We start from the raw sequence: 519,422 nt of genomic DNA on the forward strand, positions 1-519,422 counted from the left end.
GGATTTCATGGCATGAGAGTTATCAAATTTTGTTACCGAGTGAAACAAAAATGTTTTTTTACCATACCAACACAAGGAAAAATAGTAACTAACTATAAAACATTACAAATCAAATCCATATAAATTAAATATATCACTGAAAATTATCGTTCAAAAGTCAATTCTTCTTACCAGCCAACCTGAAGAAGCAACTCAACATTTGCATTTTGCCACTCTGGTGGATAAAATGCAACTTTCTCATCAGTTTATTGAAGAATAAAGAGAGCCTTTGCGAGCTGGTGGGGCAAAAAAGAAGTGAATGCAATTATTATCTATGTCGTACATAGGTATCCGATCACGGTTGTAGACAAAGAAAAAACAACATTATCTGCATGAATTTAGTCTAATTTAGTTTCCCAATTAATTTGGATGGGAAGATGAGGCTTTTAATTGCAACATATTTTAATGTAGATTTCCTTAATTAAATAAAATACTAGTACTTAAATATTATTACTGTATTCATGTTGTATGGCAATGCGACTGAATGGTATTGATCAAATATGGACAGTGATTTACTTTCAAGAGTTTTTAAAATGCATAAGTAATTCGCAACATATTACCTATTAGCGGACATCTCACAACACAAAATATTTGTTGTAGTAGTATTTCCTAATGATGTCTAAACTTCAGTACCTATATCAGTTAAAAAATCCAATCATGAACAAATTGATTCACTTCTAGTACCTAACCCTTTATACAGCGGCAAACATCCACCATATTTGTGGAGAAAATATAGTTACTTGGCGTAAAAAAAGGGATGGTGACGTGACTGTGGGCTAATCGGCTGACATTCTCAACTTTGTTGTTCTTATTGGTGGTGTTCATAAGCCTGGCTCGACGTCCCTCGAATCCTAAGCAGGAACTTACCCCCAAACAAATTGAGGACAATATCTGTTGGCACCTCCTTGTCACCCTACGCGTTATTAGCATTGGAGCAGACGGGCAGTTGAAACGCGGCGTCTAGATAATTAAGCACATGGTAAGTGTTGTAGGTCCTGCGGGCTCAGCACGGTTCCATTTTTATCGACTATCACTATGCCCGTCACTTTCGCACTTACATACTTGTTAGAACGTGACAGGCATGGTGATAAACGATAAAAATGCTACCGTGCTACTAGGGCTGGACTACACACTGGCACTGCTGACTTGTGGTATTTAAAATTCCTCTCCATAATATATAAACATAATTATAGTTGACTTTAATTTAAAGTTACAACAATCGCTTTTTTATAGAAAAAACTATGTTAGGGCATTTCTATTTATGTTTATATATATTATTTGTAGCAATGTGTATTCAAAACTTGCATTTCATTAATTTTAGTGATTGTACACTATTGTTTTTGTTTGTCATTCATCGTTACTTCTGTTTTGTTTTATTCGTTTTCTCAAGGGTTAACTGGAAGAGATCCCATACAGGGATAAGTTAGCCTTTGTTGTATTTAATTTACTCTGTAACTATGTTTCTCGTGTTTTTATTTCCATGTGCAATAAAGTATATACATACATACATACATACATACATACATACATACATACATACAAACGTAATGTACGAAAATACTAGCTGTACTTAAGTATGTTTCTAGTAAATTTTGCGACTGACTATTATATTTTCACATAAAACAATTCACAAATGGTAACTTTTACTTCACTTTTAGTAAAGTACGTCGTAGACATTTCACAAACTTTTTATTCTGCAAAAATGTCACTTGATAAATATATAGGTAAGTATTTGTCAAAAACACAATATGCGCGTGTTTAATGTGTAAACAATTTACATGTTAAAATATTATTTAGTCATGTTATGTTCGATCAAATAATTAAGCAATTTTTAAAAATAAAACTATGTTACAAAATACCCATAGGACCACTGACAGTGACCGGTGTATGACATTCGCTTGATAAAAGAGAAGAAATTTGATCTTCCTATGGTGTTAAATTCAAATATTTTGATATATCAACTGATCACGCTTTTACACGTTTTGGATTGACGTTTACAACCAAACTCTTGTAGCTTCCAACGTTGACGCTGGCAAAACGTCCGCTGGACAAATACCTTTTTTTTTTACTCAACTGAACTTTGGTAAAAATGGTCGCAGTAAAATTTCACTTTTCGATTGGCGTTTCTCGATAAACGATTCTTGCCTACGTTGTAGCGCGGTCCTGCTCCGACCGACAAGCCATTTTGTGTTTTGCTTTAGTACTTGGACATTTGTAGTGGTGATCCGTACAAAATGAAATAAAATAAAACTTTGTTCACGGTAAGTATTTATCATTAATTGTCATATATTTTTTCGCCTTGTATTACGCAACCCCCCCCCCCCCTTTCCCTTTATATTGAATATATATTATTAGACATTACGACAGCGTTTTGAACGCGCCGTTTGCTATCTTATTCGTGTACTACTCTGGTTGGCCAGGCGTCTATAATACACGGAGACTCGTCCGTTTTCGTTTTAATTGGTCACTAGTCGTTAGGAATCTCTCTATGGCGAGCACGTGCGTACGGCTATTTATCAACTTGATTACGTAGATACTCAAAATAACAGATAAAATATGGCACGGTATTTGATGTGGTAGACATATGTGGTCAACACTTTACGTAAATATGTTACAGACGCGAACTGGTCAAGTTTATTGATAAAAAAATAGAAATATCGTTAACCTTTTGGACGCTAATGACCGATATATCCGCACCGTAGGTTCAACGCCAAAGACCGATTAATCGGTCACAAACCACAGAGCAACATAGACCTACGTGCATATTCATAAAGTTCAATTTCAGTTTTGACACTTCGGTGACGTGGCGTCAACGTGACAGCTTTTGTGTTTGACACGGCGTCGAAAAGGTTAAGTGTCTACATAGATACTGGGTAGTGCAGATAATAAAGCTGTCTTAAAACTTTTAGTTAGAACACGAAATGCCTGTTTAAATACGCAATAAACGGGAAAAAGAATAAGAATAAATAATTGTTAGTTCAGGCATTTTAATGCCCTTCCTGCCTAGTACCAGATTTTAAGGCTTTGTAAAAGATATAAAGCATGTGCGTGACTCGGCAGGCGCCGCGAGGTCGCCCCGCCGCCGTACAATTGTGTAGTCTCTATAAAACTCGACCAGGCGGACGTGACCTCGGAAAACTTATTACACTACCCTGGAATTGTCTGTTTATTTAGGTGATCGAGGGATGGGGGAGATCAGCAACAAACTGTCGGGCGAATAAAGTGGCTAATATGAGCAGAGCACGCGTATGGAAATTACAGTGGAATCAATCACGAACCACCAAAACATGCGCGGCAGTGCGATAGCCGACCTACAGATAGTGAAACTATTCATACAATATCTAATGGTCGCATATTTTAGATGTATAGGTACCTACTCGTAGTTAGACATTCGCTTGCAAAAATTTACAACTTGAATTTTAAAATTCTAACGTGCATGAGGGAATTACAAGTTAATAGTGAAATAACCTACATACCTACGTAGTACTTTAGGGATAGGAAGACTTTTATAACACTAGTATTCAGTAGGTTAACGTAATGTCCACCATCCAACAACTACAATGGACCACGAGTAATGTAACTCAGCAGAAAACTAAGAACATTAAATTACAATTTTGGAGGACGAGAAAACAATTACAGGCGGTTTTTATACTCTTAGAATGGTAAAAGGCACCAAGTAAGAAAAAAAGATTACCTTTTTTCTACCACTCAGGTACCAACTAATTGAAATTCAATCATTAATCATCAAGCGAGAGCTGGAAGAAGACAACATTGCAGAAGTTGTATAATTTGAATTTCAACTTCGCTTGAAGTGTCGTCATAAAATAACTTATTCTCGCAATGAAAAATCCCCTCATATAATGAAAGCCTTCCACGGACGACTGTACGTGCCTTTAACGTTTTTCTTGTAAGCTGGTTTCTGTAGTCACATTGAACACACATAAAATCAGATAATAAAATACACATCAGAAAATTCAAAATCACTTACGTTTCAGGACGAAGACAACATGCGGTGTCCTAGTATGCCAATAAATATGTAAATATCGCGAATAAAATTTTGCTTTTGAAGGCGGTAGTCGCGATGAGGCCACTTTGATGTGGCCGGTGCCGTATCTAGCCTACGTCGCATTTCGATATAATTTTATGACGCCGCCTATTCCTTTGACCGTAAAATATTTTTTTTTGCAAAACAGAAATAAAATATAGATTTTGGCAAAACCGAAATAAAATATAGATTAGTGAGCGTAATTCCATTGGGGCATTGTTTGGTGTCGTTTAATGACAATGAATAACAAAAGCATGGGTGTCTATATAATTATAAATATATGTACCTAACTACATAAAAATTAAAACAAAAAAGCAACAACGGTTGCACTCCGGGAGTGCCGATAGAAGCGAAAACTCACCTCACTATGTTACCGACGCCCGGTAACACGATACATACGTTTAGCGGAGGTATTCTATTTATTTATTATATATTATTATCATTCTCAAATAACATCACACTTTTTCATTGACAATGTTTATTTACATACTGCCATGACTCAACGTCAAATTATTTGAACATAGGTAAAGTGTCTTGAAAAGGAGTCCGCAACATAAATGTCAAATAAATTATGAGTGGCCACCTTACGGGGCTTACGGTCACGTGATCGCCTTACGCCCCTTACGTTCACGTGATCGCCTTACGCTGTCTCGAGTTTATCATTTTTTCCCCACCTCAAAAAGTGCCCAGCGCCTCTAAAGAAGTTTTCACTTCAAAAAAACACTGTTGTATATTCTGGACAGTTATAAAATAAATGTACGAGTATCAACATCAAAAGCTAAATATAATAAATAGGATTTATTCATAGAATAATATCATGGTGCTTAGGAGCGGAAGAATTTGAATGTATGTAATGTTATGCAGGTTGATTTTTCGGGCGCGGGTCGAACACGGGGCATTTGAATAAACTGATACGGCCGGAGAGTAGGAAAATATTGTCCGCAGAGGTTCGTAAGGTTCCGATCGTGGTGTTATGCTACTACGGGAGCAGATATTAGATTTCAAATCAGCCATATAGGGCGCGTTTCTACATACGATTAAGAGTGATACTGACAATATATGTCAATATGAAGCTGATATTGTTGAGGTCTTAACTGACATAAATAATTTGATAAACAATAATAATCTTCTTCTTAATCTTTCTAAAACACATTTTATGCAATTTCACTCATCTAGGTCAACTCCTACTCAATTAAATATTACCATGAATAGTATTGCTCTAATGGAAACCAAAACAGTAAAATTTCTGGGCATTCATATGGATTCCATTCTTGACTGGAAGAGTCATATTGATTCTATTTGTGGTAGACTTGACCGGTTTGTCTTCGCATTGAGAAAGTTAAGTCAGGGTGTATCCGTTGAAGCAGCACTCACGGCCTACCATGGCTATGTTTCATCCGTCCTCAATTATGGCCTCATCCTATGGGACAATTCTGTAGATGTCGATAGAGTATTCAAGATACAAAAACGATGTATACGCGCAATTGCAAATGCCTGGACAAGATGTAGCTGTAAGCCTATCTTTAAAGCGCTTAACATTCTTTCATTAACTTGTATGTACATTTACAAAATATCTTTGTTTATTAACAAATTTCCAAATTATTTTAAGAAAAGGTCTGAGGTATTCACAGGTAACTTGAGGGCACCTTACAGAGATCTTTTAGACCAGCCACGCTGTAGGACTGAAATTTACAAACGGAATGCGTATTATATGTGTGTTCTCGTTTACAACAATCTACCAACGGAAATTAGGAATCTTGAAGGCAAGGAATTCAATTGTACCCTTAGAATTTGGCTCCAAGATCATTGTTTTTACAACTTAAAAGAATTTTGGAATTATAAAAACATGATAACATGAAAAATGTATTGATTTTTAATTTTTTGTTTTCTTATTATTTGGCATAATTTTAACTTGACATTGTTCATAAATTAATGTAAATGTATTTTGTATAAGTGTATATAGCTAATTAATGTATTTTGTAAATACCTACTTGAATGTTGTAGAATGTAGTTTAAGAATAATTGGCATGCTGTCATGAGATAGCGGATCAAGGTGGATCATTACTAACCTAACTATAAGACCTGTAACTAACCCTTTTTCTGCAAATAAATATGAATATGAATATGAATACGGTGGATCCGGACTGGTGACGCCAGAGACTAATACCGGGTCGACTTTGCTTAATTAAAAAAAAACATAGCGTCAACATACTACTGTTCTAAAAAAAAACATAGTTACTCCCAGTTTTATTTGATCTGTATCACTTTTTTTTTTAATTTGTAACCCAAATGATGACAAAGATAAATATCACCCTCTTACTGAGCGATGTTGTCTCTATGTCAGCGAACTGTAGCCCAAGACTATACGAGTAAATAAGGAATTAGTTTTATTTTCATAAAATGTGAGGTAAAAAAATAACTTGTTAGGGTTCCGTAGCCAAATGGCAAAAACGGAACCCTTATAGATTCGTCATGTCTGTCTGTCTGTCTGTCTGTCTGTCTGTCCGTCTGTCCGTCTGTCCGTCTGTCCGTCTGTCCGTCTGTCTGTCCGTCCGTATGTCACAGCCACTTTTCTCCGAAACTATAAGAACTATACTGTTGAAACTTGGTAAGTAGATGTATTCTGTGAACCGCATTAAGATTTTCACACAATAGAAAAAAAACAATAAATTTTTGGGGTTCCCCATACTTCGAACTGAAACTCAAAATTTTTTTTTTCATGAAACCCATACGTGTGGGGTATCTATGGATAGGTCTTCAAAAATGATATTGAGGTTTCTAATATCATTTTTTTCTAAACTGAATAGTTTGCGCGAGAGACACTTCCAAACTGGTAAAATGTGTGTCCCCCCCCTGTAACTTCTAAAATAAGAGAATGATAAAACTAAAAAAAATATATGATGTACATTACCATGTAAACTTCCACCGAAAATTGGTTTGAACGAGATCTAGTAAGTAGTTTTTTTTAATACGTCATAAATCGCCTAAATACGGAACCCTTCATGGGCGAGTCCGACTCGCACTTGGCCGCTTTTTTTTGTGTTTCTATCCAGTTAAAGGTAGACGGTTAACATAATGAAAATAAACATATAATTCAAATACTGCATTAGTTACGACCAATTATGAAAGCTGGCCAAGCGTGAGTCGGTCTTAAGGAAATAAATAAAACTCAGGAAAATGGTGTACCTTTACAGATTGTTTTCATTTTGTTTTAGAGTCTGAGCGGAAAGAGAAGAGTCGTGGAATGTATGGGGCCCAATACATTCCACGACTCTTCTCTTTCCGAACAGACTCTACTGTCACACCAAGATTAAGTAGGTACAGTCGTGTGGAATATAATAAATTGGAATTAATGTTAAGAATAATAAAAAAAGTTATAATATGATTGATACAAAATTATTGTTTTCCCCTAGACTGTTAGTTAATTTGCACAGTGGCTGACTGGTATAAAATGCCCTCTGTACGTTAGCCTAAGAAATATTTTCGCTATGTAGGGAAATATGCTGCAACAAGCTACGCGCTACGGAAGCTTATGAAAGGTTATGCTACGCATTGTAGCGCTAGGACACAAGTTGGTTGAATTTAAAGCTTGTTTCGAAATTAGTTACTCTAATTTAAATTTCTTTCTAGTGCAGGTGCTCTAGATTGCTCAGTAATTACACCGCAGATTGACAACTGATCCTGATAGTGCTGTTTATGGGCTGCAAATAAACCCGCTATTGCCAGGCTGAAAGGTGGTACCGTTTTCCCACCAGCCCCTTTAACAACACATTACATTTTCATGCATTCGAAAAAATCACACCTTCGCAAATCTATATTCGCGCTAGCATTCTGGTGTAATCTCAGTACTTATAGTCACATTGGACGAAAAAGCGAGCCCCATCGTTACCGTTTCACCACTCGTTAGTGGGGTTGTCACCTAATGGCCGAGCCGCGGCCCGCTCAGCAGATCCGGCGACGGTTCCCTGACATTACACGTTGTACTCGCACTTACATTAACGCTCTGCTAGATGAAAGATAAACATTTGACGTGAGGATAGGGCGAATCCGTATTCTCGTCACACGGACCGGGTTAATTCAATAGCTGATTGGATTTGGGGCACGCTGATCTGAGAGGGTGTTTAGAGCTTGCGACTGTTGTATATTTTCACTCCTTAGCACCAATGGAGCTTGAACAATTTGGAGCATGTAATAACTAGGATTAGGTTAGAATCTCGGGGAGATTTTCATAAAGAACACGACAGCCCTTAAATGGATCAAGATTATCGATTTTTTCAGGGCAATGGTTGTATGGTATAAATAGACAAGTCAGTTAAAACGTTATATTATCGAAATTATTTTATTGATAAGTACACCACTTCTCTAGTCGACACTGATCAACGAAGTAACTTTTGTTAGACGTCATGACGATCATGTGCTTAGATACATTTTTTTAGGCGTATAAAAATATTGGTGCGACAAGATGTCGTTATAAGGTTAAAACAAAAATGAATTTTTGAAACGTCATTGAAGTGTCACAGGACCCATCTTTTGCCTATCGGGGTATAGTTTAATACACTTTTTAGGAAAATGTATGTAAATCATAGGTCAAGATTTATCTTATTAACATATTGAGTCCAAGTTAAAAAAAAAACGAGTAGAAAGTAGACCAAAACCATTAGGAGAATAATTTCGTACCTTGGAAAAGGGAGTCAAGTAGCAGCATAAATGAAAATATATTTCGGACAGGTTATTAAAAAGTTTCTGACGGTGTAAAAGTTCTTGTTTTCCCGGTAACTTATATTCGGTTCTTCTGTTCTGGCTTACATTATTTATCTCGGGTCGTTGGGTGTAAACGTGTAACGCGACCGTGGTCGTCACTTCGCTCGTTTTTATATTCCATCTTGTGTTGACAGTGCATTGTCCTGTGGGATTATTGAGTTGATTTGTTTGCCACGCGACGCCTATGACTCGCCGGCGCGGCGTTCCGAAGGGTAAGTTCGTGCGGCGTAATTGAGATGAGGATGCGTGACTGGTGGTCCACCAGTGGTGGATCGTGTACCTACGCAAACATCCTAGCTAGAGATAGATAACGTGCGTGATTTGAACTTGCAGATACTTTGATCAATCAAAATAATCAAAACAATAAAAACCGGCCAAGTGCGACTCGCGCCCCAAGGATGACTTTTTGGACTTTTTTATTAATATCGACTTGCGCTTGACCCCATTCCTCCAATCCCCATTTTATAATCTATGGCAGCGGTTCTCAATCTTTTTTTTTGACGGAACCCTTTTGGAAAGCGAAATACTTGATGGAACCCTACAATAAAACAATAGTTTTTAGAAGTGTATTTTTTTTAATAAGCATAATAATTGTGCTTATTTTATTATTCTAAATTATTCTAAATTCTTGCGGAATTGTCACGGAACACACTTTGAGAATGGCTGATCTAAGGATAATCAGCTATCTTCTGTAATTTTACATAATTGAAGGCCCAGTAGTTAAGGAGGAAATGGGGGTGGAGGATGTTTAATTTTCGGCCATTTTCTTAAATACTTCAAAATTTTTTTTAAATTATAAATATTTATATATTTGAATCCTCACAAGAAGCCGCCAATATATTTTTTAATGTCCGCCAAGTTTAAAATTATTATTTTTTCGTTAATCTTCCGTCTTTGGGTCACCAAATGTCAACTCACATTGGTCCAGTAGTTTCGGAGCACGAGTGATCCTATAAGGTTCTGTTTTATCCTTTTAAAGTAGGTATGGAGTCCTAAAATTATAGTAGGTACTTAATTTGCTCTAAAGACTTGTTACATTAAAAAAATCCTCTTAAATTAATACCTGAATATCTCTTAAATTACTGCTATAAAGTGGTTTCCTTTGCTAAAGCAATAAAAATATTTGTTTGCAAAGGAAAACCAAACTACATTCCACTAAGAAAAGCAGAGCAAAAGGTATTTTTCAATCCCGAGAGATATTCCGAAGTGACCTTGTGTTTTGGTACAAATGTGCGGCCCGTTTTACGACTACCCTACCCGTGTCCTCGTTTGTGTAGAAACGAAAATTTTACCAAAATCGATCGTACATTTCAACGTATTATACTTAAGTAGTTACATTAAAGTGTCATTTGAAAAAGTGCGGCGTATAATAAATAAGTATAATAAACAAAATAAGCTTGTAATTTTATACGTAAATGGAGGTAGGTAAATAAAATAAATCCGTGTCGGCTATGAGACTGCTAAATAGGCGGCGGGGACACATCGCAGAAAAGTGATGCGAAAAAAATCCCCTAATCTAGTAAACAGGGGCCAAATGACTCACTTCACGGCGGGGGCGCCACGTATGCGGTGTATTCGGGGGACTTAATCTTTACGGGATAAAGTAAAAGGAGACATGACCCAGGTGGCGCGCCAGACGCCGCTCGGCGTAAATTGCGGGACCCTTTTGTCTTTTTGTAGCGCTACCTACGTCCGGGGCTTTCTGTTAATTATGAAAGTGGGACTAATTTAAATAATATTCATTTACATGTGTAGGACCTGGGTTCGGCAATGTTTTCTAATTCGTAAGCCTCCAAAAAATACAACAAATTTACTAGGTAAGCATAGCCTTTGTTATTTTAATGTATATAGGTAGGTACCTATAATTATTAATTTGACGTGAATATTAAAACTATTAGTTATTAGTTAGATGTCGATCAGTGTCGAGATAAATGTTTTATGATTGTTATAATACCTCGCTTATCCGGTGACGAATTATTGAAGTTACCGGATTACCGTCTGCAATTTTTGTATGGTACATAAATCATTTAATAAGTAAATAAACTAAAGATTTATGCACGTCTAAACATATTACTGTAATTTAACAGAGGTAATAAATTATTTAGCAGCTACCTACGCCACATCTGATAAAAACTGATTGTAGGTACTTAGTCTCACGATTATGAGGTTAAATTCCAGTTGTAAGTAAATAAATGCATTTTTGGACTGCATTCTAAACATCAATTATTAATTATGCCCTCAAATAATGCCATTACAGTTATGCAGTAAAAATGCAATGAAATGGAAAACAAATCTAGCCGGTTTACCTAGCTTTATTTGACGTTCATAAGCGCATTGTAATTATGCCTACTTGAAAAAAACTATCTTTTATCTTATCTTTTATCTCTATAAATACCTGAAAATATACCAACGCCACATTAACAGCATCACCGGAACGCGCTTTTATGTTTAAACACAGCATTAGTAGCTGGCCTGTGCGTCCAGTAGTACGTGAGGCGAGATCGCCCGCGCGGCCGGCTGCGGAACACGGAAAACCGTTCAGACGCCCCTGCCCCTGACCCCACCCTCCACTTTTACGATGAATCTTCGTTTCTCCGCATCAAGAAGTAATTTTAGTGTTCCTTTGCCGATTCAATGATAGCACTCGGCCTGATTGGTTAAGCCCCTCTTTGATTTAATTTCGGGTTAAGTTGCTGCGGTTGGGTCCCACGGGTATCGGTTATGGTCCTAGCGCGCTGATGCCAGCTACGCTTTAATGAATCCGGCAGCATTAAGAATTGGTTATATTTACCGACCGAGTAAACTTTTCCCCATTTTGTTTAATAAACAAACATTACCTAATTACGGAAAAATCCTAAGTGATTGTAATTAGAGACAATGAGTAGTAAATAGGTATAGTTAATATTCTTGGGTTTTATAAATTGATGAACCGTACCAAATACAAACTCTTTTATGTTACTGTATGTTTGGGTAAAAAAGGGAGGGACCGCTAATGAAAGACTAAAGATATAAATCTTTATAAAATATACTTAGGGTGAAAAATCATCTTAAACAGAAATTACATATATCCAAATCGAGTCTACTGTGCTTTCCATTCAAAGAACGCGTAGGTATAACTGTTTTCCTTTTATGGTTAGCACGCTCGTGAGATAGTGCGATCTAGTACGGTACAATGTTCTGGTGTCTCGTCCACAGGGCCAGTTGTCATGAATACGTAATACAAAGGCAGGACGCGAATTCTTTCATTTATTATTCAATCATTCGTTCGGCGTGAGTCGGCTTTAATTTCATGGCGGCTGGGCACGGTGCCCCGAGCGACAGTCGCGTTCGTGAGTGTGGAGACCATTCCGATACTAATGTCTGAACTTGTACCATTCAGGTCGCACAGACTGACATACGTACAGTTGAAGACAATCATTCGACAGCTAAAATTGTTTTGTATTGCTAACATGCAAGTATTACTTGCATTTTTATTTGTCAACTTAACTTAAGTAAAGGGAACATAAATTCACAGTAAAATATATATGTGAAAAATTTTCAGTTGATATTAAAAGTACGAGCACTTTCCTTACTTTGTTGGCCGTTACAGCAGTGTACTGCGAAAAAGACAATTCTTATTCTAAAAGGCTCGGTCGGCGAGGATGTGGTGCGAGTGCGTGCCCGTTTTGATTGAAACCGCCGCCCGCGCCGCGCCGCGCGACCGACACCGAATTGAAAACGCAAATTTACTGACACATCTATTAACGGAAACGTGAAGAAGGCACAACCAGAAAATAGAGTAGGGAAGGGAAAAGCAATAATTGTAACAATATTTTATTGAAGCATTCGGGTTCAAATTTTCATAAAGCTCTTTAGAAAGTACCTAAGTGACTGCTATAGTTATTATATTGGCCAATTTATATATGCTATATATATTGGCCAGTATATAGTAATTGGCCACTCCTTACAAATCAGAAAGAAACAAGCCAATAAGAAACCTTATTATTAAGAGTGGCCTATTACTATATGTATACTGGCCAATAACGAATAGCAGTCCCCTATACATACATATTGCAAACACCACTACAATGAGAATGGCACAATGATGAGATAAACCACCAGTCCTGTAAAATAAGCATTTAACATAGTCTTAGCCTGTTAATTGAATTGAAACCGATTGCAGTATCTTCATTAAACATGTCGAAAACATAACGAATAGGACATTTAACTTTTAACACTCAAAGCGGTAGAAATTTTACGGTACCTATGAGGGAAATATCAAAAATACTTAATTTTTTAAATTGTGTATGATTAGTCTATATCTGCAAATCAAAACGAAAAATTAACTTCTTACACAGTCATTTCTACAAACTATAAAAATATTGCTTTAAACTTTGTGGAACAATATAAACACCCGGCAATATTGCTCGCAGCATACAATATCTTTTGTGTAGCAGCAGTCGTAAAGAAACTTCGGAAGTCGGAAAGAAAGATGTTCTTAAAAGTATATGCGCACACAAAGCATTCATTTGCGTATTTAAAGAAGCTTACGTGCATGTTCGAGGTATCCGACATCCCTCGGTCCTATCTTGAAACATAATTTTTACAACTATCAAAGGGAGCATTACATTAAAATTCAGGAGACAGTCATGCGACCTTGTACTAGCGTCTAGCAGCGAGGAGAGCGCCAAGTCGCTGCGTGTAAGGGTCCCATGTACTCTTGTCTTCTATAAATAAAATATGTAGGAAAACATCTCATGAAATGTACCTATGTAAATGTGTATGTTTTAGTAATATATCTATGTTTTTACGGAGAGCTGTAGTAACATATCGATATAAGTTTTAAAGTGATACTTTCTGGTCGAGTAGCTATATAGTGTGACCACAGGTTTCTAGGTTTTATTACATATTTTATTTATTACAACTTATTTATTACATAGAAACAGTTTTTAAAACAACATAAATTAATATGTGGTTGCTTAATAATGACAAATACAGACAAGACTCTTAATTTCAGTGTCCCGTCTAGTCAGGAGTTTCCTTCTATGAATAATAGGTACGGATCACTATATGCCATAAAGTTTCTGAGAGAAATGCCTGTAACATGCGGACAAACAGCTGGTAAATATGTAACCACATAGCTGCTAACTTAATGGTTTTGAAAAATATGTCGCACTGTACCCTCTGTGTAAGTGAGCTATACAATATTTAAAGGTCACATTTCACAGAACCCTGTGAGGAGAATGATCTCGGGTCACATTTTCACAGTGAGTAGGTACCTATTATTGAAACAAACTTTCTTGAATCATGAATACACTAGGTAATTCAAAATCAAATGTAGGGTCCGTCTGACCCCGTAAGTCGCTCGGCCGGCTTGGTAACTTTGGACCAGAATTAATAATATAGTCTGCAAACTGATTCCAAACGTAGTACCTACTTGTTCATTATCTTAGAACATCTATAAAATTTACAGTAGGTAGGTTAAGTAGGGTTAACTTTTCTATATCGTACTTGTTCTCGTCAATTCCTAAATCGTACCGTATTCAATCTAGTATCGTGATTTTATTTGAAGAAATTAAAAGATACTTTATTATAATAACAAGTTTTTGTCATAGGTTTGTGTTTGTAAATTGTTTAATAAATTCTGTCATTTTTTGGGTCCACTTTTCAAGTTTCTATTTTCCCGTAAGTCGATTAAGTAGGTAGGGTCAGTTGTCGAACATTGAAACAATCGTACACAGTGAAACTTTGCGATATCTCGGAAACTAGGTGTTATCAGCTAGTGCCGTCTGTCAAGCAAGGGCAGGCTCAAGGACCCCCAGCACCTCCCCAATACGCGAGTGCACCTTGGAGAAGGAGCACGTTGCTACGAGCGTTATTGTGAATTCGTGTGACAAAAGTAATGTTTTTCATTTATGTTTCGCAATTTTTTACCAAGATATAGAGTCTAGTTTGGCGTTAATTAATTTTTTGTTGTGTTCTATGTGTATTAAAGTTACATTGGAGCTAAATATTTTTAAATTTCTTTCACTCTTTGGTGCAGTTTTTTTTAATTGTTTCAAAAAACACTCCCTAGTCTCACAATGAAACCTATTTATGTAGTAAACAATGAAACATGATGTTCACTGAACACCAGTATTAGTACACAATGAAACAAACTCATTATTTTTTTAATTAATTAATGTCTATGTGCGAAATTTGTGAAACGAAAATACCATGAAAATTGATAATAATTTGTCTATCATATGACAAAATATAAGATACTTAACTTTAGAAATGGCTGAGATAGGATAGTTTATATGTTGAATGTTTCATTGATGGCAAGGTTAAGGTCACATGTCTAACATTGAAACAGTCGTTTATAATCACTATGTTGCAAGAAAGTATATGATATCAAGCATGGAGATGCTTAAAACCCTCCCGCGTCCACCTAGTTGGCAATCATGCTCCGTGGACATAAAAGGCGCCTTTCTCGCAGCATGCCGTAAGTGCCGACCAGATTTTCGATTTACAATGAAACTTAGGTGTGCGTACAATGAAACAAGTCTTTCGCTTTTAGATATTTCAGCAATCTTATAACAATTCCATATTTTGGAAACTTTTTAAATAACAAATTTCAGCTTACCACTATTTTCTCCTTTTCTTTCTCATTAATTGATTGAAAGGATGTATGTATTAATGTAACTTATTTATTAATGTAACGTTTCAATGTTTATTAAGGATGTTTCATGGTAGACTATATATATTACATCTGTTTCACTGTAAAAATTAAGAGTGTTTCATTGAAAACATGCACAAGTACACAATGAAACAAAACTCATTTTTCAAAAAAAGCTTTATAATACAGAAACTGTTAAAAATAAGTAGAAACCAAGAACGCCATATGATAGCCAAATAAATTGTTTATCTTCATGCGAAATATCACACTCATAACTTTAAAAACACCAGAGATAGGAAGGCTTAAACTTTTAGTGTTTCATTGATCAACAACTAACCCTACATAAATAATATGTACTGATATTTGAAATATACCCAAAAAGTTACTTGACCAAAATTACACAATTAGGTATTTTCGCATGGGTGAAAGTATAGATAGATACAACTAGACACGCTATATGTTACCGGTATGTCACAACAGGGAGGCGTCTAGGTAGTGCTTGGCCGGTCGCATTCGCACACGATTCAAATAAAAAAGTCCTCCGTCACTCAAGTATGCTCCGCCATTCACTCGCTGCCTAGAAATTTGCTCCCGCGACCCGTTGATCTACTATGGATATTCCTCAAAAATCCTAATTGACACTGAAATGTCTTCAAAATTAACAAAATGATAAGCAGTAACGGCATAGTTATAGTGAAAATTAAGAATATTTTACTTTTTACTAACAATTTAGTTTCTGAAGGATGGTCGTATCCCTGTAACGACGAACGTGGCTTAGAGGCGTCGGGAGATGTGACCCCGGGTTCTACACGGTCCTCGCAAATGGACAGGAAAAAGGCGCGGGAAGAATGCGTGGGTGCTTTTAATTTAATATCGACTGACACCGAATTGGAATCGAAAGTCCCGCGGACGTGCTCGGCCGCTTAATCCCGACTGTTAGCCATTTTAATATTTATTGCCTACACCCATACTTCAGGCTTATTATACGAATTATCCACTTATTAAATTCGATTTTAAGTAGCTGGTCCATGATGTAGTAAACTATCAGTTTACATTTAAAACATTGAGTGCCAGAAACCCGCTCGGCGGGTTCTGTTTGTAGTCGGTCTCCCTCTACAAATCGGGAAAACGCTGGGATCGGCTTCGAGCATAGTGCTACGAAAACGGCAGAGAATGTGTTAAAAAGTGATACACAAAGTTTAGATTACATTTATTGAACAAAGGATAAACGAAATTCAAGGTTTACTAATGTTAGGTGTATAAACCTTTACGAGCTACAAATTTCATCCAATTTATATGATAGGTACCAATACGTAAATTGAGTAGACGTCTTTACGCGCTAAAACTAGAAAATATAATATATCTTTATAGTATATGTAGTAACAGGAATTGGTATTAGATTCGCAAAATATATATACAATTCTTGTTATAAATATGCACACAAAATCCAACATTGTATCTTAACTAAAATGTGGGAATTGAAGCCAACTTGAGATCTAAAGTAAAACAAAGTCACTTTTACAAACACATTTAATTCGTGAGTTTGTACCTTGTAAAATACTAGTAGACAGCACGTACAAAACTCTGCTGTATCTTTAAAACGATTCAAATTGTTATTTCGCGTAGAAGTTTCTCCGGCTAAGACGCTCCTTATTTTACAACACGTTTCTCTCCCTAGGAATGATTTTCTACGAAAAATAACGTACGCATTTAAAACAATAAAAACAACATATACGTCTGACGGAGGCGGCTTCAGTGAATTTTCGCAGCGCGTTAGAAAATCGTGTTCTTACCAGCTCCATTTTATTATCCTCCAACAAAATGGATATGCTTTGGATGCGGTATTTTTGGCATTTATTATGTAGGTAGGTAGGTACCTAGGTACATACTTACTTCACTGGCTCAGTGACCCAAAAAAGGATCTTTGAATCCGACACAAGAGAGCGCCACAGTATTCTGCGCTACTTCACGCCAGTTGGGTATTCCGAGGGCGGACAGGTCTTTTAGGGCTTCGTCACTACAGCGGTATCTGATTAGATTATTATTATTACTACTTCTGTTTTTTTTAATAACACGATGGTGATTAATAGGTATGCGGCATGCCTGATGATTAAGCAGTCAATTGAAGTTACTATTGTTGTGGGTAAGGACGATTCCCCCTTTTTCCATTTAAATTTATCCTGTCATGGCGTACAAAGTATGCATCGTCTTCATGTTATCCAGGGGCTTCCACTCTGTAGGTATGCAACTGTAATGTAGAAAAAACACTAAATAAAATCTAGAATCCTTTCCCTAGAGAGCATGGACGAAAAAGAAGAGTCCGATTCAGCTGAAAACCTTTGCCATCGTCGGCTTTAAAGGTACCTACTTTATCTGATTAAAACCTTACTATGCACGTCTCGGCTGCATTGCATGCTTTCACTGCGAAAACTTTTGATATGGTTAAATCAAATTTCAGTTTTTTTTTTAGTTGAACTTTAAAACCCTAAATTTGAAATCTCCGTATTCCATTTATACATTGTATTGACCATTTACAAAAGGATAGGCTTATTAACAAATTTTACTACACCAAGTTTCTGTTTTTAGTACTTCGGTTAAGCGGTGTTAGTGGGGTAAATTAAGTTTGGTACGTCCGGGGCCGGTGGCGCGAACTTCACCCTAACTCGCGAACATGTGTTAACATGAGTCGTCTTTGAAAAATTCAATAAGGACCTTATTTGTATGGGGTCAGCGTACGGAGCGACACAAAAAGGAACATGATGAAATTACCGTTAGCTTCCACCATCTAATGCCAAGACGTAATATGTACATGAGATTATTGTGTTAGAATTGACTCGATTATGCGTAAAAATGTTGCTAGGAAAGTTACACTTAAACGCGACTCCTTGTGAAGTCTATTCAGGATTACCAAAAATGGTACAGAGCGAGTTATGTCGTGTTTTCGCGGAATATATATATCTTAACTCTTAACATTGCAGATGTAGAAACAATATTTTTGCACCATTTTATAGAACGGGAAAAATAGTGAATGAGATAGAAATTACTTTATTTCGGAACAGTCTGTTACTTAAATATTTGATTTATTTACCCAGCGGGTTGGTTTTCTCCTCGCACGTACTAAACGATATTTGGCGATCCCTAAGACGAGCAGTTTGTCACGTACGTGACGCAGCGGCACAATGGAAACTCCACTATGTTGGCCAAACGTACAAATAGATACCTAACTGTTTTGTTAAGAGTAACTATCACCTAATATTTGTCAGATACCTACAACTAATACAAATATCTAAGCAAATAAGATACATTTTACTAAGCATATATGTCAAATTAAACTAAAAATTTATATATACTCGATATGTATAAAAATCAATTATAGAAATATACAAATGAGCATTTTAAAACTATTACATGGCGTAGAGCGGACGAACTACTACTGCTGTCCTGGCCGCGTAGCCTAAAGCGTAGCCTACATGCCAATCGCTTACGCCCCGTAGCGAACGAAACGAAACTGTCACTATTAGTTATTGCACTAATTAGGAAGAGTGATAGAGAGACACAAAGCATTTCGTTGTCGTGGCGCAAGCGATTATCACCTTGGAAAAGCCGGGTGATATTTCTTTCTCCTTTTTCATGATTGCATTATGGTTTAATATCTGTAACTAACGGTATGGAAAAAAATGATCACTAGAACATCTATGGCCATATTTTATAATATATGCATATTTTACAGCTAAATAAAAATAGCAAGAACTAAAACTGTGAGCAATTAAAACGGAAAAATGTAAGCACACATTGTAGTGACTTCTTTGCAGTGACTAATACTTATATCGTTTAAGTATTTTATTACGGTTTTAGTTATGGTTTATGTGTGACAAAACTGTAGTCAAGTTTTGCAAGATAAAACGTTTAAAAAAATACACGACTATTTTACTCCAGAGGTTAAAATAGTTTGCCTGCTGAATATAGCAGGGTACCTTTTAATAGGAGGCCAAGGTTGATATTACGAGTACGACACAAGTACTTAATCCCTGTTTCTAGAAAAATGCAATATAAATTTTAATCTAAATTACAAGTAACATGTGACAAGCATAAAAGATCGTATATTGGGTCATCGCATCACTAATTTATTATTTTGGCAATGTTTTGTTATGATCCGAGAGCTGGTAGACAACTTAGATTAGGTATTTGAGGTAAAAATTAGAAACAGATCTTGTAAAAACATTGAGTTGACTTTTAACGCCACTAACCGATTTTGAGATATAACTTTGCCTCATAAAACATAAACTTCTTTAGCGGCGCTGTGCACTTTTTGTGATGGGGAAAAATGCTAATCTCGCGAGAGCGTAAGACGTAAGACGTAAGATGTCATTGAGTTTTCACTTCTGTCGGCACTCCCGGAGTGCAACCCGTTATTTTTTTACTAATTAATTGCACGATTATGAGAGAGCTATTTATGAAAGTGCTGGTTTTTTCAACGCTTGTTCAGTCAGCACTTTCATAACTTATTTTCTATGCAGTGATTCTATTGGTTCTTAACCAACACATCCTTCGCTACGTATCCGCACATCTCTGGTGGAAACGCAGTCTATACTGGCAATAATAAGGTACCTTATATGAATTAACTTATGAAGTTGGTTGAACAAAATAGTTAATTTATTTATTTATTCGATACTTTTCAGTTTATCCGTTTACTGTAAGAACGCAAAAGGTAAATATCCAAAATCAAACGAAGTGAAAACAACATTCAGTGTACTGTTCGATAATCAATAGCGATCGCAGCGACGATAGGGGCGGTGTTTGCGCAGAGATTAATGATGCGATACCGAGCACTATGGGGCGCGCACTCTACAAAAGAGCCTCTTACTTAGCTCTTTGGTGCCTACTGAAGTATCTCAAAACAGCAACTGTAAGTATTGTGAAAAATTGGGTTTAATTTTTTGAGATTAATTTACGGAATGCCAAAGACTTTACTTTAAGAAAAAAAAAGACTACGATGCAAATTTTAATTTGTTCACAACCTGTTTAGCCCCTATAATTTTATCAATATCTGGGAGACCGAGCTTTGCTCGGAAAACATAAAAACTCAAAAATGTGCGTTTTCCTAGAGATAAGACCTATATAGCTCGATCGATTTTTCGCCCCCGAAAACCCCCATATAGTAAATTTCATGTATATATATATATATATATATATAAATAAATAAATATGCAAGAATTGCTCGTTTAAAGGTATTAGATTAGATACAGTCGCAGTAATTATTGACAGTATTTAGAAGTACTAGTCAATTTTATACAATCAGGGTGTCTAGCCAATCTGCCAATCGTTGGCTCTGTAGCGAACGGTACACTTACCTATATCTCTTTGTCACACTAATATGGACGAGTGATAGAAAGAGATTACCGTATCATTTGCTATTGCTGAGCGAACAATTGGCATCTTGGGTTTATTATTGTGCGGTAATATATAATAGTATATAGTCCTCCATGTCATATCCGACAACGGCGACCCTTACAATTTTCTCTGATGACACGTACCTATATGGCTCGCAAAACCAAACTTGTTTTAAATATCCGATCGCACTGTGCACAATAAAGCTGCCCTTGGTCATTATATGTGTATGCGTAAGAGGGTCGAGACTTTCGTTGAATGCGTTTACCTACTTACCTACTGCGCAATACCTACCTAAATTGTAAATTTTCTGTCATTGCCATGTATGTATGCATGTAACATGAAATTCCCAATATAAACACCGTTACATACTCCCCAAGAATCATAATTATGAAACTGCGACCCAGCAGGTCTTGAGGTAAAAAAGACGATCTAAAATTAAGTTGACAGTAGAATTTTGATTAAATATTAAAGGCGGTTGGGATGGGTCGGAGGCGGAATGCAGGTTGCCGTTGCAGCGTTCGCTTCCGCCCCAAGATTTATGATGCGGCCAACAGGCGAATATTGAAAACTCATAGTGCTGTAGGCAAACACGGGCCATTATAAATGGAGCCTGATTAATAAATAAACATCTTGAGGACACCAGGTGAAGCATTCCGGCTATACTATCAGGCAAGCTGACCATAACTATAAGTAGGTACTAGTACTATAAGTTAAGTAAAACATAACGGTAAGTATTTAGTGTGGTTATTTCGATTATTTTAACGAGGTACATATATATATGCTTTCCTAGTTATTTACCTATCTATACGCGCCATATGGAAAATATAAGTGTAAGTTAATAATATACACCTACCTACCTAATAATGCAAACATTCGAATATGTACTTAACACAAATCAAAATATTTGATGTGCCTAAGAATTCGGTACCTAGCTGTTAAACAATTGTATTTTATAGGTTCGTATGAAATAATTGAAATGAAATGGACGAGTATATCGACACTAGAGAGATTTAAGTGATATTGCGAGCGTCACGGATTTGTCCTCTCCAGATCATCGTACATAAGTGCAAAATACTCCAGTTATTTAACGGACCGGAATTAGCTATGGCAAATTGGAAATAATTTATAACAGCTGATGTTTTCAGTTTATTATGATTATCACTGCAACGGATTTTGATGCGGTTTTTTTAATAGATAGAGTGATTCAAGATGAAGGTTTATGTATAATTTGTTAACCCGTGCGAAGCCGGGGCGGGTCGCTAGTTGTATTATAATACGAACTAGAATTAATATCAACAACATTAATCACCTATTACTTAAGTGTACCATGCCTATAGTTGTTATTAGCATCCGTTTAAAAATTTAATAATGACGCTAAGCATATAAGTATGTAGATGGTTTGCTTTCCTTATTAAAGCGATGACCGCTAAACTCTGAAATAACGGCGCTCGTGTAAAATTAATAAGCAGCAGTGGGCGCTGAAAAAGCTTAATTTACAAAACTGTTTTACATAAAGAGCCATCAATCAATGAAAATGTACATTGAATGTCAATTTAGGTAAGATTAATAATTACGCCCGCCGAATATTAAGCGCGTTGGATTATAATAATTGTGATTTAAACTTTTCTTGTATACCACGCACATACCTTAATTAAAAATTAAGTAAACATACGGTTTATGCCTAGTAAGCGCGTGAAATGTTCGAGAGATATACTTACGTATAATAACACATATATGTAGGACGAAACCAGTATCACTTATCTCGTGAGCTATTAATTCACATTTTTGTCACTTTGTCATCATTTGAGATTTCCATTTCTGAGATAGGAAGGGAGGGGCGCGCAATGTACAGTATCTCATTTACTTATGATTTATATCTTGATAGAGTTTTTCATTTCTCCCCTTTCACCTCTAGACAGACCTCGTGACTCGTGACATGGTGGATCATTATTTAATGCGCCCGGAGTTGCTCGACTGCCACGATAGACGATAAATAACAATGAACAAGTATTGCTATGGAATAGCGATTTTGTATTCAGTTAGCATTTCTAACGTTTGTCTTTTTGCTGTAACGTATACCTTGTTTGCTGTATGTAACATTACTATGTTTCATACGAAACGTGTATTTGGTATCTGCGCAATTTAAATTTCTTCCTTAGACATGACACGAGTAACTTTATTGGAGATAGAAAGTTATCGTTTTGTTTTATGCTATTATAATACCTATGCATTATTTTGATGTTATCTAACTAAAGCGGTTTAAAGTCCATAGCAATAAAACATGGGTTTACTTTAGATAACTATTTAATATAGTATGGCTCCAAAGCTTTTTCCTACTTGATCTTATGGGGCCCACTGATTAACAGTCCGCGGAAATATCAAAAATACTTAATTTTTTAAATTGTGTATGATTAGTCTATATCTGCAAATCAAAACGAAAAATTAACTTCTTACACAGTCATTTCTACAAACTATAAAAATATTGCTTTAAACTTTGTGGAACAATATAAACACCCGGCAATATTGCTCGCAGCATACAATATCTTTTGTGTAGCAGCAGTCGTAAAGAAACTTCGGAAGTCGGAAAGAAAGATGTTCTTAAAAGTATATGCGCACACAAAGCATTCATTTGCGTATTTAAAGAAGCTTACGTGCATGTTCGAGGTATCCGACATCCCTCGGTCCTATCTTGAAACATAATTTTTACAACTATCAAAGGGAGCATTACATTAAAATTCAGGAGACAGTCATGCGACCTTGTACTAGCGTCTAGCAGCGAGGAGAGCGCCAAGTCGCTGCGTGTAAGGGTCCCATGTACTCTTGTCTTCTATAAATAAAATATGTAGGAAAACATCTCATGAAATGTACCTATGTAAATGTGTATGTTTTAGTAATATATCTATGTTTTTACGGAGAGCTGTAGTAACATATCGATATAAGTTTTAAAGTGATACTTTCTGGTCGAGTAGCTATATAGTGTGACCACAGGTTTCTAGGTTTTATTACATATTTTATTTATTACAACTTATTTATTACATAGAAACAGTTTTTAAAACAACATAAATTAATATGTGGTTGCTTAATAATGACAAATACAGACAAGACTCTTAATTTCAGTGTCCCGTCTAGTCAGGAGTTTCCTTCTATGAATAATAGGTACGGATCACTATATGCCATAAAGTTTCTGAGAGAAATGCCTGTAACATGCGGACAAACAGCTGGTAAATATGTAACCACATAGCTGCTAACTTAATGGTTTTGAAAAATATGTCGCACTGTACCCTCTGTGTAAGTGAGCTATACAATATTTAAAGGTCACATTTCACAGAACCCTGTGAGGAGAATGATCTCGGGTCACATTTTCACAGTGAGTAGGTACCTATTATTGAAACAAACTTTCTTGAATCATGAATACACTAGGTAATTCAAAATCAAATGTAGGGTCCGTCTGACCCCGTAAGTCGCTCGGCCGGCTTGGTAACTTTGGACCAGAATTAATAATATAGTCTGCAAACTGATTCCAAACGTAGTACCTACTTGTTCATTATCTTAGAACATCTATAAAATTTACAGTAGGTAGGTTAAGTAGGGTTAACTTTTCTATATCGTACTTGTTCTCGTCAATTCCTAAATCGTACCGTATTCAATCTAGTATCGTGATTTTATTTGAAGAAATTAAAAGATACTTTATTATAATAACAAGTTTTTGTCATAGGTTTGTGTTTGTAAATTGTTTAATAAATTCTGTCATTTTTTGGGTCCACTTTTCAAGTTTCTATTTTCCCGTAAGTCGATTAAGTAGGTAGGGTCAGTTGTCGAACATTGAAACAATCGTACACAGTGAAACTTTGCGATATCTCGGAAACTAGGTGTTATCAGCTAGTGCCGTCTGTCAAGCAAGGGCAGGCTCAAGGACCCCCAGCACCTCCCCAATACGCGAGTGCACCTTGGAGAAGGAGCACGTTGCTACGAGCGTTATTGTGAATTCGTGTGACAAAAGTAATGTTTTTCATTTATGTTTCGCAATTTTTTACCAAGATATAGAGTCTAGTTTGGCGTTAATTAATTTTTTGTTGTGTTCTATGTGTATTAAAGTTACATTGGAGCTAAATATTTTTAAATTTCTTTCACTCTTTGGTGCAGTTTTTTTTAATTGTTTCAAAAAACACTCCCTAGTCTCACAATGAAACCTATTTATGTAGTAAACAATGAAACATGATGTTCACTGAACACCAGTATTAGTACACAATGAAACAAACTCATTATTTTTTTAATTAATTAATGTCTATGTGCGAAATTTGTGAAACGAAAATACCATGAAAATTGATAATAATTTGTCTATCATATGACAAAATATAAGATACTTAACTTTAGAAATGGCTGAGATAGGATAGTTTATATGTTGAATGTTTCATTGATGGCAAGGTTAAGGTCACATGTCTAACATTGAAACAGTCGTTTATAATCACTATGTTGCAAGAAAGTATATGATATCAAGCATGGAGATGCTTAAAACCCTCCCGCGTCCACCTAGTTGGCAATCATGCTCCGTGGACATAAAAGGCGCCTTTCTCGCAGCATGCCGTAAGTGCCGACCAGATTTTCGATTTACAATGAAACTTAGGTGTGCGTACAATGAAACAAGTCTTTCGCTTTTAGATATTTCAGCAATCTTATAACAATTCCATATTTTGGAAACTTTTTAAATAACAAATTTCAGCTTACCACTATTTTCTCCTTTTCTTTCTCATTAATTGATTGAAAGGATGTATGTATTAATGTAACTTATTTATTAATGTAACGTTTCAATGTTTATTAAGGATGTTTCATGGTAGACTATATATATTACATCTGTTTCACTGTAAAAATTAAGAGTGTTTCATTGAAAACATGCACAAGTACACAATGAAACAAAACTCATTTTTCAAAAAAAGCTTTATAATACAGAAACTGTTAAAAATAAGTAGAAACCAAGAACGCCATATGATAGCCAAATAAATTGTTTATCTTCATGCGAAATATCACACTCATAACTTTAAAAACACCAGAGATAGGAAGGCTTAAACTTTTAGTGTTTCATTGATCAACAACTAACCCTACATAAATAATATGTACTGATATTTGAAATATACCCAAAAAGTTACTTGACCAAAATTACACAATTAGGTATTTTCGCATGGGTGAAAGTATAGATAGATACAACTAGACACGCTATATGTTACCGGTATGTCACAACAGGGAGGCGTCTAGGTAGTGCTTGGCCGGTCGCATTCGCACACGATTCAAATAAAAAAGTCCTCCGTCACTCAAGTATGCTCCGCCATTCACTCGCTGCCTAGAAATTTGCTCCCGCGACCCGTTGATCTACTATGGATATTCCTCAAAAATCCTAATTGACACTGAAATGTCTTCAAAATTAACAAAATGATAAGCAGTAACGGCATAGTTATAGTGAAAATTAAGAATATTTTACTTTTTACTAACAATTTAGTTTCTGAAGGATGGTCGTATCCCTGTAACGACGAACGTGGCTTAGAGGCGTCGGGAGATGTGACCCCGGGTTCTACACGGTCCTCGCAAATGGACAGGAAAAAGGCGCGGGAAGAATGCGTGGGTGCTTTTAATTTAATATCGACTGACACCGAATTGGAATCGAAAGTCCCGCGGACGTGCTCGGCCGCTTAATCCCGACTGTTAGCCATTTTAATATTTATTGCCTACACCCATACTTCAGGCTTATTATACGAATTATCCACTTATTAAATTCGATTTTAAGTAGCTGGTCCATGATGTAGTAAACTATCAGTTTACATTTAAAACATTGAGTGCCAGAAACCCGCTCGGCGGGTTCTGTTTGTAGTCGGTCTCCCTCTACAAATCGGGAAAACGCTGGGATCGGCTTCGAGCATAGTGCTACGAAAACGGCAGAGAATGTGTTAAAAAGTGATACACAAAGTTTAGATTACATTTATTGAACAAAGGATAAACGAAATTCAAGGTTTACTAATGTTAGGTGTATAAACCTTTACGAGCTACAAATTTCATCCAATTTATATGATAGGTACCAATACGTAAATTGAGTAGACGTCTTTACGCGCTAAAACTAGAAAATATAATATATCTTTATAGTATATGTAGTAACAGGAATTGGTATTAGATTCGCAAAATATATATACAATTCTTGTTATAAATATGCACACAAAATCCAACATTGTATCTTAACTAAAATGTGGGAATTGAAGCCAACTTGAGATCTAAAGTAAAACAAAGTCACTTTTACAAACACATTTAATTCGTGAGTTTGTACCTTGTAAAATACTAGTAGACAGCACGTACAAAACTCTGCTGTATCTTTAAAACGATTCAAATTGTTATTTCGCGTAGAAGTTTCTCCGGCTAAGACGCTCCTTATTTTACAACACGTTTCTCTCCCTAGGAATGATTTTCTACGAAAAATAACGTACGCATTTAAAACAATAAAAACAACATATACGTCTGACGGAGGCGGCTTCAGTGAATTTTCGCAGCGCGTTAGAAAATCGTGTTCTTACCAGCTCCATTTTATTATCCTCCAACAAAATGGATATGCTTTGGATGCGGTATTTTTGGCATTTATTATGTAGGTAGGTAGGTACCTAGGTACATACTTACTTCACTGGCTCAGTGACCCAAAAAAGGATCTTTGAATCCGACACAAGAGAGCGCCACAGTATTCTGCGCTACTTCACGCCAGTTGGGTATTCCGAGGGCGGACAGGTCTTTTAGGGCTTCGTCACTACAGCGGTATCTGATTAGATTATTATTATTACTACTTCTGTTTTTTTTAATAACACGATGGTGATTAATAGGTATGCGGCATGCCTGATGATTAAGCAGTCAATTGAAGTTACTATTGTTGTGGGTAAGGACGATTCCCCCTTTTTCCATTTAAATTTATCCTGTCATGGCGTACAAAGTATGCATCGTCTTCATGTTATCCAGGGGCTTCCACTCTGTAGGTATGCAACTGTAATGTAGAAAAAACACTAAATAAAATCTAGAATCCTTTCCCTAGAGAGCATGGACGAAAAAGAAGAGTCCGATTCAGCTGAAAACCTTTGCCATCGTCGGCTTTAAAGGTACCTACTTTATCTGATTAAAACCTTACTATGCACGTCTCGGCTGCATTGCATGCTTTCACTGCGAAAACTTTTGATATGGTTAAATCAAATTTCAGTTTTTTTTTTAGTTGAACTTTAAAACCCTAAATTTGAAATCTCCGTATTCCATTTATACATTGTATTGACCATTTACAAAAGGATAGGCTTATTAACAAATTTTACTACACCAAGTTTCTGTTTTTAGTACTTCGGTTAAGCGGTGTTAGTGGGGTAAATTAAGTTTGGTACGTCCGGGGCCGGTGGCGCGAACTTCACCCTAACTCGCGAACATGTGTTAACATGAGTCGTCTTTGAAAAATTCAATAAGGACCTTATTTGTATGGGGTCAGCGTACGGAGCGACACAAAAAGGAACATGATGAAATTACCGTTAGCTTCCACCATCTAATGCCAAGACGTAATATGTACATGAGATTATTGTGTTAGAATTGACTCGATTATGCGTAAAAATGTTGCTAGGAAAGTTACACTTAAACGCGACTCCTTGTGAAGTCTATTCAGGATTACCAAAAATGGTACAGAGCGAGTTATGTCGTGTTTTCGCGGAATATATATATCTTAACTCTTAACATTGCAGATGTAGAAACAATATTTTTGCACCATTTTATAGAACGGGAAAAATAGTGAATGAGATAGAAATTACTTTATTTCGGAACAGTCTGTTACTTAAATATTTGATTTATTTACCCAGCGGGTTGGTTTTCTCCTCGCACGTACTAAACGATATTTGGCGATCCCTAAGACGAGCAGTTTGTCACGTACGTGACGCAGCGGCACAATGGAAACTCCACTATGTTGGCCAAACGTACAAATAGATACCTAACTGTTTTGTTAAGAGTAACTATCACCTAATATTTGTCAGATACCTACAACTAATACAAATATCTAAGCAAATAAGATACATTTTACTAAGCATATATGTCAAATTAAACTAAAAATTTATATATACTCGATATGTATAAAAATCAATTATAGAAATATACAAATGAGCATTTTAAAACTATTACATGGCGTAGAGCGGACGAACTACTACTGCTGTCCTGGCCGCGTAGCCTAAAGCGTAGCCTACATGCCAATCGCTTACGCCCCGTAGCGAACGAAACGAAACTGTCACTATTAGTTATTGCACTAATTAGGAAGAGTGATAGAGAGACACAAAGCATTTCGTTGTCGTGGCGCAAGCGATTATCACCTTGGAAAAGCCGGGTGATATTTCTTTCTCCTTTTTCATGATTGCATTATGGTTTAATATCTGTAACTAACGGTATGGAAAAAAATGATCACTAGAACATCTATGGCCATATTTTATAATATATGCATATTTTACAGCTAAATAAAAATAGCAAGAACTAAAACTGTGAGCAATTAAAACGGAAAAATGTAAGCACACATTGTAGTGACTTCTTTGCAGTGACTAATACTTATATCGTTTAAGTATTTTATTACGGTTTTAGTTATGGTTTATGTGTGACAAAACTGTAGTCAAGTTTTGCAAGATAAAACGTTTAAAAAAATACACGACTATTTTACTCCAGAGGTTAAAATAGTTTGCCTGCTGAATATAGCAGGGTACCTTTTAATAGGAGGCCAAGGTTGATATTACGAGTACGACACAAGTACTTAATCCCTGTTTCTAGAAAAATGCAATATAAATTTTAATCTAAATTACAAGTAACATGTGACAAGCATAAAAGATCGTATATTGGGTCATCGCATCACTAATTTATTATTTTGGCAATGTTTTGTTATGATCCGAGAGCTGGTAGACAACTTAGATTAGGTATTTGAGGTAAAAATTAGAAACAGATCTTGTAAAAACATTGAGTTGACTTTTAACGCCACTAACCGATTTTGAGATATAACTTTGCCTCATAAAACATAAACTTCTTTAGCGGCGCTGTGCACTTTTTGTGATGGGGAAAAATGCTAATCTCGCGAGAGCGTAAGACGTAAGACGTAAGATGTCATTGAGTTTTCACTTCTGTCGGCACTCCCGGAGTGCAACCCGTTATTTTTTTACTAATTAATTGCACGATTATGAGAGAGCTATTTATGAAAGTGCTGGTTTTTTCAACGCTTGTTCAGTCAGCACTTTCATAACTTATTTTCTATGCAGTGATTCTATTGGTTCTTAACCAACACATCCTTCGCTACGTATCCGCACATCTCTGGTGGAAACGCAGTCTATACTGGCAATAATAAGGTACCTTATATGAATTAACTTATGAAGTTGGTTGAACAAAATAGTTAATTTATTTATTTATTCGATACTTTTCAGTTTATCCGTTTACTGTAAGAACGCAAAAGGTAAATATCCAAAATCAAACGAAGTGAAAACAACATTCAGTGTACTGTTCGATAATCAATAGCGATCGCAGCGACGATAGGGGCGGTGTTTGCGCAGAGATTAATGATGCGATACCGAGCACTATGGGGCGCGCACTCTACAAAAGAGCCTCTTACTTAGCTCTTTGGTGCCTACTGAAGTATCTCAAAACAGCAACTGTAAGTATTGTGAAAAATTGGGTTTAATTTTTTGAGATTAATTTACGGAATGCCAAAGACTTTACTTTAAGAAAAAAAAAGACTACGATGCAAATTTTAATTTGTTCACAACCTGTTTAGCCCCTATAATTTTATCAATATCTGGGAGACCGAGCTTTGCTCGGAAAACATAAAAACTCAAAAATGTGCGTTTTCCTAGAGATAAGACCTATATAGCTCGATCGATTTTTCGCCCCCGAAAACCCCCATATAGTAAATTTCATGTATATATATATATATATATATATAAATAAATAAATATGCAAGAATTGCTCGTTTAAAGGTATTAGATTAGATACAGTCGCAGTAATTATTGACAGTATTTAGAAGTACTAGTCAATTTTATACAATCAGGGTGTCTAGCCAATCTGCCAATCGTTGGCTCTGTAGCGAACGGTACACTTACCTATATCTCTTTGTCACACTAATATGGACGAGTGATAGAAAGAGATTACCGTATCATTTGCTATTGCTGAGCGAACAATTGGCATCTTGGGTTTATTATTGTGCGGTAATATATAATAGTATATAGTCCTCCATGTCATATCCGACAACGGCGACCCTTACAATTTTCTCTGATGACACGTACCTATATGGCTCGCAAAACCAAACTTGTTTTAAATATCCGATCGCACTGTGCACAATAAAGCTGCCCTTGGTCATTATATGTGTATGCGTAAGAGGGTCGAGACTTTCGTTGAATGCGTTTACCTACTTACCTACTGCGCAATACCTACCTAAATTGTAAATTTTCTGTCATTGCCATGTATGTATGCATGTAACATGAAATTCCCAATATAAACACCGTTACATACTCCCCAAGAATCATAATTATGAAACTGCGACCCAGCAGGTCTTGAGGTAAAAAAGACGATCTAAAATTAAGTTGACAGTAGAATTTTGATTAAATATTAAAGGCGGTTGGGATGGGTCGGAGGCGGAATGCAGGTTGCCGTTGCAGCGTTCGCTTCCGCCCCAAGATTTATGATGCGGCCAACAGGCGAATATTGAAAACTCATAGTGCTGTAGGCAAACACGGGCCATTATAAATGGAGCCTGATTAATAAATAAACATCTTGAGGACACCAGGTGAAGCATTCCGGCTATACTATCAGGCAAGCTGACCATAACTATAAGTAGGTACTAGTACTATAAGTTAAGTAAAACATAACGGTAAGTATTTAGTGTGGTTATTTCGATTATTTTAACGAGGTACATATATATATGCTTTCCTAGTTATTTACCTATCTATACGCGCCATATGGAAAATATAAGTGTAAGTTAATAATATACACCTACCTACCTAATAATGCAAACATTCGAATATGTACTTAACACAAATCAAAATATTTGATGTGCCTAAGAATTCGGTACCTAGCTGTTAAACAATTGTATTTTATAGGTTCGTATGAAATAATTGAAATGAAATGGACGAGTATATCGACACTAGAGAGATTTAAGTGATATTGCGAGCGTCACGGATTTGTCCTCTCCAGATCATCGTACATAAGTGCAAAATACTCCAGTTATTTAACGGACCGGAATTAGCTATGGCAAATTGGAAATAATTTATAACAGCTGATGTTTTCAGTTTATTATGATTATCACTGCAACGGATTTTGATGCGGTTTTTTTAATAGATAGAGTGATTCAAGATGAAGGTTTATGTATAATTTGTTAACCCGTGCGAAGCCGGGGCGGGTCGCTAGTTGTATTATAATACGAACTAGAATTAATATCAACAACATTAATCACCTATTACTTAAGTGTACCATGCCTATAGTTGTTATTAGCATCCGTTTAAAAATTTAATAATGACGCTAAGCATATAAGTATGTAGATGGTTTGCTTTCCTTATTAAAGCGATGACCGCTAAACTCTGAAATAACGGCGCTCGTGTAAAATTAATAAGCAGCAGTGGGCGCTGAAAAAGCTTAATTTACAAAACTGTTTTACATAAAGAGCCATCAATCAATGAAAATGTACATTGAATGTCAATTTAGGTAAGATTAATAATTACGCCCGCCGAATATTAAGCGCGTTGGATTATAATAATTGTGATTTAAACTTTTCTTGTATACCACGCACATACCTTAATTAAAAATTAAGTAAACATACGGTTTATGCCTAGTAAGCGCGTGAAATGTTCGAGAGATATACTTACGTATAATAACACATATATGTAGGACGAAACCAGTATCACTTATCTCGTGAGCTATTAATTCACATTTTTGTCACTTTGTCATCATTTGAGATTTCCATTTCTGAGATAGGAAGGGAGGGGCGCGCAATGTACAGTATCTCATTTACTTATGATTTATATCTTGATAGAGTTTTTCATTTCTCCCCTTTCACCTCTAGACAGACCTCGTGACTCGTGACATGGTGGATCATTATTTAATGCGCCCGGAGTTGCTCGACTGCCACGATAGACGATAAATAACAATGAACAAGTATTGCTATGGAATAGCGATTTTGTATTCAGTTAGCATTTCTAACGTTTGTCTTTTTGCTGTAACGTATACCTTGTTTGCTGTATGTAACATTACTATGTTTCATACGAAACGTGTATTTGGTATCTGCGCAATTTAAATTTCTTCCTTAGACATGACACGAGTAACTTTATTGGAGATAGAAAGTTATCGTTTTGTTTTATGCTATTATAATACCTATGCATTATTTTGATGTTATCTAACTAAAGCGGTTTAAAGTCCATAGCAATAAAACATGGGTTTACTTTAGATAACTATTTAATATAGTATGGCTCCAAAGCTTTTTCCTACTTGATCTTATGGGGCCCACTGATTAACAGTCCGCCGGACGGTATCGGCCTGTCAGTTAGAACAAAATTTTGACAGTTGCGAACAACTGACAGGCGAATATGGGGAATTAATTCAAACACACGGGTGAACACAATCAAATTAATGAAAACAAAATAAATCTGCTTGAAAACTACAGAAAAATAAGTTTCCCCAACAATGAGACTTAGCTGGATTGACTTATTGCTTTTATTGGTAGAAGTTGTGGGAAGCGTTTAACAGACAAATTCCATCTTGTGCTTGGTGGAAGTGCAGTAATTGAGCAAGCGAGCGTCAATGTTTAATCAGCCCGAAGCGAGCGAGCCGTTTATCAATCCGCTGAAAAAACAACATATTTCAATATCCACTGATTAATATCCGCTGCCAGTTCGCCGGCCGAGGCAAACACGAAATTTATGTACTGCGACCGAGCGGTTTATTTCATTTTGCTTTTTAAATTACGAATGTTGCGCGACGATTGGCCGACACGTCGCTACCAACTGTTGCTGTGATTATACTAGAATTCGTATTAGAATTTACATTTCAATAATTGTACCTACACTGATTATACTGATTTAAGCGGCACGGCCATTATAATAACTTCAATTTCAGTTCCTTAACAACAACCGCCGCTATCTTCTGCATTTCACGACAACATACTGGCATTGCTAGATTTGCTAGAAATAACTTCAGAAAATGCACGCACATTGAGAAGATATTCTCATTGCCGCAAACATCTTGTATAATACACATGCTGGTGACATTGCCACAAAATTGGATATAACCCGGCAGTTTCTGATGCCGAAGCTATATTAGCATAAAGACATAATTGATGGCTAAACTAATTTAATGTTACACAGCAATTATGCTAAGACGCTCATGGTTTACAACGCCATAAAATTTACTTCCGGTCCCCGAAACTGCAACGGAAGTAATAAGCAGTGCAATACTCGTGGCCATAAATTAGAATAAGCAGTTTTAAGTGAAGAGGGCGCGCAGCCTCCGCCTGATACGTAAATTTGTAACTTGTACTTACATTTTCCGATGCAAATATGCTTATTTTAGTATTACGGATACCTTACAAATAATGAGTATAAACACAGTTATTAGAAGTTCTATTAATTATTCCTACACACATATCATATGATGCATTCAAAAACCGCTCTGTAAAAAGGAATTTGATTTGAGCCAATTGTAGCCTTCTGTGTGAATCTTTTCAAACCACTTGCCCTTAAGGTGCAGTAGGTTTAGCCAGTAGAGTTTTTGAAAAATTGTAGCGCTTTTTTAGATCATAATATTGCTGCTAAAAATTTAATTAGCAATCTTGAGGCCTATCTCTACTAACTTCATCGATTTGAAACCTGATTTTATAACTTTCGCTCGATAAAAAAAATCGTATTCATTTTCAGTGTGTGTTAATTTTCATGTCATTGTATATCGTTACCCTGAGTATGCAGTATAGCAATTATAATTGTAATATTATTAGCAAAAGCGAGGGATTTTATAAGCAATATTTTAAACATAAGTACAACTTATACTTTTTGAGTTACTGAGGTAAAAAGTTATACTTAACCCACGCGATCGCTAAATCTTCCGTCGCAACTTTCGTGCGGTGCGTATTTGTTTCTCTATAATTTCCTGGCTTTACGTCCCCACTTAAATTTGGATCTAACTATGACGTTACTAATTTAATAAACCCGTAGTCTAATAATTGACAATAAGCGATGAGTAACCCCATAGACATTCTATCTTAAATGAAATAATGTAGAAAATAAATTGCAGAACAAGTAATGAAATCCAATGCCAATAGGAACAAATTGGTTCCGCAATACGCAATACTTACCTACTCATATCCATATGCAAAACTACCCTCTGAAATTTGAAAATATAATAAATTATCCCGCGGCAGCTATGGAGCAGTGTAGTCCTAAAGTGGAACTCTCAGAACTTAACACGGAACTTTTATTAAAATAACAACATTAAGCCGTTAATTTGTTAGTGAAACTTGAACAGACGGTAAAAATTAATTATTAACAGTGGGCGGGCGCGCCGCGTCGCGCCGCTTTTCTATAATTCAGGCTTTTCTTAGACGAACCCGGAGCCATAAGATTTTACTACTACACTTTCGTGTCTGATTGTATTTTGTGGCATAACCCCTGGAAATAACTTTCAGCTTGTACAGGTAAGTTCATAAATATGTATACATTACTTCACCTTACTCCACTTAGGTGCAATAAGGTGAAAAATGTGCACATATATTATTATAGACTCGACCATTTATGGATTACGTTCCTACAAGAGTAAAAATGTTTTAAAGTAGTACCTAATACAATTCTACCCTTACCTGTATTAAATAAAAAAAAACTATATTTTGGGGACAGACTTATAAATACTACAGTGTATTGATTGGTGACTAATTGACTATTACATACAAATAGATACCTACGTGTAAAATACGTTTTCATCACAAAAATAGCACACACACACACACACACACACAAACGCGCGCGCGCGCGCACACACACACACACACACACACACACACACACACACAAACACATGTACGCCCTTTCGAAGGTGTAACGAACTAACTCAACATTATTTAAAAAAATATGAACAGGTTTACATAGTAACGAGTTACAGTAATGCGTGGTCGGACAGAGTTATTTACCATATCACAAGAATTAACACAAACAATAACTTTTTTATTGTATTTATAATATTATGTAGTAATGTTAAGACTTAAATTCACGACTTAAATTAAGACTTAAATTGTTAATTATCTAACAGGTAATTTCATAGTGGTAATAGACACAGTTTTATCTGGTTATCATGGTGGTTGGTTATCTGGTTATCGCGTAAGGTTATATTCGGTTTCACTTTAGTGCAACTTTTTTAATTCTAACGTAGTAGAATAAACTAGCAAAAAGCAGAGCTTTGTAAGGGCTCGCGGAGTTACCTAAACGTACCGGACCGCGAATTTGATCCAATCCAAGGCTTGTTTCATGTTCGATCGAGTGGGTACCTACGTAATAAGTCCGTTAAGAATGCAGCTATAAGTGAGAACAAGAAAGAAATATACTAACCGGACCCCGGTTGCTGTCCGGTACGCCTGTCTGTTACAGCTTTTGCTTTGGCCATTAAAAATGTGTCCAGACGAAAAAATCATCCACACGTAATTATACAATTTCATAAGCGCTTATTACATCCTACACGGTTGCCCAGTACTTACTTTTTGCAAGGAAGCCAACTTGCTTTCCTACATAATGTTGGGTCAGCGAGCCAATGTCCTTGAATTTATTTTTCCGTCTACACCACACAATTGACCGAAAAGTCTGGACACCTACTGGCGGTAATCACGCTGCTCCGCACATAAACACACAAACACAGTTCCACTAGGTACAGCCAGGGTTCAGCATCAGCTCTATCTTGGGTACTGCTCTTCTAAGTGTTCATTAAGACGTGTCAGATGACCAAAACGAGCGTGTGCCTATGTTGCACCGAACCTGGGTTCCACGTTCCACTAGGTACAGCGAGGGTTCAGCATCAGCTCTATCTTGGGTACTGCTATCCCAAGTACTCATCATAACGAGTCGGATGTCCAAAACAGCGTGTGTCTATGTTGCATCAAACCTGAGTTCCACTAGGTACAGCGTACAGCCAAGGTTCAGCATTCGCTCTATCTTCTGTACTGCTCTTCCAAGTGCTCATCAAGACGTGTCGATTGACTAAACAGCGTGTGCCTGTGTTGCACCAAACCTGAGTTTCACTAGGTACAGCCAAGGTTCAGCATCAGCTCTATCTTGGGTACTACTTTCCTAGGAGTACTCATCAAAACGAGTTGCATGACCAAAACAGCGTGTGCCTATATGTTGTATAAAACCCGAGCTCCACTAGGTACTGTCAGGGTTCAGCATAAGCTATCTTGGGTACTGGACGGTATACCCAGTGATCACATGACGAGTCGGATATCCAAAACAGCGTGTGCCTATATATGTTGCACCAAACCCGAGCTCCACTAGGTACTGTCAGGTTTCAGCATCAGCTCTATCTTGGGTACTACTCTCCTAAGTGCTCATCAAGATGAGTCGGATGACTAAAACATAATGTGCCTTGCACCAAACACCTTGCACCTTGTGTTGTTGCACCAAACCTGAGTTCCACTAGGAACTGCCAGGGTTCTGGGTCATTTTGTTGAACTGCACGCCGACGTTGCAATTGGCGTGCAGTCGGCGTGCAGTTTCCATACAAGTTGCAGTCGTGTATCAGCCCTAAGTCACTGAACTATAACTATGTTCAGTGACTTAGGGCCGATACACGACTTAACTAACGACTTAACGACTAACTTTGTATTAATACGCTTATCTTTATTTATAATTTTAGCAGTTCCAAGCAATAGTAACACTAAAGACGCCATTCATTAATTACGTAAGACAATTTTTGCCAGTTTTTGAGCCCCTCCCTCCCCTATGTAAGAAATAATAAGAATAGGCTGACCCCCTCACCCTCCGTCCCCCCTATATTAATCTAAATGAAAAAGCGGCCAAGTGCGAGTCGGACTCGCCCATGAAGGGTTCCGTATTTAGGCGATTTATGACGTATAAAAAAAAACTACTTACTAGATCTCGTTCAAACCAATTTTCGGTGGAAGTTTACATGGTAAAATACATCATATATTTTTTTTAGTTTTATCATTCTCTTATTTTAGAAGTTACGGAGGGGGGGGGGGGGGGGGACACATTTTACCACTTTGGAAGTGTCTCTCGCGCAAACTATTCAGTTTAGAAAAAAATGATATTAGAAACCTCAATATCATTTTTGAAGACCTATCCATAGATACCCCACACGTATGGGTTTGATGAAAAAAAAATTTTGAGTTTCAGTTCAAAGTATGGGGAACCCCAAAAATTTATTGTTTTTTTTCTATTTTTGTGTGAAAATCTTAATGCGGTTCACAGAATACATCTACTTACCAAGTTTCAACAGTATAGTTCTTATAGTTTCGGAGAAAAGTGGCTGTGACATACGGACGGACAGACAGACGGACAGACAGACGGACAGACAGACAGACATGACGAATCTATAAGGGTTCCGTTTTTTGCCATTTGGCTACGGAACCCTAAAAAGGAGTACACGTTGGGTTTGTTTTAGTGTTTATTTTTCAAAAATATATTTTTATGAATGTTTATTTGTACCTGTACCTAGGTACCTACTTGCGCTCATTTACGCTAACTCTGCAGTCTCTGCACCGTGTTTGATAGCATAGTGTGGAAGTATTATTATTATTTTAAACGTTATAACTTCATAGAAATTACAAAACATCGCATCTTTGTGATCTTACGTAAGAACTATAAAAACCCCCTCCCGCCCCCTTGTAAGAAAAAATAAGATATTGTTCGATCCCCCTCCACCCCAAAATCGTCTTACGTAATAAATGAATGGCGTCAAAACGGTTTCTCGAACTGAAAATACCCGATTTAAGTTTGCTAACACAACATGACTGATCAGTTCATCAGCGTCACAAAACATACGAGTAAATTGACCTCCGCAGTGAATATACAGCAAGATTGATTGTTCTAGTAGGTATTCACAGAAACTTAATTGCTAAATTGGGAATCAAACCAAGCGAAGCGATTTTAACCCACTTTTGTATTTCGTATAGGTAAAAAAAAGGTATCGTTGTCTGAGTACCCACAACACAAGCCTTAAGCCAGCCACAAGCTTACTGTGGGGCTTAGTCAATTTGTATACGAATGTTTAATATTTATTTATTTATTTACTACTAACGCCATCTGTTAGAGAAATAAATAATTAACATTAGCACCAATGTTAATTCATTATTTTGCCAACAGATGGCGCTAGTTGTAATACAAAGTGTTATTACTTTATTTTATTTTTTTAGGCTTATAAAATGATATTTTTATGTTTGATAACACATCTAGACATGAATTTAAATTATTATGTTAAATCTCAAACCTAACAGTGCAGTAGTTTTTCCGTAAAGTGTACCACAAGAATGCATAGTTTGTCGAATAGTGATAGGGCTCGCTTCGCTCGCCCTAATAACACATCTATTAGTAATAGCCCCGCTGAGCTCAATATAAAACCATACTAAAATCATTCAACTGCTCCCACAAAGTAATTGAGATACTAATAAGTTTTCTATAGAAAATCTACTTTCTCGGAAGAGGAGAAGAATGGTCGTATTCCGGTATCGATGTGCTAACAAATGAAATTAATGCATTCCTCCAGAGAAATAAAATGTCATTAGTTTCGCTCGATGAGCTCGCCCCGACCGACCAGAGCGACCTCCTTAATAAAGATCTAGTTTATTCTCGCGATCGTTTTTACCACAGAACATATTAAAGAGGTTAGAATGGCTATCGCGCGCAGTTAGTATCGGAACCGGCTCGTTCCTCTCCACATTTACTAACACTCGCGCAACGGTAGTAAAAACTTGTGTGCGTGGTGAATGGATACGCCTCCTTTAGACAGATTTGATGTCTGGATGTCTTTAAAGATATGGCAGACAGTAGTTCATGATCGTAGAAAATACATAGTTTTACTTATTTAATGGAGTATCTTTCACGTCGAAAACATAAATAAGTGAACAGGACATTACATTTTTAACGGGTATCAGTGAGATACCAAAATTACAAAAAAAAAATCTTTTAGTGTCGATTGGTCGCGTTACGACGACTATGAAATCTTACTCACAATTGTTCACCGAATATTAACTACTTTGCTTACTTCTTCTATAGGTGTGTAAATAATATGGATACCAAAGAAGAATTAAGAGGGAAGAAAATATTGGATTGACATGGCAGTATTCCAGGGAATATCATTTATGTATTTATTCCAGTACAAATACTTACCTAATGTCGGGTAATCCCCCTCATTGTATGAAAGAGCGTTTCTTTTTTGGCACATACTCACTGTCTATAATTTTGTCTGTCTGTGTTTTGTCTGTCTTTTGTCTGTCATTAACTTTTATTGTTCTGGTTCTCACAAAATAATTCCCAGAACCAAGGAAACCAATACAGTTAAATAATAATAAACCTACGATTTTGGCTTAAAATATGAAATTCTATAAGTAATAAAGTTTGATGATCAATAAGTAAAACCTACGAGTGGTTAGCGAATATTTTGGTGCCGCGTCGGGTTTAAAAACATACATTTAAATAATACTGAACCATAGAACATTATGTATAGGCTATAAACATTTTAACATGACCGAGTATTGGGCTGGTAAATATTTTACGACGGCTCAATTACCCTTTAATCTTCGCAAACAATAGGCTCCTCAGACGTAATTGCTGTAACGCAGGAGCTCTCCTCATAAAGCTGGCCGTATTTCAAGTATGCCATGTAAATTACGGGTTGACCCGAAGCGTAGTCTTATTGTAAGGCCCAGTTATGCCTTGTTTTATCTAAATCCTATTTTGTGTCCCGCTCATAAATCGGCCGCTAAGGCACACACTGCGTGAACATTTTCTTATTTTCTGTACAAACGTGCCAAGAACTGTAAATACGGATGCGCACCCTTCTTATATTTTGAATAGAACTTATAGAAATCGTGTTACGTTTTTCTTAAAGTACCTACGTAGTAAAGTAATCTGAGAAATGACTACCTGGTGAAAATTGTACAACGGGACTTAATCGCGTATCTAAGTTTTAAGATTTACCTCCGACGTTCAAGCGGATAAACAAGACCAAGTATGGGTATAGTTCGAAAAACTCGCGCGGTTAGAAGATGCTGATGTCAACTTAAGCCAGTCTTCTCCGAGACCACGGGGTCAACACCGTCCTTGAAACGTCGGAGGTAAATCTTAAAACTTAGATACGCGATTAAGTCCCGTTGTACAATTTAATAATGTGTAAAAATCGTGATAGTTTAAATCAGTGTTACCTGGTGAAAGTCAGTCAGTCTGCATGACTTCAGAAAGTATACTTCAGTTTTCCTGCCAATCAATCGGAAACTTTTTGCCTGGGGAGTTCCTCATCTGTTTTCATCGACGGCTCGTAATTAAATAAAGACGGCTATCAAACTGCGTTCTTCTTCCCTTTCTTACAGTTTAATATTAAACTGATGAAAATAACAGAATGCAGTAATCGTGTGTAATAAATATCGATATTTCTACATAAAATATGGCCAAGAAAAATGAGGTCGTTGCTGCAGAAGAAGGAACTTGTAGTAATAAATTCTCTTAATTGGGTACTTGAAGAAAATCTGAACATTTCTTGCTACTTTTTTAATAATTCACAAAATGTTTTAACTATTTGTACTAGATATATAGACAAATAATTGAGCCTGGACAAGGCGATGTCAGATAAAATAATGATCATTAACTTGAAAATCTATATACCTACCTACTTCCACAGCATGATGAGATAAGCTATGTAGGTAGGATCAGATTTGAAAATGAAAGTAAATAAATAATGATACTTATAAGTTTTGACGGGGATACATACGCCTTTAAATTTTACTAACAGTATATATGACGTATGTTTTTGTTGTTGTTATTAGTAAACAGTTTCCAAAAACATAAAACTGGGTGTCCAGTGTTTCTTTTTAGGTAAGTTAAAATAAGCAAAACAATAAATAGATTTAAAGCTAAAACCACATTTATAACTGACACTGACTTAATGTTTAAAAAACATGTTTCCTTGGAGTATGGAGGTACCTAGATTGTGAATTGGACCTGTGCCATTGCAGTAAAAGTGGAAATAAATCGGCTGTGACGCATTTGCCAGCGAATGACCTAGATCAAAAAAGTAAACGGTTTAGCTGCCGGCCCGGAGCTGCCTCCTAAATCTCGATTGATAGAGAACAGAGTGGGGGATGCGAGACAAATAAGGAAATAAGCTTAATTTGGAACTATAAACGTGAAAATACTCCTTCTATCACAATAAACCCGATGAAGCCAAATCTGCCTTGTTTCCAGAAATAACTTTTCAATCTGATAATCGATTTGTCTATGGGTTTGGTACAAATTACTAACACACCGATTAAATTAACTACCTAAATAACGTGTTGTGGTAATTGGCTTTTCTCAAATTAAGTTTCTAGAATATTACATATGTTTAATTTTTTATTGTAAGCGAATAATTGAACATTTATTTTTATTTAATTTATTTAATAAAAGTACAGTGATATTCTTAACTATAATCATAGCCCCGCAAAACTCAACAATGAGTCTCTGGTTAATATGTAACTATTAATATAACTAAACTGTCTACCACTTAAAATGACCTTTCGTATTTATCACCCGTAATGGACAAAAAATGCACAGTTTCTTCCTAGGCTCCATAGGAATGCTTCAGGCGGTTTTACGATTTTGGAAGCAATTCTTGTAATCCATTAGGCTGTCTGATGTTCAACTTTTATGTGGTCCCTACCACCGAATGTCTCGTGAAAAGCGAGTTACATCGCTCAAATTATTTTCAGTGGAGTTTTTATGATACTCTTATCTTTTTACTCGCACATAATGTGTAGATATGTGCACGTAATGTTTAGATGTACGCCACTGAGAGAGCAAAGTGTCCATAAATCGAATTCGTGCGTTGAATTGCATCGTACACTTAGGTAAAGTAGCTTTTGGTTCCGCTTTTGTGCGACATTTAGGTGTTTTGTCACTTCTGGACGAGAAAAACATGACAAACACAAGCAAATGACAAATCAAGTAAACAATAATTCCTAATTATACCGTTTCGCCGTTAACCTTCAATAAACCAAAAATAATTATTGTTTGATTCATAATATTAAACTATATTTTACTCAGTTTTTTTACTAAAATATATTGGTTCAAAATACTGATATAAACAACTAAACGAAAACCTTTATTGTCAGGAAAGAGCAAGGTATTTTTTTTCGTTGTTCGGATAGTGTTTAAATTTTATTCTGAAAAATTTTGCGCATATATTTAAAACACAAACAAAATAGCTTATTATGGTTCAAAGTATGATTATTTAGTACAACGGTTTTTTTCTATCACTTCTTAATAATAATAAGAACCTTTAAACGAGCATTTCTTGTATACATATTAATATATTTCGGGGATATCGGAAACGGCTCTAACGATTTCGATAACATTTGCTATATGGGGGTTTTCGGGGGCGAAAGATTGATCTAGAGGTCTTATCTCTGGGAAAACGCGCATTTTTGAGTTTATATATGTTTTTCGAGTCCGAACAAAGCTCGGTCTTTCCAGATGTTAACAATAATATAACATACGTAAATGGCTAAAATTTCCTAACCAAAAGAAAAATGGAATGGCATTATATAATCGAGAACAGTGAGTAGGCAAGTCCAACAAATTACAGTGTAATCTTGGGTCTTGCCGCGGCAGCGCCGCCGAGTCTGGCCTTCGGGACCATTGACTTCCCTTCTTGCAAATAAGGCGGGCGTAGGGCAACCACACTGTTGCTCGTGCCAAGACTCGAGAGAAGACTCGCCTTCCTGAGTAAACTAACTTGACGGAACTGGAGGCAAATTCAAAACTGTTTAATGACAACTGGCACTTTTGTGAGAGTGGTGATGTTCGTTCCCGTTGTTTTTTGGTATTCAAAATGGACTAGGTAAGTGTACCTAATTCATAGGCTGTTTGAAGTTTATTTCATAGTTTCTGTTGACTCTGTGTTTTTTATGCGTAGAATGTTGATTTCCTCGATAAAAATTAGCCTATGTCTTTCCCCGGGACTAAAACTATTTCCAAACCAAATTTTATCTATAATGTGGGGTTAACAGACAGATATACAAATACAGTGACTTTCGCATATTAGTAGAGTATTCAAGGTTAATATGACCATTATATTTTTTAACAACTATGTACTAGCAAACTGGGACGATAGGTTTTTTTTTAATACATATTTAATAGTTTACTATTTCGTCGGGTGACAAGCAAAAGTCACTAAGTAAGTACTATCAAAAAATTAAAGTAACAATGCACTTTATTACACTTGTAACACGGTTTATTGTCCAATAATTTCAATGGTGTTAGTTAGTGACTTTTTGGTTGTCACCCGACGATTTCGTCTTTTAATTACCTATATTACATTGTATCTTAGTTGCATTTTAATTTTGAAGTACTTATTATTAAATTTTCTCATAAGCGAAATGTAAATTTCTTCCGAAAAATAAAATATTATCCACATCTCGGAAAACACATGGTTTTATACGGCATTGTGACGTCATCGGACATCAACTTTACTAAGGGGTCGCACATCGATTTCCCCGAACCAGCTGATTGCTGTAGGGTTCCACGTGTAGCAAGCTAGCCATTCCTTATCGTATTCTTTCATGCCACTTAAGTATTCGTTCTGAGTTTATCTTGGAAGTATGTTCATTTGCCGACCAGACGAAATTCAAGTTGCATTTGTTATTTTGTATAAATATTTAAGAAATCTCAATATTCAAATGGTATTTAGAATTTCGAATTTAAACGTGATTTGACATACAAACAAAATCTTATGGATAGGTAGTTTAAAGAGTAATACAAATAGCATTATATTGAACAGATTCCGCTGCGCGTGCTTGGCTCCTGGTAACAATTCCTTTTAATACGTTATTCACGTATTATTTATTTACATACATATTATATATATTGTGTTACGATTTCGATGAAATTTGGTATATGGGGGTTTTCGGGGGCGAAAAATCGATCTAGCTGGGTCTTATCTCTGGGAAAACGCTAATTTTTGAGATGTTATATGTTTTCCGAGCAAAGCTCGGTCTCCCAGATATTTATTATTATTATTTGCAAATGCAATGTTGCCGCTAATTACAGGCCCTGATTGGTTACTGTTAAAGTACTTGTCCTGGTAATTTTCTTTGAAACCGTATAACAAAACGAGGCAGTGTAAGTTGCTAGAGTCTCGCGCATCCGGCGTATCCTAGGCTCCACTATAAAGTCTAGTCTGGCTGCGCTTGGCTGACGTCACGGTCCATATTTTACACACTTAAAGCTGTTTGTCGTGTCATACCATTATACGCCATGTAACGCTCGGACTTATTGCCAGGATGGAGGTATAACTCAGTTTGAATTGTTTTTTGCACTATGAGCCGGTTTATTGCGTTACATTCGAACGCTTTCATTGCATTTGTACTAAATTTATGTGACTTGGAAATTTGTTTTCTTAAGTGACTTCTTTCATATTAGATTGTGTACTTAGAAAACACTCGAGGGGCCTAGCAAACAAACGGTGAGTAAGCTCCGTCACTATTTCGTTGTTTATGAAACTCGTTACAAGAAAATAGGCGTAGGCGTACATTAACTACCTATTTACCTATTGGTATTAATAATTCACTCGCGCCAATACCTACATGTAGATATAATTTATTGGGACATAAAAATACAAACTAAACAATAAACGTAAATAATTTAATTCTCTATAATTATAAAAGCAACTAAGTAATGTAAAAGTCAGGTACCTATTAACCTACCTATGGTAATTTAAATATACTAGGTACTTATTTAAATTAACCAAGTCCCTGTTTCAACCTCGTGTTACAACACTCACAACATACTTTTTTATTTAAAGAAATACTATAAATAAATCGTTAAGATAGCTTAATTTGATTTCATCTAAGACGATATTGCATAAAAACGGGTATGTATTTTTGGACATGTTTATTTTATTTCCCTATTTCAAACCCATTTAAGCTACAAGAAAAGCCACAAAAACGGGTAAATAAATAGTATAGTATAAGCCCACAACACTAAGAACCTATAATAACCTGCCGTATGTCCGCCGGGAAACCACGTCTCTTGTGGCATATCTAGGGTTTGCAATCCGGATCCGAAATGTTATGAAGTTATCCGGATGTGGATCCGAATCCGCGGATATTCCCATACATTTCGGATCCGTCGTGAAAACCCTAGGTATATCTAAGACTTAGGAGAAATATTTGCGTTAGAGAAGATTTCATTCACTAAGTTAAACGAGTATATGTACTTTATAGTTTATCTCCCCTACCTCAGCCCCTGTTCTTAAACTGTCCAAATAAGTGCCTTTAAAGTTAGAAATGACAATGAGGTAGTTTAAAGGGGCCCACTGATTAACAGTCCGTCGGATGGTATCGGCCTGTCAGTTAGAACAAAAAGTTGACAGTCCCGAACAACTGACAGGCCGATAACGTCCGGACGACTGGTAATCAGTGGACCCCTTATGGAATAACAAATAGCGTTTCTCAAAATACCTACTTAACACAAAAAATAGGTTTACCATAGAAAAATAAATACGTAGTTAGATACAGAACTCTCACTGTTTAACACAATTCATGTTTGACAGCAGTAGGTCTACTAATTACTTGGAGGATACAACTAAACGGAGTAGCCATTAACAGGCTTTCCCCTCTGTCGAAAATAGGCGGCCAACGGTCATACACAATGTATGGACTGACGTTTATCTGACATGGCTATTTTTACGTTACGCATACATTTGACGTTCCCCTCCCCCGCAAAAATCGGCAGACTGTTTTGTACAGAAAATTACAGACATGGCGTCTCCGTTTGATTATATCCTCCAAGACTAATTACGTTGTCCCTCCCAAACGCATGGCACATTCTCTTTGTCCATCACTAGACTGTCTCAATTATTATAATTGAGTGATATATTGGCTTTGACCAGCACAGCGAGAGCAGCTGTGTGAATAAGTGTGTTAAACATACCTACAGTACAACCAGCAACACTCTTAAATGACCATCAGTGGACCTTATGCCTTTTGTAATAAGGTTTACGAATTGTCAGTTAATAGTGTGGGCGATGGTACCTATAATAGTATATCCAAAGACATATAGTATACATACATACAGTACATATAGTACCTACAGTATGGTACACACATGTAATGCATATGTATACTATAGTGATTTAATCAGTTCCCTTTTTAATTCGCCTTTGTTCGCCTTTATACACAGTAATAAAAAACAAGTACCATGTAATTAATTTATTATAACCACATGTTGCTGTGGCATTAGAAAGATCTCTGTAGATGTATGCACGAACATTTTTAAACTTACATAATGTAAGTAAAATAAAGATACCATACTAAAACTACCAATTCAACTGAGCTAAGCTGTCGTCGCTTAAAGCCTTTGTACCCGGTCTGTTAAAATACGGAATCGTACGAGCACGTAGCAGGTAGTGATTTTTTAATTAAATTGTAGTTTCAATAAATTAAGCCAGTTTTATTAAAATATCTGCTATGTTTTTCCTATCACGTTCTACGGTAATTGAGTACGTGAGTCGCAATTGTCAGCTATTTATGGTGGCTCTGTGAGTTTCTTTTAATGTTCCACTTTGCATCTTATGAAATTCTATCGCCCTCCACGTCTGCCGCTGAATGAGTAAGTAATCCGCTTATCAAGTTTATGATAAAGAGGCCGTGTAAGAAACACCACCCTTCATAGGAGCTGGTTATTATAAAGACAAGTGTGTTGTAACGAAGCTTCGTGAAGCTTATAATAGTAGTTTATGCAACAGTGATATAATAAGGGTTCTTAAAATTCAAGGGTCGAAGTTACAAAACGAGACGTAGTCGAGTTTTGTAAAAAAAGACCCGAGAATGTTAAGAACCAATTATGAGCTGTTGCATACATTACTTTTTCTATGACAGCTGCAGCAAAAAAAAAAAAAAAAAAAGACCCTTGAATTTTAAGAACCAATTATGAGCTGTTGCATACATTACTTTTTCTATGACAGCTGTAGCAAAAAAAAAAAAAAAAGGAGTTATTATTAAAAAAAAATAGTTATTATTAAAAAAAAAGAGTTATTATTAAAAAAAAAGAGTTATTATTTAAAAAAAATTGAGTTATTATTAAAAAAAAAAGAGTTATTATTGTAAATGAAAACATACCTCTTTCAATCAAGATGATCGGAATTTGTATCTTTAAAAAAAATAAAGCAGTTGTATTATACTCATAAGATGACTGCTAGCAGTCATCTTATGAGCCTATAGACAAAGCATTCAAATGACATTGCTTTAGATATCACTGTCAGTCATTTAATTGACACATTTAAGTGCTGGAGTAGAAAAATATTTTAATTTGTTTACTATTAAGGGCAAACATTTATTTATTTATTTATTTAAACTTTATTGCACAAAAGAAAAACTTATCGTACAAAAGGCGGACTTAATGCCAAAAGCATTCTCTACCAGTCAACCTTATATCAATAAATACATTCGCAATGTTATATCAATAAATACAATCAAGAACAATAAATCTATTATTCGTTTTTAGGGTTCCGTAGCCAAATGGCAAAAAACGGAACCCTTATGGATTCGTCATGTCTGTCTGTCCGTCTGTCCGTCTGTCCGTCTGTCTGTCCGTCCGTATGTCACAGCCACTTTTCTCCGAAACTATAAGAACTATACTATTGAAACTTGGTAAGTAGATGTATTCTGTGAACCGCATTAAGATTTTCACACAAAAATAGAAAAAAAACAATAAATTTTTGGGGTTCCCCATACTTCGAACTGAAACTCAAAATTTTTTTTTTCATCAAACCCATACGTGTGGGGTATCTATGGATAGGTCTTCAAAAATGATGTTGAGGTTTCTAATATCATTTTTTTCTAAACTGAATAGTTTGCGCGAGAGACACTTCCAAAGTGGTAAAATGTGTGTCCCCCCCCCTGTAACTTCTAAAATAAGAGAATGATAATACTAAAAAAAATATATGATGTACATTACCATGTAAACTTCCACCGAAAATTGGTTTGAACGAGATCTAGTAAGTAGTTTTTTTTTTATACGTCTTAAATCGCCTAAATACGGAACCCTTCATGGGCGAGTCCGACTCGCACTTGGCCGCTTTTTTTTAATACTTACGCTATGGAATGTTCAATTTAGCTAGAACCCTAAATGACGTAACAATCACGGAGCGGGACTGTACATACACATTCTGTTAATTGAAACCAGTAATGGTAAAGTATCTCATTAAAACACTCACGATAATAGTCGGTGTAAGTTAAGAAGTAAATTTTTGCAGTTATGAATGAGTTATGTGTATGACTTTAAGGGCCGATATAGACGGACTGTAACCCGACTGCAATTTGTATGGGAACTGCACGCCGACTGCACACCAACTGCAAGTTCCCATACAAGTTGCAGTCGGGGTGCAGTCCGTCTGTACCGGCCCTAAGGCTATCAGTTAAACGGTAGGTCTTAGCTTCGTAAATATAAGGGTCAATTCATAACTGCCAAAATTGACTTAACTTACACTGACTATAGTTTTAAATTTACCTGCATACTTGAAATGTTAATTTATTACATTACAACACGTAATCAAGCTGAAAAAAGTTGATGACATTTAAAACCCTTATCAACATTTAAATCATAAAAAAATTCTTTACTGTATTGGAATTGATATTTTTTCGGTAAGAGGTACTGGTTTTTTACATAGATAAGTTCTAAAAAACTCGACGACGAGATGGAGTTCAAACCCACGACATTCATTGTAAAATGAGTGAGAATGAGATATGAGTACCTATCTATTATTGGCGTTCAAATAGATAGATTACCTACTTCAAATTTTAATATAATATATTTATTGGTAACGTCCTTTTACCACTGAACAGATCTGTTTTAATGCCTCTAAAAGGTAGGTAGTTTTTCGATTTTTAGATAGACTAGCAAATATTATGAGGGTAAGTCACTAACTAAACCATTTCATTTGCTACAAATCACTCGCCGGGCAAGTGTTTATAAGAAAATATTGATGAAAAATAAGTTTCAAAATGTTTAGTACGTTTGAAAATTATAATACACGGAATGTAACGCCAACGTGTGAATGTGTGTGTTTTTGTGTTTGATGTTCGTGATACATCAAAGTTATAATTTATCTGATTCGTATGTTTTGTTCTAATTAATTAACCGTGATTTTTTTTACATGATAGTAATGATATAATAAATTTAATTAGAATTGATTTTACCACTGAACTTAAACAAGTGTACTTAAAGTTATTTCATTGTATTCGATACTAACTGCACATACAAAGGTGAGTTTTTAATCATAGTTATTAAAAATAGATAAATTTCAAGCTGTTCAATCTTTATATCGCTTTAACAATGCAAACAGAAGCATTCGGTTAAAATTGTCAAATAAAAATCCTTAAATACTAAAAAGATATACCTAATTTAAAAGTATATATCGATAACTAAACGAAGTAAATAAGGTCAATAGGGGTAAGTGTGGCATACGGGTTCGGGTAAGTGTCGCTGGCCGTCACGTGGAGCCTTTACATATCAATTGGTTAGTATTTATTGCGAGTTAATACAATTATCACTATACCACGCAAGTAACAGGTAACAAATGTTTAAAAAAAAACTTTTAAATCCGCCTATTGTGAGAAACGGCCAAGTACTGAACACTTCACTTCACTGGGCATGATGGCGGACGTGCTCTTAAACGGTTTGTGATTTAGGGATCCATACCTCAAAAGGATAAAAACGAAACCCTTATAGGATCACTCGTGTGTCCGCTTGTCCGTTTCTTACAGCTAATTTGATCCGAAACTTCTAACTAGACCGCTGGAATTGAATTAGGCCTATAATTTTGATCAAATAAAGTACAGAAAATAGTTTATTACCCATATAATATTACAGAAAACGTTATAAGAAAGGTCAAGCGTAAATCTTAGGAAAACGAAATAAATTTTGAAAAAAAAAAACCGAAAATATCTACTTAACAGTATTTTGTATATTTTTCTCAACAACGTGTGAAATGCAAAACAAAGTTGTCAAACAAAGGTGAATATTTGTTTCCCCGTGCTTATCCTTGCGTTCCACAAATATTGGCTTTTTTTCACAAAGTATCTTTCTCACCTTTGTCCAATTACATGTGACTTTTTAGGGTTCCGTAGCCAAATGGCAAAAAACGGAACCCTTATAGATTCGTCATGTCTGTCTGTCTGTCCGTCTGTCTGTCCGTCCGTATGTCACAGCCACTTTTCTCCGAAACTATAAGAACTATACTGTTGAAACTTGGTAAGTAGATGTATTCTGTGAACCGCATTAAGATTTTCACACAAAAATAGAAAAAAAACAATAATTTTTTGGGGTTCCCCATACTTCGAACTGAAACTCAAAATTTTTTTTTTCAGCAAACCCATACGTGTGGGGTATCTATGGATAGGTCTTCAAAAATGATATTGAGGTTTCTAATATCATTTTTTTCTAAACTGAATAGTTTGCGCGAGAGACACTTCCAAAGCGGTAAAATGTGTGTCCCCCCCCCCCCTGTAACTTCTAAAATAAGAGAATGATAAAACTAAAAAATATATACGATGTACATAACCATGTAAACTTCCACCGAAAATTGGTTTGAACGAGATCTAGTAAGTAGTTTTTTTTTAATACGTCATAAATCGCCTAAATACGGAACCCTTCATGGGCGAGTCCGACTCGCACTTGGCCGCTTTTTATACGTTTATCCAACCCAGCTTAACGCGAGTTAAACGGGTGACATGTCGTATTAAAATGTCGTCACTTAAACGTTAAACACGCCACGCACGGTTTAACACGGTGAATTTTTTTTAAATCACTAATACATGGAACATAACAGTTCATGATTATTTTTGTAAAATGATACCTGCACGCATAAACTAGCCTCTGCACTCTATTATGCCCACGTAGAAGTTTTCACTCCTTAGGGAAGGAATTCTGGGTATAAAGTGTGCACGTGAAAATTCGTGTAATAGTTAGTTTGCGAAAAGGAACAAACATCTGCTATATATTTAACGGTTAATAATATTATTACGGTGTTTATGACAGTATATGAATTTCTAAAGTGATGATATAATACCTACTTTTTCTCAAAAATAATGTGAGTTGCACTTTTCTCTTCCCACCTACGCATACGCAACGCCCTAGTTGGCTAGGAGAAATAAAACATGCTTGCCAAGCGAAATGCAAATGACAACTTTTTGTCCCAGACTAATAAGAATAACAGTTATTTTAAATGAAGAAAATCTAAACAATAAGAAAACTTACGAAAAATATGTCTTGTGGACGTGAATGTTTCTAATTACAGTATATTAGGTATTTTGAAGAGGATATCTACTGCATTAAAACGCCTAAATGCGCCTTAAAATGATTGTTAAGTATTAAGTAGGTAGCGAAACCCTAGCAACGCTCAAGAATCCACTAGCTAGGTACTTGGACTACTACTAACTTGGAATCTTTCTCTTACTCGGATCTACTCGTATATCGTCAGGTGACAAGCAAAACTCACTAATTACCTACTAAAAATATTTAAACAAAAATGAACCTTCTCTTAGTACTAATATATTTCACTATGGCTATGCACTTGTGGTGGTAATTAGTGAGTTTTGCTTGTCACCTGACGATATGCATCACGTTGCTTTCTTCTCAGAAGGTTTTCTAGTTTAGTAGTTTAACCTACATCTACTAATTTGACCATAATCCATAGGTATCTAATGTTTAATGCTTGTGATTAATTATACTGATGTACCTAAGATTTCACTTAATGGTAGGTATCAACGTTTTTGTGTTATTGTTTTTAATTTGCCGTCATATTTCCAGGAAAGTGATTGAAGCTGAAAAACAGGATCAAGAAATTAAGAGGCAAGTGCTTTTTTTTGTTGACGACCAAACCGAACATCTTGTATATTTTAATAAGCCCCGTATTTCTTCGCTACCCCATTTCTAACAGATTGTTAGCTGAGAAACATCGAAGGCAATTTGTTAATCTAATAACCCCTGAAAGAAACACTTCTCAGTAGGTAGGAATTTCAATTTATTTCCGCAAAGTAGTAGAATTTAATATTTACTATATTTTTGACAAAATTGTAAATTAATTTTAATTTTGTTTAAATAATACTTCTGCGAAAAGTATTTAGTAGTTAAAAAATATTATTATGTAACAAAAAAAAAAACAGATCATATTTTCCTTCAGTTCTAGTTACCATATACCATTCTCCCATAATTTTGAGGCTAACTCGAGTCGTGTTAAATTAATAAACCAGCTTATTTTGCACTAAAAAAAACATAAGTAACACCGGCACTGAGAGCTTTACTAACATTTACGAGAGCTCCAACGAGACCATGAAGACGAACTTTACTACAACTTGGTTTTATGTTATGAACACACAAACGCGTCGGGGTGTCTTATTTACGTATAATAAAAACAGGGAAAAAGCAATGAATCTCTGGCCACTTCATGCCGTCGTTTTAATATTTTACGTGACCCCTAAAATTTGGGTACCGCTCCGAGGCGGCGCACTTATCATTAAGTTCTGATTACCCGCCGAGAGTTCTGCAAGACATCATGTTAGGAAGATTCAAGAGGTTTTTGGCGAAGTGCAAAAGTTTTACGATATTATGATTACTTGCATGAGAGGAGCTCGGCGCGGACGTGACGACTCGCCCCCGCCACAGATGGCGCTCGCGACCGTGATCGCAGACACGGCTATCCTTTGCAAATATCACATCGCAATTATTATCCGTAAACAGTGAAATTCGTTAAAAAAAGCAAATGATTTTATAAAATATTTCAAATGTTTGTAAACGAGTAGATGTTTGTATTTTGGTCCCGTCCATTGTGGTTTTTCAAACCTTTATAATTAAACAAATATTATGGAATAATATTTTCCCTCCAGTATCATCGGTCCACTTTCCCAATCTGTCTACTTTACCAAAGGGTCCACTTTCGCGATCTTACACAAGTCGTCGTAGCCCCACAGTAAGCTTAATGCCCCTTGTGTTGTGGGTATAATATATGTATAAATAAATAAATGCTAAAGTACCTACGTAGAAAACATGCATAACTCAGGAACAAATATATCTGTTATGAACACAAAAATTACTAAGATTTGAAAGCGGGACTTTTTGCTTTGTAGGCAGGGCCAGGGATTAGGCTATTAGGACGTAAATTGCTATCTATTGTTATTGCTTTTTACCGTTGTCATGTTATGTTATAATGTGTTGTTAGTTTGCCGTAAATAAATGATTTCTATTCTATTCTAATTACCGTACCTAAACCTGCTTCTGTCCCAAAAAATCAAAAGGCACTTTAAACTAGCCTGTGCCCCAAATTCATCCGCGAATAAGTCGTGAAACTGTAGGAGAACTTTCCATTAGGCCGTTTTTGCATGCTATTTATTAACTTTACGTAACGTAAATACGTTTTTCTTTATAGGTAATACGTTATTTTAGTACGATTGTAATATCAGTTCGACAATTACATTATAATTTTAATTTTTAAACGTCTGCGAACAATTAAGCTTAGCATACATTTAAATGTCTTGGTGGAAACTTGAAACTTGCTAAAGACGCCGGTTCGAATCCGGCCTTCACCACTGGAGGGCTTCGTCTCTTTTTCTTTAATAAGTATATATGACATCTATTTCAGTTTATATTATATTAATGTCAAAAAAGATGTTAATAAGTCTTACCTAATACAGTTAATTTATACAATGCACAAGAACGTGTCACACGAAAGTTTTGTACCAAAACGAAATTTGAACTCAATTTGGTCCCCTGGCCGTCCTCAGGCACTTAAACGCGTAACTTGTGTAGGTACAGTTATCATATTAACGCAGCGGCCCCTCTATTACTTCATTAGCTTTGAACGCACGACAGACCACTCATAATAGAGTAGATCCTCTTTCCTTATTACGGGTATAGTGCTAGGTGTTAATTACTGGAGCACCGGATTAATTTTTTTAGGTATTGTTGCAAACATCAAGTTTTCGAAGACGTTATAGTCGAGTTTAAAGCATTCTCTTTTTATTAAAATTGGTAAATAGTTTAAATACACGGTTCTGCTGACGATTATGAACCTATAACTAGTTAACTTATACTAGAAATTTCTGAAGTCTACATTTTCATCCTGTACGAGTATTGGGTTTCCGCGTTTTGGATGGGCGAAATTATGTTTTACGCTCCGCTTATTTCATATTGTTACGGAGACAATTCCAACTAGATATTAATATTTACCTATGCAACGTCCAAACAAAGGCAGCATTCGTATTCACCCCACGAAAACAAGTAGATAAAAATGCAAACACGCGCAATTGTGTCTCGAACGAACCGAGGCGGCCATAAGAGAATGTGGAGCAAGATGGGGTAGGGGGCAAAATATGGTCATCCGATTTTAAATAAATTGACCAATCATAATTAAATATCAGTTATGACTAAATACGTAAAACAATAAAACACAATCTACATACAATGAATTTCATCCATCAATATTATAAAATTAAATCTAAAATAACCGCCCTGGATCGTACCTGGCTCAAAGGTACGATCCTAAATACGCTAAATACGTTATAAAATAGTCCATTCTAAGGATTCGTCCTGAAGGATGCTGAATGGAACCCTATTTAAAACTTCCTCGGTTCATCCGACTGGCTGTATTTCTTTCAACTGGCTCTGCAAAACAGGATTGACAGTTTGAGTTGCCAGTTGATTTTTTTACGGAGTTTATGAGAAATATATAGTATTTTTTGGTGTTCCTCATTTTACCCTACGACGGGGCACAGTGTTTTACTTTCAATATTATTTAAATAAATATAACAATGATATTTTTATAACGATACTTTAGGTTAAAGGACAGGTAAAGGTAATCGAAGTAAACAAATAAGGCTCATTCTTGAAATATTGCTACATTTCTATGCGGCATTAAACGATAAGCATACCCAGTCTTGCCCCACCTTCCCCTACTCGTCCGCGTAGCATTTTGGAAGCGAAAGTATTCCGAACACAAATGTGTTCCCGGTCATATGAATTTAGATCGGCCGCTGTATTAAAGGGAAGTCAAAACATAGAGGACAGGTAAATTGAACTATCGGAAGGGCGAAGGTCAAAGGAACGGATGGCGGCATCCTGCGTATTACCATTATTTGGCTTCCGCGTGCAAGACACTTTAATAAAACCCGTGTACGTACAGAAATGGGTACACAGATCTTATGTGTTAACATCTTGTCCTGCGTCTCGCTCGCGGCAATGAAGATATAGACTAGTTCGAGGGCACGCGAATGATAAGTAAATTACATCATTTAGATATCATTTTATGTCAAATGTAGGGTATATTCCTACTAGTCAAATCAGTTTCTTTTGGCATCGAGGTATCTCACGCGCATGAATAAGTGCGAGGGGAATGGAAGTAATAACTTTCATTGCATTTCGCGTGCACCAATCAGCGTTGGCGATCACCAAGGTCGTACCAAAACAAAATCAAAATCTTAACAAATTGTTAAACCATAATCGGCCTCCATGTTAAGTAATTTTGACGATGTAGCTAGGCTGCGAAATGCTACGCCATCGCCAAGGGTGATCGTAGCAACTAAGTCCTGTAGGCATGTAGTAGAAAGTGCTACACGCGCGCTTGTTCCATCAATTGGAACTTATAAATTAAATGTTAACTTCATCTTATTTTGACATCATTGCCCACTTATCTCGCTCGAACTTACCTACATAATATTATTGGTGCAAACCAGATACGCTTGGAGCAACAACATATCAAAACAAGCCTTTGAAGCTTTTGACTTCTTGAAATTGCGTTCACTATATAAAAATTTGATATTCGCTTGATATTGATAATAAGCTTATATGTGTATGCATCGCACATGCACCAATAATACTGCGCGAGCTAGATGCACTACAATTACCGGCACTATCTCTCCCACACATAAAGTTTTCTATGAATGGATGTTTCCGTCGTGCAAATAATAATAATCTCGTGAAAGCCGAGAAGGACAAGTCCAGTAAGTACCTAGACTTGGCTCACGAGATAATCGTCATGTAGGATGTTGATTCGACGATCATTGTCCCGATAGTTGTTTCAGCGAACGGTCTAATAGCGAAGAGTCTCGACCAACATCTTGAGAGACTCTCGCTAGGTGGTTGGATCAAGGGCCAGATGCAGAAGGCGGTGATCTTGGACACGGCGCGGATAGTCCGCCGGTTCCTCTCTCTGCAGCCTTGACCACCGGCAGTTTGGGCCTTGCCTCGCTGCCGGCGGCACCCTACGTTAGGTTTTTATATTGTGTTTATATGTATTTTTTTATTGTTTTGTAAGTGTTTTTATATTTTACTTTTATATTCATATTATAAAAACCCTAGCCTAAGAAGGATGATGAATAAAGATAATAATAATTCTAAATGCAAGACTAGCTTACGAGTAAAACATAGATAGTAATCTACTTAGGTATACATATGTACCGGCTATATATTATACATTTTAGTGCAGCGAGTGGACCGCGAGTGGTCGCAAAGGCGTCTTGATGTGATTTCCGGCCACTTTTAACGACGCTTCCTGCACGATATAAATCTGAGTTAGAGCTGGAGCTCGAGGCCCGCGGCTGCCGGATGCCATGTCCATTCCTCCATCTGCCCTCTGTATGGATTTCACTCGAAAGTATGCTTTGTAAAACACTACAACCATGTACACAAAATATTGGTATTCTTTAACAAATACCCTATTTCGAACGTGTTATTTTGCTACGTCCATTTACTTAGCCGAGGCCTGTAGTTTTGGTTTTTCCGTACTCAATTATTGCATAAATGAGTACCACAAGGGAAGAGCAGCGGGATGCTCCTCCGCAAATGACATGGTCTTTAAAGATTTTAAGGTAACTCAATTATATAAAATAAAATAAAAATTTCAGGAGGTAATAAGTACCTACTTAAGTACATACATAGATATAGTGCCTCTAGGCAAATAGTAGAGAAAACGTTGAATTCGTTTTTTCATGAGCGCTGAAAATAGCTATTGATGCACGGTCAATGTATTTTATTTATATTCTTTTAATTTAGTAAAACTGATAAAAACGGGCTACGGCGGTATAGCCCGCCGCTGCGCCTCCGCCGCGGGTTTCACGCGTCTCGTGTACATAGCGCGAAGGTGCGGCGGCGGCGCGGCGGCGGGCTTTACGCGTCTCGTGTACATAGCCCGAAGGTGCGGCAGCGGCGCGGCGGCGGCGCGGAGGCGGCACCGTGTACACGCGCCCTAATGAAACCCTGTCACTTTGTAAAAAATCCTCCACGCAAAGTCAACCGTTTTCGTTGCTCTTATCTTCTATATATGTAAATTAGCGATAACACGACAACAGGGTTGCTTAAGGGGACGGTATATGACGTTTTCGATTTAGACCTCACTTTGTGCAATCAATTTGTTCAATGAATGATTAATAACTGCATTAAATTATACGCAAATCTGTTCACGAAGAAGCCGTGTACCGGCTCTTCACGCCATATTTTTTTTTATTTCCTGTAATTCTCTACAAATCGACACTAAAAGTGTCCAAAAATCAAAATATGGAGTTCCGTTTGAGCAAGACGCATTACAGTTTTGTCTTTGACAGTAATTGAGTTGTTGTGGGATTTTGAAGGCTAGATAACTAAACTACCAGATTATTATCTACTTATATTTTTACTCACAAATACAACACAGAAATTCAATCCCAAATGTAAACTTTCGTATAATTTCCATACATTGACGACATCACTCAAAACTCTTCTTCGAGTCAGATGGCCGTTGGCCTTGCATCGAAGCAGACGTGTACATCGTCATAGCTCGTTTTTGACATTAATAAAGACATTTCATCATATACGCATACGAAAATGTATACCAGTAGATAAATTGTATTTCATAAAATAGGGTAAATAAATATAATCACGTCGAGCTCCAGTCAAATTTTAAATGTGAGTTGTTGTTATTTACGGGTCGTAACGGTCGAAAACAGCAGTAAATTATCCTAAAACAATACGATTACAATCGAATTTAAGTAACTTGTTCCTTCAAAACCCGCTTAAAATGAAAAAAGTTTAAAAACTCGTTTTACTGATTGGGATTGATTTTCATTATGCTGGTATCAATTTTGCGTCATTATAAAAATGTATATGACTTCTGTACGTCAATGACTTTTGATGTCAATTAATTGTAATCTTGTATTTATGTTAGAGAATATTATATGTTCATTTAAATATTACTCATCTATTAATACGAAGCGTAATTCGTTTAATACCTAAAGACTTGCAGTGTCTACACCTACGTTCGTTCCGTCTATGTATGCGATTACGTAACGTGCTGTTCTGATAATCTTCAAGAATCAAGATAATTAATAACGGCAAGACCAGCATTTAGTACCAGCGAGTTTTGCGGATTTGGAGACCGAGATGAAGCTTACAGGCCAATATCGCTGCGGCCTGGCCTGCTTATTGTTATGTGTATAAATCGAATGTTATATTAATTTACTATAAAAAACAATGTTTTATTTCAATGACATTCTGTGCGTAGAGGTATGTATGTTTCGGTGATTATAAGAATTATGTCCACACAATAATCGTGCAAAGCAGAGACTGCATTATTTCTTTACGGTATAAGCGGTAAGGAAAAACTCATTGGTATCCTGGCTCGTACCAATGAGTTTTTCGGAACTTATGTACGAAATATCATTTGATATTTACCACTAGCTTTTCGGTGAAGGAGGAAACATCGTGAGGAAACCTGCATACTCGTAGTGCATACATTTGCGAAGAAATTCAAAGCTGTGTGTGAAGTCCCCAATCCGCATTGGGCTAGCGTTGAGATTATTGTCTATACAGGGTGGTCCAAACCGTGACGTCCAAAAATCGTGGGCTATCATAATGTACCCCATATGTATGTTAGCCGATTTTTCGTAGTTTTCAAGTTATGATTTTTTAAGCTTTTAACTTTTCCTATGTAGGTAATATTCTCCGACCGTCCATAGTCTGGGACCGGTCTGAAAACCAGCGCCGGGCACCTAGGCCCGGCACACGCTGAGACTGGAACCCTGTGCCTAATACAAAGATCTTCTCACTTTTGTTTTGTATATGATAACAACTGTTTTATTTTATTATGTAAGTAATTCTAACTCTATTTTATGTTCATGTATGTGGCAATAAACAATTCTTATTCTTATTCTTATTCCTATGAAATTCCGGGGTTCCCATACAGAGTGGCTGAAAAATAACTGCATTCCGTTGCCAGGGAGGTGTTGGGATTATACTGAGCAACTTTTACAACCTCCCTGGCAACGGAAATGCAGTTATTTTTTAGCCACTCTGTATGGGAACCCCGGAATTTCATATGAAAAGTTAAAAGTAAAAAAAAATCATAACTCGATAACTACGAAAAATCGGCTAACATACATGGGGTATATTCTGATAGCCCACGACGTGAGGAATCTAAAAAAAAATTTTTGGACGTCAAGGTTTGGACCACCCTGTATATAGGCTGAATTATTATTATTATTTATAGGCGGTACGGTACCGTTATTATTTATCAATACCGCTTCGTTTTGAAGGTACTATACCTGTTGAAATATAAAGTACGGTACCGGTATAAAATTGCAGCAGGTACAACAATTTTTTATAGGTGTACAGTCAGCTGCAGAGAAAAGGTACCACCCCTGCATACAATCTTCTATGCAGGGGTGACCTGCAGCTGACTGTACCTAAACCATCACTGACCGAGCGTAGGCGAAGGTCTCCGTTTCAGCTTGGGCAAAAATACTTTCGTTTGTTCGAATGTTCTCCTTTGCATATCACATTTCTCAAATATCTCGAGAAAATTTGTAAGCAGGTTCGGTAGTTGGATATAATTACTCGGTTTCTTTTTTTTTTATAAGTTCTAATAGGCAGAGATTGGCATAAAGGACTTAAGCGACAGTAGGGTCTGTGGTACTTAGACCATTGTGATTATTCGTAGTGTCCGACCGAAGATTCGGTTTCGGTTTCGGTTTCGGCCATAAAATCATGTTTCGGCCGTAGTTTCGGTTTCGGCCAAAAAACGGCCGAATCTTTCGGCCTGGCCGAAACATACGAAATAGTACTTCGTATTATGAAACTAAACTATGTGATAAAGACCAAAAGTTGGCGAGCAAGTAGGACAACAATATTTATATATACAGAAATTTGTGTTTCGGTCGGACACTAATTATTAGGTACTTACTGATTACGCTGCGCCGCGTGGAACGTGAGGTGCGTTGGGGTAAGTACATACAAATCATTCAAGAAAAAAATCCCTTTTAAGATCACTCGTGTGTCTGCCCCTAATAGACTAATTCAATTGAAATTTGGTACACATTTTTCACATATGACAAAGAGTCGGTGATCCAAAGATGGACTAGTAACGTAAATAAATAAACTTTTAACTTTGCGGCCATTTTTTGTATCGTGTGATATATCAGATATTAAATTGTAAGATATTTACTAATAATAAGCATTGGTCACGTAAATTATTTTTAGTCTTTTTTTGCAAGTATGAATGATATAGAACATTATTTCAATTATTTTTAAAATTAAGCCTATCCAAAGGCGACTTGGAAGATGTGTCATGGGGATCTATATTCGTTGGGTGAAAAACAAGTTTTTTTGTCTAATTATCGTTTAAAACACAATCGATCGGCAATAACGCGGGCACATAAAACAAAAAACTTCTTTTTTCACTCATAAAACTCCTTAAACCTAATAAGAGCTAAACAAAAACAAGTGCGAGTCGGACTCGCATTCTAAGGGTTCCGTATATTAAGTCCGTCTCACGCTTGACTGCACATTTCTTATAGATTTTCCTGACATATATAGGTAAAGAACTACTTTGTGTATTTTTTTCAAAATTTTAGATCCAGTTGTTTCGGAGAAAGTGGGCGGAGAATGATCATTTTTTGCCTATTTTCATGAATAACTGCTGAACTATTAATCCTAAAATTATAAAAAAAGTTATGTTTGAGATTCTTACAATGAGCTCTTTTATTTGATATGTAACACTATATAGTTTAAAAAACATATTTTTTAATTTTTTTCATTTACCCCCCCCCCCCCCAAAAATGGCTACCGTATTTCAAATTCTCTAAAATACATTTTATTTACGTTACACGTCCATCTTTGGGTCACAAATTTACATTTGTGTGCCAAATTTACATATGTGTGCCAAATTTCAACTGAATTGGTCCAGTAGTTTCGGAGAAAATAGACTGTGACAGACGGACGGACAGACAGACAGACGCACGAAGAATTATATGTATATGCACTTATCCCAACGCACCTCTCGTTCTACGCTGCGCGGGGTTCATTGCCGCTCCTACCGCCGTAAGTGTAAGTACAACTACATCATCAAGGCTACGATCGAAGATAATCAGTTCAGCACTGAAATAATAGCGGTGGAATGCCAGTATAATATTTAATTATTTATTTTAATTTTATAAATTTAATAGCAAAATAAATAGCGAATATAGGATACTCGTACAAGTAAATCTGTAAAGATCTTAGGGGTACATCAGCCGACATATATTATTAAATTTTATTTTGTCGGCCTTAATTAAATTTCCACCCTGCCGAAACTTTATTTATTTAAATTTTTAATTGAATTGATTTTTCGCCTTATGAATAACCGTATAGAGTAGTAAATAACATTTTACATCTGACTTAATGACATCTGGGTTTATTCGGTTTAACTTTACAAAACGCGTATCTCGACAAAGCCATAATATGCAGAAAATAGTTAACAATCAAATGAATTAAATTAGAATTTAAATACGTCACGTGTGACATGAACAGACAAGGAGAGCAAGATTTAATGTATTGTTTCTCTTTCTTCTTTCAATGGAACGTTTTTACAGTTTCTGTTCCTCAAAAGAGGTCAGTGGTTAACACTAAACTCAAAACGCAATCTTAAAAAAACTTGATGGGTCAATGACCTGTCCCAGTAAAGTGAGGTAGTGTGCGTGAAGTGCGCTTGTGTGTGAAATGGGGTAAATTGACAGAATCTGAAAATTTACCCACCTCTACCGTCACCTTAAACAGATTGTCAAAATACAAACGGAAAAGTCGAATTCGTTTTCTGTATTATTAAATATCATATTAAGCAATGCAATGTAAGGGTCGGAAAAAAACTGTACAACAGCAAAACGCTTGCACATACATTTTGTGTTAACCACGCAAAAAATATCGAGTAATCCACAGCCGACCTGCACTGACGCCAGTTGAACTGTTGAGAGCAAGTTATTTGCGCAAACACTACACTACCAAATATTTTCTCAACAGTAAAATTAATCTCAAAAATTCTTATCTTGATGCAAGTAGCAGTCTAATAAAATGGATGTGCGGAGAGTCCGCTTTGCTAGTTTAACCTATTAAATATAGCGTGGCTTGTTGTGGAAGCATTTTTTACCAACTTTTCTGAGATTATGGAGTTGGTCGCAGTAATTTAAAGCTCCCCAGGTGCAACGTCGGCGTGTGGCTTATTTAAGTACATTGGGATTTTAATTAAAAACGTCTGTCATAAGGAACATGAACCCACTAGCAAATTAAAAGATAGACCTCAGTTTTGTGCCTGTTGTGTACAGCTATTTTACAACCATAGAAACTGTTTCTGTACAAACAATTCAAATTTATTAACAAAGTAGCAAAACAATCTGTTATTTCAGCAGGGTTTCCGAGCAAGAATTCGTATAATTCCAGAGAAACTGTTCATAATTAAACGCATTCACCTCGAAGCCGCGCGGCGAAAGATCGAGTTCCATCAAATATGTAACAGGGTCTACCATCAAATCCTTTTTACGTCCACCGCGGACAGTTTTACGCAGGTCCGGTCTAAACGGCCTGAGGCTTAACGGCCTTATAAATTAGTGAAACTCTATTAGCGAGATGTTCGGTAAAACGAATTTGCGTTATCGCCTCTGCCGGCGTGACGCGAGGCGCATACTAATGACGTCACCGCAGGATCGCCCGAACTTGCTGTTTCAGTAATTACTTCTTTAAACGAACCCGCCGTGCCGCGCGGCCCCCTCCCCGCGCCAGGGAGAATACAATCACTTTTGTCCGAGAACTCCTTCTAATAATCAACTTAGTCATTAATTTTATTCTGCTGAGTATTTTGGACAATTAAGCACGGAAAGCATCGAGTCAGCTCGTGTTTTAAATGTTTTGTCGGCCGAGTATTTATTTAATGCAATTTGTCTACTGGACTGTTTTATTGAATTTGCATTAAAAATGTGCTCTCGTAGGTATAACGTGTTCGCAGAAATCCAGAACTGTGAGGCAATTATTTCGACTAATGTTGGAATGTGTGGTCACGTATAATTTTGTTGAATCACAGTTTATTTGAAGCGGTAACCATAAACAAAAGCAGCGTCAACAACATGTCGTTTTATCACTGAAGGTGGTGCGAAGTCAGCGAGTATAGTTATTCCAGTCATTTTACGGATCGGAAGTATGGCGAATTGAAAATAATGTGTTATAGCTAATATATTCTTAGTGTAACATAACATTTTCTCTAATTTTCATCTCCTTTGTCAACCATCTTAAAGAAAACCAATATCGGTAGCACCACTACGTTGAATGTCATTATGGTATCTGGGATAGAAAAACAGAAATACTTTTACAAATTGCCGTACCATATTGCCGTAGCACTATATTTCCACAGAAAATATTAAAGTGGTTAGAATGGCTATCGCGCGCAGTTAGTATCGGAACCGGTGTCGCCGCTCGTTCCTCTCCACATTTACTAACACACGCGCAACGGTAGTAAAAACTAGCTAGCGCCTTGTGTGCGTGGTGAATGGATACGCCTCCTTTAGACAGATTTGATGTCTGGCTTCTTCATCTGAACGTTATTGTGGCGCAAAAAGGCATGTTTACTTCATTTTCGGTCAGCGCGGGCGAGTAGCATGCGAGCGTTTGCTCAAAACCCCGCGGCGACACGTACCCTGCTCGCATCGCCATTCTAACCTTATTACTACTTGTTCTGTGTATATTTCCGTAGCCAGCAGTCTGCGTCGTAAAGCCAGGAGACGCGGGGTCGTAAACTTAAACATGGCTTACTGCATTTGTGGCGGGGTGCCATACGGGTGACCGCCGAGCCGATGGATTACGATGGCCTGGTATAAGGCGTGTAAAACACGCCATTTAACACTGAAAAGTTGCAAATTGCTGGTGTGATTATCCTTTACACGAGTTATTGGACCATTAAATCTCAGGTTATTAGGTACGTCTTTTACACAAAGCTTGTTTACAAACATTCAAGCTTCCTCGCTTGTGTCTTTTATGTATTCTGATTTATAATTCCACGGGGAAACTGGGGAAGTAAGTAAATTACCTAGCTGAACGTACCGTTGGCAGCTGTTGTTAAATTTAATAATATAATATACAATTTATTATTATTAATATAATCTACAGTGCAATAAAGTGTAGTTAAGTCGTAAAATAAGAGCACACTTTATAGCTTAATAAAGTCGAAGTTTAAAAAATGTACAATACCTACTTTAAAAGGCTTGAAACCTAGTCCTAGTATACAATAATTATAGAATTAAAAGCAACATTTTACGATCACAGTGCAATCACCACGATACAATTATCGCAGTAAAAAGCTTATAACGTCATCTTGTAGCATTTAGGCGGTTATCACACCTAACAATCCTGTGTCCGCAAGGTTTCCACATAGGCTAGTGTTGAAAAATAATAAATTGGGGGATAAGAGCAAATAATAGACTTTCCTAATCCTTTCGATAACCGGTAATACCTTCTGTACCTACCAATGAAACCTTTTGACTGAAGATGAAGTGGTGGCAGAAAAATATCAATATAGGTATTTTATAAAACTTTTTACCGCTCGAAGAAAAGTTTTCGAGCGGTGAAAAGTCAACATCAAGTCTTGTGTAAATCTTCTTTAAGACAAAGGAGAAACGCGCAAATAACAACCCTGAATTTGCTGATACCATAAGCTACCGTGACCGCTTACCATCAGGCCGTCCTACGCTTGTTTGCTATCGAGGTTGTATTAAAAAAAAAGACAACGTAAAATTGAAAATCCTCAAGTATGTGTAGATAACAGTGACAATTTGTTTTGTAGAACACGACTTTGCACTTCAAGTGCGACGTAACACAACTAAGTAAATGGACAGTGAACAACAAAAGCAATCAACTTGCCCCAACGCACCTTATCTGACACTCACTCAATATTTCGATAATAAATGAAGCGTATTTTCGCAACAAGAAACAGACGCGCGAACCCTTCAATGAAACAGCTGGACATTAACGAAGCTTTGATTTAATGATAAGAGTGTATTAGAAAGCGTGTATTGGTGTTAAGTTATTTCCTGTGCTCTGAAGCGACGCCTCCCGCCGCGGCCCCCCGCGGTGCTCGCTGGAGGTTAGCCTTCTATTAGGGATATTGTACTTATTACAGCTATTTTGTTAGATTAAAAACAGCACTTGGATAATGTTGTAGTTGCCACACAACCATTCGCTGTGAATAGGGTTTGCAAGATCCGTCAATTTTTCGGATCCGGATATTTCGGATATTAAAATTTGACGGATCCGGATATCCGGATAATTCGGATAATACGGATCTGTATCAAGAAAGGTGACGAAATTTACAACTTACATACAACGAACAGCTAGTAAAATATAAAATGTTCATATTTTAGTTAATTACAATTATTAATTATTATTATTATTATCTCAAAACGATATAAATAAGTATAATAAGATATTCAGTGTAGTCTTAATTGGGTATTCCTATTAATAATATTCTGCATTTTTTTTTAGGAGGCCGTAGTCGATTTCTAACCGAAAACGCCAAAAATGAAGTAATTAAAGCAAATTTATTTCTATATATCTGCTCAGAAGAATTAATTCTAAAGGTGCCTAAAAACACCGCTTTAACTTCGGCGTTTTTTCTTAAATTTGCCATTATAAGCTCACAAAATAGAAAATGGAGAAAAAGTTACATTTATGTACTTTTATTATTTTATACCGGTGTGGTGTGATATAATTTATACTATTAAAAACGTACTTCCTTTACCTTGGTAAAATAGCTATACCTTCAGTCGTTAGATTGAGAAAAATGGCTTAGAAAAAGTATCTAACTCATTTATTCAGTCCCCATTACAACAATCTTCCATTATAGGTATATATAAATCCAGTTAATTACTGCAAAATAATGTGAAATTACTACAAAAGTTTCGGGAAATTAAGAAATTTGGGCTACAGCTTCTTAATAACAAGAAAAAAATATCGATATTAGTTACTCAGTTAGCAGCACATCAAGCACATGTTATTTATGTTAACAGAAGACTGGGAACTAGGGCTTCCAAAATTACGGAAATGTTAATTACGTAATTAGTTACGAAATTTAAAAAAATAATTACGTAATTACGTAATTCCGTGATTGAGTGTTCTAAAATAAAACGACAGTACAATTATTGGGGATCTTTAATTAGAACAGAATAACAGAATGGGACACACACCATGATCATTTTTTGTATTTTTTATTTTGAAAATATGACCGCATAAATGACAACGCGTTCAACGATTTATCCGATAAGGAGCTCGTAGCTCCTGCTGCAGCTGGACAGCGTTGGAGAAACGGTCCCGCAAAGACGTTGACACAATAAAGCGATCGTATCTCTCGGAAGTGTAGCGTTGTCCTCCGGATCCAGGCTTCCTGGTGAAGTTTCCAGTCCTCTGGAATCGATAAACTGCTCGTAGAACTCGGAAACGGCTTATGTTGAGCTGCCGAGGAACCACAGACTGCGTCATTCCTAAATCCACCAGGGCTATTGCTTGAGTTGCTACTGCTTCCGTGGTATCCATTTTCTTGGGGTGTTTTCTTTCTCCAGCTGTTCCGGGATGACCTCTGTGAACTCTGGATACCGAATGACCCATATCACACTTTTACCCCCCCTTTTATACCTCTCCAAGGTAACGCAACTAGCGACCCTATACAACGCGTATACATTCTAGGTGTTCTTTCAGAACGCGATAATTTCGTGATTATTATTATTTTTCCGAAAATGCTTTATTCATGTTTAAAGCTTATTAATTTTGCTTTTAAATGATATTAATATTTATAGGGTATTATAATACATATGATAAGAGCTATATTCGCTTGACACTAAAATCTGTGAGTGTGCGATTTCTCTGACGCCGAGTGTATTATCTTATTTTTCATAGTTCCGTAATTACGGAATTGTTCTTATTAGTTACGTAATTATTAAAAGATCAATAGCTATCCGGGATTACGTTATTACGTAATTACGTAATTACGGAATGGAAGCCCTACTGGGAACGGACACGATAACACAACAAGCACTAATGAAGTTCCAGGTAGACGACCCAAAGGCGACTGAGCGAAAACCTGATAACAATTACTTTAAAACATACAAATATTTACCCTTATTCCAGTCAGGAGGCATGCAGGTAGCTCGTTTCAAGACTTACTGTTACTACTGTTTAGTTTAAGCAATATTTGTACTTATTTTATGACGTTATCGCGTACCAATAACGCGACCAATGCAATATTTAACGGATCCGTGAGATCCGAAATATCCGGATCCTATGAGACGATGGATCCGGATCTTAGATTTGACGGATATCCGGATATTTCGGATATCCGGATATCCGGATCTCAAACCCTAGCTGTGAATGAAAACTTGCACCATTCATCTCGCTCAAATACAACAAAAAATATCCAGTGTTTAGAAAATAATCAGTAAGATGACTAAAAACTGTTGACTTCCAGACTATTGGCAGCTAAGTCATAAGTCAAGGTTAGTTATGAGCTGCGGTAAAATTTTCCTCAAGTTTCCTGTTGGAGATATTAGTGGTACCTAACCTTTGAAGTTTGCGCAGTATTAAAAAATAAAAACCGGACAAGTGCGAGTCGGACTCGCCCACCGAGGATTTCGTACTTTTTATTATTTGTTGTTATAGCGGCAACAGAAATACATCATCTGTGAAAATTTCAACTGTCTATGACGGTTCACGAGATACAACTTGGTGACAGTCAGATAGACGAACAGACGGACAATATGGTTCCATTGTTAACCTTTGGCAATGGAACTCTAATTAATAACTTAGTCTAGAGATTTTTTTTATACTTTCACTCGGCTAAGTAAGATCTACTTTAAAAGTTTTTATTTAAAAAACCAAATTTTGGATTACTTGAGCTGCTTACCAGGGTACCAACTGAAATGAGAGCATTTATATTCTTGCGCGTGTGTAAACAATTCTATGTTGAAGGTGGTTCACCTTTTAAAAACCCTCACCGCTAAATAATAAATACGGATTCAACAGCAATGACGCCATCCCTTACTGAAAATAACAGCAGCCAAAAGCATTACGAATTCTACTTTCTTGTTTTTGGTGAGGAAAAAGTGAATCAGGCCCAGACAGGCAGTAGTAAAGTTTCTGAGCCCATCTCCGCGTCTCGCCGTGAAGGGAAAATATAAATATTTTGTTTTTAAGGAAAGTGCGGGCACATCATCATTACGCGGCGTAATTTTTCTGTATGTGCCATTCACGTGCCTGTACTTTTATGCCTTTCTTTCATAAAGACAAAAGGGACTTTGAAGTAAAATCACGTACATTTTTTGCAACTTACTTAGGAGAGATTCAGCCCCTTGCCTTCCATGTTAATATTTTCTGGGAAAACATTGCGGGGACAACGCATGGAAATTACATTTAGATATTTGCCTGTGCGTACATCTGAGTGTGGGTAGGGATATTATATTTTACGTGCAAGGAATGTAATATAATGTTTAGGACATTCTTCGAGCGCACTCTCTCACACGCGAAGCGTTAGGTTACGATAATATAGGTGCTCCAGTCGATTGATATGTAAATGAAAGGCTCCGTTTCAATGTTTCTCTCCCAGCCCAAATCTAATTTTCTTATTTCTTTCCATAAATGAATACAGGCAATATCGTTGCGGTCGTTATGTGCGAATCCTTTCATAAACATTGCTTTCACGGTAATGTAAACTTTTTATTTTATTCGTAAAGCGCATAGATACGTAAAAGATGCAATAGTAACTAAGCGCTACCGAAACTTACTAAGGAATTTCTGTACAAACGTTTCCATTGTTCTAGAGAACCAAATATTCCTATGTGTGGCTGTGTGGCTAGGCCATTACATAAGGCTAAATCGTCTTAATAAAAATATCGTGGCAAAATGTGTAGGCATACGTGGGTAGAGAGTAATAAATAACCATGTTAAGCGCCAACGAGTCGGGTAACGTAGACTCTGGAGTTATCAAACTGCAGTAACCCTAGATGATTGACGTCATTTAACAACATACATTAGCAGTTACTCCCGGCATACTCTATGTATTAGGTCATTAATGCAAAATGAATTAGATCCAGTTAATGACGGTACACTGTTTGGTTAGTCGCACAAACATTAGACTTACTATAAGTTGATAGGGCTGGTAGTAATGTTGCCTATGCATACAATTGCTTACAGGTGCTGAGATTGAAACAAAACTATTTATTAGAGAGTCCTTTCATGCATTTTGTAAAGAAAAACGCATTATTCACCAAACCAAAATTTTCAACCTAATTGTTTCAAAATTATATTATGAACCTTATTGCTAAATAGTTATGTAGGTAAGCGTTCTTAAAATTATTTATTTATTTATTTCCCGGTATCAAATTAGGGTTAAATTTAAATTAGATGATAATGCATGTATGTAAACCTAATTAAATACTATCTTTATAGAAGCTGTGTTGATGCTGCAAAGGCAAAGGATATTTTCGACATAGGAATGCAAGCATATCGAGTTTGAGCTCACTGAATATGGCTTGGATTAGTCGTTACTTACGAGTATATAAAAATTACCGTACCTTTTACAATCTGGGACTGCTATAAACTTCGCAAATATTGCCACTAAAAATTCACTAATAATACCTATCGACAATATAATTATAATATGAGGTTTTGGCCCATAAGTAGTGTTCCACATAATAATTAATAGTAACATATGTCGATGATCAAGAGTAAAGTAGGTAACTAGCTTGTTGTCATTTACTTAGAACAATCGTGCTCAAGCGCTCGGAAGAGACCGTCAGTCAACAAACACATTGTTTGAACTAAGCAAATTAAAACAAAAAGCCGTCATAGTTCCATATGAAGAAGTTTTTAAACATTGCAGCAGGATATTGCGTTTTAGCGTCAATTCGCTGAGCCAATGAGTGGCCAATAACTGCTCAAATAGAGGCTGGTAGGATTTCATTTTGCCTCAAGTGTTTCTATGACCTTTCACAAATCATAAAGCTCGTAAAACATCGCTGAGAAATTTAGGCAAACTTCGGTGTAACCGATTAGAAATATGAGACGAAACTCGGCATCCTGAACTTCAGCCAGGGCATCAAAACTGTGCACACAATCGATTATAGTTCAAATTGTTTAGATGTCAGTTAAGGATGTAGATAAGTTTAAGTTTGTTTTGGTTATAACTCAGAGAAATCGGAAACTAAAAAAAATCATTTAGGTTGGTCCAAATTATCTTTAGGAAACTGTTGTGTGACCAATATACCTAATAAAAGTTTTAAAGTGTCGTTTATAATAAGATTCCGGTAAGGATATATGTATTTGCAGGTATAAAGCAGGTACGACAATTTACAGGTTCTAAATATTACATTTTCCATGATCACTGTGGCCCGTGGCAGCCCTAAGAGGGAGTCGCAGTCCTGGGGAATATTATCACTTAAAAGGACATTAAAAGGCAGTTCAATTTTATAGCATGTTCATCCTCCCGGAGCTCACAATAATGTTGACGAGCTTGCTCCGACGCACTCCGCAGTTTACTATGAATATTATATTAGGTACTTATTTGATAGCTCGAGAAGTTTAGACAGTGATCGTCTTTGCACTATAATGCATGAGGTAATTTACCTGAGAGAGCTCGAGTGATACTTAAGCGGAAGCCAGTAAGTTTAGTGGTAATTTTTTAATTTTAGTTACTTGTTATATTTTTAAAACTAACCTACATAAACGCTTGGTATCGTTATGCTACCAGTTTGTCATTTTAGAATTTGTATGTTTAATTTAAAATTAATGATTTGACGGTATACTCGTACGCTAACCCAGAACAGAATTTATTTTAGCTATACTTGGTCACTTCTTCTTGTTATCCACTGGCAACACCAGTTAGAACTGACAAAATAAACCTTAATCAAAACCACTTCAATGAAGGCTCTAAAAATTATAAGTCATTATTAGTTAACTTCCTATTCTATTAAATCAAATTAAAATTAAACTTGTATAACAAAGTTATATTATGAATTATGAAGCAGCGTCATATACTAAATATGGGGCATTATCTATGAAAAGGGACTTTATTGTCGACGCACAGCGTCGCGCGGCATTGTATTTACATCGGAGCATCGTTAATAATGGCGTAAGCGCCATCGACAATAACGTCCCTTTTCGTAGATAACGTCACATATGTATAGTCATATTCATAAACACACGCCCATGCACACACATGACATTGATCTCTTCTCTTCAAACTTACCAAATTTTATCAAAATATGACGTAAAAGAAAACTACAACAATAAAAATCGGCTCAATTTTCATTGTAGATTTTTTTTTATGTAATTGCCGTCCAGGTCAGAAGTAAGCCTTTTAAAATATTAATTAAAATCACTTTGGGCAAGTACACAAATTTGATGACCCCCGCTAATAAGTAGAGTATCTAATCTCAAAGGTGAGATTATTATTCTGTCCAAGTAGCTCGCGAGGTGACGTTTGCAGGGGAATATTTTAGTGTTTGAGGAAGTTGGGGAGTTTGTAATTAGTTTGGTGTAGCACCTAGCAGATGGCTCTACAGTCTTTGCAGTATCATCACGCGCCATAACTTTTTCATTTGACGCGTACGCGCCCAACTTTCGTATTTCTTTTTATTAACATTGGCATTGTAACGAAAATAAGAGTGGGCGGAGGTAGGTAACGAAATAATGCTTACCATATCAAGTAACACAATTTTGTTTCATCGAAGACTTAATTTTGTTTGTTACTTTTCCAAGAGACTATATGCGACTACAATATTGTTAAAGGTACTTTGAATTGACTTTTAAGTACGTATTGATTTTGAATGATTATATATTATTTGGATTCGATAGGTATGTAGGTAGTATTTTCCTCGCGTTGGTGTGGTGAAAATTATTGTATTTCATCGGTCAAATTCAACTTTGCCCAGTGTCTACTTGTACTGGTAACCATGGTAACTCCAGGTTTAAACGGTTAACCCCGGGTTAGTGGAATGGTGCAAGTGGCCCTAAAAGGTTAATAATTTTGACCCCTTGTAAATCTAATAACTATTTTAAAGTATTGTTAACATCTATAAAAGTTAATTACGAGAGCAGACTGGTATTTTTTTAAATCTAAAATAGCCAAATGAAAACACAATTTCATTTCACCAAGTAATCTTCTGCTGTTCCAGCGATTTCACATAAATAAATGGTTTCAACTGTAATTCGATTGCTTTCTTCGGAGCTAACTCTCGGTATTCTAGACAAGAAACGGTGTAATAAAGAGAATAAAATTCTGTTTGCCGTTCTGATAACAAAATACCTAAATATATAAAAAACAAATGTACTTTGAAGTGGAATCACGTACCTTGGCGAACTTACTTAGGAGAGGAACCAGCCTTTGTGTCTTTTTGTATATTAATAATTTCCCCGGGCCACACACGGGCCCATAATGTATACCTTACGTTATTTTTTCATACTTCGCTGTCAAGATTGTGAGGAGATTTTATTTTATACGTGCAAAGAATGTAATGAGTGAAATCATAACAAGAACAGTTATGATTCGCCTTCTGTGTTGCGATATGCCGATAGAATGTTGAGTGATATGCAAAATATAGCTGATGGTTTTCTACACGGGAAGATGATCTTTGAAGGTTCTTTCTTGTAAATGTATTGCATAGTAAATATTTATGCATTCGCTACTGACACTGCTCCATATTTTGATAATAATAAATAATAATTTGGCGTACGTAGAGAATGTATTTTAAACACAAATATACAATTATTTGTTCAACATACGATTATACTTATAAAATATATTATGAGATCGTATATAAATATATTTTCTAGTCACGGCTTGTAGGATGAAAATTCCTTGAAATGTAGATTATGCTAAGTGGACATTACCATACTAAAGCGATCAAGTTAGAATTTAGAATGCAGAGATAGGATACGATGATATAGCTGAAAGTATTTAAGTTGGACAAACTTTTCAGGTTTTGTTTAGAGATAGACATCGTGAAACTAAATGAAGTCTATGAAATGTCATTCATGTCGACTCGGATATGGGTGAATATGGTATCTGTGATATATGTACATGTATATTATACATAGACATGTATCACAGCTGACTTGGGTCAGTGAACTCGCGGGTAGGTTAAGATTTCATAAATATTTAATGTCATGTTTTGGTGGTAGTTTTGTAACTCTCTTCGAAATACATCTTTGAATACGAACAACGCGTTTGGCCTTTTTAATTAGTTCCTGGCTCCCATATATCTCATTTGGCGACGAATTCGGACAATTAAGCGTGCGGCAGTGAAAAAACAGTGTTATAATGTCGATTGGAAAGTTGCAAGTGTTACAACCGTTTGATCCAAGCGCGGACGATTGGGCGTTGTATGTGGATAGGTTAGAACAATATTTCATCGTGAATACCGTAACGGAGGAATTGAAAGTCCCTACGTTAATTACAGTGATGGGCAGTGCAAGTTACGAGTTACTAGTGACATTGTGTACGCCGGACAAGCCGTCAACAAAGAAATTTGAAGTGTTAAAAGAACTGATGACTAATCATTTACAGCCTAAAAGGAGCATAATGGCGGAACGTTACAAATTTCGTCAACGAATACAAAAAAAAGGCGAGTCGTTGGCTGTCTATGTCGCGGATTTAAAGAAGTTGACTAAATATTGTGACTTTAAGACTGAATTGGAAAATAATCTGCGGGATCAATTCGTGTGCGGCATAGCGGACGATACTATTAGGCAGAGGTTGTTCGTAGAAGACGGGTTGACATTCGCCAAGGCCTGGAAGTTGGCGGTTGCCATGGAGGCCGCAGAGAAAGACGCAGCGGCAGTCGATAGTAGGACGCGCGGCACTGGTAAAGAGGTCGTGGAAGTGCTATACGCATCGGCCAGCGGGGCCAGAACACAGGGCTCGTCGGGGCCCTGGAGGGCTAACGGGGCAAACCAGGCAGCGGGGCGCAGCAAGGCGGCGTCGCAGGCATGGGCCGGGCGCGCGCAGGCGAAGCCGGCGCCCGTGGCGGGAGCGGCAGGAGCGCCGCGCGGTCGCGATCAGGGCCAGTGTCGTGCTTGTGGCGGCAGTCATGATGCGGCGACTTGCAAATTCCGCATTTATTCTTGTCGCGTATGCATGCAACAAGGTCATTTAAAGAAGATGTGTCCCCGACTACAAACCGGAGCGAGGGTGCATGCGTTGGATGCAAATGAGGAGGATGAGGAGGAGTTGTTGAACGAGGTACCATTTAACGCTTTATCTGTAGGCAATTTAAGTCGTTATAAACCGTTTATGATGACATTGGACGTTAACGGAATATGTTTAGAAATGGAAGTTGACACCGGTAGTGCCATTTCATGTATAAGTCTAGAATGCTATCAAAAATTATTTAAACATTTACCTATTTTAACACCTAATGTATTACTCAACTATTACGCAGGAGGAGGTTTTCGCCCATTCGGTAGAATTACTCCAATTGTTAAATATAAAAACAAAGAGATATCTTTAGATTTATTTGTTATAGATGGGGGCAAAAACCCATTGTTAGGTAGACAATGGCTGTACGAATTGACAATGGGTTTGGAGCAATTTAGTTGTAATAAAATCGATACCAAATGTGAACTTACTATGGATTCATTGATTTCTAGGTATAAGGATGTGTTCGCGGACGGGCTCGGGCGGTACACGGGCGGCCCGGTGGCGCTGCGCGTGCGCTCGGGCGCCGCGCCGGTGTACATGCGCGCGCGGCCGCTGGCGTACGCGATGCGCGCGCCGGTGGAGCGCGCGCTGGACCAGCTGCAGCGGGACGGCATTATCACGCCGGTTGAGACGTCAGACTGGGCCACGCCGATAGTACCGGTAGTCAAGCGTGATGGAGGTATTCGCATTTGTGGCGATTATAAATTAACACTGAACAGATGTTTAGAAATTGACCGTTTTCCCTTGCCTAGAGTTGAGGACCTGCTTGTCAAATTACACGGGGGGGAAACGTTTTCAAAAATTGATTTGTCTCAAGCTTATGCACAATTCGAGTTGGACGAGGCATCAAAACCTTATACCGTAATCAACACGCATAAGGGCTTGTATATGTATAATAGGCTAATCTATGGGCTATCATCGAGTCCGGGGATATTTCAAAGGAAACTGGAACAACTTTTTGCAGACTTACCGCGAGTAGGCGTGTTTCTTGATGACGTAATTATAACGGGCGTAGACAGGGAGGATCATTTGCGTACATTACATCAAGTGCTAGGACGCCTCGAGAAATTTGGGTTGAAAGTAAAGAAAGAAAAATGCTCATTCTTCGCGGAATCGGTGACTTATTTAGGGTTTCGCATTAGTAAACAAGGGGTTCACACGTGTCCGGAAAAGATTAAAGTCATTAAGGACATGGCGATACCGGCCAATGTAACCGAGCTTCGCTCATTCATAGGAATGATTATGTACTATGGGAAATTTGTTAAGAATATAAGTATGACGTTAACACCATTGTACAAGTTATTAAGGAAAGGCGCGTCGTTTATTTGGACCAAGGAGTGTTCGGAAGCGTTTAATGCCGTCAAGCGTTATTTGGTTTCCAGTTCGGTTTTGGCGCACTATGACCCTGAACTTCCGTTATGTTTGACTACGGATGCGAGTTCGAGCGGCGTCGGGGCTGTGATTTCTCACCAGATGCCAGATGGAACGGAAAGGCCTGTTGCGTACGCGTCCAGAGTGCTCAATGCGGCGGAGGTAAATTATTCTCAGATTCAAAGAGAAGCCTTGGGAATTGTGTTTGGTATAAAAAAATTCCATCAGTACCTGTACGGCCGAAGGTTTTTGCTAAGGACCGATCATAAGCCGTTGGTTTCCATATTCGGAGATAAGGGAGGTATTCCAGCGATGGCCGCAAGCAGACTACAAAGATGGGCGGTAATTTTATCGGGTTACCAGTATGACATAGAATACGTGCCTACGGACAAAAATGGAGCTGACGCATTGTCCAGGTTACCAGTGGGGAAGCAGGCAGCGGACAGGACAGAGGTAACATATGTACAATTCGTGCAGGATTTCTTACCAATTACTAGTGATCAAGTCAGAACCAATTTAAAAACAGATGATCTACTGAGAAAAGTGGTTATGTATTTGCAGTCAGGTTGGCCAGCAAAGTGCGACGATCCAGAGCTGCAGCCGTATTGGGTAAGGCGTCACGAACTGTACTCAGAAGCAGGATGTATCATGTGGGGCTACAGAATGGTGATACCCACGACATTAAGATATGACGTTCTGCGTGAGCTACATATAGGCCACTTTGGAGTTGTCAAGATGAAAAGTCTTGCCCGGAGCTATGTTTGGTGGCCCGGCATCGATGCTGAAATCGAGAAAACGTGTCGGGAATGCACCACATGCGCTTTGGAAGCACCGGCCCCAGCCAAATCTACACCCCAAGCTTGGCCATATCTCGAAGAAGTTTGGAGTAGGGTGCATATGGATTTCCTAGGTCCCTTAAACGGCATGACCTATTTAGTGGTCGTGGATTCATCGTCCAAGTGGATCGAAGTAAAACAAATGACGAGGACGACGGCAGATGACGTCATCAGAGTTTTAAGGGAGATATTTGCTCGTTTCGGGCTACCAAAAGTTGTGGTATCGGACAATGGCCCGCCGTTCACGAGCGGAGAACTCACTCAGTTCATGCAATTTAATGGCATAAAACAAACCTTCTCTCCGGTGTATCATCCATCTTCAAACGGAGCAGCAGAGGGTGCAGTAAAGCTAGTCAAAAAAACCATTTTGAAGGCGTTACGGGATAGGCAAGACATGGACGCTGCGCTCCAGTCATATTTACTAGCGTATAGGAATTCTATTCACAGTAGCACGGGGGAGTCGCCGGCGAGGTTGCTGCAGCGAAGAGGTCTGCGCACACGACTGGACCTGCTGCGTGCCGATGCCGGCGCCAGGGCGCACGAGTGTGCGCGCGCCGCGCAGCTCCAACAGCGCGAAAACGCGGGGGGCGTCTCGAGGTCGTGTAGTGTAGGTGATAATGTTTGGGCTAGGAATTTTAGCAAGGGGGAGAAATGGGTTAGCGGTACGATCACGGAACAATTGGGTTCACGTAATTATTTGGTGCAAAGGGAAGACGGTCAAATTATTAAAAGGCATATAGATCAGTTACGTAATAATTCACGCTTAGCTATAACGGCGTGCCCAGCGGCGGTCGATGACGATAATAATAACCATGAGAACTCGGAGCCGTGTGCGCCACCGGAGCCCACCGCTGTGCCTCCCGCCCCGATACCGAAACGTGTGCCAGTGCCCGTAGAAAGATATGGTAATCCCGTATTATATTAAGTACTGATTTGTAATCATAGAATTAGTAAAAAAAAAAAAAAAAAGAAAGAAGAATACTGGTTTGTACTTTATAAATAACTATATTTAAGGAAGTTGTATTTATTATGGTATACCTACTTGTGTACTTGTCGTATGCATAGTGGACACGGCTTTTCCATGTCAGTCTTATTAGCATTTATTTAAGGATTCAATTCACCTGGCCTGGAGGAGAAGTTTTTCACAGGATCCTTAAGTACTTGCTATATTGGTGGATGGGCGACGACCGTACACTATGTAGTTTTAGTTAAGTGGTAGGGTGTGATATATGTACATGTATATTATACATAGACATGTATCACAGCTGACTTGGGTCAGTGAACTCGCGGGTAGGTTAAGATTTCATAAATATTTAATGTCATGTTTTGGTGGTAGTTTTGTAACTCTCTTCGAAATACATCTTTGAATACGAACAACGCGTTTGGCCTTTTTAATTAGTTCCTGGCTCCCATATATCTCAGTATCGATGCATTCAGTGTAATGCCCTGAACAAAAATAATAGTTGCAACTACCCCCACCACTTTCGCGCTTGTCATCTCATATATTTCGATACAAGTGCGAAAAAATTCGAAACGAGTGGCGATAAATTAAAACACGACCGAAGGGAGTGTTTTAAATCGACACGAGTTGCGAATTACCTATTCGCACGTGTATCGAACAACGTTTTACAGTACATATGGCACTTTAAAGTTTCGACATACGCACGAAAAGTGCTATTTTATTATTAGTATTTTACGGAAGTGCGGAAAAGTAGCCCCATATGTACTGTAATAGTATATTTACACCAATCTTGAAGTTCGGCCCTCGACTTCGCACAGCGTTTGTACTTTTCGGGCCTACAGGCCTGCCATCTTATACAACGCAATCATTAAGGCGCTGTTACTATAAATAATAAATTATAAATCGATTTTGTGTACGAATGAAAATTTTATGCCTAAAACCTATGCCTGAAACTGTCGCAGGTAAACCCTTTTTTGTCTTCGTAATAATCATTATCATTTAAGCTTCGGAATTTTAATAATTTAGCTATGTAGCTTTGGGTACGATTAACGAAAAATGTAAACAGACGCATTAATTAAAGTAATGCACAAGACTGAAACAACAATTTCGTCTGCCGTTATCTTGAAAAAACTAACCAGACTCATATAAACCCTTACATGCCATTAACATTCAACAAACGTTCGTAAGTAGGACCTGAAATAGTTATAGTTAGCAGTAAATAATTGGTCGCGTGCAGGGCGTCGCGGCGCCGACGTCGGTGCAAGTCGCACTGCGACACTGGACTTGTAACTTATTTCTTAATTTTACACACAAGTCTCTTTCGGCTAGATCACGTAAAATGTTTAGCAAAATTGGCTAGCTAGTTACTCGAGAACGGGTTTTTCTGATCTTATTCGGAACTGGTGCATAATGACATTCTTTGCACACTTGCAATAAAATTTACAATGTTTTGAGTTTTCAAAAATGTATACGGTATTCAATTGAGTTTGTTATGGTACATAATAAATAGTTTAATTTTTTTATCAAATAAATGGCTACTTGGTCCGCGATCCGCGACACATCCTCTGAGGCGTTTTAAATCTTTCAAACAATTGATATAGATCTATTAATCAGCCTTGACATTAGCATTGCATGTAATATAGGTAACTATCGTAACTTTTTAGAATATAAGCTAACGCTTACAATGAGTATATATTTAACCAGTAAACTGTGCAAAAAAGTATCGAAAAAAGATTACATTTAAAAAATATCACCCAAGCGATCACTTTCGCCTGCGCGTGAACGGCAATTGGCTCCATGAAATCAGGCCTCCTGGGCGCTCGGTAATCAACCCAGAGAATGTTCGAATTTAACGTAGAATCTTTTTTGTAAGGAATAAAAAGATTTCTATCATGAAGGAGATGCCGTTATAAAGGTAAGGGGAAATTCCAATTTGTGATGATTCTAGTCGAAAATTAACATAAGCCTAGTTTCTTTTCGGAGGGGTACATTTTAAAATTAAAGACATTGGCGTAAAAATGCTATCACTGTTGTACGATTAATTTTCGTACAACTGAACCTGTTACATGTTACTTATTTCTCAAAGAAATAAAATCTGCTGTAGTTGGCGGACTAGATGTAGGTATGAAACTGATCTGAATTTTGTTAAAAAAGTACGTAGGTATTATCCAGCCATAGCCAAGCATAATGCTTGGTTAGCGCGTGTCAGGAGCGCGGAGGGAGCTCTAAACTCCGCCAATTTACGCGGTCGGCCCGCCATCGCCATTACGATTATGGAGTTATGGGGATGGCTGCTCCTCGCAGAGATTCGCGTCTAGGTGCTTTACTCCCAGATTCCCATATTGTCTACTCAGTAAGTGATCTTAAAAGTGATTAAGTGTCCTACCAGTTTTTAATTTATTTTAAAATGGTTGGGATGGCTTTTGGCCTATCTTCCTCGAACTTTAGAATTTACATTCATACAATTTTCATTAGAAAGTCCGGGCAGCTTATACAAAATAAATGTTAAAAAAGCATTGCAACTCGTCAAAACTCAATATACCAACATGTATAATTTTAAGTCGTTTACCTTTATATGATTATAATATGATTTCAAATAATCTTTCAAAGTGTTACCGGCTCGGTATACAAAAAGTTTTAAAAGTTTTATTTTGTAAAATGAAAAATATTTACCCATTCAATTTAAACTCAAACAAAACATTATTTAAAACCGGAGTCAAATAACCATACTCGTATTAAATTATGATGCTATTTATTCATAAACAGGGTTCGGCGTCATTCGTTTAATTTCCATACAATGTGCCCGCGATGCGCTCCGCGAGACGGATAATCGCACAAATGACTTTTCGAACTCCAGTGGACGGTTTCATGCGTAACGGGAAGTCGTTTAATGTGATTATTTATAAGCGTTTACTTGAAAGGATGATAGAAACACGGGCAGTCAAAAGAGCATACCTATTTGGGTGGACTAACTGGACGCCGTCCTGTAAGTTATCGAAAGTAATTGGGCGTGAGTAGGTTGGGCGGACAGAGTGGAGTTGTTGGAAGAGGTGGAAGCTCTGTGAAATCGACGTTCGCGAGAACAGAGGGCCTACCGCCAAAACTGAAATTCGCAAATTGCGGGGATCTTTCTCTTTTACTCTCATCAAGACGTAATGAGAAATGAGAGTGACAGAGAAAAATGCCCGCAATTGACGAACTTCGATTTTCGCGGTTATAGCCCTGCATGGCATGAATCCGCACAAGACCGAGCAAAATGGCGTGCTCTTGTGTTGGAGGCCAAGACTCTTTTTGGTTCATTGCGTTAGCCAAGTATTTATAAGCGTTTAATACAGATCGCATTCCCTTCGAATATTTTTAATGTTACAAATAAAATTCTCGAATATTTCGCTTTGTGTTACTTTTAAGTAGAACCACTAATGTGTAAATTATACCTAAACTGAAATAGATGTCTGAATATTTAGAAAATGTTGTAGTTAGAGATTAATCTGCAAATAAATAAGGCGGACAACAATGTTCATAAGAAAAAATATTTATTTTTTATGAGGATTAGTGACGCGCATGTGACATCCCTGGAGTTGCAGGTGTCGTCTACGGTGACTGCTTACTAACTAGGTGGATTAGGTATATGCTTGTTTATCAGCTTGCAATATTCTTTGTCAATAATACATTTTCAAATTGACGCTCCATTCTGAAGAATATTATTTAAATAATTCAATTATATATATATATATATATATATATATATATATATATATATATATATATATAGGTACAAAAGTAGTTTAAATAAATGAATCAAGAATAAAAATGTATACATTCCATATTTATATCAAATTCTTATAATATTTACAGATTTAAACTAGCCAGATAATAATATCAAGATGTTGTTAATGCTCCCGTACGGCACATCCCTTAGACGATTTATCACTAGCCTTATTTACCACGTCCTCATAAGACGATAACTAATGATTTTAATTCAGTAACATTAATTTGCCGTTGCTTTTCTTTATTTTCTTCACCCGTGACGAAACCTGGGATGGTAACGAATTAAAGTTCAATGTATTTTTTAATATCATCATAATCGTGTAAATAACGGTAGTAGTAAATTAATATTATTATTTATCAATATTGTAACTATGCCGTTCATACTTATATAATGTAATGTGCTAAAATAAATGTAAATAGATAAATAAAATATTTTTTATTTTAAATCATTAAATTCCAGTAAACATTGTTGGTTAGTAAACGAGGCATAGTTCGCTATTGCTCATGTTATGAAATGATGATGACATGATGGTTAAAAAACTGGTTCATTTGACTAGCCGCGTATTAAATGGCACCTATAGTGCCATTTAATACCTGAGGAGCAAAAATATCTAAATTACTGAATGATTGGCATAGAAAAGTACCAAGGATTTATTTATCACCTATTTTTTCCGTCTTAAAATAAATTACATTGCAATTGGTGGTGTGCACCAATAAAAAGTGTAATAAGTAAACTAGATTGTGTAATAAGTAATAAAGTAATTTCCTAAGTAATTATTTGTTTGGTCACACTTTGCTAAATAAACAAAAATTTATTTGTTAAATACAAATTACAAAATAACATTAATTTCATGGTTACTTCTCGCATGTGGTCATTCGTCGGTGGCGAATGAGAGCGAGCATAGAGCTGGTAAATGGAATGAAAACATTCGAGTTTCGTTTTCATTCATTTAATTAGCTCGGAGTTTTAAGCGGCGCCTCTGTGTCGCTCGATCTGCCCATCCATTCGGATTTTACGTTACTACAATTTTAACAACGATTTTCAGAATTCGTGTTAGTGTTTGAAGTATTTTTATGAACTGAATAAATAGCCAAGTTAATCCAGGGTTTCAGAGGATTACGCTGTTATGTTAGTGCTTAGTAAGTAGAGCTTATTTTAATTAAGTTTTTTGACGTCAAGTAAAAAAAACATCTAAAATTCTTAAAACTTGGGTGAATAAAATTATATAGCACTCTATTTGATATCGTAGCTATCGCGGATTCGTAAAATAGATATGACAGACGGAGGACGCTTCGTAAGCTTGCAAAGTATGGACCGTGATGTCCTTCGTTTAACGAGTGTGAGAAGAAAAATAGAGGTACCTACCTAATTGATCTAATTTTCTAACTACATATTTTCATCGCGTATCAAATGAGTATTTGTTTGAGAATATGCAAATTTATGATTTACGTCAAAACAGTGCCTGTTTAAGTTATTATTTCCATTTTAGTTAACTGTACTACTTTTTGACCGTTTTATGTATTGCTGCGGAAATCTTTTGATTTTTAAAATCATGACCGTGGGGTGGAAGGAAAGGTGATATCGGGTACACGTTTCAGTTTATTTAATTTAATTTTTGCAATGAATATGTGAGCGTTACGTGAAGAAATAGTACACGCTTATTCCTAGTTCGCTATCCGATTTCACCCGGGTACAAGGGGTGAAATTATTTTAGTTAAATAATTCTAGTCATTGTTGATTTATCTGTAATTAATAATAATAATTATGTGAGCCTATATACGTCCCACTGCTGGGCACAGGCCTCCTCTCATGCGCGAGAGGGCTTGGGCTATAAAATCCCCATGCTAGCCCAATGCGGATTGGGGACTTCACATACACCTTTGAATTTCTTCGCAGATGTATGCAGGTTTCCTCACGATGTTTTCCTTCACCGAAAAGCTAGTGGTAAATATCAAATGATATTTCGTACATAAGTTCCGAAAAACTCATTGGTACGAGCCAGGATTTGAACCCGCGACCTCCAGATTGAAAGTCGGACGTCATATCCACTCGGCGACCACCGCTTCTAATATCTGTAATTATTTCATCTCAATAAATTTCTGCCAAATGATAGCTATTAGTTTACTTGAATGATAGTTAGATTACTTGCTGATTTTGATATCAAAACATTGCTAATTTGTTAAATATACAATTCGATACAGAATAATTAGCCATGATCTAATTTCCTGAACTATCTAGTGTCACCCAAACTTCCCTTAAAGTTTATTCTTTGACCCTAAATATTTTCAGTTGATTTGTACTACAGATAGGAGAAAAAACTAACGTGTGACTTTCAGTTTTAAATTCCCTAGAGGAATTCCACGTACATGGTCCCGCCCGCAAAGTAATTAAATAAACAGTAGAGAAACTAATTTAACAATAGTATTTTATACAATCGTGATATAATGGAGAGCTTTTCAGTCGAGTACCGTGTTTAGGCAACGGAGCTTGCTGAGTTGCCTAAGTACGAGATTGAAAAGCTTGATTATATCACTATTGTATACAATACTTTTTCTACGAGTCAACAAAAAAAATACTTAAAACTAGTAGAAGAATCATATATGTAGGTAAAAAAACCAAAAGTATACAGCTAAGATGCGCGAGCAGCCGCGATACCTTTATACTCGTACGCGACCCGGCACCCGCGCCCCGCGCCCCCGGCAGGTTGGTCAACGACACCTTCTCGTAACTCATGAGGCCCTGGTACTTGCTCCGCGCTTTCGATTGGTCAATTTCAGTTGACTAAACTGTATCGAATATATAGTTGAGTTGGGGTCCCATAGTGGAAAAAGTATGCGATTTCACTTTGGTATACGAAGTCTTAATTCAAGCATTGCAGTCGATGAGTAGAAAAAATAACTTATGCACGAGCGACGACAAAGCGGTTGAAGCCATATTTAAGGCGATCAATGTGCAGTGTTACAGATGTAACCTATTACAAGCGCTTAATGTTAATAAATGGTTCCTCTTTTGTTCCTAATTGATTTGTGACCTAGGAGAGTTACGGGACGAGTTTTCAGTACGTTATTCCACTTTATTAACCTAACGAGTAACGGCTGTAGCTTTTGTGAAACTAAATTTAACTCATACATATCTTCACGCCAAGTTATTTGTTAGGTGATTTAAAACTAGGTCAGGGTAGTTTTAGAAATTCGTTTCATTAAACGTTGGCGTATGGAAAACAAACTAGAAGCATTTTAAACTGGGTTCATTATAAAATTTTATCGTTTTTGTATAGCATTCCATGTGGGTTGGATATATTGTTTACTATCATGCTTTGTTTTAAACTCATGCACATGTAATCATGCACCCATGAATTTAAATAATATTTAATTGTTTTTGGGTAAGAGCTAAAACTTATATTATAGCGTAATTCGTAAATGTTATTAAAAAAAAACCGCTCCACATACTTTTGATTCATTATGAAAACTCAAAGTAAAATTTTGTATTATTTGTGTTTATAGTTTTAAGATACCTCCGACGTTTCGAGGACGGCGTTGTCCCCGTGGTCTCGGAGAAGACTGGCTTAAGTTGACATCAGCATCTTCTAATCGCGCGAGTTTTTCGAACTACCCGCACTTGGTCTTGTTTATCCGCTTGAACGTTTTGCGCACTAGGAATGTCACTCTGTCGACACACAACACTAACGATATTCGATTTATCGACTGTAGATATTCGTTTACGCTTACATTTACTAATGACTTTTCGCGATTTCGGGGTTGGTCCCATAGTAAAATTTGCTCAGTATAATCCCAAAACCTCCCTGGCAACGGGAATGCAGTTATGTTTTAGTCACCCTGTATGGGAACCCCGGAATTTCATAACAAAAGTTAAAAGTTTAAAAAATCATAACACGAAAACTACGAAAAATCGGCTAACATACATGGGGTATATTCTGATAGCCCACGAGGTGAGGAATGTAAAAAAATTTTTGGACGTCAAGGTTTGGACCATCCTGTATAGACATTTGATCCTAAAAACAAACCCGATCGATTGATACCATAAATGAAAATGTAGCCTATTATGTTTATTTGTTCAGAGTGGCAGAATAAAATAAAATGGAAGAAAAAGATACACATCCATACGTTGGGGGTGAATGAATACCAGTAGGTAGGTAGGAACTGTGTAGGCACACTTATTTTTAGGAGTTTAGACTCCTGAAACATGAAAAAAGTGCTTTAGTTATTATTTTTGTGGGTAATTGTTTTTTGCTTCAGATAACCTAATGTAGAGTATAATCTCTTTAGAGAAAGTGAATGGTGTGCTGTGGAACAGACCTAACAAGCCACTGTATATCGGAGCCAAATCGCCATTTGAAAGGTTGCGGCACCAGCTCGGTGCTATACACGGTTTATACTCGCTAGTGAAATTTCAGATTTTTCTTGCTTAAGGCACATATTTTCACAAAACTTCGCCATACCTGACTTTTCTGCGGTTATAAAAACTTCCGCAGTACGGCGTAAATATTATGCTTAAAATTTCACTCCGAAAAAACGGCGAAGCTAACGAAAATCCTAAAACCTTATAAAACACGGCTAGATAACGCACACATGTCGAGTGCGGTGGCGCAAAGAATAAGCGCCCGGCAACACGAGATATCGCGCTATGCAATACCTTACTACTTACAATATAATATTTTGGTGAAAAATGGCAATGGTATAGACAAGGACAATAACAGAGTGTGGAAAGTATGCGTTTGTTTGCGTATAGCCTAATTTAGGCGTTTGTCTGAATAAATTACTGCCGTCTAGGTCCATAAATAGACTATGAGATAGCGTTGGCCTAGCGCCGAATGAAGATTTAGCGCGGCTCTGGGCCCGATTCGGATTTTGAACTAGACATCTATAAGATGTCTATTAGACATCACCAAGATACGATAACGATCATTTTAAGATCTAGCCTGTCAAATTTGACATTACCGCGATTCTGGAGATACTCTTGAACGATTTCCACAAGATATTATTACGATATTTTAACTTAAAAGTGACATTTGTTGCCCGAATTGTGCTGCTAAAGAGAACTAGTTGAAATGTAAACTACAACGTATCTAAATAGTACATATATCGTATCGTTCTCTAGTCTAGAACGGATCTTGTTTTCCGAATACCGCGGTCTGTCTTACTTAATACAGCTCGAACGGCATCAACCCGGGCCCTTTAGCTTTGCTGACACATGGATTACGTAAGTTATTTGATCGCTACGTTTGTTGAGAGAAGTTATTAGAGATATTCGCCATGATTGTTTTATTTATCTTAAGAAATGTTTTCGTTATACCAGTCATGTTGTTTTCAGACTTGGTAAAATCTGGGCAGTTGTATATAAGTAGTTGAGAGATTGGTACCTAGTTAAAAAAACGTACGTATGTGCACAGAATTTAAAAGGTATTTGTATTTAATTTGTACCGTCTGTTCATAATCGAATAAGTTTATTCTTTGGCCACAGGTATCGTCGGACGGTTCCGCAGGGGCGTACGCCAATCGTAAAGCATCGCTCGGGCGGCACTAAATGTCAATGTACAAGGGCAAGACGAGCCCTTTCCTATAGCCCTTAGCTATAGCTACGGTGCAGGTACTACATTTTCCTATAAAACATCTTTAGGTACATTTTTATAATTTTATACTTCAAGTTTGAATAGAACGGGATAAATAATTTTAATTTAGATAGGTAATAGCATTTAAGGCCCGTCGAGTATGGGAAATAATATGGGATATTATGCGATAATATGGGAAATATTTCGGCAGTTTGCCAATTCGGGTAGGTTTTTGATTGGCAGACAGGGCAAGATTTCACTCCTAAATATGTATTGAATGTTGAAATTCTGAAGAAAACTACTGGAGTTCTAAAATAGCAATGGAAGCGGGACGTGACCAATGTGATAATTAGGAAATAATAACTAAGTTACCTACTTGATTTAGACATTTATACCATAATTATATCACACTGATTTAAACTTTCACGATTTTTACACATTATTAAATTAAGTCCCGGTGTACAATTTCATAATTATATCATTTAAAATGTAATAGTTAGAGTTTAGTTTTTAATTTCTTTTAGTAATACACTGTATATATCTTGTTTGTAAATAAATGATTATCAATGTTTAAAATGTTATCTGAAGTCAATCCTGTCAGTAGAAATGTCAAAAAAGTCAGTTTGGTAATTTTCTACATTCAATCGCATTTGCATTGGATATCGTTGTGGAAATCCATCAATTGTTGGCAATGCTGCACTTGTTTATTTGATTTCGGTATCCCAATAAGCACTTTTTTTATATAATATGTGGATTGTGAGTTCTATTTATCGTGAATTATATATCATACCTTTTTTAACACTTCTGAACATCCATAGCCTATCTCTAAAGTTGAAAGCTTTCTTAATACATATCTAACAAGCTCCTATATTAAATAGAAAATCCTAATAACCGCATATTAAAAAAGTAACATTATATTCCAGACATAATCCTGGTGTACCTACATCGATTGCGATGATCGTTACAATGTACGCCCTTATTGATTCAGACCAATAATATTTTCCCTATTTATCTATATTCAAACAAAAACAACCCTTTTATGCTATATTTTCAAATGATAATACTATACAAATGAAACACCAATTCAATGCGGATATCAGTGAGTTACGCTGGAACACCTACAGTTGTGTCTTATAGCGAGCGAGAGCATTAGCGACCAATACGTTTTCGATATAAAGTTGTTACGTCACGTGTGAATATGCCCTTTGTTTTCCTCAGAACGCGAGTTAAGCCTCCGATATTAGGGTATCAATTATGCACGCCTGGCAACCGTAACGAGAACTCAATTTACTTAGCCCTGTAAATGGTTTTGCTTTTTTATATTTTTCATGGAGAAATCTTACCCGTGTGCTTATGAAAATGTACTGAATTCAAATTCGTTTTACGTTCTTTAAGTCATCAGAACATATTGTTTAATAAAAGCCAAAGTATATGACAGCGAATATTTATTTATCATTTATTGTATAACACTGATATTTTGATAATGTGATTTCTGAACCCTTTTTTAATCTGTGCCTACTTTGCTACGATTTACTGGAAATTATGTAGGTATGACAGGTTTTTATCGAAAACGATACTATGATGCTTTTCGACAGTCGTCATATAAATCTGGGTTTAAAACTAGCCACAGATAAAAGCAGGAAAATTATTCCAGCATGAGGTTTAAATGTCAATAAAAATGGTGTTTTAATCCGTCCATCGATACCTGCCGGCGACAGGTGGATTACCCTCGTTTCTCATTGCACACTGACTCTGGGTTTTTCTTATTCATATTTGTTTGCATTCACACCCGATGCGCAATATTTCTACATTAATGTCGGTGGTTTATTTTATTTTCCGACACGTTAATTGATGTTTATGACGTTTAATAGCTCGCGTTAAATATATGTTCGGTTTCCAGGTACGGGAGAAATGCCAACAACCTGTAGGTAGATGATTCGCTTCAGTGAAAATTTTCTAATTAATCAAGGTGAGTTTTAGTCTACATTTTTTGTTTGTTTAATAGCCAATCGTAAATCACTGCATAGTATAAAACAAAGTCGCTCCCCGCTGTATGTCTGTCTGTATGTATGGTTAGATCTATAAAACTATTACGCAACGGATTTTGATGCGGTTTTGTTTTAATAGATAGAGCGATTCAAGAGGAAGGTTTATGTATGATATACATAATTTGTTAACCCGTGCGAAGCCGGGGCGGGTCGCTATACTCATACTCATATTTTATTAATAATATAAATTACAGGTCAGGCTTACATGACTAATCTACATTATAGGTAGATAAATAATATATATTCTTATAAAAGCCGGTTACATAATCGTAGCCAACAGTCAAAAACCTTCCGTTATTCGCCGTAGCTTTTCTTACTTCTGTCACGCGTTTCCCCTTTATTAAATTTATTAGAGCTGTGTTCGGTAAATAAGTGGAGCGAAAGGTAACGGTATTCTTGGGCTTTCGGCGCGTCACTGGGAGTCCCGGGCCTCCCCGAGGTGGCCGGGCGAAGCTAAGCCGATTCGCGATATTGTCGGAGCCGTTTTGTGAACCCATACGGGAATGCTGAATGTTATTGAGATAAATTCCTAATCCACTCACGTAGACATGTGAAGTTGTATAAGAAGTATACCTACTCTGAAAACTAAGACATCTTAAAATATACCTAATAATTAATGACAAAGACCAAGATGTAGGTGACTTCCTAAAATGAGAATGCGTGAACTCGGTCAATCAATAAATGGACAGAAATAGTTAACGATTTTATTATTTGATATGCCACGAAGACGTCATGCATTCAATTTTACGACCTTGATCGTCGTATTTAATAAATATGTCGGTGTTTTCCGACCCCAAATTTTATGACGCCACAATAAAACATGTCTCGGCATCAAAATTTATATACGTACATAAAGTTTTATTTCCGTGCGACTTGCGCTGGCGGAGGTTTTCCTAATTGTTACCGGTCATGAACAGACAGGCCCTAGCCTGCTTCATCACCATTCCACACATTCAAAAATAATCGTGGTAAAAATTGGTGGATAATATTTTGGTATACAGTTTATCGAAGAAACGGGGTTTACAAGAGTATAATATATTATACACCGGTTTACTGCCGGGTTTAATAGGCCCACGGTGTATACTAGATATAGTTATACTAGTAGAGTACAAAGTATAATACGAGAGAACAACTGAATAACATTAAAATCAAGTCGACTAATAAAAAGCTTTGTTGGTAATAGACGTCCGTATAAAAATGACCTTTCTAATGATGTAATTTGTACCCGTATAATTCGGCCGTTACGCCCGGTGTCGACATGAACCGCGTCTTAAGATCTGTTTATTTTGTATCAGATCTGCGGTCGAACCCTGAATCATTACGTCTATGGATTCAACAAACACGTGGCCAACTCGTAAATTGCACAGGAAAAGCTTTTATTTATTTCCCGAGATGATTGCGAGTCAGTCACTTATTGACTTTTTATCGTCACGATTAATCGCGAACAGAGTAATCTTTTTCGGGTGTGAATTTATTAATTTAATTAATTTACAACGTTTCCCTAATTGCATATGCAGCAATTATCAGTCGGACGTGTTCGGGCAAACAGTTATAGGTGGTAATGAGAGGCTGAGCCGGAATTAGCGAAGTCTCAGGTGCCCCGCTCCTCCGCTCTAGCTATATGTATAGCCAAAACGTAACGGAACGTATCAGCACTTACTTATAATTAGAGTGCGTCTTTGAACTTCGAATTAAAAACATGCGATGAAAGATTATGCAACAGATCGATATTGTGATAAATTGTTGGTCTACAGAATGGTTTTGCGATGAACGTTTGTTAGAAAAATCGGAATCGCGATAAAAGTATGCTCGACAAATCGGCTTCGCGGTGAACGTTTGTTCGAAAAATCGATATTGCGTTAAACTATAGTTCGACAGATCGCTTGTACAGCAAGTGTCGTGTGATAAATTATTTATCGACGGATCGATTTTGCGGCTAAATTACAGTGTTCCATGCCAGCTCATTTACCAATGTTAATAAAAGTCCCTGATGAGACGATTTGTAAATATTTACTCGTTTAATTATTGGCTCTAGTGTGTAAGCATCTAGTTCAAATCGTTATTCATTGCTAAATCAACTAGTTAGAAGACCTCGTAAAGTAAAAAAGACGGTTGAAGTTACATAGTTAACTACCTTGGAGATGACTAGATGACGCTGTGTGAACTTACATTTAAAACGTATCGCTCTCTATTCCGTCTTCGTAAATCAAATGATAAAATTATTATTCAATATAATACTGGATAGGTAAATGTAGTAAATGTAGCGATAAGCCACCGTAATAAAAGTCGTTGTACTATAATTGGCAGTTAGGTTCAACTGTAGGGAATAAAACCTTTTCTGGGAATATCGGCGCACGGTCGAGGCGCCAGGCACTGACTCATTGTCTTTGTAGGTACCTACAAGTTAATGGAGGTGTACAGAATGACTACATAATAATATATGTAATACAAAACAAAAGACTGTCTAATTATGATTATGATATTCAAATAATAATATATATTAAGTGACTATATAACTAAGTGGGCCGATCTTGTTAAACCAAATACCTACCTACATTCTCTGTTGGTGTAGGTTTGCCAGTTGCTTGACGTGTACAGTGAAATTACGTTTCGTAGGGGAGAGGGGGGCAGCTATCACTGGAGGCAGCTTAGAACAACTGCGATTAAACATTTATTTTTGATGCGATAATGATCCAAATCCATATTTAGGGCTTGCAACATCGACCCACACAACTGTCACCTGACAGATTTGACGTTTGACAGAAGATGAACGAACAAGTAGCTTAGTTTGTTTTCGATGCTACCCGTTAGCGATATTTGTGCAGATTTGTAAGGTTTCTCAGGCTGTATTTGAAGGATGTGGTAAGTGAAACTTAATTTATTCGATAGAACCATCTATTCTGTTTAGTGACGAACTGACGAAGGATGAATAATCAGAATTTGTAGTTTCTGGAAAATAACGACGTTTATTTTTTTAAAGGTGAACCAGGATCTATTGAGGGTGCGCCATGTTGCGAAATTTCACTGGAACTAATTTTTTCATACTACACTGAATTGTCACCCTATACATGAGAATAACAGCGCCCTCTTGACAATTATCATATATTACTGGTCAGGCTATAAATAGGGGTTGGGGTAGATTTGAAAAAAAAATAGGAGGCAAACTGTATTTTGATTAGCAGTCTGTTCAAAACTACCCCAGCCATAAGAAATTTTCATATCTGCCCCGATATTAACTGACATGTAGGTACCTAAATTGAAACAGTACCTAATAATATTTTAGTTATTTTAGAAAATGCTAATAATGCATTTACTACCTACCTACCTACCTACTAAAATTCCATGAACTACCTAAGTGCAGTGCTTATTACGTTTAGTCTATGTTTAGTATAATATTTATTAGAATTCTGTATATTTACAATATTACAAAATATAAAATTAGTGTAATATAATTCATAATAAAATTGCAATTTATTGATTTAACCAAAAAATATAATAAATACTCATATAATCCGCTGTTAAAACATTATTGTGGTAGTTTTGAACAATGGTGTGTGCAAAACTGCCTCAAGGGGGTAGCTTTAGTAAGATTTCAATACTTTTCAAAGGTACCCCTACTGAGGCACCTTTGAACACTCCAAAAAACATGAATGTACAAAACTACCCCAACTTTGTTTTAACTGAAAATTATACGATTAAAATGTTAACACGATTATTTTTAGTGACAAACTGTACTGAAACAATAAACACGGATATCTCGATATTGTTGCCTTTACAGCCCATATTTCAAATCTGCCCCACGTAAGTTCAAAGCCACCCCCTCTTGGGGCAGTATCGAACATTATTCCTTGAGTTGCAAAAATCTAATTTGTACTTTTATCTTTAGCTTTATGTATGTGAGAATGCAGTAATTACATAGGTTAATAACGTAGGTTGTTGTGTAGAGACTTAAAACTGGTTTCTGTAGGTAATATTTTGAACTATGACCATTAATGTAAAAAGTGTACTAGGCTGCCCCCCTCTCCCCTACCTAAAGGTTTTAAGTACTTAAAAGTACGAATCTACTAATCATAAGGAAAATGTAAATTCAAACTACTTGTAAACAAGTTACCGTTACGTTAACGTTCAGCGCCATCTACAAAAACGACGCATCACGATGGTTCTCGCTGCGTTGCCGTTGTAAGTATGAAGGTTGTCGGTATTTAAGGTAGAACATAGTGCTACGCTATATCTGGCTAAAATTTATTTTAACTTAGGTACTTACTTTATAATTACATAAAAAAGTAACAAGCGTGAGATTCGTTAAATCATTTGAAGAAAGTCGCATATTTTTGCCCTGTAAGCGTACTTCCTAAACTTGTAAGCGGAAGGAACTCGCCATTTACGTTTAGCATTTCCCATCAGAGGGGCTGGTGGGGATTTTTCGCGGCTGTCATTTAGTGTTAACGCCCGCAGTGGAACGTACCGCTTACGAATGACCGCATTTTAATGCTTTATTTTCCGAAGCTCATATCTATTATTTTACCAGCTTTTAAATTTGACTTTTATTTTGAATAGAGTAAAGTTAGGTTTACAACTCTAAAAAGTTTGTACATTTAAGTTTACGTAAATTAGCAGACGATTTAGCACTCCAACACTCAGCCTTAAATCTCCTTTTGGAATGAACCAATGCATCTTAAGTGGGAATGCGAATTTAAAATTGTTGTGACAAAACCGGGTTCCGAAGCAAATGCGAATCGGTTGCATTCTTGCGACTATCCGTGATTTATACTCGAAAAGAAACTGTTCACGTTGTAGTTGCGAATTATTGCTTAAGAATTTATTGTTTGTTTCAAATTGTATTGCATAAAATATAGATATTCATAAACTTCTTAAGAATAGTACCTACGTTTATTTCCTGATTTAAGAATGCATAGAAATTCTTAGGCTTCAAATAATCCTAAGAATAGGTATGTAGCTGACAGGCGGACCTAGACCGTACGGCTCCCACGAGCCGTGGCAAATCCGGGACAAAGGCAGGAAGATTAGTTATTTATGTTAATAAATACATACAAATTAAACAATGTATTTAAAAATAGGTAATATTTTATAATTAAATACTATAATTACAATCATGAATTCGATTAGTGTTAGTAAATACACTATAACTACAATCGAATTCTTGTATCAGTAGGGTTACGGAGCATTCATTTAAAATGTACCGCGGAATGGGGTTACTTTGAATCCTGGGTTTACTTTAATAAAAACTTTACTTCGTGTTCAAACTCGAATATTCGCTTTCTGAACGCACCCTGTAGATTGTTTTTTTTTACGGTTGGCAAGATTGAACGTCACTGTCAGTTAGTGATTTGTGTCCGTGGGATCAAGCATGTCGATCGATGGAAAAAAAATTAAAATATGCAAGTATCCGTTTTGTGTACTTTTGATAGCCTGTATAACTTCTAATGTACAATGTTCTATATAGCAAACACATACATTTGATGTAATTCATTGAATCAGGCATGTATCGGCCTATAACATCGATTCTTGTTGCAAATCATAATCATGGCGGCCATTTTAGTATCTCGGTTTTTGTGGCATGGGGTGTCATTGATCGCCTATAAGGGTTTACTTTGACGACATATAGTTTTTTAGATTATTTAGATATTGAAGGTTTTTTAACTGATTTTTGTATTATTGTTTTAGAATAATGCCTGAGCATATAGGAACTACTCTGAAAAAGTTTTAAAACGGGCTGTGACAGAAGTGGTCGAAGGCAGGCCATATTATTGGTGAAATCGATAAAGGAGCAAAAACCGATATTGTCCATTTTTTAATTTATTTTTAGATTCCATATTCGGCGAGATAAATAAATATTAATTTTGAAATTGATCAAAGTAACCCCATTCCACGGTAACTTACTTAAAGGCTTGTCTTACATTTAGAGGAAGCGAATTTCAAAAACGACTACGACGACGGGTGAAGAAGGAATATGTCGTTGAATTAAATAAAATTACCAACAATCCTACCAAAATTGCAAAGTATCTAAGGTACCTATACAAAATATTAATTTTCATTTATTAATGTTAATTCAAAATACGTACGTGGCATGTGTCACACAGTATACGAAACAATTTAATTTTAAACATAAAACACCTTTACCGTTTTAATTCAGCTTGAATTTTAAATATTATATTTATAATTTTTGGCCCACTATTCGGCGCATGTTTTTACCACGATTAAATTTGTTTTCTCTTCTTTTCGCCTAGTTTTCATCACTTCTCTATTTTGAACATAATTTATATTTTAGAGTACTCCGGTGACGCCCAAAATCCTAAAATTTTTCACAAACATTCAAATATGTAGAAAACCTAAATAAAACTCACTAATATACATAATACAAGCTTTTATTTACCTTATTCTGTTCGTTCCTGTGGGTCAAGTCTTGGAACCTAAATCGAACCCACTTCCCGATTTCCGATTGAGCTGAAATTTTTCGTACATATGTAAATCGGATGAAAAAGCAATATTATGATGATATGGACCTGATATGATGATGGATACAGAGGTGACCATGGAAACTCCGTGATAAAACAAAGAAAGCTAAATTTGTTTGGGTTTTTCAGAATTGTCACGATGAGTACTAGTTGCCTGTTGAAAGAAAAATACAGTCAGCGATAAAAGCTTGTACCAATAATGTTTTTTTGCCATGAATTTCTTTCTTTAAACCCCACAATAGTCGACATTGTCGAAGATAGTTCAGGGTTTAAAAGAGACAAACAGCAACTATCTCATTAGTCCGTCTGCAATCGAGTATGCGAGTCCGTGCGCTCATTAGGAGTGCCTGACCCGACGTTACACCAGTCAGTGAAACCTGCCCTATTGCATATAGAAACTCAATATATTTTTTAAAGTTCTTTAACATCTGTTAAACTGTCTGTGTAAATGATCTCATTTTAACAGCCTCCTAGCCTAGTTGGTAGTGACTCTGCCTACGATGCAGGAGGTTCCGGATTCGAATCCTGATAAGGGCATTTATTTGTGTGTTTATCACAAATATTTTGTTTCAATAATAGTATTTAATAATTATTGCATTGAAGAGTTTACACACGAGCAATAATAAAAAATAGAATTCAATTTTTGAATACAAACATTGACAGAAAATAATTTCTACCATCATCCCATACATACACGTAGGGGATGTATGTTAAATTTGTAAAAAAAAAAAACTAAATTAAGCTGACCAATCTGAATAATACGACTAGATACAGACTAGATACAAATTGGTATATTATAACATAATTTTATAAGAGTCGTAACAAGTAGATGTCTCTGCAGAAGAGTGTGAATATTGAGTTTGTTGAACCTTCATTTTATTTGATCTGAGATAAATGTATTATGTTTAAAATAAAAGTTAATCTTGTCATGTCACTGTCATCTATTTTAGAAAATAAGTCTGGCAAATTTAAACTAACTACTTATCCAATTTTAGTGTAAAGTCCATTCGTCTGATGGTAGGTGATGAAACCTTTAACTGGTTTATATTTGTGTCCATTTGACGAAGCCTGAGTTACGATCATTGATCACTAACTATGGATTCTTTATTTTTGTAATATTAAATAAATGGTTAGGATTTAGTCTCCATCTCTTTCTTGATTGGAGTAAGTGGCGCACTTCTGAATTCAACAGCGGTAGTGCCGAATCGACGGACTGTGTTAACTGCCTTTATATACAGAGAACATCCTTTACTTGTCTGTTGAGTGTACTGCTGAAATCAGGGTGTATGAGAAGACTTTTCGGAGAAAGTTATTATATAATCTATACATAGTTAGTGACTTACATACGAACATTGCAAGCTAAATAAAAGCTTGTAATAGAAACGGCATCTAGCAGGATGAAATCAAAATTATGTTATTATTCAAACTACAAAAATAACTGTACTCTAAGAGTAATTAAAAAAAAAATACTGAACTTAAGTAATGAAGAACTAAATTTTGCTCAGGCGATTTAGTAACATGTAACACTTACTTCGCTAGTCCCATTTATTGTGTAACAAATTATTTGTTTACTGTTATGCAAACATTTCTTACAGTGTTGTTGACATTTTTCGATATGAACCCTACATATCATACAAAGAATGCACAGTTTTTCTGAACTTATACGTAAACCGCGTAAACCTCCATACAAATTGAATAATAAAAATGTAGTAAGTATCTATTTCAAATGCCCTCATCCGCAAATAGCCCACAACTCTTAAAAACCGCGAACCATGAAGTGACTGCAGTGAATTTTACGATCTCTTTATAGCAGTGTATGTGGCTTTTATTTGCCTAAGTATATAGGCTTTTAATGGCTTGTTAGTATCAGATATATGCTCTTAAATGTTGCAGCTATTACTTCAGAAAACTGTTTATTATAGATTTATGCCGTCTATGAATAAGATAATGAATGTCGTTTTTATTGGCCGAACGGCAGTTATTATAATAAATTACACAGTTTCAAAGAATTTACTTCTACTACAGACACTTAAATTACGCTTCAAAACCATTGCTTACAATTTTAAAAGAAAGTCAGGAGTATATTTTAGTTTGGTAGGTATCGCACTTTAGAAAAGCGTTATAATATCAGTGGAAATCAAAGCTCCATCAACAATTTTTGCACTGAGTGGGTAGGTACTCTAACTAATATCTATAGTCCGACGTTTACAAGCTCTAAATACATTCCGGACCGGAAGAAAACATACAACTTGGCATGCATGTGCAGGAAAAAAAATATAACGGAAAACATCTTGTCAGGTTGGCGTATCCCACTGTTTTTCCCACTTATGTATCCCATTTTCCGGGTTTTCATTGGTAATAGAAAAACGGTTGAATTTACAACACAATGACCGAAAACAATATCATTAAATTCTCTACAATAGTTGCCAGGAATTATAGTTTACAAATCATGCGAGGTGCAAATTTTGATGTCGATTTTCGAAGAAAGCATATTTTATTTTATTACGGATGGGACTATACCGTAAAACGAGGTGACTTTAGGAAATTTTGGGGATACTTTGATAGTTTTAAAACTGCCACTAAATTATCATTATTCATTATTTTCTCGAACTGTTCGTGTAACAAGTTAGATTATTATACATACTTGTTTACCTACTACTAAAAAATCCGAATAAAAATATGTAACGGCTGAAAAACTGAAATATCGAAGTCGCCCCTGCATTTGAAAGTCACCCCGGTTTACGGTACTTTTGAAATGAGGGTAATGATTCGGAAAATAATAATACAATGGATAAAATCATAATTATGGAGACATCAAGTCTTTATTATTGACTTGTCTCTGGTTATGTACTGTTTTTATTTGAAAAGAAGTGGCGTGCAAGAAAAATAAAGAAACACCGCGCGCGAGGAAAAGTTTGCAAATACATTTCTCAGCGAAATTATACGTTTCTATTTAGTTTTGCCCCAAAATTAGCGTTTGCAGCAAGAAGTAGGTATACTGTTTATCGTGCAATTAGGGTAGATGCAGCGTGGCGCCGGCGCGCGCGCCTAACGGCCCATAATTGCGGTGCAACTACGTGTTATCACGACGAATTCATCCTGACGTTATTATTACACGCGATAACCGTTTACCTGTCGGCCGATTCGATTCAGCAAACCTACCTGTACCCGTGTTGACACAATTGGATTTTCCCAATTCCATACAACAAATATTGATGAGCACGTACCTAGAACAACTTTTATGTACGTTTTTTATCGGATTATTATCGTTTCGGTTCCAGCTTTGGGGCCCGATTCGGATTTTGTAATAGACATCTATTAGACATCGCCAAGATACGATAACGATATGTTTAAGATCTAACCTGTCAAATTTGACATTTCCGCGATTCTGAAGATACTCTTGAACGATTTCCACAAGATAATATTACATAGAGATCTAATTCACATCTAATAGATATCTAACACGATCTATCGTAAAAGTGACATTGGTTGCCCGAATTGCGCTGCAAAAGAGAACTAGTTGAAATCTAAACTATAACGTATCTAGAATGGATCTAGTACGTGTCGTCTCTTGTGAATATCTTGAAGTTCGAATACGGCAGTTGGTCATGCGCCCTTGATGGTTCTGGTTATCGTTTACCAATAATATTTAACGCTCACATTATGTCGAGCGTAATGTATTTTTATAGGTTTACTTAAATGTGCCTACAAAAGGGATGAATATTTTCTAAATAAAATAGAAAAGCATATTTTCAAAGGCAGTTTTTTCGCTAACTTGAAATTTAATATACTTAGGAATTTTCATGTGTCAATTAGTGACTAAAAGTCACATTGCATGACGGCAAGGACATTTGCATAGCAGCCGATCTATTTAAGGTGACCGGCTAACAAGGCTCAATATTCGACGTTGATAGGAACAATCTTGGCGGCCAGCATGAATATAACATAGCGCACAAACTTAAATGTGTTAGCAAAATAACAAGCGTATAAGTGGACGCCACGCTGGGGCCCACTTACGGGCGCTGCACGCCACTGCTGCCGTTCTCGGAACTTGGAGTCGATGAACTGCACTAGCTACGTACTACCTACTATCTGTCATATAGACAACGTATCGATTCTGAGACGGCTAACAAATTAGCATGCTATAGGTTTGCGGTATTTAATAGGTGGTGTCGATTTGGATCAAATAATATGAATATGTATATAAAAAGTAAGATAGCGGAGAGAAAAAGGAGGAACAGTTTGTAGACATTTGAGATTTTATTGACCATATATGTGTCGGAGGCAGATCGTAAAATCGGCCATATCGAGATATTCCTAGGCATACCATGAAACGCCGCCATTTCAAGATCTGACTAGCGACTACCAGCCATATCGTTCAAACATCAACGTTTGACGATTTGCCTAGCGACGTTTAGGCATATCAAATAAGTAGGGTGTGATATTCCTAGGCATATCATGAAACGCCGGCATTTCATGATCTGCCTAGCGACGACCAGCCATATCGTGCAAACCTCAATGGGTGATATTCCTAGGCAGATCATGAAACGCCGGCATTTCATGATCTGCCTAGCGACGACCAGCCATATCGTGCAAACCTCAAGGGGTGATATTCCTAGGCAGATCATGAAACGCCGGCATTTCATGATCTGCCTAGCGATCACCAGCCATATCGTGCAAACATCAAGGGGTGATATTCCGAGGCAGATCATGAAACGCCGGCATTTCATGATCTGCCTAGCGACTACCAGCCATATCGTGCAAACCTCAAGGGGTGATATTCCTAGGCAGATCATGAAACGCCGGCATTTCATGATCTGCCTAGCGACGACCAGCCATATCGTGCAAACCTCAAGGGGTGATATTCCTAGGCAGATCATGAAACGCCGGCATTTCATGATCTGCCTAGCGACCACCAGCCATATCGTGCAAACCTCAAGGGGTGATATTCCTAGGCAGATCATAAAACGCCGGCATTTCATGATCTGCCTAGCGACCACCAGCCATATCGAGCAAACCTCAAGGCTCAAAAGGAACGTAATATTAAAAGGTACGATCTGGCAACACTGGACTCGGACGCAGCGCCATATAGAATGCAGCGCCACCAGTGGCAAAAAATGCAATTATTTTACGATGCGATCGGTATGAATGATACTAGGAATTCGAGAATACATTGCTCCCATCGATCTGCCGAATCTTTTATAAGACAGATCGTGATATGCCTGAGTTAATTTTAGTCAGATCATGAAATGGCGGCGTTTCATGATATGCCTAGGAATATCTCATCAATTATTTTACGATGCGCCCGGTATGAAGCTAGGAATATCAACGAATACATTGGTCTGACCGATCTGCCGCCTCTTTTATAAGGCAGATCGTGATACGCCTGGGTTAATCTTAGTCAGATCATGAAATGGCGGCGTTTCATGATATGCCTAGGAATATCTCGATATGGCCGATTTTACGATCTGCCGCCGACATATACAGGGTGCTTCCTGTAACAGGAGCAATAAATTAAACTGTAGGCTGTACTCCTCAAACTGACCAACATTTGTTCAGCAACTTTTAAAAATTATGAATCCTTTAGACTTCCTCTTTTTCATACAAAATAAATATTGCCTTCAATGTACGCTGACATCAGTGTGTTTGACGTTGCTTGTCACGCTTTAAACATAACAAGATTTGCAATACATTGCGTCTTAAAATAAACTTTAAAGTGTAATAAAAATCAAAACCTGAGTTATTTTCAAAAGTTGCTGAACAAATGTTGGTCAGTTTGAGGAGCCTACAGTTTAATTTATTGCTCCTGTTACAGGAAGCACTCTGTATATGCGCTTCATGCTAAAAGAGAATGAAATTTGAGTTATGTCAGAACAGAAAAAAATCAAAAATATCAAATTCAAGTACAAAAAATTGTGAATCTCAAGTCATGATTGTTGTATGTGCATATTCAAATTGCTTACAAATGTTAGGAGTACTTGTACTATTTTGTTAGGAAACAAAGAAAAATACGGAAGTTGAAAATCTTATGTAAACATCAGCGTTGTATCAAACTGAGACAAAATAACCGTAAACAATGATAAATAACGTAGGTGAACAACATCGGAAAGTAATACTGCTTCTAAGCAAGAAAAGCTGTGGAGCATTACGCAAAGACAAATGTATGTGAAACAGCATTAACATAATCCGGCAGCGGGGGATACCGGAAGTGACGTGACTGAGTGAAGCGGGCGGCTTCCGGTGCGGACGCAGTTCCTGCTGAAGTGTCCATCGGATGCTAGGGATTTGATTATCTCCGTGTAAGGTTTCCTTTCTGAGCGGTTTGCGTTTACTTTGACACATTTACAAGTGTGTAATTTTTTGCAAGGTGCCTCGTTGGTGGTTCCAGTTTATAAATAAATTAGATAGATTTCTGATTAGATACATTACCTATATTTAGTTTCTTCAGATCTAGCCTTCGGTCTAGATCTCTTCATATATGTATATTTCTTCAGGACAACACTGGAAAAATAGCCTGTGACAGAACCAGCCGAGCTTGTCGACAAGCTCGGCTAGCTCAGCTAGTTTAAGCTGACGATCGCTGAGTCCAGCGACCGTCAGCTTAAACTAGTATCACGTAAAGCTTAGAACGCCCAGACTCTGCGTATCAACACAGTTCAAATAAAGATATACATACTAATATTACATATCTTAACAATGTTTTCATAAAATACTCATGAAAAGTTTACAAGCGAGTTACTTAAATTATCAACATTTGGTGATAGTAATGAATAACAATATTTAAAAAGTACTTCGTACTAGGTACATACTAGAAAAATCCCAATTACAGAACTTTTCTTACCCCGTTGTGATAAGTTAATATTTGAATTAGTGTTATTCCGTAATCGGGATTTTTGCCGGGTTCTCAGGTTCCATGAAATATTGCGTCAAATTGTTTTTTTAAGTCATCTACATGAATCGGAGATCCATATTACAAAATCCATTTCGTTATTTTTGCAATTAATTTAAATTTAAACTTATTGTTTAATTTTAAAAACGTAAGTGTCATGAACGATGACGACATTACGTTATTACCGCTCAGTAGATATGTGTATGTCGAGAATAAATTAGGTAAATGTTCTCTTGCTTGAGAAAATGGTAATATGTATTTTTAGGGTAACTTACTTTGGGGGAAATTTTCCGGGAGCCCTTTCCTATAAATATAGGAAAACCTTCGCAGCACATCATTAGTAGCAGTAACCTTATCGGGCTTATCTTATTATGCAAATATATATTTTTTCAGACAGACGTTTGTTTAATGTGTCAGATAGTTCACACATATTAAATTTCAAAACATGAGTTAATAATCAAGGTACGCGAATTACATCCAACTGAGACTCGGATGCGATTGGTTTGTAACTAAATTACGCGGAACTGCCGAAGCGATTTGCTGAAAGTTTACGCACCGCTTCCGGTCCGGATTAACGTTTAGGCAACATTTTAACGAAACACATGACTGCAGCAGATTTCATGGATTCTCTGAAATTAAATATTGTGCAGAATAATAGTTACTAGGTGTAGTCATCCGTGTACATTAATATTATAAAACTAATTGTGTATCGTGTTAAAATATTGGAATCGAAAATCGAAGCTTACTTTAATTAAAATTTCCTCGTAACTCTGCAAGAATTAATTTACTATTAAATCGCATCGGCGCCAAGTGCCAGTCAAGTTAAGGAGTCACGTCTTCAATACTGGGATAGTTAATATAAAAAGCTCAATCAAAATACAAAATAAATGTAAATTTAAATATTCTAATAATCATTGAAAATGCACATTCAACTAGTAAGATAACTTAATCCCTCCATTACGGAGCTCCCGTACAAAGTAATGAAGTAGTATTCTCCTAGAGAAGAGATTACTTTTTCCATCGAGGCGTCAAAGAGTGGCGATCTACCGCTGAAGATTTCCTTTCCGCCCTGCTCTGTGAATACCGCACCACAATACGCGGTTCAAAAGAGCTTGATGAATTCCTAGCGCTTTGTTTCCGCTCGCTCTGTCTCAACAAGGCATTGCTTTTTAATTTAGACCATTTCGCCTCTTAGTTTTATTTTTATAATAAATCTGGATATCCGGTCTTTCCAGAATTGATTAATCGTTTTAGGACAACACAAGTTTTAGGACGGACAAAGGAAGCAGCATAACGGGAAGCAATACCGCCTGTTTCTTTTTCAATAAGTAACAAAATAACCAAACAAAAAAACGTGTTCAAATAAAATTCATCTTTTCCTGACGTCCATGAAATTAATTTCGCTAAAACTGGCATGTATTTGGTATCTGTAAGATTTTTTTTGTACATTGGAGCCGTTAGTAGGCTACATAGAACAGCGAGTGGAGAGCATTATTCAGTAAATGGAAACGTGCGAGAATGGCAACAGGAGCGACATTCAGATGAACTGTCGTTGCGTCGCGTCGGTAAGTCCATCAATCTTGTTCACAGACCACATGGGACTGCACGCGATCGAAATGAACATGCTGCATTAAGGTTAACGGCAAAATTAGCTTCTGTTCACGTCAAAATACGTTCAGTAGGCTGTTCTGGGCTGTAAAATAGTGATTTGGGTCATACTCGTAGCGTACTCGTAGCTGTAGGATACAATTTTTACTATTAAAAACTAACTGGTCATCTTTTAAATGTTGATCAACCATAAAACAATTAATGGTTTTTAGAGAAGTAACTTTTTTGGTTGAAGAAATGTCACGTTTGACATTAACAAATCGTCATATTGGAAACAGATCGAGTAACTAAAACTCGTATTAGCCTGTGCGTAATGCATAGTGTTAGCGTGCAATATAGTTATCTCCAGTTAGCTTATATTTCTTAAGTTTTTGTAAATTACTCTTGATTTTTTACGGGCAAAGAAGCATTTGCTTCACTAGAAAAGAAACTAATTGAAAAGTTATCTCTAAGCCAGTTAAACCTAAATTAATACAAATGAAATAATTATAAAAACAGATGATCATCTAAGCGAATTTCGTTTCACTACATAGTATAAAACAAAGTCGCTTCCCGCTGTCTGTCTATCTGTATGCTTAGATCTTTAAAACTACGCAACGGATCTTGATGCGGTTTTTTTTAATAGATAGAGTGATTCAAGAGGAAAGTTTATGTATAATTTGTTAACCCGTGCGAAGCCGGGGCGGGTCGCTAGTATAATAATAATTTGTAGGATTGCCTCTTTCAGTCGTTACCACTCGGAACACTCGCTGACAGCTCTTAGCGAACGTGACGGCGGCGGAGCGAAAAGGTACTCCAACCTGCGGCTCGCGAATACACTTCAAAACGTGCGGCTGCCCGGCCGCTTATGAAGTCATACATCATTGGCTTTTGATTTGGTTTGGCACGCTTATACTATTTACGGTTTCAGTTTTACCAACATGATGCTGTTAAAGCGGAATCAGTAGTTAAAATTATCCAATCTCGATTCAAGAGCTTTTCAATATTTTTACGAAAAAACTAAAAGCTGAAGGTGTGGCCAAAACACCATGCCGGGTACTATTTTTGACAATAGTCAATTATAATTATCTATATTTAAATTCTAAACCATTATCCAATTTTAACAAGCTTTTATTTATTTACTTGCAACTAAGTATGTGTAAGTCAAATTTTGGAAGCTTAATTATAACTATTTCCTGTTGTTGTTCGATTGGGCTTAAATTTGGTAGGTACTTAATACGTAAGAGAGACCAGTAAACTAAGTAAATGATAATACAACGCCAACTCGTCAAATTTGTGTTTTGATACAATCACCACGATAATCACTGTCAAAAGAAAGAAAAAGCTAGTCTTGAAATAGAAATTTCGGTAAACATTTATTAATACTCCATTTAATTAGATACCTTGCTACGCTAATATTGGTATCTAGGTACGGGTATCTATGGCTAATTAATATATCCTGCCAAACTAATTTTTTTTTAAGTTTAATTTAAATTTAATCAAAAACAACAGCAGAGTAAACGGAGATATCTATTAAAGTGGAGGCATTAAAATGGTTTCCATAAATAAAATTGCAAGAAAATAATGTAATTCCCAGAGTAAGAAAAGTGGAATAATAAGTTTTTTCGAAGAGAAGAGCAAATAAAAGCGTTAATGCGGTCGCATCGAGATTTTCCAACCGGGAAAAATTGCTCTTTTATGTGAGGGCGCTGTTAAGAAGGCTTTAATGAAAATTCTACGCTGTCCCGGATAGACAAAAGTTTCACCTACTGTTACAACAAAGTAAGCCTTTGTTTCCGAATTACGTAGTGCATTTATCAATTGTTACCGCAACTAAGTCGCACGTCTCTCGGGAGTGCCTTCTGACTGCTCTCGATGTCGCTAAACCATTCTTTGTAGAAAAAAATAGTACATCAGTAGCAATTTCCTTCGGGAAAACTATATAAAAAAAAAAGATTAAATAGTGACTCTACCTATGTTAAGTTTTACTATAATTAGAAACTTAGATGTACCTATGTAAAATATATATGTATGTAAGTGGTAGAGAGTATATGTATACCTACTTGTTCTTAGCTCCATAAGTAAAATTTTAGAAAATGATACATTGAATTATAATACAAGACTAAAAGTTTAGCCTAAGAGTTTATATTACGTTATTTAGGCATTATTAAAAACCCTTGTAGTTAGGCATATTATCTTTATTAGAAATTAAAATTTTGCCTCTCTTTTGAATATGCGCCAGTCAAACACAAGTTCTTTGATAGAAGTACAATAATGGAGGGCGCGCGGGCAACCTGCAGTTCAATATGAAACTCGCAGATAATGCGCAATGACAGTGACAAGGGTTGGCGCTCGATCAACTATAAAAATATCTGAATACCATTCAATGCACCTCCGTTTATCAGTTATTTAACGCGCCCAGGAAATATCTGTGTCGCGTTTATTTTCTGTTTGTTTGACCCGCATTAGGTATATTACACGCGGGACTGCATGCATACGTTATGATTTGATCAGTACTAACGTTTTACTATACTATACCTGCAAGACCATAACGTAAGTACCTACAAAGCTAAATAATGATTGTTACTGAAAATGATGATATACATATAAATCGTCTGTAAACCTTTGAGGATGAAATGTAACAATCTGATTGTCAACATTTACTTTCCTCGATAGTGTGGAAAAAAGGTTTAGTTATTTTCACCTGAATCGTGTCATGTCAAACATGGTCCACGATGGTATTCCCTGCATATTGGTGAATGTGAGGCAACCCTCGTCAACGTCACGCCTCATTGACCCGCGCGAGTATCAACTGTGAGGCGATTTATTTAATGCGAATCTTAGAGTCCTCACTTGATGCTGTCAAGAAGTGAGCTATTGTTAGTGCTTGATGTCAAATTAATCGCTGAAATTTCACGCCTTGACACATTAAGTAAGGTGTGAAATAACTGTGAGGTGCGTGTGTTATTTATCACGTAAAGTTAACAATGTTACCATTTGAGGTTGTTTTTAGTAAGGTCTGTCAGTGTCAAAAGTGACATTTCTTCAACCAAAAGCGTCACTTTTGACTGACAGATCAGTATCGTATTGGAATTAGATCGCAAAAGTAAAACTCGAATTGGCCCGTATGTTTATTTTTCAACTTGTTTTAACTACAAGTTTGCTACGAAGTGCTACGTCGTAGCTTGTAGCATTTAAATGCCTTCGGCGTCGTTCAAACATTAACTCATTTGCCGAGAAAATGACAGGCGTATTCTGATTTCATAAACTGTTATTAAAATCAGAATACGCCGTTTAGTTTAACTAATCAATTAACCATACATGCACGGGGTCAGGTCGATTTTCATCTTGATAAGTGCAAGAAATAACAATTTTGAGAGATAAGATTTTTGTTCTAACAAAACTGTTTATCTTAATGCGAGCGAGCGATAACCGGTCTTTGAAAGCATCATTGTCAAATCATGGAAATATCAGAATAAAATAGTAACATACACGGTTTATAACTGTTTATTCGACAGTCTACATTTTTACTTTAATTATGTTTGGCTCATCCATTTCACAGAGATATTAATAAAGCACAAAGAGCTGCAACAAGCCATTTAAATTTGAAGAATAATTAATTACTCGAAAATACTGATACATTACGCCAAACTTATCATTTAACTTGTCATAATGAAATTAATGACTGCATTAATGTACTCGAAACGTGGTTTATTAAAAAATTTATTACAGCGTCATGTAATAAAATCATGAGTATTGCCGTTATCGTGGACGGCGGAAGATTGTTTCACTTGGCGCGGCGCCATAACGATTTAAGGAAGTACAAAGTATAAATACATTTTGCATGCCACTTAACAGTCCGTACGATATATCACGGCCGAGACAGTTTAAAGTTATATCGCTATAACAATTCCGTAGCCAAATGCACACAGGGATTTCAATACGAAATCACATGTGGATGTGCGTGCGAGTTTTATTCCTCGCGTTGCTGCTATTTTATGGCTATATAATAATACATAGTTATAAAATAACTAACTTCTGCTCGCAACTTCGCCTGTGTGGAATGATTGATAAAAAATACTTATCCCATGTCTTTCCCCGGCCCTCAAATTATCTCCATACCAAATTTCATCTATGTAACAGCCGTATTCGAACAATTAAGATACGTCATATATTAATACAAAGTGACGTTTATTCAAACAAGAACGTTACTTTTGACACTTGTTAGACACTGAATTATCCGATCCATATTGTTTCAACATCTAATATTTGACGTATCTTATTGTTCGAATACGGCTGTATATCGGTTCAGCGGTTTAAGCGTGAAGAGGTAACAGACAATACATACATAGTTACGTTCGCATTTATAATGTTATATCGTATGGATAGTAGGTACAAATAAGGCTAAAAGGTTCTGTACGATCTCCGATTATTACATACTTACGGCCTGATTCGAACTTTAAGATACGTCAAAAATTTGCTAAAGATACGATATGGATCGGATATTTCAGTGTCAAAGGTGACGTTTTTGTTTGAAAAATCTGATATTTGATATTCGAAAGAAACTAATTGAATTATCTGTCTACAGCGCGCGGACGAAATATCCGCGGAGTAAAAGATACAGACGATTTTTTTTATTATACAAAAAAAAACTACATCAAGTTATCTCTATGGAAAATATTCGTTAACTAAGTTGTACCTCCGTCGAAACAATCGATTTATTTAAGTTAACACACGGCTATAATTCGGCCTGCGAGTTGTGCTTACCCCACCGCACGTGACTGCGGTACAGAAATGCACAACTGCACGGCCCGCGCTCCGTTGTCCATTCTCCAACGTCTATTAATAGGTCTTTGTGCATTGTATGTATTGTATGGACGAAGCGGTGGAATTTTAATTCTCAGCTTTTGTCACTGAAAATAGCATAGCTCTGCCATATATAATTAAGATATTACTTTAACGATGCACCTGATTGTAATGATCAATGTGGACAGAGACGGAAACAGAATGAGTGCATCAAGCTATCAAACGTTCAGTCAGCCATCTTGGCTAAGTTCCATGTTTAGTGTAAGTTTTCTCGAAATAAAATGGTAGAAGTAAATTAGATATGATGTGATTGAAGTAAAGGTTACACGCGTGCTGCTACTGTCAATTTAATTGATAAAATGAGTGAGGTTAGTTGCCGCACTTCAGCCGCGATTAGAACGTTCGATTCGTCACTCATTTTATCAAGGAAATTGACAGTGACAGCGCCCGCGTCTATGCCACAGCAACAATTTCGCAACAGCAATGCATAGTCTGCGGTTATTTAACATTTCGGGGTCGATTATTATTATTTAGTGTGGGTTTGACTAACTATAATATTTATTTTATTTTGAAACAAACCCAAAGCACCGACATCAACATAATAATATGTTGTATGTTGTGTTATGGATATAATATGAATTTCTGACTGAAAAAGAAAGCAGAGTAGCTGAAGGTAAGAAAAAACCGGGTAGTGAAGGAGGTAATAATAAGATCATGATTAATTATTTTGGATCGATAATTAAAAAAATATGTTAATATCAAAATTTGCAAGTACCCGACTACCATTAATTAGGCACAAACTTAATGAGATCAAATAATTTCAAAATCAATTACCCAATTTACAAATCCGATTTCAGCCTTGTATGCGAGTGAAATGATGTATGAGTCTGAACATGTTCAAGTCATTTTGGGTACAAGGAAAGAAAATAGGTACATGTGTATATTTACCAAACCATGACTATATGTACCTATATGCTAATATACATAGTATTCCTTAAGCTAACTTTTATCGTACTTACGAATTTTGATTGCCTTTCATGATGTTTTTAAGTGCACGTCCAGCTAGTGTTGTGAGTAAGAACTAAGAACTAATTTCTAGTTATATTAAAGACTTGAGATATTAACATTGAAGATGTGCGTGAATAACGATGATAACGACATGTTATACATGTACACCCCAGGCCAAAAGTATGGAAACAAAGTTATTTTTCTTAATTTTTAATATTTCCATTATTATTAAAATTACGCAAAAATTACTTTAGGCAGTTTTATAAGATTAAAACAGCACCCAAAGTATTAAAACATCCTAATATATGCGAAAAAAATATAAATTTGAGAGAACATACAAATCAACCTTATTAATTGTTTTTCTACAAAAGGTTGAATTTACAGTTTTATTAAAGAAAATTATAAGTAATTTACTTTTAAAATGTTCTATTATCATTTTACTCTTTTGTTTTTGAACTGTCAATAAATAGAATAAATTGAAAATTACAGTTGTTTATTGTCATATAAGTTTGTTTCCATACTTTTGGCCTGGGGTGTATATCGGTAGGGCTTCACATTGGGTGAACACATCGGCGCACAGCATTCACCAAATGTATGGTAAAGTAATTTGTTTGCTTTCACGTTATTCGCCAGTACTGCTGCCCCACTGCCGGCAGCCAGCTTCGCCAACTACCTAAATTATTGGATGGATAAAATAATGTTCCTCAAAGTCCGCTCAGGGTAATTAAATGCTTTTTTGTGATTTCGTGACATCGGCGGCGATCTGCCGAATTCAACTCAGTATAATTATAAGAAATTAATCAATTTCTTATACAATCTTCTTATACACCGTGGAAAGTGTGCTGGATGAAACCACCACTAACTGCCACATGCTCCTGTAGAGTAAATTGTTACATTATACGGTCAGCGCGTACTTAACACTTGTCATTCTTTCGAGTAAAATTGCTCCCCAGTACCCACGTGGTTTCCTACTTTACTTGATTTCTGAGTCGAATATCGCTTTCTTTTATGTTAATTGAAAATAAAGTAAAAAATAAAATATATGGAACTAGGTAACCAAATAAAAATATAAAATAGAATTTGCCAAAGGAAAAGCTAAACAGCCCATTGGCAACTTAGTAATCCTCCATGACAACAAGCAAATACAAAATCGCAGAAAATAACTTGCTTAACCACACTTGTGTTTCACTTCAATCTCTGTAATAGATTTTTTATGAAATAACAATGTCTTTGTGCTTTAACAACTTTCTTGCACAGACAACTTCATTCACACTAAACTTGCATTTTCATGCAGATTATTTTATTGTATTTATTGTGACATTGATGGAAGTTTATTCCAGGAACTCTTGAAGATTTTCTACTTTTATTCTTTTCGAAAGGATAAGTTCCTGGATGTACTAGGTTATTGCTTAAAAGTTTGAATGCAAAGTTTCGAGTTTGCGTAGATCTTGTTGAGCAAAGTTGTGTCGTTATGTATATAACATCTATTCATATTCACGCTTGCTACCTGCTCTTAAAATTAAAGTTATTTCGCGGGAATTGGGATGTATGTAGCATTAGTATGTTTTCTTAAGCGTCTATATGCTTTTATATCCTATGTGCAGAAATTTCCTTTTGAGTTACAAACAAACATTTATTTTTATTTTTATAATTAATGGGCTTACTCATGGCCACAGACTAGCCGAGGCGAAGACGTGGCCTACGATGGAGCACATTGCTACATTGTTTAAAATAACGAATTACTTACATGTCAAGAGTTCGGGCGTATCTATCTATCTATCTATCTAATCTAATACCTTTAAACGAGCAATTCTTGTTTATTTATTTATTTATTTATTTATATATATATATTTCTGGGATCTCGGAAACGGCTCTAACGATTTCGATGAAATTTGCTATACGGGGGTTTTCGGGGGCGAAAAATCGATCTAGCTAGGTCTTATCTCTGGGAAAACGCGCATTTTCAAGTTTTTATATGTTTTCCGAGCGAAGCTCGGTCACCCAGATATTAATATTTACATGCCATGAACAGGCGGTCTAGCATGAGTTGCGTAATGCGACTCCATACATCTTGAGCGACTTCAAGGATGGAGTCGCGCGCGAGAACGCAACTCATGCTAGACCGCCGGCTGCTACTGACTATGACTGATGAATAGAGGCTGTACTATATTTCCTTAAGTAACTTGAATTTTATACAGATAAGGTGCCAATGACTAAAATGTGGTAAACATTAACTGAAAGAAAAATGGGTTGTTATAAATCTACTCAGCCACACTAAGTTATTTAAAATGTGCGACTACGAAGTGGTAAGTTCTGCTAGTTGTACGTAGTTGAGTTGGTTGAAAGTGGTCGTCGGCGGCGACGGCGCGGCGGCGGCGGCGGCGGCACCGGCGGCGGCGGAAGGCGTGCCCCGGCGAGCCAATGGCGCGTCCCACCCCCTCGCCCCGCTAGGCACCCGCAACACCCAGCTTGTCAGTAGGTTTGTGTCCTTTTGGCTGACCGCATGACTCCGTATCTCGCTTCGTCGCTGTACTCGTTGTAATACAGCACGCGCTTAAGAACGCTTCCGCCAGACGCTTCAAACTAACGCCGGAGTTTGTGAACTGTTGAAAGAACGTTTAAAGAAACTTGTAGAGGAGTTGGCAAGTTTGGGTGCTCGGGTGACAGCACGACGAGCATAAGGTAATTGTCGGTTGTATGGTGGGCCGGTCGGCGCCCCCCGAGGCGCCCCCGCGCTCGCCCTGCGTCGCCGCCTCTCGGAGGCTGCCACGCGGGATCCTTATCAATGATTCATCCCGTATGCTCAATTTTCTCTAGATTGGACTACATTTGTACCTACTAGCGCAGTATTTTTTATGATTGAGTTAAATTTGATTAAAGTCATGTTCATGTTGGTTTATGGCATGAAAATGTATGAATGAAAAAATTGTAAAGTATTTATTAAGGCTTTACGTATCAACCAAAAATGTATACGCACAAGGGATTAATTTGAAAAACATATGCAGGCAATTTTTTGAACAATAACGAGGTACATAAATATTAAGTGTTTATACTTTTTAATTTGTAAATTATGTATTATCCATTTCAACCATGTCAATATTGTTAATGATGTCATGTTCGCAATATAGAGTAGTTATGTGGAGCTTGACATTTTCAATAGTTAAAGAATCCGTGGGTAGGTACCGTACACGAAGGCCTCGGAGTTACCGAACTTATTCAATGCCGATGCCGTCTCAGCGGTTTTCGACAAAAATCCAATCGCATTAAAACAGCGATATCAAAAGGGTAGAAAAATCAAGCGTCCGAAATAACAACATTTCCGTATTATCGCTTAGAAGTGCCAGACAAATTAAAGAGCATTTTTCTTAAAGAGTTTTCCCTGGCTCTCGAGGCCGGTCCATAAAACTTAACTACACGCCGTAACCGCGACTAATTATTAGGGCGGGTTTACATAACGTATTTATGAGCTCCAGATTTAACAGCAACGGCGGTCTCGGGTGGTCTGTTATCGTGCCATTAAAAAGTTGTCCTCTGCGGGCCGGTAAATAACGCAATATGAGCCGTGGCGGCAATATGGCCCGCGCTGCCGCTGCCCCGGCTTTGTCGCGAGACAAAGCAGTGTACAGGCAACGACTACCATATATTCATTATAATATACTTGTTGCCCTGTCCAAACTAGGATTAACATTCGAGTAAACATAATGAAATTGCTTTCACGCGTATCGCCAACTGCGCGTGAATATTAGATACATACGTATAAACTACTCAAATTATCCTTAAGAACGCTTAATACTTTTGTTGATTAATTATAATATTTCATCTGTTTTTATTTCTTTTGGACACGAAATTCGAGGCATAAACTCCATAAAACAAGCTAAAATCTACAATATTTCAGAGAAATTGGTGAACCCGTCCAGCCGTGAGAGCTGAATAAACAAACTGAAACAATCTTATAATACGAGCAAGGACGGTATGTATTACGAAACTTGTAATAATGTCTGAAGTTTATGTTTCTTTGTCACCCGATTTCGTAGCGGGTCGACGCGCGAAGCCGTTACCGTCGCCATGGCAACGGATCCAGACTGGTACACGAATATGGAAGCACAAACTTATCTGCGTATGACAAAGCTCTTCGCACGTTGACAGAAAGGCTATTTCAGCTTTCATTTATGTGCCACGTAAGTTTGTAGAGTTAGAGAAGGAAATCGTGTACAGGTCAACCAATTTGGCTGTTCCATAACAGATATTTTATTGCGCCGACAGAAAGCCTATAATTGCCTGATTCATAGCTGGGCTGATAAGAGTGGCAAATGCATTGGATTATTTGACACCTGCCGGAAGTTTCTGCATAACGCTTCTATTCTTACTATGACGTAACATATCGAATACGTAAAACCGATCGATTAAAATAGTAATTAAGTTCGAATGCCACTCTTGCTAGCAAATAATCACACTTCTAGATTGACTTAAGGCGCCGTGAGTTCAGGTTCTCTCACTCTCAATGAGCGTGAGCGAGACGGCTGTGCGTGCCCAGGATCACTGTTGTAATTGTTATTTTTAGTTGGTTTAAAATAAGTGACCGACGAGTTAAAATTGCCCATTTTTTCATATTTTCATAAGGAGCGATTTTCATGTTTTTAGCTTTGTGTGTTCGTAATTTTTTTTCTATCGAGCGAAAATTCTTTAATCAGGTTCAGGTTTTGGACCGGATGCGAATCGGGGTGGTCCTTTTTAAATGACTGTGTTTCAGAATAACCACATAAGGGAAAATGAGGAAGCCTGTTTCTGATGTACCCTAATATTAGCCAGAAATAAAAGGGAGCTCATATAGGATAAAAGTAACAAGAAAGTACAAGACACTTCCTTAACTCTTGATGTTTACACACTCCTGCGAGGATTTCACTAATTTCTGGATTTATGAGTGTTCCTCTCAAACTCCATACGAATATGCCATCTTATTTAATCACCGAGTTGCGAATAATAAAGCTGCGAAATTAAACATGATTTAGAGATGAAGGGTTGCTCGTTAATTTCATGTTTAAGAATTAAATTTATGAAGTTAATATTGGCAAATTTTAGAGTAAATTTCTCAGAACTTCGAAATAATCAGGAAATTAGGGCCTACTTTTTGTGATGATATTAAAGCGGATATGATAAAATAATATAAATACGGACTTATCGCAACTCGTCAAAATATTTTTAGTTACCGTACGGTAATTGGTGGTAGTGTTATTCAACGAATCTATCCCATCTTCTCTGTATTATTAATCTGACATGATCGAATAGATCCAAACACTCTTTGACCCCCCCCCCCCCCTAAATATATAAAACAGTAGTGCGTACTACGATAATGCTGTCACATAATCTCGTAGACCGTACAAGTGCTACGGCGTAGCAGGTAAGCGTGAAACGTTAAACTTTCGCGATATAATCAAATCATGAAGTTCCAGCGCGGACGACCGAATCATATCAATATCAAAACCATAACCCATTTTCAAATGAGATATAACAGCTCAAATTGTAGATTAACCTTAAAATTATGCCATCTCACCCGATTTTTCATATATTAACGATTGTAAATTTGAAATATTCCTGGTATGTAGCGAAAATGCTTCGTAGAGGCAAAACGACAACGTATGATTGATTAGCGCTGAATGGGTATTAATCTAGTAACGCCTATAATTTATAAAAGATATTTTTAGGGTTCCGTACCTAAAAAGGAAAAAACGGAACCCTTATAAGATCACTCGTCTCCGAAACTACTGGACCAATTAAGTTGAAATTTGGCACACATATGTAAGTTTGTGACCCAAAGATGGACGTGTAACGTAAATAAATGAATTTTAAATATGGAGGCCATTTTTGGGGGCACATGAGAAAATCTAAAAAAAATATTTTCAAACTATATCGTGTTACATATCAAATAAAAGAGCTCATTTGTACGGATTTCAAATATATTTTTTTTTAATAATTTTAGGTTAATAGTTTAGCAGTTATTCAAGAAAATAGGCAAAAAATGACCATCCCTCCCCTTATCTCCCAAACTACTGGGTCTAAAATTTTGAAAAAAATAGTTCTTTACCTATAGATGACAGGAAAACCTATTAGAAATGTGCAGTCAAGCGTGAGTCGGACTTAATGTACGGAACCCTTGGAGCGCGAGTCCGGCTCGCACTTGGCCGGTTTTTTCTATTTATTTGCATACTTATATATTTTTTTGTCATCGTCGAACGGTTCATGCGCAGTGCCGCGGATTTATCTCTATTGTTCTATTTGTAGAACACGTTCCTGCATATCACGAATACTAATGACACCCTTTGTTATTCATATGTAGTTAAATATATGCGATCTACATTCACGACGCCCCACCGTTGCATTCTTAGCTTAAGTAATACATAGAAATATAAATGTATATATTTGTGTTATAAATCACTACATAGTATAAAACAAAGTCGCTTCCCGCTGTCTGTCTGTATGTCTGTCTGTATGCTTAGATCTTTAAAACTACGCAACGGATTTTGATGCGGCTAATATTACGAGGGGTGGCTGAAAAGTAATCTACCTGACTATAAAAGAAAGGACATAACTGGGTAGTTTATTTTTATTTTTCTATATAATCTCCTTCTACCGAAATGCAAAGCTGGGAATCTACTGGAATTATATTTGCGAGTGTTAGATCCGTTTCTTAATTCGATATCAAACTGCTTTATACTATAAACTAGACGCTAAACTGAAAAAAAAAAACTTAGGATTAGGTACCTTAACAGATATGGATTCATGAAACAAGACAACATAATATTAACAGTGCGGCCATGAGCACTAATTAAATAAATGACAGTATACAAAAATTAAATTTTTACTTACGATGAATATTAAAATGCAGTCCCGTCGTTAAAATGATATTTATTTAATTATTAAACGAGATATTATAATTTATTGTACGATAAATAAATTAACAGGTAAATGTACATTCATCAATAAATAAACTAACTTAACTAAATAAAACTAAATTAAAACTAAAAACTAATACTATATAAAATTAAAATAAATCTAAAAAGTTGGACCCCTTTGGCATGGTGCCGAAGACGCTGGCAGCATTTCCCCGCTGTATAGCGAGGCTAATACGCTGCGCGAGAAAGCTGCCAGCTCTTCGGTCACCAGTGAGGTCGATCAATCTTTTTGCCAGCTCTTTAAAAAGTTGTAGGGCACTAGGACCCCACGGGCCAAGGGTCTCAACCCCAAATGGCATAAAAATATACTCGGGGCCGAGACCCCTGTACTTATGCATTTTAAGCTTTTCGGCTTGCGGAGCTGTGGACTGAAGACAAAAAAGCTGGCAAGGCTACACTAGAAATTTTTCTGATCCCTAGACCACCATGACGGATGGGTAGGGATGCTTGGGTCCAGCCAGCCTATTATGGATAGCTTTATCCATCTTTATCCACGTGATAAAATAACTGTCACTGTTTAACACCGTGGGAAAGAAAGTGACGGACACCGTTTTATCACGCTGTCACGTAGACAAGAACGACCATCATATCCGTACAGGAATGGTCGCTGAGCTGGATGTTAGTTAAATAATCGTTTTGATATAAATAGAAAAATACTAACTTTAGTTGTTCATACATTAATACATTTTCGCCGTTTGTGAATTTTCTTGCTATTTTGTCGTCTCTGTTTTGCTTGTCCATGGGCCAAGTGTCTGTGACTTAAATACATTTTGCTACAACTGAAAAAACCTAAAATTCTATAATAAAAAAAAATCTTTACTACCCACATTCACACAAAAAATATCTTTCGTACTATAATTTTATTTTTAAATAAGCAGCGAAAACAAATAAAATTCTCTAAGCATATTCTTTTGTATCTTCTTTCAAGCCATTATTCAATGCGTTAGAAAAAAAAATTCATTGCTCTGAATAGAGGGTATTCCATCCGGATTCCTAGAGAATATTTAGATAATACTGCGATTAGCTTAGCAAACGTATCAAAAGAGCCAATTAATAAAGTCGCGACCAAATGTTAATTCAGGCCAGTTAGCAAAATAGCTTCGAGACAAAATACAAAATAATTAGTTGATAAATTTCTATTCTTCTTTTATTCCAGAATACAGAAGATAATAATATCATAAATCCTTTTCGAGACTAATTATCGATACAAAGTAACCGACGCATAACCACTCGTAAACACAAAAATGATGCTCATGTTCTATTCGAATCTTTCCGCTTTAATAGAATAATTTCAATTTCACACACAACGGCACACGTGGATTACCCCACCGCTTTCGAGTAGAATCGAATGATTTTTTTCGATCGACTCGACAACTCTAGCGGAGAGATTTTGATGCGCCGTTATTACACAGTCCGTTTGAATCGTATTGTGTGCGAGTGTTTCGAAACAAAAATCTGAAAAATTTGTATGAATTATTACTCTACGGGACTGCAGTTTCGCATTTTGCATTCGAAAATCGTGGCAGCCGTTCAATGTTTTCTAAATCTAAAACAGTTTGCATGTTTTATAAAAGTTAACGTGAAAATAGCATCATGCAAAGCCTGCATTGTAACGTAATAATAACTAGCGTATTTCTATGGAAATTAGGCTGCCTTGCTGTTTATCGCAAGTTGGTATTTCGTTAATGCCTCGACGTCGGCCGACGTTACCGACTCGTCAACTGTCACCGCCGCCGATATGCTCGCCGGTAACGGAAGCCGCTCCGATAACGAGACGCCACATGTTACGCCGAGCTCTCTACACCTACACGCGGATAATAGCTTTGCGCTCACCTGTGGATAAACGCGCTTAGCTTGCTTCATATTTCATGGCCCGCTGTGGCCAGCGCATCCAATTAACTTCAGTTGTCCGCCGCACGGCTCGTAATGCAGTGAAATATCGAGGGCTTGATGAGTGCAGCGCGTGTCTTTATGACCTACATGCTTGTAGTCGCACCAGGAAATCGCCATGGTAGGAGATGAGACGTCGTCGTAATTAAAATTGTGCAATTAATTGCAACGGTATACAGCCATGTTAGCGTTTTAACATCACGTTTATACTTGCCGGGCGTGCGACACAAAGGCTAGTTACGTGTAATTGCGCACCAATAAAATGCTTTTTACTTTGATTGCAATACATGTTTTCAACTTTTGTATGTTTTTTTCTGTTTTCAAGCCTATTTAAAAAAATAGGCCAAGTGCGAGTCGGACTCCCGTTCCAAGGGTTCCGTACATTACACAATTTTTAACAATGTATTTTTTAAACTTTGAATAAATGTCATATACTAAGAAAAAGTGACCAAGGCCTCCAGTGCCCCAGGCTGGAATCGAACCAGCGTCCTCTGCTATCGCGGCAGGTGCCTGACTATTTTCTGAAAATAATTTAATTTGTTCTAATACAATGTATTTTTTATATGAAACGTGAGTGAAATGTCTATTAAAACCCGTAGGGGTCGGATCGAAAACTAAGTAATTAAGTCCGACTCACGCTTGACTGCAGATTTCTAATAGGTTTTTCTGTCATCTATAGGTAAAGAATTATTTTCTGTATTTTTTTCAAAATGTTAGCCCCAGTAGTATCGGAGATAAAGGGGGGGGGGGGGAATGGTCATTTTTTGCCGATTTTCTTAAATAACTCCTAAACTATTTATCTTAAAATTATAAAAGATATATATTTGAGATTCTTACAATGAGCGATTTCATTTGATATGTAACAAAGTTTTTCAAAGTATATCACTTTGAAAAACTTTATTTTTTAATTTACTCATTTACCCCCCAAAAGTGGCCTCCATATTTAACATTCATTTGTTTACGTTACATATCCGTCTTTGGGTCACAAACTTACATATGTGTGCCAAATTTGATCTTAATTGATCCAGTAGTTTCGGAGAAAATAGGCTGTGACAGACGGACAGACGGACGTACAGACAGACGCACGAGTGATCCTAAATATAAGGGTTCCGTTTTTTCCTTTTGAGGTACGGAACCCTAAAAATGAGCAAGATATAGGACTTCTTTTTTTTCATATACTAATGACTTTAAAAGCGAACATATTAACCAAATTCCTGTAATATTGTCAAAAAATATTTATAAGCAGGTAAATTTAGAAATACTGATTGTAAGCAATTACTAGCACTGATAACACTATAAACAAAGTATTTAGCGTAACTTAGGATTACCAATCGAGAAATGAAAAGTCCTCTAAGCTCCTTTTCTCTTAATATTTTTTTTCTGGGAAAAGGCAAGTCGTTTTTATAATTTACAGCTCTACAAATTATTAAACAGATGGTCTTAATTAAAACAAACTCCCGTTTCAAGCACTGTTTATGCGTCGCGAGCTCGGAGATATCTCAACGGCGCCGCCGCCGTACCTATCGGACTATTCGTTTGGACTTATCTTCTTTAATCACTTACCTAGATAATGCCTGAGAAAATATTACCACGAGTTATAATAAATAGGTACATACCTTTTGTAAGAATAATTTGCGTCTACTTTTATTTATTCTCAATGGCTACTTTCTCTCAACAACTGTTAAATATTAAGTTATAAATAGTCTGCCATATACAGTAAAGATAATTATCGCAAAATACCTCAATCACTAATTGTGTATTTACTTGCGCTTTCCCTTTTCATTAATTCTTAGTCTTCTTCAGAATAAAGTAAAATAAAAGAAATGCCTTTACCTAGCATTGGGCCTCTTTTGTAATGTAATCAACAGGCCAAAACATCTACTTATCATAATTATATTATGTCTAACTGTAGTCTCCATACGAGACCAATGCGGATTAAAGGAATTTCACATAATATGCAGATTTTTTACAATATTTTCCTTCGGAGAAGAGCTCTTGTAAATACGATAACAATATTTTGTACGTTATTTTCGAAAAATTCATGCAAATTGTAAACAATAGATTATTCAAGACGTAGCTGATGGAAACCTGATGCACATGAAAATTTAAATTCTACTCGTATGAAATACACGAATACGTGATGTACATTTCACGTACAAACATAATTATCTAAAACGTAATTGGTTATGTGCGCTTGCTCTAAACCGTAATCACGTGTTTGTGCGAACGATATTTACTGATAAGATGAATTATTGTATATTGGTATCGAATTTCCGTTTGTAAATGCAGCGCTATACCGTTTTATAGTTGGAAATAGTCCTTAAGATGTATCGAGCAGGGATGTTGCGGATGCAGATTTTTTGACATCCGCGGATGCGGATGCGGATACTTAAAGGCTCACATCCGCGGATGCGGATGTCAAGATTAGGTACTTAGAAGACGTAAAATATTACATTTGTAGTATTTTTTTATTAAAAAAAAAAACGATACGAAAGTATTTGAGCAAGAATATAGGTGCGTTATACTTAATAAACAGTAACTTGGCCGACTTTTCTGGATCTAGACGATTTCGTTATAGGTAATGACGAAATTACCTAGCACTTACGCCGCCGCTAAGACGTTCCTGTACCGACTTGTTCGACATCCGCATCCGCATAAGCTCCGCATCGATTTTATGCGGATGCGGATACAGATACGGATGTTGAAAATAATGCGGAAGTTCCGCGGTTGCGGATGCGGATGCGGATGTTCGCAACATCCCTGGTATCGAGTTGCATTGCCATCAATCCGTAAGTGAATCTCGGAACCGTCGCAGCTGCAACTGATATCACCTGACGATGTCGTTTGTCCCCGTCCGACTGGGATAATGGCGCGCTCATACTGCCAGCGGATTTGGGATAACTAACCTTTCCTACGGCAGTGTTAACTTATGTTAGTCAGGATGGTCATTTGTTGGGTTTTAGACCTCAGAAAATATATAATAAGTAACTTTTTGTATGGGTAATAGCTTCCAATGTATTCACAAACAGGAAACTAACAACTATACGCGAATTCGTTGTCATGGAACTCGTTTTTAATGACTATCCCATACAACATTTTATATCCTCAATTTAATCTCCTTCGAATACTTTTTTCGATAAAACCTATTCAGGATTTCAGTCTAATTCTTCAATGTTTATTTGTGCGTATTTCTTCGTTATCTAGCAATGAACAGAACAACAGACTTTTTTTAAGGTTTTGCTTGTAATATATATTTTTAGGGTTCCGTAGCCAAATGGCAAAAAACGGAACCCTTATAGATTCGTCATGTCTGTCTGTCTGTCCGTCTGTCCGTCCGTATGTCACAGCCACTTTTCTCCGAAACTATAAGAACTATACTGTTGAAACTTGGTAAGTAGATGTATTCTGTGAACCGCATTAAGATTTTCACACAAAAATAGAAAAAAAACAATAAATTTTTGGGGTTCCCCATACTTCGAACTGAAACTCAAAAATTTTTTTTTCATCAAACCCATACGTGTGGGGTATCTATGGATAGGTCTTCAAAAATGATATTGAGGTTTCTAATATCATTTTTTTCTAAACTGAATAGTTTGCGCGAGAGACACTTCCAAAGTGGTAAAATGTGTGTCCCCCCCCCTGTAACTTCTAAAATAAGAGAATGATAAAACTAAAAAAAATATATGATGTACATTACCATGTAAACTTCCACCGAAAATTGGTTTGAACGAGATCTAGTAAGTAGTTTTTTTTTATACGTCATAAATCGCCTAAATACGGAACCCTTCATGGGCGAGTCCGACTCGCACTTGTTTTTTATATTATTTTGATTTACGGTTACCAATAAGCATTCTAAAGTTTTTATTCGTTTAATATTTGACGTCAGATATGTTTGGCACTACTCGTCGTAAATAAGTTAGCCCATTGTAGTTACCTAAGCTTAGGGAACCACAACCCAAGAGGCAGCGAGAACGAGCATGTTCAATCCACGCTGGAAAGTACAGTCGTTAATTAATGTAACGACTTGACGCCATTAATGCCTACTAAATGGCTGAACGGTCGTTTGTTTATACCGGCGCGATGTGGGAATTCTAAGGCTCCGAGTTTATGCCAAGTATTTTACAGTTATGGATGTTAGAACGAAATTTGTGTAGAGTCTGTGCGGAAAGAGAAGAGTCGTGGCAGAAACGGGAACTATTAACATTTTCAATTTCATATGGCAATCAAACCTTTGACACCTGTCTTGTAAAAAGTAAACAAACTTCTGTCATTGTATGTTTTTATTAACAAAAATCGCAAGTTTTATGTATAAAATATTTTCAAAACACGATAAAACAGTGCATAAAACCACAAGAAAAATTATATTTAACATTGTTCGGTTTTGTCAGCGGGAAAAAAACGGCTAAAAGCCGACTATCGACTTACAAAAAGTCGCGGAACATGTTTGCGCTATTCACGGGTATTGATGTTGTATTTAATATTAAATAATTACCTATTTAATAAGCCCCCTAAGTAATTTGTCTCCGGTACATAATCGGTGGGTATATTCATTCAAAATATATTTATTTTCATAAATATGCAGGTCATTCATGATCTTTAAAATAACTGACAAATAGTGTTGATACTTGCCATTTTATGCATATTTATATGTAATTTTTTTTCAAGATTGACTAAAAGTACCTCGAATAAAAGACCGCTATCTAGGATATATGCAAGAATTTGTAATCTACATGCCGGATTCAAGCACATCCAATTTAGATGAAGATAGTTCTATGAGTGTCCCTGGTTGTTCTGAAGTTAGCTCAAACATAAGTGACATTGAATATTTTAATTCAGACTTCGATTACAAAGACCTTTAACCTTAACCTAATAAACCTTTTCCTAATAAAATATTTCTTTATTTGTAAGTTCGTTTACTAGGTTTTGTTAGTTTCTAAATTATATTTCATATTTAGCAGTGACTTTTCGGCGAAGTCAAATATGGTGAGATGAGAGAACCGGACATATTCCAATAAGGCCTACCTACTTATGCACTATTTTTTATATCCCAGATATTAAAATTAGGGTTCTATTGCCCAATTTCTACCCGATCTACCGGGTTTTGTATTAAAATAACTGTTGGACTGTACAGATTAGGCAGTACGTAAATGATACTCTATCTTGTTTGGTACCAAAATGACAGTTGTATTGGGCAGATTCTTAACTAGTTTTAGCAGTTTTGTCAATCGCACTGTCACTTTTTAGTATCTGAGGCATAAAAACAAGAGTGTGTTTTAAAAAGAAAATTAGTGCCTGCGCTAAATCAGAGGATTGAGTTGACGAGCCGACACCACCACCACTTAGTAAGCCGTGGCAAAAAACCGGAACAAAAGGGATTCAAGTATCATGACCTTTAGTGTCGTACTATAATCACGTGATCAGTGTTGTCAGCATAGCAAAAACCATAAAATAGCACTGGCGCGCCCTCAAATCCCACGACTCTTCTCTTTCCGCACAGACTCTAGTGGTAATTATTTTGTTAATTTTATAGAGTTAAAGCTTAACATAAATCATGTTTTTATACACAAACGATGAACTGGTACACGATGAATATGGCGTCCCTGCAGCTTTCATGCAATAGAAAACTATTAGCAAATTGGTTTGAGCAAATGTTCAACAATTTACGATAACAATAATGCAATAAATCCAACAATGCCGTGTAAACTTTTCTTCTAAACTCGCAAGAAAGCTTGTATTATATTTTTAAATAAAAATAGAAACGGATCTTGCTTAAATAATGTTCATATACCTTTTTTGTTTTAGTGACATTGTCTCTAAAAATTTGCATTCGTATTGTCTCATTCTGAGCAACAAAATCGCAAGGTCCACGTGTTTACATATTCAGAGACTCCGCCGCTTGATGATCCAACTCGAGCCAAGTCCTTTGTCTCGGCGAAAGCGGATTGGCTCCGTGCGGCATATGGCTCTCTATCAGACGTCGAGTGCTTTATTGGAGTGGCCTGCCGAATTTACACTCGGCGGTACAACTCGAAGCAAAATATACGTAGGCAAACATATTGGAATTAATAACGATCATTATGGTTTAGGATTGCATAAAAGGTGCTATATCTCCTGTACATGTACAGCAAACTGTGTGCAAATGTAGATCATTTTTCAATTGTTGTGACTTAATTTTTTCTTTTCTTTTCATTATTTAATCAAAAAGATTTAGTTACCACAAAACTGTCAATGAACTATATATTACCTCTGGATAAGCTACATTCATGCTAAGTTTCAGGTTCTTAGAATCTATCTACAATAGTATTTAAATGAATTAGGCCTACGTTATAATACTGTGAGTTTGTTTATCAGATTGTACGTGGGTGGAATTTCAGGGTAAGAGATGCAGGTTGAAGTTATACCCGCGAAGTAACAAATTAATTAATAATTATTATTACGAGTATTGTTGATGAATACGATGATACCATTTTTAAGATTCTAATTCGAAAAAAAAACGTTTATCTTCTCGTTTTACCTAATCACATGAATAACTTATTTCTGGGATAAAAAAACTCTTACAATTAAAGACTTCTACATGTCGCCCGAATAGAAACTTGCTTATTTATGGGCTGCTTTGAGAGAAACTAATGGCAAAGTTAACGAGCTAACATATCAGGAGGCCAATATATTTTGTTTGCATAAAGGCTCCTGCAACCACAGAGTTCCGCAACTTTGCTACAGTATAAATACAAGAATCAGTATTTTAACCTTATACCAACAACGTTGTTATTACGGGACATCTAAGTTTAACTCAAATATACCTACAAGTATTTGTTAAATGGTTATAATCACAGCGGATCCGTTTAACATCAATCACATTTAGACAGTGTATACGCATAATATGCAAAAAATACCTACAAAAAATATAAATACGTACATATAATTTCAGATGTAAAATAAAACAACCGTAAATGGCTGCTTACCTAACTGAATAACATTATAACGATGTTTAATCCGGGTGATGCTACAAATGAATCAACACAAATAACTTACATTCCGTTACGCAAACTCACTGCCGTATTCGAACTTCAAGATATTCACAAGAGACGACACGTACTAATACTAAATCCATTATATATACGTTATAGTTTAGATTTCAACTAGTTCTCTTTTGCAGCTTAATTCGGGCAACCAATGTCACTTTTACGTTAAAATATCGTATAAACGAACGATTTCCATTAGATATCTATTAGATGTGAGTTGGATGAGTATTTCCAGAATCGCGTAAATGTCAAATTTGACAAGTTAGATCTTAAAAATATCGTTGTCGTATCTTGCTGATGTCTAATAGATATCTTATAGATGTCTAGTTCAAAATCCGAATCACAGACACTCCGCGGTATTCGGAAAACAAGATCCGTTCTAGACTAGAGAACGATACGATATGTACTAGATACGTTGTAGTTTAGATTTCAACTAGTTCTCTTTTTCAGCTCAATTCGGGTCATTTGTTGTCACATCTTGTGGAAATCGTTCAAGAGTATCTCCAGAATCGCGAAAATGTCAAAATTGACAGGCTAGATTTTAAAAATATCTATATCTTGGTGATGTCTAATAGACATCTAATAGATGTCTAGTTCAAAATCCGAAACGGGCCCAGTGTGGCAAAAGCTACTTGTTTATCTAGTTTTTTCTCTCTAATCATTTTCCTTTAAACGCTTCTATTTTCGTTGTTTTATTTTAGTTCAGTACATGGGATAAAATAGTTAAGTATAGTAACTATTACACTGTAAATTGTTAATTGTATCTTAACCTGTCTTATGTACGATAAAGTGTTTACATACATACATTGTCATTGACTATGGATCTAATATACTACTCACGTTATACGACTTATATTGCGGGCTGGTAGCCGGGAGAGCGTAACGAAAACATTTTTCATAAAGCCTGTACACATACTTGATATGTAATTTATGGAGACAGCTCTACGGCCGCTGCTCCTTGAATGTTGATTAGATGACGAAAACTCTCAGTCAAAAGACGAACCGCCTATTTTTCGGATTTTTTACGTAGGATTTTTTTACCGTGTTGCGACTACAATTTCTTTTCACATACTCATTAAAAAGGTACGCATATTTAAAGCTTTTACTAGTAAGTTAAATTTATTAAACGATGTTTTTTTTAATTGTTAATGAATAATTACGCAGAAAGCTCGCTATTGAATCCAATTACATGAAATTAATTATGCCATGCTTTGACTCGATTTGAATTTGTATTAATTTAAATAGCAAATAGTTAATACGTGTGTACACATAATATGTCAGTAACGCGTCAGTCCACTTGAGGGCTCTAGTCGGGATTAGCAGGCCGCACACCCGAATGACTCGGACGGCAAGATGTATATTAGCTCCTATTTAAACTATGTACATAATTGGTATTAGCATGACTAGTTGGCCAGACCAAGTGAGCATGAGTATAATAATCAGATCATTGCTTATTATCGTGATAAGGACCACATTGCAACTTAAACAAACGAGACTATGATATCAGTTATTGTATCATACTTTTAGAAAATCATTTTTAATAATTATTGGGTTTATTTATCGCGTTTATTTATTGGGTTTACTGCTCGTTTGATGCAGCAAAATAAAGCAACAAAAGTGAAATAAAAACATATATGTCATAAAGGAATACTAAAATACAATACTAAAAAGGGCACCATTAGATTTCCCGCATTATAATAGCATAGGGTATCATAACACCATTTATTATAACTAACATTAGTATGCCAATAACTGTCATGTTTACGTGAAGATTTTTACAAAACGATAATTTCAGATTAAGATTATTAGTAGGGAAACGCACGTAAATAAAGAAAGTTCCTTAATTTCAATGTACATATTTATTTAAAATAGTGGAGAAAATATTATTTTTCTCTGCTTACACAGGCAGTGCTGGGTATCAACTTTTTCATTACAAAATCACAGTGTAAACGTGTAAGCAGGTGTGAATCCAGATTAACGTTCGTGAAAGTGGGCTTTAGTGATCAAAAGGACCGCATTCACGAAACTATGTCGCTGATGAATACAACCAATTAAGGGGCGGTGCGGGTGACGCACTCCACAAAAATTAGCTAGAGCCGACGTGATCCGAATCCTAACTACGCAAACATAATTAAACAGAGTTATTTACTAAGCTGAGTTTGGGTTCCGTGATGTTAAAAAAGTTGGAGAACCCTTTGACAGTTCCGCTGAGCAGAACAAGAAAACAGAGATTGACGGCTGCCGACAACATGGTACCAATTTCAATTCATAGTAATGGGAAAACATGTTAAATTTTGTTATCGCTTTATAAACATTTGCAGACTGGGATTTATGGGTAACTAATCTTACTATGTAATAAATAAAGTGATTAAGGTACGTACCATATTTAATAAGTTTAACTTTAGTAACAGGCATGTATACCATCACATTTATGAAGATTTTAATCAAAAGTTAGACAAACAAAAATTCAAAAAGACCAACAAAATTGTGTATGGTAAACTCTGTAAACGGGTATGGAAAAGTCAAACAAACAGCGTGAACATTGTTTGCGTTACGTATCGTATATATCGGCAACAAATAAGCCACTCGCTTATTCCGAACCATTTCAGTAGTCCTAATCCAAACAAGCGTTTTCAATCTTGTATTCCGACAAAGATCGGTCGGATCAAGGTGAAAAGAATCAAAAGGCGTATTGTGATCTAAAGAGACTTTTTAAATAAGTATTTGTGATTCTTCCTTGTGACTTAATTCAGTTGACGTCCGAGAAGGTAATGTTAATTAGTTACTTTTGGTGCTGTTTCTAAGGGAAGCATTTTTATCTGCTCAATATTATAAAAAACGTTTTATTTCCTATGTGACTACTATTTACTACTTTAATATTAAACAAAACAATAAAAAATATACCAATTATTTAATCAAGCTCAGTTTAAAAAAAAGCAATTAAAGAAATGCCCTGATATTTTTTTGCAGATAACTGATATCGTGAATAAACTTGTGATAATAAACTCCCGGTCATTAGTTGATTATAAGCCGCAGTTAGAGCGGGCGATGCAAACCATATTTTGTAGGAGTTTAATTGTAACGGCGAACAAGTCGCGTTCGTTGCCGGAACCAACATAGTTCTAATACAGGTAGCTCGCGACACACGGCCGAGTACTGCTGCGAGCAAATCAAACTGCGGATACCTAAAAGTTACCTACATACCTATTTAAATTGTTTTTTTTTTGTACTTACTATTTTTTGCAGTAGGTGGGTATTATAGGTAATGTAGGTGTATTTAAGTTTGTTAAAAAATGCCAAGATTGTTTACCGCTTACCTAAAGAGTTATCTCTATTACGAAGTCACCTTTAAAAAAGAAAAATAAACAGCACGCGGGCTCGCGGGGAGCGACGTCGCGAATAAAGGTAGGTAATAAAATAAATTTCGCGATAGACCCGTCTATAAACGCTTTTTTCTACTCGTCGACGGCAATGCTTGAATTAAGACTTCGTATACCAAAGTGAAATCGCATACTTTTTTCACTATGGAACCCCAACTCAACTATAATATTCATTTCGATACAGTTTAGTCAACTATAATGAAATTGACCAATCGAAAGCGCGGAGCAAGTACCAGGGCCTCATGAGTTACGAGAAGGTGTCGTTGACCAACCGGCCGGGGGCGCGGGGCGCGGGGGCCGGGTCGCGTACGAGTATGAAGGTATCGCGGCTGCTCGCGCAACTTAGCTGTATACTTTTGTTTTTTTTACCTACATATATGATTCTTCTACTAGTTTTAAGTATTTTTTTTGTTGACTCGTAGAAAAAGTATTGTATACAATAGTGATATAATCAAGCTTTTCAATCTCGTACCTTACTTAGGCAACTCAGCAAGCTTCGTTGCCTAAACACGGTACTCGACTGAAAAGCTCTCCATTATATCACGATTGTATAAAATACTAGTGTGTGTTTTAAATATTATCCGCGTTTGTTTTTTGTTTTGGAAATACTGTATAAAGCTGCGGGTGCCTCTTTTTACTAAAATTTCTGGATTGCCCTTTTGCGCCACCACAATTAATGAAATTGATCGTCAACCGCGGCACTCGTATAGCTTGAGTTTAATGTCGGGGCGGAATCTCACAGGTATCTATGCAGCACATTCCGTTGTATAGTTTCGGAAGTTATTCACAACATTGAATTAAACTTTAGGATTAAGCATATTGTGAGTCTAACTGACTAATGTATTTTATGCAACAAAATAACGTTATAATGTATTGATTTTATTTTAAGGTCCTTAATATATTACATTGTCGATATTGGCAATTAAATGTGAACATTTGACTTGCAATAAAATGTAAAGAAACTCAAATAAATAGTTATCCGAGAATTTTATACCACACATTTCGATCAGGAGGCTTATTCTGATTGTAATAGCAGGTTTCAAGAACCTCTGTGAAATGGTTTTGTAGCTGCTACATTGGAAGCCCCGCAGAGCGTAGCACGCACGGCATGACAAGGCGTAGCTCAATAGTTATTTACATCTGCGATCATCATGAGCTACGCGTTCATTCTACGAAAGTTTGGTCCTCCTATTTATTGAGGAGTATTGACTCCTCATTGCCATTTGCTCCATATATATTTGGATCACATAGATTTTAAAACAAACGTTGCAAACTTGATAACAACATGTGTTTAACAAACGATTATATCACACGGATTAATGCAAATAGAGTACCTACCCCTTTATGCGGATAAAAGGGAGTAGAAACTTCAATGGTATAGAAAATATTAAAATTGCATTAGAAGAGTCAGAGCAGCCAGCAACTTTCAAAGCAACCCTCATACTCGTATAAATGGCTGGTGAAATAAATATTTAGTCAGTGATACTGATAATAGCAGAGCTATTAAAAATAAAAAATAAATTGACTTAGGTGTTTGTTTCAACGAGATTAACTATTTCTCGGCATTTTGACGAATAACCCACAGTCAGCTCCACTAAATCTTCAGCAAAGAAACAATAACGGGAAGATAGTGACAGGCGTATGAAGCTAGCTACACTAATTACCAAGGAGATTAGTTATTGTTGCTAGAACCCAGGCTGAGCCTTAACCTTTTGGACGCCAATGACCGATATATCCGCACCGTAGGTTCAACGCCAAAGACCGATTAATCGGTCACAGACCACAGAGCAACATCGACCTACGTGCATATACATAAAGTTCAACTTCAGTTTTGACACTTAAATGACGTGGCGTCTGAGTGACAGCTTTTGTGTTTGTTACAGTAGGCTGAGGAGTACTGCCGCAACGTTGACGTGGGCGATGTCACTGTCAATTTCCACGATAAGATGTACAGGCCTAGAATGACTATGAACATTTCTTGGATGCTAAAGAAATATCCGAAAAATTCAAAAACGTCACTACTTTGGTCGTGGCCACTTTAATGTGCTTTAACGTAGTTTAGCGGACTAGAAAATACGAAAAACTGTATTCAGGAGATACAGTGGGTTGTTATACCTTGGAAACTTGGAATATATGTTACAAAAGCAAATAATTTACGCAATCACAGATAAAGAATGTAAAGTCTGATTTAGACTGCGCGCGAACTCGCATGCGATTTTAGTTACATTGCGGACTGTTGGTTACGTCCAACTCAACCGACCTATCAAAACCCGCAACGTAATGAAACTCGCATGCGAGTTCTCGCATCGTCTAAATAAGCCCTAATAATTCCAATGACATTTCCCAGGGTTCAGGTCTACCCACCTAGGCAAATTAAGCCGTAAAACTGACTTTTGGTCTACTATTAATATGAATCAGACCGAGGACAAACGTAGAATAAACTAAATATCTTGAAAATAGATTTATAAAATAAATAATTTCTGTAGGTAAATATAATTTCAACGTGATTTTATCATAATCAATCATAAATCACCTACCCAGGTGCACAATTTTATTATACATAACTGATTGCAATAATTGAATTACAGATCCAATAAATTCTATTTTCGTAATCAAACATTAGTAATAACACAAACACAGCATGATTAACCTAGTCCACCCGTAAATGGAAACGATTTGCACCGGAGACCATTTTCAAAACTAATATTTGACCGGTATTATTAGTGAATCGGACATCAACCACTAATTACGTTTGGTTGATTATTGTACAGAGGTAAAGGTTAATGTTCTAATGTTTATTGTTAGTGTATTGTTATACGTTCACACATAAAATAAAGTAATGATTTCGTTAGTGCATACCGAATATACCTATAGGTAAAAATATTCTATATTTACGTTGAGGTAGAATTTCGACTTGGTTACTACTGTATTATGTTATATGGTAATTTAACTTATGTACATCATATCAAACAAAATAAGGCCAGGTATTTCCACCACTACTTGCAATGCGAATGCGCTGCCCCCACCCAATGGTTTTCGTCGAATTTTACCAGTTCCTTGGCTCACCTTTTGGCGGTATTGCGTGGTATTGCCGCGCTGTGACTCCCAGTAGTCCCAGTACGTGGCGCAAAAAACTAAATTTACATTACAATAATTTTACTCATATTTTTTTCTAAACTGTTAATCCTAACATACCTAAGCCTTTCTACACTGTGGAAATTATGAGCTTGTGTTTATGCACTGAACCATGGTGTTTATCATCGGATGAAACAACTCATAATATCCCAGCGGATAAAACGATTCCCCATAATATTTCGCTAGATAATAGAGCAGCTGCTCACCTGGAAACATCCCAATATCCCGATATATTTTGCGGCGAACGTTAATATTTTCATCCCGGCTGCATCGCGGTCAGTGCATCCAATTAACGCAGGCGCGGTGAAATCGCGTCGCTTGTAAAAATACTCTGTTTGAGCACAAAATAACAAGTCTGTACAGAAGACCCGTTGCATGTAACACGGGATAATATCAAACAAAAATACTAGTTCCTCGTGTTCGTAAGACCAAAGATACTCAATCCACACTTATAAACGAATAAGCTGTACAGTTACTCTTCTGTTTTCTCTCTTTCACACTTTTATTCCGAAGGTATTCATACATAATCAACATAATCATACATAAAATACATACTTAAATCATACGTACATACTCACATGAGTATAAGATGACGGATGACGGTAAGACGGCGGGTTTGTCTTAATAAATATATATCCTATTCAACCTTCTGTACCTATTTTATCTTTTGCGATTTTCCGAATGAGAACGTATCGCGGGCTAAATGCCCTAGCGTCAGTAATCATGACAAAGCCTGATGCCGTTATGGAAAGATAGTGTTTAATTATGATGGAAACTGGTGGAATAAAATAGTGAGAGGCTTTAAACGAAAACATTCGTTGTTTTGTTTACTTACGATAAAGCGCGGACCAACAGCAAAAGCTTAAAGCTTGGAACTGAATAGGTACAAACTTTTAATTTTTATACATACCTACGGGTACGGGTAGCTCGCTTCGTAGTTGACGGATATTTCAGCCTGAATACGGTTAATAAGCCCCAGGTGTAACGTGTGCATTCTTAGCTTTTTAAAGCCATTAAAAGTCGTAAGGACAATGTCCTTAACATGCAATATCTCAAAACCTTATTTGAAAATTGGTTTTAAACATAGAATAGATTCTAGTAGGTAAATACTTAAATTCAGAAAGGTCACCGTCAATCACACCTAATATAGCTCGAACCGTATCGTCTACGTCAAAACGATAAGTGGGCGTCCCTTCTATAGCACAACAACACAATAATCCGATTCATTCCGATACAACCCTTTCTACGCAATTAATCTACGGATAGTACGGATACTTTTATTTAATAATCATCTTTATAGCATTTTCCCAGCTTATTCGATTGTGTTGCTACCGCTGATTAAATAAGCTTTCAAGTTTCGGTAACTTAGGGCCCGATTCGGATTTTGTAATAGACATCTATTAGACATCGCCAAGATACGATAACGATATGTTTAAGATCTAACCTGTCAAATTTGACATTTCCGCAATTCTGGAGATACTCTTGAACGATTTTCACAAGATATTACTTGGAGATCTAATTCACATCTAATAGATATCAAACACGATCTATCGTAAAAGTGACATTGGTTGCCCGAATTGCGCTGTAAAAGAGAACTAATTGAAATCTAAACTATAACGTATCTAGAATGGATCTAGTACGTGTCGTCTCTTGTGAATATCTTAAAGTTCGAATACGGCAGTTAGTCCCACAATAATTGGCTTAAACACTACCGTTTCTATGAAAACTATTCTGCCAGTGCCAGCCTCCGTTTTTAGGGTTCCGTAGCCAAATGGCAAAAAACGGAACCCTTATAGATTCGTCATGTCTGTCTGTCTGTCTGTCCGTCTGTCCGTCTGTCCGTCTGTCCGTCTGTCTGTCCGTCCGTATGTCACAGCCACTTTTCTCCGAAACTATAAGAACTATACTGTTGAAACTTGGTAAGTAGATGTATTCTGTGAACCGCATTAAGATTTTCACACAAAAAATAGAAAAAAACAATACATTTTTGGGGTTCCCCATACTTCGAACTGAAACTCAAAAATTTTTTTTACATCAAACCCATATGTGGGGGGTATCTATGGATAGGTCTTCAAAAATGATATTGAGGTTTCTAATATCATTTTTTTCTAAACTGAATAGTTTGCACGAGAGACACTTCCAAAGTGGTAAAATGTGTGTCCCCCCCCCCTGTAACTTCTAAAATAAGAGAATGATAAAACTAAAAAAAATATATGATGTACATTACCATGTAAACTTCCACCGAAAATTGGTTTGAACGAGATCTAGTAAGTAGTTTTTTTTTATACGTCATAAATCGCCTAAATACGGAACCCTTCATGGGCGAGTCCGACTCGCACTTGGCCGCTTTTTAGGGTTCCCTAGCCAAATGGCAAAAAACGGAACCCTTATAGATTCGTCATGTCTGTCTGTCTGTCTGTCTGTCTGTCCGTCTGTCTGTCCGTCCGTATGTCACAGCCACTTTTCTCCGAAACTATAAGAACAATACTGTTGAAACTTGGTAAGTAGATGTATTCTGTGAACCGCATTAAGATTTTCACACAAAAATAGAAAAAAAACAATACATTTTTGGGGTTCCCCATACTTCGAACTGAAACTCAAAAATTTTTTTTTCATCAAACCCATATGTGGGGGGTATCTATGGATAGGTCTTCAAAAATGATATTGAGGTTTCTAATATCATTTTTTTCGAAACTGAATAGTTTGCACGAGAGACACTTCCAAAGTGGTAAAATGTGTGTCCCCCCCCCCTGTAACTTCTAAAATAAGAGAATGATAAAACTAAAAAAAATATATGATGTACATTACCATGTAAACTTCCACCGAAAATTGGTTTGAACGAGATCTAGTAAGTAGTTTTTTTTTATACGTCATAAATCGCCTAAATACGGAACCCTTCATGGGCGAGTCCGACTCGCACTTGGCCGCTTTTTAGGGTTCCGTAGCCAAATGGCAAAAAACGGAACCCTTATAGATTCGTCATGTCTGTCTGTCTGTCTGTCTGTCTGTCTGTCCGTCTGTCTGTCCGTCCGTATGTCACAGCCACTTTTCTCCGAAACTATAAGAACAATACTGTTGAAACTTGGTAAGTAGATGTATTCTGTGAACCGCATTAAGATTTTCACACAAAAATAGAAAAAAAAACAATACATTTTTGGGGTTCCCCATACTTCGAACTGAAACTCAAAAATTTTTTTTCATCAAACCCATACGTGTGGGGTATCTATGGATAGGTCTTCAAAAATGATATTGAGGTTCCTAATATCATTTTTTTCTAAACTGAATAGTTTGCGCGAGAGACACTTCCAAAGTGGTAAAATGTGTGTCCCCCCCCATGTAACTTCTAAAATAAGAGAATGATAAAACTAAAAAAAATATTTGATGTACATTACCATGTAAACTTCCACCGAAAATTGGTTTGAACGAGATCTAGTAAGTAGTTTTTTTCTATACGTCATAAATCGCCTAAATACGGAACCCTTCATGGGCGAGTCCGACTCGCACTTGGCCGCTTTTATTAACAAGCTTTTATTAGGTCGACCTGTATTGTAACTATGTAATGGAATCTTGCAAGTTAAATTTGATCCACTTCCCGGTTTCCGATTGAGCTGAAATTTTGCATACACATGTAAGTCGGGTGACAATGCAATATTATGGTACCATCGAGCTGATCTGATGATGGAGACAGGAGTGGCCATAGGAACTCTGTGATGAAACAACGCAACCTAATTGTGTTAGGGGTTTTTAGAATTGTCTCGATGAGTATTAGTTGTCTGTCGTAAGAAAAGTACAGTCAGCGATAAAAGCTTGTGCCATAAATGAAATTTTTGACAAAACTTATTTAAAGTCGCATGTTACCTATTCTTCTATTTAAATATTATTATATTCCATGGAAACTGAAATAGCACATCAAACTAAAAAAGAACCGGAAAAGTGAAACGTTCAGTGCAGCCCAATCGGCAGGCAACAAGAACAATTAAAAACACCCAGAGCCATTTTTCAAGCAGGGTCGTACCATAACTCATGTAAATTCGTAATTGTCACGACAATACTCGACAATTTACGTTCGATTGGCGAGTATGGTGACGTCACGCGCGGTTCGTGCTTGTCATGCGCCTGAGTGATAGCTTTAATATAGTCGCGTTGATTATCCAGCCGGGCGGAAACGCCAAACGGTAATCTAGATTTAATACCAGGGCTCATCGCGAGTTGCCCTTGTGTGCGCCCAGCGCCCACTGTTTGAGTTACGTCGAATTAGGACTTCGTATGTTGATGGATTCGTCTCTAATTAACAGTTTTCGTTATTCTATTAATGTTATCCCTTTATTTAGACATAGTGATTGTTACTTTGTATTGTGTTATCACATTTATAAATATTTTATTATCATGTGTGTTTTTAATGAAATTGATATAAAGTGATTAAGTATGTGCGGGCATATTTTCTTCTCTCGCAAAATTTCCAAAGCGCCGCCTTTGTGTGAAGTTATCTAACTTAGTAACGGAAGCGAAAGAGGTTTATCAGGATCGTAGCAATAGGCGTGATTAGATGTATGTATGTAACTAATACTGTTGATGTATTATTCGACACAATGTATATTGTTAAGAATTAAATATATATTGATATTGAATATCGCCCTGTTACAACTAACTTTGAAATTAGTGTTGTATATAGTATTCAATTTGTAGTAAAACATATAATAAATATCAAATTAACAACACTTGGCTCAATTAATTACACAACGATGTTTACAGTAGCTCTTTCTGTAATTAATAAACAAGTTGTTTTCGTGACAGATAATTTGTTCCACTTTAATACGGATAATTTATACACTTGTCCGGTTATTAAACTAAATAAAGTCTGCGCACATTTAATTTTTACGTCACCTCGCAGTTGGAGGTCAATTATTTCTCCATCGGCTTTAGTGTGCGGTCACCCTAACATGCCACGCTGCTGAAATTTACCATATGAATCACATTTAAAAAGTAATTTAAATCCATTATCGGGCAGTGAAAACATTGTGTTGGACATAATAAAGCTAGGAAATGCATTGTAATGAATGATTTCAGTCCTCCTGTAGGATTACAACTTAATCCTCTTGAAAAAGGGCCAGCGGGCGCAGGGGAACTCTCCTGTAATGAAATTCTTACGTCATCATTGGACGAAAGAGAATGAGCCCGAGGTATTACCGACTCATCTAATTTGCTTTTTAAATTGAGATTATTTTTGTTGAATTAACCTAAGGGGATTAACGATGCCATGGCTTTTGCTTTCGTCCGTACTACAATTTGGGGTCCTTAAGGGAAATTTGTAAATTGCAAACAAAATACCTACGTTTATTGTTATACAATTTAGTAGAGTGAATCAACTTGATCTTGCCACTCGTTTCCATGGTAACCGTCTCCTGGGTCACTCTTAAAACCCTCGTTCTAAGGTAGGTATGTAAAATATTAGCCATTATGGAAATAGTAGTTATACTTATTCCATAATGGATCATTTACTTAGCATATTGTCGCCTGGCAGACGATAAAGAATAAGAACAAAAAAAATGATCCACCCACTAGCAATTTTACCTATTTGTATAATAGGTACTAATGGCAAATAATACCTATAAGTACCCATATTTTCATATTATAACCGAGGACAATCGAATTTCTGTTTTTATCATAACATTATAATATTAGACAAATTTAACTAAGTATAAAACTCTTTGTAATCATACATAAAATTATATATTTTTTTAATCATATTTATATATTTTTTAATTTCCTACAACATGAGAAACATGTTGCTCAAAAAACATCTAAGTAGTTGAGGTTGGCGAGCTAGTCGTAAAGTAGTCCAATTTTCAATACGGCTGTACATTAGGACAATGTTTCATAATACTGACTAATGTTTCATATTACATAATACGTCATTTCAAATTGGGGGGGGGGGGGGGGGGGATCGACATCGGATAATGGTAGCATGACGTAGGAGGAGACAGGGTCATTCGAAGCATGATTTTTGGATGATTTTAGGGGTGGGGGGTCAAAAATCGTCAAAAATAGATGACGTAATTTATGAACAGCCCCGCTAGATTCTTAGCATTGCCGTCTTTGTTGCCTACATACACAATACAATGAAATTACTTGAAACCGTAAACGGAAACGCCTCGGTACTAGCTCACTATAGTAAAAGCTTTAGAGGTCAAATAATAAAAAGAAAACAATATTACTGTAGTGGCCGGGGACGCACATTAATATACATTTAGCCATTACAGGGGAGGGACACATTTTCAACGCAAATTGAGCTCGAGAATATTTTAACATATCGTTGCGAATTTATTCTCTAAGAGATTGTTCTGTCAAATTTCCATCAATGTGATATAAAATTACTTTTATAAAACCGAAATAAGTATATTTACTTTATTGAATTTAAAATAAATACCAATAAAATAATATTTTCAAAAATAACTTTTTAAATAAACCGTTAAAGTACATGTTTAAATAGTGTGTATTTTCGATATATTCATGCATGCAACTAGCATATTTAAATAAAAAAATGCTTTCAAACTTTTTCATTACTTAATACTTCGATCAACACGGAAGGGATGCGGCATTCGCACTATTTCCCCTCTGCCTAGGTACAAGATCAACTGATCTAGCGCGGGTAATAAAACTAGTTGCGCTCGGATTTTAAACTAGACCGAGTCCAGACGCGCGAGTGAACACAGCAGCAGAAAAAATAATAATTGCTCGGTTTTTTGTTGTAAAAAGAGGTTGGGGACATCAAATTTACAAAAAGAAGGTGTTACATTTCACATGTAATATTTTTTTTACATATCATACGTTTCATTACATTTAAACACAATTATTATATTTTAGTCTCATGAAATTGTTGGATTTATCGATTTTGCTCGCCCAGTACAAATTGCGGATCGGTCGAGCGACATCTCATCTCTCAGAATACAATAACATTCTTCGACGTAACTGTGTTAGTGTGCGTGTTGTCATACTTGTGACTCGTCCGTACACAAAAAGAGATCGAGGTTTGCAAGATTTGTCTTTGACGTGTGTCATTTTCTATGTATTTGTGTCGTCATTACAGATTGGATTTTGTATGTAAGTGTGTGAGAAGTGCGACTGTGTGCACGTTCCCCCCCGCGAAAAATGGCAGAATGATTTGAATGTCAAGACATCGCTTGGGCCTATCCCTTCCGACGTGTCGGAAGCCCGTGTTGATCGAAGACTTAATACATATTATCAACGCGAATGATAGCTATTTCAGTCGTAGCCATTACAATTTGCGAAGCAAGTTTTGTATTGTACTGTTGGCTATAAGCACCGGAATGGAACTTAAAACCTTTGTTATTCTCCCCCCTATCACATCACAATACTCGGTTAATTAGTCTAAATAACAGTATTTCGCCAGACACGAAAACAGAGCCCGTTAATTGTAATGAAGGCAACCAATTCTCCTGCGTGAACTTAAAGCTCCCCGAGCCGGCCTGAAAGGCGGCCCTCTCAATACGCCAGCAAGTTTGCCAAAAACAAGCTCATATAACGGTCTGGCAAACAGTGCAAATGATGCGTTAGTGACAAACCGACATTCCGCCTAGCGGTATCCCTCTCTGTTGCACGCTCAGAGACAGAAACGGCGGGGCATGACGTACGGCGCGAAACAAGACAGGTTATTATCTCCCTACAAGCGAAAACACGTCAAAGGACCTCAGATATTTTCCACACGTTCACGAGTATTCACAGGAGACGCGAAAACGAAAATTAGTTAGTGAAGATTTTTTTTTATTTCTGTCCAAATGTTTTCCGAGATTTTCTTTGTTATGGTATAACAAACGCCACCTTTGTTGAAATTGAAGTACGCGAACTGAATAACAAAGTGGCACACACTTCATTTGTACCTGTACTTAGTGGTGACATTTGGACCGTTTAGTGTTCAGTGTGATGATAAACATAACAGCAAGATTTATTATAAGTACAACCGATATTCAAAATAACAGCGTGTTAAAATTGCAAAATTGGGTTAGTTTTCGGATGGGCAGCTTCGGGTTGGTAAATAATTACCTATTTACCTTATTTCTCCGACGAAAGGAGTGGTGGATTATATACGAGTAATAAAAGCTACTCATTATTTAAACTACAATATAACAATTAAAAAGTGTGTGTATAACCTTAAGTTAGAAGCGAGTAATTCCGGCAGTTCGCGCGTCACGTGCAGATTGCGTGGTATCCTTCGCCACATATTTCGGGAGACCGTCGTTCTCACGCCACTCTGCGTCCTTTTACTTCATTTTTCGCTGGATTAATTTGTCTGCGTATTCAAATTGCAAATTACAGTACGTTTAAAAGGTTGATGTTTACTTTTTATTTAAGATTGGTTGAAATGTTAAATACAGTATAACACAAACATGTCTTTAAGTAGGGTTTAATACTATAATACAACTCTACGGTATACGTGGTGATGTAATGACCTGATATAATGCAAACTTTACATAACCATTGTTAAACAGCTTACGTGAAGATACTGTTGATACTTACGTGATGACGACTGGTCTGGCCTAGTGGGTAGTGACCCTGCCTGTTAAGCCGCGGTCCTGGGTTCGAATCCTGGTAAGGGCATTAATTTGTGTGATTAACACAGATATTTGTTCCTGAGTCTTGGGTGTTTTCTATGTATTTATGTATTTGTATATTATATATACAGGGTGGTCCAAACCTTGACGTCCAAAAATTTTTTTTAGATTCCTTTAGTCGTGGGCTATCAGAATATACCCCATGTATATTAGCCGATTTTTTGTAGTTTTCGAGTTATGAATTTTTGAAGTTTTTTTTGGTGAAAATTTTGGGGGTGAAGTAATTTACTCATAAAAAAAAACTATTAGATTTTTTAAGATGTTTCTTCTTGTAACATACTCCTTAATAAATGACGTAATTATTAAAAAAAAATCAGCGTCCTCACGTTGATACAAGTTGTAAAAAAACATGACAGAAATATTTTTTTTACACTCAGGCATGTCAAGCTTAGATTTTGCGCTTAAATAAAAAAAAATACAAGCTGTTACAAGGACTTCTGCTGATTTTAAAAACTGATAGACCCTAAGTGTTTTACAAAAAGGTAAAAAAAAGTGACACTTAATAGTCGAAATTTGACAGAATCGGCACTCAAAGGAGCTGAGGTCGAAAGTTCCCAAATTAGTGAATCACAAAAAAATACGGTTTTATTATTCCTAACTTTAATAAAACACAGAAATGACCACGATGCATCAATGTTGTGACATGCGATAAGCGAATCATCATTTGGGTAAGCTTAATCATTATCTTAACTGGACCGGTGTCGCGGCGGGTTGTTATCAATCAATATTTTTATTAAATTATTTAAGTAAAATCAAATTATACTATAATCAATTTTTATAACTAAAATGTTTAAAGGTAATCAATGTAAAAGTAAAAGTAATATGGTTTCACAAAGGGCCGTTCCACGACCGATGCTGCTTCGGTACTCATTAAACATATTTATAATATTTGGGAAAATTCTTGTGATGCAATTGGCATATTTTGTGATCTTTCTAAAGCATTTGATTGTGTGGATCATGGAACGCTCATTTTGAAATTAGAACACTATGGTCTGTCAGAAAATGCCCTAAACTTTATGTCTTCTTACCTTAGCAATAGAACACAAACAGTTGTTGTAAACAAAACCCAGTCTAGCGGAGCTGTAGTCCAATTAGGAGTGCCGCAAGGTTCTATTTTGGGTCCATTCCTGTTTTTGGTTTATATAAATGATTTGCCATGTATAGTAGAAAATCTTTGTGAAATAGTTCTTTTTGCTGATGACACATCATTACTTTTTAAGGTTGATCGGAAATCTACCGATTATAGTGTAATTAACAGCACACTCGTTAATGTACTTAACTGGTTTACTATGAACAATTTGCTTCTTAATGCTAAGAAAACCAAATGTATTAGATTTTCTTTGCCGAATGTTAAACCAGTCGATACTAAAATACTTTTGAATAATGAATGCTTAGAGATGGTAGATAAAGCTCTGTTTCTTGGTTTAACATTGGACAAAAATCTACAATGGAGTCCTCATATCGGAACACTAGCTAACAAATTAAGTTCGGCCGCTTACGCCGTGAGGAGAATTAGACAACTGACTAATGTTGAAACAGCTCGCCTTGTTTATTATAGTTATTTTCATAGTGTAATGTCATATGGTATTCTGGTTTGGGGCAAAGCAGCTGACATACAGACTATATTTGTCTTACAAAAGAGAGCCATTCGTTCTATATATAACTTAAGAGCGCGTGAATCATTAAGAGAACTTTTCAAAGAAATTAATATTTTAACTGTAGCTTCCCAATACATATATGATAGTATTATTTATGTTATTAAGAATCTAGACTCCTTCACTAAGAATTCTGATGTCCATAACTTTAACACTAGAAATAGAAATAAGCTTGCTATCAGAAAGTTTCGTGTCCGTAAAGTACAAAAGTCATTCGTTGGGCAATGCATTCATTTTTACGTATAACAAGTTACCTGAGGATGCTTTAAGATTACCCTTTCCAGCTCTTAAGAATTACTTAAAAAAGTCATTGATGTTAAAAGCTTATTACAGAGTCGAGGACTACTTGACAGACAAACATGCATGGTCCAAACCAGAAACTAACTAATAAAAAGTAGTAGCAATTAAAAACATTGTATTATGTATAGAGTTATAGGTGACACAGCTCAGGTAAGCAGGAAAGCACATCAAATATTATATGTTGGTAATTAATAATAATCAATCAGATTTATATAATATGTTTTCCCATTTCTTTTAATAACTTTATTTTCTTTTCCTTTTGTAAGAATTTGATATGTTTTCTGAAAGAGCTACGATTTTGTATGATTCCATGTACATATGTATATTTTCTAAATCAAATTTCTATTACACCTTATGTGTATAATTGCATGAATTCTATAGTAATTTAAATTGTATTTTTTCCCTTATTTTCTCGTAATGCATGTTAATTATAAGATGTAATTATTTTTGAAAAGATGTGTCCCGCCGAGTTTGTTGCCGGTCCCATATTGGGATACCCTCCTCCAATTGAGGGGGGATTTAAATCTTCTCGGGGCAGAGGTGTAGGGTTGGAGCCGGTCTACCTAGCTTTATTTGACGTTCATAAGCGCATTGTAATTATGCCTACTTGAATAAACTATCTTTTATCTTTATCTTATCTTATCTATCTACAAAGGGTTCATTTTTACCTGCTCCCACCCCGCCGACTACTGTCTCCATACACACTATTGTTTAATAAGTTCACCTCTTTACACACCCACACACACACCCACCGACCCACCCACCCACACACAAAACCCACACACACACACACACAAACACGCACACACCACACGCGCACACGCACACGCACACCCACCCCCCCCCACACACACACACACACCCGCACACGCATTAAAGTGTGTGTGTGTGTGTGTGTGTGTGTGCGCGCGTGTGGGTGGGTGTGCGTGTGCGTGCGTGTGTGAGTGGGTGGGTGTGCGTGTGCGCGTGTGTGTGTGTGTGTGGGTTTTGTGTATGGGTTGTGTGTGTGGGTGTGTAAAGAGGTGAACTTATTAAACAATAGTGTGTATGGAGACAGTAGTCGGCGGGGTGGGAGCAGGTAAAAATGAACCCTTTGTAGATAACAACCCGCCGCGACACCGGTCCAGTTAAGATAATGATTAAGCTTACCCAAATGATGATTCGCTTATCGCATGTCACAACATTGATGCATCGTGGTCATTTCTGTGTTTTATTAAAGTTAGGAATAATAAAACCGTATTTTTTTGTGATTCACTAATTTGGGAACTTTCGACCTCAGCTCCTTTGAGTGCCGATTCTGTCAAATTTCGACTATTAAGTGTCACTTTTTTTTACCTTTTTGTAAAACACTTAGGGTCTATCAGTTTTTAAAATCAGCAGAAGTCCTTGTAACAGCTTGTATTTTTTTTTATTTAAGCGCAAAATCTAAGCTTGACATGCCTGAGTGTAAAAAAAATATTTCTGTCATGTTTTTTTACAACTTGTATCAACGTGAGGACGCTGATTTTTTTTTAATAATTACGTCATTTATTTAGGAGTATGTTACAAGAAGAAACATCTTAAAAAATCTAATAGTTTTTTTTTATGAGTAAATTACTTCACCCCCAAAATTTTCACCAAAAAAAACTTCAAAAATTCATAACTCGAAAACTACAAAAAATCGGCTAATATACATGGGGTATATTCTGATAGCCCACGACTAGAGGAATCTAAAAAAAATTTTTGGACGTCAAGGTTTGGACCACCCTGTATATCGTTGTCTGAGTACCCACAACACAAGCCTTCTTGAGCTTACTGTGGGACTTAGTCAATCTGTGTAAGAAAGTCCTATAATATTTATTTATTATTATATTATTATTTATACTAACAAGATAAAAACTTTTTAAATTACCGTCGTCATGTTACTGATTCAATTAATATCCTCTTTATTTATTTTTCGTCTAAGTTAGGTTTTATTACAATATGGATATACAATTAAAATATAAAAACACTTACAAAAAAATATAAAAAATATTATAAACACATTATAAAATAACTTTATCTAGGGTGCCGCCAGCAGCGGGGCAAGGCCCAAGTGGTCAGGGCCGCAATTATTATAATAGGTACTGTTCAATGTTCATATTAGAAAAGTATAAAAATCTAATATGATTACGCATTTAAATATTTAGTGTAAGCTTCTGTTGCAATGATTCAAAATTCCAATCAAAGATTTGTATTATTATGCGTTTAGTAGGTATGACCATTTTAAATATGAGTTTTGTGTAGCTCCCGGGCCTAGCGCCCATGTACGCCCTTATGCGGACACTATACAGCCCCCTGTATATTTTTTCCTGTGTATGAAGAAGTCATAAATCACGGGGATGTAAATCTGTAGCATACAGTGCCGCATGAGTGACACGCCATTATCGCACTCATCCCGGCCACGCCACAGCCTAAACTTACTTCTTCTAACTTTCAAATTCTTTAGTACTGTACATTCGACTGTATTTTAAAAGAATGAATGAATGTTATGACAAGCTTATATAGAATTTTGCATATGAATAGATATATTTATGTAGAATTGGGAATATGTAGCATTAAGATTCCGTAAAAATCAAATTATGTAGAATTGGGAATCTGTAAAATATTTAAAAAAAAAACTGTAGAACTGGGCCTAAACAAACCCTTCACACGTACGTAAATAACAAAATATTTATTATTTAACTAAGAATTAGTTTGAGGCCCGAGGAAGTACATAAGATAGTTTTTATTATTCATCATCTTTATCATTACACCCAGACAAAGTTGTGGGCAAAAACAGAAATAATCAAAATAACAGGAAAATACCCTGCTAATTAACTTTAATTATTTAGACTACCAAAAACTTTTTTGTAGCTATTTAAATGTCCTAGATTTTTGTATCTTACTTTTTGCTTAACAGATGGGAACTAACTAACTAAACTAACTAACTAACTAAGCAACTCTGGCAATACCGTCCTTGCCTGGAAAGAGTTGAGTTATAAGACCTAACGGCCAATGTAGAGGCATAACATTATCTTGAAGGATGACTACAACAGTTCCTTCCTTAATAGGCTGAGAAGGAGTATTCCATTTTTGTCTGGTTTGCAACGTGTGCAAATACTCATCGCGCCACCTCTTCCAAAATGATTGCGTTAAGCGATCTAATAATTGATATCTTTGCAAAAGATGATCAGATGTTACCTCCGCAACAGACGCAGCTGGAAGATATTTCAATGGAGTAACATTAAGAAAATGAGCTGGCGTCAATGCGGAAGGTTCAGCTGGATCAGAGCTTAACACGGATAGCGGTCTAGAATTTAATAAAGCCTCAATTTCACATAGAACTGTCATTAATTCCTGAAATGACAAGATTTGTTTACCTATTGTACGAAACAAATGTGATTTGACGCATTTAACGTTACTTTCCCAACATCCTCCAAAATGTGGAGCACTGGGGGGAATAAATCGCCAAATTATTTTATTGGCTGATAGTTCAGTTTCCCAAGCGTCTCGATACTCATTCGCAAGGAAATTATGAAGTTCTTGCAAATATGTATTGGCTCCCTGGAAGTTGGTTCCGTTATCGCTGTACATATATTTTACAGGACCACGTCTGGATAAAAACCGCTTAAATGCTGACATAAAGCTTGCTGTACTTAAGTCAGTTGCAAGTTCTAAATGAATTGCTCGCGTTGTGAGACATGTGAATAAGCACAAATAAACCTTTTGACTCTTCACGCCTCTTCGTCGAACAGGTGTACAATACAACGGACCAGCGTAATCACAGCCAGTATGTATAAAGGCTTTCTCAACTTGATTTACCCTGCATGCTGGTAAATCTGCCATCATTGGGGAGTTAGCCTTTGGCTTGGTCCGGAAGCAGTGATTGCATAAATGAATGCGATGACGAATAATACATCGAGCTGCTATGATCCAGAATCGATGTCGCATAATAGATATAAGAGTTTCAGGTCCTGAATGTAAATGGTGTCGATGATAATAATCGACCAGTAGGTTAATGATGTGATCACGACGTGGCAATAACAAAGGATGTTTATAATCGTAATCTTCATCAGAATTACTGAGACGTCCTCCGACGCGAAGGATTCCATCTTGAATAAATGGCTTCAGGCTTGCTAAAGCTTTTGTAAACCCTTTTTTCAGGGTCATATCTAAAATATGTTGACTGAAATAAACTCTTTGTAGAGCTCGTACGATTTCTAATTCGGCTGCTGTTAAGTCATCAGCACTAATAGGGCCTTTAGGTAATCGTTTTATAAATTTTAAGATATAGGCAATAGTGCGTACATATTTAACCCATGACGAGAACCGTTTAGACAAATCATAAATTAAGTTGTCGTTCGAATTGTCACAAGTCACTAAAGAAATCGTTTTTTCTTCAGGAACGTTGACTTCGTCTGGTATAAACGCCTGAATCGGCCATTCGTTTTTCGGGAGTTTCATCCATGGAGGGCCTGATAGCCATAGAGGATGGATCACCAGTTGAGCTGGAGTTAAGCCTCTAGACAGGCAGTCGCTTGGATTTTCTGTTCCCTTAATATGATAAAAATGATCGCTTGATAAGTTATCTTGGATCTTGGTAATTCGATTGGCCACAAAAGTTTGCCATCGATGAGGCGACGAATGAATCCAACAAAGTGTCACTGTTGAATCGGAGAAGGCCAACACAGAGTCGATTGGGTATCTGGTTGAGTAGGTATCAACCACCCTTTTTATAAGTTGTGACAATAGCAATGCTGCGCATAATTCCAGTCTTGCTAGGCTGACAACCTTCACGGGCGCTATCTTAGATTTAGCGCAAATTAAATTAATGACACCTCGGTCATCATTAGGAAAAGTGACGTAGGCATAAACCACTCCACCATAAGCTCTTTCACTAGCATCTGAAAAGCCGACTATAGTTAATGAACAGTTTTCAATGACACCAATATGTCTGGGAATGCTAATGTTAGATAGTAGCGGTAGTTCACCTTGGAACTGTTGCCATTGGCGTACAATATGATCAGGCGGCAATTCGTCCCAATCAATTTTCAAAAGCCATAACTCCTTTATTAGAAGCTTAGCGAACACAATTACAGGGGCAACTAGGCCCAGAACATCGAATAGTCGAGCTACCGATGAAAGAATGTTTCTTTTACTACACGGTCGATCGTCGGGACTAACCTGGAACTTGAATACATCTTCACCAGGATACCAACGCAGACCTAAAATCTTCAACGTTGTATCATCGTCGAAGGTGACACTTTGGGATAAATGTAGTCCTTTCGGTATTTCTTTCAGAACAGCTGTAGAATTTGACGACCACTTTGCCAGTTGGAATCCACCTTTCAAGAACAAATCCAGCAGTTGTTTAGTCGCTTGCATAGCTTGGTCTTCATCAATAACGGAACTGGCTACATCATCCATATAAATATCACGAGATGCAATTTCCTTTGCGAGTGGGTATTTATCACCTTCATCAGCTACTAACTGTTTAACAGTTCGCAGTGCCAGAAAAGGACTGCTACGTAGACCGAAGGCTACCCTATTATACTGAAATACCTTTATAGTTTCTTCAGGATTAAACCTATAAAGTATACGCTGATAAGGACGATCCTCCCCCCGTACGTCAATACACAGATACATTTGACGTACATCAGACGTGATAGCAATACCAAACAATCGTAAGTTTAGGAGAATGCAGAACAAGTCAGCTTGAAGACTTGGTCCTGCGTGAAGTATGTCATTTAACGATAAACCGCTTGTGGTCTGTGCACTAGCGTCCAGCACAATTCTAACCTTTGTGGTTATTCTGTCAATTTTGACAATTGCGTGGTGGGGTATGTGATAAGCATCATTTGACTTATCATTTGGAACCTCAGATAAATATTTTTTATCAATATGTTCACGGATAACTTCATCATAAGCTGGTTTTAATTCAGGTTGCTTGACGAATTTTCTTTCAAGCGCTAAAAATCTGCGTTCAGCAGTCTTGTAAGAATCGCCTAAATTGCTTGGGTCCAATTTAAACGGAAGTGCTACTTCATAACGTCCGTCTTCCAAACGATTGATTGTATTCTTGAAAATATCTTCTGCTTTTTTCTCGTCTGGACTATGAATCACTCCTCCATCCAAATCTTCAATTTCCCAGAATTTTTGCATTAAATTTCCGACATCAACCGAAGTAAAATACCCAGCTGCTGAGTAGGAAGCGTTAACTGCGGGAGCATCGCCTAGTATGATGTACCCCAGTGTAGTTTCTAAAGCGTCAGGCAAACCAGGCTCGTTTTCAATTTTATCTGACATTAACAATTTGGTGAATAACTTAACACCAAGAAGTACGTCAATTTCACCTGGAATCGCCCAAGAGTCATCTGCTAGATGTAAATTATCAAACAGATCAGTTGCAGATTGATCAATATGACAGGTCGGTAAATCAGGCGTGATCTCATCTAAAACAAGCGCTTCGATAGTATATTGATGTTTAGGATCATATCTTGACCTAAATGTTAAGTTGACATTTCCTCGGATGGGTTGTGTTATCGTTGTTCCACCTAATCCATTTATTGACGTCACTGGGCTGCTGTGTACAGGAAGACCTAAATTCTTGCAGCACTTCAATGTAACGTAATGTTTCTGTGATCCTGGATCCAGCAGACATCTCAAAACCTTGTCCTTGCCGTTACGCCCACTAGCGAGTACCTGAGCAGTGGCGAGAATTTCCGTCAAGGGTGATGTAGTCTGTCCCGATGCCGAATGAGTACATACAGAGGCACCGTTGTCCTTTACGGATGAACTTGTGCTAGCTTCACTATCATCCTTAGATGAAGACTTGGACTCGTTGTTATTCATTGCAGGTTTTGAGTTTTCGAAGTGTAACGTTGTATGATGTTTGCCTTTACATTTACGACAAGTTTTCTTCGAGGAACATTTCGATGCAGTATGATGCGTGTTCAGACAATTAGTGCACGCGTGAGTTTCCTTAACGAAATTAAATTTTTCGTTAGGCGTGAGTTTCATGAAATTATTGCAATTATAAAGTTGCGAGTGATCATTACTCTTGCACATAGCACATGAACTTCCGTTGTCATGCCCTTGCGTGCTAACATACGCTTGGGGCGTGCGAGGGAGGGGAGCTCGCACGCTGCTAGTGTTGGCAGCGGAGCCGCTTTCAGCCTTAGTTGGCGTTCGTTGCGATGTCCGATATAAAATCTTCACTTGTTCCCTAACGAAACAAATGAATTCGTCATATGTAGGCATTGTAGAAGAATTCCGAATAGACATCTCGAAATTCTTTGTGGTATCTGAATCTAATAACTTAAGACCCAGGTGAATGAAAATAAAGTCACTTAAGTTTTCGAGCTTGAGTTGTCTTATTGCTGAAATAGTAGCAGCAAACGAATCAATTATTTTTTCTAAATTAGATGCCGAAGGACCGTTGATGTTGACAGGTTTCATCGAAAACAGCTGGTTTAAATATGACGTAGCTAATGCGCGTTTATCATCATATTTCGCGATCAATGCTTCCCAAACTGTGTTGTAATTTTCTGCGGCAGGTATAACTCCCGCACAGATCGACTTTGCCTTTCCTGTCAAATGACTAAACAAATAATGAACACGCTCAGAATCCGTAAGTTTTTTATTCTCATGTATGACACGCTTAAATGTTTCATAGAAGAATGGGAAGTTTTGAATATCTCCATCGAAAGAAGGAAGTTCAATCCGAGGGATTTTAATGGAGTCGTCCTTACATGAATGGCTCGAATCCCTGGATGTCGAAGGGCTCGGAGCAGGTGCATCAATTTTTGAAATTTGACATTTGATTACGCAGTAGAGATCTTCAAACGCATTCATTGCGTTGTAGTTGACGATGTACTCCGGGTCCAACTCCAAGTTCAGAAGATTGACTTCATCCATCAACTCTATAAATTCTTTTCTCAGTTGATCGACCAATCGAGCTTGCGCGATGAACTGCGAGAAAGCCTTCTTGTCACTGCTTAACTTTGGAATCATGTCATAAATATTTTGTAAACGCATGAAACATTGAGCACGTTTTGCTTCCGCGAGCTTAAGTCGCGTTGCCATGGTTACCTAGTTATTACTATGACAGCACGAAAAAATATGAACAATTTGTGCTAAGATGCACAAATAATTATAAATTATATTCAACTTGTATAATACCTTAATGCAAGTCGAAGGAAAATGAAGTAAATACGAACGTTCCGCTTGTATAATACCTTAATACAAGTGTAACCTTCGCAATAGGTTAATTACAGTTTATGAAAAACTGAGGCTTTTAGGAATAATTTACCCGTAGCTTTCAGTTTAGTAGAGTGTATTTAGTAACTTAAAATACACTGAAATTATATACTTAACGAATATGGTGTGCAAAAATGTTCCGTGAAAATTATGTCACAATATGACAGTTACAAAATACGAAATTTATTTGTAACGCATTTATAAGGTAGCGTGATGAATAATCCCACACGCTACGCGTAAATGAAATATGAAATAAAAATAACAGACAATAAGAATAAATTAATTTACTGACCGTACTTTGAAATAGAATTATGACGGGAACATTTTTTTGAAAATTAAGAAACCGAAAGGAAATCCGAAATTATATTTTGTACCTACGCGATTCAGTGAGCAACAAGGTTATTATGTAATATTTTTAAAGGTAAATTTGGAAACCGGTTCAAAGGCCAAAAAATGGGGATGCGGAAAAACTTACATGCACTGGTTCTGCGTTTTCCTCCTTATAGAGTCTCCAGTCTCCACTGATTCGGCGGCACTTTATTTTGTTGTATTTATACTTAATTATAGGGATCCCTTTGGTTTCATTTTCTTCAACACACAATATTGTCGAATCGAGTTTTATTTTACATGTATTGATGTGACATGTGACATTTTTTTCTCTTTTTATTATCGCCTTGCCGTCTATATTGAAAACCCGACAAGGAGGTCAGAATTCATAGGTTAAGTATTTAATACGTGGCGCAAACAACAGATATCCTTTTTTGTTATATACTGGAGATTATTTTTCAGATTATTTTTCTTGTATTCCTTGAATTAACTAAAAATAAACTAAATAAGGCTTGTCACAGTGATACACGTAGGTATTTCAACGGTTGAAAAGATCATCTACGGTTTATCTGACATACGTATTTAAATTTGTCTTACGATGATATAGGAGTTTTATAAAATTTCAAAAGTGGGTCTCATATAAGTAAGTTTAATGGACTTCAAAGAACTTTGCGTAACTCAGAACATTTAGACGCCCTACGTACCTCATATTTCAGCAAGACTTAAGTTATTGCGAGTATTTTAACCCAAAATTCTTGGGGCATTTTTTTTTTTAAATAGTTACAACTATTTTTATAAACTTTACAATGGTAACATTAAAAGTACTTAGAATGAGCCACTTAGTCACTTAATCAATACGAAGAGGCAGTAATAACACTAATAACTCTTTTTTTGCCTCCTAATCTAGGTAGTCAGTCTGTTGTACAAGATTGTGCGTTAAGCAAATTAATTGAAAGTTTAGGGTACTTTATAGGTTTTGTCTTGGGTAATACTTTAGGGCGGCCGTCGAGCCGTCACTGAAATTAATGCTGTGTTGGAATACATTTATTAGACTCAATACATTCTAAATTATTTCCCAAATCTATTGTTTATTATCTTACTGCGCGAGGACGGTGACGAAAAGACAAGTACCTCTAGCTACGGATGTATTTAACATAAAACTGCTTTATACACACCATAGACTAGGAATCCCCTAGACGGAGTTTAGAGCAATTATTTCATGAAACCGATGCTGCCAAAAATACGGGGATGCGGGGACGACGACGTGAGCGAAACCCGTGCCGTGATTGGTCCGTTCAAAGACACGGACCAATCACGGCACGGGATTCTGACACTTTGAGTCGAAGATGAAGTAAAACTACCGTATATAGTGGCAGAGGGGGTAGCGTTACTATGCTCAGTCTAGAGGATGTCTTGTCTGTGATACACACTTATATGTACTTACTTATTCATCATACTTTTTTCTAATTTGTTCCTAATAATAACATTTTTCGCGAATGAACTGCATAATCGATAAAAACAATTATCAAAAACAGGTTGGACTGTAGCAAAGGGGGGGCTGGGACTCCCTTTAAAAACATCAATCTTTGGTCGCGTCTAACTCGGCCATTTTTTATTTTAGAGAAAAGTTTTTCCAATAAAAGATGCTTATTTTGACGTGATCTACACATTACAATCATTTAAAAATAGTGTCATAATGATACCACTTTGTCAAAAAAAATTCTAAGTCCCAGCCCCCCCTTTCGTACAGTCTGACCCAAAAACAAAGTTTGTTGAGTCGGACATTAATTATTTATAATATTTTAAATAAATTAATTAATTTGTAATGTTTGTAATAAAACCGAGCAGTCATAGCTGTCATCTTATCGATAGTGACAGCTTGGTGACAGCCAAAGAGTAAAGTAAGTATAAGCGAACCGAACAAAATTCAAAGAGGTTTGCTATGGGTTCGCCACAATAATAGACATATAGGTAAAATATATTTTCTAACTTCAAAATCAAATAAATTTGTATTGCGTAACTAAAAAGAATTATTCTAACTAACAACCGTATCGGATCCGTTACAGACCAGCAATGGAGATATACATAAAAAAAAAGTTATAAGCACTAGGGGAAGAGACACGATAATAAAACCTCTTTGGTCTGTGGTATTCATAGTCAAACTTTACGGAGCACTATAATAAGCGGATTAGACTCTCGCGCGAGCCACGAGACGAGCCGCGAGTCGCGCCACGAGACGAGCCGCGAGTCGCGCCACGAGACGCTAGTGTAAGCGGTGGGCTCGCGGCTCGTCTCGTGGCTCGCAAGCTCGTCGAGCTAATATAATTTTAACACTAACGGCACGGCATAAGGTTTATAACCGAATGACAAGCCGAACGCGAGTGTAAGCGGTGGTCTCGCGTCTCGTGGCGCGGCTCGCGGCTCGTCTCGTGGCTCGCGCGAGAGTCTAATCCGCGTATTACGAATAACGAGGTCACTATGACTATGACAACTAATTATAGAAAACTTGCATCTAACTTGCGAGTCGAGTAATCCGTCAAACTAGCGTCAAACAGGCAATGATAATTTTAGTAATGAATTAATGAAATATCCAATAAAAGCCATTTGCCGAAGATGTGCCGTAACTAAAGCAAATAAAATTAAATAAATAAATGTAATACATTAATGATAGTTGGTTGGGAACAAACTTTTCGACTGTGTAAAAAAGTGTACATTGGATTTCGAGAAATAGATGTTCGTAAAGGTAAATTTTAGTATCAATGCTCAACTAACAAACTAGATTTGTCACATGAAGGATCTGGTTTAATTATGTGGAATAATGCTATTGATTTTGGGAATTCAGAAGTCCTCAACACCAGTTGATACAATCGTGGGCGAAGGATCCTAAATTATAAGATGTAGGACTTGTTGTCACTTTATTTTTGAAACTCAAAGTCAGCACCCTAATTTTTACCATAGGTAATATAATATTTTAGATAGAAATATGCTAAATAAAATCAAAAATCTCTCTTGTTTCTTACTTAGGAAATATTGACCTGTGTTTTATTTATCAGTGAAAAGATGACAGATATGTGTCTCAAAGACTGCAATTATTTTACATGAGTTTCGCAATATAAGTATCTAAATGCAGATGAGATGACCAATCAAGGAGCATATGCCTACATACAAAGAATTAAATGCTTATATATTTGGTAAACTAACAATTACTTTAGTGTTAGTGTTAGAGTTCCCTAGTTCCAATACCGCATATGCAACATCCTCAGTCATCATAACCTCACGGTCAATATTTGCGTTATTGCTAAACAAACTTTACTCAACCATATATTCAAATCCCAACACCCGCATTCCTTATAACAAAAGCAAATCAATCAATGTCAAAACAAAGTTAAATAATTTCTACGACAAGGTATTATAATCCAAAAGCCTGAGTATAAAAATAATGAAAAAGAATGATAGGTGCGTACCAAGAATTCAAAATACTAACAATTTTTCCTCCCAAAGTAATGGAACGTCCGACAAGGCAGCTTTTCGTTTTCGCTAATGTAGGTAGCTGATCACAATAAGTTAACAAATTGTGTGTTGTCTCACATCCATCACGTTCAAGAAGCTTTGAGATTGCGTGACTTCTATTATGTGTCATATATTTACCTTTTTTCATGGAGGTAACTATATATATTTCATTTGCTATTTCAACGCGTATTTTTCGGAATGTTTGTTTGGTAACTCGACCGCCCTGTAATCCATAGTCCTTGAATGTGGAAACTACTTCAAATATTTACTATACATGTTATGTCAATAGTAACCTGTCGTTATCTTACTAATCACTTATTTTCACTGAAAAGTGTTATTTCACGTTAATAATAATGTTTTCGTCTCTTTGCCAGGTAACGATCAACAAAGTTCTATCTGATTTGTAGCGAAGGTAAGTAAACTAAGTTAAGGAAAGCTTTTATTTACATTATTTACGTACATTTTAATTGTTCACTAAGAGTCTGAAGTTTCCAGTTGAATCTGTCTGCCTTGATTCAGTGACTTCAACTCGTTTATGTCCTAGCTGTTTAAATTGTAAATTCACGAGTAAAGGTCAAAAGTTATCAGCACTTAATAATATTTCCGTGGTCTCGGTTAAACCTATTTTCTTAACTCACTTAAACTCAGTCCCGTAAAACTGCCACCCATTTTAGTATAACCACGTATTTTTATTCATGGGCTCATTTGAATTAAATGAAACCTCTTTAGTTTTAGAGATAAACTGCTTTAATTGCATCTAGTTTCGAATACAGATAGCCTTTAATTTGTATAAAGTAAGATAAAAAATATGTATGTGTACAGTCACCAGCAAAAATATATGACTGTTGGCAGCCGTGAAAAAATATCTGATGCTCCATTGGAGGCATAAGTATATGACGACACTACCTCGGTAAAAATATGTGATGCTTTGTGGCCGGCAAAAACATCGTTACTCTGTATCCGCATAAATATCGGATCGGATCGCTTAAAAATATTTGATTACTCATAAAAATCAAAATTATGTGATTACTCTCATCTGGCATAAATATCTCTCCACTGTGAATGCAAATACATCGGATGGCAAACGGACCGCCTAAAGTCTATTTTTTTATTCGGTAGACTGAAATGACAGTTAATAGTATGAAATGACATTTCATGTTCATACAATTAACTGTCATTTCAGTCTACGGAATAAAAAAATAGACTTTATATATCTGACACGAAATTATGAAATATGTCATCAATCTGCAAAAACGAACCATACCTGGATAGCATAGAGCCTTACATTGTTTGTAGTGATTTGACAATTCACGAAAAGAGTGCAGACTTGTCATTGCATATGTCTGTCTCACATATTTCATTTGCAATTTTAAAGTGTGACATAATTCAGGTAGACTTTTAATAGACAATGTATAATAAACCTCCTTCTTACATAAAAAATAATGATGAAGAAGTCAACCTGTGAGACTGACAAGGACAAACAATAATAGCGCTTTCGCTGCTACTCCTACTGAAAGATACATAAGACTATCCCGTTTTGTCATTTCCCCCACCCCTCATGCCAGATCCAGTTATATACTAGATTCATGATTGCAATACGTTACAATTCAAAATTATATCCAGTTTATTCCGTCAAATCGATGATAGAATATAATGTGAGACAGACATATACAATGACAAGTCGGCACTCTTTTCGTGAATTGTCAAATCACTTTATACAATTTACGGCTCTATACCAAACATGTATGGTTCGTTTTTAAAGGTCGATAACATATTTGTGATTTTCCAACGTGTCAGATAAATAGGCGGTCCGTCGTCCATCCGATGTATTTGCTTTTACAGTGGAGAGATATTTATGCCAGATGAGAGTAATCACATAATTTTGAATTTTATGAGTAATCAAATATTTTTAAGCGACCCGATCCGATATTTATGCGGATACGGACTAACGATATTTTTGCTGGTCACAAAGGATCACATATTTTTACCGAGGTAGTGTCGTCATATACTTATGCCTCCAATGGAGCATCAGATATTTTTGCACGGCTGCCCATAGTCATTTATTTATGCTGGTGACTGTACCTATAATAAAAATTATGACTAATTTACAAAAAAAAGTGAGTTTTAAATATTTTGTAAATATTTTGATTTATATATGCCATAGCATAATTAATAAATTAATATGTACGGTCTGTGATATTTAGTATAGTACAATTGCTGAAATGACCTTTCATTGAAGGCCGTTATTCTAGAACAAAATGCAGAAATATGTTTAGGCGAGGTCGGAGAGTCGCATGCCGAGCCATCTAGGTGGCGTGAGAGAATACCCGGAGCTAAATAGTGCTATGTAAGCAGCTCTGCAGCACGAATGGACTAAGATTTGCATGCTAACTCAGTTATCATAAGTAATAGTTTCGTTTAGCTGTAATAACCCGACCAACTTTGTTCGAAACGAGCACGTCGACTGCAAAATATTTAGAACTTGTGAAAAATAGTTGCTCAAGAAACGTTAGAGTTTACCAAACATACATTAAGCAGTTTCGTGATTTTAATGCCGACAAAAATGACTAAGATAAAGTGAGTTTTATTTGTTAGCGGTACAAAGTAGTCAAACTCAGATATGTATACTAAAATGTAAAAGCAAATTAAATGTTTACTAGACTATCCTCAATAAATGTCCGATGAATGAATACCATGGGGTGCGTAATGCTCCAAATTATCTGTCCCAGTTTTCCCACCTTTATGGACCTCGTTTAAGTTGGCAATCTCTTTTTAATTTATGAAACAAAGACATGCAATTTATCACAAACAGCGGGTAAACTGGCAAAGCGGTTAAATTTAAAAGGGTTAATCATATTTCTGGGCACAATAAATAACTTACAAATTGTTAAACGTATCCCGGGGGCAGGGACGCGGCTCGCGGATGCGGATTTCCAGGGATAAGTTTTTCCACTCAAACTTTATTCTCACCTCAAGTTGCGCTATCTGTCTGTTACTTATATTCTTCCTCCAAATGATTTAGTTTGCCAGCACTCGGCAAGAAAATATTTTCTTTTCAACTACATCAGACGTATGAATGCACAATGCCGCTCGAGTCGACGAAGCGATTATAGCGACAATAAGTTTACAACAACAGCATCGAAGCTTCTATTCTGTTTTGTTTGACGACGTTTGCAAGTTACTAGGTAATGACGCACACCAAATAATATTATAGTATCAACAAACCACTGAGATATGCTGTGAGGTGAGTAAATATAGGTGAGTAAATTCGGTTTGTCATCGTCAAATTTAAATCTGTTTGTAATTCTCCATTACGCATTGCGTTAGCATATATTTAAAATATATTTATTATTATGTTTCTAAATTTTACCGGATACTTTATGTTACTGAATTTACTAGCTTTATAAAAAAAAATACGTTAATTTCTGAAGGTTCTTTTAGGTTCAAAATTTCTGTTAGTTAAACAGACGTTTAGTCCTCATGGAAGAACGAAGTTGAATTTATAATATGGGAATTTACAATAATTACACAATATGTCAACCGTGTAAAATGTAAGAAGATAAAACAATTAATGATGATTTATTATTTTGTTGCAACTGCTAGATTTCCAAATGTTTCATCTAACATTTTTTGTGAGTAGGTATCGGAGTTATATGTATCCATAATACATCTCGAGCAAATCCCGCTAGATCCTCGCCAGAAATTATACATTGAATTGGTCAGAGCCATTTGGGTGCGTTACATTTTTATTATGATTGATGCGTTCGCGCCATAGATCCTGGCGAGACCTTACCATACAAATGTGCTTAACCTTCATCCCGTGTTGATCTTACCGCCTTACGATAAATCTATCATGTCTATAGGAGGAAAATATTAAGGACATGTTTCGTTTAGTTGTAATGTAACTGAAAAAAATACTGCGTAATAAAATAATAATCTTATGGCCGCGGCCATTAATGAGTGAAATTGTCAACTCGGTAAAAAAAATTTCACGCGAGGTTGACTTTTACTACAGAAAACTGCATACAAACTGGTACCTAACCTATTTTGAAGTTATCAGGGAGTACATACGCAAATACACAACTAACCAGCATCTCACTCTAAATGCATAAAATAATAAAACTGTCTGTGTTTCATTAGGAGTTAATAGGACACGCTTACATTGAATCATTTCCAAATGTTACAGTTGTTGTTGATGGGCTTTTTCTAAAATAAATATCGATAACCCGATTCTTTCAAATCTGGACATTCTTGGGCTCATTGTACTCAGAATCGACAGCACTCTCTATCCTACCATTAAAAAAAGATGTCCCAAAATGTCCATTCCATTATGTCACGTTTTTAGTATGAGAAAAATGTTCACTTGTATGTAACGTGACGTAGTGGAATGTACAATTTTCATACAAAATTTTGGGACATTTTTTTTATCATCAGGATTGAATATGCTAGTGATTCTGAGTTGAAAGAACCCAAAAACACCAGGATCTGGGAGAATCGGGTTTTCAATATTTATTTTAGAAAACGCCCTGATACGGCTGATACAGCTTAAAATTCAAGACATCCATAATGAAACCAAAAATGTTATAACGTCCCTCAGAGTAAAGACGCATAAATCGCTGTAAAATAGGTCTCAATAAAGTTGGCGGTAGCTCAAGTCTGTCATAATTTTGAACACGTTCATAAATCCATCAATATTTAAGCTCTCCGGCCACAATATTTTTCTTCCCGGTCCCCGGCGCGAGGTGCGTCACACGTGCGTCATAAATTCCGATAATCCATGGCCTACGCTGGTGTGTGTACCTTCGGTATTGTATTATGAGCACGTTATGTGGGATGCCGCTAAGACTTCATGATTCAATACGACGGGCCTAGGCGTAGCAGAAATTAGGCACGAGCAATTACCAGGCTTTGGCAGGCACAGGGGTGCCGTAACGTCACTGCCTGTTTGTCTTAGGGCTATGCATAATGCAGATATATCTATATTTAACTTATTTAATTGTTGTCGACAATGTTCACTAATGTATATATTCAAAGTGTTGTATTTAATGTCGTATATTAACGACAAAAGTAACTTATCGTTGCAGAAACTTGTTTACCGAAAATCCAGTGCCCAACAGTGGGGCGTGGGTGAAAATTGAGATGAATTGTCGCGTTATGGGGTGTAAGGGACGCGTTTGCATGCGCCGCGTGGCCCGCGTCTTCCAACAAATTGTATTAAAGGAAGCCAATACGTGACGTGTGTAAACGGCGCCTCAGTTTTTTTAAATAGGTATACATTTAGGTACATTTAACGTCTTTGCTTCTATAGATTCTGCCCGCATCTTAATCAATAAATGAAAAAGCTAAGTCTATTATATATTTCAATAATAAATTTATTGATTTTAATATTTATATAACAGATAAATTCGGCGATAACTTCATTTCGTACCGTCTGTTGTATTATATTATCTTTATTGAGTCAAGTTTCATAAAAATTAAATTGAAAAACTCTTGCAATACTGCTAGGTATAGTTTGACTCTAGGTAATTTATCTTAGGAACAGTCTACATAATATAAAAAGTTAGATAAGATATCTATTATATTGTGCCTTTCATAATATCGTCCTTACTACAAATCTTTCTTCCTAATTATCTTTAGTAACGTGCGATTACGATTTAAATCGTAAAACTTAAAACACATTCAAATTGTTTGTTAGATCATCTTCTTAAAAGAAAACAGTATACTATTATCTGACCTGGTTAAGACGATGGCACACATATCATGTAAGCTGCCAAAGGAATATTTATCGTAGAGCCCGCCGTTATTGGACTTGCCTTTTTGGCGTTTAAGGTGAACGGTGATGTGTTTATTCAATTTGGTGGCGTAAGAAATATTGTTACCTCGTTCTTTTCCATTCCCTTACCGTACGGTAGTACTTGAACGTTACTTTATACCTATACTACCTACAACGTTAGTTTAACACGCCGTAATGCTTAAGTAATTCATTTCATATTCTTTAGAATTTTTAAGTCGTAATCAATAATAAACCCTATATAATGTAACTCAACACTTTCCAATATATACTTACATGTGATTAGGTTTAAATAAACTTAAATCTACCGACTTATCTACATATGTCACTAATTTATGTGAGTAAAAAGGTTTTTAGACAGAAAAAATATACAGGAGATATTGATCCAGTAACGTACATATGTACATACTATATGTAGGTACATTGAAAAGTCCTGCTACAGAGTTACGTTAATAATTGAATCGTTAAATGGCAGAAATAAATGTTACGTTGTCCGATACAATAAACGTTTTCGTGATGGATGCCCATGCATTTGTCAACAATATATTGTTTGCAAATCAACCGCCGTTCTGCGATGGCCATGATGCATAACAGAAAGTGGTGCATTCTTGATTAAAACGCACACGGTGTATTTTTAAACTATACCTATTGTTGACCATTTTAAAACTTGCAATTTCTTAAAATAGTACGGTATTTGTGTAAACACACTTCTATAAGAACTTATAAAACTTTGTGCCTTGGTATTCGCACCTATTTACATTGGCTTACAGGCAAATTAGAACGTACACTGATATCAAAATTACACTCAAATGATGTCATTTAGTTATTGTGCATTTCTCTCGGACTTGTCCGTATAAGTATTGGCGCGACCGAGATGCACGATAATTAAATGACATCATTCAAATATCAAACTGATGTCAGTGTACGTTAGAATCTTACAATTGGTCTCTTAGTAAAACTTTCTCCGTTTTAGAAGCGACAAGAAAAAAAGATAATAAAACTTACTAAACCTACTACACTACACTGACTATGATGATACAGGTAAAATAATTGCCCTAAATCGACGTCAACGGGCAGGGTGCCCAGAAGAAGAAGTTGGTTAAAATAGAACGTTAGCTCAAATTGCATATTACTACGTTCGCCTGAGCCTCTACCATCAGTTGCCTGAGTATTTCTCACTTACTTTATGTGAATAAACGTGCCTTATGTCACGTTTTACGTTTCTTTACGGTCTAATGTGCCTAACTTCACTCCACTAGAAACGATGCTGTCCCTTTCTAAGTATACTAAAAAACAATGCAAGAATTATATCGGAGGATTGTACAGCGCCCCTAGGAGTCACCTAAAGAACTAAATATCAAAGTAACCTACCGAAAACATCGAAGTTTGCAAATTGCGGGCATCTTTCTCTGTCAGTCTAATTACTCCTTAATTAGAGTAAAAGAGAAGCATGCCCGCATATTGCGAACTGTGAAATGTTTTAGCTATGGTTTCTAATAGGGTGATCAAAAACATAAATGTGAAATGAGAGCCAAGTCCAATATTTAGAATATGCCTCGGTGTTGATTTTGCGGAAAAAAGAATTGATATCTATATGGGTGCCAAGTTCTAGTTCGCTTGTGATGTAATTAAAGTTCAGGATTTTACTTGACTAGTTTTTACGTACACGCTATATTATATTTGTCTATGTTACTTTTTTAAGAATTTAGTTTGTTGGTATAAAAACTAGACAAGACAAATCCTGAACTTTAATTTCATCCCAAGCGAACTAGGACTTGCACCCAGGGTAATTCGCCAGTGACTGGCCAGCTGGCCACCTTAAACTAATGATGAATTCTATTCATCTATAAACAGAATTCAATGTAGTATAGGTTCAATAACTGGTCAGCTTTCAATAACTGGCCACCTAATACTAAAATGAATCCTGTTTATACGTGAATATAATTCATTTTTAGTTTAGGGCCAGTAACTGGCAAAATACCCCGTATAGGTAAAGATTTCAATTCGTTTTCCGGCGAAGTCAACAACGACGCATATTTTTTATAAGTACCTAGTATTGAACTTGACTTTCATTTCAAATTATTTTATGTTTTTGATGCATTATCATTACTTTTTGTACAGAAATTATTAGTATTCATCATAATTGATTTCGAAACTAACATTTATTTCTATTTAACAATTATTTCTAGTTAATATAACACATAGCCGCTGAGTCGCCAGTTTTCTTTTAACCCTTAAATGCATAGTGATGCATTTATACACACAACATAAACATCAAATGTTATGCATTATTAAACAAATTCTATTTGTTCTTGTATATTATTTCAATAGTAAAACTAATAAATTTTCCGAATTATTACATAAATTTACGCAGTATTTTAATTTATAAAAGTTACATTTGTTTATAGACGAAATGTCGGAAGACTTGGAAACAGGGGCGTATTTACCCTAGGGCCAAGGGGGCCATGGCCCGGGGCGGCAGGCCGCGGGGGGGCGGCGAAGCCGCCACCTCGCGGCTTTTTCTGGGCGCCTTTTATAATCAAACTTAGCTATATTTTTTATAATATTTTAATTGACATTTAAATTAATAAACAAACGAACGCTTCAAACCCCACCAATTGCTTAAAATATCTACCAACAAGTACCTAAATTAAGCAACATTTTCGTTCAAGAAGTATTAGTACCTACGGCGTGATCTTGTTAGCCGAGTTGAGGAAGCGCAAACGTCATACGACGTAGTGACGGCCAATTTTGTCTTCTTAGGTAAATTAGACACAATGTCTGAGGCAGAAGTTAGGAATGCCGTAAACCTTCAAACAGTATACCTGTTAGATCTCTCGGTAGGTAGACCTACAAGACGAATGTGTTTTATTAAAACATTTTCTGACCGCCTACAAAAATAAAATGAGCTTAACGCAACTAAGATTACTCATAAAAAATAAGGACATTCTACATAATATATGAGAAGCATTTCCATATGTAGAAATTGCATTGCGCATTTTTCTTTGCACCGCAGTGCAGAACGATCATTTTCTGTACTCAAAGAATAAAAAATTATCTACGTTCCAGGGCCCGGCCACATGTCAGCGGTGCGACGCCGCCGCCGCCGCAAACCGCTCTGCAAAATTTAGCGGTGACGCAAAGCGGTGCGCGGCGCCGCGCGCGTTGCCGCCGAGCGGTGTGCGGCGCCACGTACGATGCCGCGCTGCATAGTAAAAAATAAAATTCGACTACCAGTTGTTTGATCAGACATGGATCCCTTCATAGCGGTAGCGGTTCGCCAAAAAACGCTGCAAATGGTGTGAAAGGTATGAAAATCGGTACGATTGATCTTTAGGACATTTGAAACAATTTGACCCGAAGCACCAACAAATAAAAAAGCCAGCGCTATCACACGTGTTCTGCTCTTGCTGTTGTTAAGAAGGCGCAGAAATAAAAAACAATTAAAAAGAAAAAATTGGGTGAACCCATATCTTCGTATAATGAATGAAGATGGAAATCATTTCAAAAGAAAATACGAGGCGTTGAAGATGACTGAAAATAAATTTTATAACTATTTTCGAATGACTGCCGTGTTTTGAAGAACTTTTAAGCAAAATATCACCTCGACAACAGCAAGAGCAGAACACGTGTGAAGGGATTCATGTCTGATCAAACAACTGGTAGTCGAATTAGTATTCTTTACTATGCAGCGCGGCATCGCACGCGGCGACTCACGCCCGTCGGCGGCACCGCGCGCGGCGCCGCGCACCGCTTTGAGGCGCCGCCGGGCGGCACCGCTAAATTTTGCGGTGCGGTGGGCGACGCCGCAGAGCGGTTTGCGACGTCGCACCGCTGACATGTGGCCGGGCCCTATCAGCGAAGAGCGCCTGAATAGCTAAGCTCTTCTTAATATAGAAGCTGAGCTAACAAACGTTTTAAATTACGACAGCGTCATTGATGATTTTGTCAACCAATTTATACATAGGAAAACAATGTAAATGCCTATGTGAGTAAATGATAAATGTTTAGTTTTTTTTTATTTCACGCCCCAAAGGTACTTGTTGCAGGTTTTTTTTTCTTAAATAAAATACTTTATCGTCACTGATGAAGGGGGGCGGCAAGTCAAAATGGCCCGGGGCGCCAAATTTGTAAATACGCCTCTGCTTGGAAAAACCTGGAAGTTGATGATTTTTAGTATGTGATTTTGGGCAGATTTTTCGGGGTTTGTAATTATTTTATATTTAAAAACTTTATCATAGGTATATCACAAATAGTGTACCTTTCTAATGGTAGTAAAAAATTTCATATATCTATTACTGAAAATTACATATTTACATAAATATGATTAAGCCAATTCAACTTCTAACACTGATTTCGCAGTGAAAATCGAAGTTATATTTTTTTTACTATTTTTCCTAGAATCGGCAAACAATTATGTGATACATATATTAATTTCGGGCTAAAAGAAAAAGTCATGCATTTAAGGGTTAAACTTGGCTTGACACGCTACCCGCCATTCTTGAATTTGTGCGAGCTATTTTGTCACTTTTTACAGATTCAACATTCATTCTACAATTTTTAAAGATTTGACGTTGCCATAGTTACGAAAATATTAAACATATCAATGTTAGTAAACAATGTATAAACAGTGCTGTGTTCAAGAAAAAAATGCAAAATAATATATGATAAATACGTAAACACCATTAATAATCGTGTTAGAATTATACCTTTGCGTGTTAAAAAATATGAAGCAAATTATACGGGCTACTTTTGGCTACATAAATAAGATTATTATGTACTTATGTTGAAAATAGTACACACGTGAGAAGAAATCTGTATTAAAATAGGTATGTATATATGTTAGGTCTTGCCCTGGCCTCGCTTTGTGTAGGTTGATGTACGTGCCGGCGTACTAAGTAACATTATACGGCCTTAACAGCGATCTAAATTTTATGGTACCTAAATGATCTCGATCTTAGCACTTTCAGTGCCAAGCGCCCCTTCCCAATACAAAATGAACCCACTCAGCGGGTTTTTGGGCAGTGAATGTGTTAAACCTTATTTTAATTTTCAGATTGTGAACTACCAGCAAAAAATGTTAAGTTTTATATTTCCTGTTGCCAAACTGACGAGACATGAAACATCATCACTACACACATGAAACATCGAACTGAACTTGAACATCGGGAAATAATATATAGGTAGTAAAAATAAACTCACAGAACATTTGTATGTTTTATTTTATTTAAGATATAAAATAATAGGTAATAATATAAAAAATACGTAGGAACTCTCTCTGTGTACATATAAACAACAGGTCTTGCAGTAAGTATGTATATTGTGTTACTATGTGGTATGTGCACCCGGCAACAACAACACAACATGTCTATGTACCGCTCCTTGACATCATCATCTTCCTCAAGTTGTTGTCCCGGCATTTAGCCACTTGCCAACTAATCACTTCTACAATGCATACAACAATGAACGATTTGCTTGCACGCATGTACCGCTGGATGCCATCCGGGTTTGTATGGAAATGTTGTTTTCAATCATAGGTTCATGCCTAAAAGCAAAAACTGCTCGTAAGTAATGTGATCTTTGCAAATGTACTTAACTAAACAGTAGAAATAGGAGTAAATATAACTCATTACCTTTGTATCAAATCAGCCTTTTTTCGAGCTACTAATTGATTTATTCCGTATTAGTTTTGCCTGGACTTCACGTAACTCTTATAAATAAATACATACTACGTTGAAAATTGCAAAGATAATCGTGAAAAATATGTTTATTTGTTGTGTTTACAAGTTGACAGAAATGTAACGTCGAAAACGCACGTATTTTTCGATGACATCTGTCACGTTTATTCGCGTAAACGGCGTAAAGTAATTAACTTGTATAATTCTGGCTCAGTTTTCTTTATATAGTTAGAAAGAGAGCGTTTTAGGTGTGAAGTTAGGCATGGATAGAAAACTTACGTAAAAACGTTAGGAACTCATGGTACCAGTTGAAATTTTTAGTTCTTTAAGTGACCGGTAGAGGCACTGTACAAATACTCCATACATTTTCCTTAACGTTCTCACTATCGACTGTCATTTACGGAACTCATGGTAGTGCTTCTGTTTCCTACCATAGTTTACTTCGTGTTTTTAGTTTTGCGCGTTTTTTTGGTGAGCATTGAATGCATGCAATGCAATGAATGAATGAATGTTATGAATAATATTTGTTTAGCATTATAGAGTTCAGGCAATATTGTCATTGGCAGCTATGCCATTTCTACGGCGTTGCTTCTCTGCGTATCGAGCAATATTGATGCCGCCGGGCCGTCTTTAATATTATATCGCTCTGCATATACAAAATGTTCATTTCAGTCAAACAGAGCGAATATCACATATTTGTGGACAAACATTACATGATAAATGCTACGGGAATATAATAGCAATGAATCGTTACATCTACAATGATTTTTTTTTTTTTTGACGTGTTCAACCATAACGAAATAATTTATTCACATGATGGAATAATGTTATAACATTTTTTATGTGAAAACTTCTTTAGCGGCGCTGGGCACTTTTTGAGGTGGGGAAAAAATGATAAACTCGAGACAGCGTAAGGCGATCACGTGACCGTAAGCCCCGTAAGGTGGCCACTCATAATTTAAATGGCATTTAAATCAATAAAGAAAAACTCAATGTTATTTGACATTTATGTTGCGGACTCCTTTTCAAGACTCTTTACCTATGTTCAAATAATTTGACGTTGTCATGGCAGTATGTACCTAAATAAACGTGTCAATATAAAGTGTGATCTTATTTGAGAATGATAATAATATATAATAAATAAATAGAATACCTCCGCTAAACGTATGTATCCTGTTACCGGGCGTCGGTAACATAGTGAGGTGAGTTTTCACTTCTATCGGCACTCCCGGAGTGCAACCGTTGTTGCTTTTTTTTTAATTTTTAACAAGCAGAAACGTTTGCGATCGATGCTAAGCTTAGACTAAATTTAAAAGTGGAAAAATTACTGTCTTGGGTGAGACTTGAACTCACGGCCTCTTGATCGATACTCCAGCGCTCTGCCATCTGAGCCACCAAGGCCTCATCCATAGCCAGCAAATCTTTCCACCATTGTGGTTACACTTCTTGAACGGCTACCGGAGTTCCAAGTCATATTGGAAATTCACCAGTTACGATCCGCAACCCATAGGTACTTTTTTTTTTGTCAGGCTGCCATATGTATATGTAACAGAAGATAAAGTACCTATCCATATTTAGTTATCATTTTTAATGACTTGTAATATGGTCTAGTCTGTTATTGCCCTGACGCCTGTGAGGCTGATAGTCCAGTGGTCGAATAAGTAGGGTGTTCATTTAATAGTAAGATAGGCACATGTATCTATTTATTACCGAGTCTTGGATGTGTTATGCATATGTACTTATATTAGATATTGACCAACTGTTATGTTTTTATTATCGAACGAGCGAGCGAAGCGAAGCGAAGTTCTTACATTCGACTTTGAACACACGGCTGGCTAGGGGCACGTCCCGGCATTTCAATGTTTTTAAGCTGAACTTTCAGAGGATAGTTTGATACTCAATAACTTAAGTAAATTTGTTCTAATTTAAATGAAATTGGGTTAACGTATAGTCGAGGGCATTATATTTTAGTCATTAAATTTTGAGCTGGCTTGAACAAGAGGTTATTGAGCTAGAAGCGCTTAAAATGCTAAAAAACCATTTGTGAGGGGTCTTGCTATTCTGGTCATTTTAATTGCAAGAAAGTATGGTCGAGTTTGGTATCAAATGAAAGTGCTCGGTTTACACATTTATAATATTGTTTTTTTAAAGTTTTTTTTTTTAAATAATGACAATTTTGGAATCCAAGATGGCGGCCATGCACTGTCATTAAATCGTAATGGATATCATTTTATAGGTTTTAGGGGGCGCAGATTTCGAAAATGATGATCATTTTGGATTCCAAAATGGCGGCCATGCACTCCATGCAGTATGTCATAAAAGTCGTCATGGATATCGTTTTATAGGTTTTAGGAGGCGCAGATTTCGAAAATGATGACCATTTTGGATTCCAAGATGGCGGCCATCCAGTATGTCATAAAAGTCGTCATGGATGTCGTTTTATAGGTATTAGGGGGCGCAGATTCTGAAAATGATGACCATTTTGGATTCCAAAATGGCGGCCATGCAGTATGTCATTAAAGTCGTCATGGATGTCGTTTTATAGGTTTTGGGGGGCGCAGATTTCGAAAATGATGACCATTTTGGATTCCAAAATGGCGGCCATGCACTATGTCATAAAAGTCGTCATGGATGTCGTTTTATAGGTTTTAGGGGGCGCAGTTTTCGAAAATGATGACTATTTTGGAATCCAAGATGGCGGCAATGCACTATGTCATAAAAGTCGTCATGGATGTCGTTTTATAGGTTTTAGGGGGCACAGATTTCGAAAATGATGACCATTTTAGATTCCAAGATGGCGGCCATGCACTATGTCATAAAAGTCGTCATGGATGTCGTTTTATAGGTTTTAGGGGGCGCAGATTTCGAAAATGATGACCATTTTAGATTCCAAGATGGCGGCCATGCAGTATGTCATAAAAGTCGTCATGGATGTCGTTTTATAGGTTATAGGGGGCTCCGATTTCGAAAATGATGACTATTTTGGAATCCAAGATGGCGGCCATGCACTATGTCATAAAAGTCGTCATGGATGTCGTTTTATAGGTTTTAGGGGGCGCAGATTTCGAAAATGATGACCATTTTGGAATCCAAAATGGCGGCCATGCAGTATGTCATAAAAGTCGTCACGGATGTCGTTTTATAGGTTTTAGGGGGCGCAGGTTTCGAAAATGATGACCATTTTGGAATCCAAAATGGCGGCCATGCAGTATGTCATAAAAGTCGTCATGGATGTCGTTTTATAGGTTTTAGGGGGCCCCGATTTCGAAAATGATGACCATTTTGGAATCCAAAATGACGGCCATGCAGTATGTCATAAAAGTCGTCATGGATGTCGTTTTATAGGTTTTAGGGGGCGCAGATTTCGAAAATGATGACCATTTTGGATTCCAAGATGGCGGCCATGCAGTATTTTATAAAAGTCGTCATGGATGTCGTTTTATAGATTATAGGGGGCGCAGATTTCGAAAATGATGACTATTTTGGAATCCAAGATGGCGGCCATGCACTGTGTCATAAAAGTCGTCATGGATGTCGTTTTATAGATTTTGGGGGGCGCAGATTTCGAAAATTATGACCATTTTGGATTCCAAAATGTCGGCCATGCACTATGTCATAAAAGTCGTCATGGATATCGTTTTATAGGTTTTAGGGGGCGCAGATTTCGAAAATGATGACGATTTTGAATTCCAAGATGGCTGCCATGCAGTATGTCATAACAGTCGTCATGGATGTCGTTTTGTAGGTTATAGGGGGCTCAGATTTCGAAAATGATGACTATTTTGGAATCCAAGATGGCGGCCATGCACTATGTGATAAAAGTCGTCATGGATGTCGTTTTATAGGTTTTAGGGGGCGCAGTTTTCGAAAATGATGACTATTTTGGAATCCAAGATGGCGGCAATGCACTATGTCATAAAAGTCGTCATGGATGTCGTTTTATAGGTTTTAGGGGGCGCAAATTTCGAAAATGATGACTATTTTGGATTCCAAGATGGCGGCAATGCAGTATGTCATAAAAGTCGTCATGGGTGTCGTTTTATAGGTCATGGTCATCATTTTCGAAATCTGCGCACCTGTTTCAAATAAAATATAGATGCATCCTAGTAAGTCAACAACATCTATATCTACTATCGAAATGTACTTTTGATAGTAGTAGTACGAAATGTAATCTGAAAGGAATCAAGTAATGCATTCCTGTAATGAGGAATCGACATTGCTTCCAATTACTAGTAATTGTAATATTCGAGAAATTGATTCCTGATTCCTCAAATGGAATTGTAGTTAGTAATTCGGTATTGTTACATTACAAAGTACCTAATCTGGGAATCGGTAATCAGATTAAAAAGTAATTTCAAGTAATCGTGCTGCGTAAGTAAATGCCCATCTCGGACTAAGTAGCACTGCATTCAATTGATCTTTTTGACGAACCGCGAGTTCTCAGTTCGGGGCGAACTACTAGTTTATGTTGAATATTACTTTTATTTAGACAATAAGAGGGAGAGAGAGTTTTGTCTGAAACCCGTATCGTCTATTTTCTTTTAATGCGCCTATCTCGAACAATACTTAAACTCCTCACATAAAGGGGCTTTTAACGAGACCTTTTTCGTAAAGTTACTAAAACAGCCCCCCCGAATGATCCATTATCTTCTCACGAGGACAAGTTAGCGATCTTCTTCCGTCTATTTTCACAAGTAATAACTAAATTTATCGACGGACTTTCGGTCGACATCGTAGCGTCTTCCAATATTGGTAGTTGTGGAGTCGCGTCACGCACGCGGGCCGAGCGGCGGCGGCGCGCGGTGGGCTGGGCTGGGACCCGGGCCCGCGCTCGCGCCCGACGACGTTCTGGTCGACGACGCGTCATTAAAATTAACCATCATTACTCTTGTAAAGCGACTCTCGGCGACGGAACGCGCGCACTTATTGGGAAGTTTGTCGCCGCATAGGCCCCTCTGTCGGCTGTTAATCCTCCGCCTTATTGCTGTTGTAACAAATTATTCGGCGGAGGCGACAGCGACACTGCGAGGCGTGTCGTCTTACCCCATATGCTAATTCGCGAGTTCAAACCGCTGAACGCGCTACGCGTAGTAGGTAGGTGGATGTACCTCGATGTAACGAAGCGTCTCTATTGATACTAACACAGCTTTATTGGATTTTGTTCAATTTGCGTACATATCAAAATTAGTGGTGTAGCGATCATGTTTAGAATACTGTAATTAATACTCTAATAATACTTATGGTTTGCTACAATACGTCTTAAAACAACAGTGTGCTGAAGTTAAATAATATATTATAAACCGAATATAACACAACTAACAATCGAACTTTAAGATACGTCAAATATTAGATATCTATTAGACATCACCAAGATATGTCAGTGTCAAACAAGTGTCAAAAGTGACGTTTCTTCAAACAAATACGTCAATTTTGACACTTGTTTGACACTGACATATCTTGATGGTGTCTAATAGATATCTAATAGATATCTAGTTCAAAATCCGAATACGGCCCAAAGTTCTTAAATTTATGACACGCACGAATAATGGAAATCTGTAACTATCTACGACCAAGTACAAGAAAATACAACAGAGAAACCGCTAAATAAAAAGTTACGGAGTAAAACTTTTGGTTTTGAGGTGAAAAACGTGAAGCAAATAGTATAAATATTCATTGACAGAAAGAGCCCACGCACAGTAAATATAAACTTTTATTTCAGCTCGCCATTAGTAAAACAGCGGGCGACGCATCCAAAATTCGACTCGCGAACTCTAATTAGAGAGGACACGGCGTCCTTCCTTCCTTCCTTTATTAATGGAAAAGTCCGTTCCAATTGATTTCATATTTTGCATCCTTCTCTATTTAGACGACTTAAATACACAAAGGGCTTTTGACGAAGCCATTACCGGCTGTGCCTGGCTTATGCATCGCTTGGACCACCTTCGACTACAGGCAGCGACAATCTACCACAGGAGCATTATAAAATCATGACATAAGATTTTATGATCTGTATAATCAATACCATTTTATTATATAATCATAATATCTACCTACATATATCTTTCCCTAACATTACATTAAAATTAACTATAAACTAAATTAAAACTAAACTTAAACAAGGCCACAACCTAGTCAAACAACTCGTCCCGCACCCTTCCAGACGCAAAAGTGCCCATCACGCTCGCCGCATTTCCACGCTGAACCGCGATGGACAGCCTCTGCATCAGGAATGACCCGGAACGAGGGTTATGACCTCTCTTTTATTATATTATATTAGTTTCGTGGTCAGTTTTTTTTTAACTATAAATGGGCTTACTATGACGTGGCCTACGATGGAGCGAGCCTACCCAGAAGGTGCCTGTTCACCCTTGATTTGAAGGTTGCCGTGTTATATGAGCTCGGAAATATAGACGCCGGCAAGGAATTCCATTCCTTCTTCATTGTTTCTGAATAAGTACCTAGTAAGTAGGTACTGATATATGTAATGGTTAAAGTTTGAATTGCACCAACTTATTTCCTGGCACACAGGCTGTATTTTTTAAATGTCTTACGTCAAGTACTATATCTTGGGTTGGGCAGATACTTGTAATAAAATTGCATCCAAATATTTTAAGGGTAACTATACATTTGGTATAGGCCAAATTGAATAGAATTTTCATACATATGTTTTGACTTTTATTTTTCCTTCTAAAATAATTCAGCACGCAATGTACCATTAAGTACTTTGTTTTATTAAAACGTATACCGACGCGACGTTACTACTTATATCAAAAATTAATTTCATGCATTTAGTTTAGTTTTTAATAAAAATTAAAATATCTTAAAATTGCATCATAGTACTGAAACCTACTTATTACTACTAATTAAGAAATTGGTTTGCCCACTGTTCTTTATTAACAAAATAAAATAGGTACCGGAGTATAATCGCTGATTTGAATTACCCTTTTAAATAATGCACCTTGTATATAACTTAATCTAAACCAAACATGCATTATTCACATATATAGCTGACATTGATTTCAGTATAAAAATATTTTGTAGAAAAATAAATGAAGCATTTTTAATCGACACTCCCGCTATTATTTTAAAAGCAAGCACAAATATAAGCATCAAGTACAAATATCAGGTTGCAAGTAATAAAACAAGAATTGGCCGTAATTGTAAATTCAGCATTTTACGGGTAGCGGTTACACCAACAAATTTACGGGTAGGTAGAGTTTCAACGAAGTAACTTATTATTAACAGCAAACGTTACTTAAGAGCCAACAGGAGCTAAGATTTAAATATTTTAGGTAAATATACCCGTCTCGCTAACGGAAGCGGCTCCTAAAACTAGTGCGATAAGGACAAGGCGAAAAATCCTGCGTAAAAATATCAAAAATCGAGGTTTCGTACTCGACTGTTTCCTCCTCCAAAACTTAACCAATCGTAACCAAATTTGGAAATCTAAATGATTATGACATTATCTGTGTCGGACCGTTTTGCTTTTTTTGACTAATTGATGTCAGTTTTGAATAGCACGCCTCTCATTGCGGCATAGTCAATTAGGCCATATTGGCCATTTTTGAAGGGCTCCTGCGCCTTAAAAAATAAAAATATCAAAAAAAGCAAAACGGTCCGACACAGATATTGACAATATTAATCTGTGTTGAAAAAATCATTGCTCTAGCTTCAAAACCCACGGAGGAAACAGTCGAGTACGTTTGTATGGAGAAATGACCACTCCTGTTGGCTCTTAACGAAGAGAGTCCACGTGTGAAATTACATTTGGAATGCGTCGCGCAACGCATGGCAACGGCCAATGAGCGCACAATTTAACCTACACTAAGCCGACACTACTCTACTCTCCTAATTATTAAGTTAACTATTACATTTCAGAACAACTCTGAAGGGGCATACACCACAGAACAAGTAGAATGGCGATGCGAGCAGGGTACGTGTCGCCGCGGGGTTTTGAGCAAACGCTCGCATGCTACTCGCCCGCGCTGACCGAAAATGAAGTAGGTAAACATGCCTGCTTGCGCCACAATGACGTTCAGATTAAGAAGCCAGACGTCAAATCTGTTTAAAGGAGGCGTATCCATTCACCACGCATACAAGGCGCTAGCTAGTTTTTACTACCGTTGCGCGAGTGTTAGTAAATGTGGAGAGGAACGAGCGGCGACACCGGTTCCGATACTAACTGCGCGCGATAGCTATTCTAACCTCTTTAATATGTTCTGTGGCATACACCGTTTGTCACCGTAGATGGCATTCATCTCTTTTTAACACAAGATTGTTAGGTTAGGTTAGCTACCTTTCTTATTCGACAACAACGAGAAAAATACCCCGACGAATTCTTTTTTCAGTTTGTAATTTTAGATTTATCTTCGCCCTGTTTAATTAGTAGGTACCCATACCATGCCTTTGTAATTTTTTTACAACGGAATCAAAATACCTTTTTTACAAACTTAATGTTACATATTTTTTAACATGTACTTATCGAACGGTGTGTCACGTTGATTTTACTTCAAACTTTTTTAGTTTAATTTATATATATGAAAGTGCCCTCCCCCTCTAAAAATATATTTCTAATTATTCTTCAGTAGAGAATCACAACACACGCATAAGTTCCAAATTTTATTAAAATATATATTCTAGTTTCCGGGTAAAACAACTGACATATGGACAGAACAGAACTATATAACTAAAAGGGTTCCGTTGATGCCATTTTGGCTACGGAACCATAAAAACGCACATGGTAATAAAAAGGGTATATACGTAAATTTACACCAAAAACGTAGTTTAGACAATTATATCCATATAAAATAAAGCAACATTCCAAATTTACACGGCGATCAATTTCCACAAACCATGCGATGCAGCCATTACAACCAAAGGTGTTGTTGGCGAAAAAAGGAAAAATATCTATCCTGTGCTCTCCCATTGTTTGTCAGCTTGCAAAACAGTGACGTGGTATTGTTCCCGTTTCGGGAACTAAATCGATATAGTTTTTTTTTTCAACGTGAAGCATGTATGACGTAGATATTAATTGGTATTTCTCACAGAAAGTTTAGACAAAGGGTCCCTGCGCTCTGGGTCTGTTACCTGACATGTCGCTGACGTAGCTACACCGCAAAACTGACGTGAGCAAATGAATTTTGTCACGAATGTTAAATTCCAAGTGGACTATCATACAAAGCAGGTATTTTTTTAAGTTGGATACTCAAACCAGACTGAAAAAATAAATGCCTATATCCATTTTGCATCGTTGTTAGTCGTTGTAATTTCTCTACGGACTATTGATATAGGTAAGACTTGTACAATCTTACACTTAACAATAAATAAATTATTATTTTCATAATACTTGTACCCACGTGATTTGGATTACAATGATCACCTCTACTTTTAATCTTTGTGTTGTGTTGTGTGTGCGCGCAATAAAGAGCATCTGCTATAGGTAATGTGACTAATTTCAAGTAATTTCATAATACATAAAAAAACCCTTTCAACGTTTTAAAGTATCTTCAATAAAGTCCTTATTTCATATACTCGTTGTATTTTAATGTGCTCAAATTTTCTGTGCGACTACATCTCCGCGGGGTAAAAAATAGGTCTACGCAAGACCCGAATACGAAGCAGTGGGTGGACGTTCAGAATTTTCAACATATTTTCTTGTATGGAAGCAACAATATCGGATATGGAGGTCAACTGTCTGATATAAAGCAAATTTATTCTGTTCGTTGGGTGTATTGGCTCATATAAGTGGCGATCTCCGCGGCGACGGCAGCGGAATGATAACGGTCTAATTTCGGCGGCCGCGCTCAGCTATACGCTCTAAATTACATTGCGGCTTTGCATCCTCCCTGAAAGGTTTTATTCATAAATCTACCGTAACGCTTTCATAAAGATGCGGAAATCGTGCCCCTTTGATATAATGGCAATTTAAAATACTTTTCGAATGCGGCGGCCGTTATCCAAATGAGGTATTTTATGACCATGCGTATTAATTAAATTTATAAGGTGCATATGTTTTTATTAACTCTGCGAATTTTTTGCAGCGTTAAGTCAATTTGGGAGATGATCATTTTAATTTCCTTTTTTTATCGCAACCTTTATCTGTTTCGTACCATGTACAAAACAGACTACGAGGGATGAAAACTGCTTGAAACAGCTAATAGGATTGCATTCCTGTCACTCCGTGTGAAAATCTTAAATTTAAATCAATAGGTTTTGACTAAGCGTCGACGGGCCGTCGCGCCGCTTGATTGGATCTCCAAACATTGACTGTACTAATAGGGTGCGCTAACGCCGCGCCGTCCGATTTGCCTAATGAGGAACGATTCTCACCGGATCCAGCACAAGGACATTATGCAAACTTCTGTTTGTCTTCTATATTACCATCCCCACTGTCTTAATCACAAATACAACAATATCGCTAACTCTCTCCAAAGATTATCTCTCTCGAAGCGTTATCAACTCAATCGTCTCAAGTGTTTCGTTTTCGATTTTTAACGGTAAACACGGATTGTTTGCCTTCAGGAACACATTTTAAGCGGAGTTGAAATGAATTTATTTCGACTCGAAGCTTATTATAAGCAAATTGGCCGTATTATATATCATTGTAAATATACAGGGTGTAATCTAAAACGTGATACAAGATAATCAAACCTGAATCTTTTCATGATTTTGAACAACTTTTACTGTGGGGTCAACTTTGTAAATTAACAATAAAAAAAATCTTTTCCATACATTTTTGTCTACCTCTCATTGACCATTTCTATGGAACAGCTCAATTTTTTTTTAATATTACAAAATTGACCCCATAGTAAAAGTTGTTCAAAATCATGAAAAGATTCAGGTTTGATTATCTTGTATCACGTTTTAGATTACACTCTGTATAAATATAATGCAAACAATACAATATAGTACTAGAATTAGGATTAATGTATATTAACATAGTTATTAGTAATATAAAAACCAAAGGTTGTCTGGAAGAGATCGCTCTTTAGAGATAAGACCGCCAGTTGTTTAACAACTACTACTACGACCACTCTTACACCTATATTGACTGTCAGGCCAATCTGTACGTACACTCAAGTAAACTCTAGATGTAATATTTTTAGATTACATACATAAGTTTTTAAATAACCTATAAACTTACTACAGGCATTAATTTTGAAAAAGTAAGTCTTCGGTAAAAAGTTTAAACTTTAAGACTTGTTCCCGTAAAAAGCTGAACCACCATAATTTACTCACAAAGTTATGTCTTGAAACAGGAAAAGTTATTCAACGAAGTGCCTAACTAAAAATATTTTTCGCCGATGGCACAGAGCCGGTGGGTCGAGGTTCTAAATTGGAAAAGCATATATTGAAGCTTAACTTTTTTCTTTCACTTTAACTCTACTCTACTATACTTCCCGCACTAATAAATTCTCTGAAGACGTTTTGGTTTGTTAAAAAAAACTACGCAAGTCCGATTCGCGTCGCGACAAGAAATTCCGTAGCGAGCTGTTTTCTTGTTCTTTGTATTTTATACTCTTTTACTGATGGAACTTGTGAGCGACCCAGTGTTTGTTTTGGCTATGTAACTCTGGTAGTTTTATTTACACCGAGCTTGATTTAGAGCTCTATATATCGATGCAAAACTCAAGTAGTAGCTTAATATATTGTAAGTTCGGTTGTAATACAAAAGTTTTCTTTCAGTGATTCTTATGCAGAAAATCTGGTAATACTTTGAGACCAAGCTCGGTGCTGCCTGGTCATAAGTTGAGCAATGCAAACACTGTAGCTCAGAAAAACCAACACGGGCAGTTCGTGTTTTATTTCTGCGGAACCTTAAAAATAATACAAAACGTGTTCTCGTTTACTCCGAAAGTTCTGTAGAGTAGTTTCAGTCGCCTAACATTAATCTAGTTAATACAATCCGAAAGACTGCTTTTTACCCCAGCAACTTCGAAAGTGTTACTGCTACTAAATCTGCTTATATTTTATTATTTGGTAGCTTCTGGCTCATATATCTGTATAGATTCAGAATAAGGTTATATTATATCTATTTATATTCATTTCTGAACGTTAACTGGGTTAATTTCAAAGTTAATTCCTAAAGGCCTGCTTACACAACGATTGGTGTTTAGCGCGAGTTCATACATAATGCTACTTGCGTTTACTGCTGATGGATTTTGTTGTTCAAATATGTATATAAATTTAAAAATACTTTGAGAACTAACTTATTTATGGAGGGAAACTAGATTTAATCAAAAAACTGACTTTCAAACAAGTAAAGGAATAAGTATAATGTATAAAAGTGTATAATATGTGGGTATTCATTATTTTTTTATTTTATTGCTCACACGCTTTTATTGCTGATTGTACTTCTTCTCGTTTGCATGTCTATCAAAGAACTTGTAGAGACCTTTCTAATAAGCCTAAAGTCGATGTAAACAGTGCTGTCAGTCCCACTACGGTACTTAATACTCGTAACAATTGAAAGCTATTGGCGCATGATGTGACGTTCGATTGATTATAATGAGTTTGCCTAGAGACATTACGCCTGAGATTATATGATCATCGTTAGTCGCCTACAAATGAACGAAAATTTGGATCTCCTTGATTTCAATAGCCTGGACATATAACACCTGATGCCGCTACTCATTATATGCCAGTATACAAAAATATTATATTTGTTTTGTAAACCTCTCTAAAAATATTAAAATGGATTGATTTTATTATCTCTTGAGTCAGATGAAATACCAAATTCTGAAAATCTTAGCGCGCGTGATGTTGTTCGAGTTCGGTGTAAAATATAAAGGTCCACACAGGGCGGCGCCGACAGGCACGTTCTCCTTATCTTTGCTCCCGAACACTCCCGCTGAATCAATATGACAAGCACTCACTTAGACCGGATTGCGAACGGACCTGAGACCAATTGGAATCAAAGTGTACGTCAATACAACCCGGGATAACCGATACAAATACATATTTTACTTTTTCTTATTAGACAATTACAGTAAAAGCCTTGGGTAAAAAAAGTTTGGTTTTCTAGTAGGTTCTAACCTAACCTAACCTAACCTACCTATGTTTACACGAAAAAAATATGCAAGCAAGAAGCTTGTGAGAGATAGAAATCTATAGTAATACCTAACTTTTTAATAAAACACAGATGTTAATAACAACGTTATAAACCACTTTTGATCAAAACGCAAAATAATTTTCATAATTTAGTTTTGTTTTCTTAGAAGCGATTTTCATAACATTAGCAACCGTCTGTACCTCCAATAATATTGCCGAGGAAAAAACTCTGGGCTAAAATTTGCATTTTCGCGTCACTATATTGATAGCAGTTTGTGCCATCCTTGGACTATCTGCTTCTCCTAAATCGAATGAACACAAAATTAGCATTTTATCCGATGTTATTAGTAGTCCCTAAAATGTGCCCCCCTACCTGTGCCCCCCTCCTGTCCAGAGTGAGTTCTCGGAATCGCTGATTGAATCGCGCCGATTATGACGTTAATCTGTTCAATGCAAATTGGACGAGCTAGTCATTTACATCCCTTTACCAGGATTCGGCTATAAAATATTCAAATAGGCAGATATCGAGGGGTATTTATTGTTTCGCTGAGCTGTCATCTGAGCCTTAAAGTAACGTTACTATCCTGCCTATTTAGTCTAACGATTATACCGGGTGCTATTCTGTTTTATAGCGAATGTTCGCCGTAGATAGCCTCATTAAGTGTCACGTAACTGCAAAGGTAAATAAGATAAATAAACCGAATGTGTTTATGAAATTCAAACTAAGCTAAATTGTAAATAATATTTACCATTGAACTTTTCCGTATCATGGCAGGCTTATTACCGAACTGACTTGCCTGAAAATATAAAATTATAAAATCGCATAACCAACATGACGTAAAATGTTGGTAAACATTTTTGCCTAAAATATTTTCTTTTTATAAATAAAATTATAAGTAATAATTTTTATTTAGGTATATATAGCATTCTTGCAGTTGTAAAAAATTAACTACAATATACGATATACGTCACAAAATAGGGTTCAGTAGCCCAAATGGCAAAACGAAGCGATGATTTCATCAGGTCTGTTTATTCGTCCGTTTTTCATTTTAAGCATTTTGCTCAGAATTCTCAGAAAATGTGATCTTGAGTTATAACAAAAATCACCCTTAATACCAATTTCACTATGAGCGGTAATGAGATGATTTAAAGACGGCTTATTTATCGGTTATACTGGGGGTTATTCTTCGGCGAATATTGTACCCTTATACCCAATAAGTTTCACGCTTAATAATTTCATAAATACGTATTTGTTGTTTTAATGTAAATAAACCCAGCTAAACTTGATTAATTAGCCGGAGTAGGTAGGGATAGATAGGTTGGTAGGTACTTGGACTTGAGAGAACAGTTTATGGGAAATATTTTGCGTTGCCTTGGCATCAAGAAATAAACCGCCGCGGGCGAACAGCGCCGATGAGTTGAGTTTTCTCTCAAATGTAAGCGTTTATTCATTCTATCAGCGCGATTTGAAGTAACAAATCGCTGATGTCTGAAGTGGGTACACAAGTTAATGAGCGGATATTTGAGAACGTCTGAAAAGATTAAATGCCCGTCGTTTTTCAACGGACAGGTATTAGGTTGCTCTTAGTCTATGAAGTAGATGCATTCTTAAGTGCCCGTTATATGCCATCGATCTTTCAATTCTTATTGAAAATGGAATCGAGATTGTGCTGACACGCGATAGTACTAGATAATCCCTTTCGTGAACAATAAAGTTTCTAGGAAAAGGCTCACTTTTATAGACTTTTGAAATACGAAAGCCTCTCTTCGTTACAAAAATAGTATAACGTAAGTTTTTTGTTATTGGATCTTTAAGAAATACTAATGCAATGTTTTTTTTTAAATAATTACGATCTGAATTAAGGCAACAAGGCCCTTATTACAAATACCTTATAATACTTATGAATAGCATACATCCACATTTTACTTTATTTACTTAAAACTACTTACTATGACAAAATAGCGATCCTAGCTTCAGACTCTGTGCTAATTTTTAACAATGATAAAAGAAAGGTAATGAATTAAGTAGTTTATTCTGTATTTACGTGGAAGTATGGGGACCTAAGTATTTCTCGTGTGTTTGGAACTACTCCGCTGGAACTACTGAGACGATTATTATGAATGAGGTGTTAAGCGATGCGTGTTCATAGCTCCAATCACTTAAGAAGCCAGTTTGTTGCGATTGATTTAACAACCTCTTTGTTGACCTGACACTGTAATTTCCACCAATGAACAGCTTGCCAGGCGAGCGGATCAAGTAATTAAGATATTATAGCAGACTAGCTAGGTAGTCAGTGGTGTACACTTCATTATACGGCAAATGATGATAATGGAATTTCCTTATGCAGAGTTGGTCTTTAACACTGCTCATAATCATCATTTGCCAATGTATATTTTTGTCGCACGCCCATTTTTGTCGTTGCTCTATAAAATTGTTTACCTTTTTCCTGGGCTGTCTCTCCGAAAAGCTGGTAGGTAGGTACTTCAAAATTAACTGACGATATAAACTAATGGAATTAAATACTTAATGCAAACGTACGCTTTCAATATCATTTAAAGATTTAGAATTTAAAACTTTCTGTTCGTTTGGAGTGATGCAGTGCAGGGGAGTTAGGCTAAGTGAGTAAAAGAGTAAAAGTCTAAAGTCAATGTTTGCAGTCGTGATTTCTCCCCTCGACCGTCGGTGACGGGTTCGCCTCGCCCGCCCTCGACGTTGCGCAAAAATGTGCATTCCAGCTTTCTGCTATAAAGAAAATGTAAGTAGCGTCCTTAATGCACTTTATTGGCCGTATTAATTTGTTGTTGTTTGCGCGCATATCGCTTCGCAAAGTTAAATGCTGTTAAATGTTTATCGATGCTCCCGACTCGTTTGAAGTATACTAACACTCAGTTATAAAGATTGACGCTTAGGTTGTAATATTTGTGCACATTTTAGAAAAATGGCTTAGAAGAACACAAATAGAGAAGAACAGATAGGCTGACAACTAGGTGTGAATGTGCATGCCGAAAATAACCATATACAAGTAACGGGGCCACATATTGTTTTTTGACATTTAGTTGATGTTTTCTTCATTTTTATATGATTTAATACATTCAAAATGTAAATGTGTTTATTAATTTATTGAAATTTTCACGTTTTCAACACAATACCTATTATTAACTCAAACGGGACTAAATCACATTGGAGAGAATGTTTAAGCTTATCTATACGCGATGAAGTCTTATAAAATTTATTTGTAAACCAAACAAAGCCTGCTCCGTGTAAAATTCCTTTCCAGAATTATTTGAAAATCTCGTATGCAATTGCATTGCGGGCCCTAAAGAGTGATGAGGAATAAAGCATGTCATTTGCCGGCCGCCCGGAGAAAATCGTCAGAGCAAATGTTGACATCCGACTTCACTCGCATTGAGCCGCTGTAACTGGCTTGTTAAGTGACAACTGCATTTTTAATAACCGTGAAGCAAAGTGACGAGGTAGGATTAGGTTCGGATAACCTGCTAACTTTTCTAAAGTACTCATTCAAGTGGAAAAATTTCGTATTGTAACTATTTGGAAGTGGACTAATTAGTCGCTTAAAATGGCGTCAGTGTCAATCACCTTAAGAACCCTTAAACTGGCTAGTCACAAATCAGCAGGCCGATATTGGTAGCACGATTTAAAATTCTTCTAGAGGTCCCCCACTCACTCACTCACTCACTGAAAACACGGTTTGTGAATTGTAGCGCGACCCAAAAGTTAAAGCGAATAGGATGTGGCAATCTAACAGGACGACAAGAATATCTGGATTAAAACAGTAAGATGGTCTTCGGCTCCTGCTATCCTGACCCATGGATGTAACGCAAATTTATTAGAAACAAATAGACAAAAAATAAAAATAAAACAATAAAGTCAAATATTATGATGATGATTACGATGATGATCTTTATACAATTTACTTAAGAGAAGTTATTTAATTACACATTTCGCGTTTATTCGAACGTGAGTATAGCAACAATAGGTATGATGACACATATTGAATTTTGTAACAAAGTCTATTAAAATTGATAGCAAACGAGCACTTTATCACAATAATGCAGATATTAAAATAAAGTATTGAAAAATTACAAAAATACAGGACCTGCAAGTTTCAAAATTAAAGTTTTTTTTTAACTTCCAAAAACGGTAAAAGTAAGGGTACCATTCGATTCCTTAAATTTCATCCAAAAAAATATTGTATAGCAACTATATACATAAACGCAATATTTCACAGACAAAAACGCAATTTTCTTGTTTTGTCCATACTACAAGATGGGCTTCCACGTGACCTTGACGTCACGTTCCCTTCTCGTTTTGTTTAGGGCGTTTCGCGAGTGAAGTGCGACTGTCGGCCTTTGACTACAATTTCTGACTTTTGTGTTACTTTAATTCAATGGGTCCCATATATACATTTTATCCTAAAAACAAACCCGATCGATTGATACCATAAATGAAAATTAGTCATGTAGCCTATTCATAAAGAACTCTTTTTCTTTACCCTTAAATATTCGAATTTAATTTAAATATTCTAGTTAAAATGTTTGTTTAATATACGTACAGTAGTAATTGACAGTTGCGTAATCAGTGGCAGCATCGGGTCAGTGTAACGTGAGCCATCCCGTATGCATTATTTTGATCAAACCTGTTTTATAATTGCTATGATTTTCACAACGAACAATTTGCATAGTAATTAGGATGCTATCCTGAAATCGCGGTGTATTCATAAAGCAAATGTATCCCAGTTTAATTTTATTGTGAAAAGGGATAATAGAATTTTTATCACAATAATGCTTTACCTACCTGACCCCTTTTTTCACAATTTACGGGAACGCATTGGTCTCTGGATAGTCGTAGAAAGGTAGCAAGGATTGCTATATATTGTTGAAATGCCTTCAACGTGTCGGCATTACTCGAAGTGCCTGCAAGATTACGGACACAAATAATGGACAACGGAAGTAAAATATACTCGACCTATTCAATAAACGATCCAGGTAGTATCCGTAAAATATATATTTTACAATTAACACACAAGAGAGACATCATACATATCTATCAATAACAACATTTAAAAAAAAGTATCTACTAGTGCATACAAACTTAATATACAATACATACCTAGAAACAAAACATAATTAAATAACTAAAAGTTTTGTAGGTCTACAAAACTTAACCCCTCGTATGCTAAGACACGGATCCGTGCGTGGGAATTTTAATATATTGTTGTAAATGTCAAGGTCACTTTTTCAATGATCAAATTTGACAGGCAGCATACGAGGGGTTAAAAACTAAATTTAAAAAAAAAGTAAGTTCTACAACTCACATACATAACCAGTAGTAAACGAGGTTTGCGGTGTAAAGTACCTACACCCGGGTGGATTAGTGTAAAATATACGGTCATAGCAAGGCACACACTGCACCCTGCAAAATGTTCATCTACACTCTCCCATTACCAATTCATGCTTCAGAACGCTCGAGTCCACTGCATTTTACCTATCAACCTCCACTTTTAACACGCGTTGGTTATTCTAAAGTTTCCGAATAAAGTAAGAACGTAGTGCTCTTACTGATCTTACTTATCTAATTTCATAGAATTTTTGAAGTGAAAACTTCTTTAGCGGCGCTGGGCACTTTTTGAGGTGGGGAAAAAATGATAAACTCGAGACAGCGTAAGGCGATCACGTGACCGTAAGCGGCGTAAGGCGATCACGTGACCGTAAGCCCCGTAAGGTGGCCACTCATCATTTAAATGGCATTTAAATAAATAAAGAAAAACTCAATGTTATTTGACATTTATGTTGCGGACTCCTTTTCAAGACTCTTTACCCATGTTCAAATAATTTGACGTTGTCATGGCAGTATGTAAATAAACATGTCAATGAAAAAGTGTGATCTTATTTGAGAATGATAATAATATATAATAAATAAATAGAATACCTCCGCTAAACGTATCTATCGTGTTACCGGGCGTCGGTAACATAGTGAGGTGAGTTTTCACTTCTATCGGCAATCCCGGAGTGCGACCGTTGTTGCTTGTTAAAAGTTAATAGGTTTCTTGTAATCGATAAAATTAGTCTTGATATTTAGATATCAGTCGGTTAGTGTGTATTACTTGAGCTTTTCAGTTTCCTAGCTAAGCGGAGTAGTCATAAAGGCGCATTATCTATGAAATCTATTTCTCTACAGGTCACAAAGTTAGTTGCGAGTAGGTGCACAGTATAATTACATTAAATAAGAAGACAATTGAAAATATATTTCGTTCCAAAGTGTAATTCAACAAGTATGTAACCAACACGCGATTCTCAAATAAAGCTAGAAAGATATCAACAACAAACGTCTACTCAGGCATGCGATAAAAGACCCGCGTGTGCTATTTGGAATGGATATAACAAATGTGTGTCTAATTTTTTCTGCGCCTTATGAGTAGTCCTACATGTAGGTCAGAGTGAAATAAGTACAGGTATTCCCTTTAGGGCCTTCCGGCAGGCAGCATATTGTTTTGGTATAACTTTAATCAAGAGGTATTTTAACTTCAGTCTAGTTATCTAGATAGTCACTATTATGATTGGGTTCATTATGGTTTTATTATTCTGTTAAATAACAGATTTATATCTGATTATTCTAAGTGAACTCAACTTTATTATAACACAATTTAGTTTACTTTTTAAGCTACATTTTCGAATGTAAACAAAAATACTTCTCCGGATGTATGTTTGAAAAATAGTTTTCCAGATATAGAAACACATTATACACCCTTTCATGCGTACACCCTATATTCCTTTTTATTATGCCTCGCCGTTGATACACAACAAAGGAATAACATGCTAGCAACGACAAGATGTTCTAAAAATACTTTAGCAATCTACCTGTTCACCTGGGCTGGCCATTCCAACCTCGCCATAAAGAAGAGTAGACGGGAAGCACCGGGAAGGGTTTATCGTTCCTGAAGGAGCGCCCGCTCGCCCGACACTATATCATTGCCACCTCTATCTATGTGCACTATACACTACACAAAGTTTGTGGAAAACTTAAATGGATTACGAAAATGATACAAGTTACAGTGTCAAGCTCTTTGGACACGCGTAATCATACCATTTGGAAAATGAGATGATACCGTAAGATATAAATTTTACTATTTGTCACATTTTAAAACAACAACACATTTAATACATGACGCTGACCTTGGCTTAAAATATTCATGTATGTTTTACGTTATGAAATAGTATTTTATGCAACCGTTGTTTAAGAGAGGTCAAAAAAGGCGAGTGGCGTAAGTAACAATTTGAGGCGAAGCCGAAAATTGTTAATAAAGACGCCACGAGTATTTTTTGACTCAGTTAAACAACGTTGCATACAATACTTTTTCTACGACCAAGCACTTACTTTGAAATTTGTCAGATTGTCAGAGATGACATTTAAAATAAGATTGACAACACTGTATTTCATTCAATATTTTTTAAGTGGTCATTACACGAAGTATCGTAAAATCGCCAAAAAGATACTGCGTGTATGCACAAATTCTTTTTTGGGGAATAGACTAAAGACTTGTCTTGACAACTATAAGGTAGGGTTTTAAAGGTGTGTGCACGACCCTTTAAATGACAAATAAAAGTACGGGAGTAGAAAAAATACAATACCAAACTATATTTTTTATTATAAGAATAGGTTTAATAATTGTGAATAGGTCGGTACAACCCACAGCCTACATTTTTGGGCGCTATAGTAAAATATGGGAATGCATTGTCAATACGCGTGTGTTAAGCCAGAATACACGAGCTGGTTGATGGCTCATATAAAGTTTGCAGTGAAGTTTTTAAGGCAGTTTTTTCACTTACATGTATTTCGATAAATACTTAGGTATACAAAAACCCAAAAGCATAACTTTTCGGAAATTTTACCACTGAAGTCAAGGAACGTTAAAGGCACAAATTCTTTAGGTTATCGGTGGATGATTTTTAGTATGATGAAAATCGGTCAACATTGTGCTCTCTGACAATAATGAAATTGCAGATTACATTAAAAGTACCTAAATACAAAAAAACTGTTTACGTCGGACTTAAAAAATCGTGCCACATAAAAGAAGTAAGTCCTCTCTGTAAAGTGCATAGTAGTAACTCCATTGTACACAACTAAGAGGGGATTTTACTTTAGTTTCTTATTCAAACCGAATAAGTATTTAAAATATAACTCGCAAAGTGATAACGACGAATCCTAAAATACGTACTAATAATAAATTTAAAAAAATCGCACTAAACCCCTACGGGTTTATGTATTAGAACATTTAGAACCGTTCCGTTCCGTTCAGTGACTACACCAGCCAGCAGTTCTGCTGCAAGGACGCAGAAGCGTTGGTCACACAAGAGAGGGAGGGACGGAGAGGCTCATCGAGCTTGCTCAAACTCACGCGCTGGGACGATACAGGCCGTCGGTCAGAGGCGTAGGCTACGGGACGCTAACGACCTCCGGCCAGACAAACCTGTTCCGAGCCAGGACGTGTATTCGGGCCTACTCGTGTACTCCTTCCATCATCTGCCGCCCCGGCATGCTCAACAGACCCTCCTGCCCGAGACACCGGTGAGCCAATAATACAGGTGGGGAGTGTGGGGCGTGTGCAGTCAGGATGATCGGGATTGACGGGAGTAGTAGAACCAGACCGAATACTAGCATCGTGCCCAGTGTACATGGAAGATAGATAAATACTAGTGTAAATATATACGAAGGGATTGTGACTGCCATTAAGTTGTATTCCGTATTTTTTTTTGTCTGCGGCAAGACTATCTCCAGTATATAATAGGGTTTATCACGCAGGTAGTGCTCTCACTGGTCTGTCGCTCTCGTCAGGTTCGGACTCTGTGTCTGTCTCTGGTTGGTTGTAAATCTCAGATACTTTTTTCTTGATTAAGTCTCTATTCTGAGCTATGGATTCCCAATAGGATTGACTCTTATTGGTGTAGCGGGTTATGTCGTGGTTGAGTGAATCAATCCATGTGAAGATAGGTCTACCTATCTTTCTTTGTTTTCCCTATAGTCCAGGGCTGCATGTAGAAGGTGCGGTTTTGGCCGCTTGAGTAGTAGGAGAGCCTGCGCACTTTAATTATCTTCGTGATAGTCTTTCCTTCAAGGAGTTCCTGAATTTTTTGTTTCGGAGGGTTGTTGGAAACCCCTAGCATTCCTTTAAGTATGTGCCTTTCATACTTTCTTAGTCGTGATCTGTTGCCGCTTCCTCGCCTCCTCAAAATCCGTCTTTAAACTGGTTTTGGATATATTCCTCTATTAGTTCGGCGCAAGGTGGCCATGAGTTGTTAGTAGCCGTATAGTAGTCGGATACGCTTCCGTTGAGTGCTAGTTGAATTCGGCTATCCTCTCTTTCGGTGTATAAATGGCTAGCGAGCACCTCTCGGATTTTGTGATGGTCATAGTTCCTATCCAGTACGACGTTTAGTTGGTCTGCTATGGCTCTGTATAGGCAGTTGCCGTCTTTGGGATTTGGGTCTATTTCCATTGTAATCTATTGGTAGATACAGTAGGCGTTGTTGATTAAGCGGCTGCGTAGAAACTTAAATGAACTACGCGGTATAGTGCTGATTATATGAGACGGTAGCAGTACAGATAAACTTTAAATAAATGTCATATACTAAGAAAAAGTGACCAAGGCCTCCAGTGCCCCAGGCTGGAATCGAACCAGCGTCCTCTGCTATCGCGGCAGGTGCCTGTGCCATTCGGCCACTGGGCCACAGCGGCATAGGTCGAATTTTTCGAGACCTTGGTCACTTTTTCTTAGTATATGACATTTATTTAAACCCTAGGGGTTTATTATAAAATGTATCTACATACATTTTTTTTATTTTAATCCTAACAATTACGGTCAAAACATCAATCAACATTTAAAATATGAAAGATTATTAATGTTGTGTGTATCCCCACCTTTATATAGTGGTATCCACGCTTTGTGGTCTGCATTGCGAATGCCAATAACAACCCAAATAATATGAAAGTGTTACAGTTATTTACATAAATTTAATGATACACAATGGCGCTAATTAAATACCGCTCATTATGAATAATATTGTATATATTGGACCAGTAATAAATAATATGCCGAATTTATTTAAATTTTATTGTTTAGATTAACTATCAGATACTTACTGAGAATATTGCTATCGGGTTATTTTTTTTTTTCAAATATAATAGTAGTAAGTAGTAGCAAAATACTATTGCAACAAAAAACAAGTACATGACTAAGAATGAATATGATCAAAGTGTACAAAGGCAAGCTTATCACTTGAAAAGGCCTCTTGCAGCCAACCTTGAAGCAACTGAATATCATTACAAACTTGAAACCAAACGTCTAGATTTTATTATTTTTGCATTCTACTATGCCTTACCTTCGAAATGACATATTGTTTATTTTTATTTTTAGTTGAATTATCAAAAACGTGAAATGATTAAAAATGTCCCTAGAGTAAAACAATCGCAAAGAAATAAAGTGAAGAAGTTCTCGCCTTAATTGGAAAAATATTTAATCTGGTCTCCTGCATAAAATGCATTTAATAAGGGCTCGTCTTCACGAAAGGCTTCTTAGAAAGGTATTTATATTTAAAATTATTAAAATATTTTTTTATGATTAGGTATTCAAACTTTTAAAATCTTCTCTTAATCTGTTATTTACAGACCTATATATATATATATATATGTATATATATATATATATATATATATATATATATGTATATGTATGTAGATATATATATATATATATATATATATTTATGTGCATCTAACCTGCTCTTAACTATACCACAAAATAACAAATTTTCTGCACACAATATAGGAACCATTAATTTTGTTAAGGCACGCCGTAGCACGTAGCAAACAATTCAGGCACACACGTACATGGTACATATTAATTTTTCTCACGCGCACGAATAAGTGCGAGGAGATACCTTATGAGACGGGAACATTGTGATAGCCAATCATCGTTAGCGGCATACGCTGCAATCAGCAACTTGGTGCAGCAACGCAAAAATATTTAATGTCGTATCCAAATAAGATAAATACCATAACAAATTCCTAAAATAAAATAGGCCTCCGGGCTTTAATTATGTGTAATACTCGCAACGTATACGTTTCAAGCCAGAAACCGTTTAATATTTAACATTTCTTAACTTACATATTAGAACAAATTAAATTATTTCAGTTTGGCTAAGATCCAAAATTATGATTTCGATAATCCGAGCTACCAGCATGTGTATCCGTGGGACACGGCACAAATTCAAACCCATCCAGCATTTCTTCGGTCTCAATGACGGTGCAGCCATACCTAGCCCGTCTACCTCCACCCTGCACTAGCGCCATGTTTTTGTTGTTGCTTACTCTGTTTTTTTTTATAATTTTACATATTTGATAATTAAACGTGATTCATATTCTAAAAAAAATATTTCAGTTTGTAATTTCTTAACTTATAAAAAAAAATATTTGGTTATTTTGCCAACAAGGAGTTTGATCGGACTAGGTTACCCTTGGTAACCCGAGGTGGCAAGTTAACCGCCCTAAGCCTTGTTCGCGGTTTCTAGTACATCCACTTAGCGGAACTAATTTAAAGTCAAACGCGTCAGTGCCGTGCTGTTTTGTTAAATTAAGATGTAAATAATAAAGTATGTGTGCGGCCGGCTTGCAATGTGTATGCTTTAAATTATATTTCTTATTATAATTCGACAATGTCTGAATTAAGACTTGAATCCTATCCTAAATTTTCATTTCGGATCCAACATGAAACTGGATTCAGATTCGATATGCATATCCTAGAAAATTGTAACTGAAGGTGTAGTCTTACATATTTTTTGGGCATAAATTGAATACAGAATCATGTGCATCTTTACCTACTGATACCAACTTCGATAATATTTTGTAAAGATGCTCATCCAATGTCAAATTTCACCTAAAATCTACAGATAAAATCGTTTGTATTACAAGCATTCATAAGCCAATTGAAGTGTACCGGATAACATATTTATATAACGAAATTTTGTTGAATTTTATTCGTATTTAATATTGTAGAATCATGATATTACCTATGTCCGTTGCACTAAGTTTGGCTATTATCAACTATTTTCGAATCGCTATACTAGAGAAAAAATATGCATTCACTGCCGGGCCAGAAAGGGCTGTCGTAATAGGAAATTTAAATAAACAATGGCACGTAAATATACAAAGCAGGTACACGGATACATGTGTATTAGATATGAGCGCCGCGCCGGCGCGCCGCCGCCGCCGACAAAATTTTCGCGCCGCCGCCGCCGACGCTGCGCTATCGGCGTGGCATCGGCGTGACCTTGGTAGTTACTACTACTTTCAGAATCAGATAATATATTTTTAATCGAGTTTAGATCATTAACGGCGCCACTTCGAATAGTTTATAGGCATTCAAAAGGTATTTTAGGCCCGTATAATTCAAAAATATCGAAGGCAAATGCAAACTTATCTATCTAGTAACCGCGCTACTAGTCTAGGAGAAACGAAATTATTTAATATCAATTTTAACATCAATATGCTTGTAATAGATATACTGATTTCCTTCCATTTTTATTGTGGAACGTTCCACATTACAATTTATAGGTTATATATATATATATACTAGATATATGTTAATCATAATGAAAAAATTAACTGTGATCAACTCTGGCTAACGTGAGACACGAACCCACATCTTTGGATTACCGATCCAATGCATAACTAATTTTGCCAGCTAACCATTCGTCATTTACCGCTACTTTAACCATTGCAAGCATTACCATCTTTAAAAGGTATAAAATGGGGTTAATTTTGAGATATTAAGCGTTTCCACGTTCAAACGTCCGGCCGTTGGCTTCGCACGGAAGGGCGCGGAATCGGGTCTCAATTAAACGTTTTTGGCCCTGTTTGGAGCTCAACTTTCGGCCTGTTTTAAAACGCTTGAGCATTGGTCCTTATCCGATCTTAGCTCCATTGCAGCTCGCCCTTTGGCGTCGCACGGATGCGCCTGCAGGAAAGCTCCAGATCTTTAACACTATGGCTTCAGTCTTTATCGGCCTTCACCCTCGCTCTGCTCTCTTGCAGCTCGGCCTCGCACAGAAGCGCGCCGCAATCGGAGCTCCGGGCGTTCGGCCGTTAGCCAAGCTTACACTTGGCGTTCGATTCTTAGCTGTATACTTACCTGCAGCTCATCCTCTGGCCTCGCATTGGGAGGCGTCGAAATCAAGTCTTTGGTGTTCGGCACATGGAGCTCGGCGTTGGACCTCACTTTTTGACATAAATCGGTTTTGTTGGGTCGATATTGGTTAATGACGGAGCTCGATTTTCTTTGGACTGTCGACAAGACGTTTCTCTGATACAGTCAATCCGCAATTTTTAACTTAGCACAAAAGATAAGGGCCTCGCTAAGATCTTCCGGACAGAGCCTCGCCAAGATTAAGACCGCCTCTGATGCCGCGCGATACCGCTTATCCACAGTTTATACGATATCAATTTTTTTCGTACCATTATTCAATAAATTGGACGTAGTTTAGGGTAAAAGATCCAATCCACAAAAATCTGTTAGTCAAATTTGAACTTCTGTCAAACGAAAAAGTCGTTCATTTAAATGTCAAATTTTAGAGGATGAATGTTTTACGCTAAACTACGTCCAATTATCCTTGAAAATAAAGAATGCATTTATTTCATCAATTTCTTACAGCAAAAACATGTTTTTTCGGTAAAATTTTGGTTTGGATTCTGTTTTCATTAATCGAAGGTGTTTCAAGGTCACGCCGCCGATTCGCCGCCGCCGCCGACCAATTTTGACCGGCGCGCCGCCGCCGGCTATATGCCCATCGGCGCTCATATCTAATGTGTATACGCGCCTTAGTTACTGGAGAGCGCGCCGCAAGCCTGAGACTTTACTGCGCCCCTGGGATCGAGGAAACACCTGAACTAAGCACATTGATTCTATGCACCGAGCTCGTTGTACAGAAACGTTGGGGCGTGAGCATTACTGCTACGAAATAATTATCGTCAGCAAATGAATAGAAAGAATAGAATAGAAAATATTTATTTGGCGTAAAAAACATACATTATTTAGGTACAACAGAAAGTTAATTAAAGAAAGGTACCTACACCAAATAGGATGCCGCTCAGCATAAGCAGTGTCTCTAAGACACTGCGCTGGTTTTCGGGGCACCCAAAATTAAAAGCTAAACCTTAAAACTAATACACAAACAGAACAGATATAATCAGAACTAAACAGATTAGACATATCACGTGTAAGAAGGAAAGAGAGAGAGAGAGAGAGAGAGAGAGAGTCGACAAATATATCTTGTTATTCACAAATTTTTACAATTTCTTTATTTTTATTTTTTAAATGGTTAAATCATATGTACAAACAAAGCTAAAGAAACTCGTGTGCCGTGTAACGGTAAAAAAATTACATATATAGCTTGCTATCTATACATATGCTATACATCATAAGTGTTTTTAAAATGTATAACAGTTAGCTTTATCGAATACAGCCGAATCCCACAAATTTTCGAATTCACCCTAACTTCGAACTTTAAGATACGTCAAATACCTATAAGATATTGAAACGATATGGATCGGATATGTCAGTGTCAAACAAGTGTCAAAAGTGACGTTTCTTCAAACAAATGCGTCACTTTTGACACTTGTTTGACACTGACATATACGATCCATATCGTTTCAATGTCTTATATTTGACGTATCTTAAAGTTCGAATATGGCTGTTAATAATTCGTATAAATGAAAATAGCTTATTACAATCACAGTATTAAAAAGAAACAGATTCAGTAATTTTCTTAAATTATTTCAAGAGGGGAACGATAATGACCTATTTACATTGAACAATCCCAAATGCAATTTCTAAATTGCCCTTGGTAGGTACCAAACGCTACACACGTATACACTGTATAAACACTACACGGTTTCAAATAAGTATGTGGAAGGTGGTTACTTGCAAAGGATCGGGGCGCTACCCGAGGGTGAAGCTGAGAAAACTTTTGGGTCCTTATTTATTGTTATTGCCTCATTAAGGTACCTACTTAAAAGCGATAACTACAAATTGCAAATAAATAAACTTCCTCTTCGGGGCTACATCTCGCGCCTCGTCTTTATTTTTAATACGGGCGGAAATAAACCTAGCGATAATTGTCTGTATTTTTTACAATACCAACTTTGATAAATCTGGCCATTAGGATAATGAAACTTTTAAAATAGTATATTATATAAGTTTGCAAGAACTTTACATACATATATGCTTGTCCAGTCAGTATCAGTAGAACTTCGGCAATTCAAATACCGAAGTTTGATTTCGCTAAAACATCCGCAACATTGAGAGCAAACTGCGCGTAAAGTCAAAGCTGGAACGCAGATATTTTGGACTTATTGAGCGCAAATTTTAAAGACCGCAACCCTTTGAATAGTCAATGTCGCGTACCCTTATCTCGCCACAGAAAGGCGACACCACATTACCGGTATTATGCCACTATTCCACGTTCACTCTGCCTTTCCCAATATATATTCTCACGTTCGGCATTATAGTCGTAAATCGCGTGCATACTGTTTCTAGTACGGGTATTTTCAAAGTGCAATTTATATTGTATTGGAACTTAAAGCGGCGCGTTTAGCCGGCTTACAAAATATTTTGTGTCGGACCAGTAGTAGTGTCTCGCGGCATGACTCGTCGCTTGCCCTGAGAAAATATAACGTTAATAACAGTATGTATGTGTCTACAAAAAATAATTTGTAGAAAATAACAATTTTGTTAACTTTGCCATTTATTCACTAACCTTTGTGAGTTGCCTTAGTTGAATACAGTACTCTCACCCTCTACTGAACAGTTTATCAGTGACAAGCACACAGTACATGCAGTAGTATAGGTACCGTAATAACATGATAAGTATAATAAAAAACTCGCATTTTAAATTCCAGGAAACGTTAGTTTACTAAAGTAACACATAACAATGTACTAAGTAAGTTTTAAATTAAAGTATTATTATTAATATTGTAAACGAAAAATACATTCGTATTGCCGAATCTGCATACGTACGTTTGAAAAGGAATTTCTTGAAAATTCGATAACACAAATGCTATCCTTTGCAAACGCGTCAGAGGTGTGAAAAGAACAAGTTTAATCGCGCGGTGCGGCCGGTATCGAATGATTTGTAATAAGGGGCGCCGGTATATGCCGAGCCGCCTATTTAGCACACCCGTGGGACGCCCGCTCCTGTATCATTGCCGGTACGTCGCCGAGCGACTATAATTATGTACAATATCTACATGACTGTCAGATGTACATAGCGGCTGTTTACCTCCGCAAACATTTACATGACTGTCATTGTTTCATTATGTAAAGCCGTGGATACGATCTGAACAATGATAACAGCTTGTTTAATATTGCTACAAGCTATTGCTGAAGCACATCTGGATAAAGCAAATTTGCTCGTGTCTTACATATTCTTAGTCAAGTTACTAAACAAAAGCTTCTAGTAAAGTCAACCATCAAAAGTTGACCCGCGCGCGTACCTCCGGGTGAACCGAGAGGGTTAGCTGATGCGGATCAGATGAGGCGGGCGGGCCCTGTATTTATTTACATGTAATTAGGTCGGTGTCAGTGATCGACGGCGGCGGCGGACGTCCGCGTGGAGGCAAACAATCCATTACAACGCTGTCAAACCGGTGTGGCTAACGCGCCCGCCAGCCCATGCATATACAACTCCAATATGGTCGAGTAAATACAAGAATTCAGACCAGTTTGGTATACCTGTAGTGTCAATATTGACCACTACTCGTTTCTGACTTAACTCCCCCGGATCGCCATACAGGTGTGCTATGTTTATATTCGAATACTGATGCATTGCATGTAAAGCAGTAACATTACCTTTTATTTGATAGAAAAGAACAAAGCAGATCGAAGAGCAGGTAATCCATTCAATGCATCACTATGCAAGTCGCACTCTTATCTTACCACGTATAGCGCCGCCAATCCGTTACCAATATTTAGGTAAAATACAAATCTTTTTCTGAATAAATAAGTAATATATACCCTATTCCGGTGGCTTTGAGTCGACATTGCAGATGTGTGCTTTAAAGTTTACAACGTTTTTACCGTGGATAATCCACATGATATTGGAAGGCTCGCCGATGCATTGCTCTGGGCTGCACGAAATTTTCTATAAGTATAAAAGCAAACAAGATAGCCATCGGACCAATATGTTACGAGGCTGAGACCATATAAGCGCTCACTTACTCGTGCACCCATTATGTTGCTAAGCGTCGTCTAAGTTTGCGCTGCTGATGAGATTTTTTTTTAAATTTCAAACATACCCACTGATGCAACCGGCATATAACCTCCGGCTTTCATTGTAAATATTTGTACGGTTTTGTTTTTATGGGCACATAATTTGGGTTGAATGTAGCGAGGTTTATTGTAGGCGTAACTGCGTAACTTTTTTGGCGTGTAATAGGCGGAGCGGCGACAATACGGCGGTCGGCAGAGAACGTTAAAATGTTTCCGTTTTTGGCGTACTCTCAAGTTAGTTAATGCTTCCAAAACAACGCTGTGAACACTGGGGTACCTATTGTGGCATGAAGTTTGGGAGCGACTTGCATGCGCCACTGCCACTGCAAGCTGCTAATAATATTGTTCTAAACTTGTTGCGATCCGCATAACTTAACGGGCGCATTGTGAAAAGGTCAGGTCTTGCGAGCTTGTCGCCAAACTGCCATATTAGCACACTAGTCAACTCTTATTGCATTTACGTATTGAGTATAAAACTATAAATATACACACATACACATTTTTATTTGAAATTGTTACATACATATACATTATATTGTATAGAATAAACAAAATAATGATTTGATTAGGTATTAACTGAATAAAGTAAATAAAAAGTAAATATGAATATCTACTTCGTGGACCACTAAATTATTACCATCTCTTACTTCAAGATCATTAAAATCTTGAAAATTCGGTTAGTTAGTACCTTTATGATGACAGAGGTGAATAAATGAGTAGTGTTTATTGTGGTAGCGAGGCCGTGCGCGGTGTGTCCGGGAAACAAATTGTTTTAATCTAAGCCGCGTCGCGACTGTTGCCCGTTTTGTCTTCAAATTCTGCAAGCAATTAAATCGCTTGGGTTTATATTACGAGGATAATTAATATAAACTGGAATCTCTCGATTCTATTTAAGGCAACAAATATTGTCTACGCGCTCTGGTGTAAGTTTATCCAAGAGAAATTAAAACTGAACGATAGGTACTCGGAAGCTGAGGTAAATGGCTTCAAGAAAACAGAGTAATACTCCTGTGCAAACTTTGTTTGTTTTACTCGACTTATAGGGGGCACTATTTTCTTTTATGATATCAATATCGTTATATGTCAACATTTGCTGCGATCCTAAAGTGTGCTAATAAAAGTTTGTTACGGTAAACGTTAGAGTCAGTTCGGAAAGAGAAGAGTCGTGGAATGTATTGAGCCCCATACATACCACGACTCTTCTCTTTCCGCACAGACTCTAGACTATTAATAGGTAAGTACTTCTATTTTCATCGTATCGCGCAGAACTAGCAGCAGTTGCGTATCGCTTAGTTTTTTCTCAAGTAGTAGTATAAGACAGGTGAAGTACGAGCGTTGGAGACGATTAACGCTCGCTGCGACACATAACTCACACCGCGCAACACGACACCGCTATCGCTCCACCACCGCTACCGTCTAACTGAAAGCGCCACTTTTAGCCACCGCCCACCTCCAATGACTGCAAGCCATTTTCCATTCCTGCTTGTCGCATTGTTGTTTGTAATTCAAATTTAGAATTTACATAGTTTATTGCAGTTTAAGAACGCAATCAGTTGAAACGATGAACGCTAACGTGTGTGCCGTGAGTTATGGGTATTTTATGCGCGTTTGGGATTCAGAACAAGATTCTACTTGTGATAGTTGTGAGTACTAGTCAATTTTTGACTAGCGTTTTAAATATTGGGTAGGTAGCATAAAGAACCTTTTCACACCACCTATTCGGAAAAGAGTTTTTTCTTCCCTGCTAGGAGGGATCAAAGTGGGACTTTTCCTCATAGTGGCATAGTTGATGTGAAAAGCAGTATATGTCACACGGTATCAAAATTATTTCGTCTTGGGCGTTAACACTTACTCACTACGTTCGGGATTCAATTGTAGAATCCATCGCTTCATTTAGGATTCAATGTACGGCCTTGACGGAAATATATCACTTTGATCCCTTGTAACACAAACTACTATTAAATGTTGAATTGTTGATATCATTGATATACTTATACCTAATGGTTTGGGTTCGGAAATCTCTGACCTTTGAGGTCTGGCAGCAGTTTCTTTGTTAGGAAAATGTAGGACATGATCGTATCACTCGGTAAATAATACCTCGACACACCTGGGAAACTTATCTTCCCGATGGCAAATTGAACTCACTATTAAATTTACAAGAACGAGATAAGGTGAAAATCATATACCTAGTGTTCGTACTGTACGTAGCGAAATATAACGAATCATATTTTTTTATTTACCGTTAATTTTGAATCATTTTTAGGGTTCCGTACCCAAAGGGTAAAAACGGGACCCGTTTTTGACCGAAGTTTAGCAACGACGGGCGGAGTCAGTATTTGGATGGGTGACCGTTTTTTTGCTTGTATTTTTTTGTTTTTTTGCTCTATTTTTTGTTGATGGTGCGGAACCCTCCGTGCGCGAGTCCGACTCGCACTTGGCCGGTTTTTTAGGCATTTTTTTCAATGAAATAACTACACGTATACGGTCAAGGGATTTAATTTCAGTACCATTTCGTACCTTGTCCCAGTGACATTAGTATAAGGTCCCTAGCGACTTTTATATTGATTATCACTGTGACAAAGTACGAAATGGTACGGAAATTAAATTCTTGGGCTGTACCTCAAGCGTACATGTATTTTGAATACATCATAAAGTAAATACATCCACAAATTGAAAAACTGAAACGAGGCGTAAGGTTTAGTGGTAGGAGACTTTTTTTTAATTTATTCGTACGGTAACTGTCCGCATACGTATTGGTATTACCTACTTGTGACAGTTCTGACGTCACGTCAGTTAATCCGACGTTTAAAATAAAAATAAAGCAGTGATACATTGCTTTTCTAATTACTTTATGAGGAAAAAAACACGAAGTTAGTTCATTAGGGTTTAAATACTCTTAGAATATATGGGCGTATCGACAATACACGATGTATGATATTGTGACGTGAATAAAATTGTGTAATACAAAATAAAAGCAAAAAAATTAACGACCTTAAGTTTTTGCCCTGCGCTTTGAAGAGCTTCATTAATTGGTTGTAATATTATAATAATCATACTGTTGTGTCTTTCAATTTAATCTATCATTATAGCTTTGATTGAGAAATTTAATCACCCTCATATAGTACGATTACATTTTTAATGCGTCCATTAGGAGGGCGTGCAAAGTCTCAGCGCTAATTCCCCAGCGACTGAGACAGTGCACAGCTAATGTATTATCTTTACATTGATACGGTCGACACCGCTTCATCTAATGCATAATTTTTTTGGGCTTAGCTAGAAGCAATCCCAGATTATTTTTTTAACCAGCGGGTTATATATACCTACTATTATATATGTACGAAATATTCAATTCAAATTTCACTTACCTACCTATTCACGGCTCGTCAGAGATAAATTAAATGACGCTTAATTCCGCCGGCAGTGTTACTCTATTTACTCTCCTCTCACCTGAATAGTTCCACGCGGAAGGCAAGCGGCAATTATTTCCCTCGGTGTAGGCACGAAAATTTTTCATTTTAATTAAAGCTCCGACCGGAGGATCGTCGGCTAATTAACCCATTAAAACACAGAGTTCTTTCATTTTGTCTTTTTTCACTGAGTGTTCACTTTCTTGCAATTTTTCGAAATGAAAACGAAAATATGTCCGACGAAACGAAAACGGAATGCAAATAAACCAAGCGCTAGTGGTGGGTACATTATGCCTTTAGGCGGCCACTTGTAACGATTACGCTGAGCCAGGAAAAAATATTTTGCCAAGTCAATTTTCCTCAGCTTGATAATATTTTTACAGTACATATGGGGCTACTTTTCCGCACTAGTGCGTAAAATAGCACTTTTCGTGCGTATGTCGAAACTTTAAAGTGCCATATGTACTGTAAAACGTTGTTCGATACACGTGCGAATAGGTAATTCGCAACTCGTGTCGATTTAAAACACTCCCTTCGGTCGTGTTTTAATTTATCGCCACTCGTTTCGAATTTCCTCTTGTTCGCACTTGTATCGAAAATAACTATTTTGATTGTATTAAAATATACTTTCAAAATAATATTATAATATATTCAAAATAATATATAATAATATTGTAATACGTATTTAGGTATGTAGTAACTAAAATATATATATATATGAAGGAGAAGGATGGTCCTAATCGCGGTGGGCGCGTGGGGGTAGTACCTAGATGTATTACTTCACAGCCAAAATAGTAGGTATGCTACCAACGCATGAAATAAATATTCAGACTCGTTACCCATACTAGTGCCTACTATATTTTAGTACTAAATAATCAAAATAACTAAACGATCTTACGATGGAATCGGATTCAATTAAAATAAAAAGATCACATGAAATCGTTCAAATCTTTATTTAAGTCAAACTAAACCGGTTCCAACCCTACACCTCTGACCCGAGAAGATTTAACCCGGCAACAAACTCGGCGGGACACATCTTTTCAAAACAACACATAGTTTCTTTATTTTACAAAAGTAAGCTTCTAATGGCACATAAGAAATCAAAATAACACTTGGAATAAAACACTTAGCTAAACGGTTAAAGAACGTGAGAATCTATAAGCTTTCAGAATAATCCTTCAGGTATAAGCCTTCAGGAACGTAGCGAATTAGGCACGAGGTATGACTAACGATAACGTCCGATCTCTAGCGCGGTCCGATCAAGAAGAAGGAAGCCAGTTCCAGCGGCGGAGCCAACCGCTCCCGCCTCCAATTCAAGTTGGTAAACCTGCCTGACAGTCTACCAACATAACGACAAAAATGCCTGCTCGTGCCTACGTTCACTCAAGATACACATCTTGACGTTCCAAAGCCTTCTACCTGTCATTTTCGTTCAACAATACACCAATAGATGGCGTTATACTCTCTGCGCAACTTTATTATTTAGTTACAAGCAAATAATACGTAGCCAAACATTGCTAATCGATTTTATACAGGCGTCTAACTATGAACTGTAATGCTGCAATACGTCTTTCTGGCGTCTCGCTCCGACATATATATAGATAATTAGTAAAAATAATTTGTTATTACAACACAATGTTTTTTATTAGGAATCAGGAACGAATGAATTTCTTAATAAACGAGGTAAGTTTACAGCTCTTTCATCAAAATTAAAACGTCGACGCAACGTCGTCAGTTAATTACGTAATTAATATTTTTTCTTAACTGGACTTTGATATTTATGACGAAATATAAAGATGAAATTTATTAGTTTAGATAAGATGTTAAATATTTTTTACAATAGTCGAGAAAAACGAATCGAGACTGATACTTCAGTGAGTTTGATTAAGATTTACTTATTCGTTTTATTCGTTTCAAAATACTTTAACATAACTCTACTAACTTATGTACTCTTTTTGAATTCATAAGAAGATTTACTTTTCTACAGTAAAGTTACATTGGCACTAGTCATAATAAGCAAAAATACCCAGCTGTATCACCTATTTGGCGAAACAGCAAAGCTTACTCCGTGTCACACCCCTCCCCACTTTAAAGAGTTCACCCTTTTGTTTGACTGATTCCATCTCATACGTCAATGCAGAAGAGTTATTGCAAAACAAAAGCTCTAATTACTCTAGACCGATATTACGAATGCTTCATTTGTTCTTTTCGCCTGTAAAAGTTATGAAAAAGGGTCCCGTAAGTCGAAACTTGTTGCCGACATGAAAGCGGACTGAGAGGACAATAGGACATGTCAGCCGACGTAAGACCGCGCACAAAGCGAGCACCCACAAGTACAGTCAACAAGACATGCGTTATGTTGTTTCTGTGGAGTAATTTTTTCTAGGCCAGATTTACGCAAATATGACAGGTAGTTCATAAATTTCTAATTAAATCCGCAAGCTAAACGTGTTATTGCTTTACAGATAAATGTGTTATTGCTTTCAAAAACCGAACCAAATAATTCATGCTAGTAATGAAGAGATTCGTTTCATAAAAAGGCACAAGACACAGGCAAAGGTGTCATTATAATTTAACTAAATTGAATTAAATGGCGACTATGAAAAAAAAACATTACTTACCTATTGTTAATATTGTTGATGATCTTCAAGTGCATTTGTAAAATTCGGAGACGTTTTGGTGCCTTGAACGTCTCCTAGAATTATTAAATCTTAATCAATCAATAAGCAAATTACAAACCTAATGTCTAAAAGCACTCTCTGCCAGTCAAACATCCACAAAGAGGCACAGAATCCTGAATGAGTCGACAATTAAGCGCATTCAGCGTAGTCGACCGACAAGTGGCGAGATTGGTTCCGATAAAGAGCTCCCCCATGTTTTTCTTTCATCACAGTTTGAATGGCGTTATTCGTGTTGACTATTAATAAAGTGATACTCATAATGACACATTGTGCCTAATGAAGTTCTTTGTTACAGATAATTTCTTCGTGACGGGTTAACTTTAGAAGAAATAAAAAAGGTAACTTGTGTCATAATTGATTGACAAATGTTACCTATCTGTCCATTTAAGATGAGGTATTCTCAAGCCTATGTCTGTCAGATAAACTCACAAAACTAGCCAAGAATTACATACAGCCTAATCATCATTTTGATAATAATATATGTCCCGTTATATTAATATTTATTTTGACACGTTCATTATCTGAATCCTGTTCTCGTTGATGAAATATCGCATTTCATATGATTTAAGACTTATTCACATTAAACTCGTAAATAAACTAAAAGAACCCCCGAGATGATTTAATTTTGCCACTGGATATATTTAATATCGCACCTTCATAGTCAGGAAGCGTTAATTACCAACAATCTCAATAAATTAATAAACGTCCAGGTAGATAATTCTGATTTATCGGTGCAAGCAAAATTAATAGCATTCATATAGTTTACATTTTAAAGCGAAGCTCGCAAGCCTGAGCTAAACAATTTACTGCTTCAGCAATTTACATTTTAGTTGGATGAATGTAAAATCCGCTGACGATTTATGAACAGAACGACGTGCATCGATTAACACCGCTACTAAACTTTCATTGACATCGTAAATTACGGATGGTAACTAACTGCATGACCCCGTCCACGCTACATGCTAGAAGAAATACCGCCGCCGCATCCGAATACAGTTTACAAAAGTACGGGAATGGGACAGTCTGACGGGTCTAAAGCAAAGCTCTTTATGCAAGGAGTAGACTGGAGCAAAAAGCTTTGGAAACTTAGTAAAAGACAACTCCAAATCATAACGGGGGTGTTTACTGGCCATTACGGGGTCAAAGGAATTCTGGCCAAGATGGGACACTCTGACAACACCGATTGTCGTATGTGTGGCAAAGAGGAAGAGACAGTGAAACACTTCATGTGTGAATGTCACGCCCTCGCTAGACAAAGAATGATGGACTTTGGAGCAGGATATCTGGAACCAAAGGACTTTAAAACGCTACCCGTGAGCTCCATCATCCGACACATGGATATGGTGGGAAAAGCTCTTGAGTAGTTGACGGATCTTCTCTAGGGGGTAATTGCACAAAAGATCCCTATGGGTCGAAGTGTATCCGCAAGGGCCCCCGAAAACAATAAGATAAGATAAGACGGGTAAATTATGTTTAACAAGCGATCCCGAACATGATACATATATGGGATAAATATAAATGCGAAAGCTGATGAAAATTATTTGCGCACTTTAGCTTGTATTCATTTACCGTTATAAAAACCCGATGATGTGGATTGTTGAAACTGTATAATGAATATGCGATGATCGAGAAACATTTGGGCAAATTAACTAAACAGTCGTGGGCAAAATCCCTTAAGATTCCTCTTTTTAACTTGTAGCCATAATCGAATTTAAACTCAGTCATATCGCGCGAGTGACTAAAAGCAAGTGAGTCCAAACCATAGACTAGGAATCCTCTAGACGGAGTTTAGAGCAATTATTTCATGAAACCGTTGCTGCCAAAAATACTGGGGTGCGGGGGACGAGGTGAGCGAGTCCCGTGCCGTGATTGGCCCGTTCAAAGACACGGACGTCACACAAAGACACTTTGACTCGAAAATGAGTTAAAAAAACTACCGTATATTTGTGGCAGAGGAGGTAGCGCTACTATAGTCAGTCTGGAGGATGTCTTGTCTGTGGTCCAAACCGTAAATTTAATGTTTAACATGTAGCCATTACAAATGGAAATGGACCATTGATTTCTTTTAGATATGAGCGCCGCGCCGGCGCGCCGCCGCCGCCGACAAAATTTTCGCGCCGCCGCCGCCGACGCTGCGCTATCGGCGTGGCATCGGCGTGACCTTGGTAGTTACTACTACTTTCAGAATCAGATAATATATTTTTAATCGAGTTTAGATCATTAACGGCGCCACTTCGAATAGTTTATAGGCATTCAAAAGGTATTTTAGGCCCGTATAATTCAAAAATATCGAAGGCAAATGCAAACTTATCTATCTAGTAACCGCGCTACTAGTCTAGGAGAAACGAAATTATTTAATATCAATTTTAACATCAATATGCTTGTAATAGATATACTGATTTCCTTCCATTTTTATTGTGGAACGTTCCACATTACAATTTATAGGTTATATATATATATATACTAGATATATGTTAATCATAATGAAAAAATTAACTGTGATCAACTCTGGCTAACGTGAGACACGAACCCACATCTTTGGATTACCGATCCAATGCATAACTAATTTTGCCAGCTAACCATTCGTCATTTACCGCTACTTTAACCATTGCAAGCATTACCATCTTTAAAAGGTATAAAATGGGGTTAATTTTGAGATATTAAGCGTTTCCACGTTCAAACGTCCGGCCGTTGGCTTCGCACGGAAGGGCGCGGAATCGGGTCTCAATTAAACGTTTTTGGCCCTGTTTGGAGCTCAACTTTCGGCCTGTTTTAAAACGCTTGAGCATTGGTCCTTATCCGATCTTAGCTCCATTGCAGCTCGCCCTTTGGCGTCGCACGGATGCGCCTGCAGGAAAGCTCCAGATCTTTAACACTATGGCTTCAGTCTTTATCGGCCTTCACCCTCGCTCTGCTCTCTTGCAGCTCGGCCTCGCACAGAAGCGCGCCGCAATCGGAGCTCCGGGCGTTCGGCCGTTAGCCAAGCTTACACTTGGCGTTCGATTCTTAGCTGTATACTTACCTGCAGCTCATCCTCTGGCCTCGCATTGGGAGGCGTCGAAATCAAGTCTTTGGTGTTCGGCACATGGAGCTCGGCGTTGGACCTCACTTTTTGACATAAATCGGTTTTGTTGGGTCGATATTGGTTAATGACGGAGCTCGATTTTCTTTGGACTGTCGACAAGACGTTTCTCTGATACAGTCAATCCGCAATTTTTAACTTAGCACAAAAGATAAGGGCCTCGCTAAGATCTTCCGGACAGAGCCTCGCCAAGATTAAGACCGCCTCTGATGCCGCGCGATACCGCTTATCCACAGTTTATACGATATCAATTTTTTTCGTACCATTATTCAATAAATTGGACGTAGTTTAGGGTAAAAGATCCAATCCACAAAAATCTGTTAGTCAAATTTGAACTTCTGTCAAACGAAAAAGTCGTTCATTTAAATGTCAAATTTTAGAGGATGAATGTTTTACGCTAAACTACGTCCAATTATCCTTGAAAATAAAGAATGCATTTATTTCATCAATTTCTTACAGCAAAAACATGTTTTTTCGGTAAAATTTTGGTTTGGATTCTGTTTTCATTAATCGAAGGTGTTTCAAGGTCACGCCGCCGATTCGCCGCCGCCGCCGACCAATTTTGACCGGCGCGCCGCCGCCGGCTATATGCCCATCGGCGCTCATATCTAATTTCTTTAGTCTGTTTCAGATGGCGGCCCATCTTTAATTTGTAGATTAAAGAAAACTAGTTGATTTTGGGGGAACAAGTTTCAACAATAGAAAGTAAGGAATAGTAAGCTACTCATACCCTTGAATGCCAACTTGATGTACTTTCTTTTTTAACTTCCACGGCAATGCACTTGCATTAAAGCTTTGTTTAACAGTTTTGATGAACAAACTTGCTGTTCTTATGTACACTGCGGGTCCGTCAAACGGATCATTAGTCGGCTTTAAATGCGCCCGCGGTCCTGATTAATCATCGCAGTGATTAATTAGTGGATTGTGGAAAACTCGTTGAAATTGTGGAAAAATCCGCTGAAAGGCGCTTGAACCCCTTCGCGGTGGGAGCGGGCACTTTTCAACTAAAGGGTTGAAGCTTGAGGTTGAAATTACTCATTATTTAGATGATATTTAGCTTTTATAAGCTTTTTGAAATTTAATCTCTTCTCTTAAAGTGCAACAAAGATCAATTTGAAAAAGTAGTATTAAATTTTAATAGATACCAGTAACACAGTCACTCAGGTTTTTTTTTAAATAGAAAAATAACCCTAATCCTTTTAATCCTAATATTAGGCGTAGGCACTTGTTTATGTTTATGCCGTCTGACCTTCCAAGTCCTATATAAAAACTAAGCCATCTATCAGGCTTCAATAATTCACTTGATCTAACTAGGCAAAATTTTGTTTTCAATACTGCACAAGTTACAGTCAAATCAAGATTGATTGCATAGGATCAATCTGTGAAACAAAATATCTCAGCGGCCCTGTGGATAGCGCTAATCTATTTGTTAGCTAGGTATTAATTACCAGCGCACACACAGGAATGCCTGTGTCGACGTCAGGTGAAACAAAGTATTAATTAGACAACGGTGTTGTGCCTCTGTTCACAAATTCGTTGTTGTAGCGTACACTATACTACGTAAGTAGTATCATCTATCAACTACGTTATACAGTAGCTTCACCGCCGTTGTCTAACATGGAAGTAAATATACTAAATTTTTCCAGTAAGCACTTAATATTTATGTATATCAAAAATATATGTAACTCCGTATAAGATTATTACTGAATCGCGATTAGAAAGGGATTGAGATAGCTGTCAATCCATATTGATTTTGACGTAAGTGTATGGAAATCTGTTATTTCTAATCCCTTTCTGATCGCGGCATGATAATAAGTAAAGTTGAAATCCGGATTGAAAGTCGCACGCTCTTACCACTAGGCCACCAGCGCTTTAACTTATTGTTTTCAGCTCAACATACTTGTAAAGTAAATAAAATTAAGGAAATTTACGAATAATAGTTTATTTTATTATAGCTACCATATAAATGTGAACTGTGTAATAATATATTATTTCTTGTCTTAATTTATCGTTATCGAGAAGCAATTAAATTAAAAATATTATCTTTTGGCAATGGCAACCTAATATTTACCTAACTGTCTTAGGAGATAGAACTTAATTAGTAATATTTTAGTGAGTAATAGAATTAGCTAGATGACCGTTTAGTGATTGAAGGGGATGTATAATGACGGCAATCTTCGGCTGAGCGGGGCCTGTAAACACGGTTACGGGCCTGTTAAGAGCGGAACACACTCTAACCGATTGCCTCGCTCATTGAGTCGTTTGACGAACGAGCGCGCGCCCACGATTTATACCCAAATAAGCTGTTACTCATATTACAGGGGGAGATTTAAATGTCGCTTTTTTACAATAAGTACTCTCCTCTACTCTGTTTGCGCGGGACGGTCGTGACTCATTGTCAGAATTTAATACATTGAGTGCACATTTATAGACGAGTTTTAAAATGTGCAGATTAAATTACCGACGCTAACTGATGTACTGTACGCTGTTAGCTCGTTAATTACGTTTAACGACGCAACTTAATTCGAATAATTTATGTCGAGCGTAGTACTAAAGTTGCCTATAAATAGATAATGTTTGCAAACTCTGTGCGATTAAGTAGAAAATATGACATTGTGTCGGGAGTAGATGCTCGGTCGAGTCGTAATAACAATAATTACAAAAGTTTCCGACTACGGTCTTAACTGGGATGCTGTGCCATTCATTTGTATTTATGCAAAGCGCATAAACAAGTTTTAATGGTGTTCCATTTTTCAGGAGCCATGAATGAATTGTTTAAGCCGAGATTTATCCGCGCCCGTCGCTTAGTTTCTTGAGCGCATCTTATGCTGCTATGAAATTGTAATGGAGTTAAGGCGTAGCTATCTTGGACAAATATTCTTTTTAAAATATATGGAATAGAAAAATAATATAAGGCCACGAAAACGTTATCTATCAGTTAACTGTAAATGCGTATTTTTGTAACAAGCGCTACAATTGTCATATATACAACTGATATTATTTATTTACTTCCATCCCGTACTAACATATGAATAACTTATTCTCTCCACATATGTACATACCTATGTGCTCACCAAAACCCGTAGATATTTGTACAAAGTCCTAGTGTAAGTTTACGAGACTTTCATAATCCTCGAGACACGTGGAGCTGTATCATGCAGACGCAGCGTCGTTGGACTAGATGGGTCGTCTCGTTCGGCCGCTGTAAAGTATTCGCACGGCCAACGACTCAAGTTACGAATTCAAGCGGGAACACTAAAACTCTGTGACAATTAAGAATATTAGATGATATAAAAATATGCTATTTAGAGCAGTAAATCAAAAACGACATTAATCATAAACTTTACAACACGCGTAGGTATTCGCTTTACTGAATATCGTGAGATAAATTTGTTACAGCTGTTAAGCCCATAAGACTTGAAGGACTTGATTACCTACAAATCTTATTTCTCCGTAATAAATTAATACTTTTTACAAAAAAGTACTAGTAGTGTAAGCAGATTTAGCTTGTACGAATAGCGCTGTTCTAGGTTATTCACACGTAGGCTCTTGTCTATTAGAATGTAAAATCTAACAATTAAACAATAGTATATTATCTGCCCTTTCCCGAATCTCATTTCCCTGAACCCTAATCTTCACTGCATATTCCTTAATTTCTTATTACATACTAATATCCATTGAGCAACCTTTCTGGCCTAAAAATGCCTCAGTATGCTATCCGCTGAACGCTCTACTAACGTCGCTCCCTCTTACGTTTTAGACCGCCTCAGGAAATATTCTCAAGAATGGCGAGGAGAAGGAAACAAGTGCCGCGTAAAAAGTAACAGACCACTCTCTTGTTTACGGCGGACGGTGTTACGGGACCTCTAGAGGCTCCGGGGAAGCATACTGGACGTATATGCTCCATAAAATTGTTTTATATGGTAATTGGGGGAAATATACCCTTAATTCGCAAATTAAAGTGAAGTGCCTCTACAAGGGTAAGTAATGTAATCGGGGGTTATCACCATTATAGTATACGAATGATTTGATCGATAATTATGTACCTATGTGTTCTAAGTGCAAAAACCATGTCTCATTCCATATATTTTATTTATCGAAGAGCGGTTATAGGTCATCCAGAGCAATCAGATTCCTGTATATTATCCTGTGAACATGGCCAAAGTTATGGGCTGTAAGGTTAATTTTCTGAATAAACCCTTATTTACATAAATGCGTATAACATTTTTCTGTGTAATAAAAACATTACATAAATAATTGCACATAAGTTGTTAATTGTACCTAATTACGTAAGCGTAAATAACCATCGATTTCCATACTTAAATCAGGTATCAGTAATTAGGTCCTTATGGAAATATTTTCTTAACAAACAAGACGTTTTTTTTTAAATAACCTAAACCCAACTACGACTACCGCCACATATTTAAAAGTCGGCTTAAAGTATGAATGGAAAAATAAAATAAGCCTTTCCGTAGTCAGGTAAAAAATATACTAATATATAATCTACTAATTTATTAGATGTCGACCTTCTGAAAGAAATCGGAGCGAAAGTTTGAAACTTCGAAGTAGGCAAGTATACATGTGATTGAGCTCTAGTTTACGCACGCTATGAGGCAACTCGCTTTCCATTAAAGTTTGTAAAAGCGGCATTCGAGCTTTAAAAATTTGTTATAAATTTGATAATGATATGTTACCTATAATTTTAAGCGCTACCGTATGTACTTGCTTCAGTACATAAGTACCAATAAGATGCATGGGCGAATAATGTCAAAATGAGATGAAATTGACATAAATTTGTACATTCGAGTCAGCGTCAAGATTAGTATGTGGTAGGGTGCGTTTACTTTAGGACGTATGTCGCCACCGACTGTCAATGCAGTGTGAATAGGATACTGGCACAAGGCATTTAGACATTCACTGCGTGGCCACTGCGACCATTCAAAATTGGGGGGCGAGAGGGTTAATGAATTTGGACTATGTCAGAATTTTCTAATAAGTTGTTTGTAAACAAGACCATTGAAATTTGAATACTTTATCAGATGCCGGAAGTTTCGAATGCCACAATACACCTTGTTATAACTGCAACGCTTAATGATAGTATTGCGCTTAATTTATCGCTTTTTCCTGATACAATAACAAACCAAAACAAGCAACAACGGTTGCACTCCGGGAGTGCCGATAGAAGTGAAATCTCACCTCACTATGTTACCGACGCCCGGAACACGATACATACGTTTAGCGGAGGTATTCTATTTATTTATTATATATTATTATCATTCTCAAATAAGATCACACTTTTTCATTGACATGTTTATTTACATACTGCCATGACAACTTCATATTATTTGAACATAGGTAAAGAGTCTTGGAAAGGAGTCCGCAATATAAATGTCAAATAACATTGAGTTTTTCTTTATTGATTTAAATGCCATTTAAATTATGAGTGGCCACCTTACGGGGCTTACGGTCACGTGATCGCCTTACGCCCCTTACGGTCACGTGATCGCCTTACGCTGTCTCGAGTTTATCATTTTTTCCCCACCTCAAAAAGTGCCCAGCGCCGCTAAAGAAGTTTTCAGTTTTCACTTCAAAAATGTTGACATTGACAAGAGTCAGACTCGTTTTTCTGTTCCAGTGAACAAGTTCTAAGCTGTCTCCCGTTCTGTTGACATCGGATCCACGAAATTAACTAGAAAATATAATGCCGGTGAAGTAGCGCCCGCGCCGCCGCGTCTTCGCTACAAAATGTACATAATTAGAAAAGTTTTTACAAGCGGGCCGCAAGTCCTCGCTGTCACGGGCTGACACGGCTCCCTGTGTCCGGGCGCGGATTTATAATTTTACTCAACGAATTATTCACAAATTCTACCGAACTTCCTTGATGTTATCTCTGACATCTTTATGATTTTACTGTTAATTATTATTTGACGTTTATTAAATTATAAATGGGACGACAGCTCTTGGATCTTCCTTTTTACAACGGAGGCAAACAAGATATTGAAGCTATTTCTTGATATTGTATAAATAATATGATTTTAATTATATACCTAAGTAACACATTGTTGTAGTGCCATTCTTGTTAACGTATAATAAACATACCTAAATTATTTTCCCATACACAACGTTAAAACCTAAAGTAAACAGTAAGGCATATTACTGCTGCAAACCCATGTTTCACGAATTAAAGGCAGCTGCTTCGTTAAATCGGTACATACAAAATGTATGTAGCGCTGGCGACAGTGCGCTGAGTTCAAAGAAGTTAGCGAGCTGCTGTTATAAAAATAATAGCCGTTTTTGGCACGACATCGCGTTAACGCCGTGGTGCTTGCCCCAAATGAGTGTAATTACAAAAGTTTTTATTACAAAGTGCGCGCCAAAACCGCCTTCTACGATCGTATTCCGTCTATTTAGGCAATGTCGCCGTCCCGTCCCGTCTCGTCTCGTCTATACCAATTTGTTATTTTATTATTGAGCAATTTTACACCGCAAAAAAAAAGAAATGATTTGTATCCAACAAACAATAATGTGGTAAATGATTCGTGTAGAAAAAAACTAGCACACTAGGCTATTAGGTATATCGTATTTATCTTAATCTTCAATAAGTATTACGGTATTTCACGTTGGCCGTTACAAACAATGTTGTTAGTACCTCTATAGAGTATTTGATTGATAGATTTTCCATCATCCCTCATCCAGTCCTCCAACCTTGATATTATGAGCGTACCTACCTATACAAAACAAGTATAGAAAATAATACTTCGTTATTCTTGCATTATACTCCGTTTTTAGGATTCCTTAGCCAATATGGCAACAACGGAACCCTTATAGTTTCGTTATGATTAGATTAGATTAAATGATTTATTTCATGAAAGACAATTACATAATAAGTTGGCATGGATGTCAAAAATATAAGAATTTCTATCATGATCGTCAAAATAAAAATTAAAATAGTAATAACAATACGAATTAAATAAAATTATAGCTCCAATAAGGATTGTCAACACAATTAGAATAAAAGTAAGTAGTTAAATACTTACAAATCCAAAATATAAATTTACAATGTCAAAACTTACGAGAATACAAGAACAATAAAAATAAAAACAATGAATAAAAGTCAATTAATTTCCAATTGGAACAGTCGTTAAGAAAACTAGGTATAAAATAATATAAGATAATACAAATAATATCTCCCAATAAGAATCGTCAACACACAACATCAACAATATAAAAAAAAAACAATGAAAAAACAAACAAAAAAACACAAAAAAACAATGTTCGTCTGTCTGCCTCTATAACATATATTTTAACGAAATTTAGAATGTAGATGTATTTTGTGAGTCACTATCAGTCAGTATACTTAGTTTAGAAGTTAAAATTTGTATACCTAAATATATTTAGTTTATTTTATTAAACGTATTTAGAATCAGTGAATACTTTTAAAAATAGTCGCTCCGAAAGACACAAATGTTGTTTTTGTGTCCCCCATTTGGGGGCCCCTCTCTAACTTTTGAACCAAGCGTGCTAAAAATTGGAAACAAATTCAGTACCTAAATAAAGCTTAATAAATACTTTCCATTTTCATAAAAAATATTTTGAAGCCAAAAAAGACTTAAAAAAACCTGATCTTATTAAAACGACGAAAGACTTTCGTTTATTCATGGCCTGACGTTTCGAACGTGACGTTACATTCGTGGTAATAGGCAGATGCAATTATTTTGAATTAAGCTCATATTTGGCATACCAACTCATTTATTTATAATAAATATCAATATTTGTGATTTTGCTACGAATATTAAGTTAAATAGATGCCTATATGCTTAAAGTAGTCCCCTTTTTTTCTAAAAACCGCGTGTTGCACTAATGCTGTTTTTTTATCACTGTAAAGCGTTGTCTTTTTTACTATGCAGCCTTAAGTCATCTATTTGCCATGTCGTAAGTTATTATAATATGTACAGGGTGTTTGTGAGGAGGTGCGAGCGGGCGTGGCGCGGCACGGCTGCGGCTTGCATATGCGGTGTCGCAGCGATATGCCACGTCCTGCGTGATGTATGCGGCGCTAACTCATGTGTTCTCCTTCTTGCTTAACACACTGAATACTCGCACAGCATAAATTTCAACTTAAACCCACAAAGTCCCGTCTAGATATGTGCGGAGTTCCCTGGGAATGCTTTTTACCAACTTTTACCGACACACCCGACTGCAACTCTTTAAATTATTACGTTCGACGCTTTTCCTCACCTATATTGCTTCGAAGTTTTATGTTGACAGCAACTATCGATTTCATGAATTGTCAACAAACTTTGGGCCGTTGGGATTAAAAACTTTTGCGAATTTTAATAAATTGTCCGAGGAGCGATTAAAACTGAAGCTGTTTGTCTATCGAGTTTGGGTTCTGAAGGGGGGAGATGCTCGACGAAAAATTGGTGCAATACCGTGGTGCGTGTCAAGTGACTACTGCGAGGTATAAATAAAATTATGAATTAATTTCACCGTCAATTTTATTTACAATTTCTTAAAACTAATAAAACAGGTACGTATAAAACTCTGTGGGCCCGCGTCTAATGTGACTTTTAAAGTAACCTTTAAACATTTTAAGCGACGAGGCAGACGCGGACAGGATAGCTAGGTAGGTATTCACCGCACGTATTCTTGATTTTCTTTGGTAAGGAAGAATCTTTTGCAGCGAGTCGGTACTCGTTCGTATCCGTAATATGTATGATAAATAAATTGCTATCCAATATCAAATGGAAGCTATACCGGCGAAATGTACAAAACGTTTACTAGTATTGCCTCCGTGTGTGCCCACGAATCGCTAGGACTAAGGTCAATCTGAGACTAGCCTGATTCTAATTTTAATGAACGTCAAAAATTAGATCTCGATACGATATGGATCGGATCAATCAGTGTCAAAAGTGACATTGCTTCAAATGAAAAAATTTTCACGTTTATTAAAATAAGAATTAGACCGTTATTTTCACAAGGTACAGCGAGCTGAAAAAGTGTATATTTACCTGTAGAATTCATAAATACCTTGACACCAAAAATACAATTCTTGAGAAAGTAATTTAAAAAAATCTGAAGTGTTGCTTGGAATCTTATGTTTTTTTTAGTAAAACGCCAATTAAAATCCAAGATATCGTGGACCGACCAATTTAGCATAATTACACGAACTTGTTTTTACAGTTTTTACCTATTTTTATAAAATAATATTTTGGTATGCTTATGAGTCACCAGCTTGTGAATCATCGCTTGGAATTCAAGCTTGCCGAATTATATTACGAATGCTTTTAAAAGAGAAACAAGGCAAAATTATCCATATAAGCCTCGTCCGAGCCAAATGTGATAAATGAAGACTACTCCCTTTTATACAAGATCAAAGAAATCCGGCGAACTTATAACGTAAGTACAAAAATCCCCGAGTCGCGGAATCGGAGCAAAAAAACACAATGATAGCAGGCTTGATGTCATCCTGGCTTGAGGAGAAATGAGACAAAGGAAATAAGAAATATTAAACGTGACCGGAATGTCAAGGGGCTCCATACAATGATACGGGTTTGTGCCATCGCGCGATGTATATATGTAAACCGTTGTGCTTTTATGGAAATACGCGTTATTATAACCATGTAACGAGATGACATCGTTACCCCGGAGATTTCTTGGACGAGCGTGCCTTTGTCGTGTCGCGTAATTTCTTTTCTAATTCTTGTTGTGCAACGATTCCCAGGAAAACTCAAAAAGTTATGAGATAACGCTCTAACCAGAATTGGACAGGATTATTTTGTTATTCTCTTTATCTAGCCATAAGTGCCATAACTTCAAAGGTCAATATAGGTCATACTGTTCAGCTGTTTCATAGAAAACATCGATATGTAGCTTAAAATGTTTAAGAGAATAATAACCTACCTACTAACAGTTGTATTTCGGCCCTTTAGTGTTGTACTCATATTTTATCAAAAGCCTCTTTCAACGTTCTCAAATATTCACTTGACAGATTATCTCTTACACTGAGATAAAGGGAGAAAGAGCAAAAAACTCCAATTCGTAACACACACTGTTCGTCGGCTAATTAAAGACGTGACGTTAAAGTAACAGAGGCGTTGGATCCCACTGCTCTGAAAAATGTTAAGCCCAAAATAAAATACTTTAGCTCGAAAAGAGGCTGTTCTGGTTTTACTCGTAGAATTCAGCCAGCGCCATAAATGTCGCTATATGTCTATTTAGCTGAATTATTATTATATATATATATATATATATATATATTATATTGTGAAATAAATAAATCTAATCTAATCTAATCTATTAATTGCTTAGGCATATTTTATGACTGCTTAAAATTGACTTTATGGAAATTAAGTCGCGTCACTTTTGCCTCCTATTCAATACCGTCACGCAGTGCATCCCGCGCGCACGTATGACGTTCGTATCATATCAATAACAAATCAAGTTGAGATTTTTAACTTTCAATAGCTTGCTGAGTTAAATGTATACCGTATACTATTGGATAGATTTTCGAAAATCTACATAAATACACTATTGTGCTTGCATAAAGTCAGATTTCTCCATCCCATCGCTGGAAGGGCATCGAGGGTATCAGTTTCGTTGATTAATTTAGGCGGTTTTATAGCTGGAGCAGTTATCTCTTCCAAACAACCTTTGGCTAGCTGAAACAGAGAAAATAATCATGGTGTTGGATTAAATTACATTATGAATAATTTAATTTATTATTTAAAATAAGTCTTATCAAACTCATAATATTTTTTTTCTACTCCCGTACTTTTATTTGTCATTTAAAGGGTCGTGCACACACCTTTAAACCCCTATTTTATAGTTGTCAAGACAAGTCTTTAGTCTATTCCCCAAAAAATATTTGCGCATACACGCAGTATCTTTTTGGCGATTTTACGATACTTCGTGTAATGACCACTTAAAAAATATTGAATGAAATACAGTGTTGCCAACCTAATTTTAATTATCATCTCTGACAGATGAGTGAACCATAGACGTTTTTTTTTATTTCATTCATTCTTTTCACGCCCGTTCCCTCCATTCTTACTTCTTGAATGAAAAATATTTGTTAAATTTACTATTTTATTTCAATGTAAGTGCTTGGTCGTAGAAAAAGTATTGTATGCAACGTTGTTTAACTGAATCAAAAAATACTCGTGGCGTCTTTATTAACAATTTTCGGCTTCGCCTCAAATTGTTACTCACGCTTTACCCCTCTTAAACAACGGTTGCATAAAATATTATTAACTAAGTACTTATTTCACAAGGTAAGATAAAAATCGCCAATTGATGTTCAGTATATAATTTAAAAATATATCATAAAGTGATGTTTGTTTTTATTCAAGCAATCACAAGGATCGCTGTTTCAGTTGGAGATAATGAAATAATGAGCTAAACTTTAACGAGCAGTACAATTTATGTATCGTGCAGCTTAAAAACAGGACTCCCCGGAGATTCCCGGTTACGAAACTAAGTTTACGTTTTGCTTTCGTAGTTCAGCTGGTTTTTTCGTGAAACAACTCGAATTTAGCCTGTGGCCGTCTGTGTATTTCGGGGTCGGGGGTTTATGTAAGTAAAATAGGAGAGGTTTGTTATTTTTGCGGAGGTTAAGTCGCGTAAAGCGCTTTGCGCATTAACGTTTATTACTTTAAAGCTTTGCCTTTTCAGAAAAGGATCAGTCAGCAGCAAATATACTTAATATTACTTATACGGAAGAAGTGGTCAAAAAGATTTATACATCAAAATGTTTCCGTGATCTTTTAGAAGAAGATTTGTAGATTAAAACGTAATCATATTTTATATTTGTGTTTGTGCTCTTTATCAGAAAATGTTTGCTCATATGCTGTATGTTTGCTATATAGGTACTTGAGCAATAAACGTTAAAAATAAACTGGACGCATATTTAGAGAGGTAAAGTTTTTTTTTTCAACTTCTCTATATTTTTATTTATCCATGCACCAATAATTTACGGTTTATTAATAATTTATTATTATTTTCTTTACACACCGGTGAACTGGTACAGCCTTAGACACAGCCCAGTGTGACCGGCACTATTTCAAAAATGGTTTTCTGTAAACACGCTTTTTTTTCTGACCGTTATTTACACGTTTAATGTCTTTCTCCTTGAGACCTTCTTAATAAACCCAAACTCAATGTGAGCGCGTTTTTGTCGAAAAATTATTTTAGCCACATTCTTATGATACCATAGGCCCAATAATTTAAAAAAAATCTTGAAGGCTTGAAGTATTCTTAATTACTGCACATAGGTACGTACATAAACTGCAATTTCTTATATTCGGAAAAAAAATATCTGGAATATTTATTTAATGCATTTAAGTACCTAGTAGATTTTCCCTATCCATTTCTAATTAAAGTGTCATATAAAGGTACAGGACGGGACTTGGTCTTCATTTTCGAGCTTTACAATCAATGCGGCTACTTAAAAAATCTTGGAAACTAAACTAAAAATCGTAGCAATTATGATATTAATTCAAAGTTAAAGTTCTTGTTCTATGGCTACTAACAGACGGATTACCGAATCAACTGCGCACTCAATCTAATAAATTAACGTACAAACTGCAATTGCACTGACCTCAACTGAGTAAAACGAAAGGGGAAACGTATTTTATCTAGCTAGAGTTATATAATCTAGACTAGATCTAAGAGCAAGCTGATTAACGTCAGTCGGAGGAGGAGCGAGGGGGAGGAGTGGCAAACAAGAGGATTTATTGTTAATGGCCCATGGCCGGGCGTTAAATGCGATGAATTCCTTAGCCTTACTACACAAACACCAAGTCTGTAATAGGGAAAGGCCGTAGCAGGATAAGGGAAGAAAAAATGCCCTTTATGATTAAGAGCACCAGCTCCATTTCCAAAAAAACCATTTTTTAGGGTTCCGTACCCAAAGGGTAAAAACGGGACCCTATTACTAAGACTCCGCCGTCCGTCCGTCCGTCCGTCCGTCCGTCTGTCACCAGGCTGTATCTCACGAACCGTGATAGCTAGACAGTTGAAATTTTCACAGATGTTGTATTTCTGTTGCTGCTATAACAACAAATACTAAAAACAGAATAAAATAAAGATTTAAGTGGGGCTCCCATACCACAAATGTGATTTTTGACCGAAGTTAAGCAACGTCGGGCGGGGTCAGTACTTGGATGGGTGACCGTTTTTTTGCTTGTTTTGCTCTATTTTTTGTTGGTGCGGAACCCTCCGTGCGCGAGTCCGACTCGCACTTGGCCGGTTTTTTCTATAGTTGCTTACATCTAGTATAGTACAATTGTGCAAAGTTTTGTTGAAAAATACCCAGTAGTTCAGCCGGAAAAAAAATCCGAATTTATGAAATATGACTTTTCTCAAAAAGTATTGAACTTTATCATACCATCTTTTTTTCATTTTGGTTAACTAAATAGTATATTATGTCCTGAAAGAAAATTGAGCCTCCATCTTTAACTGTTTTAGGCCCTAATGGGCGTTATCGTTACACGACAGTCAAGTTGCTTAGGTGGATTTAGTTTGGACTACAGGCCTCTCGTATATCGTCGAAAATTGTTTAATTACGATTATCTTACTTTTCCTATCTCATTTTCATTCGGGTTTTTTTTGTTAATTTAAAAAATATGTATCAAGTTATAATTATATTGTGATTATATTTTTTCTGTATTTTTTCTGAAATTGATAACGTTATGTAAAATGGTTCCTTTTTACCTTTTTGGTATGGTGCCTTAAGGGCCTACTGCAGCCGCGTCTGGCGCTTCGTAAACCACGCCCGCTAGTTCTTCCCTCCCCGCTAACACGCACACATGGAAACGCTTCGCGCCGCACGTGAAGTTTGTGTGACCTTTTAGCACCATCTAACGTTACAGAAGTTAACTACTATTATACGTGGTCGCTGCGGTCGGCCAGAAACTTAAATTCGGAAAAAATTGAAACAGATGGCGTTGTTACTTGTTCATAATAGCAAACAATAAAATAATTAATTCATAAACCTGCATATTTATTGTTGTTTTGGAAGATGTTAACATCATAGAAGCAGCAGCGTATATAGCATATAAGTTAAGAGTATTGATAATAAGAAAATAGCACAAGAACAGAAAAGAGATTATTTTTGATAAAATATGATGAAAACAGATTTACTTGATTACGCTCACCTGACTTTGCGGTCACTAAATGCAAATTTCAACCTTATTGTTATGGGGTTACAATAACCCTGGGGTTGCAGGCGTCCATGGTCGTTATTATTATAAATGCTTTGGTTGAAATGCTTTTTAACCCTCGAATTTTTCATAGGTACAGTCACCTGCAATAATATGTTACTCTTCGACGGCCGCAAAAATATGTGACACGCTCTTATGGCTCTACAAATAAGATCTAACATGATCTACCGCAAAACGGCCTTCGGTGTGTAACATATTATTGCAGCTGACTGTACTCGTATTCATTGTTGATTTGTTGTATAGGTAGGTATTACTATCTTTTATCCGATCGATTTGCATTTATTTGAAATAAATCACAGTGTTTAGTAATTATATGTTTTATTGAATAAGAGATTATTTAGGTATGTAAGGAATACAGGGTGCCTTTTTGAAACACTCATTTTTAGGGTTCCGTAGCCAAATGGCAAAAAACGGACCCCGTATAGATTCGTCATGTCTGTCTGTCTGTCTGTCCGTCTGTCCGTCCGTATGTCACAGTCACTTTTTTCCGAAACTATAAGAACTATACTGTTGAAACTTGGTAAGTAAATGTATTCTGTGAACCGCATTATATTTTCACACAAAAATAGAAAAAAAAAATTTTTTTTGGGGGTTTCCCATACTTAGAACAACTGAAACTCAAGAGACACTTCCAAAGTGGTAAAATGTGTGTGTCCCCCCCCTGTAACTTCTAAAATAAGAGAATGATAAAACTAAAAAAAAATATATGATGTACATTACCATGCAAACTTCCACCGAAAATTGGTTTGAACAAGATCTAGTAAGTAGTTTTTTTTTAATACGTCATAAATCCCCTAAATACGGAACCCTTCATGGGCGAGTCCGACTCGCACTTGGCCGCTTTTTCTGGATAATTTTGAATTTCAATTGTCAGGGGTGCCTACATTATTTTTTAATACATTTTACAACGACAACAAACAAAAGTTCAAATTCGCCGTATTTTTATTACCCGGGTCGATCGCAACAAAATAGAAAATCATGTTTTTCAAATCTAAGCGTTATTGTAATTTATCTCAAATAACCAAAAAGTCAATCTGACTAGAACTTAAAAACGAACTGAATTATTTTAATATGTCGATTTTTCTTGGTGACCCAGGAGAATTTTTTTCTATCCCATACAAAAAGAGCGTATCCCAATCGCGTATCGGTTTTGGTTTTTACTTATAAGTGTGAAAAATATATTCTACCATATACGAAGGATGTGTGTTTTTTCATGTTTTATGTGTCTTTTTGTACAATAAAGTGTTTTACTGCTACTAATATATCATATTAACGATTAACTAAAAAGGTATTTACATCTAATTTAACTGGTAAATTATTAAAGTCCGCTAAAATTAATATATATTCAAAAAATATTTGTTAATATGTCCCAAAATCATGGCTCATTTTTTAAGTCTCCTGACTTACCAAACATATCGCAACGAAGGCAAGGGTACAACGCGGCATCGTGAACCTAATAACGTAACGTTTCAGTTACTTTTTTAGTCGCCGACCATTTTATCCGGGGTACGAAAAGAGGTATTAGATCTATCCTGGGTCTAATATGTTATAAAAACATAGTTTTTTGAAAAATGTTCGTAGGTAGTACACAAAATTTACATTTTCTTTTAAATGTGATTTGGGTCATCGTTCTCCCTGGTGACTTTTCTGGTGACCCAAGAGACATCAATTTTATTATGACTCAGGAGACTTTTTTTCTATGCACTTTGATTTTTTTGATGCGCTAATTTTGTAATCTAAAATAACTTTAAACTGCTGATATACTTATATCACTTTGCTGATGAGTGGAAGTGGAATTTAAACTTAATTTATTGTTCTCTCCCTTGACATTTTGGCATACATTTGACATGCTGCAGTGCACTCCTAACGTTAATAAAGACATAATTTTTAGAAAAAGCTTTTGGAAAACTCACTCTTGAGCTTAAAACGATTAAGTCCTTATCATATTATGTTAGATTTTTAGTACAGACCCCAAATCAGTGAAAATGTGTCTTAGCCAACTAAATTTGTCTCTGGGAAAAGTACGATATCCCTAAAAATTGTACGTACATTTCGCATTTTTCTGAAGGAACGGAATTCATAAATTGGGTTATTATTATTTTTTCAGATTATTTGATTGCATTGACATATCACCAAGATAGATAGAACATTTAAGTTACCAGAAGAAAAGCATTTGTGTTCTTTTATACAGTGTGGAAAAAGTAGGTTCGATTCCCGGGCGCGACTAAGCGAATTTAAAAAAAAACAACGTGTTGCATTCCGGGAGTGCCGACAGAAGTGAAAACTCAATGACTAGTCCAAAATGTCTGCAGCACTATGTATAATTGACCCATCCTCCTTTCTATTGAAAACTTTTGGTTCCGAAATTGCTGGTCAGTGAGCTTGTTTAAAATTCGAAATTCAAATTTATAACGTTAATTGTTTAAAATTCGAATAGAAATTGTAAAGTTACCTTGCAGACCTCGCGTCTAAATATATTTGGTCATGATATTTTGAGTTTTATTCACCAGTACTAGAGTTCACTTTTATTAGCGATTTCATCAAGATGTAGCTTTATTGAATTATATTTGAGTGATATAAAGTTATAATACAGTGAGATCCTCGTATTTCAGCCCGTAAAAGATTATAACCTTTTTCATGTAATGTCATTGAGTTTTTCTTTATTGATTTAAATGCCATCTAAACCTTACGGTCACATGATCGCCTTACGCTGTCTCGAGTTTATCATTTTTTCCCCACCTCATAAAGTGCCTAGCGCCGCTAAAGAAGTTTTCACTTCAAAAATCTTTGAATGCAGTTGTTTCTTTAAAAAACAATAATGTTTCATTAAAGTAAAATGAGCAAACTTAAGGTTTTAAGGCACTTTCCCTCCAGGGCCCATAATTTTTTTCCAACCGGTAGTAGACAACTATTTTTTTCGACTAAATGAAGTTTTATTAGATAAATCGTTGATCACATGGTTCGTTTCACACATCACATCAAATCGTTTGTCATCACAATCAAAATTTGTCAAAAGTAATGAAATTTATGCCAAAAAAACATAAATAAAACATATAAATTCAACACATTTTTTTAATAAAAATCTTTCTCGATGATATAAAAAAAAAGCGGCCAAGTGCGAGTCGGACTCGCCCATGAAGGGTTCCGTATTTAGGCGATTTATGACGTATTAAAAAAAAACTACTTACTAGATCTCGTTCAAACCAATTTTCGGTGGAAGTTTACATGGTAATGTACATCATATATTTTTTTTAGTTTTATCATTCTCTTATTTTATAAGTTACAGGGGGGGGGACACACATTTTACCACTTTGGAAGTGTCTCTCGCGCAAACTATTCAGTTTAGAAAAAAATGATATTAGAAACCTCAATATCATTTTTGAAGACCTATCCATAGATACCCCACACGTATGGGTTTGATGAAAAAAAAATTTTTGAGTTTCAGTTCGAAGTATGGGGAACCCCAAAAATTTATTGTTTTTTTTCTATTTTTGTGTGAAAATCTTAATGCGGTTTACAGAATACATCTACTTACCAAGTTTCAACAGTATAGTTCTTATAGTTTCGGAGAAAAGTGGCTGTGACATACGGACGGACAGACAGACGGACAGACAGACAGACAGACATGACGAATCTATAAGGGTTCCGTTTTTTGCCATTTGGCTACGGAACCCTAAAAAGAACATCGACAAATTATGTTCAAAGAATTAATATCAAAACAGATGTCATAATTAGGATTGGCTACTTTAAGAAAGGGACAGAGAGATTTAATCCTCTCGCTCTGCACGTTTTTCTCATTCCTCCTTGTCAAGCCAAAATAAACTATAAAATGATAGTAACATAGTACATTGTAATATTCACTTTTTCCACGGTATCATGTCATTGTAAATTACTTATGTGAAATTGTAGTGGCGTGCGACTTTCAAACCGGAGGTCACGGGTTCGAACCCCGGCCCGTGCAAGTGAGTTTTTGTAAGTAGAGTCCTTTTTTAGTGGTACTTAAATATAATAACTTTTCGTATTATTGAAATAAAATATTTTATTCAAACAAACTTAATAATATAATAATTAAAACGAATAATATCAATTAGTTTTTAATATTTATTAAATTATTTTAAATTATTTGAGCATGAAATGATTAAGATTAATGATTTAGATTTATTTTTATCATTACAATAGAAAAAAAGCAAAAAATATATTCTTATAGATATTTTATTTTCAAACAAAAATAAAGCAAAAAGTTACGGTTAGATTCTGATGGCTAAATACCAAACAGCTACCGATACATTTCAATATCTGTCGAAATTTCCTAACCCGTTGTAACTGACAAAGAGTATAGATTTCGACGTAGCATGACGTAGCTAAGCAAACACGCACACATGCGTAACGTATAGGCCTGTAAGAAGGCACCATCATAGGTTTACCTCCGATTCCGTTACTACTCAATGGAGTTACGACTCAACGTTTATTGGATATTAAAATTTTACGTAATTCGGAGCGCTGCGCGAAGTGACATAGGTCTTACCTCTTTGAGGCACGACGGCCATCTAACATTACTGGCATAAAGGATGCATTTATGACTTTGACGCATGACAGAAAGAGAAACCGAACTGCGTAAAATGGGCGTTTGCTGTTGAATTCATAAAATCAAAAATCGATAATAAATCCATCGGTAAAGGATAATAATTTAATATTTAGTTCTTTGAAAGTTAAGACGAGATGAAAACCTTTGCTGTAAGGTGGATTGTGCTGGATATGGATGTGTTTTCTAGTTGCACGAAGCTAAAACCGAAAAATGAACACGTAAGTTTGGATTTATTTTCTATCGAGAAAATTTTAAGCATTCGTGTTTCGACTACTACGAAATGTCTTATCATATAGTCAAGAAACATATATCCGAAAATCACTACTGTTTGTTTCCGGGGCTAGCCACTGCCACCTTTCTAAGATCCTGTTATTTTTCGATGCACGGCCTTAAAAACCGCGATAACACTATCCCCTTCCGTTAACTTAGAGTTACAGAGGGCCTACCGCGAACCACGTTCGACGTGTTGCCTCTCTATCGCACTTGTAAATTCGTGCGTAAGTGTGACAAGGAGGCAACATGTCGAATGTGGTTCGCGGTAGGCCCTCTGTTTGAAAACGCGAAACTTCATGACGATGGGTATAAGGGTACAACACATATATACCTAGCTGTACCTACTCTTTCCGGCTTCATGATATTTTGTACGGGCAGCAGAGTTGAAGTAAAAAGTCAACTTCAATACGTAGATAATAAATGCCGTCCTTAAATTAAAAGGCTAAAGAAATATAATTTTATTCCGAAATATATGTGAAATTATTCAAAGTAGAATATCGATGAGAAAATGAATAATTTCGGTTCCCTCTCAGTTTATTACCCGTAAAATAGTTCGCCGAGACAACTCGCTTTGTTTCAAATTGCGCAGGATGCAGTTTCCAGCGGAACTTTGTGAAAATATTTTGTTGGATACTAATTGTTAGCGATGCTCACGAGGGGATCTCCTGCATTTGAATGTGGATTGTTCGGTATGTTTTGTATGAGAAATAGCGGTGCAAATATACATTAAAAATACGTGCGTGGAATACCCAGGCAAGGCTAAAATGGTCTATCATCTCATCAAATCGAATGAATAATTAATAATTATCCAATATATAATAAATATAGATTGAATCTATATTCAATCATTATTAAATCAAGATCAAGTTTATTGAAATTGTGTATACAAAGTGACCCTTTATTTATCTAATATTGGATAACCTTTAAAGGTATATTCGCGTAATATCTAGACGTCTGTCCAATAGAACCGCTATTGTACCTATTAAGTTGTTAAATTTCTCTTGATTGCTGAAGAAATAATTCTTATTCGGGTTTAAGAATCTTTATATCTCAAGAAGATATAACAAAACTTCGACTAACTTTATTCAAGGGTTAAAACGTAAAAACGGCATCAATTTCCTCTCAATTCCGCTCTTCGAAGATTAGAAAACACGTTTGAGAGAGCTCTCGAACAATTTTCCGCTTACGTAGCGGTAATTGTCTTAGAACAGGTACGAATAGCTGCCGCCGGAGCGGCGCACTGCGGCACCGCAGCCCCGACCGAAACCTCCGATACGCTACGTGCACCGAATCCTAATACTGTACTGATTTTATTTTTGCCTCCCTCATTCTTGATTCAACTAACTAATAGTTATCTACAGACGTCCAGCGATTTCGCTAACACCGCTAAAATACCTACGCAGCCACAGGCCCTGACTACCCTAATCGTATACAGCGCTTAACTTTGAGATGTAATTTTCGCAGCAATTCTTTTAGGTAATCAGCGTCGGTTTTATTGCCGGTTTTTATGTTCGAGGCCCTTGCAGTTTCTTCTTTGTAAATTATGCAGAAATCAATTCGGGGCGGCTAGCTGGGCGGTGGTAAATAATTCAGCGCTGATTGTAACGAGGGTCCGAGTCCGCAGTAAATGTTCCCGGGAGCCTTGCGGCCGACAAACACGTTTTTTTCCTTATCACTATGTAGAAACGCTCCTTTCTTTCATTATTTAACTCTGCTGCGCGTACTGTATTGGCAGTTGATGGCCCTAAGAATCTAATTAGGAAAAAGAGTCTACTAGCAACTTGCATTTTCGAATTCGGGACGTGGACACGCTGATAATATATGTCTGTGACTTGAATATCGTATTACATATACATATTCGATCAAGCTGAAATTCGACTAATCTACTTCGGTACTCATTACTGAAGCTTGTCTATGATAGATCTTAAGATTGCTATTATATTATATTATATTGTAACGAAGAGATCGAACAAGTTTGAGCTTTTAAAATTGTCATATTAATTAGTTGTCAACAGTACAAAATATTTAAAAACTGCAATAAAACCGAACCTATATCGAAAGTTAAGTTTTTGGCAGAAGCTTAATTCAGTCTGTGTTGAAAACTACGAGTTAAACTTGTTCATTCTAGGAGTTCCAAATGAAATCACAAAATGGGGACATTTCCCGTTCAATATTCTGGTGGCGTCTCTGTCCACCGTACTCCCACTAATTTAATTATTTCATTAAAATAATCTTCCACAAAGACTGCGTGGTCTGCACTCTGCACTCTATTTGATAATAGAGACGCGAGTGTTATATAATTTAATATAACACAACCAACTCCAGCTCTTTATAAATTTAACTACGTAATGCATCACTTGCAATATTAGACTAAAAGCTAGTTACCAGGCGAGGTTATATAAAACGCTTGTTTACTTATATATTGGAGATAAAGACATTGCATGAAAACACTTTAAACAGTACAAATATCCATAAAATTTAATCGTTCTCCGCAAAGATTTTTCCATGAAAAGTTTTCCACTTCAAACTTTGCCACTTCGCCGAAGCCAAGACGCGTTTAACAAAGCTTTTTCATACTTACATTTTTATATCAGGAATGGAACGTCACGCTCGGTTTCAGCGCCTTTCGCTCGCCCGACCGCGAAAAGAACGCACATAGACCGGTAATAGGTGACGGTTTATCAGATATTCGAGTCACGTTTAGAATTCCTTATTTTCATCTTTTTCTCCGGTCGGGCCCAAAAATGTCATCGAATACACATTTTTTCGTAATCCTCATAAGTCTCATGGCCGCGACAACGCTCGGGATGCTAGCTCTCCCCATCATGGGATGTCTTGCCTCCTCCCGCGCCCCCGATGCGCGACAAGTTCACGCCGTCTCGTGAACGGCATCGCAAACAACGTGATCCAACCTTCAATGAATAGTCTTTCTTTCACATTAGCAAATAAATCCCTTAAATACACAACGACCTTGACATCGAAAGCTGCTTTCCCACAAGCTTGTGTAATCATTTTTGAAGTGAAAACTTCTTTAGCGGCGCCGGGCACTTTTTGAGGTGGGGAAAAAATGATAAACTCGAGACAGCGTAAGGCGATCACGTGACCGTAAGGTTTAGATGGCCACTCATTTAGATGGCATTTAAATCAATAAAGAAAAACTCAATGACATAATTCAATAAAGCTACATCTTGATGAAATCGCTAATAAAAGAGAACTGGTGAATAAAACTCAAAATATCATGACCAAATATATTTAGATGCGAGATCTGCAAGGTAACTTTACAATTTCTATTCGAATTTTAAACAATTAACACTACAAATTTGAATTTCGAATTTTAAACAAGCTCACTGACCAGCAATTTCGGAACTAAAGTTTTTCAATAGAAAAGAGGATGGGTCAATTATACATAGTGCTGCAGACATTTTGGACTAGTCATTGAGTTTTCACTTGTCGTGAAAACGGCACTCCCGGAGTGCAACTCGTTGTTTTTTTATAAATTCGAATCGCAATAACGTAAAGCGTCTCAAAGTTCAAGAAATATTCTACAGGAAAAGTTTTAATTGGCTCGTAAGTGTGAGTGTGTTCCTGGACATAGACGGCGCGCGTGTTGGATTTAGGGCCGAATCCTGCTCCTTATCGGGAACAAGTCGGAACATGCACCTTGCACCGAGCGGCGTCGAAAGTTTCCGACAGTAGCACAACTAGTTTAGAAGCTTGGAAACTCCATCAGATACGTGAGCGCGAAGCGATTACCGGCAGCCAACGAAACAGGCGAGAGTGGTGACAATGTCCGCCAATATGCTCTCCAATACATGGGAAAGTTTCCAGTTCTCTAATAATAAGTGTAATCGTTACTTATCCAAAACCTGCCCGTATTTAAAAGGCTTGGCCCCTAGTAGGGACTTTATATGCTTAAGTAATATGACTACACTTGGTACCTCTGTATATTTTATTAACTGTTGCATATAGAGTAAAGTAAGTACGAGCCACGAATAATGAGACGTAAACCATAATTACCACAGACAAATCCTTTAAAATAAATATTTAACATAAATGATTAAACACTGGCAACATTTTACCATTAAAAAATAGTCAAAGAGCTGCTAAAGTTTGACGTTTGATTAATTTCTTTCCGTTTTAAAAGAAATGGCGCCATACTGTCCATGACTGGAGAGAAAAAAAACAGTTTTAATTTATTAATTATGTTGATACCAATTGCAGTATCTTTAATTGAACACCAATCGATTTTGATTAGGTATTTACTCGTATGACTATCTGTAACGAAATATCCAAGTAACAAGAACGCGAAGTAACGAAGGCGAAATTATTATTGGGCCACTAATAATTTCGCCTTCGTTATTAGTGGCCCAAAGGCGGAGGTGGGTGATTTGATAACACGAATTAGGAATATCCTACCCTACCCACCAAATTCCACGTATAAGATCCATACGCATAGAGATATGATTGCTGATTACATTAATAAAATTGAATAATAATGTTAAACCGCCTAAGTTATTCAGATAATTACTGCGCGAGCTAGCCAGCCAAATCATGTAAAAATTGCAAGTCTAATATCTGGCTAAGATTAAATTACAACCGACTTTGATTATTATATACACAAGTTAAGAAAAAAATACACTGTAGGATGAATAATATATGTATTAAGGCCTTTGCATTTTAGTATATTTGCAGTAAATATTTAGGTATTTAGCTATCCAGTGTTCATCGCTAAATATACGAAAAGCATATGATGACTTACACAAGTTACAATTCCAAAACTTTGAAAACTACATCGTTAACACTAAACGTGGAACGTGTCTGTTGATCGCTTTGTTGAGACGATTTTAAGTAGTACGGTGCTTCTAAAACTATATTTAATATTGCGTAATAGAGTAAAACTATATTCTGCACCATTCGAAAACACCTAACCCCAGCAGGGTCACGTCCCAAATAATCGAAAATTGGCTCAATAGTAAGACTCGGCTTGGGTGTCGCAGACTGTGGTTATTTTCTCGGTGAACGGAATGTTATCTAACTCATGATAACCGTTTTTATAAATTGATCTACACACATAAATCAATCAATCATCAATCTGATATAAATCATTATACTCTCTACGACGCGTACAAAAATCGCAAATTGTGACCAGCAGAAATTGTTAGAACAAATTTCTTATCTGTGAAAGTTTTGTTATTGCGTAGTAACAGCATCGAATTTTATAATAACTGAAAAACAAACGTTTGTAAAAAAACTACAGTTGCGTGATATGTGTAAAAAAAGTTTTCTTTGCCGCCATTTGATGTTCTGTTTGTCTTGTCGCAAAAATTAATTTGTTATGTTGGAAACTTGGAAGTACAACGCTGGCCATTTTTAGAATCTACTTAGTTTAAATTTTAATAAGTCTAGGCCTGTGTTTGTTTTAATTTTCACTCAACAATTTTTCATTGTAAACGCAGAACAATTTTTCATTGTGAACATTATGTCATGTGTAATTTTATAATAATATTATATTAAATATTTCACTTCTATCCAACTGTGTTTACCATCGACTTCGCATAAAAATAACAGTTTTGTTATTTAGAAACTAACTGCACTACTTTCGTGTCAAATGAGCGATAAAATATCGCTCGATCTATCAACCAGTGTATAATTAACCTATGAACAAAAACTGGTGACCTTTACGTAACCAACAAGCAATGATTTAAAAGTCTAAGGCCCTAAGGATTAGAAAAAAAAACACGATTTTAAATTGATTCATTGTTAAATGACATAAATAAATGTATTTTGTTAATTAATTAATTTTCCCGATATTTTCATGACAAAGACGGGAATTTCGAAGTCGCCTACATACGTCCGGAAGATTGGGCAGACAGCTTTGAATGTCAATCAAAAACCGTTGATTGGATTTCGATATTGGCATCAACGATGACGTCACTTCGCGTTTTATTCAAGTGGAACATATTGCGTTGAACGACATAAATTGTGTAAAATTGACCAACAAAAATTATTGAATTCTAACGAAGTTTCTGTTATCTTATCGTATATATATTGGAATCGTTTTAACTCGTCAGCTCCCACGGCTCATATATATGAGCCGCAACGCTTATGGTGACGTTACATCGTGGGATTTGACAGGTTAACCTGTCGAATCCCACGATATGACGTCACCATAAGCGTTCTGGCTCATATATGAGCCGTGGGAGCTGACAGATTAATCCCGGTTTTGTCCGTGACCTTGCCCGCTTTATTAATCTGTAAAAGTGTAAAGGCATCTCACAAAGGCAACACGTAGACTGGTGTACATTTATGAAAACCATAACTTCTACAATTCTGCCCTTGTATAGTCGCCATCAGAAATATCGGTGCTGCCACGATGTTTAAAAAATAGCTGAACACGTGCACTCGAATGTCTTGATAATAGAGGATCCCACCAAAAACATTTTCATGTAAAATGTTGCCAAGACGAAACCATAAGGCTCGCACTGACAAAAAGTTGTTATCAGATGTCTTGTAGAGCCAAGCTTCTAACTCTACAGGCCCTACCTTCTCAGACTCTACACCTTAGTCAAAATATGTGGCTTGACCGCTTCGTCACATGGGCGTAAGGTGAAATATGTATTCACTATTCATTATTTTTTATTATAAAATAGTTCTTGTAATAATGAAACGGCCAAGCCACATATTTTGACTAAGGTGTAGAGTCTGTGAAGGTAGGGCCTGTAGAGTTAGAAGCTTGGCTCTACAGGATATCTGATAACTTTTTGTCAGTGCGAGCCTTATGGTTCCGTCTTGGCAACATTTTACATGAAAATGTTTTTGGTGGGATTTCACTTCTTTTTGTAAGTTGCTTATGACTTAGGGTTAGGATTCTGGTGGCATTTTTAGCACAAGTAGTGCAGTGGAGTCGCCATTGTGTTTTTTTTATTTGGATAAATGAATAACTGAATGATAAAGCCATATATTATGTAGATTTCAAAATATTACATGTAAATAAATTTTACTATTTAACTAAAATGATTATGTATTCAAGACCTTGAACAACTTGCAACTGGAATTAAAGTTTCAAAATCTTGCATGTTATCTTCATCTGATGTGAAATGGTTGTCAAGATTATGAAAAGCATACACTATGGCAATTTGTTCCATATTCCCTGGCGTTATACGATTTCTCAACTTGTGAAAAATCCATTTGTGTATCGAGAAAGATCTCTCTACGTCCACCGATGTTAACGTAGCATTCCTCAGAATTTGAGCATGATTGCCAAAATCAACCATGTCTCTCACTACGTCAAAGTCCGGATTTGTCGAACTTGACAGAAACATAACGTCAATGATACAAGAGTTGGTTGCCGGGACTTTTTGGTCAACCAAAAAGAAGAAATAGGTTTGTAATATAAATTATACATACAAGTTAGGCTACAAGTTGTATGTAACTAATAAATTTTATTATGCATTATTGATTTATCTTATCATTTATCAATCATTTATTCATTCATTCATTCAATCAAAAAAAATATAATAACGAGTCCATTGCTCTATGTTCACCCAATGCCACCAAAATTCCTAACTCTACTATAACAATCTTCTGATTTAAAGGGTTGCGGGTGATTTACTATTAAAAATCCTGAAATACGTACTTGGGGGGCATCTTTTATATACAATCTGCTTTTTTACTGATTCCCCATACAAACTTCAACCCCCTTTTTCCCCTAACGCCTTTTTCCATCCCTTTTCACCCTTACGGGGTGATTTTGGGGTTGAAACTATATTATATCCTTCCCCATAACAATAACTATCTACATATCAAATTTCAACTAAATCGGTTCCGCGGTTATCGATTTCCCATACAAAATTCCACCCCCCGTTTCACCCTCTTAGGGGCTAATAATTTCAAGTTTTTGAAATTTTTTTGTTGTTTGTGGACTAATACTATCTCACATACCAAATTTCAGCTTCCTAGGACTTCAGGAATTACCCTAGAGGTTTTGATGATCAACAGTGAGTGAATGAGTCACGAAATCGGGGTTTTTTAGACATTAATAAAATCCAAAGTATAAGAGCTATGCAATTGAAATTTTTTATGCTCTAAGTCCACTATTGAGAGTCATATCCCAAGAGTTTTGTTTATCTGGTATAATCCAAACCCAAGTTAAGAGGGTCCAAAAAAACGACGAAGCGCTTCGAGAAAAGGTAGGTAGTGCCCTTGCAATCAATAGTATATGATTATGGTATATATTATGGTATAGGTGAATATGGTAGTGAAATCAATGTCAATGTTGGTGTACCGCAAGGGTCTATCCTGGGCCCAATTTTATTCTTAATTTATGTAAATGATCTACCTGAGTGCATACCTAATTACGCTATGGTTACCCTATTTGCAGAAGATACACATGTGGGCTTAAAAGATACAGACCTAGCTAATCTGGAACAGAAAATTAAGAGTATCATGATAACGCTTGGAAAATGGTTTAATGCTAACGGAATTATTTTAAACTCTAACAAAACTACAATATTGACATACCAAAATAAAAATAAAATTGACAGCATAAATACTAGTGACATAGGATTAACAAATGTAACTAACACAATATTTCTAGGATATCACATTGACAATAAAATAAACCACTCATTTCACATTGACAAAATTTGTAATAAAATTGCTTCTGGAAATCAAAACTGAGGCCCTTAATAAATCGTAAAACACTTATATCGGCTTACTACGCACTTGTTCACGCTCATCTAAATTATGCCGTAGCTACTTGGGGCAATGCCGTTGGAATACAAAGAATTCTTATATCACAAAAACGAGCTATAAGAACCATATTTAGTTTACGCAAAGGCACTTCAGCCAGAGAATTCTTTATAACAAGTCGAATTATGACAGTAATTTCATTATTTATATTTAATAGCCTGTTAGAAATCCATAGAAGTAAAAATGATTTTAAAACACGGAAGGACAATCACACATATAACACGCGTAATAAGGATAAGCTATGCGTTCCTACGACAAAGCTAATAAAAACATTTAAGCAAGGTATATCCCTAAAAGTTACCCTTTACAACCTATTGCCTTTACAAATAACGAATTTAACATATATAGAATTTAAAAGTAAACTTAAACGTTTCTTTCAATGTACCCCATTTTACTCAATCAATGAATTTACAGATAAAATGAAAAATAATGACTTTCTTGTATAAAATAATTCTAAGCATACTTTTATATACACTCTATGAAATTGACGTACCTATTTGATCATTTACTATGTTAATGATACATTTTGATTTATATAATTTTATCTACCTATTAAGACATTGCATGATTAGTTTTAGCAATGACCTGTATTTGACTGGCTAGATGTAACGTTTTTTGTTACTTGGCCAAATGAAGAACTTGAACTTGAACTTGAACTTGCGCTTCGCTTTGCTCGTCTTGGCGGGGGCACTACCGTGCCCCCAGATATAATCAGATATTTGTGAACACCTTGGCTGCTCAGATATATCTGATGGCACAACATAAAATTTGTTTATGACCACAATTCATAAAACAAAACAGTGTCCAGGACAAAAAATAAATTAAATATCTGACCTTTTTTAAGTTCCTATCATTATTATGTTTTTCGTTTGGCGACAGTTACTGAGTGATTCTCAAAATAGTGGCATCTTAACCTGTCATCGAGGTTTTGAATTGAATGTATCTTTATTTGCTCTTTTTCATATGAAACAAAAATGTATCTAGATAAACTAAAACAATGTTTATCGAGGCCAAGTCATTATTTTTATTTAAATTTAATACTTATATTTATAAAAAATAAAGAGTAGCACTTTTCACTGTAACCTGTCTTGTCCAAAAGCATCGCTCTTCCAGTTTTAGTTCTTTAGATTTTATAAGCAACAATTTATGTAAATAAAATATCATGCTATATAATAACATAAACAATACCTTTTAAAATGTACTTTGCACAGGCCTTATATATATTTTTTTTACAACAATATTCACGCACAAAGTTTGTCCAAGGATATTTTCACTGTTAACCTGTACCAACCTGTACGTGCGCAGTATTGCATCTGACTCATACATCATTGGCCTTTGCGTCTATTCCAGACGATTTATGGTGTAACGCCGGAGAAACACCTTTTTTGGTGGCTGAATAGACCGATGCGAGACCGACATGGTCTACCACAGGACTGACAAAGGAGATTTCCGGAAAACGGCACTGAGACGCCTTGTCGTCGCTTTTGCCTCTTGTGAGCGAGTGCGGCGAACCAGGTCTCATCACAAAACTTGCGCGGTCCTAGGAAGACCGTGACGAAAAACGAAAAAGACTTGTTAAGAAAGAGACAGGTTACATAATTGTACTTAAGACGATAGGGACATATAGCGATCGAGACGAATAAAGAATGAGTGACGAACACAGAATGAGACGGACATAAGAAATGAACGAAAAACGAATGTATTTTTCACTGTAACCTGCTTAACTTTAACCTGTGTTCAATGTATAGGTTATTGTAAGTCTTGAAAATAACTTCTTCATTTTCCGTTCCCTTTTGAAAATTACTTGAAGTAGTAAAACATATTTTTCATTCTTAAAAGTAAAAAAAATACAAAAAAAAATTTTTCATTAACTTTAACCGGTCGATGCCACTTTCTTGAGAATCACTCTACTGTACTTTAGTACAAAAATGTTTATCGCTTATTATAAAACTTTTTTAAGTTCAAGAAAAACCAGTAACTTTTCTCGACGGTATCACTTAATGTTGTAGTTTTTTTTTCTTTACAATTTAAAGCGGTTTTACACTAAAATATTATGATTAAAATATTAACAAAAGAATGGTAGTTTTTCAACACATTATTCTAAGTTGCAATTCGAATTTCTGACATATAAAAAAAATATTAGGCGACACCGTACACAGTTCAACCTAGCCCCAAACTAAGCAAAGCTTGTACTATGGGTGCTTAATCAGTTTTAATGTTATGACTAAAATTTTGCTACATTACCTCTATAGACACCCCGTTGCCTTTAGCGTATCGTGTGGTATCGGCGTATAGGCCGACGTCATGGTCATGTCATACTATCAATAACGGGCGGTACTAAGTGCTCTAGATCATTACTGGCTTAGCGTGATATATTGACGGCAAGTTCAGCGATAATGCCCGTAAGCACACATTATCCAGCTACGTGAACAAGTCATACAACCGTTTGTGTTAAGATTTCCTTTTATACATTTCATGACCTTCTTCTAAAGTTAAGTAGGTACCTACTTACAAAACTTTAAAAAGTTCGGGTGTTCGCGTACACTAGAATTTAAACTTTTAAGTGCAGCTACGCAAAAGTCACCTTGATAATTGGGCCTGTATATTTTCCTGGCAAAAACGGGCATTTTACGAGTGCAAATACCTTATACAAAAATAGAAAATATTATTAAAAAAGCGGCCAAGTGCGAGTCGGACTCGCCCATGAAGGGTTCCGTATTTAGGCGATTTATGACGTATAAAAAAAAAACTACTTACTAGATCTCGTTCAAACCAATTTTCGGTGGAAGTTTACATGGTAATGTACATCATATATTTTTTTTAGTTTTATCATTCTCTTATTTTAGAAGTTACAGGGGGGGGACACACAATTTACCACTTTGGAAGTGTCTCTCGCGCAAACTATTCAGTTTAGAAAAAAATGATATGTATTAGAAACCTCAATATAATTTTTGAAGACCTATCCATAGATACCCCACACGTATGGGTTTGATGAAAAAAAATTTTTGAGTTTCAGTTCGAAGTATGGGGAACCCCAAAAATTTATTGTTTTTTTTCTATTTTTGTGTGAAAATCTTAATGCGGTTTACAGAATACATCTACTTACCAAGTTTCAACAGTATAGTTCTTATAGTTTCGGAGAAAAGTGGCTGTGACATACGGACGGACAGACAGACGGACAGACGGACAGACAGACAGACAGACATGACGAATCTATAAGGGTTCCGTTTTTTGCCATTTGGCTACGGAACCCTAAAAAGATACCTGCTGTAAAAGACGGGCCGCATCGCCTGTCTTCTTTAACACATTAGCAGTTTTCTATGACACTAGGATATTGTACGTAATTACTAATTATCATCTTTGTCTTTATATTTAGGTAGGTGTGATAGAAAAACAGAAGAATTATACATTCTTCTGTTATTTATTTCACTATGAATTAAAACGCCAATCTCAACCCTGTCGACTAGTTTTGACGCAAGCTAATACAAATTAATACTTATTCACACCATTATTCCTTAGCCATTTTTTCTACTCCTACCTATAATAATAATAAATAGTAAATAAATAATATAATTTTCTCACTACCACATCTGCACCTATTCAGATGTTTGCGAGTCCAACCAGTAGCAATTACAAATGTATTATGTATCAGAAGGCAACGGGCGCGTTCCAAAAGGAATTGATTTCTGCATAATTTAACGCCGAAAACATCTTCAGGTACGAGGTACGAGTTGGTTCAAAACAAAACATTCGCAAGTTCGCTGGAGACTGCTCTATGTTGTTTGAAATAGGCACATTATCTTAATAATTCATACAGTTCTTTAAGAGTATCCTGTGTCTGGATAGTTGATGTGATTTCATTTCCATAGCTGAAAAGGCAAAAAACTACCCTTGGTATCTGCAATGTATCTTATCTGTACAGAAACAAAAAAAGGCAATTTCTAGTGAATAACTGTAGATAGAAAATGATACATTTTTGTGGATATAGTGATGTGGATATTTACATTTTATTAATTAAAATCTGATTTAATATTCGTGTGTCCGCGGTAAGTTTTAACGAAGACTTAATTTCCTTTGACAGGCCATGTCTACTATTTATTCAAAAGATGGTTTCGTTAACATAATAATTAAACGTGCTGTATGAATATAAAGTCTTAGCCAAAGTTCAGTGAAATAGCCTAACTTTTCTTCTGGCTCTGTTCAGTCCGATACACATTGCGCATATTAATTTTGTGGTCCCTCGAATAGCAATCTGAGGGAAAGAATAATTTAACAAGGATAATGGAGAGCAGTTTCGACAAAATGTAATTAAAAAAATAATGGACGCAAAAAAGGTAATCATAGTAAATAATTTTTGTTTTCCATAGTTAGAGGTATTTTTGAATGCGCCTCGTATTGAAGCGTTCAAGGCTGACTATAATATAAGGCTTAATGGATTTGTAAAATGTGTCTACTTTGGAAGCAAAGTAGACACATTTTACGAAAACCATTATATATGAAAACTTTATCACAACCTTATTATTATTAATGATACAACATGATAGCTACCACAATATTTAATTTTCAAATTTAAATTAAATTTCGAATTTTGCAGTAAAATAGGTACATTTTACGGTAATTTTCAATGCGAACGTTAGCATTAATGTTATTACGTAAGAGTGTTATGACAGTTTGTCGTAGCGCTGTTCTTGTAGATAATGAACCACGTGTGTAAATTATCCGGAGTCGGGTCAAACAGGACAGCGGATGCGGCTACCACGTCCAAACACCGCCCAGCTGCGGCACTAGTTAGTGCCCGCAAGAACACACTGTGTTAAATTATAGCAGGCGACAATGGTTGAGATGTCGATAGTGTGCAGTGTAGTATAGTCAGCATCTATGAACTATCGAAGGAGCGAGATATTGACGTTTTTAATAGCAACATCACAACTATAAGACGGATTCTGACAGACAGATTAATTAAGTGAGCGAGTCGTATATGCGGTAGCATATTACTGTATCCATAAATGTATATTATTAATAAGTTTTGTTTTCCTAGTTCCGTAGGTACCCATATAAAGAGTATTGTTTTGTATTGTGTAGTATCATAATAAGTATTCATATTTAGATTATTAGTGGTAACACGTTGTAAAAAATTTAGTGCTAACCACCATTTGTTTGTTAACCTGTTGCTATTGGTGGGAACCTATAATTGGCTTTCTGTTATTTACATATATAACTATTGTACAATTGATAGCTGTTGGTTCTCCGAATAATAAATAAATAAATAAATAAATAAATAAATAAATCTAATAAATGAGTGTTTTTATTGTCAGTAGGTACCTACATTTTTGATGCTGATTGTACATGCGATCAATAATTTGTTGTGTGCAATTTTGCATTAAGTAAGGTTCCGAAGAGGAAGCAAGAGTTAAACACAGAGAGGCCATTTCAAACTTACATTGTGGCATCAAAATGATACGTAAATGATGTTAGTCGCGCGTCCACACCTAGATGTCATGGCGCGTGCGTGACGCACTGGCGACTGACATCATTTATACATAATGTTGATGTCACAATGTAAGTTTTAATTAGCCTTAGAGTTTAATTAAAAACAGACGTATGGTTAATATCTGTCTGAACTATCTCCACAACAACAAGTTTAAATTCTTATGAATTCCACCATAAACAAAAGTTTGCGAGATGTAGGATGTTTGCCGGGCATAACAGCACCATCTATCGTGATATTACCGCTTAAGCGTTTGTACCAGGGATGTTGCGGATGCCGATTTTTTGACATCCGCGGACGCGGATGCGGATTTTTAAAGGCTCACATCCGCGGATGCGGATGCGGATGCGGATGTCAAGATAGGTACATAAAAAACGTCAAATATGACATTTTAGTAATTTTTATTTCAAAAAACCGGCCAAGTGCGAGTCGGACTCGCGTTCCAAGGGTTCCGTACATTAAGTCCCACTCACGCTTCACTGCTAATTTCTAATAGGTTTTTTTGGCTAATGACTAAATTACCTAGCAGTCTAGCACTTACGCCGATGCTAAGACGTTCCTGTACCGACCTGTTCCACATCCGCATCCGCATTAGATCCGCATCGATTTTATGCGGATGCGGATGCAGATGCGGATGTTGAAAACAAAGCGGAAGTTCCGCGGTTGCGGATGCGGATGCGGATATTCGCAACATCCCTGGTTTGTACATGTTGTTAGTTTTAAAATACCTATAAAAAAAGTACCTTCAAATTAAACATAATAAAATTGACTGGTTTAACCGTAGAGTTTAATTATTTTCTCAATTATATTTATGTATATTGTGAATAAATTGCAAAATAGAGAAAAAATTAGATACCTATCTGTTGTGGAGTTCGAGTGTGATAGTAATAACAACATAGATCCAACACAATCATATTACAATGTAAAAAGCAATAAATAATAATACAGATGGATTCCATATCGTAAATTATTTCACTGAAACACTGACCACATATACCTAGTTAAGTTTTCAGGTAAAATATAAACAAAACCTCGAGATATTCCAGTGTTATTATTTGGCAAGGTTGATGTTATGACGTATCACCTGAAAATATTTCCGTGTTATTTTACTAGTTAGATGCGAAGCTATCGAATAAAAATCGCAATCACCGCGAATCCAGTTTGAGCCGACTGGGTATTTCGTTTTTTTAAGGTATTTATTACAGACTATACAGACATTCGTAACAAACATACCTAGATAGGCGAATCTTCAGACGATTTTAATACTTCTGAAATATGTAGTTCCAATATGTATAACTTTCTAGTTACTAACTAGACAATAATAGTTTTTGAATATCACATACATATTTATAATTACATATTAACCGAAGACCATATTTTATAATTAGTGTCTTATAAAATGAATATAAAACTAAAATTAACTATAACTAAGATAACTAAAGCTAAAAAAATTAAAATACCTATCAAAATTTTGCGCCCTTGGTAGGGTGCCCATCACGCAGGCAGCGTTCCCGCGCTGGATTGCTATGGCCAATCTTTGCGATCTATCTCTTTTTAGGGTTCCGTAGCCAAATGGCAAAAAACGGAACCCTTATAGATTCGTCATGTCTGTCTGTCTGTCTGTCTGTCCGTCTGTCTGTCCGTCCGTATGTCACAGCCACTTTTCTCCGAAACTATAAGAACTATACTGTTGAAACTTGGTAAGTAGATGTATTCTGTGAACCGCATTAAGATTTTCACACAAAAATAGAAAAAAAAACAATAAATTTTTGGGGTTCCCCATACTTAGAACTGAAACTCAAAATTTTTTTTTCATCAAACCCATACGTGTGGGGTATCTATGGATAGGTCTTCAAAAATGATATTGAGGTTTCTAATATCATTTTTTTCTAAACTGAATAGTTTGCGCGAGAGACACTTCCAAAGTGGTAAAATGTGTGTCCCCCCCCCCCTGTAACTTCTAAAATAAGAGAATGATAAAACTAAAAAAATATATGATGTACATTACCATGTAAACTTCCACCGAAAATTGGGTTGAACGAGATCTAGTAAGTAGTTTTTTTTTTATACGTCATAAATCGCCTAAATACGGAACCCTTCATGGGCGAGTCCGACTCGCACTTGGCCGCTTTTTTATATTAATATAATGAATTATTTTATTGAAAGCCACATTTAATAACAAAATTTAAAAAAATACTTTTTTACTGGGGGGCCAGTTATATCATTCATGTTCGAGTAATATCCCGACTCACGCTTATTATTCCGATAAGAAACGTTCCTTAATATATATATCCATTTGACTTACCAAGCCATAAATTATTCGGTGCAATAAAAGAAACGTATGGCATCATTCCAAAATGTAACTGCTCAAATAACTTGGATACTCGCACTTACAAGGAGAGTAACACTCAGAGAAAACGAGAACCCTTTTTCCAATAAGGATGATCGAACGGCGGAGTTTCACGTCGAAACTGGAAATTCTCGGGCAGTCGTAAACAAGTTCGGGCCAGCCCTGGCCGCGACGGCAATATCGGCAAGTTCCTGGCCGCAGCTGGCATCCTCGCCGATGTCTCAATAATCCTCAAGGTGCCGTCCTAATCGACTCTTCCATAGTTCGACGCAAGTGTGACTAACTGATTAATTCCAAGTCTCGGTCCGGTGTACGTGCCGCCGCTGTCTTTGCCCATTATTGTTTGCCCCTCACTTTCCGCCGGACTTGTAACATTATTGAACGATATTTGGACTATTATTGGGCGAGCCGTTACCGAGATTCCTATTTATATATCGAAGGACGGCCGTTAGATCCCATATCGTCTAGTTTCGGATTGTAATTGCTGCTATTTCGTAAGATTGGTTCCGATTTTCTTGCGCTTAGGATAATAGTATGTTCGAATCGTATTTTACTGACGTGCAATAAAATCATAACGTATTTGTTGCAACAAAATATTTATTAGTATTCATGTAGCAAGTGTGGCTGGCATTAATTAGAGACGTGCGTGGTAGTGGGCCGTGAAATGTGTCGCCCTCGCATATTTTTCGTACACAGATAAATTAAGACTCGTGTAAGTCTCGACCTCACGTGAATACAACCCACCGGGATGACCGGGATACTAAATTAAATTTATAAAAGTTTAAATACATATGTTGTTTTTTTTACTTTTGTTTGTATTTTTTTTACCATTTTTAATTGTTAAATTTATTATAGGAATAAATAAAATAAATAAGTAATCAATAATTCAATATCAAATAATGACACTGAAATATTTCGAGGTCTAGTTTATATTTTACACGAAAATGAAACTATATGTGGACAGTGTTTCATTTAATGTAAATATTAATAGTCTAGCAATTTTTTAAGTAACGAACATTACCTACTCATTATGATAAAATGATATTAATTAAGGTGAAATATGTAGTAGGCAAAATAGCAATATCATATCAATATAACAAATACTATGTCGTAATATGGATTCATCTTTATTTTTCCTGGCCGTTCTGAACCAGTGTCTGAACGATTCTGTCTAGAATGAATAATTATTAATATGTCGGCCAAGAGCTCCAGTCAGTAGGAAGCAAATAACACATGACGGTCCATAAATTAACACACAACTCGCTTACATTAGGTTAATATTTTCCGTATGTTGTTTTATTATTTGTTTTAAAATTGTTCTCTTTGTTCTAAATGTATTTTAGTTCATATATTATCAGGCGTGGCTCACTCCGCGATTTCGTCGCTTTGCAACAGGTAGCTACAAGTACATCCGTTCGACACCAATTCTGGTGGCTAGCCATAAGCCGCGCGTGGCGCTCTCGCCACCTAACGTCCATATCTGTGCTGATCGTAACAGACGCGTTTTGTTAGAGAGTGAGTTTTCTGTGCCTAGTACTATTATTTATTCTGTGATATTATGTAGTATGTACCTAAATGTAGTTTGAATTTCAAGTGTTTCCTTAGAAACACAAGCAGAATTCATTGGAATTGTTTTCTTTAAAGATTTAAATATTATTTTAGATTATTTTTGAGTTTTTATAGTAGGTATCATACTTAATTCGTAAAAAAGAAAAAATTTGTATATTTTTTCCATGAATGTGTTATAGTGTACCTATTATAATTGCGCAAGTTGAATTTTATAACGTCAAACCTTTTTCTTTTCCATCTTAAAGTTGGATGATCTGTTTACAGGTATGTACCTACCATAAATAATCATATAAATACATCCTACTTAGGGCTTGCAATATCGGACGATTTCCAATTCCGGAACTGATTTTCGATATTGAGTCCCAATTCGGGAATTCCGGAACTAGTTCCGGAATTAGGGTTAATCATATTTTTTTTTTTTTAAGTAAACAGCAACAAAAAATGTGCAATTCTGATACTTTACGTTTATTGAAGAAATTATTGTTTTAGTGGAATTTAATTTGAAGTATTATTATTCTAAAAATATTAATAAATTGAGTAGTGCCGTCCCTGCACCTCTTATATTAGCACCTTATTACTATGGTCACTAAATTTTATTCACTTCAATAATACGGCGTATTTATTTGGGGAAACTACTAATGCTGGCAAACCATTTGATGCCTAATTTTATATAAGTAATGTCTAAATATAACGGCTTCGTAGCGTACCTAGTGACTCTCTGTTTACGAAGATGAAGGTCCTGATAGGTCCTCATCTCGGTAAGGGCAATTATTGTGTTAAGGTACATGTAACGTCTATTTGTTCCTGAGTTAAGGTTGCTGAATGAGTTGAATTGAGGATAAAATATCCAAATATTTATAAATTTTAATTCAAAGGTTTCGTGTAGGTAGGATTCTGGGCAAGTAAATGTATGGCTTTGCTTTAACAAGTATCAAAAGTAAATAATTTGATGGTTAAGTTAATGAGGCATGTTAATGCAGCATGCTGCTAGACTTCAGAGTTTTGTCAGCGACGCCTAATAACACCAGCATAGTGTAGTTTATTGGCAATTTTCAATAATAAATCTAATAAAAGTACTTCAATCTAATTCCGGAATTTTCGATATTCAGTGGTCTCAATTCCGGAATTGTAATATCGGAAAATTTGTCCGAGATTCCGGAATTTCGAAATTCCGGAATTCCGGAATGTATACTTATTTAGTTATTATTCAAGTAAAATATTATACCTGCTCAAGTATGGTCATAAAATATGAAAAAATAGCTCCATATTTTTCGCAATGAGAATACCATCCGTGGAGTATGGCTAAGCGCCGCGTAATAAGACGACAAGGGAGCCTACAAATCATAATAAATTCGGGGAACTTATTAAGTCAGCCGCCAACAAACAATGTCCCGAGTTATTGCCGATCCACGCTCGGTTTATCGAGCCTTCTCCCTCACACTCGTGGAATAGAGCAATCATTTTGTTTATCGGAAAAAGCTCACGAAAACTAGAGGTATGGGTGCCAATTAACACAAGCCAGCAGGAGTGGAGAAGCTTGGCGCCCGACGGCCGTTATCGCGATCTTAAAGGATTATAGGCCAAACCAAATAACAAGTCAACAACAGTTAATTGAGGTATTTTATTGTTTGTTTGCAAAGATGACACTATTTGAAAAAATAAAACGTTTTGATTAGTTTCTTATGAGTTAATGAACGCGTAGGCATATTTGTTAAGATAGAAAACTCTAGAAGAATTTGTTTCTTCTTATTTATTCATAATAACGCATTTTATAAATTTTGTAAACCTACTGAGATAATAGAATACTGACCGCAAATTGAATGAAGCATTTTAGACCGCGCTAGTGGTTAATAAAGTATTGATGAATTCGCATTTAAACAGATTTAATTGTTGGTAGCACAAAACATGTCTATTAAATTTTCGATCCAATAAATATTATCTAGTGGTCCGTTTTGCTATGCATATAGGTATGTTATTTTTTTGGTATATTGGTCACATATACAAACAAATACTAAAGTTATACGTAGACATAGACGTATTTGTGGCAAAAACTAATGTTTGAAAAAATAAAATATCGATAAATCTGTTATTGATAAGTTATAGATTAATATTTAAGAGATGTAACTTCTGCTTGCTGTAGGTAAAAGTTACCGAGAAATTTCAAGAATGCAAATCAATTACAAAGCGGTACCTACATCATTTATTTACTACATATATTTAGTACTTAAAAATCAAAACGTAAACTTTAGTAGTAGGTATACAGCAGGGATGTTACAGAGCTCCGTTTCCGTTAAGTCGGAACTTCCGTTTGGTATTACACATCCGTTTCTGTTCCGGTTCCGTTACTTTTGAAACGGAAGTTATATCGGATGTCAATGCTTAAGGCCGTGCATCGAAAAATAACAGGATCTTAGAAAGGTGGCAGTGGCTAGCCCCGGAAACAAACAGTAGTGATTTTCGGATATATGTTTCTTGACTATATGATAAGAGATTTCGTAGTAGTCGAAACACGAATGCTTAAAATTTTCTCGATAGAAAATAAATCCAAACTTACGTGTTCATTTTTCGGTTTTAGCTTCGTGCAACTAGAAAACACATCCATATCCAGCACAACCCACCTTACAGCAAAGGTTTTCATCTCGTCTTAACTTTGAAAGAACTAAATATTAACTTATTATCCTTTACCGATGGATTTATTATCGATTTTTGATTTTATGAATTCAACAGCAAACGCCCATTTTACGCAGTTCGGTTTCTCCATGGTTTCTCTTTCTGTCATGCGTCAAAGTCATAAATGCATCCTTTATGCCAGTAATGTTAGATGGCCGTCGTGCCTCAAAGAGGTAAGACCTATGTCACTTCGCGCAGCGCTCCGAATTACGTAAAATTTTATATCCAATAAACGTTGAGTCGTAACTCCATTGAGTAGTAACGGTATCGGAGGTAAGCCTATGATGGTGCCTTCTTACAGGCCTATACGTTACGCATGTGTGCGTGTTTGCTAGGCTACGTCATGCTACGTCGAAATCTATACTCTTTGTCAGTTACAACGGGTTAGGAAATTTCGACAGATATTGAAATGTATCGGTAGCTGTTTGGTATTTAGCCATCAGAATCTAACCGTAACTTTTTGCTTTATTTTTGTTTGAAAATAAAATATCTATAAGAATATATTTTTTTCTTTTTTTCTATTGTAATGATAAAAATAAATCTAGTATGTTTCATGCTCAAATAATTTAAAATAATTGAATAAATATTAAAAACTAATTGATATTATTCGTTTTAATTATTATATTATTAAGTTTGTTTGAATAAAATATTTTATTTCAATAATACGAAAGTTATTATATTTAAGTACCACTAAAAAAGGTCCCTACTTACAAAAACTCACTTGCACGGGCCGGGGTTCGAACCCGTGACCTCCGGTTTGAAAGTCGCACGCCACTACAATTTCACATAAGTAATTTACAATGACATGATACCGTGGAAAAAGTGAATATTACAATGTACTGTGTTACTATCATTTTATAGTTTATTTTGGCTTGACAAGGAGGAATGAGAAAAACGTGCAGAGCGAGAGGATTAAATCTCTCTGTCCCTTTCTTAAAGTAGCCAATCCTAATTATGACATCTGTTTTGATATTAATTCTTTGAACATAATTTGTCGATGTTCTTTTTTATATCATCGAGAAAGATTTTTATTAAAAAAATTGTGTTGAATTTATATGTTTTATTTATGTTTTTTTGGCATAAATTTCATTACTTTTGACAAATTTTGATTGTGATGACAAACGATTTGATGTGATGTGTGAAACGAACCATGTGATCAACGATTTATCTAATAAAACTTCATTTAGTCGAAAAAAATAGTTGTCTACTACCGGGTGGAAAAAAATTATGGGCCCTGGAGGGAAAGTGCCTTAAAACCTTAAGTTTGCTCATTTTACTTAAATGAAACATTATTGTTTTTTAAAGAAACAACTGCATTCAAAGATTTTTGAAGTAAAAACTTCTTTAGCGGCGCTAGGCACTTTTTGAGGTGGGGAAAAAATGATAAACTCGAGACAGCGTAAGGCGATCATGTGACCGTAAGGTTTAGATGGCCAATCATTTAGATGGCATTTAAATCAATAAAGAAAAACTCAATGACATTACATGAAAAAGGTTATAATCTTGTACGGGCTGAAATACGAGGATCTCACAGTATTATAACTTTATATCACTCAAATATAATTAAATAAAGCTACATCTTGATGAAATCGCTAATAAAAGTGAACTCTAGTACTGGTGAATAAAACTCAAAATATCATGACCAAATATATTTAGATGCGAGGTCTGCAAGGTAACTTTACAATTTCTATTCGAATTTTAAACAATTAACGCTATAAATTTGAATTTAGAATTTTAAACAAGCTCACTGACCAGCAATATCGGAACCAAAAGTTTTCAATAGAAAGGAGGATGGGTCAATTATACATAGTGCTGCAGACATTTTGGACTAGTCATTGAGTTTTCACTTCTGTCGGCACTCCCGGAATGCAACACGTTGTTTTTTTTTAAATTCGCTTAGTCACGCCCGGGAATCGAACCTACTTTTTCCACACTGTATAAAAGAACACAAATGCTTTTCTTCTGGTAACTTAAATGTTCTATCTATCTTGGTGATATGTCAATGCAATCAAATAATCTAAAAAAATAATAATAACCCAATTTATGAATTCCGTTCCTTCAGAAAAATGCGAAATGTACGTACAATTTTTAGGGATATCGTACTTTTCCCAGAGACAAATTTAGTTGGCTAAGAGACATTTTTACTGATTTGGGGTCTGTACTAAAAATCTAACATAATATGATAAGGACTTAATCGTTTTAAGCTCAAGAGTGAGTTTTCCTAAAGCTTTTTCTAAAAATTATGTCTTTATTAACGTTAGGAGTGCACTGCAGCATGTCAAATGTATGCCAAAATGTCAAGGGAGAGAACAATAAATTAAGTTTCAATTCCACTTCCACTCATCAGCAAAGTGATATAAGTATATCAGCAGTTTAAAGTTATTTTAGATTACAAAATTAGCGCATCAAAAAAATCAAAGTGCATAGAAAAAAAGTCTCCTGAGTCGTAATAAAATTGATGTCTCTTGGGTCACCAGAAAAGTCACCAGGGAGAACGATGACCCAAATCACATTTAAAAGAAAATGTAAATTTTGTGTACTACCTACGAACATTTTTCAAAAAACTATGTTTTTATAGCATATTAGACCCAGGATAGATCTAATACCTCTTTTCGTACCCCGGATAAAATGGTCGGCGACTAAAAAAGTAACTGAAACCTTACGTTATTAGGTTCACGATGCCGCGTTGTACCCTTGCCTTCGTTGCGATATGTTTGGTAAGTCAGGAGACTTAAAAAATGAGCCATGATTTTGGGACATATTAACAAATATTTTTTTGAATAGGTATATATTAATTTTAGCGGACTTTAATAATTTACCAGTTAAATTAGATGAATACCTTTTTAGTTAATCGTTAATATGATATATTAGTAGCAGTAAAACACTTTATTGTACAAAAAGACACATAAAACATGAAAAAACACACATCCTTCGTATATGGTAGAATATATTTTTCACACTTATAAGTAAAAACCAAAACCGATACGCGATTGGGATACGCTCTTTTTGTATGGGATACAAAAAAAAATTCTCCTGGGTCACCAAGAAAAATCGACATATTAAAATAATTCAGTTCGTTTTTAAGTTCTAGTCAGATTGACTTTTTGGTTATTTGAGATAAATTACAATAACGCTTAGATTTGAAAAACATGATTTTCTATTTTGTTGCGATCGACCCGGGTAATAAAAATACGGCGAATTTGAACTTTTGTTTGTTGTCGTTGTAAAATGTATTAAAAAATAATGTAGGCACCCCTGACAATTGAAATTCAAAATTATCCAGAAAAAGCGGCCAAGTGCGAGTCGGACTCGCCCATGAAGGGTTCCGTATTTAGGGGATTTATGACGTATTAAAAAAAAACTACTTACTAGATCTTGTTCAAACCAATTTTCGGTGGAAGTTTGCATGGCATTAATGTACATCATATATGTTTTTTTAGTTTCATCATTCTCTTATTTTAGAAGTTACAGGGGGGGGGGGGGCACATTTTACCACTTTGGAAGTGTCTCTCGCGCAAACTATTCAGTTTAGAAAAAAATGATGTTAGAAACCTCAATATCATTTTTGAAGACCTATCCATAGATACCCCACACGTATGGGTTTGATGAAAAACATTTTTTTGAGTTTCAGTTCTAAGTATGGGGAACCCCCAAAAAAATTTTTTTTTTCTATTTTTGTGTGAAAATCTTAATGCGGTTCACAGAATACATCTACTTACCAAGTTTCAACAGTATAGTTCTTATAGTTTCGGAAAAAAGTGGCTGTGACATACGGACGGACAGACGGACAGACAGACAGACAGACATGACGAATCTATAAGGGTTCCGTTTTTTGCCATTTGGCTACGGAACCCTAAAAATGAGTGTTTCAAAAAGGCACCCTGTATTCATTACATATCTAAATAATCTCTTATTCAATAAAATATATAATTACTAAACACTGTGATTTATTTCAAATAAATGCAAATCGATCGGATAAAAGATATTAATACCTACCTATACAACAATGAATACGAGTACAGTCAGCTGCAATAATATGTTACACACCGAAGGCCGTTTTGCGGTAGATCATGTTAGATCTTATTTGTAGAGCCATAAGAGCGTGTCACATATTTTTGCGGCCGCCGAAGAGTAACATATTATTGCAGGTGACTGTACCTATGAAAAATTCGAGGGTTAAAAAGCATTTCAACCAAAGCATTTATAATAATAACGACTATGGACGCCTGCAACCCCAGGGGTATTGTAACCCCATAACAATAAGGTTGAAATTTGCATTTAGTGACCGCAAAGTCAGGTGAGCGTAATCAAGTAGGTAAATCTGTTTTCATCATATTTTATCAAAAATAATCTCTTTTCTGTTCTTGTGCTATTTTCTTATTATCAATACTCTTAACTTATATGCTATATACGCTGCTGCTTCTATGCTGTTAACATCTTCCAAAACAACAATAAATATTCAGGTTTATTAATTAATTATTTTATTGTTTGCTATTATGAACAAGTAACAACGCCATCTGTTTCAATTTTTTCCGAATTTAAGTTTCTGGCCGACCGCAGCGACCGCGTATAATGGTAGTTAACTTCTGTAACGTTAGATGGTGCTAAAAGGTCACACAAACTTCACGTGCGGCGCGAAGCGTTTCCATGTGTGCGTGTTAGCGGGGAGGGAAGAACTAGCGGGCGTGGTTTACGAAGCGCCAGACGCGGCTGCAGTAGGCCCTTAAGCTTTGGATTCCTCCGAAAACGGTGCCGTCATATTACGGCCGCTATATAGCGTTGACTGACGTCACTAGAACGTTGTCTATGTAAACAAGATGGCGCGGTTTCCTAGACGGCGTTACGTTACGTTGATTGTCAACGTAACGTAAGATGACGGCCGTCATGACGGTGTCGATAGTTTCGTGAACGTTTTATTACATAGCGGTGACGCCATTTTGAATAAATGACACGAGATTTGAATAAATGATTCCGTACTACGATTATTTTAGATGATCAAGCAAATCTTGTCAGTAGGAAAAGGCGCGAAATTCAAATTTTCTATGGGACGTTATCCCATCGCACCTACATTTTTCAAATTTGCCGCTTTGACCTTGGTGGATGACGGTGTGTTATGACGCCGTGGTACTTTCCACATGTCGCCAGTGTCGCTACCGTAAAGACGGCCGTCTTTTGCGGCCGCTATATGACGGCACCGTTTTCGGAGGAATCCAAAGCTTTAGCGCGGCAGTGGGATATGAGCGGTGTACATCAAAAACAAACAGGTTTATACCAGTCATTCGCTCATAGCCCCGCTTGCCACGTGCTGCAGTAATTAGATGTTCTGGTTTATCCGTGTTTTCGAATTTAAAGTACCTATTCGTATGTGTTGTGTTGTGTAATGTATACCTAATGATAGTACTGACTCAGGTTCCGTTTCTGGTTCCGGTTCCGATTCCGTTTCTGGTTCCGATAAATTAAATTTAAAACATCTGGTTCCGCTTTCGGTTCCGATAAAACTACATCCGTTACATCCCTGGTATACCGTGCCAAAAGAATAGAAAACTACCAATATATCAAAAGAGAAGAAAATATTGAGCATGTTGTCAATATCTATAACGTTAAATTAATATTGATAACAGACATGTCGATATTTATTTTGTCAATGATTTTATATTGCCACAAAAACTTCTATGTGTGGTTATGTGTATAGGTTATATTACTCGGTCAAGTACCTACATACTACAAAAAAAAACTCTAACGTTAATGTCGCACACCAGCTTTTCAAAGTATGAGTAGGTAGGTATATTATTTCAAAAACATACAATATATTAAGCATGACAGATCCCAAATAGTAATCAACATGTATGAGAAGTATAGTTGCGCAATAGCCGCGCGACTCGGTCGTAAATCGCGACTAATTGCGACTTCGGGCCTATCTCGTCACCTCCCTCGCATCATGATACAACCACAGCAGGCCAGCATCATGGCAGGTGAAAGCCATTTCAAATGATCAGTGATACCTTACGAATTTTAGGGTTAAGTTCTCCAACAAAGAACAAAGGGGATTCTTATAGGATCCCTTGGTTGTCAATTTGGTTGTCTGTCTGTTAAAGTCCCTTTTTTATTCAATGTAAACCGTGTCAGCAAAAAGGTGTATATTGCTGTGTTAAAAATAAGAAACAAATACGGACGAATTTTATGTTTAACGATAAAAACATTTAAGCACAATAACTACCTTATTGAACATTAGGTATAGGTATTACATTTGTCAAACTCAAAATAAGCTAAAATCATTTAATTTGGAATTTATTAAAAAACCGTGACCATTATTTTCTTTTCCCACACATACGCGATGCCTATTTCTTAAGCTATAATATATATATATATACCTATACTAAAAACAAAAATAATACTATAGTATTCATAGGCGTCGACCTTTCTTTATCTACTTTTAATAAGGTTTCAATGAAAACGGACATGATCCTGCTGTAACTTTTAGGACTGCTGCATTTGAAAGATTTGCTCGACGACCTATTTATTATAATATCTCGGAAAAGTAAATAAAATATAGCGAACCATCTAGCAATGTCGTTAGAGAATGATTCTAAATTACTAAAGCTAGTGATGTATATACGAAAAAATAAAAGCGCTCCATGTTACACAATACTAAAATGTATATGAGATGGATAGATGGAAGGAAAAAATAGATCTATAGCAGACGCATAAGAGGAGAATTCTTAAAATAAAATTAAAAGTATTAAATAGTTTATCAATGAACGTAATAATCATTTATTCATATATATGTTACAAAACATATTTTATTTACATTACATTATTTCATAAATTAATAAATACAATAATTCAAATTAAAAAAGTACAAAGACACTAAAACTACCTTAAAAAAAAAGCACACTATTAATAAACTAACCTACTTATCACCCCCATTCCGACCACCACCCAGCCTAAAAGTGCCAAAGATACTAGCGGCATTACCGCGCTGGATGGCAAGCGATATCTGTTGGACTTAGTAGGAGCCTGAACGTGGATCGCACCCTCTGTCACGTAGACGCCGCCCCAAGTCTCCAACCAACTTCTTCGCCTCCTAACACCACGGCCCAGCCCACTTTATCAATTACATCTTCTTAATACAAAATCATTACACGATTGAAGGTAAATAGTTACAATGCAATAAGTCCCTATAAAAATAATCACGTGACGGTACAATTATGTTAGAAAACAAAGAGGTTATTCTAGTCACCATAAACACCTTTACCTACACCTGGTTGGTCATGTGCCTATAAATTAAAACTAAATACCAGGCACAGTTTTATTACATCCAAGAAGAAATAACTGATTTGTGATTTTGATACATTTTCATTTGTTTAAAACGGTAGCCCACATTTGAATTATTTGGCTCATGGTCACGTGTCTTTTTTCCCAATTTTGGCACGAGCCTCTCAGTTTAACGTGTAGGCAATTGACACGGGTACTTCACGGTTACACGGCTAATGGTGAACGTGTAGAAATTAGGTCGGCCTAACTGGCCGCTCGCCGAGCTCCGCTCATCTCTGATCGCGAGCAATCTAAATCCAGATTGTTATGAAGAAATCGTTTATTACTAACTTACACCTGGTGTAATGGATCAATCTTCACCATTGAAAATATTTGTAAAACAGAGTTGGAGATACTGCAGCCGCGATTTGACTATTGAATAATTTGTGCGATAGCTGTTTAATTCTGGTTTGATTTTCCTTGTGCAAACACCAATTCCAATTAACTACTTCGGCTCACATGTTGCGTTAACAAGAGTAGTAAATTGGTTTCAACGCGCTTGTGAACGTCGTCTTTCAGCAAATAAACTAACATTGTATTATTAATTAACTTAAGTATTTAATCTGTTTTAAACTTCAACAGACTTTGTATCGATATGGAATGTATTATCGTTTAGTGGCTTATTATTTCATTACACCGAACATTGATTTTGTAAACAATAACTGTATGTTAAAGTACCTATTAAGTTGGGTCTACATTGCAAATAAAAGTTAGTTAATATTTGCTTTTTAACATTAAAGTACGTCTAACCTAACAGCATTTTTTGTGCAATATTTACGTGGCGGTCAAACTGATTGTCGCTAATAATCATCAGAAAAGCGACAAACACGACATGCTAAGTTTCAGGATATTTATTAACCTTTTGGACGCCAATGACCGATATATCCGCACCGTAGGTTCAACGCCAAAGACCGATTAATCGGTCACACAACACAGAGCAACATCGACCTACGTGCATATCCATAAAGTTCAACTTCAGTTTTGACACTTCAATGATGTGGCGTCTGAGTGACAGCTTTTGTGTTTGACACGGCGTGGAAAAGGTTAATGATTGTAATTGGGCACTAAGGGCCAGGGTTGGTTAATCATGAAATAGGCATTTATTTAATTTTTGAATCTCGTTTTAAAGTGAATGTATGAAAAACACAAGACTATTTATCTGTCCGATAATACGCGTAAATTGTTCACTTTTGCATGCAAAATTAATCGACACACAATTTGACGGCATTGCGTGTTCAGCTATTAAATTAATTACGGCAGATTGCTGAAAACGTTGTCATAACCATTTTAAGAGTCATAAATATTTGATTGTAAAGGTACAATAAATTAAATCTATAATTAGTACATAATACAATAAAATATTTTACGATCGTTGCTTGTCAGTCAAGTTCGTGAGACACGAAGTGTGGCAGCCAAGTTTCCTCGTACTTAGATTATAATTTCAGTGCTGACATCGGAATAATGGTAAATCTAGCCTAGTAGTATAAGGCCAATTCCGTAATACGTCAAATTCCGACAACAAGCGTTTTTTTTCTAAAACAGTACACAGTTGGTAATTTCCTCGACAAAGCAGCGATTGCTTTTAGTTTCAGCAATTTTAATGTAGAATCTTGAGCGTAGCAAGGGGCACTAAGGCACGAAGTGCAAAAAAGATTTGGTACATTTTTTACGTCAGCAATAAGCTCTTATAGCATAAGGAAAAACATATACCCATTCACCCATTTATCAGAACAGTCATTCACCTGCGGGCACAGCACGGTTCCATTTTTATCGACTATCACTATGCCCGTCACTTTCGCACTAACATACTTGTTAGAACGTGACAGGCATGGTGATAAACGATAAAAATGCGACCGTGCTACTAGTAGCACGGTAAGCCCTAGGGCTGAACACACATTCACACAAATACCCAATTACCCTAACACCATTTCACTCATATACCTACTCAAATATCCATTTATCCAAACACCCATTTGCCTATATATTCAGCATTTTGAAATGCTTTGTCTCACTCACACATAATCAAGTTTTACTGTTTTTAAGCATCAAAGCACCTATGTTCGAGCTGCTGAGGTGATGATTTTTTTTATACTTTTAGTTACATGTATGGATGGAGCGATCCCCTAAAAATATGTATATCTTATTTTAATTTTTAATTCTAGACTATGTAGCGGCTCACAAAAATCAACTATGTTCGAAATTTACATTAAACAAAAGCATTTTTTCTCACAGTCACCGATATGTGCACAACGCAGGTAATAATAAAAAAAACAGCATTTCTCATAATATTTACGTAGACTTATACGAACCGTGATTACTTTTTGTATTGTTTGCTTTTGTTTTGTTTTGTTTGCTTATGCTTGGTCGATATAAGTCTAGTGAAACTAACCGTGAATTATTCAAAACTGTTAATATTTACGTAAATTACAAAAAACTCTTTAAATAAATAACTCACGCCCTTTTGTACGAAGCTACGGCGTAGCATTCGGAAGCCCGTAGCCAGTGAATATCTGTATGTTATGAAAAACCTCCGTAGGACGATTATATTTACGACGATTTGATTTACAGCCGTATTCGAATAATAAGATACGTCAAATATTAAATATTGAAATGATATGGATTGGATATGTCAGTGTCCAACAAGTGTCAAAAATGACGTTTATTTAAACAAAAACGTCACTTTTGACACTTGTTTGACACTGACATATCCGGTCCATATCGTTTTAATATCTAAATATCTGGGTGACCGAGCTTCGCTCGGAAAACATATAAAAACTCGAAAATGCGCGTTTTCCCAGAGATAAGACCTAGCTAGATCGATTTTTCGCCCCCGAAAACCCCCATATAGCAAATTTCATCGAAATCGTTAGAGCCGTTTCTAAATATAAATAAATCTCGTATATATAAATAAATAAATATATATATATATATATACATCTATCTAATACCTTTAAATTTATTTATTTATTTATATATATATATATTTCGGGGATCTCGGAAACGGCTCTAACGATTTCGATGAAATTTACTATACGGGGGTTTTCGGGGGCGAAAAATCGATCTAGCTAGGTCTTATCTTTGGGAAAACGCGCATTTTCGAGTTTTTATATGTTTTCCGAGCGAAGCTCGGTCACCCAGATATTAAATAAATAAACAAGAATTGCTCGTTTAAAGGTATTAGATTAGATATTTGAGTTATCTTATTGTTCGACTACGGTTGTTATTAGTCATTTAGTCAAACGCGCTGAAAGAGTTTAGGTAGTTTATTTCTTAAAGTTGTTATAAAATAACTTGTCGTCGTTGTAAACAGCTGAAAACCAACTTGTGAAGCGATCGTTGGTTCAGTCTGTGAAGTAATGATTAAAGTAGCGTCTCTATTGTATTGTATAACAAGTATCAGATTGCAGGGAGAGGAGAGTTTGTATCTTAAAGTAATTAACAATTACCGTGTTGTCCCCGGTAACGAAGATAATTTGCCGCGCGGGCGGCGGGCGGCTGCGCTCGCACTAATTCAATCCAACATTGGTGAATAACTCCGACTGCAGCGCAACTCTTTTTGTAAATCAACTTAATGGCATTGTATACTCTGATTAATTGGGTTAAGTATACTTATTGTCCAAGGTTTGTCTCAAAAAAATGATTGTTTTTCTGTTTTAATCTAAGTTTCAAATTCTTTGATCATTCCAGATGTGTTTCCCCCCACTTTGGTACACTTCTCGCCAAACTTTCTGAACTATAATTTATTTTGATACATACATATGCGTATCTATGCTCTGCACTGTAAAGTAGTTCAATCGTTTACCATTATTGAACTGTCTTAAACACAACAGAGGCAATGGAGTCACCGAAAAGCAATGAGCCGCTTCCAAGCGTCACAATGCGCCACTCCATTCGCACTGTTTTCTCCGTTCACCGAGGAACGAGTGCAATTTCCCGCGTTCCGTATCGCGAGCGACGTACAAAAATTGCTTTTCTGAACGTGAAAATATAGAGAAAAAAAGTGGTGCCATGCAAATTTTTGTAAAGTCATTCGGAGGCGTGCGTTTGTATTTCTCGGGTAGGGGTAAGGAAAGCGAACAATTGTCGTCGCGGGGAATTCCTTTATTTTGTAAGAGGGATATTGCGCGTCGGGTGCAGGCGCGCAGCTGCCGCCCGAACGAGCGTTGTTTACCGGCACCGTCGTACCGCGCCGCGACCGCGCGGCGACCGGCACTACGTCCGCATCGCAATCCAATCCAACCAATACTCAGCCACATTCACTTAATGCACTTACTTATTAAATAAAGAACGCTTTCCGGCTAAAAACCCAAGTACCTACATTAAGGACTACGCTGTTTATACTTAAGAATTATCAAATAGTTTTACAAGTTCTTCCGTAACTTATACTAAATATGTCAAGAAAAGTTTTTACTCCCCCTCTTAGTCTGAGGAATTATAATTAATTGTCTCGATAAACTTCCTTGTAACATTATTTCTGGTTCATTAAGATTTTTTATCGAAATTAATCTTCTTTCCCCATTTAATCTGTTATCCCTATGAAACACATCAATCAAAGCATCGTTTCGAGGAAAATTGACTTTTCTAATATCTTTACGAAAAATATATTATGGTCCTTCTGTACACATATAATAAGGTTTTAAAGGAATAAAGTACGTATATTTTAGTTTTTTAAATGATATTTGCAACTTTCACAAAAAAAAGCTTTTACAGTGTATAGAATATTGATTCAAGATATACCTATATAATGGCTTTAACTTGAGCAACAGTATATTTCTCCGCAAATAACGCCTGAAGATTCAGGTCTACAAGATTAAATAAGACTTAAGAGACTATCGTGTAACACATCAAACAAATTAGTAGTAATGAAACCGCCCCTGTTTGCTCTAGACTATCTATCCCCGTTGGTAAATCACGATAGTAGTGCCCTATTTACTCGAGGGAAGTTATTTTTCTCAGATGACGTCACCAGGCCTCGTTTCCATTGAAGCGGGGTCAAGGCCCTATCCGCTCGTAAATACAAATAAAAAGGATTTCGCCTTGATCACGTAGTCTGATGCTTATCATAATTTATTATTACCATGAACTTACAAATAATGTGTTATTGTAATAATAAGTTAATACTTTCGAGAGATTATATTTTACGTAAATAAATACTTCAAACTGTTTATACGTTTTATCGTGCACGAGTTGCAGTCGCCGCGAGCACTCGAGCCTGAGGAAGGATCCCCGAAGGGCCCAAAATACGTCGCCAATAGCGACTAAAAATTCAAGTGAGTGATAGCGTTGTCGTATAAACAGTTTGAAAATATGTCTCACGAAAGTTTAATATCGAATAAAGACTTATTTATTATGCCCAATGTTTGTCTATTTAACCTGGATTGAAAAAAATGAAAAAAAAAATTAAAAATGTTTATTTGTTAACAAAGAGGGTACAGTTGTAAAGGTTGGAGTCTTCTAGTAAGTATAAAATACTTGTAACAGAAGACACCGCTCTTCCATATTATCTAAGGCTTAGAACTTAATTAACAAATTTAATATAAGTAATAACAATATTGTTGTCTAAGAAGAAAATAATCTTTGCTGTTTAAAAAATTATGATTAGAGATTTATTCATGCGCACAGGCACAGCCTTTTACCGTTGCTTAGTAAGTAAAAACAACGCGGCGAAAAGATAGGATATTTTATAAAAATAACAGTTAGGGTAACATTCCATTTCTGACCGCAGCTGCACTACTGGTACTGAACGCGTCGCTGTTACTGTCAATTTCCATAGTAGAATGAACAGTAGTGCAGCTGCGGTTGGAAATGGACTGTCACCTTTATTCGTCCATTAGCTGGTTGTCATGCCGCCGCGCCGCCCTTGTTACTGCATTCCTATACGAAGCTGAATTAACGTAATGGATTTGAGTTACTCAATGCAAATTGTTGAATTGATTTATATCCAATTAAATTAATTTGCCAGTATTTCGTGGTAATTTAAGCTACGTTTCGCTGGAGACAGTGACATTATCACTAACGTATTCTACACCTTATGTATACATACATAAACCGAAATAAATGACATATAGCTACAAATATTTTTTTTATCAACAGTGCCCAGGGCTGGAATCGAACCAGCGTCCTCTGATATCGCGGCAGGTGCCTATAGTAAGCCCGTCGGCAACCCGGGTTTACTTCGTAAAAGATATGTATTTCGGTTTATAATTCACACAGTAATTTATAATGTATAGTCGTGTTTCTCCTCGTCATAACACAAATTACCTAGTTAGTTAATTTATCTTATCCCAAAATCTTATTTATCTTAAGCCCAAAATAAATTTCGTTAATATCTTGGCGGCATTGCTGTTGCGAGTAGAACCAGGCGTGTCTCACTCCGCGATTTCGTCGCTTTGCTACAGGTAGCTAAAAAAGTACATCCGAATCAGAATCAGAATCAGAATTGGTTTATTTTCATAGTTAAATCGGTTACAACTTGTGTCCCTGCTCCCATTCGAGTCTCAGGGGTGTATACTTGCTTAAGTCTAGGTGAGATCAGTGCAAGTGTGGTGTATTTGATTTAATGTTAGTTACTTTATATAAGGACAACTATCATTGAACGTTCTTTGTTGTGTTCTTAATAACTACTTAAAACTAACTTACAATCTATGTGACCTGGGAACTGTTACTCTTGTACTGAGTGGTCTCCTGCGGTCTTTCTTATTTACAATATACGGAATGTCTCCTATTCTATGGTTAGTGAGCAAGGGGTTAAATTGACCGTAGCCGAGATATGCGTCACCTGGGGTATCAAGGTCCGCTATGTTCAGCTGTTTCAATTTCTCCAGCATATCTTGATGCAAATCGTGGACACGAATGTGCCACGGGTCCCAATCTAATGTGTCCCACAGCATTTCAGTAGGTGTGCGTCGCGGGAACTGTGCTGCTGATTTTAAAGCCATACGGTATTGCCTCTCTATTTTAAGCAAGTTCGTTTTGCTATACCGTGGCAGGAGTTGAACGGTACCATAGTCCAGTACCGGTAACAGACATGCTTGAATGATGGCAAGTTTCACGGTGATGTCTGTTTTTGCATAGTAGCCAATGATTGAGCTGAGGGCTCCACGTATACGCTTTGCCTTTGTCGTTACCAGGTTCGTGTGCGGTCCCATCGTCATTGTCTTATCAAAAATGACTCCGAGGTACTTTGTTTCTTTCTTATACGGCAAAGTCTGGTCTTTCAGTTTAACCGTTGGTTTGTAGCCCCTTTTTCTGGTAAACATGATGCATTCCGTCTTTTCGACATTGCACTTCAGCCCCCAGCGCTTATAATAATCGATGACAGTTTCCACTGCCCATTCTGCTCTGGTTGTAGCCTGGTCTGGACGGGCTGCCCTGTTCAGCACACAGAGGTCGTCTGCGTATTGTGACAACTTGATACCTTGTAGTCGGTCATGTTCATCCCATATATCGTGCACGTACAAATTGAAAATAACAGGCCCAAGTATGGAGCCCTGCGGGACACCGTGTGGGACGTGCATCTCTTCTCCTATGGTGGTGCGAAACTTGCCTCGCACTGTCCGGTTCATCAGATAGTTTTCAATCATCTTTATTAAGTTATTTTCAACATTTTTGGTTTGCAACTTCTTGATAAGACCGCGATGATTGATCGAGTCGAATGCCTTACTTAAATCAGTCGATATCATTGCTACACTGTCTTTTACCTCAAGCGCGTCGGTTATAAATTTTCCGGTGCGAAGTATTTGTGTGCCAGTACCTCGTGCTTGTGTGAACCCATGTTGAAACGGTGGTTGTAGTCTACGGCTAATATCCCGTAACCTTGCCAGTATTAACCTTTCACACAGTTTACCCATAATGTTAAGTAACGTTATGGGTCTGTATGATTTGGCATCTCTGTGGTTCTTACCTGATTTGTGTAGGAAGATACACTCCCCTTGCTTCCATCGACTCGGGAAGTAGCCTGTGGAGAGCACGTAGTTTGCTACCTTTTTGTATGCCTCGAGAAATGCTTGTCCTCCGAGTTTTAGAGCGTCCGCTCGTAGTTGGTCCGGGCCAGGCGCTTTTTTGTTCTTAAACCTTCTGAGTGCTATTTTAATTTCATCAGTTGAAGTCAGATCGAGTGGGTGAAACGGAGTTGTCTTCTCTGTCCCTTCATCTTCCGGTGAGATAATAGCTTCTTTAACGATAGCCGCATCAACGAGCACGTCAATCGTTTCTTTTTCAGTGTTGCAGTTCGGGATCTGCGGTAATTTTTGTGGTGGCATTTTCATGCTGCGTTGGATGCGCCACATATGACTTCTATTATTTCGTGGATCTTCGAGAATCTTCAGCCAAGATTCCTCTTGAAGAGAAAGTACATCCGTTCGGCCCCAATATTGGGGAAAGCCATAAGCCGCGCGTGGCGCTGTCGCCACCTAGCGGCCATATCTGTGCTGATCGTAACAGACGCGTTTTGTTAGAGAGTGAGTCTTCTGTACTTAGTACTATTATTTATTCTGTGGTAGAACGTTAATTGATCAAGAAAGTTGACAGTGATGTAGCCCGCGTGAGGGCTGCAATGCAACAGTTAGAGTCTGTGCGGAAACAGAAGAGTCGTGAAATGTAAGGGAGCCTAAGATACATTCTACGACTCTTCTCTTTCCGCACAGACTCAGACTGTCGCAATTCGTACGAAACCTTTGTAAAGGAATTTGAATCCTGTGAAAGTTGTGACTTTCTACGTAGTGAAAAAGGTTTTATAGGAACTGACAATAATTGCGTACTTAACTATCTAAATGTCAACAATTTGGCCTTTTTCGTTCAATGCCACTTCACAGTAAAAGTGGGATAGGATAATAAAGTACAGGGACTACAGGGTTCTTAAAAAAAAGGAAAGCCCAAGCCTAATAACATGTTTCCTTTCACGTGTATTTCTCGATTTAAAATAAGCACATAATAATAAGTAATGTAAGTATTTTAGGATAACGACTTACCTACAAAATCCTCGTTACAGGTTACGTTGCCCTGCTGTAGCCAGGAGATAATTTGCGAAAAGGTACGTCCCTTAAGCATCTATTTGTATTCACGAGCATGAGATCTCCTGCAAGGATCTCGGGTAATTTGATTGTACTTAAAATCGTATATTCTAGAGAAACAAATAGTACCTATCTATAACGCTATAAGGAAACTAGTAGTCGGATGAATTTGCTGTTTACTTAAAAGATTTTATCTATCGTTTCACTGTGCAAATAAACATGGCCACTTATTTTGTTTGTTTGTGAACTCGTCGGCGTTAAAATGGGAAGAAATATTTAGTTATGTTGAGTTTAGTTATCTCATATAACTAGTAGTGTTTACGTAGTTATTAACTTTTAAACGAATGTTATTACATTTGCTAGTTACTCACTATCTCTTCTTAAGACCAAATTAAGGAAACCCAACTACGCTACTGCTACCAAAATCGGTTAGATAAATCTTGAAAGAAGTCTAGTCGAAACGTCAGTAATCATCAAATACGAAGAGCATGACATTAAGGCATTCTCGCTTCCCAGCATCGAGCTGCCCGTCGTCTTCCTATTTTGTGCTGGAATAGCCCTAATAACATGCCACAACTCATTCTGATTTATTCGTACTCGTTATAATTGTGCGCTTCGCTGCCGCTTTGGCCGGCTGTTGCAATTTTCATGCAACCGATCCACGAGAATGGATTCTTTCTGGCAATTTGCTCGTAATACCCCACTGTGTTATTGCAGGAGATAATTTAATTTTGAGATTGCCTCAACGTTAATGGAGCTTTTGTGACTAATTTGACTGTATCTTCGTCCCTAAGCAGCGTCTTTTGTCGCGTTTGTGAGAAGTACAGTTACTCTGGCTCAGCCCAAATGGTTATTAATTACATAATTCGAGAGAAATACTACAAATTCATATTAATTTACTTTATTTTGGTAATATTTCTACAGTCCGTTAAACTTGAAATACAAAAACGTAATAAATATAATATAGGTAAGTATGTATTTTAATATAATTTTATTATAACCACTACAAGTATTTACATACAATTTTTTTGGCAGAAATCCACTATATATAAACGATTAAGACTTCAAACACATGATTATTTATACTTCTAGTGACTAGAAGTATAAATAATCTTGTGTTTGAAGTCTTAATCGTCTATATCACTATGTTTTCGTCTAGTTGTAGCCAGTCCACAGCGATATTATGTAAATTATGTTGATCCAGGTTATTCAGGTTAATATCATCACGGGCAATTTCCAGCCGTGTTAAACGGGTGACTGGCGAAGGACGTCCTGAAATAGTGCTCACATATTTATTGCTGCATGAATCACCGTGCGTTTACTTGTAGATACCGATGTTTGTCATTTGACATTACAACATAGAACTATACAAGTATACACACATAACATACTAACATTCATGGAGCGTTCATTTTCTTGATTGATTGCAATGGCTGAAACGGGAATAGATAACATTATACCCAGAAGCAGAAAATATTTACTCACTTAATTATATAAATAACTTTTTCTAACGTATATTGCTCAAATAAAAGTCTTGTAGTGCCCGAAACTGGTAACTTTGTATAATGTAAAAATAAAACATCGAAGAATAAAATCTATTTAATGATCTTTAATAAAAATAATATAGCAGAACTTCATTGGAACAGATAGATCGTTATGCAGACTATCATAAAGATTCCATAGAATATCACGATCACATAAACTTATGAATAGCTAATCCATAAAAAAGTACAGCGGAGATTTCACGAGTCGATCGTAAACGGCGACTCTGATTTTAACGCACCACAAATTCTCCCCATTCTATGTGATTACGACTTCTTCTGCAATACAATCAATCGTCAACTTTTATTTGACTTATCTTTGAAATAAAAAATAAACAAAACAACGGCAGGGTTCCGCGGATTCCAGAAAGTTTGAAGGTGAGCCGACGACCGTCTTCCTAATAGAGAAGAAAAATACGTTAATGTACCCTCAGAACCTGAAGACAAATAAAGCGAGGCGGACACGGACGAATAAAGGCAGGGAGGCACCGAGATAAATAACAATGATCCTGCGAAACGAGTCACCGCAGCGGGCGGGGCGGCCTTGCCCTGTCACACTACTTACACTTTCTTGTTATTGCACTCGCTTACACGCATTTGACAATACCCTATCTGAATCCTAGCACAACTTATTTGACTAAACTTTATTTACTTACTTATTATGTTTACTACCAATACGATTATCAAGAACCAAAATAAATGAAAAAAATAGTACAGAGAGAGTCAATAGAAAAAAGAGGATTTCTACGCCTTACAGTTTTAACACCGGCCTAAGTTTACAGTTTTAAGCGAGATTTTGTAAACGAAGTCTATAATTCCCGAAAGCCGCAGGCTGGAGGAAATTAAAGACTCGAGTTTGAGAAATTGAAAAGTGTTTAATATGATTGTAAGTCTTCAATCGTTTCCGCCCCGCACATTGACAAAACAAATTCAGTGACATCTTTTCCTCTTGTCAAAGTCAGCGACTTGTTATAATCTTCCTCCACTAAACAACTTTAATTAAAATACATTAATATAATAAAATTTCGTATAAAAGAGAACAAATTCAAAGCAATACTAAGACAACGCTTAAGTAATCGCTACTACGGATAATGCTCCACTGTTTTTTTGTACCTGACTTTAACAACGTCAAGAAAACTGAAGCACAAATACTATCATTTTGTCGTATTAAAAGGAAATATAAGTTAAATTACGTAATCGCTGTATAATTTTAATAAATCATTTCAAAAATATAAATATAATTTTCACCAAACACTGTCATGATGTCATCCAATATTATGTCCACGTCCGGCACTTAATAACTAATCATTACTAATATATATTACTAATTATATATTATGTAGTTATTAAAATTTTGATATAAAACTATGTTTCATTTGTCTATATCGCCCATTGAGAGATGGCCAATTGTCGACCGATCGCCGACAAAATCGGAAGCGTCACTCAACGGAATATCGGGATAAAAACAGCTCGGGACGGGAAATCGGATCAGTGCTAACGAGCACATTGCAATTAAAGTGCCGCGTGTCCCTCTCGCAGTATTTTGCATCTGCTGTTGTCTCTCTTTGTTGTTGTGCAGTCCGGAAAGTGAATTGTCGTCATAATTTTATACACTTTTACTGTACAAATATGGAAAAACTTTCAATAGTCTGTTTTATTTCTTATCGCGTTGCTTGTAGGTTACAGAGAAGTTAATACAGTTATATGAATACTTATAAACTGACAAGTTGAAACTCCGACGCTCTATTTAACGTAAAGTGACTGCTTAATAATAACAATAAAAATAAGTCTTCGTTGTCTCACACAAAATAATTATCTCGATGTATCTTGTACACTACTTAACTGCAGACGATCATTCGAGTTGGAAACCGCAATATCACTACTCTACTGATATTACATTCCCGTTCCCCCCGCCTGTCGCCACGAAGTCGCGGCCCTCACCCCCTCACCCTCCATTCAACCCCATAGGGTAATGAGTGCGACCACAGTCGGTTTCGATATGACCTATAAAAATTTAGAACACATAATAGCTTTGGCTGGTATCCATTTTATAAGTAGGTATGTATATACATACTACATATTTCACGGCACGTAAATAATATATGTTTTATAATATACATTATGTATCCAAATAAATTACGATATGTTATACCATAGAGAAAAAAATACATAGATTGCTCACTCCATACATCAGTTTTAGTACCAAAAAGACTATTAGCATCTAGCATCGAGTAGCGGAACTATTAGTACTGCTACTTAACAAAAGATGTAGCACCGACCGGAATGTCTTATGCTGTTGAGATAAGACTTTCCGGTCGGTGCTACATCTATTGTCAAGTAGCAGTACTGATAGTTCCGCTACTCGATGCTAGATGTAGACACTGAAATTAATAGTCTAACTGATGTATGGAGTGAGCACTCTTGTCTTACTATATTTCTCTATGGTTATACTCTCTCCGAGATTACATATGCACAATATGTGATGAGCGGTTTATAAGGAACAGATACATTTTACAATTAAAATATAAATACTCAATTATTTTTCTTTTTTTTTCACACATCATAATCACTCGTGCTGTCTGTCCGACCATTTCCACCCCTTTATGTCCGAAACTACTGGGTCTAAAATTTTGAAAAATATACACAAAATAGTTCTTTACCTAATATAACAGGAAAACCTATTAGAAATGTGCAGTCAAGCGTGAGTCGGACTTAATTACTTAGATTTTGATCCGACCCCTACGGGTTTTTTAAAGACATTTCATTCACGTTCCACATAAAAATAAGTAAGCGGTTTTGACTTATTAGTAATGTTAGTGCTAGTAATTGCTATAACTGTTCCAAATTTTAGCTATCTACGTCAAACGGTTTCTGAGAAAAACACATTTAATTGATTTGCAAGACCGATGTGATCCCATAAGTGTACCGCGAACAAAGTTTGTGCGGTACACTAAAAATACATTATGAAAAATTGGGTACCTACTGTATGGAACCCTTGGAACGCGAGTCCGACTTGCACTTCACTGGTTTTTTTAAAGGTTAATTTTATTTTTCCTATTTTAGTTTTAAGTTTTTGTTATGAGTGACGGCGCCGCAGCATTCTGCAAAACTCGTGCCAGTCATGTCACTAAATAGTTTCGCGCTTCGGGTACGTTTCGAGTATCTGAATCCATCAAGATTTGAATAGTTAACGTACATGCAAAAATTACGGTTGAAATGATAACCGCCTTTTTTAAAGTCGGTAAAAAAATAAATAAACAATACAAGTAGTATTGAATAGTAGGTTGTACATTTTTTAAATAATAATTTCATCAGATCGATTTTATTAATTCGCGAACTTCCATGAAAAAAAATCTCATGTCAAGAGTCACGTCATGAAAAAGGTTAAAAAGCACTGCTATGTAGAAATAAAAGGGTCGAGGAACAACTTTTTACGCCCTCTTAAACGCGAAGTGATCGTAACAGCACCTTGTAAGAATAAACTATAATTAGATGAATAATCTGGAAAAAGCGAACAATTGCACTGTAAGTAAAGTGGCAACAAACTATGGAAAGTGTCTAGAACTTGGTTAGAAGTTAGAGCGAGCTAATATCGGAATTCACTGAACGTTACTTCATCCCGGTAGTTTTTCTTGTCAACAAAGGTTTATATATAACGGGCAGAGAACTAACTAAGGAGAAACGATGTCTATTCTTACTTACCAGTTTGAAACAATAAAACTTAGCTATTGTATCAAAATATAATACTTATAACCAGTGCTCGGCAGGGGTGAGCTATTTACCTTATAATTTGACCTGAGACATGTCAAATTATAAGGTAAATAGCTCACCCCCGCCGAGCTCTGCTTATAACGAACGCCATTATTTTAAGATGGAAAACTAAAAAAAAGCGGCCAAGTGCGAGTCGGACTCGCCCATGAAGGGTTCCGTATTTAGGCGATTTATGACGTATTAAAAAAAAACTACTTACTAGATCTCGTTCAAACCAATTTTCGGTGGAAGTTTACATGGTAATGTACATCATATATTTTTTTTAGTTTTATCATTCTGTTATTTTAGAAGTTACAGGGGGGGGGGGGGACACACATTTTACCACTTTGGAAGTGTCTCTCGCGCAAACTATTCAGTTTAGAAAAAATGATATTAGAAACCTCAATATCATTTTTGAAGACCTATCCATAGATACCCCACACGTATGGGTTTGATGAAAAAAAAGATTTTGAGTTTCAGTTCAAGTATGGGGAACCCCAAAAATTTATTGTTTTTTTTCTATTTTTGTGTGAAAATCTTAATGCGGTTCACAGAATACATCTACTTACCAAGTTTCAACAGTATAGTTCTTATAGTTTCGGAGAAAAGTGACTGTGACATACGGACGGACAGACGGACAGACAGACATGACGAATCTATAAGGGTTCCGTTTTTTGCCATTTGGCTACGGAACCCTAAAAATGATGGAGATTATTTTTCGTTATGCTAGTGTTGATATATGTACCTAGTATGCGCCGGTCGTGAACTATGCAATAGTCTGGCGGAATCGGTCGGAAACAAATTCAATGCTGCAAGTCTACCGGATTGCTTCATAGTCGAAAACTTGCCCCGCTTCCTACATCCGTTGTTCCACTCGTTCATTTTTAAACAAGCGATTTTCGGTACTCTTGTGCAGATATGTTCTCATTGCAACTGGCTTCAAAAATGCACTAGTTATTTTGCTTTAGCTGTGATGCCTGTAAACGTATTAATGGGTCAAACAGAAAACTGCGTTCACGTCTTTCCTGTAGACATACACAAGAGTTAAAGGCTATAAAGGTTAATTTTCTTATTTAACCCTTATTCACTTGAAAAGATTCTCCTTTTATTTAGAGAACTATGATAAAATCATTACTTACATGCCCACAAGCTGTTAACTATTGCCCACAGGAGAGAAAACTAGTGTGTTCACGCGAACTGTACATTTTTCTCTCCTATGGGCAATAGTTAACAGCTTGTGGGCATGTTCTCTAAATAAAAGGAGAACTATTTCACGTGGATAAGGGTTAAATAAGAAAATTAACCTTTATAGCCCTTAACTCTTGTGTATTGCTACAGGAAAGACGTGAACACAGTTTTCTGTTTGACCGTAATCTACATTAGACAAGTTTTATTCCCCTTTATGGGACTTCTCTGTATATCTTGGGATTACAATATGATTGGAGTTAATAAAGAGAACCTCACAAGTGAATTCAGTGAGCCAATTTCCGGAACGTCGAGCATATATCGTGAAATGCCATGAGATCACAACTCCACCTGCATGGAATATGTGTATCACAATAATAATATCAATTCTAGTTGAAAAGAGAGTAGCGGTGCCAAAATGTGTTAAAATTATAAATATGTAAATACAATTTTATAACGGCGACACTCGAATTGTTCGGGTATGTAAAATATTAGGTATGAGAATAGTGAATATAGTCAAGCCCTCAAATATACACCTACTTTGAAAACTCACGCATTACTGTTTTTCGTGTGACATAAATATGTATATAAATCCTATGTGTTGTTGCAAATAATGGCATTTTTCCAAACACCGACGTCTTCAGGCCGATGGCAAGCTTATGAGCGCCTCAGGCGTTACACGCGCTGCTTGGCACATTCTTGGTTTTATTAGTACTTCAACACGCCTGACCAGTCAATTATAGCTCTTAATGAATAGTTTTAAAATTTACGTTGAATCACTCAACATTTTACAAAATGTAATTCCTAATCTTTTAGCCAGTCACCAACGCACGCACATAAATCGCATCTGAATTACGACCCGCCCCGATATCCAAAGCCGATTTAAACTTACCGTCTTCCTTTCTAAATTTTGACTCCACTCAACGATCGACCGACCGACCGACCGACCGATCGATCGACTTCTCGATTGTTTTAGTCACTGTGTCGAATGTAAGACTAGTTTCATTTTAATTAATCCCTTGTATCGAAATATTCCTGGTATTTTAAATAAATAGGGTTGTGATGTCCTCTACCAGTCCCCGAAACAGTTTTTAGTCGAATACCATTAGGTAACAATTGTGCAATATTTCTTGGCTAAATTGATTAAATTGGTCCATATAAACTTGTCCTCAAATACTTGCTTATTCGTAGCTAAATTATGTTTTGTGTTGTTTGTTTTGTGTTTTTCTATCATTTGACAAAACACATCAGAAGAAGGAGATCTCCAGGAGAATCCAGCGCTGGGTTGGGCGGCATTCAATAAACTAGCGGACATCCTCAAACCCGATAACATTCCACAATGCCTGAAAACTCGCCTCTTTAACCAATGTGTCCTGCCCACCATGACCTACGGTGCCGAGACATGGACGCTCACTAAGGAGGCTGTGCATAAAATCCGAGTGGCACAGAGAGCCATGGAGTGCGCCATGCTCGGCATCAAACTGCAAGACCGAGTGAGAAATGTCGAGATCCGACGACGCACCAAGGTGCAAGACGTCGGATACATCATTACCAAACTTAAATGGAGCTGGGCGGGACATGTTGCCAGGCAGAGTGATGGCAGGTGAGCCAAAATGTTAACGGAGTGGTGGCCGCTTACAGACGAAAGGAGTGCCTGGCGTCCGTTGGGTCGTTGGGTAGACGATATTCGGAAGATTGCGGGTCACTTCTGGATGAGATTGGCTCAGGACCGGGATAAGTGGCGTACTCGAAGAGAGGCCTATGCTCAGCAGTGGGCGATAAAAGGCTGATATGATGATGATGATGATCATGAAATTATGTTTTCATCAAGTGATTGTAGTTCATATTTAAAGAGGGTGGGCATTACGTATGTATGATCACAGTTAATCTAACACACTCCTCCTCGCTTCGCTCGTCGCCGCACCTACCTTTTGAGCTGGCTCTGACAAAATACCATAAAAATTAGTTTTCACTAGTATAAAAACACGTTTTCCTGAGCTAAAAATTGTTTTAACTAAACTACATTTTGAATGATTAGTGAAAATAGTTTTTACCAAGGTACTTTGCAAAATTTAGTTCTGACTGGAAAAGCTCAGATAAAACTAGTTTTCATCAAGGTACTTTTTGTAAAAACTAGTTTTACTAAAAACGGGTTTTACGGTAACATATAAGTACTTATATAAGATAAGGGGGAAATATTGAGTACTAATGCGTAACTATTCCTGTTTTATAGCAACCAACAACGCAAAATTATAAATAGCAAAGTTTTATTTTAAGTCATAACAGAACTAATATAAATAATAACCTCCAATCGTTGTGAAGCTCGATTGCAAAATAAGAAAGAAAGAAAGATTCCCATTGAAATGAGTTGTGTAGTCTCGCTTAGTTCTTCGTTATTATACTTCTTACCGGTTGAATTTTGATTTATGGCTTTAATTTGTGAAAGGTTGGCGACGACAGCCCGAGACATGTCGGAGTGGTTCAAGGAGCCATCGTGCATTTGTTTAATTAATCTTAAGATAAGACGGCGCTACGCTTTGGGTGCACTACACTTGGCCCAACTTTAAACTCGTTAAAAGTTGCTTTGAAACATTTGGCGCCAGATAAGCCGCAGTGAGACTTCGGTTTCGAGATTGTTAACTAATCTACTGTTATAATTAAACAGCGTTTCATGTTTCATTTGTACTTTCTTTTGATTAATATCTGTTTTACAACAGTTTTCACTCAAGTCGAAAAGTTAGAGTTCGCACAGCCTTTCGATATTGCTGTTGTTCAAGTTAATAAGACAAAATGTAGCAGTTTTCCGTTTCCCGTTTCTGTAAATAGAATCCGCGGGCTATGGCGCTACACAAAAGCAATAAAATCGTAAGGAGGCTATTGAAGACACTCCAGGGCACCGTCGCATGTGTGCTGGCCACCAAAAGCATGCACGACATAACAGGCCGACCGTGAACAAGGCTCATTTCGCTTGCACGAGATGGCCGACAATGGCCCTTAACGCGTAATTACTCAAATAGATTGTCCATTCGAGCATTGTCTATATGCTTATGCGGCAATAGCCGAACCGTCATTAGATTAATAAATTATTTGGATGGCACTCGAATTTAATGGCCACCTGTCAAACTGAATCGTTCAAAATGTGTTGGGCAATACCTATGTTACATGTATTTACACCTAGATAAAGTATAGTCCTAAACGTCAATGCCATATGGCTTTTAATGCACTGCAGGGGGATTAGCCAAGATGACAATCGTTTACAGAAAACGAAACGTGGGACTCGCCGCTCCTTTCCCCTCTCCTGGCAAGAGAGGGGGAGAATTAACCCATCTTCAAAAGATGGCTCGACAAGTCCACATGTTGTAGGTATAATTTGGAAATACAGAATAAAAATATCTCATTTCCAATATATTTTCAATTAATTGAAACAAACAACACTAAAAGTACTTATCATGTAAAGAAAGTGTCGCATAAATGGTCCGCCTTGACAAGTTCATAATTAAATTATAAACAGCTGAAGTCCAGTTTCTCCGGTCTGTCAGACGGCATTTAATCAGGGGTTTTGATCAACACGTCCTCGCTTGGCAATATAATTACAGTTAACAGCAGGACGGCGACGTTATCGCTCGTATAAATTAGGCCGATTTACATTTAGGCAGCGCGACATAGCGGCCATTATCGTGAATGATGCAGGATGGCTCCTGGCCTTGGGTAAAGCCTAGTCGGCCACCTAAGGTGGAATAGCATTGGCATCTGATTTATTCAGGTTAGCGCTACCCATACACCTTACGGAGATAATACTCAACAGCAGGGATGTTGCGAACATCCGCATCCGCATCCGCAACCGCGGAACTTCCGCATTATTTTCAACATCCGCATCTGCATCCGCATCCGCATCAAATCGATGCGGAGCTTATGCGGATGCGGATGTCGAACAAGCCGGTACAGGAACGTCTTAGCGGCGGCGTAAGTGCTAGGTAATTTCGTCATTACCTATAATGAAATCGTCTAGATCCAGGAAAGTCGGCGAAGTTACTGTTTATTAAATATAACGCACCTATATTCTTGCTTAAATACTAAACGTTTCGTTTTTTTAAATAAAAAAATACTAAAAATGTAATATTTGACGTTTTCCAAGTACCTAATCTTGACATCCGCGTCCGCGGATGTCAAAAAATCTGCATCCGCAACATCCCTGCTCAACAGTACCTACATCCATACTAGCCTATACTAGTGCGTATCTTACTTATTTACAAAGAAGCAAAACGCAAACGTTTTCTTATAACGCAAATATAATTCACCTGAAAGTTAAATGTAGTCATTTATATACAAACTAAACTAGAAGACGTTCGGGCTTTGTGTTACTGTTTTATATATTAAGATAAATGACACTTGAATGCCATACCAATCGTAAACAACAACGGTCTCAATGAAAATATCGTCAATCAAATTAAAGTCATTCATAATTGTGCGTTCAAATTATAGGTATATCATTCAGGCGCTTATAAATTAAATTCCCATAATCTAGCAAAACCACTGCAAATTGGTCTTAATTTTAGCGAAACATATCTCTTTAATGCTAAGCATATAAGCAATCTCACTTTATTACTGTACGAAGGGTTGGGGACGACACCGCCCGATGTAAGGGTTGCTGCCATAATAATTTCTCCCACATAATATTATTTATTACACAGACTTGGAGACAATCCCCTGATACAACATGACACAGACATAGATTCTAACCTAAGCCCAAAATGTAATAAAGCTGAAACTGATATGAGTAAACTGTATTCGGCACATAAGCTGGCCTGATTTATCCCACCTACAGGAGTAGTAGTGAGGCAGGACGAAAGTGATAATATTTCATCGTCAACTTATACAATAACGATATTATTATATATTCCAAGTAAACCAAGTTTGATCAAGGTTATGGTTTTTTGCGTCCGACTAATAAGGACTACCTTAGATATGTAAGGATCATTATTTATAAATAGCTTATATTTTGGTCATTCTTACTTTTATTCCTGATTAGATTATGAAAGAGTATCAATTGACTCTTACTTGTCACTGGTTCCCGCCATCTTGAATTGTTATAAAAAGGGCGGTAACCAACGGCAAGTGGCCAGTTGGAGTACGGACAAGTTACAGTGAAGACGTCTTGTAATATTTATTGTAAAATGGTTGTTATTATGCTTGTAGCAGACGAATAAAGTTAAAATATTAGTACAAGTAGGGTAACGGCACCAGTGGCCAGCCAGGTACCAGTGGTCAGCCTTTTGAGTCGTTTATTGGTCATAAATATCTGGTATATTCGTTTAAACAAATCGCGAGTATTCAAATAGGAGCTTTGATTCCTTATTGGTTAATACGTCACACGACAGGTGCGGTGAGGGAACGGGGGGAAGAAATATACTCGTTCATACAGGTGCTGTTTGTCGACGTGTGCAAAAGTGTCATGTCCGCCATATTTTTTACTGCACGCGGTGTTCTCTTAACAGGCAAGAAAAACTATGTTTTAATGTTAAAAGTTATTGTTTTTGTTAATGATTGGTTTATTTATTAGTTTATCTATTAAATTGCATTGTATTTGAATGAAAATATCAATATTTCACTTATAAATTGAGGGGGCTGGCCACTGGGTAACACTTTTTTCCAAAGAATCCAGTGCCCAGCCCCCCACGGCTGACCTTTGGGTTATTCGTTTATTTTATTATTTTCGAGCCAATGCGACCGTTAGGACCGTTAAATTTACATTTTCAAATTTAGTTAGGCATACCCAGTAGTCAGCCGCATTTGAAATAACGTTTTAATGCGGCTGAGCACTGGTTTTCGCGGATCCAGTACTCAGCCATTGACCTTGCTTGGTACGTCGCCGCCAAAAATATGTCAACATTTTTAAACCCTATCTCATTAAAATAAGGTTCAAAAGTGTATACATATTTTTGACGTTAACGTGACGTTATGTATAATAACTATCATTTTGCTTTTTCCTGGTCGGTATATGAGTTTGTTTATTAATGATAATTAGATCTGCATAGACTCGATTAATTATTTTTTACCGAATACCTACTAGGAACATAATTATATAGGTATTACCTGATTTACCTCATTAATTGTTGACGGATTAATTATTAGAAAATAAATATTGCGATTCTTAGTTTGCAAGAATAGTGTTAGTTAATTAAGTATCTATGGCCAACAAATTTCGTGTCATAAGAATTGTATGTACCTACCTATAAGATTTTATTTTATTCAATAAGTAAACAAGTAGGTAAGTAATATAGGTGAACCAGGATCTATTGAGGGTGCGCCATGTTGCGGAATTTCACTGGAACTAATTTTTTCATACTACACTGAATTGTCACCCTATACATGAGAATAACAGCGCCCTCTTGACAATTATCATATATTACTGGTCAGGCTATACATATGTATATGCAAAAAAAATTATAAACTAAAATTAAAAAGTACAACTAACTACAATAACAATAACTAAAACAGTAATAAAAAATAGATATTTGTATAACATCGTTGATTATGATATATGCAAAAAATTATAAACTAAAATTAAATCTACAACTAACTACAATAACGATAATAAAAAATATAAAGAAAAAAATAATATTATAATATCGTTGATTTTGATATAAATATTAGTGATTTTGATCTAATTATTATGAATAGTTTATATAGGCTGAGTACTGGGTACACAGAGGCTGCTTACTGGATTTTGGAGGCTGACTACTGGAGAAAAGTGCCACTTTTTGTTTAAACTTAATTAGAGATATTATAAAGAGTATTGTTATTTTTTTAAATATTTTGTTTTAAAACTATGATAAACAATTGATCTAACCATGTAATTTGTTTAATTATCCGACTAATCCTGTAGAAATGCCGAACGTTCAAACTTAAAAAAGTCGTTATAAGGCTGACTACTGGTGCCTTTACCCTATCAGTTTTCATCATCAACCCGGTAATACCTCCAACAGATATACAACGTGTCCCAAAATTCAATGATAAGCTGGCACCAGAAGATGGACCTGCTCATGACTACTCGAGGAAAAATAAAAAATAATTGAAAAAAAAAATTTGAAAAATTGTAGACATGGTCGTTAAAAATACCACTAGGGGTGAGTTTCATTTTTTTTGTAATTCCATAATAAATTGCGATATATTTTTTTCTTTTTTTTCCTCGAGTAGTCATGGGCAGGTCCATCTTCTGGTGCCAGCTTATCGTTGAATTTTGGGACACGTGATATAGTTGGTTTTATCATGTAATAACGTCGGTATTTGAATATTGTGTCTTTAAAGCATTATAAGAAAAGACGATAGATTGCATGTTTATCCTGTGACAAATTGGGAAACAAACAAAATCATCAAACAAATAATAAAACAAATCAAACATATAACTATCCGTGTACTATGTAAGCGCGTAATCGGCACCATCATGTTTGCGTTTGGCAAGCAATTTCATTTTTTCGCCGCAACACAGTTCCGTTTTCAAAGCTTAGACACTATTAGATTCATTATTGAGGATATCGATGAAAATCTCCAACATCCAATCTCTTGGGGATCGCTGGCGGCGCGCGTATTCTTGTAATTTCTGAGGCATAATTTTATTTATTAGAGTGTGCCCTCGCTGGAGCAGCGAGAACACCCCATTTGCCGCTTCATTGACTTACAACGCCACTCCATAACACTTCGCACATATTTCTGTAGCGCTCTCTTGCCGATATTAGATCCTTCGCACCTCATTATATTGCGAATGACATTTAATAAAACATTATGGGTACGCCGCGCAAGAGATTTTCGATAACAAATGCTATCTTAATAAAACCGGCCAAGTGCGAGTCGGACTCGCGCACGGAGGGTTCCGCACCATCAACAAAAAATAGAGCAAAACAAGCAAAAAAACGGTCACCCATCCAAGTACTGACCCCGCCCGACGTTGCTTAACTTCGGTCAAAAATCACGTTTGTTGTATGGGAGCCCCACATACATTTTTATTTTATTCTGTTTTTATTAGTATTTGTTGTTATAGCGGCAACAGAAATACATCATCTGTGAAAATTTCAACTGTCTAGCTATCACGGTTCGTGAGATACAGCCTGGTGACAGACGGACGGACGGACGGACGGACGGACAGCGGAGTCTTAGTAATAGGGTCCCGTTTTTACCCTTTGGGTACGGAACCCTAAAAACCCGGATTTTGAGGCATGTAGTTCATTTTTATAAACCTACCTATGCCATATCTTTTAACATATCTCTGTGATACAACAATGGAACATTAATATCTTGGGTACAAGTTGTAAACATAAATATATTAAAAAATAATTTATAACTAATAGGTAAATCTCACGTACCTATCCATTTACTTAAACCAGGCTCAAATTGAAGCATTAATAACGATATAATAAAATTAACCTCCTTCGGGTAACGATTTACAGATATACGTTACGGTCTTAATAACTGAAACTGCGCTATATTATAACTGTAAAACAAAGTAAATATGTAATCGCCATTAATTTACCCCGCCCGAAACAAAGGGAAGCCCATCTCGATAAACCACACAATTAGTTTTAGCCCGTCCGCCACCACATTTGTATCAAACAAATTATTTAAATTCTGGTAGCAATACAGAGGTAATGTCAATATTGCCGGTTCAATAGTTTACGGTTTACCTTGTGATGTGACACGAACGCAAATTACACGGTCCGTCGCGCAACGCCGGCTTTTTAACCTGCGTCGGGATCGTACGCCGATATCAAATTGGCATATAATTATGGGACCCACGGTTTTTTCAGTTTTTTTAGGGTTCCGTACCCAAAGGGTAAAAACGGGACCCTATTACTAAGACTCCGCTGTCCGTCCGTCCGTCCGTCTGTCACCAGGCTGTATCTCACGAACCGTGATAGCTAGACAGTTGAAATTTTCACAGATGATGTATTTCTGTTGCCGCTATAACAACAAATACTAAAAACAGAATAAAATAAAGATTTAAGTGGGGCTCCCATACAACAAACGTGATTTTTGATCGAAGTTAAGCAACGTCGGGCGGCGTCAGTACTTGGATGGGTGACCGTTTTTTGCTTGTTTTTTGTTTGCTTGTTTTGCTCTATTTTTTGTTGATGGTGCGGAACCCTCCGTGCGCGAGTCCGACTCGCACTTGGCCGGTTTTTTTGGAAACACAACAAGTTACAAGTAACATGTAGGTATCATGGTTGTGCACAGAATGTCCCTTCAAGCACCTACAGAGATACACCCCAATAGTTTATTCATAGTTAAAAAATATCAATATTCGATTGCTACCGACCGGCCTAATTTGAGTGAGTTACACCTTATCCTTCAAAAATCACAGAAAAAGCAGGCCGAATTAGCTCCGGCTTAGATAGCAACAGGTATGGTTGAGGCAACGTCACATTCATATATTATGTACAAAAATAATGCTTAAAATAAGGATAACGTGCCTAAGTGACTGGCAGTTGCTTTCATTAGGTATATATCAAAGAAAAATGCATTACCAATTTAATATTAATGTCGCTGTCGATGTCGTACAGTATAAAGGTGTGCCAAAAGCTGTGCTCTAGAGCTAGCGATTATCAAACACATATCCTAGTAAATTTAAAAAAACACTGGAAGAAATAAACGATTACTTCCACTTCACCAAAGTTCAAGAAAATGTAAATATAAAGACTCAAATATTCCACCTCATAAAACATTATGCAGTCAGTTGCATTTTAACTCTGTAACCAGCGACAGTTTAGTGCAAATGAGATATTCATTTTTATTCCACCTCCTTCTGGAACCATGAGTATAATTTTACTTTAAATTCGATCATTTATTTCTGTTACTGAGGGATGACAATTAAATGATATGTTTGGGAGACCAAGAAGAGTTGAAGCAAATTTTACTTTTTGGTCATAACTTTATTTTATTAAAAGCTAGATTTATGAAATTTGTATGATCTGATAGCATAAATTTCATAACCAAATTTAGCACCCAGAACAGAAATACCAAGGTGTACTTAGAACTATTTAAAAAAAATGTTTTGTGCATCAATCCAGTCTGTTTCAAAGCTCTGAAACATTTCGTTAACTAATCACCGATAAACATTAAATAAGTCTGCGCCCACCGAAAGGTCCTAACTGTAAACTTCTCCGTTTTCCACCAACATTCTATGCGGTCTGACGGATTTTGATTTATCATTTTAATTTGGAGCCGACGACAGCGCGAGGTGTGCCTCGGGCCCCGCGGGATCCCGACCCTAGCCTTAAATTCCTTCTATTAAATACAATTATTCGGTGTTATCCTAACACCTTTATTTACTTTAAATATGGTTCATTGTAACGCTGTTAAAACAATCATTTTCCTTAACTGGGACCTTTTATGTCTGATATTTTTTTGGATTACCGGCCTAAATAAATATTTTTAAAAGAACTGGTCAAGTTGTTTCCGTGTCCTAATTATTAGGTATATATTTAAACTTAAATTTATGCAATTTGTCCAAAACATTTTTTTTTATTTAGTAAGTACTTTGACTATAAATCAATTCAACGTAAATTGTACTAAATTAACTTTGATTAGTCTGAATACTTTTTTTACGTTTACTAGAACTACGCACTATTCGGATAGGTCTGCTACGGTGTAGAAGTGCGTACAGTTGTGTGACGTCACGCTACGTCTCTCCCCTCGCCTTTGGCGTGCCGCCGCCCGCCTTCATTTGTTTTCTGGTGTCACTTCTTATCTCGTCTCGCAATTATTACAATTTGTCCGCCCCTCCCCTTATCTTTGTGAGTGTGCCACTTCAGCATAAAGCCAGCCGACTTCAGCAGATTCGCAAGATCATATTGAAGGCAAACTCGGTTGTTTTTTCGTTGGGTGTTTTCAAAAGTTTAAGAAACGAGAGGCTTAAGTAAGTTAGAGGGGTGACCACTAACATCTGCTAGTAGATGATTTTGTTGTTTTTGTTTTTTAAATTGAACTTTTTGTAAGTAAAAAAGCTTATTAGACCAGGTCTCTGGAACTGGCCCATTTACATACCAAATTATTTAGACTGCAGTTTGACTTCTGACACTGTAGTGGCGTTCCTAGGCTTCAAGAATCCCGACCTCAAACTTTATATATTTATACCAAATATCGTTTAAATCGGTTAAGCTGTTTAAACGTGGCGAGTTAACAGATAGACAGACAAACAGGCAGACAAAGTTAATTTCGCATTTATGTATAATATGTGACGTTCCATGGTAAAAGGTACCTTATGGCAGTTGGCGCTTACGTCGCATAGCGCCGCAATAATAATAGCGCGCGGCGGCGGAGCGGCGTTAATAATAGCGTAAGCGCCAACGGCCATAAGATACCTTTACCCGTGGGACGTCACATATTAGTAGGAATTTGACACGCTCATTGTAACAAACTGATAAGTAACGAACAAGGTAATTAATTATATTTTAAGCCACTCAGATAGTCTTAATCATATAAAACTTTGCAAGTACCTATACATACATGTACCTAATGTAATCCAGACGATAATACATACAATAATTTGATACCTTTGACCTCATCTGAGTTGGCGCCAGGAAGTGGATAGTAAAACTCTTCAGTAGGTAGTAATAGCTGTTTACATTGTAACCCCTAGAGTTTAGGTTCATAAGATTATTTGGTAGGTACGTTGTTTGCACTAAGATTTATTCGTACTCATTTTAGTTTGCATGTAGGCTATGTAATATAGACTATAAAGCTATTCAAAAACAAGGAACGGAATAATACTTTCCAATGATCATTTTTCACTGTGTCTCAAGTTTACCTGTTGTTTTTTTTATGCTCAGTAGGTAATTTTGTTACCTATTGATCACCCCGGCTCGGCAAAGTAAAAAAAAAGTTAGCTAAGTAATGCGGTGTCCGCGGAATCGCGAAGCTAATTCGGCGCAGGTGCTGGCCGTAAATTATTATAAAGCGCTTAGGACGTTATTATTAGTGCACAATAGCTGCTCTGCAGTACCGTCTCTATATTTTTCTCACTCCAAAGATGTAGGGGAACGATGTTCACGCTCGTTGTCGCGACAAAATGTTCAATTTTAGATACAAATAAAAAAGGTCGGACGCGTCGCACGGAATATTAACGGCGCACAATATGAACGTAGGCATCCGGAATTTGCGTCAAAAGTGCCAAAACAATGTTATTCTTTTCCGCGCAGAGGTAATAAGCGAGGCGGCCCCGGCCGTGCCGCGGATATGAAATCCAGAAATGTTTATGGCTCGAGATAATGGCCAGGTTTCGTATCCGATCGGGGTTTATGGATGAAAGGATCCACTCGTAATTAGAATCCTTAAGGTCTTTTGTAATAGCGTAATTGTTTCCCGTTGTCGCCTCGAAGCACGCAGTTATCTCTATGAATGGAACGCCTCGAGTACAAAGAGACTGCGACCATCTCGCGGAGCGTCCCGTTTAATTCGCAAGTTTGTCATCTTGCGGTGTATTTCGAGTGGTTAGAGTGCAGTTTGGAGAGCTCGCGGCGCGCGCTGGTGTGATTGAGAGCTGTCAGTTGCGACTGCGCAGGCCGCGGCCGCATACCGCCGCTGACCTGAGGGCCTACCGCGAACCACGTTCGACGTGTTGCCTCCCTGTCGCACTTGTAAATTCGTACGTAAGTGTGACAGGGAGGCAACACGTCGAACGTGGTTCGCGGTAGGCCCTCTGCGGCCCGTTGCGCTCGCCAAACATCGTCACTTCTAATTGGTTGCAGTAATTTACCATCGCATACTAACCCGAGTGAGTTGCCAAATCCCCTTACAAAGAGCAAAAAGCAAGTGTAACGTTAAATTAGATTAATTTACAACACTGATAATAGAAACGTGTGATTGGACTAATAGGCTTGCAAATTCAACTGCGTTAAATTGAACCGCGTCTTATTATTACCTACATTACAATACGGTGCTTTGATGCTAGTTTCGTACATAGGCCCGTATATAGGTATATTGAAATGCTCACATGGATTGATTAACCGCAATAGCCTCGAAGCCATGTTAACACGCTTAGAGCAGATTTGACTATGCAATGCACAACTGTGCTCCTCAGGCAATTATCACTCAGTGATGCTACGAGCGGTTAGAGTTCTTGATTAGCGACACTGATACGCGATTAGGTACAAACATTTTATACATGCTATAGTATAAAACCCAAACAACACCGATCCCTAAAATATTCGAGAGAGTTTCGAGGTAATTTTCATAAGTTTTTCGGTATAGACAAAGGTACTTCATATAGGTAGTCGTCTCTTATTACAGCCCAGTTGCTACGACTATGGTGCCCGGGCTCAATACGAGTTCGGTGTGGTCCTTCAATAGACTCCTGTAATAATATTTGCATATAAAGACGATCCCGCCAGTACTTTGCGCTTTGTACGCAAATTTGCTTACTGTTACTTCCCTGAACGTAAAGTCAGTGGGTATCCACCTAAACTGGGATGAAAGAATTGAGAATCCTATTTAATAAAAAGGGTAGCAAGAACATTGCTTCAGAGCAATTAAGTGTTTTGTAACACTAATACTTGTTTTTAATTCGAACAATGCCGGCAACACTTTCCACGTAAGAGATTAATTGCAACAACTTTCGCTGAGCCGAATTGTAGAGGATTGTGGAAGTAGCGAGGTAGGAGAGAGACGGGGAGATCAGGATTGCGCGGAAGCGGAACAGGACGGATTAAATTGCAAGTGCGCTGATGTATTTATAGCTGGCCTGGAGACAAACGAGCGGCCGCGTGATGGACCTGCCTCGTTATGGGAATTAATCGAAGTTGCAGCGAATAGGGCACCTGCAGTCTAACTGAGCCGTGCTTTCTGCTGCCAGTTCTGACAAATACACAAATTTGTCAACCCTGCTATACCAGCACTAATAAAATAGCTTCGGATAAAACGTGCACAATAAAGCTGTTTTACTTAAAAGCAACGACAATATGGCTTTAGCGCTTAAATTAAATAATAATAACGACACCCCATTCAGACTCAACAACGACTTTTCTGTTTTTACGCGGAAGTAAGATATTAATTTCCATTTTGCACAAAAGTAAACCAATTTTAAAAAGTGGAATACATAAGCAGAATTTGCATGACAACGTGGGTTTCTTTTTAAGCGGTCGTTGAAAATTATCTGATGGTTTACAGAACACCAATTAAGGTCAATTATAATAGGTTTTGTCATGTCCTATTAAACAAAATGGGTAGGTAGTATGAGAGTGGAGCAGACATTGTGCTGCAGTCTGATCATTACAGAGCGGAGCGCACCTGCGTCCGCTGCCGACATGAGCTAAAATAACCGCGAAACCAAATTATTGGCCCGTCCGCAACCATTCAATACGACTACGCATCGGAATTGCCATTCCACCCGCTTGCCCAAATATACCCAGAATGTTTGAAGTTAGCCACTGAATGAAGTATAATTGCTAAATCAAGTACCGATATCGAACGACTTTGCATTCGTTATTGTCCCACTCTACACAGCCTATGCCCAGATTTTCAAATCAAATGTCGAAACAGAGGAATCTACGAGTACGTGGCATTTATAATTGACACTGAATATGAAGTTATAAGTTATCGAAAGCGTGAAAATTCTAATCAACTGTTAAGTAACAATACAAAGGCCGTCTATAGTCGGCGTACAATGCAGTAAGCAGTCGGCGGCCCGTATTGTACCACGTTCGCTACATCGAATATTTATGGCGTCTGCAAACAAAACTTGAACGAGCTAAGTAGTCTAAGTTAGCGCTAATTTAAGAGTTCGGCGCCGAACCAGGCGAGCCCGGCATGCCGCGGCCCGACGCCCCTGAGACTGCCTCACTTTGTCATAACTTACTCCGTTACTGGCTGCCTTAGTAACGCACCGCTTTATTTAACACTGCTTTGTTACCTTACTTATTAGTTTCATATCGAACTCTTTAAACACACGATCAATTCGAAATATATATAATTATGCTTAATAAATATTCAAGGCTTGCTCCTCGAGAACAGACTCATAGACCAGTACGGATATGATGGTCGTTCTTGTCTACGTGACAGCGTGATAAAACGGTGTCCGTCACTTTCTTTCCCACGGTGTTAAACAGTGACAGTTATTTTATCACGTGGATAAAGATGGATAAAGCTATCCATAATAGGCTGGCTGAACAGGCTTCATATGCGCTTAGCTTTGATAAAAACTTATATGTGGGAAATATGCGATTAAAACATTTCCGCAGCTTAAAGTGAATAATAGATTTCCGCGGTGCTACTTTCCTAACGTTTCAATGGTTAACTTGCACAAAAATTCTTCAGTAGTTACGGCAAATGAAAGAATTAATGCCACCCTACTGTAAGAAAACCGTATACTACGGGAACCTCAGGAATCATCAATAATTACCACAAATTATATTCAAAGTAATTGATAATTTATTCAGCAACACTTAGAAGCTATTTTTATTTGCGATCAGTAAGTAATGATAGCGCTGGCGGTTCACGAAAAAACGCTGCAAATGGTGTTAAAGGTATGAAAATCGGTACGATTAATCTTTAGGACATCTGAAACAATTTGACCCGAAGCACCAACAAATAAAAAAAGCGAGGTGAGTTATGACGTCATCTTTTTTTGTATGAAATAAAAAAAATTGTTTAGAAACCTATCGTATGTGATATTAAACGAAAGGGCTTTCTGAGCGGATTCTAAAAATATATCACATCATTACATTTCAGTCATTTTTTTTAATTATAATAAAAATAATGTTCAAAACATACCAAGTTTGGGCTTCTCCAGATTAGATATGAGCGCCGCGCCGGCGCGCCGCCGCCGCCGACAAAATTTTCGCGCCGCCGCCGCCGACGCTGCGCTATCGGCGTGGCATCGGCGTGACCTTGGTAGTTACTACTACTTTCGGAATCAGATAATATATTTTTAATCGAGTTTAGATCATTAACGGGCCACTTCGAATAGTTTATAGGCATTCAAAAGGTATTTTAGGCCCATATAATTAAAAAATATCGAAGGCAAATGCAAACTTATCTGTCTAGTAACCGCGCTACTAGTCTTGGGGAAACGAAATTATTTCAATTTTAACATCAATATGCTTGTAATAAACATACTGATTTCCTTCCATTTTTATTGTGGAACGTTCCACATTACAATTTATAGATTGTATATTATACACTAGACATAAATATGTCAATCACAATGAAAAAATTAACTGTGATCAACTCTGGCTAACGTGAGACTCGAACGTCTCGAACCCACATCTTTGGATTACCGATCCAATGCATAACTAATTTTGCCAGCTAACCATCCGTCATTTACCGCGAATTTAACCATTGCAAGCATGGTTAAACGTCTTTAAAAGGTATTAAACTTGGCCACTGTTCAAATTTCAAGCTTTGCTCTCTCGCAGCTCAATCTTTGGCCTTGCATCGCTCGCATGGAATTAAGCCGCTATCTGAACCTGCAAGTTTTTGGCCCGGTTTGGAGCTCAACTTTCGGCCTGTTTTAAAACGCTTGAGCATTGGTGCTTATCCGATCTTAGCTCCATTGTAGCTCGGCCTTTGGCGTCGCACGAATGCGCCCGCAGGAAAGCTCCAGGTCTTTAACACTATGGCTTCAGTCTTTATCGGCCTGCGCCCTCACTCTGCTCTCTTGCAGCTCGGCCTCGCAAAGAAGCGCGCCGCAATCGGCGCTCCAGGCGTTCGGCCGTCAGCCAAGCTTACACTTGGCGTTCGATTCTTAGCTGTATGCTTACCTGCAGCTCATCCTCTGGCCTCGCATTGGGAGGCGTCGAAATCAAGTCTTCGGTGTTACATGGAGCTCGGGGTTAGGCCTCACTTTTTGACATAAATCGGTTTTGTTGAATCGATATTGGTTAATGACGGAGCTCGATTTTCTTTGGACTGTCGACAAGACGTTTCCCTGATACAGTTAATCCGCAATTTTTAACTTATAGAAAAAATAAGGGCCTCGTTAAGATCTTCTGGCCAGAGCCTCGCCAAGATTAAGACCGCCTCCGCATCCACAGTTTATACGATATCAATTTTTTTCGTACCATTATTCAATAAATTATCCTTGAAAATAAAAAATGCATTTATTTCATAACTTTCTTACAGCAAAAACATGTTTTTTCGGTAAAATTTTGGTTTGAATTCTTTTTTCATTAATCGAAGGTGTTTCAAGGCCACGCCGCCGATTCGCCGCCGCCGCCGACCAATTTTGACCGGCGCGCCGCCGCCGGCTATATGCCTATCGGCGCTCATATCTACTCCAGATACAATACCGTTCAATATTTTTTTGTAAAATATATCTCACATTATAGCGAATATCCTCATATCTAAGCCTAATAAAGCAATTTTAAAAATATATACATTTAGTATTTTTTTGAATTTTTTAAATTTTACAAAGTGTAATAATACCCCTGCCGAATTACTCAATCTTGTTGTATATATATATATATATAAATGCAAGTGTCCTGACTGACTGACTGACTGACTGATTCATCAACGCAGAGCCGAAACTACAAAAGCTAGAAAGTTCAAATTTGCACACTAGGTTGAATTTATAAAGTGTACAAGAGATAAGAAGCGATTTTGAAAAATTCAACCCCTAAGGGGGTTAAAAAGGGGATGAAAGGTTGTATGGGGTGCAAGTTTTATTTTAAGCTAGGAATTTGAAACTTTGTAAAAATGTAGTATATTAAAAAATAAGAAAACTGATTTCTGCGTTTTCGAAAATTGATCCCCCAAGGTGGTGAAAAAGGGGTTGAAAGTTTGTATGGAGATCAAATATTTTTGTGAGTGTTGGACTTGAAACTTTGTATATGGGGATATTATTATAAGACGGGAAAAGTAATTTCAGCGTTTTTGAAAATTCATCCCCTAACAGGGTTAAAAAGGGGTTAAAAATTAGAATCCATTACAAATGCTTTGAAACTTCTTAGAAAGGCATAATAGCCGATGACAAAAAAAAGAAATTGCGACATTTTAGGTAATTCAATCCCTAAGGGGGTAAAAAAGGGGATGAAACTTTGTCCTGGGGTGCAAATTTTATTTTAAGCTAGGACCTTGAAACTTCGTAAAAAGGTATTAAATTAAAAAACAAGAAAACTAATTTCAGCGTTTTCGAAAATTCATCCCCCAAGGTGGTGAAAAAGGGGTTGAAAGTTTGTATGGAGATCAAATATTTTTGTGAGTGTGGGACTTGAAACTTTGTATATGGGTATATTATTATAAGACAGGAAAAGTAATTTCAGCGTTTATGAAAATTCGTCCCCTAACAGGGTTAAAAAGGGGTTGAAAGTTTGAATCCATTACAAATGCTTTGAAACTTCTTAGAAAGGCATAATAGCCGATTACAAAAAAAAGTAATTGCGACGTTTTAGGAAATTCAACCCCTAAGGGGGTAAAAAAGGGGATGAAACTTTGTCTTGAGGTGCAAATTTTATTTTAAGCTAGGACCTTGAAACTTTGCAAAAAGGTATTAAATTAAAAAACAAGAAAACTAATTTCAGCGTTTTTAAAAATTCATCCCCCGAGGTGGTGAAAAAGGGGTTGAAACTTTGTACGTAGATAAAATATTTTTGAGAGTGCGGGACTTGAATCTTTGTATAAAGCCATATTATTAGAACTCAAGAAAAGTCATTCCAGCGTTTTTAAAAATTCATCCCTTAAAAGGGTTAAAAAGGGGATGAGAGGTTGTATGGGGTTCAAGATTTATTTTAAGCTAGGAATTTGAAACTTTGTAAAAATGTATTATATAAAAAATAAGAAAACTAATTTCAGCGTTTTCGAAAATTCATCCCCCAAGGAGGTGAAAAAGGGGTTGAAAGTTTGTATGGAGATCAAATATTTTGGTGAGTGTGGAACTTTAAACTTTGTATATGGGTATATTATTATAAGACAGGAAAAGTAATTTCAGCGTTTTTAAAAATTCATCCCCTAACAGGGTTAAAAATGGCTTGAAAGATTGAATCCATTACAAATGCTTTGAAACGTTTTAGAAAGGCATAATAGCCGATTGCAAAAAAAAGGAATTGCGACGTTTTAGGACATTGAACCCATAAGGGAGTAAAAAAGGGGATGAAACTTTGTCTTAAGGTGCAAATTTTATTTTAAGCTAGGACCTTGAAACTTCGCAAAAAGGTATTAAATTAAAAAAACAATAAAACTAATTTCAGCGTATTTAAAAATTCATCCCCCGAGGTGGTGAAAAAGGGGTTGAAAGTTTGTACGGAGATCAAATATTTTTTAGAGTGCGGGACTTGAATCTTTGTATAAAGCCATATTATTAGAACTCAAGAAAAGTCATTTCAGCGTTTTTAAAAATTCATCCCTTAAAAGGGTTAAAAAGGGGTTGAAAGATTGTATAGGGTTTAAATTTTATTTTAAGCTACGAATTTGTAACTTCGTATAAAAGTTATTTCATTAAAAGAGAAGAAAACTAATAACAGCGTTTTTCAACATTCAACATTTAAGGTGGTGAAAAAGGGTTTGAAAATTTGTATGGAGGTCAAAATTTTTTGTAAGTGCGGGACTTGAATCTTTGTATAATGACATATTATTAGAATACGTAAAAAGTCATTTGAGCGTTTTTATAAATTCATCCCCTATAAGGGTCCAAAAGAGGTTGAAAGTTTGTATAGGGTTCAAATTTGATTTAAAGCTAGGAACTTGAAACTTCGTAAAAAGGTATTTTATTAAAAAACAAGAAAACCTATTCAGCGTTTTTAAAAATTCATTCCTCGAGGAGGTGAAAAAGGGGTTGAAAGTTTGTATGGAGATGAAATATTTTTGAGAGAGACTTAAATCTTTGTGTAAAGCCATATTATTAGAACACAAGAAAACTAATTTCAGCGTTTTTAAAAATTCATCCCATGACAGGGTTATAAAGTGGTTGAAAGATTGTATAGGTTATAATTTTATTTAAAGCTAGGAACTTGAAGCTGAAGCTTCGTAAAAAGGTAATTTATTAAGAGAAAAGAAAACTAATTTCAGAGTCTTTGATAATTCATCCCCCAAGGTGGTGAAACGGGGGTCGAAAATTTGTATGGAACCAAATAGTAGTTTATGCAACAGTGATATAATAAGGGTTCTTAAAATTCAAGGGTCGAAGTTACAAAACGAGACGTAGTCGAGTTTTGTAAAAAAAGACCCGAGAATTTTAAGAACCAATTATGAGCTGTTGCATACATTACTTTTTCTATGACAGCTGCAGCAAAAAAAAAAAAAAAGAGTTATTATTTAAAAAAATTGAGTTATTATTTAAAAAAAAAGAGTTATTATTGTAAATGAAAACATACCTCTTTCAATCAAGATGATCGGAACTTGTATCTTTAAAAAAAATAAAGCAGTTGTATTATACTCATAAGATGACTGCTAGCAGTCATCTTATGAGCCTATAGACAAAGCATTCAAATGACATTGCTTTAGATATCACTGTCAGTCATTTAATTGACACATTTAAGTGCTGGAGTAGAAAAATATTTATTTGAGTGCGGGACTTGAATCGTTGTATAAAGGCATATTATTACAATACAAGAAAAGTAATTTCAGCGTTTTTAAAAATTTATCCCCTAAAAGTTTAAACAGGGGTTGAGAGTTGGTAGAGGGTTCAAATTTTATTTAAAGCTATGAACTTCAAATTTCGTAAATAAAGATAAGATAAAGATAAAAGATAGTTTATTCAAGTAGGTATACGTTACAATGCGCTTATGAACGTCAAATAAAGCTAAGTAGACCGGCTCCAACCCTACACCTCTGCCCCGAGAAGATTTAAATCCCCCCTCAATTGGAGGAGGGTATAGGTAGTTAGGTAGTAGATTTTATTAAATAGTGGACTTGAAAATCTTCTGGGGGTTGAGAGAGATTATATCGAGAACAATTTTATTCAGTTAAGGGCTTGAAACTTCGTAGCCAGGTTGTGAAAGACAAATCTCATGCGTTGTATAATAATTAACAAATGATTAACCGTCCCTACTGCTATCTTTTGCTGCATAATGTTCTAAGCTAATGTAGAATTTATAACCACCAATATACAAATCCACGCGTACGAAGTCGCGGGCAACAGCTAGTACGAGTATAATGTCATTCGGGTAAAATAAGAATATTGAAACATGGTTTACATGTTCCTTTGGTAATGTCTAAGCTATATAAAAGAAAAAGTTCTGATGAGTGGGGGGTCGAGAACTCGGGGAAAGCGGGGGGCGTTAAAGGTGAGTTTTTTCAATTAATTATTACATAGACAATTTTTACTACGACTTATAGATTCCGAGATATAAGCAACTTTCTGAAAAATCCGTTATATATTAATTTTATGCATTCTTATTAAATATTTAATTGAGAGTTTCATAGATCACACTTTGTAAAATTTAAAAATTAAAAAAAAACTAAATGTAAATATTTTCAAAATTGCTTTATTAGAGTTAGATATGAGGATATTAGCTATAATTTGAGGTATATTTTACAAAAAAATATTGAACGGTATTGTATCTGGAGAAGACCAAACTTGGTATGTTTTGAAAATTATTTTTACATATTATAATTTAAAAAAAATGACTTAAATGTTATGATGTGATATATTTTTAGAATCGGCTCAGAAAGCCCTATCGTTTAATACCACACACGATAGGTTTCTAAACAATTTTTTTTTAAATTCCATACACAAAAAAGCAAGAGTGGAAGCAAGGTCTTCTGGTGAAAGTCCCAAACAAGGGGGATCTATCGCAATGCGACAACTGGCGCGGCATAACGCTCCTACCTACTGCCGCAAAAGTATTAGCTAAGATTCTGCTCAATCGCATTGCTCCAAGAGTAGCAGAGACGCTGAGAGACGAGCAAGCAGGTTTCCGCCCTGGTCGCTCCTGCACAGACCACACCAATACCCTACGCATCCTTATTGAACAGTGTGTCGAATGGCAGTCGGAGCTGTTCCTGGCCTTTGTGGACTTTGAGAAAGCCTTCGACACCGTGAAGTGGAGCGCGTTGTGGTCCAGCCTTCGTCGCAGGGGCATACCCGAGTGTATCATCCGCATAATCCGCTCCTTGTACGAAGGGAGTACATGCAGGGTGATACATGAAAAGGAAATGGGAGCGCCTATAAGTGTAACTGCCGGTGTGAAGCAAGGATGCCTCCTGTCACCGCTGTTATTCATTATTCTTCTCGACGACGTGATGAGGAAAGTGATCGAAACACCAAGAGGCATTAACTGGGGTACTAAGGAACTGGATGATCTTGATTACGCCGACGACATCGTGCTGATTTCGCCATCGTTAGCCCATCTTAAAGCGAAACTTGAGAGCCTTCAAGAGGAAGCTGAAGCCATGGGCCTGCGAATCAACCGACGGAAGACTGTCAACATGCGAGTAAAATCAGATTGTGCGGATCCATTATTGCTCAAAAACGATCGCCTTGAATCAGTCTCCAAGTTTGTATATCTCGGCAGTACACTAACATGTCAGGGAGGTGCAGACGAAGACGTCGAGAGCAGAATTAAGAAGGCAAAAGCTGCATTTGCTCAACTCGAGCCTGTCTGGGACTCAAACGTTCTCACTCGCCGCGTAAAAATCTCCCTCTTCGAATCCACCGTCAAGTCCGTGCTGCTCTTCGGCTGTGAGACGTGGAGAGTGACAAAGGGGCTGACACACAAGCTACAAGTGTTTGTCAATAAGTCCCTTCGGTCGATTCTCCGCATATTCTGGCCGAAGACCATAAGAAATGAGGATTTGTGGAGTATGTGCCGACAACCTCCGGTCGCCCAAGAAGTAGCGCTGCGGAAGTGGAGATGGATCGGTCATACCCTGCGAAGAGGAGATACAAACATCGCCAGTATCGCGTTCGAGTGGCGGCCTCAGGGCGGGAAGCGAGCCCGCAAACGCCCTGTGCACACCTGGAGGCGCAGCATAGAGAACGAGCTGACAGCCGTAGGACTGAACTGGAACGAGGCCAAGACGGTTGCTCAGGACAGGAAGGCGTGGAAGGATCTTGTGGAGGCCCTATGCACCTCCGGGGTGCCCTAGGACAAACAACAACAACAACACAAAAAAGATGACGTCATAACTCCTCTCGTTTTTAGGGTTCCGTAGCCAAATGGCAAAAAACGGAACCCTTATAGATTCGTCATGTCTGTCTGTCTGTCCGTCTGTCTGTCCGTCTGTCTGTCCGTCCGTATGTCACAGCCACTTTTCTCCGAAACTATAAGAACTATACTGTTGAAACTTGGTAAGTAGATGTATTCTGTGAACCGCATTAAGATTTTCACACAAAAATAGAAAAAAAACAATAAATTTTTGGGGTTCCCCATACTTCGAACTGAAACTCAAAAATTTTTTTTTCATCAAACCCATACGTGTGGGGTATCTATGGATAGGTCTTCAAAAATGATATTGAGGTTTCTAATATCATTTTTTTCTAAACTGAATAGTTTGCGCGAGAGACACTTCCAAAGTGGTAAAATGTGTGTCCCCCCCCCCCCTGTAACTTCTAAAATAAGAGAATGATAAAACTAAAAAAAATATATGGTGTACATTACCATGTAAACTTCCACCGAAAATTGGTTTGAACGAGATCTAGTAAGTAGTTTTTTTTTTATACGTCATAAATCGCTTAAATACGGAACCCTTCATGGGCGAGTCCGACTCGCACTTGGCCGCTTTTTTTATTTGTTGGTGCTTCGGGTCTTAATGATTCAAATGTCCTAAAGATCTATCGTACCGATCTTCATACCTTAACACCATTTGCAGCATTTTACTGATTTTCGCCGTGTACCGCCAGCGCCATGAATAGATTTGAATTAAACAAAGACAACCAATGTTGCCAACCAGATATAAAACATATTTATATTGATCTATATTTGACATGAATCTTTGCATGTTAACTTTATTGTAAATATTAAGTTATTTATACAAATTAAGTCTAACATTTTAAATAACTTAAAGTACTTATTAAGCTAAACTTGTATAATCATTATCTATGAATATTAAAAGCAGTTAATCACTAAACTCAAATGATTTTCAATTATACCCTCCACTGTCATCATGAGATTCAGTGTTTACATTGTCTACCCACCATTAGGTTAGGTTAGGTACATTACGTACAATAATTACCATGAATTATAAACCCGTCACAATAAAATCTATTATTTACGAATATTTTTTAGTTTATACATCTTAAACTATAAACAGCAGTTCTCCTCAGGTTCCTCTTCACCCGTGAATATCGCTTGCTTGAACTTTCGTACCTATTAAAAAAATATTTCTGTGTATACCTTATTTCATGGATTTATTATTGCAACATTAGTACAAAGCGAAGGATATTTTCAAGGGTTAAAACGGAACCAACCCGTTGTATGCGCTTTAACCACTATATGTAATTATGTATGTATGTATTTATAATGACATTGATGACATTCACATAGATCGCCCGAACAACCATCACAATTATCTTATAAGTTTGCGATGATATTTATTTGTACCTGGCTTCATTTCTGTACAAGTATTAAGTTAAATATCCACTTTTCTATACAATTAGTATGGCGACATTGGCGACGTGAGTGGGCGTTTTTTTTTTAAGTTGTCCCCTACCCTCTTTTTTTAAATTTGGAATTTTTTATGTTATTTCTACTTAGAATCACGAGCTCTTTCTATCCTAATAGGAGAAAAAAAGTGTCCTAAGGTTGTTATTTCCATTCCGTCACCATTTTTCATAGACTTTGGCGGTCGCGGAATGGAAAGATCGAAAAATGGATGGAAATTTTGGGACACTTTTTTTTTCCTATTAGGATAGAAAGAGCTCGTGATTCTGAGTAGAAATAACATAAACAATCCCAAATTTGAAAAAAAAAAAGCGTAGGGGACAACTTAAAAAAAAAACGCCCGGGTACTTTTAAGTTGGGGGACCGACCGTTCTACCAAAAACAATTAAATTATAGAGTACCTCTTTTCACAAAAACCTAGAAACACAATTTAAAAGCATTTGAAGTACCTACTTAATGTCGTAGAGCACGTCACTAAAACTGGTGTTTTTAATAATTTCAGTTGCACTTTCCGAGAAATAAATGATTAAAATCCTTCAAGAATATGAAGCACGTTTCGACTTGACTTTAGAAAAGAAAAATACGGGTGAAATAATAAATGGCGGTATAATGGCGATCTTCACGCGAAAGATTAGCCGCGGAAGCCAGGGGCTTAGCAGTATTTATAAGGAGTGTTAGCGGCACGCACAACACAAGCCCGTCTCTTGCAATGTTTCCACCCGGATGAGAACCCTCTAACCTTGTCTCTTTTGAAAAAAATAATAATAAACTACTTTCTGAAATAAGTAGGTATACACGGTTATTTTGTTTTCATTATATATTCGATTTTTATATATGTCGCAGTCGGATCGTATAATCCGCCGTATTACATTACGGCTAGCCGTTTTCTAAAACAGGGGCGTTTTGAAATGCGGCGGTTTAACGATGACAGGACAGGATAACGATGAGGTCTTATGGTGACAGTCGATTTCCAACCGCAGCTGCACTACTGTTCATTTTACTATGGAAATTGACAGTAACATCGACGTGTTTAGTACCAGTAGTGCAGCTGAGGTCAGAATTGGAATGTTACCCTTAGTCTAATTGTTCTACGTACTTATAGAAAAATATATCTTTTTAGGGTTCCGTAGCCAAATGGCAAAAAACGGAACCCTTATAGATTCGTCATGTCTGTCTGTCTGTCTGTCTGTCTGTCCGTCTGTCTGTCCGTCCGTATGTCACAGCCACTTTTCTCCGAAACTATAAGAACTATACTGTTGAAACTTGGTAAGTAGATGTATTCTGTGAACCGCATTAAGATTTTCACACAAAAATAGAAAAAAAACAATAAATTTTTGGGGTTCCCCATACTTCGAACTGAAACTCAAAAATATTTTTTTCATCAAACCCATACGTGTGGGGTATCTATGGATAGGTCTTCAAAAATGATATTGAGGTTTCTAATATAATTTTTTTCTAAACTGAATAGTTTGCGCGAGAGACACTTCCAAAGTGGTAAAATGTGTGTCCCCCCCCTGTAACTTCTAAAATAAGAGAATGATAAAACTAAAAAAATATATGATGTACATTACCATGTAAACTTCCACCGAAAATTGGTTTGAACGAGATCTAGTAAGTAGTTTTTTTTTATACGTCTTAAATCGCCTAAATACGGAACCCTTCATGGGCGAGTCCGACTCGCACTTGGCCGCTTTTTTATAGTTATTAGAGAATACTTTTGACGCGTAGTTTGATCCGTTACAGTTGATGCTGACTGTAACTACAAAACCTAAGGGGTAGGTATTTTTCCAACCCTTTTCTAAATGCGAGGTGAATAAGTATAAGTATATAAGCCATCCTGACTTTTCTATGAACCAATCCCGACATACTTAACTAAAAAAAATGTCGGATGTCCCTTATAAAAAAAAAGTAAATTAGACACGTTTTCGTGATTTTTTACTGTCGCGCCAAGTTTAATCGTTGTTGCCGCGTATGTTTTTTCGTGGCATTTGCCCTTGCTTAAAATCATGTAACAATTATTTACGAAAACTACAATTTGGAGTTAGCCCCCTCTTAATTATAGGTTACCTACTTACTATATCATTAGATAACGCTTTGCTTACAAATCTGCCGGTTCTTGGTTCAAAATCTTAGTCCTTACCAGGCCAGTGTATAAAAAAGCGTATTTTGTGTAAAAATTGGCATGAGTGGGCAGTGTGAACTTACCATTAGGTGTAAGTTAACTACTGGACGGTCCCATGCGGGTCCGTGCCGCCGCAACTTTGGTATAACTCGTTTACTCTGGACCACCTAATTTGCTTGCTCACTACACACACACAGTCAACTTGTCATTCTAATTTATGTGGACATTTGTACGTTGGATGTGTCTAGAAAAATAAAATGTTGACTCTCTTTTCTTACTTTGTTATAACATAAAAGTAGTTTCATAACAACATATATTATAATAAGTACATACATACAACATATAGAAATAGATCTAAAAAGCAGTTGAAGAGATCAATATTAAATGGCTATTTATTGTGACAAGTAAGAGGAAATTTCCTTCGTTTTGCAACGAAAGTGGACGATCGCCCGCGCATATTATGTGTGTCTCTCTGTAAAGGTTTCATTAAGGTTGTGCAATAAAGAGGATTTGTATTGTATTGTAGTCCTCATTTTCATCTCGGGATAATAACATTATTGAAAATATTTTGACCAAATTTGATGTATATGAACATCAACCACAAGTACCTATGCTCCTTAGTTAGATTTTTATCGATTTTTTATTATTATAAGAGTTAGGAGCATTTTAGATATTGTGAGGAATTTGTTTTTGCTATCGAAGGACCATAATAGCTATGGTTATTAATGTACATCAAATTATGGCACCAGTCACCATCCTGAAAACATATTCCTACAACTAAAGAAAAAAAAAATCGGTTCTGAAATGACGGAGTTCCGAGGTAAATAACAAAGAAACGATCGAATTAATAAACTCTTCCCTTTTTTGAAGTCGTTTAAAAATAACATAACAATCGTAACGTACTTAAATAACGGTTACTGTTTAGTTGAGTCAGAACTGAACTTTTCTGAACCTCCCCGCGCCATTGCTTTATAAGAAGAAACTATGTTTCACGGCGGGGGTCTGTCTCTTAATATGAAAATATGGCTTACCATAATGAAATAGTCAGTTTAATTTATGTTTAATTTACCTTTAGTGAGGTAGCTACGAAGAAAGAAGTTTCCGTAATGTGCGAACACCAACAAATTAGTGGCGAAGAAAAACTGTTATTTATGGAGGAAGACTTAATTGAACGTATTTTTTTTCTTTTAGAGCATTTGATTACTTTGTTCTACTGTAAGTAGTCGAATGTATGATGGAGGGCATACAACAATACTTACGAATGAAGAATGGTGAGTTTAGTATTATTTAAAAAATTAAATAATATTTTTTAAACTTTTCACTAAATTATAGAAAAACAAATCAGCCGGCTTTGGTACCGTAGGGTATTGAATTTGGCGAATTCGTTATGATATGAATCAGACCTTCAGGCCGTATAGCGTCCATAATTATTTTGTGTAAATGAAAGTTATAGGTGCTTAAACCTAAACTATATAACTTTATAATATAAATTACGTTAATTGCATATTATTACATGTCTATATTATAATTAAACACTGCATCCTTACTTAGACGTGCTCATAACTGTAGTAATCTTCACGCGTAGGTATCACCACTTGTCTTTACAGACCTATACTATCTGATCTATACTCAAGCTTACACTTGAGTGTAGGTAAACGAGGCAGCTTTTAATGCTAAACGCATAATGCATCGGCCACATTAATTTAAACTTTCTTGTGCACCTGTAAATGAACAAGGACACTGTCCACAACTTAGTCCATCCTCGCTAAATTATAGACAGTCTCCTCGACTCAAGTAACCTGTTGACACTGCGTTAACTCATGATGTATTTTAGGGGCCGGTTCACTTTGTTACACAACTTGTCTTCTCCGCCTTCACTACAACAGGATTTCCGAAGTCATATTGAAATAGCTGTTAGTCCGGAGCGTTGACTAACTTAACGTGGTCTGTTATTAACTTCGTACTGTCCACACGATCACAGAGCGCAACGTTAGTCACTTGTTTATACAAACTCCAACTGCTGTTAGGAAACAAGGGTTATAAGCCAATACGTCTTACAAGGAAAGATACCCAATTGTCCGGCTGTATTGTCCGGTTTGATTTATTTTGATATTTCATGTTCTCAAAAATATATTCAAACCAGAAATTAACTCTCTCTTTTGACACTTTTCAGTATTTTGTATGATAAATTCTCCCAATAAGTTGAAATTGGGCAGCTAAAAAAATATATGTGTCTGTCAGTTTAGACTACTCTCTAACTTACTCGTAGGTATAACAAAATATATCAAATCGGAGCGGGACAGTGGGTACCTTTCCTTGTTAATGAAACTGATATTATTCTCTTGAATACATGAAGATTGGAAATCTATCCAACAGAGAATAAAGCCGGACATGGTGAATACGAAATATTTTTGGAAATCTGCATTCTGGAGCCGTTTCGTAGACCGAAAGGTCGTGAGTCTCGGTGGCGCGCCAGTTTAGTTTGAAATTTCATTCTTTTCGAACACATATCTCGTCTTATTCCGGGAATCTACTTTACATTTCTCATCCTAATGGCCATTGAGAGAAAATTGGAAAGGAAGTTTCGTGTTCGTGTCTTCAGTTTTGAAACCATTTTGAAGCGAACTGAGAAATACGTCAGGCTCAGGATGTTTTGTTTTACCGCAAGTTATGCCTCTAAAATTTTGTGGGCTTAGAATCTAATAAAAAAAGGATTACATAAAACGGGACATTGTCAAAAGTTATTACCATCATTAATAAATAGAAGTATGATATTCCATAACCGCTTATTTATTAGATATGCAAAAGAGGTATTTAGTTTACGGCAGTGCATGCAAGAAAACAGGTTAAAATTATATGTACATTTATTTCTATTCTTCGTTTCACAGAAACTGAAATAAATGCAATAAATTACCGCCGGCAGGTGAAATAAAGAATAGAGGGCGATGCAATGTTTGCCTGGAATTCCGTCTAAGGGTGAGGGAGGGGGCGTAATGTGTGGCGGACACCCTTCCTGAGGGTTCTCTACCTCATGATGCCTATGGTGCCGATGAACCCTATCGATTTGTCCATTTCCTAGAAATGGCGTAATTGCGAATTGTCCGTTTCGAACCGGGCCACTTCCGTGTAGTAATAGAGTTCAGCGAAATATAGCCGTAGCACTATCATGCCATCAGAAAGCATGCATTTTTAAATCACTGCCGTTTGAAGGGAAATTGATTGGTAAAACCCGCGGCTCAACCCTTTGAGTCATTTGACTTATTGAGGTCACAGGTACTGCACTTATCGATTGTAATTTAATGAGACACAACAACTACAAAACATAAACTCAAAATTTGTATGCGATGTGACACACACGAACCACACGAGTCGCGGAAGAAAGGTTACCTACCGTTCTATTCTTATTAACGAGCAAGATTACGAGTTGCTGTCTATTAAATAAGTACCTACACAAATGGGTGTGCAGTTTTAATCGCGGTCTACATGTCGCGATATCATTCTTGCCAGTCAAAAGTGTGGTCCGTTATATTTTGTATTAGTTATCAGTATTAAAACATTTATTTTACATATCAAAGTGCATGTGCAATGTATATAAGGTCATTGTTGAACTCAGGAACGGACATACGGATATTTTCTAAATTTACGATATACGTGTATAACGAGATCATTAAGTACTGCAATGCTTAGCGAATTATTTTACTATTTAGTCTGTTAAAACTAGGCATTTATTTAACTGGCCGTAACACTCACAGCGCTCTCAACGTTACCGGCACTTCAGAAACATTTTGGGTCCTCGGAGGTAATCAATGGTTCATCCAAAACGGTCCACTAGGGAACGAGCTAGTTCCTCAGCATCGAGGCAGCGGTTACCGCGGCCCGCTCCCTTAATATACAGTAGTGCTTACCATGCGGCCCGCAGTTTGTATTCATTACCCACCTGGAGACCGCCGTTGCACGAGATTTAATGCCTCGCACAATCACTGCTCTCATTTACCACTGCTCAAATATTAATTTAATTGCTGAGTTATGAAGGCTTTGTTGCTATCACAGTCGGCTCTGAAGTGGATTAAGTAATTTGGGTCGCATTGTTTAGTGAAATATGGTTTGTTGCATGGCATGTTTTGATTTTGTCTATGATAGATTAGAGGTGTTATGGAAAGGTCAAAATAATTAGACGCTAAAATTATAACTTAAAGTACATAATGAAATATTTTCTCCTAATCGTAATTTGCATGTGTTTTGATTTTTAAGTTCTGAACTTGTTTGCAAAGAGTTCTTAAAATTGTTTGGCATACATATTTGTATTTACCACCCTAGGATAGGATGGCATGCATTTGTTCGTAGTTCGTACTTGAGTTTTCAATTTTCGCTGCAAACTATATTCCTTTATTAAAGAAATCCATACTCGCAATTTTCGTGAGAGCTTCGGTAGGAAGTCTGCGCTGTATATTCTTATTACATACACATAGATACATATAGACACATAAAAAAGAGCTCACGTAATAGAAAACTAAAGACAGTAATTTAGTATAAACCTTCATTTCATACTCCTCCTACCTTATTTACTTTCGATAAAGAACGCACCTGCTGCAATGAAATATAAAATTGGGCCCTAAGGGAAACAAAAAAGTAATACCTACAGATGTAGCGGCGGTTTAGTTATTAGTTTTCGTTACCCCAACGTATCCGAGATGCATGTGTGTAATTTTGGGTCGGCGCTCATGTTGTCGTTGTCGCGAATACCTCTCCGGTGTAATATCGGGAAAAACTTGCGGGCGGCGGATAGTTGCGCGGGTCAAGTTAATGATATAGCCGCCATTTGCGGACGAGTCCCCGCTCCGAATTGCGACCGGGCACGTTAATGGCCACGGCTATAGCACTCTGAATATTTTAAAGGACATTCGCTGAAATTACTACAAAAATAATGTCTCTTTGCTTGTACCGAATCACCCGAGAAACGGTTTAGAGACTGGCAATAAATATGCACGGAATCCTCTTCCTATTGCCCCTTTGCAGATTGCTTTTCGGATTAAACATTTTCAGTCGCTTAAAACTTTGGTGCAGCAGCTCGACGTTTGAAGTCGACTTGCGAAATGTTATCTAAAGGGGAAATCGATTTGTCATAGTGGAGCTGCGTTTGGCTCACGTGCGGCCGTGAGTAGTTTCGGTATAGCGAGCCTTTAAATGATAAATGAGGTTGGGTGATAGAAGAGCGGCTGGCCGCGGTAGGTATACTAGGTAATGCGAGTAGCGAGTGCCGACAGAATATCGCCGCGCCGTGCGCACGGGCGCCCCGCGCCGCGCAGACAGCCCGCTACGTGCGCGGCATAATGCACCGCGCGCTGCAAAATTCACAACTACTCCCTAGCACATCTCATTTGCTCTTATACTGTCGAATACAAAACTGCACGTCAACTTTAACATTCTTTTAAAATGAAAATGTGTTTGGGCACGCTTAGTTTACCCATTTTCAGTAAGGTCAGGTCTGTTGGTCCAACTGCAGGTAACTGCTGGTAATTTAACATAAGTACTTTAGCTACAATTGCCTGTCTAAACACCTGCCTGTGTAAGACTTGTTCTATGAGGCTTCTATGTCGATTTTATATATTTAAGTATCAGTTGGCTCCTTTTCAAATAGGTAAAAAAAGGTAAAAAGCTTAAAAGTTGTTGTTGTCGATTCGATCATTATTGTTTAGGATATAGGTGATATATTTTTTTCAGTTTTTTTGTCTCTATAGTAGGTAAAGAAATTCTGCCGTCACAAAAATTTTGTTATTTTTGGTGTTCGTTTTTTATCTAAAGCAGCGGTCGGCAACCCGCGGCCCGCGGGCCGCATGCGGCCCGTGAACCTGTCACTTGCGGCCCGCGAGCCTCCCTGGCTATTTTGTATGTATCATTGACAAACGACAATGTCTAGTCTAGTCATAAATATTAACAAAGTGCGGCCCGCGTCAACTTCGTTAACTACTATGTGGCCCTTGGCTGCTAAAAGGTTGCCGACCGCTGATCTAAAGTATCGTTACGTATTAATATAATGTAGGAAAAGAAAACTTTGAATAGATAAGAGCAAAATCGGATTTGGATTTTTGAAATACTTGAAAAATTGCTATGGGTAAAAAGATTTACACATAGCAATTTTTCAGTTGGATGGGAAAGGTGCATCACCGGAAGAAGTACCTTGCATTTGTAGAATCTCGTAAGCTCTCTAAACTCGGATTCAGGACAGTTTGTTCTAAATGACTGGCATGCATAATATATGTATTGACATTAATCAAATTATTCACCAAGAAAATAGTAATTTAAAGTGTGTCGAGTCAGACCGAGTGCTTGGAAGTTCTTATGCATTCTGCAAAGTGCAAAAGTTTTCCCCACGCGTGGTGTGTCAGGCACGCGATGCATAATGTGACTCGACCTCCCCTAACTTTTTCGCTTTGGAAATCTTCATTTAAATAATATTTCCTCAAACAATCCGGCATCGTGTAATTCCTTGCTTCGCAACTCTTTATCAGATTTGAATACTTACCTACATGTAGTCTTGCTCCCAAAGGTGCCCTCCCTTGCTGACGATTTAATTTATAAAATCGCACTTAAAAGTTGTTGTCGATTCGATAATTATTGTTTAGGATATAGGTGATATATTTTTTTTCTGTTTTTTTGTCTCTATAGTAGGTAAAGAAATTCTGCCGTAACAAGAATTTTGTTATTTTTGGTGTTCGTTTTTTATCTAAAGTATCGTTACGTATTAACATAATATAGGAAAAGAAAACAAAATAGATAAGAGCAAAATCCGATTTGGATTTTTTTGTCAACTAATGTTTCTTTTCGGAAACCCTAAATAATGTTGATAGCGTAGGTTCGCCAACCACGACAACTTATATAAGATGCAAATCTCAACAACGGTAGGCTTCCTTAGCATCAAGTAACATGTCAACATAAAACAACAACAGCAAAGTTTTAACTGCCATCCAAAAACTGTAATAAACACCTTCTCTGTTCATCCTCGTATACCAATCTCAGAGTGTTTCTTCAATAAATATCTTGTTGTTTGCTATGCCCGCGCCGCAGTTCTGACGAATGTTTATAGAATAAATACGAATACTCGACTGGACATGCCCATAAAGGATTTTTGGGCGTTATGGGTATTTTTTTTCACAGAAACTTATTTTGAAAAGCTTTACCTGAAAGAGTACCATGGAACCTATAGGTACCACGTACCAACGTATGTGGCTAACAGTTTTTATTGGCGTTATAGCAAAATTCGTCCTGGTCATCTGAGTCCTGAGTCGTATGCGCGTTATTCGCTTTTTCAGAATTATGTCAGCATTGCTATCGCTGTTGACCGCATCCACAGCGAGCGCATACGTTTTCGATATCATTTTGATGCGTCAAATACACATTCGATAGGCAGGTCCGGACTGCTGAAAAAAAACCATGTGGGACGTTGGACACAGGATACACTAGGGACTGAAATTTATTACCGATGTAGGATTTAAATAAACTTTTTCTTTTTGTTACCCAGCTATACCCAGTTTTGCGCGGTCGCAAAGTTTTAGCTTTCTAATTTAAACTAGTACCTACATATTTTGCAATTCGAACTTTTAATAACCACTCTTACGCCAGTGATTCAAAATCATAATAACTAAATCCAGTTCTTTTTTTATACCACGTCGTCATATGGACGCCTGCAACTCCAGAAGTGGCCTCTTTACAATTCTTTAAACTTTAAATATAAAAGACGCTAACATAATATTATGTACCTATACATATTATTTATTTAAACACTTAGTGGAAACCGAATGTTCTCGTAAACCGTTATTTTTGGAGGATAATATCCATGGATATGATATAATGCCTCTGTACGCTGCGAAATAACCATTTCCTGGCCTGTCGTAAGTTGCTCCATACGTCTGTTGCAATGGGTAAGGAACACAGAACAAGTTAGAATGGCGATGCGAGCAGGGTACGTGTCGCCGCCGGTTATGAGCAAACGCTCGCATGCTAGTACTCGCCCGCGCTGGCCGAAAAACGTAAACATGCCTTTTGCGCCACAATAACGTTCAGATTAAGAAGCCAGACATCAAATCTGTCTAAAGGAGGCGTATCCATTCACCAGTCACACAAGTTTTTACTACCATTGCGCGAGAAATGTGGAAATGTGGAGAGGAACGAGCGGCGACACCGGTTCCGATACTAACTGCGCGCGATAGCCGTTCTAACCTCTTTAATATGTTCTGTGGTAAGGAAGCATTGTCTGGCGCTGGCTTCTTATTAACGTGCATAAATATCAGCCGCCTCCCTCCCAATTTAGTGCCCACCTCCAGGAGGCATTGGAGGAAAGAGGAGCAAATCAAGCGGCACATATTGTAACTTAAGTTCCATTTGTGTTTTGAGTTTTTTGGGTGTTTTGGTGACAGCGTTTGGGGACTTTGGGGTGTAATCTGAACGCCTTCAATACTTTAATACTCGTATACGTACGTACTCTCTACTGCAAAAATTAGCTAAGTAGACGGTATCTTCAAAATAATCTGCACATGCTTAGAATAATTAAGCATAGAAACTTAGATACATTAGTTATGTACCTACCTAAAGTCGACGTGTTAAATGTGAAGCCAAAATACGACCATCTTTCGCTATTAAAAAAATACAGTGAAAGAGAGATACTTCAATGCATGGATGCTGTCACAAAGTAGCAAGGTTTTAAGGACTTCACTACTATTCCCAGGACATTGCTTCTAAACTTTATTATTCTAACATTCCAAACTTACCTATTATTTGGAGCCTGTCGTGTCGTGTCTCACTGCTTGGCAAAGGCCTCCCCCCAGTTTCTCCACTGATCTCTATCTAGGGCTGAGTCTGGCCACTCCTTCAAGAGAGAGTCCAGTTCATCCCGCCATCGCCGCCGGCTAGAGCTACTAATATTATAAGTATACCAGAAACTTTTCGTTTTTTTTTGCGCCGTTGGTTGGCACAGGCCGCGTAGCCAAGATGTCAATCGCTTACGCTCCGTAGCGATCGAAACGAAACTGTCACTGTCGCACTAATGTGGAAGCAAGCATAGATGGTAGGATTCTATAGATGTGGCCTACCGCGTACCCCCGTAAGGGATGGACATGGATGACGTCACAAACGCGGGGATACCATATAGGTAAAAAATACCCCAATATTTGATATCACGTTGGTGCCATTAGCCTGGGGACAAAGTTAGCTAGTTTGACTGTATTAAAATTGTTAAATAAAATGTCAATGGGCAAACGTAAAATAAAATGTTTAATTTCAATAAATTACAATCAACAAGGAATACTTAAAAAATAGTACCCGACGGAAGTTTTAGTTGCGGTTTCAGTGCAAAAACTGCCGAAACCGGAACTGAAACTCCCATCGGGTACTATTGCCAGTAGTTTTAATGATTTTTCACAAACACTCTTCCGTTAGTTTTGCGTAGGTACACAATCCATCGGGAAATGCTTATAGCATATTCGGCAGTTTGTCGTCGGTGCCCAGTTTCCTTCCAGTAGCTGAAACCCATTTATCACGCGTGGCTCCATGTCGTGGACTCGTGGATATCTGGAGACAATAAACGAAATATTCATTTTGTAATGTGTCAATCTTATTGCAAAATAAGAACTAGCGCCTGCGCCATATCTTACTTAGATTCTCTGAGTCGTTGCAAACCCCCCGATAACGCTAGAAAGATGGTAATATCCGTAATGGTTAAATTTAATTTACATTCTAATTCACAGTTCAATTTTATTGTTCATATATTTCCAGTTCTACAGCAAAATTATGTATAAAAATGTTATTAAAATACAAAATACCCGAATTTTGGGGTAATGATATGCATCGCGGGCTGGTATCCCTCGAATAATAGCTATGCGACTAAATTGAATACACGTTATTAAAAGCGTGACGGCTTACTGTCAATATGCGTACAGAATTTGGTAGGTTAATAATACTTATAGGTTATGATTGTTTACCTGAGTTATTATTTACTGTAAGTGCTTTTTCTAGTCAGATTTTAATTGTTATAAATTGTAGGATGCTGTTAATAAGCATGATAATGTGACCAAAGTATAAAATACTGTATTTACCTGTGAAAAGTTACGTTGTCCTGTTTTTGCCGGCAGTCAATTGTACAACCCAAAATTGAGCAATTCACCATGTTTGTTGAATTCTTAAGTTCATCAAATCTTTTCAGGGTCGTTCTCGCATTTCGTGCAAATCGGTGTTTTCGGAAATTTACCAAAAATGTGGTGGAGTTTTCAAATATCTGTTAATGCAAGGTTACAACATAGGGCCTAAAGTATATGTCTCTCCAATGAACAATTCTAAAAAGGTATGTATTTTCTTTATATGTACAATTAACACCCAATTTTTTCATTCATCTCTACATGTAACGCGTGAAGATATAACTTTGACCTACATTTTAGCCTTAAGATACTACAAATAGAAAATTCGTTGTTTGTTCAATAAATGACTTATTTAGTTATGTTTTAAATCGTATAATATTAGAAGCTAGAAATAAATAATAAAAACTATACAGCCTTATAAGTGTATGGTTGAAGTAATTTCTTCATTACCGACGCGAGAAATAGATTAGCTATATTTTGCTATATAGCGAGGGTATATAGCGCCTACCGCCGATGCAACACATTGTTCGTCAATCAGTTGGCCACGTGATCTCGTAGCGGACGCCCGTATGCCGCTGTTAGCGAAAATATATACGATCTCTCCTGTCGGGAAGGAGTGTGGTTCTCGTTAGTCTTCATCGCCATCGCGTGATTTATACAGTAAGTAGCAAGTGTACATTATTATAATTATACGTAATGAAGTGTTTTAGTGTCGCCTTTCAGATGGTTTATTCTGCAAAATTAAGGTCTGATGCCAACTGATGTAGGCGACAAAAACTTCCAAAACTTCATTCATATCGGTTTCATTCACTTCTTTTCCTTCCAATTTTACTGGGGAAGGTAATGAATGACTTAAGAAGGTAATGATAATATATTCGAGGCAGTGCATTTAATGGAAAGAGGCTTAGTTATTATAAATATTACGTTGTTATAAACATTTAAAACTGTATATGATAATAGGGGAGCCCAACCGGGGAGCCTTTGTAGTCTAAGATGGTCGACCTTCACCGATATGTCTGACGGATGAAACTTACATATTATGAAAGAAAATATGTTCCTGAACATAAATAAATAGGGTTGCTTAAAGAACTACTATCAAGACTATTTTTAATTATTTTTTGAAAAAAAAAATTTTCTTCAAATTTCACCGATCTGTCTGACAAACGAAATAAGTTCCAATGGAAAGTATACAACTTGTACAATATAAATCAACTAGGTTGCCTATCTTTTTCCGGTCACTATTATGTGGTTATAGGGTTGCTTGCGAAAATCCGGTCACAAATAAGGGTTGCCAGGCTTTTAAATAAAATAAGAAGGGAAGACTTTTAGCGATAACTCATAAACGGCTTAACTTATCAAGTTTGATTTAATTTTGTTTGAATGAGTTTATTAAGCACTATTTTTATGATTTTATTTAAATTTTTTGAATCGATTTTTCAAAAGTTAGAAGGAATAACCGTTTTTTGTTCTTTCTAAATTATTATTTCCGAAATGATTCACTTTATCAAAAAATGTTGTTTGCAAACTCCTATTTATTTTTAAAGACCTATCCAACGACACCCCACACTATAGGGTTCAAACGATAAAAAAAATTACATAGTTACAAAACGCGAATGATTTAAATATATTTTGTCTATGCTAATTTTTGAAAATTTGAAAACTATGTTTTATGTGATATGGTGCGCAGATGATCAAACCGACTTAACAAACACTTGGGGTTGACAATCTCGACTTATAATGATGATAAGTAAATGGTAAATGTACCATCTAGCTTGAACATTATAAGTTGAGATTGTCAACCCCAAGTGTATGTCAAGTCGGTTTGATCATCTCCGCAGTGCTTAAGACACATGTTTTTAATATTGTTGATTTTAATTGGTGTTAATTTTCTTGAAATACAGTATTTTTATGTTTGATTTCATAAGTTTGTTTCATTACCGTCCACTGATAAAATTACCATCTCGGCCGATTTCATTACCAGCGCGTAGTTCATTACCAGTAGCCTTATTAAATGAAAAGTAATAACGTTACAAAGGTGCCTTTAGCAGAAAAATGTTAATAAATGAATCCACAAATTGACGAAACTCAAAAGTTTACCATTTAAAAGAAAAATTACAAATCGAGAGAATCTCACCGATTTGCACGAAATGAGAGAATGATCCTTCACTGTTCACATTTTTCACATCAAGTTGACGTTTACGCATTTGTTTGTATCCCACCATAAATTATGGTGGGGAATAAAAAAATGTGAGACTAGTGATGGGTGGGACATCAATTTAAAATGAGTTTGTATAAGTACCTCATTTTCTAAAATGAAGTACTACAATGTGAGGTGAGGTACTACAATTTTTTTTGCATCGACCGTTCCTCCGGCTTCAAAAAACTCCAACGGCAACAAAAAATATTTAATGAAAGACATATTTAAGATGTATGAAAGCCTGCAGCGCTTACGCTTGTTGTCTTTCGTGTGTCATTTTCGGCGAGGCGACATTGAAGTTGGGCGTGTGTCTGTCTCACTCCCTCTTTGGATAAGTATAATTCATTGTTTCATTTTGAAAGGATTTTTGAGGGAATGTCCCAGTCAGTGACGCGTGAGGCGGTGAGCGAAACTTCAACGAATTTCTCGGTGGACCTTTTGTCTTTGGAATAAGGTTTGTAGTTCGGCAGTTAACAGACTCATTTGAGACTCAAATGAGGATTTGAATGTCGGCGAGTACCGAGCGGCTCGCGCGCTCGCGAGTATCCCGACTCTTGCGAGTTGTGAGTACTTGTGCGCATCGCGCGCTCGCGCGCCTCAGCCGCGAGTGGTTTTTTCAAATGAAGTGTTTGAATGATTTGTGTGGTAAGACCTGTTGTGATGCGCGCGAGTAAATGAGTAAAATGAATAGAGGAGTGAAGTAAGACATTTTTGCGGTGTGAAGTACTGCGACGATTTAACAAAATGAGTGGTACAAAAGAGGTGCCTCACGAGTGAGCAACTCAACACTATGTGAGACTGTGACAAGGACAAACAATAATAGCGCTTTCTCTGCTACTCCTACTGAAAGATACATAAGACTATCCCGTTCTGTCAGTTATCCCCACCACTCATGCCATGCCCTCGTGTGGAAGAGTGATAGAGAGACACAAAGCGTTTAGTTGTCGAAGCGATAGCGATTGTAACCTTGGCTAAGCCGGCAGTACGGATATCTACCGTCTTCAATTCTCCCTCATTTGCTCATAGGTTAACTGGAAGAGACCCCTTAAAGGGATAAGTTTGCCTTTGTACTAATGACGAATGTTATTTTTCCTGTTTTGTTTTGATTTTTGTACAATAAAGTGTTTAGTACTACGTACTACTTATAGACAAAGACGCGGCAATATTATACGACGCACAAACACTTTATTTACGTAACGGTTGCCCAACCGTATATGATAAGATAAGGCTATCATTGAGTATAATCGTTACAGCGTTTTGTCCAAATTTAACTAATTTTAATACATAACAGGAGCAGGACAGCAATAGGTACCTACAATCTACATTTCTTTATATTTAGTCTTATACGCAGAACATATTAAAGAGGTTAGAATGGCTACCGCGCGCAGTTAGTATCGGAACCGGTGTCGCCGCTCGTTCCTCTCCACATTTACTAACACTCGCGCAACGGTAGTAAAAACTTGTGTGCGTGGTGAATGGATACGCCTCCTCTAGACAGATTTGATGTCTGGCTTCTTAATCTGAAGGTTATTGTGGCGCAAAAGGCATGTTTACTTCGTTTTTCGGTCAGCGCGGCGCGGGCGAGTAGCATGCGAGCGTTTGCTCAAAACCGGCGGCGACTAGGGATTGCAGAACCGGTACTGTTTAAAAGAACCGGGATTTTCGGTACCGGGCAAAAATGGAACCGGGATTTCCCGGTATTTTCGGTACTTTCGGGACTGCTTTCAAAAATCAGTTTTTTAAATATGTAAGACGTTTTGTGAAAAAGAATAAAAAAAATTGATAATTTTCGCATGCGTTCAAAATGGGCTGTGGACCTTCGAACATATAATAACAGAACTATCAATACGACAAATCAAGAAATTATTCAGCCAGAATTATTAATTCATTTAAAATATCGTTATCATATGTGAGTTTCTTATACCGTGTTTGAATTTGAATTAAAAGTAGTATTTTATTAATTACAAAATTGTCTCTATTTTTGCTTCTAGTTAGTATACAAATATGATATAACTAATTGTTCGTATAAAATTATTTATCGTACAAACATTTATGCCCTTAAAGTATCAAATTACGCAATTTTATATTGTCGGCATTGTCAAACCCATTGACTTTTTTTTAAATTTATTTTAATGTAGTGGTCAGCCGTAAAAGTATTATTATCAGCCTTAGATTGATAAAATATATTTATTTTCTTTATAAAACATGATATTTCATGCTAAGTAACAGAAAGCAGTCAAATATTGTACCGGAAATTTTAGTCCCGAAAATCCCGGGAGTACCGGGATTTTAATTTTGAAATCCCGGTTCTTTGCTTGGCTTTAAATCCCGGGAATTCCCGGTACTTTCGGTACCGGTATTTCCCGGGAGCAAACCCTAGCGGCGACACGTACCCTGCTCGCATCGCCATTCTAACTTGTTCTGTGGTCTTATAGTAGCAGATAGCTTAGAGATACCTCAGCATCGTTCCTTCTGTCCTTTGCCAGTTGCCGGACGTCCGACATGGACTGTGTTTAAGCAACAGATTGCGTCAGCGCATCGCGCTGATCCACGCAGATCAATCTAGGGCATAAACCAGCAGAAACATATTGTCTTAGTTGCACTTTACACGGATGTAATACAAATAAGATTTACATATGTGTGCTATAGGTAAAGTTGTGTATATAAAGAAATGCAAATTGTAAATAAATCAGATACCAATTGTCCGTTGGTGTTTCACTACCTCTATACCCAAAAACCTCTGCTTGCTCAGGGCGACACTCTGAGAGTAGAGGCTCCCATCCACCACCTTTTTACAGGAACCCTTGCTGTGGCATAAGACTCCTTCAGCCTTAATCGGTCGCTTGAGCCTGGGCGATCGGCAGCAAGTATCCATCCAAACCACCTTGATCCCCCCCCCCCCCGTAGGGAATCCGTCTGTTACCGATAGGTCTCCCGGTACAGACATCCTTGTCATAGAATAAGTTAGGGCTAGGGAAGTAGGGACTTAGGCCAATAGGATCCCTTGCTATCGCCTCCCACCTTATTTTATGCAGTCTGTGCAGGCACATGCAACGCCTTAATTCCATAACGGTTCAGTCCATTGAGTAATCCAGGTACTCGGCCTTAGCGTGTGGCTGTACAGACTGCAATCTGATACTGCTACTTAATCGTAACAAAACAAAGGTTTGTTTGATCGAAGCCACCAGTCGGAACTTTTAGTTTGTTTTGTTCTATTGCACTGGTTTGTTTTTATTTCGTTTCCTTTAAATAAGAAGATTCGAACAATGCTTAATAAGAACTAAGAAGTTTTTTCGGTTGAAGAAATGTCATTTTTGAACGTGCTGACAGATCGGTATCGTACCGCTGTAACTTCTTATAAGCATTGTTCGAATCGGGCCGTATAAACTTTTTTCTAAACCCAATGTAAGTATGATTTTTTTTACCTTTCCAGTAAACTGTATGTAAGTATTGCCTTTGAAAACTGTAGGTACCTGCTGCCGTATTCGAACTTCAAGATATTCACAAGAGACGACACGTACTAGATCCATTCTAGATACGTTATAGTTTAGATTTCAACTAGTTCTCTTTTGCAGCTCAATTCGGGCAACCCAGGGGCAACCAATGTCACTTTTACGTTAGATAGTGTTAGATATCTATTAGATGTGAATTGGATCTCTAAGTCATATCGTGTGGAAATCGTTCAAGAGTATCTCCAGAATCGCAGAAATGTCAAATTTGACAGATTAGATCTTAAACATATCGTTATCGTATCTTGGTGACGTCTAAAAGATATCTAGTAGATGTCTATTTCAAAATCCGAATCGGGCCCCTGGTTACCTGTAGTACTTAATTTATTCATACCATTAGCTGGCGAATAAAGTTTGAATAGTATATCATCAGATTTCATTATATAAAATGTGTAATTTTCCTTGTATTCTAGAAACAATCGCTCTGTTTATTACTTGGACCCAGAGCGCGCTAAATTTGAATTCATGTTACGAACAAGCTACATAAACCAATTAATGAGTAGAGCCAATGGCGGGCGCGGCGCGGCGGCTCGACGGCACGCAAGAATCGATAATTCACAATATGCCCGCTAGAGGGCAACGCCGTTGACGCCCGGTGCGCGCCCACACTACTCCTCCACGTTGCGCATCCCTACGCTGAACCTTGTCGTGGGGTAAAATTGAACTGGAATTTTATTATTATGAAAAATTATGTTCAATGATCTGATTTAGAGTATTGTGATTGTTGCTAATGTAATATTAAAATCAACTTATTTTTATAAAAAATATAGAGATGTTGCTTTGTTCTCAAAAATATATATTTAGTTCGAAATACATACAAAATATAATATATTAAATCAATCAATTTCTTATTAGTATTGAGTGCTGCTAATACAAACATAACAATTATTTGAAACAATAAAACGATTTGCTATAGTCCACCATTAAATGAACAAGTGCCGGCAAAATAGACGCTCTACAAATGTTGGAGCGCTCGGAATCCTTAGCTTAGTCAGCTGCTGCTTTAGCTTGCCGTTTCGTGTCGCGCTTCTTGTCCGCTTTCAATGTTTTCTGTTTTATTTTGTTATTATTTAGTGATACAAACCTGTTTTTAACTAATATTTACTAAATAGCCTTACCGTGAACGAATTAGTGTGTTTTTAAAGTGCTTTTTGGCTCCGGATTGCAGAAAACACGAGGTAAACGCCTTAGTATTTTTGTTTGTCGCGAACATAACCTCTCTGACATCACTTACGATGCTCAATTTCAGTCGTTTAGCCTTTTATATGAAATGTAGAGTTATTTAAGACGATGCAATCATAGAATATTACATATTCGCTTTTCAAGGTTTATATTGTGCGTGAATGAATTTTCTACTTGAATTCATCCTCATTGGATTTTGCATAGCTGCCTCCCTCAGTGTTTGTTAGAATTTTTGGTAGAACTAAATCTTTCCGTGGTCTATAAATGTAAATATATTTAATAATGCTAAGTGATCGATTGTGTAAATGTAAAACTGATTGTTGGGAGTTGCAAATCTGTAGGCTCGGTTTGGCAGTGTTGACGGAACCAAATAGGTACCTCTCTAGACAAAGTGATTCACCAATTACCATCACAATGTTTTCGTTAATGGTGGTAGCGACGGCAAATAAAACAATAGCGGGGCTTTATCTCTTGAGCGGCGTCGGGTGCCTGTTTTTATGAAGACTGCAATGTTTTCGGCGCACGTTGGTTCATTTAGGATAATAAGGGAAAAAAACTTTCGTTAATTCAGCGATGTTTTCACTGTTTGTTTCTCTCATTCGGTCTTTTAACACTTGTGTGAAATATGCGGAAAAACGTATTCGACGTATAAAACGTATCCAATTCTGTAGGTAGGTCGATAGGTACCTATATTTTATTCAATGCTTTTCTGCGGTTTTCCTCCGGGACTCATTGGGAATGTAGATGTTATGTAAATTTCAGGAAAGTCAGTAGTTATATAGGTATTCTGTTAACGCACTCCTTTGTTTGGCGGCGTTTTCAGCAACTGACTACCTCTATCTAGGTATGTATATAGTTAGGTACTTACATTATAGAGAAAAGTGCCTAGTACCTAATACCTGACCTCTGTAGAAGACCGTAAAATTACTGTCGGACAAATCGTACCTATAATTAACCCAGAGGCTGACAGCCTTTCTGATCGGAAATAAGGAAATAATATCCCTTAGAGCGGTTTCGCACTACGTCCGATTCGAATCCGATCTGAATCCGTGAAAATATGGTCCGAAGTAGCCGTAGAACTATTTCGGATTCGGATCGGACGTAGTGCGAAACCGCTCTTAGCCTGGTAAAGGATTAAAGTTTTACCGGTCTACAGAAACAGCGATAAAAAAAAACGTCATGAGGTTGTAATTTATTTTTCTCAAAAATGGACGGCAAAGTCGACGTTGCCGGTTAAAAAATAGGTCGCGAAGTGCGTAGTTTATGATCATTCAAAAAATTAAAAAGTTAAAAACATTGCAGTCTCGATTTCGGGACTGCAATGTCGCATACAAATTCCATTATTTAACGAGTTCCAAACTTTTTAAAACTTTAAATGGCCATATCAAATGAAGGCATAAGTCCCTTAAACAGCCAAACAGATATCAGCACTTATTATTATAAAGCCTATAACAGACTATCGCACCGCACCGCGACCTTGGAGCGTCGCACCCATAAGTGAGAGCGAGAAAGAGATATCTGTTTCACCCATAAGTGAGAGCGAGAAAGAGATATCTGTTTCACCCATAAGTGAGAGGGAGAAAGATATCTGTTTCTCGCTCTCACTTATGGGTGCGACGCTCCAAGGTCGCGGTGCGGTGCGATCGTCTGTTACAGGCTAAATGTTGGTACCGCGACTATTTAGGTGTCTCAAATAGGTTGGCGTATTTTCAGCAGAAAAATACACTTATTTTTTTTTTTAAAGGCGGCAAGCAAATTTTTTTAATGGTTGTATTTTTCTGTGAAAATTAGAACGTTGCTTCTGTAAGTTCTGTAAAATATTTCTATTTCTTGCACCATTTTTGAGAAAAGCAAGATATGACTCGGCTGGAAGGCTACTTGCTGGCTTCGGATTCAATTAAACGGACTCCCAAGGTCGTCCGTTTAAAACGAATCCTCAGCCAGCAAGTAGCTACTTCCGAACCTCGACAATAATGTACTATTAACCCCCTTAAATTTGAATAATGTTTTTTTAAGCATAGAAGAAGTAGAAGTTAATACACTCTCCATAATTTTTTATTATGTCCACCTACCCTAGACGGTTCATGAGCCAAAGCCCGCAAACAGACGTATAGAAAGGGCTTTGTAATAGAATAGGGCCATAGGCACAGAATAAGTAATAGTATTATCATACAGAACGGACACGCACCGCCCCGCCCCGACTCGGATTTTCTCGCCCCGCGACTGGCCGCGACATGAATGTGTGCGTAAGTCGCTCTACTGAGAGCATGCCAGAAGTCCGTCAGATACACAATGACGCGTGTACAGACGTGCCGCGCACACATATAAACGCAAATCATTTTTGATGTATGGCGTGTCCGCCCTGTGCCCTAGGGTTCCGTTTGATGCCAATATTTTTCTTTGTAGACGAAGGTCTAGTTGTATTTCTTTTATTAGGGATAAATATACTTACTTATGTATGTATATTCTTGGATATTGGAAAATACTGATTTATATTTGTACTTAGGGGCGGTATAGGTACGCTTTTACTTGGTTATCACACTGACTGACTAATCGCACGTCGCTCCGATTTATGAGCGTGACAGCGCTATGTGCGTATAGGTATAGTGATGTCCCGTGAGTCCCGGACACCGGGACTCCCGCCGGAGCGGCGTGCGTTTCCGCATCCAATTTAATGACCGCCTTAGACGCCAATATCGTCAACATGCGTCAACTTGATCAAATTGGCAAGTACAAAATGTACCTACGTACTAGTGATGTACCTACCGACTATGGGTTTGGTCGACTAGCCGACTAATCAGCGCTCGGACGGCCGATTAGTCGGCTAGTCGCCCAAGTTCATAATCGTCACTTCCCGATAAAGATTACCTTCGTATGGCAACTATAGTAGCTTTATTCAAGTTCGGGTGCATTAGAAAAACATTTTATTTTGCTCCTTGCGTCGTCGCGCTTTCAATATCAACTGAAAGATGTTCTGTGCTACTGCGACGATACACCTACATTACAATTACCTATACATGAATTTAATATGAACTCAAGCTCATTTTGTACCCTAAATACGTATTTGAGTAAAATGGGCATGTAACGTTTGTAGTAGTAGTAGTAAAACACTTTTCTCCAATATGCTCGGAAATGTTCACCTTATTGTAGCAAAAATAGTACCGGAAGTACTTCTTTATTGTCAAACTCTAATTTAAAAAAATAAAACTATCGCTGTCCTGTTCTAGCGGACGGGAAGTTAAAAAACACTACAGTAATAACTTATTACTGTAGTGTTTTTTACTTTTTAAAAATAAAAAACGCAAACAGCCAATTATTATAGCCGCGGGCCGCGTCTACACGACCCGATCAGCTATCATTTCAAGCTATAGGATAGAGTGAGATAGTAATATAAACGACCTTACATGTCTCGTTCTTACAAGACCGTTGTGCTCGTGTATGATCGTGCGAATACTGCTTAATAAAATCAAAGATTATTTATATATTTTTTTAAGGATCTCATCCGTGTTCATAAAGCTTATATTGCACAATTATAGTTTGACATAGACAGAGAGAATCATACTATCTTTGTCTTACACCAGTACTAGAACCCAAAAGAAAAGGATGAGTATAGTTATTTTTGTTCTTATTTACTGACAATTTGGTTTGACCAACTATATTTTCAATGAACGAATATTGAATGGTACTGAATTGAATGGCAGAATAAGTTTGTGCCTTTAACTTTTAAAAATAACGAGGGAAATTGTTTTTGACGTTTTTGATGTGAAGTTTCGATTTGAGTGATGCTCGATGCTTAAATAATTATTATTTTACTTTATTTCCTCGCATGTTTTGGAGAAAAGCACTATATATGCCTCGGCAGGAATAGCAATTCGTGGATTCGTCTTCTTTGTCGGACTCCGCTACGCGTCGTCCGACAAAATCGAAACTCATCCACGAATTGCCCTTTCCCGGCCTCTGCAATAATGTACTATTATTGTACAAAAATCAGAACAAAACAGGAAAAATAATATTCGTCATTAGTACAAAGGCGAACTTATCCCTTTAAGGGATCTCTTCCAGTTAACCTTTGAGCAATTGAGGGAGAATTGGAGACGGTAGACATCCGATTAATATTAGCTTTTTATTTTATTTATGTCCTACTTTCTGTAATTATATTAATAACAGAACGACTAATCGGCCTTTTTTGCCGACTAGTCGCCGACTAGAAATGTGGCCGGATAGTCTGCTTTCCCGACTAGTCGCCGACTAGTCGGTACATCCCTAGTAGGTACTTAGTTAGCATTTGAGATTGTATTATGCAGATTTGATTACACCTATATGCTAAACTAAACATCTTACCAAGTCACTATAAAAACAACCTTGTATCGTTTTTAAGTGTTGGCCATGTTCTGGATCTTTAATTTCAATGTAGGTATGCAAAGCTAATACACAAGCTATACCTAATACCTACCTTATGTAGGCTGACATCCAGACAAAAGTCGAAAATAAGATAAACATCGTGCTTTGTTTCTCTATTGCTCTTGCATATTCGAGTGATAGAGGTAAATAGACAAACGAAGGGACCAAGTGGTTCGCAAGTGGCTCTTAGACTCGGACCAAGCTAACACTGCATAGCATTTGCAATGAGAAAGTGTGGAAATGTCAAATTTCTATGAAAATATGACGTTTATAATACACACTTTGACAATGCCACACTTTGTACTGTTCAAGTCACGACAGCAAAGTTCTAGACGGACTCTACGACTAAGCACATCTTTTGCTCAGGCGTTCAATTTCTGATTCAAAACATGAAAACAACATCATACTCTAACAGCGTTTAAATTCTTTATTGAATTAAATTTGCTGCATTTTTCCTTGTTTGGTTCCTTCTTCCTAAATACCGCTGACTAATAAAGGTATTAGTCGCTTTCTTCCTTAAGTTACGAAATAATCATAAAAATAGATAAGTACCCAATACTTGTATATTTTCTGAAAAAACGTGGACAGCACAGAATAAATAATAGTACTAAGTACAGAAGATTCACTCTCTAACAAAACGCGTCTGTTACGATCAGCACAGATATGGCCGCTAGGTGGCGACAGCGCCACGCGCGGCTTATGGCTTTCCCCAAAATTGGGGCCGGAACGGAACTACCTGTAGCAAAGCGACGAAATCGCGGAGTGAGACACGCCTGATGACAGAAGTTTCTTTCTGAAATAACGTACGTAGGTTATTACATACATCATAACAGGTAAAATCGCAAGCCGTGAGCAATAGACGTTGGAATAGGTATTTTTTCACTTCGCAGAAAGTTACTTAATCATCATTATATGTATACTCATTCGTAATTAAGTAAATACGTACCGTTACTGCGCCTCGGGAGCTGCATTGCATATGGTTCTTTCAAGACACAATTTCGGCTCATTTTGATTAGGTACCAAAAAATATATAGAGCACTGTATGTATTTCCTTATAGACACTATAGAGTATAGACCTATAGGCATTTAGACATTATAGACTTTATTCATTAAATCATAAGTACTTATAGGTTGTGTGTAGGTAGGTATACATAATTTTGCCCGTATCGATATTTACCTTGACTGAACCAATAATAATTTTAACCGATTAAAATCACTTGTTATTGTTACCGATGTAACACGCTTTTCGCGGATTAGTTTGACCGGTAATACCGGTATAAGGAAATTGTTCGGAAATCTCCTACAATTACCGATACAGTACTAAACAAGTACCTAGGTACATTTGTTAACGCTGTATTGCTAACATAAGCGGTCAATCCGTGCTGCTTCCAAAGATTTCGATTCATATTCTGTCGCGGCTACGAGATGTTTGCCAGTATAACTTGGCCCTGGGATACTGCGAGCTATGCTTAGCTTGAGTCAGATTTATATTGGCCAGTCTGTGGCGAAGCAGTCATTAGGCTATTAAATAACAGTCCTGGTTGATCTTTCTGCCCTCGACGTTATATTAGGCGGTAAAATTACGTAAACGTTGCAATACACCTTGTAAGCGCTTATACTTACTTACAGGTTTGCTATCTGAAAAGGATTTTACACAAAATAAAGGAACAACATTTTTTTCTTTTATTAAATGATTTTATCTATCTTTCATTTATCACTAGATTTCTGTGATAAGAATAAGAATTATTGTATGTCCTTCCTCGGGTTCAAATATATGGATTATATTATACCAAATTTCATCTAAACAGTGGCCTGTGCTCAAGCTATAAAAAGCACAAATACGGTTTTTTTTAATAAAAGATTTCCTTCGGTCAGAGGCGGATAGAGTAAGAGCTGTTACGAAGAATATAATAAAGACTTTTCTTCAGGCCTATTATGTATGTTCATATATAAGTGTTATATAAATGAAAATAAAAGTACAGGAGTAGGAATTATATATGTATTTGGTACTGCGATAAAAATAAGTTGCAGAAACATTCAAATGAATTAAGTAAGACATCAACATGAAACAGCCTACATCCTTCTAAATGTGACGGCTAATGGTTATTCGAAAATGCTGTTAAATGCAGATGAGTGGCTGTATAACGTTTGCAAATGTCAACTTTTGTCGAAATTGTCTGTCTCGTCGGCCATATTCCGTTTAATGTCGCAATATTGTGAGCGTCGGCGGGCGGCCGCGGCCGGCCGGTCGCATGCATTTACATACATTAATGTGAACGCAGCACATGCATGCACCTCGCTACCAATGTGTGTACGCTGCGAATTAACTGTAATTGAGCCATTCGGACAGCGGCAAGCCTAGCTCGGCAGCCTGTAGAATTTTCTGTTCTGTTCTGTCACACCTCTGTTATCCAGCCACCCTCTATAAACGATAGTGATTTCAGTATTCCACCGTGGGATTTTAAAACAAGCTTTTTTGCAAAGCCCTAGTTCCTAGTTAATGGCCGACTTTGGCAGGATCCTTATATACATTTTCATTACGGAACATTTTTCTATGCAAATTCGCAAAACAAATTTCTTTTCTTGCGGTAATACAGCTGATAAATGATCACGGATTTCATTGTCAGTAGAGGGTTTTTCCTGTTGAAAGAATTAATTCTTAGCTATCCTTTTTGGCATAAAGTGTTCTTGCTTTTTGCGTTGAAACGTGTAACCAAAAGGCAACGTACTGAGATATTCATCTTCACCCCTTCAGTAGGAACAAACAGGGGCGTCGGAATTTTGTTATTAGCGTTACTGAGGGTGTAGGTGCCGTTTCCGTCGCGCACCTGATTGATAGCGCTTCTTTCCACCTTGGGCCGAGCTTGTAATCGAGCCATTAATAAACTTTACTGCCTCCAAGTTTATCCTGTGGGCTCGTTATTTGCTTAATGGGCTGGCAAACGGTTTGGGCACGAGACACCTGTGCTAGGCCGCTCATTGTGCCCACTAATTGACGTATCGATGAAGACGTTTGCGAAGGTGAAAGTTTTCGCCCAGAACGGAAGAGCCGCTCGCAGTACATCGCTGAACGGAGGAGACGCACTCTCGTGCGGCGTTCTGGCTGAATTTGGACCGCTGCCAGAAGTCAAGCGTCTTCGCTAGCTAATTGTTCACCCTATTAACAATGCCAAATTGCAACCATTGCAGATTAATCATGAATTATTAAATTTGAATAATAAAATTAAAAAAAAAAATGATTTTATAATATTTTATCCGTATATAAAGCTATATGACAATGCAGAGCCTTTTCTGTTCAAATTAGGAACTTGTGGAATGTTGTGGAGCTCAACAAAAAAATATATTCAGAAATTCAAACCCTAAGGGGGTAAAATGGGGTTGTAAGTTTTAGCTGCTTCTACACGGAAAGACGCGGGTGGAGGCTAGTATGGTGGTAAACATAAGGACGTCTTATTTATTTTAAAATAACCAGAAACAGCAGCCATGCTTTACAATTTCCTATACTGACTCTATGATAATAGATATATATTACCTAATATATTATTAGAACAACACGGCGTATAACAGCGTAGACTTCTTAGTAGATTACTTGGGCTGAAAAAACAGATTTATCCTTATTGCAATACATATTTATGAACTCGACTTTACCTACTCGTATATAAATTCCTAATAATGGGTGAAAAGCTACCATTATCAGGTATTGAATAAAAACAGGCAATGTTTGGCAATATATTGTTCACGGTATAATAATAATAGATATTCGCTTTAAATCTATATATATAAACGTGAAAGACCTGACTGACTGACTTAAATCAACGCACAGCCCAAACCGCTGGGACTAGAAAGTCCAAATTTGGCAAGTAGGTTCCTTATAAGGTCGAGGGGTCCACTAAGAAAGGATTTTTCAAAATTCATCCCCTAAAAGGGTGAAATGGGGGTCCAAAGTTTGTATGGGGAAAATATACTAATCCACTGGTACGAACTCGCAGGCAACAGCTAGTTGTTAAATAAACGAGCCGAGCTTTTTATTTAGTTTCCATATTATCCGTGAGTTGTCCCGGCTAATGTCACTCGTCGCTTGACAAAGCGACTGTTGGCATGGCACGGAGAGGCTTTACTCACAGTTAAACAAACAAAGCGAGGAAAAGGTCCCGATAAAAAATCTAAAAGTTATTTTCAATTTATATGTCTCTTTGTTGTTTAAGGCGTCAATCATTTAGGCCACATTTGTGGGCAAATGTATACATTTGTATTTGTCCACTGTTCTTTAAAAATGGAAAAGGGCAATCAAGATATATTGTTGTCAACTACCTATGACATACGATTTGCAATTCTAGTGTCATATCCTGGTTAGGAACGTCCATGATAGTGTTATTTTGTATGAGTGCTTTTCATCAGACTAAAAATGTCCATCATGTGTGACAGAGACTTTGTATTTGTAAAACAGCCCAAACAAGGTGTCCGTTTGCATTTGCAGTGAATAAAAATCAAATCGAAGACAAGTGTTTCTACCTTATCAGAAAACACTCGGCAACGAGCGGCTTAACTTGACAGAATGTAAACTGCGTTAAGACTTAGGGAGGTGCGGCGTCGTAAAAAAGGGCAAAACAATAATTGCGGTGGTGGTCGACCTAGGACCTCGCCAGTCCGTTGCCACACGGAGCTTCCTTCCTCCCGCCCTGTGATTGAAAGTTGACATTGAGCGCAGGGTGGCGCCAGGTACGGCCCTCGCGTTGCTATTTTCGACCCCGCGACCTATCGCGCCGGCGATCGGCCTCGCAGAAACTTGCCGTTTTAATCGCGTGAATATGGCCCGACGTTTGCAAATGCGCATAAAACTAAATAACGATTGTTTTATCATAAATTAGCGGTAACTAAATTTAAGTTATTCTAATGTTAAACTGCATCACAATTCAAACTTTTTTATTTTCGACCTAAGAGCTGGTGCAGTGTTTTAAACGCAATCAGCCCGATTGTGAGATAAAGTTTTTTAAATTAACGAATGGAGCTCGTTGAATTAGATGCGAAGGTTTAACGAAATATCAATTTACTGTTGTCGATGTTGAAGCAAGTTCGGTCTTGTTTGAGTTGCCGGATGTTATTAAGGGATTTGCACTTAATTTGACATTGAAACTGGAGACGGCTTTTGACGCGGTCGCGGTAGCGGCCGAGTGGCACTCGGAACTGGGTCAACGCCTTCTGACAAAAGGTGCGGCGTCAGATAGGCGACGTTTCCCGCCGCCCAGCTGCCGCCGGGCCCTCCTAAAACAAAGAACAATGAAATATGTCTCATTTATTTACGTTTACCGCGTTCCTTTTTTTTTCAAGCGCACCCAATGTATAGATAATCATTAGGCGTCGTTTGCTCGGCGCCCTTTAATGTGTTTGCATGCTCGACAATTTGATACCACGCCTGTTTGCATTGTTGCCGTTTTGCCTTCCCGATTAGGGTCGCGTTCGGGCTCCATATTTATTAGAGCACAGGACTCGTAACACGACTTTCATTTTATACGGCTATAACACTCTTACAGTGCCTATATCTCAACATACGTATACGCGAAGGGTTTATGCTTTCCCTTTCACGGTTTTCATGGTTACATGACAAACGAATTGAAAGTGTTTTCGGCATAAACCTAGATAAATATATGCATATTAAATTGTTGAGTGGGTTTATAGGGTTCACAACAGTTGTCTGAAGGGAGGGGATCTCGAGTTGAATATGGCGTAACTGGATAGTGGCGTGTGGTCGATGTGTAGGACTACGCTATATCCTACTGAACGGGTGGGAGGCGGAAGGACGTGTCACTCACGCCGCGCTGACGTCTGCCTGCTTTCAGTTCAGCGCCGAGCGAGCTTCCGACCTGGCCTCCCGACACCGACACTATTTCACATCACAAATGGTTAACTATTTCGCAATACATATTTGTAATTGAAAAGCTTTTCATGAATTTAAGGCTCTATTTAGAGCAAATGCAGATCTGTGCAGTAAGTTATTAATTTAGTTCAATAGGTGTGGAAATAAGCCTACAGTGTCCACTGGTCATACACATTTGCACAGTATCCTATTTCTCACATAATCTGTTGCAATCTACGCTACGCTAATAAAATCAATTAGGTATCTAATAAATCAATTGCCTGCGGGATTCATAATGCTCTGAAACATTCAATATATTACAGAATAATCAACTGGTAATGCCGATCGGAATTTACAATGAACAACTCTATTCTGCAGCGAGGTCAAATATGGATGTAATTTTCTTGTTAAAATCGTCGAAGAACGACCCAATTACAATGAAAAGACATCATAAAATTTTACCAAGAGTATTAGAGAAAGAATGTAACCTCATAGCCACAACAGCGGCAAATGGCACATTAAGGCTGTCAGCAAAGCGATAAAATGTTCAGCCCCATGACAAAAGTTGAAAAGAATGGCGATGGATTCGGACTTTCCGTGTACGGCAAGTTTAATAAGACAGTTTCATATTTTATAATTTTGCTTTAGATATTTGAATTCTTTAAAATGGTTTGATACAAAACATAACACTAAACAAACATAACATGTATACTTATATTTGGGTACCTAATGATTCTCCGAGAAACTTTTAGCAGATTATCGATTCGCCGACAACGATTCGCCGAACATCGTTTCGCAGAGTCATTTATTTGTAAATGTAACTTTTGGTCGACCAACGTTACGTAGACTCTTGGTTCACATTACAGTTCAGTTCGCTTCTGTGTAAATTAGCAGAACTATTATTGGACGATTTCCATTTCACAGAGTAATCGTTTCGTTTAAGCAATGTTTAGTCGAATAACGTTTCACATTTTACATATAAGTCGTTATTTTCAAAACAAAAGGACGATATAAAATATTATCAGTTTTAAAATAAATGCGTTAAGTATATGTTTACAAAATACCTGAGTTACAAAGCAGTTAGCGAATATGTAGTGTCAGACTCGTGGTAAGGCTACAATTGCACTACATCAAATTGGTGGATTTGGAAGGAAATGCTTGAGTTACTTTAGAACAGTGTTTTTCAAAGTGTGCGTCGCGACCCCCAGGGGGGTCGCGGCACTTGTCCAAGGGGGTCGCGAAGTTCAGCTTTGAGAGAAACTTATGGAAAGTAATTTCATTTTTTAAACTTAAAAATATCTAATCCTTTTAAATTTAAAGTTTAAAGGTCGTTAATGTACATATTAATAAAACAAATCATTATTAGAGTTTAGAAAATACCGAAATCATAATACACATGCCTTTAAAAATTGAGGAGTTCCGTCAATTCCTCATGGATTCCAACATCAGATCCGAACCAAAATTATTATGGTATTACCTCGAAGGTAACTTATTTCAAACAAAAAAAGAATTACTCAAATCGGAACGGAACTAGATAATTAAATGTATCTAAAACCATGTTTATCAGACTCAAACTAAAAGTTGTTGTAAAGGTTAGTCATGTCCTAGTATAGTCATAAATAATAGAGAAGTTCAGCTAGTCAATATTAATGCCAAATGAACATTCGACCTATTGTGTTTCGACCAATGGTTTCTCGGGTAATTATGACAGTTACTAAATGATTATTCTACGAATAGTAAATATGCGTATCCATGTTCTGCTTATTGACTACACTCGCAAACGACTATTATGCGTAATGAGATTCGGCCAATCGTTACTCTGCCAAACAACCCGTCGGCGAATCGTTGTCGGCGAAACAAAAATCGGCGTAATTTTTCTCGGAATATCAATAGGGCACCCTTATATTTAGTATTGTAGTATTTAAATAAAGCTGACCGCAAATCATAGGAGACAAATAAAGAAATGCACTGAACCACAACTTAGGAATAGGGCTTTAAAATAGACGAGAGCATTGATTACGCTTCATGTCTTACTAATGAAACAAAATGTTTCCTAAAACAATAGTGAACTGCCACTACATTTATATGTTTACCTTGTATACATGTTTAAATGGAAAAGAGCTTAGTGCTCCGACACATGCTGAGTGGTATCCTCTTTGGGACAACCAATAGCATAACTACGAGTATGTAACATGTTTATTATCTATTCATTTTAAGATTTTGTTGTTTCAAATAAATTATTTTCATTTCATATTTCATTCATTTAATTTAATTTCTTAGTTACGAGTATATATAGCAGTTTAGTAGGTGCGAAGCGGACCTGAAGAACTGCCGGTAGTATCGTGCTTAGTGCTTTAATGTGAAGCTGCACGCGACAGTGGCGTTGCCTGGCGTTGCCACCGCGGTTCACTGTTCGCAATATTGGTGTTCAGAACTTATAATAAACAACACCACACTAAGGCTTAACTTATGTATATATAAAAGAATAGTTATTTGTTTTACAAGGGGGCAAAGTTGTTGTTTAACCGCTCGTGCTAATATTGATACCCGAGCAAGCGAAAGATTCAAAAATTGAACCACGAGCGTAGCGAGTGGTTCGAAAAATGTAATCTTAAGCGTTGCGAGGGTTTCAAAGCACGAGGGTTAAACAAAATTTGCCCCCGAGTGAAACACAAAATTTTTCACCACACCAACCCGAAGCAAATATTAAATGTAAAATATCAAACAAAATCACACCAAATCAAATTTAAATGAATGTTATTAAATATTTATCATCCAAAATCATCATTTAAAAGTCAATTCTACCAGCAAACATAAGAAAACAACTCAAAATTTGCATTTGATTACTTTGTCTCACATGTGAATTACTGATAGAAAAGTGCAACTTTGCTATCCGTTTTTGAAGTGCAAAGTAAACCTTTCCAAACTGGTGTGGTAAAAAATCTATTATCATCTTTATTTTTTTTTCTTAAATAGCTGTATAAATGTGCCCGAATTGTATTCTTGAAAGGCATACTTGGCAGGGACTAAAATTTAATGTACTGTGTAGTTTTACAAGTGTTGTGTAAACATTTTATGATTTGGCACTGCAAAGCCAAAACGCTTCTCATATTGTAGTGGTTATAGCAGTAATATTTGTAGGATCATAAAGCTGGCTTATGTGGTCGCGACAATACTCTACTATAACCGCATGTTTCTTATGATATTGTGATCTCTCTTGTTTCAGGTAACCCATTGATTTCGAGACACTAAAACGTCAGTAAGTTATTATTGCATCCATCGTGATATGTCATGTCTATAACAACTGTAGTCTAACGAAATACCACCGGCCTTTCACTCCAAAAATATTCGCATTCTGGTTTTCATTACTATACATGACCAATTCATGCCCGGTTTATATTTGAAACAGTTTTCGTGTGGCATATTCGGGCAAATAGTTTTATGTCGACCATTTTGACTTTTATTTTATTTTTCGTTTATTTTCCCTTGCGCGGCCGTAAAACGTACCTGGCTCGCTCGCGGGGAATAACAGAGCGGGCTCACGAAAAATTTATTATTGAGACCTTTTCGCTCGAGCCCCATCGACAGACATTGCGAAGGCGAAAGTTATGAATGACACATGTTTTGAAATATTACCTGTAGTGAACCTCCCGAGAAGAAAATTTCATTGGATGAAAAGTTTATTTGTCGTGAAATATGTGAGAGTTTTATGAGCGCGGGAGACTTCTACAATGCTACGGATCAAGCAATTTACTTACTTTTCTGTCTGTATTGCGAAGTAATAAGCCTGAAGGATATATTTCGCAAAATAAAAAATGTTAAGGTGCGACAAATTGGATGAGAAAACTTTCTTATTCGATATTTGAGCACCTATGGGCTCTAATGATATGGTTCATGTACATATGTACGTGTGCGAACTCTGGGCACGAATAGGCACTAAAGTGATGATTATTATACAACTTTATTAATGTATAATATTGATACTTTAGTTGATTGAAAATCCTCTATTACTGTATAGAGGTTCGATATCATGTTTAATGTCGAGCCTCTTAAGGTTATTAACTTAAATAATAAACATCGCCTAATAGAGGGGGTGATCCGTTATATAAGTAGTTATGAATTTCACCCACATCTGTTATTTTGATTCAGACCATGATATTATATGTTTGAAAAGACAAATACACACAAATCAATTCTACATAGGTACTTAGTATGCCTAAACAACTGCAAGGAACATACTGTCATTACACTCATTACAAATCAAATCCAAATCAACGCTATTAGACATTTATCATTCAAAATTATCACTAAAAAGTAAATTCCACTAGCGAACATGAGGTAACAATTCAAAATTGCATCTAATTACTTTGCCACTCTTGTAGATAAACTGCATTTTTTCATCACTAATTGAAATATGAAGTAAGCCTTTACGAGTTGTAATTCAAGTGCGAAAAGTAGGAAATTCGCAATGAGTTGCGATACATTTTCAATGCATACGGCCCTTTCAAATTTTCGACATAGGCACATAAGTGCTAATTACCGCACTAGTGCGGTAAAGTAGCACTATATGTATGTTTAATTTATCAAACCATTTAAACATCAACTTGCATTACTTTGTATTGTTGTCAAACGCCGACTTCAACCCTTTAATATCATTCAATGTTTTTACTTAAAGGTACGATAAAATCAGCGTTCGAAAATAAAATAAAGTCGAAAATAGGGATCTCGCGAAGGAACAGATGGCAGGAAATCGAGCATTAAATTGATTGATTCTTAATACCAAGCCAACGCTAGCACAATGAATTAATACGCCAACTGTGTCGCCCAAACCTAAATAAGAGTATCATCGACAGTCAGAGCGCTGCCTATTAATAATTCAGGATTCTTATGCGTACACCGCATTGTTTTAGATGATTTATGAACCTACTTCATTAATTTGAATCTATACTTAGTCACTCACTCGCATGATATTTACATGATTTATGAGTTTTATATTTATCCTGCCACTGACCATCCAGCCTCTAGACATAGCATAGTCGCGCTACCCCCTCTGCCACACATACGGTAGCGTTACTCCATCTTCGAGTCACGCCTACACCGCTTACTTCAGTCGGCGGACCGGGCTCGGTCTAGAAACTTCGGTAGCTCGAAGAAGTTTTTGCTATCAAAAATGCATTATTGTTGTGTCAAATTGTGTGGCAAGAACACTAAAAACTCTGGTGTACAAAAAAATGGCATTTCATTTCACAGGTAAGCCGATTTTTTAGAGATTTGGATAAAAAATATTTTAATTTAAGCGTGTCATCAAATTTGACAGCGCTTGAAACTCGATGACGTCTTTTAAGAAAGTCTCTTTCTATCGCGCTGCATCCGTATACATCCTTTCTTGTCTTTTATTACGTGACATTCCTAAGCCCAAACTAGTGATGTCCATATCCATAGAATGTGATTGTTTATAAGGTAATTCAATTCAAATCGCATAGGTATTTGCGAAAAATTCACTATAAAACAAATAAATAATATGAGAATTACACTTACGGCCAGGTACCAATTTTCCCTTGAACATAAACGATATTGTCAATTCAGCACTACATAGGTACTCGTATTACTTTTAGCGATTATAAAAACATTGCAAATTTAAATTAATCACAAGACCAATTTTATACAAAAACACACGGTTGCAATTTAAAATGCATTATTTTGATTCCATTTTTGTTGAGAATAGTGGGCGTCGGTTTAACTTTTTAATTTTTGCTTTTTTTCTGTGTACGACTGCCAACATGGCAATGATACTTGAACATTCGGCCAAATAATTTAAACTTCATTTAGTTAGATTGCGTTAAATAACATTTCATTTACATAATAACAAATAAATATTTGATTTAAACCATGTAATAACTCTTAATAGAATTATACAGGGTGTTAAATGGGTGGGTATAGTAGGATACCGCGAATACAGGGTGGATTTTCTTTTTGGCTCAGTGAGGGCAGCTACCAGATCCCGTACTGCTACGAGAAAACGGTCTTAAGAGACCTTCCCTCTTCCCTCGATTTCAAATTAATGAAGATTGGCATTTACAGATTTTGGAAAAAACATACAGGATACGAGAAAAAGGTAATTTTTGACAAACTTTTTTTTTATGCCAATGGATCCCATTCCTATTGAGGATCAAAAGCTTGTATGGAAGCAAAAAAAAATTTCCGGCTAGAAAAGCCACAAATCGAGGAAAACTTTTCCCATAATATTTGGCCAATCAGTCCTGCCCTGTTACATTTAAGAACCATAATACTGTATGAAGACATTGCTGTACGAATGATGGGCGAGGTAGAAAATTGTGAATAAAATTTCACATTTTCTCCATAGTAAATGTATGGAAAAAGTTTTTATTAATTTGTGGCTTTTTAGTACATTACCGTAAGTCGACCTCTAGGAAACTATTGATACTGGATAGGAATGGAATCGATTGGCATACAAAAATAGCATGTGAAAAATAAAAGTTTTCATTTTCATTCAAATATTATGGGAAAAGTTTTCCTTTTGCTTCCATACAAGCTTTTGATCCCCAGTAGGAATGGGATCTAATTTGAAATCGAGGGAAGGTCACCTAAGACCGTTTTCTCGTAGCAGTACGGGATCTGGTAGCTGCCCTCACTGAGCCAAAAAGAAAATCCACCCTGTATATAAAGCCGCAACCCGACTGATTAATTGACATAATTGCTCTCCCAGAAGGGGGTTCCTGGGGTATTTGACTTTGATACGGTCGTATAGAGGGGGTGGTTTGGTGACTTCCAGAAAAATCCGACTTTTGGTCTACCGGATTATCCGACTTTTGGTCACTAAACGGTGACAGATACGTGGGAGATGCTCGACCAAATGTCATAGAGGGACGCTGACAGTTTCTGAAGCCGCCATTATTTTTTCAAAATGGCGGATTAAAAATGGCGATCATTTTTCAAAATGCTCCCAGCGCGCTAAAATTTTGGTCACGAAAACTCGGGGTCACCTAGCTGTATTCCTATGGATTTTTTTTAATAAAACCAATATGGCGGTAAAAATGGCCACTTGTTTTTTATGAAAAGCTTCAAAGGTGAGAGATAGGTGGGGGGTGCTCGACCAAATGCCATAGAGGGCCCGAGACAACACAAATTGCATTTAAAAAGTTTCAAATGTACTAACTAACATAAGAACACCTTGTAATACCATGGTTGCAATAAAGAATTATGATTATGATTATGATATGATTTTTTTTTTCAAGTTGGTCTGAGCGCGTTGAGATTTGGCATGCGGCGAGCTTGGGGGCCCAAGATTAGTATGTGAATTATTTTTTATTAACACTCAAAATGGCGGCGGACACGGGCAAAGGAAAATTTCCAAGTAGGTTAAGCGAACCCGAAGGGCGAATATCAGGCTGGGAGGCCGAAGGCTGACCCGCCGAAGGCCCGAAGCCTTCACCCCGACTCCCAAGCGTGCAACCCTCAGTAATTTAAAGCGAGGCCGAAGGGCGAGCGTGAATGAAGTGCTTCCAAGCAGGGATGTTGCGAATATCCGCATCCGCATCTCGTCTCGTCTCGCGCTTCTCTAAATCCCATAAGACGCCTTTTTACCAATAGTTTATTTTTAAATTAATTATATAAAGCAGATACACCTGCTAACGAAACCACAACGTTATGGGTTAATGTTTTCGAACGAACGAATCAACATAGCATTCAAAACATGCTTGCATATTATTACTGTTATTACATTATTGACCGTGATTGACAATGTTATTATTCAACGTGTCACATCACTAGCGCCCGGCAGATATTTCTGTCTGACGCCCACGTGTGTTTGAACGGACCAATCACGGCACGGGACTCGCTCACCTCGTCCCCCGCACCCCTGTATTTTTGGCAGCATCGGTTTCATGAAAGAATTGGCCTAAGTTGAGTCTAGAGGCTGGATGGTCAGTGTATCCTGCATTATCTACGTTCCACGCCAGACCACAGAATAAATAATAGTACTAAGTACAGAAGACTCACTCTCTAACAAAACGCGTCTGTTACGATCAGCACAGATATGGCCGCTAGGTGGCGACAGCGCCACGCGCGGCTTATGGCTTTCCCCAAAATTGGGGCCGGAACGGATGTACTTTTAGCTACCTGTAGCAAAGCGACGAAATCACGGAGTGAGACACGCCTGGCCAGACATAAATATTCACTATATTATTACAGTTTAATCAGATGCTAAAGTGTAAACTGTAAACACATCTTTAGGGTTGGTTGTAAATAAAAACTTGAATAAGTAGTCCACTATACTCGTACCAATAAATTTAAGTATTTTCCAACTCACTTGATTTTTTAATTTGTTAAATTCAAAATCTAAAATTAAATAATAGATACGCTATTTACAGCTCTCATACACCTAAAACATAAAATGTTGATTCACACACATGCACATAATTAATTTGAGACTTTTAAGCCTAGAATCGCATTAAACTATTTGTCCATTTTACAAGTAAAGCTCCAATATCACATAGCCTTACCGCCTCAATCGAAGATATTGTCAGACACAGCGACATCTGTCCGACGCATGTTCTTAAACACTAATACATCCGGTCTGCTCATAGTCAACAAGATAACAGCAATCCATAATAAACAGAGCAATTTAATTTAAATTCGTTTAAAACAAATAGAAATATTTCAAAGAATCATTTGGTCCGGTAATGCAATTCCGTCATTAGCTGTAGGCCAGAGCAAAAGGATACGTTATTGTGGGAAATTAGCGCCAACCCGCCTCGTCCCGCGCCCGTTGTCCGGAGCACATTCCCGAGAGACCTCTGACACAATGAGAAAATTGTTGCATGGAGTGGTGACCGTTTTATTTTATTTTTTTCCGCCAATTATGAAATTTCGCGTGGATCGCGAGAACCACCTGCCACAAGCGTATTCTCCCGAGGGCACCAGACCGCCGCTTTGTTCCTGGTTAGCTAGAGAAAGTTCTAATTTCACTTTTACTTTCACAGCCTTGTATCTGGACTGCATCGTTGGGAAAAAGTTGCTGTTTGTTGTTATTAGCTGTTTGCTTGAAGGGTGGTTGTTTTAAAAAGCGGCCAAGTGCGAGTCGCACTCGCCCATGAAGGGTACCGTATTTAGGGAATTTATGACGTATTAAAAAAAAACTACTTACTACATCTCGTTCAAACCAATTTTCGGTGGAAGTTTGCATCGTAATGTACATCATATATTTTTTTTAGTTTTATCATTCTCTTATTAGGGTTCCGTAGCCAAATGGCAATAAACGGAACCCTTATAGATTCGTCATGTCTGTCTGTCTGTCTGTCCGTCTGTCCGTCTGTCCGTCTGTCTGTCCGTCCGTATGTCACAGCCACTTTTCTCCGAAACTATAAGAACTATACTGTTGAAACTTGGTAAGTAGATGTATTCTGTGAACCGCATTAAGATTTTCACACAAAAATAGAAAAAAAACAATAAATTTTTGGGGTTCCCCATACTTCGAACTGAAACTCAAAATTTTTTTTTTCATCAAACCCATACGTGTGGGGTATCTATGGATAGGTCTTTAAAAATGATATTGAGGTTTCTAATATCATTTTTTTCTAAACTGAATAGTTTGCGCGAGAGACACTTCCAAAGTGGTAAAATGTGTGTCCCCCCCCCCCCCTGTAACTTCTAAAATAAGAGAATGATAAAACTAAAAAAAATATATGATGTACATTACCATGTAAACTTCCACCGAAAATTGGTTTGAACGAGATCTAGTAAGTAGTTTTTTTTTTATACGTCATAAATCGCCTAAATACGGAACCCTTCATGGGCGAGTCCGACTCGCACTTGGCCGCTTTTTTTTAGAAGTTACAGGGGGGGGGCACATATTACCACTTTGGAAGTGTCTCTCGCGCAAACTATTCAGTTTAGAAAAAAATTATATTAGAAACCTCAATATTATTTTTGAAGACCTATCCATAGATACCCCACACGTATGGGTTTGATGAAAAAAAATCTTTTGAGTTTCAGTTCTAAGTATGGGGAACCCCCAAAATTTATTGTTTTTTTTTTCTATTTTTGTGTGTAAATCTTAATGCGGTTCACAGAATACATCTACTTACCAAGTTTCAACAGTATAGTTCTTATAGTTTCGGAAAAAAGTGGCTGTGACATACGGACGGACAGACAGACAGACAGACATGACGAATCCATAAGGGTTCCGTTTTTTGCCATTTGGCTACGGAACCCTAAAAATCGAGTGGGAAAATGTCATACACATCAAAGCCTTGGAGGATACAACTAAACGGAGTAGCCATTGACAGGCTTTCCCCTCTGTCGAAAATAGGCGGCCAACGGTCATACACAATGTATGGACTGACGTTTATCTGACATGGCTATTTTTACGTTACGCATACATTTGACGGTCCCCTCCCCCGCAAAAATCAGCAGACTGTTTTGTACAGAAAATTACAGACATGGCGTCTCCGTTTGATTATATCCTCCAAGATCAAAGCAGACAAGTTTTATTTGAATACTTACTCTGCTAATTACAGAGTATTCAAATAAAACTTGTCTGCTTTGATGTGTTACATCACCAGTAAATTATTCAACATCATACTAAAATTTTGACAGATACTTCATAAGTGGGAATCGTGATCAGTGGCGTGCACTTCATAAAGGCAAAAAGGCACTGCCTACCCTACTATAATTCCGATATCTATCCTTTTAAACTACTTTAATTTATACTTGATCGTATCTGTAATCTATAAAACATTCTAAAAAATTAATAAGCGCTCCATCTACCGGTGTCCGTTGTCGTCATCTATAATTCTACGCAACGAAGTTTACACCACGCGGGCCACGCGGCACTAGCGCCGCTGCGCGCCTGCCGCCTTGCACGGCAAAGACAGAAAACATTTCGGCCTAAACCTTTCTATGTGTGCATGTCCGTGAGTCGTAGTTACGCGGTAACAGTGTAGTGGACCTTCCTATAAATACGAGCACACAATGATACACGTAATGCACACATTTAGACGCTGATAGGCAGCGCCTATCGTTCGAATCCTTAACGATGAAGGCCGAAGGTTTCCGAATAGTTCCGATGCGATGCATGATTACGTGACTATTTTAAAAAGTAGCATTTTTTATGGTAACTTAGTATAAAGACGAGACTACTTTTTTATTCGTTTAGTTTACTTATTTATTTACATTTTTTTATTATTTTGTTTTGGTGAGATAACGATAACAGTTACCGGCAATTAGAATAATTGTGATTAGTGAAAATATGGATATTTTAAATTGTGAACGTTGTACGGTGTGTGTGTGTGTGTGTGTACCGACTATTAAAAATTATGCATACTCAAAGCTTTCTTTTAGCAAAAAAAAAGTGATTGAAAAGGGCCGGTGAACATCGGAATTGCAGTTAACACAAACAAGTGGTAAAGTAAAATCAATCAGTTTTCGTATATTTGCCGTGGTTAATTACATACTTAATTACGTACGTCATTATTAACCGACTTGACAAGGATGTGAAACTGAAACCATCACGGATTTTTGTTGGTAAGCTAGTAAGACTGTTAGTAGCTCTTATTTTAAGGGTTCCGTACCCAAAGGGTAAAAACGGGACCCTATTACTAAGACTCCGCTGTCCATCCGTCCATCTGTCTGTCACCAGGCTTTATCTCATGAACCGTGATAGCTAGGCAGTTGAAATTTTCACAGATGATGTATTTCTGTTGCCGCTATAACAACAAATACTAAAAACAGAATATAATAAATATTTAAGTGGTGTTCACATACAACAAACGTGATTTTTTTGCAGTTTTTTGCGTAATGGTACGGAACGCTTCGTGCGCGAGTCCAACTCGCACTTGGCCGGTTTTTTTTTGCCTACCCAGTCTCAAATCTCTGTGCACGCCACTGATCGTGATAGCAATAAATAAAAGGGAATAAGTTTCGAGCCCCGACACGCAGTAATGAAATGTCGAACAGACGTCGATAACTAAACCTCAAACGTCCAGACGTTTATAAAGACAAGGGTTGATTTTGATTTGAAGTGTCATTAATGAAATGTAGGGCACTGGGTTAAATCGTTTTCGGTATCTTTTCATTGATTTATTGTTATATTTTGTCATCCAGTGAATGGTGATGAATAAATAGGTAATGCTCAAGATTTTGTGCAATTTTTTTATTCATTTTTCTTATCCTTTTTGTAATTTTATGTTTGGCACTACAAAGCTATAAACATATATTAACATATGTCAGTTGCACATGCTTCTTTTATTTTTACAGCTGTTCCTGGCTGTAAATGGATTTTTCAGTTAATTACTTTCCTTTGAAATATGTTTTATTATCACAATCTTATCATTGTTATTCTTATGCTTCAACGGACCTCCAAGTTTCAAATCTCCTTATTGCTATTCTGAAAATCATACTTCACAGTCACAAAAAATGGGTTACTTATCAATAAAAATGTATTTCATCGATCGACAAACCGCACGACACGCAATTAGTGGATCAGAATGATCGAGCACTGCTTCCCGCGACCGAGTGGTCTGAGTCACCGTCCGATTTCGCGGAACCCAGGCCACCCTCCGGCAGGGGTGCGTAATGACAGACCGACGACGGCGACTGCTGGGCGTCCGAAACGTGCCCACCCAGTCCACGTGCAAAACTACCCTTTAAACCACAGCAGTAAACTCCAATTCCGCAAACTATACTACCCCCATCAGTGCGTGTTTGTATGCAGCCTTTCAATCGGCTGTTATTTTGATAAATATGCATGAAGTCGCGAAACCGGCGACGCGGGTAACATAAAACGCCATCGTGAAAATTTAATGATATTTCCTGGTAACCCTGTAATGAGTCATGTCCGTCGAAGGGTTAATTTTGTAAGTGTGACGTAATATTTTTTGCAGCGTCTTGCACAAGGGTCGTTATTGATATGCCCCATTGTTATAACGTAGGGCAATTAAGTAGCACCCTATTTAATTACAAGAGGCAGGTTATGAAAAATTAATTTCATTTGTTTAATTTTTTCATTATAATTTTCTTCTCAATTTCTTTATTTATTTAAACTACGAAACCGTTGTACGAGTAGGTATCTCAGCCATCTCAGGCTGAGTTAATATATGTTCTGTAAAGACCAAAGTAGAAAGGCATTTATTAATTTTGTTTATCATTGCTTATTTTTAGAAATTCTATTTCTTGATGATGAAACGTAATAGAAGAAGTATTAGATAAATTTTCAGCTTGCCTCAAGTACCTGCTCTAAATTGTCTACCAGTTCTCCAGCTAATACGGCAGTAGGTATTAAGAGAAGGATAGTAAGGGGCAGTTTTAGGACTTCTACGCGGACGAAGTCGAGGGCAGAGCTAAATAATTATAATGATAAAATATAAGTAGTTTAATTTTAGCTCTTAACTACTTGCTTGGAATTGGAACCACAACATTGTACAGAGGGCCTACCGCGAACCACGTTCGACGTGTTACCTCCCTGTCACACTTACGTACGAATTTACAAGTGCGACAGAGAGGCGACATGTCGAACGTGGTTCGCGGTAGGCGCTCAGTATTGATAATATGCAGTACGCTGATTACCATCAGTAATTTTACATTCACTTCTTTTGGGCCTTGGCCGACGTACGGTGATTCAGAAATATAACATTCTATCCACCAATGAGAATGATGAAAGTAGGTACCTGTGCATTGTGCACGGCCTCCGGTTTAATGATATCCGATTCAAGAAAGTCTTGATTCTTGAGCCGTGCCAAATTAATGCAAGGCTGTCTGTCAATCTGCTTAATATGCCCGAATAAAATGCAAATGCAAAAACCGTCAATGTTATATCTACAGCGCAACAATATGGTAACACCGCTAGAACCGTCATATTTCCAAAGAAATTTTGAAGATTATGATGGTGTTGGTATTGCCACATCATCCTTCTGCTGATTTAAGTACTTACATGACGAACTTTAACAATCAACATGCTTCATAGAAACTAATAAAGCGAGCTAAAAGTAAAGATAATTATTCAATGTAAACAAATTTAGTTTAGCAGAATTAAAAAAAAATTCGCGGCTACTTTACACTTACAGCCACCTCGTACCAATTTGGTTGAAACTACTTAAGCATTAGGAATATAACCCCTTGAAAGTAGTAAAACCGGGCAAAAATCTCAAGAGATTTTTAAAGTAGTAAATACTTTTAATTTTTGAACGAAAATCCGCTTTAATTAAACAAGCAACGAATCGGTCCTCGTGTCCCCGAGCATCTTGGACGAGCTCGCAAGGGCTCTTTCGCAAAACTGGTTTGTTAGTCTACGCCACTGCACCGCCCCCGCCGTCTGCCGGCCATGCTTGTGTGCATTTAAGGTCAGGCTTTTGCCAAACTTTATTCGCGATAATAAAATACATGGCTTTATCGTTTGAGCATGGTGTTAAGGTAATAAAGGATTTTAACATAACTTTCAAGCTTTTGTGTGGCAAATGCTTTAAATATACAGGAGATCTTTTCGGGATTTACATAACGATTATTTTACAGTAACCGTGATATTGTGTGACTGCAATCTGCGGGCAACAAATACTGCTTTGAGGAACTCGTTTATTCTTTTATTATGTAGTTTCATTTATTCAAAAGCTAGCTCTAATAGCTCAAGACTAACGACAGGTTCGTAATGATTGTATCGGGCGGAGTCGGTATAGTTACGAGTAGAACATGGTATCCGCAATTTATACTGTAACGCCAAAGTTACAATATTTTTCAATCTGGTTAAATTTCTTAGCACCTACTAACAAAAATATGTTAACATTAGCCTAGCTTTAATTTAAAACTCGTTTAAATAATTTAAGTATTTAAACCTTCGTCATATTTAACGATTCGTGCCATTTTCAGGTCACACGTTGCGTAATGTATCACAAACACCATTCGGAAAGCAAAATAACATTTTTAAAATCTCTTGTCTCTTTATTTGTACTCAAATATTGTTAATCTTAATGTTTACAGATCGGTGCACAGGGAGATACTATACCTGCGTGCGTAAATGATATTCATCTGGGCTGTCGTTTTAACTGGCGTGACAGACTGTTATTGCTCGAATTTACCCGATGCCAGGGTTTTGCTTGGAATAGCACAACAAATTACTCGTAAATTAGCAGTAGGTTTGTTTTTTAAAAGTGGCTATATGTAATTGAGATAAGAGATGATAAGCGAGAGGGACAACACTAATTTGTAGTTATTTCGTGTTGTAACTTCAATAATGTAAAAAGGTTACCCTAATAAATGTTGTTTTAACTAAGTACTAAATGTTGCCACAAAAATAAAGACCTGTTCATATAGAATTATATCACGTTATCACTCCTCAAATTTCTACATATTATCACATCAATACGGATAGGAAATTGAAAGCTGAATGTTAGAAACGACTGTCTGAGCATTGACTTCGGACACCAGCCGTCACTGTTATTGAATCTATATTTAAACAAGAAACGAACTTCGAAGTAAAAATTGCTCCAGTGAAATTGTTACACTAGCATATTACGTGCTAGTCGTGCTATTTTTACATTTGCCTTAAATCGAGCTGATTCGCCGTACGTACGCATATAACCGCTTGCGCTAGGTGAAGTTGATTTCCAATCCCTAGGTAGACGTTATCTGCCAGAGCCAGCCAATTTCAACTCCCACATTTCTTCTTAATTTCGCAAAGGAATGGTCTAATTTTATCTGGCAGCTACATTTTCCAAACATTATATTCGTACATAAGTATTTTAATATTTTGGAAATAAAATAAGTAGTGATTATATAGTTAATCATGAATCCACCGAAAATTGTACTCTTTAAGTGTACCTAACCAGATATAAAATTATTATAAGGAATTGGATTTTCGCACCTGATTCTATTTTCTTTATTAATCAAAATTACACAAAACACATACAAATAGGAAGGAAAAAAGAGATATAAGAGGAGATATAAAATGTACGTTTCAATTTGTCATCAAGACCATTTCCATATGAACTGACTCCAATGTGGCACTCTGCGAACGTTCATTAGTTCCAGACTTATAGCTCCATTTCTAATGTCAGTGCATAATGCATGTCTAATTTCACGTTTTCGACTGTTCTGCAGATTAGTGACGTGAATTACGCGGCATAGTTTACGTAGACTGGTGCAAATTAGATAAGTATAGGTATATAGGCGTGTACCGCGTGCGAGTTCGGCGCAAACTGTATTTGCGCGGGCGCCGGAGAAAGTACCTACACCGGCGCTGCTCCACTTTCCACTATAGACAAGCGTTATATTTCAATATAATACAGCTACACATTATATTATTCTAAGATAACTTGAAAATAAACGAGTTGTTCTGAATATCCTTCGCTCTGCTGCAAGCAGTAACGGTATGCGTTCGTATTTGTGATGATGTTGTGTTACGCGATACTATTGGTCTACCTGATATTATGTTAAAGTAGAAATCCTTGGTTGTGGTCTGATTAGTGTGTTGATATCAATTGCATTAGCTGCTGCGCAGATCGGTATCTCGGAACATGTTACTGCCTATGAACTGGTATTGCATAACGCAACAGAAACACGGGTATGTAGGTATATTTATGCTGTAATTTTCGTACTGTAATTGGCAAAGTTACTTAGTGCGTCTTAAGAAAGAGATTATGAAGTAAGTACTACTTGGGTAACTGCTAGTGGGCTAGATTTAATGTGCGTGCGGCGCCTCAAGTCTGCGACGCGACATGCTCATGAATCCTCTTGCTTTATCGCTTCTATACTACATATATCTTTATATGTTTACTATAAATTCCTGTCTTCGTTCAACATGAAGAATTGCACTTCGGTTTATGTACTTTTTATGCTTGCTTACCTAATTAACTATGTTTCTTTTACATTTACCTTTCTTGCGAGTACTCGTATGATTGCAAATTGTTTATTGGGTTTTATTGACATTTCGCCATTTACCTCGCACATGTTTTTCCCGTCTAATTAGAAGTTTATGCTCGTATGTCGGTTGTCGTATTAGCTAGAATAGCATTAGCTAGCTTGGGCACAGCTAATTCGCGCTCTACAGACAAAATGCAGATAGCGCTGAATAACGTGTATATATTTAGAAAACATTGGACCTCGTGTTTAAAGCTCGTGCTTGCAGATATTTCTCTTTAGATTTGTGAAACATAGGTAAGTTTTTTTATCGTATGCCATGCATAATATAGGTCAATCAAAGCTATGCTAGGTTGTTAAGTCAGGTAATAAAATCAAGTTTGTCACCTTCAGCTTTTTAAAATAATGCACGAAGTGTGTTGACTGTTGAATGATTTGATAATGGAATTTTGTCACAAAAGGGACTTTATTATTAATCAATCAAATTATTTTAAAAAACGATATGAGCCCTGTTCAAGCCACGTGTGTTTATTGATGCGTATTGTAGGTGCCCAGTGCCCAAGGCAAGACGAACCTCTGAAAACTTGGTCCAGGGGTCTGTCCTGTTTAATCTCAGCTGCTGCAACCTCCGCTACACTCCAATGGAGCCATTTGCATGCGCCTCGTGGGCGAGTCCGCCTACCCACGTAACACGGCTCGTAAATTTTGTCCTTTTACTTGCAAGGAGGGATTTTTTTCCCGAGAAGCAGATGCCCATTTTTCCGTAAGGGGCTAATTTATAGGATGTTGCGACTGAAGCTATAAAAGTCTTCGAATTAAAAGTCAGCGTCCGGAATGTGAGCGTTGACCTCTTTTCTAAAGTGGTAGCGAAAACTCGGTTTTTATTCGTAGGTAGTGCCTACCAGTACCTGTCGGCGCCTATGGGGGGTTTGAATTTCAGCTCGTTGTTTTGTTTAATTTAGTTTTTGTGGTCTCACGCCAGGCGAGCTTACACTGCAGTGTGCAGGACTGAATCTTATGTGTTTAATAAACAAAATACTGATGAATGGGGAGAATACATACATAGATTGACCTGGTCATAAAATAAGCAAAGCTTGTACAGTCAGCATCAAATAGATAGTGACGGCTAAAGTCGCCAAATATATCGGAACACATCATTATTTCTATGGTAACAAAGGTGTGTTACGATCTATTTGGCCACTTTGGCCGTTACTATATATTTGATATGCTGACTGTAAGTACTATGAGTAGGCGTTAGGTGATTAGGTGATTATGTACCTATATAGTTACAGGTTGAAGGTACAAATATTTCTATCTCGGGATCAAATATTTTTGCACATAACTCTTAACCAAATTTTATCTCATTGCAATACTAATAAATAAATAGATTTGTGTAGTTTCGTAGGCAGGGTCACTATCACTACTGGCTAGTCTAAAGTGGCTGTTAAAAATAGAATTGTCTGGTTGTAATTGAGAGAGTAACGAACGAAGTAACGAGCTCGGGATCGATACAATCGGAAAGACCATTCGCGGCATGGGCTCGATTCACTTTCTAGTTAACGGGCTCTATTGTTAGTCTCCTCTAATGCATCCAATGTAAATGTCATTCTTCGTGGAAATTACTTATCGGAAAATGGAATTTTAGAGACTGTTTTTTTGGCGAGAATAGCGTTGCAACGGGGAGAGCTTAAGTGGAGTAAAAATTACGCACTGAAAGTCAGAAAATAATTGCGAATAAAAGGCAATTATTTAATTAGTTTAAAAAAGTATTTTCTATAATTTATTTTGTTTTCAGTCGGTATTACTTGAACAAATAAGCTACAAAGGAAAAAAATAACAGTGGTAACAGTAAAATGCATTAATAAGGATTGGATTAATATTACCTAATAATGTGCTAATGCTGAATGTCATGCCGTGCGTCGCGGAATGTCCTTTTTTTCTGAAAAATCCTCATTACAACAGTACGTTACTTATCTATATTCACACTACAACTAATGTTACCTATGCTGATATTTAGCAAATGAACACGTTTTATTCTAAGAAAAGACCAATGCGTTTATGTTACAGTGGTCGATGTTGCAATAACCGCACTGACTCATACTTTTGGCTATTACGGCTCCAAGGCTAAGTGAGCCACTGCATATTGACCGAGTTAAATAGTTTCCACTGCTATCAAATTGCAGTATTAAACAAGATTGTAACTTGGTCGGCGTTGAAATTAGGACCTTAGCAAACTGCTGGCCTCTTATTTAATTATACGACTGTTTCAATAATCTCATGTTCTCGCTTCGGTGGTCAGTTAGTTAGGCATGGAGTTGGAATTGGTTTAGTGAGGTGATTTGTTTAGCGACGGTTTGCATGGTATACAAAAGAATTGAATGCCACGCTGCCTAAGTGGGAGAGAACAAAGAAGCACACCCTTAAAACAGATTCACGAACCGCGACGAGGAGACTCACTCGATTACTCAGCGTGTAATTTTGTATCAGGCCGGAGACTTGAGTAATAAGACTAATAAGTCTATCAATAAATATTTATAGGAGACACGTTTTCAGTCTCTCCGCACCGACGAACACTAAAACAACTCTAGGCTGTCTAACTTTTAACTTTGTTAGCGATGAAACAATCCCAAATTAGCTTAATTTAGGTACCTATTTTGTAGTAGTAGTAGTAAACACTTTATTGCACAAACCAAGTAGCTGGTACATAACACAGAGGGAATACAGGACATCCTCAGTCCAGTTTTGTGTCCGCTTTTTGTGCATATATACCTATTTATTTCGTAGTTGTATACTTATTGGTATGTTTAAATCCCAATACAATAATACAATTTACAAAGTATAAAATGAGGAATATAAATAAATACATACCAACCTACTTACTCAGTCTGTTGAACAGACTGTTATGACTACGTCATTCGTATCAAATAAAAAGCATTGCTCAAGGACTCACGCTTAGTCATCTGGCCGGCCATCAAGTCAATTTAAGGCGTAGTTTCTATTTGTAGCCTAAATCTGATACGATGCGTTCGCAAACAGATTAGTTGGCATGCAATTAGAGTGCTAGGCTTGCGGTGCCCGCTAAGTGCCACCCGGCGGATTACGCCTTCGTGTTTGCTCACCGTCCAAGTGGACGTTTAGCGATCACCTCTCTAATACGCTTTGTTCGTTTATAGATCGCTGAACCATTAATTAGCCTGGACCAAACCTAACCACAATGACTATAATTGATTAGTTGAAGCTATAGAGTATAGAGTATTTGTTATTAAGATTGATTCTGAGTTTACGTACCTTACAGGGTGGCCCTAAAATAGGTGGACATTTTTACCACGGTAACTTGTTAATAATTTTAACAAATTTTTGCGTTTGTGTATCATTGCTAAAACGATAATGTTTTGAAAATATACTCTGGCACACCCACTTTGTCAGTAGAAAAAGGCGGATTTTTTGTCCATACTGTATTACACATCATTTCATTAAATCAGGACGGCAATTGACGACTTAGGCTGGGTTCGGTCTTCCATGGAAAGGAAAACTTCAAAAGGAATATTTCCGTCAAGGTCTATAAGAGCCTGCATTAGTAAAAACTACTGCCTAATATAATTATTGGGATCAGTGACTAAGCAGACCGATCGCTCTTTTGAGACCCAGCCACAATCGAGTTAAAATGGGAAAAAGAGTTTAAAAAATGAGAATAAGTACTTCCAGTGGTACTGGTTTATGTATTTGGTTTTACAGAAAATAATTCAGATATTAATCATAATAAAAAACAACATTAACTCGCTTCGCAAAAATAAATCAACATTCAACACCATTAAATAAGATAAGCGAATAGCTATCATAGATGGTATCGCAATGTTATGATTGAAATACATTAAATGTAATGATTTATGTTGCAGAGTTCAAGTGCTCCACATGGCAGACTGAATGCGACTAATTAGTAGCATACATAGCCGTACAGGTCGCCATTAAGTTGTATTTAAGAGTCAATCACCTTGCAGCGGGGGCGAGCACGTGGGCTCGTTGCCAATGAACTTGAAACGACAAATGCCTCGCATGCTAATATTGCTAAGCCTACCGCGGAGTGTATTGATGCCCCTTGCACGAGACGAAATTAGTGTTTTATCCTTATTCACGCGTAGAAGTGATGATGGGCCCTGGTTCAGACGTTCGAATTATAAAACTGAAACGGGACTCCAGTAAATTTGTCGACTTTTGTAACGTGGCTCTTCTGCGTCAAATCCGGTAGTTCTGATTTTTTGGAATACTTATTTATGATGTTGGCCCAATTAATAATCCAAGTGCCCTAGTTCCTTATAGTAGGAATAAATATAACATAGATTGGACCTGGGGATCCAACCCTTAACCCTCCCTTTTTGGGGGGGGGTAGGCACGGTACGATCTCGTGGCTACCGGACCAAATCAGCTTTGTTTGACCTTAGGAACAATCGTGCCAAGCGGCATCGCCTGAGGCAAAAGTGCATACTCACAGCACTTACTTAGCCTACGAATTCAATTAAAAAAAAAAATTGTGAGGCTTATTTATCTCGGAAACTATTCAATCTACAGAGATAATTCTAGTGTCGTCTTCTTCTTCTTCTTCCTCGCGTTATCCCGGCATTTTGCCACGGCTCATGGGAGCCTGGGGTCCGCTTGACAACTAATCCCATGATTTGACGTAGGCACTAGTTTTTACGGCTGCGACTTCCATCTGACCTTCCAACCCAGAGGGGAAACTAGGCCTTATTGGGATTAGTCCGGTTTCCTCACGATGTTTTCCTTCACCGAAAAGCAACTGGTAAATATCAAATATTTCGTACATAAGATAATTCTAGTGTCGTATTGTAGCAAATTTAGTCTTCTTTAAAAACGCCCCGAAAAGGTACTATCTAAAAATATATAGCGCTTTAGGTCAGAGTGGGGACTACAGCCCAATCTTTCTTCTGCATGAGGCCTGTGGAGCACGTATATAAGTTGATATTATTGGCAAAACTACCTTTAAATTCAATCATTTCAGTTCAACCACATAAACACCAAGCGTTGGCTTTATGCAACAAAATAGGTATAATAACGTAATATAACGTGTGGCTCGAAATAACTAACAACCAGCAAGCCTTGCGCTCCATGAAACAATAAAGTCCCTGATTTATCTTAACCGCCTGTTTGTTTGCATCCGTATAGGGATAATGTCTCTGGAAAAGGTATCAACGTAATTAAAGTGTTGAGTTGATGTTACAATGGGAGAGAAGCTAGGTACTTAATTACCCAATAATTAATCAGTATAAATTACAATACAAAAAAGTTATTGTTTGTGTAAGTAGGGACAAATAAATGTAAGTATTTAATCTAAGATTGTGATAATGTTTTTCAATTACAAGTAAACTTTTCACAAATGAGGTTACCAACATCGTAAATATAAATTGAAACAGGCAGCAAAACGGTAGACGAAATAATATTGAGTAACTTAAGTTAACATCGTTGCAACAAAATTCAAGGGTACGTAAAAGTTGAAAATTTATGTCATATCCGTGGCATCCATTTCCCAGCAGCACGCAAATTTTACGGCTCTCTCACGGACACGCACTGCATACAACATAAAAGTCAAATTATTAAAATTAAGGCCTTTTATGAATGTCTTACTTGTAGGGAAATATCAAAATTGGAAAAGTTTAATTTGCTATGCGTTAATTTGTATGTCTCGATATACCTCATACCTGTTGTGTGATTCAGCAAATTATTAAACTAGATAACACTTAGATATACAACAAAATCTGTAAAGTCTACGTTTTCAAATTAAAGTAGGCATGTATATTTAATGTACCTTCCAAATTGTTTCCAACATGTTACTTCTTGTCTGCAATCGTTACTCACCGGTTTCGAATAATTGTGTTTTTATGGAATAGTGACTAAATTAGGATCGAGTTAATTGCTACGCGTGGGTGCGGCGACGATTCTGTGTTCTTCCACTTGGTGTTTATCGATTAGTTAAGAATCCGCGCCCATGGGCCAACTTATGTCATTTGGCCGGGAGTCAAGGCCGGCGCTGCGCGGCGCGCCGGTGCCGGCCCGGCCTTATTTGGAGATTGGTGGGCGCCAGTTTTACGACTTTGCCTTTTTTCCTGCGACCCGTTTCCATTTTGGCTACGGTTTAGATAAAACATCTGTATGTGAGCCGTAGACAGACGAAACATTGACCTTTGCCTTTGTCAGTCGCGTCTCGTTCACCTTGTGCCAAGGGCGGCTATAAACTTTTCAAAATTGTTTAATTAAATTAGTATTATCATAAAAAATAATTGACCCATTTCTTTTACTGCATAAACGGAGTGACTCAACTGGCCCATTTTCACGGGCTATTTTTATCGTACTGTCACAGAGGGGTAGCGGAACATTCGGAAATATTAACTATTCGTGACGGTAACGGGCCCTGTTGGCTGGAAAAATGGAACGTGACATTTTAAATTTGGCGCGTTGCTCGCGACATTAATCTGGCGCGTCGTCGCCCTCTCTGTGCCGTGCGTGGCCTAATCCGCGCTCCCAGAACGACCCGGGAAGATGGAAAAATCTCAAAAGACTCACATCCAATTACCAGCTTTAAAGCGTAGTGAATTCCCTTGGGCCCTAGATGACACACCTTGCCTTTCAGGAACGCCCCTAAATAACGTGGCGGTGTGTATCCTTCGGGAAGTTTGGAAGGTTCACGCGCGCGTGCTTTTGTCATACTTTTGTCGAGTTTTACCTACGACGTGCCGCGCACATCGATTGAGTTCCGAAAGCGCGTACACACACAACTTTACTAATTCTTTTTAAAGTTTTTAGGGGAACACAAAAGTTGGGACCCTTGTTACCGTTAAAACATTTCCTGGGTAGGTACATTTTTAATTCGCTTATGTCACAGTAAGTCCCTTTATGTTTTCCTGTATTTTAAGTAGTTGACCCAAAGGTTGGGTTGCTATTAAGGGTCACAGAATCCATGCTATAATTGGATTATCTTAGATTATTCACTATCCATGAATATGACAACCTTTATGAGTTCTTATTTAGAATGAGTATGAGACTACATAGTTATTTTCTATTGTTACTTCTTTAGAGTTTAGAATGTATTGATCATGCATGCACCAAGTTAATTATTCTATAATATGGCATATAATAATAATAAGCTCCTTACATCCATTTTGAGGACAAAAATCAACGCGCACATTGTCGCTAACAATATTTTGGCCCCCGCTCAAAATGGATGTAGGGTTGGGTCCCGTGGTACTAAAGAGCTCCTCCTCATAGACATGACCATTTGCCAACAAATCCGGCGGAACAAGGAGGCCCTCTCAGCCGCTTGGATTGACTACAAGAAGGCCTATGATTCGGTGCCTCATTCATGGCTGGGGAGGGTCTTAGAGCTGTATAAAGTTGATGCAGCTTTGAGAGCCTTTCTAAGCGCGTGTATGAGACAGTGGACCACAGTCCTTCGTCAACCAGGAGGCGGGGATGACCGCCCTGGCCCGCAGGATTTCATAAGGATTGAGCGAGGAATATTTCAGGGTGATAGTCTGAGTCCCCTATGGTTCTGCCTAGCTCTGAATCCCCTCAGCACCCTGCTGAAGGATTTGGGACTAGGTTGCCGGCTTCGGAGAGAGGGTGAAGTCATTTCTCACCTTCTGTACATGGATGACCTCAAATTATTTGCACCAAATAGCCGAGACTTGACGGAGCTACTGAAAACCACCGAAGTCTTCAGTAGTGCCATCAACATGGAGTTTGGTGTCGATAAATGTGCGGTTATGCATGTACAGCGGGGGAGGGTTGTAAATTCAACAAATTTACAACCTTCTGAGACAATGTCTTTCAGATCTATCTCTGAATCAGAAACCTATAAATACCTTGGTATGTCACAGTCGTTGGGTATTGAGGACGAGGGTATTAGACGGTCGGTGAAGGAGCGCTTTTTCAGTCGGCTCACAAAAGTCCTTAACAGTCTTTTGTCAGGAGGCAACAAAGTGCGCGCCTTCAACGCCTGGGTAATGCCCCTACTCACATACTCCTTTGGCATACTAAGGTGGACTCAGACCGAGCTGGATGCCCTGGATCGGAGGGTCCGATCACTGCTCACCGCGCATCGCATGCTACACCCACGCTCGTCAGTTATGAGATTGTACATCCCACGGAAATGTGGTGGCCGAGGCTTCCTAAACGCCAAGGATCTCCACAACCGCGAGGTGTACAATCTCAGGAATTATTTCCTTAACAACCAGTGTGGGATGCATCGTGATGTGGTGGCAGTAGACAGGAACCTCACGCCGCTCTCCTTGGCAAACGAGAACTGGCGCAAACCTGTGGTACTAAGTACTGCGGATCGCAAGACGGCATGGGAGAGTAAGGTGCTACACGGGCGGTTCTACAAGGCCCTCACGGGACCCGATGTGGACCTGCTCGCGTCGGTGAACTGGTTACGATTCGGGGATCTCTTCGGAGAAACCGAGGGTTTTGCCTGTGCAATTGCGGACGAAGTTATGATGACGAACAACTATCGGAAATATATCCTGAAGGACGGTACGGTCGACATTTGTCGGGCATGCCGCCGTCCCGGAGAGTCACTCAGGCATATCATTTCCGGTTGCTCTCATCTTGCTAACGGCGAGTACTTGCACAGACATAATCTCGTAGCCAGGATTATTCACCAGCAGCTTGCTCTTCTATACGGCCTTGTGGACCGCGAAGTACCGTACTACAAGTATTCACCTGCGCAAGTTCTCGAGAATGGTCGTGCCACGCTCTATTGGGATCGATCTATCATCACTGACAGGACTATTGTAGCCAATAAGCCTGACATTGTGATAATAGATCGATCGCAGCGCCGGGCCGTGCTCGTTGACATCACCATCCCCCATGATGAGAATCTCGTGAAAGCCGAGAAGGACAAGTCTAGTAAGTACCTAGACTTGGCTCACGAGATAACCGCCATGTGGGATGTTGATTCGACGATCATTGTCCCGATAGTTGTTTCAGCGAACGGTCTAATAGCGAAGAGTCTCGACCAACATCTTGAGAGACTCTCGCTAGGTGGTTGGATCAAGGGTCAGGTGCAGAAGGCGGTGATCTTGGACACGGCGCGGATAGTCCGCCGGTTCCTCCCTCTGCAGCCCTGACCACCGGCAGCTTGGGCCTTGCCCCGCTGCTGGCGGCACCCTAGGTTAGGTTTTTTATAATATGTTTATACGTATTTTGTATTGTTTTTGTAAGTGTTTTTGTATTTTATTTTTATATCCATATTATAAAATAACCTAGCCTAAGAGTTAAAATAAATAAAGAGAATAATAATAATAATAAATAGCTCCTTACATCCATTTTGAGGACAAAAATCAACGCGCACATTGTCGCTAACAATATTTTGGCCCCCGCTCAAAATGGATGTAGGGTTGGGTCCCGTGGTACTAAAGAGCTCCTCCTCATAGACATGACCATTTGCCAGCAAATACGGCGGAACAAGGAGGCCCTCTCAGCCGCTTGGATTGACTATAAGAAGGCCTATGATTCGGTGCCTCATTCATGGCTGGGGAGGGTCTTAGAGCTGTATAAAGTTGATGCAGCTTTGAGAGCCTTTCTAAGTGCGTGTATGAGGCAGTGGACCACAGTCCTTCGTCAACCAGGAGGCGGGGATGACCGCCCTGGCCCGCAGGATTTCATAAGGATTGAGCGAGGAATATTTCAGGGTGATAGTCTGAGTCCCCTATGGTTCTGCCTAGCTCTCAATCCCCTCAGCACCCTGCTGAAGGATTTGGGACTAGGTTGTCGGCTTCGGAGAGAGGGTGAAGTCATTTCTCACCTACTGTACATGGATGACCTCAAATTATTTGCACCAAATAACCAAGACTTGAAGGATCTACTGAAAACCACCGAAGTCTTCAGTAGTGCCATCAACATGGAGTTTGGTGTCGATAAATGTGCGGTTATGCATGTACAGCGGGGGAGGGTTGTAAATTCAACAAATTTACAACCTTCTGAGACAATGTCTTTCAGATCTATCTCTGAATCAGAAACCTATAAATACCTTAGTATGTCACAGTCGTTGGGTATTGAGGACGAGGGTATTAGACGGTCGGTGAAGGAGCGCTTTTTTAGTCGGCTCACAAAAGTCCTTAACAGTCTTTTGTCAGGAGGCAACAAAGTGCGCGCCTTCAACGCCTGGGTAATGCCCCTACTCACATACTCCTTTGGCATACTAAGGTGGACTCAGACCGAGCTGGACGCCCTGGATCGGAGGGTCCGATCATTGCTCACCGCACATCGTATGCTACACCCACGCTCGTCAGTCATGAGATTGTACATCCCACGGAAATGTGGAGGCCGAGGCTTCCTAAACGCCAAGGATCTCCACAACCGCGAGGTGTACAATCTCAGGAATTATTTCCTTAACAACGAGTGTGGGATGCATCGTGATGTGGTGGCAGTAGACAGGAACCTCACGCCGCTCTCCTTGGCAAACGAGAACTGGCGCAAACCTGTGGTACTAAGTACTGCGGATCGCAAGGCGGCATGGGAGAGTAAGGTGCTACACGGGCGGTTCTACAAGGCCCTCACGGGACCCGATGTGGACCTGCTCGCGTCGGTGAACTGGTTACGATTCGGGGACCTCTTCGGAGAAACCGAGGGTTTTGCCTGTGCAATTGCGGACGAAGTAATGATGACGAACAACTATCGGAAATATATCCTGAAGGACGGTACGGTCGACATTTGTCGGGCATGCCGCCGTCCCGGAGAGTCACTCAGGCATATCATTTCCGGTTGCTCTCATCTTGCTAACGGCGAGTACTTGCACAGACATAATCTCGTAGCCAGGATTATTCACCAGCAGCTTGCTCTTCTATACGGCCTTGTGGACCGCGAAGTACCGTACTACAAGTACTTACCTGCGCCTGTTCTCGAGAATGGTCGTGCCACGCTCTATTGGGATCGATCTATCATCACTGACAGGACTATTGTAGCCAATAAGCCTGACATTGTGATAATAGATCGAGCGCAACGCCGGGCCGTGCTCGTTGACATCACCATCCCCCATGATGAGAATCTCGTGAAAGCCGAGAAGGACAAGTCCAGTAAGTACCTAGACTTGGCTCACGAGATAACCGCCATGTGGGATGTTGATTCGACGATCATTGTCCCGATAGTTGTTTCAGCGAACGGTCTAATAGCGAAGAGTCTCGACCAACATCTTGAGAGACTCTCGCTAGGTGGTTGGATCAAGGGCCAGATGCAGAAGGCGGTGATCTTGGACACGGCGCGGATAGTCCGCCGGTTCCTCTCTCTGCGGCCCTGACCACCGGCAGCTTGGGCCTTGCCCCGCTGCTGGCGGCACCCTAGGTTAGGTTTTTTATAATGTGTTTATATGTATTTTTTATTGTTTTGTAAGTGTTTTTATATTTTACTTTTATATTCATATTATAAATCACCTAGCCTAGAGAGTTCAAGTAAATAAAGAGAATAATAATAACATTTATTTCAGACAGAGCCCATACATATTTGTTAGTGAAACTTAAAACTAATTATTAATTTATTAACTAGCACAAAATTTAAAATTTAAAACAATAAATAAAAATATAAGTATACATTTTAAAACAATTTAAAACAATAAATAAAAATATAAGGTACATACCGTCAGCAGTGTTTGACAACATGCATGGACGTCCACCGGGCTAACATAGGGTTGTCCCAGCGGTTTGCAAACACGCTCAGAATGCGGTTGGGACTGTCGCGCAGACGGGCCATGAGCGAGGCACACCTTTTCCTCATGACGGCCGCAAAGCCGTCTGTCCTTGCTTCGGCAAACATACCAGAGGAGCTACAGTGTCGCGGCAGCCCCATCAGCACCCGGAACGCGTTATTGTATTGGACGCGAAGGTCGCTGTACGCTCTTTGCGTATAATTGACCCACAGGCTGCATGAGTAGAAAGATACACAGAAGGCTTTAAAGAGAGTGATCTTAACTTTTTCTGTGCATCGCGCAAACCTGCGGGCCAACATATTGCATCGAACGGCCAACGACCTTCGCTCCCGTTCAACGTCCAAGTTGTCTTTTAAGTCTTCGGTGACCCAGTGACCCAAATATTTAAATTGGCTAACTTGCTTTAAAGGCACACCTGTTAATGAAATTGCTGGTAGCGTGTAGGTTTTGGTACCTGCCTTAAAAACCATTATTTCACTTTTGGTAGCATTATATTTGAGTCCATGGGCCACCGCATAACTTTCACATATTGCCAGAAGGCGCTTGAGGGCCCCAATCGAAGGACTCAGCAGTACCATGTCATCAGCATAACTAATGTTATTGACACAAACACCGTCAATATGACATCCGACTTTGGTACTGCTGAGCTCCTCCATTAACCCGTTCATATACAGGTTAAAGAGCCGAGGTGAGGTTAACCCGCCCTGCCTCACCCCGCACTCCAACCCATACTCTTCCGACAGAGACCCTGCCCACCTGACACTATTCTTCTGATGGTTATACCAATAACTCATAAGAGATGTAATTTCACAGGGTAAGGTCGTCTCTTTACTTATCTTGTCCCAGAGTACGTCGTAAGACACAAGGTCGAAAGCTTTCGACAAATCTAGGTAACATGCAAACACCGGTGTTCTGCCTTTAGTATAATATTGGACAGTCTGTTTGAGGCACAGGATAGCACTTTCCGTCGACAGCCCCGGCCTAAAACCAAACTGTGCATCATTAAGACGGAAGTGCTGCTCCAAGTGACCATCCAACACACTGTCCAATACCTTGGCTACAATAGTTGCCAACGATATTGGCCTGTAATTTGAAACCTCAGTAGCATCGCCGGTTTTATTTTTAATTACTGGGACAACAGTGGTGCGCATGAGGTCATCGGGTAGGTACGAGTGTTTCAGACATAGGGTATAAAATAATGCAAGAACCCTAGGCAAATGCGCACCAGCATGCTGCAGATGTTCAATGCTGAGGCCGTCGTGTCCCGGTGACTTACCTCTAACCATATTTTTAATAACATCCGTTATTTGACTAGCCGTGATGATAAGGGTTTCCCCCGGTACACCGGCATCAACATTGAACACCCGCGTGGGAGGCCCTAACGGGGATTGCACTCTGAAATGTCGCTGAAAAAGGTTAGCAATATCTTTCGGGTCATGAGCTCCGGCGACGCTCACAGGAAGGCCAAACTTGTGGTTATGCTGATTCACAGCTTTCCAAAACTGTCCGAAGTTTTTATTTGAGTGGTGCTCAGCAATCATGTCACATTTTATTTGCTGTTCATTGTTTTGACACCACTTCAATTTTGCCTTGAAAACCTTTCGGGAATCGCGCATCTGTTCATAAATATGCCCAGATGACGGTTTTCCGTGCAGAACCCAATTTTGAAAAAACAGTCTAGCCTTACCGTGAGCCTCACGGACATGACGGTTCCAACCCGTTACCTGTCGCTTTCTAATGGACTTCTTAATACTACTAGATCTTTTTGCAGCATCAGTCAGAGTACAGATAATATCGGAGTACATTTTCTTTAATAGCTCCATATGATATTTGTTACCACATATTCCATTGCTACAGTTGCAAAATTCAGCCTGAAAGTCAACATTTTTTAGCTTTGTGTTACACAGATTCTCATATAAGTCTATTTGTGCATGATCACGGTCACCCCAAATGACTGCTCGATTATTAGTTTGCAAAGATGTTATTATTTTTGGCTTAATCAGCTCCATATTACATTCAACTAATATGGGGTGATGATCCGACCAATACGTGTCATACAGCACTGACATATTAACCACTGTTTGTCGAGCCGCAGCGGTAACAACACAGTGGTCAAGCCAGCGCCGACAGCCGTGCGCGTCGCTTACAAAAGTATATGAGTCCGCAGGCAGCAAGTCTAAATCTACACACGACCACGATTGCTCGATACAAAACTGCTTAAGTTCAGTTGCAAAAGGTGTACCAGGATGTGCATTGAAATCGCCTAATAAAAATACAGTTTCAATATCTTGGCTCTCAATGACAGCACCAATTTCCGCAAGACAGTCTGTGAATTCAACTAAGTTTTCACTACAGTCAGTTGGCATATAAATAGAAAATATTAACACTGCTCGATAATATGTATCTCAAGACGCTGTCAATACCAAATGACCTTGAAATTGACGCCACTTAAAAAGTAGTAAAAAAGCGGCCAAGTGCGAGTCGGACTCGCCCATGAAGGGTTCCGTATTTAGGCGATTTATGACGTATAAAAAAAAAACTACTTACTAGATCTCGTTCAAACCAATTTTCGGTGGAAGTTTACATGGTAATGTACATCACATATTTTTTTTAGTTTTATCATTCTCTTATTTTAGAAGTTACAGGGGGGGGGACACATTTTACCACTTTGGAAGTGTCTCTCGCGCAAACTATTCAGTTTAGAAAAAAATGATATTAGAAACCTCAATATCATTTTTGAAGACCTATCCATAGATACCCCACACGTATGGGTTTAATGAAAAAAAAATTGTTGAGTTTCAGTTCGAAGTATGGGGAACCCCAAAAATTTATTGTTTTTTTTCTATTTTTGTGTAAAAATCTTAATGCGGTTCACAGAATACATCTACTTACCAAGTTTCAACAGTATAGTTCTTATAGTTTCGGAGAAAAGTGGCTGTGACATACGGACGGACAGACAGACGGACAGACGGACAGACAGACAGACAGACAGACATGACGAATCTATAAGGGTTCCGTTTTTTGCCATTTGGCTACGGAACCCTAAAAATGATCTTAGTCAGTTAAGCTTAGGAATAAATTAAAGTGGAAAATGTACTGTCTTGGGTGGGACTTGAACCCACGACCACTGGATCGCTAGCCCATCTGAGCTACCAACACAGCAAATATCTCCACCATAATATATACAATGTTCTTACTTAAGAAGACACAGTATTAAGATAGTACAACAACTATTATGATGAAGATTAAAGGCGACATAAAGCCACCTAATGGCCTGTAACTAGATAATATTATTTTTATGTAAAAAATTATATTAAGTAAACCATCAATAAGTCCAACTAAGCTAACTCTGCATTTGCCAAAACAAAGTGTGAAAAGCGTCGTTATAAGTATAAATGTCATATTTCTATAAAACATGATGTTTATAATGTCACTCCCACACTTCTGTCAAACTCGGTGCATACTTAGACTCTGTGCGGAAAGAGAAGAGACGTGGAATGTATTGGGCCCCATACATTCCACGACTCTTCTCTTTCCGCACAGACTCTAGCTTAGACGTACTCTATGTATTTACTGATGAATTCCGTAAAAAAATCAATCTTCAAATGACTATATTCTATGAAAAATAGGTTTATGAAAGTCTAAAATATTTTTACTAATTTCATAGAATTACTAAAATTAATTATCATAAAAAGGCCTTACCGTAAACTCCTCGCTATTAGTAGCAGTGAATATTTTAACCTAAATTAACAAAGTCGTTAACCTACTTATGAATAAAGCCTGCGCTAAGCAAACCCAATTTCAAATGTCAAAGTCAACTCAATAATATGAAAGATAGCAACAAAACATTTGTTAGTCAGCGGCCTTTGTCTCACTGAGCCAACTAAGCTTTTGAATGCCGCCGCTCAGACGTTCGCTAAAAAGGCGCACAACACGTTAGCTGCGCCGATAACGCCGAACTTGCACACTTGCGGCTCACGCGGCTTACTTTAACTTATCCTCGCCACTCCGACGGTTATTAGCCCCCCACATGAACGTGTTTCAAGCACTAATTTAGACTTAGTTACCACACCTTTTATTCTGGTCTAAAATAACTACATAGATGTAGATTACTAATGCTTTTAATAGGAACTTACATTAGATAGCCTTTTCTCGTCGGCCTTTTTTTTTTAAATATAATTTATCTATTATTAACGCTGATATGAGTGCTACGTGCTTCTTAAACGACGTACAGAGCTCGTTCTAGACAGCTATCGTGATACATAAAATTGAATTTCCCGCGACTCGTCGGCTCCGCAATGAATTCAACAATAATTAGAGTTGGTGCGAGAGAGCGTTCGCGGAGCTTACCGGCGGATGTCACAAATCCTAGCCAAGGGCCGGGGCGTGTAATGCAAATAACTGTGTTTACCTGGCCCCACCCGCCGCCGCCGCGCCAATGTTGCGCGATTCATAATAACGGCTTTTATTTCCGTAACTAGCTGCGACGCTCTCATTTTGTCGGTTAACGCGCATTGTGTCACCGCGGCGAAACGAATGCCGCTCCGTAATGGAGTTTTTCGACTGTGTTTTTTTACATTTCTTGTTACAAAATGTGATTATGTAACTAGAGTAGCAACGCGAACGTACTGCAAATACCACAGGAGTAATACATTTAAACTCTCGATTCGGGGTATTACAACTAAACTTTGCACATTTGCGACGAGATATTTGCCTTAAGACTGTTAATTTATTTGGAACCCGAGTCTCAAGTTCCTGAATTACTATATCTGAGCTTTAATGTTATGATTAATATTTATAGTCCCATTTGTTTTGCGGAACAACTGTTCTGTGGGTAAGGCGACGCTGACGTGCGAATCATGACACCCTCGAATAACACGCTGACGACATTGGAGCAGATAGGTCTGACGATTATATCCAGTTTCATGCTAAAGAGTTACATACTTAAACCACATTAAACCTACGATATGCTACTTTGATAATAAATACGAACCGCTCAAGCTTACCTTTTAATTTTAACTTACGGAATACTTACTGAATTAAAATATTCTGAAGTTTCAAATAGCAAATTTCTACGAGATTTTTAAATGATTACAATGTGTAAAATAAATAGGATTCTCGCTTTCAAACTATGTACATAATGTAGGTACAATGTGTATATGTATTTCAAGGTTCGTTGTTATGACAACGACAACGATTGAGCATTCCCAATCGTTGCCCGATAAGCATAATTTTGATGTGGCGTCTCCTCCAGCTGTCACTGTCGACGACTTGTGCCACAACTCTATTCATTTTTACTTCTCTGGATTACACGAAGTAAGAATGTTTCAATATTCAAGTATCTCATATCACTTATTATCAGATATAAAACACACTAAAAAAAATACACTTGAATATAACCAGTATTTTTTTAAACCTATATCATGGAAATTTCTGCCCTCATTTTAAAGCATTTATTAAGTCATCCAGCATTAGTGTTTAGTATTTTATATATGAACATGTATTGCTTGTAATATTTTTAGATAATATTTGTATATTGGAATGGTAGCTACATAGCACAGCGACGTATACGCGCTCCAAACTTCAATTTGAAGCAAACTCAGCAAGAAGCCACGTTTAAGGGCTATTGCGAGTTTAACATTGCTATAATTTGCCGGGCATATTGGAAAACTTGTAATTGGCTTAGTTTTATATTCGCGCAGCAGTGTGTGGGCTAAACTTAAATAATATTTCAATTTAACATTTAGGAATGATGTTAAATTGAAATTGAATACGAGTATTATATGGATCGTTTTAAATTGAAATAGAAAACATGGTTTTCAAAGGCAAATATATCGAAGGAAAACTTAAATATTTGGATAACTTAGTCTACCGATCTACACCGCAGATCAATTCAGGATATGTTTATTTTAGACTACGTACTTACACTTCGACATACAGCATGGTCAACTGAAAGAAAATATACCATTGGAAATAACTGAAAATTACATCGCTTTCAAGCTATTCAACGTACCGTACACATTGAAAATGTATAGGAATCTGAAATATTTAAGTAGTCTTTCTTCTTATAGTTTTTTTTTAGTTCTTCTATAAAGCTGTTGTTATTTTAATCAACCTATCCATACATTTTAACAAGCAATGTCTAATAGACTATTAGTAATACATAGTAAGTTTAAAAGAGACATTTGAATTTCACGGAAAATATAAATGATGATGGAAATCTTCCAAAAATTCATTTGTATATTCTCAATTATTAGCTGATTCAGCAGCATGATTTCACTGCTCTCACGACCACCGCTTCATTGGATCTGAAATAAAACCAGCTTTTGAATGCGTAATGCTCGCTATAAAAAATTTTGCTCTTGCGCGCTTTGCCCAAGCGTATTACATGTTTTAATGTGCACTGTCTAACCTCATTCTTTAACAGCGCTGCAGTAAGTTTTGTACCACAAAGTACCCATTGTCATGATACCCATTGGAAAATGCTTGCCCTTCAAAATTGTTATTATTACAGATCAATACCTACCTAAATTAGTTTAATTGGACATTCAGTGCGGACTGGAATGTGAAATGTGTCTACAAATGTGTTATTATAAAATTAGTGAATATTTTTGTAAATTTACTTTAAGTATTGTTTTTTGTTTTCAGATTTTAGCCCGGAGTCATATCAGTATATAGGAGCTAACTTAAAAGTAAGTGCTAAAGATAAACATTGCAAGCTCTCACACTGAGGCAATTTGGATAGGAACAGAGTTCTAAATCGGTCTCCAGTACGGCCAATGCTTTTTGTATCTTTTTGTCTGCCTGAAAATTTATTTCGTATTTTAATATCTTGCCGTGTCTGCGTGTCATATTTTTCATGATTACTCTCTTGGCAAAATACCAAGATCTTTTCCGCTTATCTTTCGTAACTTTTGCTCAGCAAAATGGCTCAAGATTCCTCGATATTTGTCTCGGAGCTTTTTCTTGTAAATTTTCACCTTAATACATATACAGTACTACCGAGTAACTGTTAGTAATTACAAATACGAGTACCTAGTTAGGTACATGCTTTTAGTCTATTATTCCAACAAATATAATTTAATATATATTACACAAAGGAAAGTTAATAACATATAATGTAATATATATTACACAAAGGAAAGTTAATAACATTTAACTTTTAGATACAGTCTCTTAACTGAATACGCAGGCTTCGTTCAGGTATTTGTGAACACCTTGGCCGCTCCGATATATGTATCTGTTGGCGACTGTATTACCAATATTATGTTTACGTAACATGTTTTTGTGGAAACACAAACTGTGCAATTATTCAAACATTTTTCCCGCTTGACCTTCCACGTGTTTGTTTTGAATTGTCTGAACGAGTGAAGGTCGTAATGCGGGCTCTCATTGTTTTTGTGTTGTGCACACACGGGCCCGCACTGGAGCACAATCCCCGAGAAACACGAGCCATTGTCCAGGGCTCCGGGGCGGTCCGCATTAATAAATGCCAGATTGCCTCTCCACTCGACGTCAAGCCTACATACCTGTGGCACTATTGTACCTCCAATTGCTCCCTGTTTATATTACAAACTCCGTGTACCTCGCATTCGCACTCTCTCACTTCAGTATCACTCCGAGCTAAATTGTAGTGTAGGTACTATAGCAAATAGCAAACCATAGACGGACTCTTAGACTCTGGATAGGTCTTATATTTTAGTTAACTCACGTTAAATTAATTCGTGCTATAATCTTTCTCCGGTTTTTAAGTGAAAACCGACTTACACTAATAAATGTAGATCCATAAATACATTTTCCTATAATATGTACCTGCAATACTTCCATATTTATACTAAATGAATGTTTTTTTTTAATACGTACAAACTTTTATAAAATTCTAATGCGTAATAGCTTACCTAAAAACGTTATTTGTTGTAATTAATGTATGAACACTGTGATGAACACACTTTCTTTGAGTTATAGAAAAATATATAAGTAGTTTAAATATGTACCTACCTACATATTTCGTAATTCTGAGTTGATTACATTATTTCAGTACCATTAGACCATTAGTTACATTAGTTAAGTAAAACTATAATTAGTCCTTACCACAAAGATATTTTATTGTCAATCGCTGGTAAGCAATAAGTAAAACGGCAGATCTTATTTATTACGTCCATTCCGCTTTGTCATCACTCCTTTACAGTAAAATTACACAGTGAATAAGTATACTACTGAATTTAGTGTCTGTCTACGTTGATAATATGTTGATACAGTGATACTGTGTCAGGTAGCTTGAGGCTACGACAGTTTTTGCAGTTAGTGTGTGATCCTATACCAGTAATCCTTGCAAACAAACTTGTTGTACAATTTCTATTTGTTTTTAATACCTATAATAACAAAACTTTTCATACCATTATTACTCTGTTTTATGTTCAAACATTCTTCAAGCAATTTGATTTCGAAAATGTATTCGGCAACATAATAATTTGTCTATAACAGATGAAATGGTTGCGGGCGGGAACAACCCCTGCTCGTTTCGGTATTCTTTGGGGTAAAACAGTATCCTATATTTATTATCCACGGGCCGTTAGAGTTTTACGAGCTTTAGAGGTGGTCCGGGAACAAAATTCTATCTTCTAGCGTAGCAATCTAAAGGTTCTAGTGCGCCATTTCAAACTTTGATATCTAAATACTAAAACCATATTCTCAGCCATGCATTCGAGTGAAACACGGAGTATTTTAAAACGCATAAAATATGAATATGATGTCATCCTCGTATAAATTCAATATGCCCAGTGAAACGAAAGTCGCTTGTACTATTAGTCATGAATAATCAATGTGCGCTATGATAAACGATTCATTTTGAAAACTCGATATTTCTGTTTAAGAATAGAGTACAAAGAGATGTCATCCTCGAAACTTTGTCGATGGACGCTGAAACCTTAAAGCCCCTTACTGTAGTTCATGTCCGCACTTGGCAGAAAAGTGGAAGTAACATGAAGAGAACTTTCCACTCGAGGTACAGTCGTACTTACCTTGTCTGGAAAAGGATCAAACTGCGGTGCATTCACCGCAATGTATTATGCAGTCCCGGAGCCAGGGTGCTTGTGTAAGCGGCTCGGAATCACTTCCACTCCCGTCTTGGAACACTGCGATTCCTTGAGGATTTACTATTCCAAAAGTTAAAAGAAGCATTTCGATTCCGATATCTTTCGTAAATTACTTGCCATTGATATATTCAATGAACGTTACCTGCTGCACTGCTTTGAACGGTTTGGATCGCTTTGACTAGATCCTTTTATACTAAGACTTCAGAATTTTGGGTATTTACTACTTTAGTTTCACAGTGGGGAGGGAGCGTTTTTTTTATCAAAAATCTATTTTACTTTCTTTATATATGTATAACCAACCAACGAAAATTAAAGCACAACACTGGTCAAAAGTGTCAAAACAATGAGAATTTCTTAATGTTGCGGCCGAGCGAGCCGAGCAAGCAAGAAGTGGGCAAGTTTTCGTAGCGTCTTTTACCTACCTATCCTAGCGGCAGCAGTATTTACCTACTTGCAGCGCAGTACAAGCCAAATTACATTTATGATTAATTTTGATATCTAAATGATATTATAACAAGATTATAAAGTTCGAATCGCCCTCACGGACTAATTATTACCTATGCCTTGTCGTGCTACGGCGGCGTAGCGCGGTTTGTGCCTTTCGTAGCAACCTGCTAGCAAATGATTTGACATTATCTTGGTTTAGTGATTAGTGCATAAATGTTTTTTTTTTTTAATTTTAGTTATTATTAGATGGACATGCTTATTTAAAGCGCAGATTATTTTACAAGCTTTTATCTAGTTTCACCTGTCCCGTTGTTTGTATGTTTGGTATCAAATCTTGCCAGCTAAATTAGACCCACTTCATATTATTCGAATGAGCTGTAACTTCTCATACCTACTTACTTATGTAAGTTAGGTGACAATACAATATTATGGTTTTAGGTGACAATATAAGTACCATCACCATCGAACTGATCTGATGATGAAAACCGGCGGTGGCCATCGTAGTATCAGTAATAAAACCGGCCCAGTGCGAGTCGGACTCGCGCACGGAGGGTTCCGCACCATCAACAAAAAATAGAGCAAAACAAGCAAAAAAAACAAGCTAAAAAACGGTCACCCATCCAAGTACTGACCCCGCCCGACGTTGCTTAACTTCGGTCAAAAGTCACTTTTGTTGTATGGGAGCCCCACTTAAATCTTTATTTTATTCTGTTTTTAGTATTTGTTGTTATAGCGGCAACAGAAAAACATCATCTGTGAAAATTTCAACTGTCTAGCTATCACGGTTCGTGAGATACAGCCTGGTGACAGACGGACAGACGGACGGACGGAAGGACGGACGGACAGCGGAGTCTTAGTAATAGGGTCCCGTTTTTACCCTTTGGGTACGGAACCCTAAAAACAATACAACCTCATTGTTTTGGTTTGTCAGAATTGTCTCGTTTTGATGTTCTAAATAATACATAAGTAATAGTACATTATTGTCGAGGTTCGGAAGTAGCTACTTGCAGGCTGAGGATTCGTTTTAAACGGACGACCTTGGGAGTCCGTTTAATTGAATCCGAAGCCAGCAAGTAGCCTTCCAGCCGAGTCATATATAGTGCTTTTCTCAAAAATGGTGCAAGAAATAAAAATATTTTACAGAACTTACAGAAGCAACGTTCTAATTTTCACAGAAAAAAATACAACCATTAAAAAAATTTGCTTGCCGCCTTTAAAAAAAAAAAGAAGTGTATTTTTCTGCTGAAAATACGCCAACCTATTTGAGACACCTAAATAGTCGCGGTACCAACATTAAGCCTCTAACAGACTATCGCACCGCACCGCGACCTTGGAGCGTCGCACCCATAAGTGAGAGCGAGAAAGAGATATCTGTTTCTCGCTCTCACTTATGGGTGCGACGCTCCAAAGTCGCAGTGCGGTGCGATAGTCTGTTATAGGCTTTATAATAATAAGTGCTGATCATCTGTTTGGCTGTTTATGGGACCTATGCCTTCATTTGATATGGCCATTTAAAGTTTTAAAAAGTTTGGAACTCGTTAAATAATGGAATTCGTATGCGACATTGCAGTCCCAAAATCGAGACTGCAATGTTTTTAACTTTTTAATTTTTTGAATGACCATAAACTACGCACTTCGCGACCTATTTTTTAACCGGCAACGTCGACTTTGCCGTCCATTTTTGAGAAAATGTATTTAGCAACAATTGCCTGTTACTAAAACTACTAATATTGATACATCTTAGGCCAACGATCTGATATTTAAAACTCTAAAGAGTAGTGAACCATTTATTTATCTCATGAGACCCTTTTATACCTACAAGTTAAAATTGTATCTCTTCATGTTTACACGAAGCATAATTTTAACAAGCCCATATGTCTCGTCGCGTCCTGCGGTGGTTACGTTGGCTAATCGCGTCTAATTTCCTACACGTCGGGCGTTGTAGTGGCTAGGAAGCACGAATGAGATTGCGGGCTGGCGTGTCATTCCCCGGTACTCGCGATATACCTCATATATACGAGTAGGTATGCTAGGTACCACGACCGGCGTATATGCCTTATTGGCCTTCACGCACGGCCACATTGTTTCCTTATGTTTTCTATTAACCCATTTTTTTAGGGTTCCGTACCCAAAGGGTAAAAAACGGGACCCTATTACTAAGACTTCGCTGTCCGTCCGTCCGTCCGTCCCTCTGTCACCAGGCTGTATCTCATGAACCGCGATAGCTAGACAGTTGAAATTTTCACAAATGATGTATCTCTGTTGCCGCTATAACAACAAATACTAAAAATAAAATAAAATAAATATTTAAGGCTCCCATACAACAAACACGATTTTTTTTGCTCTATTTTTTGTTGATGGTGCGGAACCCTCCGTGCGCGAGTCCGACTCGCACTTGGCCGGTTTTTTTATGTTACAGTCTACACTACACTATTAAAGTTTTGTTTAAGTAAATATAAGGTCTTGACATTGCTAAGATTGAAAGGCGACCGCGTAGCCTATTATGTCTGAAAGCAAGATTCGCTTGGTGATAATCAGAGTTATAGACTTTGTAATGTTCACGCGTGTAAATAAGCATATGCTTAGCAAATTGATTAATATCATTCATCACCTCACACATTGTATGTCAAATGCAGTCGGACGTTATTTTACTCATAAAATTTGATTAGATATTTTTTTCTTTTTATTATTAACTTATCATTCAGTGCCAGTGCGAGCTACACGCTACAAGCGTAGCCTATAACATTGAAAAACCGTATTATGTAAAACGCCTAGGAATAGAGAACCCGCCTAGCGGGTCGCTGGCAGTGAATGTGTTAAATGTATGTGTGTAAATAAGTTTCGGAAATCGAACACTGAGAACACTTACTACATTTGTGCAACCCAAAGTATTTAGTATGTTTATTCTTCGTGGCACCCTAGAGACCGCGGGAAGTTTTATTTTGAATAACAATTTAAGATTTTGACCGCAAGTTGATTAACAACTTAAATTTATCAATCGTCCGAAGACACCTTAACACTAAATAACACCCGATGTACGACCACACCTTAAAGTCTTTAATTGAATATGCTCTCGCTTTAGCAAGCTTTACAGTAAGCGAAAGTCAATTTAGTTAAATCGCAATGAACGGCTTTTCGAACGAATAGAGGTCCTTTATCGCGTTTCACGCAAGTTTCCTCGGGCCGCTCTCTACTTACACGATTAATTTGAGTCGATAAATCCGCATTAAAAGCGGGGCCCGGCCCAGCCAACCGCGCCGCTCTGTGTAAGTAGCCGCCATTCCGACCTTTTTGTTCTCGTTCCGCTCTCTTCTCCACACTTCTACCGACCTGTTTATTTATCTATTAACGTTTTTCTCTCGGACAGGGTGTAACATTAATGTTATCAAGGAGGAAATTGGTAAAGTCGAAGCTCCAGTTTGATTCGAAAGCGAGTAGTGCGGCACGGTGGTCGGCGTTGGCGTCGGCGATGCGCGGCGGGTGCGTCACTAGTCGCCGAGACAGACAGGCAGCGCGCGCGGCGCCTCCAAGCCCATTAGACGTCTGCCCGAAGCGGAACGCTCGATAAACTTGTAAAAACTCCTTCTACCCATTTAATTTTATACCCTCGCTTAAGCGTTGCTATTGGCAGATTTCTTCCTACTTTTTATAGGCCCGTCATTAACTGTATCGTGCGTTTATTATTTTGTTTTTAAGCTACTCGTTAACCACCCTGCTGTTTTTTAATCAAGGGATACCTATACCTAAAGAGATTTAATGTACAATACCACTTGCTGCCCATCACTAGAACGATGGCATTCTGCAAATGATGATGAGTTCAATTATACTAATTTTTATACCACTTTAAACACATAAACTAAAAATAAACAATAACAACGAAATCAGAAATATGTAAATAAGTTTTATGGACGTGGTATAAGATTTAATTTCAACTGGCCTATGTTAATTGTTATTTGCACTAAACCTATAAAGCTATATAAGCTAATAACTAGGCATCGGAGTTTTTGTCGCATGGTAAGACTAATAGCAAGCTATGGAGTCGACATTTGCCATAAATGTAAACTCTTATTCATACTCATACTCATGATTAATTTTATTTAATATGAGAACAGATTACTAAATAGTTACTACGTATATGAGTTTAATTTATTAAACCTCATTTGTTGCAATAGAGCCGAAAGTGAATGGAACTGTCACCTAAGAAAATAACCTTCCACAATTAAAAAAGTTATGAATTAATTCTATCACTACTGTCATTGATTAGTTGTTTACTTGAAAGATATTTTACGTTTCAACATGTGTCCGTGTATACTTTCATACTTATTTAAACGAGAAATTGGAAAGATTAATCAGATGTGCGATTTGGTCGAATCAATTTTATCAGCGGTCAGTACCTACATAACATTAGGTCTTTCGCAGCGATGTAGTTTGTATAGTTGTATGTTAAAATAGTTGAAGTTATGAATTCATAATCTAATAGAAAAATATTTTTTTATATAATTTGACTAAGATAATATACACGACTGACCTAATGCTCTAAAGGCATTTTAAGATAAATTAAATAAATGAGTATGAGTATGAATAAGAGTTTACATTTATGGCAAATGTCGACTCCATAGCTTGCTATTAGTCTTACCATGCGACAAAAACTCCGATGCCTACTAATAACCATTATAAATTGCATATTTATGCGTTAGGCGCATATGCAATTACTGTAGTGTTCAAGTAAGGAACCTTCGCGTTTTTGCAGCTTGGTTACGAAAATTTGCAATACCATTAGGCAAATTTGTATCATGTCTGTCGTATCAATTGGTACATTTTGATTATATTGAACACTAGCGACCTGCCCCGGCTTCGCACGGGTTACACAAAACCTTAACCTAAACGTTCCTCATGAATCACCCTATTAATAGGTGAAAACCGCATGAAATCCATTCAGTAGTTTTTGAGTTTATCGCGAACATACATACACACAAACAGACAAACGCGGCGCCCCCGCCTTTGTCTTATAAGGTGTAGTGATTATTATCTTGAAAGTTGAATTACGTATAACAATAAATGTTCACATTCAAAAGAACCCGCCTCGGCTCCAGGGAAGTGCCTACCTATTATTGATACAAAATATTTATGACCTGAAGTGATAAAGTTTATGTAGCGGTAAGAGTTTTATTCGTCCCGCGAATCATCTGTTATAAAGTCGTCGTCAATAGAACTTGCAAACTATGTAAACAAACCGCCATATTGAAATTGTCTCTGAATGATGAATTTACTAGTGATGGGCAAGACTCTACTATTTTACTTATGTCAAAACATATACTTGGTCAATGAGATCTTGTCAGTAGAAAAGGGCGGCAAATTTGAAAAATGTAGGCGCGAAGGGACATCCCTTCCCGTCCCGTCCCATAGAAAATTTGAATTTCGCGCCTTTTTCTACTGACAAGATTTGCTTGACCATCTACATCGAATAATAAAATACTGAAAGTAAAATAATATTGAAACCGTCAATCATTCAACCGTAAGTTATATTTAGAATGTCTATATATCAGAATTTTTATATATATTTTTTTATAGATAGAATTTTCTATGGGATATCCCTTCGCGCCTACATTTTTCAAATTTGCCGCCTTTTTCTACTGACAAGATCTGCTTGACATTCTATATCTAAACAGACCACAACGACCACACCGAAGTTTAAATAATGATGCGAAAGAAAGGTAAAAGTTTATGAGAAAAAGGGAATTCGAACGATTAATCTGAGTATACGTATTTATTGAAATTAAAAATCGTCAAACTACCGCGTAGTGTATACAACCGCATTGGCAGGTACAGAGCGTGAGTTGGGTAGTGTGTAGCGGCTTTATATCACCAACTTTAGTCACACCACTACCCATCATTGACAAATGTAGAATTTAAAAGAAAGAAAAACGTCATTCCATCAGGTCCTCATAACCTAACTTATGAAACCATTTTAAACTTTTAATGAAATATCCAAGATACAGTTATATGTATATAATTGTAATTTACGGTAAAAACCGTTTCAATAGTGTATAGTGTATGGTTTTGAATTGTGTTTGATGAGGTAGTGTGAAAATTCAGGGAGAAACAGTGACAAAACAAAGTCACATTGTTTGTTTACAAAGTCCGCAAGTTCTATTGATGACGACTTTACCGTTATATTTCATTGACTTTGAAGCCACATGCCATGGTTAGATACTTATTATTAATAAATCAATTGTCTAGGTACTTCATTTTAGATGTGCATTGTAAAGGTAATCATATGATTTTCATGCATACGAAAGTTACGTAAAGAATATTTCATATAAAAATAGGTTACGAAAGCGATAAAAACAAAATAATTATACCCAGTCCTATGTTTTCTGATGAATGTATAAAAGCCTTTATCATGTGCTGAATTGTTGTTTAAATCTTTGTAACTAGGTATATTTAAATTTTATTATGAAATCATTATAGTTGAAATAAGTTACGAAACAGGAAGGTGATGAAAATAGACTTTCAAAATTTACTCGCACAAAAGAGAAGAAAATACTTTTAAAAGTTAGCAATGTGTGCTCGTGTCACTCTATAAAATATATAGGGTCCCGAGTTTTCCCAGCACTTATAATTAACTAGAAAATTTCTTTGCCATTTATCAAGGCACGTACGAAAAGTTGTATATTCAGGGACTTGTGCTATATAATTCGTTGGAAATATTCGCATTTTCCCTTCGGCGAGACGTTATCGCGGGTGGCCCTCTCAACGCTCACGCGGGGGCGGCGCGGGCGCTCCCCGCAGGGACTTAATTTGTTGCTCTCCTGGCGCCTCGCATCTCACTTTCAAACGGCGTAACGCGACCTTACCGCGCGCCCCTGCCGTGTGACGTAGACATGTTGTTACACATATCGGTTCCACATTACAATTTCATACAGGTTACCTATATGTACCTACACTACTAGTTCTCGTGATGAATATCGTTAGCTAAAAAAATCGAAATCTACGAGCATACAGAAACTAAAGTATTCTTATAACAAGAATTTAAAGATACTAAGCTTGAAAGACTCACTTAATATAAATCTGACTTGATCTTTTAGGCGCTGTAAAGTGATATTCGATGTTGACTCATAGATCAAGCTTGCCATATTGAAAGTTTAATGCGGCGGCGTCGATCCGTGTCGCGCTTGAAGCACGACAATCTAATCATAATGCCATAAAGGAGTGCACCGTAAAATATTTATGGGTACCGGAGCAGGCACGGCGCGTACCCGGCGCTACCGCGGGCCATACCGTCTCGACCGACATTATTAAACCGAACCTGTATAATGTTGATAGACGGCTGACATCACTTGCCGTGCTTTACGCTGCTAACTTTTGCTTAAAGATGTAGCTATTTAGTTTATGACCTTTAAGTAGGAACCGTTTAAGTAGAATGAGATGACTGCTGAATATGATTAAATTTTACATAAGACTTGATGAGTCGGGGGCTCAATTAACGAAGTCCGGGGACCGTCGGCCGCTCAGCTCGTTATACACCCCGCGCAAATTGGCGCCGACCACTGACTGTAACGATAATGACGCCCTGCGAGTGGCACCTACCCTACATCCGCTAACCTAACCTAACTCATCTCATGGGAAGTCCTAAAAGCTACTTTATATGATGGAGCTGCGCATTTGGCAGTCACACAAAACTCGGTGGTTTTTGCGGCACATAAACAACCCGCACACGTGCGTCCAACCGCGTATCGATTGATTTGACTTAAAATGCATAGTTTTCAGGCGTGATGTCGATTAGTTTCCGCCAAATTTTCCGCTGCGGGCGCTTGGCAACCGCGCTCTGTGGTACACCACAATCACCTATTCAAATTGGAGAGTGTAAGTACTAGATGCTACCGAAGCATTTGCGGCTATTTATATTTTAATACTGCCTTTATTATTATAGACTCGCGAAAATATATTTAAGTAGGTTTCCTATAAATGCAATCACAGCGTGGCAACTCTCGTTATCATATCCAACGCGATCGGCCACTGAAAGCTTTTTGAAAGCTCGCAGCGGCAGACGATGAAGGGTTCACGCAGTGATCTGAAGTGAGTCAGTCGCCCCGATAATCGGACAATAATATCATTTCATGCCTTTCTGCTCTTTCGTAATGATTTATACGCATACTCGAGACTTCTTGAAAACTGACTTTGTATAGTAACAGTATTTTGTGACTATTGAAAATACGAATAAAACCGGGAGTTATGTTCCTTTTGCTATCGAATACGTGATAAATCACAGAATAATGCGATCTCTTCCGTGTCTCAAGCCTCGCCCCTAATGTCTTCTTAATGCTGTATGGAGTTGTCACATTGCACTTTCTCAACTTTCAGTTGTCCGTTTCTTTCTACCTAGTATTTGAATATCTATACTTACGAACAAGATTAAAGGGGGGGGGGGGGTTCTGACTGGCCGTATGCCTATTACATAGTATTAACCTAATTTGTTAATTATAAAACACACAAATTAGACATAAATACCTTGAATACTGAAATCTCCTACAGTCGCCTATTTCATACATGATTCTAAGGAATAATGTAACAATTAAAACTTGAAGCACACGTTTCCATATTTTACCACTTGTGGTTTCATTAAATATATAACCCACTATAAAATTATTGCTATTTAGATTGATAAATTTCGTAAAATAACCATCTCAAGTTGAAACTAACCTAAATAATAAATATGTGAACTTTTGACATTGACAGCTTGACGTTCGGTCGTACTGAGCTCCTAGTGCAGTGTTAATACGAACAAGCCAAAACTCGTAAGATTTTAAACTTCCCGCTGTTTTGAGTATATTTGCTAGTAATAAACATAAAAAACTCCAATACGGAAGTGTTTTTCGGAAAGAAACTAAAAGTATCTCAATGTAAAATAATGCTTACAAATTCGTACGTGAAGAGTCTTAAATTCAATTCAATTCAATTTTCAATTCAATTCATTGTAATTTAGTCTACTCAAACTGACTACCCGACTATTGACTATGAATGTGTGCGTAGATGTCATTGAAAATATCTCCGTCTTTCTTTAAAACGCAAGCGTGAAAGGGATAGATCTTGGTAGCATCGAGGTTTACGAATGTGAACCTTAATGGTTCAGTCATATGGCTTAATAAACAGAATAGGACTTATGATCTTTCTACTTGAATCGATCGTCGTCACATGCCACGAGGCTAATGACCTTTTCCTCAGTTATGGTATCCTGGTGCTTTGGGTTAATGTTTGTCGTCAATTTGTCGCCGTTACGTCACCGGTGAGTCGCCATTCAGTCGCCGTTATGTCGCCGTTCAGTCGCCAGTCAGTCGCCGTTCAGTCGCCAGCATGTCGCCGTTGTGTCGCCATTAAGACTAGCCTATTGTGTCGCCAATATGTCGCCATTCAGTCGCCACTCAGTCGCTGTTATGTCGCCGTTCAGGCGCCACTCGGTCGCCGTTATGTCGCCATTCAGTCGCCGTTATGTCGGCGTATGTTGCCGTTATGTCGGCGTATGTCGCCGTTATGTCGGCGTATGTCGCCGTTCAGTCGCCGTTGTGTCGCCAATACGTCGCCAGTAAAAGAGTATAAAAGGCCGGTGCGCACCGCCGGCGGGGGATTCATTCTTCAACCATCGGACTAGTGGGAGGTTACAGGGTGTCAATAATTTGACTCCTCAGGTATACCTATATGTTTCACTCCTACAATTATGTTAAGACAATTCTAACATAATATAAATTGATTTTCTGGAAGCGCTCGTTCCTTAGTTATATCGTCTAACTTCAGTTTATGTTCTTTGTTTTTTCATGCTTCTACGAATCTTTTTTTGCTGCATATGGATAAATCATGCAACAGGCTACGACGTAGCTCTACGGCTTAGCATCAGTGAATGTGTTATCCAGTCACCAGCAGAAGTGGTTATAAGGCGGGTCAGTTGTCAAAAATCGTCTACACAGGCTTATATAATTTTAACAATAAAGGTGTATCCAGATTATTATGAACACTTCACCCGTTTAACTACTTCTTTTGCTGACTGTTTAAAATATTTCAAAAATCGGGTATCTTTATGAGGCATAAAGCGCACCAAAAATGGATATGTACAGAGAAACTCAAAAATACTAGCGAAAACCATTTAAGCTTATTAATTGCATTATAATTTACGAACAGCTGATGCGATAATAGTGTAAAAGCTTTGGTGTCTATAAGTGCATAGAGTTTGTCAAGTATGAAAAGCTCCATTTGAACGTGAGTTTTTTTGCCCGCTTTGGCCCCGCCGGCTCGCTGCGCTTCTTTTGTTCCTCGAACGTGATCTGACCGAGATGAAGCTCACCGACGTTATTGCTCCGTTCCTCGCTTCAATCGAGTTTGTTTCTACTCGTCACACTTTTGTTCTATTTTGCGTATTAACATCACTGAAATCATTTTCCGCTCCAGCGTAGACGATTTTCTCCCGAAGACTTCGAAATTCCCGCACCCATTTGTTTTCATGATGTCTAAGACGTAAGCGCATTACATTTTTGTGCTAGTCGCTTCGCCGCCATATCTCATGGTTCTATAAGGCTTCGCTTCCAATATAACGCCTCGAGATGACAAACGGCTTGCAGTCAAATGTGACGTAAATATTTCTGAAACAGAATTTTATACCATGAAATGTGATTCTATTCCTCGCATTACATTGTGCTGTTGGGGCCTCAGTGACAAGGAAATCTTGAAATTCTTGCCTTGGGCAAAGTGAGGCTTTGCAAAGATCGATGTAAACTCACGCTCGCCTCGTACGAAAGAGATTGAAAAGTTTGTCAGAGCTTAGAATTGTTCTTTCTGCGTGCCTGATCGCAAGCGGCCCTGCCAGGCCAAACCATAAATTATTGCCGCGAAAAAGTTTTAAAGCTATTATAACTCTGATCCACAGGTATAAATCGTGTAATTCACCATTTCGTACGATGCCGAATCCGAGATTATCATCATGTTACTAGTTTTATTACTGGATTCTACTAACATTCGTTGTTCAAGTTGTGTAATCAATTATTGAGTAAATAGTAGTTTTTAAACTAACAATAAATACGCGCTTTTTGGAGGATTTTAAACGTAGCAAAAGTCAGGCTGACATGTAAATGCGGCTCATCTTTATAATGCTTTACATGTCACTGGCAGTGAGCGACATCGAATAGGAGACGAAGTGCGCTGGATGGATGGAGCGGTTATCTGCGCATCGCTTGGCTACGCCCGTTGTAGCCGCCATGTTTATTTTTAGTCTCGCGTGTACATTCACTATTGCATTAAAATTTACAGCGATCGGCCAGGCTCCGCGATGAAGGTGGACGAGGCTCCGCGCTCACCGCTCGCGGACTCCGATACAGACGCTCCAAATGACAAGCTACCGCTATTTCAAAAATGTCTGCTATTTTACGTGAGAATTTCCGCTCGGACTATGAGGAATATAATTCTTGTGTTGAACGGGTGAAACTTTCATCGGATTACTTTTATTATTATAAATTCTTTTGAAGCGAGACTAGATATGTTTGAATATTAAATTGTACCTAATCCCGAAACAAATCCTGAATGTGACGGAAAAAAAAAACATTTAAATGCAAAGCTAGTTGTACTAGTAAATAAGACGTAGCCTAAAGCAACTAAGTAAGTTTTACTGTTTTGGCGTTACGATTCAGATAAAGGAGCGAGCGAAAGTAACACGCGTGTCGCGGCAGTTAATACCCTTGTTCGTCAAAATACCATTACCCACACCGAGCGACGGGTCCCCCTGTCAGGCTGAGATTTGGCGTAACTTAGTGACTGATTAGCAATTTCTGTTTGCTGGCGGGCGCGACAGGTGGTCGGGGAGCAGAGGGGGGCTGACCCGCGGCCTCTTGCCTGATTGATGACCGAGACTAGCTCCACTCTGAAGGCCTACCGCGAACCACGTTCGACGCGTTGCCTCTCTGTCGCACTTGTAAATTCGTACGTAAGTGTGACAGGGAGGCATCACGTCGAACGTGGTTCGCGGTAGGCCCTCTGACACTGCCTCTTATATCTGCACTTCAATGCTACATTTAGCTTACAATGTTTCCAACTACGCTTTTAAAGTTATAGTTTGGTTTCCGCTAGACGAACTTAATGACCAACATTCTAAAGCAATGCATAATTCTATTTAAGCTTCGAGTAACGTTTAAGGGACGAAAGATTTTAGAATGGCGTGGTATCCGAGCTGAAAGCCATGTGTTACATCATATCAAAATCAATTGTTTAAGGAGCAGTCCCACGCTCCGCGGCCGCGGTCTAATAGCCCGAGGTCGAGTCAAGATCTCATGCATATTCACGGTTCGACCGGCGGTTCATCTGTAACGGTCCTGCGACCGGTTGTGTGAGCTCATTGTTGCAAGTGTCCACATGGCCGAGCGACCCGCCACGTCTTACCCCGAGCCGTCGGCGCCACCCGCTAGCGATGTTTGCTCACTTGTACCCAATCATGGTTTTATTACAAAAGTGAATCACATCCACTTGATTAATCAGTGATACCTATTTTTAGAAATGTGGCGCCATGATTACTTATTTGTAGCCATTTTGCACTAAGCTCGGCATGCATCAGTAGGTATTTTTATTACTCACAGCGTAACCTTGTTTTACCTACAGTTTTGACTTAGGATTTTCAGTACGATTGATTTTTCTTCTTTTTCTGTTTATGGAAACAACGGGTATGCAAAATCACACTATATTTTAATTACTGTTCTAAATATAAACAGTTTTATAATTATGATGTTTGCAGTAGGTACAAGCTTTTGGCAAATGTAATTGCATCACAATTTATTTTTAAATACGTCGGTTATTAATGTTATTATAATGGCAAAGGTCGGGTCAGTTCACTACTAGACATTTATATTCTAATTAGATGCCACCAACAGCGAACGATTCGTGAGGGGTGCATGTGTAATTCAAAGGTACGATTCTATATTCACTACGAATATTATGACATTATTTTAATATTAGTTTCTTAGTAACAATTTTATGAGATTGGGATAAAATTTGAATTTCAAATGGAACAAACCAGCTAAATTTGAAGTTATTACTTATATGTGCTTGAAACTAATTACAATTTGCCACTTTGTCTCACTTGTGACTGACAGTAAGGCTATTTTGATGTTTTAGTATGAGTAAAACAACGTATTCAACTGGGGTTAATAAGTATCTATTTTATGTTTTATTGAAATTAGGTACTTTATGCGAATATTTTTACCATTCGTATTGAATCAGTTCAATTGCAATAGCAAACCGGAACAAAACAAGCCGCACCGCATCGGCCGAATCGATTCAGTTACGTCTATTTGTACATTTATTTCAATTGATTGGAATTGATCTATCCGTACCCAACCACTATTCTTTTGTTTCTACTGGTTAGTGTTTTTTTTTTACTTTTAGTACAGCTAAGTACGTAAAAAATGGTATTAAATTGACAGCCTAAGGCCACTAATTAGCGATTTTGCGGCTTGTTATCGACTGTTTTTTTAATTACTTTATAATTTTTAAAGACAAACCGTTTGTTGTGAACAGTTTTCTGGATATTTAGGTACCGTATATATATATATATATATATATATATACGGTACCTAAATATCCAGAAAACTGTTCACAACAAACGGTTATATATATATATACGGGTATATATATATATATATACCTACATTTTTTTTATTTGATTAACAGAGACAGCCTAATATTAATCAGCGTATAATAATAATTAGCGTTTTCGAAAAGCAGGCTCTTAAAAGGTTGAACATAGTGTAATGCAAGTGATTCGGCGCTTACTTGTACGCGATTTCATCTCAGCGGGCAGTAAAATAAAGATGTTGCAGTAATGTATTTTACATTTTGAAGGATCATTAAACTGCGCATTACACGGCCCGGCCCGCCGAGAGGCAATTAAAACAGAACTGTTAAGATGAAGCTCGTAAAAATGAAGTCGTGTTCCCAACTGATTAAAAAGTCTGGTGTAATCTTAGAGCACGTTCAATTTTTAATCAAATTTGTTATCACGGCGACATTGGTGACCTTTCAACTTTTGCTACACTTTATCAATGACCGCTTGTAGATAGTATAGGTATAGAGTTACCGTTGTTTTAAACCCACTATTCGTTAAGTTACCTATCTATTATTAACTTCGAACATAGTAGAATTAATGCTAGTTCCTAACGGAGATGTTGCGCCCCAAAACTCGACCGCTGTCATGATTTATCAATTAACACCAACTCCATCGGTTTTCAGGTGAATGACAATTATGAGGTCAAAGTCTAAGGGACTTCGCCCACGGGTAACATGATCGAGTTAACCGACTGAGACATGAACAATTCTGTTGCCAAGTTTAATGACGGATCGACTTCTCTTATCACTAAACTTAAATAAATTGCAAGGTGACTTATTTAATATACTTAGCCGCGATAATTCTCACAGATATCAACATCCGACTTTTTATAAATGGGGTTGACTTGTGTGTCGTTTAAAGCAAGTCAGGCATATTGATATATGAACATTTCGCTATGCGAGTTATTTAGTATTATTTCGGGTCCTCATATTCGATGCCTTTCATTTTAGATTATAAAAGGACCAAAAACCAAACAGTTTGCCACAACGCCTTAAAAAGTACCTAAACGTTGTCGTTGAAACATATTGTTGGATACTTTGGTCAAAGGCTGTTCACAGACACATTTCCTGTTTCGGAACGACGCGAAATCAACAACTATTACGTAGCTACACGATCTGATACGAGTATGTGCAGTTTCAAAATAGCGTTTGCGGTTACAATGATATCGCTTTGTACATATTTAGAAACCTGCACAGGTCGGTGCAACGTTATTTAATACGCGACCTATTTGCGGTCAATCTGTCTCCTACAACTCGCCTCGGCTGGTGTGTGTCTGTTAATAAACCTTAGGCTGCATTCAGAAACTAAAATTATATCACCTAAAATATTTTCTTATTTAACACCTTATTAACCTATAACATGAATGCCATAGCATGAGCGAGTGAATGCTCGCACTTAATATGATTTCGATATAATTCAGATTCGAGATTAACTCGCAAAACTTACTTCGCTATCAAACAATGTTTATTTGTTATTTGTGGCTTTGTTGACAAGATCAAAGCAATTCCTAAAAAAAAACACAATTGCAAAAGTTTTGTTGTTGCCTCTTAGAATAGAAATTACTCATCAACCGACGCAGTCAACAAAGTTATCGTTAGTCATGACACTATAAACATTAACGTGCTATCTTCGCCCCGTCATGGCTGTGAATTTATTTCGTGGGTGGGTCACACACATTTCAGAAAAAGGTCACATCTGTGGACAAAATATCAAAAGATAACCTAGATACATATATTTCACGTTTTTCTTATTTGTCTCAGGTACACTGACAAAATGTATCCCACCTGTAAGTGTGCAGTTCAAAAATTAACTTTGGATTTTATTAATTTTGCGATGTCTACAGGAAAGACGCGAACGAGTTATTATAAGCTTACAATAAAATGTGTACGACCCAGGTAGACAATTTCTTATGATGGAGCCACCATTCAATGGCCATAATGGCCATTATTTATTAATTCGCAATTTGAGTCGTACTGTAGAATATTTTTCATAATTGACTGTGGTGGTGTTTATCTCACTTTACATTGAGATTTTATAGAGTAGAAAAGTTTCAGTGTACTGGTTACATAATTTCTATAATATTGCAGAACGTCACACACACAATGGAAGCATTCTACCAAACATAACTTACAAAGGCTACATTTTTCATTTTGCTGAGAATACTACAAAACCAAGTTGTGTTTTGAAACTACAATTTTAAAGTCAAGCAAAGCCATTGAATATCATTAGTCTTAAAAATCGGCTCCCAATCGTTCTAAGTATTATATGAAATGCTTCAATAATTCCTGTCATTCGATCAGTTCATTACACTCACGTCAGCGTCAATCCGTTTGTGTAACTTGGTAAGAATCGCATTGTCTCCCAAAGATTAAGAAAATAATAAGAGGGAGGTTCCAAGTGCTGGTAAATATTGGACTACTTGTTCATTTCCGAGCTTCCGGCTAACGAGGGCGCGTGCGACAAGACCAATAAGTGGGTCAAGTGACCTAGCTTCACAGGCCACTTGCCTACTACACGGAACAAGCAGCTCGCGGGTCTCACGAACACCACCCATTTGCGCTCCTATTCTAAAAGACATAGTAGGTAGCTTCACGTTCACGACCTGTGCGCATATTATATATAAATAGAAAAAAAAGTGACATTTGATATTTAAGTCAAACAGATGTGTATAATGCAAATAAACAGTAATTTACAAACATAAGGGCCGGTACAGACGAACTGCACCCTGACTGTAATTTGTATGGGAACAACACGCCGACTGCACGCGTCAACTGCAATGTAAGGCGTATCGGCCCTAAGAGTGCGAGTTTTTGTAAACAATTGATAATGCCCAGTCTATGGGAAATAGTCTTAGCCTAGCTTTTAGCATAGAATAATACACGGCGAAGAAAAGAAACTCCTTGCTACAAAGGGACAATTGATTATATCACAAAGGAGTACCGATAAATTGAATACATAAATTACATAAGTGGAATATTTCGAATACAACTAGCCTCGGACAGACTTTCGGCAAAATTGTATTGTTACATGATTACATTGGTCAACAGTGTTTTTGTTGCCTTTGACAAATAAAGAAATATTGTAGTCATTTTATTTCAATTATACTATTTTTGTACCTACTTTTGTCTTCATTTAATCGCCTGACAAAAATATCAACAAATTCCAACAACAGTCCAAAAAATTTGGTTAATCTAAAAACGTGCATATATCCATCCTAATGGCAGCAAACACAAAAGGTTGTGTCATTTGCTGGTTGAGTTTTAGAGTTAGGTACTCATAATTAGGCAACATGGCAAATTCATTCATAATTGATTGGACATGTTTATTATAAACGCCACGTTAGGATCAGTTTCGGCTGGCCGGGTGGGTATTGGCGCGCCAGAGGAACAATCACACACGCCCGCCTAATTGAAGTCCAATGTCGTGCATGGTAGTCATAACAATAGCATACCGAGCACGGGCTAGTCGAAAACTCGACAGAACCACGATAAGTACGGTCTCCTAACACGTAGTTGTTAAGGATCTTGAGGTCCTGTTACACTGATTTGCCAGCGAACTCGACTATAACCTTTTTATAGTCGAACCAATGAGAATACGCGTGCTAGCCGCCCACGGTGATTGATACTCGACCGTCGCAGCTTCTAATTCGATTGTGTTATTGTTTTGGACTCGCACCGGACGACCGACAACGCGATTTGAGCGGCGATCTCACGCTTCGATGCCTCGAAAGATTTTTGAGCGTAGGGGTTTAAAGGTTGCCGTAGTTGGTTTCATGCTGAAGACTGGATGTATTTTGCTTACTTATTTTTGGATGTTTTATTTTAATAAAATGAGTCTGAAGCGCTGGTGGCCTAGCGGTAAGAGCGTGCGACTTGCAATCCGGAGGTCGCGGGTTCAAACCCCGGCTCGTACCAATGAGTTTTTCGGAACTTATTTACGAAATATCATTTGATATTTACCAGTCGCTTTTCGGTGAAGGAAAACATCGTGAGGAAACCGGACTAACCCCAATAAGGGCCTAGTTTACTCTCTGGGTTGGAAGGTCAGATGGTAGTCGCCTTCTTAAAAACTAGTGCCCACGCCAATTCCTGGGATTAGTTTCCAAACTCCCATAAGCCGTGGCAAAATGCCGGGACAACGCGAGGAAGATGGATTTTAATTAAATGAGTCTATTTCTTCAATACATTTATGTTTAGTTGTAAGTAATGACTTATTTAAAAAAAATGTGATTAGTAAGTAACTCACTCTACATTAAATAATTGTGAACTTGTTTTTTATGTACTTTTATGAATAATGTCATTCGCACAAATTTAGTCTATTTCTGGCAAGAAGTAGATCAGTGAAGTTTCTCGCTTTGACCACCCCGAAGCTTAGCGCCACGTATACAGTCCAGCAGCTAATTAGTCGCGCCATATTGCCATCAATATCCATTAGCGGCGCCGCACGCGACGGCGGGCTGTGACGATACACCTTCCTGAAGATATGCGGCCGCGTATTCACACCAGAACATTTCAGCTAACCAGCGTAGCTGCCACCTCGACACCCATATAAACTATACATTATAGTATAGCGCCCCTATACTGGCACTCCATTCACCTGCATTCTGTGAAGCTATTACAACAATAACACTTCGAGCTGTTACCGCGTTTGCCGAACGCCCTCGCCTCACGCGAACCACTACGATTTTGACCGTTATAACCCATAGTTTTAACTAATCTTGAAGTCAAGTTATACTAGGAGTACTACCAAGGACCAAGCTGGACTGAATGTGTTGTGAATTACATAGATAGCCGATCGTGCGATAGCGATGGCGCCCGACTGGAATAGTCCGGAAGCTACGGATATACTTGCTGTACATTTTTATGTCTTTTAGATGGGTACATGAACTATATCATAATTAAATTAAATTGGGCTCTACAAGAGTAGCGCCATAACACATTAATCCTCTTAACCTTTTAACCCCGATGCAACGTTGACAGGGTATAGTATACAGAAGTATATGTATTTTGAAATTACGGTACCGTCAAATTTAATGTTTGCTGGATTTCGCTGTTTTTATAGCTCTGCAGTCACGTCAACGTATAAAACCTAAATTGCTACACAGGTTTTTGGCATTGAATAACGAACTATAGGCAATTCGAGGAAACCTAAAATTTTATATCAGGACTTTCATGGACATTTCGATATCAATCAGTTATGAATAGTGGACGCTCTAAATGCGTACTTTTATAACTATATTTACGATGTAAAGCGGCAATATAGTCGTTACAAAACTATTGAAGCATGCTTGAACTCTATACTCAAAGGGTAAGCAGTGTTATTAATATATCAAATTGTTTGAACGTGCAGCGAGTTCGCCACGGCATGATCTAGCCCTTGCTATAAACAAGAATAAAGTCGCATACGTGTGCAGGCTCCATAGTGAGTTAGGCCGTTGTAGTTCCAAGGTGTAGAGTATTTAATTTGGAACTTCTTCACCTCGCCGGCCGGCGCGGCGCCGCGCCGGTGCGTCGCTCTCCTAGAAAGGGTTGCCCGCTGCCCTAATCTTTGAACTATGACTTGACCGTTATAACGCATTTATAATTTGCTCTTCGATTATTTAGTAGACGGCGTGGCATGCCGAGATACGAATAAATTAGTTTCGTGTTTTGGAACAAAGCTATTCGAAGTTTGAGTAACGGTCACAGGATCATTGTAAGAGTTAAACTTATTCTACTATCTGTTGAGTGCTACGGAATCTGCTTTATTGTTTAGTTTGCCTAACGGATTGTTTGTTAATTCGGTTTGGAGTGCTTTTCTACTTGGATCAATTCTCCATGTTGATAAAACAAGTCTATTATTACCATATATATCTTAACAATTATTTTGGACAACCAGTTAAATTTATAACGATTTAGATCAATTTACGTCTCAGAAAATTAAATGCTTTTAGTACTTACCTAGAAGATTTCATTATATATCTATGTAATATTGCATTAAATATGTAAATGTCAAATTATTATTTTAAAATGCCGTTCCATGGATAAATTAAAAATCATGGAGCTACAATTACACATTTTTTATCGATGATTGTACTGTATTATTTTTGTTTGGCTGTTTAAAAAAATAAAAATAAAAATGCATAAAAAAATTGATAATCTTATTAAAACCATAGGTCAAAGTTGGGGCCCCTTGAACTATGACCGAATATAGGGTAACGCCGGCACAGCGTTCGCAGGTGTAAACTCGCCCTAACTCGACACTGCTTCCAGCTCATTTACATAGGCAGGGTATCTTATGCACTCTGCCTGCACTCGCTTCTCACTTTATAATTCAAATAATCCAGGCGAACGTACGGTACACTAGGAAATGTGAGAATTTGTAACGGAATTTTTACTGGGCATTTAACCCCAAATTCTCTCGGTATTATCTAAAGGACTAGGAGCTCTTTCATGTTAAATAATTTGGGTAGAAAATTTAATGTCTTAAGCGGAACGAGCGTACTGTGAGCTATCTATATGAATAATTATGCTGTAAGTTATGGCATAGGACAAGGTATTTTGCAATTTATGATAATGTTTAAATTATAAAATTACGTGAAATTTAAGGAAGAATGATTAGCCTCTACGGGTCTCTGTTCTTCTAATGATCATTCGTAAAATATTATAGGTGAATGCTAGTTGCTCACTACGGATCGTTACCGAGGATCGACGATAGTTAGCAAGTGTGTACAATGGTAGTTGGTGTATAGTGGAGTCACGGACCTAGAGAATAAACTGGATCGAGTACACGGGCCAAAAAGTGTGTCCACATGAGAAGTCAAACCAGAGCCTTGCATCTCGTTCTAATTAGGGTGACCATAAGTCATATGTATGTGGGATATTCGGATAAGTTTAAATGTATAGTTTGGCCAAAATTTTTTCTCATTCGTGCATAGTCGTAGAGAATCATACTGTCTTTTCCCTATGCTAGTATAAATGCTCCAGAAAAGGGATGGATATAGATTTTTTTCTCTTCTGTAAAACGCTTCACACAACCTTTGACTTTGGATTTAAATTTTGGCAATTATATAGCTCTCATTACGTCACTCAAATAATTAAACATGCCGAAATAAAGATATACCTATTTATGTAAACTTTTTTTACATTAAGTACGTAATAATAATTCTGCAAGATCGATCCACATCGTGCCGACATCATAGTCACCCTAATGAGTTTGACAATATCGTTTTGTATTTTTATCGTAAAATTGAATAATTGTGACTTACCTGTGAAAAGATATTCCACAATCAGCATAGCTTTCACTTCTACAACCCCTCACACATCATTTTTTTAACCATTTTTTTTTAAATATTTTACGAATAAATTCTGAGCGGCGCCATTTACGTATTTTGAAAATACACGAAAAGTTTGGGATACCAATTCATATTCAAAGTTACTACAATTTCTACCATGTTAAATTTAAATGCTTTATTTGTTGTGCGCATGTTTGGTTTAATCAGTTAATAATATTGACATCATAATTATTTACAAATTACTTAAAAGTTATCAGAACTGTAATCTGAATATAGCACTAAAATTGTATAAGAAGGTAATTAATTTCAGTAGTATATTGATATGATTTCTACCACAGTGGTATCTTTTTAACATTGGCAACATGTGCGAGTGAGACACAGGGCTCTGGTTTTTCTATCTCAAGTGGACCGTTTTCTCTAGTCTGGTACGAACAACTTTCTGTCTCGGTGATAAGGTTCAAATTAGTATGGCAAAAAAAGTGACAGTTCCCTCCAGTTTAAGACATTATAACTTCATGAGTGGAGTACAGTGTTGCGAGCACGATGCTTGTTTTATATGTATAAAATAGTCTTAATTTAATTTAATATAGGTAGTCGTTATGTTGTATCTTCCCTCTGTGTAACTTTTATTTTACTATTTGTCCACTGTACGTTATTTGATGTCTTTTTCTTCTTGTCTGTTACCCTCCGTAATTTTTCTCACTTGATGGTCTCATCGGAAGACCAGCGCTGGAAGCCACCAGCAACATGCTGAGATGAGGCCATTTCGTGGCACTTTAATCTTATTTTGTGTTTTCTTTCATATTATGTATTGTCTGTGCTTACGAATAAATTATATTTTATTCTATTCTATAGATTCACTATATTTCACGCCCGAAAAATGTGTTTGATCCCGTCTGGGAGCATATTCTCCGTAGACTTCGCTGCTTGTCTTGATTTTGAGGCTACTATGTATATTTGTAACACGAAAATGTAAATATGGTAATTTCGATGCCTTTTTATTGACTTCCAGTAGTGAAATCTTGTTTATTCGTTGTTCAGCAACGCAAGAGCACGGCTCGCATGGTGCTAACCACCACAGCCTTGCCCCGGCGGATGTAATCAAATTAGATACCTGTATGACGTCACAACACCACCACTACGCTAATTACCAAACGACGCCGATTGGAAAATCTGGACTGATGATTAACGCGTAGGAACCGATGCAGATTTAGGACCGGTTTCACTGACCAAATTCAACACACAACCTAATGAAATATCAAACGTTCAAATTCGTACATAATTTAAATTTTAGCGTAAAGCTGAAAACGAACGACCAACTAAAAACGATCCAATGTGTTTATTAATTGATTTTTAAGGAGCGGAAAAAGGAAAGGATTTCGTTAAAAACAGAACTTTAAAAAATAATAAAACATAAAATAAAAATAGTTTATTAACCTATGCCCGCCAGACTAGGCTAGGCCTGTCTCGTGAAGTGAGTTTAACTAAACAATTTAAGTAAACTTACTTAAAGATCTATAGAACTTTGATTAAATACAACAGAAATTTGTCTTAAGTACAATATAAGATAATACCACATAAACCATCCAAAATGCCTTAATTGAACTATTCCAAGCAATAATGTTACCGGATCAAAGCAATATTTTGTATTGCGGTCTCGGAGGTGCGTAGGCCGCTCCGCGCAAGTGGAGACTTCCTTCTGTTACGTCACCCGCCCTGTGATTCACGCGTTCTGCTCTGCGGGTTTGTTATTCCAACTCAACTACGACCTCGCGACCGGCTGCGGTTCTGCCTCAATTAGCCTGAACGCGTCCTTGTAGCTCCTTATTAGACACATGAATGACACAATCAGGTAGGTACGTCTCGCCTTTGATAAATGATGCGTTGTTTTATAAGTTCAACCAGGCTTATCGCCAGTCCATTCGTCACGCTAATCCTTTTAACGAGTTTTTGTCTGTCTGGAAACAAACCACTATTCCGCACTTTAATGGAACTAGTTTAAGTTCCGCAACCATTAAACAAAGCTGATTGCAGCGGAACATGGAACACAAATACAAGCTCGGAACAATATTACGATTACGTCATTCATAAAGTAAGTGCATTAATGTAGGGAGCGGGGCGCCATCTTTGTGTATCCCCGCTGCTCCTGATATGAAAAGCAGTTTTCCGAGAGGTAAATAATAGTACGACAGTCGCATAACGTCATGCACTCGTCAGGGAATGAGTGTTTACAACTCAAACATGTCCTCTCAAGATGACACTTAAGAAAGAGCACTTTTAACTAGTGCTTAATTGGCACTTTTTAATCTTGTTTTAAGGATTATAACAAAATAATAGGTACTAAGTTTATAAGTTGATCGGATCCAAATAATCTTCCTAGTTATACGGTATTTGCTTAAAAGAACGCGGTAACTTTTGCGGTTTCTGGATCTTTTTCGTGAATATATTAACATGAATTTTCTTTGATCGGATGCTCGATCATTACAACATGAAAGGTTCCCAACCCAATAAATGTATAAAACCAATATTTCTTCAAACAAATCCGAAAGCGTTTAATATTGTAAATCACCTCTGTTACCCTTCAAACCTTAAATCTCACCCAATCGCTAATTTCTTTACCTTCATAATCTCCTTACCGGATTTATCTCGACAAATTCCTTTCGGAGGTGGAAATTCCGCACACAATTCAAGCAACATGATACCCTAAGTAAGTATTCCCAGACGGCTAATGAAACTTCGCAAAGCCAACACGAGACCGCGCTTATTTAGAGACGGCGATGTCGAGCAGATGACGCCCAAACAAATCTCAATATCTGGCATATGGTATGAATATTTAGAACGGGAGAACGCAACGACCGCTTCTCCGCACGGTTATAAGACATCGAAAATAGATTGTGCGAACGGGGTTAGACGCACCTGTTTGGCTTTCAGGCTTGTGCGGGGTTGGGGTCGAGGGCGCGGGGCAGAGGCGGCAGATTCATTAATAATGGCCCACAATGAGACGCCCTTATTTACGAGCTGCGGCAACCGAGTCAAACCGCATCGCACACGCGATGCAGCTTATTCCGCAACGGCAACACCATTTCGGATGCCGCCATAACGGCCCGTAATAAAACTAATTAAGCACAACTATTAAATAAAGCCACAGAATTTAATTTACTTTTCAAAATCTTGAAAGCTTTTTTGTAATTATTTTCAAATTATACCTGCCTTTTTATTAAATTACTTGGCATTAGGTATCGCATTTTCAGCTAGAAAGCTATTTTCCAGACATACCCGCAGTGATAAAAAGATAAAGATAAAAAGAGTTTATTCAAGTAGGCATAATTACAATGCGCTTATGAACGTCAAATAAAGCTAACCGGCTCCAACCGTACACCTCTGCCTCGAGAAGATTTAAATCCCCCCTCATTTGGAGGAGGGTATCCCAATATGGGACCGGCAACAATAGCGGCGGGACACATCTTTTCAAAAAAAAATTTACATCTTATAATTAACATGCATTAAAAAAAATACAATTTAAATTACTATAGAATTCATGCAATTATACACATAAGGTGTAATATAAATTTGATTTTAGAAGATATACATATGTACAGTCGACGTCAAAGATATATTTACAATTGAAAGTTACAAAAAAATCTTTACATTAAAATAAGTTGCCATGTAATGTGACAAGTACTTGTTTACGTGATATATTACAGTTTTATATTTTCACACAATGTGCCCAAAATATGTTTACACTATTTAATCCGTGTAGTTTGCCCCTTTTTATGACGTATGTTCGTTTACATGACAAGTTACAGAATAATATTTACTCTTAATGTACCAAATTAAATTGCATGTAAAGATCTAATGTAATATTTACAATCAACCATACATAAACAGTTTTATACCTCCTGCTAAATAAATATCTTTACAAACATTTGAAAGCTGCATTCTAATTTCAAATAATGACAATCGTCGAAAAGAGTACCATACTGTCAAATGGTCTGTTTGTCTCGTTCGTTTAGATGACGTCAATGCTATGTCGAGTATGTAATTCCGATGTTTACATTTAAACCATTTTCAGTATTTTTGATTTTCAGGGTTTCGTACCCAAAGGTTAAAACCGACCCAATTACTAAACCTCTACTGTCCGTTCGTCTGTCTGTCTGTCACCAGACTGCATCTATCTCACAAATAGTTAAAACTTTCAGACGATGTATTTCTGTGCCGTTAAGTTTAATAACAAATACTAAAATCAGAATAAAATCAATATTTAAGTGGAGCTCCCATACAACAAACGTGATTTTTTGCCAATTGTACCGAACCCTTAATGGACGAATCCGACTCGCCCTTGGCCGGTTATTATGTAAATGCATAGATACTGAAGAATTATAAGTTAACCCTTTTCGGCGCCATGTCAAACGCAAAAGCTATTCATATTAGCTTTTGCGTTCATTCTTAATATGAATTAATAAAAATAAGTAAGAAGGTAAAGAAAATTATAGCAAGGAGGTTTCATAAATAAAAAGTAGGCCAGAATGAAATAGGTGAATTATAAAGAAATTAGTAAATAAACAGGTGAATTGTGTAAATATGTTTTTGTAGCAGAATGCGTAAAAGTTTTTATGCATCATGAAACGTAAAAACAGAAATGTTGCTCTTGACGGGTATCACGTTTGACACATTGGGTGTAAATATTATTCTGTAACTTGTCATGTAAATGAACATACGTCAGAAAAAGGGGCAAACTACATGGATTAAATAGTGTAAACATATTTTGGGCACATTGTGTGAAAATATAAAACTGTAATATATCACGTAAACGAGTACTTGTCACATTACATGGCAACTTATTTTAATGTAAAGATTTTTTTGTAACTTTCAATTGTAAATATATCTTTGACGTCGACTGTACATGGAATCATACAAATACGTAGCTCTTTCAGAAAACATATCAAATTCTTACAAAAGGAAAAGAAAACAAAGTTATTAAAAGAAATGGGAAAACACATTATATAAATCCGATTGATTGTTATGAATTACCAACATAAAATATTTGATGTGCTTTCTTACCTGAGCTGTGTCACCTATAACTCTATACATAATCGTACACTCCGATAATAATTGAAATTGACATATTTTGAAGAACCGCATTGTCGTCTACGGCGTTCGCCGCGCCACCACATGGAATACCCACTATTATTGGATGCTATGACCGTCTGGGATTGGACTAGTTCAATCAGCTTAATTTCGACCATTGAACGTAATCTCTCGCTTGTCGTGACGTGCTTATATAGGCAAACACGTCATGTTTTCAGAGGGTATGACAAGTTCAACGCACTCTATTAGTCGATCGTGTCTATTGTCACATCATCACGTGGCATCGTGTCGGACCAAATTAGAAATAGAAATAAAAATTATATAATTGGCATTCAGTTAGAATAAACTACGCAGCTGTCGCGTCCTTAATGAACTAACTATCATATTATCACAGTACCCTTATAAAAAACGGACTTTTTTTGTATAGGTATGTATATGGGATGGTGTTATTCTCACAAAATAAATGTATAAATAACCTCTATCCCTGACTCTACCACTGTTATTGCCTTGTCAGCGGAAAAATCGCGACGGAAATTGCAAGCGGGTAATCCAGTTCTTTGATTAGGTATAGACTCAGAGATGGGCATCATTCGAATAAACTTTTATCGGAATAATCATTCGAATAAACAATAATTCACTTTTTTATTCGCGGATGATTCATTCGCGAATAATTCATCCGCGGATGATTCATTCGCGAATAATTCATCCGCGGATGAATCATTCGAACACTTTTCAAATGACGAATGAATTATTCGTTATTTCATTCGCATAAATCCACGAAGAATATTTAAGTTTTTTGGCTTATTCCATTCAAATAAACAACACGAATAATAGCACGTTTCATATGACTTGTTCTTTTACTGTATATTTGTTCAGAAGTTAAAGATTGTTAAGGGTTAAAAGCTAAGCCCAGGTAGTATTTAAAAAAAGGACTAGCGTGAACAATGAATTACTCACACACAAAGTTAGTAACTTTCTGGCCTGACCTAGAAAGAGATAGCTGTAATTTTCTTAGCACTTGTTTGCTTCAGAGCGAATCTTTTATTTATATTTACAGTTACTATTTAGGTAGTTGCATTGCACATTACAGTTGCCAATCTTTCTAAACCGTGAAAAGTTAATAAGGTATTCGAATAAACAAATTATTCGTGGCAATTCATTCGACGAATAAATTATTCGCGGATAAATTATTCGACGAATAATTTATTCAAATAAGAATAATCATCCGACATTTTTATTCGCCATTCGCGATAAATTTTGTTATTCTTATTCGTTATTCGTCATTCGAATAAATTTTGCCCATATCTGGGTATAGTTACATACCTGCAAGTGGGTTAAAATATATGGTTAAATTCTTTCTATTTTGCTATTTACCTACACGCTTTTTGTGATTTTTGTCGTATTATTGACCGAAGCTTCAGAAATTCGGTTCGGTCTTCAAGATTTCTTTTTGCGATAGTAGCAGTGACTCACAGTTTTTTTGCAACTGTACTATTCTATTTGTTACACATCATTGTCGCTTAATGCTCGGCACGTGTATGCTGTAACCTTATTTCTAAAAAAGTACGCCAACGAAGAAGCTTATCATACTCGTATAGCTCTTCTTAATTACATGTTGTTTATGTTAAACTAAACTACATATAATTACCTATTAACCACGGGCAATGATAGGTACGTATATCGTATATTTGATTGCCCCAAATAAAACGAGTAGAATCATACTAGAATATTGAAGAAATATAATATGTATGTATCTATGTATGTAGTTCTTGTTGATGACACATCATGATTAGTAATATAAATGAATGAAACTTTCTTCTGAAATGAGTGTTAATTGTTTTCGATTATCTAAGCAACGATCAAATTTATACCCATAAACGTTTTCGAGTGATATAATGTGGTAAACAGTGCTGAAGAATTGAAAAATAGATCATGAACAAAGTTGCTATCGGACTATTCGTGTACAAACAGTCAGACGAGAGGCGGGATGAGGTAAGCGACCTTAAAAGCCACTTAGCGGCGCTGCGCTCACGCCGCACCTCTCGCTGCGTTCTTATTACTTAGCGAATAATTCGGGTAATAACTTGCTTCGCGGACTTTCGAACCATGCTCTCCAACTACAATAACGGACCATCCAAATGCGACTAATTAATGAAATTCAGAGTCATGAATCTTCTCATTTAATTATAAATAACAATGCACGTAATGTAAACGCTTCAGAAACGACTGAAATATAATTAACTCCGTGTTTTTTTATAAGAATTGCTGTTGTTATACGGGATATCAATGCGCCCCAAGTTCTCGCCTTGATATTACAACGGCGGATAACAATGGCTGCCAATAGAAGTCAGTCATTTCCGCGCCCACATCAAGGACCCGGGATCCATTTCGATTGGCCTAACCCTGGAAAGATGTGCGAAATTTCGATTTGACGAAATATGGAAAGCTGTAAAATATCTACGTGATTTTTCCAGGGACATAAGTAGGTAAATTACATATATTATTTACATACCCTAAAACAATTAATTGCAAATTGTTAGACAGCGGAGCAAATATAAATAAACAAGTAATTAACATCAGCAATTTCTATTGAAGTGTGTCTGCCGGGCACAGATCTGCGAGGAACGCAATAAATAACTCATATGATATCTTCGTGCTCCCAACACGGATTAGCCAATTACACCGATGCGCTTCAAGGAAGCTAACCAGTTTCTAAATTCTTCGTATATTTAATTTAGCTTAATTGGTGTGTGGATACACAGAGGCAGGCAGTCGACCGAGAACTTGTGCCTCTTTGTTGGCGAAATCGCGTTTAATTTAAAACGGTACCCTCGCGAATTATACTCTGAAGGCGATTCTATCGCTCACGTGCCATTATTTTGTAGAACGGAACTTTCTGTTTTAGATTTTTCTCTCCATTGTTTAAACTGGGATATAATCGAGGACCTAGTGATATCCTGGCTGAAACAACGAAGTAGACGGAGCCACTGATACTTAGAAATTGCAGCCGTTTAAAAAGGGAGAGGGAGTCAAATTCGCGACTCGTAAAAAGGTGCTTAACGAAAGGACCTGATTGCTCACACAGATGCTGTGCCCTATTCATACTGTGTTGCTTTTACAGTATATAAAATTTTACTTCAATGTTTATTAGCCTTAATAAGCACAGTGCTAACTCCGATAGAGTTCTAAAATTTGCTACCTACATAACGCTGCTAATGGACAAAAAGCAAAATTGTTTAAAAAATGCGACATTGGTCGGTAAACGTACCAATCTATGTATAAATGAGGAGTAAATCTTTGTCACTTCGGCAATGATCCAGGCTTGCAATTTATATTATCTTCCTACCTAGGTAGATAATATAAATTGCATAATTTGGATACTTAGGTAAGTATATTTGTAGAATGGCGTCATAGTCTAAAGGGACGCTGGTGTCACCGTGTAGGTGCGTTTCGTTCGGATCGCTATGAGATGGTCTGAATGATACAGGAAACTGCGCGCGTGCGCGTTGAACTGGCGAGGAGATGAGCGACGTGGGCGCACCCCCGCTAGCTCATTGTCGAACGATGGGCTTTACTTTTAAGATCCACAGACGGTCATGAATGAGAATAATAACGGTCGTTTGCAGTCGCAGATTGTGCGCTGCCGCTGTCCCAATTGTCGGTTTAAACTCCGATTTATTTTAATCATACGAAACACGGTCACTTTTGTAAACTTATGATGTTTTGAGGCTATAACGCGAAATGTCAAACTTTGGCGCTAGAAATGCTAGAGACATGACATGCAAGGGTAACTGCGATGTCACGAACTGACAAAGAGCAATGTGAAATGGCGTCAGTTGACAATTAGGTGATTTAAAAAATTATTCATTAGAACACTTTTTGCGTTCACGTTCACAACCAATACATTAACACCCATGTGATAATTGAGTCACTTAGCGACTCAACGTAGCCTTTTACTTTTTTATACGAAAGCCATCTGATACACGTGTTCGATATATTAGACGTTTAATTCGTATTGCAGTTTCATAGATCTTAGGCCAGTCGAGTACTAAACCTTGTCCACGGCTTGTTCTCGGGTATCCGGGCCAGGCTGAGAGCGGTATACTATTACATGTGCTGCCATTGGTAACAGTGTTCTTGTGTTCAATGTAAGTACACTACATACCCGACGGGCCTGTGTGCGTGGACGTTCGGCGTGGGACGGGCCAGTGCATTTTTTGCGGGTATAAGATGAACGACGGGTATGAGTTCATTGAACCTCATCACGAGCCGAACGCCGAAATTCGCCAGCGGAGCGCATCTTATGAGCAGAAGCGCTTGCATTTTATTTGAAAATATCTCAAATGTTTTTATAACAAACAGTTCGAGTATAAAGATATTTTTGGACTTTGTGAGCGCTTTTATTTTTAAATGTCGTATAATTTGTCAGAATGTACTTATAAGGGAAAATTGACAGTACAGACAGCATCAAAACTAGTGGATCAGATGACGCGTCAAAATTCTCTAATAATTTAATAAAATGAAACATATACCTACAACATCTACATAAATCAAAATATTTGATGAAATTAATTAGATTTTTGTTCCCAACGTTATATATTTCTATTAGGAAAAGTATTCCAGGGTGGCAGATACTTTTTGTCGTCGTTTCATCCGATACTATTGGGATGTTATTAATGTCCATATTTATAACGGCGGTTCATGGAATTAAACAGTTATAGATATATTATGCAATTGTTATCCTTAGCCTGCTCAGAAATAAAGACTTCCAATAAAAACCGTTACGTTTTTATGAAAAAACTAATATAAATTCTATCACAAAGTTAATAGTCCATAGAGACTGATTTTAAAGTAATTGAATTAATTTTTATAGACTTAATAAGTAGACTAATTACGAATAAGCCTAATTATTATTCCATATTGTCATCTCTCGTCTAAATACATTCCTTTTAAAAACCAAGCGAAAAGGGCCTAATTTATATACGCACCATTTTTTGTGGAAATATCACATTCTTGTTATGAAAATTTTGATTCAGGCGAACAATATTTGTACGATATTCAATACACACAATATCTGTCTGCATACAGATCTAAAGAAGTGGCAGATGTAGTTAACCCGTGTATTTTATGTTTTTGTGAGAAAACCCATATAAGAGGGTCACTAAGCCCAATTTTTGCGAAAAAGTGATCCTTTTTAGGGTTCCGTACCCAAAGGGTAAAAACGGGACCCTATTACTAAGACTCCGCTGTCCGTCCGTCCGTCCGTCCGTCCGTCTGTCACCAGGCTGTATCTCACGAACCGTGATAGCTAGACAGTTGAAATTTTCACAGATGATGTATTTCTGTTGCCGCTATAACAACAAATACTAAAAACAGAATAAAATAAAGATTTAAGTGGGGCTCCCATACAACAAACGTAATTTTTGACCGAAGTTAAGCAACGTCGGGCGGGGTCAGTACTTGGATGGGTGACCGTTTTTTTGCTTGTTTTTTTTGCCTGTTTTGCTCTATTTTTTGTTGATGGTACGGAACCCTCCGTGCGCGAGTCCGACTCGCACTCGGCCGGTTTTTTTAAAACACTTGCCCGAGTAAATATAAATTTTGTTATTAATTAAAAGTAATGTATGAGATTTTAAAGTTAATTCAACAACTTTTATTCATATTTGTTAAGTACAATTAAAGTAGTTGCAGAATGTATGGCTAGACTAGGTACTCTTACTAAGTAATGGGTTTAATTTAGTTTTTAGATAGGTGTAAGGTTTGTTTATTGTAGTAACACTCTTGTTTCGCGTGTCGGCATGCCCGGCACGCATTGTGAGCAGGCGGCAGCACGACGGAACAGCTGTCCCGGTATCATTGCCCACTCATTAGACGTGAAAAAAATCCTTTAAAAACTCGCCGACTAATTAGTACTGTTGCTATGCTTATATCGCGTCTTTCATCCGAGAAAAAATTAAGTGGTTTAATCAGTGTGACGGAGCTTCATAACTTTATGGAGCGAAGCTCGCAAAGTAAAGCCAGGCTCAGCACGCTAGCGGCCAAATTAATGTGTAATATATATTCAGCGCGATGCTTTTGTTCACCCGCAATCGGTGGCACGGCTGTTATTATTAGTAATTACTAACTATTAGATTAACGCTTCGCGGATAATATGAGACATAGTTTATTAGTTAAACAAATACTGCCTGATGGATGATTGTTTTAACGCGATTAATTAAGACTTGTGGCTTTAATATACATGTGCTCATTTGCTTCATGCATCGTCAGACAGTCTATTAGATACATTTTCATGCAGGGCGTTTTGTGGCAGATTTTACTCTAATGGAAACGCCAGGAGCCAGAATGACTTACATACTCCTATTTATTAATGTTTTAAACTTCAACCTCTCAAAACTTTTAATTATTATAATATTTATAATTCACAATAAATAAGAGGCATCTACTTTATATATTTTACCAAAAATGTCCAAGGAGATGTATGTTATTAAACTGGCCTTGATTCGGACAACGCCGCGGGGCAGACAATAATATTGCATTTTATTAAGATGATAGTTACCGGCCAAAAAAAATGCCTATTTCGAGTCAAACGACAGCAAAAAGCGTATAAACGAGCTTTTAGATGTCACGCTTGGTGGAGCCGAGCGCAAAAACTATCGCACCATACGTCGCTCGTGACTGCGCGCGAGCTTCTGCTATTACCACCACTTACCCTGTGCAAGCGAACTTTCAACCAATCCAACCAGTGAACCCCATGTCAACATCCTTATTACAACAATGCATGTTTGAAGGTCTTATTTATGCTAGCAATAGCCCGCCTAAGTTCGGTATGCGGTGTGAATAACTGGTTTAGCCTTGCCGTTGCACTCGTCGTGTTTCGAGTGAGACATTTAATTTAGGAATTCTGATAACCAATAATACAATCATACCAACAGTTCAAATGCCACTGCATGCCATGCCAATCTTATGATGAGTTCGTCAGCATGTTAGACGGAAACCCGTTGCCACGTCGTGATTGATGATTTTCTAAATATATGAAAGATATATCATATTATTAGGTAAAACTAGTTTTGAATTACCTACCTACGCGTTCAGTGGATAGAGCCAAAATACGAATAAGAGAGGTTTATCCTAACTGTAGTGAGACATTCCCAAAGGTCTGGGATATTAAACCTAGGTCCTTTTCAGGAGTCAAAACTATATCCACATTAAATTACATCTAAATCTGTTAAGTTTTAGAGTGAAGGGGGTTACTTCCGCATGTCCAACTAGCTACATTACCAGTAAATATATCCATACTCGTAGTTATGTGTACGAGGGGCGTTCAATAAAAAGTGAGAATGAGTATGTTATATACAACTTTTATTAAATGTTATTTTATTTTTCGACATAGTCACCTTTTAGCATAATACACTTAGTATATCTTTTTTCTAAACTTAATATTCCATTTCTAAAAAAGGTTTCATCTTGAGTACTTAAAAATTCTTGTACTGCAGCGACTACCGCGTCGTCGTCTTCAAATTTCTTGCCTCTTAGGTATTCCTTCAATCTTGGAAATAGGTAGAAATCACTAGGGGCGAGGTCTGGTGAATACGGAGGATGCTTAAGGATATTGAACCCAGCATCACGTATTGCAGCCATTGCAACGGCGGACTTGTGTGCCGGTGCATTATCCTGGTGGAACAACACAATTTTCGAGAGTTTACCTCGCCGTTTTTCACGGATATCATTGCGCAATGTTGCTATTTGTTTGGCATATAAAGAGCCCGTAATAGTGGCTCCATGCTCGAGATACTCAATCATTACGACCCCTTTACCATCCCAAAAAACAGAGCCCATGACCTTACCGGCAGATGGGCCCACCTTGAATTTCTTCGGAGTTGGAGATGATGGCCTTTTCCATGTCATAGACTGCAGTTTCGTTTCAGGGTCGTAATGATGGAGCCTTGTTTCGTCCATTGTTATAAATCGCGCCAAAAAAAGTTCCCGGTCTTGCTGTATCAGGTCCAAAGCTTCTTGACAAATCTCGACTCTAGTTTGTTTTTGCGTGTCAGTAAGCATTCTGGGTACCCAACGCGCTGATACCTTTTTCATACCCAAGCGTTCATGTAAAATATTATGCACGCTCCCCGTTGAAATCTTTACATTTTCAGCAATAAAACGAACCATGACACGACGATCCGCCAAAACTAAGTGTTCGACTTTTTTCACAATTTCTTCAGTTACTGCTGTAGTAGGGCGTCCGGAGCGGGGGTCATCCATGGTCGATGTTCTTCCACGTCTAAATTCGGCGCACCAATGTGCGACTGTCGAATACGGAGGAGCATTAGACCTTAAAGTGTCCCGTAAATCTAAATTGACTTGGTCCGTAGAAAAATTTTTCAAACACAAGTATTTAATAACGGCGCGCAGTTCAATTTTCTCCATTTTCGCTAACGTACTCAACAGCATCGCAAAGAAATCGCCGCATTTTTTTTTTAAACAAAAAAACAGTTTTTTTTTTTTTTCATGGCAATCAGCTAGGTAGATTAGCTTTACCGGCCAGTATTTACTTTCCTAATATTTAAAGAGTTTGCATCTCATTCTCATTATATATTGAACGCCCCTCGTAGGTACGCCGTTATAATTTCTGTTTATTCTTATATCTATCGATCGGGTAGGCCTAAAGCAGGTTTAATGGAGCTTACCGCAGGTCAGACTAGCTATATCGAGGTTTCTTTACTTTCTTCGTAAGTACTCGCTACGTAGGCTAATGGTATTTTAATGTAACACGTTACGCAATACATTATCATTAGGTAGACGTCTTTGATTTAAACGTGGCAATTTGACCTGTTTGTTTATTAAAGATTATATTGTCTTGCGGGTGTGGTAAATGCTATATGATGCGAATGGAAGATGCGATGGTCCCGTAGTGAACTATATGGTTGTAAAACCAACTGAACTTATGTTCTGAATATAATAAGTCCGACATTCAATATTTCAAGCGGCGTCGCTTCGTGGACACAGTTGCTTGGTTTTATAATTTGTATGTAAACTGCACGCAAGCGTACAGTTCGCATACACTGACATATATACACTTCTAGGCAATTTTTGTAAGACTACATTAATTGTACCGCTGAAAAGACTGCAGCTGCTGAAACTTGAAACTTTAGCGGCTTGATACCTGGTTACTACTATACTCATCCCAAAATGTAATTCGTATCTAAATAAATTATTGGTAATTAAGGTAACAATCGATTTGTATTTGACTGCCTTGGAGAATACTTTAAGTAAACATGCCTATGAATAAGGTAAGTACTTATAGTATCTTAGTATGTGACATAAAAGCTAACGCCTTAAGAACGTTAGGGTTTATGGTATTTAATCTCGAAAAGGCATTTCGTTGATTGCTAAAATTTTAATGAATTCTGCGTGGTGCAACTCGTGCTCGACGAAACATTCCTTTTAATATAGTACTTAATTATGTTGTTAATATGCCTTATTTAATTATAATTTGTGAACACATAATAAGTAATTAACAACTATCAGGGTAAAAATGTTTTATTATTTATTTACTATTACATGTATTACACGAATATTTATTATTGGTGGATACTAAAATAAAACATTTATTGACTTATTGAAAAAAACGTACAGGTATAGGGAGACCGAGGCGAGTTGACAGTGTCCATATTTCGCCGAATATAGACGCTAGAAGTCCCATTTTTCTTTCCAACCAACTCCATAATACATGGCATAGGTCTCAGATGAGCAGTTGACGTTGCAGTGCTATATGCTTGGCCAATCGTAATTTTAATACTTATGTGAGAAATAAAAACAGAGTTTAGTTCAAACTAAAAATATACTTTATTCATGTAGGCCTAGCAACAAGCACTTATGAATCGTTAACGTTTAGTTTTATTACATCGCTTTATGCAGAGTATAATCACTTTAGTATGAGCTCTTAATTCTTATACCTAGTTTATGAGAATTCTGTAATATCTGTAGATTCTGTAACATCGTTGCTATAGATAGATAGTTAACTGATCAGTCATATTATATCGAGTTAAGGTCTGTTTGTGTGTTGCTATTAATAGATGCAATTACGAAATTAGTGTATTAATTAATTAAATTGGCATCTACGTTGTCTGACATTAGTTTGTAAAGTTATATGTACAGTTAGTAAATCTATTAGCTGAGCACCCCTGCATACAATAGTATTTTGTGCAACAGGTACATAATAAGGGTTCTTAAAATTCAAGGGCCGAAGTTACAAAACACAAAACGAATCGAAGTTGAATTGTACAACGGGACTTAATCGCGTATCTAAGTTTTAAGATTTACCTCCGACGTTTCGAGGACGGCGTTGTCCCCGTGGTCTCGGAGAAGACTACAATTTAATAATGTGTAAAAATCGTGAAAGTTTAAATCAGTGAATCGAAGTTGAGTTTTATAAAGACAGGCCCGCGAAATAAAATCAAAGTAAAGAATAATTGTTTGTAGATCTTTGCCTAGAAGTCAGAATTAAAATAAAAAACCGGCCAAGTGCGAGTCGGACTCGCGCACGGAGGGTTCCGCACCATCAACAAAAAATATAGAGCAAAAAAATCGTGTTTGTTGTATGGAAGCCCCCCTTAAATATTTATTTTATTTTATTTTTAGTATTTGTTGTTATAGCGGCAACAGAGATACATCATTTGTGAAAATTTCAACTGTAGCTATCGCGGTTCATGAGATAGAGCCTGGTGACAGACGGACGGACGGACGGACAGCGAAGTCTTAGTAATAGGGTCCCGTTTTTTACCCTTTGGGTACGGAACCCTAAAAAACAACAGTTGCATACCTAATAATGTATGTACTTATGAACATTCCTAAGAACACTAGTGAATCCTAAGAACACTGCGCCGCGCCGGGGCACCGCGCGCTGAACTTGTGGTTAAAGAAACTTTATTTTCTCAAAAAGAAATTTAACATTTCACTTAAATAGAGAAAATACAAGATAAATCATAAAATATGAGTGAGCATGCAGGTTATTAACAAATTAATTAATAACAAATAACTAATTAAAACTAGAACGTGTCATTTACGAGACATTACATATAAAAATAGATACACGAACATGCTTATAGTGAAGTTGTATAAGTATATTCTTATAAATATGTAAGTATGTCCAAATTAAATACAAGTTGCTTATTATTTCTTACGAACTACCAAACTGTTGCTAAGTCATTTTACATTTACACTTTAGCCGCATTGCACTTTAAACTCTAAACATGTGCACGTTAAGTTGAGCGACAATATTTTAAATATAATAGTGCATTATCTTTTGTTCCCATGTGGAATGTTCGCCAGGGCCGGATTTAGATATTATGAATTACGTAGTCCAATAGTTTTCGTTTGTAAATATTGTGATTTTTGCACTGTTTAATATCTTTAGGTAGGCTGTTGTAAAACTGTGCCCCTTCATAACCAATATTTTTTTTGCCACATTTAGTTCTAGCTGGTTGAAGACAGAGGTCGTTAGAATTACGTAGGGGTCGTAAGCCTTTTTGAAATTTAGTTATAAAACTTAGTTGTGAGTGGATTTTGTTATCTATTATTTTTCGGATCAGTAGACAGGTATTATTAAAGTACAGTTGGTTAAGATTTAAGATTTTTGTTTCTAAGTAAATTTTGCGACTAGAAGTTAAGTAATCATAACTGAAAAGTGTTTTAATTATTTTATTTTGAGCGATTTGAAGATTTTTAAGAGTAGTTTTAGTGGCACTGCCCCATATTTCAACTAGATAGTTTAAATGAGATTTTACTAGTGAATTATAAATCGTGTATCGTACCCGGCGGGGAAGACAGTGTGCCGTATTGTAGAGGCAGGCTCTTAAAGATGTGAGTTTTGATCGGATTTTATTTATGTGTTGTTTCCATGATAGGTCACAGTCCAATATTAGGCCAAGATATTTTTCTTCACTAGATTGTTTTAATTGTGTTTGATTAATTTTTAGTTCTATGTCTTGAGTTTTTTTTTGTATTTTTTGATTTGAATATTATATAACTGGTCTTGTCTACGTTAATAGTGAGTAAATTGAACTGGAACCATTCATTAAGGTTATTGAGGTCTTCTTGTGCCAATGTTATGATATTCTTTATAGACTGTCCGAAATAAAAAATACAGGTGTCATCTGCGTCTTATGAAGTTGATTTCAATCTCACTGGCAGTCATTTAATCTCCAAAAATAAGAGTGCGAGTAAGAAAATATTATGTTTACAGGGATTCCAAGCTAATAGTTTTGCTGACTCTACGTACCCAATGGACGATTGTTACTGTTGTGCGAAGGACCATACAGATGTCGAAGGACCAATAAAGTAGGGTGTTATTATTTTAGCTCGAAAATCGGATCAAAAGCTTTACACAAACCAATCTCGCAATTTGGAATAAACGTAATACATAACACCAATTATATTTATCAAGTGGGATATGGTGTGCAATTGCGAAGTGGTTCACGTAGCGTGTCCTCGGACGGGTCACGCGCCGACCGCAAACCCGTTTCGCGGCGCGGGCGCACTTTCGCCGCTCTCCGTCTGCGCAGAGTACTTCACGTGTAAGCAGTACCGAGACTGGTATTCGTCGAATGTGTCAGTCAACTCAGTCAAGCTGAGTCCGAACGCGAGATAACTTTATTGTTTGGCAGGCAAATCGAGTCGGTAGAAGTTTAAAACAAATCGATTAGGTATAAATAGAACAAGATTAAAAAGACCCTTATTTACAATGGAGTAGTTATACTATACTAATGTACTTATAACATTAGTATAGCATCATATAATACTTACATATTTTTCTTTCAAACACTGAAACCTGGCGTATTTTTGTATGTTAAATAAGATGAATTATTTAACTTGTTTGCATTGCAACTGCATTACCTTTGCAGTTAGGTATATAAAACTTAGTGTAATCATGAGTTCATCACTTTTGTCAAATGAAAACTAGGAGTCGGTAGTACTTATTTATTGCTTTAGTATTATCAGGTATTATTTACTAGCCAGACAGTTCTTTGGATCTAACTAATAGAGCAATGAAAACAAGTGTATTCTTAATTTTGTGTCATTTGTTTATTTTATCAATCACAAAACATGTGACCTATTCTCGGTTATAATACTTGTTACGCTACTTATACTGTTACCGTCTGCTCCGGCGCCGCTAGCGCGCACTCGCTCGCGCTCTCGCAACCCCCGCACCCTCCGACCATGCCCACTCACTCGCACTCAGCTTATCTACTCGGCAACACCGAAATTGCATTCAAGTTAATCTCCATTGTTCTCTGATGAAAAGAAATTCGCGGTTAGCATGCATGTATGTCCAAAATTCTAAAGGGTTGCCAACTTGCCGTAATGAAGTTTACAATATTAAACTATATGTTTCAAAAGTTGGAATGAATGTACTTAGATATCATTAATATGTAATAATACCTAAGGAAGAACATACAAGTAGTATTTTTTTTTGTTTCAATTCTTCAATACTGAGAACAAAAACTTTTCACCTAGTAACTAAGTAATCCATGCAATACATTGACAGCTAAAGCTTGCCGGCACAATCGACGGGGCGGGCGGAAGTGTGGCAGTGGCGAAAAGCTCGCAACTGCATGAGGAGAAAGGAAGCGGCGCGGTGTGATAAGGCGGCCGACAGTCGAGGTGAAGGGGCGCGAAGTGCGGGGTGAGGCAGGGTGCGGGGCGTGAGGCAGGGGCGAGGGGTGCGCGCGCAGCGGCAGCCCCCTCGCCTCGCCACTCGCCTCCCGTCAGTCGCCCGCCGACTCTGCTTGCGCTTGTGTGACTCGCGCCGCTCTGTGCACCGCACTCGTGCTCCGAACACGACGCGTGCCGCCCCGCTGTGGCCGCGAACCGCGACCTCTACGCTACCGGCGAAACGTTTCTCCTAACTTTCGTGCAATTTGCTATGTTTTAACAACTTTTGGACATACACTCTCCCCTACCCAGCTTGTTTACCCCTCATCATGTAAGTGTTACGCTCATACTTTTAAATGCGACAGGATATCGTCGAATTCGGAACTCGCGTCCAAGTGTGCATCGTGAAAGTTTGTGAAATAAAGCTAGTGCATATTTTTCGTATTTTCCTATTACTGTGTTTTTAACTGTGAAATAAGTGACTAATAACGGCGGTTACTTCCGAAATTCGACGGTAAAATTTCCAACTGCCGAAGCGAGATGCATTTGAGTGAGCAACATTGGTGCTACTGCTGCCCCTCACTCCGGCTTGGATGTCGCTATTCGCCGCATGCTAGCTTTCGCCTTGGTCGAATGATCAGACCCGTCGAGAAGCGGGCAGACAAACTGCTTTCGGCAATATTGGCCATAATGTAAAAGTTGCGCTAACTGGCACTCTTCCGTAATCCTCTCGTCAAAACTTTCCTTCCTCCTTCGAATACTGCTCCAGCCAAATCCTTATATGTATTGCCTGACCTCGGTTGTTTGGCGTTCATTTATCATTTGACATTTGTTATCTTCTACCATTTCACAATTATTGGGATCATTGCATTGATGCTGAATGCCTGTCGATTCTTAGAGAAAATAATAATAGAATAGATAATAACTTTAAAATATTTATAAGTAAACTAAATTCGAATTAGGTAAATATTCATTATCAAAATCTAAAGGGTCTTTTGTAAATAATTGTCTAAGCATGTAATTCAAATGTCTTAACCGTACACCCTTAGTTAAAAGTTTTCGTTGCTGGAGCATAGCGTCATGTTACTTAATTTATGTACCTTAAAAAATCCCAAGAAATTAACTATAATTTTAATTTCCTATTTAAGTTGTAACTGATTTCTTCGGCATTCATTATCAAAAATTTTAAAAATGATTTAATTTGTTACTGCGATTTTTAATCATTTGCAAACACTCCATGGCGTCATCTACGCCGAATAATCACGTGGGTAATACCTACTTTAAAATGTTGTCATTAGTAAACACCATGTAAAATATAAAATTCCAATGTTTAAAAATGCTGAATAGGTTCAGTCGGCAAAGGACAACAATGGTGTGTTTGTTACGTTTTATCGAGGAGGGTAACAGCTGGCTTCGCTACCTGCTCTGCTCGCAACAAACGAAAACTGCCTGTCAATAGAAACCCTGCTTTTGGTATTATTATTTTTTTGTTTCTACTAATTTCGACGTAGCCGAGCTCCGGACAGTCCGGACGTCAACAAACTATTTTTTATTTGGGAATTCGGACATGGGAAATGCAAACCCTCCGGCGTTAGTTATCTGTTAGGTTAGGATGTCTGGTAGGTCCACAGAAAACCGCCTAGGTAGCTGGTCTATGGGTAAGCCATACAGAGATATTTACTTGTTCATAAAAGTTGAATACATGGAAGATTTCCGGATTTGAATAGTATTTGTATAAAGCAGTACAGTGTATTCCTGGCGCAATCATATTAAATTTGTATGTTATGGGTCTCGGAAATAGGTAACACGAATTCGCACCTCTATATCTATTATAGACGTATAGTTAGACCAAGCTAACTCTGAAGCGAATTTGATAGCACAGAGCGTGGAACTGTTATCAAACGTCTAATGTCTATGAATTTACGACGTTTAAAACAATACTTCCACAAATCCACAGTCTGTGCTGTCAAACACACTGCAGAGTAAGCTTGGACCGACTCTAGATACGTACAGATATGTACCTATATACATCTTTCAATTGAGATTGTCATTATGTTTGCTTTATTAAAAATATGGTATGGTCATCTAGCAATCCGCAAAGAAAGTTTACTTCACCTTAGATAAGATAACTATCAGCTAAATTACAAAACGTATAACCTAACAAAACCAAAATGGCCGACTTGATAAGCCCGCGCTATCGGAATTAATTATCTTATCTTGGTGAAAATTAAACGGATGTGACACACAGCCCAAGTTCCAGATTGTGTGGCCAAATTAATCATTGATAAGGCGCTTCAGACCTTGGTTAATGTTAAGCCAAGATTAACAAAGGAAACTTTTTATAAAGCTTTTTGCCAAAATAAATAAACCAAATGCTATCACTGCACTAATATGTAGTGATAGTGATGAAAGGTAAAGAGCAGAGGCCTGGTGCTAGAGTTGAGAGAAGCTCTAAAAATATCAAATAGGTACCTAACTTACATAACAACATATTTAGTACCTGTAGTGTTTTATGCGTCTTGTCAGTAATCAATAAAATGATTAGGTGTATACAAAACCACCGCTTTCATGCATCTTGAACTTTAAGAAACCATTTCTTTGTTACTTGCATACTGCTATATTTTTAAACATCCCACGAAAATTTCACAGTGAAGTACCCCTGTTTGTTACTCGTACAATTGCACTCGACAACTCATAAATCATCACTGCTCGCTGAGGATAATGTAGGCGTTTCTTTGTCATTTTTAAACTAGGTACTTTAACAATTATGTAGGTCAGCCTATTGGCATGAACCGTTTAGAATACATCTAATAACAAATTTTGTTAAAAAAGAATACCTGCTTATTTATAAGTAGGTAAAGCTCACTCTTTCTAGGAAGTAACATCTGTTTTTATTTATATATCAGGGCAGTTCTAGCTTTAACTATCCCAAATTTTTATAGCAAATTATCTATCCGTCCGTATTTGCTAAACTGGTAAATACAGTCTGCTCACTTGATGCTTCAACAGTGGCGTATGAAACCGCACCAAAAGTATCTGCCATCCTGGAATACTTTTGAAAGACAATACATTTATTTAACGCCACAACATAAAGCGTATAAGCTTTTCTAAGTATGCCTTCAAAAGTATCTGTCACCACCTAATAATTCTACTCTACATATTGAGACACATTTTTTGTTAAGGTATTAGAGAATAATCTACTTTTGACGCGTAGTCTGATCCGACTGTATATTTAAAATCAAACCGACACTTTATTTTCATCGCTCTTGCAATCTTTGATTTTTAAATATTCACACTGTATACACTACTATAGATCCCTAAATATAGAGATGTATGAATTAAATTAAATTCATGATTAACCAGTTATATGCCTATAAAAGACTTACTTTGACTATCGTAAAAAATACTACCATCGTCAAACCCCTTCAGACTTTAGTAGCTGATGTTATTACTTCTAAAGTAGTGCGGGCCACTCTTCCTCTAAAAAGCCCAGCTGCAAACTAGCAGGGACTGCCAAATTTACTTATATTGCACTCCACAACTCACAAGCCAACATTGTGTAAGCGGAAATTTGCACAGTGCTCTTAAAATTGCCAACATTGCGCACCAGTGCCGCATTTTAGTGTTGTATTTTTGTATGTTTTGTTGATGCGATCAGTTTAATGTCGGCGTGCCAGGAGCGGGCCTCGGGCAGGCGCTCCACGTTCGATAAGGCTTGCACATTAACGGCCGCGCTGCAGCGATAGCGTCCGAATCGTGTAATTTGCGCCTCGTAAATTTAAGCCGTCGCAAATTTTTCGCTTCTCTCGCTAATTACCAGTCTGCCGGCGTCCTCCGGGACTGCTAAATGTGCCTCGCGCACGTCCCGAATGTGCCACCGGTGCTGTACATAGTCGCGCGATCCACTGTTTTGCTCTATTCGTTAAACAATGGCCTTTGTTTTGACTACGGTGCTAACTTAGTGCAGCTATCATTTGGACATGTTAGCGCATATATTATTTGCACTAATAATAACTTAACATGAGTTAATTAAAATTCCAAGTTATCAAGCGAGGAAAACCTTGAGATAATAGTCTCATTAGCACTTGTTTCCTCCAAATTCAGAGTCAAAGCGCATGGCTAGTGAGTCTAGAGCCATGCGAGGAATAACAAACGGTGACATCACTCGAGTCTGCCGAATGCCGCGCGCGAAATGTAACATCTGCCACATGAATACAACTTTCAACCGTGTTCTTATCGTTTATAACTCAAAATTGTCTGTATACATATGTGGTGTGTCCCTGAACGCCATTATAAGTGTGGCGCGAATCGGCATGTTTAAATTTGATTTTCCGTGAAGACAATATTGCACCTTAACTTGTATGCTCACTCGTCATTCTTTTGTTTTGTTGATTAGGATTAGAAATGTGTGAACTCTGTTAAGTAACTTCTAACAGATGTCTAAATGTTTATTCATAATACATATATGTATATATTTTAGGTATATTTTATGTCGTCGGTCGTCGCTATATTATTTACAGTTGTCATAGTTTCGGCTTAAACGTATCTACATATTTAAAGAAACTATGTATGCTATGTCAGTTTATGAAATCGCATATTTTGTTCGATATAATTAAACATTGTATGTATTTAAGAGGTTACGCTTGGTACACGTACTCAGTATAAACTTTTTGATGCTGTCAGTTTATGATTAAAATTGTTGTCCATCTCATTCTAACTCACTGCGACGATATTTTTCTTATGAACTTAATGATAGTTAAGACCAAATACTAGAATTAAGATCAAATTTAACTCATTTGCAAGACCGAAGAGATCCCATAAGTGATCCGTGAGCAAAGTTTTATAGGGAGCATTAAAATACAACTATGGCGATGAGGACAGAATTTGACGCACTTATGTAGATAATATATGAACTTCGACGTAAGTAAGTGAATAAAATAAACAAATTCACAGATAGCATTACATTTAATAAGGTTATAGTAGTTTATGTGACTGCTACATAATGAGAGGCATTAAAATACGAGTGTGGGTTTAAGAAACGAACGTTAGTGAGCTTCTTAATAGGATCACACGAGTGTTTTAATGCCTAATTATGTACAGTTACATACACTACTTTATCTAAACACATACTTTAATTTAAACGAATTAAAAGATAAACTGTACTTCAAATGGCGGTGAATAAAAACTTTTTTCACGCATGTAACGCATCCGTAGTTGGAATTTAAAAAAAAATTCCTAGACAAAAGAATAAAGTCTCTATTCTCATGTCACTCGAAATCAAATATCGTGCGGTTTATATTAACAAAACATACTAAATTGACGTTTCGGATCGATAACTGTTTTAATATCTATAGATACTAGAATAGAGGCCCAATTGAGTTTTGACTGCGGTTCCAAATTTAAACTCATAACCTTACAAAAAATCTGTAATATAATAACATTAAAGTACAAATTTACCTACTACCACAGATAAGAAAGTTCTCATAGTAAAGTTGGTTGTAATAAAGCTGGTCATTTCCTACGGTTTCTGAACGCATTATAGAGAACTAATGACGTGTGTGTAGATAAAATCATTTTTTTGCGTATGGAGTAAATACTTTAGTTATATTTTTGCACAATGGTATACAAAAACTGCTTTCACACGTCATACTTTTTTCAACAACGGCGGTCTTAGCCAGAACACGCGGCCTTCACGTAAATAAATTAATAAAAAAACAATTTTATGACTTTTCAAATACGAAAATATACAGTGGTTGGCTATAGCTATGATCATGATCAGCCAAACTCTATAAACTATTTAATTGGTATTATATAAAAAGGTCTTCCGCAGCCGCACGATCAATTTAAATTGTTATTGTAATCGTCGCTGGCGTGTTGTAGTTGATGAAGCGTATCGCTGCGGCGGCGGTTTTTGCGCTTACACGTCTGCGCTTGTGCTGCAGACCGAGACACCGCTCAAGGTCGCTTCATGCTCATTTCGGACTTGACGATCTTACCATTCTACTTGCCTCGACATTGCTGCCAGGTTTTAAACTTTTTGTCATACCTTCTCGCCGCTCATTGCTTCACTTGATTACCGCCGCATTGCACAAAAATGACGCAATTCACGCAATTTATAATATATCTTATCCACAGTTTACTGACACGCTGTCATAATAAAAAAAAAATCCAGTAGAATAACGAATAAGATATTTACATATATCTTTTTCAAGGTTTCAGACACCTATCTCAAACCATATATGTACATATTTATTAAATATTTAATGCAGAAGAGAAAATACATCTTACAAAACGCGGACGCTATAGAGTATATAGCTTCTTTACCAATCCACCGTTAGACAAATCAGATAAAACCAGACAAGAGACGGAGGTACAACATGTAAATTAATGAATCAAATAAAATAAATATACAGGCGCACACATAGATAACATGCACGTATGAATTTGGAGGAAACTTACAAATTAGAATCACCGAGTTTTTATTTCTGCCAGCAATGTATTCATGTAAGGATTTTTAAAGGCAGAGAAGACCTGTATGGACACGGTCTAGTTTGACATGGAGAGGTGAGCTGCTTGAATCGAAAAAGAATTGAACATGAATCCCGTTCGGTGTGATGGAACAGAGAAAGGACGAAGGAATTCCAAAAATTGTTTTTTTTTTTCGGCAAAAAGGCAAAAAAAGGTTTACTGCTGGATAGATTGAGTGAGACATACCTACCTATTCTCAAGCAGCTTAACAAACAGATATATCTCTCTCTATGTATAACAATTAGACTGTAACAGAATTTGGAAAAGTTATCCAGACCAGCTATCATGGTCTCATTTTTATCACCTGTCATGCCATGCGTCACTTTCGCACTTACATATTTGTTAGAACGAGACAGCCATGGTGACAAATGATAAAGAGCCCGCCATCTTCGCCCTTAGGATTCCAGGATGGCAGATACTTTTGTTTCATCCTTGATTGATGCTGACTGTACCCACTACGAGTATGCCTGAGGAATCAAATATAATGTACCTGTTCCCTAAACAGATAAAACATGCAGATATTAACATTAATTGTTAGACACACAGAAGTAAGTGCACATTGTATATTACGTCCAGCAATAATTTAAGACAAGGTAAAAGTTTAGACTCAACATAAATATTTCATCTCTTTGTCCTGAGCTATCCCCATCTAACCCAAGCCACTGGGCTGTATGAAGCTAAATACTTAGACTCCCCTTTCCTTGCTTACCTACTGCAAAAACTGTTGATTTCATGTTGTTCTTATGCCTTAGTCTTCTACTTTCCTTCTCTCTTAACCCCTGGAGCGCCCCAGAATTACCGTAGTATGGAATTCCTATACTAGTTACTAGCACACGTGTCTTGTTAGGGCGCTCCACGGGTTAAGAGTTCTTGGGATCTCTCTACAAACCCGTCATCACAGTGATATATTTATTTATTGAGAACAATAATAATTTAGGTGTATCTTGTTATAGATAGAATATTGCAATGATTGCAGTTAATAAATAATAAAATGTACAGGAAAGTATTAGAGTCCCTGGCCTTATCTTTGGAGGCTGTCGAAATAGCAAATCGTTTCTAACGGCATGTACACGTGTGCGGCCTTACCCTCGTTTGTTGTATTGTCTGTCGTAAAGTGTTCCGATATTGTAACAAAGCGTTCGATTGCGCAGACATTCACTTTTTATCATTGTCAATTTTAACAGCCGACTAATTTGTTAATCTTGATATTTCATTATAATAATATTATTTCCGTAATATTAAAATAATTTGTGGTAAGTATTTCCTTATTATAATTCTAGTGGAAACGGGTATCAGGACATTAAATGTCTTGTAAAGTTCAGCCGCTAGTAAACTTAAGCGAAAGGTGCGGTTAAATGGCGTGACTATTTTATTTAACTCTTTTGAAATACATGTTACAAAGAACGTTCTAACGTTGTCGCCGGTGACGGATATTGTTTCATCTCGGTTAGCTCATTGCATTCGTTTTGTCTTGATAGCTCAGTGGTAAGAGCGCCCTCCAATTCGGTGGGAGGCCCTGGTTCGAGTCCCGGTCAAGACTTTGAATGCAGACGAGCGGCCTGTTCATCGGCATTTTCGCTATTGTATTTTTAATTGTCTGTACCAGCTCCGCACCTTTCTTGAGATGGTATTCTAAATTCTTTCACTATTTTCTAGTAATAAATTTCTCGAGAGTAACGTGATCGAATCGGCGATCTCACAAAGACCCCTGCCGACTGTTTTTTCTCCTCCCGCGCCCCACCTCCGCCCAACCGCTCTCACGAGATTCTTATTTAGATTCGCTTCCGTCTGATTGCTCTTGGTAATCTTTTCACTGGGTTATTGAATGTCTTCCCCGTGAGCGTCGAACACCGAAAGAACCTCCCAGTCGTCGGCGCCGCCGTGAACGGAATCAGACACCGATTTCCTTTGAAGGCACCATTCTCAATTTCTTGTTTAATGCTCAAAATAAAGCGATATCGAAACGGATCCATTCGGATATTGCTTTATTTTGAGCATTAAACAAGCGAAATGCATTTGATTCTCTGGCGAAATATGCGAAGTTATGCGCATAGACGTTATCTCGGCTACAAACACGATTTGACGGAACTCAAAGATTGACAACACTATAGTGATCATATATGAGTAGGATCTAGATTCTAGGTAGTTATTTGGTAGTTAGGTGGTATTTGTATGCGGTTTTCTGTAAGGTGTAGGTACTTCCCCAGTTGGGCTCCGCTCTAAATTTTATTAAATCTATCAAAATCGAAGTTACTTCACTGACTAATTAAAGCGTTTAGATTTCAAATTCTAGGTGTAGAATTATAATTGTGCTTTAATAAATAATTGTCGCACTATAGAGGTACCTACTGATAATTTTGAAAGCTTCGAGCTTTGATGGGTTTTAAATACACACGAGTTTTAGGTTTACAGTGGCGGCGCGTCAAACATGCTTGTTGGGAAGCCGAAGCTAATTCAGTTTATTTATTATTCGATATTTTTAAAATAAGGTGTAGATCATTCAAATCTTACAATAAAAAAACATTGCGTGATGTAGTTCCATATTTTTGTGTATGTTGTTTGGAGTCCTTGGAGGAATGTGAAACTATGTTTTGCAAGCAAAAAAAAGGTGTGCTCCCTTCGTAATTTGCAAAAAACTGCAAAAATTTCGGACTTTTTTCAGTTTTTGCACTTTTATTATAAAACTATGGGTTTTTGGCTATTATAAACATATACCTAGTGTGGGTAATGGTAGCTGATTCTGATGTATCGATTTGCTGTGGTTAGGATATTATCGTGATCTTGTATTAACACGACTCACGGTACACTCAAGAGCACCAAGAAGCGACAGCTAGATATCTAATGACACGACTTCCAGTGATTCCAGTGCGTTTCGCCAGCACCACGCCAATCACTGTGAACTATCGTCAAGGTCGTACAAGATCAAAACCAAAACTAATTCTTAAATAAGAATCGGTATCGTGGACTACAATCAATGGCTTCGACCAAAAAGTGGAGCCGAAAAACAAGCCAAACTACAGTTTGTATCTTGATTTCATTACTGAATGAATGAAGTGCTTACTCGTAAGAGGGGAGTGCATTTTAAAGATGGTTGATCTCTAACATCGCTCTGCTGCTATCGGAGAAGGCTGGTAAAAGCGTAGATGGCACTCTCGTCGATGGTACTGCCTTTTGTAGGGATTTTGACAATGCCTTAAACAATACATTAGTTGCCTTCCTCATTATAGCAATTTAATTTTTTTACGATAACTAGAGAACTGTAGAACTTACTGACCCTTTCTTGCACTTAAATGAAAGGTAATTAAATTTGCTACAACTTTATTCACGCAATATATCTCATAGCGTGAGCGGTTGTACCGATATTTGTCCTGAAATATAGGAAAACCTAAAAATTTCATTCTAAGGATAATTTCTTTTTTTAAGTTCCATATCTCATGAACTATTTGACATACGGCGCCTTGGAGGATACAACTAAACGGAGTAGCCATTAACAGGCTTTCCCCTCTGTCGAAAATAGGCGGCCAACGGTCATACACAATGTATGGACTGACGTTTATCTGACATGGCTATTTTTACGTTACGCATACATTTGACGTTCCCCTCCCCCGCAAAAATCGGCAGACTGTTTTGTACATAAAATTACAGACATGGCGTCTCCGTTTGATTATATCCTCCAAGTACGGCGCTGTAAATGGGCTTAAATTGTTCCAAACTTAATGTTCTTTCAACATTACATAGCAAGCTTTGACCAAAAACCCATAGTTTTATAATAAAAGTGCAAAAACTGAAAAAAGTCCGAAATTTTTGCAGTTTTTTGCAAATTACGAAGGGAGCACAACTTTTTTTTGCTTGCAAAACATAGTTTCACATTCCTCCAAGGACTCCAAACAAAATACACAAAAATATAGAACTACATCACGCAATGTTTTTTTAGGAGATTTTTTTTGTAAGATTTGACTGACTAGATCAGTTCAATTCCCACCAATTAATGGTACCGGTAGAATTAGAGGTCTGTGGTCACCTCGCCACTGACACATTATACTTAATCATATACAATTCACCATACTAATGATAGGTAACCGTGAAAATGATCACCTATTTATTTCCTATACTATAAACGTTGTCGTTGAGATGAATTGAAACAAAAGCAGTTTAAAAGAATGGAGATGGAATGAATACAATTCATAAAATGATTGTTCAGTTACAGCTACGTCTGTCTAGCCGCGGAGCCGCGGTCCATTCAACCATACCATTTGCGTAATCATTGTTTCAGTTCCCGTGTTACACTATTCCACTTTCGTAGTCTTTTTTCACATTACATTACACATTTAAATAAAAATATTTGTTACATGATATTAGATTTCAATTTCGTTATTATAAGCACGCGTATAGCTTCGCTTATAGTTTCAGAAACAAAATCTGTTTAGTCACTTTATTAAATAAGTACCATAATAAATAGTCGCTCTCGACGACTCTTTTGAAACGCGGTATCTGAAAATGTCACACGATATTACATACTGAAAATAAACATTTGTGTTGTTTTCTGTTCGGATCACTGACGTCTGAGTGGACGAGCGGGCACGGTATGATAAAAACACCGCTTGCATTGACGTCGAAAATAAAATTTGAAGATTTATGCACGGTGGAGAGCGCGACGTTGCGTTCCCGCACACCGCGCTATTTTCGACCGGGTTATGCTTTAAATAGCGCATTACGATAGTATTTGGTTTCACGAGTTTTTCCCTGTTCCCGGCCTCACGTACCAAACGGCTTCGCCCACACGAGGTATTTTTCCGCGAGATGGTTCGTCCTATTCCTGTGACACATATTGGAATTTCTCTAGCATTCTTTTGACGTCCGAGAGTCCAACAACAAAGCTTACATTCGCGCAAAAATTACATTTAATGCCTGTTAAAAAAAGGCCTGTTTTAACGATTTTCACGTTTGCGATGTCCGACGTAACTGTTGATGTGTCGCGGTCAGTGACGCCGCGCCGCCCGCCCTACACTCCAAACTCATTCACCTGACACCACCACTCCCCTAAAATTAAACACCAACTGACCGTCCATTTCCTAATTAGTCTGAACAAATACAGGAAATAGGCAACCTCATTTAAGTGGAAATTGTGCATGTATAATGAACTGATGTTGTCATCGAGGTGTTATCAAGTTGAACACGTGAACAAAACTGTTAATCACGATATTTTCCTTCTGTTTTATTTATAAGATTATGTCGAAGCAGCAGACGGAGGCGATTTTCATCAGGATAAGGTATCTGTCTGTACAGCCAGCATCTGAGTTATAAAATGAGTTAACCGCTAATTTTCTTCCTGCCTCTTCCATAATTTACGTATCAAGCTGGCAAATAACATTAGAGACGCAAAGTCACTTTAAGTCTTATCTTGCTGTTCAACTGCTACTAGCTAGCGAATAACATTAATGTCAAACGTCAAACGAGACGTGAACGTTGCCTTCAGTCTGTTGTGCAAAAAAGCGCGAGCCTCTCAGGGCGGTGTCCGCGCCGCCGCAGGCGCTTGCTAACCCGTAGCCGCTTGTGCTTGAGAATAACCAGTGTGTTTTGTTGTTCGCAGAGTTGAGCCCCGCACCGCACCGGCTTGCTCGCTGACCGCCGAGCCGCTAATTTCGCTTTTTCGCGCCTCACCGTCGCCCGCCCAGATCCGCCCCGACCGCCGCTATGCTCGCGCACCAAACACCGCTCGCCCTCTGCTAAACTCAACCGTCAACATCGATACGAACGCGTGTGATAATAATTTAATACTCGCCTAAATAAGCTTGCAACTTCGGTGTCTTTATTCTAACTTAATTGTAGGATTAATCATAATAGTAACGCATCGCAACTCAACGCAAACAGTCAAACCGGTCGTTGCGTCACCGCGACATTCGCGATAAAGTACGCGTGTGAAGTAGTGTGTGGTTGTGAGGGTGTGCGGGTGCCGACTAGTGGCTGAAGACAGCGACTAGGAAGTGTAAGGAGTGCATGCCCAGAGCGCCAGTGCGCGCTCACCCTCCTCGGCCTATGCCCCGCAGTCGATCCACGTAACTCCGTGCGCGACCTCCGCATCCTACTCAAGTGGCAGCGATGGCCACCATGGTGAACATGAATAGCCTTCTGAACGGCAAGGACTCACGCTGGCTGCAGCTCGAAGTGTGTCGCGAGTTCCAACGGAATAAGTGCTCGCGGCCGGACACCGAGTGCAAGTTCGCACATCCCCCAGCGACCGTCGAGGTGCAAAATGGACGGGTCACCGCCTGTTACGACAGTATCAAGGTACGTTTCGATGTTTTCTGTCTAAATTGTGACTATATTGATCTAGTTGTATGGATTTAATGTGTTGCTTAAAAAGAGGGTTGCTTTTCGAGGCGACATTTCGCCGCCGCCGTTCTGCGCTCTGACCTCGATCTCAAGGCTAGCCAGAAGTGACGTCACTCGCAACGGCGGTGTTGCATGAGAATAGGCTTCGCGTCAACCTAATGAGCAAGACGATAACTTCGACCTGCGTCTTGAGTAGTTTTGACTGTAGTTTAACAATTATATAAGAAGCTGTTTTAATATTGCACTCAACTCAATATGATGCTCGTTTTAATGAAAAAAGCGTTAACCATTTATGTAAATGCATTCAAAAAAGCGACAACACGATGTATTTTTGGAAGACTTCATAGTTTACACAGGACAAATGTCAGTGACTGTGTTGTCATACCTATTTGTCGCTTAAGTCCTTAACTCAGAATCGAATCAATCAACAAGGGCGGTTTTACACACTTCACCGAAGGGAACATTTAGGGCAAGTATTTTTTTTATGGCGGCCAATGATCGTAAATATTTCCTATTGAGTACCTATTTAATGTTTTCTGTGTACCTACTTAAGGCAAGGTAGAAAGAGAACGATTATTGAAAATTTGCAATCGACCATATTGCAGGTGGGTATACCTAAACGTGTATTGTGTATACCTTGAGGAACGATAATATATAGTCTAGCTTCGTTTTCAGTCTTTGCCGTTGCGTGGTTGACTGCCAATTTACCATCAAATATTTGAGTACTTATTATTTATCCCGAATAAGTCTCCGCTTGTTAATGTTTGACCGTTGACGTAGATACAAAACACTGGAATTAGCAAGAATTTTAGCCAACTGGTACACAACAAATATTGCAAATTATCGGGTGGTTTGCAGGAGCGTTAAGCGATACGACGTTATCAGCCCGGTGGAGTGACGTGATAGCGCGGTTTGGAGCAAATGGTTGCGATAAAAAATTAAATTGACATACAAACACGCACCTCGGCGGCTCTGTCGGAGCCTTGGGCCACGTCGCGATAATGTCAACTCGACAGAGATTTAACATGCCTGCACTATTCACAGGCGTATGATGCAACCTTTATTATGCTCGAATACATAAAAATCCCCTCATAACAGTTATGCACTTGGCATCTAAAGATTTTAAAAGACAACCATTCGGAAACTGTATTATCCACTTATTTGATTTTCTTCTGAACACAATAAACGACAAATCATTTCCCAAAGAAAGAAATTGAGATAAATAAAAGGTACATTCACATTTCTTAATATTTCTCTTCGTATTTTCCTTTGATGCTCGGCTGAATAACGCGATCAAGAGATAAAACGCACCGGGATCGGGGTCGGACCCGCTCGCTCTGCAAGCTCTCTTAGACAGTCTCGTCTCGATCGCTATACATATGCTTCCACATGCCGAGCTGCCGCAGCCGCGGCCCGCTTCGCTCTGCCACATCGCTGCCGCGGTATTGCACTAGAGTCGAGTGACACTCCTCATTCCTCAATTATTTTTACACCTCCCGCATAGGTGCTTGTTAGTATTAACTAAACGAGATTTACAAATATGTTCTATTTCACCAATAAGTAAATTGGTTTGAAATATTGGGTTATGTTAATTTGATCCACTGGTAATCGAGTGAACCGGGAGCCCGGATCGCACTGATTTTCCTTTAACGAGTCATATGAATGCTATCAGCTTGATTTAGACGTGTGTGAGGGTCGGGGCTGCAATTCGCTTAAAGCTCGGCACCGCGTTTAGTCCGAGACACTAAACAATGGACGGGCGGTGTTCATTGTGCGGGCTTTGTGCATCGTGGTATCGCACCATCGGCGCATTCCACACAATGCCGACGCTGCCGTACTATCCTCACGACACTGCCGACAGCTTATCTGGTCTTGCCCCCATCCCCCCTAAACTTATACTCACATAAAATATCCTTCACATTAGATTTCCTTGAAACGCACAAAATTGTTCGAATGTCGTGGAATTTTTAAACGTGAACGCCACAATAAAGTGCACTAAAGCTACAGTCGACTGCCGCCTAGAATCTGCCTGCGATAAAACCGCACACGAGCGGTGGCTCAGGAAACTTTAAATAATCCCCCAGAGAATGTGAAATAGTGCAGCGCACGTCGCTCCAGCACTAATCTGCTCGATAAAAAGCGTCGCGGCGGAGGACGCTGCTTATATTGTTGACTGGCGATGGAGCGTCCAGATATTTAACTGAGAGAGGGAAAAAGTAAACAAGTGCTTTGTCCGGTGTAGTCCGGCCCCTTTGAGGCGCTCGGCGCTCGCGTGCTGCAACGAGGCCTAATCGTGTAATGTGAAAACTGCAAACGTTCAATATAATGGAAAGATTGGAAAGTCTACCTATTAAGGCTTACAAGTTATTGAAGTCTGAAAAATGGTCTGTTATTTTTCTAATAACAATAAACTCACTAGCACGTAAACGTTCAACAAAACTAAAAGGAATAAACATTTTGTACGCGCATTAATCGCGCCGTTCTCACTCAGAGTTGACATTCGCAACTTCTCGGAAAGTTGTCAGCGCCGAATGTAATCGAGGGCTGATCAAACAGCCGCCCGCCCCGCGACGAGCGTCTCCCGTGATTAAGTCTTCAATTACGCGATATGACGAGGGGGTCATATTTGATTAGGCTACGTGTTGTGTTGATTAAACCGAGCTCATTGCCTTATTCACTTAACTTCACCCACACCTGTAATCTACCTGTGAACACTGAGAGAAACGATTCGTCGCTTACATGACACTAATACCTATCTATCTTCATTAGGGGCTCTCTTGATTCCCTTGACATTACAAAAGGCCGTGACTACGTGACCTAGTGTTTCACTAAATTGGTCACGTTGAATATGGCTAAATGTGGTTACACTGTTAACAAACGGAGAGATTATCATAAAATTATATAATTTCAGTGAATAAATGCATTAAGGTATAGCTAGGCTATAGTCGATGAGATTAAAATATCTGACGTTCCACGGGAAAAGGTACCTTATGGCGGCTGGCGCTTACGGCGCATAGCACGGCAATAGTATTGGAGCGGCGTCTTTAATAGCGTAAGCGCCTCCTGCTTTATAGCACCCTTACCTTATGGTACCTTTACCCGTGGGACGCCACATATGTCATCAATGACACGACCACTCTGGTACATTTTGAAATCATCAGCTTTGGTGACGTCAGCTCTTTGTGTCTCATTCATTGTTGCGGTTCTTTATATGTCCTTGGTTTATTTCTTCATTTATTAGTACTTATGGAAACGTATTTATATTGTAACACGCCGCATAATTATTGCTTCTGATTAAATTGTGTTTTTCGGCAGAATAAAAAGGTAAATAATTATGTATATTATCTCCTCGTGATAATTACGGAAAGTCGCAGCAACACCCCCTCTATTACAAATGCGGCGAGTGCGTTGCGTGCTTGCAAAGGTCGCGTGTATACATATCGGATTAATTATATATTAAATTCAACGATTAAACTGCAGACCCCGAGTGCGCATAGTAGTACTTCTTCAGTCTACTTCTAAACATGTATTTTGCTTAACTATTACCCTGTTAAAGAGTGATATTATCAAGTAGTCGTTTTATTTAATTTTCTCTTAACATAACTTTTTATTTGTTTTTAATTTTTATATTAAAGGGTATCTACGATCAGTAACCTAACCGACATTTTAACTGTTCAGTGAAAACTGCAGTTAACTTGTCGTGGGTAGTCTGCTTAATGTCATGCGAGCGTAACATAATATATTACCTAGTTATACATTTTTTTAACAAAGAAACATTTATACGTGGTTAGCATAGAATTTGCATATTGTGTAGACGGCGAAAGTGAGCGTGGGAGTGAGGCTAGCTTGCAAAGTGCGCGTGCGACGTAGGAGTGATGGATGCTCCGGGCCGCCACGCCGGCGCCGGTCGGCCACTATTTACTTGAAATAGGCTCGACGCTCGTCCCATCTACCCACTCACTCGCTTTCGTACCCCGAATACACGTTTGCCTAACTTATAAACCGAGTCAACTTCGCTTCTAATTTCCGCATCCAGCACTCTTGTTTGTTCACTATCGGGATTTGCGTAAATATTGACTAGGTACTGTCCAATTTTTTCCAGCGACAACACCATATCGACTTTATTATTAACGCTTAGTTCTTTCCAGACAACTTTTTTGAAATAATAGTCTGTTTTTATGAAATTATAGTGGGCATATACATACCTATTTCTGTTGATATGCGACGCGACTTCCCAGAAGTCAATACACAGGCGCAATCCACAATTTTCCTTAAACGTAATCTGTTTGTTGAGCTTTACTTGTGAACATTATCCTCTTTACTGTTCGCTTTTCCGAATATAATTTAAATCTCAACGGTTGGAAATCTTACGACAAACTCCAATAATAAAATGGTTCGGCGTACAAATGAGCAAAACTAATGCAAGTACTGCAACTGCAAGCAAATCGAGAGCAAAAGCTATCGCTTTAGTCCCCTTGAGGGGTTTTCAAAACCCGTCCGCCAAGTGTTCCGTTGCAGAACATTCGGAGCGTTTAAAAGCTGCCAGTAATCTCGACTCGCGCGCTTTGTTCGCCTTGCCGGAGTTGTTTCACAGGTTGTGAACTTTGCGGGCCACCGCGCGCTTCAAAGCTACTCTCGCCGATTGATGACTCGCTCTTACAATGTTATTCATCAGAACCGAGTTTGATGCCGACGCTGCGGCCGGCCGGAGCTAGTTTTTGACGCGTGCCTTTCCAATCACCATCCTACTCTTTGATCATCTTCGTTACGTGACTTTATGTATCTGTCTGCAAAGTTGGAATTCTGTCTTAAATGGCTATAGCTTCCGACTGAAGGACGTAAAATACTTCTTCAACAACTTTGACAGACAAACAAAACCATTATTCTAGATTCCTGCGCTCTACCTACTAAAAATTGACAGCTTCCCGTCGAATCTCCTTTCAAATAAATACGTCCTACGTAATCAATGAAAAATTCATCTTAAATCTCAATTAATTTAAATTCAGTATCGTAAATGGGAACGTACTGGTGGCGCCGTGCAAACAATTCGTGTATCATAGTTAGGCAACATAGACGAGGCTGAGACGGCCGGCGAGTTCCGTTCGAATAACAAGCACATTACCATCTACAACTCCCGACACACTCAGCTGACCATTAGTGGACTCTATCTCATTGCAATAAGGTCTGCGTCTTCTCAATTAACTGTGTTTACAATGCTGGTTTGTGTTCTGTGATTTATTTATTCAGTAGGTACAACTAGCAATGTAAATTTTATTATTGTATTGAATTTCTGTAGCATACTCTGTTTTTACCCATGGTTAAAACTCAAAACCTTATACGTAAATGCGTGTATAGCTACTAGTATACCTATTCGTAATACCCTAATAGCTTGGCTTGAGTTTATTTTCATCGATTTGTTTAATCCACTAAACGGTGGGCTGTATGGCGAGCGTTCATTAACTTTGAGCAGCGCTGTAGGAACACTCGGCTATCGTTTGCATTACTTTTAAAAATCACTTCAACTCTGACCTGAATCGAACGCCAGCGTGCCCCAAGTAATTGCCGCATAAATATCGGCAGCGATGTATTGTCTCTTGATCGGTTTGTTATTCCATTTTTAATTGTGAGTTGTACGTACTTACGTTTTTTGTATATGGCCGGTGCATTAAATATTCTGGTCGTATCGCATGTCTCTAATATTGGCAAAACAATAAATTTCATGTAGTCGTAAAATACACCCACTTAAATTAGTGATTTGTATTTTATTGCCCTCATATCCTCGAAGGGGTCGATTGTAAATGATGAAATGGTTATAATTTACAAAACTTTTGTATTTCAGTTTCTAGAATGAAAAGTGACATTTTTTTTAATGATAATAATGACAAAATACCTCAATACATCTCAAGTGGAGACGGTCTTCGTGAGCTTAGATTTCACTAACATTCTAAATCTAGCTCAGATGGATCAATTGCATATTGCAGATTGGCCCATGTTTGGATATAGACAAAATAGTAGACATTACATTAGAATTCCTTCAGAACCTACTTAGGGAAGACTATCCTGATGTCACTAATGTCACTATACAGGATTTTGAGGTATTTTGACCTAGTGTTTATGGTTACGAAAATAGTAGATAAATTTTATTGTCGAGTTGTAAAAACGACAAACATGTTCTGTACAATGATAGCGTTCATCGATAGTGCATTCCTGCACAAATAGTATTTGTAGATAGCCAATGCAAATATCTAACATATTTAGTTGCTGGTGTTGACGTGCAGGTGAGAATTGTCCCTTTCAACTTCCCTTTGTTGACTCGAGCTCAATGAAATATCACTACTGTAAAATGTTTAGACCGCCGGCTTGGCTTCGGAATTCGTGCTTTCTAAAAATGGATAGCTCTAAATTTAATCATTCTACAGAGCATGGATGAAAAATACTGTCGTGCCGTGTCCATTAGACAAAGAATATTTTTAGTTGGCGCTCTCCACTCTCCATACAGTTAGTATGGAGATCCATACAGTTAGTATTCATGCCACTTTCAAGTCTATTTAATTTAGTTATTATTAGAGTGAAATTTAACGCGTGAAGTTAAGTGCTATTGTAAAACGGGGAAATCCATTTAATAAAATGTGCTTAATCTAAAGCGTGAATTGAGCATATTTTGTTGCTTTTTTAACCCAAGTATAATTATGTTAATTTTCTTACTTTTCTCATTGCACCATTTTTACGTCTCTGTTGGTTGCCCTATGGTTGACTGGTAGAGAATGCATTAGGCATTAAGTCCGCCACTTGTACATTTGATTTGTATGTTGTGCAATAAAGTTTAAATAAATAAAAACAATTGATTATATTGTACATAGGGATTGCAATCCGGATCCGAAATGTATGAAATTATCCGGATCTGGATCCGGATCCGCGGATCTTCCCATACATTACGGATCCGTCGTGCAAACCCTAATTGTACAACTTGTACATATTTAGGACAGCCAATCGAAGTTATTAATAGCTTCAGAGTCGTGGTCATATTGTTTCATACACAGTTTATATACCTATTAACTAATAAACAAAAAGTTTTACTAACATAAATCAAATCTTATTGTACTTAAGTTTTTTTTATTTTATAAAAGTGTCCAAAGTATGAATTACCTGTATTTTATAACCAGGAACGGAAATACCGGGTAAATACATACTTTGAAAACGGCTAGCGTTTAGGTACACAAGGAAAACCACTGAATTGTTATTAATAGCTTCATATTCATTCTCGTATTGCTTTATGCAGCTAAACAGTTATAGTTATATTAAATTAAATATTGTAAATATATATGGTTTCAGATTACGTTTTTTGTTGCTTATAGCTAGGTAGCTTAGGCAAGTATGATTGATCACGTACAAAGTTAGTTGCTTTGAAAGTTATAAACATTGAATGGTAACCGGTACCCTCATGAGCAATTAAAAAGGCCGACTGGATGAACGTTTTGAAATTTACGATATTTTTAGTAACCTATTAAGTTTTACCTATGGATATTAAAAGCGTTTAGTTTCTTACTTTTTTGTTCGTATAATAACAATTATCACTCTCTTTATAAGGCGCATGCGAGCTGCTCGAGGTAACTTTGACTCTGCATCCCATTCTGATCCAATGCTTTCAGGCTACAATGTCGGTCGTAGGCAAGTTAATGACAATTAAATTAGTCTATTCCCACTATACCACATCCCGAGTCATCAATAAAAAATACCACGAATCGTTCGCGAATGAGGAGGGGCGGAGGGCGAGGCGGCGCATTCCTACATGCCGCGCATTTCCATCCGATATTGCGCTGCCATTATACCCCTCTCCCCGACCCACACCCCCGCCCGCCCTTTAATTAAACGGTGAGGCCCGAGAGACGTCTCCTACTCCTTCCTGCAACGTGGAAAATCACGTAAATAGCTTCAAACTTACTCCACGCGTTTGGTCCACTCCACTCTCGCTGATAAGAAACTTGTTTGGTTTCCGTGTTTGCACAATTTTCTTGATACGTCGCGTCGTCCTGCCGCATCGAGACTAACAGACAGCGTATAAAAAAATAAATATTATTATTATTATAATTGCACGTATGTATCTCTATCCTGGATTAAAATGTTCAATCATTGACGACTAGTGACTACTTCAGCCAAATTGAAGTAGGGCAAACAAACAAATTCCCTGATGTTTCGTTGCCATGGCAATGGCTAGGTGAAACAATGCGTATAATTCAACGGCGTTAACCTCCTTTCACAGCACATCCGCATAGTAGGTAGCGTAATAAAAGCGGCTGGAATAGGGCCCGTGACGGCTGCGAAGCGACGAAGTCGGGTATCGAGTGTAATGAGCGCGACTTATCTGCGCTCATTTGCATGCGGCTCGAATCAGCTTCGACCTTGGCACCTCGCACGGTGTCCGCACCGTGCCGCCGAATTCGACACGTCGACTTGTTTACGTCACCACACCATGTGCCATAGACGCGCCGTACCTTACCTTGATTTCTCTATGAGTAATCAAGATCATATCAATTACGAATTAGCACCTCGCCTGACCACAATCTTTATATTTTGTACAAACAACAGCTTTTCGTAAGATTTTGGTTTTCGCATGCTATGGTCAGTGATCGTTTTATTTTCATGACAACTTACCTTGGGTTAAATTGATTAAATCAATCTGTATATTTGGCATACCTAGCTAATTTCAACCAAAAAATATATTAATTCGAGTTAATAATAACTTTATAATTTGTATATACGAGGGGCGTTCAAAATATTCTCGGTATTGATATCTTACGACCTCTTCTAAAATTTCTTTCGTTACTGGCCGCTAAGGTTTATTCATTGACATTAAAAAAAAGTATAATTCGAACCGAGATGGTCTTTTGTTTTTCTGCAATTGCTGAACAAACATGAACATCATGTGCGAATTGACAATGTTAACTAAATTAGAACATCGATGCGTGATAAAATTCTTGACAAAACAGGGTAAAAATCAAAAAACCATAAAAGAGGAAATGGATTGTGTTTACCGTGAGTCTGCTCCTTCTTTATCTACCATTCAAAAGTGGTCAAGCGAGTTTAAACGCGGAAGGGAGAGTATTGAAGATGACCCTAGACCTGGCCGGCCTGTAGTAGCTACTTCACAAGAAAATATTGATAAAGTGGAAAAACTTATATTGGAAGATGGTCGAGTGAAGGTAAAATCTATAGCACAAGTAACCAATCTCTCTATTGTTACCGTACATGATATTATACATGACCATCTTAATATGTCAAAAGTAAGTGCAAGATGGGTTCCGCGAATGCTGACTCGGCTTCAAAAAGACATGCGTGTAGCTTGTTGTTCCGATTTTATTGACCTGTGCGGTGAAAATCCTGATGAGGTGCTGCAAAGAATAGTTACTGGAGATGAAACCTGGGTTCATCATTATGACCCAGAGAGTAAACAAGAGTCCATGCAGTGGCACATTAAGGGTTCAGCTCATCCCAAGAAGTTCAAGGTCATCCCTTCAGCTGGCAAGGTCATGGCCACGATATTTTGTGATTGTGAAGGAGTATTACTAATCGATTATAAAGAAAAAGGTGTAAATATCACAGGACAGTACTACGCTAACATTCTACGTCAATTAAAGGATGTAATTAAAGAAAAGAGGCGAGGAAAGTTAACCAAAGGTATTCTGCTTCTGCATGACAACGCCCCCGTCCATACTGCTCATATTGCCAAGGCAGCTATTGTTGAATGTGGGTTTAAAACTGTTACTCACCCACCGTATAGTCCGGACTTAGCCCTCAGCGACTTCTTTTTGCTCCCCAATCTTAAAAAGGATCTGCGTGGAAATAAATTTTCTGACGATGAAGCATTGAAGGCGGCAGTGGAGGAGCATTTTTACACGAAAGATAAAATTTATTTTTACGAGGGATTAAAAAAATTAATTGATCGATCTTTTAAGTGTATGAACATAGGGGGGGAGTATATTGAAAAATAAAAATATCAAACTTTTCGTACTTGTTTGTTTTCATTCTCATACCGAGAATATTTTGAATACCCCTCGTAGACCTGAATTGACCAGCTCCCTAAAAATGTATTATAACTGTCCCTGCAACTCACATGAAAATTAAATGAGCTTATTTATACCAATCATTATTGGCTGACACTGGCTTTTGTAATTACAGATAAATTATATAACCCATCGAAATATGAGCCGTTGCACCGCGTATCTGTACAACCTTGGTACCTGGCACTATGCTTTGCCGAATTTGACCACTTGATTCTTACATCACCGTGTTTCAGACATACGATAACGAAAGTCTAGCTCCACATATATGTCCAACCAAGATTACGTGGCCAAGACCGGTCCTCCTTTTAAAGTCAATGCGGTTGAGCTACTATAACAAGGAAGGAGATATGTATATTAATTGCTTTATTGTGTAAGACAGAGAGTGACTAGCATCTATTTATGGCTTCGAATTGCTTAGAGATAAATATTAACAATTTGCATGCCATACCACCTGTGATTTATGACTTGTGTTTTTGTGCTTACACCAACTGTAATAATCTAATAATTTTAAGCAATAACATTGATTATGACATACCATACGAATGGCTTATATGAGGTTTTCTTCAAAATTTCGCGGCTGTATCCCTCTTTATCTCTTTTATTTTTTAGCATTATCATACAATCACTGAAATGCATCCATACTTTCTTAACCCATTAAGTAAATTAAATAGATAATTTCCCTCAAGCCAGCCAGCTGTGACAAAATTAAGACAGTAGTTGGAATCTCTCGTGGAATCCGGATCTTAGATTAATGAGTAAAATAAGAAGTGAGAATCATTAGTGTGACATGAGGACCTGAGCGCATTAGGTACCAATATTAATGTAGGTATTTACGAAAGCACATACCTAGGTACATTATCCCATGTTATATTTGTAGTTATTTAATATCAAGAACGACATTTTCCCGTAACACCATAACGTTCACATAGTATAGCAATTGCACGATATGAGGTTGAGGAAGGTAGCATTCGATTAAGTTCCCGCCGTTGAGTCATCGCCCCGCTCGGGTGCCAAGCACGACCGCGACCAGAACAATGAAGCGTTATGGAGCACAACTTTCCTCAGTCGCTACTTTTACCGAGATCTTAACGCTCACCCGTTACACTCTCAGAGATCGTTATCCGCACTTAGGTCGCCTCTCCGCCGTCTCGCTGAATAACTTAGATCGACAGGCAATCGTTTCGCGAAAGTGCATTTTCAGCCGGGGGCGAAGCGTCGGGGCCCGATGTGCCACGCTCCAGCCCCGGCAACGCTTTACATGACAATTGCGACGTCCCCGGGGGCTGACGGGGCGCAGGACCGCCGGAGACACGACCTGCTGCCACTGACGCAGATATTCCGCCGTCGTGTACTCGCTCTCGGAGGAACTTTAATTAAAATGAAACCGGACAAAAAATTATTACTTCATTTTTAAGCAAGTGTATTCGTTTTTGTTTTGTTATGTGCAGTCATCTCAATTATATGAACTGAAACGGTCATCAGAGTTGGGGAGCCTTTCTTACGGTTCGGTTTGCATAATTGAATGCGAGCTCACTCGAAGCGCGGCTGTCGCCGTTCTCGATTCGCGTCACGCGCGCCTCCACCCGACATAGCATCCTTAATTGGCCTACGTATTATTTGCCAATTAAAGTGAATTCTCATCGTGGACGTGACACGAAACCTATATGTTTTCTCTGTGAAGAGATTTTCACCCTAAGCACCACCCTAAATTATTGTATGCAAATAAACCTGACACTAAGCCAGCGAGTCCGTCGTTTCGGCCACCGCCGCCCGGAGCGGAGTTGACTCGTGTTCGTGTGTCAACGGTTACTGTTGATGTACTTCTAACTAATGGATTTACTTTACCCGCCTCTAACATTAGCAACTCGTAGCGTAGCTACTACTGATTTAATGTAAACACCTCGAAAGTTTTTTAAAATATCCATCTGTTTCACTTCTATGTATAATATAGTGAAAAATAATAATACAGTAGTACATGTTTGTGTATATACCTAAATAATACTTACTAAAGCAACTAAAAAGTGTGCTACTAAACTTAACCTCGCCATCTTGTTTTACATGGATAGTGAAAGATCACTCACACAAACAAGAGTTAGAGCAAAATCTTCTCACTTTTCAAATGGAATTTTCAATAATATTATTGAATAACTGTGCATTATTTGTAATTTGGCGCAGACAAATGAATATGTTCTACCTAAACATCAAGGTTTAAAGTGCAGAAAATCTACGTATTACGAGAAAATATGCCAATAAAGTTGTATGAAATTCACGCAAGGAGAACCACCTTAACTTAGGCAGCTAGGTAGGTAATATAAGACCCAAGGACAAAGATGTAGCTGTGCTTTGTGCCATCGAAAGCATCCTTAGTTCAGTTACGACAAACGTTTCAGATTCAAGGCCAATCCCTGCTATGGAGTAGGAATGCCTCTCGCTCGCTCCAGGCCGGTCGGTCGGGACGACTGGAATGCGTGCAAAATAAACAAGTCCGACCGGTTTAGCTGCACATCTTGCACTTCGCCATTTTTAGGCAAAGACGCGCGTTTTCTTCTCTTTCTTGCGTTTGATTCCTGTAATATTGGACGTGTTCCACGATATTTCACTGGTAGCCGGTAATGTGATATACACTTTTTAACTCATAGCGCAGCAAACAAGATACTTCGATCAATATACCTAACAGAAAATGATGCCTGACCAGCTGTCGATAAGATAATAATGAGGTTCGCGTCTGAAAATCAATTCACGACTCACACATTTCTTAGAAACCGAATAACGTCTCACAAGCGTCCGTTAGTCAGTGTCGTCCAATGAGGAAAATCTACACCGTGATGTCTCTAAAGTAAAAAGCTCAACATCGGGTGCCGAAGTGGACAATGTGTTACGTTTGCGAGCAGCGACCGATAGCAGACATGATGACAATGCCCATATATCTTCTGCCGAGAGTGATGTATCACCGTCGCCGTCGGTCAAACCAAGCTAACATATTCCCTACTATCTATCTACGTGCCAATCCTCTCACGTAATATTGAAAAAATAGTTCTGATTTAATTGCATACTTAATCCTTAGGTATATCAAATGTATTTGTTTTGCTTTTCATAACATGCCAATATAATTGGAATGTCTCAATGAAGTTACGCATAAACTAGCATACCCTATCTATGCATATGTATAACAAATATTACTGAAGAACAGAAAAAAATCTTAACATCAGTAATATTGTATAATAATTTAACATTAGAATACCTTCTATAACCAGGACTATGTAAGAATCGTAATAAATTTTTTCTTAAATCACTTTCTACGAGTATACCGTCATTGCCAAGCTGAAAAATGTCTGTATATTTACATATACAGACATAGTATAGTGACATATACTCTCGTGGAAATAATACTTTGAAAGAAAATAATACGCTCAATGAAAATAGTAATAGCATCTAAAATATTACAGATGTTACTAAAACAATTTAGTTATTGCGAAAGAACAAATACCGTGGTACTGTTTTCCCGACATTTCCTTGAGAGATCATGTTCGCGGCGCGGCGACGCGATAAGCCTCACTCAATTAGCGCGACGTGAAAAGATGAAGTGGCTAGTGACGGCCGCGGGCCACGCCACTTTTGTACTCCAGCCTTCCATTATTTATTAGAAGCTAGGCTACGCTCGCAGGTCCCTCCACGACACTCCCTCTATGCGATTAAACCAAACTGTTTCACTAAAAGTACCCTAGCAAACATGTCAACGCTCTTGTAAAAAAACATTTCTTAAGGTCAGGGTCGTCAACACACCTTCAGTCTAGACTTGAAAAGAACAAGTATTTTGAAATAGAACAACTTCTCAGGTTATACAAAATAGCCTTATTAATCAACCAAAGTCACGGTAATTGTTTAGATACGTATCGCATTTCGAATAGAAACTGAACCAGTTTAATGACCTTGCGATGGTTTCCGCAATCTCCGGGTTCGCGTGCTTTTGATCATTTGTCTTTTACGACTCTCGTTGGAAGAGCATAAAACGTATATATTGTGTATTATTTCGGTCCGTACAGTCGATTACTTGAGATGTGTGTGTGTTTTTTTAATGTGGCACTTGTGGCAGCCCTGAATATCCACGCATTATTAACTTGATGAGGTTTCCGCGAGTAGGTACAAAGCAAGTGCGTCGTCGTGTTGTGAATAGTTATCGCGAAATAACGTGGATGCAGTTTTTGTCGGGACGGTAGTGTCGACAGGTTCGTTAGGCGAGGTGGCGCCGCTACAGTACTCTTGCTTGAGTGCGCCCCTCCAACTCTTTAACTGCCTACATGGAGGACTCTCCACACTGCACTCTCCTATTATAAACTGCGCTTTTAATGGTTTGCACCGATTTTAATTATTTCACCCAATTCCAACGCGTGCCGCTAAAGAGTTGCGCAATGAATTGTTCGTTGAAAGTAGGGTTTGCAATCCGGATCCGAAATGTACGAAATTATCCGGATCTGGATCCGGATCCGCGGATTTTCCTATACATTTCAGATCCGTCGTGCAAACCCTAGTTGAAAGTGATTTTCACACCGATTCTCATTACTTAATGCATCTTTGAGTGGGTTGTATTTTAATTTATAATAGCATGTTGTTATTAATAGCCACATTTGTGTATAATATGTTAATAAGTGCATTTCACTGACGCCATAATCGTTCCGAAGCGACGTTGACAGGCAACCGAGCGGTTGGTAACATAAAATTATGCTCTTCAACATAGGGACATAATAATATAGCATATATGCGCGTCGTACATTTCACCATCGTACTAAACTCGAATACGAGCGATAATCCCGTTAGCTCGCTATAGGCTGACCGCGTCCGATCCAGCACCAACAAAATCTATTAAGTGCGCCAGCTCGGTCCATCGCGGCGTACGATAATGCAGGCATTGTAGCGTTACCACGGCTCGCGACTAAACGTTCGGATGTGGACCACGACCGCGGATTACCACACGCACAATATTCACCAAATTGGATAATACACTTAAAATACAATCGCGCCATGAAGCGCCATAATCTAGTGGCGCGGCTGCCGATGAACATGTTAATTTGTCGCGGACTAGCGCAGAGGAAGCACGGTCGGATCGCCCAATAGTATCAATATATATCGCAACTACACTTAATTACCGTCTAAAACGTAATTTAAAAAAACACTTGTGTTGGTTAAATGGGAATACCTACTATCATTGGAAATCAATAAAACAGTATTTTTAATCAGTTAAAAATATACTTTTCGTTCCTTAACAAAACAAGATGTTAAATTTATTCTAATTACCCAGTTATATTTGGAACTATTGATGAGCATTTTTCTAAGCATATTTTAGTTATTCGACATATTTAATATGTACCTAGTCGACGAAAGCCTTAGCAGAATTATCTAACTGAAATGTCTAGAAGTGGAATTGAGCGCATAAGATACAGGCTCGGCTCGACTCGCAGCAATATTTCTCAGTTTGACAGGGAGATCACGACGACCTCGCCCCGCGCCCCCACTCGCGTCAGCTCCGCCGTCTTGCAACTTTCCAGGCGCCGCGTTAGTGTTTCGCTTCGCCAAAACTTTTAAACTGTACGCTTTAGGTTCTTTACTGTCTTCGCGGGAACCGTCTATCCGCGTGAAATTTAAACATCTACTTCTCACAGTAATTCGTTGTGTAAAGTTCACTCTGTTCAAACTTTCCACAATAAAACACGCAGGGTAACATCCTAGCTAATAGGTATGGACTTGTGTATCGAACAAACATGCTGGCATAATGTCTTAGCAACAAGAGACTGACGACCGTTACATGTATAATGTGTCGAGATCACGCTACTGGTTTTTCAGAATGCCCCGCCCTACGTCGGTCCTCTTTGAGCGCTCCTCCTTTCGTTTCTTACACGATTCTACTTGTTGAATAGCCACGTGAACGCTTAAGAATTACGACATATTTGATTCGTCGTTCGCTCCAAGCCATACATACATACATAGAAGACGTTATTTTTTATATTGTAAAGCTCTTTTATTATAGTCACGTGCCGGTGGTACATACATAAGTTTGCATAGAATGTTTATACAATTTTACATCAATGGCGCTGAGGAGCAGTGCAACGAGGCCACTTTTATAAGAGTGGGTAACTTGGAAAGTCTCGCAGTAAAGTCAACAAGGAAAGCTCGGCGCGGGCGGTTAGTACCCGTGTCAGCTTAAATCGAAATTTCGCCGTGGGCCGCGAGCGGGTAGCGCCAGTTAACTTGTAACTCACTTTTGATGTATCGTTGTTTTTGAAGAGTTCGGCGCCTTTTAAACATAGCACCAGAAAACTTTTGGGTCACAGTCGTTTCTAGATATCTTGTTGGGATTAAGAGCTTCCTTTCAAACTTTGCCCCGTTCAATTCCTCAATTATCTTACTTCTAATTATAATAAAAATTCATGGCCGTACACTCGAAATCGTCAAAACAATATGAACATCTGGCATATCCTTCTGTACGTGCGAGAAACACGTTCACAACAGAACGGATTCAAATTACAATCGGTCAGTGTGACTTAATGAATGGCGACAGATTGTGGAGCAGCGTCATTGTGCAGGATTACAGGAGCGGGGTCGATAATAAAACAATGCTCGGGCCCGACGGTTTTATGAGCCGATCTCGAGATAGCGCCGGCAGGGAATAAACAGCGCGTAAAGTTACGGCCCACTGTGTCGCAGTTAGCACCAGACAGATCAGACCTTTATCAAACACGAACATCCTCACGTCTGCTATTAAAGTTACAAATTTATTCAAGGTACTTCCTAATCTGTGCCGCCACTGCATACTCGTATCTTTGTCAGAGACACTGTTCAGCTTGATTATCATTACTGGGGTTAGATTTGTAATGTTCATGAATATCGCAATCCTAGCAAATCATTTGAGTTTGCATAACGATACCAAAAAAGACGCGTTGACCATTTTTATAGAAATATGTACCTGTGTTTATTTAATATCCTTCACCAAAGTTGTGAAAGTAATTACGAAGTAGGAACGTGGGAGTTCAGAATTGAAGTACCTTCTTAAATCTTAACATTGTTACTATAACATATCCCGTAATAATCATATAATTTACCCAACTGGAATGCATTTCTGTTATTATAAAAAAAAAAACAAGAAAATGAAACAAGAGAATCGGTTAATAAAGCCAAGATTTTCTGTTGATATCTTTGATGTCTTCCAGTCCGTGGGTCAACTATAATGACAGCAGACAAAGGGCAGATGCGTCTAATACCAGGGAGCGAATCCCATCGATCTGTTATTACATTAGGTTTGGTTCGATCGTCCGCCGCTGTGACCCTATTCCGCCTATACTGTGCCTAGAGTACGAGTGCCTGCCTAATCTAATTCGTTTCCAATTCCTCCGCGGGATCGACTGTGGAATTAACGATTCCATTGTCTGAATTAATTTGTGTTACTGCTCCCTTGATAATAAGTGTTCAAATTTATTTTAATAGTACATTTTGTTGGTTTCAGGTATTTATCATGAAGATTAGCTGTTAAAATTGCGAAATAGATCTTATCAGCAATAATAGGTAAGCGTGAGTCCGCCGGCCGGCTCGCAGTCCTAGGTAGGGCTTTATGTAAATGACCGCCGATAAACCGACCTCCGCCCGCGCGACGCTCATTTGCATTCATAGGCTCGTAACCCTTGCTCTCACTTCCTCCGCATACAACCTCATCCGCGGTGCTAATACAGCGTAAAACTTCTGCCTCGGCTTTCCTACGATAATTTACGACGCCCGCCAAAATACATTGCGCCGATATGAGTTCGGCTTGTATCTGCCAGGAGCGTAAGGAGCGTGAGGTCTCGGTGTTGCCTTTCGATTTACATATTATATTAAACTCACCGTTCGCCGGAACCCCTATTCCGCGTCGCCACCGGCCGTTACGCTCTAACTTTTCTCAATTTTTTCGCCCATAAAGCTCCCCAAACGAAAGTTTGTTCGTCCGCTGCACGAGGTCGAGTGCAAATACGTCGTTTTTATAATTCACTTAGGCATTGACGCATTCCCTAAAAAGGGACTTGTTTTAATACCTACCTATTTCATATCGATGATTGTGGCTGTCGTCTATTTTATTTAAACCTTTAGTTACGTGTTTTTTGGTCCAAAATTAATATACATACCTACACTTAATTAATTTGCTGGGATAAAAATTAATACATTTATTTTGATTTATATAAATAAAAAATATATGAAAACCTACTTACTATCTTAAGAATCCCACTATTTATGATAATAATATGTTATAACTTACCTACCTCAAAAAAACCGCCTCAATTACATACTATAAACATTTTCCGCCACTTCGCATAAAACTGTACAAATTTGAATTAGAAATATGTGAATTGTTTAGTTTTCCTAATGCATTCTTAAATATTGTGATCAGTCTAACTAGACATCTAGTAAATTAATCTATATAGGTGGCCGTTAAGATAGCGGCCGTAGAAACCGTAAATGTTAAGAAAGGGAAGTGAAACTAGCCTCCAGACCCGCCAGGTCATGGTCGCCGTTAAACAATGAACGACTGACTTTAGTGCCTAATCGTTCTCTATCTTATCCACGTTAACCAGAACAGTACCGAAATATCAACCTATATGTTGCGGACCTCGATCAGCCAGCCTTACTACAATCACTTGTCTCGTAAAATAATTAACCTTCGTATGGCTTGAGTACACAAGTATTTTACAGATTTTTTTATTTATTAATATAAATTGGTATAAGACAAGACAACGCAATGCTGAGCAAGAAAATAGCAGTAACCGACAAATGCAACGCAGTTATTATCGGTTACGTCAACAGTCAACTACATAATTCAATAAATAACTAAAATTCATGCAATGCTGGTAGAACATGCAGGTCGCTCTTACAGTCTCTAACTACTTAAACACCTGTTTAATCAGTGTGGTCGGCATTGACTTCCTCCGTCATATTCGTCGACTTATATATTACAATATAAAGCAAGTTACTACGATTAATCCATATAAGAATTTTACAAGCTTATATTAGCGACTTTCTTTTTTTATCGAAAAAGTTGACACTGGCACTTTGGATAAGGGGCTATTCATAAATTAAGTCATTTCAAATTGGGGGGGGGGGTCTGGACATCCAATGATGGTAGCATGACGTAGGGTCGTTAGACGGGGTCATTAGAAGCATGATTTTAGGGGGGGATGATTTTGGATGATTTTGTCAAAAATCGATGGCGTAATTATGAACAGCCCCTAAGTATATCATTCCTATGTGCCATGCCCCTTGAATACCTTAATACTCATAATACGAAATTGGTTGGCTAGTTCCGGTACGGTACACACGGGACAGTGGTTCTGAAGATCCTTGACCGACAGCGACATACGTATAAGTGACGTAATCCTACCCGTACCTTTATAAATAAAACTGAAGAAGGAAGAATAAGCACTTGCGTTCCCTTATCATAACATACATAGTGGCATCTCGCACTCTATATGCGAGTCGGGCTTTTCATATTGTGTTATTAGCCTTACTGTCGTCGGGTGATAATAATAACTGTTAAATGCACATTGTCGAAAGCTCGCGTGACACGCATCTCGGTCCCCCTCGCGGCATTCACCCCACTCGTTAAAACTTTCCGAAATTTGACGCACGCCTACAACCCTTTATGTTATTTTTCTACGAGACCCATTACTCGGTTGCCCAGCATCTCCAACTCTATCCCATTTCACTCTTTATCTCTTTTGAAGACTGTCGGACGTTTTTACACAGTGTCTTTTCTATTACTGGCAGTTTTTCTTTGTGGGTTGATTCCGTGATTCGGGCGTATTAGCGGGTAGATCAGGCGCAGGGTCCTGCGGGGCGCAGCCGCTGCTCAGCCGGTGGCCCGATAGCGTCAATCTAACGCTCAATTAGCCGAATGCGATTATCCGATTCGGATTCAGCGTCGCGGCCGTCTCCACCGCACGCCGCGCCGCTCCAAGACAAGCGCGCTAACTTTATTAATTAAGGCGTGTCTTATCTCTTGTTAGCACTCATTCTATTATTTGTCTTTTCATCGTTCATTTCCATAATTCCATCGGCGAGTAATTACTTACCACTAAAGCGGAGCATTTCCCATTGTGTTTGCATTTATTTTCCCGTTTGACTTTTGCTTTGTAAAGTTTACCTCTTCCTGGTGTTTACGAATGAATGCATTTCAAGCTCAGCTGTTCATTCCCGAACACATATTTACATTAAAAGCACAGTTACTGCATTCGTCTGCATATACAAGAGTTTAGCATTCGTGCGAGAAATGGCTTTTGTTGTTGGTTATATTTGGCATGGACAGATGCGTCAGTCAAGGGGTAGGCGGGCTGGCGTGGTGACCGCGCGGCCGTCGGGGCTGCGACGTCCACTCTCCCCCACTGTGTGTTTAATTAGCTTAATTGACATCGCGAGGCGCGGTGTCCAAGCGTTTGTTTGCAATATCGCGTTACCGACTATGCGACGCGACCCGCCGACGCCAATGATGCCTACGTTAAAGGCTTTCTGAATCGGAAGCTTCCACTAATTCATAACAATTGATTTATGTTAATATATTATAATGTTAATGTCGTTTCACGTTACGACATGCAATACAATTTTTATTAATGTTACCGCATTCTGATAAATAAGGATAAATATGAGTCGCGTCACGGTTTTAAAAAGCGCAGAGTCGACTCCGGCGTACAATGTAGCTATAGACCCGCATCGCGCCGCCGTAATGCCGAGTCAGCATAGCGTCATACGGCGCCGGGAATACATCCTGAATTCGTTCTTCCTCTTCCCATGCGAAAAGGTAAAACGGCCGCGAAATTTATTTTATTCCTTAAGTTGCCCGAATAAATTGTACTCCGTACGTGAACAGACTTTCAAACGAATACATAGAGGGGCATTGAATTTTGAATCGATGGCTATGTAACTAGGCAGGTGCGAATCGAATGTTGTGTCATTCATTAGCCTGTGTTTAACGGCCATTCTGTGTGGGCCGACATCCGCTTATTTGCAGGAACATCCGGTAAAATACAATACGATGTTTTAGTTATCGTTTGTTGAAATATTGATGTTATTTTATACCTCTTATAGCTGACATAGCTCAATGAAAGCTATACCTAGCTACTGTTAATTTTCGAACTTCGAAGTTAGATAACAGTTCTATGACATATTTTGCATTTTAATTAAATGGTTCGTAAATAAGACACGCTGCAGCTTTAAATAGCCACTACGATCAATAGAATACCATACGACCTCCTGTCGAAGTCAGTTACAGTATTATATCGCTAAACGAGTAGGTAAACAATAAAAGCAAAGTTTGCGGTCGGCTTTCACTTTTTGTGTTGACTGATCACGATCAAGTTCGCGCCAGGCGGAGTGTAGTGGTCCAAGTTACTGGATCCGGATCACTTGGCGCTAATGAATATCTCTACTCGACTCCGTCATACGTAGACCCGTGTGATTAATCTCACCCTGAACAAAGGAGTTCGTTTCCGCGTGCCCTCCACACGATCGATCATTTGCCGCCTCGAATAAAAATAATAATTATAATAGGGCGACGCCATTGTCCAAAGCAGGCCTGCGTGTTAGCGATAGTTGTATACTGATATTCTCCTGTATTAGTTAAGTACCTAATGTCCAATGGCATATTGATTTGTAATTAATCATACTATGAGCATTGGTCTAATACTCGACGAAAGCAAACGCAGTTTTTCTATTATGCGTTCAATTTCGTATTCCGGCTCAAACATATTGTTTGAGTTAGAAATAGAATCGATTAATTCTCGGGAAGCTCGATTTTATCCCGCGGCTTGGATTTTAATGGTTTCATTCGTGAAAATAAATGTCCATTCGTTCCATCGCGAAAGCAATTTGAACACTATGTTTCAGACAAATCATAGAGTTTACAAACCTTCTTCAACATAAAACGCGTGCGAAAACAATTTTATGACTTACAATTTTTATTTACTACACCCTTTCATTGTAATTTTTTTCAATGTATACCTTTAACAAACATTTAAAGATGTGGCAGTTAATATATGTAACACCCACTTGACCTTTTTATAGTTTATACTCTTTATAGAAACATATTACGTATTACTTATATATAAATGGGTATATCTAATACCTTTTAACGAGTTATAATAATAAGAGTCATTATTCGCCGAAAATATATCGCTTATTAAAATTGGTATATAGCGCGCATTTATCATAAAATTAAATTTTTATAGGTAAGTGATTTAACATTCATAAATTGTGCTAATTGAAATTATTAATAACATAAAATATTGGCTTACATTGTGTAACTAACAATCGGGGAATATCACACGGTTAGGTGTTATGCCAATTGGAAGTGGAAACCGGTCGAACCGTACCGTCTAGCACGCCAGCCGAGCACGCGTAGATTGCGTCACGTCAGTAGATAAACAGTACAAGGCGTGTTATTGTGTGATGTATCGCCGAGCACGCCGGCTATATGTAATAACACACCGTACCTTGATAATACGCCCCTCACTCGTAACTACTAAAGCTTGTGTTGTGGAGTATGTTACGCTTATTCGCTACTACTTACACGTTATAAACATTGTGTTTTTGCTGGAACAAGTCCTTACCTGGTAATCCTGGCATCTTGGATTTAATCACGGAATTGTGATAAAAGCTAAATGTATGTACTTACAATGTTATTATTTCACATTTGTTTTGTTATGAGATGATCTCTTATCATTTAATCAAAACTTTAGTAAATATGCATTATCAAAATATAAAATAATCCAGTACGTCGACACCAGTTCTTACATAACTACTGTCAATTAAACCTACGCAGTACTTTTTATATAACGTCGGTGGCAGACAAGCATACGGCCCGCCTGATGGTGACCGGTCTCCTTGCCCTATGGACGCCTGCAACTCCATGTGACATGAAAACTGTACTCAATTTTTTTACTTAAATTAAAGTCCTTTAATTTTAACATATACACCTACTGTGTGTGTGTATACATACGTTGATGATACTACATGGTATCATCTTTGTTTAGTTATTTTGCATTTAATTAGATTATTTTTGGTATTTTTTATAAACACGCACGAATTATTTTGCTTACGCTATTGGAAAGTAAGAAAAACAATTTGCTATTTTAATAGCACTAAAATGTAATGTTCTGAATAAAACGATCGTTACCGCAACGCTGCCAGCAGCTAACTTGCCTATATTACAACAGGTCATTTCCCAAGAGAAGTGCACTAAATTGCGTTCAACTTTACGTAAATGCAGCCAATATAAGGAAGTTAATTTAAAATGTAGACGAAACAACTTCGAATATAATTCTTTAAGTGTATATTGTCGAAGTAAGTCCCTTACAAAAAGTTATGTCGCTTAAAATGTCACGAAATAAATTCTACATTAAAGTTGCTAAAAACGACGGCCGAGGCGTCGTTTAAAATGGGTTAAGAAATTAGCTTTAACGAGCGGTTTGTTTTGCTCAGCTCGTAAGCTGTTTCTGTTAAGAATATACCTTTTAATGCTTTGCTTTGTAAATACTTAGTGCTTTTTGAGAAAGTGCGCTTCTCTCGCACTGGAGGCGCGTTCTGCACATAAATAACTTTATATGAGCGCTCTAAATCTCATTACGGCTACTGTAATAGCTTCCAAGGCTCCGCTGTCGGCTGTGACGGGAATATAAAGCAAGCCTGATTTATTCCTCCAAATTAACCGCATCGTTGTATATAGCAAGTTGAACCACAACGCCGCGAAGAGGCAGGCATATTTCCGTAGCTCATATTAATTCATAAAGTAATTCACCAACGCGCTCTGTCGCCAAACGCATTATTTGACTTCGCTCCCCATTTGCGATTTTCGTTAAACATTCTGTTAAAGCGAGCTGAAAAATTGAACGGTCACTAAAACTCCACCCGGGATTTCCTGGCACTTCCGTGTCGCGACCGATAGCGTAATACCAAAACAAATGGCCTTCTTTGTCGCCTTTTTATTTTAGATACTTGAGTAATGCTCCGGAGACGCGGCGCTACGTGCGATATTCAGATGGCTTCCCGACGGCTAGAGACAATGTCCGTTTTACTTTATTTATGAGTCTTCGTGGTTTGCATCTGCGCACAGATGCAAAACGATTGGAAAGCTCTAAACGAAACGACAGGTTATTCAGCTGTTTCAGATTATCTATTTAATTTGGAATAAGCCCATCCGAGTGCTGTTTGGCTAATATTTATCGAATTAAGAATGCACAGAATCAACGGATTCAATTAGATCGGCGCATTACCGGCGCACATCGATCGGATATCCGGACAAAGAGAGATGAAATTTTAATCGGTCGCGTTGTCTAGCGTCGCAGAAGTTACCCGCCGAGCCGGCGCCGGCGGCCCGTATTGTAATGAGCGGCCCGGCCCGGCCGGCTGTCCGGCTGCGCGCCGCCACGGCGACTGAATAAAACATATGCGACCGGACACATACACTGCACCTTCACCCACGCGGCATTCGCGCTCCGATTGTGACGTCACTGTCCATCTCGTCTATATTGTTTTCCAATCCAATGTCATAAGTTTATGCCACTCAATTCAATATAAAGCTAACTTTTTTACTTCAAATTAGCTTTGACGGCTTCATTCACGAAACGCAAGGTGATGGTAACGTAAAGCTATCGACTTGACCTAGATAGTAGGTAACACAAAAGACAGGCAAGGCAATTCATGGAAATCATAATTGTATTGAAATTGAAATTGAAAATATTTATTTCAGATTTGCATCCATAATTGTTAGTAAGTATAACTTAGGAATAATGTTAATTTTTGTACATAATATACTTACTCATAAATCATAATTGTATTGAAATTGAAATTGAAAATATTTATTTCAGATTTGCATCCATAATTGTTAGTAAGTATAACTTAGGAATAATGTTAATTTTTGTACATAATATACTTACTACTAAATACAACTATATGTATATACCTAAACTATTTACTAAATTTACGAAATCCTATAACTTGGCTAATCCAATGCGCCAGTATAGGATTCTCAAGCCTCTCTGCAATGAATGAATGAATGATGCTCTCTGTATTGCGCATGAGGGAACTATGCGCCAAAACAAAACTAAACGTGACAAAAAAAAACAAAGATTTTTGTATGGACGATTGTCATTTTACCTAAATATAAAAATATTATAAAGACTAGACAAACTGAATAGATAAAGTTATAATGTGAATCTTGCATGTTTCAATAAAGAAAATTGACAAGTTGTTGTCGAAAATCCATTAAAGTAATTCTACTTTTGTCGGAAACTGCTGCGGATCATTTAGCCGCGAAAAGCGCTCAAGGCTACGTTTCGCTTTCCTTTTACCTGGGAAACTTTGTCATTGGCATCATTTGATTTAGTCTAAGCCACTGGCATATTTTCATTAAAATTACGACTATTTCAAATTTACTATGATGGTTTATCTCAATTGTTTACCAAATGAAAACTGCGTTCTTCTTAAAACTTCAATTCAGGTTATTTTTCGTGCTTATTTACAATTCCTTGATGCTTGCATCCTATCCCGTTTTTATTTTTCCAGACATTTGTGCTATTAGAAAAAGCGATACATATAAAATAAAATCTTGAACAAGTCATGTTCATTACAGATATATAGAATATTCTGTACCTATACACGCTTCACGCCTATAAATGTTCAATGAAAGAACAACCTATTTACATTATAATAATTAGCAACATTTTTTTATATAAATATTTAGCCTATATGTTATGCATGAGAAATAATGAAAATTAATAAAACTATAGTTCTCAGAGTGATGACGAAAAAACCGGAAAGTATTTTCCCGGTCTTAATATCAAATCAGAGAAATCTTCTTTCATAAGTTGTAAAGTTGTGCTGGAAGGCTTTCGCCTCAAGTTGGATGCTGCGGCACCGACTGCCGGCAATCTCGTTAAAATCTACGATAAAACTCCGCGATGGCGTATCGCAACCATTTACAAAACCAATGCGATGATACAGTTTAACCTTATAATATCTGGGAGACCGAGCTTTGCTCGGAAAACATATAAAAACTCGAAAATGCGCGTTTTCCCAGAGATAAAACCAAGCTAGATCGATTTTTCGCCCCCAAAAACCCCCATATAGCAAATTTCATCGAAATCGTTAGAGCCATTCCCGAGATGCCCGAAATATATATAGATATAAATAAATAAATATACAAGAATTGCTCCTTTAAAAGTATTAGATAGATTAGATAGATATGCAAAGAAATCCTTGCGTGATGACCAAATAATAATTATATTGATTCTACGTACGTATTGAGTCTTATGCGGTAGGACGTTCAATCATATTTGCGACGGTAAAAACCATCGTATTTTTATAAAAATAAATCGATGAGTTCTATAAGCAAGAGCGAAAGAAAATTATCTCTGCTCTTACTTCAATCAGATAGACTTTTCAAAGTTTTTCATTTTCCAACAAGTTGCCTCCTGAATATGGAAAATTAATTTAACTGAAGAAGAATGAACAGAAAAGCGGACTTTAAAGAGCGAACACAGAACTTTCTGTGGCAACTTGAACATATAAGTAGTATGTTCGTTCATATCTTCGTAATGAGATTGTTGAAATGTTCCTTGAATAATTGGTGTAAATTGGGTCAAATACAAAGTTGCCACCGACAAGTCCAAAAGCGCTACGAACGTTAACGCTTTTCTTATGGGGTTAATTTATCAGTGGATTTAACATGTAATCCTGACGTCATATGGCGAATATATATGAACAAGTGAAATATGAACAAGTATATCTCTAATTAATTTTGACTGCTGAAAATATGTCCGTCCTAGTCTAACAAGAGCTAATTTGTGAAAGTATTACAAATTAGAACTATAATAGATAAAATCTTACTAAATTTTTAATTGTCTCAGATCCAATCCCCATTTTATCTGGTTGGCTTAGGTTTTCCGCTACCTATACCTATACTCAGTACCTAAGTACAATCTAACTACCTACATCTATGGAGAGAAGTTTATTCTACCCAAAACATTTTCTGTGCTTTCTATATTAATAACTACCGTCAGGCGATAGGTAATTTAATAAATGTTGTTGAAACGGGTGCATTACATTTTTTATAATTACTTTTTATATATTATAGTTTGATATATCGTTATTTAGAATAACGTAATGAATGGCATACTACCGTAATACCTAATTAACGGTACACATAATGTTATTATTGGTATAATGGTCATAAGGTATATTTACACTTCGTCTAATATACATTGCCATAATTATTACATACTCTAAAGCATATTATTTGTTATAACAAGTGATATCGCATAATTATTTGTGTGGTATAATAGTTGCATGGCATAAATGGGTTAGGTTAGGATGGAACTGCGACTCCACACAAACGAATAACTACCTAGCAAAAGGAGGGTTAGGTTAGGTTAGAACTTTAACCCTCCGTAGAATGAAATACCTAGCAATAAAGTGGTTTAGGTTAGGTTTGAACTGCGGCCCCCGCAGAATCGAAAACCATGAAAAAATTGGTTAGGTTAGTTTAGAACTGCGACCCCCCTAGAATAAAATATGTAGCAAAAGAAGTAGGATAGCATAAAAGACGTAACTAGAAATTCATTATTTTATTAAAAAATAATGCAGCATGCACAAAACAATAATTAAATCTTTGGTTAACTCTTAAATACCTATTATAGTTGGTTTACACTATGATAATCTGTATTTAATTATTGGGTCTGCGTACTAGTTATGAAAAATATGTAAATTTTTATGTTATTAATAAATAAAATATATCAAAAAATGTTATACAATACGAGGGGCGTTCAATAAAAAGTGAGAATGAGTATGTTATATACAACTTTTATTAAATGTTATTTTATTTTTCGACATAGTTACCTTTTAGCATAATACACTTAGTATATCTTTTTTCTAAACTTAAAATTCCATTTCTAAAAAAGGTTTCATCTTGAGTACTTGAAAAATCTTGTATTGCAGCGACTACCGCGTCGTCGTCTTCAAATTTCTTGCCTCTTAGGTATTCCTTCAATCTCGGAAATAGGTAGAAATCACTAGGGGAGAGGTCTGGTGAATACGGAGGATGCTTAAGGATATCGAACCCAGCATCACGTATTGCAGCCATTGCAACGGCGGACTTGTGTGCCCGTGCATTGTCCTGATGGAACAACACAATTTTCGAGAGTTTACCTCGCCGTTTTTCACGGATCTAATTGCGCAATGTTGCTATTTGTTTGGCATATAAAGAGCCCGTAATAGTGGCTCCATGCTCGAGATACTCAATCATTACGACCCCTTTACCATCCCAAAAAACAGAGCCCATGACCTTACCGGCAGATCGGCCCACCTTGAATTTCTTCGGAGTTGGAGATGATGGCCTTTTCCATGTCATAGACTGCAGTTTCGTTTCAGGGTCGTAATGATGGAGCCATGTTTCGTCCATTGTTATAAATCGCGCCAAAAAAAGTTCCCGGTCTTGCTGTATCAGGTCCAAAGCTTATTGACAAATCTCGACTCTAGTTTGTTTATGCGTGTCAGTAAGCATTCTGGGTACCCAACGCGCTGATACCTTTTTCATACCCAAGGGTTCATGTAAAATATTATGCACGCTCCCCGTTGAAATCTTTACATTTTCAGCAATAAAACGAACGGTGACACGACGATCCGCCAAAACTAAGTTTTCAACTTTTTTCACAATTTCTTCAGTTACTGCTGTAGTAGGGCGTCCGGAGCGGGGGTGATCCATGGTCGATGTTCTTCTACGTCTAAATTCGGCGCACCAACGTGCGACTGTCGAATACGGAGGAGCATTAGACCTTAAAGTGTCCCGTAAATCTAAATTGACTTGGTCCATAGAAAAAAATTTCAAACACAAGTATTTGATAACGGCGCGCAGTTCAATTTTCTCCATTTTCGCTAACGTACTCAATAGCATCGCAAAGAAATCGCCGTATTTTTTTTTAAACAAAGAACAGTTAGTTTTTTTTTTCATGGCAATTAGCTAGGTAGATTAGCTTTGTCGGCCAGTATTTACTTTCCTAATATTTAAAGAGTTTGCATCTCATTCTCATTATATATTGAACGCCCCTCGTATATGCATTTATACTTGATGAAATTGTATATAGTAATACGTTATACAAAAATATAATATAACAAATGTCATTATAGCACATGTGTATATCAGGCGCGGCTGGCCTTAAGGAGCGCTTGTGCGGTGCACTCCCATAAATAATCAAAATGTAATTATACCACCTATTTAATATATTACTATTTAAGATCTATCGTAAAAAACTCAATACCAATTAAATAATAACCTTTATTCATTTAAGTTTGTAGACAGCTCACCACTACCTACTCGGCGTAATTTCATAGAAATCAAAGGTAACGCGCGAAGCGGAGCGCTTTGGATTGCGCTCCTATGGAAAAAGATTTAGTACATTCGATCAATAGGAAATTCAATAAGAGCGAAAGAGAAGTTTCGACACAGGTCCGCGCGTGAAACAGAACATTTTCTATGAGGGAACAGGCAAAATCGGTGCGGCGCTCCGAGCCAAGTTGACCTTGCGCGCGCATCCCGCGCGCCATGTTGATGTTGTTGTTGTCACTTGTTTCTAAACAGACCTTAGTCAATTTTAAAGGCGGGAATGCAATTTTGGCTTTTTTTTTCATTATAAATAATGAAACAAGAGTTTAAACAGCGAAAGCGCATAATTTGATTGTTGTGAGGTGTTTAAAAATTAATGAATTTAACGTGAGAATGTGAAAAAGTTTACAAAATCGACTCGAGTTCAATTATGGACGACCTTGAACTTTCGTAACAATGTTAGTCAAAAACAAAAACCTATATATTTACTATTCAGATCAATATGCTAAAACACCGTGGTTGTGTTGTGTGAATGTGATAAAAGTAACTAGCTTATTATGTTTTTCGTGTTACTTATAGGTCTTAAAGTATATGTTTTGTGTTTGGCTCGGGCGCGGGCGACGTGCGGTGAGTTTGTTTGGAGCGAAATAAGTAAGTAGGTGTGTTAACAATTTAGTACATCTTTCCATAAAATTTAAATCAAAACATTACATCCATTTGTAAAATGAACTGCAGTTGGCGTCTATCGGTCGTCAAGATATTCGTAATACCGAAAATCTTTGAGAGAGTTCAATGACCGGGTGGACGGAAACCGACATTTAGGTACTTTGCGACGGTTAATTGAATGTGTAGATTTAGTTTTTGTTTTTTTATTGTGAGTGAACACCCATAATACATAGCTACCAGCCGCCGCTGGTGTATATATTATTTAAAAATTATATTACAATAGGCATTATATCAATGACAGTTTAGATGAAATCACAGTATAGCAAAGGAAATGTATAATAAAAATTACATTATAACATATAATAATATATCAAATGGCGTTATAACAAATGTATGATAGTTTTTTTATAATTATATTAAGCATTACACACCCTGTTGAAACATTAACCCTAACTGCAACCACATCGTCTACGTCTACTTCCACTTCGCGAATGTAGTATAGTGTCGGGCGAGCCCTTATCGCTACTCCAGTAACGACGCCTTCGATAGCTGGCTAATGGCCTCCGCGGGCCCACTTAGATACGCAAATGAGCATCGACGAGTGCCAGCCGTCACTATTACGTACATTACGAATGGACTATTGCGTACCATTACACGTAAACGCAATCGATGCGCCGCACTCCGATGCCGCCAGTAAATAGGGATGTCGTTACTCGTTACTTGCTGCTGATATATTTTTGCGAAGAAATGTTCTAAATGTGTAAATGTATACGATATACAGAAGCAATGTTACTAATATATAAACGTTTAAGTGAAAACTTAGATGTTTCAACGGATATTTAAAAATTAGTATATCGTCAGATGACAGCAAATTAGAGCTCTTTACAAAGTTTAAATATATAATTTAGCAATCATATTGATGATTATTGCTCCAAGATGCTTTAATTTCGAAATATTTTACGAGCTGTTATGAAGAATTCCCACTCAGAACGGGATGGGAAGGACTGGTGACATCACTAAAAGGCTTCAATATGGACAACACGAATGCAAGCAATGGAAACGACTTCGATCTTTGAAAAATATACTCGCCGTTTGAGCATCTTTCCGCTGCTACTAATCACACATTTAAACGCGACTTTAAAAATCAAACAAGGTTACTTGACCAGGATCTTATCCTCGTTACCGTATGTGGTCAGTGCTCCATCACGGGTCACTCGAGATACTATTCCAGAATAGGAGCACCGAGCAGCGCGACGCGGCACGTAATTGGCAGCGCGCGCGCAAACGGCCCCCTCGAGGGCGATCGCCACTTATGCTAACGACTACGAGTTACTTAGTGCGCTACATGCTGCTTGCGTGCTACATAAGCTTCATACCTAGAAAACGACGAGAGTATTCCCTGGAATCCACGAAAACTTCCTTCGACCCTCATTTTTATTTAGGCATAATCCGTAGACGGGCAATTTTAACTTGTATTTTTAAGCCATGCCAGCAATTCATTTAGTAACTTTGTTGTTTAGCATTAATGGTACTTAGTGTTGTTACGACTTCTAACCATCCGTAAATGGTATAAATTATTAAATAAAACGTTTATCTACGCCTTGGATTTTTGTCTGGGATCCGGAAAACTGTTTCATACCTATTCATTCAAAATGCGCACATTCTTTTAATTTTAAGGCGATGGCGAGTACATAGTCGTACCTATGTGCAGCGGCACGAGCTACCAGGAAAACTACGACAACTTCACTCTATAAAAAATACCCAAAAAGTTATATTTTGAATACGCATACATATTTCTACAACAAAAAAAAAAACAATACTTTTTAGAGTCTGTGTCGTAGAATGTATGGGGCCCAATACATTCCACGACTCTTCTCTTTCCGAACAAACTCTATAGTATACTTAAGTTAAGTAGTGTTTTGTTTAACCGACTGACTAAAGCTGAATTTAAGCTCTCTATCTCTAAAGTGCCTATTGACCAGCAAGTTAAACTGGTAAAAACGGCAGTTTCGAGCGCCGCCTGCCTGACACATGTCCTCCAGTGGCTTTGTACAATCCCCCGTCCTCCGAATGCATGACATATTAAATTCTTATCAACGCGCCAGACATAAGGCTTAGTATTATTTTATCATTAACATTCACTACGAACGCAAACGGCCTAGCTGTTATAATATTTTACCGCAACTGGGCGGTTAGCTTTATTGTATACCAGTTATTTTTATTTATTCCAGTCATATATTAAAACTTCTCAAACAAAAAAGTATTGCTATTTTTTCGGGCGGTTTATTGATGAAATCTATCATCGACGTGCGGTTATCATACATATATATTTTTACATTTAATTTTTGGTTAACCTATTAATTTATAAATGCTCCCCAATTAGTATTATTGACTTAATTAGAGCCAGGATGTAGCGCTGTTATGTTCAACTGAATCCGCACGTTTAATTTAATTTTCCACGTCCTACTAGTAAAAGTTCCGTTATTTCTGGGGTCTCGGAAGAGGATAGCCATGTCGTTCAAGTCGTTTGTCACGTATAATGCTCTATATAAAATTTTATTCCGGTTAGAGTAACCCGCTCGCACACATTGTCCTAAGCTCCGCTCCGGAATCCAGGGATCGCGCTTGGAACACTCTTGTTTAGATAACATTAAACCTATTTTATTTTAAATGAGAAAAACAATAATTTAGGTTATTCACTGAATATATATAAAAGTCGTGAAAATAAATTCTGCCAGCTCCATCGCAACTACATAGGATAAGTTATTGTCAACAACAAATTTTAACTGTAATAATAGCATTGTCGTTTATTAGGATTATACGCTTTGCAATATAAAGTTGGCGGTATCACTTGGGTAAGTTATACCTCAAAAGATGTTTGCGGCGCGGCCAACAATGCTGGGGCGTTTGGCGCCGCCGCGACGCCCAGCTGTAAATGGACTACACATTAATGCTCAGCTATGTAATAAATGTTATTGTTTGTCATAAAGTTTGTTTTATGAAGGTCGCCGGCTCCCGGCACGGTACTCGATGCTTGCCGGACCATAAATAAAGTTTAGTGTTCACTTGAAGCCTTTTACTTACGGATTTAGACGAGTTCATTTCGATAGTTTTTTTTCTAATAACTTACTTTTCCGACGCTTATTGAAAAACCAAAACAAAAGACTCATTGATCGTATAAAACCAAACGATGCTTGTCGCTAGTAACAACACAAAATAAAATAATCTTATTTTGATATTTCAAAGATAAAGTCTCGATGCTTTGCCTTGCGACGTCGCGCGGAATCGCCGAGTCATTGCTAAACTTGCGCTTTGTAGCAATATTATCCCTGGCGACCTTCCTTTGCCTCCGGCTGTTCTGAGATATCGATTTTGAAGTTGTTTGTTTCAATCGTAATGAAATATCTATCTCTATAACCTATCATTATCTATTAGTATGAGGTTTAGTAGTCTAATTGGACGTTACATATTTAATTGATATACAGAGTGGGGGCGAAATTAATCTGTCACATCTTCATATGACATGACATGTCATTGTTAACTAGCACAGATGTCTTCGTAGGTATTTCAATAATGAATAATGAAGGCATATGCCATATACATAAAGCGAACACCACATTGTAGAGTAAAAAAAGTCGTCGTTAGAAGATTACACAGTTGTTGAAGTCCGCCCTGATATTAGATTGCGCGGGCGAGGCGTTGCGGGCTGTGAACGCAACGGTAGCCTTATTTGTATGTAGCTCAGCTCCGCGCCGATGCAAGGGGCGTCTCCAAGACATTCGGTGCAATTTTTCAACGATTCGTGTTCGGCAAGGCAAGCCGATCCGCGCCGCAGTGCAGCAGCCCCCAACCCCCGTTGTCTGCCTTCTGCTATTAGGGTTGTCGGCTTGCCTGTTTACAATGGTCTTTACCTTCACTCACACTACCCTTTTTCGAAATAGGCATTCGTTCAGAGGGCCTACCGCGAACCACGTTCGACGTATTGCCTCTCTGTCGCTCTTGTAAATTCGCACGTAAGTGTGACAGGGAGGCAACACGTCGAACGTGGTTCGCGGTAGGCCCTCTGAATACTAAATTCACAATTGTTATCACAGAGAAATGTTACAATTGTTTCTGGAATTTTGTGTGCTCACCCGGATTGTGTGCTCAATTGTAGGTTTTACTAACTTTAGTCGTAGCCTAGGACAGTCGAGGACAGTGATTGACATAGCAGCTGGCAGCCCTAGGCTTTCTACCTGCTCTCGCGCCGACCTACTGCAACTTTAATCCCTCAATCCGGCAACGCACGATCGCGCACTGGCACGACCCTATATTTCAATTAATTCGACCATCCATTCTCGATGTGGAAGTTCATACCGCTTAGCTCATAACCCCCAACGGATTCCGACGCCACGTTCTCATAATAACCGTCTCATAGCGCGACAAACCTGATGTATCGCTAAGCCCACTTCGCCCGCAGATTTCAAATTAACCATTGTTATGCACCAGTGAGAAAGCTCATATTTTCCGTAATAAATTTTGATTCAAGCTCGACCGTAGTGGTGGTTAACTTTTAAAACCCAATTAATTGTGTTTTGTTTTGCATATTAATGGGTCGTTTGGAAGCTGCGTCGCCGTTCGGTAGTAAGTTTCGGTGCACACGGAGCGAAATAATCGTCCGGCTAGCTCACTCAGTTCATTAGTCGCGACGCGGCGGCGGGAGACGAGTGCCGCTCGGCGAGGATTCGGTGATTGTCGCCTCGCCCGCGTGCTCGTATAATGAACTCCCTGCCATTACATATGTCCTCTACGCAATTCTACTTTCTGACCTCCAATCATTTAACATCAAATGGATAACGCTAAAATCTTGAAGGCAGATACATACCTAGACAATAGACATGGTAGGTACATGTGTTTAAAGATGAAACCAGTAAATACTGATTATTTGTCACAGTAAATTCGTAGGTAGATTCACAGTAACTCAATTACGCATGTTTAAGTAGATATATGGAATTTATTGGTTCATTTCTTATTCTTATTGCGCAGGCAGAAGTCGGGCGCTCGCCGCACGTGTCGGCTATACCGCTGAATCAACCTAACCCAACTCGCTCCGCCGCAACTGAATGAACTTAATTTGATTCCGATTGTGTTTAACCCCTCCCCCTCCACGTAATGATCCAGAGAGCTCTCGGTAATTTACCTACTAAAAATGTCACATCAGCTTTGTTTCATTGTCCCGTTTTAACTCCAGCGATACAAGCATGTAAAGTCACTATTCTGTAATTAACTTAAGCTCTCAACTAAATACATTAACGGAGCATTTGATTCGATAGGGTGAACTGAAAGCATTCCGTTTGGCAAAAACCGCAAGCAACTTTGCACATTGACGTTAAATTGTCGAGACAAGTGAACAGGCAGGCGCGGGTGGAGGAAAGATTTAGATAGCTCTGGGTTTGTATTCCCACCATTTACCAAGTTCTCTCTATAGGTAAGACATTATATTTGTGCTTTCGAGATTCGTAACGTCTACGCATTCACACTTACCTATACCAGTTCGCTTGAAACTAATATTCGGTAAGCAATGGATTTAAGAGGCCTAGTGTTCACTTGTTCAGCGCTTCTCGTGGTTAATTGCGAATCGGGCCCGGTTGGACAGCAGGCCGTTTTTATCGGACCCTAATGAAGCCCGCCGCCGTGCGTATTATGAGTCACCCTCTCGCTCTACTAACTCCAAAAAACCTTCTTTTCGAATCCTGGTCTGCTGAAATAGCTTTTACTTTTTCAGGAAGTGCAAGCATCAAAGTGTCATAGTCTATAAACTTTTTAAATGTTGATGCAAATGCCTACTTTTTAAAATGCGCGTTTTATGTTTTTTAAATGCTTGTTTAATATTTACATGCCACATAATGAAAAAAACAATCTTATGTTTGATACAGTCAATATCTTTTCAAACAAAGCCGAGCTGACTCATAAGTTTATAACTTTATCCATTCTGAACTTTCGCTATGTCGCCATACCCTCTTATTTCACTTGGTACAATGACTTAAGCCAGGTAAATACACATTTACTTTACAGGCCGGTGGTCTGAGCAATTCCCGGGCCTACGTAAACAAAAAGTTTGTCAAGAATCTGTCTCGTGGGCCCCGTTCGGCGGCACGTAAATACCTCCGAACGAACCGAATGCCGCATGTGTAGTGATGTACCGCGTAAAATGTTCCCCGACAATATTTCCCAGTCAGGGAAATACTATATAAGGACGATAACAGCAGCAGCACGAAAGTAAACGTATTGTGTTTTTCTTTCTTTAATATTGTTTAATTTTACTTTTACAGGCAAACAGTTAAAAAAGGCGCGACATTCAAGATTTATATTGGAACTTTGACACACCGACCCTACATTTACAGTAAATTTCAAATTTGCTTTTTTCTACTGCCAAAATGGGTTTGCAAAACTATATTTACTCGTATGAGTATTTTGATATTGTAGGTAACCAAACTTTCCAGGTAGGTACATCAAAAAATAGTACATTATTGTCGAGGTTCGGAAGTAGCTACTTGCAGGCTGAGGATTCGTTTTAAACGGACGACCTTGGGAGTCCGTTTAATTGAATCCGAAGCCAGCAAGTAGCCTTCCAGCCGAGTCATATATAGTGCTTTTCTCAAAAATGGTGCAAGAAATAGAAATATTTTACAGAAGCAACGTTCTATTTTTCACATAAACTACGCACTTCGCAACCTATTTTTAAACCGGCAACGTCGACTTTGCCGTCCATTTTTGAGAAAAATGTATTCCCGGGCATATATTATTTTTATAAACACTGGGAATTCCCGTTAAAGACAACCTATTTTAAATATGGTAAACATATGCACAAGTTCCGTTTATCAGGAAAACCTTTAGAAATATATTAGCAACTGGGAGAATACTCCCGGTACTGGGACAATACTATCCATGTAATTCCACGCAGAACGGCACGCATTAAAGTTTTCATATGGCCCGCAGCCCCACACCAACTCATGGTTGACTTCCAAATTCAATTTCGCATCTAATAGGTAGGTAATGAGTTAAAAACTTGGCGTCATCCCGTGGACAATAAATATAGTTAACGATTTAAGGCGATCCTCATACAGCTTTTAAGTAAAATCTCTGAACGTGCCTGTAAGGGGCCAACAAGAAAAATTATCTCACATGTCCATTTTTATTATATAATGTCTTCAGGAAAGACGCATAACCCCATACTAAAATAGTATTTGACCCATTAGGGTTAGTTGAGAGCGTTTCGAAATGTTTTAATCCACTTGCCATTCTTGCCAATACCACGCCGTGCTCAAAAGTTTGGAATCAAAGCCGCTACAAATTAATAAAAAGTTAAATTAACTCATTTGATTTCACCACAATACATGTAGTGGATGTCTTATTTTATAAAATACTATAGTAGAGTTATTTTCATTAAGATTGGCGTTATGCAATCTTGCTATCATTTAAAAAAAAACATGCCCTGTTACTTTTGGCCTGCATGCTAACTTAACGTATGCTTTTAGTCGTGTAAACAGCTACACAAAATAAATTGCGCGTTGATATCTTATTTCACGGGATCGGATCATATGAAACATACACTTCCTTGGAATATCTCGCGTATTTAATTACAGTTAGTCATTAATAATGACGTGAGACGGTTTATACACAAGGGGGTTGTGAGACGACACTGGGACAAGTGATCGTGCCGCGAATAGACCAGGGATGTTGCGAATATCCGCATCCGCAACCGCGGAACTTCCGCATTATTTTCGACATCCGCATCTGCATCCGCATCCGCATAAAATCAATGCGGAGTTTAATGCGGATGTGGAACAGGTCGGTACAGGAACGTCTTAGCATCGGCGTAAGGGCCCCAGTACACGATGGGCCATCGCCGGCCACTTCAAGGGACGCATTTATGCGTTAGAGGGAGCAAGTGACATTGCTATCTCATTCTACCGCATGGCTGCGTCGCCTGCGTCCCTTGGAGTGGCCGGCGATGGTCCAATGTGTACTGGGGCCTTAAGTGCTAGACAGCTAGGTAATTTAGTCATTAGCCAAAAAATCTATTAGAAATGAGCAGTCAAGCGTGAATGGGACTTAATGTACGGAACCCTTGGAACGCGAGTCCGTCTCGCACTTGGCCGGTTTTTTGAAATAAAAATTATTAAAATGTAATATTTGACGTTTTTATGTACCTATCTTGACATCCATGCGATGCCAAAAAGCGATGTCAAAAAATCGGCATCCGCAACATCCCTGGAATAGACTACCTCCCATGTACTTCGCATAATAAAACATGTAATATACGAACAATAATAGTCATTACTCATAGGAGGCTCTTACACTTTAAAAGTATTAACTTGCATACCTCGCAATTATTTGTATACCACTATTAATAGGTGCATGGTATATTTGGAAGGTATGTTAATTTTGATTTAGGAGCGCATACACCATACAACTAAATTGCGGTTGAGTACTCGTACTCGTATAGGAGCGGCGAAACATGATGAGAGTGCGACGTGTAAGGTTCCGTCTAGCGGGTAAGTGATCACGCACTCGTCATTTGTCACGACGTCCGCGACACCGCCACATACTTACCATTACCAACATCAATGACACATACACGTCGTGTACACTACGTGACAGATTTGGACGGCTCTAAAAGTTGCTACCGAAATAACATTATCTAGGGCGCAAATCTCGTCTGTTTATTGGCATCCACATGACATGATGACATGCACAAAATGTATATTTAAATTATTAACCTTCTATTGAGGTATACACTACATATATTTGAAAGAAAATAGTATCACTTCACAAGCGGAATTAGTGATGTTATTATTAGGACGGATACCTTGAGAATAAAAACTAACCCGGTATTCACTTGACCGACATTTCATTATATCCTCATATTGCTTATAGCATTTGTTTTTTGCAAATTGCTCTATTTCTATGGATTAAAATAAAATACAAATAATAAGGGATAAAAAAAACTCCACAATGGTCATTCATTTACCTAAACATGATCGGCGCCTATCGACCGGCTGCACTTAAAAGGCTTTTCGTTACTCGGCGTCACTTATACTCCAGTCTATTCTGGCGCGTCATCGTCGCCGCTCGCGTGGCGTTACTTTAACTAAATAGAACGTGACTAAGTTAAAACCGCTCTCCATCACGGATTTAAGAGGCGTAAGTTAAACATTTTTCCGAGGTAACCCGTTCGTAGGCATCGAACAATGAGGCCCGGTTCCGAAACAATCAAATTAATTTTCTCCGTTGTTGTTTAATTAGCGTCGAGTCTGGATGGTGCGGCGGGCGGCCGGTGTTTATCATAGAAAACAATCGCTCCCCGTCCAACCCCCTACCCGTTCGCGACCCCATAACACCACCGCTTCTTCCACAAAACCCCATTATTATCAAAGTCAAGTCTTTCCACCGGAGTAACTTTGATTCGTCACTCCTGACGCTGTTATCATTATTAGCGACATTGTTTGGGCTAATTGACTTCGGCGTAAACAAATCGCCCAGACTTGACTAATGTTTATAATGTTTTTTGTTTCAGGTAATAGTCCGTAATTATTGGAGCCACGGTGATTAATTATAATTGAAACACTAATTTAAACCAGTGTGGTAAGTGAGCAGAAATTAATGGTGTGTAATGACCGCATGTGTTGTTATGTATGATACCTATGATTACAAAGTTGCGTAAAGTACTTAAGCAAGATTTTAGTAATACTTCTAGGTTTGACAATTTATAAGGTATTTTTCTTTAACCATTACCAATGTTTGGGATTATTATAGCTAGGTCTTCCACGCCCTAATATTATTGTAATCATGCTCGTTGGGCGTGCGATGGGTCATGTAATTTCGGCTCTCGATAAGTATAACATTAATTTCTGCTTGTAAAGGACAATATATTTAATGAATAGGTGTAAAAGAGGCATTATTGAAAGGTAAGAATATGAAACAGTGTAGTTTACATTGTGCGAAGCCTTACAGCGAGTTAATCTGAAGCCATATTTAATTAAATTGTAGCCCTGGGTGACCGACGCTACAGGCCCACTGTTGAGTTAACAGCCTTCCTGTGCGGACGTGTCACTCTTTACTGGATTTCATAAGCTGTCGTTTTCAAATCAGCTGGGTAAGGATATCGTTGAATTGTATAACTGTTCACGTATTTCGCCTATGAAAGTTAGAAACTCCAAAAATATAATTGAAGCGTTTTCCATTTATAATTCGTTAAGTTTTCTTGCAGTTCCCGGTCATAAATAAACGCGCATTTCGCAAAAGATTTTAGAAATCCTTATTTTCTACTCGTGTTATAAACTCCGACATTAAAGAATAGTAAAAGGAACTCGTTCACGTCGGTCTGCGGCGGCCACTAATCTAATTATCCACAACGCTCGCCCGTCGAAAAACTAGCAAGTATGGAGCGAGTGCAAGCAGTTTGCTCCATTCTTTTCCTGTTAACTTCGGCGTTGGAGCCGCAACCGCCCGCCCACTAATATAACGCGACGCTTGTAAGTGTTCACCCTAATATTACGTACTTATATATTTCTCCCCAGACGGTAATTGCGTTTCTTCATTTCGTTGTCCAATCGCAACTATCGACCGCGAGTGATGACCGGGCTTTATTAAGGGATTATTTTCAGTGATCGGCCCGACCTGACCTGAACCTTTGACCTCGCGCCGGTGGTCTGCTCCCTTCATTTGGCTAACCTGTTTAGTGAGATTAGCGTCTTTAAAGCGGAGCGAGGCGAAAGGTAACGCTATCTTAAACGGGAATTCAGTGTCGCTACAAAATACATCAACTTATTACTAAAACAGAGTTGATAAACGAATCAATTTCCAAGTTTTGAAATCATTTTCTCAGAAAGATATACCGCGAAAAAAAATTTTTTTCTCTTTTTATCTGCAATCGGCTGTTTTAGCCATAATAAGATGTTATGTCGTTTTTGAGGGCTTTGAGAGGTATTCCATTAAATACTCTCTCTTGACTTTGATAGAATTTATCTTCTTTAGCGAATAATTAACATTAAAAATGTACGGCAAATTTAGTCCGGGCAGGGGGGTGTCACTCCGCAGTTTAGGTACATTTAGCCGGCGCGCCCATCGAACAGGTGTATGGCAGTGGGCTGCCGCTCGGCGTGCACGATCGATAGTCGTGTCTAGGGTTTGCAATCCGGATCCGAAATGTATGCAATTATCCGGATCTGGATCCGGATCCGCGGATCTTCCCATACATTTCGGATCCGTCGTGCAAACCCTAGTCGTGTCACGCGGCGCTCGCGCAAAATTGAAAATACACAATGGCTTCGAAACTTACTTCCGTGAGAATCAGACATACTTACTATCTCCGGATAAAAAATGTATGTTTACATAATCAACGTTTGTAATTCCTACATATTTATCTTAAAAATAATAAATCAGTGGGTATAAAGTCAATTTTTTATTCGGTGACTGAAATGACAGTTTATAGTATGAAATGAAAATTTCCTGAACACTGATCCCCAGGAAGTACACTGTGTTGTCATGGGCCTCAGAGCCGATAGCGCCCCCGGGTGGGACAATATACCAACAAAATTCCTGAAGCACGCCTGCATTGTTGTTGCCCCTGTAATTAGCCACCTAGCAAACCTCTGTTTCGCAAGAGGAGTATTCCCCGCCCCACTGAAACAATCGATTGTGACACCGGTGCATAAGAGTGGAGAGAGAGATGACGTAAGCAATTATAGACCGATCTCAGTGTTGACTGCCATCTCTAAAGTTATAGAAAAATTAATAAATAGTCGTCTTGTATCATACCTTAACAAATTTAACATACTCTCCGAAAACCAATTTGGTTTCCGGCAGTCCAGATCCACTGAAGATGCTATACTATCTCTAACATCTTTAATTACTGATAAAATTGATAAAGGTAAGAAATGCCTCGCTATATTTTTAGACCTAAAAAAGGCATTCGATACGGTCTCTCTCTCCACTCTTATACAAAAAATGGAACGAATAGGAATAAGAGGTTTGCCTCTCCAATTGCTGAGTGACTACTTGCAGGGGCGTACACAAAGAGTGAAAATAGGAGACTTCATAAGTAACGAAATGGATATAACTTACGGTGTCCCCCAGGGAAGCGTTTTGGGGCCCACGTTGTTCCTTATTTATATCAATGAATTGACGAATCTCAAACTACAACGTGGGCACATCGGCTCTTATGCTGATGACACAGCTATAGTGTTCGATGGAGAATCCTGGGAATCAGTGTACAGTAGTGCAGAATCTGGCCTCTGCAGAGTGGCTGTATGGCTTAGAAATAACCTCCTTACGCTTAATGCCAGCAAAACGAATTATATATGTTTCAGTAAATATGACAGTTCGCAACCTAATGTTAACTTAAAACTAAAAATACACATGTGTAACCAAGATGATACTTCCCCCTGTGAATGCATCGAACTGGCAAAAGTAAAATTTACAAAATATCTAGGTGTACTACTTGACCAACGCCTCTCATGGCACATGCAACTGGAAAATGTAAACAATAGAATAAGAAAACTTAACTGGATTTTCAAGATTTTTAGATAAGAAAACTTAACTGGATTTTCAAGATTTTTAGATATATTACTAGTAAGGAACTACTGAATCAACTGTATATTACATTGGCACAACCTGTCATGAGCTACTGTATTACTGTCTGGGGTGGCGCTGCCAAAACAAAATTTTTAGAGGTGGAGAGAGGGCAACGCTGCCTGCTCAAGGTGATGTACTCAAAACCATACAGGTTTCCTACAAAGAAACTGTATGAAATTAGTGACCAATTAACCATCAGGAAGCTGTATGTTTTGAGTACAACACTCAGGCTACACAAAACCCTAGAGTTTAACCCTACAAATGAAACCCGACGACGCAAAAACAATGTTGCCCCCCTATCTAGCTATAAATCTATGTTTGCCAAAAGGCAATATAAAGCGCAATCGGCATACATCTATAACAATGTAAACAAGCTAATCGATATCCATCCACTACTGTTGTATAAGTGTAAGATAGAACTCACTAAATGGCTGAAACAACTAAGTTATGATGATACAGAGTCATTACTGTACCGCGTTAATTATTAACTAAACATAACATATTGGCAGAACTCATACACTAATCCACACACGCACGCACATACACACACTCACACACACACACACACACACACACACACACACACACACAACACGCACACATTCATTCATTCATGTATCCTCATAATAAACATAGTATTTAATTAGGTTAGAATACTAAATAACAGCATGAAATACCTAAAACATTCTTTAAAATAAAAATAGATAATATTAGTTATAAGTAGTTTACAAATAAAATAAGTTACTTGCTTATGTATAACATTTCCTATAATAAGTAATAATAAGACTGTTTAGTTATGGAGGAGCGGGGCACCCTGATACAGGTTCACTCACCTAAAAGGAAGTCCCAACCACTGATGGCAATTTGTATAATACTAAATAAGGAAATAAAATATTTTTCATTTTCATTTTCATTTTCATTTCATTTTCAATGACATTTTATGTTCATACTATGAACTGTCATTTCAGTCTACCGAATAAAAAAATAGACTTTAGGTATAAAAACTTGTCAAGTGATAACCCCGTGCCGACACTCACAGCTCGGTCATAAAACTGCGGCGCGCAAAGGAGATTCACGGTTCATGCGGGGTTATAAGTTTCAATTTTGCTTGCAGGCGGCGATATAGGTGTAATTTTATACCTAAATATGACTTTTGTGAAGGAGTGAATTTTCTGTACGGTAGTACTATTAGTTATTCTGTGGTCCGGGGCTAAAACCAATAATTAACAATAAAAATTTAAACCAATCAATATACCTTCTATAAAGTATCAGAGAGCACAGTGGCTAGGCATAGGCAGCTGGCCTAAACGGCTCAGTTCCGGAGGCTCTATTTGTAACACGGCGTTATTAATAGCCACGATAGCGGCGCGGCCCGCGGCGGCGCACGATATTTGGGAAATCCGGATTTGCATAGGATAATGGCGGACCGGTGCAGCAATGTGTACCTTCCCACTAAAACGTCCTACGGAAGTTCTGCTTTTAAACGCTTATGAGTACTTTGTAATTTGACAGATGCTGTGCTATTCCGTACCTCCGCCACAGCGTACCGCTGTGCGTTTTCAGTTTTTACACATTGTTTTTCTTTAATGTAGGCAATTCGTACTATTCGTGATTGTGACGACGGATCGTGGAACTGAAACGTCCAAAGAAGTTCTAGAGGCCTATTTTGATTGTAATAAGGAGTTATGAATTTGATCTGGATTTGTCATGGATATGATCTGTCAGTGTGAAAAGTGAAATTATTTCAGCCAGAAACGTCTACAATCAGAATACGCCTCCTAGTTTTACACGCTCACTCGTAGCTAATTCGTAGTAGTGTTTTACACATTGCACGTTTCTTTAATTTAGTATATAAATTGGTTCGAGAGAAGGAACAATGGATGACGGTGGTTGCTTTACATTTCAAGTAGATTTCAAGTACTTTTTACATGTAGGTAGGCACTGTTGTATCCAGTAACTTTTTTGTCCATACATTATGAGACTACTTGACGTTTATTACCTCGTATGCAATTACCACGTTTATATCCTTTCATAGATACTCGTATCGCACGAACCAATGCTAATTATCATTTAAATTGTAATTTCCAATTTTATGGGAAATATTCCAACCGGCCAGGCAAGCAATACAACATCAAAATGTATGATTGGGATTAAATCGTTTTATTTTCGTTTTAGTTATTAATTCGAGCCAGCCCTGGCTCATTTCCCCCGTTGCGATGTCGTCGCGTTATCCGCTCGTAACGCTGTCAACTCCAATATCAATATGCAGCATTTCACGAACGAACGCGGCATGGCGATTGCCCGTTCACGTGTCACTGCCACGGTATTGATGAAGGCCCGATAGTGGAATTAACCTATCTATAGGTAATGGGCTGACAATAAAGCCGAACCAAGGAAGTCGCATCGCACTTTTCTGTGGACAATCGACATTTTCGTGTTGTTATCCTACCTATACTTATCCCGTGAGGCCGGAATTAATTTTTTTATTAGAATATCCTACTACTTACTTATTTTATTAGTTTATTACTAACATGCTGTCCATGCCCGTAATAAAACTATTATTTTATTATGCAAAACGAAATAGCGTGAGTGGTAAATTTAAACTCCATAGTAACTAATCTTTTTTGTAACAATGTAAACATAAAAGTTATCAAAACGCAAACTGGTACAACATGATTTATTGAAATGTTAAACATGTTGTTTATGAGAACAACTTACAAAATTAGGAAGCCACCAAAGTTATCCTTTGGCCTCCTGCTACGATGTTCCCGCTACGGGCTACGACCGACGCCAGCGTCGTAGCGCTAGCTCGGACGTGTAAAGTTAATTAAACGATGGCGTCGCCCAAACATGCTAATCGCAACCTGTCTCTGTCACCTGTCCAAAGGATTTAAAAAGCAATTTAGGCCAAGATAGCAACGCGCTCTTGATTTTGTTAAAAATCGTCGAGCCCTTTTGTCGCAGTAAATCTTAAAACTTTCGTAGAGTCTGTAATTAGAAACGTTAATTATGAACCGGATCGAACGATCGCTCGCTTCGCTATCTAATAAAGTTCCAACTGGGAGAAATAAATATACAGTGTGTAAATCCAATACGGGCGAATATTTAAACGGTGGTTAGCATAGGACCTAAAAAGTATATTGAGATAGATTTTACTTAGAAATGCATTGAAAATTTTAACCATACAAAATAATTCGGCCCGCAATGTAATACACCACACAAGTTACGGGATACGAGCTTTTTAAAGTAACTGTCAACGCTTGTTGGCAGTTACTATAAAAAGCTCGTATCTAGTAATGTCATGTCATCTTCTGTTTCTTAATGTTTGCAGTACATTGCTGCTCGGTACATGTGGAAAAAATTAATCACGGGGTCATAATTAAGTGTAACTTAAAAAAACATTTTAATTAATGATAAGACGGGTAAATTCTATATCTGGTTTAATTTATTGCCCGTATTAGACTTACACACTGTATATATAACTCGCTATCGCAAGCGGTTCGATACGTAGGAATATACCTAATAACAGTTTATATTCGAATGTACGTGAGTTAAACAGTATTTTTTAGCTTAAGTTAAAACAGTATATATTTTTATTCTAATATTATGCAGTGCTAAAATCGCTGCTATAAAACATACGACCTACGAATATGTTACTCACAATTATATGTGTAAAGTAGATTTACTCACTGCGCTTATCCCACTCATTGTAGTAGGTATCATTGCTACAATGAATCATGAACACAAATTATCTTACGATCCTATTTACATTACTGCGCCAGTTGCTATTCTATCGATTCATAGTTTTATTAATACGACAGACATAGCGTCTGGAATACTCATTTGTTAAACAAAACGTACCTAATAAGTTGTCGTGTAGGCAGTTACTTAGTTCGCGACAAGATCGAATTAGATAAATAAATCACTAAGTATCACTTAGTCATAGTCATTTATTTATAATATTTTAAATATTACATGTCAATTTATTTAGGTATTAGGTTTAGTTATTATATAATATTCAAATTAATTAAATAATCAGCTTAATTAAGATATCAGGATCGGTAAAATTACAGTGTCAGTTATTCAATTAAATTAGATACATTACATTATTAGTATTTCCCTATAAGTATTCTATCTATGGGTACCCAACTTAAAGTTATGTATTAATTAGTAGTTTGAAATTACGTTATTATACTACGAAAGACCAATGGACCTGAATCCTAGTTCCACACTTACTTTTTTGCCTTGTTACACGCTATTATTAGGCATTTTAGTTAATTTAGCTTTTGGTTTCAAATATTCTTTAAAAAGACCATAATAATTGGGATTCCAACAAGCAAACGACTTGTTTCTTTAATTCGTACGAAATAACGGTGAAAAGGAAAAAATCACGCTGATAATTGGTGGGAGGTGGTGGAGGGAGGGTCGCGTGCCTGATGTATGCGCCGCCGCCGCGACGCCAGACCCGCCGGCGCCGGCCGATGCCGCCCCACAATGCAGATATCGTGCATGCGGCCTCGCGCCATCACCGTTTACCACCACGCGAAACTATACCACCAGAACATGCTACCATGTCAAACAAAAAAATGATACAATTCTTAATTACGAGCTAAATTAATAATAAAACTTGCGTTATTTTGACAGTCTGGTGCAACAGGAAATTCTTACCAATCTTACCTGTAAAATGAATTGGTATTTTAACTTTTACGACATCTGCTTTTGTAATACTTGTTAGGCTTGTTTTGTAATACCAATAGGCGTTCGAAGGCCGCAAACTATGAAAAGCTTTGCTGGTGGGTTTTTGATCGATGGCTCTCGTAATGATGCGGGAAACTATTTCGTACATATTTCCTCCACTCAATAAAACATCGAATATGCTTATTTATGTGTCCGCGTCAGTTTATTTGGGGCTTTGTCAATGCGGCTCGTAGTGCCGACTACACCGAAGGACCGTCATTTGTCAAGATTATGGCTGTTTGGGGATTGAGATATGAAAAGCGGTTATTGTTTTGAATATTTCCCTACTTATGGTATATAGCTTCATTTTTGTGCAAGCTTACGATATTCAATTTCGGGCTTATTATCTTGTGGGTTATTATTCCTCTTATTAATTATCTTATAATATACAAGAAACTGTTCTGACTTCGTAAACCCTTACACGTAGGTACTTATAACATTAACAATAGACCACAGTAAGCCATTTCGAAGACTTCTTCATAGCACCACATCCGAAAAAGCGTTTAAAAGTAGCACACCACTTGCCCGCATCCGCACTATAGTTACGTACATGAGATGGCACAATTAGCACGTACAAAACTCGTCAGTCACGGCTTGGCGTCGAGTGGCAATTACGGTATTTCATCCTCAATAAAAGTGCACTCGGGCGCCGCTAACGCCTGAGAAAACTCCCCGTCGCCTATAAAGCTAATGCGAACATATAAAGATTTAAATGACGGCTCCGGACAGACCGGCTGCGACGCGATCTTTCGAATAAACCTACAAAAACTTGCGACAAGTTAACACATAAAAGAGCACAAATAAATTTATTTATTGATCAAAATGCCGACTTTAACATGAACGAACTTTCCCTCGCATTGTGGCCCTAATACATGAAAAAATATAACACCCTTCAATATTTACCTCATTACGTTTAGACGGCGGAATACGGCAGTCGTACAGCGTGAAAGCAAACATTTTGGCTATTAATCTGGGAATACTGTGCTATATCGGGGCGCTGGAGGCGGCACATTTATTTTATGTGCCGGCAATGTTACATACGCCATAAAAGTCGTTAGGGCGGCGTAACGTCTCGCCGGCGTCTTGGCCGCTTTAATTATACCTAGATAATGCGGCGCCGACTGCTACCCGCGTCGCTGTCACTGCCGGCCTCCCGAACATTAACGTAATACGATGCAATAACGTACTTACCACTTCCTGATGTACTCACTCAGCCTCAGCATATGTTATAGTAATGCCCCACCTAATCACCCATACTTAGTAAGGGTTGCGTACGCCAAGCCGGCGAACGAAAACCTTGAATCTTGCTGTGCCTATAACCATATGGCTCAACGCGAACTTCATACAAAATTGACTTAAATTATACCACTTAGGTGGAAGTTATAAAAAAAGATCCGCGTAATCTGTAGGTACGCACTTGACCGATGACCGTGGCTCCAAGGTTCGACACAAAGGGTGCGAGGAAGCCCCTTCGATCCCTTACTTTTGATGTTATGATTTTGAGTTGATGTTTAAACGCGCCATTTTTAACTTCTTTGATCCCATAAATTGTGTTACCTGATATTTATATTACCAATTATGTCATCGTGTCACTTGTATTTTCGCAACAAGAATTTCGGTTATGTCGGTTTGCGATAAATGGAATTACTTTAATTAAGTTTTCTTCTGGTAAAAACGTTGGTATACGTTAGTTGTAATTTTACTTATTTTGGTCAGATTCCCTTAAGCCTAATAATACGTAAAGAGTTCTAGTCAGGTAGTGGTAGTGAAGGTCGTCGAGACGATATCGGTAGTGAGCGTTCACCGGCAAGCAGGCACGCCAAAGGTGGCTCGCACCCGCACGGAACGCAGATGGAGATTTATCGCGCCCGCCGGAGCTGAGACAACAAGTTCGCGCATTAAACGAGTCCGGGACATTAGCCGGCTGCAAGATGCCGTCCCAGATCATAATTAAGTGCCGCCCAATTTATCGGCCCGACCCGCACCCCGAAAACTCCCCTTAAACTTTCCTTATCGTACGTAGTAAAAGCTCTTTATTTTGTAGTTAGTCCGCTCCCGCAGTTATCGCCTTTTATCTTGGGCTGTTGTGTTATTTTATTTTAGGTACTCCCGCGGTAAAACTAAGCCTTCTTTACGATTTTATAATAAAAATGTTGCCGCGTGCACGAGGTAGGGCTTTGCGAAGATTTATTTTCAACTCCTTCGTTTCCTGTGTCAATTTATGATCTTTGCCTTCTCCAAATTGTCTTGATAATATAATATTATTATAATATTAATAATATATGTAAGTTTTTCTTGCAAAAATGGATGACACGTGTCTACCAACCTTGTTTGACTTCATAGTTTTAGATGGTGTTTTGGAAATTTCACTTTTATTGAAATGAAAAGCCGTTACGTTCAGAATCCTTTGTGAAGATACGACTGGAGTATAAGAAATGCTTGGTGTGTGAGTCAAAAGTGAAGTCTAATAAATAATGTATACAAACTGAAATTAAATAAGGCTTCTTCTGTAGAAAAACCGTCTTGCTACTAATCTTGAATGCTGTGCTGCGTGGTTAGGTAATCGCATTTCTTATTACTAACACATTATTTAACATAACTTTTTGGGAACTCGAGGGACATTTGTCTATGACACTCGTTATGGCAATTACTTAATACTTATATGTTGAGAGATAGATAGAATACTCTTCATTGGCACACCAGAGTAAAAAGATACAAAAGAGGAGTAGGTAGGTATATGTATATACTTATTTATCAATAAATAATTATATTTGTTTTCAAACTTAATCAATAGCCGATTCATAGTCAATTCCGTTATTAAGTATGTATATAGTTGCAGATACGAGTATTCGTGCTGCGTAAATATTGTATCGCACATAAGTAGTGTTGTAGATGAACGCAAGACGATGGCAGATAAAGCGAGCAGCGCGTAATGTAGGCTCCTAGCTGCTCAGTCTAATTACTCCAACGGCACGACTAAACTGGTTACCCGGACCAACGTCGCTCCATATCGTTTTACCTTACGTACATTGCACGGCCTTGCTTCCCCGCTTATTTCGCGAGATTGCATCTGAGGCACTTGCACACGTTTAATTTCATGAAACCCCTTTGGTACACTCGGTACCGTGTCCGCCTGAGGGTGCGCTGTTATTTGTACGATGCCGGTCTAGATGCTGTTACGAAAACTTTATTCTTGTGCTTTTCATGCAATCGTCGACCCGCAAGAAGGCCCGAGTAGTTAATTACCTACTTATTGTTCCTTATGTACGAGAAGTTCCCAGTGTTCCCACTTAACACGAAATTATTGCTGCAACTTTATTTGGTTCCTCTTTTTTTTTTTAATATAAAATTCAGTGCCATGCTCTTTGTGAGGTATGTCCTCATAAGTTGACTTTCTGTGACTTTCCCGCGCAAGTAGGAAAATTATTTTACTTGGCGAAAGCCACTTTTTCTCCTGCGCTCGAGTTCTAATTAGTAGTGAAATACCTTAATTTGTGAGATTACCGCACTTGACATCTACTGAAATTTCAGTGCCTCTTTAAAGGTCGAGAACTCAATGGACCGCTTTTGCATTTTAGTACGTTAGCACGGTCGCTGACCTAATGATTTTTCTGTTCACTCCACGTTAGTAAAACAGGCAATTTACGCGATCCTATAAGTAACGAGATTCATTAAGGCTGTTACAAAGTGGCGCTGGCGTTCTTAAAGCGAATGGCCCTCGAGCTTGCAGCGTTCATAAAGGCCGAATGAGCGCGCCGGGCCGGCCGGCCGAGGCGCCGCGCGCAATTTAATGAAACACCTGGAGAGGTCGCGCCTACTTCCGTTGCATTAATCTCGCACTCGCGCCGACCTGCCTCTACATTACTCACCACCGACTAACCTGTGCCCGACCTCACCCTCAACCCACCACTTGTTTTATGGCTACTCACTTAACTTCAGCTAAAGCACAGAGCCCTGTCTGTAAACTCTAGTATAGGCGTTTATTGGCCGGACCTCCACTTCGTAGTTTAAAACTATCGTGCTAATATTATATCACGGATAAACAACGGCTGACCGCGCTCTCCCGGCGGCGCGGACGGTAAAAGTGGCCGAGATAACTCCGTGCACGAATGCATATTTTAGCGTTAAGCTATGGCACCCTGGCGCAAACTTGTTGGGAACTTCACAAGAATAATTGTTACTCGGTTCCATAAACGAAAGTGCGGTTTTAATTCTAGGAGGATTGTCGGTTGTTAAGTTCGGGTTGGTATTTGCGGTTGAGCATAATATCAATACCTAGGCAAGATTTTAAGCACTGGTGCTGGTTTATGACTGTTGTATTGTGTAGGCGTGCTCGTCATTGCGTCAGCAACACGCACGGGGCGGCGCCCAGAGACCAAAATAAAAAAAAGTGCGCGGCGATCGCGAGGCGTAAACACGCGCCCCTCCCGCGTGACGCCTCATTAGCCACTCCCCTGCACCTCTATAAATCATTTTAAATTCAAATTCTACTTACTTTCAGAATTGACTTTGCTTACCTAATTCCCATTCCTAGCCACAAAATTTCGCAAATTAGATTTCACCTTTCCCTCGCTTTGGCATGTCGGGAAAAAATTATTTGCGGCATCCGGGACCGGATCTCAGCTTGTGATCGTGTTACCTTCTATTGCACGATTCAAACCCGAAGAAACCTTTTGAATAATCTGATCCATCGGGAGTTCTAAAATGTACTTACTTATTTGTTCCCTTACACCTAGTCAATTAAGCCTATATTTTTTCTTATAAGTAATATAATATTTGTGTCAAAATATGTATAACTTTAAAATAATGGCTAGGTACTTATTTGTAACAGGCAATGTGCTTAATTTAATTATATGTATTTAAACTTAATTGCACAAAATATTAACAACAATGATATGTACATTGTACAGATGGACTTAATGCCAATATGTACATAGAAATGCTCTAGCCACACACACCCTCTTTGAATAAGATAAATCGCTAGTAAAAAGTAAGCGTGGAGTCAGTGTATTCACGTTCGTTTTCCTCAATATTGAAAGCATTGTACAGCTATTAATAGGCATTTGTAGTTTGTAAACTACAGAATAGGCATAACGGCATGCTTCCAGCTGGTCTCGGCCACATGGCACGCTACCTGCTCTCCAACAGGAATTGGCACGCCTCACCGGCCGTTTCTATTCCCGTCTGTCCCTGTTAGACGGCTATTTTTGGCACCGTCTTCATGCGTACAAGTGGGCTTCGAGATAGCGGCGTGACGGTATCATGCCATTCATCTGCTTGTTAGCTAGCCCATTGTTCTCTCGGGTGTCGATTTGTCGAGACGGAGCCAATAGTAAAATAGCTGATAAATAGCGCTGCGCGTACGTCGATTCTGCAATGCGTGGATTCGCGTGACCGCGCCGCCGACAGCGTGTCGCCAATCCATCAATCGTGATCGAACGCTCTGATCGATTAACGACTGCTTGCCTCGCCCAACGTACATTTTTGACATCCTATTTGGCTGGTCTATTTGTTTGCGCGACTAATCAGTAGTGATTAAAGTCGATTGATTTTAATGATATACTGTCTGGGCTGGTAATAGGATTAACACGCAGTGTAGGGAGATAAATGCATTTGCAAAACGTCAATACCTACACGTTTAAACTATGGTTTTACGATTAATGTCATTTAAAGCTCACTTTGTACCAGGGTTAACACCTTGCAGCAGGAGAAGCAATTAGTAGACACTGTAGGTGTCGTCTCGAACGAGGGAGTTGGCGCGTGCCTCGGGCCGGTCTCCTCGAGGCGAGGGCTGTTCGTTATACACGTCATAGTTCCCGAGTGCTCTCGGCCGCTTTACTGCACAACGGTAACAAGAGGCCAGCAGCGGGGAGCTCATTCAAGTCATTTTGCTGTAATCAAGCGCCGAATAAAATCAGGTGCCAACTTTTAAATACTCACGTAGTGAAGTTCGTACGTACTCACGTAGTCGAGGATTCTTTGTCATTAGCAATTTCCACTTATCGTTCGTAGCTGGCGATTTTAGGCCCGATTCGGATTTTGAACTAGACATCTATTAGACATCACCAAGATACGACAACGATATTTTCAAGATCTAGCCTGTCAAATTTGACATTTACGCGATTCTGGAGATACTCATCCAAGTCACATCTAATAGATATCTAACGGTAATCGTTCGTTCATACGATATTTTAATGTAAAAGTGACATTGGTTGCCCGAATTGAGCTGCAAAAGAGAACCTAGTTGATGAAATCGAAACTATAACGTATCTAGAATGGATCTAGTACTATTCGTCTCTTGTGAATATCTTGAAGTTCGAATACGGCAGTTTGTCTTTACAACGTATTAATCGTTATTATAGGCGAGGGGAATGGTATGATAACTTGGCAACCTTTTATGTACTACATGTATGCATTGTTGTGTTATAAAGAATAAGGCAAAGGAAGAGCGCTCGGTTTGCTCCTCCACTACCTATCACAAAAATGTTATTAGTTTTGGGATGCTATTGTCCACCCCACGCCCGTTCGGCCCTCCTATCTCCTTTTAGCAAATAGGGCATGTTAAAAGTTGAAAGGTTGCCCCTTACCTATATTTGTTTTAAAACACTGACATATTTTTTTATATTTAAAATTTATTCAACATATACCCAATGAAGTATTATTGTAACTTACTTTAAAACGGGTAAACAGGCTTCAGCTACATTTATCACAAACCTCTTGAAATAGTTAAAATTGTGGTTATAATAAACAGGTATTCATATACAGTACTTTTAACCATGGTCTTCTCTTCCCAGAGTGTCACTTGCCTACGTCACAATAACATTGCCACTTTATTTCAACATAACATGTTACATGGGTACATTATATCTATGGTTAATAAGTTAAAATATTTCTTTATAATTTTATAATTTTCATTTATATGTATTTTATCTTAAATTTTACAATAACACGTCATTTTTAATTATTCGTTAGCAATATCTTCCGATTCACGAAAGAAATTTCAGACGTTCGGGTAATTCTGTTTACACTACTGGCAACACAGGATAGCGCTGTCACATTTGACAATCCGCCATTTTGTCCCTGACCGTCATCCTTGTCGAACGCGTGTTAATTGTTATTTCCTTCTCGCTCAGTGTCAGCAGTCGCAGTGTTTTCCAAACTTTTCACGTCGTAAGCTTGGTAATTAATGTTTTGTTACGAAAATGGTTGGCTGCTCTATTCGGAACTGTAAGAGTAGGAGTGAAAAGTGCAGTATAGATTTGTTTTATTTTACTATGTTTCTACATGAATAACTTAAAATTAATGCCGTTAAAATAATTTTCACCGTTGGTTAAAATTCTCCCACATTTTAAAGTTTGAGAACCTGTAAACAGCATGATGACGTAGGCAAGTGACAGTTAGGTCATTCGCGAATCGCGGAAGAGAGTACCAGGCGGAGTATATTATTATACCATGCTTTTAACCAAGGAATAACTAATTAAAGACTTAGGGCTCATTTAGACGGGGCGAGAACTCGCATGCGAGTTTGATTACATTGCGTCGTTTGATCGGTCGGCTGAATTGGTGTAACCTATTGAGGTTACACCGATTCCGATTACCATTGGGTCCGCAATGTAACTAAAATCGTATACAAGTTCGCGCACCGTCTAAATGAGCCCGTAAACATTTGATTTGTTAACCCGGGTCGGAGCATAGGGAATACTTGGTAGATAAATAGAGAAGTGATCGAAGAGCAATTAATTGGCCGTAATATGTGCAACGGGAACCGGGAACGGCAGCCCGGGACAACGAGGGGGCGCGGGAGGCGCAGTATAGGCCATTCATCTCGTGCGACGCGGCCATTTTGTATCTACGTGGACATCCGTCACGCTAATCGCTGCGTTACACCTGCATGCACCAGCCTTCCGCCTCTGATCCCCCAATCCATTCTCATCGATGCCGAACCAAAAGCTGATACGGCTAATAATCAAATCAGTAGGAATTACAATTTTACATAGAGCCCTCACGTTATCATAGTTATGATTAGGGTTTGAGATCCGGATATCTGGATATCCGAAATATCCGGATATCCGTCAAATCTAAGATCCGGATCCAACGTCTCATAGGATCCGGATATTTCGGATCTCACGGATCCGTTAAATATTGCATTGGTCGCGTTATTGGTACGCGATAACGTCATAAAATAAATACAAATATTGCTTAAACTAAACAGTAGTAACAGTAACAGTATTAAAACGAGCTACCTGCATGCCTCCTGACTGGAATAAGGGTAAATATTTGTATGTTTTAAATTAATTGTTATCAGGTTTTCGCTCAGTCGCCTTTGGGTCGTCTACCTGGAACATCATTAGTGCTTGTGCGTGTTGTTATCAGTGACTTTTTTGTGTTATCGTGTCGGTTCCCAGTCTTCTGTTAACATAAATAACATGTGCTTGATGTGCTGCTGAGTAACTAATATTGATATTTATTTCTCGTTATTAAGAAGCTGTAGCCCAAATTTCTTAATTTCCTGAAACTTTTGTAGTAATTTTACATTATTTTGCAGTAATTAACTGGATTTATATATACCTATTTATATATAATGGAAGATTGTTGTAATGGGGACTGAAGAAATGAGTTAGATACTTTTTCTAAGCCATTTTTGTCAGTCGAACGATTGAAGGTATAGCTATTTTATCAAGGTAAAGGAAGTACGGTTTTTAATAGTATAAATTATATCACACCACACCGGTATAAAATAATAAAAGTACATAAATGTAACTTTTTCTCCATTTTCTATTTTGTGAGCTTATAATGGTAAATTTAAGAAAAAACGCCGAAGTTAAAGCGGTGTTTTTAGGCACCTTTAGAATTAATTCTTCTGAGCAGATATATAGAAATAAATTTGCTATAATTACTTAATTTTTGGCGTTTTCGGTTACAAATCGACTACGGCCTCCTAAAAAAAATGCATAATATTATTAATAGGAATACCTAATTAAGACTACACTGAATATCTTATTATACATATTTATATCGTTTTGAGATAATAATAATAATTAAGAGTTCAAGTAAATAAAGAGAATAATTATTAATAATGGTAATTAACTAAAATATGAACATTTTACATTTTACTAGCTGTTTCTTGTATGCAAGTTGTAAATTTCGTCACCTTTCTTGATACAGATCCGTATTATCCGAATTATCCGGATATCCGGATCCGTCAAATTTTAATATCCGAAATATCCGGATCCGAAAAATTGACGGATCTTGCAAACCCTAGTTATGATCAAAACGTGATCACCCATTTAAGTTTCATAAATGGGTAGCTTGGAATCGAAACTCGGTTAAAGTAGACGACGCCGAGTAACAGGAAGTAATAACTTTATCCCGAGCTTAACTGTAGGAGTACCGTCCAACTAACATTATGCCTGCCAGTAACAAGTTAATCTAAATGCAGCCGACTGCTTCCACCAGCTAGTTCTAGCACGCATTGCCGAAGTTTAATAACTGAGAAATTTGGAACACGCCCGCCTTCGATCCGACCGGCCGCTAAAGATGGAGCTACTGTTTGTTCTTAAACCAAAGTTAGTCGCCACGGTTTATAAAATATACAAACGGTAAAGTAAAAGTGTTTACAAAAGTTATTCTATAAATCATGCGGACATTATCAGCAAGCGCTCTGACTGGAATACTGAATATTCAGATGGTGTTTGTTTGTATTTACTTTGAAAGAGCGATAAGCGCTTTTCCGTTTTTTCATTGAATAAAATATGGTGCAAGAGGCTCGCGGGCGGCGTGCAACGATAAGCCGTCAGCGCGGCTCTTCCCGTCACGTAGTGCGACAGTTAATTACGCGGATGTAAATAAATCATCGCAGACGGGTGCGGCGGAGGGCTTCGATTCCGAAAGGCAATTATCTCGCGCCTCATTGACGCCGAAAGTGAGCCGAGCGAACCGCGCCGCCCTCGCCCGCCTCACAAGTATCTGACACAACCTAAGACGCGGTTATAAGGAAAAATCGAGTGGAGGATTTCTGATAGCTACGTGCCTGGCTCACAGCAATTGTGATGCATGGAGGGATTTCCGCACGCCGGCCGATATTGACCCGAAACTGCGGCCGCCGGCGCCACCGCCGTCCCGTTATACATTATTGCTTATCGGAATGATATCGAATGAGGTCCGCCATTTTCGTCTTTTCTTAGAGCCGAGAAGTATCGCTTACCTGAGACGCGTAACCCTTATCTTCCCTCGATTTCCACTTAGGTAGCAAAAATGGCATATTGGATCGTGTTACCAAACATTACTTTGTATGGATTTTATCAAGACGAAAACCATTCATATTGATGTGAAGTTCGACGTCTAACATGGAATTACTTAACGTTTCAGGGTCGGTGTAACCGAGAGAAGCCGCCTTGCAAGTACTTCCATCCGCCCCAGCATCTGAAGGACCAGCTGCTGATCAACGGTCGAAACCACTTAGCTTTGAAGAACGCCCTAATGCAGCAGATGGGGCTAACGCCGGGCCAGGTGCTGCCCGGCCAGGTCCCCACCGTGGTCAGTACCCCTTTACCCTACCCCTGACTACTTTTTAAGCGCTTGAGCGATCGGTCCGCAATACGAACTGTACTCACTGCACGCAACACGCTGCTTTCGGTGTACTGCTATTCCGTAATTTTATAAGCGTTTATAATCACGTAGAACTTTTGATTAGATACTACTCTCGTTTAAGTTGTGCCTCTTTTAAAGGATCATATTTTTTAATAAAGAAAGGCTACTTGTAAGTATGTCTAGTTAGTATTTATACTAAAATGTGTTGTTTGGCTTAACATATCGAATCATTTTGATCAATGTAACTATGATCATTATTATTTGGATCATTATCGGTGCAGCACTCTTTTTCCAAGTCTTGAAATCTATGTAAATTAAAAGTTTCATTATGATATGAGTGCATATAATTCCATATCCAGTAGAATGCGTTTAGCAATGTTTGTATATAACTCACCCAGGCACAACTTAAACTTCGTTGCTGGCGGCCGATCGCTCCACACTGCTTGAGCATGTTTGTATCATTCGTTTCTTAAGTGGCATGACAGCTCTCTAAACTTACACGCGTATGAAATGGGTATAAGGTTACCTTACGCTGGTTTAATCACCCTAACTACTTGTACGTTCCCTCACTGTTCACACTATCGCTGAAGTCGCGAGCCAACCCCCCTCGGCGTCCCTCTTTGCGTTCGTCCTTGTGTTGTTAAATTGGGTCGGTGTATTAACCTAGTAGTAGAATAGTTGCATATGCGATGCGCGGGGCGACGTCGAGGCGGCGCGGACGCGGCTGTGCGCTGCGGGCCGGCTCTCGCACGATGAGTAGCGTGTTTGTGTGGTTTTGTGTAAGGTGGGCGGCGTGAGCGGCACCGGCGCGGCCGCGAGCCACATCGCCGCGTTGGACCCGATCACTCTCGCCCTGCTCGCCCCGCAGGTAACGCAGCCGTCGCAGGCGGCGCCGCCGCAGCCACTACACCTCCCCACATCCTGACACCCTCACTTCCTATCTTATTCACAGAGAGCGCTTCCATGTACTTCGCATCCACTAGAATCCGCATAAAGCCCCATTATCCCTGCGTCTCCTTCTCCTTACGATATAACTGGTGGCCGGTGGAACCTTTACTGGACAGACCGTATGCTTCAATTGAAATATATTTCGTTGATTCTTGTTTAATGCATGTTTAATACGCTTGTCTGGCTATCTATTTATAACAACTATAACACACGAAACGACTAATATTCAATCGTAGGTTTGGAAATGATATTGGCTTGTGGTTTATTTTGTACTATAAATGCTTGCTGTGGGTTTTGACAAGAGTCGGTATATAGAATGTAATAGGCTGGGTTATAAATATATATGTAGTAGTGAATAGTTTTATGTATTTCCGTATCAACCGGTTGGTAACACTTGGATTGTATATAACAGGCGACATCGCCGTACCTGTCGGGCGTGCCGGGCTCGACGTACGCGCAGTACTACGCGCCGCAGCTCATGCCGGCGGTGCTGGGCCACGACCCGAACGCCGCCGCCGCCTCGCCGCTCGGCGTCATGCAGCAGCCCGTGCTTCAGCAAAAGCTGCCACGCACCGACCGTCTCGAGGTAACTATACTTTTATACTACTATCCGACACTATTACACCTGTGTAGCGCTTCCTAATAATGCTATGCCGGGGACCGAACTGGTCTTAAGTAGCTACATAAACGCTGACTGACAGTTCGATATCCCTTGGATCATAAGAATTACTTTTGCTCCAGTTGACTAAGTCCAGTAACTTGTTTAAGGAAATTTCATCAAAATCGACAACTGTTAATGTTGCAGTCCCTAATAGTATTGTCGATATTAGAAGTGTGAGTAACATCGGTCTCCGGCGCATGATTCGGCGCCCGGGCCCATGCCCGTCCCGTGTGTCTGTGACGCGCGTGCGCTTCGCAGCACTCGCTTACTCCCTCTGGTGATGCGACTATACTGTTGGCGCAACGGTACCACTGAAAGTTCACCCACTGGACTCTGTAATTGCTCTTACATCGATTTGCGCCTACAATGTAGTTTTCGAATGCTTAACCCGGAAATTATAGCAAAGGGTGGTCTAATATTTTAATCTATCGAAAAACCCCATGATATTGAAATGTACAAATAAATGCGACGGATGCGTAGGTATCTCGTTAAATTGGTTTTAAATTAGGTCGAATTAAACAAAAGCGGCGTCCGGTCGAGGTCAATAAATATATTACTAAAATTTAGGGCCCAAGTACCGAATACCTATTGAAATTAAATTTTCATAAATAATGTATTCCAAAAATTTTGCTCGACGATGCGAAAATTATATAAAACGTAAAAGTTGCCTGCGTCAATCTATGTACATTTAGAACTGGAATCGATAAGTACGTTATTAGGGGCGTGAGGCCGAGTCAGCAGCGAGTGTAGGGTTTGAGGCCGGAGCCACTGCCGATAGGGTGTCGGTTTAGCGGGCTAGTGGGTAGTGGGCGAGTAGAGCGTAGCGAGGTGCGCGAGCGGCGGACATGCTGGTGTGTGGTGGTGCAGGTGTGCCGGGAGTTCCAGCGCGGCGCGTGCAAGCGCGCCGAGTCCGAGTGTCGCTTCGCGCACCCGCCGCCGCCCGTGGCCGCGCACGACGACGGCTGTGTCACGGTGTGCATGGACGCCGTCAAGGGCCGCTGCGTCCGCGACCCCTGCCGCTATTTCCACCCTCCCCTGCACCTGCAGGCGCACCTTAAGGCGCAGGCGCGCGGCGCGGTACGCCACCAGGCTGCACGCTCTTGCCTCGCTCGCTCGCGCTCGCTTCTCTTCTTCCGCTTGGTTTCGCTCGCCGCGACGCCGCTTCTGTTCGCAAAGCTTATTATGTTCAGTTCGCCGCAGCGCCGGCTCGCGCCACGCTTCCGTCGCACTCACGCTTCACTTTATTTTTAGTTTTATCTATCGCATAATATCACCTTTTGCCAAGCTTTAGGTGTATTCTGTGCATCTACTACATCGTTATTGTTTCTGTCCCGTCCCGCGACGCTTCGCTTCACGTAGACGGCCGCAGCAGCGCAGCAGCCGGCAGCGAGCGCGACTTCGGAGCCGGGCAAGAAACGGCCGGCGCCCGCCGAGCTCGAGCCGCCACCGGTACAGCCGCCAGCTTTGCACGCTTCACCTCCGCTCCTCGCCCCTCCCCCGCACGCTCCCTCCGCGCGCCTCTCCCCGTAGCGCGCCGGCGCGCGCGGCGACCGGGAGCCCCCCTCGCTCGCCCCGCGCCTCGGCGCGGTCTACGACACCCACCACCCTCGCGACCCGAGAACCTCCGTTCAACCGTCTTGTTTCTCGTTTCAGATGGACATGAAGAGCGTCGGATCCTTCTATTATGATAATTTCGTAAGTATCTCGACACGGTCGGGGTCGATACGATCTCTATGCAATCGCCCGGGTAGCCCGGACGGAGGGCCTCCGCTCTATGATACTCATCGATCGTTTTCATCTTTCAGGCCTTTCCCGGTGTGGTGCCGTACAAACGACCCGCCGCCGACAAAGCGGGCGTCCCCGTGTACCAGCCGGCGACGACGTACCAGCAACTGATGCAGCTGCAGCAGCCGTTCGTGCCCGTGTCATGTGAGTACCCCGCGCCCGTCTCGTCCGCCCCCCCGACCGCGGGCACGCCGTCCGCCGCCTCGCTGGCGCCCACGCCGACGCCCACGCCGGCGCCGGCGCCGCCGCCGCAGCCCGCGCCGCCGCCGCCGGCGCAGCCCGCCTCGCCCGCGCCCGCCGGCGCCGACCCGCAGCACGACCCGGCGCAGGTGGCGAAGGAGGTGGCCCACAAGAACTACGCGGCGGCGCTCGCGCTGGCCGCGCAGCAGTCGGCCATGGCGCACGCGGCGGCCGCGTACACGCAGCAGGCCTTCAAGGCGCGCGCGGGCATGCCGGCGGGCCTCATGCGCGCACCCTTCATGATGCCGCGCGGCTGGCCCGCGCCGCCCATGCCCATGCAAGCCTACTACCAGCAGCCGTACATGTACGCGATGCCTCCTCCCACGCCGCCGGCGGCGGCAGCCGCGGCCGCCGCCGCCGCGGCCGCGGTCAACCCCTACAAAAAGATGAAAACGACATAAGCGGGGCTCGGCAGGCTCCCGCGGGCGGAGGGGCGCGGGGCGCGGGGTCTCCGCGTAGAGACTCGTACTGTGTGGCCGAGTGTGAGCCCCGGCCTGTCGGGGCGGTTAGCGCTAGGCGTGTTGTCACATTTGTATTGTATTATTGTAAGGACGAGGCGAGAGGATTCGCCCTCGCCGAAGTCTCCGTAGTGTAACGCTATATCTATTCTATTGTGTATTCTACTCACTTACCGTTATTATCTTATGCGTGTATATTTCTCGTATCTACGATCCCGGTAATAATAACGCTTGAATGCATGACTGTACGTTTTTTTATTACCTCTTGTCGATCGTCGTTTATCGTGAGTATCGTCGTACTGAGAGTTGAGCGCTTAGTCCGTCGATCCCGCTACGTACACGCTTGTTCTCGGAGGAGGTCCGCACGGGTGCGCTTTGGCCGATGTGTCGATCCCGAACTTAGTGGTTTCCGGCTTGCAGCTGCAGGCCCGCACCTAACACCGCCGCCTTCTAATTTTCGCATGGAATAGAACCCACCACCCTATACGTTTGGCTCATCAGGTATTGTTCTCATTATTCTAGAGGCTCCTCGTGTGTGCTCAGTGTGTCGGCGTGCTCACCACTAGCGCAGCAGTTGCGGCGAGCGCCGCCACCGCTTATTTATTTTCGGTCGCACGTTCTTTCTATTTATTTTGAACGCTTTCTGTTACATGCCTTCCGAATGACCGCTTCGGCTGTCGTTGCAATCTTTTGTCGCTTTTTGTGTTGGGACGGTCAGGCTGTGCGCCGACCAACGCGCCCTTTGTGGTTTACACCGACGAGCGCGGACAGGTAACGAGTGCCGCGTGCAGTGCCCATACGCTTGCACCTAACCTCTCCCGGTTGACTCTGGAACCTTGCGTTTCGACGCATGTCGCTTATTAACGCTGGAAATTAGGCCACCTGCCACCTGCGTAGACGCCGCGCACTCCCTCGTAGCCTCTCGAGCTCTGCTCTAACCCGCTCCGCGGCACGCTAACCCTTCACCCTGCCGGCGAGTGCATCTCTGCTACCATCCACATTTTGTATGCCCTTTTATTTTATAGTGACGCTCGAATCGATTGGTTTATCAGAATTTATCACATTTATATTTAAGAATTTTAACTTTTAAGACTAAATTGACGATGTCATAATCATAAATGATGGAAATTATGTTTCTATTATAAGATAAGACAAATAATTATCAAAATATAGAATAGAAAACTGTTTCAAAGGCCTAAAACTGTTTTTTATTTTAACTCAAAGTCACATCTATAATTTTTACTATTTAATTTTATCAATAATTCAATACAAAATGAGCGTAAATATCCATATCCATACTAAGAATTGAGCTTGCTTCGTTTACTATGCTTCAGTAGAGACATTTTAGTTTGGTTCTTGATGCTTAAAGAGAGCTTATGTAGAATAAGCGCTTGTTAATACCTAGTGCCACCAACAGCCCGAGCACACGATCACTCCTAGCGGCTATTCACACCAGCGGGTAAAGGTACGCTTTGGTGAAGTGAGCTTTTTAATCGACAAGCCATTCACGCACAAAAGGAAGATAAAAATGCGGATCAGCTAGACATCATGATATTATATCTTCCTTTTATGCCTATGCAGGTTTTCAGGTGTCGTGTTTTCCGATCAATTAAGAATCTAACAAAGTACCTACTTGTACCTATGTAAGGTACAATGATAACACAGATGATTCGGACATCCAGTGGCTGAGCGCACGGTCGCGAACTGATGGCATCGCTTATCAGGCGTCTCATATGTATCAATGTCATCATCCACATCAGCCATTTAGTCTTTGTGCTGTACCTGTATTTGATTATATTGTAATGAACAGTTGATGCTACAACTTACTTGTTGATGATTTTTAGTTTTGTATAGTGAGACATACTTGCTTTCAAATGTGGAAGAAGTCACTCTACAGTATTGCCTTGCTTACACCCGGTAAGATACAATCAGCTTACTTTAATATCCTCAGTATAAGTGATTTCCTGTTTGTCGCCTAAACTGAACCGCTTCTCGAGCATGACTTGACTAATGAGCCTACAAAACGCTTCTTATTAATTTACCAATAATGACACACTCACTGGCGGCTTCAGTTTAGGTGGTTAAGTTAATTAAAATAATGAAGCCAAATTTTCTCAACTGTTAAAAAGTTGACTGATTGACATTATTTGGAAGAAAGACCCCTGAAACACTGCTGATATTGCACTTTAAAAATACACCTCTACTTTATTCGTCAACTTTTTAGCACATTGAAATTCACCGCTTGCCAGTGTCAACTATCAACCGCTAATAAGGGGGATATATTTATAATAATATAGATTTTTTCCAACCTTAATGCTTTTACATTTAATTTTATTTTTAACTGTGCGTAGTTGGTAGTTGAAATGAAAGTGGTGAAAGGAGACATTCGAAGTGACTCGAAGCCGCGCTTGCTTTCAAGCTTTTAAGGTCCAATCACGACAACATATAATTAGCCTCACAACAGACACGTCACTTCCAGTTTTCTCCGTCAATGCTTAAGTGCTTCGCAGTTGCGGCTTCAATCCTCGCTTACGTTGAGGCCTATCTGATGCTTACTCAAAGTGTTCACGTAGATGTAATATTAAATACTTGGTTTTCTTTTGTTTGTCGTACAGTAACCGCACTCTCTAATGGTCATTATGTTGCAGTTTGTACTACCACTAACATGTCACGTCCAGAACTGTCATGTAAGCTAAAGGTATAAATTTATTTGTCTATTTACATTGTAACCATGCCTACGACCGACCGAGCATGACCGGCCCGTGTCTCACCGAGAACGGGCGGTGTCTAATCATCACGGCGATGCAGCCACATACCGTAACTTCCCCACACAGCCTCTTAAGCTTTATTATAGCAACAGTTGGTATTTATTGGGTACACTTTGGACGCTACAAACCTCTAGTACGCCCTTGCCCTGGTAAAAGTTGTCTAGCATCATGCTTTAGCTTTTTTGTAAAATATAGTCACGCTTAAATGAGATTGGCTGCGCAATAATGATTATACTTCAAGCGTTCTGCATGCCATTTAGATATTATATATTCATACCTACTATGTGCATAATGCAGCGTACCTTAACACCACTCTCTGACGGTAACGGAAACGCGGACGAGTTCCACTCTTTTCCGGGTCGTATTAAATGCTGTGTAAATTTATTTATCAACAGATTTTACAATATAAAGGTGACACACACTTACCCGGCGGGCTAGTCAGTGAAAGAATGCTTGGAAGGTCCAATCATATTGTGCAACGAATCTTGTAAAGTTATTGTAATATTAAAGCAGCGAACAATTTCGTTTTTTGCAGTTTCGCCTTCCGTGTGCCCCGTTTAGTGTTTATTTATGTAGCGAATGAGAAACTACACACGCATACTTCTATTTTCTGATAAGTATTTTAGTATCTACTTCTCTTTAACGGTAATCTGTTAGAAATTGCTAATCGAATGCTATATTTGCTCATGTGACACGTCTCGTACTGTTTAATACTACGGTTCCTCGACTGCCCTGCTCTTTGATATTACAAAAACTATTTCAGCGTTATTTTTCAGACGGCTGTGCAATAAGGATACTGTTCAATGTCAGATGTATGAATGTTCAAAAAAGTGATCAACTAGATTTAGTATTAACACAATAACAAAATTGTTCATGAACCGTTATCTTGTATTGACAAAGATAATTAATTGTTTTGTTTTTACCAACAAATATTCAAACTCAAGTCTTAACTGTTCATGATGTAGTTATATATCTACTTATATTTATAGCAGTCACCATACAGAGCTTCCACAATGAACAGGGCACTTGATACTACAAAAAAGACCAAATCGACTATGACAATAATTAAGTAATTCATTAGAACGTAACGTAAGTGGTACTCATTTATTATTGAAATTGTCCGCAATATTCAATACAAGCGTACTTACTAAGTGATCATTTTATACAAGATTGTCCCGAGTGAAAGTTCATAACATAACCACTGAATATCTAACTTTGGTCACTGGTTCCTAGACCTAGACGTTGTTGGAAGTACTGTAAGGTCACCTGCAAACATTGTAAAGGATAATATAACGTACCCTAATAACAAAATTATTATATTTTCAGTTACTGGACACCCTCCCGGTGTGCCAAGATTTTAATCGACAAGGATGTACAAGACCTACCTGCAGATTTGTCCATATTCGTGAAGGTGGGTTTAATTACTTTTTACTATACCAATATAATGATTAGTTTTTTAAATCACTGCAAATAAGTCGTGTAACTTTCTCAATTAAAATATTAATCATTCAGTCTGGTTACTGTCACAACATTTATTTATCTGAAAATGCCAACCTTTTAAAGCATTAATTAAACGAATTTAGAAATCATAATTTTGATCAAATTTTATCGTGGGTCCTTAGTCTTAGTGTTTTGACAGTAATTTTAAAATTAACGACATAATTACAACCCTATTTTAAAATACATATTTCACTTTACTATTTATACTACCTCTCCTTCCCTTCATATTCTATGCATGATTGATCACTGTGTATGACTAATGTTAATAGTCAATAAGTAGCAATTGATTTAAAGTGGTTTGTAGTCCGTAATTATTTAGAAGATTAGAACATACTTAGCAAATATTTATAAGTACATTGATTTCCATATATAAGTAGATGGACCTAACCTAACTCCTTAATATGTTATTATACGTTCGTTATAGAAATGTAGGTAGTCTTAGATATGTATTTAATTATTTAGCTTACCTTTTTATCTAGTCCTCTATTTTTATTTATCAAATCAAAATGGTGTCATTTTAATATTTTGCAATATAAGCTTATAGGTACATTAGGTATTCATAATATGTTGCCGGAGTAATAAAGTTTAATCAACGTACCAAATTTAACTATCATAGTCATTAGTCATATTCATAAAATAAAATGTCGTATTGCTTGACACTACCCCAGTAAGTAGTTCCCATTATTTGAATTCCTCGATCCATCGATAACAGTCAGGAATCTATTGAATGGAAGTGGAATCTATTGGAATAAGGTGTCAAACATTAGAACATTACCTTAAATTTTGGCTACTAATGTTACCGTCTATTTAATCTTGTGCAATGTTACCTAAACGTGTGTGTCGATGTGGGGTCGCTGTACAGTTGTTTTTATTAAGACTGGGTTTGTGGCGTTCCAGGGAGCGGGCTGCAGGTGGTGGGGTGCCGCGTGGTGGTGTGCCGCGACGCCGCCGCCGGCGCGTGCCGCCGCGCCGCCTGCCGCTACTACCACATCCCCGTGCAGTTGCCGCCGGCCCTGCGACCCCCCTAACCGCCCCGTCCTCGCCCTTCACCCTCACCCTCACCCCCACCCCCCTCTCGCCCTCACCTAGTTCTTCACCCATCCGAGTCCGGTCCCACTCCCAGGTCCCGGCCCGCATCGCCGCGGTATCCATATCGATCGCGCCTCTGGCACACTCGGGTTCGGCAGGTTCGGCCGGATCGCACTGTCGCTCCCGCGGCTGAGGTGGTGATATCTTAGTAAATATCGGTTAGTGTAGAGTGTAGAGCGGCCGGAGCGAGTCGCGCCCTCCCCCGACCTCGTCCTGGCGCGGCCGCGACTCGCTCCCGCCGGGAACGTTCGTTAAGTCTTCGGGAAAGAGTGTGTACATATTGTAGCGGGATATGATTCTCAGGCACGGTCATGCGATTGTGATATGAATAGATTTCGAGGCGCCGGAGCCGTTTGAGTAATTTTATCGAGATCGTCAAATAGTAGTTAGTGAGGTTTCAAATGTTTTATTACTATTGAATATTTTTTTTAAGATACGATATGAGTTCCTGTAAAGATCGGTGCGTCTGCCGTTAGGCGTCGCACAAACTTGTTGTATATAAGCGATGTAATGTTGAGACGGGCGGCGCGGCGGCGTGAGCGTCGCGTTCGCGGCCCGAACGCCGCCGCGCCGGCCGCAGCTTCTGGCGAGACGGCCCAGGCCGGTGTCAAAAGTTGCCTCACCACACTCCTAATAATGTGAGCATTTTTGTGAGAATTATGTTAATTTTTTATGAATTATAAAATTTTGTTTTACTAGGTGACAAGTTTACAGTAGTTTAGATTAAGTGAACCAGTAATGAAACACCAATAGAGTAGCCGCTTCTCTCCTTCGGCACTAAAACTTTTGACGCCGGAGCACAATTCACGTTCCGTCGGGCGACACCGCGCGCGCCGCCCGGTTCACACTTAGCATAGATCACGACACTCGTAGAGTGATAGAGGACAAACATTCGAAATACAATGAACGTTATCGGACAATATTAAAATGAAGAAGGCATACTTCCAAGCTATTTAAATTCTAGGCTAGAACGTCGGCTTTATTCCAGATAGATTTTGCTAGATAATCATTATTTTATTGATATCGATCCTCGTTTATCGAAGCACAAATAGTGACCGGCGATCGAGTCCGATTACCTCTCGGAGAAGTACAGCATTACGAAATAGCTATCGTTTTCGACACAAGCAGTATTAACGTTTTGATCAAATTTATATCGTCGTATGTATGTGCGGATAGAGAGAGGCGGGCGTGCGCGCTAGCGCGGCCTCGGCGGCGGCGCGAGCCACCGAGTGTGGCACGCCGCTCGGCACACGCCGCACGGCACACGCCGTACGACACACGCCGTACGGCACACGCCGCACGGCACACGCCGTACGACACACGCCGTACAGCACACGCCGCACGGCACACGCATCTCGGCCTCGACGCCGCCGCCGAGTCGCGGCGCGCGCACCCCGGAGGCATGAAGCCTAATGCCTAATATTATTCCTAGTCCATATCCTTTTTGTTGATCAGTCATGCGATTAATATTAGAATAAATATTAATAATTTGATTTATTCCTCCCATTTAGTGGATATTTTGATAATGATATATTAATAATAAAAAATATTTAAGATACATAATACATATTTGATTCTAAATCCTCATAAAGTGACACTACGTTAGTAATTTAGTCGGAGGGATACTTGTGCCGTGATTATATTTTTAGGTATATATTATGAAATAATTCCTAGCGTCGGAATTAAAGAAGTGATTAATGTGTAAGCGTGTTATGATATATTTATTGTCGTATCGTAAGTGGAATGCCATATCGATAAAAGGTGAATATATCGGAAGCGGAGTCAAACTCATTAGAACTCGTTGCGTTTGTGTTTATGTTGGTTGTTATTATCGGTCCGTGCTAGTGGCTAGGGTGAACTGTTCACTTTTATCAATACGGCACGCAGACTCTTAAATGTATAAGTTGTCATTTTATTTTTTGTTGAAATTTATCGTTTCTTGGATTATTTGTTGCCTATAATTTTTATAATCAAAATTTTATGATCTGACGCATTTATTGTAAGACAATCGATTACTTTTATAATTAATTAGTGTGATAATAATGAGTATGGTATCAAATTGCCGTTATGAAAGATGAACATCGAAAGTATCCTTCCTGTTTAGAAGGGACTGTTCTGGCCCAATGTTTCTAGTGGATTTTATATTTTTTCTTTTTGTTGTATTTTTAATGTTGCGTGTGTCTTACACATAATATATTTCATTTTTGTGATATTTTTAACTATAAAGTACTGTTATTATAAATCCAAGTGGAATGATGACCTAATTAAATATTCAAGAATTTATTTGTAAATCACAAAAAAAATGTAAAACTGTAAATATATTGACAAAAAAATGAACTGCAACAATAATTGATTATTATATCTCTCATCAAATACACTGTAAGTTCTTTGAGTACCTTACTAATGGTATCTAATTATGTAGTACAGTCTACTTAAAGGTAAACCGGTCCAGTGAACAAATATTGATAATATTGTGAACATTTTTTATTCACGAGCAATCACAGATAGTACATGACATTGTAATATTATTTATGAAATTACTATGTGATGTGATCTTCGGATCAATTTTGAGTACAGTATAGATAATAAACAACTGAATATGTGATTTGTACATTTTATTTACCTATACCTTTCTTTTACAAATAGGTACCGCTTATAAAATTGAAATATGTAGTTTTTATTATACAATGTGTTTTTACACCTATAGTGGAGCTGTTAACCATTATAGTACGATGAATTTTATCGACAAATCGAGGGGTGACATAGGTACCTATGTTTTTACTCAACCATTTTTAAACTGCACCCCTTCAAAGTTTCATGGCGCTAAACACGACTGCATTTGGTTAATGTACTTATCTGTTAATTTGCCTGTCGTACATTTTTATAAATCAGAGAATTTTCCAAAAAAATATATGTATAAAAAAAACATTTTATCATTTCTTTTTCAAAAACGAGGTATAGTTGGTCAAACCAGTAAATAAGAACCAAAAAAACTATACTCATCCTTTTCTTTTGGGTGCTAGTACTAGTGTAAGACAAAGACAGTATGATTCTCTCTATGTTTGAAATGAGACAGTCCTTTGACAAACCATAGTTGCTTAACTACCTACATAGTAAAAAGTTAAGAACTTCCAAAATCTATGAAATATTCAACACGCATTTATCAAGCTACGCGATTCGCTGCTCACGACCAGGGATGTTGCGAACATCCGCATCCGCAACCGCGGAACATCCGCATTATTTTCAACATCCGCATCCGCATCCGCATAAAATCGATGCGGAGCTTATGCGGATGCGGATGTTGAACAAGTCGGTACAGGAACGTCTTAGCGGCGGCGTAAGTGCTAGGTAATTTCGTCATTACCTATAAGTCCTATAACGAAATCGTCTAGATCCAGAAAAGTCGGCGAAGTTACTGTTTATTAAATATAACGCACCTATATTCTTGCTCAAATACTAAACGTTGGTTTTTTTAATAAAAAAATACTAAAAATGTAATATTTGACGTTTTCTAAGTACCTAATCTTGACATCCGCATCCGCATCCGCGGATGTGAGCCTTTAAAAATCCGCATCCGCATCCGCGGATGTCAAAAAATCTGCATCCGCAACATCCCTGCTCACGACTCGCCATCATTATATTTTATGACGCGCGGTAATACGCCTCTTTGTTGTATTGTACCATAACCATAAAAAAAATACTTTGCGAACAACTGCTGGCGCCGAGGGGGCTGTATACAATATCTACCTACATGTATATTGTGTAGTATAAGGTAACAATGACTAAAACTAGGTCAGGGACTTCATCCATCAGACTGATGGCAATTTATTATAGGTATAGAATAGAGGTTCGTTTGTAACTTTGTAGGTACTAGGTAAACCTACAGATTCTTCGCTCTAAACATGTCCCTCTTAAAAATATCTGGAAAGTTTTAAAAGAAATAAGTACTAGATGTGTAGGTACCTACCTAAGTAGACTAAACAACTTACAATCGGAAAAACAACAGCGATTAGACATTTTTGGTACTGAGCTACTACGAATAAATTAATACAGATAAAAATAATGGGGCTCTAAACTCGTTGCTCTAAGCTTTTTTCTGCTTGACTAGACTATAATTTGTAAACTAAAGAACTGTACCATCGCCCACACTGTTAACAGTACATCGGTGGACCTTATGCCATTTGTAATAAGGTCCACCGATGTACAGTTAGGAGTAGTGCTGTTTGTACAAGCTTTATGTGATTATCAAAGAATACATACTCAATGCTAACAATTATTTTGCTATAAAGTGTCATTCTATGGAACTTGCTAACAAAAATCACTAGTAAATTCATATTTTTTGTCAATTTCAATATAGCGGTTTGTTTAAACGGGTCGCTAGTGGTGAAATAATTTAGAGTAAATAAGTAAATATAAATGCCATAAATGATACAAAGTAAACTCAGGTAATTGCTTGTGTAGAAACTTCAGTTATACTTAAGTCTCTACTGTCCCTAGAATCTAGTTTGTGCTCATGGATTAGTACAACAAAATTATGAGGAGCAGAAATATGGCGTTCAACGATATCCCGATAACGATAGTACCGGGCCGGATCTAGATCTGGCAGTGTATATAGATCGCATCGTACCCTAGCTAAAGTGAGTGGAGCGGCTCTAGGCTGTGAAAAAAACATCTACCTATTTAGAAAAAAACAACGGGTTGCACACCGGGAGTGCCGACAGAAGTGAAAACTCAATGACTAGTCCAAAATGTCTGCAGCACTATGTATAATTGACCCATCCTCCTTTCTATTGAAAAACTTTAGTTCCGAAATTGCTGGTCGTGAGCTTGTTTAAAATTCGAAATTCAAATTTGTAGCGTTAATTGCAAAGCCCCAACATTGTGGGTTCTCAGTACAAAATGTATCCGTCAAGCCGTAGCCATTTTGGTGTTGGGCAAGCTGTGTATGTGTGCGTAAAAATGAGTATGTGTGGGTTTATTTCACGTTTTTAGGGATGTGGACTTGTCGATTTTAATCATGTTATATATCGATAATATCTACCCAGCGGAACGGAATGGCGATTAATTGAAGCTTCGATATCTTCACTAAAAATAAACACCCTGGAAATGCTAATGGATAGTTACGAGATACGATCTTTTTCAAGTAACTGTCAACGCTTGTTGGCCTATAAAAAGCTAGTATCTCGTAATGTTTGCAGAACAATACTGCTCGGTAAATTTTCAAAAAATTATAACGGGGTCATAATTAAGAGAAACTTAATATAAAGAACTTCTAAATTAATGATTACACGGATAAATTCTACATTGGATTTACATTTTGTATATAGAGTTATGTATGGTTATCTGTTCATTTTAGGTACTTACTTTAAATCCTTTCAAGTAAAATTTAAATTGTAAAAAGGCCGTATAGTTTATCGATATGACTTTATCGACGTGGCCACATGCCTCTGGTTCCTAAATAAATCGTACATAAAATGTGTCTGTGTGTGTGAGGCTACGGTGACAGAAGGCTTAGGCTTCATCTTTAAAAATAATACATCTATGGTTAATTGTTAAAAATTCGAATAGAAATTGTAAAGTTACCTTGCAGACCATATTTGGTCATGATATTTTGAATTTTATTCACCAGTACTAGAGTTCACTTTTATTAGCGATTTCATCAAGATGTAGCTTTATTGAATTATATTTGAGTGATATAAAGTTAGAATGTAACTGTGAGATCCTCGTATTTCAGCCCGTACAAGATTAGAACCTTTTTCATATAATGTCATTGAGTTTTTCTTTATTGATTTAAATGCCATCTTTAGATCATCACCATTTCATCATCATCATCATCATCATCATCATTTAGTTTTTGAGTGGTCATCTAAACCTTACGGTCACGTGATCGCCTTACGCTGTCTCGAGTTTATCATTTTTTCCCCACCTCAAAAAGTGCCCAGCGCCGCTAAAGAAGTTTTCACTTCAAAAATGTTTTTAGTGGCGTGGGCGCGCAAATACCTACGCACGAAATGGCGGGGATTTCAGCTAGCAAAAATCCTTAATAGACTACGGTGCAAGCAGAACCGACTTGCAGGAGATTCGGATACGATACGACAATGGTTAGTTGTGACACATAAAAGTAGGACAGGTAATGTTAGGACACGACCAAAAGGCTAAGTATAGTACGGCTCTTCTGAGGTGAACTTTTCGCTTCAAACGTTAATCTTTCAAACAAAGGCCATTGTCTCTATTATCGCATTGCCGCTAGCTCCCGAGTTAGCACGTGCCAGTACAACATTCATATTGAAAAACAACCGGTATCGTCATAGTATTAAGGTTCAAATTCAGAGATGGGCATTAATCGATTAATTTTTTAGTTAACTAATCAATCGATTAAAAATATCAATCGTCATTTTTTAATCGCGATTAATTTAGTTGCGATTAAATTAGTTGTGAGAATGTACAACTAACAACTAAATTAGTTTTAGTTTCAATCGACTAAATTTCACGGTTAAATCTATATTAAAACTATGTCATCGCTGGTTTTTGCATTTTTTATTTAACTTGCAATATGTAACTAAAAGTTGGTATGTATGTACATTGGAGGTACTCGTATGTTGTACCTGTCTTGGTTTGGGTAGAATCTTGCAGCTTTTTTCGAAGCAGATACCTTCAACCGATTGAGCTAAAATTATGTATACACGTTTAATTTGAAATGCTTAAATCACAATGTAATATTATGGGCAATAATATAACGATATATGTGTAGAATATATCATTATATTATGGATACAGGTAACGATAAATCGCGAAAAACTGCAATGTTTACAAGTCGCAAACAATATGTAGATTGGTGCATTATAAATACTTAAGTTGTACACGATACTGAGTAAATCTTAGACAAAGAAATTATCAATATTCTGCTGTCGCTGTCAATAATAAAACTCTTTTTAGTGTCACGCGGCGACAAAACAATGGGATAATCCTACTTACCTGGAAGTTGTTTATTGCATTTTGAAGCAAGTGCCGACGCATTTTCAAAAAAAAACACGTTCTATTTATTGCAAGAGACATCTGCATGTTGTTTATTATCTATGCGGTCTAATTTGTTTTCAACGTGTGGTCATTAAAAATATGTTAACCTCTTTGTAAAGAACTCTCAGCGTTAACTATTGTACATTTTCCTTGCGTCATTCTACATTCAAATATATCAATCAACATACATATTTTGATTATTAGGGCTATTGCCAATATATTGAAGCGGTAGCAAATTGATCGATCAGGCTACTCGATGTAAGACTCATACCTCATAAATTCATACTCATAGATGGTTTGAGGTCTCTAGGTCACATTATATAATATACATTGAACATGTTGTCATGAATCATTTTAGATTCTAGGTGCTTATTACTTATTACGGAAATTTTATTTACCCTTAGATAAGAGAAATTTTACACTCCATAAAAATGGTCAATATCGCAAGTAACACATGTGCTATTTCATTTTTATACATGCGTTAAGATGTCCTAATCTGCTGGCTGTCAACATAGCCATACCCAGGTTTTCCATTTAATTTGCTTCTAACATTAGCCGCGGACAAAATAGTCTAACTAATTAGTCGATTACAAAAATTAGTTGACCGTAATCAATCGGCAACTAATTTAGTTGCACTCTATACAACTACGATTGATCAGTCGTCGTTTTCAATCGTCAGTCGCAATTAATTATTTTAGTCTTAATCGTTAATCGTTAGTCGATTACATTTTGCCCATCTCTGTTCAAATTTAATGTCACTGATATTCTAGATATTACGTTTTGGTAGTGTAGGACGATAGACCGCCCCAGAGCGATACGGCACTCATATTATTTTAATACTTAGTGTGGTGTTAAAAATGTGTGGTTTGACGACCGGTCTGGCCTAGTGGGTAGTGACCCTGCCTGTGAAGCCGTGGTCCTGGGTTCGAAACCCAGTAAGGGCATTTATTTGTGTGATGAGCACAGATATTTGTTCCTGAGTCATGGTTGTTTTCTATGTATTTAAGTATTTGTATATTATATCTATCGTTGTCTGAGTACCCACAACACAAGCCTTCTTGAGCTTACCGTGGGGCTTAGTCAATTTGTGTAAAAAAATGTCCATTAATATTTATTTATTATTATTATTTATTTATTTATCTAGAATATCAGTGACATTAAATTTGAACCTTAATACTATGACGATACCGGTTGTTTTTCATTTCAATATGAATGTTGTACTGGCACATGCTAACTCGGGAGAGCTAGCGGCTTTGCGATAGAGACAATGGCCTTTGTTTGAAAGATTAACGTTTGAAGCGAAAAGTTCACCTCAGAAGAGCCGTACTATATCTATCCGACGGGGCGAAGACCTGAAGGCATTTCTTAGTCTACGCAAATAATAAATGCAGTCTGACTGAGTTCCTCATAGAGCCGAAGGTGGAGAGCGTCTCAGCAAGACGCAATTTTGTATAAGCCAAAGGAGCGCAAGCGTGAGCGTGACGCCAATGCACAAAAAGGCATAATTATAATTATTATGGATATCAGTTCTTACTAATAATTTTCTATCAACCTGAGTTTGGCGTTAACATGTTGGCGGTACCTAATCATTATAATTTCTAAGTCCTACCTGAACGTTCAGTCACCGCTTGGTGGTCTATGATCTGCTTCGCTACGATAAGATTTCTCTCTGGTGCCTAGAGATTATTTCCACCGCCTGTTGATAGAATGTAAAATAAGCACTAAGTATATTCAAGGTTATCTCCAGATTTTAGCTTCAGTATAATACTACAATAAATATAATATACATGATTACCAATGTAATCAGAACTTTTACTGTGACTGTTATAATATATCTTAACCTAGTCTAATACTTAGCTCAATTTAATCAGCTTTTCAGGATCCAGGAATCAAGTTTTTCACAATTTGTCCACCAGCACAAACTTGTTCTTTCAATCACTATCTTCTTTTACTTCTTTTTCCTCGTCTTAACCAATGGCGCCAAATTTTTATTTTTTTCATGACCATGGAATATGGATCCAAATGGACGTCATTTAAATGTTACCAGCTACAAATTTACAAGGATTAGTTCACACGACTTACCACAGGTTCACGATGATCCGCCTTGGAGGATACAACTAAACGGAGTAGTCATTAACAGGCTTTCCCCTCTGTCGAAAATAGGCGGCCAACGGTCATACACAATGTATGGACTGACGTTTATCTGACATGGCTATTTTTACGTTACGCATACATTTGACGTTCCCCTCCCCCGCAAAAATCGGCAGATTGTTTTGTACAGAAAATTACAGACATGGCGTCTCCGTTTGATTATATCCTTCAAGTGATCCGCGATATCCGATGTCCTATAGCTGGTCAAGCAGATCTTGTCAGTAGAAGAAGGCGGCAAATGTGAAATGTTTTTCTACTGACAAGATTTGGTTGACCATCTATACATATAATTTATGGTGGGGAATAAAAAAAAATGTGAGACTGTGACAAGGACAAACAATAATAGCGCTTTCGCTGCTACTCCTACTGAAAGATACATAAGACTATCCCGTTCGGTCATTTTCCCCAACCCCTCATGCGGTCCAGTTAAAATACTAGGTTCATGAAAACTCCCGATTGTCAAAAGGCATGGCTTAGAGCTTTAGCCCATTAGCCTGTCCAGATGGACGAAAAAAAAAAGATTAATTGTCAATGTCAAGTGTCAATTTATTCAGTTGAGTCACCTTTTCTTTTTATTGTCAGTTCGCGAAAAAATTGATTGTTGTATATTTATTAGTTACAAGATCCATGTTTAGTGTTGCATTTGATACAATTGCTTTTATAGATGTCATGATATGGTAAGTAGTTCCTCAATTAGAGGTACTGGTTACATTACCTCTTAATTGTTTAGGCTAATACCTAGTCAACAAAACGGGTCTTTAATTGGATGTTATCAGAGTAATTTGCAAACTAGGGTTAATTCTTTTATCAGTATGAATATATTTAAGTGAAGTAGGATATTGAAGCTACTACTTACTGCTCCTGATTATTTTTTCTATATTCTATAATTCTATTCTATATTCATCTCTTTTTGTCAACTGTCTATACGTATTTCCAGCCTCGTCTATAGCTAGGCACAATGTTCGCCAGCTTGAAAAGCAAAATAAAAGAGGAGACAGGCAGTGACATAAGCAAATTGACAAGCAGTTGGCGCACTGGTGCCTTTTTGGGCCGCATTACATTGAGAGATGACTCGGTGAGTGTTTTCATTATTTACCTTGACCTGTTTAGCTTTAAGCAATCTACACTTGTTTAACAAGAAAGTCGATTATTATTGAATGTTCAAGGTCGTTACCTTGAACATTAAACTACTATGGAAACTATGCAACGGATTTTGATGCGGTTTTTTTTATAGATAGAGTGATTCAAGAGGAAGGTTTTTGTATGATTTGTTAACCCATTGTAAAGCCGCCCGGGTCGCTAGTTTGCTTTGTAAGATAAAATGTCAAATGGCTCCTTCACCAGTGATCCTTACTTACTAGAAGATTTATCCCTATAACTTTTCAAACGGCTATATCACACTGGCATTTTAATTTTAAAAATAATTAAACAAGTAAATAATTTAAGATTTGAAATGCCCATGGGGCTTCATTAGTTCATGTTGGACAAAAAAATGCCTCAAGTACGAACGTACATACATTTTACACGTACGTACATTTTATCTTACAAAGCAAACTAGCGACCCGGGCGGCTTTACAATGGGTTAACAAATCATACAAAAACCTTCCTCTTGAATCACTCTATCTATAAAAAAAACCGCATCAAAATCCGTTGCATAGTTTTAAAGACCTAAGCATACATAGGGACAGACAGTGGGAAGCAACTTTGTTTTATAATATGTAGTATTTCCAACCCTGCCAATAGAATATGTTTTTAATTCACTAGAACTTAGTTTTGTCTTTCACATCTGTTACTAATACTCAACAGTCTACCGCCAGCCCCTCCAGCTCTGGGGGACAGGGAGACACAACATCCGATGTAAGTTTATTCTTTTGATGTTAATAAATATTTTATGCCAAATCGTTTTTAACACTGCATCATTTGATTCAGCAATAGGTTCTGATACAAATGATTAATTAAAGAGATGGATAGATTTAATTAAAAACGTTTTATAATTTAACATCTTAAATTTAATAAAATTGATAATTTTATGGACCCTATTGTTTAATAAAAGGTCTCATTTAAAATTGTACTACTATTTCTTGTCACAGAAAAGAACAGATATTTAAAATACATAATAGACTTTTTAAGGGCATCATTTTGTAGAAAAATAAATTAACACTCATGGACTAATTTAGAGAAATGCAAAAAAAATGTTTAGTTACTAATTTATTCTTTATTTAGTTTTAATTATTTTCAGTCCATGTAACCACGGGGTACTCTAAAATTTTAAATAAATTTAGGTGCTGTAATCCAGCCAGTAGTTAAACTTCATTCTGCATTCCTCTAAATTTGTCCATGTGAGTATATTAACTATCTTTTTAAAAAGTGTAAAATAAGAGAAAGTTATTTTTAAAATATATTCTTGTTTAAAAAAAGTATTTGTTTTTAGTCTATATCCCCACAATTGGAGTCCTACCTATCAGACCGCACGGGCGGGAGAGTGGACCAAGTGGCTCTGCAGCAGCAGTACTCATCACAACTGGAAGCAAAACTGAAAGAGAGAGATTCATATTGGGAACAGAAAATAGAGGAGTTGAGACTATCTTTGGCATCTGTTCAAGGTATTGAGATATGTACTAATTTTATCCATGGTACACAAAAACTGTAAAATCCTCATATCATATCAGCCCTAGTAAAATTGAGAATTTTCCTTTATGATGATTAAGTCAAGTTGTAAACTCCTTTCACGCCAATTGTGTGAATTTGAGAAAGGCAGTCGGAAAGAAAAGGTAAAGGCAAACCTTTATTAATGGTTGTATCTAGAGTACGTAGGTACAGGTTACCTATGGGTGCAGTTGCTCCGACTAACTGTATTTTGAGGCAGATGGTGGTGGCATTTCTAGTTTTAATTCGTAGGTAGGTACTACATGCCTCATGACAAACATAACATGTAATATGTTTACAGGGGAAGAAGCATTGGCAGCCCAGTCGGTGGCGCGGGCGGCGCAGGCCGAAGCGGCGAAAGCAGCGGCGGAGCGCGATGCGGCGCAGAAGCAGCTGGTGGACTATCGCGCGCGGCTAGCGGCGGCCGAGCGCGCTCAGGATCGTCTCGACACGCTTACTGTGAGTCTGTTACAGTGGCGGCGCAGGCCGAACCAACTGGTGGAGTGCCAAGGCGGCGCTATACTAACTTAACGTTTTAGGCTGGTTTTAGTGTCACGCGGACCGTCCGTGCGGATCGCTCCGCACCGTCAAATTGTATGAGAAAGCTGTCCACGCGGACGGTCGTCCGCGCGGACCCGTCAGCTTTACTCTGAAACGCTCCCTGATCTTGATACATATATTGGTCCGGTGCGGAGCGATCCGCACGGACGGTCCGCGTGACACTAAAACCAGCCTTAAATAAAGCATTCTCTAAAAGTCGGGCTAAAGTGAAATTAGTTTTTTACAGGATTGTGCACATCATGAAAGTAGACACAAGTCAAGACTATGGGTTAGTTGCACCAATCACAATTATTGACATATGGTCAACGTTATGCTCTGGTTTCCTAGGATAGCGGTGCCGTCATATAGCGGCCGTCTGCATACAAATACTACGACATCCATATTTAGCCGTATTATTTAGTATGGAGACGGCCGCTATATGACGGCACCGCTATCCTAGGAAAACCGATCTTTACTCAGCAGAAAATTGTGAAACTTTTCATACTATAAAATTTAGCGAACATTTTAACAGTGACAGACGCTTTAGTATAACCGAACCTATGATAATAATATGTACATATAGGTAATGAAAGTGTTGTGTTCAGGAGGAGATGGAGGTGTTGCGGCGGGAGTGGGCCCGCGAGCGCGGCGCGGAGGCGGCGCGGCGCGGGGAGGCGGAGGCGCGCGCGCGGGACCTGGCCGACGAGCTGGCCGTCGTGCGCGCCGCCGCGCCGCCCGCCTCCACACACCACCACATGCACGACGACGGTACCGCACCACCTAGGCTTATATACACTCGCTGTTAGCTATAGTTCGTTTTTTTAGCATTAGAAAGAACTTGAAAGAAGGTAAGCGATCTTGACATGTCTTTTAATTGAAAAACGCTCTTTAAAAATCAGTAATTATGTATTACTTATGAAAGCAGAAGAATATAAATGATCGTATTAGATTCATAATTGTTACATATTTGCCGTAACATATTTTTAAAATGTGTTTTTCAATTAAAAGACATAGGTATCAAGATTGTTTACCTTATTCCTAATGCTAAAAAAAACGAACTATAGGCTAGCGCAGGTTAGGCGAAGCGGAAGCGCGCGCTACCTCGTCATCGAGCCTTGCGCCTCCAGGCTCCGAGTATCATCACACTCGACTACAGTACTACTCATGATTCTGACACGAGCAGAATCTTATGGGTCGCGGGCGAAGCGTGCAAAGCAACTTGTTAAGAAAGAGACAATCATGCTGCCCAATGTTTCCCTAAAATTTCAATTCCCTAAGCTCCTAAGGTAACCGCACCGCAGCGTCCAACAGTGACGCTACTGACAGGCATCGGTGATAGACTTTTAATGCTTAATTCAAAGATCATGCAGATTGATTGGTCCTAAACTAGATCAAAAAGATATTTTATTTATTTATTTATTGTGGGCAAAGACCTCCCCCTCTTCCATTCGTCCCGGTTTTGAGCTACATCTGGCCAGTCTCTCAAAAAGCAGTCCAAGTTATCCCGCCATCGCCGACGAGATCTGCCGGATCCCTGGTTAAACGCGTGGGGCACCCACTCCGTGGTTATCTTGGCCCAAAAAGATATACTGATTGTTATTACGAATTTCCACCATAATAATCGAGACTTGTAATGTGAGAGCTTTTGCCTAAAAATAGTAATTATTTCAGACAAACGCGAAGTAACCCCGACCGGGTGCGAGGAGTACGACCGCGTGTGTCGCGAGCGCGCCGTGCTGGCGCGACAGCTGCAGGAAGCCAAGATGGCGCTGGCGGATGTCAAGACCTCCTGGAGCGGACAGATCGCCTCGCTCGAAACGCAGGTTCACACTTTATTATACTTTTAATATTTATTATTAACCTACTGTAAAACAAATTACTAAGTAGGTACTTACTTCGCGTACGAGCCAAATATGATATTCAGAATTATATACAGTGAACTGACAGTAGTAAAAAAATTGGTTATGATATAAGTGAGATTGAGACAGGAAGGTCTGTAATTCTGTACTATAAAGCGGTAATTTTATTAAACAAACGCGCGCAAAAGTCAACTTACTCTAATTTGGAATATCATATTATAAGCATTGTAATATTAGCGTAAAAAAAGCATTTCTCAACCCGTTTACACATACTCTTATTAGTACTAACATAATGCCACCCAGATGTCAGTCAAATAAACTGATTTGTATTTTAATTATGTACATTTCGTTGTTTACTGTATGGATTGGTTTGCATGGATTTATTTGCATGAAGTGAAGGAACTATTTGTATTGGTGCAAGGTGTTTTACTAAAGTTGATAAAGTAACTTCTAAACACTAACTAATAATATTAAAAAACAGTTGGTAGATGTGACGTTATTCCATAATTTTCACAAATCAGTTTTATACCGGTTATGACAACATACGAATGTGCTAAGATTTTATTTTTGTTGTCTGTAAATAATCCATTCGTTCTGCGTCGTCATAAGTTCGCTAATGCTCTGGTTTCCTAGGAATTTAGTATGGAGACGGCCGCTATATGACGGCACCGCTATCCTAGGAAAACCGATCTTAAGCAATTGATTTGATAGGAAGTATAATTATGCATAGGTTAGTGTTATACTCTAAACAAACATAACTTTTTTCATCGTTCGGTATAACTATACTGGGTTACATTCCGCACAAAAATCTAAACGATGACGCGTATTTTATCAAATATTGCATAGGCATTTGTTGCATGTATTGTCATATGAGATTGTACCGCTAGGTGGCGCGATTGTCGCGCCAAGCCGGCGAAGAGGGCGCGGAACGGAGAAGGGTTGAGACCGAGAAACAAGAAATGTACGAGAAACTTCTCAATATGGCGGCCGACTTGGAGAAGGCCAAGCAGAATCTTATCAATAGCGAAGCGAAGGTAAGATTATCCATATTTCCTCGCATATTTAATGTAATCTATTTATTTTATCAAAACTTGTTTCTAAGTAATGCGCCCTAATTATTGAAGTTGAACAAACATCATTAATTAACCTTGAGCTAATGATTTTTATTACGCAATGTCTATATTCCTTCGCTTGTTTTCTTGCATGACCTGTACATTATGTGCTAGCCATGTTCATATACTATTACTAAATTTCAACATTACGAAATCGCAACGCCCTAAGCCTTGACGTGAGGTGTCTTTATTGTCGTTGTTATAATGGTTGAAACCAGCTACTGCGCTCAATATGGACGGTAATTAAATTTCTTTCGAATACAAAACGACTTTTAAAATTACATACGCAATTGCCATTTTAAATAAATCTAAATTGTTTTTGAAGATATAGAACAGGTATATAGGTTGTTAGCAGGGCTCGGAACCGGTATTTTTTTTAAAACGCCGAAATAGCCCAATATTCTGAATTATTTTATACTCTTTACGTAAGACTAAATCATTTATTTAGGTAACAACTTTGTATTATTAGATTGTCCCATTAAAAATGAAATAATAAACCAAAGAACGAAAAAGAACGTAATAATACCGGTATTTTTGTATGGAGCAAATACCGGTTTCCGACCCGGTTGTTAGAGCCCACTGACAATCCAACCTCTAGACTGAGCTTAGGCCAATTCTTTCATGAAACCGATGCTGCCAAAAATACGGGGGTGCGGGGGGACGAAGTGAGCGAATCCCGTGCCGTGATTGGTCCGTTCAAAGACACGGACCAATCACGGCACGGGATTTACTCGAAGATGGAGTAAAGCTTTGGATTCCTCCGAAAACGGTGCCGTCATATTACGGCCGCTATATAGCGTTGACTGACGTCACTAGAACGTTGTCTATGTAAACAAGATGGCGCGGTTTCCTAGACGGCGTTACGTTACGTTGATTGCCAACGTAACGTAAGATGACGGCCGTCATGACGGTGTCGATAGTTTCGTGAACGTTTTATTAGATAGCGGTGACGCCATTTTGGAATAAATGACACGAGATTTGAATAAGTGATTCCGTACTACGATTATTTTCCTCTTCTGATGATATTTCATCCTCCAAGTAAATTATAGATGATCAAGCAAATCTTGTCAGTAGGAAAAGGCGCGAAATTCAAACTTCCTATGGGACGTTATTCCATCGCGCCTACATTTTTCAAATTTGCCGCTGTGACCTTGGTGGATGACGGTGTGTTATGACGCCGTGGTACTTTCCACATGTCGCCACCGTAAAGACGGCCGTCTTTTGCTGCCGCTATATGACGGCCGTCATATGACGGCACCGTTTTCGGAGGAATCCAAAGCTTAACGCTACCGTATGTGTGGCAGAGGGGGTAGCGCGACTATGCTATGTCTAGAGGTTGGATTGTCTGTGTTAGAGCCCAACATAGTTTGGGTCGTAGCTGATTCGCTCGGTTGGGCAGGTGGCGCGGCTGAACGGCGAGGTGCACTCGCTGGCGATGGAGGCGAAGGGCCTGCGGAGCGCCGCCAACCACGAGGGCGTGAGTGCCAGCCTCTACAGCATTTAGAGCGTACTGCATAGAGAAAAAAATACATAGAGTGCTCACTCCATACATCAATTTTAGTACCAAAAAGACTATTAGCATCTAGCATCAGTACTGCTACTTGACAATAGATGTAGCACCGACCGGATAGTCTTATGCTGTTGAGATACGACTTTCCGGTCAGTGCTACATCTATAGTCAAGTAGCAGTACTGATAGTTCCGCTACTCGATGCTAGATGTAGATACTGAAATTAATAGTCTGAACTGATGTATGGAGTGAGCACTCTTGTCTTACTATATTTCTCTATGGTACTGCATAGATTTAGTAGTGAGACGCTGGTACAATTATGTTAGGTCTATACTGATATCCAGTTAGACGAGTAAACTATTAAGGGGCCCACTGATTAACAGTCCGCCGGCCGGTATCGGCCTGTCAGTTGTTCGGAACTGTTAACTTGTCGTTCTAACTGACAGGCCGATACCGTACGGCGGACTGTTAATCGGTGGGCGCCTTTAGTTTGATAATTTAAAAAAAAATCTGGTTTGTTTATAAAAAAGGCAGGTAAGATATGAAACAGATAAGGCGGTAATCTCCTGAAATACACACCCGTAACTGTTAGTTTACTCTTTCTATTCTGGATACGAGTATAGTTTAGGAAGCGCCGGCACAACTAGCTCTTCAATGTATTTGCAATATATAGCATACGGTAAATGCGCGCGTTTTGTGCATTTTAGAAAAAAAGTTATGTGAGTATTAGGGTTCTATCACATGACTTTTACAAGTGATTATTCTAAGCTTGTCCATTCCAGTAAACTTACATTTGTCATGAGATTTGCTATCCCTTCAGAAACGCTTTAAATGGTGTATTTATGATCACGCCTACAAATGTTCTTTGCCTATATTAGACTTGCACAATACCAGCAACATGATTTCGTCGATAGTACATATAAATTAATATGCAAGTCACTAGTTAGTGCCTTCGTAGAGTTTTTAGCACGTCCAATTTAGGCTGTGAGTCTGGTATTTTGCATTTTGTTTTATATGCCTTGATTTACTGAAAATATTTTATTTTACTATGTGCAATTTTCAAGTCAGTATTTTTTGTTTCAAGGAATAGAACAAATATGGGAAGTACCTACCCCGCGTGTTTGTACATTTTGCCATTCTCGCGTCGTGTTGGAGCAGGCTTTATTGGAATTAAAAAAACGTTTAATGTGCTGCAATTATCTCAAAATACTAAATGGGTGATAAACTTTTATGACTAATATGGCACATTTTTACCACTTAATCACATCACACGTGTGGCTCGCATACCTTTAAACCCGGGCGGAGGCAAACAGCTATTCGCAGGGCTTAATCACATTAGAAATGACAGCAAAAATAGGACAACAAAGCAATAAGTTTCAATGTAGACTAATGTCTGTTAGGTTAATACCTAACTTCGGTATTTTATTATCGTATTTTGGAAGTTGGGAACCGGGCGTTTGAACGACATCTAAAATAGTTTCTGTTATCGGGTTCCTTTAATTTGCCTTTTGTTATTTCTTTACATTTTTGCACGGGAATTTGGGAATTAATTGAGTTTCAATAATGATAAAGGGATTGCTTGTTGCTATTATCCAAATCGCGGACACTGCTCGAACATTCATTATTCATATTCATAGTTCACTGTTCATCTATTTTATTAACTTTAGATACCTTAGGTATCTACATATTTGTCGAAATATTAAATAGTGCTTTGAAACAGTAGTTCCTGATTGTTGTAACGTTGTTGTCTAGAAATATACAAGGATTTAAGAATGAAAATATTTATTTATAATTTATTCTTACTAGTTGTACTTGACTGTTGTTTATGATTAGCTAGAAAGGATAATTTTCTAGAGGCCTGTGTTTATTGTTAATTTATAACAGCGTTGTATGCAAACTCGCAAATATATTGCTGTATAAATATAATGAAAATTTGACTGTAACACGTTATGCCTACGCATACGTTATACGTTTACGTTATGCATTTTGCCTATATGAAATAAATATGTTAAATGTAATTTAAAATCTCGTTTCGATAAGCATTAAACTGAATATTCGCAGTGATTATTTTTTAAATGATTTTTAAACTTAATTTTTATCAAGTTACAGCTTGGCAAAAAAGAGTAGAAATTTAAAAAGTGTCAGCTCTAGTGTCGTCCCGTTTTCTTATATGAATTGGTTTGAAAGGGACGACACTACAATTTACAATGTTGCCACTTTTTAATTTCTACTCTTTTTTGCCAAGCTGTACAGCATAACAAATCTGTTATAAATTATACTTTACCTATGTGAAATTTACTTACGTTGTAAATAGCCTTGGCCTTAGTAGCTGAGTAAATAGTAGATAAAACGTAGACTGGTGTATTTTGTGCTTAAGAATTTAGATATTTGAATACTATTGCACACAAGTTAGTGTAAAAATTTATTATTCCAATTTAAATTTTATCAGCTTTATCTGTGTTTTGATGGCAACTATCAACATGTGCAATATTTTTTTATAATAAGGTAGTGTTAGACCTAGATAAGTCTGCAACGATTTGCAGCACACGCAGTGCAAGTGTTATTTATATACGTCATTAGTTCATGGAAGTTTGACGTTTAAAATAACACACTGCGTGTGCTATCAAAATCCTTGCAGACTTATGTTTTGCCCGCATGTAAAACATCTTAATGTTATCATTAAACATAATTATTACGTTTTTGTATTTATCGTGAAAATACGTCCGTCCCAATAGACATTATAATGTATTACATACATATATTATAATATTTATAATATACCTTTACGTATGAACCTGGCATGCTACAAAAAGTCGTAAAACAAACTTCAACCCAAAAATTATAACTGACAATAGTGACAATAAACATTTGTCGCTTTTAATTATAAGGCGCAAGCGCATATATTTTATGTTGTTACGAGAGCTATTTTCATATTCAGTATAGAATAACATATTTTCTTGGCGTTAGCGATCACTCGATTTTAAGTGTCATTGTAAAAATAAAGATGTTGTTTTTACACGCTAATACTAGCCTACTACAATGATAAGTTCCTGTATGCACACTATCACGTGATAACGATAATGTATCGGTAGCACGTAGACATGCCGTCATCATTCCGATGACACAGGTGTCAACGGCCACTCCTTTGTGCGCCAATCTTACGAAAATATACACATATCCTTATACACTGTGACGCGAGATACTTATTCACGTTCAGAGTAAGTTTAATTTTACATAATGTTAATTTTATTATTATGTTATAGTATGATACTTTTAGTTCATGTTGAAATTATCTCAATTTTAAAAGGACTTGTGCACTGTTTTTTTTAAGGGTTAATAAATTATTTTATTCAATAAGCACCTTTTTAATTTCACCTGCATGTGGCTATGGGCTGTTTTTGTGGTTTTGGTACTTACTAATTGCATGTTTGGCTGACTAATATCCCGCTTTACTTTATATTGGGTAATATAAGCTTATCAATTTTAGTAAATATAATTATATACAAGACTACAAGTCATTTTAGTACCCATAGATTAGGTACAATATGTTGTTTCAAAACATATATTAAACATTGGCTTCAGAAAAATTCATAAAGGTGACAAGTAAATATGTAGTTTTAAATCATTCGTTAACTACATGAAATACAATAAAACACATATGTACTATATTTTAGATACAATTCAAATAATAAAATTGAGTAATTTTAATTAGCACAAGTGTTACGGAGTTTAATTTGGCGGTTAAAATTAAGATTAGTAGATTACACATCATCAGGTGATTTAGATAGGAGTTTGCCAAAACATTTTATCAATGTTATCAAAACGTATAAACTTTATAGCAGTGCTTTAAGAAAATACTATTGTGCTCTATTGTATTGTATAAGAAGATATGCATTGTGGTAGATTCGGTAGCCGTGTGGTATGTAGTGTGTTACATAGGTATTACGTGAGCCGCCAGACCGCGCGACCGGCCCAGTGAATGTTGCCCAACTCGCCACTCTCCGCGTGATTGCGCTACCGCATAAACGTGTGTGTTGTTTTGTGATGTTAAATGGTTTTCGAAGTGCTTTAAACTATTTGTATTAACGATTTGTAAACGGTTATATTTTATATATTGTTGGTTGTTTTCTACCTAGATCTTCTACACTTTTACTCACATTACCTATTGTTGCATAATAAACGAGATATTGCGGTAAACATAACTTGTTTATATGTAATATGAAATTGGGTACCGTTATTTTCCACAATGGCCTCCTGGTTTTGCACATATTGGGTTAATAAGAATGCGCGTTTATTTAGTTTTTAAGAAATGTTTTATGCATAGTGATCAGAGATTCGGTGTCAGATATAGGTATGCTGACTGTATATGTGGCGAGGCTTTTTATAGAAAACTCGTAACAGAACTTAAACTATATATATGCCCAATGAGCTGAGCAACAGCAGCTTTAATTACTGAGTTTAAGATAGTTTTTGCTATAACTCTTGTTTCGTGGTCGACACGCCACTGACGCTCGATTTAAAATTCTAGCACGGCACGGGCTTAAGACTTGTATACATTTTTTTTAGAGATATGTATATATATTACAGCAACCGTTAAGTTACTTTTAAATAAATAGCAGTATTAAGTATATATGTATTCTTGTGGAAAGTTTGTATTGTCATCAATCATAAAACCGCTAATTTCAGGAAAAAACAATGGACCTCGAGAGTCGTATTGAAGAACTGACTGAGCAAAACCGAGAACTGTCGGAGGCGCTCGAAAACGAACGGACGCTCGTGAAGATCCTGCGAGAGAAGATCGACAAGTCGAACCGACTTTATGACGAGACGAAAGTCGAAGTCAACCATCTTAATTCGGTGGTGACGGATATGCAGCACGATTATGTAGATATGCAGAGGAAGTATGACAAGTAAGTACTTAAGTAATGTTTGGAATGTTGGGTTTAGGTGATTTAATCGCTTGTTTTTCTTATGAGCGTAAGCGCAAATATGTAACTATTTGTTCAGATGTTATACATAATGCCATTCTTATTAATTTAATGTTAAGTTGAAAAAAAAACCATTTCAAGATAGTCCCATAACATTGTCGTTTTGATTTGACTTTCAATTATCGGCATTCAGCATATCGAATAGAAGTTGTTTTTTATTTATAATAACGAGTTCGAGTATAGATTGAAGTGTCTGTACTTCCAACAATTCTTCTAATTAAATATAATATAGCCTATTATTATAATTTTAAGAGAAAAACGTGAAAAAGACGAGGCGCTGCTACGCAACGCGCACATGTCTCAAACGATCGAGATGAGCCAGTGCGACGTGCGCTACCAGGAGGCCGAGAACAACGAACTCAAGGCCAAGGTTGCTGAGCTGGAGGCGCTCGTTGCTCAGCATAAAGAGGTAAGGGACGTGACGTTTACGATCGAGATGAGCCAGTGCGACGTGCGGTACCAGGAGGCCTAGAACAGCGAGCTCAAGGCCAAGGTAGCTGAGCTGGAGGCGCTCGTTGCTCAGCATAAAGAGGTAAGGGACGTGACGTTTACGATCGAGATGAGCCAGTGCGACGTGCGGTACCAGGAGGCCTAGAACAGCGAGCTCAAGGCCAAGGTAGCTGAGCTGGAGGCGCTCGTTGCTCAGCATAAAGAGGTAAGGGACGTGACGTTTACGATCGAGATGAGCCAGTGCGACGTGCGGTACCAGGAGGCCTAGAACAGCGAGCTCAAGGCCAAGGTAGCTGAGCTGGAGGCGCTCGTTGCTCAGCATAAAGAGGTAAGGGACGTGACGTTTACGATCGAGATGAGCCAGTGCGACGTGCGGTACCAGGAGGCCTAGAACAGCGAGCTCAAGGCCAAGGTAGCTGAGCTGGAGGCGCTCATTGCTCAGCATAAAGAGGTAAGGGGCGTGACGTGTACGATCGAGATGAGCCAGTGCGACGTGCGGTACCAGGAGGCCGAGAACAGCGAGCTCAAGGCCAAGGTAGCTGAGCTGGAGGCGCTCGTTGCTCAGCATAAAGAGGTAAGGGACGTGACGTGTACGATCGAGATGAGCCAGTGCGACGTGCGGTACCAGGAGGCCGAGAACAGCCAGCTCAAGGCCAAGGTTGCTGAACTGGAGGCGCTCGTTGCTCGGCATAAAGAGGTAAGGGGCGTGGGTGATTTGTGATGTTATAACGTTAAAAACCCAGAAAAACTGTGAACAGTTAAAACCTAACTAAGAACTATCTCTGGGTAGGTATATAAAAAACCCGCAATCTAAGCCAGCCCGTAATCAGGCCTCTTATTCCTCAGGAAATTAAAAAAATAAAATTATGAGATATAATAATTGGTAGAGGTAATCGCAGTAGATTTCTTAAATTCGTCAATTCGCAGACAGTTGAAGATAAGTTCGAGATTTTATGAGTGTCGAAGAAGTAACCATTTTGTTGGAATAAATCACCGAACTGTTGCGGCCTGGCCACGACATTGCGCGACTGGCTGGTGGCTTAGGCTTAGGCGAAAACCATAGGTGGGAACGAAGGGTCCTATCGCTGTGTCTCGCTCCAACCTATGGTTTTCGACTAAGCCGAAGCCAGTCGCGCAATGTCGTAGCCAGGCCGTTATAGTGCAACATTTTCTATACCTAGTTAAAAATGTAATTTTATTTATATCGTTTCCAGAATCAAGCAGCATGTATGATAATAAAGGAAAACGATGAATCGCGGAAAGCAGAGATCGAGCAGCTGAACCGGAAGATCGACGACATGGCGGAAAGCGAAAACTCACTCAAGAAGACTATACAAGACTTAGAAAATGAAATCTGTGATAAAAATAAGGTATGATAGCATTTTCAACCTTATTCCATTTAAACAAATCGTGATTAGATATTAATGCGAATATTAATGCGTGGAAAAAACCTCGATGCGACATTAAATAACAATGATCCTATTAACGTCGTACCTACTTACTATATCGTCGTTGTATTTAAATTAAGTAACTCAAATTACCTTTTGTAACTTATTAATTAAAACACGCAAATTCATGTTTTGCATCTCATTTTGATTTAGATGACATATTTTCCTAAAGTTTGGTTTAATGTTACATTATTTTTTGACAGAAAATTAAGACTTTAGACAATCGGATATCTGATATGAAGAAAACACTACAGCGAGAACTCCAAAGTAGTAAACCTGATCTACTGGCAGCGGAAGAACAGGACATTAGCAGACGGTAAGTTTTTGAGTTTTTAGACACATTTGTGAGTCTAATTTACTCGTCAATTTAATTACTTATTGATTGCAAGCGAAATAAATGTCGTATCCAGAACTTACTGATTTCTCTAAGATAACCGTAAGCAAGTTAACGTTGGCATCGAAGCACTTTATATATTATTTATTTATTTTATTTATTTTTATTTATTTTGTTTACATGGAGAACCAACAGCTATAACTATGCTAATAACAACATCAATAGTGACACAGAGCCAATTGTAGGATCTCACATATAGCAACATGTTAACATTTAACATTAAGTTAAATAGCACGCACAATGTTACATGGGCACATGCAATAATATGTTGGCAACATTATGTATTAAATACTAAAACTAATTACTTAAGTTGGATCAAGTTTTACAATCAATAATTCAATTACTACCTAACAATTTATACTTATACATACGAGTAGCAAACAGCAACTGCAGTTACTATGACCAATTAAACAACTTATAGTGAGTATGTTGGACTTAAAAACTAGCACTTGGAATATAATATCAATATAAACTACATCTACTTCGCGCTCGGGCATACGTACCTACCACCTGTCAGTCATTTCACTTAAAGCAACTTGTCATCAATTTACGCCTCACAGAAGGAATGGAACAGTTGAATATGTCAATATCTAGCTCTCTTGTCACATTATTTAAGCAACGACTGGCTCGAATCAGAAAACTATTTTGCCTATATTTGGATGAAACACATTTAACTGAAAGAGGGGGGAAATGACGTTTAGTCCGAGTAGGCGTATTAAATGAAAGCTTGTGAAGCAGTTCGGGGCAATCCAGATTACCACTCGTGATATTGAGAATGAAGGTGATGTCAGCTATCTCACGACGCTTATGTAACGGTATTAAATGATGTTTTTTACAGATATTATAGTAGTAAGTCGAGTTATAGGGGCATTTAAGTTTAAAGCTAAGAAATTTTAGAAACTTTTTTTGAACGCGTTCAATTCTATCAATGTAAGTTCTATAGCAGGGATTCCAAATTTGAGAAGCGTATTCCAGTTTACTTCTGACTAGGGAGCAATAGAGAACTTTCAGCGTCTTAGCTTGAGTAAAATGGGCAGAGTTGCGCATTAGGAACCCCAATGATTTTAGGGCACTACTTACAATGTTCTCAATATGGATATCGAAAAGAAGTTTTGAGTCATGTATTACACCTAAGTCTCTCATGAAGCTAACCTTATTTAATACTTGGTCTCTGAGCGTATAAGTAGTAGGGATCTGGTTACGCTGACGTGTGAAAGTTAATGAGAAGCATTTAGATGGATTTAAGTCAAGCTTATTAGCTTTACAATAATCATCAAGCCGCACCAGATCTGCCTGAATAAGTAAAGAATCATTATTTGATTTTATTTTGCTGAAAATTTTCATGTCATCTGCGAAGCATAGGACTTTGGAGTGCATAAAGCAATCGCTGATGTCGTTAACAAATATATTGAACAGCAACGGTCCGAGCAGCGACCCCTGAGGGACTCCGCTCGGTACCGTTACCCATCCAGACATATAATTGTTAACGACAACAGCCTGTGATCTGTTATCTATATAAGATGAGAACCATCTTAGTAAGTCACCATGAATCCCTATGTCGCACAGCTTTGATAATAATATGGAATGATCAATTCTGTCAAAACACTTACTGTAATCGGTATAAATTACATCTACTTGAAAGCCACTATCCATTGCTTCAGTGACATAATCATTTAGAATAATTAGATTGGATACAGTGGATCTACGCTGAAGGAACCCATGTTGGTTAAGGTTAAAAGAGTTCTTTAGTGTTTCATATACCTGATTATAAACAACTTTTTCCAATACCTTAGATAATATGCATAGTTTAGAAATAGGCCTGTAGTTTACTATGTCCGTTTTAGCCCCCTTTTTATGGACTGGGGTAATGTAAGCCGACTTCCATAATGAAGGAACAGTGCATTCTGAAAAAGAACGTTTAAAAAGTAACACAATGGGTACAACAACAGTTTTAGCACAATTGATTAAAAACTGCGCTGGTAGGTCGTCTGGACCAGCTGACTTGGAAGGGTCTAATTTTAATAAAATATTACTAAGTACCTCTGGGTTAACTTCAAGGTGAGACAAGGTAGCTGTGGAGTTGACTCTAGGGTTACTAGTCTTTGGAATTAGGTTACTAACATTTGTATCACTTGCTGACGAAAACGTGGTTAGAAAATAGTCAGAAAATGCAGTGCATATCTCGGCACCAGTGTTAACAACTTTATTATCATATTTTAAGCTATTAGGGATACCATGGGAACCAGAGCGCGATCTAATAAATGACCAAAACTGCTTTGGGTTTTTCACAATGTTTTCCTCCACCCGACTTATATACGCATCAAAACACTCCTTTTCAAGTTTACGAACTCTGTCTCTTAAAACGTTGTAGGAAAGTAGGTCTGATTTGTTTTTATATATCTTGTATTTTTTTGAATATTTATACTTTTCTTTTATAGCCTTTTTAAGTGGAAATGAAAACCAGTCAGGGTATGAGTCTGAATGTATTTTTTTACTAGGAATGAACTTACTTCTTAGCCGTTTATAGGTTTCATAAAAGAAATCTATGCATTCAACAAAATCGCGTTTGGAAAACTCACACTCCCAATTAATGGATGCCAATTCATTATTTATAGAACAGTAATCGCCCTTATTATAATAATATTTTTTACGCGGAGCAGGCGGCAAGGTGTCAATAACTACGTATTTAATACATATAACTAAAGCTTTATGATATGGGTCAATAGGTACCAGGGGTTCGGAACATTCACATACGCTAACAATGTCATTAGATAACACCAGGTCCAACAACTTACCATGTTGATTTAAAATCCCATTATATTGACATAAATTATGCATATTAATATCGTCTATGAAAGTACACTCATCACCACTTGCGTAACTAGATGGAACCATTAAAGTACCGCTCGCCCTCCATAATATACTACTCATATTAAAATCACCAATTAATAAAAATTTATCGTTAAGATTATTTATAACGGCATAATTTAACTTATCTAAATAATACGTTAGTTGTTGCGAGAATGTGTTACCCTGGTTTTGTTTGCATAGATATAAAACACATAAGTGAACTGTGACCGACCTTTTATTGATATCCTTAAGTGACAATGTAACCCACAGGTCCTCAGCTGAAGAGTTATAAGCTGGTTGGGGGATTACCGCCAACTCCTTGCGAGTGGCGATAATCACACCGCCACCCCGGGTTTGTCCCGTCAAGGATAGATCCCGGTCCCGGCGCCAGACCACATAGCGATCGTCGAATAGTTCCGCGTCCCGTATCCCGTCCACAAGCCATGTTTCGGTCAATACCACTATATCATAAGCAGCTAAACTTAAATTGCGATAGAATGTTAACGTTTTAGATCGAAGTCCCCGCACATTCTGATAGTAAATTGTAGGAAAATTATTTATATTAGTATGATTCACCGTCGAAAATATTATTGTTGTAAACAGAATAGTTGAATGATAAGTTAAATGTGACATTATCCAATAAATATGACAATGCAGTTAGGCAAATAATAAACAATATCTCAATATCGCATAACAGCCAGTTCCGTAAAAATAATTTACAAGGAGCCATAAAATCTGCATTCCGAGTGCGAATGAATAACAAGTTAAGCATATGAACCTGCAAAGGCGAAGAAAAGAGACAAGCGTACGTTACTAAGTACTCATCGAACGCATAGTGACTGCAGGTAGCGACAGTAGCGATAAGCCCGAGCGCTAAACAAAAGCGGTGAACTGACCAGGTGAACCGGTCAGCGGCGTTCAAACTTTTGTGTTCCCGCTTAATGTGAATATTAATGAATATTGACTCAAGCGCGAACACAATATACACACCAAATATAGACATAAATTTCACTATATAGTTACAATTTATACTAATTTGTTTAAATCACGCTCACATTGAATAATATAAACGTTTGATGAGTCGTCTTTGCGAGCGTGTATTTTGCAGTATTTCACCCATACATACTGGTAACCTTTTTGTTTTAAAGTAGTTTTAGTGATTGTCAAAAGTTTCTTATTTTCGGGAGTTAAGTGGTCATTTATAAATACACTTTGCTTATTATAGGTAGGTATATTTAAAAAATAGCAATAGAAAGCACAAATTATAGGATATACCGCCGTATTTAAAGTTAAGTAATCAAACGTTATCCTGCCAAATATCGGCCTTGCCTTCATCACTATTGAAAATATTGAAATATGACGTTCCACGGGTAAAGGTACCTTATGGCGGTTGGCGGTTTCTTCGCGTAGAAGCGCATTAGTGTTGGAGCGTCGTTAGTAATAGCGTAAGCGCCGATCACCTTTATCCGTGGAACGTCACAAATGATAGCGTCGAGTACCCTTGTCCCGTATTTACCATGTAATATACAGGGTGTAATCTAAAACGTGATACAAGATAATCAAACCTGAATCTTTTCATGATTTTGAACAACTTTTACTATGGGGTCAATTTTGTAATATTAAAAAAAAATTGAGCTGTTCCATAGAAATGGTCAAGGAGAGGTAGACAAAAATGTATGGCAAATATTTTTTTTATTGTTAATTTACAAAGTTGACCCCATAGTAAAAGTTGTTCAAAATCATGAAAAGATTCAGGTTTGATTATCTTGTATCACGTTTTAGATTACACCCTGTATGTACTCAGGTACCTGAAGCACGTGGTGCTGCGGTTCCTGACGGCGCGCGAGCTGGAGGCGCGGCAGCTGACGCGCGCGCTGGCCACGCTGCTGCGCCTCACCGCGCACGAGGAGGCGCTGCTGCGCGCCGCGCTGCCCGCCGCGCAGCGCTCCGGCCTCGCCGCCTGGCTGCCCAGCCTCAACACCTGATAGCCCGCCCCTGCTGCGCGCCGCGCTGCCCGCCGCGCAGCGCTCCGGCCTCGCCGCCTGGCTGCCCAGCCTCAACACCTGATAGCCCGCCCCTGACGCACCACACACTCACTCTACCCGATGTTTGCACTACACATGTATTGAGTAGGAGAGGGGCGGAATAAACGAAAGTTCTTAAAATGGTAAAACGTGCCTGCGAAATATTCCCGTCGCCCGACACCAATATGGGCCGTCAGAGGCTTTACCCGACGTTCGGTGTGTGCACTGCATACCATTGCCCACACAGTTATAGTGGGATTATTCGTATTTGCATTATTTGACACATTATCACTGACTTATATAGAGATGTAACTAACACAAATCGATTGTCACAGCGAGCGATTACGATTGGATGGCACCTACACTGAGGTATCGAATTGTGTCGTTTAATGAATTTTTATTTGAGAATTAAATAATTTTATGGTTAATAAATAATATTAAGAAAATATAATAAATGTAATAATGCTTTGTTGCGACCTAAAATGAAAAATTTATATCGATTTACTTAGACGACTACCGATTCATAACGGTGGTATCTAGCCAACCCTAAATAAATAAAAAAGACGTAGAACGTAAACGTTCGCATTGCAATTGTCTTCCTTTGTAATTTCGACGTGCATGACATTTTACGTTGTATTGCTGTTGTGAGTGACAGACATGTGTCAAATAATGTAAATACGAGTGCATAAAGTATAACTGTACATCGGTGGACCTTATGCCTTTTGTAATAAGGTCCACCGATGTACAGTTAGGAGTGTTGCTGTTTGTACAGGCGAAAGTTGTTAGGACGGTAAAATGTGCCTCCGTGAAACGGAATCATATTGTAGCAAAGGGTTTGCTTATTCGGGAATAGTTGAATGCCTTACCCACCAAACCTTGCAGAAAATTTTGAACTAGCTTCCTCTAACGTTGATGCCGCGACGTCACTGGTTAAAACTAGCTAGGAAATGATGCGGATTAGTATGCTTTGGCACTTCTTTAAGGGCCACTTGCACCATCCCACTAACCCGGGGTTAACCGGTTAAACCTGGAGTTACCAAGGTTACCAGTACAATTTCACACTGGGTTAACGGTTTAACTGGTTAACCCCGGGTTAGTGGGATGATACAAGTGGCGCTAAAAGTTTAGATGTGAAATGTACACAAGCTTATCGGGCAACCAAATTAAATTGCAAATTAAAGCGGATGAACGAACATATTTGGACCAACTAAAACTAATAAACTGGTCAAGCAATAAAAATGTTTTGCATATTTCCCATGTAATATGTTTGCTGTGTCAGTAAATGATATTGAATTACATTCCATATTGTTATCCTTCGAATTAGTATTTATTGATATGATAGTCAAACATTGGAGTTACTGTTACGAAGGACACAAATTATAGACACGCTTGTGTTAATTGAGGGTTCCTAGCACGTGTATTGTTTATGATCCGCATCACAAATACCTTCCACGTATTGTATATTTTGTAATTAGTTTAGAAATTGAATTATAGTTCATAGAAATAGAAATAACGTGCTGCTAAATTAATAAACACACAAGGCGAATGTATTTTTGACTTGCTCGGTACTGATTTCTTGGTATTATTTTGTATTTAGGCATATACAATAAGCAATACGCTAGGCGTAGAATTGTTATTGTACTTAATCATTATTTTCTTAAATTATTTAAACATTTAATATGAGTTTAGCAGTCTCGAATATTTTTTTAAGACTAATTTATGGAGTAAATATTTTTATGAATGACCAAATAGAATCGCCTTAATAGCTAGTCATTGGTCGAAATCATGTTAATTATTTTCGTGAACAAATAAATATTTACAAAATCCGTAAATAATTTAACATTATTTGATATGAATATGTAATTACTTGTTGTTGATCATTTATTTTTGTATTAATTTGTTTAAGGGCCTACTGCAGCCGCGTCTGGCGCTTCGTAAACCACGCCCGCTAGTTCTTCCCTCCCCGCGAGTTCCCCGCTAACACGCACACATGGAAACGCTTCGCGCCGCACGTGAAGTTTGTGTGACCTTTTAGCACCATCTAACGTTACAGAAGTTAACTACCATTATACGCGGTCGCTGCGGTCGGCCAGAAACTTAAATTCGGAAAAAATTTAAACAGATGGCGTTGTTACTTGTTCATAATAGCAAACAATAAAATAATTAATTAATAAACCTGAATATTTATTGTTGTTTTGGAAGATGTTAACAGCATAGAAGCAGCAGCGTATATAGCATATAAGTTAAGAGTATTGATAATAAGAAAATAGCACAAGAACAGAAAAGAGATTATTTTTGATAAAATATGATGAAAACAGATTTACTTGATTACGCTCACCTGACTTTGCGGTCACTAAATGCAAATTTCAACCTTATTGTTATGGAGTTACAATACCCCTGGGGTTGCAGGCGTCCATAGTCGTTATTATTATAAATGCTTTGGTTGAAATGCTTTTTAACCCTCGAATTTTTCATAGGTACAGTCACCTGCAATAATATGTTACTCTTCGACGGCCGCAAAAATATGTGACACGCTCTTATGGCTCTACAAATAAGATCTAACATGATCTACCGCAAAACGGCCTTCGGTGTGTAACATATTATTGCAGCTGACTGTACTCGTATTCATTGTTGTATAGGTAGGTATTAATATCTTTTATCCGATCGATTTGCATTTATTTGAAATAAATCACAGTGTTTAGTAATTATATGTTTTATTGAATAAGAGATTATTTAGGTATGTAAGGAATACAGGGTGCCTTTTTGAAACACTCATTTTTAGGGTTCCGTAGCCAAATGGCAAAAAACGGAACCCTTATAGATTCGTCATGTCTGTCTGTCTGTCTGTCCGTCTGTCCGTCCGTATGTCACAGCCACTTTTTTCCGAAACTATAAGAACTATACTGTTGAAACTTGGTAAGTAGATGTATTCTGTGAACCGCATTAAGATTTTCACACAAAAATAGAAAAAAAAAATTTTTTTTCTGGGTTCCCCATACTTAGAACTGAAACTCAAAAAATTTTTTTTCATTAAACCCATACGTGTGGGGTATCTATGGATTGGTCTTCAAAAATGATATTGAGGTTTCTAACATCATTTTTTTCTAAACTGAATAGTTTGCGCGAGAGACACTTCCAAAGTGGTAAAATGTGTGTCCCCCCCCCCCTGTAACTTCTAAAATCAGAGAATGATAAAACTAAAAAAAAATATATGATGTAAATTACCATGCAAACTTCCACCGAAAATTGGTTTGAACAAGATCTAGTAAGTAGTTTTTTTTTATACGTCATAAATCGCCTAAATACGGAACCCTTCATGGGCGAGTCCGACTCGTACTTGGCCGCTTTTTCTGGATATTTTGAATTTCAATTGTCAGGGGTGCCTACATTATTTGTTATTTATTTTGATTTCTCGCAAAGCACTTGTTATTATTCCAATATTTTTTTGATAACACGTGTTAAATAAACAGATAATTGTAGAAATATAAAATTTTCGAGTGTAGGATGAATAAACATATTTTTTAAGCATAAAATAAAAAATAAAAAATCATAATAAATAGATCTCACGGTATCCGAGTGGTGCAAATTTCCATATCAATTGAGATTAATATTATGACCTAATCATCAAATTTTCGAATTGTGTAGGAATTTTTAAGTTACATTTATATCGATTATTTAAAAAAAAACTATAGATTGAGCTTACTGTACACAGCTCACAGGAAACTCTCGGGATTTCTTTGTTATTAATCATGAACTAACTTAAGACATATAATTGATACATTATCCCGACTGTATGACTTAGTCTGTATAGTGTTCTAGATATTGACCCTAGGGTCATTAATTTCATGAAGAGCTCAATTACGGTACTGGAGATAATCGTATCGTGGGCATCTGTAAACCCTAAATATTGATTAGAAAAAGCTTTCGAAACTGTACGAATTAATGCAAGCAAAATTTTTTCTTCCCCCGCCTAGAAGAAAAGCATTTGTGTTCTTTTATACAGTGTGGAAAAAGTAGGTTCGATTCCCGGGCGCGACTAAGCGAATTTAAAAAAAACAACGTGTTGCATTCCGGGAGTGCCGACAGAAGTGAAAACTCAATGACTAGTCCAAAATGTCTGCAGCACTATGTATAATTGACCCATCCTCCTTTCTATTGAAAACTTTTGGTTCCGAAATTGCTGGTCAGTGAGCTTGTTTAAAATTCGAAATTCAAATTTATAGCGTTAATTGTTTAAAATTCGAATAGAAATTGTAAAGTTACCTTGCAGACCTCGCATCTAAATATATTTGGTCATGATATTTTGAGTTTTATTCACCAGTACTAGAGTTCACTTTTATTAGCGATTTCATCAAGATGTAGCTTTATTGAATTATATTTAAGTGATATAAAGTTATAATACTGTGAGATCCTCGTATTTCAGCCCGTACAAGATTATAACCTTTTTCATGTAATGTCATTGAGTTTTTCTTTATTGATTATGCCATCTAAATGATTGGCCATCTAAACCTTACGGTCACATGATCGCCTTACGCTATCTCGAGTTTATCATTTTTTCCCCACCTCAAAAAGTGCCTAGCGCCGCTAAAGAAGTTTTCACTTCAAAAATCTTTGAATGCAGTTGTTTCTTTAAAAAACAATAATGTTTCATTTAAGTAAAATGAGCAAACTTAAGGTTTTAAGGCACTTTCCCTCCAGGGCCCATAATTTTTTTCCACCCGGTAGTAGACAACTATTTTTTTCGACTAAATGAAGTTTTATTAGATAAATCGTTGATCACATGGTTCGTTTCACACATCACATCAAATCGTTTGTCATCACAATCAAAATTTGTCAAAAGTAATGAAATTTATGCCAAAAAACATAAATAAAACATATAAATTCAACACATTTTTTTAATAAAAATCTTTCTCGATGATATAAAAAAGAACATCGACAAATTATGTTCAAAGAATTAATATCAAAACAGATGTCATAATTAGGATTGGCTACTTTAAGAAAGGGACAGAGAGATTTAATCCTCTCACTTTGCACGTTTTTCTCATTCCTCCTTGTCAAGCCAAAATAAACTATAAAATGATAGTAACACAGTACATTGTAATATTCACTTTTTCCACGGTATCATGTCATTATAAATTACTTATGTGAAATTGTAGTGGCGTGCGACTTTCAAACCGGAGGTCACGGTTCGAACCCCGGCCCGTGCAAGTGAGTTTTTGTAAGTAGGGACCTTTTTTTAGTGGTACTTAAATATAATAACTTTTCGTATTATTGAAATAAAATATTTTATTCAAACAAACTTAATAATATAATAATTAAAACGAATAATATCAATTAGTTTTTAATATTTATTCAATTATTTTAAATTATTTGAGCATGAAACATACTAGATTTATTTTTATCATTACAATAGAAAAAAAGCAAAAAATATATTCTTATAGATATTTTATTTTCAAACAAAAATAAAGCAAAAAGTTACGGTTAGATTCTGATGGCTAAATACCAAACAGCTACCGATACATTTCAATATCTGTCGAAATTTCCTAACCCGTTGTAACTGACAAAGAGTATAGATTTCGAAGTAGCATGACGTAGCTAAGCAAACACGCACACATGCGTAACGTATAGGCCTGTAAGAAGGCACCATCATAGGTTTACCTCCGATTCCGTTACTACTCAATGGAGTTACGACTCAACGTTTATTGGATATTAAAATTTTACGTAATTCGGAGCGCTGCGCGAAGTGACATAGGTCTTACCTCTTTGAGGCACGACGGCCATCTAACATTACTGGCATAAAGGATGCATTTATGACTTTGACGCATGACAGAAAGAGAAACCGAACTGCGTAAAATGGGCGTTTGCTGTTGAATTCGTAAAATCAAAAATCGATAATAAATCCATCGGTAAAGGACAATAAGTTAATATTTAGTTCTTTGAAAGTTAAGACGAGATGAAAACCTTTGCTGTAAGGTGGGTTGTGCTGGATATGGATGTGTTTTCTAGTTGCACGAAGCTAAAACCGAAAAATGAACACGTAAGTTTGGATTTATTTTCTATCGAGAAAATTTTAAGCATTCCTGTTTCGACTACTACGAAATCACTTATCATATAGTCAAGAAACATATATCCGAAAATCACTACTGTTTGTTTCCGGGGCTAGCCACTGCCACGTTTCTAAGATCCTGTTATTTTTCGATGCACGGCCTTAAGGTACCTAATAATAACCATATACCCGTCACATCAGTGACGTGACTTTCCTTAAGTTTTTAAAAAGTTGAAAATGTTGAAGCAAGTATCACTGGCATCAGATTGTTGTTTCATATAGATCTGTTATTATTTACTTAGGGTTAAAAATACTTAGTGTGAACAACCTGTAAATTGCCTATCATCCACTGCCCTTTGGTACTTTGTACAATGCTTATAACAATACATAATGGTAAATATTAGATAGGTAATTAAAGTCGAACCGGTCAAGTTAAAATAGTAGACAATATGTTAAATACTGCTAGGTACCTATACCTATGTCATATACTGTAGATAATGCAGCAACACTGTTATATTTGGGTCTAGTCTTAGCTTGTTCGGCAGTTTATTGCATTAGAAGAGTCTATTAAATATTAATCATGTAAAAATTCAGATTATATTGCAGAGCATGAGCAATTTGTTTTACTCAGTATTCTCCGTGGTAACTCTTGTGTCCAAAATGTCCAAATCAAGAAAAATGGGTATTATTAACATGTCTGTTAAAACATTACTAAATTCTGCCCTTACTTATAAAAATCGTATTTGAACATCGATCACTCTCTCTCTGTTCCAATTAAAAATATACCATGGGTGTTAAGATCGGTTTTCCTAGGATAGCGGTGCCGTCATATAGCGGCCGTCTCCATACTAAATAATACGGCTAAATATAGATGTCGTAGTATTTATATGGAGACGGCCGCTATATGGCGGCACCGCTTTCGGAGGAAACCAAAGCTTTAGGAAGCTGCAGGCACTGTTGTTCTTGATTTGGCTAGATCAGAAACATTGTAACTAAAGTCTATTTTTTTATTCCGTAGACTGAAATGACAGTTAATTGTATGAACATGAAATGTCATTTCATACTATTAACTGTCATTTCAGTCTACCGAATAAAAAAATAGACTTTATGTATTACTATTTTGTTTACACAGTTAATTGCCAGTCATATGTGACGTCATTAAAATATTTTTTTAGCATTTATTGCGATTATTAATTGTTATTTGAACTTGTACAGAATAAATACGAGATAGCGAATGTGTAACATATTAGTTTGATTAATCCTGCAAAGTATATAGTTTATGACACTAACAGAATAGTAGGTTACATACACAAACTCAATAAAATAATAGGCAGAAAATAAGGAGTTTTAGGAAATCTCGTTTAAGTGAGGATTTTTTTGTCTTCAACCGTTTTACGTTTTGATAATAATTCTATCAAGCATCTGGAAAACAGTATCTAACCATTTTCTATAGTTGATATCCCGATGCCACAAAACAGGTAGGTACCACTAAAGCTTTGGTTTCCTCCGAAAGCGGTGCCGTCATATAGCGGCCGTCTCCATACAAATACTACAACATCCATATTTAGCCGTATTATTTAGTATGGAGACGGCCGCTATAGGACGGCACCGCTATCCTAGGAAAACCGATTTTTACGTTACAGCTCCGTCTAGTGCAGCTGTCAAAACTGCTCTTCGATATATTTACCAATACTACGGCTATTATTTTTCTATTTATCTTTGCCTAGGTATAGGTACTAAGTGTACTAACGTGTATAAGTTTATGCTCAGTCTGAAACTATGCATAACAACAGTACATTCGAAAACTCACTCAATTGTTTACCGTATTATCACCCAATAATGTGCATGTAGGTACTAACTTACTAATGTAACGTAGGTACGATTATTAGTCCATCTAAGCTATTTTGCACAGACTGATGACATTGCCACACTTTGTCACTTCAAATGCCACGCAGGGTTAGCTTGGTACGGCAGTAAGAATAGTTATTTTGTCTAAATATGCAATTCGTTTGGGAATATGCTGCTCGAATTGTCGCTACAGCATACACGCTTTGATATGTCATTGAGTGTGACAAACAATTGAGATTCTTCACTATTCCCTTTCACACAACTAAAACAACAGTAGGTATATAATTTAGTTATTTATTTACAACTTATATATTTAACAAATTCGGAGCGTAGTTCGACGGCGCACTAGGTACGTGTTCTAAGTGCAATTTGTTGCAAGGCACAGATATCTAAATGGAATGTCCATACAATGTTTGTACTGTTACGCTTTGTTTTTCCAAGTTTCATTTTTCAGCTGCACGCAACACATATTTAAAATAAGTTTCAAACAATATAATAGACGTTCCATTGAAATAACTGTCTTAAAATAAAAATAAAACCCTTATGTTTCAAACAGGAACTTATAAATCTATCATAAAGAATGCTGGGTGCCCTTTTTCTCCAAATAAAACTGCTTATGAGACTAGACGGTGGAATGTTATCTACAATATAAATTTATCTACATATATTTGTATTAGACTAAATATTTGTTCTCACATTCATAGTGTCATAATAATGTAGGTAAATGTTCTAGATAATATTTATTGCTTTAAATTGATTAGGATTTA

General features: G+C 37.7%; 3 protein-coding genes and 1 long non-coding RNA gene across 15 annotated transcripts; 3 read left to right on the plus strand and 1 right to left on the minus strand.

The window, feature by feature from the left end:
- Positions 1 to 74,661: 74,661 nt before the first annotated feature.
- On the plus strand, positions 74,662 to 78,743 carry LOC134648183 (uncharacterized protein K02A2.6-like). The gene has a single exon (XM_063502666.1). It carries the CDS (start codon positions 74,733 to 74,735, stop codon positions 78,741 to 78,743), a length of 4,011 nt encoding a protein of 1,336 aa, XP_063358736.1. The 5' UTR covers positions 74,662 to 74,732.
- A 34,647-nt stretch (positions 78,744 to 113,390) lies between these two features.
- Positions 113,391 to 481,779, plus strand: LOC134648085 (protein muscleblind-like). 12 transcript variants are annotated; one of them, XM_063502546.1, is made up of 11 exons: positions 401,507 to 401,738; positions 413,526 to 414,223; positions 472,103 to 472,270; positions 473,109 to 473,192; positions 473,685 to 473,858; positions 475,293 to 475,382; positions 475,587 to 475,628; positions 475,739 to 475,862; positions 477,135 to 477,187; positions 480,511 to 480,595; positions 481,582 to 481,779. In XM_063502546.1, exons 2-11 carry the CDS (start codon positions 414,035 to 414,037, stop codon positions 481,710 to 481,712), a joined length of 1,140 nt encoding a protein of 379 aa, XP_063358616.1. In that variant the 5' UTR covers positions 401,507 to 401,738; positions 413,526 to 414,034; the 3' UTR covers positions 481,713 to 481,779. The 12 variants fall into 12 exon arrangements, 10 of the variants coding, with proteins under 10 accessions (XP_063358610.1, XP_063358609.1, XP_063358611.1 ...); XM_063502540.1 differs by lacking the exons at positions 401,507 to 401,738; positions 477,135 to 477,187; positions 480,511 to 480,595; positions 481,582 to 481,779 and adding exons at positions 113,391 to 113,613; positions 263,229 to 263,270; positions 358,867 to 358,910 and having other exon boundaries at positions 475,739 to 476,660; XR_010096876.1 differs by lacking the exon at positions 477,135 to 477,187 and having other exon boundaries at positions 481,582 to 481,721.
- LOC134648501 (uncharacterized) lies at positions 137,998 to 141,613 on the minus strand. Its single transcript, XR_010096897.1, has 2 exons — positions 141,477 to 141,613; positions 137,998 to 138,259 (listed from the first exon to the last, which is right to left on the minus strand). It is a non-coding gene; the product is annotated as an uncharacterized LOC134648501 (long non-coding RNA).
- Positions 481,780 to 491,516: 9,737 nt separating the features above from the next.
- LOC134648089 (golgin subfamily A member 1) lies at positions 491,517 to 510,722 on the plus strand. The gene is made up of 14 exons (XM_063502552.1): positions 491,517 to 491,618; positions 491,879 to 492,016; positions 492,748 to 492,798; positions 493,373 to 493,544; positions 493,889 to 494,046; positions 494,733 to 494,895; positions 495,799 to 495,950; positions 496,874 to 497,020; positions 498,498 to 498,575; positions 503,294 to 503,517; positions 503,848 to 504,004; positions 505,260 to 505,415; positions 505,697 to 505,809; positions 510,542 to 510,722. The coding sequence occupies exons 2-14, from the start codon at positions 491,900 to 491,902 to the stop codon at positions 510,720 to 510,722; spliced, it is 1,869 nt and encodes a 622-aa protein (XP_063358622.1). The 5' UTR covers positions 491,517 to 491,618; positions 491,879 to 491,899.
- The last annotated feature ends 8,700 nt before the right edge of the window (positions 510,723 to 519,422 follow it).

This window comes from Cydia amplana, chromosome 5 (genome assembly GCF_948474715.1).
Source record: "Cydia amplana chromosome 5, ilCydAmpl1.1, whole genome shotgun sequence".
Classification (NCBI taxonomy): domain Eukaryota; kingdom Metazoa; phylum Arthropoda; class Insecta; order Lepidoptera; family Tortricidae; genus Cydia; species Cydia amplana.

Excerpts from the sequence above, each read along its gene's own strand:
- LOC134648089 (XM_063502552.1), top strand. The coding sequence starts at position 491,900 with ATGTTCGCCAGCTTGAAAAGCAAAATAAAAGAGGAGACAGGCAGTGAC. Across the intron at positions 492,017-492,747 it reads TTACATTGAGAGATGACTCG|TCTACCGCCAGCCCCTCCAG; the intron begins GTGAGTGTTTTC and ends AATACTCAACAG. Across the intron at positions 495,951-496,873 it reads TCGCCTCGCTCGAAACGCAG|GTGGCGCGATTGTCGCGCCA; the intron begins GTTCACACTTTA and ends TTGTACCGCTAG.
- LOC134648183 (XM_063502666.1), top strand. The coding sequence starts at position 74,733 with ATGTCGATTGGAAAGTTGCAAGTGTTACAACCGTTTGATCCAAGCGCG.
- LOC134648085 (XM_063502540.1), top strand. The coding sequence starts at position 414,035 with ATGGCCACCATGGTGAACATGAATAGCCTTCTGAACGGCAAGGACTCA. Across the intron at positions 414,224-472,102 it reads CCTGTTACGACAGTATCAAG|GGTCGGTGTAACCGAGAGAA; the intron begins GTACGTTTCGAT and ends TTAACGTTTCAG. Across the intron at positions 475,629-475,738 it reads CCTTCTATTATGATAATTTC|GCCTTTCCCGGTGTGGTGCC; the intron begins GTAAGTATCTCG and ends TTCATCTTTCAG.